Source organism: Sus scrofa, chromosome X, assembly GCF_000003025.6.
Source record: "Sus scrofa isolate TJ Tabasco breed Duroc chromosome X, Sscrofa11.1, whole genome shotgun sequence".
Taxonomy (NCBI): domain Eukaryota; kingdom Metazoa; phylum Chordata; class Mammalia; order Artiodactyla; family Suidae; genus Sus; species Sus scrofa.
Genome location: NC_010461.5, coordinates 108165879 through 108742594, shown reverse-complemented (window position 1 = coordinate 108742594; position 576716 = coordinate 108165879). Strand labels below are relative to the sequence as shown.

General features: G+C 41.4%; 4 protein-coding genes and 1 long non-coding RNA gene across 33 annotated transcripts; 3 read left to right on the top strand and 2 right to left on the bottom strand.

Moving 5' to 3' along the window:
- Positions 129699-254371, top strand: MBNL3 (muscleblind like splicing regulator 3). 25 transcript variants are annotated; one of them, XM_021079441.1, is made up of 10 exons: positions 129699-129929; positions 183533-184433; positions 220626-220790; positions 235358-235549; positions 236599-236835; positions 239615-239765; positions 241610-241645; positions 244031-244125; positions 245060-245133; positions 246917-254371. In XM_021079441.1, exons 2-9 carry the CDS (start codon positions 184257-184259, stop codon positions 245114-245116), a joined length of 1110 nt encoding a protein of 369 aa, XP_020935100.1. In that variant the 5' UTR covers positions 129699-129929; positions 183533-184256; the 3' UTR covers positions 245117-245133; positions 246917-254371.
- Positions 241652-394037, bottom strand: LOC106507043. Its single transcript, XR_001302731.2, has 3 exons — positions 390696-394037; positions 386137-386206; positions 241652-243154 (listed from the first exon to the last, which is right to left on the bottom strand). It is a non-coding gene; the product is annotated as an uncharacterized LOC106507043 (long non-coding RNA).
- RAP2C (RAP2C, member of RAS oncogene family) lies at positions 394163-409972 on the top strand. 3 transcript variants are annotated; one of them, XM_005673920.3, is made up of 4 exons: positions 394163-394276; positions 395891-396711; positions 399184-399496; positions 407422-409972. In XM_005673920.3, exons 2-3 carry the CDS (start codon positions 396439-396441, stop codon positions 399460-399462), a joined length of 552 nt encoding a protein of 183 aa, XP_005673977.1. In that variant the 5' UTR covers positions 394163-394276; positions 395891-396438; the 3' UTR covers positions 399463-399496; positions 407422-409972. The 3 variants fall into 3 exon arrangements, with proteins under 3 accessions (XP_005673977.1, XP_005673976.1, XP_020936110.1); XM_005673919.3 differs by lacking the exon at positions 394163-394276 and adding an exon at positions 395677-395765; XM_021080451.1 differs by lacking the exon at positions 394163-394276 and having other exon boundaries at positions 396319-396453; positions 396551-396711.
- FRMD7 (FERM domain containing 7) lies at positions 448407-501479 on the top strand. 3 transcript variants are annotated; one of them, XM_021080498.1, is made up of 12 exons: positions 448407-448528; positions 475808-475912; positions 476896-476938; positions 479136-479169; positions 482179-482276; positions 490809-490923; positions 491387-491534; positions 495234-495329; positions 496671-496834; positions 498623-498691; positions 498805-498880; positions 499927-501479. In XM_021080498.1, exons 1-12 carry the CDS (start codon positions 448472-448474, stop codon positions 501019-501021), a joined length of 2100 nt encoding a protein of 699 aa, XP_020936157.1. In that variant the 5' UTR covers positions 448407-448471; the 3' UTR covers positions 501022-501479. The 3 variants fall into 3 exon arrangements, with proteins under 3 accessions (XP_020936157.1, XP_020936156.1, XP_020936158.1); XM_021080497.1 differs by having other exon boundaries at positions 479091-479169; XM_021080499.1 differs by lacking the exon at positions 448407-448528 and adding an exon at positions 474163-475157 and having other exon boundaries at positions 479091-479169.
- Positions 504926-563365, bottom strand: STK26 (serine/threonine kinase 26; the record flags this gene model as incomplete). Its single annotated transcript, NM_001143727.1, is given in 12 exon segments — positions 504926-505350; positions 506689-506825; positions 506908-506970; positions 507354-507447; positions 508644-508792; positions 509926-510111; positions 511255-511412; positions 511504-511612; positions 516545-516601; positions 524237-524467; positions 563034-563184; positions 563287-563365. Coding segments are annotated over 11 exon segments (1251 nt in total). The 3' UTR covers positions 504926-505325.

Sequence of the window (576716 nt, the reverse complement as noted above, 5' to 3'; positions counted from 1 at the left end):
GTATTACAAGTTTTTCCCGGCTGTCATGGGGATGATGTGGGTTTGTGGTGAAGAGCAAGAGTGGCTAGAGAATCTCACTTTTCTTTCCTTCCGCCTCATTTGTTGTCTTAACTCGTTGGAGAGCATTTTTCTCTTTACTTCTTGTGTCCTTTCTTATCTTAGGGCTCTCCAAATTGCACTTATACACAATCATATAGCTTTTTTTTTTTTTTTGAAATCGCTTAGTTTTTATTTGAAATTTTAGTAATGAGGAGTTCCCATCGTGGTGCAGCTGAAATGAATCTGATTAGGAACCATGAGGTTGCAGTTCGATCCCTGGCCTTGTTTGGTGGGTTAAGGATCCGACATTGCTGTGGCTGTGGTGTAGGCTGGCAGCTGCAGCTCTGATTAGACCCCTAGCCTGGGAACCTTCATATGCTGAGGGTGCAGCCCTTGAAAGATAAAAACAAACAAACAAAAAAAATTTGAGTAATGAATTAGGTGTAATACAAAACACACTAGATTATAAATAACAGTGGGACTAAATTAGGTCTGCTTGATAAGATGCCTAACCTCTTTTGTAATTTATTGAGAAGATTTTAAAGATTTATATTTGCCCTGACCTGCACTTAAAAAAAAAAAAGTGGAATTCCTGTCGTGGCACAGTGGTTAACGAATCCGACTAGGAACCATGAGATTGTGGGTTCCATTCCTGGCCTTGCTCAGTGGGTTAAGGATCGGGCGTTGCCCTGATCTGTGGTGTAGGTCAAAGACGAGGCTTGGATCCAGTGTTGCTGTGACTGTGGTGTAAGTTGGTAGCTACAGATCCAATTCGACGCCTAGCCTGGGAACTTCCATATGCCGAGGGCCCAAAAAGGCAAAAAAGAAAAACATTTGCCTTCTTATACTGCACTGTGTGGACTGTTGCTGATCTCTGACTTTCTCCCTGCTTTTGCAACATGCTTGCATCCATTAAGGCTCCATCCACATTCAACTTCTTCACTATTCATCCTCAGAGGAAAAATTGCCATGATGAATGCTCTCCGTTTTAGCTGATTAGTTCACCTTCTTTGCTGAGTTGGTTGCATTAAACACAATCCTAAGGCATATTTCGCAATTTGTAGCCTGGTGTAGGTTTTTTTTTTTTTTTTTTTTTTTTTTTCCCAACAGGTATATAGATTGCTGGTCACACATCACCAGCAAGATTGTGACCTGCAGTTATATTTGCAAATGACTTTGCAGCCTTTTGCGCTAGCTCCCTTGATCTTTATAACTATAAAGAGCTCCTTTTCTGAGATCCTTCGCATTTATCTGCTTTCTGCCTTAACTCTCTCTGACCTCCTTTCTGTCTTATCCTAGAAGGTAGCAGGTGGCAAAGACTAGTGTCTTCCTCTGCCCATCCCTCATATACCCTTCTAGTCCTATTTTCTTTTGCTGGAGGAGGTTAAAAATAGCCCCCATCTATTATGTCATTTCTTATCTTTGGGTGGGAAATCTTCATTCCTGTACTTTCCTGTGATGAACAGGCATATTTGTCTCCTGCCCACGGAAGTATTGATGAAAATATTAAAGAGCATCAGCGTTAGGGCAGTTCCTTGAGAAACACAACACAGGATGCGTCCCTGCCTCTGGTCCTTATTGAACTATCACGAACTGGTTTGTCAATATCATCCTCCAGTGCCAACTGTCTATGGTCTTGAACCATATTTTTCAAGCAAGTTAATGAGTAGGTCATGGCCCGGAGCAGAATCAAAAGCCTTTCTAAGGTCAATACATATTATGTTGTTTGCTACCCCAAATCCATTAGGCTTGTCATCTGTTAGCAACAAAAATTACACTGTTCCGCAGCATTTTTTTTTTCCCCTTCATGATGTCGTGTTGATTGTTACCCAACACCCTGTGCTGTTCTTACTCTTCTTTTTCTTTTTATTGTGGAAGTAATTTTTCACATGTTGTCCTGTGAGTAAAATTAGTTTTGTTTTACCATTCGTGTCTATGTTGACTCCACCCCCTTCTTAAAAGGTAGGCGGTGCCTCTGTCCTTGGTATGGTCCCTAGGAACTCTGGCTTCCAAGAATTTCTAAACATGGTACAGTTGTTCATCAAAGAATCCAGATGGTTCTTTAAACATTCAAAGATGAAAGTCCTAAGATAGTATTTTTATTATTTTTATTTTACTTTGATTTTTTTTTTTTTTTTTTTTTTTTTTTTTTTTTTTTTTTTTTTTTGCTTTTTAGGACCGCAAGGGCAGCATATGGAAGTTCCCAGCTTAGGGGTTGGATAGGATCTGTAGCTGCTGGCCTATGCCACAGCCCTGGCAACGCCAGATCTGAGCCACATCTGCAACCTACACCACAGCTCACAGCCATGCTGGATCCTTAACCCACTGAGGGAGGCCAGCGATCGAACCCGCATCTTCATGGATACTGGTCGGGTTTGTTACCACTGAGCCATAATGGGAACTCCAGGTATTATTTTTAATGCTCAGTATCAGTTAAGATTGCTCGGTATCAATTCATGGAAATTTAGGTAGCCCATGTTGCCTGTGACTGTATGTGCAGGTGTGTGTTTGTGTGTATGTACATATGAAAACTTACTTTTACTTTAGTGTCATGTTTTCGGCTCCCTTCTCACACACTCAAAGAACGACACTTTGTCTTTTTCCTTTTATACACTATGTCACATTTTCCCATACATCTGTGGCTGCTAGCAGGAGCTCATTCTTTGCTTTGGCTCGCCTCATTTTACCATTAAAGGTTGCTGCTTCAAATCTTTTGTGGGCCAGAGAAAAGTATTAAGAGAGACGTCTATGTCCTAAAGGTCACACAGGTGGTTTCGTTACACTCCAGTTATGCCAAGGACTATAACTGTCAGCTTCTAGAAACCTCTTCTGATCCTGCAGTGGGGCTGGGCATTTAGAGTTGAAAGGACGAATCTCCAGTTATGTAAACCCCTTGCTTTCTCTCTACATAGTATTATGTCTTTTAAAATAAATATATGATAGGAGCCTGATCTCTGGTGTTTAGATTTTCCCCTCCTTGAGAGCATGATTCGAATTTTGGCAGACCAAAGCATCTCAAATTCAAAAAACAAAAAGCAGGAGTTCTTTTGTGGTGCAGCGGGTTAAGGATCTGGCTTGTCACTTCCGCAGCTTGGGTCGCTGCTCTGGCACGGGTTCCATCTCTGGCCCAGGAACTTCCATATGCCAAGGATGAGGCCAAAAAAGGAAAAAACCAAGCCAAAAAAATGAAAGGAAAACATTTTACTGAAAAATTTCTCAGAATGAGTGGGGAAATCATAACAACACCATTATAACAATTAATAGCTAACTGTTCTTGATTGCTCACTATGCCCAAGGCTTTGTGCTAAGTTGTGTCATGCAATTAACCCTTATTTTATACTTGGAGTAAGTGGAAGTTCAAAGAAGTTAACTGACCTGCCTTGAGTCGTACATGTAAAGAGTGACGGGGTTGGCCACTCTTTATTATTATTATTAAAATATAGTTGATTTACAACGATTCAAGTATAAAGAGATTCAATTATATATAGACATATGTGTGTACATATATATATGCGTATTGTTTTTCAGATTCTTTTCCATGATAGGCTCTTATAAGATAGTGAATATAGTTCCCTGTGCTATACTGCTATCCAATAGGTCCTGTTGTTTAGCTTTTTTCCCCTTTTTTTAAAGGGCCGCACCGGTGACATATGGAAGTTCCCAGGCTAAGGGTGGAATCGGAGCTGTAGCTGCTGGCCTACACCACAGCCACAGCAATGCCGGATCCGAGCCACGTCTGTGACCTACACCACAGCTCACACCAATGCTGGATCTTTAACCCACTGATCGGGGCCAGGGAACAAACCCAAATCCTCTTGGATACTAATCGGGTTCATTAGGGCTGAGCCACAATGGGAAACTCCCCTGCTGTGTTCTTTTAAAGGCTACTTGGATGAATGGAATGTATCTTTTACTTAGCCTTTTCCATACAATTTAGCATTTAGGCTGTTCTGTTTTCATTATTATAAATATCATTGTATTTAAAGTCTTGGTTGACAAAGCTTTGCTGTATTTGGAACGATTTCATAGAAATGAAAATACTGGATCAGAGAATGTGAACCTCTTTAAAGTTTTGGATAAATGTCAAGATTGATTTTCTGAGCTGGTTCTATCAATATCAATCAACAATCTCAATGTGTGAGAGACAGATACCAAACAAGACACGTTTCCATAGCTGCCTGAGGGACACCTGCATTTTCACTATTTGATTCATTTGTAGAATCATAGAAGGTTCAAGCCAGAGGGATGCTGGGAATTATATATGAAAATATTCCTTTGTAACACGGAGACACAGAGAAGTTGTGATTCGTGAAAATTCTCCATGGGAGTTAGAAGAGCCAGGAATTGGAACTAGGGCACTTGATTTCAGTTACGTGGTTTTTTGTTTGTTTTGTTTTGTTTTGCGCTTTTTAAGGCTGAACCCTCAGCATATGGAAGTTCCCAGGCTAGGTCCACAGCAACGCAGGATCTGAGCCACGTCTGCGACCTCCGCCACAGCTCACTGCAAAGCTGGATCCCCAACCCACTGAAGGAGGCTAGGGATCAAACCCACATCCTCATGGATCCTAGTCAGATTCGTTTCTGCTGCACCACAATGGGAACTCCCAAGTTTTTTTCCGCTGCTGTCCCACATGTTCTCATTTTGAATCTTGCTGCCTTTTCCATGTTATAAAGATCCCACAAGTATTTACATTTTGAGAAAGGGATATAAAAAGAGAGAAAAGCCTAAGACACAGACATGGGGGACCGATGGTGGCACACCTGACCCCAGAGAGGGAAATATTTTGGACAAGGACGTTTTCTTGGTTGTTTCTGGTTGCACCATGTTGACTGCCACCACCTTTGCCAACACATAAGACCAACTGCATTCAGAGATGGTTCTGAGAGAAGCTCCATTCTGCTCTTCTGACATCAGAGAATCATTCAGTTCTCTTTGTGGGCTTCCTATGGAGCATCTCAGAAATAGATAACACAATTCTGCCCTCAGAGATGGAATCGTGGAGTGGAGAAGGCGAGAATTGTATTCATTCACAAAATTAAAGAGCTGTCGGAGTGTCCGTCGTGGCTCAGTGGTTAACGAATCCGACTAGGAACCATGAGGTTGTGGGTTCGATCCCTGGCCTCTCTCAGTGGGTTGGGGATCTGGCATTGCCGTGAGCTGTGGTGTAGGTCGCAGACTCGGCTCAGATCCTGCGTGGCTGTGGCTGTGATGCAGGCCTGCAGCTACAGCTCGGATTCGACCCCTAGCCTGGGAACCTCCATATGCTTTGAGAGCGGCCCAAGAAATGGCAAAACGACAAAAAAAAAAAAAAAAATTAAAGAGCTGTTAGAGTGTATGGCACAAATAATTCAGGAAATTTGAGGGCGGGGGTATGGGGAGAAGGTTTTGCGTGGGAGATGAATAGAGCAGGCCTTGAACAGTTGGGCAGGATGTGGATGGGCTGGAAGGGAGAGCGTATGGGTGGCCTGCAGTGAGATCTAGCCCTGGTCAGGGAGAGGCTTAGGTTAGAGAGAAAGAACACTCTAGAAGTATTTAGGAACACCTGGTCCATCTGCCTCATTGACTAGATACTAATAGCCGGAGGAAGCATTGATATCACTCTTACCAAGCGCCATCCCAAGTCCTTTACAATATGCAATCATCATTCCATCTTTATAACAACTCTATAAGCATTTGCCCCATTTTACAGATGGGGAAACTCAGACCTGGAGAGATTAAATAACTTGCCCAGGGTCACGCAGCTAATAAGTGGTGTTGTGGGATTTGCACCCAAGCAGTCTGGCCACAGAGTTCACGTTCTTAACGCCAGCATGGGCTGCAGAGCAGAAAACCTCCCGTTCCCTGAGGACGCCATCTAAGTGCCTGAGCATGGCCTTCCAAGCCTTGTGGGACTCACGGCCTGCTTATTCCTTTAGGCCACTTTCCTTCACTCCCCAGACACACCTTCTGCACACGGAATGGTCTATGGTTCCCTAAACTCATTGTGGCTTTTCATGCCTCAAAGGAGGCCCTTGTACAGCAGAATGAGTCTGGGCTTTGGAGGCAGTGTGCCTGGGCTCTCCAGTTCTGGCTTTCCAGCACACAGGGCTCTAATGAACCTACAAAGTCTCAGTTTGTTCATCTGTAAAATGTGTATAATAATGTCTACTTTATACGGTTGTGTGGGGATTTGAAATAACATGTAGAAAGTACCTAGTATAGTGCTCATAACCCAGCAGGTACTCAAAGACAGGTGCAATGATGGTGAAGATGCTGCTGCTGCTGTTGATGAGGGTGTTACTTTTGCCTCTGGGCCATTGTGCGTGCTGTTCCCCCATAGGGCATGCTCTAACCCCCTTTCTTGGCCAATTCTTGGTCATACACATCATCTCTTCCAGGGCGTTTTCCTGGGCCCTTTCTCCTAGTCCCCTCCTTTATGGGAGCTCCTTTGTGCCTCCACAGCCCCCTGGGCTGACCCGAGGGACAGTACATTTCCTATCCAGGTATTAGTCATGTGGTTTCTGCACTGTCTACACTTCAAATGCACAAACTCTGGGGGCCGCTGCTCTGAAAATACACTCTGGATGCCATCTTTCTCTCCTTCCCCCCAATGTGCGAATCCCTCTTTTCCATTTTTTTTTTTGTCTTTTTTGCCTTTTCTCGGGCCGCTCCCGTGGCATATGGAGATTCCCAGGCTAGGGGTCTAATCGGAGCTGTAGCCACTGGCCTACACCACAGCCACAGCAACGCGGGATCCGAGCCGCATCTGCAACCTACACCACAGCTCACGGCAATGCCGGATCGTTAACCCACTGAGCAAGGGCAGGGACCGAACCCGCAACCTCATGGTTCCTAGTCGGATTCGTTAACCACTGCGCCACGACGGGAACTCCATCCTCTTTTCCATCAACTGAAGGTGAGCGTCTCCATTTCTCCTCCTTGTGTTGGGACCTAGCGTTCTGTGTCTCCCATACCTGATTCTAGTCAATCTTCTTAAAGACTCTGAGCAGGGACAGTAGTCCTCTTTGAAAATGGGGAAACTGAGGCTCTGAGGACTTGAATAATTTGCAGGTAGATCTTGCACCCTTGGGTCTGGGCCAGTGGCAGTTGACAGGGATGACCATTTAGAGGCAGGATCAAGAAGCATCAGGCAACCAGTGTTCCATATCCTGGCCCTGCCGCTCACTGACTGGGTGTGCTTAGCCCACTTCATCCACCTCTGGGGCCTCATTTCCTCGTTGGTAAAAGGTGCATAATAATAGCATCCAGCCCACAGAGTTACACAGAGAACAAATTCAGGCAATGCATTTCAGATACTTAGCACGGTACCTGGCACTGGGTGAGCACTCAGTTAAGGTTAGCCATTGTTTTTAGGAAACAGAGGAGAGGAGGCAAACTTATTATTACTGCTAATAAATCCAATAGGGACAAATCCCATATAGCTTCAAGGTAAGTCAGGGAAGGGGTCTGGACACTAGGAAGGCATGGTGACCTAGACAGGATGTCAGCAGTTCTCAGTGGCCAGGAGCAAGTGAAAGGCTCAAAAAGCCAAAAAATGGTTGAAATGGTGACAAGTGTTGAAATAAACTACTTTGTCATTTCAGCCTTTCACAGAGAGGCCCAGCCAGTCAACGGCACGCCCAGCCTTTGCGAGGTACACCTAAGTGCTGGGTATTTTTTTTTTTTTTGTCTTTTTAGGGCTGCACCTGCGGCATATGGAGGTTCCCAGGCTAGGGGTGGAATCGGAGCTGCAGCTGCCGGCCTATGCCACAGCCACGGCAACGCCGGATCTGAGCTGCACCTGTGATCTACACCGCAGTTCACTACAACGCCAGATCCTTAAACCACTGAGTGGGGCAAGGGATCCATCCTCATGGATATTAGTTGGGTTTGGGACTGCTGAGCCACAACAGGAACTCCCTAGCTCACTTATCTTGGATAAGCAATGAGGTCCTACTATACAGCACGAGGAACACTAGCCAGTCTTTTGGGATACAGCATGATGGAAGATAATATGAGAACAAAATATATATATGTGTGTGACTGGATCACTATGCCTCATAGCAGAAATTGATAGCATATTGTAAATAAACTATACTTTTTAAAAAAGAGGGGAAAAAATTGCAGGGTCCTAGCTCACTTATGGTCTATGAAACTAGCTAGATTCTCCTCAAAGGCCAGCCTGACTGAAAAGCTACAAGCTGTACTGGACGACAGAGCTCAGTCCATTCAGCTCTTTGGTCAAAGCCATTGATCTCAATATCACCACTGCACTTGCCAAGAGTTATGGCAAGAGCTAACATTTATTGAACACTTAATTTGCGCCAGGCAGTATGCCAAACCCCCTTGCATGAATTATCTTATTTGATTCTCATAACTACTCTCTAAGGTAGGTCCTATTTTTTTCCCCAGAGAAGTTAAGCGTTTGCTGAAAGCCACATAACTAATAAATGGGACCATTTCAAATCAGGTCTATCTCATTTCGCAGCCCGGGCACTTAACTACTAGAATTAAGACCCCGTTTCCTGCCAGCAATACGTTCAGGTCAGGACCTCACGCTTTACTCACTCAACCCTATAGCTCGGTAGTGACCTTCCCCAGACCTAAATCTCACTCCAGGCTAGGGGGTGATGCTGGACGCGGTGGACTTGGGTAAAAAGCTGAGTTTAAATTCCCATGCGGGGACGTTTGTAGCTGAGAAGACGGCAGGTGTGTTATGCCGACGAGCCTGCTAGCAGAGGAGGTAGGATTAGAAGAAAGCCCGTCCAATTTCACTCTTTACATTTGGGGACACCACGCTCGTGAATGATCTAATTGAGCAATCACGGGATACAGGCATCAAAAGTCAACAGAAATTATTTAGGCGGGCTTTTTTCCCCCAAAAGTCCAGGGTGATTTTATCCAGAGATAGAGCCCTCATTTGTTCCGTTAATACCACTTCAAGGCATCATGAATGCCTTAATTGCTGCCATTCCTCCCAGGCAGATGAAGGAGCTGTTCTTTTATGATCTGTGGGATGCACAAGAGTTAGCATCATGGCACTGCCTCCACCCCTGTGGCCGCTCAGTCATCACCCAGGCACATACAGACCATCCTTTGAGTCCATTCGGAAACCAGAGTGTCTCTTCGGCCACCCAGCCCACGCTGATGCTGAGTGCGTGGTCGTTCAGTATTAGCGCCGTGGCTGGACCCGATGGCTGTGTCAGGGCACTGGTTGCTCCTGTTCCCTCTGCTCTCTTCCTCCCAGGCTTCTCCATTTCAGCAGTGTGGTGACTTTGCTGCTTGTGCTTCAGTGAGGTTGCTCCTGCCGACACTGACGTCAAAGAGGGCTTAGCAGCTGAGTCTTCACACCAGTGGCAAACAAGCAAGAGGGGTTGAGACTGTAGGTAGCTTCTAGGAAGGGGGGATCTTTGGGCAATTCAGTAAGTCTTCATTAGGCCTTTATTAGGTACCCCGAAGTGGGCTAAGTGCTGAAGGGAGAGGGAGGAGAAAGGAGGAAATCCATCCTTATCATCACCACCACCATCATCATCACCACCATCACCACCATCATCATCACCAGCATCATCATCACCACCATCACCACCATCATCACCAGCATCATCACCACCACCACCATCACCATCATCATCACCACCACCACCAGCATCACCATCATCATCACCACCACCATCACCACCATCATCATCACCACCATCACCACCATCATCATCACCACCATCACCACCATCATCATCACCAGCATCATCACCACCACCACCACCACCAGCATCACCATCATCATCGCCACTGTTTATCATCATCATCACCATCATCACTGCTACTGTTTATCAAGCACCTACCCCATGGTACTGGCATACATTATCTCAGTACTCAGAGCAGCCTTGTGAAGGGTGTTACCCCCATATTGCAGATTAAGAAACTGACTTGCAGAGCAGCCAGGTGAATCACATATAGCTCGTATATGGCTAGGCTAGGAGGAGAATCAGTGCCTATCCACAAGTGAATCATGTTCTGTTTGGGATTTAAAAATGAGTAAAGATAACATAGTTTTAGTTAATGTCACTAAAGAGCATATGGCAAATTAACAAATGTAATAAAATCCAAGGCTACAAGACACATTGTTGATAAATGTCATGGTGGGAGCAGGGAATGGGAAGGAAGAAGGGAAATTCAGGAGCAGCAGCTATGTCATGAGAGACTCTAAAAGAACATGGAGCTTCAACAATGCTTGGAATTGTGTATAGGACCTGGATAAACGGAGGGAAGATAGAGAAGGTTCCAGGTGGGAAGAATCGCATAAGCGCAGGTGTGTGGCTGACAAGGAACCCGAGGAAGGCAGTGCCAGGCACTGGACTAGGCACATGGGATATTGCAGTCAGCAAAACATACAAATCCCTCTTTTCTTGAAGATGACATTCTATTTTGTTATTGTCATAGCACTTATCGCTATTTCCAACTAGCTTGTTTATGTATTCGTTTACTTATTCCCACCCCTCCCGAGAAGGTATGCTCCACCGCAGCAGGCACTGTAGACCGTGGGTCTAGGTGCCTTTCTAATTTTCATGCTCCCTTCCCCAGACAACAGCCCCTGACGATTTGGGAAATGACCCAAATTTGATTTTCAGCCCTGTGCTTGGAGTTAATATGTTGACTCTATTACCTACTCCAAGCTTAAAATTACTCCCACTCCTGAAGTTCGACGGATCGTATCAGAGATGGGAATAGCTAATAATTACATTACATATAATGTCATTAACCCAGGTTTAAACTGGGTTAAGGTTAAGGTAAACCTCAGGACATTTGCTCTTCCAGGGGTGTGAGGATATGGGGATACAGCCATTGGTGGCCAGGAGGTGAAGAGTTGACGCCACTGGGGATCACCGTGTGAAATCTGAGGGTAAAGCTGACAATGCAGGGGACAGGACAGAGGGAGAGAAAGAACCTTGGTGACATTATTGGGTTGCTAGGTCAAGCCTCATTGGGGTCTAAATCTGCCTCTGGATTTTTCATTTATGCGAGCCCGTTTGAATTAGATTTTCTGTCCTTTGGAACAAAAAGGTTGGAGACCTTCATCGTTGTCTTCATTGTTGCTGTATCTTCATTGTCTTCTCTAGAACTATACCTGGCGCGTAGCAGGAACTCAGTATTTTAGTGAGTGAAAAAAGCGATTAAAGTGGAAGGGACCCCTTCTTTGCTTGACGTTTTAAAAAATTTAATATATTTGTTCCCGTTTCATTTTTGTGACGTGCATCATACATACAGAAGTGCACGTCCAACATAGGCATACTTTAAAGAATAATATTCAAGAGAATGCCTGTGTAAATTTCACCCCAGTTGAAAATAGAACAGTGCCAGTGTCATATGGGTAGATTCAACATGGATGGACCACAAACATCATACTGGAGCCATTTTAACACATAGAGCAGAACTTGGCATAGGCATTGCAGTTTGGGGATGAATTTCTTCCCAATAAAACTTGCTGTACATTGAAAAGAAAATACTGGGTACTGTATCTAGTCACTTGGAATGAAGCGCGATGGAGAATGATGTGAGCAAAAGAATGTACATATGTATGTGTGACGGGTCCCTTTGCTGTACCGCAGAAAATTAACAGAACACTGTAAACCAACGATAAGGGAACAAATAAAAATCATTAAAAAAAAAAAAAAAAAAATAGAACATCGTCAATGTCTTGGGAGATCCCGTGTTTCTCCTTGACTAATTTCCTCCTTTCCCCGCTCCTCACAGAGGGAGCCACCGGGCTGGCTTTGTGTTCATTTTCCCCTTGCTTATCTTTCCACTACCACCCGTACCTGAGCACCTGAGCATGCCTCGCTAAAGTTTAGTTTGCCTGCTCTTAAAAAGCTTTAGGCAAAGGATGGGATCGTAGAGTCGGCTGTTCCGAATGGCATAATTCACGCTTTGTGTTCGTGACGTTAATCCGTGTTGCCGCCTGAACGGGTAGTTCGTTCCCTTTACTTGCGGTACAGCCTCCCCTTTAAAAACCATTCCACAGTTTGTTCATCCGCATTACTATTTTCATCAGCATTATTATCTATGTTGTTATTACCAGCCTTGCGGCCGCTTCCAGTTTTGAGCCATTACAAACATCAGTACTATGAGTATCCCGGTGCACATCTCCTGGGCATGAGGAGCGGAATCATAGAGTCAAAAAAGTATGCTGGAGTTCCCGTCGTGGCGCAGTGGTTAACGAATCCGACTAGGAACCATGAGGTTGCGGGTTTGGTCCCTGCCCTTGCTCAGTGGGTTAACGATCCGGCGTTGCCGGTGAGCTGTGGTGTAGGTTGCAGACACGGCTCGGATCCCGTGTTGCTGTGGCTCTGGCGTAGGCCGGTGGCTGCAGCTCCGATTGGACCCCTAGCCTGGGAACCTCCATATGCCGCAGGAGCGGCCCAAGAAATAGCAAAAAAAAAAAATGTATGCTGAAGTGGGAGTTCCCTGGTGGCTTGGCATTGTCACTGCTGTGGCGTGGGTTTGATCCCTGGCCTGAATGTGTGCCCCCCCCCCCAAAAAAAAGTACGCCTATGTTCATGGAGGTAACTGTTTTCTTTTTATATTGTTATACCCATTTGCATTATAATCACAGACTCATCAACAGTTGATACTGTCAGGTACTATCTTGCCAATCTCGTGGGTCTCTCGTGGTTTTCCTCATCCTTCAGTTCAAATCAATTTCTAATTTTCATTGTTGTTTATCATTTCACCCATTTAAAAATGTTTCTTAATTTACAAATGTACCTTCTAGTTGTCGTCTTGATGACTGATTTCCAGCTTTATTGCATTGCTCTAAGATATAGGGAATTGCATGGTTTCGAAGACTAAAGATTTGTTGAAGCTCTAATTTTATGAAAATTGTTCTATGAATGCTTGGCCAAAATGTGTATTTTGCAGCTTTGTGGTGTTACAATCTGTCCTTCATTTGTGATATGTACTATTTATTTATTTAATTATTTATCTTTTATTGTTATTTTCCCAATACAATTTTTTTTCCCACTGTACAGCATGGGAGCCCAGTTACACATACATGTGTACATACTTCTTTCTCTCATTGTCATGCTCTGTTGTAAGTATGTACTATTTAAATCTTTTGTGTTCTTTCCCCCTCTGCTTGTTCTATGAAGTACTGACAGAGGTGTATTTGAAATCTCCCATTACTGTGGCATTTTCTATTTCTTTCTTTCTTTTTTTTTTTTTTTTTTTGTCTTTTTGCCATTTTTTGGGCCGCTCCCGTGGCACATGGAGGTCCCCAGGCTAGGGGTCTAATCGGAGCTGTAGCCGCCGGCCTACGCCAGAGCCACAGCCACGCGGGATCCGAGCCGTGTCTGCAACCTGCACCACAGCTCACGGTAACGCCGGATCGTTAACCCACTGAGCAAGGGCAGGGACCGAACCCGCAACCTCATGGTTCCTAGTCGGATTCGTTAACCACTGCGCTAAGATGGGAACTCCCTTTTTTTTTTATAGGCCATTTATATTTTTGAGGCTATGGTGTTAGGAGATGCAACTGTAGAACTGTCATATCATTCTTGAGAATTAAGCTTATTGTCATTACAATCCCCCTCGTCTTTAGAAATACTTTGTGCCTCGAAGTCTATTTTAGCAGATGTTAACCTCGCCACACTGGATTCCTTTCAACCTGTGCATGGCCTATCTTCTTTCCATGTTTTACTTCCAACCTTTCTATATCTTTATCATCCTGCTGGGTCTCTTGTAAACAACATTTAGTTGATCTTTTTACTAATTTAGTCTGAACATCTTTCTTATTACCTAGAGCTTTTAGTCCACTTACATTTGATTTAATTAATTTTCACTTTGGATTTATAGCTACCATATCACTTGTGTGCTTTCTAATTGTCTCAGCTCTTCTGTTTCTTTTGTACCCCTGCTCTGTGCTTCTTTCTCCATTATTTTAGATGCATGTAATATATTTTGCCATTCCATTTTATCCTCTATTTATTGGAAGTTATAGACTCTGTTTTATGCTTTTAATGGTTATCTTTGAAATGGCAAAGTGCATACTTCACTTACCAAAAACATTTTGATCATATTCTAACTCTCCTGAGCAATTATTAGACCTTATAACACTAACTACATTTTTTCTTCTCCAGATATAGAGAGAGAAAGATGTATTTGCTATATATTTTTTTAGTTCTGTTCCATTCTTTTGACCTCACAAAGCATTACAATTATATAATCAGTATTTTTTTAATTGAAGTACCAGTTGATGTCCAATATTGTGTTAGTTTCAGGTGTACAACATAGTGAGTCAGTACTTTTGCAGATTATACTCCATTATAGGTTATTACAAGATAATGGGTATAATTTCCTGTGCTATACAGTATAGCCTTGTTGTTGTTCTAGTTTGTATCAGCATTAGATATAATACTGGGTGACTCTGGGCTTAATCTTCTGTCACCCACACCTCAGGAGGCCGTGGCAATTTAAATTGGGATGCTCTGGGTTCAGTAAATGTCCTTAGTTCAGAAGTGCTACGTATCTGAGTTCCAGCCTTCACTTACATTTTGGCCTGGTCACTACTAACTTTCGTTCCAGCTCCTTGATGCTTGACAGGTGCTTAGAATATTTCATTCAACATTTTTAGTTTCCTGAGTGTGTATATGTGGTTTGTATATTTATTTATTTATTTATTTATTTATTTATTTATTTATTTTTATGGCAGGAGGGTCAGTCAACATACTCATTCTGCTAGATCACCAGAAATAAACTTGGGCTTTGTCTCTTTTTATACAGTTTCCTTTCACTCACTTTCTTAAATTTTGGGTACATCTGCTTCAACCACTTTTCAGTTGTTTCTTTCTCAACTCTGAGTTTACCTTGGTTAAGTTTTTTTTTTTTTTCTCTCCTATACTCATCTCCTTCTCTATGCATCTCATTTGAGGCAAAAAGAAAAAAAAATAATGACCCTAATCAGGTCGGCAATGCATAAGAGCAATGACAGTGATGCACTTGAATCAAGGGGAAATTCATAAATTACGATATGAACGTACAGCAAAGAACCTGTGCCCTAAGCTGCTTAAAGTCCTTGAAACTGTCCAAAGACCCCTTCAGAATGTCAACAAAAATACCTGCCTACATTTTTCATCATCCTCTGATTTAACCGGCTTTTCCTTTCCTATAGTACTTAATTTTAGAATTTTTTTTCTTTGTCTTTCTGTCTTTTCTAGGGTGGTACCCTCAGCATATGGAAGTTCCCAGGCTAGGGGTCTAGGTGGAGCTGTAGCTCTGGCCTACACCACAGCCACAGCAATGCCAGATCCGAGCCGGGTCTGCGACCTACACCACAGCTCATGGCAACACTGGATCCTGAACCCACTGAACAAGGCAGGGATCGAACCCGCATCCTCATGGTTCCTAGTTGGATTCGTTAACCACTGAGCCATGATGGGAACTCCTTTTCTTTCTTTCTTTCTTTCTTTCTTTCTTTCTTTCTTTCTTTCTTTCTTTCTTTCTTTCTTTCTTTCTTTCTTTCTTTCTTTTTTTTTTTTTTGTTTTTTAATGGCTGCACCCACAGCATATGGAGGTTTCCTGGCCAGGGAACGAATCCAAGGCACAGCTGCGACCTAAGCATGGCTGTGGCATCGTTGGATCCTTTAACCCACTGCGCAGGGCTGGGTATCCAACCCGCACCTCTGCAGTGACCTGAGCCGCTGCAGTCGGATTCTTAACCCACTGCACCACAGCAGGAACTCCTAGAAATCATTTTTTAATAAGTCATTTATCCTTGAACTATGGCAGAATATTTCCCAAGCTCTGGCCCAGGCTTGTGAGCTGGTTCACCATGGAAGAACGACAAGCAGTAGAAGGCAGTAGAAAGAGCATGGACTTTGGCATGAGACAACCTTCTCAGAGCCTGTTTTCTCATCTCTGAAAGCAGGGGGCTAATCCTACCTACTCCCTAAAGATGACGCGACTGTTACATCAGATACAAAGCGCTCAACACAGCACATGACACATAGTAACCAATAAACTTTAGCCTTGGTTGTCATTACTGGGTTGGGAAGATAAGACGCAATCCGGATTCTGTTGCGCCTTGCTGATGCACAAATTAACTGAAGAATCCTGGCAAGGAGACCCCCCCCACACCACCACCAAGATGAGGCAAGTCATGTTACGAATACGTAAATCATTCGATAAGATAACAGAGAGGTAGCACCTCTCAAACGCTTTGGGGACAGAAAGGGTGCCCCCAAAGGGGCTCCACTCTGTCACGCCAAACAAATGCAGAAGCCGGCAAGCCTACAAAGAGGTTTTTGCTTTCAATCAACCAATCAATTTCATGTTTCAAGTGTGTGCTTCAGCAACATCACCTTTCCATTTACACCCGGAAGCGCAGGAACATCGAAAACCGGATTCGCCAGGACTGGCCTTTAAGGCCCTTGAGCCCAAGCCTCACTTTCTAGCTGAGGTCACAGATGTCATATGTGCTACTTAGTGGAGATTTGATTCAGAGGGGAATTTAAAAAAAAAAAAGATTCCTTACTTCCTTACTTTCTGGTCCGTTTCCATTAGATCAACAGTCTCTACCCTTCAGAACCACAAAGAGGTTGAGAGTTGGTTGGAAGCACCATGGCGCATTTGGAAAATGGACTGAGAGCAATTTCTGGCTGCATTTTGTAGTGGTTGTTACTAGGTGGGCCTGGGTCCTTTTTGTTTAGAGTCTTTCAAGTATGTGTGCTCCGACAAAGGCTGGCACTAAAAGGGACATACTTGTGAAGAGGCCACTTAGCATCGTTCTCCCTGCTGCAGTGACACAGCCATTACTTTTCATTAAATAAGTCATATTCTGCCCAATCCACTTACTCATCATTAGGGGCCATTAGTAGCTACTCTTTGTCATGCAGAAACCCTAATAGAGCTCTATCAAGAGTTTTACTAAAGAGTTGCTAATTTTCGGAGGGAAATTCAGTAATGCTGGAAGCGGAATTTAGATTTTCCTCTAAAGCTCGTCTATATATCCTCCCCTCTCCTCCCTGCCCTGGTAAACAAAGCCGCTACACACTAATTATGGTGAGGCTCCGGCAGACAGAACCTCTGCTCTGGGTCCACCCCACCCCACCGGGTGGCTGCAGTTCAGACTTTTGTCACCAGGGAGCACACTGATCTCTCGATTGAAAACTCAAAACACACGTTGCCTGCCTCTTTGGTCTTTTTGGATCTCATCTGTCTTTTTTTGTTTGTTTGTTTGTTTTTTGTTTTGGTCTTTTTAGGGCTGCACCTGCGGTATATGGAGGTTCCCAGGCTAGGGATCAAATTGGAGCTGTAGCCGCCGGCTTACACCACAGCCACATCAGCACCAGCTCCAAGCTACGTCTACCACCTACACCACAGCTCACAGCAACGCTGGACCCTCAACCCACTGGGCAAGGCCAGGAATTGAACCCGCGTCCTCATGGATGCTCGTCAGACTCATTTCTGCTGAGGCATGATGGAAACTCCAGTCTGTCCAATTTGAAGGCCAAGTCATTTCGTGTAGCCACAACGCCACAAGAGTCCTCTTTTCTTTTCTTTTTTTTTTTTTCTTTTTGGCTGTGCCCACGGCATGCAGAAATTCCCAGGCTAGGGATCAAACCAGCAGCAACCTAAGCCACCGCAGTGACAATGTCAGATCCTTAACCCATTGAGCCACCAGGGAATTTCCAAGGGTCCTCTTTTAAGCAGACATCAGCGCTTTCTTGTTTGTTCCAATGCTTCCATAAGAGACCTTTTCCTAAGCCAATTTGAAAATGCAACTCTAGAATGGGTAGGTTTGAGTTGCCTGGGACTTCAAGTTGTTTTTATTTCCTGATGGCAAATCTCCTTAGTTTAGTGGGGTAAGGAGGGTCCTAATTAACAGGGGCAGAGAAAACTGTCCTACCTATATGGCCTCAGGTAAGAGCCAGAAGAATCTCCTCCCCCCACCACTTCTCACTCATTTTATCTTCAGTCCATCCTGTTGGCTTAATCAGTGTCCTCTTCCAAATGGAAATTCCCCTAGATTTAGGAAAACTTGGTATAAATTGTTTGAGTAGATCATTCTGAAAGTTCTAGCATGGATATTGGTACTATTCCGTGGCTAGAGGTTGAGAGATAAGTAGGACCAAGCCGTATGAAACCAGAGAAAATTAGGGCAGAAAAGCTTAAATGTTATTTTCATTAATAAGAAACCAGAGGAGATTAGGACAGAGAAGCTTAAATGTTCTTTTCATTAATCAACTCCCAGAAAAGCAAAACTTAATCAACTCTGAGAAGAGCAGAACTTGATTTTTCTTAGCCATTTGGCTGCTCATGAATTTAATTTTTGCTTTTTACATAATAAATAACACACTGGTGGGTGACTTTGGAGCTCTCGTTTCCTTCGCTGGGTTCAGGCTTAGGAGATGATCCGGAGACTGTTCATTGTGTATTCTCAACACACATAGACATGAAACCCATCGGGAGGCAGATGCTTTTTAATTAGCAGGGGCTTTGTATCAGCTTTCCTATTCCCCAGCTACAGCCCCCATGTCTAGGCAGGTGCATCCTGTTGTGTGTTACAGAACAACAAAGGGGAGGGCGTCCAAGGGCAGGGACACTTCAGACAGTTATGACCCAATGAGCAGCTGCTTCCCCGCTCTCTGCCTCCTGCCGAATTCCCCAAAAGTAGTTTTCTTGGAGCAAACTGTAGCTCTGGTTGCTTCATTCATTCATTCAACAAATACTTACTGAACACCTGCTCTGCGCTAAGTCCTGGGGTAAGTAAGCCCTGGGCATAGAATGCTGAATGAGGAGGGCTCACTCAGATCAAAGGCAGTTATTCAGGAAACCATAAAGGTAAAATGAGAGTGATGTTTTAGGGCCAGAAGTCTTGGGGAAGTAGTCCACATGGATTGACCATCTTTCCCCCTCAATAGTGTTCTTTTTTCTGCCTTTAAAGGCCTGCCTTTCTGATGAAAATGGACTACCCCACTCTACGATGCCGTGGAATCATAGAGAAGGTGTTGCTGCCAACACTGCCTAGCAATTTGATGTGACAAGAGTACCCCCAAAGCCAAGAGCTAGTAGTGTCATAGACCCCAGAGTCAGGACTACTGACACATGTTATAGACAGCACGTGAGCAGCTGGACTTGGCATAGGGGGCCACAGTGGGGCAATGATCTTTCTAGATCTCCGTTTTACCCACGTGGCCAAACCAGCAGACTCACTGAAGCCTGATATCTGGGGCCTTCCTGACCTAGAGTTGGGAGAGAGAGGGGTGAGAGAATAAAGAGTAACTACACATCAGGATCATAACATTTCAGAGCTGATGTGATCCTCTACACACCGGATACCCATAGCTTGGTTCCTGGAGCAGCAGCATAAATATCACCCGGGAGCTTGTTGGAAAGGCAGCACCTCAGACTCCACTGCAGACGTACTGAATTTGGATCTGCCTTTGAACTAGATCCCCCGGGGATTTGTAAGCATATTAAATTTTGAAAAATGGTCCTCTGGATCAGTAAGTTTCAACCTTTCCCCCGACACCCCCACATTAGATGACAATTCTGTGCGGGACAGAAAACACTGTGATAACCAGTGCGCTATCATCATGATTTAGAACAACTGATCTGTCCTAGCCCCATCCTCCTCTAACAAACATGACAAGGTCCCTGAACCATCTCGCCCACACCTGGGGACCAGGGCTTGCTCCAGGTGTGGCGGGAAATAAATGATGCTGTTCTAGAACATTCTTCTTCCACAGTCACATCTTTTGGGGCCCCTGGCCCTTTGGACAATGCTCCCCCTTTTATTTGATTCCTCATGCTCTCTCCCTGCCTGGTCTCTCCTCTAGCAAAGAGGAGACCACCTGCTGAAAATATCCAATGCCATGTAACACATTACCAGAGGATCTGTACATTAAAAAACAAACAAACAAACAAACAAAAACAACCCATAGGGATGACAAAACTTAGCCCAAAGGAATGATTGCTCAAGCTGGAACTTGAGCCATCAATGTCGAGGGCGCTCTATTGGCAGTGGGGCCTCCAGATCCCATCCATAGCTGTTGGTCTGCTTCTCCCATAGATAAGGTCAGATCTGAGGAGCATGACACCTGCCTCTGCCTTGCTTCGTAAGGGGATTAGTAAGGCAAAATTAGGTTGGAGATGTTAAAGTGCTTTTGACACAAATCAAATCAGGGCTTTGATTTTTCCCAATGTAATATCGTCCTGCCTTAGGGTCATTTTCTGCATCAATCTCTCCATCTTTCAAAATGAGAACACTGGACTCTTGCATTTCTTTGCAAGGCTTCCGGGTGAAAAGGAAGCCATTGTGTTTGTTGTAATGCCCATTAGGTCAAAAGCGTGTGAGATGGTTGCCTTAACTGGACCAATGGCATCTTGGAAGGACAGGGATTGTTTTCAGCCTGCATTTCAAATTGACCTAGAGCTAAGCAAGGCTCAGGCAGGTGAAAATTTGGCACCTTGGAACCAGACACCAGAGGAATGAACAGTCCTCCTGTGTTTGATGGCTGGAGGATGCAAACAATTCTGCTTCATTTTAAGAACAGACCCCATGTCACTTACTTGTTTTTTTCTCTCAGAGCTAATCCAGATGCCTTCAGAGGACAAAGGGAGTAGCTCCATGGTACTGTTTCTGAAGGTCTGGCCTACAAACCCACCCAAGGCATCAGAATCCTGTGCTTGTTACAAATGCAGATTCTTGAGCCAAGCGTCTTGTCAAACCCACCAATCCAGGACCTCTTAGGGTGGGACCAAGTCAGCCATACATTACACTGAAAGAGGACTCTGGCAGGCTACCATCTGTGACCCACAATCACTGGTGGGTTGGATTCCTCAAATATTGCTGTAGGGCAGTGGTTCTCAACCCTGGCCTCTCCCTGGAATCACCTGGAGGACGAGTAAAGAAACACCCCTGACCAGACATACCCCAGACCAATTTAATGAGATTTTCTGGGGCTGAGGCTCTGGCACGTGCATTTTGAACATTCTTCTGCTGATTTTAGGTGTGCAGTCAGGGTTGGGGAGCACTGGCGTAGGACCATCTTGGGATCCATCCCCCACTCCCCCTAGGTTTGCAAGGGAACTCATTACTTAAGGGCACACAGAGCACAGGTTCGCTGCCTCCTCGCTCTCCTCAAGCTTCTTTTCTGCTGGCCACATTAAAAGGGTCAGAAGAATATTAAGAGCACCTACTATGTGCTGGGTACTGCGGAAGTCAGCAATTACCCAAAGAGGAATAGATTCTGTTCTCAAGGAGCCCAGTCTAGTGGGAGAGACAGGTGCCCTGCCCGGGCTGACCCACTCGCTGGGTCTTTGAAATAAGGCCCCGTCTCCCACACACCAGAGAATTACTGGCTTAGGAGCATCTGTGGCTCTACCCTCCCCCAGCTCCTTGTTGAAAACATCTTTTTTGTGTGTGTGTGAAACTTGGTAGGCTTCTTTTTTCAACTTTATTTTTATTAAACCATGGTTGATTTATAAGACCTGATTTCTTATTTTTTATATCATTCAACACATTCTTTTTTTTTTTTTTAATTTTGCCTTTTAGGGCCACATTCGCGGCATATGGAGGTTCCTAGGCTAGCGGTTGAATCAGAGCTGCAGCTGCTGGCCTGCACCACAGCCACAGCCACACCAGACCCGAGCTGCATCTGTGACCTCCACCGCAGCTCACGGCAATACCAGATCCCCGACCCACTGAGTGAGGCCAGGGATCGAACCCACATCCTCATGGATACTAGTGGCATTTGCCTTGGCTGAGCCGCAATGGGACCGCCTCAACACATTCTTAAAACTAACTGTTTTGTGTCAGCCCTGAGGCGCTGGCCTGGGTTAGCACAGGAACAGAGCAGAGTGGTGGTAGGCTGACAGGCCCTGACTCACCGGAGGGAAAGAATGAGCTGCTCTTCCCTTTGCCAAAAAAACATGCCTTTATCTTTGACTTCTGGGCCTGTGAAAAACTCTTCTTCAAACTCATTTTATTGGATTCTATCTGGAGATAACAGAGGAGTGTAGAATCTACCTCCCTGCTATAAAAAGGCTTAATTAAATTAGGATGGTTCTCTCGCATCGGCTGATGAAGGCCATCAGACAGCTCAAAGTGTCACAACGGGATGTCTCTCAACTGGCCGCCTAGTTTTTAAAATGTTAGCTTTTGCTTCTTTCCCTTCCTGTAATAATGTACTCTTTGTATAGTTTATCAGCTAATAAATTATTTGGAAACTGCGACGTCACCTCCTACCCAACACCAAAATACAGTCTCTTCCAAAAAAAAAGAAAAAAGAAAAAAAAAAGGGAAAAGAAAGCTTTCAGTGACTGTGACCTTGTCTAACTTGACATTTAAAGGAGCCACGAGTGAAGTGCTCCCATTTCGTCTAGGGACTCTGTATGCTCTCATTCCTACGCTGATCTGGCAAACCTTTCTGAAATCTGGGAGAAAAACATCTTTGTATTTTTTTTTTAAGCCCCAACTTGGAAAGGGTGAGTGCTTGCCCGGAAGAGATCACTGGAGCTCGTACCTTTTCATTTAAGATTAAAGCACTTCCCTTTCATATATACCCATTTATATATATGAATGGGTACAGTTTTAATGAGTAGCAATTTGAAATTCCTCAGCTACTCAATGGAGGAAAGGTGACATGAATGCTTGATTGCAGAAGTAGCGGGAGTCTGTGGCCACAGATCTTGGCATAATTATAAACTGAGCAGAAGGTCCCTTGGGTGAGGCAGCACCCACGAATATGCAAGAAATGAATTCACCTAGCTGAGGACAAATCGTAAGGAACTTATCTGCAAGTCCTTAGGACGTTGCACACATGGATTATTTTTCCTGTTTACAAATATAACAATGATTAACCTTTCTGCTTCCCTTTACTTGACTAGCTCTGTTACCACACATGGTGGGCAGCAATGGTAGAGAAGGGAGTCGTTCAAGAGCAAAACGAACATTCTGAATCCCTAGACGGTCCATTATAAACATGGGGTGTGCCAGTGGGATTTTTTAAAAAGCTTTACTGAGATGTAATATAGTTCATGCTACATACATAGAATGCCGTCCGCCCATTTAAAGTGTATAATTCAGGAGTCTGCGTCGTGGTGCAGCAGAAACGAGTCCGACTAGGCGCTGACTCTGAGGCTCATTGCTCTTCTATGACAGTTTTGGCAGATGGTATTCAGACAAGAGCAATAGCATATCTATGTTGTGCCTTGGTATAGCCTGGCACTGTGCTAAGTGCCTTACATGCATCGTTTCATTAAACCCATTTCACAGCTGGGGAAACTAAGGCCCAGGGGTTAAGTAATTAGCTCAAGATAACACTTATAAGAAGTAAAATTCAAAAGCCAGGTCTGTCTGAATCCAGAGCCCACAGTATTTTATTATTTTATTTTTTTTTATTTTATTTTATTTCATTTAGTCTTTTTAGGGCCACACTCGTGGCATATGGAAGTTCCCAGGCTAGGGGTCGAATTGGAACTACAGCTGCCAAACTACATCATGGTAACAGCAACGCAGGATCTGAGTCGAGTCTGTGATCTACACCGCAGCTCCTGGCAATGTCTGATCCTTAACCCACTGAGCATGGCCAGGGGTCCAACCCACGTTCTCATGGATACTAGTTGGATTTGTTTCCACTGAGCCACATTGGGAACTCCCCCACACTCTTCTTAAAATGATTTTTTTTAAAATTGAAGTGTAGTTAGTTTAAAATATTGTGTTAGTACTTGTTGTACAGCAAAGTGATTCAGCAATACACACACACACAAACATGTGTATATATTCTTTTCCATTGTAGGTTATTATAAGATGTTGAATATAGTTCCAGTGCTATATAGTAGGACCTGGTTGTTTATCTATTTTATATGTAATAGTTTATATCTGTTAATCCCAAACTCCTAATGTATCCCTCACTTATCCCTCTCTCCCTCCCTTTCCCCTTTGGTAACCATAAGTTTGTTTTCTAGGTCTATGAGTCTGTTTCTATTTTGCAAATAAGTTCATTTAGGAGTTCCCATCATGGCTCAACGGAAAGGAATCTGCATCCATGAAGACGCAGGTTCGATCCCGGGCTTCGCTCAGTGGGTTAAGGATGCGGTGTTGCCATGAGCTGTGGTGGAGGTTGCAGACGCGGCTCAGATCTGGTGTGGCTGTGGCTGTGGTGTAGGCCGGCGGCAACAGCTCCGATTCAACCCCTAGCCTGGGAACCTCCATATGCCGCGGGTGCAGCCCTAAAAAGATAAAAAATAAAAAATAAATAAATAAGTTCATTTATGTCAGTTTTTAGGTTCCACATGCAAACAATATCACATGCTATTTGTCTTTCTCTGACTTCACTTAGCATGATAATCTCTAGGTCCATCCGTGTTGTTGCAAATGGCATCCCTGCATTCTTTTTTATGTCCAGCCCACACACTTACCTATCTGAGCTCTATGGCAAAGAAGAGTCTAACTTTGTAACTACTAAGCCTTCTTGCCCTGCCCGAGAACTTTAGACAATTGTTCTTTCCTCCATATGTTCTGGTTACCTAGCGGCAAGGGAGGTAGGTGGTCTCAAAGTGGCTCTTCCCTTTCCAGATGTGGCATGCAAACAGCCCAAAAGGAACAGGAGTCGGCGCATCGGGCTCTGACTACGGTAATTGCCTGTTCTGGATTTTCCAGGAAGGGAAGGAGGGGAAAAGGAAGAGAGGGCCTTACCATCCTTGCCCTGCCCACATCTCCATGCTCACCTGCAGCACCTCCCGCCCTCATACCCCACGCTTCCCTCACGCTCAACAGCCACGTGGACATTGTAACTAACCACCCACGCACGGTCTTATTTCTCACCGTCTCCACCTCTGGCCTCTGCTCGCATTGCTTCTACTGTGTGGAATGCCCTTCTCGCCCCCTTTACTTTGGAAGAGCTCCCAGGGAACCATGAAGGCTCATCACCTACTCCAGGAAGCCTTCACTTCACCCCTCCTCTGTTCCTGCATAGCAGCATACGCGTAGCCGTGTACTGTCAGATTTCTCATACTCTTATTTTTTTTTCTTTTTATGGCTGCACCTGCAGCATATGGAGGTTCCTAGGCTAGGGGTCAAATCAGAGCTGCAACTGCCAACCTACACCACAGCCACACCAGTGCCAGATCTGAGCCAGATCTGTGACCTATGCCATAGCTTGTGGCAACGCTGGATCCTCGACCCACTGTGTAAGGCCGGGGATCGAACCCGCATCCTCACAGAGACAACATCAGGTCTTTATCCTGCTGTGCCGCAATGGAAACTCCATATTCTTATCTTCATTGTCTGCTTCTGGGTCTTTGGGTCTACACTGCAACCTCCTTAAGGATGAACACTATTTCCTTTCTCTTCGTTGTCCCAATGATTGCCACACACAGAAAGCATTTTAAAATGTTTGTTGAATGAATAAACAAACAAATATTTGTGGAGCACCTATTAGAGGCCAGACCTTTTGACAATATCCGTTCATTTAGTGCTCAAAATAAATCTCTAATGTATGTAGTGATATGTCAGTGTTGATGGGTAAAGGAATTAAAGTACAGATTTAGTCAATTATTAAGTAGCAGTGCTGGTATTCAAACCCAGGCCTCAATGACTCCAAACTTTGGCTCTGTCCATGTACCCTTACTGCCTCCTACCATAGAAAACTGACTCTGGATTTCAAATACCTATTCTGTGTGGCCATATGCTATGGAAGTGGTCTTGAATTTCAAACATTTCCATGTACAAGTTACATCCCTCTGATGTTCTCTCACACTTAGAAGCAGCACAGAAAACCTCTGTCGTATAGTATAGCCTGATTTTTATTTGCTATTTTTTTGTGACTATAGTCAGAGGAGTTTGGCTGGCATTCCATACTTGATTCTTTTTTTTTAATTATAGGTTTTATTTATTTATTTGTTTAGTCTTTTTAAGGCCACACCAGCACAGCACATGGAGCTTCCCAGGCTAGGGGTTGAATCAGAGCTGTAGCCATCAGCCTACACCACAGCCACAGCCAGATCCAAGCTGCATCTGGGGCCTACATCACAGCGCAGGGCAACCCCAGATCCTTAACTCACTGAGCGAGGCCAGGGGTCGAACCTGTGTCCTCATGGTTACTAGTCAGATTCCGTTCTGCTGAGTCATGACGGGAACTCCCTTGATTCTTTATGAAGCTCCATCACTGGGTGTTTTAGATCAAGATTGGTCACCTCACTGTGCATGTCAAAGGCAAGCAGAGATGAGTTTCTACTGCTTATAAGCATGGAAAACAAGGCTGAAGGACTTAAACAAAAGAGAGCAATAGAAATTCAAGGGTGATGTTCCATTTATGGTCAACACTTTTATGAGATTAGTCTTGATGAAAGAATTTACAGTTTTTCAATTCACAGAGAATCTAATTGCATCATCCAGGTGGTGAGCCAGGGTTCCTGGAAAGGCTCGGAGACTTTTTAAAGCTTAGATACGTCTCTTATGCCTCCTCTCTGACACCACTGAATGTCTTTGCCTGATTCTATCAAGCAGTAATGGAGCTGGTTCATGATCTCTGAGGCATGGCTGGCACCACCAGATTGGGCAGAAATAGTTTGCTTTGACATAGATCGTTGCACTCACCTAGCACAGTCTCATTCTTTTTCTATCTAAACAAGAAATCATCCTGGGCCACCTCCATTGTTACAGGCCACGAATCTGTGCTCTTTTTCTTTTTTTTTTTTTTTTTTTTTTTTTTTTTTTTTTTTTTGTCTTTTTAGGGCTGAACCCGCAGCATATGGAGGTTCCCAGGTTAGGGGTCTGATTGGAGCTGCAGCTGCTGGTCTACCCCACAGCCACAGCAACTCGGGATCTGAGCCACGTCTGTGACTTACACCACAGCTCAGCGCAACGCCGGATCCCTGACCTGCTGCTGATCGAGGCCAGGGGTCGAACCCGAAACCTCATGGTTCCTAGTCGGAATCGTTTCTGCCGCATCACGATGAGAACCCCGTGAGTTCTTCTAAGTGACTAAGGGGCACGCTTCCTTTTTTCTCCTCAGATTGTGTTCGAGGTAGAAACATAAGTGGCAGAGCCAGAATTCAGGGCCTCATCTGACCTCAAGACCCATAAGTTGCCTCTCAAGTTCAAATGCACTGTTGTTCTTGCCAGGCAATGGAAACGTTCCCCAAATTCTAACATTTCAGGGTCCAAGACACCTCGTTCCTGTGGCCCTTTCATTCCAAGAAGCAACAGGAAAGATCCCCCATGCTTGCCTTTACCAGAAGTTTATATGTCATTCAGAAGAAGGTTCGTTCTGCTAACCACGGCAGTAAGAGATTTACATAACCACTTTCCTTGAGGACTTTCTGGGAGAAGTGCTAGGATACTTCATCTAGCTTGTCGCTAATTACAGAGAAGCCTTCCAGCCCAAATGTCAGTCTATCTCTATCTAAACACGGGAATGCTAACCCCTTATTCCCTCCCTCAAACATCAGTGACTGTGCCTCCTGTCATGTCTCATCTTCTGGTCTTAACCAGCTTCGGCTGTCTTTCCCAAACTGGAACCAAGAGTTAAATTTCTTTTGCTTTTTAATCTATATGTAGTCCTCTACACACTACCTACAATCAGATGTGTCTGTTTTCTAATACAGAGCTTGGAGTTACAGGTCTAAAATGGAGATGGTGGGAGTTGCTGTCGTGGCGCAGCGGAAACGAATCCGACTAGGAACCATAGGGTTTCGGGTTCGATCCCTGGCCTCGCTCAGTAGGTTAAGGATCCCGCATTGCCGAGAGCTGTGGTGTAGGTTGCAGATAAGTCTCAGATCCTACATTGCTGTGGTTGTGGTGTAGGCCGGCAGCTACATCTCCAATTAGACCCTTAGCCTCGGAACCTCCATATGCCGTGGGTGTGGCCCTAAAAAGAATAATAATAATAAAATAGAGACGGTGGTCAAATTTCAATATTTTGATCTCTTGAATGATGAGGAAAATGATGTGATGCTTGTAGGCGTCACGTGACTGTCAAAAGTACATGAAACCAGCTATATAACATGTGATACATTAATTTGTTCAACAAATATTTATTGAGTGTCTGTTATGTGTCAAGTTCAACTTTAGATGCTGGAAGTACATCAGTGAACCAAAATGACAGAGATTCCCACTCCCATGGAGCTTGTCTCCAGCAGGGAAGGAGAGACAATAAACAATATACATAGAAATTGCTAAATGATGTTAGAAGGCTATAAATGCTACGGAAAATTTAACAAAAAGTAGAGTACAATCGAGGCGTTTCATAGCGCAGTTTGGGTTGGGTAGGTTGCTCTACAGAACAGGTAGACCTTACTTGAACAAAGACCTTAAAGAAGGATGGGGGGTAGTTGTCCAGGTACCTAGAGAAAGAACATTCCAGGCAAAGGAAGCGCTCGGAGCAGTGCAAAATATATCAAATTTGCATCAAGATGGAATAACCGAAGCCTACTCCTCCTACATTAAAGCCATCACTGCCCTTGTCCCTGTTTATATATATTTAGGTGTATTCTGCCTATGTTTCTTTAAGATTTTTAATTGAAGTATAGTTGGGTTATAATATTGCATTAGGTTCTGGTGTATGGGATGGTGATGCAATTATACCTATGCATATATTACATATTCTTATATATTATCTAGATTTTCATGTATATAATATATATTCTTTTTTCAGATCCTTTTCTATTATAGGATGTTACAAGATAATAAGTAGCGTTCTCTGTGCTATACAGTAGGGGCTTGTTACCTATCTATTTTATACATAGTAGTGTGTATATGTTCACCCCACCTCCTCACTTCTCCCTCGCCTTTCCTTTTGGGACCCGTAAGCCTATATTTCTAATGATAAATATCTCAATTTGTTTCCGAAGCTGCTATCTAAAAGGCAGTCTCCTTTATGGACTATGTTATGTTCCAATGACATCTACATAGAAAAAAAATATGTCTTTTAAGATTTTTTATTGAGGTGACTAATGCTGGCTTATAACATTATGTAAGTTCCACGTGTACAACATTATATTTCTACTTCTCTACATCCTACAATACGCTCACCACGAAAAATGTTATCTCTGTCTGTCACCATGTAGTTGACCCTCTTTACCCATTTTGTCCTTTCCACCCCACTGCGCCTTCGCCTCTGATAATCACTACTCTGTTCTCTGAATCTATGTGTTTGTTTTTGTATGGTTTGGTTTGTTCATTTAGTTTCATGTTTTTTACAATCCCACATGTGGGTGAAATCATACAACGTTTCTCTTCTCCATCTAACTTATTTCACTTAGCATGGTACCCTATATGCCATATCGTTTTTTGTTGTTGTTGTGGTTTTTTTTTTTTTTTTTTTTTTTTTTTTTTGGACTACACTTGAAGCACATGGAAGTTCCCAGGCTAGGGGTCGAATCGCAGCTATAGCTGCCAGCCTACACCACAGCCACAGTAGGGTAGGATCCAAGCCATGTCTGCGACCTACACTGAGCGAGGCCAGGGATCCTCATGGATACTAGTTTGATCTCTTTCTGCTGCACCACAGTGGGAACTCCCTATATGCCATATCGTCTTTATCCATTTGTCTTTTGATGGGTACTTAGGTTGTTTCCCTATCTTGGCTATTGTAAATAATGCTGCTTATGAACTTAGGGGTGCCTAACTTTTTGGTGAATGGGATAGCTGGGACATGAAGTAGTTTTGAGATTCTCTATGCTGTCTATTCTCTATCCTCTATATTCTCTATTCTCTATACTGTCTACTCTCTATTCTCTATTTTTTTTTTTGAAGATTCTCTATACTGTCTTCCATAGTGATTGCACCAATTTACATTTCCACCAGCAGGGTATGAAGGCTCCCTTTTCTCCACATCCTCACCAACACATTATTTCTTGCCTTTCTCACATAACCATTCTCTAGATATGAGGTAATATCTCATTGTGGTTTTGATTTGCATTTCCCTAAAATTAGTGACGTTGAGCATCTTTTCATGTGCCTGTTGGCTGTCTGTATGTCTCCTTTGGAAAAATGTCTACCACACTCCCTAGTTACAAACTATATTACAAAGCCATAGTATTTGAAATGGCATGGTTTTGGCAGAAAAATGGAACAGAATTGAAAGCACAGAAATAAACTCACACATCTATGGATGATTAATTTACAACAAAGGAACAATAATGTACAATAATAGAAAAAGGATGGTCTCTTCAATTAATGCTGTTGGGAAAACTGGACAGCCACCTGTGAAAAAAAGGAAACTAGACCACTATTTCACACCATACACAAAAATCCACTGAAAATGGATTAAAGACTTGAATGTAAGACCTGAAACTATAAAACTCTAAAGAAAATATAGACAGTGCATTTGCTCTTTGACATTGGCCTTAGCCACATCTTTCTAGATATGTCTCCTCAGGCAATATAAACAAAAACAAAAATAAACAAATGGGGCTATATCAAACTATAAAGCTTCTGCACCACAAAGAAAACCATCAACCAAATGAAAGAAATAGGTTTTTGAAGCAAAAGTGCCTGTGGCCAAGGGTGTTGACTACTCAAACTCTTACTGTAGCTGATAAGGGAATTGCTTGAAACTACATTTTTCAGACCATTAGGATCTTTCCTACCTATGTCATGACTGAACTTCTAACATTCTTGGACACTTAGTCACATTTTTTATTTTTATTTTTTTTCTCACACTCTGAAACAGGTATAACAAGCCCAGAGATGGCTGCAAGGAATTCTGAACCAATGCAAAATTGAGAAGCCGCCCTTCTCTGTACTGTGTCATACTTTCTATGCAGTTTTCCTTGGGCTCACCTACCTGCCTCTGCAATCTCTAGCACCACTCTTTCAGTTTCTAGAGCAGTAAACTGTTATCTGTCTTCTACTTGCCTCTGGGGGTGCATGCTGCCTCTTCCTCCCCTGCCTCCTGCCTCAGGTCCTTAATCTACTTGGAACTCTGGTTCTCTTAGCTTTGACTATGTGCCTCCTTGTCAACACCTCACCTCTGCTTTCCATGGACCTAGTCTGCCCACCTACCCCAGAGTGTCATATATAAGATAGAATCGCTAATTCAAGGTCTTGAACATTTATATGTATGTTTTCTTCTAGGTTTCTTATAATTTTAGCTCTTTCATTTAAGTCTTTTATCCATTTTGAGTTAATTTTTGTGACACACAAATTATAATCAACAAAAGAAAAAAATAAATTGCACACTATCAAAATTAAAAACTTTTATGCCACAAAGAACATCAAGAAAAATGAAAGAAAACCCACAGAATGGCAGAAAATATATGCCAATCATAAATCTAATAAGAGGCTTGTATTCAGAATATATGAGGAACTCACAACTCAACAATAAAGTGACAACTAACTCAATTAAAAATGGGCAAATTGTTTGGATAGACATTTCTCCAAAGAAGATCTATAAATAGCCAATAAACACATAAAAAGATCATGAGTCATTAAGGAAATACAACTCAAAACCACAATAAGATATCACCACACTTCCACCAGAATGGCTACAATTTAAAAAAAAAAAAAAGGACAATACCAGGTGTTAACAAGGATGTAGAGAAATTGGAACCATCAAATATCGCTGGTGGAAATGTAAAATTGGCCACTGCTGTGGAAAAATTTTGGCAGCTCCTCAACAAGTCAAACATATAGTTACCATATGACTATGAATGCCTTTCCTGTTCCTTCTTATTCTTTCTCTTGTTGATTCTTGTCCACACTCTCCTCAATGGCTTTTTTTTTTTTTTTTCATTTTAGGACCACACCCGTGGCATATGGAGGTTCCCAGGCCAGGAGTCAAATCAGAGCTGCAGCTGCTGGCCTGCACCACAGCCACAGCAACATCTGAGCTGTGTCTGTGACCTACACCACAGCTCATGGCAACGCTGGATCCCCGACCCACCGAGGGAGGCCAGGGATCAAACCCACATCCTCCGGGACACTATGCCGGGTTCTTAACCCATGGAGCCACAATGGGAACTCCTCAATAGTTATTTTTAATCTCCATGCAACTCATGCCTCACATGTTCTCCTGACCACACAACTCTCTCCTTCTCTTGTGTGCCTGTGTTCTGAAGAAGATGGAAGCAATACAGTATGAGTTTTCATGGCATCCTCTCCCTCTCAATTTGTGCATCCTCCAAGACCTTCCCTTCTATCTCAATGATATTGATGTTTTTCCCCCAGTAGAGTATTACGTTTTCTTCAGTTCATGGTCAAACCCCTAGACGAAGTAGTTGGTAACTACTCCATTATGGAGTGGTACTTCCACCAGACAACAGAGGGTTGATGCAAAGGCTCATTTGGTGAGAAGGAATGCTATCTCTGCTGCCTTTACTTTTCACCATCTTATTCTCTCTTGAATCCATGCCCTTTGGCTCCCTCCTGCAATATTCAACAATTAAAAAAAAAAGATATCCAGTGATATTTAAAATCTTGAAGCCATAGCCTTCTCTTCTAATTCCATCCTCCTCTGTAACTTCACTGTAGGATTAACTCAAAAAGTCTCCCCTTTGTGCCTTTTGTGACAACATATCCGGAATTCGCCTGTACCCTTCCCTGTCTTTTTCTTCTTACTCTGACCCCATTAATATCAGCATGCCTCAAAGTTCTGTCCTATGGCTTTTCATCATTCTCTTGTTCCCCTCACTTTCTCATATGTGCATTCTTGCCACTTCAATTGTCTTCTCATTGTGGAACACTTATAACTCTTCCTCCTTACACCTGCCCTTCTTTCTGGGCTCAAGTCTGTGTGTTAGTACGTGGTGAACACTGACCCTTAGATGCTCAACTGCCCCCCAAAACACACATATTGAAAAGGCACCATAGCCTCTTTCCCTCGAAATATTCTCCTCTCATAAGCTTTCCATTTCTATCAATGGCCCCACCACCTTGTCTGTTACATGGACACAAAACCATTCTTTGCCTTGTCCTGCCCAACCGCTCGGCCACCAAGCCCTGTTGATTCCAATTCTTCTATTGAAATAACAGGCACCTCTATATATTCTTTGATTTCACTTACTACCATCACTATTTTAATTCAGATCTTCCTGTGATAGTCTCCAAAGTATTTTCGTTCCTATCATTTCTCCCATATCCTTGTCCTCACTACACAAGGCCACCAGATCAGATTTTCAAAGAACGTTCCTTTGTCCTTGCCGCTTCCCTGCCCAAGGACTCTCTGCTGGACAAGGCACAAACTCTTGGTGATGCAGTTAAGTCCCTGTGCTTTCTGGCCCCCACCTACAGCACTTTGTTCACACATCTATTAAAGCCCTAATGCCGTTGTTGAGTAATGATCAGTTAATGTGCCTGTCACCCTCACCGAACTATGTATGAGTTCCTAGAGGCCAGGAACTGTGCGGTCTTTGTGCTCGTAGTTCCAGGCCTGGCTCATACTGCATGTTCCGTACCCAGCAGGTAACTGGAATAACGTTGCTGTGATTTTGGATCAGAGGAGTCACCTGAGAGTGGGGTAGATGGGTGGGTGGTTCAGTGGGGCACTTGTCCTGTGCAGGAAGGAGCCCTTCTTTCTCACTGTCATTCCTCCTCGACTTTTTCAAATGGAAAACAAGCCTTTAGATTTCAGGATTGCAGTTGGTTGCTGTGGATTTTATTACCTTGTTTGCTCCAGCACACGCACATCCAATTGCTTCCCACTTGACCCCATAAATGTTCTCTCACAACACAAGATTGCCAACGAGAGGTCAGTGTATCCTGACCGGAGGTCAGCAGGTACACTGATTGCCCACATCCATGAATGGCTCCTAGGAAGCCGGCCACACTCATGTTCTGCCTTTTGTCAAACGTTAGCCGATGTAACCATCTGCAACTCTGAAAATACTAATGATATTGCAGCCCACATGTTTTTATAGATGTTGAGAGTTCTAGCTAATTTTTAAGGGCTCAATTATGGTGGGCTAAATTTATAAATGGTACTAGCAAAGGGAAAGGGAAAAATTTTTATGAAAAAATTAAGAATATAGTCGGGAAAAATTCAGTAACTTCACAACTAATAGACTGTATTTATAGTAATTAGTTTAAACACCCATTTTACTGCAAATCCATCTAAAAGTGATAATAAAAAGATGGCATCCACAATACTCTTGCTCATGTACTTTTAACAATGGCTATAAATATAAACAGATGCGGGCCCTGACTTAAGAAAATCTGTCCTAATAAAATTTGAATTTATGATATGGATAAATCAGAATACGCAATTATTTAAAATGAAGAAAGATTCTTCATTTACCCCAAAGGGTTGCTGATCTTATGCTTCTCTAGGTTTTGTCAGTATATTTACCTCTATTGTTTAAATAACTTATATCCTTCAAAGTGTTAGTTAAGTTCGATATAGGATAAAATCCCTTATTCTTGTGAATCTTATTTGTCATTTATCACTCTGTATTAACTCAAGGTCATATGAAAGGTTTTGCTACTAATAATTAATATGTCATGGAACAATCTTAAAAAACAAACAGGTGTTTTCATTTGCTTCCATCATCCCCAGAATAAATCTATAGGTAAAATGAGACTGTCCTTTATGATTGACTGATTTGTTAGGTCATAAGCTTTCTTTTTGTTGGTGTTTATCTTCTTAGTCCTAACCATATGGAAGTAGATGTTGCTATTTTAATATAATAAAGATAAAGAAGAGAGATATATAATAAAGATAGATCCAGATCTCGGCTTTTGAATACCACTCTCCAATAAAAGAACCAGAGGTACTTGGAGAAATGGTACAGCCCATGCCTGACTCTCATAAGGGAAGTGCTCAAAAAAAGACATAGGAAGGTTGAAAAGGCATAGCAGCCAACCTGAAAGAGTGACCAAGGACCAAATACTGAATAATTTGAGAAACAAAATGAATAACCATATTAGCTTATGATCCATAGAATAATACAAATAGCCACTAGTCCATACTGACATAACTAAATAATTGAATAAAGAAAGAAAGAATATAAGGGACAACGCTTCCCTACAGAGGAATTCCAGTGAACAAATCTGGAAGGAATAAGAATGTAAAATCACATTAGAACAGCAAAGCAATAGTCATGGCAGGAAACATATACCAATTGATGCTAAAGTAATGGGTAAGAGTTTGAGGAGAAGCAGGATAATGGCATGGTTCCAAAGGATCCTCCCCCAAGATATTTATTAATTAGAAAGGGGAAAAACAGTACATTTGTGGATAAACGAATAAACGGACAGTAACTTGGTGAATTAATTGAGGTTAGAACTACCACTAGTAAGATGTATTGATATCATGTGCCCCTTGATAGGAGAAAAGTGCATGACTTCTGTGATATTCTCATTCAACATCATTAAACTCAATTTAATGATGAGACACCACCAAAAAAATCAAAATTAAGGGAGATTTTTAAAAATAACTGACCAGTATTCTTCAGTAATGTCAAGGTCATAAAAAAACAAGGAAGGACTGAAGACATGTCGCAGATTGGAGGAGATGCAAGAGACCTGAAAACTAAGTACAAAGGGATTATGTACAATTATAGATTGGCTCTTGGAACAAAAGATGACATTAATGGGAAAGCTGCAAAAATTTGAGTAAAATCTGTATTTTAGTTAATAGTATTCTAATAATGTTAATTTTGCAATGATTGTACTATGGCTATGCAATATGTTAACATTAGGGGAAGTTAGGTGAGAGTCTATGAGAATTCTCTATACTGCTTTTGCAACAAATTATTTTGAAGAAAGTTTTGAAAAAAGATAAAATGAGGCTGGAACAGTTAAGCAATTTGCATAAGAACATAACTAAGTTGCTAGAAGAGCAGGGGAACAAACCTAAGTTTGTCTGCCTCCAACATTCAGTTTTTTCTCTTCCTTCCCTGGCTACTCTTGTCTTATGCTGGCCCCTCTCCCTCTACCTAGCCCTTATTTAATGCCATGCTTGCTGTTTCTATCCTGGGCTCTGGTCGCTTTCCATTCTATACACGCTCCCCTGGGACATGTTATCTGTTGCACACTGAGGGCTCCCACTTCAATGCCTCCAGCTCAGAGCTTCTACCTGAATTTATACCCCTTGTTGCCAACTGCCTACTGGATCTCCACTCGAAAGTCCTGCTAGCACTTTGCTTCAAACACTGCCAATTCAAAACTGACCTCATCATCTTTCTCCTATACCCAACCTACCAAAACTGCTCCTCTTCCTCATGTCACCACCGACTCAGTTGCCCGAGTCAGAAACCAAGGATTCTCATTGAGCAACTCTCCCTCTCCTCCTTTACCCACCGCCACATAGACAGTGAATCACCAAATCCTTTTGATTCTCTCTCCTAATATCTTTCTCATCCCTTCAATGAATCTCCATCTTTCCCTGGAGCCTGTTTTATCTGGACCACTGCGGTACCCGGATAATTGGTCCTGCTGCATTTGCTCTTGCCATCCTTCCTACTCCCCACCAATTTCTCAGACACACAGCCAGCGTGATCTCATAATTTAATGTCCCACCTTATAATTCTTGAATGATGTCCTATCACCCTAAAACTACAGCCTAACTCTATGGCCTGGAATGGCTTTCCTAACACCCAGGGCAAGCCTTGGTCAGGGGCCCCTCTGTGTGCTCCCTCAGTACCGTGTGATCAGTCATCCTGTCAAAACACTCTTAGTTTTGAAATTTGACATTTACCAGTTTATTTATCTCTCTCCTTGACTAAGTTGAAGACTTTTGAAAGCTGGGGAGATATTTATCTTGCATCTCCAGGGCCCATCTCAGTCCCACTAAATATTTGTTGAAGGAAGTAACTCCTGCCATGGTCTGTACTTCTATGTTTCTGTTCATGATTCTGGTTTGGATTGAATCATCTTCATGGACCCATTAGTGGCCAAGTCTAAGGAGGCAAATGGTTGATGCTTTTGAATTACTTAAAATTGCTGGACAAGGAAGCAGAAGGAGGATGATTTGCTCTCAAGAGCTGAGGGCCTAACTCAGTGGGCCCCTACTGCCAGGATGAAGAGTTTAGTTACTGTAGGGAGTTGTATATTCGGCACTGTGTAGAATCTTTTGAGATACATACCAACGCAGTATGTCAATCCTTTCTTATTGAATCAGCAGAACTGAGTAGTAAAACTCTCCCCTGGTCCTCTTCTCTCCAACTAAAGTTTTCCAGCTTCTCCAGCAGAGTGTCAGATATACCCCCTTCCCAAAAAAGTAAGAAATCATTTTGTAAAAAACAATAATAGAAAAAAATTGATAACCAAGTTCATATCAGAAGTATAGGAATTTTCCATTCCTCACTTCCAAAAAGCAACATCCATTTACATAATTCAAATTGTAGAAAACTGAAGCTTTCCTTCCGGAGCTCTTATGACCATGCCAATGAGATCTTGTGATTGAGACATAGCAATGTGAGGAACTGACAAGTGACAAATTGTGTCAGTTGCAGTAATGAAGGCTGCATTAGTCTGCCACTAAATAGAAAGCTTCAAGGTAGAGTGTCTGTGGGTGTGTTTTCATACACACAACTAAATGAAAATTAAATCAATTATCAGAATAATTCAAGCCCCCATTCCCCAAGGTTTGCTTCAATTAGATAATTGATGCAATTAGGTGAAAGGTTTTGGGGTAGATTTTTCTGGCCTGAATTATCTCAAATTACTTTAATTCACCACTTCACTTTGATTATGTAGACCTAGCTCATGCTTGAGTGTGCGTGAACTTAAGTAACTCTTACACTGGTAGTTCAGATAATTCCTTGCTATATGGTTATCATTTTTTTCTCCCATAAAATGTGCTCCCCACACTATGTTTATAAGCTAATTTTAGTGACAAAACCACCGCTTTACAGAATAAAAGTGTAGGGCTTGCTGTTTAATGCATAATGGGAAACAATTACTGGGAAGTAATAGTTTAATGAAACCTGGTCAGGAGTGCACATTTCTGCCTCGAGTATTTTCTTCCTTTTGTTGGAGAGGTTAAACTGGGGGACAGAGTTGAATTAAGGCAAATAACATAAACTTCCTATAGACTTGGCCTTAACTGAAATTATTTTACATTGATAAGAACTGACTGCCCTGTGATGGAAACACCTGGATGATCTTCAAGTCAGAGTCTTACAAGTGTCAACAACTGTACAAAGAGGTCAATCAGGAAGTCAGCATCAAAGGATTCTGAGAAGTGAGAGTGGCTCAGGCAGAGTCTAGTGACTTGGAATTGAATAGAAATAGTGGCTTAATAAATGTGATTGTTTTTTTCCTCAGTTCTTCCTCAATACTATTTTAGATCATTGACTTGGGAAGAAGGGGAGAAGGAAAAAGAGAAGAAAGGGATGTTTTAATCCCCCAAAACGAGGATATTATAATGCAGGAAGATAGGAGACTCTGGAGCCATTTAGTGTGAGAGCTAGTAGTCAAGAAAAACTCACCCTAACTTGAATTTTCATAAAAAATAATACTGATTAAACTCTTATTGGACTTTTTTTTTTTTTTGGTCTTTTTGCCTTTTCTTGAGCCACTCCCGCAGCATATGGAGGTTCCCAGGCTAGGGGTCGAATCGGAGCTGTAGCTGCCAGCCTATGCCAGAGCCACAGCAACGCGGGATCCAAGCTGTGTCTGTAACCCACACCACAGCTCACGGCAACGCTGGATCCTTAACCCACTAAGCAAGGGCAGGGATTGAACCCGCAACCTCATGGTCCTAGTCAGATTCGTTAACCACTGCACCACGACGGGAACTCCAAAACTCTTATTGGACTATTGAGGATAGTCTTTTCTAGAAATCGAGGGGCTATGTGGTACATTTAATGATGTTTTAAACCTTGTAGCTATAAGTTATTTGGTATCAGAATAGGTATGCTTCAGGTATTTGCAAATGCTATTTACAAGGAACTACAAATTCCTTGATGATAGCATTTAAATGATGGCACCAAGTCTCAAGAGTGGACTTTGTATAGCTGTCTGCCACTAACCTTGGTTCAAAAGTAGACTAAGCAAAGTGTAAAATGCATGTGTCCTTTGACTCCTCAATCCCCAGTCTAGGAATTTACCCCAGGAGATTTTCACCCACAGGCAAAAAGACACACGAACTTCATTGATCTCTTTTTTCATCCTAATGAAATTCTAGAAACAACACCCATGTCCAGCCATTGGGAAATGGTTATGAAAATGATAGTCAATCCATACAACAGATGTTAAGGGACTATTGAACATGATGCCGTGGAAGAGCATTTAGTGAATGGTGGATGTATGAGAGTGTTCATGGGGCTATTTTTGCCAACTTTTTGTATGTTTGGGGAAAAAAAAAATCTGACAATGAAAAGTTGAAAGAAAAAGATCACTAGGATTTGGCCTAGGCTATATGTCACATCACAGGGTTTGCCAATTTAGGAGGAGACTGATCACATTCCAACTGTGTTTAAGTATCAAGTGTTAACTGTAGAATCATCAATGTCAGTCTGTCCAACTACCAGTGGGAGAAATTTCACGATTGTATACCAGATCTCCATTCACCAAAGAGCACTTTACTCCATGGGGAGGCAGAGCTCATGCCAAATGAAGGTCCAGACTTTGAAAACATTTCCTACTCAGCTCTAAATAATATCACAGGATTCAGAGGTGGCAGAGAAGTTGCCTGGCCAAAATAATCATAGCCTTTAATTTGCCAGGCACCCAACAATGGAATCTGGTAACTTGCTATTTATGGAAAGTAAAATGACAACGATGACATCTATGACAATGGAACCCATAAAACTTATTCTTTTTCCAGAACACAAGTATTTCAAATTAAAAAAAACAAACAAAAACTGAAGTTGCTTATGTGATAGGCAAAAAAAAAGCCTCATTTTTTTGTCCCAAGTCTATAATTACTAGTAAGATCAATGGTCTTTTCATGTATGAATTGGAAATTTACATATCTTCTTTTCTGAATTTATTTATGTTGTTTCCCTACTTTCTATTGGGATATTAATTTGTCATTTATTTGTTAGAGCTCTTTGTATATTATATCTAGTAACCCTTTGTTATATGTGACAATTATTTTTCACCTATTTTGATATTTACCTTGACTACGCTGTTATTACTACATATAAATAAATTTATTTATTCATTCTTATGTATTCACATCTATCCATCTTTTATGGCTTTTGCCTTTTATGTAATCTTTGGGAAAGTATTTCTCCACTACAAAATTATAAAAATATTCACCTATAGGTTCTTCAAGTACTTTCAGTGTTTCTTTTCTTTTCTTTTTTACATTTAAATCTTAAATTATGTGGAATTTATTTCAAGGCATCAGACATGACTTAACATAATTCCTCCCCAAATGTCTAGCCATTTGTTGAACTTATTGAAAAATTCTTCCTTTTCTTCCACCTTCATCATGTACTTTCTCTGTATGCCAATCAAAAGAAAAAGGTTACTTTTTTGGAAGAATACCAGCATTCTGATGTGTAAGGACTGTAACTCAGCCCTTATATTTAAGTCCAATGGTAATTTCCCTCCCAAATAAAAATACCTTTGTAATTTACATGCAATAGTTGGGTCCTCTTCTAACATAGATGTACATACAAATGGAAATCTAACCTTTTATGCAGAAGTTCAGGTTTAGATTAGATCACAGCCATATTAAATTTTTTTTTGGAAAGCCACTTCAATGTTATTGAAAATTCTGTTCACACGCAGACATGTGAATATTATAGCACCTTCAGGGTCTGTGCACAATGATTTTATATACTACACCAAGATTTTTCTTCCAACTCACAGGCTACCATATCATCAGCTGAAGAATATGACATTTAATTAATCTGACAATATATAAATCAATACATACTTTTTGATGTGCCTAAACTCCATGCAACTTCATCCTGGGAAAAGAGTCAGCAATGCAGCTTTATCATATTTCTCGATGGGAATATAGTCACCAGCACGTTTTTCAAGGTTTACTTTTTTTTTCTTTACCTACTAATTGACAAAATGAGACAGAACTCAATGCCAATGACAGACTAGAAAAATATAGTCTAGAATATTATATGATTCAGAAAACTCACCTGAGCCTGAGAGTAGTAACACAACAGATCAACCCTATAAGAAAATTATCAGAGACATTTTCTCTTTATCCTTAAGTTCCTTATTGACACTTTTGAGGTTATTTCTTCACAAATATGCCATCATAATGTTGCTAGATTTTATTTCTATAGAATAGTGGTGTTTCTGTGAAATGTTAGCTGGATATAAAACTCTTTTGCGTTTTTTTTTTTTTTTTTTTTTTTTTTTTATTTTTCTCATTGTGTCCTGGCTTCCATTCTTTGGGTCTATATACCAGAATGAGCGCTGAGCTTGGAAGGATGCCTGACTTGTAGTCCTGGCTCTACGTTTTTCCAGCTTGTTCTGTACCCTTGGGCAAGTCAGCCCCATGCCTGGGCCTCATTTTTTTTCCATCTGCAAAATGAAGAGTTTGCTGACATGAGGTTACGATTTCTCTCAGTTTTAAAAGTCCACATCTTAAGTGCATCCACACAACTGCATTTATTTCTTTACAGAAACTGCCTACAGGTAGAATCAGGCAGGCTTTGCCATGCATGTTAAGTGGAACAAGCACAAACAGATACGGATTATGCACCAACATGCTCTAACATGACTTTATGGATGGTACACAAGGTTCCCTATCCATTAAAGAATGACCGATTGATCATTACAGAGTTTGACAGTCCCACACAAAGCAGGCCAAGGAAATTCCCAAAGGCTTGGCTCTCCTGCTTTCAAAGTGCACAAAGTACAGGCTGCACCCTATGCCATTGGGCATATGTCCAACTGACTTATGAAAAATCATAATCTGATTTTTAGAGAGAATCCAAATGGTAATATTAGATCACACAAAGCCAACACTTCCCAAAAATCCTTAAATATTTTTCATACTTAAGTTCAGGACATTGAAATTTTTTTTTTTTACAGATGAAGAATTATGCATTAGTATAAGGGTCTAGGAATCTAGGGTTCCTATTAAAAGGAACAAAAATAGGATGAGATTGACTCACTTGATTTTGTTTCATTTTTAAAAACTTTATTGAAGTCTACAAAGTTGTGATAATTTCTGCTGTACAACAAAGTGATTCAGTTTTGCAAGTACACACAGCTCTTTCAGATTTTTTCCCACAAAGATGATCATAGAATATTGGGTAGAGTTCCCTGTGCCGTATAGCAGAGTTCCCTGTGCCATATAGCAGGTCCTCGTTGGCCAATCATTCCATATACCTCAGTGTGCATTTGCCAGTCCCAAATCCCCAGTGCATCCCTCCCCCCAACCTGTCCCCTTTGGTAACCATGCATTTTTCAAAGTCTGCGAGTCTATTTCTTCCCTACAAATAAATTCATTTGTATCCATTTTTTTTCAGATTCCACATAAGTAATATCATATGATGTTTGTCTTTCATTTGATTATTACATGAAAAAGAATATGGGTGGTAGGCTTGAGGAATGACCCGGGACCAAACCTGGCTACAAAGTGAAACTGCATATCATCTCCTTTACTTTTCCAATTTCTCCATCTTGTACCCCAAGATGAGATGTCCATAATTAATTTACAAAGCAATGAGCAATTCTAGGATATTGAAATAATATTAGACCATGGTCTTTGTAAATCTGAAGTCTGACATATCAAGCTCCACTTAGATTCTTCCTTATAAATCAAAGTAGGAATTTTGTGACTCCAGAGTATGTGACCTTCAACAAGAGAATTCCTCCAAAAGAACTCTGGGCTGTAGAATTTGAGTCAGATGTTATTTTTGCATCTGCTTCTATCTGGTGCTTTGAGAACATTGCCTTTTTTTTCTCTAGGGCTAAACATGGGGGCAATGAGGATGTTTTAGCAAAGCCTGAGTGTCTCTGTATCTGCAGAGGAAAAAGAACAAACTGTAACACTTTGCCAGCTATACCAGGCCAAAATATACCCATGCCTCACTATGCAGGAAAGCAAAAGGGATTTGAATTAGATATTCCATGAACCTCAGGAAGCTGCCTTGCATCTTGATTTCTTAATATTCGATAATACAGTCGGGGACAGGATGGGCCCGCACATTTAGCAGTTTTCTCTGCCATATCTAGAGCTAGGATCAGATTTGTCCTGTTTAGTCTTCCCAACAGTTCTACGAGGTATATATTAGTGTTCTGATGTCATAGATTAAAAACAAAAACTGAGGTTCAGCTAGGTTGCGCAGCCTGCCCAGGATCAACCAATTAGGATATAAGACAGCCAGAATTTTTAACCCAGGTGTATTGAACTCCTGGCCTCCTCTGCAGGACCTGATATTTAGCTATGATAGAGACTTTTAAAATATATCTTTTACATAGACTTGCACAGTCTCTTCTCTGATGGGAAGAAAATTCATGTAGCAATACCGTTATATTACAATACTGAAAAGTATGGGCTAACCGAGAAGGCAAAGAGGCAGCTCAAATACGTGAGAACATTCGTCTTAAAGTTGTATGAAAAACCACCTTATCGCTGTGATTTAACCATCTGCACATGATTTTTCACATGCTAAGTGCACAGTGAATATTTCACCAGTAAATAAAATGCACTTACCTCGAAAGGCCTTTTCAGTCTTATAAGATTAGAACTTTCAACCAGGGATGTCAATACTGTGTGACATTTATTGAGTGCCTGCTATGAGCCAGGCACTCTTCTAAGCATGTTTTCCTGCCTTATTTCATTTAATTTTCACAATCACCATGTACAGTCAGTCTTATCATTATACTCATTTCACAGATGCAGCAAGTCAGACTCAGATACTTTAAGTGGTTTGTCAGGGTGGCAGAGCTGGAACTCCAGTCAAGGTCTTCAAAGATTTTGTTCTCAATATAACTACCTTTCAGGAGAGCCAGAAAAATCAGAATCCATCTCAAATGTTCTTTTCAAAGAATACAGGGTGATAGGAATTTGGGGGAGTCATTCATTTAACCAAGGAGCTACTTGTTGAATAAGCATGGTTACCTGACTTAGTTAACAGATAACTCTAGATAACAAAGTATGTCAGCAAGTCCCAAACACTTTGCATAGTACAAAAATCACATCTCCTGCTGCTTCCAAATCAAAGCAAAATACAGCAATAAAATTCAATGGATCTCTTTGCCAGCTAAATTAAACACCAGTGCCTTCGCGTAGAGTTCAAGAGCCTCCACACTCTGAGCTTATTTCCCTTCAATCATCTGCCCCCTGCCTCCTCTTCCACTGTTCCCTGTACCTGTCCCCATAGCCCCACCTCCTTCGCTTAGAACATTTCCTTCGCTTAGATTTCCCATGCACCCCTTTCTCCACCTGTTTCCCATTTATCCATGTTTCAAGGCTCATCTCGAAGGACAACTACTTGCTGATGCCTCTTCCGATAGTCCTCGAACTAGGTATGATTTCTCCTTCTTCAGAACCCTCAAATTACTTTGTACCTTTCTTAGTATGAGTTGCCTTTCTTTACTTTGCAATGTGTTGATTTCTGTATGTCCTAAACCCTTACTAAATTTAGAATTCCTTTTTTCCACATCTTAGTTTTTCCAAATACAAATAGCAGAAGGTATTTGATAAAATGGAAGTCTGAATGGATTAAGAAGATGTGGTACACATATACAATGAGGTACTACTCAGCCATAAAAAGGAACGAAATCATGCCATTTGCAGCAACACGGATGCAACTAGAGATTATTGTGCTAAGTCAGAAAGAGAAGGACAAATACCATATGATATCACTTATATGTAGAATTTAAAATATGATACAAATGAACTTATCTACAAAACAGACTCACAGACATAGAGAACAGATCTTGGTTGCGGGTAGGGGAAAAGTGGGAATGGAAGTTTGGGAATAGTAGATGCAAACTGTACATTAGTTTAATGTAATAGATGCATTCTCTTACATTAGAGTGGATAAGCCATGAGGTCCTACTGGATAGCACAGGTCCTACTATATATCCAGTCTCTTGGGACAGACCATGATGGAAGATAATATAAGAAAAGGAATGTATGTGTATGTATGATAGGGTCACTTTGCTGTACAGCAGAAATTGATACAACATTGTAAATCATCTATACTTTAATTTAAAAATGTGGATCTATGGAGTTCCCGTCGTGGCGCAGTGGTTAACGAATCTGACTAGGAACCATGAGGTTGCGGGTTCCATCCCTGCCTTGCTCAGTGGGTTAACGATCCGGCGTTGCCGTGAGCTGTGGTGTAGGTCGCAGACGTGGCTCGGATCCCGCGTTGCTGTGGCTCTGGCGTAGGCCGGTGGCTGCAGCTCCAATTGGACCCCTAGCCTGGGAACCTCCATATGCCGCGGGAGCGGCCCAAGAAATAGCTAAAAAGACAACAAAAAAAAAAAAATAAAAATAAAAATGTGGATCTAATATAGCAATAAATAAATAAAATGGAAGGTCTGAGAAGCTCTGCCATTGTGCTGCTTTTGGTATATAGACTATTATTATATGATCTTCTGTGCATGTGTTGACCTAGTGACTTTCTACTATATCAGTCTTGATCGTGGCTCTGCCTCACTTAAAATCCGCCACAAATCATGTTCTTTTTTATGAACCACATTTTCGAAGTGTTGTCGGTGGAGCCCGGGGCATCCCCAGGACCTTTTTCATGAGTTGACAAAGTCAAGTCTATATTCATAGTAATACTAAACACTATTTGTGTTTTTCACTTGTCGGCATTTTCACTGATGGTACAAGACTACAGATGGTAAAAGGGCTGATGCCTTGGTGGTAAATCAAGGCATCGGCACCAAACTATATTAGTTAGTAATTGTATTCTTCACCACCACACACTCACAGTTAGAAAAAAAAAAAAAAGAGAGCCAAAGCCCTTTTCATGTAATGGTGGCCTTGATAAATTAGTAAATATTTTGACTTTTATTAGGTATTGACCCTTGAGTATATGTCTTTTTAATGTTCAATATTATAAAATGAAAACTCTGCATAATGCATTTCTCTCATAGACTGCAGTATGATGGCTGCCTTGAGGAAAGGCCCCTATGCAATTGTTTGAATCATGAGCTGAATTAACCACATTTCCCCATGGAACACCATGTTTACATGAAAGAACTACTGCCAAAAAAAAAAAAAAAAAAACAACAAAAAAAAAACAAAACCCAAAACTATGGTTATTCAGGCCTGGGTATTTTGCAGACATTTTCCCCAAAATGAAATAAATGAGCCTGTCACTTCAAGGAAAGAACAGTATTTTTTTGGCCATGATGAAATTCCCACTCTTGAGTAAAATTTAGAATTTTAGAAAACTTCCATCTGCAACTGTGAACATGAAGGATCCCCAATGCGCAGGGCTTTTCTGATGAGATTGGTAGTTAAATCAATGAATGTGATTTTTTTAATATTGAATAATATATGTCAACAGTTGGAAGTGCTGCATAAATCACTGAACCAATATCATTCCAAAGACCATGGCAATGTGTTGGAAAACCATGAGTGGGTCAAAGACTCATTCAAAGTGCAAGATATGCCGATATATATTTTTCAAAATGAATGTACAAATTTTGTTGATATGGTGTTGAATTTCACACTGCAGCTAACTTTTTAGAATCTGCCACCCAGCGCATTTTGGTCTGGTATTAAAAAGGAATATCCACAGTTATCTGAGATGGCTATTAAAATACCTCTCCCTTTTCCAACTATGTATCTTTGTGAAGCTGAATTTTCTTCATATAATTCAACCCAAACAATATAGCACAAGGCACTGAATGCAGGAGAGGTCTATTTAGCCAGACATGAAAGATACACTGAAAAAAATGTAAAACAGTGCCACTCTTCTGGCCATTTTTGCTTTGTTTTAGAAAATATAGCTAGTTTTTATTTTTAAATGTTACTATGTAATGGGTTTATTATCTTAAAATGAATTAGGAAGTAAATATTTTTAGTGACTTTAACCTATTTTTTTCTTTTTTGGCTGCCCCGCAGCATATGGAGTTCCCAGGCCAGGGATCAGATCCAAGCCGCAGTTGTGAGCTAAGCCACAGCTGTGGCAACACCAGATCCTTAACCCACTGTGCAGGACCAGGGATCAAACCTGTGTCCCAGCGCTCCTAAAATGCACCAATCCCGTTGCGCCACAGCGGGAACTTGGAAGTAAATATTTTTAAACATTTCCTTGTTTCCAATTCTAACAGGGTAAATATCTAAAGATATAACTCATAAAAACAAAAGCTTTGGTAGTAGTTGGTGGGGGAATCTCAATAATTTTTAAGAGCAGAAAGGGGTTTTGAGGGAAATTTTCGAGAATGAACACTTGTGGGTTTTGTCTGGTTTTTTTTGGGGGGGGGGCAGTTACTTTTATGGCCGCACCGAGGCATATGGAAGTTCTTGGGCCAAGGATTGAATCTGAGCCGCACCTGCAACCTATGCTGCAGCCGTGGCAATGCCCCATCCTTTAATCCACTGTGCCAGACTGGGGATGCAACCTGAGCTCCTGCAGCAACCCAAGCCGCTGCAGTCAGATTCTTAACCCACAGCGCCACAGCAGGAACTCCGAGAGTGACCGCTGTTTTTCAAGAGACCAAACTTTTCACCGTGGCCCACAAGGCTCCCCACGAGGCTGTCATGTGACTGCTGTCCACATTGGGGTAGCGCTAGCATGTCTGGCAGAACCATCTCTAAACCCCGTCCGAGTCTTCTCTTTCTCTGTCAACTGATTGTAGGGAACTCCCCAGGAAGCCAGAGGTATGGCTGGGAGAGAGAAGGCGGTGTAGCCAGAGTGGGGACCGTGGGAATGTGAACCACTTTTTTATGTAACTCACTTGTGCCTTGAAGGCCTGCTCCTGTCTAATCGAGTAGAGATCTCCATTTGGTGATGGATGTCGCTGTGCATGCCCAACTTTATGGCTCAGTGGGTGAGGTCACACCCAGTTCGCGATGGTCACATAGGTATCTTAGTGGCCCACAGTTAAGCGTTCAGTCCCACTAAGGCCCAGTAACGTGCCAAGAGCTACTTTTCAAAAGGGGAGTAGTTATCTGTGGATAATGGCAGGTGCCTGCTTCAAAATCCTGAAGGCCTGCACTGCGATTCACCAGTGGTGGCCCTGCCAAAGGCGCCAAACAGCATCCCTATCTGCACCGACACTTTGGATCTTCTGAGTCAAGTGGCCAAAGCGACGGGGCAGCTTGCATGGCTGCCTGGACCTGGTGCAGAGCCCTCTCTTGTTATAAGCCCCATTCAAACCTTTTTGTGTTACTTGGTAAATGGGCTGGAGTAACACATCTGAATAAAGAACACGTTGCTTCCAAAAATCCATAGAGGCCCACTAGACATTGCTCTTCTTTCTTGGTTGAAGAAGGGCCCAGACACAACAATTTATTCGCCCACCTTGCGACATGAAAAGGTCTTAATACTAAGTCTAGAGCCGTTGCTACTTGTCAGAATAATGTCATCAACATAATGGACCCACGTGACATCTTCGAGAAGGGAAAGTTGGTCAAGCTTCCTACGAAGTGAATTGTGACATAGGGCTAGAGATTTGATAGGCCCCTGAAGTAGGACAATGAAGCTCTTTTGCTGGCTTTGTCACCTGAAAGTAAACTGCTTCTGGTGGGCCTTATGGACAGGTACAGAGAAAAAGCTCTTTGCTGGATCAATAGCTGCATACCAGGCAACAGACGATGTTTTAATTTGCTCAAACAATGCAGCCACAGTTGGTACAGCAGCTGAACTTGGAGTCACCTTCTGGTTAAGCTTACAATTATCCCTGGTCATTTTCCAAAATCCATCTGTCTTCCGCACAGACCAACTAGGTGAGTCAAAAGGGGGCGTGCTAAGAACAACCACTCCTGCACCTTTCAAATTCTTAGTGGCAACATTCTCTCTGCCATCCCTCCGGGGATGTGGCATCGTTTTCAGTTAACTAGTTTTCTAGGTAGAGGTGGGTCTTCTGGCTTCCATTTGGATTTTCCCACCATTAGCTTCACTCTACAGTGCAGGGAACCAGTGGAGAGATTCTGCCAGCTGCTAAGCATATTCCAGTTATGCATTCTGGAACTCCATAGGACGAGAGTGGGGACTCACCAGACCCACTATAAGCTGTACCTGAGCGGAATCTCCATTGATCACCTGACCCCCATAAGCTCCTGTTCTCACTGGAGGGCCACAGTGACATTTTGGGTCTCCTGGAATTAGTGTCAGTTCACTACCAGTGTAGATCTAAGAGTCCCCAAGAAATCTGATTATTTCCTTTTTCCCAGTGTACAGTTGCCCTGGGAAAAAATCCATAGGTCCCTTTGGGGAGGGGCAGGAGAAAGATTAATGTATAAATTTTTGATAGTAGTACCCGGGTCCTTCTTCCAGGGAGTCTGGCCTCTGCTTCATTCAAGGGGCTCCAAGTCTATAACCTGGCTCAAGTCTGGGAATTGACTGAGGGGCTGTGGCCATCTGTTTTATGAATCAAGTTAGCCTTTTTTTTTTTTCACGGGGGGGCCTCACGTGAGGCATCTGGAAGTTCCCAGGCTAGGGGTGGAATCAGAGCTGCAGCTGCTGGCCTACACCACAGCCACAGCAACGCCAGATCTGAGCCATGTCTGTGACCTACACCACAGCTCACGGCAATGCTAGATCCTTACCCACTGAGCGAGGCCAGGGATCGAACCTACAACCTCATGGTTCCTAGTGGATTCGCTTCCGCTGCACCACGATGGGAACTCCCAGTGCAGGATTCTTAACCCACTTAGCAAGGCCAGGGATCCAACCTGCACCTCATGTGTACTAGTCAGGGGTCGGGTTTGTTACCGCTGAGCCACAGTGGGAACTCCTGAATCAAGTTAGACTTTTGTTCACTGGACCCAGAACTTTTCTTCTTATAGAGAATATATGTACGTGTATGACTGGGTTATATGCTGTACAGCAGAAATTGACACAACACTGCAACCCAACTATAGTCTAAATTAAAAAAGAAGAAAAATATTTTAAAATTTTTAAAAAGAATAAAAAAAAAGTTTGTAGGCTTCCTATTGATTTCACTTCTAGGAATGCCTTTGTCCATGAGGCTGTGCCTTTGGTCTGCATGGTTCGGACTATTCTGATTGCTGCTTTGACTCTGCTGCTTATTACAGTAATCTTGCCCATCTTGCCTCTGGCAGTTGAGTGCCACCATTTGGCTCCTGACACCCTGGGATCCAAGTACTCCCTCTGCATTTAGGTTACTCCATTCAGTGACTGCAGGTCCCACTATAAGCCCTGGCTTAAAGAGTGATCATGACCTCTTCAGCGATGCCTGAGTACCCCTCACAGATTTATTCCTCACAGTACTGGTGAAAGGTATGTCTTCTGGACACTCCCAGCAAGTCTTAAATGAAAAGTCCACTCTAATACTCCAATCTTCCCAAACCTCCGGGTCTCCTTTCCTCTGCAATAACCAAGGGATGTCAGGCATTTCCCATCACCCCATAATGGGCCACCTTTCAGTCCATGATTCATTGAGTCAGCCAATGAACCAAACTATCAGAGCCCTTTCTAAGCCCCCAAGTTACGATGTGAAATGCAGAATCTCTTTTTCGTAAGTCCATGTCAATAAATTCGGCTTGATCCCACTTTATGTTCCACCATTGTACCATATTCTCAGCATCCATCCCCTGACGTGGTCCCTGGATTTTTGTTTGTATGAATTAGAAAACTCAAACAGGAGTTCCCGTGGTTAACGAATCCGACTAGGAACCATGAGGTTGTGGGTTCAATCCCTGGCCTTGCTCAGTGGGTTAGGATCTGGCGTTGCCGTGAGCTGTGGTGTAGGTTGCAGACGGGCTCAGATCCCATTGCTGTGGCTGTGGTGTAAGCCTGCGGCTATGGCTCCAATTCGACCCCTAGCCTGGGAACCTCCATATGCCGCAGGAGCGGCTCTAGAAAAGGCAAAAAGACAAAAATAAATAAATAAATAAATAAAAAATTTTAAAAAAGAAAAAGAAAACTCAAATAGTCCTTCTGGGGTGTAAGATATCTCCTCATAGTCATACATCAGACCTCACCTTTAGGAATTTAAGCCTAGTTACAGTCTGGAAGAAAGAGGGGTGGTGGGGTGGGTGCTGAGGAGAATCAGCATTGCCTGGCATGACAAATGCCTCAGAGGAGGCCAGTGAGGTTTCCTCTGGTGAAGCAGGTGGAGGTGGGAAGGCCCAAGCCACCGTGGGAGGGGCTGCCACTGCCACTGGAGGTGGGGAGGCCACTTCTGGGGTTGAGGAGGATATTTTTACTGGGAGTGGGGAAACATTTTCCACTGATTAAAAAAAAAAAAACCAAAAAAACACCTCAACTCAATGTAGGGGCTCAATGTCCCCAGCTTCACCAAGATCTTTCCCCATGTTCTCATCCCAACTTTTAGGCTTCTTTCTTTCCTTATCAATACTCTCCCTTTAACCAGAGATATCCTGGGAGGCTGGCAGTTCAACTTGTGCTCTAATTCAGCCACTTGCAAGAGCCAGTTCCGTATTTGATTTTCAGCCCTGCAGCTATGGGACAAAAGGGTCTCCTTCATGGCACACATAGACGCTTTTAGGTCAATTATGAAGCATTTGAGCCGGGACCTTAAATCTCAGCCCTTCCTTTGCTTTCGATACTTTGTCCAGGGACATTAGAAGCAACCAACCAATATCCTTATACTTGTTAATTTTCCCGACACGTTCAAAGTATTATATAGGAAGTCACCTAGGTCCTTGCTTCTGAGGGGTTGCTTAAGAATATTCAATGGTGATATTTTGCATATTCTGTGGCCAGATCACACCATGGGCAATCAGTCTTCTCTCTGCTACTGGAAATAGAGTCATTAGTGTCTTTAAGTCTAATCAGATTAGAAAATCAATTCCAGAAACTGTAGAACCATTCCCAAAATTCCTTAATAGTCTCTTCCTCTAGAACCACTCCCGGTACCAAAACCAGTCTAAGACCAATGTAACAACATAGCTATGTGGCAGCTTCTTCACTAACACTAATTTGGAAAAATACGATTTTTATCGCTTTCCTTGTTCCTACGATATGCCTTACCAACTTTTGCTCTTATCCTCTATCACGTTTTGTTTTTCATAAAAAAACTAAGAAAACAGGTGCTTGATTTTACATTCCGATCGAAGTGTTTCTTATTTTTCTCTTTTCTACAAATAAGAATGCCAGTGTGTACCTCAAATATTTTCCTATTGGACTCATCCTCTTCTTTATCTGTACCAGATACTCTTCTGGATGTAAAGAATTCTGCTGGTATTAGTCACACGCATGATCTCATCTCTTTTTTTCCCCCTTAAGGTAACTGGTCCAATGGTTTAATGGAATCAGGTGCTCCAAGATAATTGCTGTGATATTTTTTTAATTCTAGAAGGAATAACATTCAATATAATGTTTACAAACTATTTCCCCCAATGCAATATCCTGCAACCAGCACAGCCTTCACAAAGTACTAGAAGATCTGTTCAGTAGAAAGAAAAAGAAAGAAAGAAAGGAAGAAAGAAGAAAGAAAGAAAGAAAGAAAGAACGAAAGAAAGAAAGAAAGAAGAAAGAGAGAAAGAGAGAAAGAGAGAAAGAGAGGGAGGATGGATGCAGGGGGGAAGGAGGGAGGAGAGGAGGATGGAAGGAAAGAAGGAAAGATCAAAAACCGGAAGAACACATACCTCGCATTTCCAAAACCTCAATACCTTCTACTTCAATTACCAAAGCAAACGGGAGCTATTGTTATATCAGATTCATGGTTATCTATTTATTTCAACTACCTTCGGACATTAATTTAAACTCACCTGGTGCAAGGGTAGGTTCAATTCTTTCTTTCATTCCCTCACCCTTTTGTTCATTTATTCTACAACTATTTACTGTCGATCTCTCTATGCATAACACTACACAAGATGCTATGTAAGAGACACGAAAATTGAATGCAAGGCTAATTCCTATTAAGGTTCTTAAAAAAAAAAAACATTAAATGCCCTTGTGGAAACAAGAGACACAAATTTAATTAAAGTTTGTCAGGCTTAGGGTGATTCATGCTTCAGAGGACCTAGTTCTCTGAAGTCCAGATTATGTGATACTTTTATGAAGCATTAGTTGCTGAGATACCAAAAAAAATAAAAACCCTTACACAAAGATCAGATGAATGCAAAATGGTACTTGTAGAATTCACTGTATCCCTGGCTCCCAAAACTCACCACTTTGAATTTGAAAGGCATACTTGGGCCACTCATCAAACACTTGAATTACTTTTGTTGAATGTTGCTCAGCCTTTCAAAAGAGTGCAGTATATTTACTTATTCTTTCATGGAAAACATTTTTGTTGAGTGCTTACCACGTGCCGCACTTAGTCCCTGGACTTGGGACTACAGCAGAGAACAAAAGTGACAAAATTTTCTATTTTTCTGGAGCTTACCTTGTAGCGGGGGTGGGGGTGGGGTGGGAATAAACAATAAATCAAATAGATAGGAGTTCCCATCGTGGCTCAGCGGATTAAGAACCTGACTAGTATCCATGAGGATCCGGGTTCGATCGCTGGCCTCGCTCAGTGAGTTAAAGATCCAGTGTTGCCGAGAGCTGTGGTGTAGGTTGCAGATGCAGCTCAGATCTGGTGTTGCCATGGCTGTGGTGTAGGCCAGCAGCTGCAGCTCCGACTCTACTCCTAGCCCGGGAGCTTCCATATGCTGCGGGTGTGGCCCTAAAAAGAAGAGTAAGTAAATCAATCAATCAATCAATCAATCAAATAGATAAATGAACAAGGGAAATCTCATCTAGGGAAGTGACATGCAGTTATGAGAAAAGTTGACATGGGCTCCTTCCTTCTCACATATTAGCTATGTTTTGTCCCATCGCAAGTGGAACTAACAATGGTTTCCTTTTTCTCGCTGCCTATTTTTTACTGTTAACAGATGCTATTTGCAATATCCAACCTTCCTATTTGAGGGCTGCTTTCACAGATTCAAAGATTCATCAAAATATAGTCTATTTCCCCCCAGATTCCACCAACCAGATTGTACTAAGACTGTATCATTAGTTTGAAAATCTTGCCACATCTGCAGATCCCACTTACTTGACCATATAACCAACATAGTCTTTGACAGCTACTCCACATTTTTCTGAGATTTCCCCTGAGTGCTGACAGTTGATGACACATTAGTCCTGGTTGTCAATAATGACATCAGTTCGCAGAGCTTAGAATCCCCAGACTCAGGCCCCAAATAGGTCCACAGCAGTCACCTCTGAGACGGGAACTGTGTTTTAACCACTGTGGTCCCTACCTCCCCTTATACTGGTGGGACTGGAAACCTACTAAGCTTGGCCTTGGTGATGGGGCCCCTGAAGCAGAAGATCCAGATCATCACTCTTGCGAAGCAGGAATACTCTCCCCTCTCTGTTATTCATTGCAGCTAGAGAGGCTGCCCCCAGCAAAGTGACAATCCCCTGGGGCACACAGGTTCTGTAGGGGTGGTATCCTCAGTCGTTCCTCTTCTCTAAAGGCAGGCTCTTTGAGGGGATGTGCTTGACATTATAGATTTCTTATTCTTTCATTTGAAGATCTCTCTGGAACTCTGTTTTATTTCTCCATGCAATATGGCCTCAGTTAAGGTCATTCTGGGTCTCATGGTGGACACAAGTTAATCTTTTTTCCTTCAGTAAGTTCTTCAGCCCCTATTATGCAAAATATAGTGTTGGGTTTTGGCTACCTAGCATCTTGATTTTCTCACGGAGAATGATCTCTTTCCCATGATGTACTGTCCTGGTGTACCTTTGCCCAAGGGGTAGGCATGGAGCCAAGCTAAGTCATTGGACACGCCAAAGATTATTAATGTTGGAAAGAAATACCTACAGGTAGGAAAATGGCTGTGTGCTCACCTTAACAAAGCTAATGAGTAGTTCCTGATTCTTATCCCTGAAGCTACTTATTTGTTTTTTTTTTCAACTTGGTTCCCCAAGGGTATTATGAGCCACTTTATCTCTCTCCAATGAATCCATGTTCTACTTAAATTAGCCAGAATTGGTTTCTGTTGCTTGCAGCCAAAGAACCCTAACCAAAAGGAGTCTGAATATAAAATAGCTAATGTAAGCAAATATGGAGTAGAAAGGTTATCTCCTAATTCCGCTCACCAGAAGCATTCAAGCACCAATGCCTTCCCAGTCAAAACACCTTATTACTAAGTATCAGATTGAAGACCCCTGACAAGCATTGTAATTCATATCCCTTATTTCATAGGTAAACTAAAGCCTAGAGAAAGGAAGAGGCTTACCAAAGAGTGGCCATACAAGAGACAAGCATTAAGTGTCTTTTGAGCAAGGCATTCCTTTAAGAACTGAGGGAATAGGAGTTAAAAATTCAGACACAGCCCATCAGCAAATATATGGATAAACAAACTGTGACATATGTACACATACATATATACATACACACCCAATGGAATATTATTCAGCCTTAAACAGGAATGAAATTCTGGCACATGCTACAACGTGGATGAACCTTGTAGGTGTTATGCTAAATGAAATAAACCAAATACAAAAAATAGACATTTATTATATGATTCCACTTTTGTGAGTGCTTAGACAATTACATTTTCAGACAGAGAGTAGAATGGTGGTTTCTAGGGGCTGCAGGAGCGGGGAGCTTGGAGTCACGGTTTAATGACTACAAAGTTTCAGGATGGGATGATAACACATTTCTGGAGGTGAAGCCAGTCGCACAACAGTGCAAATATACTGAATGCCACTGAACTGTACCCTTAAAAAGATTTCAAATGGTAAATTTGGTGTAAGTATATTTTACCTCAATTAAAAAAGAGAAAAATCCCACCCAAGTATTGTCCTTTAGGGAGCTCAAAGTCTTCTATGGCATATAACCGTGTCTGTAAATAATTGACAATTCATAGTGGAAAGGGTTAAGTACCAGAGAAAAGGTATTGATAAAGCGTTCTGGGGCGGGAAAGTTCTAGTCAAATGTGTCAATTGAGCTCGTTGTGGAAGGATGAGTTTGAAATGGAAGGAGGGATAATCCAGGCAAAATGTATTGGCAAAAGCATGTCCTACGGATGGGGCAAGGTTTGTGTGGGAGAAGGATGAGTAATCCCATTAGGTTGTGATCAAAGGTCCCTAAAGCAGAGTAGAGAGACCTGTGGTTGGAAAAGTAGATTTATGTCAAATAAAAGAAGGTCTTAAAAGCCGGCCTAACAAGTAGAGTGAATGGACAAAATCAATCGTTATGGAAGTTTTTGCAACACAGGAATGAACTAGCACGATGAAACTGCAACTAGAAAGGAATCAACACCAGAGATCTGAGAAGGGAGAATGGAGAAGACTCAAATGTGAAAGCCAAGGGAAGTGGACGGATGAGAGAAGATTTGGAGTAACTGGAAAGGTGGTGCCATTCAGAGCAAACACAGGAGGATGAATGCTTGCTAGGGAGAAGATGTTGAATTAATTCGGGGATGTTCTGCATTTGGGGTTACTGCTGAGGCATCCAGAAATGAGGGCCTAGACCATGGCAAAAAGGACAGTGATGGAGATTTTGAACTCATCCCTAGGCAAGTAATATTTGAAGGCACAAGATTGACTCGCTCACCCACAGACGAGAGAGAGGCTGCAGGCAGAGACTCTCAGAATCCATTCTTCTAAGAAATGGAGGGAAGAAAAGAGAAACAGAGGGGGCCCATGGGCTGAAAAGCCCAGACTTTGGCTCTGCATTGTACTCTCCACACAGCTACCAGGATGGTTTTTCCCAAAGGCAAATATGATCATACCATTGCCCTGCTTAAGGTAGTTTAATGCAATCTCTGGAAAGATGTGGCCTGTAGATTTTTCTCTTTTGAGCCTCAGAATTACCCGGGGTGTTATTTAAGAAGGCAGATTCCTACCGGTTGTGAACTATATTCTTGAGAAATCCTTATTTTTCAGGGAGGGCATGAAAAAAGCAAAGTTCATGAAGAAGACTGAGGAAGAGGAGGAAGAGAGGACATATAGGGAGGTCCCATTGTGGCTCAGCAGAAACGAATCTGACTAGGATCCATGAGGACGCAGGTTTGATCCCTGGCCTCTCTCGGTGGGTTGAGGATCCGGGCGTTGCCATGAGCTGTGGTGTACGCCGACGGCTACAGCTCCAATTTGACCCCTCCCTAGCCTGGGAACCTCCATATATCGTGGGTGAGACCCTAAAAAAGCCAAAAAAAAAAAAAAAGAAAAGAGAGAGAGGAAACATAGGAGTGCAGTGTCGAGAGAGCTGTTTCTCAAAGTGTGGTCTAACTTCATCAGGACAACCTGAAGGCTGAGTTCAAGCAGATGCCCCAGTCCCACCTTGGACCTACCTATTTATCTATCTATTTACAAATTTTTTAATTGCATTAATTTTTATTTTATATTGGAGTAGAGTTGATTGACAATGTTGTGTTAGTTCCAGGTGTACAGCGAAGTGAATCAGCTATAATGGACACACGTCCATTCTTTTTCAGATTCTTTCTACATGTAGGTTACTCTAGAATATTGAGTAGAGTTTCTGTGGGAAACAGGCATTTTAAGTGGTGATTTCTGCTTGAGAGCCACTGGCCTTGGCACCTCAGGCAGCCTCAAAATCAGGTGCAGTGGTCTGTACTGGGTGGGAGAGAGCAGGTTGCAGGTATGGTCCGTGGTCTTTAGACCATGCTATTTTTTTAAAAAAGTATTATAGTTGATTTACAATGTTGTGCCAATTTCTGCTGTACAGCATAGTGACTCGGTCATATGTATATAGTATATATGTGTGTGTATATATAAATTCTTTATTTTATATTCTTTTCCATCATGGTCTATCCCAGGAGATTGGATATAGTTTCCTGTGCTATACAGTAGGACCTGGTTGTTTACCCATTCTCAATGTTTGCATCTTGGAGTTCCCGTCATGGCGCATCGGAAATGAGTCCAACTAGGAACCATGAGGTTTGATCCCTGGCCTCACTCAGTGGGTTAAGGATCCAGCATTGCTGTGAGCTGTGGTATAGGTTGCAGGGTTGGCTTGGATTCCTCGTTACTGTGGCTGTGGTGCAGGCCGGCAGTTGTAGCTCCGATTGGAGCCCTAGCCTGGAAACCTCCATAGGCCATGGGTGTGGCCACTAGAAAGCAAAAATAAATAAATAAATAAAAGTTTGCATCTACCAACCCCAAACTCCTCATCCATTGCACTCCCTCCCCCACCCTCTTGGAAGCCACAAGTCTGTTCTCCACATCTGTGAGTCTGTTTCTATTTTGTAGATATGTTCATTTATGCCATATTTTAGATTCCAAACATAAGTGATATCATATGGTATTTGTCTTTCTCTGACTGATTTTAGAGTATGAGATGCTCTAGTTGCATCTATGTTGCTGCAAATGGCAGAATTTTGTTCTTTTTTACGGCTGAGTAGTATTCCATTGTATATATGTAGCACATCTTCTGTAACCATTCATCTGTTGATGGACATTGAGGTTGTTTCCGTGTCTTGGCTATTGTGAATAGCGTTGCTATAAGAACACTGGTGCACATATCTTTTTGAATTATACTTTTGTCCGGATATATGCCCATGGGTGGGATTGTTGGATCATATGGTGGTTCTGTATTTAGTTTTCTGAGGAAACTCCATCTGTTTTCCATAGTGGTTGTACCAATTTACATTCCCACCAACAGTGTAGGAGGGTTCCCTTTCCTCCACACCCTCTCGAGCATTTGTTATTTGTACACTTATTAATGATGGCCATTCTGACTGGTGTGAGGTGACACTTCATGTAGTTTTGATTTGGTTTCTCTAATCATTAGCAATGTTGAACATCTTTTCATGTGCCTACCAGCTATCCTTATGTCTTCTTTTAGACCATGCCATTTTAATGACAGGCTAGACAGGGTCCATATCCAGAGGTCACGAGGAGAGGCCAAGATACGAAGTGAGGAAACACCCCTCAAAAATCATAGCTGAGGATCAGAAATAGGAGGAAAGAGCTAAGGCCTCTTTCATCCAGTGGCCATTTTCAACAGGCCATTAGCTGTGCCATGGTTGTTGCTCTGAGGCCTCTGAAAAACATGGCCCGGCAGCAAAACCAACGTCTCGTGGAACCTCATGGAACCTCAGAATCCTCTGATGATTGACCCCTTAAATTTCCATTGATAATAAGGCTTTTAAAATTGTGTTCACAGCATCTGATGGGCACTTAAAGTGTTAAAAGAGCAGTACGGGGCCCTGGTTTTGATGCTAAGTTTAGAACGGGTAAGATAATTCTAAGAACACTAACTTACATCAAAGTAGTGAGTCAGCCTCTAGGATAAGATCTATGAGAGAAAGGAAGCTGGGATGCAGGGGAAGTGTGAGGCCAGGCATGTGCAGAAAGAAAGAAATACATTAAATAGAGAAGGTTTGTGAACATGTTGCGTTTCCACGGGGCATCTCTGGATCGCAAAGCTCAATGCAACATTTCCTTCAAAACCTCAACAAGCGCATGGAGGACGAGCACAGGTTTCAGCAAATGCTAGCGTCCCAGGGCCTGTGGAATTGTTGGCAACACAGCAACAGGATGTGGGGGAGCCATAGGATTAGGTGGACAGGAGACCAGAAAACAACCGAGGGTAGCAAATCTCCCAGATGCTGCTGTGTAGGAAATTCCACAGCCTGTCCCACCAGGACTTTTTTTTTTTTTTTTTTTTTTTGGACAAGAAAAGGCTCTGTCTTCCTAGATCTCCAAAGAATTACACAGTCAGGAGGGGCCACAACTCTCCCACCAAGAGAAGCATTGACCACCAAGAGAAGCATTGGTTCACAGCAGGGCGGCAGAACAATTGCAAGGACATTTTTCTTCTGTTGTTCTGGATGTGTGTTGAAAGCGAGAGTTTAATAATGAAACAACCTTCAAGTAGGGAATGGAACAGAAATTTTCCTGGACTCCTGCTGGTTCCTTACCCTGCTCTCCTGTTGCAGCCCAGCACTGGCTGCATAAACCAAGGGGGTGGAGCTTGTTCTTCTGACCATTGACCCACAAGGGGGAAAAGTTTAGGGTCACACGAAGTAAGAAATAATCTTGTTCTTCCCCAAGAGGAACAGATATGGAATTTTCTAGTCATCTAGTTTATATTTTGTTTTTTATTTTCTGTCTTTTTAGGGCTACCCCCTCGGCATATGGAGGTTCCCTGGCTAGGGGTGGAATCAGAGCTGTAACCACCAGCCTACACCACAGCCACAGCCACGCCAGATCCTTAACCCATTGAGCGAGGGCAAAGATTGAACCTGTGTCCTCATGGATCCTATCAGATTTGTTTCTGCTGAGCCACGATGGGAACTCCTGGTTTTTAAATTAAATGTTTATATGTCACCAATATATTATCTTTTTTTTTTTTTTATTGGAGGGTGGGAAAAGAAGGATGGAGGGAAAGGGAAGATGATACTAGAACCAGGACTGGGAAAGAAAAAATGGATATTCACATGGTGAGAAAGGCATGAAATGAAAAGATAGGGATGAAAACTCCTGGAGAAGAGGGTGGCGGGACTCCTTGAGTGTCTTGGTGTGGACACTGGCTTTTGAAAAGTTGGTGAGCATTTTAGCAGTTTAAAAAAAAAATCCAGCAAATTTAAACTCTCTTCTGCAATTCTGTAAGATCACATTTCCACCATTGTTTTCAAGTTTCAAAATTGATTTTTAAACGAAGCCTTTATGTTCTCACATGATTGGAAAGGCTTTGCATGAGTGAAAAGAAATGTGTTGGCGGATTCTTTTGGAATCCTGGAGGTGTTTTAAATTTACCAGCTAGACCTCCAAAGTCTTGTTATAAGGAAAATAAATTGCTCGGTTATCTTATTAGCCCTCTCTCTCTCTCTCTCTCTTTTTTCTTTTTTTCCTGTTCTCACTTCTTTATTTGCTGTTTTCTTTCTAGTTGACACTCATGGAGAAACCGTGTGACACAAAGATGAACTAAAAGTCAGTGTAATTACATTTATGATCAAGTAGGCATTTTTCAAAACTGAATTTCATACATTGAAAGTCTTCATTCTGATAAGGCCTTACTAGATCAGATGACATTTCTGGAACACTCAACAACCTAGAGATGGGTTAGAACCTCCTTGGTATCACATCTGTCATTTAGGTCACTGCCCTACTAGTGGCACTTGTCAGTGTGTCATAGGTCTCTGTAGGTCAGCTTTCCCCAGGGTTATAGACTTGAAAAGCAAATTTTAAAAAAATGCAAAGCAATCAAATGTTGCTCCTTTCTTTTCTAAAAACCATCTCCAAAAAAATGATATGGCTATGATTTTTAGAAGAAAAAATATATAAAAATATAAATGTATATTTTAAGATACAAAATATGTAGGTGAAAATTGGTATCTTCTCTTTAGTCTCAAATATTGAACTAGATATACCCTGGTGTCCCTTCTCTGGCTAAGCTACAGCCCCCTGAAACTCCCCCTCATCTTAAACTCAGTATAGCCTCACGGTCCTGCCACTGCTTATTCAAACTCCAGTGTTGCTACTTACACAGAGAAACAATCATGCCTGCTCATGGAGCATTAAAACCTTATAAATAGCTACTTTTTCTCACTTGAAGGTATCCTGCCTTAAATTGCCAGCTTACTCTGTCCTTTCTTTGGGTCTACTGTGGACTCATTTAGGGCTGTCTGATTTTGTGCTACCACAATATTCGCTTGTAACTCCATTCAATATCCAAAGAGGTCCAGAAATTTTGAGAGAAAGGCTTGGTTTACTGATCTGTACTACATAGAAAATTTAAAACTTATCTTTTTTTTTTTTACCAGAAAGCATATGAGCCATAAAGAACTTATTCTTTTAATTTCATTTTTCAAAGCCTTTAAATTATTTGAACACATCCAAATATTTTCAACCATAGTTTCTTGTTAATATCTCCTCAATGGGCATATATCATTCTGCCTACTGTTACTTGCCCCACAGGTTAGATGGAATTAAGTTAAACTTAATGTTGGTCTTACAATTTTTTTCTTTTTTGCTTTTTAGAGCCATACCTGCAGCCTATGGCGGTTCCCAGGCTAGGGGTCGAATCGGAGCTGTAGCTGCCAGCCTACAGCACAGCCACAGCAACGCTGGATTCAAGCTGCGTCTGTGACCTACACCATGGTTCATGGCAACACCAGATCCTTAACCCACTGAGCGTGGCCAGGGATCGAACCTGCATCCTCATGGATACTAGTCAGGTTTGTTACCACTGAGCCACAACAGGAACTCCTAGCCACCTTTAAAACAATTTTTATTGAGATATAAATGACCCATAGTGAAATATACATAATTAAGTTGTACATTTTGATAAGCTTTGGTTCTGTATACACCTATGAAACCATGACCCCAATCCAGATAACATTCAGTACCTTTCACCCCCCCAAGGTTTCTTCATGCACCTTTGACTCCCTCCCACCCCTCCCCTGCTTCTCCTGCTCCACGCGCTCTTCTGCTTTCTGTCACTACCAATTAGTTGGCGTTTTCTAGAATTTAGTGTAAATGGAATCATGCGGCATGTGCTTTCATTTGTATGGTTCCTTTCACTCAGTGTAACTAGTCTGAGATTATCTAAGTTGTTGCATGTATCGATAGCCAATCCTTTCCACGACTGAGTAGTTTCCCATCACAATTTGTTTATCCATTCACCTGGTGGTGGATGCTGGAGCAGTGTCCAAATTTTGGCTCTACAAATAAAACGGCTATGAACATTCTCATGCAGTCTTTGTGTGGAAATATGCTTTCACCTCTCTTGGGTATGTATCTAGGAATGGAGTGGCTAGATCATATGGTGAGTTCAGTTCCGATTTTTAAAAAATAAACATCAAAATATTTTTCAAAGTGGTTGTACCCCTTGGAATGCCCACAGAACCATGCAAGAGTTCCAGTCTTATGGCCTCATCAACATTTGGCGGGGTCAGCTTTTCAAATTTTAGTGAACAGCTTGTAGTTTTCATTTGCCTCTCCTTAATAACCAATGAGATCGGTCGTCTCTTCATGGGGCAATTTCCTAGGGGTATATCTTCTTTGGTGAAGTATCTGTTCAAATATCTTTTTACCTTTTTTATTCATTTTTTGTTTGTTTGATTATTTCGTGGTGAGAGCTCTTTCCTGTACCCCTCACAATCTGTACTTTCTGCCATTCTCTGCCCCGTCCTCATTCCTTTAGGCGGAGCTTGGTGTTAGAGAGCAAGGGCTGGACTCAGCTTTTTATTTTTTTATTTTTTTTGTCTTTTTGCCATTTCTTGGGCTGCTCCCGCAGCATATGGAGGTTCCCAGGCTAGGGGTCGAATCAGAGCTGTAGCTGCTGCCCTACACCACAGCCACAGCAATGCGGGATCCAAGCCGTGTCTGCGACCTACACCACAGCTCACGGCAATGCCGATCCCTAACCACTGAGCAAGGCCAGGGATCGAATCCGCAACCTCATGCTTCCTAGTCATATTCGTTAACTACTAAGCCACGACGGGAACTCCTGGACTCAGGTTTGAAAAAATGTCCAGGGTTTATCATCTTGCAAGTCATTCTGGATTTTGGATCGAAGTCTTTTATTTGGACACAAGTATTTCATACACTTTAGTGCTATTTTCTTCTAGCCTATGGCTTGTCTTTTCACTCTCTTCACAGTGTCTTTCAAAAACAGAAGTTTTTATACTTGATGAAGTTCAATTGACCATATTTTTACAGATTGTGTTTGGGGGATTGTATCTAAGAACCCACAACCTCATAGTTCCTAGTTGGATTCGTTTCTGCTGCACCACGACGGGGACTCCAATCTTTGTAAACGTTTTATTTAGAAATAGTGAACATACAGAATGTTGCCAAAGTCAGAGTATACATGTGAACCTTTCTCTAGGTGACCGTGTTAACATTCACCTCTTGTTAACATTTTATCTCATCTGCTTTATCATTTACTTCTCTCTCCCTTCCTCCCTCCCTCTCTCCTTCTCCATCTTTCTCTCTCTCTTCCTATCCCCTCTTTTCTTAAACCCCTTGAAGGTTACTTATCTACATCATGGCCCTTTACCCCGAAATACTTCCGTGTATACTTCTATAGGGAAGGCATCAATTTCATGAATTTACAATGATGCACTGCTTTTATCTAATCGACCATTCGCATGGCCATTTGGTACTTTTTTCTCCAGATTATCTCATAACATCCTTTAGGGCATGTCCTGCCTTCCAGTGCAGAATGTAGTCCAGGATGATGTCGTGCATATAGTTGTCATGATTTTTAGCCTCCTTTAATCTGGAACATCCCACACGGTTTCTGCATTTTTTATGACGTTGAGATTTTCAGTGTTCCTTTTTGGGGGGAGAGGGGGGCTTTCGGATCCACGATTCGATGCACCCTGTGCTTTCTCGGCTCCAGTACTGCCTAGGCGTAGTGATCCCCTCAGAGCGTCACAGTGAAGGCACGCAATGTTCTTCCGTCCATCAATAGCGAAGGTCATGTTGTTCGCCTGACCAAATAGGTGCCCAGTTCTTCACCGTATAATTCCTACCTTTCCCCTTGCAACTAATGAGCAGCCTGTACGAAGACACTTTAGTGCCATGCAAATATCCTCACCAAAATTTCCACCTACATTTAACATCCATCGCTTTTCATTTTGTCCCATCTTCCTCGTGGTGCTTGCCAAATACAGATTTTCAACTCCAGCACCTCATCCACATTTATCAGTCAGCATTCAGCCTTCGACTGTAGGCAAGAGCTATTCCTCCTCCCAGGTTATTTATTATTGATGGGACCTCATGACTCCCTACTTTCCCCACAATGGTTCATAATTATTACTTAATTATCATCATGCTCAAATTGTCCCAGATTTGGCCAGTGGGAGCTCGTCCAAGCTAGCTCCTGTGTCCGTGTGACACATCCCCATTATTTTTTGAGCACGTCATTGCTTTCTGATTTGACAAGATGTCTCAGGCTCATCTTATACCTTAGGTGGAGAATGATATTAGAGACCAAGGTCTTGGATCAGATTTCTGGTTTATTACCTTTTTTATATTTTTTTATTTTTTTTTGTCTTTTGATCTTTTAGGGCCGCACCCGCGGCATATGGAGGTTCCCAGGCTAGGGATCTAATCCGAGCTGTCGCTGCCAGCCTACACCACAGCCACAGCAATGCCAGATCTGAACCGCATCCGCGACCTACACCACAGATCACTGCAATGCTGGGTCCTTTAACCCACTGAGGGAGGCCAGGGATCGAACCCGCAACCTCATGGTTCCTAGTCGGATTTGTTTCCACTAAGCTACGAGGGGAACTCCCAGCATTTATTATCTTGCAGATCATTAGTTTATAGGTGGTAAGTCTACATAGCTAGTGCCAGATAGCTGTTTGGAGAGTTATTAGCCTAATACGATTGTATCGTTTTTACCACAAATTATATTTTCAACATATGATGTCTAAAATGATGCCAGTAGTCTCCATTGACTGCACTACGACCTGGGCACAGAAGTTGAGGAAGCAGAGCTGTAGGATCCCTTGCTGATCAGATGCTCCATCACCTCATATTAAAGTCAAAGAAACTTAAACTCAGACAGGATAAGACTCAGTCATCAAAGGTCATAAAATCGACCAAGAGCATCTATCACCTGATTTCTGTCCAGGACTATTTTCATGATACTACATTTCCAGCTACACTGTCTTCCACCTAAAAGTTTTTAGCAATCATAATAATACTATATATATATATAGTTTGTTCTTTTTTGTCCTTTTTAGAGCCGCACATGTGGCATATGGAGGTTCCCAGGCCAGGGGTCCAATCGGAGCTGTTGCTGCTGGCCTACGCCACAGCTCACAGCAATGTTGGATCCTTAACCCACTGAGCGGGGCCGGGGATCGAACCTGCAACCTCATGGTTCCTAGTTGGATTTGTTTCCGCTGCGCCATGACGGGAACTCCAATAATACACTATTTTTAAAACCAAAGTACTGGAATAAAGAAAATCCCTGTGAACTTGACAGTCCTGCAAAAACGCCAAGCACAGTTAATAGTTTACGCACCCTAATTCCAGTCTGGGTGTAGCTCTCCACCAAGGGGTCAGCATTAGGCACAATTTCTTTAACAACTTTATGGATGATTTCAAAGAGGAGGGCAGCTATTCATCAGCTCTGCAGACTTTATAAAACCTAAGTCCAGAACCAGAATTTTCATTAGCTAAGCTTTACAGTGGCCTGGCCACTGCTGTTGTCTCTCTTTCCCAAAGTTATAGAAATGAAAGGAGCTTAAGCAACTTGCCCAGGATCAACACATGAAATGAGAGTAAACAGCATTAGATGCATTTGTTTTTTTTTAAATGGAAGTATAGTTGACTTGCAATGTTGTGTTAGTTTCAGATGTACAGCAAAGGGATTCTGTTATACATATACATATATACATGTACAATACTTTCTTTTTGATTCTTTTCTATTTATAGGTTATTACATAATATTGAATATAGTTCCCTGTATTATACAGTAGGCCATTGTTGTTTGTCTATTTTATATATGGTAGCATCAATCTGTTAATCCCATACTCCCAGTTTGTCCTTCTCCACCCCTTTCCCTTTGGCAAACCATGTTTGTTTTCTATATCTGTGAGTCTGTTTCTGTTTCATAAATAAGTTCATTTTGGTCATAATTGAGATCTCACATAAGTGTGATATCATGATATTTGCCTCTCTCTGTCTGACTTACTTCACTTAATAGGATAATCTCTAGGTCCATCCATGTTACTGCAAATGGCATTTGTTCATTCTTTTTTATGGCTGAGTAATATTCCATTCTTTATATGTACCACATCTTCTTTATCCATTCCCCTGTGGATGGACATTAGACTGCTTCCTTGTCTTGGCTATTGTAAGTGGTGCAGCAATGAACACTGAGGTGTATGTATCTTTTCGAATTAGAACCTTCATCTTTTTCAGATACAGCATTTGATGAATTCGATGTACAACCTGGTGTCTCTAAATCCTTATCCCTGTAACGGGCTCCTGGTCATTCACCTCTGCAATATGAGAGTGGTGCATATAGGTCATCCCCTGAAAATGACTGCATCTATCGGCTTGGGGAGAAGCAGAGACTTGGAAAAATGAAAAACTGCCCTGAGTTACTGCCTTTGGCTGACACACACGTCGAGGCTGGCAGGGAGCCTAAAATGGAGGAGTTATTAAGTGCTGCCCCATTAGCTTGTGGAATGGGAAGTGGAAGCTTGTGGAATCCCCTTTGCTGAAGATGTTTCGCAGAGATTACATAAGCCTCTCTCTGGAGTTACTGAAGTGAAATTTACCTGGAATCAGAGACTGGTCTACACAATGGTTCTCCTAGACTTCGGGTCACAGAGCTCCTGGAGGGTGGTGGGTGGGATGCTGCTGGAGAAATTGCCAAGAGTCATGTGTCCAATAAATGTTGTCTGGAGATTGAATAAATAATACACCTCTCACATATGTATACTCCTATTCTTCAAATGTATCTAGATGTTGTTGATAAGACAATTGTGATTACATTCATAGGGTTTGTTTTTTTTTTCTTGGTGACTGTGCAATTTCTCATGCAACGGATAGCAAAAGTCCAAAATGCTTTTATGGAAGGTCCACAACGTTTCTTATGCTCATTCTCTCAAAGACCAGTGTCCTTTGGACTATGCGATCATCAATGTTTCCTTATGCAAAAGAACGTTTTCTCACTCAGAAATGCATTTCTAGATACTGTTACAGAACCCACTTCTAGCCCTGAAATAGCAAATAAATTGTTCAGGGATCTTCAGGTCCAAAAAGAACAAATTAGAGGGAGTTCTGAAAAGCGCAGTGCCATGATTAAATAAGAGATGGATTACAGAGACTTCTTGGAAAGATAATTGAAGTGGACACGAGTTTGAATAAGCACCAGCAGGGGGATAAACAGGGAGGGGGCGAGAGCATCAGGATTACCTGGGAGATGTAAGTGCCAAGCACACAGAGCTATTAGTTTGCTGCCTACGAGCTAGAGGTAGGCTGTGTGGGATTAAAGTGAGGAAGAGCAGGAAGTCTGCGTGTCCCCTGGGTACGTCCTATTTCATAATGAAATTCAGGAGAGAAAAGGAAAGAAATAAATCCATTGTGCCTTCAATATTTGGAAAGGGGAACCATGGAAAAACTGTGGACGGCAAGGAAAGAACTGAAGAATTTATAAATTTAATAACTTACAGGATGTCTGAAGACCCTTTGGAAACAATTTACTGGACCCTCGGAACAAATGCATGACAGAGTTCAAAATTATCACACGCTTGCAAAAAAAAAGTCCTGGGTGGCTGGATGGGTTATGACAGACGGCCAAGGTTATTTTATTTAATTGTGGTTTTAAAAAATGTGACATAACATTTACCAACTTAACCCTTTTTAAGTGTACAGTTGCCTCGCATTAAGTCTATTCACATGGTTGTGAAACAGATCTCCAGACCGTTCTCATCTTGCAAATCTGAAATTCTATAGGCATTAAACAGTAACTCCCCTTTCCCTTAGCCTGATGTCCATGTGTGTCAGGATCCCCTCCTTTTTTTTTTTTTTTTTTTTTGGTCTTTTTAGGGCTGTACTCACGGCATATGGAGGTTCCCAGGCTAGGGGTCCAATCGGAGCTGTAGCTACTGGCCTACGCCACAGCCACAGCAACACTGGATCCTTAACCCAGTGAGCAAGGCCAGGGATCAAACCCACAACCTCATGGTTCCTATTCGGATTCGTTTCTGCTTTGCCACAATGGGAACCCAAAACTGCACAGTCTGAAAACTTACACTGTCTTGAAAAGAGAAGGGGATTTATGGATTTATGCTCAAATATCACCGATTTTAAAATAGAAATTATCTGCAAATTCTTTTTTTTTTTTTTTTTTTTTTTTTTTTGTCTTTTTGTCTTTGCAGGGCCACACCTGACGGCATATGGAGGTTCCCAGGTTAACGGTCGAATGGGAGCTGTAGCTGGCAGCCTACACCACAGCCACAGCAACTCAGGATCCAAGCCGTGTCTTCGACCCACAACACAGCTCATGGAAACGTCAGATCCTCAACCCACTGAGCGAGGCCAGAGATCGAACCCGCAACCTCATGGTTCCTAGTCGGATTCGTTTCCACTGTGTCACGACGGGAACTCCCTGCAAATTCTTTATTATATCACTCTTTTTTTTCCCCTAGAGAAAATTCAGGTCGTTTTTACAATTACTTCCTTCTAAAACAGTGGTTGCCAAACCTGGTCATGTATCAGAATCTCTGAAAAGCTTTAAAAATCTGTATTCTATCTCTCCCTCTCTCTCTCTTTTTTTTTTTTTTTTTTTTTTTTTTTGCCACGCCCATGGCATGCAGAAGTTCCTGGGCCAGGGATCAAACCTATGCTGCAGCAGTGACAACCCGCCGAGTCACCAGGGAACTCCAAAAATCTGTATTCTTTTTTTTTCTTTTTAAGTCGCACCTGCAGCACCAGATCTTTAACCCAACGCGCCACCGTGGGAACTCCCAAAAATCTATAATCTCCATTTCCATGCATAGCTACTAAACAAGAGACTCCAGGGTTGGCAGCCTATGCTTCAGTTTGGTCCACAGACTCTGACCAGAATGGCTCATGTAAGTCACCAAGGCATCCTCCTTTGTTATGGAATCTAAAGCCCTCTGGCTTCTTCTTTATCACACATGAATATAGCTCTTTTATTTCCCCGTGGCTCGAATTCATTTCTGGGGCTTCTACCCTGTCAGCACTCCAACATGATGGGCTTCCCCTTCCACGCCCACTGCCCATTGCTCTCCACAAGCATCCTTGATTCGTCATGGGACGATGCCCGGTGCCATGTCCTCTGTTCCCATTTCTGGATCAGAGCCTCTGTGATTTTCAAAGTGGCAATTAGTCAAACTGTTCAATGATTCATTGAGATGTGCCAATAGGATGCCCCTCTGCTCCCAAGTGACATGTTCCTTTTGCGGAGGCTTGCAATGCCTATGCCTTTTCCTTGACAGGTTCTGGCGCTCTCTCCCTCTCACACCAGAGTTGTTGTCTCATCTGGGAAAGACATCCTAGAAGAGATGAGAAAGGGAGGGAGAGACAGATTCAATATCTTTCTCATTAGGCTTTAAATAATCAAATCCCTGGCCTACACTCAGCCATACCCAGCTACAGATGTTCTCCAAATTGTCACATGTTTGTCATTTTCCCCCCACCCCGAAATGTTCCCAAACTAACAGGACATTAAATGAGAAAATGCCTCTCCATAAAATTTGCTTATTTTACTATTTGTCTCCCTCAACGTAGCATCCTTCTCATCATTTGTAATGTGCAATCAATGGCATACCCCTGGGAAGATTGTTCATTGGTCATTTACATGATTAGAGAATGGAGAAAATGAGACACTTCAAAGAATAGAGGTGTTTTAATAACCTCCAATTTGCATCTCTTCTTACTGTCTACCCCCTACTGACATAACATAGCGAATATCACTACCTTCACCCTCTCTGTGAAAGGACGTTTCAGATTTTCCCTTATGGGATGCAGTAGTTTATTTACCAAGGATGCTAGAAATATGTCAGGCCATTAAGCCCTATGGGAATCCCTATTCTGGCTGAAACAAGGAGATCTCCATGGATACATCTCTGCTCCACTGGATGATCAGCAACAGCTGCTGAGCCAAGCTTGGGAGCCCTCTCAGACTGTTTATCACACAAATTGCATTAGGTAAAACCATAAATGCCACATCTCACTTGGTGTCATAGGAATTAGACGTCTTACAGTAGCTTTGCCTGAAAGCAGAGCAGTCCACAGTTGCCTAAATCTCCCAAACCTATTGAAAATTCCCTGACCTTTCATCACTGCCCTTGCTATCAAATGAGATGGATGGAATTCCTCCGTAATTGATCGCGGCCCAAAAGTTCACCCCAAGCCCTGAGTTTAGCTGGTGGGGGAAAGCAAGAAGGCGGGGGCGGCGGGGGGGGGGAGCCACTTAGAGTCTTCCTCTGACACTGTATGTCACAAATCCATGGCTTCTGCCAAAGGTACATTGAGCCTTTTAAGAGTGTGGGACTTACACTGCAATGTGTCCTGATCTCCTTGCTTTCTGAAAGTATGGGGACCCTTGGTGAATCTGAGCTGAACTGACAGCCAGCAAAGAAGCAAAAGACCCTTGAGTGTCCTCCAAGAATACAGTACCCAATTAACATGGCTCCATAACATTCACAGAAAGCCCCAACCCCAGGCTGACTTATCTGTGGACCTGAGCACTTCTACTGTGCTTTATATGCCACACATGTGACCAGCAGCCCGCACTCTACTACAAGTGAGTTTTTTTCTGTTGGTGTGGGGAAAAGTGTGCTGGGAAGTGAAAGCGATGGAGTTAATCTCAGAAATACCAAAGAGTAAGATTCTATTTAGGAATAACGATTAACCCTTAACTACCTGCAAAGTCTGGTCTCAGAGCTGGAGTAAAGGTGGAGCCTGGGTTCTTTGCTATAAAATTAAAGAAGGACAGGAGAAGCCAATTTTCTCAACAGTGATGTCTCCTGACAGGTCTTTCCTGAGAGCATCTCTGCATTTAAGCATAACTTAAAAGAACTCTTCCCAGGTAACTCTCTACATGTGTAGTTTTGTACTAGGCACTTCTCTCCTTAAAAAGCTTCAACCTAAATGTCCATCCACAGATAAATGGATTAAGAAGATGTGGCACATATATACAATGGAATACTTCTCAGCCATAAAAAAGAACAAAATAATACCATTCGCAGCAACATGGATGGAACTAGAGATTCTCATCTTTAGTGAATCAGAAAGAGAAAGAGAAATACCATATGATATCCCTTATACGTGGAATCTAAAATATGGCACAAGTGAACCTATCTACAGAACGAAACAGAGTCATAGACACGGAGAACAGACTTGTGGTTGCTAAAGGGGAGGGGAGAGGAAGTGGGATGGACTGGGAGTTTCGGGTTAGTAGGTGCAAACTATTACATTTGGGGTGGATAAGCAATGAGGTCCTGCTTTATAGCACAGGGAACTATATCTGATCTCTTGGGATAGAACATGATAGAAGATAGTATGAGAAAAAGAATACATATATGTATACCTGGGTATAATTGGGTCACTTTGCTGTATAGCAGAAATTGACAAAACATGGTAAATCACCAACTATAGTAAAACATTTTTAAAAAAGCTTCAGGGCTATCGAGACACATGATAGGCCAGTGTTTGTAGAGATAACAGAAGTGCAGAAAAGTAATAAAGTTCTAAACAAACAAAGAAAAGTTCAATGAAGAAAATGGAATTCTCTTGTGGCTCATCAGGTTAAAGATCTAGCATTGTCACTGAAGTGACTGGGGTTGCTGCTGTGGCATGGGTTCAAACCCTGGCCTGGGAACTTCTACATGCCTTGGCTGTGGCCAAAACCAAACCAAACCAAACCAAAACACATTAGCAGGGATATCAAGAACACTCCTATTTTTTTTTTTTGTCTTTTTGCCTTTTCTAGGGCCACTCCTGCGGCATATAGAGGTTCCCAGGCTAGGGGTCCGATCAGAGCTGTAGCCACTGGCCTATGCCAGAGCCACAGCAACGCCAGATCCCCAACCTGCTGAGCAAGGCCAGGGTTCGAACCCTCAACCTCATGGTTCCTAGTAGGATTCGTTAACCACTGCTCCACAACTCCCCCCGCCCTTTTTTTTTTTTTTCCTATTTTCTCTTTGAACAATGCAGTCAGAGTCTTTTGCAAATGAACATACTAGTGCTGACAAACCTATGAGTTTCAAGAGCTCCTGATGAGAGCATTAACACTACCTGGGAATGATACTCAACTAAGCCAACCTGTTAGGTGAAAAGTTTAGCAGAGCCTCAATCCAACTGTTGAAAATTGATGAAAATCAGCTCAAAGCTGCGGGCTGTAACAGCTAGAGCCAATAAAGCTATGGATGGAGACAGGATTAGCATCAAAAGGAAGTTTCCTAGGTTAAAAGTGAGAGACGCAGCTCTAAATTCAAGGTTCAAAACTCATAAGCACCAACAAAGGAAGAGTTGTGTATGTTTCTTGACTAGAAAAACAAACAGAAAAAAATATAGGCACTCTAACCTCAAATTGGTTAGTACAAACCTTGCAACGAGGAGGAAGAGAGGTCTCAATGACAGTAAACACTTACTGAGTGGGGGCTTTATCATCAAAGTTCAATGCACACCCAAGGGACATTTTCCAAGATTTTTAAACACAAGCATCAAAGACAAAAATCTGAAGGGAAGCAAAGCATAGAAAATTCTTACAATACCAAAATAAGCACATTGCTCTATTTCAAGATATTGCAGGAGAGACATTAAGAAAAGGACAGGAGATGAAAGAGGTGACAGACGTCTTAGTCACTGTAAAATGTTGAAGATCATCTGACTGTTGACTGAAGGAAAAGGTGACATTTATCTGCAAAGTTTCCCACATTGGGTTTCTTTTTTTTTTTTTTCTTTTTTTTTTTTTTTTTTTTAGGGCTGCACCCACTGCATATGGAAGTTCCCAGGCTAGGGTCCATTGGAGTTGCAGCCACTGGCCCACATCACAGCCACAGCGACGCCGCATCCGAGCCGCATCTGTGACCTACACCACAGCTCATGGCAATGCTGTATCCTTAACCTACTGAGTGAGGCCAGGGATTGAACCCGTGTCCTCATGGATACTAGTTGGTTTCATTACGGCCGAGCCACGATGGAAAGTCCTAATGTTCTAATTTCTGAAACAGTTCTTGAAATGACTGGTCCCTGTAGTAGAAAAGTCATCTCAGATTAAAGGTTTTATTCTGAGATTCTTCCCATTCCCTCAAAGTTTAGTTTTTCTAAAGTTGAATCTGCTTTTTATTTATGATTCACATCACAAAATCCCATTTCTAATATTTTGGGTGCTGAAAATGGATTTATAACCAAAGACATATCAATTATTTGATTAGGTAATATTTGGGGATTTTGAATCCATACCCAAGGTAGAAATTATTGAAGCCATCTTAGAACAATTCAAGATTTTCTAAAGAAAAAAACCTGATGTGGTTGTGTCATAAGAAATGCACAGCAAATTGTCCTCTAAGTCACTATTGAATTATAAATAGTTTAAACATTAACTTATTGCTTCAGGGATCTCAAAAGCAAGAGATGCTGCCTTCTAATTGCTTAAAAATCCCCATTTGATATCCAAGGGCTTGAAACAGAGCCCGATGGGTCATTTTGTCTTAGCTAAAGACAATCAGCTAAACAAATCATTAAAAACATGCTCACTTTAAGCACCATGTGCCCACAAAAGGCATTTTAGAGCTCAAGCCTTTGAAAAATTCCATAAAATTTGGTGATGGGCAATGGATTACTAGCAGACTCTTTAATGCTCTACTAAATGCAAAAATAGATCCATCTTCCCTTTCTGTCACAAAAATGGAAGCAAGGCACTGGGGATTCTTACACTGCAACCTCAGCCCCTCAACTGTCCAGCCCACAGACCAGCTACAGGAGAATATTTTTTTCATTCAACCATCAAAAATGACTCCATATTGGCTTATATTTCAACTTTCTCAATTTGAGCATGTCTATGTCCGCTGAGATAGGAACAATAATGCGGGCTGGCCTTGCCTGAGTCTCTTGCAAGCTTTCTGGCAGAAGAAACATTTAAAAAGGGCTTCGAATGGAAGGCTCACAACTCCATTTTGTGAAGGGACAAAGTAGTAGACAAGCTTTTGGCAACAATTGCTTTCTATCTTCACCCTAATTATTCACGTGGGGTGTCACGTGACATGTTTAAGATGCATTCCATGTCATCGCTAAAAGGATCTGTGCTATGGCCAGCCCCAAAGGTGCAAAGCTCTGAGAAAAGAAAATTGCTGTTTCTGGCTGAGCAGTAGGCCCTCTCTGCAGAGGGAGAACACCAGCAGGACGTGCCCATAATTCTCCATAATAACAGTAATAATGGCCAACCTGTAGTTTGTGCTTAACCCAAGCCAAACACTTTGCAGGCAGTATCTCCCCGAATCCTCACAACCTGCCTTTAGAGATGAGGAAATGAAGACTCATGAAGCTACGCCATGCGTAAATGGTAGAGCCAGATGTGAAAGCATCTGGCTAGAGATACTGTGAGCAGACTTGCTTTCACATCTGGCTCTACCATTTACGCATGGCGTAGCTTCATGAGTCTTCATTTCCTCATCTCTAAAGGCAGGTTATTTCATAGGAGGCAGGTGGGATCTAAGAGAGTGAAGTTTGAAACGCCCACCTAACTGCCTATGGATGTTGCCACTTCTCTGCTCAAAAACCTTTAACTGTCTGGCATAACAAATTTCTTACCTGGAAGTCAAAGCTCTTGGTGATCCGGCCCTACTCACATTTCGATACTTGTTTCTGCCGCCTCTTTCACATCGGTTCTGACTTAATCATTACTTGAACCAAAAAAGCAGTAGGGGTCCCATTAGCTGGTCGCCCTGGGGTTGTAAATGACATACCCCCCCTTTCTCCTTCCACGATCACGAGTGAGTTTAAGTGGTTTGGGGTCATCAACCATTTGCCTCCTCCAATTGTGCCACTAAGGGTCTTTGAGGACCATGCCAATCAAATTGGCACAAAGAAAACCACATACATTCATAGAATTGAAGGAATATTTCAGTCAGCAAACATGTAGTGGGACCGGACTGGGTCCTAGGGGTGAAAGTGAATACAGCCCCTGCCATCCAGGAGTCTTAAATGTAAAATTTCAGGATCTTTTCCAACTGCTGCACTCATGTTTTCACCTTTGTAGTTACACTTCTTGAAAAGTCTATATTAATTATGTCCATTGCCTTACCTCCAATTCTCTCCCTAAACCCCTGCAGTCTGCCATTTTCCTCATAATGAAATCAAAGCATCAACTATCTCCCCCACCTTCTGAGTATAAATCAAACAGACCTATTTAGTCTTATTTTTTGACACCTCTGGAATATTTGGCATTATCGACCTCATGTGCCTGCTTGAAATTCCCTCTTCCCCTCTTTTTATGACATAATGCTCTCCTGGTTTTCCTCTTTATACTTCCCTACTGGATCACTCACATGGGTTCCTCTTAAATGATGGTGTGCCTCAAGGTTCCACTCTTAGGTCCCTCGTATACTCACTCTACATCGCCTTTTTCCAAAGTGTGATTCTGGGAACACTTGTATCATCATGACCTAAGGTGCTCAGTAAAAAATGCAAATTTAATTGACCCTTACCATTACGGAATCTCACAGCATCCTAGAACCTGCGTTTTAATTCAGCATCCTAGGTGATCCAGATATACCCTAAGTACTGAAAATCAATATTCTATAGACACACTGTCTCCCAGACAATGTTCCTCTTTCTCATGGCTGAAGTTACCAGCTATGTCCTGGATGTATAAGCGTGTAGTTGGCATGCGAGGGAATCGAGAAAGTTTCCTTGAGATGGATCCTAGTTTCTCTGTGAAGCAAGAGTCGAGATTATTGTCTGAAAATGAGAGCACAGTTTGGGAGTGGAAAAGAGAAGCAACATACAGGGAAATACTGAGCAGTGTGGAAGCCCCCGTTGGCACTGAAAGTTAGGAGGGCATCATGAAATTCTTCCGTGTATTGGGGAAATTTTTTTCAGCAACCTCGGTATTGATGTAGAAAAAGCAAATTGACTGATTGATCCAGAAGTTGAATTTTTGCCAGGATATGCGAATGAAAATTATGTTTCAAGTAAGTGAAGCTACTTGTAAGAATACGGAGGTTGTGGACCACAGAACCCAGGCTACATAGAAAAGGGAGTTAATGAGAGAGGACTGATAGAGGTCTTGGTGCCATTGAAACACAGATGTAATAAGAGCAAAAAATGAAAGAACTGGAAAAATGAGTGTGTACTTACAGAGTGGGAAATATGAATTTAAGATTTCAAAGAGGAAGTAGTTTTTGGTAATGATAACATCCAGAGTGTTGCCATGGAAATGGGTCGTTGAAGTGGGGAGTTAGCAAAGATTGAGGAATGGAGAGGCCAGAGGCCAGTATATTAGAAGGGTTTATCCACTATGGACGTCCACATAACCAAGGATGAAGGTGGCAGAGCTTGGAATGGAGAAGAAAGCTTGAGTCAAAGTCTCCAGTGAATGAGGGAAAGTGGCCAATGGTGGCAGAATTGAGTGTCTTATGTATTGAAACCCATCTAATTTCTTTGTGTGTCAGATTTTTTTCTTGCGATGTCTAAGATTTTTCATAGTCTGATACCAGCCTGAATTTCCAGCCTGATGGCAATGTATGGATCTTCACACAACTTCCGTTTTAGCCTCAATGGCTATTGCCATTCTATAAACAAATGCCATATCATGCACATTTCTGGAGCCCTTCTCTGAACTTCGCTTGTACTTTACTGGAGTCACACCTACAGTTTAGGGTTTTTATTACAATTGTTTGCATACATGTTTTCTCCCCTACTAGTGTCTCCCCTACTAGTGTCCAGGGATGATGTCAGAGGGACCTTTGTAACACCCATTTTAGCACCTAGTACAGCGCTTCTCACGTAGTAAATAATGGATGAATATTCAAATATTTGTTTAATATTGATAGGGTTGTAAAATTATAACGGGGCTATGTCTGGACCAATTGCAGAACTGTTAAGTAAGTTAAGCAAAGATACATGTTTATTCACTGCAATTAAAGAAAGAATTTACTTTTATGGCTGGGAACTTCTGCAAACTAAACAATGGCATAAGAAGAACCTGCACAGAGTCTGGTTCAATAAGATACAGGAGTTTTTGATCAGAGGTGAACAGTCATAACAGATGAAAACATTCTTATATTTCCAAGTACAATAGTAATTTCCTTGGATGTTGGCATCTCTTTAGAAAATGTCATTGACAAGAATGTCTGTAGGTAATCTCTAGCCTATGAACACATCCAAGAATAATGTAAACAGGATGAAATGACATAAAATAAAACGAGACATAAATATCCTCTATATGTCATGTTCACTGAACAGCATTGTGCCTGATGCTGCTGCAATTGTTAACGTATGTTAAGCACCCTGGATTTTATGTTTCGCTTTTTAGTAAGTTCATATCAATCTAATATCTATATCGGAAATCTAAGTTTGTGAGAGAAAATGGATATAGTTCTCTTTAAGATTTTCCCTTTAATTCTAGAGAAATCCAGTAATCTATTCAGGAACATTCTCTTTTCTCTCAGAGCCGTCCTGAAAACACACAGGTCAAATTCATTAACAATGAAATCAGAAGGTCCAGTCCTTTTCTTGTCCACTGTGCTTGGAATAAGTAAGCTATGAACTGCAGCTTTTTGGTTAAAAACCGCTTTATTGAGGGGTTTCCATTGTGTCACAGTGGAGATGAATATGACAGGTATCCATGAGGATGTGGGTTTGATCCCTGGCCTCCCTCCACAGTTGATCGGGGACCCGGGGTTGCCATGAGCTGTGGTGTAAGTTGCAGACGAGGCTCCGATCTGGCATTGCTGTGGCTGTGGCGGAGGCTGGCAGCTGTAGCTCTGATTGGACCCCTAGCCTGGGAACCTCCATACACCACGGGTGCAGCCCTAAAAAAAAAAAAAAAAAGCAACCCCCCCCAAAAACCCAACCCACTTTATTGACATATAATTGATGTACAAAAAGCTGTACATATACAATGTATACAACTCAATGAGTTTGGAGCTAAGTGTAGATGCATGAAACCATCACCGTAATTAACGCCATAAACATATCCGTCGTCTCCAACAGTTTCCTGCCACCCTAATTTCTTGCTTGTTTATATGATGATACTTAACATAAAGTTTATCCTTTCAGCCCACTTTTAAGTATACAATCCAATACTATGCATCATCGAGAACTGTCAAGTTTGTAGAAACAGAAGGTAAAATGGTGGTGGCCAGGGGCTCTGGGAAGAAGAAACAGGGAGCTATTAGTCAAAGGGTACAAGGTGTCCTAGAGATCTCATCACAGCATAGCGCCTACAGTCAATAACAATGTACATGTAAAAGCTGGAGCTTTGACATTTTCCTTCCAGAGGTGGCAGTTGGCCAGAGATATACTTTGACTTGCAGCATGGAGGTCAGAGTTTTTCTCTTCCAGAATACGGGGACGTTGGAACGTGGGCAAAGATAGGTGCGGCCGTAGCAACGTTTCAGTTGGGAATTTAAGAGAGACATACAGGTTTCAGGAGTTTTCAGTTATAATGGTGCAGTTTTCATTAGGCAAAGTGAGGTGTTGAAACCAGGAGCTTGCTGATATTTTAAAGTTGAAAACTAAGTTCCACATGTAGGAGTTTCCCCTGTGGCTGAGCTGGTTAAGAACCTAGCAGAGTGTCCCTGGGGATGGGGGCTCGATCCCTGGCCGCATTCAGTGGGCTAAGGATCCGGCATCGCCGTGAGCTGTGGTGAAGGTCGCTGATATGGCTCGGATCCGTTGTTGCTGTGGCTGTGGTGTAGGCAGTTGTTGCTGTGGCTGTGGTGTAGGCTGTGGTGTAGGCAGTTGCTGCGGCAGTTGCAGCTCTGATTCAACCCCTAGCCTGGGAACTTCCAAATGCCATAGGTACAGCCCTAAAAAGCAAAATAAAATAAAACAAATACCACGTTTCGCCCATCTGGGGTGTTCCTAACCTATTATGTATATGATACCTTCTCTGTCGGGAGTCAGAGACCATGTATTAATATTTTACCAAAAATACACCTAGAGGGAGTTCCCATCATGGCTCAGTGGTAACAAGATCCACTAGTATCCATGAGGACACAGGTTGGATCCATGGCCTTAGTGGCTTAAGGATCCAGCGTTGCCATGAGCTGTGGTGTGGATCGAAGATGCAGCTTGAATCTGGCGTGGCTGTGGCTGTGGTTTCAATTCAACCCCTAGACTGGGAACTTCCTTATGCCATGAGTGTGGCCCTGAAAAAACAAAAAAAGAAAAAAATACACCTAGAGGATTATCTTGGGAATGATATAGTCAAATGAGTCCTAAAACCATCCCACAAACGTTTTGGCCTATCTCAGAGCTGATATATGCTCTACACGTGTGTTCTTCTGAAAGGTCCACTGATGTCCCTTAATGTGGAGAAACAACTAGAGGAAAATGGCCACGAACAAGGGCTCACGAGGGGACTCTTTTTTTAGAAAAATACTAAGTGCTGAAATTTTCCACCTTGGTAGCTGGCTGAGAACTGTGGCTTGTGGGAAGGCGAGATGGGGAGGTAAATTGGATTGAGGTTGGTAGAGGGGATCGGAGAACTGAATTAGGACAAGCCTGGGAAACGTGATGCTGGAAGTCCCACAGAGTGAGTCTTGAACCCTCAGGTACAATGGGCCGACAGGGTGCCCAGAGTGGAAAGCAGGACCCCAAACCAAAATCGCGTGCTTTACAATGTGTGTTTTTTGTTTGTTTGTTTGTTTGTTTGTTTTTGGCTTTTTAGGGCCACACCCGAGGCCAGGGATCAAACCCACATCCTCATGGATGCTAGTCGGATTCGTTTCCACTGCGCCACAATGGGAACTCCTGCAATTTTTTAAATCCATTTTTTTTGAGGAATAATCACTTAATATAAATCACTTAATATAAATATAAATCCCTTAATATAAATCTTTTAAAGTGTATAGATCAGTGAGTTTCGATCAACATCACCGTCATGCAACTACAACCACAATCAAGATACACAAACTGGGGAAGTTCCCGTCGTGGCGCAGTGGTTAACGAATCCGACTAGGAACCATGAGGTTGTGGGTTCAGTCCCTGCCCTTGCTCAGTGGGTTAACGATCTGGCGTTGCCGTGAGCTGTGGTGTAGGTTGCAGACGCGGCTCGGATCCCGCGTTGCTGTGGCTCTGGTGTAGGCCGGTGGCTACAGCTCCGATTCAGCCCCTAGCCTGAGAACCTCCATATGCCGCGGGAGCGGCCCAAGAAATAGCAACAACAACAACAACAACAACAACAACAACAAAAGATACACAAACTGATTCCATCGTATCAAAGAGTTCATTCATGCCCCTTTGAAAGCAGTCCCCTCTCACATCCTAAGCCGCTGGAAAACGTTGATCTGTTTTTTTGTCTCTATGGCTTTGCCCTTTCTAGAATATCATATAAAATGGAATCGTATAATATGTAGTGTTTTATATCCGAGTTCTTTTACTCATCAAGCTGTTGATACCTTCCAATGTTGTATTAGCAGTTCATTGTTTTTCTTCTAGCTGAGTAGTATTTCATTGTACAACTATACCACAATTTGTTTAGCCATTCCCTGCTGATGGACATTCGATTTATTCCAAATATTCTAAACTCATAAATGGATGTTGAATTTTTTTTTTTTTTAAGGGCCGCACCTGTGGCATATGGAGGTTCCCAGGCTAGGGGTCCAATCGGAGCCAGTCTACACCACAGCCACAGCCACGCAGGATCCGAGCCACATCTGCAACCTACACCACAGCTCACGAAACACCAGATCCTTAACCCACTGAGTGAGGCCAGGGAAGGAACCCGCATCTCATTCGTTTCCACTGAACAACAACAGGAACTCCCGGATGTTGAATTTTAAGTAATCACTTTTTTCTGCATCTGTTAAAAAGTTTAAGTAAGTGTTGCTTTAATTCTTTTAAGATGGTGAATTATATTGATTCGTTTTGAGCGGTAAACTAACCTTACACACTTGAGTGTTTAAGGCTCTGTATTTTCTAGGCTTTGGAAAAACGTTAATGTTAAAACCTGAATTAGAAATCCATTAAAAAAAAATAAGGTGAACACGAGGTCGCACAAAATTTTAATAATGAAGCATAGGTTGAAATAGAATCAAGCCGATAGAAGGACTAAAAGGGTTTACAAAAAATGGTAAAAGCCACTTATGTTTTTATTCTTATACATTACTACTCTCTAAGTGTATCAAGATTGCGTGACTGACAGGATTATTTCGGCTTTGTATGCACTTATTTTCCTCTGCGGTGGAGAGCATTGGAATCCCTTTTTTCATAGAAGTGGGAAGGTTCTCTGAACTTGTACATGGTCAAGTGACAGAGCCAAATGTACGCAGCCAAATGACAGAAAAGTGGTACTAAGTTATGCGGTGCATTCTATGTGTGTGTGTTTCTGTGTGTGTGTGTGGTTGTGGTTTCCAGATGGAGATGCATTTGAAGTACTGTTATCTGTATGGAAAATCCAGCCTCATTTTAAAATGTTTTCATCACAACTTTGTTTGAAAATGAACACTTGACATACTTTTTTTTCCAGTTTTTTTAATCTTTTATTTATGTATATATATTTTTCTACTGTACAGCATGGTGACCCAGTTACACTTACTCTTAAATGCCCCAAATAAAGAATGATTAAAAGAAGTATGATGGAACTGGGATGGTGACATGGAATACTCTGCAGTTATTGGCAATGATGGTATAAATCTGTATTTGCTGTTACACAGGTACATTTATGATCTTTAAGTAATAAATCAAATCATAAAAATAGCATTTAGAAGTGACTCCAATTCTTTTGTTGTTGTTGTTGTTGTTGTTGTTGTTGTTGCTATATCTTGGGCCGCTCCCGCGGCATATGGAGGTTCCCAGGCCAGGGGTTGAATCAGAGCTGTAGCCACCGGCCTACGCCAGAGCCACAGCAACGCGGGATCCGAGCCGCGTCTGCAACCTACACCACAGCTCACGGCAACGCCAGATCGTTAACCCACTGAGCAAGGGCAGGGACCGAACCCGAAACCTCATGGTTCCTAGTCGGATTTGTTAACCACTGCGCCACAACAGGAACTCCGACTCCAATTCTTAAAATGATGTCTAGTGGTGTGAATGTATAGGAAATCATTTAGATATGTACATATCCCAAAAGATGAGCAAATTTTACTTTTGCATTCAGTTATCTGCATGTCCTTACATTAGCACAATGCAGTGTATATAAAAAGTTAAATTTTTAAAGCACTTGTGTACATGAAATACTCTTTGGGAATGTTCAGTCTCTTAAAAAATGTAAATCAATAAATGGGAAAACATCCCGTATTCATGGATTAAAAAACTTAATATTGATAAGATGTCTATATTACCAAAAACAATCTACCCACTAAGTCTAATTAATGAAAATGAAAACACTACATATCAAGATTTGTTGGATGTCACCAAAGAAGTATTTCGGGGGGAAATTTATTGCACTAACTGCCCATATTACAAAAGAGGAAGGCTTCAAATCAATGACCAGTTTCTACTGTAATAAAGCAGCATGAAAGAGCAAGTTAAAGCTAATAGGACAAGGAAGTAATAAAGATCAGAGTATCGATCAGCGGAATAGGAAACATGAAAACAATAGATAAAATAATGAATGCAACCAAAAACTGGTTCTTCGAGAAGAGAAATAAAATTGCTAAATCTCTAGCCAAATGGATTAAGAAAAAAAGAGAAGGCACAAATTATTAACATCAGGAATGAGAGAAATGTCATCACTAGGGATACAGATATTAAAAGAGTAATAAGGAAATATCATGAAGAACTTTACGTCAATAGGTTTTTTATTTTTTCAGCCACGCCTGTGGCATATGGAAGTTCCCAGGCCAGGGGTGGAATCCGAGCCACAGCTGCAACCTATGCCACAGCCACAGCAGTGCCAGATCCTTAACCCACTGTGCCAGGCCTGGAAATTGAACCTGTAACCTGCGCCCCCACAGAGACAACATGGGATCATTAACGCACTGAACCTCAGCAAGAACTCAGTAAATTTGACAGGTGAGATGAAATAAATCCCTGAAAGATGCAATCTACCAAAGCTCATTCAAGGATAAATAGATAACTTTAATAGCCCCATATCTTTAAAAGATATTGAACCTGTGGTTAAAAACCCTCTCGCAAAGAAAACTCCAGGCCCAGATGGCTTCACTGGTGAATTTTACCAAACAGTTAAGGAGGAAATAATGCTAATTATACATAAACTCATCCAGAAAATGAAAGTGAGAGAATACTTCTCAACTAATTCTATGAGACCAGCATTGCCTTGATATTAAAACTAGACAAAGGCATTATAAGAGAAGAAAAGCACAGACCAATATCTCTCATGAGCATAAACACAAACATTAATTCCAAAACTTTAGCAACTTGAATCCAATGATGTAAAAAAGTATAATACATAATGACCAAGGGAGACTTTCTCGGAAATGCAAGCTTGGTTTTATATTTGAAAATCATTGTAATTCATTTACCCTGTTAAAAAATGTGTATCGTATGATCATCTCAGTATATGCAGTAAAAGCATTTGCCAAAACCCAGCATCCATTCTTGACAGAAATACTGAGCCAACTAGGAATAGAAGGAAACGTCCTTATCTTAATAAAGGGCAGATACCAAAAAGCTACAGCCAACATTATAACTGATGGTAAGAAACTGAATTCTTTTTTTCCTAAGGCCAATAGAAGACCGTCGTTTCCATCATCATTGTACTGAAGGGTTTTTTTTTTTATTATTATTCAGTGCAGTAAGCAAGAAGAAGACAAATAGTGCACACAGAATAGAAAGGAAAGGGCAAAACTGTCTTTATTTGCAGATAGCATCATCATTTACATAGAAATCATGATAGAATCTGCAAAAGCTACTGGAACTGATCAGTGAGGTTAGTAGGGGCGCAAAACATAAGATCAATATACAAAGCAACTGTCTTTCTATATATCAGCAACAGATAACATGAAATCAAAAATTTTAAATATCACTTACAACAGCATCAAAAGCATAAAGTACTTAGGAATAAATACGACACTGAAGCTATAAAGCATTGCTGAGAGAAATTAAAGGAGACCTAAATGAATGGGAGAGCTAGGTCACGTTCATGAGTTAGAAGATTCAATTCTGTTAAGGTGTCAGATTTCTTAAAATTGATCTATGGATTTAACGTGATCCCACTCAAACTCCCAGCAGGTTTTTTGTAGAGTTTGACAAGCTGCTTTACAATTCACATGACAATGCTCAGGACCTAGAATAGCCAAAGTCATTTTGAAGAAGAACAAAATTGGAGGGCTAAGACTACCTGTTTTAAAATCTTAATATAATGCTGCAGTGACCAAAACCATAGCCTAGAGAAAAACAAACAGAAGAATACAACAGAAAAGGGAATTCAGAATAAATCTACACACATACACATATATATATATATATATGCTGGACTGATTTTTGATAGAGACGCAAAGGCCATTCTGGGAAGAAATGATAAACTTTTTAAGAAATGGTGCTGGAAAAACTGGATACCCATATGGGGAAAAAAATCAACTTTTATCCATCCCTTGCTCCATGCACAAAAAATTAACTCAATAGATCATTAACATGAATGTAAAACCTAAAAATAAATTTAAAAAGAAAAGCAGCACTTTATACCACCGAACTCTACACTTTAAAAAGTCAAGATGATAAATTTTATACTATAGGTACTTTACCACCCAAAAATTTTTGGAAAAAAATGCAAGAATGCAGATTTAGGGGTAATGAAAAGCCATTTCAATGCTCCTCAGCCCACATCATTATGCAAGAGGCAGTCTAGTAATTAACAATATCGAATTTGAAATTGGCCATCTTGCTTTCTATGTCAACTCTGCCCATGGTCAAGTCACTTTTCTGTGCTTCAGGATCCTTATCTATAAAACGAGAATAGGAGTTCCCGTCGTGGCGCAGTGGTTAACGAATCCGACTAGGAACCATGAGGTTGCAGGTTCGATCCCTGGCCTTGCTCAGTGGGTTAAGGATCTGGCGTTGCCGTGAGCTGTAGTGTACTGTGGTGTAGGTCGCAGACGCGGCTCGGATCCCGCGTTGCTGTGACTCTGGCTACAGCTCCGATTCGACATCTAGCCTGGGAACCTCCATATGCCATGGGAGCGGCCCAAGAAATGACAAAAAGACAAAAATAAATAAAGAAATAAATACAAATAAATAAAATGAGAATAATCATAACTACCTGACAGGATTGTTGCGAGCATTAAATGAATTAATACTTAGGAATAGGGCCTCGGCATTATAAACACATCGTAATTCTTAATTATTATTATGATCCTTGGTAACTTGTCCTGATTTCTCTCTGACCCTTCAAGGCCACATTCAGACCCCTCTTACACACACACACACACACACCCTTTGTGCACTCTCAGCAGACTCGAAGGCTCATACCAATTTTACAAACAAGACTCCTAGATTGGAAAACGAAGCGTCAGCCTAGAACCAAACAGCTACTTTGTCGTTCCCTGATGGACATTAACCAGTTCCCTTTGGCTGCGGGACAGAGTCTTGCATTTTTCTTTTAATGGAAGGAGGTTAATCCAGCCCAATCATAACACACTTAGACTAGACAGATTTACTCAATTGCTTACGTTTGGGAGGATATGAATCTTTTAAAACACTTACATAAAACAATTGCCCTTTGAACTACAGACTAATTTAGTGAATTACTTCACTATTTCTAGATGCTCCGATAACTGAGGTTAATGGGACAACCACGCAAACGGGCAAGAAGCTGGACGGAAGTAGGAACACCGAATTCACAATCTAGGACAAAGTGACCAGAAATTCCTCCTCTATCTCCAAGGTAGTTCTGCCCTTTTAATATTATGTAAAGCACTAAACTTAATATTAGCTAAAGCACAATATTATGTAAAGCATTAAGGACGTGCGTCAATTGAACAACATAATATCCAAAAGAGATATCATCGGGAACAAGAGACTAAGCAACCATCTGCAGAAAAGGAGCAGTGAGTGAAACTCTGATAAGCAACTTTTCTTTAACAGCAAGGACATCGAGGCTAGAAAGATGCTGCCACCAACTGAGTCTCCGTTCCAGGCTGAACTGTATACACATCTGACTCCTCTGATTCCTCACAACATTCTGTAGGGTATTATTAGTTCCACTTTTTTCAGATGCGGGAAACTGAGCTTCTGAAAGATGGTTCAGTGTGCCTGAGAACACTCAACCAGAAAGTGGCGAGCCATGGTCTAAAACTGAGTTGGATGTCAAAACCTGTATTCTGGAGTTCCCGTCGTGGCTCAGTGGTTAACGAATCCGACTAGGAACCATGAGGTTGCGGGTTCGATTCCTGGCCTTGCTCAGTGGGTTAGGGATCCGGCGTTGCCGTGAGCTGTGGTGTAGGTCACAGACGTGGCTCGGATCCTATGTTGCTGTGGCTCTGGCATAGGCTGGCAGCTACAGCTCCGATTGGACTCCTAGCCTGGGAACCTCCATATGCCGCCAGAGCGGCCCAAGAAATGGCAGAAAGACAAAAAACAAACAAACAACAACAAAAAAAAAAACAAAAAAACCCCAAAAACCTGTACTCTATTTACTGCATCAGCCCACCAGTTCAATATTTATGTTTACTAAACCGATATCCACCAGAAAGACTCAAAGCTACCTGTGCTTTCTCAGTAGCATAATTGCTCTGGAAATTTCACCACTGCCCAAGGACCCTGTATAGTATATGCAAAGGGTGAGGTGGGAGATAAAGTGGCGAGAGGGAGGCTCAGTGAAGCACCAAAAAATCAGAAGAAAAGCATCAAGGAAACAGAGTCATTTGACAGCGCATGACTTCAGTGAACCAATTTTGGACTTGGCTAATTGCATCTATCAATGATTTTGACCTTTTACTTTGATTATATCCACTCAACTATGAGTCAAACAGAAATATAAACCACTGGCCATTCTACCACCTGAAACGCTGGGAATAGTGGGGAAAAAAACCATTGGATTTGGGTTCTGGTTCCAGCCCCATCTCTGCGTAGGCAATTTAAAATTTCCTCTGGACTTCAGTTTTATACTGTTTGAAACAATGCAAATGCATCTATGTACAAAACAGAAACAGACTCACAGACATAGAAAACAAACTCATGATTACCAAAGGGGAGAGGGATGGGGGAAGGATAAGTTAGGAGTGTGGGATTAACACATACACACTCCTATACACAAAATAGGTAAGCAACACGGATTTACTGTATAGTCCAAAGAATTATGCCCAATATCTTTTAATAACCTATAATGGAATTTCATCTGAAAAAAAAATCACTATGCTGTACACCTGACACTAACACAATACTGTAAATCAACTATACTTCGATTAAATAGGTAATTAATAAAAACAAACTTTCTTTAAAAACAGTGAGATACTTTTGGAATAGTTATTTGTACTATTTCTGAACAGTATATTTTAAATAATTATATATAGTAAATCATATCACATGGAAAGTTTAATACATTTCTTAACTATAGCTTTTGTATCTCTTCATTTATACAGTTGTGTAACCAATTTTCTTTTGTAATTTATTTTCAAAAAGGTAGAGGAAGTGGGACTTCTGGAATGATGGAGAAAGCTCAGCGAACTCTCTCCAGCAAAATGACAAACTTGAAAATTATGTAAAGCAATCATTTAAGATCTCTGAATATAGTCTTGGGGTATGTAACAAATGGAGAAACATTTATTCAAGCAAATTTACTAAATCTCTGTAAGAATAGCAAAAGCCTTGCTTCCCCGCTGCCCCCAGCTCTGTACTATGAAAGCTCTAACTTGGGCATGTGCAACCAGGAAGACAGGAGCTCCCTCTCCCCACAGTTTCCAGTCTGGGGCTTGACCTGGGAGAGTCAAGATGCTGATATTTCTCATCTCCCTGGTATCATGTTGTCCAAACTCCTTTGGCAAGTGTGGCCAAAAGAACTGGGTCCTTCTTCCTCCACCAAGCTCCTACTTGTAAGGTGGAAACTCTACCCCAGGTGCAGCAAGCCAAGAACAGCAGCCTGAATCATCCCTGCCCTAGCTTGCTCACAAGGTGAAGGATGCCTGGAAGGGCAAATGATGACGATCAGAGGTTGCCACCACTGCCCAGTACCAACCTCACAGGGGGAGGTTGAGACCCTGGGGACATTTGGCTGGCCCCAGCACCAATGCGGTGGCATAGGGATTCTGTCCAGAGGGAAAGGCAAGCTGGGAGGGCAAAGAGCTCCACGGCTGTGCTTCCCAAGGTGGAAGGAGCGAGGGAGCTCTCCGGGGTGTCTTTTATAAGGGCACTAATCCATTCACCAGGGTTCCATCCTCTTGACCTTATCACCCCAACGTCCCCACTTCCGAAGACGATCACATTGGGTATTAGGATTTCAACATGTGAGATTTGTGGGGACACAAACATTCAAACCACAATATGCAATCTGAAGAATAGAGAGACATTTAAAGTGAAGAAAATGGAACAGATTTTCAGAGCAGTGTGGAGCATCATTTAGCACACCAAACTACCGCGGCTGTTGATTTTACTCATTTCCTTACTGCTTTCACTTTATGCTGGCTATTTCTTTAAGAGTGAGGATGAAAACACACAAACGGTCACGCTTCCTAATTTCCTAAAAGAGAAGCAATTAAAACACAACTGTTTCATGACAGGTTTAAAAGGACAGGAGTTGATTTGTTGCTTACTTGTAGCCACGATTGCCTCATATATTTGCCAGTTCCCAAATTGAAGGAGCAATCCCTCAGGAGTAGAGCTAAGTTGTAGATTTCTAAAGCTAGCATTTAGGAGCAAATTTGCCAAAATTTAATTCATATTTCAGAACTTTAGATGAGTCAGAACTGGTTTTTTTAATGTCTTTTTAGGGCCACACCTGCAGCTTATGGAGGTTCCCAGGCTAGGGGTCAAATCAGAGCTGTTGCCACCAGCCTGAGCCACAGCCACAGCAATGCCAGATCCGAGCCGCATCTGCGACTGACACCACAGCTCACGGCTATGCCAGATCCTTAACTCAATGAGCGAGGCCAGGGATCAAACCTGCATCCTCATGGATGCTAGTTGGGTTCGTTACAGCTGAGCCACAACGGGAACTCCCTAGATAAGTCTGAAATTTAACTTCCACAGTATCTTTTACAAACTTCAATAGCTATTATATATCTACTGTCACCTTTCTGGAAATTATTTATTATATTTAAACATATAAAACTGAATAATAATAATACAGTGGGAAAATTAAAAAAAATAAAAAAAAAACTGAATAATTAGAAATATTAACTCTAACCCCAAAAGCAAAAGATAAAGCATGAGAGGAGCAAATTATTTCTAGACTCCTCCTCTAACTCACTTTCAGAGTCCTGTTTTAGTAGCGTTCCCAGAGGCAGGACTCAGAGTACCAGTTTTGTTGAAGGCAAGCTCCGTCACAGCTCATCCTCCCAAATTACTCACCAAAGGCTGGTCATTTTCCGAAATGGGCCTGAAAACCCAATGGAAAACATTATGTTCTATATCTTGCATAAAATCATAATTCTGTCACACAGGGACCACTATGTGCAGGTCTGGGGAAGATTCAGAAAAGGAAAGTGAAACAAGAAAGTTTGCTCCTAATTTTATATAAAGGAGAATAGAAGATGATATACAAAAGAGAAAAAGTACCTTAAATAAGAAAAGAAAAGGAGGAAATTAAAAAATACAGAAACTCCCAAACAGCACTGTGGTTAAGTGGTAGAGAGAGGGCCACCATGGAATTGTCACCAAATCCTGGATTATTTGCAGTCTAATGCCTCTTCCTAAGACCGGAAGAAGGTGTTAGGATACAGGAAATTAAAGTGAAGTAGCCAAGGGAATGACAGTCAGCATAGAATAGTGGTTAAGATCAGAATAGAATAGCGGTTGATAGGTGTTCCCATTGTGGCACAGTGGTTAATGACCCTGACTAGGAACCATGAGGTTGCAGGTTCGATCCCTGGCCTTGCTCAGTGGGTTAAGGATCCAGAATTGCGGTGAGCTGCGGTGTAGGTCGCAGACCCGGCTCGGATCCAGCGTTGCTGTGGCTCTGGCGTAGACCAGCAGCTGTAGCTCTGATTCAACCCCTAGCCTGGGAACCTCCATATGCCGCGGCCCTGGAAAAGGCAAAAAGACAAAAGACAAAAAAAAAAAAAATAGCAGTTAATATAAACATGAGAGTCATTTTGCCTCGTCTCAAAGCCTGGATCTACAGTTTATTAACCGTATGACCTTTTGCAAGTTTCTTACCCTCTCTGTGAAATGGGCTGACAATAGGGTGGCCATGAAGATTGAGTCAGTGTTGCTACACAATAGGTGCTATAAACATCCTCAAAAGCTTGAAGAATAATTTTAATCATAATGACGTTACTTTTTCAGAGAACCTTAGGGTTCACACACTACTTTTACAAACATTATCCTAGCTAATAGCCTCTGGGGTATGCAGAAATAAGCCCATTATAGAGGTAAAGAAACTAAGCACTAAGTGCCAATAATGACAGTAAGTCACTAATATGAACTCAATGTCTATATTGCGCCAAGCACAGTACGAATCCCTTTACACAAGTTTCTCTTTAATTCTTAAAATAGCTCTGCAAGGCAGAGACTCTTCTACATATAGATGAGTAACGTGTATATTTTGTACATATATCATATTACATATGTACATATATGTAGACACACTTATTGTATTCATATACTTATACAGATTCATAGTATTATGTCTATTTTCCCAAACCATTTGAGAGTAAGTTGTAGACATAATGGCCTTTTATTCCTAGATCCTTCAGTGTATGTTTCCTAAGAGTAAAGACAGTCTCGGATGCCCCAAGAGTACCACGAACAAAATTGCTAAATTAACATTGACACGATATTATTTGTCCACGTACAGACCGCATTCAGATTTTGCCAATTGTCCCAATAATGTTCCCTTTGGGAAACAAAATTCAGAAACACGTGGTGCTTTCAGCTGTCTTGTCTCCTCGATCTCCTTTGACCTGAAATACAATCTTTCTTTACATTTCAAGACACTGACATTTTTGATAGCATTGACTAGATAGCATAGCTTTCGGTTTGGGTTTGCCTAGGTTTATTCCTAATTATATTGAGGCTCTGCGTTTGGGGCAGGAACAACCCCGATGTGAATTTGGGTTCTTCTCCGTGCATCCTGAGTATGTCGCAGGAGACACACAACATTGATTCGTCCCATTACTGGTGATGTTAACTTTGGTCATGGTTAAGGTGATTATCTGCTAAGGTTTTCTCACTATAACCCAACTATCTTTCCCCTTTGTAATTAATAAGTTCATATGGAAAGATACATTGAAACTATGCAAACATCCTCAAATATTTCACACACTAAATTGAGTTGATCCCTGCATGAAACTATTATTATTATTTTGCTGCCGAATGATAATTTTCTAACTCCATCTTTGCCTCTGCATTTATTAGTTCTTTCCACTCTAAGAAGGACCTTCTCCTTCTTTTATTTCTTATTCATTTATTTATATTCATATAGACTCATAGATTCTTATTCATGTAATAGGATAAAAATTTTTACTATTATTTATTTAGATACTCAAATTATCCTTCATTTGGTCAGTGGAAGCCCCTGTTGGGGGGGGGTTCCTGTTTCCTTTTGGCATATTCCCCTCATGCTGTGAACAGTTTCTTACTTTCTGGCACATCAAGGTATTACAGACACATCTTGTTCTTTTCCTGCCCCAGCCTTGAAATCAGCCATTTCTTTAAGGAGCGCTGGTTCTTTTGAGTATTTAGAGACCAAGATCTGGGCATTATATGTGCCCAGTGCTTCTTGTGTCATTCATCCTAGGCCCTGTCTATGAGAAAAGCAGAAAGTAGACACATATGTTCACTCATTCACATCTGTACTGATTTGCATATCTATATGTTAAAATTCATTAGGTCACACTGATACTTCCAAACCCAATCCAACGACACAGGGTTCATTCTATTTTTTTTTTTCCCATTTTCTGTGTTTGTAACTCTCTTCTCTGACAATGAGAAACTTGGCTGGCTTTATCCGCAATATATTTGTGTACTTGGTCAATCCTAGAATACACAGAAAGTAATTCAGTATGGCTAACCCATGCCTCTGAGAAAAAGAAGCTTACAAACTAGAGTTTAATATTTTTTTTAGAGTTCTTTTCATCTTTACCCTGAGGTCACTATCCAAATACTGTGTTCAGAAGTTATTGGAGGGTGGGAGGAGGGACGGAGGACCCATAGCCCAGCTTCAAGAAGGATCTCTGCACGAAGTGGCTTGTGGGTACCCAGCTCATGACCTCCCGGCTGCCAAAAGGCCCCAGAGAACGTCAAGTCAGTCCAAGGGGCAGTGAAGAGAGAGCCCAAGAGATGTGCGAGGTTGTCAGCTAAACCTGCTCCTGCAAATGTGAAAATGAAGCCCCAAAAGGTGGCAGGAAAGAATAAATCCTCAGGCAACAAAGTGCAAACAAAAGAGAAAAGGAGAACAAAGGGCAAACAGGCTGAAGAGACTAAACAAGAAACTAAAGATTGATCTGCAGAAAAAGAACCAGAACCAAGCAGAATCCAGCATCCCATGAAGCAGGAGAGAAGGACGCCAAGTCTGATTAATGCGTATACAGCGTCTTATCCGTGTGCCCCATAGGAAAGTCTCTCTCAACTATTTAGTAAATGCAAGCTTTTTTTAGTAGCCTTAGAAATGTTTTTAAGAAAGGAATGCCTCTTCGTCTCATTTGTTAGGTGTGAATGCTTTTATTCAAGAAGTGAAATCATTTGCTGGGTGGGTTTTTGGTTTTGATTTGTTTTTTGTTTTGAGTGCAAATGGAAAATGGTGGGATATTCAATTATGGGAGGGTTTGACTGTCTTGGATGTGAACTTAACATTCTGTAGTTTTTATATCCCGTAATACAAAGCATTTTGTATTGAAATGCCAATTTGGAGCCACAGTCATGCATTTAATATGTCTTCAGCATTTTAAATGATTTCTATTTCATGTTGGTTTGGTTTTTTTTTTGTTTTTTTTTTTTTAGTAGAATTGCTTCTTAAAAGCACTCCCTGACCTTGGCTTTCCCATTCAGAATTGTGTGCACTTTGTAATGTATTTGGTTGTGGCAGTTCAGCCTTCCTAATAACTTTGTTATATGCTGTGAAAGACCGAAAATTGGTGTATGCAGTATGTAGAATATTAACGTGTGAATTGGTGAGACCTACATTGCAGCAGCTTACCACACACTTGAAGGTATTGGGACTTGATAATCTCTTAAGGAAAATTTGCCTCCAGATTTTAAGCAGAAAGTCAGTTAAATAAATAACAGTTTTAAAAAGAATTACAACGACATGGCGTGTACATCTTTGATGCATTCACCAGATTTGAACAAATTATCTATGATGTCTGTGTAGTGATCCTCAAAACAGCTAATAAAACCTCAAGTCTGAAAGAAAAAATTTATTAAAATTAACAAAGTTAGGTTATTCATTTAAAAATAAAGCTCAGGGGCAGAGCCTCCTTGCCTGCCTGCTTGCATCTCTTGCAAACATCCTAGCTTAATAAATGCATTTTTTGTGTAAAAAAAAAATAAAAATAAAGTTCAGGAGTTCCCGTCATGGCTTAGTGGAAATGAATCCGACTAGGAACCATGAGGGTGCGGGTTCAGTCCCTGGCCTCGCTCAGTGGGTTAAAGGATCCGGCGTTGCTGTGGCTGTGGTGTAGGCGGGTGGCTACAGCTCTGATTAGATCCCTAGCCTGGGAACCTCCATATGCCCTGGGTGAGGCCCTAAAAAGACATAAAAAAAAAAAGAATCCTCAGAGAATTGTCACACCTACTCTATTTTTACCTTTTCCACAATGTTTCCACTCCCACCTTGTGTTTTACACAAACGACCAGATGTATGTACATTTTCTTATTTCCCCTTATTTCTTAAATAAAATGTAGCATACTGCAATGATGTTTTGCACTTTGCTTTTTTCACCTAACACGATATCCTGAAAGCCACGCCACATCAGTTCATAGAGATCTGCCTTCTTTTCCTAAAAATTTTATTTAATAAAACTGCATAGTACTCCACTATTTGGAAGTATCACATTATATTCAACGACGACCATACTTTGCAATTAAAAACAATACTGCAATGAATAAGCTTGTACATATCTATTTTTGTATTGGTGGAATTGAATCTTCAAGGGAGAGTGGGCTTGCTAGGTCAAAAAGCAAATTCGTACACAGTTTTTTTTTTTTTTTTAAAAAAAACAGTTGCCAAATTCCCCTCCATAAGAGCTGTACAAATTTCGGTTTCGATCAGAAATGCGGGACAGTGTCCATTTACTCACAGCTTCACGAACAAAATCGGTGTTTATGCTTTTTAGTTTTTGCAAACCTGGTGCTTGAGAAACAGTCTTCCACTGTAGTTACTCTGCATTACCCTTATCATGGGGGGAATTGAATATCACTTCCTACGTTTGAGGAGGGTACTTGTTCATGTCATTGGCCCATTTTTCTATCAGCTGTTTCTCTCAATTTTTAAGAATTTCAAAATATGTTAGGGATATCAGCCCTTTGTTTGCGATACATGTTGCAAATATTTTCTCCCAGGTTTTCTCGATTGTTTTTTGATCTTGCTGGGGGAGGTAGGATGGTTAACATGCATACGTTTTTTTATGTAATCGGATGCATCAGTCTTTTCCTTGTTGCCTCTTCATTTTAAGCCATAGTTAGCAAGTCTTTCCCCACGTCCGGGTTAAAGAGGGATTGACCCATCTTTTTTTTAGGACTTGTATGTAGATCTCTGATCCAAATAGAATTTATCCTTGCATATAATATAAAATAAGGATCTAGTTTTATCTTTTTCCCAATGGCTCACCACTTTTCCCAGCACTGGTTTCCATCTTTCTTGATAAGAACGCCCTTTTCCTTCATTTCCTTGATGAGGATACTAGGGCTTAGAAAAGTGAAAACTTACCCACTGCTACACAGCTAAGTAAATATAGTCCGAGATGGCCCTCTCTGAAGGGATGGCTAAGACCCAAAGGATGAGAGGGCTACTGTTCTGTGAATAGCTGGGGAAAGAGGAGCCCAAGTAGGAGTAAAGAGCAAGTGTGAAGAGCCTGAGGCAAGAGCAGAACTGACCCATCCAAGGATAGAGAGTGTGTCCCCAAAATGGTGAATATGTGGGGAGTGTGTGACACGATGGAGAGGGAGGCAAGTTATACATCAGGCAAAGCTTTGGGGAGGGTTTTCATTATACTACACGTGCCATGGGAAATTTCTGGAACAATTTTAAGGACTTAAGTAGTAAGCTCTAATTTATGCTTTTGAATAGTCAATGTTGGCAGCTGTCTGAAGAACGGATTGAGAGCAAAGAGGCCAAATATGAGTCTGTTGCAGAAGGCCAGGAGAGACTTGGTGGCAGATTGAGCCAGAGGGACAGCAGAAGAGGTGGAGAGAGGCAGACAGATTCATTGATCAATGAATGGAGTGGAATCTGGAACAACACAGGGCTCTGCTTTGGCAAATTATGTATCATAACCTACCATTTCCTCTACCTACAGTGGACTGGAATTCAGCTCTAGAGTAGTAGGCATATCATTAAAATTAAGACACCCAATAGACAAGAACTTTATTAACTTGAAACATGAAATGGTAAATCCGTACAACATGTTTATCTTTGACATGTCATGGTTTATGAAAACAACAACTGCTTGGTCTTCATTTAAGCAACATTAATATTTGTTTACAGAATATTAAAAAAATGTGAAGCTCTGTAAGCCCTATGATCCAGTAATGATACCAAGAGCCAGTTTTGAGGAGAGAGCAGCAGTATCTTTTGATGACACTCTTTCCAGAAGGTAAAGACTTGCCCCCAGACATTCCAGACTTTTCCAATTCATGAATATATCTATCTCTAGTCTAGATTTCTCTGAGCTCCAAACTCATATACCTAGTTTCTTGGTGTCTTTATTTATATATCAAATAGGAACTTCAAAATTACCATGATCGAATTTGAAGTCCCCCCTCTCTCTGCATTTTGCTTCCCTCAATCTTTTCCTTCTCCCTTTATCATATCTCCATCCATCCTCCCATCAGCTTAAGCCAGAAATGTGGGTATGACCTTTGATTCCTCTCTTTCCTTCTGAACCCACCTCCATTGTATCCTTCAGCAAGTTCTCTAGTCCCTACATTTATTTATTTATATTTTTTTTAGTCCCTACATTTAAAGCAGAAGTCGAATCCTTTCACTTTTCTCTACCACCACGGCCACAACCCTAGGCAATGCCCTGATCATCTTTTGCCTGGAATTCCACAAAAGTCTCTTAATTAGCTTACCTATATCTAGTCATATTTGTCCACCATGGTTTTTCCGCACTGACATCAGACATAAGACATCAGTCTTAAAATACACATAAAATCTGACCACTCATCTACTTAATGCTCTTCAATAATTTCCCATTACCCTTAGAACAGAGTTTCTCACCTCAGCACTATTGACCTTTCAGGCCCCAAATTCTTTCTTGTAGGGGGCTGTCTTGTGCATGGTGAGATGTTTAGCAACATCTCAGACCTCATGAGATGTTCTCCTGACATCACGAGATGTCAGCAACAGTTCATCCCCAGTTGTGATGACCAACGTTTTTCCAAAGAAGATAGGCAAATGGCCAACAGACACACAAAAAAATGCTCAATAGCACTAATCATTAGGGAGACGTGAATCAAAACCATAATGATCTATAACCTCACATCCAGTGGTTTCCACCAAAAGACAAGAGACAAAAATGTTTGCAAGGATGTGGAGAAAAGGGAACCTCTGTGCATTGTTGGTAGAAATATAAATTCGTGCAGTCACTATGGAAAACAGTATGGAGGTTCCTCAAAAAATTAAAAGTAGAACTATCATATCATCCAGCAACCTCACTTCTGGTTATACGTCCAAAGGAAGCGAAAATAGGATGTTGAAGAGATATCTACACTCCCATGTTTATTGCATTATTTATAATAGCCAAGCTATGGGAACAACCTAAGTGTACATCGTGAATGAATAAATAAAGAAAATGTGACACACACACACACACACACACACACACACACAGTGGAATATTATTTGGCCTTGAGAAAGAAGGAAGTCCTGATATTTGTAACAACATAGTTGGACCTTGAGAGCATTATGCCTATTGAAGTAAGTCAGATAGAGAAATACAAATACTATATGATATCACTGATATGTGGAATCTCCAAAGGTCATAGTTGTAGAAACAGAAAGTAGAATGATAGTTACCAGGGACCGAAGGGTAAGGGAAATGGACACCAGTTGGTCAAAAAGTACAGACTTCCAGTTCAAAAATAAATGTTATGGGAATCTAATGCACAATATTTTGAGTATAGTTAAATATACTCTATTATATTCTTGAAAATTGCTAAGAGAGTAGACACTAAATGTTGTCACCACAAAAGAGAAATGGTAATTATGTGACGTGATGGCATTGTCGGCTATGGTAGTAAACATATTGCAATATATACGTTGATCAAATCAACAAACTGTACACCTCATACTTACACAGTGTATGTAAATTACATCTCAAGAAAGCTGTAAAAAATTGCTTTCACATGGTATAACCAAAATTAAAAAAAAACTAAAATTACAGGTTGAAGTGGATATAAGATTCTCATCTGTATGTTTTTCTTTCTTTCTTTTTTTTTTATCTTTTTTTCCACACCACAGCATATGGAGCTCCTGGGCCAGGGATCAGATCCAATCCTGCTGCCAGATCCTTAACCCACTGTGCCGGCCTAGGGATTGAACCCACATCCCAGTGCTCCCAAGACGCCACCAATCCCGTTGCACCACAGCGGGAGCTCTTGCTTTTGTGTTAATAAGAAAAACTTTATTATTCAACTGATTGATTTCATAATGAGTTAATAACTTAAAAAACCCTGTATGCTAAAAACTTTTTCCTATTGCTTTTTATTAACTATCATTGATTATTATTTTTAAGCTAAAAATAAGAGGTTGTATAGTAGACAAAATAAGCACACACACACCCAAATTATCTCCACATCCTAGTCCTCAGAACTGGTGGATAGGTTACCTCATATAGCAAAACACTTTGAAGTTATGATTAAATTCAGTCTCTTGAGATTGGGAAAGCAGCTTGAATTATTTGGGCAGGTCCAACCACAGAGGTCCTGGAAGAAGAAAGGCCACACGACTATAGAAGCGGAAGAGAGAGATTGGAAGCTACTTAGCTAGCTTTGAAAATGCAGGAAGGGGCCCAGAGGCAAGGAATTCAGGCAGCCTCTAGAAGCTAGAAAAGGCAAGGAAGGGATGCTCCCCAGAGCCTCCAGATGGAACCAGTCCCGCCCGCGCATGGATTTTAGCCCAGTAAGACTCATTTCTGACTTCTGAGCAGAACTGCAAGAGGGTAAATTTGTATTGCTTTAAGCTACTAAATATGCGGTGATTTGTTAGAGGCAATAGGAAATGAATACAGATTGACTTCAATGACTCTTTAGATGAGCTGTTCATTTTGGCAATCAAAGGATTAGCTTCTGTCTTTTGAGGTGGAAATTTGAGGGGTGTACTTTCTGATGAAATAGAATTTTCAGTTTTATTTCTAGTTACTTACGAAAAATTTTAAACACATGGAAAGTACAGAAAATAATAGAACCAATTCGTATCTGGATTTAAGAATTAATATTTGGCCATATTTGCTTTGGAACTTCCTTCCTTTTTAAGAAATAAAATATTACTGAAAAATATTATACTCCACAACTTTACCCTTTCCCTTATTCTCCAGAGTCTGGTATATGTAATTACAATGTATATTTTTACACTGTCACTATACATGTATATACTCATAAAGGTTTCACTTCTGGGCTCAAGCCTGTGTCCAGCTATGTGCTGAATATGGACACTTAGAGGCTCAACTGCCCCCCGAAACACACATATTGAAAAGGCACCATAGCCTCTTTCCCTCGAAATATTCTCCTCTCATAAGCTTTCCATTTCTATCAATGGCCCCACCACCTTGTCTGTTACATGGACATAAAACCATTCTTTGCCTTGTCCTGCCCAACCGCTCGGCCACCAAGCCCTGTTGATTCCAGTTCTTCTGTTGAAATAACAGGCACCTCTCTATATTCTTTGATTTCACTTACTACCATCACTATTTTAATTCAGATCTTCCTGTGATAGTCTCCAAAGTATTTTCGTTCCTATCATTTCTCCCATATCCTTGTCCTCACTACACAAGGCCACCAGATCAGATTTTCAAAGAACGTTCCTTTGTCCTTGCCGCTTCCCTGCCCAAGGACTCTCTGCTGGACAAGGCACAAACTCTTGGTGATGCAGTTAAGTCCCTGTGCTTTCTGGCCCCCACCTACAGCACTTTGTTCACACATCTATTAAAGCCCTAATGCCATTGTTGAGTAATGATCAGTTAATGTGCCTGTCACCCTCACCGAACTATGAGTTCCTAGGGGCCAGGAACTGTGCGGTCTTTGTGCTCGTAGTTCCAGGCCTGGCTCATACTGCATGTCCCGTACCCAGCAGGTAACTGGAATAACGTTGCTGTGATTTTGGATCAGAGGAGTCACCTGAGAGTGGGGTAGATGGGTGGGTGGTTCAGTGGGGCACTTGTCCTGTGCAGGAAGGAGCCCTTCTTTCTCGTGGTTCTTCTTCTCCTTTCTCATGCAGAAACAAAACTTTTGAGATATTGTTTTATAGTTTTCTTTTCTTATGATGTCTTTGCCTGGCTTTGTTATCAGGGTAATAACTGGCTTCACAGAATGAGTGGAGAAGTGTATTGTCTTCTGTGATATTTTGGAAAATGTTGTGAAGTATTAGTATTCATTCTTACTTTAAACATTTGGGAGATGTCGCCAGTGAAGCTATTTGGGTGTTTTTTAAATGACTAACTGTATTTATTTGAAATGGTCTACTCAGATTCTCTACGTCTTTTTTTTTTTTTTTTTTTTTAATTTTATTTTCCCACTGTACAGCAAGGGGGTCAGGTTATCCTTACATGTATACATTACAATTACAGTTTTTTCCCCACCATTTCTTCTGTTGCAACATGAGTATCTAGACATAGTTCTCAATGCTATTCAGCGGGATCTCCTTGTAAATCTATTCTACGTTGTGACTGATAAGCCCAAGCTCCCGATCCCTCCCTCTCCCTCCCCCTCCCATCAGGCAACCACAAGTCTCTTCTCCAAGTCCATGATTGATTTTCTTTTCTGAGGAGATGTTCATTTGTGCTGGATATTAGATTCCAGTTATAAGTGATGTCATATGGTATTTGTCTTTGTCTTTCTGGCTCATTTCACTCAGTATGAGATTCTCTAGTTCCATCCATGTTGCTGCAAATGGCATGATGTCATCCTTTTTTATGGCTGAGTAGTATTCCATCGTGTATCTATACCACATCTTCCGAATCCAATCCTCTGTCGATGGACATTTGGATTGTTTCCATGTCCTGGCTATTGTGAATAGTGCTGCAATGAACATGCGGCTGCATGTGTCTCTTTTAAGTAGAGCTTTGTCCGGATAGATGCCCAAGAGTGGGATTGCAGGGTCATATGGAAGTTCTATGTATAGATTTCTAAGGTATCTCCAAACTGTTCTCCATAGTGGCTGTACCAGTTTACATTCCCACCAACAGTGCAGGAGGGTTCCCTTTTCTCCACAGCCCCTCCAGCACTTGTTAATTGTGGATTTATTAATGATGGCCATTCTGACTGGTGTGAGGTGGTATCTCATGGTAGTTTTGATTTGCATTTCTCTTATAATCAGCGATGTTGAGCATTTTTTCATGTGTTTGTTGGCCATCTGTATATCTTCCTTGGAGAAATGTCTATTCAGGTCTTTTGCCCATTTTTCCATTGATTGATTGGTTTTTTTTGCCGTTGAGTTGTATAAGTTGCTTGTATATTCTAGAGATTAAGCCCTTGTCAGTTGCATCATTTGAAACTATTTTCTCCCATTCTGTAAGTTGTCTTTTTGTTTTCTTTTGGGTTTCCTTTGCTGTGCAAAAGCTTTTCAGTTTGATGAGGTCCCATGGGTTTATTTTTGCTCTAATTTCTATTGCTTTGGGAGACTGACCTGAGAAAATATTCATGATGTTGATTTCTAATGCTTCATTGCTGGTATACAGAAATGCAACTGACTTCTGAATGTTAATCTTATATCCTGCCACTTTGCTGAATTTATTAATCAGTTCAAGGAGTTTTGGGGTTGAGTCCTTAGGGTTTTCTAGGTATAGAATCATGTCATCTGCATACAGTGACAGTTTGATCTCTTCTCTTCCTATATGGATGCCTTTGATTTCTTTTGTTTGTCTAATTGCTGTGGCTAAGACTTCCAAAACTCTGTTGAAGAGCAGTGGTGAGAGTGGGCATCCCTGTCTTGTTCCAGATTTGAGTGAGAAGGCTTTCAGTTTTTCCCCATTGAGGATTATATTTGCTGTGGGTTTATCATAAATGGCTTTGATTATATTCAGGAATGTTCCCTCTATACCCACTTTGGCGAAGGTCTTGATCATGAATGGATGTTGAACTTTGTCAAATGCTTTTTCTGCATCTATTGAGATGATCATATGATTTTTGACTTTTTTTTTGTTAATGTGGTGTATGATGTTGATTGATTTGCGTATGTTGAACCATCCTTGTGAACCTGGGATGAACCCAACCTGGTCATGGTGTATAATTTTTTTGATATGTTGTTGGATTCGGTTGGCTAAGATTTTGTTGAGAAGTTTTGCATCTATATTCATCAATGATATTGGGCGATAGTTTTCTTTTTTGGTGGTATCTCTGCCTGGTTTTGGAATGAGGGTGATGGTGGCCTCATAGAATGTCTTTGGGAGTATTCCTTCTTCTTCAACCTTTTGAAAGAGTTTAAGGAGGATGGGCACCAATTCCTCTTTATATGTTTGATAGAATTCACCTGTGAAGCCATCTGGTCCTGGGCTTTTATTTGTAGGGAGTGATTTTATGACCTCTTCAATTTCATTTCTAGTGATTGGTCTGTTCTCTCTACGTCTTTTTGAGTCACTTTCTGTAGTTGGTGTTTTTAGGAATTTGCCCGTGTCATCTGAGTCATTTAATTTGTTGGCCTACAATTGTTCATCAAATCCTTGATAATAATCCCTTTTATTTCTGTAATCTCTCTCTTTTAATCCTGAGTTTAGTAATTTTAGTCTTCTCTCTTTTTTTCTTGGCCAATCTAGCTGCAGTTTGGTCAGTTTTCTCTGTCATTGCAAACCAATTTTTGGTTTTATTGATTTTTCTCTATTATTTTGTTCTCCATTTCATTAATTTCTGCTCTAATTTTTAGTATGTCATTCATTTTGCACACTTCACTATTTACTTGCTCTTATTTCCCTAGTTTCTTAAGTTGGCAGTTTGAGCTATTTATTTAAGGTCTTTCTCCTTTTTTATTTTATGTTTTTATTTTTGTCTTTCTTTTTTTTTTAGGGCCACACCCACGGCCTATGGAGGTTCCCAGGCTAGAGGTCGAATCAGAGCTGCAGCTGCTGGCCTACATCACAGCCACAGCAGCTGGGGAGCCGAGCTGCATCTGTGACCTACACCCCAGCTCACGGCAATGCTGGATCCTTAACCAACTGAGTGGGGCCAGGGTTAGAGCCCACGTCCTCGTGGATACTATTTGGGTTCGTGAACCACTGAGCCATGATGGGAACTCCCCCTTGTTTTGTTTTGTTTTTTAATAATGGTATTTATAGCTATAAATTATGCTCTCAGCTCAGCTTTTGCTGCATTCTATGAGCTCTTGTTTGTTGTGTTTTCATTGACAGTCACTGCAGTGTGTTTTGTCTTTTGTTTTTCCTCTGACCATTGTTTATGCAGTGTGTGTTGTTTAATGTTTCCTTATGTGTAGCTTTCCCAAATTATCTGTTACTGATTTATACTTTCACTCCATTGTTGTTGAATGATGTACTTTCTGTATAATTTCAATCCTTTTGAATTTAGTGAGAGTTCTTTTATGGTCTGCCGTGGGGTCGATGCATCCTGGAGAATATTTCCTATGTTCTTGAGAAAAATGTTCATTCTGCTGTAGTTGGGTGACACGTTCTAAAGATATCTGTTAGGTCTAGTTGGCTTACAATGTTGTTCAAGTCTTCTGTTTCCTTGTTGATCTATCCATTATGGTTCTAGTAATCTCTCCTAATTTTTATTTTATTTTATTTTTTTTACTTTCCCACTGTACAGCAAGGGGGTCAGGTTATCCTTACATGTATACATTACAATTACATTTTTCCCCCCACCCTTTGTTCTGTTGCAAAATGAGTATCTAGACATAGTTCTCAATCTCTCCTAATTTTTATATCCATGATGGGGGGGGGGGGAATTGGAGTCTCCAACTGTTATTATTGACAGATTTCTCATTTCAGTTCTGTCTGTTTTGTTTTATGTATCCTAAGACTGTTAGGAGTTCTCTGTTAGGTGCCTATATATTTATAATTGTTACATCTTCTTGAAGGCTTGATTCAACTATCATTGTGAAATGTCCCTCTTTTTCTACATGAGCAATTTTTTCTCAAAGTCCATTTCATCTGGTATTAGTATAGCCATTCTAGCTCTCTGTTGTCATTTGTATGGTGTAAGTTTTTATTCAACTTTGGAAATTACCAACAGGCTTTCAGCAATCCAGAGTGCTGAAAAAGTTGATTCTGAAAGGTTTTGCCAGTTTTCTCATTGCTTTTAGGAAAGAAATTTCAGAAGCCCCCACTCCCGTCATTTTTGTTGATGTCACTTCTTGGTTTATTCTACAAGGGCGTTTAAATATTTTTCTAAGTATCAAGTTTTTAGAGAATTTTAAAATTAATTTCTAACACTACTACATTGTGACCTGGGCACTTATTCCATATCGATATCTTTATTTTGTTAATTGATGGAAGTTTTTCTTTTAACTTGGAATTTTAAAATTAAAATAAACTATAGCTACCTGAAGTTTAAATGGAAAGACTTTTTCATTTCATTTTTTGCTGAAAGGCTTTTTCATTTCATTTTTTTCTTATGCATATATATTTATTTTTATGGGCTACTCAGGACAGAGATACTAATGAATGCCAATATAATATTTTTATGCTAGTTGAGGATTTTGCAATTTTCAAGGGTCACCATTCAAATATGCACTATGGTGTCAAACTGACCCACATTCAAACGCCCATTCTATTACTACTCGCTTTGTGAATCTGAACAACTGACTTAACTTCATGTCCTCAGATGAGTTACTTAACATCACTGATCTTCAGTTTCCTCATCTGTAAAATTAAAACATGTGACTTTTTTTTTTTTTTATCTTTTTGCCATTTCTTGGGCTGCTCCCACGGCATATGGAGGTTCCCAGGCTAGGGGTCGAATCGGAGCTGTAGTCACCAGCCTACACCACAGCCACAGCAACGTGGAATCCAAGCCGCATCTGCAACCTACACCCCAGCTCACGGCAACGCCGGATCCTTAGCCCACTGAGCAAGGGCAGGGACTGAACCCGCAATCTCATGGTTCCTAATCAGATTCGTTTCTGCTGCACCATAACGGGAACTCCCCCCATGTGACTTTTTTTATACAGTTTTTGTCAAGATTTTTTTTTAGAAGGCAGGTGTTCAGAATGATTAGAAAAGAGGATAGAAGGAATAGTGTTTCATAAACCTTTATTGCTTTCACTGTTTCCTTATACAGTTATCATACGAAAATTGTAGAAAGGGTGCTCAATGTAAAAGTAAGACACCCTCCCTTCTAGAAGATTTGGTAGTATTTGTTAACTAAATTGTCTGACTTTCCTTTGTTTGTTATTTGCTTCTCTGAATAAAAGTTAATGACAGCATTCCAGTAATTTGAGAGTTCTGATTGGTTGAGTTCCAATTAATTGAGTTCTTACCTATCACCAACAACTGAGAATTGAGTTTAACTTGAGAAATATCCTTGTGATTCTTTGAGTATATAATTTAGGAAGGAAAAGTGTTAAACTAATCACTCACTCAAAGATCTGTGATAAATTCTGTATTTGACTATTTTAAGTGTCTTAAGTGGCATCAAGTATTATATTCCTGAAAAAGAAATTCATCCAGTAAAATTTTGTTCAGATGAACTAAAATTAAGCTTCTCCATTCATTTAGCTTCCTTTGGTTAAATGTGTTTTGTGTTGAAATACCAGTATAAGAAGAATAAGAAATCTTAAGTTAATTTGGGAGTAATTAGGCGCCATTAGAAGTTCTCTCATTGTATTTAAATGTAGTCCTCTCTTCGAGGGTTTAACCTTTTTTTAATAGCACCATTTGGCATTAAGATAAGGAAAAGTGAATCATTAGTAAATTTCAAGCCTCTCTATTCTACTTTTAAATCTACCTTCACCTTGCTACTCTTTTGATCCATCTAAACACAAATGTTCATTCCTTTCATTTCCATCTCTTCAACTCTTCCTCATGTTTCCCTTATAGATAAAAGACAGGAATACAATAGTATTAATTTTATGCAGTGTGTAGATATGTATAAACTTTTATGCTTATTTACATACACATCCTATTCTTGAATGTCTAGTTTGGAGTCTATAAAATGTATCCATGTGTCTCATTTATTTATCAAAAAGCCATTTGAAGTCAGTGTGGTTTTTTGTTTGTTTGTTTGTTTGTGGTTTTTGTTTTTTTTCCTCTTTCTATGGCCACATCTGTGGTATATGGAAGTTCCCAGGCTAGGGGCTGAATCGGAGCTACAGCTGCTGGCCTACACCACAGGCACAGCAGTGTGGGCTCCGAGCTGCGTCTGGGACCTAGACAACAGCTCCTGGCAATGCTAGATCCTTAACCCACTGAGCAGGGCCAGGGATCAAAACTGAATCCCCATGGATACTAGTTGGGCTTCTTTCCATTGTACTACAGTGGGAACTCCCTTTATTTATTTATTTATTTATTTATTTATTTATTTATTTATTTATTGCTTTTTAGGGCCACACTTGAGGCATATGGAGGCTCCCAGGCTAGGGGTCAAATCGGAGGTACCGCTGCTGGCCTATGCCATAGCCACAGCAATGTGGGATCCGAGCCGCATCTGCAACCTACACCAAAGCTCATGGCAATGCCAGATCCCCAAACCACTGAGCGAGGCCAGGAATGGAATCCGCAACCACATCGTTCCTAGTCGGATTCATTTCCGCTGTGCCATGATGGAAACTCCCTAAACTAATGTTTCTTACCCCTTCGTCACTAAATACCATTCTATATTTTAAACATGGAAATAAGTGCCATCCCTTTAGGAGCCAGAAACCTATTCCAGTGGGATTCTGGAGTTCCCACAGTTTTGACCCAGTTTTTTGGGGGGAACTGCCTTCAGGGCTATTCCTATGACTCTCAGCAGTATAAAAGTTTGAGCTTTTGAGAGTGGATTTAATTTTTGGAAAGGGCATACAGACTTTGAAAGCCAGGTCTGATGAGCAATGGGGGGTGGATCCAACTGGGTAATGCTGTTTTTGTTCAGTGATTAGGTGTGGATCCCAAGGAATGAGTGAGTGTGCTTTCCTTATATGACTCAGATACTGGCTCTGAAGGCATTTCCCCAAGTGGAGTCCCAAAATGTGAAGTACTGGCATTGAAGAGGTTACTTTTGAAAGACAAAAGTCACTTGGCTATTTTCAACACTGAGAATGTATTGAAACAAAGCAGTCTCCTTGCTTTTTAGGCAGGCGGTGGTCATCACAAGGGTAGCGGACCAGCCTGTTCCCTGATGATTTAAGTATAATTTTACTTCCACGGACCACACCTTCTGAAGAACAAAGACTTCAACCACTCACTCGGAGTCACTTATTTTGAAAACCCGACGGCTTGCCTACTTAAATAACGTGCAGCCTCTTCAGTCCCCTTCGTAGGCATTGCTTGAGAATCAAAATGAAGAATGAATTGAAGGTCCTGCTGATGTAGGATACATCTTCGTGAAAAGAAGCACTTCTGTTGATTGGGTTGAGGAATCTCCAAAGTTAGGTGACACACTCCAAATCTTCCAAATATAGAGAATCAGGTTGCATACAGATTACATCGTAATCTGTGATCCCCTCAGTTCAGGACTGAGAAACAAATGCAATTGGTAACATTCAACATCCTTTGAATGCTGGGTGGCCACAGTGTGAAAAAGGACTTTCAGCAAGGGTCCAGTCACAGAAGCATGCTGAAAAATACATAACGAGATTCAGGAGAAATCATACTCAGGAGTAGTAAGGAGCGGGTACAGCTATGTGGCATCTTTCTTCTTTGCCACTGAAAAGCAGCCAACTCTTGATGGCAGGGCATGCAGCCCACTTGAGCGTGGCACATGCCACAGCAGGGGTGGGACGAAGAGAAGGAAAGGAACTTTCGGTGCCTTTCCTGAGGGTCACCAGATTTTCACATTCCCATGATGCTTCTCCTAATGCTTTGTCTGAAACTTAACCTTGGTTAGGGTTCTTGGAAGCTACAAACCCAGGGCTGCCAGCTTGGGGTTTTCCCATTATATTAGGCAATGACACAGTCAGGGGGCTCAGTTCTTGAAGCATCATGCAGTACAGAAGCACACAGATACTCCTTTACGAATGAATGTCCACTGGTGATTCTACTTTGCTCTGTGGCATATGGTTCCTTAAAAGACAAAGAGACCTACAGAGGGATGGTACTGGCCAGAGCAGCCACTGTTAATGTATGTTTTGACTTTTACAGCCAAGGTTGGACTGCTCTTCTCCTTCTGGGCTTTGAGCTAAGCCTTAGTCATTCATTACACGTTATGATGAACCACCGATTTAAATTCCACTGCCTTTTCTCATACCGTCCTCCTCAGTCTGCCTTTCTAGGTCCATGAAAGGAACTGTTTGGTAGAAACAGTATTAAGAGAAACCAATAGTCCTTATATATCTCCATATTTCCCTCCTTCTCCACCCCTTCTCTCTCTCTCTTTTGTTTCAAAATCACCCACATCGTGAAGTCTTCTACTGGTACCTGAGTGCGTGGACCTCTTAAATTTCAGAAAATACCAGACGTACATAAGGAAAAAAAAAAACTTTGTTACATGTACTGCTTAAGACCACTCCATTTAAAAAGTTGCCTTTTCTTCTGACCTTATGTAAAAAGTAACGGTCTAAACAGTATAATAGTAGCACTCCCACTTAATTGTCACCGAGGCAACCAGAATCAAGCAAGTGGCAGAAGTTGCAGTTGCAGGGGAAATCTGGAGACACACTCCCCAGGATGCCTGCATTCCTAAATTGGCTGCCCGAGTCTTCCCAGAGGGGGGTTGAGGAGGAGGTGTGGGTGGGAAGAGTGGGGAGGGGGATGGTTGAAGATGCTCAGAAATACTTCATCTAGAAGTTCCCATCATGGCTCAGTGGTAACGAACCCAACCAGTATCCATGAGGACGCAGGTTCGATCCCTGCCCTCGATCAGTGAGTTAAGGATCCGGCGTTGCCGTGAGCTGCAGTGTAGGTCACAGATGCGGCTCGCATCCCACATTGCTGTGGCTGTGCTGTAGGCCAGCAGCTGCAACTCCGATTCGACCCCTAGCCTGGGAACTTCCATATGCTGTGGGTGCAGCTCTACAAAGACAAAAATAAAAAATTAAATTAAAAAATTTTAAATATAGGACTGGACTTTATTATTATTACTATTTGCCTTTGTAGGGCCACACCCGCAGCATATGGAGGTTCCCAGGCTAGGGGTTGAATCGGAGCTACAGCTGCTGGCCTACGCCAGAGCGACTGCAACTGCCGGATCCGAACCTCGTCTGTGACCTACACCACAGCTCAGGGCAATGCTGGATCCTTAACCCACTGAGCGAGGCCAGGGATCGAATCTGTGTCCTCATGGATACTAGTCAGATTTGTTTCCCTGAGCCACGACGGGAACTCCAGGACTGGACTTTAAAAAAGGAAGAAATAGTTCATCTATGCTAATTGCAGCCAGCAGTGGTTTTGAAAGTGAAGGGATTCTGTGGCTTCCATCTGCTGCTTGTGGCACATTATTCGTTTTTGTGTGTCTAGGGGAAAAGGTTCAAGTTAGTATAAAAAGGGTTGCACTTACCAAAGAAATATCGCACCGAATGTGGACTTTCTTTAAGGTGCTAGAAAGTGGTGTTTTTTCTTTTTTGTTTTTTTTTTCTTTCTTTCTTTCTTTTTTTTTTTTTAGAGCAAACAGTGACACAGGCCAGCTGAGAAGTGCAAATGTCAATTTTTTTTCTCTCTTTGCCTTAGAAAATAGGAAAGCACATCTCAGCCCTTAGGATGAAGGGGACAAAGATGGGGGGAGGATTGAGGGAGGCAGAAAATGAAATATGCGAGATATGAAAGATGTAATGCACTCCTCTGTAATTTCCTATGTTCTTCTGAATCATTCTGTTAATCTATTCTTGGACCTATATACAAAATTTGGTTTTCATTGATGTGGGGAGATACTGGTTCAGCCTGTCATGGGAAGCTCTCAGAAGATATTTAGTTCAACCCTTTTCACTACTCTTCTCTCATTTGTCCTTTCCTTCATTCATTTTATTCATCAAACATTTTCAAAGCTCGCTACCTTTAAGGTAATAGTGATACCAGTATAAGTGAAGACATAGTCCCTGCTCAGCAACAGTTCACAGCCTAGTAGTGGAAGCAGTGCTTTAAAATCACATTAGCAGAGAGAATGGAAAGTGAAGTGATTGTGTCCAATGCACAGTGGGGGCACAAAAGGGAGAACGATTACTTTTGCCAGAGCAAGTTCAAAGAATAATAATAATCCAAAGAGCCAGTGACACCATTACAGGTGAAGAAAACAAAGCCTGGAGAAGTGAAACAGCCTGCCTAAAGTCTTGAAGAGGGAAGAATTTGATACCACCTTGTCATGGTCATAAAAGCCTTTGGTGTAACACTTCAACCCAGTAATAACAAGTTTTGACCTTGAGGATTCACTCAAAGAACTACACAGGAACAAAATGAAATTCTCCTCTGGAACATGGGGTGCTAGAGAGAAAGATTCAGGTTTTTACCTCTCCCCAGGTTTATTCTGCTCAACCAGAGCTACCCAAGACAGTCTAGACCTTGGGTCTTCATAAGCCTCTTTCTAAGTTAGCTGTCACCACGTTTGATGGTATAGTTGTAAGAGTGAAGTCTTAGGGTTAGGAAAGGGTTGGATTTCTAAACAGCCATAGCTGGTAGCTTAGACCAACTAGTGCACATGCCGCCCTCATTGGGGAGTGAAGAGGAGTCCACTCTGCTGGGGCAGCATCAGTAGGGAGCAGTTTTATTGCATAAAGGGAAAGGACTCGTCCCTTCTCCCACATTAATCTGAACACCTCATTCCCCAACCATGCCACCTTCTGCAAATGTTACGCAAGTCACTTACATGACCAAGTTCAAGGGGCTCCTTTATTAAGGTTTAATCAGAGAATTTTGTTTCACAAGATTTGAACATTACGAAAAAGAATAACAATAATAACACACCCAATCTAGTAACCTTTTTTCAAATCATCACTTGTTAGTAATAAAGACAAAGGTAAGGAATAATTAGCTCACTTCTTTCCATGAACTTTTAAGGCATATTTGTGAAATAGGCCCATATCCCTTTAAGACATAAGATATGTATATCTGATGGAATAAGACGGTGTATGATTTATCTAAGAATATGAAATATAAAAAAAATTGGTGGTGCTGGACTGTCAAACCAGGATTTGGCTTCTTTTGGGACACATTACAGTTAGAAAATAAAAGCATGTGTGTAAAATACGAAAGTGAGTATATGTCACGAGTCTATATTATATAGCTAGCCAATGAGAGCAATCCTGTGCCACAAAAAAATTCTTTTTTACATAAAATCATTTAAACGGGAATGCCAGCTATGCAAATTGAAAGGACAACATGATATTTATTAGTTTCTTTTCAGATTTAATTTTTCTATTTATATGGGCTATGTGCTTATCGTGTTCTATAACTTCTAAAAGCTGTAAACTCATTGGATCCTCACAACTACCCTTGAGGTATATAATATTATATCCTCAATTTGCAGATATTAAACAAGTTTATTTTAAATTCAAATTTGTTCATAAAGCAAAGAAGCAGTTACATGTTATTCTCCCATAATTATTCAAATGGAGTAGACTGATTTTTTTCCAATAAAAATGGTTAGATTCATAAATGTGTGGAAATTAAGCAACACACTCCTAAATAACCAAGGATTCAAAGAAGAAATAAGAAAAGAAAGAAAAAAAAAACATGACACAAATGAAAATGGAAACACAACATACCAAAATTCATGGGATATAGCAAAAGGAGTTCTAAGAGGGAAAACTTATTGTGATAAATGCCTATATTAAGGGAAAAAATAGGGTTTAAAATTAACAGCCTAACTTTATACCTCAAGGAACTAGAAAAAGAACAAACTAGGCTCAAAGTTAAGAGAATAAAGGAGATAACAATTTTACAGGAAAAATAAGTGAAAGAAAGATTAGAAAAATAATAGGAAAGATCAATGAACCTAAAGGGTTGTTTTACTTCAAAATGATAAACAAAATTGTCAAATATTCAACTAAACTAAGAAAAAAAGAGAAGATTCAAATAAATTAAATTATAAACGAAGGGACACAATAACCTATAAAAGTCCTAGAATCATAAGAGACTACTATGAACAATTATATGCCAATAAATTGTACAATCTAGAAGAAATGGATACATACCTAGAAACATACAACCTGCCAATACTGAATCATGAAGAAATAGAACATCTGAACAGATCAATAATATAAAATGTTAATATTTGAATCAGCAATCAGAACCTTCCAATGAAGAAAACCCAGGAACAGATGGCTTCACTAATTAACTCTATCGAACATATAAGGAAGAAGAAATCCAATCTTTTCAAACTTTTCCAAAAAACTGAAGAGGAGGAAACACTTCCAAACTCATTTTCCAAAGCCATCATCACCCTGCTACCAAAGCTAGACAAGGACACTACAAGAATACAAAATTTCAGACTAATATTCTTAATGAACATAGATGTAAAGAGTCCTCATGAGAGTATAAGCAAGCCAAATTCAATAGCACATTAAAAGAACCATACATCATGAACAAGTTATATTTATTTGTGCAATGCAAGGATTTTCAAGCATCCACAAATCAAGCAAAGTGATATACTACATTTTTAAAAATGCAGGATGAAATCATGTGAACATCTCAATAGGTGCAGAACGAGCATTTGACAAATGCAGCACTCATTCATGATTTAAAAAAAAAAAAACTCTCAGGAGTTCCCATCATGGCACAGTGGAAACGCATCCAACTAAGAACCATGAGGTTGTGAGTTCGATCCCTGGCCTTGCTCAGTGGGTTAAGGATCTGGCATCACCATGAGCTGTGGTGTAGATCACAGACTTGTCTCAGATCTGATATGCCTGCAGCTGTGGTGTAGGCTGGCAGCTGTGGCTCTGATTGGGCCCCTAGCCTGGGAATCTCCATATGCCTTGGATGCAGCCAAAAAAAAAAAAAAAAAAAACCTCTCAATAATTTAAGTATGAAAGGAACCTGAACATAATAAAGGCCATATGTGACGAGTTCACAGATAACATCATACTCAATGGCAAAAAGCTAAAAGCTTTTTCCTCTAAGATCAGGAATAGTATAAGCCTACTCACAATATTTCTATTCAACATAGTATTGGAAGTCCTAGCCAAGACAATTAAGCAAGAGAAAAAAAAAGACATCCAAATTGGAAAGGAAGAGTTATAATTGACTTTGTTTGCATATGACATAACTTTACAGCAGAAAGCTCTAAAGATTCCCCCCACCAAAACTCTTAGAACTAATAAATGAAGTCAGTAAAATTGCAGGTCACAAAGTAAACATACAGCAATCGGTTGCATTTCTATTCACTAACAACAAACCATCTGAAAAATAAAGAAAACAATTCTATTTGTATTAGTACTAAAATAATAAAATACCTAGGAATCAAGCTAAACAAGGAGGTAAAAGATATGAACACTAAAAAGTATAAAATGTTGATGAAAGAAATTAAAATAGGCATGAAAAAATGGAAAGATATGCTCACAGAATGTAAGAATTATCATTGTTAAAATGTCCATATTACCCAATGTGTTCTATAGATTCAACACAATGTCTATCAAAATTTCTATGGCATTTTTCACAGAAATAGAAAAAGCCATCTAATATTTCATCGGAAACCACAGAAGTTCTTGAGTAATGAAATGAATCTTGAAAAAGACGAACAAAGCTGGAGGCATCTTGATTTTAAATTATATGACAAAGCTGTAGTAATCAAAATAATATGGCAACGGCATTAAAAACAGACACATAGAACAATGGAACAGAACAGAAAGCCCAGAAACAAACACCCATATATATGATCAATGAATTTTCAACAAGGGTAGCAGGAATGCACAATGGCGAAGGGATAGTCTCTCCAATAAACACAGTTTCGACAATTAGATGTCCACATGCAAAAGAACGAAACTGGACCCTTATCTTATACCATACACTAAAATCAGCTCAAAATGAATTAAAGACTTAAGACCCCAAATTGTGAATCTCTTAGAAGAAAACATAAGGGGAAGCTCCTTCACATTGTCTTGGCAATTATTTTTAGATATGAAACCAAAAGCAAAAGAAAGCAAAAGTTAACAAGCAGGATTGCATCATACAAAAAGCATGGCAAAAATATGATTAATAAAAGGAATGACAGTTTATGCAATGGGGGAAAATATTTGCCAACTATATATCTGATAGTAGGTTAACATACAAAATAAAGAAGGAATGCATACAACTTAATAGCAAAACCCCCACAAATAACCCAATATTAAAATGCCCAAAAGACCTCAATAGACGTTTCTCTAAAGGGGACATACAAATGGCCAAGAGATACGTGAAAATGTGCGTAATCATCAGGGTAAAGAAACTGAAAACCTTTATTTGTTAGGATGTGCTATTATTAAAACAACAATAACAAAAACAACAAAAGATAGCAAGCACTGATGGGGATATGGAACAAAGAGAACACTCCTACCCTATTGGTGGAAACATAAGTTGGTACAGCCACTACGACAAGCAGTATGGAGGTTCCTCAAAAAACTAAGAACAGAACTACTGTATAGTCCAGCAATCCAATTTCTGGGTATACATCCAAAGGAAAGGAAATGAACATCTTGACGAGATGTATACATCCCCATGTTCATTCTATCATTATTCACGATAGCCAAGACATGAAACCAATTTAAATGTCCACCAGTGGATGGATGCATAAAGATATGGCATGCATACATGGGGGAATATTATTGAGCCATGAAAAAGAAGGAAATCCTGCCATTTGCTACAGCACGAATGAACCCTGAGGGCGTTATGCTGAGGGAGATAAGGCAGACAGAGAAAGACAAATACCGCATGATCTAAAATAGTGACACTCATTGAGGCAGAGAGCAGAGTGGTGGTTTCCCAGGGTTGCGGGAAGAGGGAAATGGGAGGGAACAATAGCTAAAGGGTACGAAGCTTGCAAGAAAAATAAGTTCTGGAGTTGTGCTGTACAGCATAGTGCCTGTAGCTTATAGTATTGTATACTTAAAGTTTGCTGAGATCTTATAGTAAGTGTTCTTTCTTGGTTGTTCTTTTTAAAACCTTTTATTGGGGTATAGCTGATTTACAATGTTGTATTAGCTTCAGGATTACAGCAAAGTGAATCAGTTATACATAAAGCCATTCTTTTTTCTCATATAGGTTACACACTGCTATATATAAAACAGATAACTAACAAGGGACCTATTGTATAGCACAGGGAGGTCTACCCAATGTTCTGTATAGTAAGTGTTCTTACCGCCAAACAGCGAAAACAACACCAGCAAAAAAATAAAGAGGAAACTTAGAGAAGTGATGCATTTGTTTATGGCTTTGGTGGTAGTGTTATCCCCAAACTCATCAAATTGTATACATTAAATATATCCACCTTATTATATCAATCACTGAATAATTAAAAAAAAACCCAACAAACCCAGGAGTTTCCGTCATGGCTTAGCAGAAATGAATCTGACTAGTATCCATGAGGACGTAGCTTCGATCCCTGGCCTCGCTCAGTGGGTTCAGGATCCAGAGTTGCTGGGAACTCTGGTGTAGGTCACAGATGAGGCTCGGATTCCGCATTACTGTGGCGTAGGCCGACAGCTATCGCTCCGATTTGACCCCTCCAATTTGACCCCTGGGAATCTCCATATGCCCTGAGTGCTGCCCTAAAAAGGCAAAACAAAACAAACAACAACAACAAGAACAAAAACTATACTGCTTTCACAATAATAGAATGTTAAAAAAAAAAGCTGATTAAGGCAAGTTGCTAATTTTTATTCTTGTGGGAAATCAATATTTAAGTATGGCCTTGATCCTGACTTATCTCCCACCTTATCCTTCGCTTTGACCAGGAGAATGTACCATCACTGGCTTTTCGAAAGAACATGGTACCTACCATGTAGTTACATACTATGTCTCAGGAGCAGAGGACTTGGGGTTCCTGTATCAGAAGGTTGTTCACTGCTCTGTGTTCTCTTTCCCAAGACTGGGATCTGCTGTCTTTTTGGCTAATTTTACCTGAGTGAAGGAGGAAGACTGACGAATCCAGTGGTGGAGACAGACAGTGTAGACACGCAGTGCCAGGTTCATGCCGTAACTGGTGATCACACCTCAGTAGAACCTTGCAACACTTCTTGTAATCCCAGCTGGGCCTCCCCTGAGCAGAGACTGCAATTACGTGCAGCGGTTTTCAGATGTAAACAAATGTTCATGGGGGACTGACTTTATAATCAGCCAAGTCATTTCATTTATGGCTTTGCATCAAACTGCCCTGATGAAGGTCTCTGATCAGGGAAATCGAGCACATTCATTTACTGTCTCAGCAAGTGTTTTCAGACCTTAGGTACGTTTCTCTCTTCCTTCAGAGATATGACGGTACAGTATATTTAGGGCTCAGAAAGCATTTTCAAAATAGATCGTATCTTAAAAATAACTGTATCTCGCCTTCGTACTTAGCTCAAGTACACCAGTGTGCATTTGGCCATTTTCCATGGCTATTATTTCTTATGACTCAGTGCCATATGCCTGGAAAGGGATAACAGCGAGAGTTATGATTTTACGGGAACGTTGGTGGTACCATAGTGCTTCTCTGTCTCTCTGTGTCTATTCCTTATTCACTATGCTTCAGCAAGTGCTTTAAACATGAGAACAACTGAGAAAATCACTTTTAAGTCTAGAGAAAAGACATGCTAAAACTTTATAGAGAATAAGGTGAGACTAAAAATCATTTATTTCATCCATGGGTTAGAGGGGAACCCAAACTGTGAAAGTGAACGGGCAGATGTGGAAAATGAGTGCTATGTACACCAAGAGACTAAGAACCATTCTGACCTGCAAAACGCTTGTCCCACTCAAAACTTTGTAAGACCACCATGCCTCTGAAGAGCTGTGGGCAAGATTTCAATTCAAACCCCAGGGAGATGCTAGGCACTTTCGGGCATAAAAAGAAGTAAGTGAAATCCTTAAGAGGAGGTGTATAAGCTAGTTTGGGAAACAAGATAATGTGCAGAGAAAAACCCCAAATCATTAGGCAAGCAGTCTGTGACCAAGTATGAAGCTGTGAATCAAAGGAGTGATAGGGCTGGAGTAGGCACAGGTGCTTGTAGAAGTCCGGATAGGGGATCATAGATAAAGAGGGAAACCTGGGGGCTGCTGGGAGACCACTGTAAGTTCCAGAAAGCCATCTCAACAAGGCAGGCTTAGCTTAACTAGTGGAGGTGCGGGAATTGCCTCAGGTTATTGGGTGGGGGATGGGATGAGGCCCGCATTCAGATTCAGACCAGGGGCAAGAGTTTGAGGACTGCCCTTCAGCTGACTTGAATACACACCTTACCAGATACTAAGGAGGAGCTACTACTCCCAGGAAGGAAGAGGTGGGCCTTTCCAACCCCCACGCCCCTTGGATGAGAAAACTGTGGCCCACCGGGTCTTCGGGGCCCAGCTTCCTTGCCTGCCTGCCCGCTTGCATCTCTCACAAGCATCCCATCCTTATAAATCTGTTTCTCGCCTATCACTTTGTCCCTCGCTGAATTCCTTCTGCGCAGAGGCATAAAGAACCTGAACCTCAGTGAGTCCAGACACAGGGTGAGTAACCCGAATTTAAAACCGTGGGCTTAAGTCCCAACCTGGATTTAGGCTGGGTTTGAGTCCCGGCACGTGGATTCAAGTCCCAGTCTGGGTTTTGCTGGCTTCGAGTTCTAGCATGTGGGTTCAAGTTCCAACCTATGTTCCGGCTAGGTTCAGGCCGTTCATGCTGTCACTTTCAGTAGGGAGTGGCCAGGGAAAGATTTCTGGGAGATTGAGGACTTCAGGTCCTTGAAGGGAAGTAAGAGTTGGGCTCCATGGAGGACTTGAGAATTGTGCAAGCTCTGAAGGACTTGGACTTGGGCTCAAGTCCTGCCTCTTTTTCATGCTAGTCACATAGCTGTGGGCAAAGTTTATTTTATTTATTTCATAAACACTCCTATAATATTCCATATGTGTAGGCACTGGTGTTAATGCTTTGAAACTCATTCAAGCCTTATAATAATTCTATGAAGTAGGCACTGTTACGGTTCTCAGGAAACTGAGGAACAGAGAGATGCAGTAACTTGCCCAAGACCACCCAGCTAGTGAATGGCAGAGCCTGGATTCAAATCCAGATAGTTTTTTTTTTTTTTTTCTTTTTAGGGCGCATTTGCGGAATATGGAAGTTTCCAGGCTAGTGTTCGAATTGGAGCTGTAGCAGGAGCCTAAGCCACAGCCACAGCCACAGCAATACCAGATCGGAGCTGAATCCGAGAGCTAAACTGCAGCTTGTGACAACGCCAGATCCTTAGCCCACTGGGTGAGGTCAGGGATTGAATCTGCATCCTCAGGGACACTATGTCGGGTTCTTAACCCTCTGAGCCACAGCAGGAACTCCGAAATCCAGGTAGTTTAGGTGCAAATCAATGCACTTAGCCACTACCGTAGGCTACAATTTGCCCAGCTTTTCTGGTGATCATTTTTCCCATTTAAAAAATAGAGACAATAGGAGTTCCTGTTGTGGGGCCACGGATACGAATTGGACGAGGAACTATGAGTTGCGGGTTTGATCCTGGCCTTGCTCGGTGGGTTGAGGATCCAGTGTTGCCGTCAGCCATGGTGTAGGTCGCAGACGCAGCTTGGAACTGGCATTGCTGTGGCTGTGGTGCAGGCCGGCAGCAGTAGCTCTGATTAGACCCCTAGCCTGGGAACCTCCATATGCTGCAGGTGTGGCCCTAAAAAAAAAAAAATTGAGACAATAATTCCTTTCGATTGTACAGTGAGGAATAAATATAACAAGATCGGTGAAAGTGCAAGCACAAAGAAGGCACTCAATAAAATCTGCTGCTTTTATTAATCTCCTCTCTCTTGGAAACAGCCTTTTCCTGGTTTTTGGAATGAATCCTGACGTGGTATTTTCATGAATGCATAGGGCCTTTCTGCCTGGATCTTCTACCCTTGCTTGCTTCTCAAACCCATCACTATCCCACTTGTTTTTTGAGTACTCTCTTAGGACATGTGTAGCCAGCCTCATGTGCCTGCCTCACCATATGGAGCAGGTAGACCTCCAGAATACATCCCCTTCTCATCAGTTGTTATTGAGCCATAGCCTAGTTGTATTCAGGATAGCACATCCCTGAAGCAATTGGAGACTTCTGTCCATTTTGGGCACTTACTTACTCATCAGGTACTTCATAAATACCTGTTGATTGGGTGCCTGGCCCCCTGCTACGTGATGCATGGCACACAAGAAAACAGAGCAGAGGGAAAGAAAAGAGAAAATGGGGAGCAGAAAGGACAGTAGGGGGTCACGGAGTTCTCTGCTCCGTCCAGGGGCCCACACAGACATCGGGTTTGTCCGGCTTTAGTCCTCAGTAGCTCTCAGGCTGCTTCCAGATGCCCTGTCCCCCTCTCTTCCCTCCTAGCATCATTTAGCCATCCTTCATCTGCTGGCTTCAGGGTCCAACCACTAGGAGCTAAATAATGATAAAAGTAACCCGTGCTAAATTGTTCATCTAGCTAACAGGTTAATGTGTTATTCTTCCTGGGTAATGTGTTCATTTCGAGAGGGTTTTTTCTTTTCCTTTTTTTTTTTCCTTTTTTTTTTTTGAAGACATTAAGGCATGATGGCAGGAAATTTCAGGTCTCATTGCAGCCAGGAGAGGAAGAGAATGTCCCCACAGAACCCAGGCTTTCAGGATTAGCCTCGGTCTGATTTCCATGGTTATTTGCCAAATCTCCCTGTCACTGATGTCACTGTTGCTTTTAATAGGCCCTAGCCAAATGGGATTCAAAGGGACAAAAGCATTACCCTCCTCTTCTGTGTGTGGGATGGGTCCCCTCTGGACCCAGGAAGAATACTCTCCTGATTGCCAGGGAAGCTGAGAAATGGGCTATTTGTACATGGATAAAAATAGCCAGCACTCAAGCCACTTGGTTGGCAGCGTTCTAGGATGCTTTCCATATGTTATCTTATTTAATTCTCACCACAAACTCCATGAAGGCGGTACTATCATTGCCCCTACTTTTTAAACAAAGAATTAGGCACAGAGAGGGTAAGTAACTTGTTCAGGGTCACACTCCTAGTAAGTGAACACAGGCAGTGGGGCTGTAGGATCTGTGCCCTTAACCATCATACTGTACCAATCAGCATCTCAAGTTCAAGTGCCCCCCTTCCTGCATAGCATCAGCAGACAGACCAGACATAGTCACTGGCTCATGGAGATTCACCATTGAGGCCCCCATTCTCAGGCCACCTCCAGGATAGTGCAGCCGTGCCACCCATTTGGCAGGGCAGAGACAAGTCGCTTATCTGGCACTCTGACCTTGCTAATGGGAACCTGAGTTACTCTGGGGCTGATATCACCTTCTTCCTTTCTGGGTTGCACAAGATTGACAAGGAACTGCCCCCCCCCCCCCCCGCAAGCCCTCCCTTCTCCAGTGCACCCGCAAAGGGGGAAGGAATGCTTAAACCTGGTGGCTGCTCTGAAGGTTCCATAAGGATCCATTGAAGTGTGACTAATTCTATTTCCTAGAAGTAAAAAGAAGAGGTGCCAAATTAACCCTCCGGGATGACTGTAGCCAAGCCCGTCTCTTCTCTGTGCCCGACGTGCCCTCCGAATTCCTGCCTCCGAATCGGCAATGCCTTCCACTTCCTCTCACTGATGGAGCCCTTACTATGTTCCAGGCCCTGTAAGTGCTTTCAAAACTTTGTCATATTTAATACTACAATATATGCTACAAGGAAGGTTCTAGAACTATCTGGATTTTATTTATGAAGAAATTGAGAGAAATTAAATAACTTGCCAGAGGTCACTATACTACCAGTAGATATCTTTTTTAGCTTCCTGCCCATTCTCTGGTAATGGCAATGGTTCAGTATCATCTCAGGCTCCGTGATCACCTGTGCATACCAATATTATATTCACAATATCATGAATTCAAAATGCAAAAAGACTGAAATTGTTGTATAAACATGTTGCATGGAGGTTAGACTATGTTTTAGCTTTACAAAACGTTAGGTATTTGAAATCTTGAAAATTGGAATAGCAAGGGTTTCCTCTAATGCTAACGTAAATCTTTCATATTTAATGTTCTTTCTGTGGTGATAAATCTGATGAGATTAGGATACGGAGTATTTTCCACCTGACGTCTTTTAGGGCCTTGCAGAAGCATTTGAATTGGCCTTAGTGATGCATAGGTAATTAAAAGAATTCAATTTGGGTGCCTTTTTAAAAAAAGAATTCAAAGCTAATGAATTTGTCTCATTCACTTCAAAAAATTTTGGGGGGTATAGTTGATTTACAAAATCATATTACCTTCATGTTTATAGCAAAGTGGATCAGTTATACATATATCCATTCTCCCCCCCCCATAGGTTATTACAGAATATTGAGTAAACCTCTTTGTACTATACAGTTGGTCCTTGATAGTTATCTATTTTTTTTTTTTTTTGTCTTTTTGCTATTTCTTGGGCCGCTTCTGCGGCACATGGAGGTTCCCAGGCTAGGGGTCCAATCGGAGCTGTGACCGCCGGCCTACGCCAGAGCCACAGCAACGCGGGATCCGAGCCGCATCTGCAACCTACACCACAGCTCACGGCAACGCCGGATCGTTAACCCACTGAGCAAGGGCAGGGACCGAACCCGCAACCTCATGGTTCCTAGTCGGATTCGCTAACCACTGCGCCACGACGGGAACTCCGATAGTTATCTATTTTATATACAGCAGTGTTTATGTTAATCCCATCCTCCCGATTTATTCCCCCCCCCCAGTTTCCCCTTTGGCAATCCTAAATTTAATTTCAAAATCTTTGAGTTTGTTTCTGTCTTATAAATAAGATATAATGTATCATTTTATTAGATTCCACATATAAGTGATATCATGATATTTGTCTTTGTCTGGCTTATTTCACTTAATATGGTAAGCTTCAGGTTCATCCATGTTACTGAAAATGGCTTTTTTTTTTTTTTTTTTTTTTTTTTTTTGCCTTTTAGGGCTGCACCCATGGCATATGGAAGTTCCCACACTAGGTGTTGAATCAGAGCTACAGCTGCCAGCCTACACCCCAGCCACAACCATAGCAATGCAGGATCCAGTCCGAGTTGCGTCAGGGCAATGCCAGATCCTTAACCCACTGAGCCTCACCAGGGATTGAACCCACATCCTCATGGATACTAGTCGGGTTCTTTTCTGCTGCACCACATCAGGAACTCCTTTTTCTTTTTTATGGCCAAGTAATATTCCATTGTATATATGTACCACATCATTCACTTTTAAAATGAGCAAAAGCAATGTTTACTTCAACAGTTAAAACAAATGGAATACATTTTTTTCTCCTATTTTAACCATTCCAAGAGCAGGAATACAAAAAGAGCTAAGGAACATAAAAAGGAAAAAGATGGAATAAAGAGGGCGATGAAAGAGAGAGAGATAGTTGAAATAGAAATGAAAAGAGAGACAGAGGGCCAGAGAAATATTCCTAGAAGATAAAATATTTTGAGAGATTCAGGGGAAGAACAGAAAGAAATAGCAGAAGGTGAGAGAAATAGAAGTAGTTTATTTCAAATAGAGGTCAAATATTTCTCTAATTTAATAACGTTTTCCTGGACAGACTGCCGAAATAATAAAAGTTTCCCTAGTTTTATCTTTTTTAAAAACCTAGGTATAGGAGTTCCCGTTGTGCCACAGCAGAAACGAATATGACTAGTAACCACGAGGTTGTGGGTTTGATTCCCGGCCTTGCTCAGTGGGTTAAGGATCCTGTGTTGCCATGAGCTATGGTATAGATTGCAGACTTGACCTGGATCTGGCATTGCTGTGGCTGCGGTGTAGGCTGCAGGCTACAGCTCTAAATCAGCCCCTAGACTGGGAACCTCCATATGCCGTGGGTGTGGTCCAAAAAAGAGAAAAAAAAAAAAAAGATTAAAACCTAGGTATAAATCTTTGGATTCTCCTGATTATCATCCTTATGAATATTCATGGATGCAATTAAAGTGAATATGTAATCTTTCATTGTAACCTTTTATTAATGTTATTTCCTGTACAATTTTCTGTTTTTCTACAGTGTTTAAATAATTTCATTGCATGCCTATGTAATAGCTCAATCATTCCCCTATTGGTGGATATTTAAGTTGTTTCAAGGCTTTTGATATTTGACACACGAAGGCTGTGTTTTTTCTTCTTTTGAATTATTACCTTCGGATAGTTTCTGAGGATTGGGATCCCTAGTTTGATGACTATGAATATTTTTATGATTGTTGACCCAGTTTGCAGTGTCATCAGCAACTTGAGTGAGCCTATTCTTCCAGAGACTCAGTAGCATTGGGTTTTATAGATTTTTGCTTTTGGCAACTAAATTCAGTATCAAATGATGCCTCCTAGTTGGAACAATAGGTATTTCTTCTAGGGTGGTGATATTCGTGGAACATTTGCCCCTTGGGGATCTGGTAGTGGTCTTTTACATGCATAGCACCTCTGAATACAGTTTAGATACCAGTCATATGTCCACGATCTTCCTAGAATTTCCACCCCTTAATCTGAGTTTTGATACCGGTTTTACATTTTTCTATTATGTTCTACCCTTTGACCAGTTTCTCCTTTGCAATATTTTCTATTCAAAACTTTTAAAATTCTGATAAAGTTAAATACTCTATTCCTAATTTTTTGGTTTTCTTTAAATATTTAATTTTGATTTCATATAGAAAGAATAGTTATATATGGTAAGAGATAAAGCCTTATGTTAATTTCTCTCTATATTCGTGACTCCAGGGGAATTTACTTAATAATATGTACTTTCCCGCCAAAAAATAATAATATGTACTTTCCCGTGGTTTTGTTTTGCTGTGTTCATCATGCATTCAGTTCTTACATTTATTAGAAATTTTTCCATGGTCTCAGTTCCATGTGTACTGATGATATTTCTGATTTGCATCAGAATTCTGCCAATTCAACTAGTGTTAATTTATAATACACGTTAATATTTGATCATTCCTTCAGACTTTTTGTTTCCCCAGGATGGTCATACGCAACTGTTACTACAAATGAATGTAATGTCATTTTTGAAATAAGAGATATTTTCATTTGCACTGTTTACATCTATAAATCAACCTGTGAAGAAGTATTAGCTTCACATTATTGGTCTTCCCGTTCAGAAATGTAGTATGACTTTACATTTATTGAGATTTTTCTTTATTTCTGCCATTAAGGTATATTATTTCTTTTTCTCACACTCGAGTATATTGATTTATTACCAAATACTTTAATGTTTTTGCTTTATTGTAAATGCGTTACCCTTTCTCCTTTTTGGCTTACTGATAGATATTTTTTCTTGGCTTTCAAAGACTATTTATCTTGTACTTTGTGATTTACCGAACTCTGTAGTTTTGTCTAATCATTTGAAGTTAATTCTGGGACTTTTCTAGGTATTTACTAATGTTATCTAAAAATTCTCTACATGGAGTTCCCATCGTGGCGCAGTGGTTAACGAATCCGCCTAGGAACCATGAGGTTGCTGGTTCGGTCCCTGGCCTTGCTCAGTGGGTTCAGGATCCGGTGTTGCCGTGAGCTGTGGTATAGGTTGCAGACGCAGCTTGGATCTCACATTGCTGTGGCTGTGGTGTAGGCCGGCGGCTACAGCTCCCATTGGACCCCTAGCCTGGGAACCTCCATATGCCGTGGGAGCAGCCCTAGAAAAGGCAAAAGACAATAAAAATTCTCTTTCTTCCTTTCCAATATTTACTTCTAATTTCTTTTCATACCTTATTACCAAAACAAGAATTTCTCAGAAACACTAAACTTACATGTGAATAAAAGATCCCCTGTTTTGGTCCAGTTTTCGAGAAATGACTTTGTTTTTCCAATAGGTAGGAGATTCCTTGTTTTTTGAATATACAGCCTTTATCATGTTCGAGAGGTAGCACACTATTCCTATATGTAAAAGATGTTAACCATAAAAAGGAGTGGATTTTTATCATTTGTCTTTTTTGGCATTTTCTGAGATGATGATGCATTTTTCAATAATATTGATATTTTTGGCAAAAATCATCTTTACATTTCTGAGATAAAAATCCTTGATCACCGCTTAAAGTTATTTTAGTCAGTTTCTATATTTTATTGGCATCATTTTGATTAAAATGCCCACATCAGTGAGAGGCAGTATGGTATGGCAAGTGTCTGAGATCAGATCTAACTGGACACCATTATAACTTAATTCAGTACTGAGTAGTAGTTAAAAGCATGGGCCGTATCATCAGAGACAATTAACTTTGAATCCTGGCTCTGCTACTTAATAGCTTTACTTCATAACTTAAGGACCAGGGATCCAACCAGTGCCACAGCAGGGCCCTATGCCACAGCAGTGACAACACTGGGTCCATAACCCACTGAGCCACCAGGGAACTCCCTCTACGTTTTAACTGTGGATGAGCATCCCTTTTCTCTTAACGTGGGGATGTAATATTTTACCTTATAGAGATCATTATGAGAATCAAATGAGTCAACTTGTGAAAAATACTTAATACAGTGCCTGGCATAGAGTATTTCCACATTCGATGATGGCTATTATAAAGATAGTATTCCTAAGTGATAATAGGCCATGTTTTTCTTTTTTTATATCACTCTTACCCTTTGCATCCTTACATTTTTGTATCATTTTTATCTATGTCATTCTTAGCACATTTCCCTCTGAGGATAATTCTAAGAAATATACCATACTTTCAATACTCGAGGATAATGTGTATAACATATTCTTCAAAGGCTTTGGGAAGAAAATCATCTTATATATCCATCTGGCCTGGGTGTGTTTTGGAGCATGTGATTCTTTAATATTTTTCTTGTTTTCTTCTCTGTTTATTATAACACGTTCAGATAATTCTGACAATTCCGTCCAAGGAAAAGAAAAAAATCTGAATTTCAGAAATTTTCTTTGCAACCCGAGTTGTTGATCTATTTATTATCTATGCAATGATTTCAGCTCCCAACTAGTTATTGGAATGCCTTATCACTTTTTCTGTAAGAAATACAGTCTACATCATTTTACAAAGGGCTTACCTTGGAAGCTGACATTTATTTGTCTAAAGCATTTCAACAACTAGATTCTGCTGGGTTTTTTTTTTTTCCTGTCTATTTAATCAGATCCCTTTGTGTGAACCCCAAACCCCCAATTCCCAAATCTGAATGAAAAAGACTTTTCAGAAATGGATGAATAATCCATGTCTCTAGCTCTTCAACCACCCTTAAATAGCCAGCGGCTTCTGTATGGAGTGATCACGAAGGGCGTTATGGAGCCATCCCTAGATCATAGCAGCAGCAAACAGTACTATTCGCTAATAATACTAGGTTCAAAAGAGGAAGTGGGTTTTTTTGTGTGTGTGCATAGCACAACCCTGCCTGCACGTTCAATAGTACCTGTTGATGATCTTTTTAAAAGAATAATAAATGGGAGTCCCCTTCGTGGCGCAGTGGTTAACGAATCCGACTAGGAACCATGAGGTTGCGGGTTCGGTCCCTGCCTTTGCTCAGTGGGTTAACGATCCGGCGTTGCCGTGAGCTCTGGTGTAGGTTGCAGACGCGGCTCAGATCCCGCGTTGCTATGACTCTGGCGTAGGCTGGTGGCTACAGCTCCGATTCGACCCCTAGCCTGGGAACCTCCATATGCCGTGGGAGCGGCCCAAAGAAATAGCAAAAAGACAAAAAAAAAAAAAAAAAAGAATAATAAATGAATTAATGTGCTTTAGCAGAGGAGTAAAGGCATAACTCTAATAGAATATATTGAGAGTTCAAAAACCTCAAGGAGCTCCCGCTGTGGCACAATGGCTTAAGGATTCCACATTGTCTCTGCAGCAGTGCAGGTACGATCCAGCCCAGCACAGTGGGTTAAGGATCTGGCATTGCTCATAGCTGTGACCTGCGCTGGGGAACTTGCATATGCCCCGGGTGTGTGGCCAAAAACCAAAACAAAACAAAACAAAAACCTCCTCAAAACCATGGTGCACTATTTGAGAGGGTTTAAATTTTCACCTATGCAGCATCTTTAAACACACAGCAACATTTGTTTGATGGCGCATGACAATAATCCTTTTGTTTCTAAACCATTATGTAACTTTTCGAATTCTTTCCTGTTTATCAAAGTTAATTATATTTATTGGAAGAACATGTCACATGGAGAGGCTGCTCCATCCTTACCTACGCCTTAGCTTTCCAGCTCTGTGTGTAAGTGTCCATTTCAAGCGTTAAGACTCAGAGCTCGGAGTATGTTCCCCGCGTGTGTTTAAGTGTTTGCTTCTCTGCCTCTATTTGTCTGGCTTGGGGAGAGAGACAAGAGTGAAAATTTAAATGCGAGTATCATGAAGCACTGACCTTTGAAGATCCTTTAGGAATAATGGTTTTGAGGTTGGCTCAAAATGCAACCAGAGAAGTTTAAGTATTTAGAGTCTGTAATGTAGATACATTACTTTGTGACCGCATCTGGTGGGCCAGTTATTACACAACTTGATTTTTCCTGGGTCGTGCCCCCAATCACACCCAAGGAGAAGAAAAGAAAAATGTTGTCTAGCTCTACCCACTCTGCTAAAATGGAAGGTAATTCCAAGGTGGGTCTACCCCAGAGAGCAAATGGGTCCTTTTAAAACGCTGAAGGGAGGGGACGGCAATTGCCTACCGCCTTGAAAACACTCCCTAATGACCTGGTGGCGTGGAAATTTGCCTAGCTTCATTTGTCATGCCACCCTGGATAAAAGCAGCACAGTTTACCCGGCGAAAATTTGTTTATGAGGTTGCTCTCCCCTTCAGTGTGGAAAAGGGAGAATAAGAGTCTCATGTGCAACTTTCACCGGGCAGAAATTTCCAGCAGGAGACGGTGTGGAAGCTGTGCTACCCCGAGAATGAGCAAAGTGACCCACTTGTGACCTTCAATTTATGATAAAACAATTATTTCAGCCATGCGCTAACAATACAATCAAGCCAGCTCGTGTGGGACTAGGGAAAGCCAGAGTGGCCCACGGGAGATGTGGTTTGCAATGGTGGGCACAGGTAAGAGATCTGGTGTTGACCCAGGTTGTGTTTAGTATAAAGACTCCTTTGTTGACTCCCTGTGATAACAGTTCCTCATTTGTTAGATGATTGGGCATAAAGTTATATAATTCAGGCTGCCCTTCTCTCCAGCCTCCTGTGATAGCCGGCACCTCCCCCTTTCAGCTATGGCAGTTCCTGGACTGCCAAAGCCACTTCCTACATGTCAGCCAATTTTGACTTTTAGACTAGAGCAGGTCATTTGGTGAGTTCAAAGGGAGGTGGGGAAAGGTGGTGAGGAACGAAATCTCTCTCTCTTTTTTTTTTTTTTCCCCCTTTTTGCAAATAACTGGAAACTCCTGCCTTCTGTTTGACTTATGCTAGGACTCTACCCAGTGTTGCAAACCTGGCAGACAGGGCCCCTGCCCAACGTCCTGATAACTTTCACAATGTTTGTCAGATGCCACCGAGAGTTTTTCTCAATTATTTAAAGGGCAGTTTGTGCCAGTGTTCTCCTTCCAACCATTATGATCCTGCTCCTATTATCTCGCATTTAACAGAGATTGATTTCTTGCCTAATATTAGCTGGAGAATTCTATTTGGATCCGTCCGGCAGAATTAAAAAATGTAATTAGCCTGAGAATTCACTCCACTCCTCAATCTCACTGCCGCTTAACTATCTCCTGCGATGTTTTTGCACTTTCTGCAGAGCATGCAGAACTCTGTACTGGGGTGAAGTAGTTCATTGCAGGAAAGCCGCCCATGAATTGCTATGAGCTTGTCACTGAGGATCCTGCACATGCGTGTGTGTTCCACTACAATTGTCCTCCTAAAATTAAATAAAAGCATGCGTTTATTATTATGGGGGGCTCCAATTAAGGGACAGCTGGTGTTCCCATTACACTTGCATTAAACCGAAACTTGTAATTTAGCTAGCCAGATGTACATTTTTAAAAATCAAAACGTGTAATTCCCTATGCTTTGTCCATTTCTCCTTCGAAAGTATCTGGAATCCTACCTTAGGGCTCCTCCTACCCTTCCAACTCCGTTAAAGAGGGGGAACTATTCGCAGAGATCACCGTTTCCCTTTCGGAGGTTCTTAAAGGGAAATAAAGGATTTATAGACGGTGCGGATCCAGGCAGGCAGCTGGTGAGTACCGGGATTGATCGATGGATTGATGTCTGTATTTATGCCTTCAAGTGGGCCGATATATTTAGCGACGAAGGTCATTTTGGAAATTACCTCTTTCACTTTACCTGTGTCCGAAGTGCCGGTAAGCGTCCAGCCTTGAATCACACTGCATGTCTCCTGGGCACTTCAGTTCCTGCCGCTCGAGAAACTTTTCGGCCTCCCTCCCCCGCCCCCTCCGGGGCTGTGTGCAAGCTCTGTTTGTTCTCGCTTTTGTAAAACCTGAGCGTTATGATTTGTCCCCCCCTCCCCTCCCCTTAATAATGAAATGACAAAGAGCCTTTGCAGCGGGGGCTGGGCCGGCGGATGGGGGGGGGGGAAAGAGGCGCCACACCCCCTAAGAATAAAGCCCGCGCTTCGCTCCCTGAGAACCGTGCACGAATGAACGAACCACACAAAGAATATATTTGGCGACGAAACAGCGCCCTACAGGAAGAAAGTGCCCGCACTCAGAGCGGGATCCGGAGCGCGACTTTTTGGCGCTCTCCGGGAGCAGCGAGAAGGCGGGGGAGGACAGAGCGCCCCGGGGTGGGCGCGGGAGCGGTGGCAGCACGCGGCCAGACTCCCGCGCGTCCGGGACCGCGAGCGGTGCGCGCTGAGCCAGGTGAGGGCGGCGGCGGCCGCGACCGCGGCGGCGGCGGGGCCGGTGAGGGGCGCGCCGGGCTACCTGGCCGGGCAGGGCGGGGCCGGGCGGCCGAGGGCGGCAGCGCGCCCGCTTCTCGGCCCGGGAGCGCCGGCCGGCGCGCCGCTCCAGCGCCCGGCGGAGTTTGGCGGGAGTTACGGTTGGGGCGCCTGAAGCCTCTCGCGGGCACCGTGCCCTCAGCGAGCCCCGCGGGGCTCGGGAGCCGGGGCCGGGCAGCCGGGTCGGCGGGGCGCTGCCGGGGGCCGGCCGGCCGGCCGAGGGCACGCCTTTGGCGGCGGCCGGGCGGGGTTTGGGCCGGGGTTGCCATGGCAGCCGCTCGCCCGGCCCGGAGCCCCACGCCCGCCCGCCCGCCGCGGGGGAGCCGGGGAGCTCGAGGTGTGCTCCAAGTGGACTGAACCAAGCGCTCGCGAGGCGCGGGGAGGGCCGGCCCGGGTCCCCCCGCTGTCCCCCGGCCCGCCGGCCGGCCCCGGGGAAGGGCCCGGGGGAGGGGAGAAACCGAAAATCCCGTCGCCCCTGGGCCCGAAAGGAGGCGCGCCGCAGCCCGGGGGGTGGGGGGGAGAGGGGGTCGGAGGGGTTGTCGCCTCAGTCCGGGAGTCCCTGTGTGCGCGTCTTTCGCTTGACACTTTCTACCCCGCCGCGGCCGACTCGGAGCCGGGTTGCCCGTCCCAGCCCTGAAGTTCTGTAGGTGGGGCGGGCTTGAATCCGCTCGTGTCTAAGGATTTCAGGAGCCTCGCTTTAAAATGGCGGCATCGAGTAGACACCCCTGCTAGAGGCTCTCCCGGCACCCGGGCCACCTCGCGCAGCGCCGCTTTTGCTTCTGCCGCTAACAGATGGCATGTGCCGCTGCCCCCGCCGCCGCCGCCGCTGCCCCCGCCGCTGCCGCTGAGAGCGGGACCCCTTAGCCGCTGGCTTTGCGCTCGGAGCCGAAGGTAAGGCTGGCGATGGCTTGGCGTTGGTGAGAGCGGCTGCCTTCCTAGGACGCCGACGAAATCGAATGCCCTTCAAAGTTTATTTTTCAAAATGGCAAATAGAAGGAAAAGTAATCCTTCAAGTTTGTTGCAGTTTTAGGGCTTTGCTCTTTCTTCTGGTTCGGCTGCTTGCTTGCTTTTTTCCTACTTTTTCTTCTACTTCTGCCTCTGTGTGTATGTGTATGTACACATGTATGTATATATATATAACATGTCATATGTCACATATAGTTTGTAATTTAAAGGAAGTTCTCGCCTGGCATACCATCAGCAAATGCTTCTAGCCACTCATTTCCCCGTGGCCATGCGATACCGTGGGCAGTGCCACAGCTTTCCTACAGAGCCGTGCCTCTTGGCTCTCTGGATCCACACATTGGGGCAGCTTGCTTTTACTCCTGGCATCTGAAGGGCCTGGAGGTAGAGTCTAGGAGACTATTGAAAAAGCTAACTTTAATTTTTAGCATTCACACAGTGAGCTTTTATGGTAAGAAATTGAAATGAAATCAAGACGAGCAACCCACGTTAACATTTAGGTGATTGAATTGTGTAGTTTTAGCATTAGTAGACCCACTGTGTGTTTTTCTGTCTACTGACTCTTGATTGGTATAGATTGATGCGGCAGTGGGGGTGAATTTATTATTGTTGTAGTTACTTGAGGTAGTGTGTTTTGCAGGAGTTCTTTTTTTCTCTGAGGTTCCTAAATTGCTAGTGTTTATGAATTGGGTTTGGAGCCCCACAGCCTAACTCTACACCTGTATTGAGTTCATGGAAAAGCATCAATTAAAAAAACGATTCCAAGATTTAATTTTAAAATGATTGCTATTTTCTTTCACTATGTTTGCTCCTTAGTTTTCCTTCGGGTGGTTCAGTGATCCCCTGAAGCAGTGGATTGTTGAAATCGCTATAAAATTGACTAGACATCGCTGTTCGACACAGTTCATCTGAGGTTGTTTTCCCCCTCTGATGAAAGGCGTATCGACAAGGAAGCTTACCAGAGGCCTTAGATTTTTCTGATTATCTTCCTACTTTCCATTTTGCCTTTCAAAGTTTAGTCCTTAATGTTTACATACTTTAAAGAAGTTGTTTTCAGAGTGTTTCTCAATATGTAATACTTTGGGAGGATGCTTTCATATTTATTGAAACTTCCCTAAACGTAGCCTAAAGGACCTCTGCCCCATGGCCCAGCTGATATCATTATACCTCTTTCTGCTTTTGACTTCTCCCAGAGCAGTAGAAGCAATTGACTGGTAGATTTCTCCTGTTATTAAATTAAGCAAGCTTCTCCAGAGCAGCAGGGGAGGAGATGGTTTTGCACCTATTAAAAAATGGTACATTTTCCCTGCCAGGTGTTGTCACGTGCCTAGAAGAACTGAAGTGTTGGCGGTGGAATTGACTATATAATCCGTTTTTCAGATTGTTGGGAGAAGTGTTGGGGCCAGGTCATTGCTTCACAGCTGAAAGGAGAGTTCCTGCAGGTAGAGCAGTGGATGCTTGGATTTTGGCAAGAGATCAGGGGTGACCAAAGGCACCTTCTCCCATTTTTAAAGATTACATACTTAGATTCCAGTTCATTCAGCTCTGCTTCCTCATGTGCTGCCTCGTTGCAGAATGACTTCGGACCAGGTGCATCCTTAGAAGGGGCGGCGGTGGGGCAACTAAACCTTGGGGCCAGAATGGACTAGCTGGACTAATGTCAAGATGTTAAGAAGAAATGTTGCCCATTCTGCAGCTTCCTATGGTGATGAGATTGGAGGCCTTGCATGAAAACATAAGGAGTTTGTCAGAAAAAAAAATTTTTTTTGAGAGAGAATTTATGCAGTGCTGGGCTAGAGGTGGTGACTACATGTTTTGCTCTAAGAGCTACTTCATTTCTCTAATTTCCTTCGCCGCCTTAAGCATTCATAGTGATTCCCAGGACTGTGATAAAGTACCTTTTTCTCAACTGTCCACTCCAGGCATTTCAAAACAGCTGCATTTTCCGGGGGATAAAAACCTATGATTCTGACCTGGTCTCCGAATTCTCTGGCAGTTGCCCTCAGCCACCCTTTAAACCTGAGCAACGCTTTGCACAAAGTAGGTGCTTAATAAATGCTGAATGGAAAGGAAGCATGAGTCGTTTGTAAACTCACAGAGGAGCAGATGTTGTGCACAGCTTTTCATTGAAACGGAAGATTTTCTTTTTTGCGCCCTCGCAAGAACCTCAGAATTGGAAGTCGTTTACAGTGTGCATCCCGCCAATTGCCTGCATTCTGTTTGCCTTCCGTGGGTTCTCGGGCGGCTCCCTGCCCTGCTAGGCACTCGTGTAATTCAATATTCTTTAGACCAGTGTGAGTATTATTATCTGCCCAGCTCTACCATATGAAAAAGTAATCACAGCAGCTGGGAGGAAGAAGGGGGTGTCTTTTGAGGCTCTTCAGTCCTGCACGTGCTGGAGCAGTAGCCGTGTCTCTGGAAGTCCAGTTTGGTTCTCCACCCAGCTGTCCTTATATTCGAGAGGGAAGGGAAGGCAAGGAAAGAAGAGAGCGAAAAGGCCTAAAGTGATGCAGAGTTTCCTTCCTAGAAATGTACTCTTATCCTGCTTCTAGCACAGTCAGTTTAGGAAGGTGGCAGGATTTTTCTGTTTCGAAATAAATCATGCTGTCTGATAGGATTACAACCAGGGATCGGGGCATAGCAGACAAGAGTAAGTTACAGTACATGTTTGACACGTAATGTGATCCTGTCATTAAAGTTAGATCATGGTCACTGCCATGTTAAAACTATCAAGTGTCTGAAAGAGCATGCAGGCCACCTTGACTTTGTCAAGGTGTGTCCATACGGTGGAGTTTTCTTCGAACAGGGCCAGTAGGGCGAACGGATGGCTTTTCTCCCATCACAAGTGTGTGTGACATCAAGAACAGAGAAATCTGCAGTTTTGTTTCTTTGTGGGATCTGTCTGCCTCTCCCTACGTGTGACACAGTTGTCCGTTCAAAACTAGAAGGAAACCTGTGCCTCAGATAAAATGAGGTGGGCATTTTTCCTCTAAGAGAATAGAGCAAGTAATTTAACTGCCAGAAAACCAAACACAAACAAGCACAAATTATGACCCCCAAAGAAAGCAATTAGATCGGTACTAATGTGGGCTTTTTAGATCTTAAGGAAACCAGATGGTTCTGTGGCGTCCTTCTCTTCCCGAATGGTTATGTATTGCCTCAAGACAGCCAAATGACAATGTTGAAAAGGCAGCTTTGAGAATGAGGATAAATAAGGTATCAGCTCTGTTATCAGGTGTTAATGATATCCATGTGACCTAAAAGGGATCAGAAAAAAATGTGGGGTGGTTTTTTTTTTTTTTTTCAGATCATTCTAGTAAAGACACAATATTAATCCACCGTTTATTTCTACTTGGTATTAAATTGAGTGACAGTGTTTTGAAAAGAGTGATGGAGAAATAATACAATCTGGGAAGAGGGCCCATATTTTTATTGGAGAAATAAAGGTATTCCCAAGTTGTCTGGGGTATGTATGAGCACACGCATGTGCACACATGTTCAAAGCGGTCTTCAGTTTAGAACAATTTATACTGCTGTGCATTGATTTATTCCTGGAAGATTATAAAGGAATACCTATTTTTATAGCAATCCTCCAGTTCTAAGAATGAAAGAAAAAAAGGTTCACAGAAAACTCTTAATAAATGTTTGTATTAAGCAGTGTCTCTCGGAGGCTCTGCATGTTCAAATTCTGGGAGTTAACTTTCAGAAAAAGGAGACACTGATCAGAGCTCAAAAGGAAACAGGAATGAAAGGAAGCTTGATTTAAATATGAGTGTGTGTGTGATATATATATATCTTTAAGTGAATATGCATATGTAACACACATTGTATATATCATGTATGTTGTGTATATTCACATAAATGCATATGTCACATGTGTATATATGTGTGTGTGTATATATATATATTTTTTTTTCTCTCTCCCTGAATATGTTTGATCCCTTTCAAGAAACTCAAGCATAGTAATCCCAGCACTCTCCTCTAACAGCCAGGTGAACAAATTGTTAAGGGAAAAAAGGGAGCCTGATTAGAGATTTAGGAATCAATTAGGCATGCTTGTTAAAATATTATGTCTACTCTCAAGTCCTTCTTCCTTCAGCATTAGTTTGGCTCATGAGTAGAAGGAGTGATTTGTTTCTGACCTTAGGCGGGAGTTAGTTTTATGCTCACACTGTGGGTGAACTTGCAGAGCCTGGAAAGAAGGGGCCCCCAGTTGAGAAAGGCAGTCTGGACCAAAGTGCGGGAGATTGGCACTAGACTTCCAGAAGACTGGGTGATCTTTAGGCCATGGGAGCATCCTAGAGTCTGACAACTTGCTGGATCTTGTTTTCCAGTGTGGATCACTGAAATTGACTTCAAATTGTCCCCAGCGGTTGTTTTGAATCTCGAGCTTCTTGGTCACTGGCCACAAGTGGTTTGGAAATTTGAGAACGGTTTCTTCAGGCTTATTCAGGTTTCCTTGAATGTAGGAGTGACTCCTCCTTAGATTCCTAGGTCTCCACAGGTCTCCTTCGCCTCGTATCCCCAGTGCTTGGCACATAGTAGGCTCTCAGTAAAAGGTGACTAAATGAATGGAAGGATAGATTAGGCTTTCTGACTTGTTCTTTTATTTTCTGAACATCTTTCCTGGGATGTCAGGTAGCATTATCTCCCTTTTTTATTGCCCCCCCCCAATTAATCAACCACAACAAACAGACTGAGCACTAGGTTGAATGTCCTGCTGGAGGCCACGGTAGCAGTTCTCTAACAAGTTCAGGGAAAGTTAGGCAACCTTTGGGCTGAGACTCGAGGAGCAGCCTGAAAGCCAGCTGCTCGTTTTCTGTCACCTCTAGTTGCATTTGGTCCATCTCCACCACATCCCGTCGAAATCAGTCTGTAACAAGAAGTGATGTAGAAACAGTCCTTCAAAACCGTCTCACCAGATAAAAAAAGGAACAAATGCAGAAATACCGTGACTCAGATGCCTCGTGTCATGTATAGTTTAGAAAGTGATGAAGTCACAGACAAAACCCCGAAAGGACATTGAGAGCTGTCTCATTTTCAGCCAAACACTGATTGCCCATTTAGAGGGTGAATTTGCATGGGTTTTTATTTACCAAGATACAGGTATGAATAGTGCCTCTTTTTACTGCATCCAGAAAGCAAAGTCCACACAGTAGAAGAGACAAGAGCTGCCATTTCAGATCCGCCACAATCATCTTTTGTGCCCAGAGGACCATCAGCCTTTAGGTACAGCTTGTGCAGTCTCCCCTTAGGTGGCAGCATGACGAAACCAAATGAGGGGGTGTTTTTTGGCGGGGGCGGCGGGGGGGGGAGGTTGCCTGTTAGCCAAAAAAAATGGGAGAGTGAACGAACCGGAGAGCTTGCATTTCACCTTTTGTTTTTAGTCCTCAACCTTCACGCGGGAAAGCAAAACAAAGCAGAACAAAAGCCCCGTGTATAATATTAGCTTGGGCATATAGCCCATAGTATAATTCCTTGGTTTGGTGCTTTACAAACTGAGAAGATGCGATTGTCCCATAATGTTAAGTTGGCCACTTTATTATGATGGGGTGTGGGTACTATCTCGTGGTTTTTCTGAGTTCCGTTTAAAATGTATGGAAACACCTTCAATGAGACGCATGGCACCGTGGCGGAGATCACATTTCACTTCAGCACCCAACTGGACTGTGCGTTTGTCCTCTGAAAAGCAGCCATTCAGTAAGTGGCCCGGTTGTGGGTGCTGTTTTGTTGAAAAAAGCTCATGGATGTTTCCCCAAATTCTTGCAGGCTGTGATCCATGAGGATCCCAAAGAAGAGTGTATTCTTTTCCCAAGGGAGACCGAGAAAAGTTTAAAGCCCCAAGTGATTGAGGGCAGCGTATTTTCTACGTAGTGGGGTAGCATGAAGGAAAACCTTATCAGCTCACCCCAAAGTATGAAGTGAGAAAGAGCACACATTAGAGGGTCACGTTTTATATCTAAGGGCTTCCAACTGCAGAAACCCGGAAGTGGAGGTTGGTCTTGGGGGTGCCAGGCAGTCCGATCTGTTTCACGAATGCCTGTAGCAGCCCTGCCCTCGGCAGACGTGTCAGTAAGCGCTCTGCCCGCTTTCTGAAGCCAGGGTCTGGGCTGGAATCAGATCGACAGGCCCCCCAAGGGAAGGCCTTTTTTGAGAAAGGCATTTTGGCGGGGGGGTTGGCGGAACTTTGGCCAACTAGCTCCCCTGGCTAGCATTTATGAATCCTCTTTCCCAGAGCAAGAGAAACCTGCTTTTGCTGGGCAGATAGCCCCCGCCCCATACAGAATGGACACACTGAGAGTTCAGTGGAGCAATAGTGTGAAGGCAAAACGCTTGTGCTTTCAGATGAAACTCCCTGCCTTCCCCCCCCCCCCCCCCGGCTGTCTTGTGATTGAGAGGGTGACAGGCTGGAGAGATGTGGCACAGGGCTTGGCATTTCACAGTGCTGCACAAAGACAAGAATACCTCCATATGTTCTGAAGAGTGGCGATACTAATAAAGGATCTAAAATGCGATTCCCTCAGAGAGCTCGCGGCCGTGCACGTGCTTTGAAGTTGCACAAGTCATGCTGTGGGCTGGTGAGAGACAGAGGGAGAGAGAAACCAACTTGAAGAAGCTAGTTCCTCTTCTCTGGGGTGTTGGAGTCTGCAGTTCTGTCTCTTACTAATCAGGTGCATGCAAGTCCCTGTTCTGAAAATTGCGCCAAAATTAACAGGCACCATCTAGGCTGTCTAATGTCTGATTCTGAACACTTTTACTTTTCCTAATGTGGTCTGTTAATCCTGTATTCGTTAAAAATGCAGACATTCAAGCGACTGGTTGTGTGACCTGTGCTAAGGAGATTTTTCGGGTAAAAGTTACATTTTTCACTTTCAAGCCCAGATCATGTAATAATAGCCCTCCTCATGGCCTCTCCATCTATCCCCAAAGAAATTTCCATCATGTTTTTAGCCATCTAAGAAAACAGTTCAGATGGAGGCGTTCCGAAATGGCGACAAGCAATGACAGGAAATGCCGTTTGCACTGGTCTCCTTCATAACTCAGGCCACAGCTGGCTGATTTGCTTTTAACTTCCTGTTTGGGGGCTCTTTGGGTCAAAAGTAGCAGTGTTTTCCATATAGAGAGGTTTTTTTTTTTTGGTGTGTGTGTTTTTTTTTTTTTTTTTTTTTTTGCTTTATTCTGTAGGGCCACAATAAATCTGTCACTGGCCTGCATGTTTTGTATATTTTATGGACTGTATCATGTGGTTTGAGTTTAATTTGGAAGGCAGTGTTTTACAATCAAGATCCCCCCCTACACGTGCAGCTTTAGGGTCTGGGATTGCACGGCCCTCGGAAGTTTATAGCTCTGTTTACACAGTAGTGATTGCCGAGAAGGGCATTTCCTGCCAGTTAATGACTGGTCGGAAAGGCCAGCAGTCCAAATCCAGGGGGAGAGGAACCATTCATTAAATGCCACGGAGGGACCAGGGCGCTTTTATCATGAAGTGGCGAGGAGAAAGTGAAAACACAGGCCGCCTTTTGAAGAGCCCAAAGCCGCGCGGGCACAGCCAGATATGGATGGGGTGCCTTGTGGAATGGAAAACGGAGATTCTTTTCATGACAGGGACCGACTGACTTTCCCACAGGGTACCAAATCAAGATGTGAGTGAGGAGGGCATTTTATTTCTTTGAGGCTGACGACCCCGTGGAGGGGACAAATAAAGATGAGAGCCCTGAACTTGCCAAGTGTTAGCAGCCTGAAAATGGTCAACCCACAGGTGTGACAGCTCCCTTAAAAACCTGGAAGACCCCATGATTTAACTTCCTAATTTGTTGAATAACCGATCATGGCTAAAGTGGGCAAGAATTTAGGGACGGAAAGGATGATCCCTTCTTTTCAAGGTCAGTTTAGCAAGACACCAAAATTCGGTTTCGCTCCCCCAATATAAAGAAGGTAAATAATACAGGCGAAGAATGCTTGGCCTCTTGTGGAAGTACCTTTGAGGGCTGTAATGTTAACCATTTAACCTAAGACATTCCCAGGAAACAGTTCTGTCCCCAGTATAATTCTTGCCTGCTATAAAGCAGCTGAGGTGTGAAGGAGAATTTGGCATTGATTTAGAGCAAAAACAGAATCGGACCGAGATTAGGTTCACATCCAGGAATTCCTGACTTCCTGGCCTGTCCTTCACTCTCTCAGCTTCTTAAGGCTTCAATTTGCCAGAATGTTAAATCTTTATGAAGGGTAAACATCTGTTCTACGTTCTTTAATGGATGCCTCCACATAAGGGCGGTTGTGTGACACCCCCACTTCAGAACTTGGCTTGGTCCTTTACCTTGAAATTTTAATTTCGTTCATATCTTCCAAATGTGGTGGGGGATGGCAGGGGTGTACCGGACCTCTAAAATACAGGCAATCATTATCGGCCAGACACCTGGATTTCTTCATGGGATTGAGTAATCTGTCACATATAGAACAAACCAAATATTAAGTTTCATTTCGAGGTCTGGAAAATGTCATTATATGCTTTTTAAATATTCAGTAATCCAAAGATTGCTGGTCATTACCAGTTCACAAACTAAAAGAATTTTCTGAAGTTTTAAACCACTCTGCAAATGAACTGTGTACCAAGTACTGTTGTTATTAGAGGATGCTTCGAGCACGCTTATAAACAAAAAGTGACTTGGATGAACAAAAAAAAATTTTTTTTTAAACACCCCACGATTTTGTGGTTTTGAACATTTTTGCCTTTCAATGTTAAGCTACACTACAATTTTGCAATCTCAGATTAAAGACAGTATTCTGATGTGCAAAATGTTTTGGATTAAGAACAAACAGGGTTCTTCTGAGTAGAAGGCCTATTGACCTGAATATGAACATGCCTTTGTAATTAGCAACACAGCTGCATTTAAATAATGATCCGAGAACCTTAGAAGCATCGTGTACTCACAGGTTAAATACCCCTTCCATCTTCTTGACATTAAAATTTTGTTTACCAAACCCTTTCTTTATGGGTTATCCCCACATATATTTCAAGCTGGCTCAGATTCAGTTACCACCGTATCTGTACTAGTGGCATCAAAATGAATGAAGATTTACCCTGCTCTAAATGGGGCCAATGCCATTACCTTGTGGTGTGTAAAAAGTCTATTTGTTCTCTCACTGCAGTCTTCAAGTGGTGGGCAACAACTCATTAGCGCATAATGAAATCCATTTAGTAGGTTATGACTAGCATTTCTCTTAAACAAAATTGAACAAAATAGACAGCAAGGAAATATCTGACTGTATCATGTAGCAAGGTTAGATGTTTTGGGTGAGCCTGTTATTTCAGATCGTCGCACGTATGTACTTCGGATGTAAAATGTGCTTCTTACGATTCGTTGCTGTCAAAAAGGTGAAGAAGTCAGTGTTTTGATGGATGTTATTTCAAACTGGATCAGAGATATTTTTTCCTTTTCCTCTTTTTTTTTTTTTTTAAGGGAAGGTGGTCCAGGGATCCTGGGGGCCTAGGTGCTGACATACTGAATGATGTTGGTTAAGTACCTTGGCGATGGTGTGTCTGTTTCTTGGACTGTCAAGTGAGACATGTTGCTATAGGAATGCTCTAAGATTTAGCGGCTAGGATGTGTTGTAGTCCTGAGCGTATACACTTTATGTAAGTATCATGTATTTACCAAGTGATCCTGATAGAACATGAGACACAGAAAATAATGGTAGCTAGAAACCGAAGCCACAAAAAAGGGCATCTTAGAGAAACAACAATAATAACGGAAAATCTTGGGATGGCTGGCTGTGAGGTGCTGCTAGCAGCAAAAGAATGGTCAAAAAATTTTAAATGTTAATAAAAAAAAAAAGCCCTGCCTGTTTTAGGATGAGTTAAATGTGAGTTTAAAGAATTCAAAAGTTGGTTTTGGTTTTTACACATCTAAAATGGTCCTATCAAGAGAGAGCATGTTTGCAAGAAGAAAGCTGATTTTTAAATTAAGTGTAAATGTACACAGTTACCATATGTTGGAAGAAAACCTGTGGGTGGCTATTTTTTCTGCCGTGAACAAAGGCACCCATTAAAATGAATTTTTAAATTGTGGATGGGAAGCATAAGCCGAGAGTCTGTTAAATGTACCTAGGATATCGATGGGAATGATTATACAAATAAAGACAACAGTAGCCACGTAGGCTTCGAATTACTTTTTTGTACAGATGAGAATTAAAGCCCAGCAGTAGGAAAAAGAGATTTACTCACATGAGATAATCCATTAAGAGATTGGAAACAACCTTGGAAATCTGGACAATTTGTGCATATTCCTTTGAAATAAATAATTGTTAGGGAGGAGAAAAATACTGCCTGCTAAGGGTACTGCTGCATCTTGAGGAGGCTCATAAGGACCGTGTCCTCACCCCCATCCCCAGGTCCCTCCCAGTGCCATTAAATCTCTTTTAGGGCTGGACATGTTGACTTCATTCCCATAAGGTGTCTTCCTGTGGACAGCTTTCAGAGCCTTCAAGCACCGCTGCTTTCTCCATACTGCGAATTTGAAATGAAATTAGGCTTTTCATCACAGACATTTAAATGTTAAACTTAAGTTACTGCTCTGGAAAGAAAATACAATCTCAGCTCTAATGAGTTGGTAACTAAACTCTGTCACTGTAAATGAGTTCTCATTTCCCTCTCCAGATATACCATATTTAAAACTTGTTAAGAATAGAGAAAGGCTTACACATCTAATGGTTGTGTAATTAGTAATCAATTTATTAAATGAGATGTAAAACAAATGAAGCACCATAATAAAGTGTTATACCATCACCGACAAAAATGTTCCCTTTGCCGTTCTATTCATAATGATAAAAAGTGAAAAAAATGATGGATGAACCTGCATACATTTCAGATCTTTGGAGTGGCAGGTTTGGTTTTTTTTTTTTTTTTTGATCTTTTTTGTGTCCTTTCTAGGGCTGCACCTGCAGCATATGGAGGTTCCCAGGCTAGGGGTCTAATCGGAGCTGTAGCCGCCGGCCTACGCCAGAGCCACAGCAATGCCAGATCCAAGCCGTGTCTGCCACCTACACCACAGCTCACGGCAACGCCGGATCCTTAGCCCACTGAGTGAGGCCAGGGATCGAACCCGCAACCTCATGGTTCCTAGTCAGATTCGTTAACCACTGAGCCGAGACAGGAACTCCTGGAGTGGCAGGTGTGAACTATTTCTTATTCCGTTTGTTAAAGCTGTTTTGAGAGCACTAATATGTATGCGCTTGGGCCAGAGGATAACTTTGCCTCTAATATCTATTTCACTGTAAATGACATTTTAGTAGCATAGAGCAGCTAGGATGAGATATGAGCAGTTTAGGCGTGCATTATTCAGGATTTTCAGCAGCAGCCACCATGTGGTTATTTGTGTGTTTTAAGCAAAGTTCATCATTGGTTTGGGGTGTCAGGTACTTTTTTATTTTTTTTATGCCATTTTTCAAGACTACACTCCATTTGCAGTTATTACAAAATACTGGCTCTATTCCCCGTGTTGTGCAACACATCCCTGAGCCTGTCTGACATCCCATAGTTTGTACCTTCCACTCCCCCACCCCTGTACTGCCCCTCCCTGCCACCAGTAGCCACTAGTCTGCTCTCTATATCTGTGAGTATATTTCCTTTTTGTTATATGTACTAATTTTTTGTATTTTTAAAATTCCACATAGAAGTGATATCATACAGTGTCTGTCTTTTTCTGACTTATTTCACTTAGCATAAAGACCTCCAAATCCATCCATATTGCTGCAAATGGTAAAATTTCATTCTTTCTTATGGCTGAGTAGTATTCGTGTGTGTGTGTGTGTGTGCGCGCGCGCGTGCGTGCGCATGCACACGTGCGCGTGTGTGCCTACCACGTCTGCTTTATCCATGCTTCTTTTGATGGACACTTAGCTACTTTTTTCACTTTAGCCCTGCAGATTTGTTTTTTTGTGTGTGTGTGAATACTTGACAAATTAATACTGATAAGAAAAAGCTATGGAAGAAGGTGTGCTAAATCCAGTTAACCTTAAGCTGTCATTCATTTCATTTAGCATCCTAGCTTTTCTCAGTCTGTTTGTGAAATATTATGATCCCTTGTATAACATGTCTGCCAGATTTCATTTAAAATTTCAATGTGTACACAGAACACAAGACCTTAGACAGGTGAGTTTATTTTGTTTATTGTGAATGAAAATTTCCCTCAGAAGGGAATGAGAGTGTGAGGGCAGACTGTCTTCTAGAATGAAGAAGGCAGATGAAAAGGAAGAAAGAGATGCTAGATTTGCTCGTCTTTTGCTTGTATAATTCCTTGTATCGTCCTCCTTGTGTTTGTAGGACCCTAATGGCCAAAAGAAAACCGAGACGGTATTGCTGTTGGCAGAGTTTTTTCTCCCTGATAACTTGAGGAAGATCCCTTGGTTGCAAAAATTGCTACCATTAGTGCTTTCAGGAAGGCTGCAGCGATTGAACATGAGGAAAACAAAAGCCTGGTCACCTCAGCTCCAGGAGAGAAGCTCTGGCTCCTATTGCTCCTTATGTTGGGTAATAATTGAAACAAACCAAACAAACCCCTCTTGAAATGAGAGGCTGGTTGGTTGGTTGGTTCTCACGTGAAAATAAGCTGGCTTTCCTTGAATCCCTGTAGAGGGAGTGTTGTGCAGCTCGCAAGACAGATTTTGAGTCTGCAAACTTGTGGCTTCCTAGAGCACAGCAGAACTTAGGAAATAAGAAGTCAGAAAATAAAATCAACAACCACTGGTTTTGTGTTGTGAGGGGTCCCTTACTGACATGCTGGGTGTGCACAGTGGTAGAGAAGCTATAACCACACGAGATGTCAGAGGCCCGTGATGTCCCTTGACACTTTCTTATGCTGGCAGGCCCAGACAGGGTGACACTGGCGCTTGGAATTCTTGGGTGGCAGCATTTACTACCCCCTTCACCTCCAGGAGTATATTATACTTTAAAATCAATCTTAATATCTGTAGGCGGGAGTTTATATATAGGAATAAAATTTGAACCCCCATTTTCACACTCAATAAAAACGTCCTGTAATAGGTGTTTATTTAGAGTCAACTGACATTTATTGAACAGTTACTGTGTGCCAGATGCTCTGCCAGGTGCTTTCATTTTTGTTATGACAACATTTCCTTTAGCTGTGAAATGCAGTTGGTTCTAGCCAGGCAAGTACTCTCTTTGGCATCAGTAGGTATCAGGCTAAAAATTGCACCTTCAGTTCTTTGCTCACTTTTTAAATACAACCCCACGCCACCCCCACAAACACAAAATTCGTTCTTCTTTGCCCAGTCATATTCTCTTCATCATCATTCAGGGACCACCTCATGACCCGCGACCTGCCTCTTTGATCAGTGAAGACTTATTTCCTTTCCAGTCAGGCCAACAGTAATTCTTAATCATCTTGATAGGACCAAAGACTGGTTTGACTTTCTGGTGGATGGTGCTGTGGTAGGGTGGGCAGTAACAGAGGATGAAGAGTGAGGAGTCAGAAGTGTGAAATGATGTGGAGTTGAAAGTGTTGCTGAAACAGCTGTGCAGAAAAATCTAGACCAGATTTGGATTAAAAATTGTCCCAAATGCAGAGCAAAACCTCAGAGTGGCAGGGCAGCCCAAGGAGAGCATCAGAGGAGGAATCTCTCTGTGCAAAGGAGAAAGAAAGTTTCTAGAAGAGGAAGGCAGTCAACAGACATCAAAGGAATTATGTAAGTTGAGGCCACTGGTTTCGGTAGTTGAAAGGTCGTGGGTGACCTTTTCAGAGACCAGAAACCAGTTCAGAGAGGGTTGAGAAGTAGATGAAACGTTGGGAAATGAAAGTGGTAATGATTTTTTTGGAGATATTTGATGATGGAGAAATGTGGGAAATTCACAAGGAAATAGGATCGAGGGAAGGCAGAGGTCTGTTGTTTTTAGGGTAGAAGTGACTTAGATATGCTTACTAACTAAAGTGTACTTACCTCACCTCGGACAAGGGGGCAGTGGTGAAACAGATCTTTCATCCTACCTTTACTTGTCCAATGTAGACATAAGTGTCTGTAAATCATCAAATATGTATCGAGTACCTCCCCTACTTGCCAAGCATCTCAGTTCGTACGCACAGTATTGTTTGTGTCATCTAATTAAGTGATCCAGGAAGAACTCTGATGTTTGTTCTTTTTACCCTTAAGATACAGGATTAAGCTTGTCATAGAAGAATTGGGGTATGTTCAGACCAAAAGAAAAAAAAAAAACCAGTGGAATTCAGCCAAAATAACAGATAGGATTGTTTTTTTAAGTGGCTGTGGGGACAAGTCAGTGCTACTGAATTAGTGCAAATGTGACTGACATCTTTCTATAGGTCAGGCTCAATGAAAATGAAAGAGAAGGTGGGGAAAGCTATAAAAAATAATAAGGATTCCAATCTAGCAGCCAAGGGTGGACTGTTACTCTCAGATTTCCCTTTAGACGAAGATCCTCAGTGTCAGTCCTTCTTCAAGTTGGAAAATGTAGCATATGGGCAGCAGGTTGCCTGGGTCACATCTGGCAACCTCAGTTTTTGGTGGAGTTTATATTCTAACATGTAATTTAAAAAATAAACCTTGGGCCCAAAGTCAATTCCCCCCTTTTAAACACCTTCCCAGTTCTCTCCTAGAACATATTTTGTTCTTTATTAGAAGCTGATGGTTATTGGTACAAAATATCTCTGTTGTAAGCCTTGCACTTAATGTCCAAGGTGGTGTTGGTTCTAATCGAAAAGAAATGGTTGCTGCTGTGAGGTCCTCAAAATGCTTTTTCTACTAAAGGGAAAATGAGGCAAATTTTATGACATGTTGGAAAACTTAAATCTTTGAAGTTACTGTAGAAGCACTAATTATCTAAATCAGCATTTCTCACACTGTGTTTATTTTGCCATGTGTTCCAGGAAAAAACAAACTTTTCTTAGTTGGAATGCCTAGGAATTGATGGTTAAAACAAATACCGTATTCCAAGGGTTAAATTCCCTCTTCCTCCTAAATTACACACACACACACACACACACACACACGCACACGTATATATATATATGTATGTATATACATACATATATGCGTGTGTGTGTATATATAATTTTTTTCTGCTCTTTATTTATGCTGTATTTCCGATTACTGCGTCAACATGATTTGTTCATAAGAAGTTATGATACTCCGTCAACAGGAATCAAAATGGTTTAATAACATCTTCCTGCCCAGAGAATACATTGCATAAAAGTCAGCAGTAACTTAGATGAAAAGATCCCCACCCCCACTCCAGGGAAAATGTTTATTAAATGTAATTCTAAAATGATAATGAAGAGTTTGCCTTTAATTTCTCATTTATGATTTCTAGTTTAAACTTTTACCATTTTATACTGGAGAAAATAGATTTCTATAATATCCTAAATAGAGAAGCAGATCAAATGGTTTGAGCTATTGAGAGTATCTTTTTGTCGTGTTCAAGCGAAAATAGACAACCGCTCCAAACTGGAAATAATAGCCTAAATGGGCTGATTAAATCTGTGATTTTCAACTCTTTTGCTTGGTAATTGGAAGGACTGCAAACGAAGGCAAGTTTATGTGGTTGGTTTCAATTAAGGCTATTGTTTTGAGGGAATCCAACAGCTTGGTAATCAAGTTGTGAACTCTGTGCATCTCTTAATTAATTTAGTCTGATAGCTCTTCAAAAGCCGAGTTCCATGTTGCCAATTAGCTACACCTCATAGGCATCCCAGCTCCCCTTCCAGGGTCTGCTCTCTGGTTTATTATTATTACAATTATTTATTGGATTCTGTAAAGAAATTGAATTTGCAAATGGATCCTTCTGGAGTTTGATTAGTAGCAGTAGTAACAACCTCAGAGTCCTTTTGCTCAGTGAAATTATCTTTCTTAATAATGAGGTTTACACATTGAAATTAAATAATTGAAGTTATTAATACATATTTGAATTTTACTAAATAATGATTTAAATAATTAAAATACATATCGAAAGTGTATTTTCGCCAAAAGTCTTTACTGCATTATCTTTGCATGTATGTGTTTGCATGTATGATTAATATTGTAACAGATTCCGAAGAAATGACAACTTGTTTGTTGAGCTTAAAGTGGAAAAATTCCAGCAAGGGGGCCAAAAGTGAGTGATGAGAGAGTATTTCCAAACAAACCTCTCTTAAAATGGCTTGTCAGTAAAAGCCTTTGCTTCCACTTCGGCCCCGCTGCATTGAGCTGCGAGGAACATTGACTTGAGGGTGCCAAGTACCTTGTCTTTTTCAAAGCTGAGGAAGTCTGCTTTTGTCGGACTTGTCTTTGCCAAGCAGTTACTCATTTCTTCAGATTCAGATTCGATCGGATTTCTCTTGTGTCTCTTCATCACCAGAGCTCCCTCTTATCTCCAAAAGGTAGGCTTCCATTTGACCCTTTAACCTTCGTTCCTGGAACACTATTAGTGTTCCTAAATGTCCGTGTTGACATCCAAAGGTCTGTAGCCTCTTTTCTTGGCAGGAGTTTGATTTTTCCAATATTCACATTGAAAAACTGTAGTCTTATGTGTGTAGAGCAGTTGACAAAAACAAACAAACAAACAAAAAACCCCCAAAACGGGAAGGGGGCCAGTTTATCTGCCTCTAGTCCACAAGCTGCACAAATTCATATGAAAAAAGCAACTCTGCAAAAATAAATGGAGAAAAATTAGACCTACCAGTTATGGGTGACGTTTGAGAATGACTTTCTACAGCATATCAACTCTGGCATCCCTCCAGAGCCGTCTTTTACCAGAAAGTCTTTATACCTACAACCTGGGAAAATCAATGAAATATATGAGTGTATCTTTTTGTTTGAAAAGCGTATTTCTAGATTATATATTTATTAGGAGTTTATAATAGGTTATTCTACATGTTAAATGCCTCCCCCCCCCAACACATATGCACACAAACCCACACAGGAACTGTTTTAACTTATATTTAAACCTGAGTTCTGTAGTAGATTGTAGCTGTATTATGTAGTAGCTGTGGATCTTTTTCAAGTGTACGTTCCCATGTAATAGCTGACCTAAAATAAATCAGTCAGACCTTTTTCTTTAAATATAATGTTAAGTGATAACCTATGTTTAGTGCCAGAGAAGGCCAAACTCTAGAACAGTGTACTAGGGAGAAAAAAGGAAAATTAAAGGGATGTTAAGCCCATGTGAAGAAGTGATAGGAAGAGGTGATGTAATTTTGGACTCATTTCAAATAGAAACAGCTACTAACTTTGTGCCAGGCACTGTGATAAGCACTTTACACATATTATCTCATCTAATCCTCATGGCAACTCTGCGAGGTCGGTGTTGTTATTTATCTCCTTTTTACAGATGGTGAACCTGAGGCTCAGAGAGATTCAGTAGCATGCCTAAAGACATTCTGCTAGTAACCAACCATGTCAGAACTTGAACTTAACTCTCTACCTCAACTGTCTGTGTTTGTAACCCCTGTGGTTATATTATGGAAATACAAAAAAAGGTTTCATTGGGAACCTGTGTTTGCTGCCTGTCTGTTTCACTGTGTATTAGTGATCTAGGACTGAGCAATGGATAAAGATAGTGCTGCTTGAATGAAGTGAACATCTGGAATGACCAGATGCTGCAGACTTCACAATACACTTCTAAGTTATGGCCCTATAAACTGTTAGCAGTGGAAGAGAGAGAGCATCAGTCAGTTAACTGTACACTTGTGCAGAGTAAGTCTGCTCTGCAGACTTACAGTGTCAGTAACAGCAACCAGACTTTTCAAAGATATATTATGTACTATATACTGTTTTTTAATAGTGGTAGTTCTTGATATTTTTATAGGAATCTTTTGTTTAGGAGATTTTAATGGAAATTGTGTTGAATGCATGTAGTTATCACAGGCCATTTTAAATCCCAGGTTGATTTTCCCCTGCTATTTGCTTTCCCAGGACTTTTCTGTTTCATTCTCCTTTCCATCCCACTTTCAGTTTTGTTTTTTGTTTTTTGTGGTTTTTTTTGGCATTGGTCATTCATTTGGTATATCTTCATTGAGCGCATCCCATGAGTCAACCATATTTCTAGATGCTGAGGCTATAACTCTGAGCAAATATTCAAATAAGTTTTAGTATCAAGTGAAGAATCTGGATTTTTTTTTAAGTAACTTGAGCATCACAAAGCATCATTATCCATATTGCCCTGGAAGTCCTCCTTGAGCCTAGTCCTGTGGTTTTAAAATTGTACTAACTTATTCATAACAGCCAAAAATAGGCAACAGTCCAAATGTACATCAGCTGATGAATCGGTAAACAAATGTGGTACATCCACACAATGCAAATATTCAGGAATAAAAAGGAATAGAGTACCAACACACTCAACAGCACGGAGGAACTTTGGACTAGTTTATTCTTCATGAAAGGAGCCAGACATAAAAGGCCACGTGCTGTATGATTTCATTTATGTAGGATGTCCAGAATAGGCAAATCCATAGAGATAGCATGTAGATTAGTGGTTGCTTAAAGATGGAAGGGTGGGGGCATAGCTAAAGGGTACAGGATTTCTTTGGTCGGGGGGAACAAAATATTCTAAAATAAAATGTGATGATGGTTATCTGTGAATAATAAACTAACACCACTGAATTGTACATTTTTATTTTTTTATGATTTTGCTCTTTTTGTCTTTTTAGGACCAGAGCCGCAGCATATGGAGGTTCCCAGGCTAGGGGTCTAATCAGAGCTGTTGCCACCAGCCTGCGCCACAGCCACAGCAACCCGGTATCAAAGCCGCGTCTGCGACCTACACCACAGCTCACTGCATCGCCGGATCCTTAACCCACTGAGCGAGGCCAGGGATCAAACCCATGTCCTCATGGATGCTGGTCAGGTTCGCTAACTGCTGCGCCATGATGGGAACTCCCGAACGGTACATTTTAAAAGGCTAAGTGTGATGCTATGTGAATTGTATCTCCGTAAAGCTTCATTAAAAATCATGGTGACTTATATATGATGAAAGTTAAATTATTCCACATTTTAAGAATCATGAAAGTAAGGTAACAGCTAAATGGAGGGGATCATTGATCTATTTTTCTTTTTTGTTTAATTTTAATTTTTTATTGAAGTATAGTTGATTTACAATGTTGTGTTTCAGGTATACAGCAAAGTGAATCAGTTATCCATATGCATATATCCATTCTTTTTCAGATTCTTTTCCTGTATAGGTTATTACTGAACACTGAGTAAAGTTCCCTGTGCTATACGGTAGGTCCCTGTTGATTATCTGTTTTATATATAGTAGTGTGTATATGTTAATCGCAAACTCCTGATTTATCCCTCCCCGCTTCCCTTTGATAACCGTACATTTGTTTTTGAAGTCTGTGAATCTTTTTCTGCTTGGAAAATAAGTTCATTTTTATCATTTTTTAAAGACTCTACATATGAGTGATATCGTATTTGTTTGCCTGACTTCACTTGGTATGATAATCTCCTGGTCCATCCATGTTGCTGCAAATGGCATTATTTCATTCTTTTTTATGGTTGAGTAATATTTCATTGTATAAATATACTATATCTTCTTTTTTTTTTTTTTTTTTTGTCTTTTTAGGGCTGCACTCATGGCATATGGAGGTTCCCAGGGGCGAACCTGTGTCCTCATGGATGCTAGTCAGATTAGTTTCTGCCAAGCCACGACGGAACTCCGTCATACCGTCTTTATTTGATCTCTTTTTAAAGAGAAGCAATGGATTGGGACATTTTGGGATTCCCACTTATTCTGTAACCTTTACGGGGAAAGCTGATACCTTACACAAAGACGCACCCGGACCATTTCTGTTCTTTGGGCTGCCTCCCCTATTGGTCCCACAGTATACCGGGCACTTTGCCATGCTACCCTGCCTGTGCACCAGATCTTTATTTTCCCACCAGCACAGTGTCTTCCATACAGCAGATGCTCACCACTTCTGTTGATTTAGCAAGTGTTTCTTAAGAACTTAACTATATATGAGGCATTGAGCCAGACACTGAAGATAAATAACACATGCCCTCGAGGAGCTCACAGTCAAGCAGACAGATAAGCAGGGGTTCCACTACAGTGTGGCAAGTGTTGAGACAGAGCTGGACAGACGTGTTTGATGAAGATGCTGAAACCCTGAGTATAGTTCTGTGTCTGGAGCTCATTCATCCACCTCTCTGATGGCACATCCCATCTGGGGCATTCTCCCCCAGATTTGAACGCATCCAATAAGAAGGCACCCAGGGAGTTCATGTCGTGGCACAGAGGAAACGAATCTGACTAGGAACCATGAGGTTGCGGGTTTGATCCCTGGCCTCGCTCAGTGGGTTAAGGGTCTCGTGCTGCCGTGAGCTGTGGTGTAGGTCGCAGACGCGGCTCAGATCTGGTGTTGCTGCAGCTGTGGCATAGGCTGGCAGCGGTGGCTCTGATTAGATCCGTAGCCTGGGAACCTCCATATGCTGCGAGTGCGGCCCTCAAAAGCAAAAAAAAAAAAAAAAAAAAAAAAGCACTCAGTTTTTACCAAGACACTGAAGGGAAACTGCATATTTCTAATCTATAAAAAGCCATGTTTTTCGACATTAAATCTATGAACACAATGCAATTACCTATTTCATTTGTAAATAAAATTTAAGTAGAGCTGTCATTAATATTGACTGGTACCTCCAGAAATCATATTATATCTTAATAGAACTTTGACAAAATCTTTACAATTTTATAGAAGGTACTGTGATGCATTCTGTGCCAAAATACCTAGGAACAAGCCTAGAAATTGTAGGTTGTCTTTGTGCACTTTTGTGCCCTTGGGAGGCAGTATAGAGTAGCGGGTGACAGCAAGCATTCTAAAGCGTACCTGAATTTGAGCCCAGCTCTTCCACTCATCCCCTGTGTGACCTTGCACCAAGTTAGTCTTTCCGTATCCTCATCTGTAAAATGGGGAAATGCTAGTATATACTTCGTAGGATCGTTATGAGCAATAAATGAATTAATGTACACGAAAATGCTGAGATTAGTGCCAGACACGTAGCAAACACAGTGCATAATTCCTGTTATATTTTCAATTCAACTGAAATTTCATGCTTTATTACTCTATTTTCATAAATCATACGCACCTTTAAATGACTTCCAAACCATTGGAGACTGATGTGAAGCTTTCTCTCACACGGAGTGTATCGTCCTTTGAGTCTTTTCACACCAAGAGCCAAGTAGGGACTTCCTTTGTGGCTCGCAGCATAACTCCTCGGCGTTGCTTCTGCAGTGGCTGTGGCTCGACCCCTGGCTCAGAAATTTCCATATGCCGCAGGTGCAGCCACATGTTAAAAAAAAAAAAAAAGCCAAGTAGGTTCTCTATTATCTCTACTTAGAAATGAGAGGTCAGCTTGGACATTCCTTTCTGCTCCTTTTACAAGGCCACGGAGTTTTCCAATAAATTACATGACTATCTCCTGTCGGTTAGCTTGATAAAATTTCCATAGCTCACACGCTATTTCATGCTAAGGGATCAGTGCTTTTAGAATGTTTGATGCATAGTTTAACATTTACAAGAAATAAAGCATAGAACAGTTGGATTTGCATTTCTTGATTGCATCGATGCCATCTTGTTTGCCAGCCCTGTGGTTTATGTGGCCAGTCTGCTGTCTAGGGGCGGGAATTCAGTGGTGACTTTCAGCCTTCTCTTGCTGATAAAGGTTTTTGGCAGTTAGGAATTCCACTTGGCGGAAAAAAAGAAAAAGACAAAGTCCTTTAGAATAATAATAAATGAACATTGAGGTTGCTGTTTTTGCCTTCGTTCATGTTACTGTTAGCCTTTGATCTTTCTATCTTGTCACATTTATTATTTCTAGTACAGTGATGATACAGTCATTTGGAGGATTAAGCACATGAAAAAATGCTGAATGTGACCGGAAGGAGTGAGGGAGCCAGTTTGGTACAGAAAACAGGAGCCCGGTGGGACTAGATGCTAAACTAAGTGCAGCTCGGCCAGGGTCCAGGGGAGAGCCACTTTGTTCTTTTGACCTTTATGGACCAAGTTGTCACAGCGTCCTCATCATTATACTTGATTATGATTTTACCTTTGCCACTAAATGAAAACAGCTTAATGTCCCAGCTAAGAAGCTTCCTCGGTAGCAATAAGTAAATGGGTTAAGTATAGCTTTGACATGTAGGGTCATTATCAATTTTAATCCAGAAGGTCCCTTAAATAAAATACATAAGCGGTTAAGTCGGGTTTAGAAATTCGCCAACAAATAGTCTTTATTACCTTCTGTAATTATCTCTAGAAATCATCATGTGTTTAGTGACTAACTCTCCAGAGCCTGTACTAAGATAAATAAACAGAGGCAGCAATAACCAGTTCCCTTGTATTTCCTAATCATTGGCATGCCTTTTAGTCATATTTTAGATTTAAGGAGGGCTCTGTCTCTCCCTAGGAATCCAAACTATGCTTTCTCTTAGTTGGCTTCCTGGAAAATCTGAGCCTCCCTCTTGCTCAACAACTTAAGTCCAAACAAGCTCTCGTACATCTCTTTACATTGTGCACAAATGTCAAGGGATCTGAGCACGTGGTGTGTGTTAGCAAGCACCTCGCACAGTATCAGTGTGTTAGTCCAGCAGCATACATCACCGTGGCCGTATCTTGCTGAACTATTTATTGGAATAATTCCTTATTGGTTGGTAAATAGACACTGCCCAGAGCGCCCTTTCCACTGCTCATGCCTGGTCACTGCCATGATTCATGGGGGGGTTGGGGGGGAGGCAGTTCCTCGCAGAATGCCTCAGTCCTAATTAGTGTGTGCTGTTTAATATTTTGGATCTCATTCCTGGCTCATAGCCCTTTGGGAGATCTACCCCCAGCCCACCAGCCGTGCCATTGGAGCTCTGGGACCTTCACAGCCTCCCCCCCCCCCCGCCGCCCCCCGAAGCATCTTAAATGCTAACTCGCTTTCTGAGAAGAGGACTCACGCCCCAGAGAGAGATGGGTCGCTACTTCCAGACCTCAGCTTCTGACAGATACTTTAGATCTCCTGAAGGCCAGATCCTAAAGCATCAGAGCTGTCCTCACAGAGAGGCCCCCAAGGCCCTCCCTGAGAGCATTCCAGAGCCCTTGTCGTTTGTATTTTAAGACACAAGTCTAGCATGGAACACCTTACGCAGAGTCGTTGTCTGCTGAGTTTTCTTTGATTGAATCTGGTTTTGTAAAACACAGAAAATGTAATCAGTGTGCTTGTGGAGGAGGTGACAGAGGCAGGCGTACTTGAAGTCAGAGCTATTTTGCCAGTGAGGAGGAAGACAGACAAAAGATAAAAGTAGACATGACGGAGTTCTCGTCGTGGCGCAGAGGTTAACAAACCCCACTAGTATCCGTGAGGATGCAGGTTCGATCCCTGGCCTTGCTCAGTGGGTTAAGGATCTGGTGTTGCCTTGAGCTGTGGTGTAGGTTGCAGACGCTGCTCAGATCCCGTGTTGCTGTGGCTGTGGTGTAGGCCGGCGGCTACAGCTCCGATTGGACCCCTAGCCTGGGAACCTCCATATGCTGCAGGTTCAGCCCTAAAAAGACAAAAAAAAAAAAAAAAAAAAAGAAAAGTAGACATGACGGTTCCAAACACACGGGCATTTGGGACGTTTAAAAAGTGCTCAACATTTCCTTCAAGGCATGGCTCAAGTTTGTTTGTAATGATGACCAAAATTATCAGAAAAAGCATCACTTTTTTTCCCGCTATCATGTGTCTCAGGAAGCACTAACTGTTTAAAAAGCATTTCCGAAAGAGTTGTGTCCAGATCAATGATAAGAGACACATATTCATGTTGGCGAGTTTTGTTTTCTGACATTTCAATTTTATGGACTACCTCCCTGCCTGATAGTATTCCAATAAATGAAGTGTTGTTGTACTAAGACCTTAATGTGAACTTCAGGGCTTTTGTGGTATCTGATGAGCCAGCAATATTAAGAAAAATTAGTTGCTACAGAAATTATAGCATTGAAAAGATTACTTTGGGACCAAAACCATCATTATAAAGAGGTAACTGCTTTCAGCAAGCGTTTCCAAGTCCAATATGAATGTGGAATTCACATTCCATATTCTTCACATCTTTATATATAAAGAATATTAATCTTTTTGTTTTTCAGTGAAATAGGATTGAAAAAAAAATGAAATGTGATCGAAGAATTATTTCCTTACTAATAATAGCATAGGAGAGCCTGGTGAAAAAGAGTCTAAAGTAACTTGGTGTCCTGACTGAATTTTTGCATATGCACCTTTTTTTCCCCCATAAATAATGCATTGGTATCTGGAGGGAAAATTATTTTCTCTCATCAGTATCTGACATGCTCCAAAATATGTGTTCCTTGTTTAGAAGTAGAAATGTGGACATGAAGAATAAAGCTGAACACTTTAAAAATTTTTTTGAGTTTCAGTTTGCCAGTGAAAGTTTTTGAAATAACAGTAACACTTCGCTTATCATGGGAGAATTCTCAAGTGCTGTGTGGATGCAAATGGTCACACCACCCTGTGTTAGAGGCAGTGTTCTCCTGAAAAGAATACCATGCAGATGGAAACGTCGCTTGTGTCCTTGAGAAACCACATGCATTTTCCTCAGAAGCATTGCTTTCAAAGTGAAGTTCAGCTTTGTATCATTCAGAGTGTAATGAGCAAAAATTTTCTAATTTAAGAGTTAACTACTATCATAACAAACTAGACACATAGTAGCTTATAAGATATGCCCTAAATAGTGTATATATGTGCAAATATATATACTCAAAGTAATTTACTCAAGGGAGGCTTTTTGATAGGCTCTATGTTAGATTTTGATATTTATGCTGACATGTATTTGTGAAAACCTACTATATGCCCAGCACTAAAAAATCTGTTTTCGTTCCCTTATTTCTGCATGACTCCTTTCCCTCTGTTTTTATTTTTATTATCTATTTAGCTTTTTAGGGCCACACCCACGGCATATGGAGGTTCCCAGGCTAGGGGTCTAATCGGAGCTACAGCCGCCAGCCTACGCCAGAGCCACAGCCACGCAGGATCTGAGCCATGTCTGCGACCTACACCACAGCACAAGGCAATGCTGGACCCCCAGCACACAGAGCAAGGTCAGGGATTTAACCTGCAACCTTATGGTTCCTAGTCGAATTCGTTTCTGCTGCCGCAACGGGAACTCCTCCCTTCCCTTTTCCTTGTTAATCCTGTTTTTAGCATTTCAGCTTACATCTGCTTTTAGAAAATGGCATTTCTGTTGCATCAAATAGTTGTTAGCTCTTCTTAGCTCTGCTCAGCATAACGTGTATTTGGCTAGCAAACAGAATCGGACATTTTTTTGGTACTTCTATCTTTAGCAGCTATAGCACCATTCCACTTGTTACTAATGGTTTTTCTGTTGGTATGCATAACCTGGTTAAAAAAAAATGCAGTATGGTATGGGTGTTTTTCTTGGGTGTTAAGTCTTATTTCTTGTTCCCGCTCGATGTGAAAATTGAGTATTCCTTCAGTCTTTGTTATCTTATCAACCTTTGCAGTTGTAAAGAGCAGATTGTATTGATGTTAGCTAGCATTACAAGATATATTTAATTTTCAATTTATGTTGTAGGATCATATTTTTCCTTTTGCTGGGGGTTGTTGATACATTTTGTCAAATACAGTGAACTATTAAGTAGAACTCAACTATCTAAACCCACAGTCAATAAGAATTTTATCTGCATTTGGTCATTAGGAGATATAAAACATGAATTTACCAGAGATTAAGTATAAGAAAAAAAAACCCGTATTATAGCCTAAGATCAATTCATATTGAAGTTTCTATTAACCTTAATAAGAATAGATATCCAGGACTGCTGGCCTTAAGCCATTATAATATCTCTAGTAATGAGAGAAAGATTTAATTAGGTTTACTGTATGTTGTTTATTAAGACTAAAAGAAAAAGAGAACGTGTATTGAAAAAATTTCTATCAAAGCAGTTTCTAGTAACCACAAAAAAAAGATGACCTAGTGTTTTTATTAAATTGAATCTCTTTTATATATGATCTATAGATTTTGGACAATAGCATGCTTTATCTTTTTATAAAACAGATGAAGAAAAGCTATTTTTTCTCATGCATCCATTTTTAAGTTCATAATCTAATGCCACATTATTCTCCTCTTATCTCTTAAAAAATTTCCGTCAACCTCATTTTTAGGAAGAGTGATGGCTGGACCTTTGTTTAATTTACTATCTATACAGATGTTTGATTATGAATGAGAAATCCACTCATTTTCTAAATCTTATCCATTAATAGAAATGGATAAGATGATTAGATTAGGAAGATGTGGTATATATACACAATGGAATACTACTCAGCCATAAGAAAGAACAAAAATAATGCCATTTGCAGCAACATGGATGGAACTAGAGGCTCCCATACTGAGTGAAGTAAGTCAGAAAGACAAATACCATATGATATCACTTATATCTGGAATCTAATATATGGCACAAATGAACCTTTCCACAGAAAAGAAACTCATGGACTTGGAGAATAGACTTGTGGTTGCCGAGGGGGAGGGGCAGGGAGTGGGATGGATTGGGAGCTTGGGCTTAATAGATGGAGACTATTGCCTTTGGAATGAGATCCTGCTGTGTAGCAGTGGGAACTATGGCCACTTATGATGGAGCCTGATAATGTGAGAAAAAAGAATGTATACATGTATGTGTAACTGGGTCACCATGCTGTACAGCAGAAAAAAAAATAATGGGGAAATAAAAATAAAAAATAAATTTAGCTGTAATAATATGAATGTGTTATAAATACTACCAAGGTGATAAAATCAGTTATTGTAAAGGCATGGCCTTAGTTATTAGGTGACATTTTTGGGATACGTATTCTTAAATTACGCTTGTAAACTAGCCACATGCGGGCAAGCCACTGTGCTTGCAATTCTGTTAGGTGCCACTAGGTGGTATCCCATTGCAAACTGTAACCATCTGGATTTCCCACATGTGGATAACAGAATGGGTTTATGGTATACAAATGAATCAGTTTTTTTCCTATAAAAATTAAGTATTTGTTAAAATTGTCAAAATAAATATTCAGTTACCAATTATAGACTGGTTGAACAATTTTAAATACTATTTAAAGAAATTACATAATTATGAATACTTTTTCTTCCATCAAACTTTGTTATTAATAACCTCATGCTTTCTTTGGTTTTTCCTTTAAGGAGCTGTTTTCCTTTTACTCAAAATACTTTGTGTATTAAGAAGCCTTGGGCTACAGGCCTTTATACAGCTTCCTGTAGGCTTTCTGCTTGTAGCTTTCTCTTCTACTGCCTGAGTTAATTGTTTTGCTGATAGTTCTAATTGCCCTAAATGACTAAAGTCTGATTTCTTTAGGTTTCAGGTGAAGCATTATTTCTTGGCACTTTTTATATAAGAAAGAATTGTATTATGTCTCACTAGGTTTAGTTCCTTTTAAGCCATTAGTTGTTAAGATTCTATCCCTTCTCCCAAACACACATACTGCCCCGCCCCAAGTGCCTGCACCCTTCCTTCCCTTCATGCGTTGGTTTCCAGCAGTGTGATATGCTCCTGTAGATAAGTGGCTATATCTTCTTTTGGTCTCTGAAATATCCCATGGTGGTCTCTCTTCCACCAGCTAGCTGCCAGCTTCTGTCACTAATTCTAACTCCTGCTTTGCTTTGGACTTTGATGCTTGGGTTGTTTTAAAAGCTAATTTGCATCAAATAGTAAAGATTATCTATTAACTTCTCTAGCAAGTTCCAGGCGTTTTATAGTCTGCTTTGTAAAAACAGGCCATCATTCTATTTCTTAACTTTTGAAAGCATTTATTTCAACTTCCCTTTCAAATAAATAGAATGGTTTTAAGTAGAGACATAGTGGTTTCAGTTCTTTTTTTTTTTTTTCTTTTTTTTCTTTTTAGAGTCTCACCCTTGGCACATGGAAGTTCCCAGGCTAGGGGTTGAATCAGAGCTACAGCTGCTGGCCTACACCACAGCCATAGCAACATGGGATCCGAGCCATGTCTGTGACCTACACCACAGCTCACGCATGGCAATGCCAGATCCTTAACCCACTGAGGGAGGCCAGGGATCAAACCCCAGTCCTCCTGGATGCTAGTCAGGGTCGTTACCAGTGAGCTGCGGCGGGAACTCCTGTGGCTTCAATTCTTATGATCACATGTATTCTCATGCTGTGAAAATTAAGAGTTTAAATATGAAGAGAAAGAAGAGACAGAGAATGAATGACACTGATGGAGGAATGGAAGGGAGGAGAGAGAGAGCTATTAAAACTTTGAGACAGAGAACAGAGTATTCAATCCTGGTTGTCAGAACTGAGCTCTTGTGCTGGTCGTGTCACTTTCTTTGTAACTGTGATCAAGTGATTTATCACTCATCGTCCTGTTATCTTGTCTGAGAAATGAGGGAATTGGCCTGTAGATCGTCACTGCCCACATTGTGAGCCTGTGACTCAGGCTCGTATTAAAGCAAAAATGTGGGGAATGTATCTTAGCTTCAGGTCTGCTTGCGTTCATGACTGAGCAACTCAAGTACCAATAAAAAGCAGATTTTTATGCATAATGCAAAGGTATAGGTTCCCTCTTTCTCCCTCTCTTTCCTGAATTTCCTGTACCTGCTGCTATCAATGCAGTGCTTCCCATTTGGGAGACATTGGCAGATGTGGCACTTTCATATTTACATAAAAGGAAAACAGGAACCCTGGGGCGCTTATTTCTTTCGTTCGCATAGTCACAGTCATTGTGATTTTCAAGAAATAACACCTCTGGGTAAGAGAGTGTATTCTAGGAGAGAAATACTCTTTATTTCTAGGACTTTGTGGTTACGAAGCAAGGGAGATTCAGCGCTTAATCGTACGCTAGCTCTAATAATTTGGGGAGGTAGGCTGTCTCCCTAACTAGATTATCAAGTCCTCGAGGGAAGAGAATCCATCTGATACGCATGTTTTGTCAGGCCAAGACCAAACGCAGTGCTCTGCACATAGCCTGCCCGTTAACGATGAACTTCCTCTCTGATAAAAAGTTACTGACTCTTGGCATCTCAGCCTTGTCTGGTGATGTTGATGTGCCTACTCCAGTTCCCCGCACGGCGGCGGGCCGGCTCGGGCTGGAGGCTGGTCCTTCACTGGGCTGAGCTCAAGTGCGCAACTCTGTGTTTCCACCCCAGATCCACGGCTCGCCGTTAGTTTTTCTTATTCATCTCCAACAGATTTCCCCATTTCATAAATATTTATCTAAGGAACTTGATGGCTTCAGAGCAAATACATAGCAAAACATTAAAAAAATTTAGTCATGGTACAGTAATGAGATGAGGCTTGTCAGATTCCTATTTCCGTATTGAACAAGATGGGCTCCGATGATGTATTTCAGAGGCCCTTACTTAGCGCCCGTATTGTGCCCGTATTGTCCAGAGTGCTTTATAAATATTAACACATTTCGATCTACACACCAACACTGTGAGATTGAAACTGTCATTGACACCATTTTATGAATGAGGAAACTGAGGTACAGGAGGTTTAGGTAACTTGCCCAGGGTCTTTCAACAGATAGGTAAGAGGTGAGATTATGAACAAGGGCTTCTAGCTCCCAAATTCTATGGTGGGATTTCTTGTATTTTTTTTTTTTTTAAGCTGGAACATTTCATTTTTTTTTCTCTTTTTTGTTCTCGTAAGTACCTAGTTGTTTAAAGTTCCCAGTTTTCAGGAGACTTTATTTTTAAATTGTTTCCTTTTGAAAGATCTGGAGAAGGCACTTTTAAAGATCTGGAAAAGTTGTACTTTCATTTATTCTATTTGTTTTTTTCCACCTTGAAGCACTGTACCTTTATTTTGATGATATAAAACTTTTTCCTTTTTAATTAACTGATGTTGCTAATATCTGGGTAAGTTCTACTCTAGTCTCTAAGGATGCTGTTACATCAGCTCTGTTTTCTGTCCTTAGGGAAGTTCTTTACTTTTTTCCACCTAGGTCCTTTGCACTCTCCCACACTGAATTTATTTAAACATTTGCTTTGGCTCAAGTCAAGCCTAGAAGTCAAATAAATACCATATTTTGCTCATTTATATATTTTCATTTTCTTTAAATTCCTAGCAACCGGCCTACCATTTCTAAAACCAGTGCTGTGTCATTAACCTGGATCTTGGGTTTATAGAGTGCCTCCCTGACACCAGGGATTTTCACATCTGTCATATGATTTAATCCTGCTAGGAAACTGAGCTGCTGAAGTTAAATACCTTGACCAAGGGTCAAATCCAGGTCTTTGTGATTCTAAAGCTCATTCTATACACTGCAGAACAACTAACCTTTCTTCTCTTTTCTGGGTCTTAGTTTTCTCATCCATGCAGTGAAAACAAATGGGTCGAGAGCCTATTAAGTGTCAGGTACCAGGCTCTGTCCTGTGCAAAAGTGGTTCAAAGAAATAGCTGCACAGCTAGGACATAATCAGCTTATGGTGGAGAGTTCTGTTTGAGAACCTGGTGATGCCTTCTGCTTGGCAGAGCTGAGAAGGTGGCCCTAGAGGAACAAGGGGGATTTTGCCCTTTCTAAGGAAGCATGTTCTGTTCTACCTTAAAATATTTACATTAAAAAAATCATGTCATACTCTTCTCTCTGTAAATGAGTTTATTAAGTGTGTGGCATTGTAATTACACTTTGCTAGACTCTTCAAGTCCATGAGAAGAGGAACCATGTCCAGTGCCTTGTATATAGTACTTGATACGTGTTTGGAGGATGAATGTGGGAAAAACTCATTTTTGTAAACATAGGGACTCTCACTTATAGACAACTGACAATGCCAAAGATTTTTTTTAATGGGTAACTACTATGTTATGCATACTGCCACCCTTACTATTTATGTAATTTTTCAACTCAGCATTTATTGACGAAGTGGTTGTGTAAAATAGTAAATGTACCTATAGTTCTAGCAATGTTAAATGCAAATTAGCATTGTTCTTGAATGCAGCTCTAGACTCTGCAACAGTTTTCATGGAGTGGTGGAGACAGAGGTCTCTTGTAAGTGTGTGCAGGAATGATTTGCGAGTGAGGAAGAGGAGGTATCAGCTGGAAGATGTTCCAGCAGGGAAGGCTTAGGAAGCCTTCCTTGAGAGAGAGGCAGAGCTGAACTGTAGAAAAAGTCACAGGGATATTGGTGGGAGAAACACAGGAAGATGCCTGAGGGACACGGCCAAGGAGTGGATGGGTTCCTAAGGATATTATGGTTTGGCCCATTCATCAGTAGCCTCGGGGGCCTAAATCATGTAAGTTGTTTATTTATTTATTTTTATTTTTGTCTTTTGTCTTTATAGGGCTGCACCCATGGCATATGAAGGTTCCCAGGCTAGGGGTCGAATCAGAGCTGAAGCCGCAGGCCTGTGTCACAGCCACAGCAGTGCTGGATCCAAGCCACGTCTGCGACCTACACCCCAGCTCATGGCAACGCCAGATCCTTAACCCACTGAGCGAGGCCAGGTATTTAACCCGCACCCTCATGGTTCCTAGTCAGATTCGTTTCCGCTGAGCCACAGTGGGAACTCTGTTTTTTGTTTTTTTTTTTAATGAAAGGTATGTAACATCTGGATTCCTAAGATCATGTTATCTCTCCACTAAGATTATCTTTTCCTAACCTGTTTGAAATTTCGTAGGTAAAATTTGCATGAGCGGCTGCTGTGACTTATCCATGTTTATAACCTTGACATCTAGTTATGTGGCCCCGAGTTAGTCCTTAATGAATGTTTGTTTAAATGTATTGTTTTTTTTAAAAAAAGAATGTATTTAGGGGTAAGTTCCCGCTGTGGCGCAGCAGGTTAAGAGTCCGACTGCAGTGGCCCAGGTCACTGTGGAGGCACCGGTTCGATTCCCAGCCTGCACAGTGGGTTAAAGGATCTGGCCTTGCCACAGCTGTACCTCAGATTCAGTCCATGGCCTGGGAACTTCCTTGGGCGGCCATTAAAAAAAATTTATGAAAAAGAAATTACAGAGAACCACTATCAATGTGTATTCAATAATTGGATATGAGCAATCTACCCTGAGTGGTTTAGAGTCCTTCATTTACTTGCCCTAAGGTAATGGACTAGACTTGATCTTTCAGCATTACTTGCAACTCTAGCATTCTTAACGTCTTTATCCTTTAGTGAAAGAGTCTTGTTAGACTTTTGACAGACCTGATAACCCAAGTTGTATTGTTTCGGTGATTACTAATGTGAACACTGCTTTGTGGCTTGAGGCTTGAATGGTTTTAGTGGAACAAGTACATGTGATCGGTGATATCATCCATATTTGGACCCTGAGAATTTAAGCTCAGTTTCATGTCAGTGTGAGTTGAAGTTGTTTCCGTTATGCTGAGAACCTTTATGCTCTTTTGTATGACGTGCTGTTATTTAAAAGAGAATCAAGGCATTTTTGTCTCCTACATTGGTACATTAAATTATATGGTAGTCCAGTTTAATCACTGAAGTCATTCAGTACGTGGTGATATAGATGATATCATAGTAACTGAATTTCCTCATCATTCATATAAGGTACACTAATCTGATTTTAAGTTGATGAACACAGTGTGATAACTATAGTCTAGAATTTTATCAGTTTTAATGGAATTCCATTCACCTGACTATAAATGTAAATTCTCTCTTTAACCCAACATTTAAGCCATTACTCCTTCTTTTTTGCTTGGCCATTTAAGCTGAGTTGATTTTTTTGAATGATCCTTATCGATAGTATTTTTGTATTTTCCATACATGTTCGTGCATACCTTGGCGTACAGACTTCCTTGCTGGTTTGACTTCAGCATTTTCCTTGAATTTATTTTCTTTTTTTTTTTTTTTGACTTTTTGCTATTTCTTTGGGCCGCTCCCGCGGCATATGGAGGTTCCCAGGCTAGGGGTCGAATGGGAGCTGTAGCCACCAGCCTACGCCAGAGCCATAGCAACACGGGATCCGAGCCGAGTCTGCAACCTACACCACAGCTCATGGCAACGCCGGATCGTTAACCCACTGAGCAAGGGCAGGGACCGAACCCGCAACCTCATGGTTCCTAGTCGGATTCGTTAACCACTGCGCCACGACGGGAACTCCTGAATTTATTTTCAAATCCTGCTTTCTTTTCAGGCTCTTACTCAGATCTTGTGAAATCCTCTTAAGGAGAGATCATTTTTATTTTGCCTTTCCATTTTGATTTGCATACTCCAGATTTTGATATAACAAGCTTCAAATTAGCAACAGACAGAGAGGACTTTTAAAAGGAATTGGCTGCCTGAATGTAGTATAATAGGATCACAATTTTTCATAATTTCTAAAACTTGGGGATTTCCCGTCGTGGCTCAGTGGTTAGGGAATCTGGCTAGGAGCCATGAGGTTGCAGGTTCAATCCCTGGCCTCGCTCGCTCAGTGGGTTAAGGATCTGGCATTTCTGTGAGCTGTGGTGTAGGTCACAGATGCGGCTCAGATCTGGCATTGCTGTGGCTGTGGTGTATGCCGGCAGCAACAGCTCTGATTCGACCCCTAGCCTGGGAACCCCCATATGCTGTGGGTGCAGCCCTAAAAATAAATAAATAAATAAATAAATAAATAAGTAAATATTTAAAACTCGGTTCAGAGTTTTTGCTTTGATTTGGATAACCATTTTTGGTAGAAAATTTCTATTCTAGGGGGAGGGATTTAGTGTACCCAAAGGCTTCTATGCTTCCCTTCTGCCAGCTGGGTGCCAGATTTCTGAACCACATGTTCTTTTGAATGGGTGATTTGAAACCCAATGTGCCAAGCATTTTCTAACTTATTTGCCAGATGCATGAAAAGATATATTCAAAAAATTATCAGCAATTCAGGATCCTCTGGCTTCCATGGATAGGCAGTAATGAGCTTTCATATTGCAATTACAGGAAGCTGGGAAGAAAATTGGGAGACTGGAGATTTTTAAATTAGTGTCCATGACTCTATTATTGTGACATCTGAGAACTTTAAATATTGAAAGACTCGATAACACTATTTGGTGACAAGTCTAGAATTGAGGTTTATGGCAGATTTTGTTTTGAAAGTAGACTTTAACATTGCTCCTCAATTTTGTCTGCTTCATAGAATATTGAACGAGATAATGAATATAAAACAGTTAACACAGTGTCTAGCACAGAATAAGAACTCCATAAATGTTAACTATTATTAACATCTAGAAATACCAATTGTTTAATAACCGAGATGCTGCTTTAGAGTAGATCATAAAATTTGCCCAGCAAAGTAAATTTAACCTTCTTAATGTGTTTTAGTGGTTATTTTGTGACCTCTAAACTCACTGTTGGAATTTTTACTCAATAAAATTCCCAGTATTTCAATTGATTGGAAATTGATATAGAGAACACTTTTTATTTTTATTTATTTTGTCTTCTTGCCTTTTCTAGGGCCGCTCCCGCGGCACGTGGAAGTTCCCAGGCTAGGGGTCGAATCGGAGCTGTAGCCACTGGCCTACACCACAGCCACAGCCACGCAGGATCCAAGCTGCGTCTGCGACCTACACCACAGCTCACGGCCACGCCGGATCCTTAACCCACTGAGCAAGGCCAGGGATGGAACCCGCAACATCATGGTTCCTAGTCGGATTCGTTAACCACTGAGCCACAACGGGAACTCCCGAGAATACTTTTTAATGATTAGGTATTTTTTATTTTATTTTAATTTTTTTTTTACTTTTTAAAAATTAAAGTATAGTTGATTTACAATGTTGTGTCAATTTCTGCTGTAGAGAATATTTTTAATGGAATAGTTGGTATGCATGTTAATCCTGAGCACAGAGGATAGCAGGAGAAATGGACTCTCATAGGTAGAAATAGGAAAAGAAAAGCCAAAACCAAACGTTTGGTAGGCAGAAGAAATATGCCAGACTGTATGTTTTGGCTAGCAACAGACTGTGTGACCTGGAGGGTCAGATGATTATAAGTAGGTAAGCTGTGTCTAATTCTAGAATGTGTTCAAAATTAGAGAAGATCAGGGAGTTCCCATTATGGCACAGTGGAAACGAATCCGACTAGTAACTATGAGGTTGTGGGTTCAATCCCTGGCCTAGCTCAGTGGGTTAAGGATCCGGCGTTGCCGTGAGCTGTGGTGTAAGTCACAGATGTAGCTCGGATCTGGCATTGCTGTGGCTGTGGTGTAGGCCGGCAGCTGTATCTCCGATTCAACCCCTAGCCTGGGAACCTCCATGTGCTGCAGGTGTGGCCCTAAAAAGCAAAAAAAAATAGAGAAGATCAGGTAGAACATCATAGAAAAGTAGAGTCCCACTGGGGTCAATAAATCCGTATAGTATAAGCAGCAATCCCTGCCTTTCCCCAAGGATTCAAAGCTTCAGAGAGCACCCTTCTGGTTTTTAGCAGTGAGTGTGAAATTTATCCATAGCCAAGAATTAAACTCAAACATGGATATGTGTTGTTAATGAAAGAAGCTAAATGAATCAGGACAATTGGGTTAAACTTTGGGAATCCGCCCACCCATTCTGACCACAGATTGACAAGATATCAGATATGTTGAAATCAGATCATGAGCTCTTCATGTGGACACTAACAATTTCAGGCAATGAAGCCAAGTAGATGAACCTTTCTGGGCCTCTGTTCAAGGTTGAAGTAATCGATAGGTTACTTTGCTCCTCGCTGGCTCGGATAATTCTGCCGTGACCACGTTTACATTTATTTGGGACATTTTCATATTTGATGTGAGCTTCATTTTTCTGTACTTTCCTTTTAAAAATCTGAAATGTAGATTTAAATTATACACATTACAGAGGCAGGAACATAAGTTATTTCCCCATTTATTGAGGCAAACCAGAATTGAAATGGATAGATTTCACAGAACAGTTCTTATAGAAGCATTACATTTCAGGGTAACGGTATTGCATTCCATTTTCACGGTACAATTAAAACAATCTTCTTTCCAGCTCCCCTCTACTCGGGGAGGGGGGGTGCAATCCTTTTGAGACTCATTGAGATTGACCTTGAAAGACAGAAGAGAACTATTCCGTGTGGGCCAGGAAGACGACTTTATAATGACAGCATTGTAATTACACACTTTTCTTTAGCGATAGCAAGGGCATTGACTATGTATCCAAAATTCAGTGAAAAGATGTTAAAATGACAGCCTCTTTTATGTTGTCTCTAAATTTTTCTATAAAGAAACACCGTTAATATCTAATCCAGTATAAATCACTCTGAAATAGCAAGAGAAAAATGGAATTCTTATTTTAAAGTCCGATAAGGATATTCTCAGGCCAATATGAAGTTTGGGAAATGTAGAACTTAAGATTCTATCCTGTCTGTGCTCCCAACTCTTCACTCCTAACTCTTTTTAAAAACTCAGTTTATTTAAACGAATGAAAAATATGTACCCATTTCTTCAACCCCATAACCCCCACCCTGTTCTCTGTATGTATGTCTGAACACTTGAGTTTTTATATATAATAACGTGTGTGTATACATTCTATATATAAGCAAAATCATATGGTATTTGTCTTTCCCTGTCTGACTTATTTCACTTAGCATAAGGCCCTCAAGGTCCATCCATGTGGTTACAAATGGCAAGATTTCATTCATTTTTATGGCTAAATAATATTCCATTTCCTATATAAAACACACACACACATATATCACAGTCTCTTTATCCATTCATCAGTGGACATTTGCGTTGTTTCCATACTTTGGCTATTGTAAATAATGCTGCAGTAAACACAGAGGTGTATGAATCTTTTTGAACTAAAGTTTTCATTTTCTTCAAATAAATACCCAGAAGTGGAATTGCTGTATCAGATGGTAGTTGTATTTTTAATTTTTTGAGGAACCTCCATACTGGTTTCCATGGTGTCTGTACCAGTTTTCATTCCCACCAACAGTGTACAAGGGCTCCCTTTTTCTCCACATCCTTGCCAACATTTGTTATTTCCAGTCTCTTTAATAACAGCTGTTCTAACAGGTGTGAGGTGATATATCTCATTGTGGTTTTCATTTGCATTTATCTGATGATTCATCATGTAGAACATCTTTTTCATGTGTCTGTTAGCCATCTGTATGTCCTCTTTGGAAAAATGTCTATTCAGATCTTCTGTGTATATATATATATATATATATATATACACAGAAAAAATATATATATTATTATTATTATTATTTTTTTTTTTGCTTTTTAGGGCCACACCCACGGCATAAGGAGGTTCCCAGGCTAGGGGTCCAATCAGAGAGACAGCTGCCAGCCACAGCCACAGCCACAGCCACAGCCACACCAGATCTGAGCCACGTCTGCGACCTACGCCACAGCTCCTGGCAACGCCAGATCCTTAACCCACTGAGCAAGGCCAGGGATTAAACCTGCAACCTCATGGTTCCTAGTCAAATTTGTTTCCGCTGTGCCACGATGGGAACTCCCTAAATAGGGTTATTTAGAGATTTTTGCTATTGAGTTGTATGAGTTCTTTATATATTTTGGATCTTAGCTCGTTATCAGATACATGATTTACAAATATCTTCTATTCAGTAGGTTGCCTTGTCATTCTGTTGATCGTTCCCTTTGCTGTGCAAAAGCATTTTACTTTGATATGGTCCTACTTTTTTATTTTTGCTTTTGTTGTTCTTGTTTTTGGTGTCAAATTAAAAAAAAATCATTGCCAAGACCTATATCAAGGAGCTTACCACCATACTTTCTTCTAGGAGGCTTATGGTTTTTTGTTTTTGTTTTGTTTTTTTCTGTCTTTTGTCCTTTTAGGATCACACCAGCGGCATATAGGGGTTCCCAGGCTAGGGGCCTAATTGGAGCTGTAGCCACCAGCCTACGCCACAGTCACAGCAATGCCAGATCCTAGCTGTGTCTGCAACCTACACCATAGTTCATGGCAATGCTGGATCCTTAACCCACTGATCGAGGCAAGGGATCGAACCCACAATCTCATGGTTCCTAGTCAGATTCGCTTCCGCTGTGCCACGACGGGAACTCCCTAGGAGGTTTATGGTTTCAGGTCAGTTTTATAGTCAAATCCTTAATCCATTCTGAGTTAATTTTTGTGTATGGTGTAAGATAGTGGTTCAGTTTCATCCTTTTGCATGCGGCTGTCCAATTTTCCCAACACTATTTATTGAAGACACTATCCTTTCCTCATTGTATATTCTTCACTTCTTTTATCATAAATGAATTGACCGTGTGTGGGTGGGTTTATTGATGGGCCCTCTATTCTGTTCCATTGATTTAAGTGTCTCTTTTTATGCCAATACCATAATTACTATAGCTTTGTAATGTAGTTTGAAATCAAGACAGTGGTGCCTCCAGATTTGTTCTTTCTCAAGATTGGTTTGGCTATTTGGGGTCTTTTATGGTTCCATACAAATTTAGGGACTGTTTGTTCTATTTTTGTAAAAACCATCATTGGAATTTTGGTAGGGATTGTATTGAACCTGGATATTGCTTTGGGTAGCATGGACATTTTAACAATATCAGTTCTTCCAATCTATGTGCACAGAATATATTTTCATTTACTTCTTTCTTCTTCAGTTTCCTTCATTAATGTCTTATAGTGTTTTTGGTTTTGTTTTTGTCTTTTAGGGCAACACCCACAGCATAGGGAGGTTCACAGGCTAGGGGCTGAATCAGAGCTGTAGCTGCCAGCCTACCCCACAGCCACAGCAACACCAGATCAGAGCCGTGTCTATAACCTACACCACAGCTAACAGTAACGCCGGATCCTTAACCCACTGAATGAGGCCAGGGATCGAACCTGCATCCTCATGGATGCTAGTTAGATGTGTTTCCACTGAGCTATGACAGGAACTCCATTGTCTTATAGTTTTCAATGTATAGGTCTTTTATCTCTTTGGTTAAATTTACTCCTAGGTATTTAATTCTTTTTGATGCAGTTGTAAATAGGATTGTTTTCATAATTTCTCTTTTCAATAGCTTATTTGTAGTGTATGGAAACACGGCAGACTTATGTGTATTGATTTTGTATCCTGAAACTTTATTGAATTTAAGAGTTTTCTGATGGAATCTTTAGTTTTCTTTATATAATGTCATATAATCTGCAGATAGTGGCAGTTTTACTTCTTCCTTTCCAATTTGGATTCCTTATTTCTTTTTCTTGCCTAATTGCTCTGGAAGGGATTTCCAATACTGTGTTGAATAAAAGTCCAAAAATGGGCATCCTTGTCTTGTTCCTGATATTAGCAGAAAAGCTTTAAGCTTTTAGCCGTTGAGTATGTTGTTAGCTATGGGCTTATCATATATGGCCTTTGTTATGTTTAGGTATGTTTACTCTATGCCCACTCATTGAGAGTTTTTTTTTATCATAAGTGGATGTTGAATTTTGTCAAATGCTTTTTCTGCATTTTTTGAGATGATCATACATGATTTTTATGCATTTTGTTAATGTTGTGTACCTCATTGACTGATTTGCAGATGCTGAACCATCCTTATGTTCCTGGAATAAATCCCACTTGATCATGGTATTAACATATTATTGGATTCAGTTTGCTGATATTTTGTTGAAGATTTTTGCATCTATGTTCATCAGGGATATTGGCCTGTAATTTTTTTTTTCTTGTGGCATCCTTGGCTGATTTGGTATCAGGGTAATGTAAGCGTTGTAAAATGAGTTTGGAAGAGTTCTGTCCTCTTCTATTTTTTTGTAAGAGTTTGAGAAGGATTGATATTAATTATTCTTTGAATTTTTGGTAGAATTCACCAGTGAAGCCATCTGGTCCTGGACTTTTGTTTGTTGGGAGGTTGCACCTGCCGTTCCCTGGCTAGGTGTCAAATCAGAGCTGCAGCTGCCAGCCTACACCGCAGCCACAGCAGCGAGGGATCTGAGCCAACTCTGCAACCTAAACCACAGCTTATGGCAACGCCGGATCCTTAACCCACTGAGCGAGGCCGGGGATCAAACCCATGTCCTCATGGATACTAGTCAGGTTTGTTACTGTTGAGCCACAATGGGAACTTCCAAGGGAGGTTTTTGATTACTGTTTCAATCACTTTATTTGTTACTAGTCTGTTCTGGTTTTCTATTTCATCATAATTTGGACTTAATAGATAGTATACTGTCCCTAGGAATTTGTCCAGTAGTTCTAGGTTGCCAAGTGTGTTAGTGTGTAAGGCTTTATAGTGGTTTCCTATAACTTTTTGTATTTTTATGATAGCAGCTGTAGTATTTTCTCTTATTTCTGATTTTGAGTTCTTTCCTTTTTTTCCCTTGTTGAATAACTCTTAACTAAAGCAGCCAGCTTCCCAGGTAACTCTAGTCAATTAGTTTACATATATACATGTGTGTGTGTGTATATATATCATATATATTCATATTATACATGTGACTATAATATATATAAATATATATGAATGTATAAATAATGTACATGTAAATATAACATGAATGTGAAATAATAATGCCTCTGGCAACAGTAACTTCACAGAAAATAGACCTCTCGTGTATACTTGACTAGGAAATTTGCCTACCCAGAAAACTCCCTTGAAGTCTACTAGAAGTTTTGACATTGATGTCTTAAATTACTTGCTCCTTAAAATTAGGGTGCATTTGGTCCTCTCCCAACTTGTTTAGCCACAAAGCTTTTTTCCTCTATCATTTTACTAGCTTTATAAGTGCTGTTAATAAGGATTGGAGGCTTTGTACTGAGATCGAGAACCTGAATTTATTGGACATAATGGCAGTGATGAATTCAGGTAAGGAAGCCCTCACTGGATGTCTACTAGATCCAGTGACGGATCCCTTTACATAATCACATCACTTCGATGCTATTTTAGTTTATTTCTCTGATAAATAGACATCTGTATGTGACTCACAAGTTTGACTAGAGAATTATTTGAGCTGTTTACAAGTATTTAAAGGATAAATAAGCACTTTGTGATAGCTTCTCATGATTGTTTTGCAATGAGAGAGCGAGTGTGTGTGTGTGTGTGTGTGTGTTGGTGAATAGTGAATGTTCAACCAAATCTAATCAGTGAGTAAATTGGCCCTGAAAATTCAATCGAGTTCAATTCAGTGTGTACTTTGGGAGGAACAGGAACACTCTCCAGCCTCTGGGGTGCTGGGTAAAGTCCTATAGCAGGAATACATAGGATGCCATTACAGCCAAAGAGTTGCTATCTAAATTTAACTCCTGGCATGAGCTTGTCCTGTAACAAATTCTAACTAAAAAAAAAAAAAAAAAAAAATCCTTGTTAAAATTTCAACTACATTTTTAAAAGGGATTTTACCTGGTAGAGATTAAGATTGAAAAAGCTTTTGAGACAGTTCAGAAAATAGGAATACAATTATGTGTCCTTAATGATGAGTTTATTGATAAAAGTGTAATTAGCAAAAAGAAAGCAAGAAGCTGCACTTTTCAGTTTGCTTCTTTGCCCACTTTTCACACCAGCCTGACTTAAATCATTGCCTGACCTGTCCTCACAGAGCTTGTGAACTAGAAACACTCTGACCTCCATCCAGTTCCCTTTTAGCTTTTGTCCTTCCAGAGCACGGCGGATGCGTAAACTTTGCTGATTTTATGTCGTGGTCTCCTTTAATAAAAACGGTTTTCCTAGGACAGATCATTGTTACCATACAGCATTTATGGCCACTAAGTTTCTATTCTGCTTAAAATCTTTAAGAGAGGCTCCGATTTCTCTAACAAATACACACCCTTTGAGTCATTTTCAGGGCTCTTCAGAAACTACCCACCCCTGATTTATCTTCCACGGTGTGAACCTTCCATCCCAGCCCGCCCGTGTCTGCTCACCGTCCTGCAGACACCTGGCACCTCATCCTCATTCGCGCTGTTTCTCTTTCCAGGAATGCTCTCTGCCCTTCCACCCTCACCTTCCTCCTTCTCAGTCTCTAAGGCCCAGCTCCGTTTTCTCCTCTTCGAAAACTTCCTGTATAACTTCAGGCCTCAGCGACATCATCCATCATCATCTCAGAATTCTTGTCCCATTTGTTGTCAATGTCACTGAGTTTTTCTCTCAATTCTACCTTGTTTGCTTTTACTTCGTATCACGTTGATGTTGTCTCCCCAACTCAGGAGAGGCTTCTTGAGGACAGAGGCAGTATCTTAAAACTTCTGATTCCCCAGAAGCATGTGACACCAGTCCGTGCATGTAGTTCGTGTATATAATAAATGTTTGTTGATTAGCTGATATTTTCCCACATCAACAGTTTTTATTTGTGTTTATTATTTAAATTGAGATATAGTTGACTTAAAATATTGTATGTTTCAGGTATATAGCATAGTGATTTGTAATTTTTGAAAGATTATACTCCACTTATGGCTATTATAAAATATTGGCTGTATTCCCTGTGCTGTGTACAACATATCCTTGTAGCTTATATGTAATAATTTGTACTGCTTATCCCACCCCTGTTTTGACCTTCCCCCCTTTCCTCTTCCCACGGGTCACCACTAGTTTACTCTCTGTATTTGTGAGTCTGTTTCTTTTTTGATAATATTCACTTGTTTGTTTTGTTTTTTTAGATTCCACATGTAAGCAATAACATATGGTATTTGCCTTTCTCTGATTTATCTCACTACGCATAATAGCCTCCAAGTCCATCCATGTTGTTGCAAATGACAAAATTTTCATTCTTTTTTATGGCTGAGTAGTATTCCACTATATATATGTATCACATCTTCTTTATCCATTCATCTGTCAATGGATACTTAGGTTGCTTCTATGCCTTGGCTATTGTAAGTAGTGCTGCTGTGAACATTGGAGTGCATGTATCTTTTCGAATTAGTGGTTTTGTTTTCTTCAGTATATATCCAGGAATGAAATTGCTAGGGCATATAGTAGTTCTGTTTTTAGTTTTCTCAGGAGCCTCCATACTCTTTCCATGGTGGCTGCACCAATTTACATTGCCACCAACATTTGTTACTCCGCATGAACATTTTTAAAGACCTCATTTGCTTGAATTTTAGGGAATGATAATAAATATTTATTAAAGGGATGAAATTGGATATGTTTTTCTGTTTATTTTCACCACTCCCCTGTCCCTGTCTGTGGCCAAACAATTGAGTGTATGATTCTCAGGACAGAGATTTAATCTTGTTCACCTTTGCATCCCTGGCACCTAGATCAGTGCCTAGTTCTTATTAGATCCCCAATAAATATTTGTTGAATAAATCATCAGCAAAATCACCCTGCATATATTAAATGCAGTCCGTCTCATGACATTTTGTATTTTATGCATCTCAAATGCTTGAACATTACAATACTTGAGTTGCCAAGCATGTTAAATTCTCATTGTCTTCAAGTTTAAATCCAGTTTTTTGGTGATCTTTTAATGGCTCTGGGATTTCTTTCCAATGGACATAAGCAAGAAATTAACCAGTGTTGTTTAATAACTGTTTTTAGAATCCAGGTTTTCAGTTTTTAATATTAAATTGTATTAGTTTAAAATAAATGGCATTACTATATCCTAATAAAAATAAATAAAATCAATGGCATTTATTAGCAAGTTCTCCTAATTTTAGATGTTATTTTAAAAGAAATCTATCTTCAACAAAAAGATGAACTCCTCAGTCGTAGGTATTACTAGAGCGATGTTTGCAAGAGACACTATAGCACCTGTTTTTTTTTTTTTCTTTTTATGACCATATGTATGAACTGAGGTGGGCCTCTTAATCGCTTTATGAGATGAATAACTTGACGTACCTGCTTTTTGTAAAAGATATATTAAATGTGTTACCCTGGAAATATTGTAACAAAAAAAATTCAAGGAAATTTTCAAAAATGCTTAATGAAAAAGTTCTGTACATGGGCAAAATATCTTTATTTTTACAGACCTTTTTTTTCCCCCAGATAAAACTCAGTTTTCCATAGGATGCTCATGCAGTCACAGTCTCCATCTGCAGTGCTGACGACCTTTCGTGTGCTTCAATGAACGCAGATTGGTGGGTCACTAAGCAGAGCATATGAGGGAAATACAGGTTGAAGCAAATTTGAAAACTTGAAAACTTTTAAACCTTGTCAGCCTGCCAATTCAAGCAACATGTGGCAAGGCAGGTGTGTCATATATTCGCAGAGCCAAAATAAATGGCCACAAGGAATTTTGAGGTAATGTAGATGTAAGGAAAGCTTAAAATGGAAAGAAAGAAAACATGGTTTATTCAGGAGGTTGATAGATGCATTTAAAGAAACCCCTCTTCAGATATTGCTTTAGGTGCCAAACAGCATCCTTGTCATCTTCTGGACCAGGCATTGCCAGTGTTTCTGTGTTATGTGCTGGGTTGTGAAGAGAAGGCAAAAGAAAGCAGGAGACAAGCGAAGTGTAGCAAAGTGGGGAAAGGTTGCCACTGGCCTAGCAAAGCAAGCCACTCTGGAATAAGGTGCTGTTTTCATTGTATCAGTAGAAAACAATTATTTTTGTTTTACCATCAAGAAAACTTCCATGAGGAATATCCATTGTGGCTCAGCAGTAATGAACCCCATTAGTATCCATGAGGATGCGGGTTTGATCCCTGGCCTCATTCAGTGGGCTAAGGATCCGGCGTGGCCCTGAGCCGTGGTGTAGGCTCAGATCCCACTGCTGTGGCTGCGATGTGGGCCAGCAGCTGCAGCTCTGATTGGACCCCTAGCCTGGGAACTTACATATGCCACGCCTGTGGCCCTAAAAAGACCAAAAACAGAAGAAAAAAAAAAGAAAACTTCCATGAGAAAAAGTGTGGGTCCTTACAAATATATATAATCTACTTCTAAAAAAAGGAAACATTAATAATCTAGTGTGTATGTAATTTTAAAGTAAAAGCTTTTTAAAATTGAAGTATAATTTACAATGTAGTGCTAGTTTCCGGTGTACAGCAAAGTGATTCAATTATATATGTGCATATATATACTTTTTCATATTCTTTTCCCATTATAGTTAATTACAAGATATTGAACATAGTTGCCTGTGATATATAACATTCTGTGTTATTTACCTGTTTTATATATAGTAATTTGTATCTGCTAATCCCAAACTCCTAATTTATCTCTCTCCCTCCCTTTCCCCTTTGGTAACCGTAAGTTTGTTTTCTATGTATATGAGTCTGTTTCTGTTTCATAAATTAGTTCGTTTTTTGTCATATTTTAGATTCCACGTATAAGTGGTATCATATGATATTTGTCTTTGTCTGAGTTACTTAGTATCATAATATCTTGATCCATCCATGTGGCTGCAGATGGCATTATATCATTCTTTTACGGCTGGGTAGTATTCCATTGTATGTATGTACCACACATCTTCTTAATCCATTCATCTAAATGTAGGTTGGGGAGTTCCTGTCATAGCACAGCAGAAATGAATCCAACTAGGAACCATGAGGTTGCGAGTTCGAGCCCTGGCCTTGCTCAGTGGGTTAAGGATCCGGCGTTGCCAGGAGCTGTGGTGTAGGTTGCAGACATGGCTCAGATCTGGTGTTGCTGTGGCTCTGGCATGGGCTGGCAGCAATAGCTCTGAATGGCCCCCTAGCCAGGGAACCTCCATATGCCGCGGGGCGGCCCTAAGAAGACAAAAAAAAAAAAAAGACTAAACGTAGGTTGGCTATTGTGAATAGTGCTGCTGTGGACATAACGGATGCATGTATCTTTTTGAATTAAAGTTTTGTCTGGATATTTGCCCAGGAGTGGGATTGTTGGATCATATGGTAGTTCTATATTTAGTTTTTTGAGGAATCTCCATACTGTTTTCCATAGTGGGTGCACCAACTTACATTTCTACCAACAGTATGGGAGCATTCCCTTTTCTCCACACCCCATCCAGCATTTGTTATTCGTAGACTTTGTGATGATAGCCATTCTGAGCAGTGCGAAGTGGTACTCATTGTAGTTCTGATTTGCATTTCTCTAATAATTAGTGATGTTGATCATCTTTTCATGTGCTTTTTGGCCGTCTGTATGTCTTATTTGGAGAAATAGCTATTTAGATCTTCTGTCCATTTTTTGATTGGGTTATTTGGTTTTTTGTTAATGAGTTGTATGAGCTATTTGTATATTTTGGAAATTAAGCCCTTGTCAGTTGCATCATTTGCAAATATTTTCTCCCAGTCTGTACATTATTTTTGTTGGTTGTTTGTTTATGGTTTCCTTTGCTGCACAAAAGCTTGTAAGTTTGATTATGATCCATTTATTTAATATTGCTGTTATTTTTATTACCTTGGGAAACTGACCTGGGAAAAATCATTGCTGTGACTTATGTCCAAGAGTGTTTTCTTTATGTTTACTTCTAGGAGTTTTATGGTATCATGTCATATATTTATGTCTTTAAGCCATTTTGAGTTTATTTTTGTGTATGGTGTAAGGGTGTGTTCTAATGTCATTGATTTATATGTGGCTGTTCAGCTTTCCCAACATTACTTATCGAAGAGACTGTCTTTCCTCCACTGTAATTTTTTGCCTCCTTTGTTGAAAATTAATTGGCCATAGATGTGTGGGCTCTCTATTCTGTGCCATTGATCCATATTTCTGTTTTTATGCCAATATCACACTGTTTTAATGACTGTAGCCTTATAGTATAATCTAAAGTCAGGGCACATGATACCTCCAGCCTTGTTATTTTTTCTTAGGATTGCTTCAGAAAAATCTGGATTTTTTAATGATGGTTCCATATGAATTTTAGGATTTTTTTGTTCCAGTTCTGTGAAAAATGTCATGGGTATTTTGAGAGCGATTGCATTAAATTTGTAAATTGCCTTGGGTAGGATGGCCATTTTAGCAGTATTAATTCTTCCAATCTAAGCGCATGGGATATCTTTCCATTTCTATAAGTCATCTTCAATTTATTGTATCAGCATTTTATAGTTCTTAACATATAAGTCTTTCACCTCCTCAGTCAGGTTTATTCCTAAGTATTTTATTCTTTTTTGATGTGACTTTGAAAGGGATTGTTTTTAAAGTAAAAATGTTTTATTTTCCTTATGTTATATTTAATCTAGAATTCTTATAGAGGAGAATGAATTAAAAGTCAAAAATAACTTTTCAGGGAAAAATATATACTTAAGCGATGTTTCTATTTTTTCTTTTTAATTTTTTTTATTTTTTAAACTCATTTATTTTTTATTAAAGTATAATTGATTTCCAGTGTTGTGCCAATTTCTACTGTACAGCATCATGACCCAGCCATTACAGATACACACACACGTGTGTGTGTGTATACATGCTTTTTTTTGTATTACCTTCCATCATGTTCTAGCCCAAGAGATTGAATATAGTTCCCTGTTCTGTATAGTGGGACCTCATTGCCTAGATGTAAGTTTTTGTTTTTTGTTTTTTTTTTTAAGATCAAGGATGTTTCTTTTTTCTTCCTGTGGCTCAAAGTGAAATCTCCTTCATCCCCATTCCCAGTTCAGTTTCATTATGGCAGTTGTTGGGCCGAAACATTCCAGAAATTCACCTGCTATCCAAAGATATAGACAGAAGTCATTTGGGTATCTCATATTTTTACTCTAAATCCAAGATAACATCTTGCTGCTATCAAATGAGCAGGAATAGACCACTTGTTATGGAAACTGAATGCTCTATATATCAGGAATCCCAGGTACATTCCAATTTGAAAGCAAGACTTATGAGAAAATACTCAACTTTACAGGTCCGATAGATTTGAAACTTACAGAGATGGCCAAAGCTCAGCTAGCCAAGAGGGTGCTCAACTGACAAAACTCCTTGCTAAGAAGAGTTAAATTACCATTTAATCTTTCATCTTTCAAAATAAGAATCCCAGGGAATGCTGTAATGCTCTAACTTGCAATGAAAAGATAGAGCCAGCAAAACTAAGTAAGACACGATCTCTACTTTCATGGAATTTACAGTCTAATAAGTGAAAAAACTTAAGGACCTATAATAAGGAAGACTGTGATCAGTGTCACGGGAGAGACAAGTGTTGTGACTTGGCTAAGAAGATGGGCTCTAGTCTCAGACTGCCTGGGTTTGAAGCATGGCTTGATCAGTTAGTAGCTACATGAAGTTGTACAAGACTTAACCTTTTTCCACCTCTGTTTTGCCACTTGTAAAATGGGAACAGTAGCACCTTCTTCAAAAGGAATCCAGAGAGCAGTAAGACTTGATGTAATTTCTGGGCTATTCCTTTTAGTGATTTGTTTCTATGCAGTGGTGTTTGTGTTTAAGAGTGTTCTTAAGTTATAGGGCTTGGTGTACCATTCATGGGCCCATTAGAGGCCTGTGTTGGAATCAGAATTCCTGGAGTCTGCTTCCAGCCCTTCATAAACTCTCACAATCATATCCTTTTGCTGTGCCTTTGGTTTCTTCTCTATTTAAATGACAGCAGGGACCTAATCAGTCTTGTTCAACATCTAGAACAGTGTTTGGTATATAGTAGACGCATAAATGTTGGTGCAGCACAACTCAAGGATATTATGAATATGGCTGTACAACAGGCATGGATGTAATTTTGAAAAGAAATTGTGAATACCAGGCAAAAATGACTGGCTGTCTTTGTTTAAGGTTCCCAAGAGAGATAAGAGATAGGAAGTGATCACCACTCTATTTCTCTGCCAGGATGTAAGCATGAAATTTGGAGTCAGAGGATCTTGCCTTGAGCCATGTTTCTACCACTTAAGGCTTTGTTATTTCAGATAAGTAGTTTGACTTCTTTGAGCTTCATTTCCTCCACTGGTCTTTTTGGGCTATCACCTATGCCTTAGCGTATTTTTAAGAGCTCCAAAGATCAATGAAATAAAAGCACTCGCAAGCTGCAAATAGAAGTAGAAATGTACTGGAGTTCCTGTCATGGCTCAGCAGGTTAAGAACCCAACTAGTATCCATGAAGATGTGGGTTCGATCCCTGGCCTCCCTCAGTGGGTTAAGGATCCAGCATTGCTAGAGCTGCGGTGTAGGTCTCAGATGCAGTTCGGATCCCGTGTTGCTGTGGCGTAGGATGGCAACTGCAGCTCCAGTTCGATCCCTGGCTTGGGAATCTCCATGTACTGCAGGTGTGGCCCTAAAAAGAAAAAAAAAAAAAAGAGACATAGAAATGTACTAAAAAATGGTAACTTTTCGTGTTCTGCATTAGAGAACTATGAATCGTGAAAAGCAAAATTGTATTCCTGTTACTCAAGTCTGAGTATCATTAAGATAAAGTTGTATTGTCCCCCAAACAAAGTTGATCTTTAAAATTCAAGGGAAGTGGACTCTTTCCCTGTCTTTTATACACAGAGCTGCACGAAGGAACGTCTTTCTGCTATCACACCAGCTCCCTTTAGTTGTTGCACCTTGCTTGCTTGTGCCAGCTCCGAAAATAGTACCAGTCTGAAGGAAGACGTGCACTGGCTAGCAGGAATTGGCCAGAGTCCCATGAGAGGTTACAGGCCAGTTTTTAAAAAGAAGAAAATTCCTTCTCCCATTGCCCCTAATGCATGGCCAGAGTCCAATTCATGTTGGCGTTTTTCATTTGTAAAAGTTTTACATTCAATTGTATTATTTGTTTCTATACTTAATAAATCTCTGTAGAAAAATCTTCCTCTGGACCCTAACTCACTATTTATATTCTAAGGAAAAAAATATGTATGTATTTTGGTTATTTTTCTGTCAAATGTATTCAGGCAGCCTGTATGATTTCCTTATAGGATTAAATTTGAAAATATCTCTTTTTTTTTTTTTTTTTTTACCAGCCGCACCCACAGCACATGGAAGTTCCCAGGCCAGAGATCAAATCCAAGCTCCAGCTGCAACCTATGCCGCAGCTGCAGCAGTGCCAGATCCTTAACCCACTGTGCCACAGCAGGAACTCCTGAATATATCTTTAAATACAAAATTACAAACTCACAGAATGTACTCTTTTAGAGTACTTTTTATAATACAAACATGGAAACAAATTTACTCTTGATAGTCAATTTAGAAACATTACTTAGAATTTGTGTCTAAGAAAGAAAGATTGGGATAGCTAGTTCTATCACTTATGAGGCTATTTTTTTCTGGTTATCATGTCTCTTTCGATTTAACAAAATAGCTTTACTGATATGAAATTCACACACTATCCAATTTACCTGTTAAAGTACACAGTTTAGTGAATGGGCTTTAGTGTACTCACAAATTATGCAACTGTCACCACTATCTAATTCCAGAATATTTTCCTCACCCTCAAAGGAGCCCCCGTACACATTAAGCAGTTACTCCACTTTCTCTGCTTCCCTAGGCCCTTCCAACGGCTGATTTGCTTTCTGGCTCTATGGATTTGCCTACTCTGGGTATTTAATATAAATGGAACCGTACAATATGTGGCCATTATGACTGGCCTCTTCAGCTTAGCAACATGTTTTCGAGGCTCAGTCATGTTATAGCATGTGTCAGTACTTTATTCCTTTTTACAGTGGAAAACTATATTTCATTGTGTGGCTATATCACATTTTGTGTGTCCGCTCATGTGCCGATGGACACTTGAGCTGTTTCCACCTCTTGGCTGTTGTGAGTGGTGCTGCTATGAACACGAGTGTACAAGTATGTCTTTGAGACCCTGCTTTCAATCCTTTTGGGTATTTACCGAGGCATGGAAGTGCCGGGTCACATCTGAACTGTTTAGCATTTTGAGGAACCGTCAGACTGTCACCGCAGCTGCATTATTTTACATTCCCACCAGCCATCATGTATGGCAGCCCCAATTTCTCCAATTTTTCTCTCTTTTTATTATAGCCATCCTGATGGGTATGATGTGGTATCACATTGTGGTTTTCATTTGCATTTCCCCCATCTGGCTCTTTAAAAAATATATTTTTTAGAAAATATTTTTCTAGAGGTCATTCACCTGACACACTTAACGCTGTGGAACATGGTCCTGCATGGAACATATTGCAAAAGGGTTTCCAAACCAGCAAGAGTCGTCACAGACCTTCTGCATGAAGGCCCTGTACTTTACCCCTAGGCCCCTCATACAGTGAGTAACTAACTCTTGTTCAACATTTAGGATTGGCTCTTATGTTTTCCAGAAAGAAACTGGACAGTCCACCATGGCAGATATTGTGGTAGGAAGGGAAGTGACAGTAGAAGTGACAGTTAACAATCTGCCATTTGAAGAGAACTATACTACGTCCCAGGACATTTATGACCCCATGTCTTCAACCAGAGGCCAAATGATGTTCAGTATTTTTTTTTTTTTTGTCTTTTTGCCTTTTCTAGGGCCACTTCCCTCAGCATATGGAAGTTCCCAGGCTAGGGATCGAATTGGAGCTGTAGCCGCCGGCCTACGCCAGAGCCACAGCAATACGAGATTCGAGCCGTGGCTGCAACCTACACCACAGCTCACGGCAACGCCAGATCCTTAACCCACTGAGCAAGGCCAGGGATCGAACCCGCAACCTCATGCTTCCTAGTCGGATCCGTTAACCACTGCGCCACAATGGGAAGTCCGATGTTCAGTATTTTTTAAGAAGGCAAAGTTACATATAGTACACTGTAGAAATATTTCCATGAAGAATGACTCAGAGAACCACATGTTTTGCTCTTGAATGGATAAGCTTGCATGAGTTTTCTATATACCTAATTTCCCAATGGTTTCTGAAAAATTAGGTGATACTGAGTTTCCTCTTGAATGAAGAAAAGACAAACAGAAAAGTCATAGTCTGTAAAATTATTGAAGAAATTGTTTTAAAAAGTAAACGAAATGTTTTCACGAATTCTCCTGTTTTGATGAAGTTAACAGTTAGTTGATTTGTCTGACACTCAGAGCTACCTTTTGCTTTAGAAAATCCCTGTTATTTTCATATGTGTTCATGGCATAATGCCAGTAAATTAACATTTAATCTATCTTCTCAGCTGAGTTCTTAGAAATTGTTGGTGGTTGACGCTGGTTTAAAATGCAAACCGTGAAGCCGCACATTATTTAATGTATGATTGAAGCGTGCTTTTGGCCTCACTTATTTGTCGGTGCTGAAACCTCCTGAGTTGTTCCAGTTTCCATTCATAAAGACCAAGAACGAATAGGGCATACGCAGGAAAAAAACCCAAAACGAATCCAGCATCTTTTCAGAAGACTTCTTCCTTGGTCCGAAGCACATTTTATAGTCTCCCCTCTACCTCATTTGCCGTGGAGCCCCAGCTAGTTTTGTCATGACTGTTTTATGCGATTGTCAGCAGTTATATTGCACATACACAGTTACCTCTTGGGGCAGCTTATGTTTTCTTAGCAACTTCTGTTTTCGGGATTTTGAGAGCAGATCACCAAGCCTTCCATCAGACCATAGTAAAGCTAGTGTCATGGGTGGGTCTTTGGTGGCCTCTAAAAGCTGGGGACACACAGGCGGTTATGACTACATCAGGAGCTGTCATGGAAGGCGTCGGCATTGCCTGTGCAGTAGACCCAGGCATGAATTTCTGCCCTGACCAGATCAAAATGAAGCAGTCTTTTTCTCTTTTTAATTAGGTTGTTGCCCAGTCTTGTATTTCAACAGTAAGTCAAAGTGATTGCTTCCTTTTACTGTACACAGTTCTACAATACTGGGAAATGCCCTTTTTATTGACAATGGCTGACTGTACTGAGTTGTACTGTCAGTGTCTAGATGCTTCCTGTTTAAAAGACATGTCACTTCTTTTCCACATCTAGAGTTTAAAATGGAAGCATTGTGTTATTTTAGCTAATTTCATTTTATTTTTTTCTTGCAGGTTTCTGGAAAGTGCCTTTTCTGAAAACTCTGCTGCTTGGATTCCACTTTCGAGCTGTCTCTTTATAAACCCCTCTCCCTACCACCACCTCTGCCGCGACCCCCACCAACCCCCCCCAGAAAAACCCTAGTGTGCTTATAGTTCGTTCTCAACAAGTTGTTCATTCTTTTTTTCTTTGATTTTCAATTTTCATAGTCATTTTCCCTCCTCCTGATTTTGCAGCAAAAAAATTTAACAGTTGTTAATATCCTACCAATCTTAATCTTTAAAGCTAAGAAATTGTAAAAAAAAAAAAAAAAAAAAACCAAACCTTTTCTCCCCTTGATCTAAGACCATTCCTCAAATTGAAGGGCAGCCCAAAGCATATGCTTTTTGCAAGAATAATTGAAAACATCAACTGGAAAGCATAGAATTCTTTTGAATTTCTGCCAGTTATTCTTCGGCAGAGGAAGAAAATAAAACGCCCAATATCTTAACCTTTACGGTTGCCTTCTTAGGAGTTGGTCTCTAATTTGATTTTTTAGTTATTTGAACACAATTTTATTTTCTGATTGGCTTTGTTTGGCTGAATTTGACTTGAAAACCTAAGTGCTAACAAAGCAACATTTCACCAAAGCAAGCTGTTATCTCTTCACATTTAGCTTGAATTTTATTGTTAACCTTTCAGCAAGAGCAGTAATACTGTTCTAGAAAGGGTGCACTTGATTTTAACTTTGCTTTCAACATGACGGCTGTCAACGTTGCCCTGGTACGCGATACCAAGTGGCTGACTTTAGAAGTCTGCCGAGAATTTCAGAGAGGAACCTGCTCTAGAGCTGATGCAGATTGCAAGTTTGCCCATCCGCCAAGAGTGTGCCATGTGGAAAATGGTCGTGTGGTGGCTTGTTTTGATTCTTTAAAGGTGAGTCTTACCTAAATGCACATCATTTAAATTTAAACTTGTTGATTTTTGTGGTTTTTTTTTTTTTTTGGTGATCTATTGTGCTGTGAAATTAGTAAAGCTACTAATAGCATGAAAGCGGTAAGTTTGATTTGTTTTTAAAGACAGGATGTCAACTTTGTGTTTGTAGAACTAAGCCAGGCTAAAGCTCACCCATCACAACCCACTGATCAAGATAGATAGACCTAAAGAAAAAAAAATCAAGAATTGGTGTGGGAGTGGGAAAGGGTAGCCTTGCTGTAACTTTACTTCTGTGTATATGAGTCAGATTTTTAATACAGTGATCATATTTCTCATATAGCTTAGAGAAGATTATTATCTACCCTATCAAAATACACTTGGCAAGGACCAGTCAGAGAATAAATAAAGTCAGACTGGGAGAGGATGAGGTTAAAAAAAATCTCACTGTTCAGGAGGAAAATGATGGCGTTTTGAATTTTCTTAGTCAAACTAATATTTTGAACCTTTAACTTGCTGCAAATCGAGCTTCACTTAATTTTCTTCCTGGGCAGCTGATTGACCAATTTCAGATCTGTAAGCACATTTTATCACCAAGGTCATCAAACCCGAATATTATGTACTAGAGTATAAACAAAGTCTGAGGGCAGATGAGATATTATGTAGAATGGAACATATATGATTGCAGAACAAAAAATGCACTGATTTTCATGTTTTATTCATGGTTATCCTTAAATTAAGGGTAAACATGTACAAATTAAAGCATAGAAGTAAAGAATGGTAGTAAATTCCTGGTTTAATAAGATTTGCTACGATGCATTTGAGGCTTTTTTCAAAATATGTTAAAATGAATTAAGCTTAGTTAGTAAGGACCTTTTCAATTTCTTGATATTGTTTTACCCTCATCATGACAAGTTGTACCTCATTAACATTTTTATTTATGGCTGCACTGGCTAATAGAGATGTATTCCTTCATGTCATTTATTCAGAAAACATTTTATCATGATATCCTACTCAAGCAGTTACTTTTGCTTATTTTGTGGTTACTAGTTTTGGTGGCAGACCATTGCAGTTCAAGAATGGGAACTGGCTATAAAGATAATGGCGATTGCTAATGTTAAAAATGTCTGAATTGCTCTTATTTGTAGCAGATGTTTTGACTAAAGGGCTTATTCTGTTTGCTTTATTTCATTATTGGTCAAGTTTCATCTATCACTATTTTATGCATTATTTAAATCTTTTGTGTGTTATTTAAATCAAGGACTAGGCAGTGCCTCGAATGGAAAAGCTGGACTAGTTGGGGGTCTGGGGAAAGGATGTCTTTTATCCAGAGGGTCCGGCACTGCACTAGATACTTTACATATGTTGTTTCAGGAGTCCCAGCCCCACCACTGGATCTGACCTTAACTACTTAAACCTGACAAACCTTGAGTTACTTCATCACTAACTCATGGGTAATTCATCTCTTCCAACTTCCATGATTATTGTGGAGATTCCAAGGAGATAACAAAAATGAAAAACCATGTATCTCTATAAAAGTGAATTAAGTGAAAAGTTAGCTTCTTATTAACCAAGATGCTTGTTGTAGTTCTTCAAAATAGTTCTGTGTAGTTAGGCCTTATTATTTGAAACATAAACGCATGTTTCAGTTAGACATGTCCAAATCCAGTTGCCATGAGTGTGATACTAGTTCTCCAAGCTAAGTATCATTGTTTTTATGGCTTCCAGATATAGAGGTCCTTGCAGGCCTTGTAAACTCTATCTTTTCAGGCATCTGGTGGGAAAGAGATGTGTGATTGTTCTAATCGTTGATATTCTTCCAATCAGTTCTCCCATTTAAAGGCAAAAGAATGCCATAATAGAAACATTTTGAAGAAAAGTAATATGGAGAGTGATTATTAACAAAATGCATATTGCACACCACTTTAAAGCTTGGAAAATGTTTAATTCAGAGACTATGTAGATAATGGCCAATGAATATTAATAAGCCACTTAATTATTTAAATACACTGTCTACTCACTGCATCCAGTGTTTTTAAAATAATTTTTGAATTATGTTAAAATCTTGATGACCAGTCACACAGGATAAAGACGATTTACATAATCCTTACATTCTCAAATTTTAATGAAAATCTTAATATTTCAAACATACAATGCCTTTCCAACGATTAATTGATTTGCCATTTAGATAGCACATGCATCACTGTTCCATGTCTGTGCGACATTGTAGTTCTCTTATATTATTCCTTATGCATAACATGCATGAAAACTACCAAGCTGATGGGATAATTGACCTATGGGAGCTGTACTATCATAGCTGTAATACACAAATAACATACCTCGATGGATATTGCAGCATTTGCTCCCCAGCTTCGGAGTTTTTGAGTTTCTGTGCTTGAAATACTTTTAAGATGTATCTGGGCACTGTTTCTTCTTCCATGAGTGGTTAAATAACTGAATCAATCACTTGACGAGTTTGGGGCTGCTGCTTTTGTTTTGTTTTTTGTTTTTTGTTTTTATAAGGATTCCATTAGCACTAGGTACTCAACCAGATGATGATGGTTCTTTGCCATCATAATAGGCACAATTGCTAACAATATACTATACTCACCTCATAATGAGGGAATGTTGTGAAAATAAGGAGGGCAAGCTTGATGGCTAATTGTGCATTGTGCTCAAGTGCTGGGCTCATCACTCCATGCGTGTTGAGTGTTCCGTGATGAAGTTTGCGCCGTCTTCAGATAGAGATCTAGACAGCATAGCCAACAGATTAATTTACAGCTACATAAAAGAATGTCGTGTTACTATGCAGCTGTTTTTTGAATCAACTGCCTAGTCTGCTTGGCACAATTTATTTCGAAATTTCTCTCCAAAGGATCACTTAACCCATTCTGTGCCAGTTTCTTGGTATTACAGTTTGTAGTTGATCTGCGTTGGTATTTTAGTAACTGTCCCTTGACTTGAATAAAAGGCCATCACTAAAAATACCAACCTAGACTCTGTGATTGTTTTCAGAGCCAATATTATCTTCACGTATTTTGCCTCAACAACGTCATGGTGTCTTGAATCTTCCCCTCCGTATCTGCCATTTGTTACCCAGGAAGGATAGAGATGCTCTCCTTGTTTAATTATGACAGCTCAACACCCGTCCATCTGCCCACCCTCCTCACCTCCTTGGGTAGTTTTGTAACTGAAATATTCTGGCAAAGGTCTTAGCAGCAAGCGTAGTGAGAGTACAGCCATGTCAACCCACATACATTCCTAAAAGGTGGGAACTGAGTGAGGAAAACACACAAAAGAGCCCCACACTCTGTCTTCAAAACAGACATGATCATAAGCATGATATTATTTTGGCAAGTGAAACCTGTTGTGTAGGCATAGGGATGTGAATCTAGCCTTGTGGGTCGAATTTGTCCTGAGTTACCAGGTTTATTCTGTGCTAGTATCACTAGTCATAGCAGTTTTCACCAGTTTAAAACTTGATAATTTTTGACTGAATATTTACCTCATCCCTGTTGGCTAAGGGAAAACTTACCAGGAGCAGAAGGCTCCTAGCAACGTAATCCCAGGGGTTGCTGGTTAGGCAAGATTTAGAACCATCTATGAGCTTGATCAGAGAGGTCTACCTGCACTGTAAAGACGCATATACGTATAAATGTCTGTATACATACAAATATGCACCTGTCATCCTGAGACTCAAGGAAAATATTTTACTTAAGGATCTCTATCTTCTATTACTTGGAAGAGGAGGTACCTTTAGCCAGTAAAACTCGGTGCTATTTTGGATATTTCAGAGATTTCTTTTGAAAGAAGAATGGAATTGCAGTTAGTACCCAATCAAAGCTCAGCCTCACATTTTAAACTTATTTTGAAATAATTTTAAGCTTACAGAAAAGTTGCCAAAATAGTACAAGGAGATCCTGCATACCCTTCACCCAGCTTCCTGTATTGTCAACAGCTTAAATACCATACATAGCACAGTTATCTTAAACCAGGAGATCGGGGTTCAGTGGTGGCTTAGCAGGTTAAGGATCCAGCATTGTCACTGCGGTGACTCGGGTTCCATCCATGGCCTGGGAATTTCTGCATGCTGTGGGTATGGCCAAAATACAAAAAACAAAACCCCCCAAACCAGGAAATTAACTCTAGTTCTGTACTATTAAGTAAACTGATTTGAATTTCACCAATCCCCCACGCCCGCGTGGCATTTCTCTGCTCCGGGATCCCACATGGCATTTGCTTGTCATGTCTGTTTAGTCCCCTCCAATCTGTGACAGTTTCTCAGTCTTTCCTCATCTTTCATAACTGTGACCCTTGAGATGAGTACTGTTCAGTTATTTTCTAGAATGCCTCTCAATTTGGATATGTAGACTGCATTCTCAGGATTTGATTGAGGTCATGCATTTTGAGCAAGAAAACCATAGAAATGAGGAGTTCACTCGTGGCTCTGGGTTGAGGATCTGGCATTGTCACTGCAGTGGCCCTGGTCGCTGCTGTGGAGCAGGTTCTATCCTTGGCCCTGGGAACTTCTACATGTCATGGGCACAGCCAAAATAAATAAATACCATTTTTTAAAATTAAATTTGGGAAAATGTAGAAATGATATGCAGCATATTTGAGTGTACTTGGTGTCGATGTCTCTTACCTCTCATGTTAACCTTAATCATGTGCTCAAGATGGTGTCCGCTGTGTTTCTCTGCTGTAAAGTGATCGGTTTTCTGTTTGTGAAAATTGATAACTATCTTCTTCATTTACTCACCATCTCCTCAACATATCATTGATTGTAAGGGTCACCCCAATATCCAAGCTATCAAAATGTGGGAAAGTGTCCATCTTTGAAATGATGGGTAATGCACTGCTCCACTTAAGGGCCCATCAGGAGAGGTGGGGAGGAGAAAGCAGACCAAGAGCATTGCAGAGAAAGTAGCAGCAACAGGCCACCAGAAAGAAAGGCAGAACCCTGGGGAATAGGAAGCCCAAGACATCTTGTGATACGCCTGTCCTTGTCACCTGCTCTAGTGGGGTGGTCCCTGTGCTGGAGTCAGCGCCCCGGGCTACCTATAACTTATCAGGAAACAGATTTTCTACTTTTGTTTTAATGATAAACAACACCCCCCCCCCATTTAAAAAGTCATTCATCTTGATGAAGGGAAATGAAAATGCAAAGGAAATTTTTAAGATCATACACAAGAAAATAAAAAAAATAAAATGTAAATAAAATGTAATAAAATATCATCCCCAGAGTTCCCATTGTGGCTCATCAGGTTAAGAACCCGACTAGTATCCATGAGAATGCGGATTCGATCCCTGACCTCACTCAGTGGGTTACAGATCCGGCCTTGCCGTGAGCTGTGGTGTAGATCGTAGACGCGGCTCAGATCTGGCGTCACTGTGGCTGTGGTGTAGGCCGGCAGCTACAGCTCTAACTTGACCCCTGGTCTGGGAACCTCCGTATGCCGCAGGAATACCCCTAGTAAATAAATTCATAAACAAATACATAAATACATAAATAAAAATAATGTATCATCTCTACTATCCAGTACCAGCGCTAACCTGTATTTCCTTTCACTCATTCTCTCTTTCGTATAATTGTATTTATGCACAAACCTTGCCTTACCTCCGGGCTTCCTCATACACCTCCCTCCCTCCCTCATTCTTCTTGCTGATCCTGCAAAGCCGTCTTCTCCCTCTTTTTATCTTTCCTATCAGCTTCAGATTTTTTTTTCCCAGGGTATCAAAAAAAAAATCTATATGCTTCCTGATCTTCTCCCATTCATAGACCTTTAAAAGATATGTCAGTTATTGTGGCTATTTTTTTCTGATCAGAAAATAAAAACATACCCTTTCTAGAAAATTGTAATATAGAGACAAAGATTTTTATGAATCCAAACCTGTAATTCTATTACCCAATGAAACTCTTCTCATGTTGGTGTGTGCCCTTTCAAAATTTCTTTAAATGACAACTGTTTCTTTAAAAACAAAAAGTGGGTTTCATTTGTTCTATGGAATTCAGAAGGCTTTTGAAACTTGTGAAGAAATAGTGTGTTATAGAAATATATTCAATTTAAAAGATACTCATTTTCAAATAATATGCAGCCATCAGAAATTGTTTCTGAGAACTATGTAATAATAATATTAAACTCTACCATCTATTGACTGCTATATTCTAGACACTTTTCACATGTCAACTCTATTCCTTACGACAACCCTGTTTAGGCTTTCCCATTGGTGGGCCAGGATTCACCAGCTGTGTGATTCTGGATAAGTACCCACCCTCCCTGTTCCCAAGTTTCCTCCCCGTGAAAACAAGGCTCCTATGAGCATCCAGCTCCTGAGTTACTGAGCATTCGAATGCAATGATTCAGGTAAGGCACTTGGAACAGAGCCTGGCACACTGTAAGCACTCCAGACATGTTTCTTTACCAAGTAAATTCCAGGTCCCCTAAAAATTTAAACATGAAAAATTCAAACCACAACAGTGCTGGAAGCAAATGCAAGTGACCACTTTTCTAATCCTGGGGTGAGGAAGACCTTCTAAGCATGCCATCAGAGGCAGAGACAATAAAAGCAAAGCATTATTAGAACCGACCACACAGCAAGAAGCATTTCCGAATGGCAGAAAACACCAAAAAGTTAGAAGACTAACAATAATTTGGGGAAAAAATTGTAACAAATATGACAGACTTAAAGCTCTTTAACATACAAAGAGCTTCATAACTTAATACAAACACTTTAGGTATGTTCCTAGAAAAATAGGCAAAAGATATAAAGAGCAAAGCAAGACAGTCTGATGTGGCCAGTGTATCTGTGGGGACATTTTGATGAGCCCTGTTGACACAGCTGCTCTAATGCAGCAGCTGTTTCCTCCTGTTTCCCTGTCCCAGTGTGCAACACACTCTCCCGGCCTCCTTCTCTCCCTCACCTCCAGTCCAGAGGACTTTCACGTCCCACTTTCGTCCTTTCTGCACGGCTTACACTTTCTTTTACAAAAGTGTTACTTCTAATTGGAAAGAAAGAAAGAAAAAACTCTTTAGACAAAGATCGCCTCTAAGGGAAACCAAAATCATGAAAGAAATGTTCTGATAGTAAATATATTTGCGTCTTGGAATCTTGAAAGAAAAGTTAAGAATTTAGTTGATGGGGTTCCTGTCATGGCTCAGCAGAAACAAATCTGACTAGCATCCATGAGGACACAGGTTCGATCCCTGGCCTCACTCAGTGGGCTAAGGATCCAGCGTTGCCACATGAGCTGTGGTGTAGGTTCCAGACACGGCTCAGATCCTGTGTTGCTGTGGCTGTGGTGTAGGCCAACAGCTGCAGCTCTGATTCGAACTCTAGCCTGGGAACCTCCATATGCCATGGGTGCAGCCCTAAAAAGACCAAAAAAAAAAGAATTTAGTCGAGCATTTTTCCTCTACGGTCTGGAGCTGAGGCTAAAGAACCTTGTGTTCCAAATACCTTTCTCTGTGTGGGGGAGGGGCAGGTAAAGAGGAAGTCAACATTCAGGTTAATGACATATTGTCACATGTGAAGAAAAAATGAAGCCAGGGAAAGGACACAGAGAATGGCAGGGGCCGCTGATTGAGCTTAAATGGTCAGGGAGGCTTCTCTAATGAGGTGATATTTAAGGAGAGGCGTGAAGCAGGTGAGAGCGTCAGCTGTAAGGGTCTCTGAGAACATTCCAGGCAAAGACAGCAGCAACACCAAAGGCCCCTAAGCAGGAAGAAGCCTGGTGTGTTTGAGTAACATCGAGATCACCAGGGTGGCTGGAGCAGAGGGGTGGAGGGGGAAAGCAGTTGGAGATGAGGGCGGAAAGGTAGCAGGGCTCGGGAGATCAGGTAGGGGTGTGTATGTTAGGACGAAGACTCAGAGCTTCTGTCTTGTGAGTCCTTCTGGCAAATCACCAAACAAGCTTTTCCATGCTTTTTTCATGCATAGTTTATTTGATGATTTTAAAAAGTTTTAATTATTTTGCTTTTTATGAGAGGGCTGTTTGTCTCTTTCTCTTGTTTCTATATCTTAAAAAATAATTAAGATAAAATTTTCGAATGAGTAAATATTTTAATAATTCAAAAAATTAAAAAACCCCAGTGATCATCAATTGGTGAATAAACAAAATGTGATTGATACATAATAAGGGAATATTTCTCAGCTATAAAAAGGAACAAAGGACTAATATATACTACAATATAGATTAACCTTAAAAACACTATGCTAAGTGAAAAAAGCCAGTTTAGAAAGACTGCATATTGTATGATTCCATTTATATAAAATATCCAAAACCAGCAAATCCATAGAGACAGAAAGTGGACTAGTGTTTGCCAGAGGCTTTGGGGGTAGAGGAGAGTGGGTGAGGGGGCAGTGGGCAGTGACTGCTGATGGGTATGGCGTTTCTTTTTGAGGCATTGAAAATGTTTGGATAAGCAATGAGATCCTGCTGTAGAGCACTGGGAACTATATCTAGTCACTTATGATGGAGCATGATGGAGGATAATGTGGGAAAAAAAGTGTGCATATATATGTATGTGTGTGTGTGTGTGACTGGGTCCCTTTGCTGTACAGTAGAAAAGTGACAGAACACTGTAAACAAACTATAATGGAAAAAATAAAAATCATTTTAAAAAAAGAAAATAGGGAGTTCTTGTTGTGGCTCAGCGGGAACGAATCTGACTAGCATCTATGAGGATTCAGGTTTGATCCCTGGCCTTGCTCAGTGGGTTAAGGATCCAGTGTTGCCGTGAGCAGTGGTGTCGGTCACTAGTTTCTGTCTTTAGCATGCAAAAAATGCAAAGAGAAAACCTTTTCTCTCTGTGACTTTATATCACTCATCTTTTATATGCGGATCTGGCGTTGCCATGGCTGTGGCGTAGGCCAGCAGCTACAGCTCCCGATTCGACCCTAGTCTGGGAACCTCCATATGCTGTGGGTGCAGCCCTAAAAAGACAAGAAAAATGGGAATTAGATAGTGGTGACAACTTTGTGAGGATGAAAACACTGACATGTATACTTTATGATCTATGAATAATATCTCTATAGAAAACTAGAAAAATGTATAAGAATATGCAGTGAAGTTTCCCTCTCATCTCTTTTCTCCAGTTAGCCAGTTGACCTCCCAAGTAATACATTTAAGTTTTCTCTCCCATAAGTATTTTATGTATAGACAAGTAAATATGTACATACTTGATCTCCCGTTTTTGTAGCTACAAATTGTGGCAAACGTTCTCCTTCCTTTTCCTGTTGCTGAAAATATGAAAAGTAAATGGATGGAGCAAGATTTACCATTCTGATATTAATCGAAAGAAACCTGGAGGTGCTATATTTATATTAAAGATAAACAGAACTATACAAAAATACCCGACTCTTGTTAGTAAATCCCTTATTCACAGGCATATGTAAGTACTTTATGTGGATGCTTGGGTTGAACAAATAAGTGAATAGAGAATAGAGATAAAGATAACCGTGTTTCTTACCATTAGAGAAAAGAATTAAAAATAAGGCAAAGGGGAATGCTAGAATGAATCCTGTCATCTGGATTAGAGTGGAGGCATTGGTATGGATTCATCTTTATTTTACTGTGTATACGGATAGACAGGTACAAAAGTAGCATAGATGTGTGTGTACACGGGTTATTATGCTTGCTTATATTCCCTAGCTCTGTCTTAGCAGAGCCTAGAAACAATGGCACTCCAATAGTAATAAGCACACCTTGCACCCAGATCTTGGTTTCTAATACCATCCTCTAGTAAAGGAGTAATGGCTGATGCTGGACTGAGGCAGGAAAAATACGAGCCTGTGATATCTTGTGCTGCCAGAAAGTAAGGAAGTACTTGGAAAAGGATGGGGCATGCCAAGAGAACACAGGAGCCACCCTGAAAGAGCTCCCAATGGCCAAAGTGTCAAGGTCATGAAAGTTGAGGAAATACTGAGGAACTGTCACACATTGGAGGAAACTAAATAAACATGACAAGTAAATGCCATGTGGGATCCTGGATTGGATGCTGGCACAGAGAAAAGACATTGGGGGGAAATTGGTGAAATCAAATAAGGTCTCTAGTTTACTTAGTAGTGTTGTTACTTAGGAGTTAACTTCTTGATTTTGATAACTATGCTATGTATGGTATGTAAGTTGACATTACAGGAATCTGCGTTAAGGGTATCAAGGGTGTCTCTGTACTATTTTTGCAATTTTTCTGTAGGTCTAAAATTTTTTCAAACTTAAATGTTTCAAAAAGAACTTTCTTTGTTGTGCACCTACATCTCCTGTCTTTTGATGCTCAGAAATACAGTGGAAGAGTATTGTTTCTTTTCTTTTTTTTTTTTTTGTCTTTTTAGGGCTGCACCCACGGTACATGGAGGTTCCCAGGATAGGGGTCGAATCAGAGCTACAGCTGCCAGCCTACACCACAGCCACAGCAACGCCAGATCTGAGTCGTGTCTGCCTGCACCCAACACCACAGCTCACGGCAACGCCGGATCCTTAACCCACTGAGTGAGGCCAGGGATTGAACCTGCAACCTCATGGTTCCTAGTCGGATTCGTTTCCACTGCACCATGATGGGAACTCCTCGGGTTTTTTTTTGTTGTTGTTTTTTTTTGTTTTGTTTTGTTTTCTTTTTTTAAACTTTGGGTGTAGTAATAAGAAAACTCTGAAATCCATGCAATGGGTGATCCTGGGACTGACCTCAACCAGCTAACTGAGTCAGTTAATATAAATAGTTAAGAAGACATTCATATTTATAACAGCATTTCACGAACCGTGCCGATCAAAAATTTTGAATGTAGAACATTCAGTTCAAATTGTTACCCTTTCCAGATGAGGAAACTGGAGATCCAGTGAGGGAGTCATTGGCCCAAGTTAGCATAAGCAGGTATCAAAAGATCCTAAGGCCTCCAGTATTCTTCCAATCATTTCAGTCCTTTTTCTTGTGGAGGCAAAGGAGATGGAGAAAACATCAGTTGGGCTTATTGTGTTTCATTTTTTTTTCCTTTGCCACATTCATTTGATTCTAAGAAAAGAGACATACTGCTCAAAAATACGGAACATTTCACGAATTTTCGTGGCATCCTTGGACGGAGCCATGCTAATCCTCTCTGTATCTTTCCAGTATTAGAATATGTGCTGTCAAAGCTAGCACTGGCCTGTTATTTTACTAAAGCAAAAGCATCCAGCCCTTATCATGATCAGGCTGTCCCACGTGACACTGAGATGCACTGCCTTTAAAATTTTGTCATTCTCCTTCACTTTTCTTACTTCGAAAGGGTGGAAAGCCAACTTTCCTAATCTCTCCTTCATTTGTTTCATGCTGTTGTGTTTAGATTAAGACTTTCAAGTTTCATCTTTAGCTTTTTGACCATCATCTGGGCTACTGATTTTGAAAAGGAGGAGAAGAGGCAGGGTGTTGTTATTTTTCGACCAAGTTATCTACCTTAGTGATACTAAGCTGTATTTAATGACTCAGAGTCAAAACACAGAGCTGTCTCTCTTCCCTCGACCATCCTTCTTTTCCCACCCTGCACTGCTGAGTTAGCCAGAATTGGGGATTGTGACTGGCTGTGGATCATGTGTATCTTCACTGCATGAAACTCTGTGATGTCTGATTCTGTTGCATATATACTCACTAGTACAATTCCCTGGCCAGCTCGGGAGGTGCCTGTCACAGATCAGCTGAAAAGATTGCAGTAGCAGTTCAGCCTCATTATGGGCCAAATAGTAAAATAACTTGGAATCTGATCCAACTAATGTAAAATGTTGTTTAATGGAACCATAGCTCTAGATCATCTCCCTCTCCCCCTTGCAGCCAAGGTTGCAGTTGGCCACCTGGAGAGAAAGGACTTGTGATACGGCCAGGGATGTACTCTTTAACCACAGTGTGATACCTTTGACATTGACCCTTTGTCATAGGAACCCTGTTAGTACGAGAGATCTGAAAATCTGAGACTGGATGGGACGTTGTCTCCGTGAGGATGTGGGTTCGATCCCTGGCCTTGCTCAGTGGGTTAAGGATCTGGCATTGCCACAAGCTGTAGTGTAGGTCGCAGACACAGCTCCGATTTGACCCCTGGCCCAGGAACTTCCATGTGCTGCGGGTGTAGCCATAAAAAGAAAAAAAAGTCATGATTGAAAATCTGAGAACTGTCTACTATATGTTAGCTCTTTTTGTGTGAAAGAAACTCTTCCCTCTTAGGGATATATATATATATGCCTGATCTTACTTGATAATTTAATAATTCTCTCATGTCACATGGCTGTGTGAAGCCATTGCAAATATTGCCTTCTTCTCTATTTCAAGTTTTTGTGAAATGTGGATGCAGGGTATTTCTGTGCATATGGAAATAGCAATTAGTTCTTCTAGGAACATGATTTTATTCAGAGAGCATCATTTACTCACGGCTTTTTTTCCCCTTATAGATTAGTTTTCTGCTTGTAACGTTCCCAAGGTTGCCTTGTTTTCCTCTATCTCGGCCTGTGCTTGATTGTTGACCTATAAGTTATATATTCCAGAAAAATTTTAGCTGCTTGTTCTTTCCTCATTATCTCTAAATAATCTTTTCATTTTTTTCCCTATATTTCCTCCACTGTGTAATCAGTCTTTGGTTTCTTAAATTTATGAGTTTTTGGGTTTTTTTTGTGGCTGCTGCTGTCTAATTCAGATTTGCAGTTATATTTAGGTTTTTGATGTTCTTATTTCTGTGCCTTTGATTCTCACCACAGGGTCAAGTTTTACCGCAGAGGCAGTTACAAGTTTGGTGCTTATTCATATCTTTTTTGATACTGTTTTCTTAAAAGTCAGTAAACAGTTCCTTTTGTTCTATAACCTTTTATTTGGTAAATAATCTCCACTATTTGGTCTTAACCATGCTGTCTAGACCTAGAGTAAATTATTTTTTCAATATTATTCATGATGAGTTTGTATAACATTGCTTAGTGTTGAGTTCTTTAGTAGCCTAGCAGTTAAGGATCTGACATTGTCACTGCTGTGGCTCAGGTTCAATCCCTGGCCCAGGAACTTCCGAATGCCATGGGTATGGCAAAAAAAAAAAAAAAAAAAAAAAAAAAAAAAAAAAAATGCTTAGTGCATGTCTAATCTGTTACTTAGTGAAGTAGATATGGCAATAGGATCCATCCGTTTTTGCAGCTGTTCCTCAGTCATGGGCAAGTCAGTGTATGCTTTAAATAGCATTTTTGTTCTGTTGTAAGTAGACATATTTTTTTGTTGGCAAAACTCAAATTTGGTAGAAAAGAGATTAGCCTTTTGCTCCTACCCATGATCTTGTTGGGAGTCAGTGGATAGTGAAGGAAGTTCCCACTCTGAAAACCATCCAGCAGCTTGAAAATGCAGGGTCCACAGTGATATAATTTTGCTAAATATGACCGATTCCCTAAACTAAGACATAGCCTATGTGTCAGCCATGATTTGTCAGCTAACTACATAGTTTTAAGGTTTTAGTTTCTGTCTTTAGCATGCAAAAAAATGCAAACAGAAAACCTTTTCTCTCTGTGACTTTATATCACTCATCTTTTATATGCGCCTAGGTCCATTGAGTAGGCAGCATTGTAGTATCAGTCATCTTTTATTCCATTCCAAATACATTTCAGAGACCGTATTTTTAAGATGACATTGTTTTAATATCACATTGTCAGAGTTCCCTGGTGGCCCAGCAGATTAAGGATCTGGCATTGTCACTGCTGTGGCGCAGGTTTGAGGCCAGGCCTGGGAACATCCGCATGCTGCAGGTGCAGCCGATAAATAAATAAATAAATAAAACATTTGCTAAATATCTATCCCAGAAGTTGTTTTCCTGTTGTTAATGTTTGTACTTGTCACATGCTCTATTAAATAAAATTAAATTTTTTTGCAGCTTTCATAAAAAAACATGATCTCTAGACGTTTTTTTCTTTGCAATTTCTTAGCAATTTCGCTTTTCCTATTAACCGGGAAATCATCCTTTATGGATAGAAATTCCATCTTAACTGCCAAATAATTGGGAAAAAAATTTAGGTTTGTCTGTTTTCATTCCCTAGTAGAGGAAGGATTTTTTTTCCAGCTTTATTGAGGTATAATTGACATAATATTGTGTAAGTTTAAGGTGTACCACATGATGATTTGATACAAGTATATATTGTGAAATAATTACCGCAATATAAATAGACATCTCTCCAAAGAGGACATATGGATGGCCGGTAGACATATGAAAAGATGCTCAACGTCACTAATGAGTAGAAAAATACAAATCAAAACTGCTGTGAGTTACCACCTCACACTGGTCAGAATGGCCATCTTTAAAAAGCCTACAGGAGTTTCCGTCTTGGCTCAGTGGAAATGAGTCTGAGTAGTATCCATGAGGATGCAGATTTGATCCTTGGCCTTGCTCAGTGGGTTAAGGATTGGATGTTCCTGTGGCTTTGGTGTAGGCCAGCAGCTACAGCTCTGGTTTGACCCCTAGCCTGGGAACCTCCATATGTTAAGGGTGCAGCCCTAAAAAAGACAAAAAAAAAAAAAAAAGCCTACAAATAACAAATGTTGTAGAGGGTTTGGAGAAAAGGGAACCCTCCTACGCTGTCGGTTGGAATGTGAATTGGTGCAACGACTTAGGGAAAACAATATGGAGGTTCCTCAGAAAACTGAAACTAGAATTGCCACATGATCCGGCAGTCCTACTCCTGGGAATACATCCTCACAAAAAAGGCACATGTACACCGATATTCATAGCAGCACTACTCACAACAGCCAAGACATGGAAACAACCTAAATATCCATCAACAGATGAATGGATACAGATTATGTGGTACATATATACAGTGGATTACTACTCAGCCATAAAAAGAGTAAAATAATGCCACCTGCAGCAACTTGGGTGCAACTAGAGATTATCGTACAAAGTAAAGTAAGTCAGAGAAAGACAAATACCATATGATATCACTTATATGTGGAATCTAAAATATGGCACAAATGAACCTATCCTCAGAACACAGGCAGACTCACAGACACAGAGAACAGACTTGTGGTTGCCAAGAAGGAAGGGGAAGGAGTGGGGTGGATGGGGAGTTTGGGGGGTAATAGATGCAAAGTATTCTATTTAGAATGGATAAACAATGAGGTCCTACTGTACAGCACAGGGAACTCTATCCAATCACTTGTGATAGAACATGATGGAAGGTAGTATGAGAAAAAGAATATGTGTGTGTATGACTGAGTCACTTTTGCTGTACAGCAGAAATTGGCACAACATTGCAAATCAACCATACTTAAATTTTTTTCAGTACCAAAATAAGGTTGGTTAACACCGCCATCACCTCACATAATTATTCTTTTTGAGGTGAGACAGTTTAAGACTCTTAGCAACTTTCAAGTATATAATACAGTTTTGTTCAGTGTGGTGATGGTGTGTATATTAGATTCCCAGAACATACTCATACCCTTTGGCCAGACCTCCCCATTCCTCTCCCCCGCCCCCCGTCCCTGGTACCCTCCATTCCATTGTGTTTCTTTGAATTAGGCTTTTTTAGGTTCCTCATATCAATGGAATTATACAGTATTTGTCTTTCTGTGTCTGGCCCTCAAGGTACATGCATTTTGCCACAAAGGGGGGATTTCCTTCTTTATCATGGCCGAATAATATTCCATCATATATTTTGGAATATCATCTTATTTTTCAGAGAAGCCCTAGAAGTAGTCTTGATGAATGTCTCCTTCTTGGGTGAAGCACGGATGTAAGCATGAAAATGTTTGATGTGAAGCATAGTATCAGCAAGTGGCATAAAAATAGGAAATATTGCCGTGTAGTAACAGCTCTAACAAGGGCTCCTTGTGTGGCCTCGAGCAAGTCATAGGAATCCTGCTACCTCTGTTTCCCTTCATGAGAGTAAGCAGCCGCACTCAATTTGTAGGACTATTGTTTGCGTTTCACTATAAGGATTTTATAAATGTCAGGGGTCATTTAATGCTGCAAGTCCTATTAAATCCATTAAGAGTTCTCTATACATTCAATTCTCCAAAGAAATGATTCATTCAACAAACATTTATAGAAACCTATTACTTATTAGGCACGGGGCTCAGTACTGCACAGAAAACAAAGTGATGGAAGGTATGGCCCCTGCCTGACCTCTTAGTATAAAGTTGCTTGTGTTACGTGCCATAAGCCAGGTACAAACTAACCAGTAATGAGTCCCAGGCAGGGAGGCAGAGGCTGGGGTTACATTCAGCTGGGGTGGTTAAAGATGTAGTCATGGGAGAGGTACCATTTGAGATATTCTTGGGACAAGGAGGATTAGGAAGCTATTCCAGGCAGAAAGAATAACCCAAGCAAAGACAGAAAGGAAAAACTGTAGCATATTTTTGGGGAGTTGGGTGTTGAGTCAGCCTGGCTGAAGTACAGAGCTTATTTTGGTAGAGGAGTAGCTGTTTTGGTAGAGAAGTAGCCTTAGGTGAGGAGGAATCTGACAATTTTATTTTATTATTATTATTTTTTGTCTTTTTGTCTTTATAGGGCTGCACCCATGGCATATGGAGGTTCCCAGGCTAGGGGTCAAATCAGAGCTGTTGCTGCCGGCCTACACCACACCTCACGGCAACGCCGGATCCCTAACCCACAGAGCAAGGCCAGGGATTGAACCCGCAACCTTGTGGTTCCTAGTCAGATTCGTTTCCCCTGTGCCACGACGAACTCCGGAATCTGACAATTTTAAAGCAGAGAAACAGCACCATCAGCCCATGCAAGATGCATGAATAGAGCCAAAGAGCCTGGCTACAGGGGAGACCTCTTAGAAAGCTGCTGGAGTGTTGAAGGTACGAAATTATAAGAGTTTGAATTACGCAGTAGCAGTGGGAAGCAAAAGCCAGTGATGGAGTTGAAATGCTACTCAAGGCAACATGGTCAACAAAGAGGGGGCTAAACTTCTACTTCTGCCTACTGCTGTCGTGTTCACCTTAATATCCAATTTCACTGGTTTTGAAACGAAGATCTGTCATGCTTCTTTTTTGGTTTCACATTATATGCTGTCCTGTTTATCACCTTATTTGTGAGCCGAGCATATATAATACATATTAAGAGCTTGGAAAGTGTTCATTGTATGAAACATGAGCTTGCTGAATCACTTTGAGAGAGGGCGAACCAACATGGGCTCACCTGCAAGATGCCCAGTCATCTCTCCACCTGCAGCTGTACTTCTACCCCAGAGTTCAGTGTTTACCTAAATATGAGTGAAAATTCTATACACCTATGTGCTGACTTTCCTCACTCAGCCGCATTTTAAGCTGGATTTGATGGCCTACAAATTGCTGATTTTTGTGATTTTTAACTCTGTCCCTTAGCTTTATAGAAATGTTCTTTGGCCAGACGCCTTGGATGCTCTCCACATGTAGTATTTTTGAGTTTTTTTTTTTTAAATTATATAAATGCACCCAGGGAGTTTTTAAAAATCACTGAGAGGTTCCCGTCATGGCTCAGTGGTTAACGAACCCAAACCCGACTAGTATCCATGAGGATGCGAGTTTGATCCCTGGCCTCGCTCAGTGGGTTAAGGATCCAGCGTTGCTGGGAGCTGTGGTGTAGGTTACAAACACGACTTGGATCCCATGTGGCTGTGGCCGTGGCATAGGCCAGCGACTACAGCTCCGATTGGACCCCTAGCCTGGGAACCTCCCCGTGCCTCGGGTGTGGCTCTAAAAAGACAAAAATTTAAAAAAAAATTTTAATTGCTGAGTGACCTCTGTTAAATATTATTTTTAAATAATTGGTGTGATTATCCAGTAATATTCAAGCATCACTTTTTTGCCTTAAAATGTTTGAAATCGAATTTTACAGCAGATGGTTAGCTGGCAGATAAAGGTATTCTTAAGCATGATTTAGTGCTAATAAGGTCGTTCGGAGTCAAGTACAAGATCATAATTGGCAGAAAATGGCTTTTGTGTAAAAGTTGACTGCCTAATCCAATACAAATATATATTTAAAGTTTAATCAATAGTGATTGCTCTGAATGTAAAGTGATATTTAAAAAGTCCACAGAGTTTGCGCATAGAGACAAAGACAAATTCTTATGGAGAGAGCCTATGCATTAGTATTTTAAGATAAACTTAGCTAGAGCTCTTGATAACTAGCACTTAGTCCAAGCAATGTGCTTTTTTAAAGAAATGGGAAAGTAATTTCAAGGTGGATTTTTTTCAGAAAGGCTCTCTAGGCTTATGAGCTGTATCTCTGTATTTGTGCAGTCAGCTCAATCTCTTATACCTTCTCCATCTTCATTTCCATTTCCCAGAGTAAATTCTGTGTTTCAGAACAGATAATCCTGAGGCCTTGGGTGCAATCCTTAGTAATCAAAGTATGATACAGGTTTGGGCAACTGACCCAGTTTTCAAAAACAAGAAAAGTACCTGGAACATTTTAGAAAAATGTTTCAACAGAGAAGAAAACTTAAAATAGTTTTAAGTATTCAGCAGCATTCAGCTAATGTCATCAATAATTTATAGTAATGTGCATAATTGGGACTTGCATATTTTATTTTATTTTGGCCATGCCTGCAGCATGTGGAAGTTCCCGGGCTAGGGATTAAAACCGCACCACCACAGCAGCAACCTGAGCCACTGCAGTGGCAACACCAGATCCTTAACCTGCTGTACCACCAGGGAACTCTGCAACTTACATATTTTAATAGACAACTGACAGCCAGGACAAAACCAAGACTCACTCTTCCAAATTCTCAAGGCCTCACTCTGTTGACACATGACCTCTTCATCCTTGAAATATTAGTGATATAACATTTAATCATATTTCACTATTCCTCCCCCGAATCTCCTATTCGCCCACTAGAGAAACATATAAGAAAAAAGATATTGCCTCCAAGTCGGAGATCGTAGAGAAAAAAGAGAAATTTGGAGATCCCTATTGCTTTTCCTTCTGAAATACTTCAGCTCCAATAATAACGCACTTGAAACAAAACCAGAATGAAAGCGTAATGACTAAAATCACATACTAATGAAAGGGGAGGGTGATAAAGTGAAACTCCCCCAGAGAGAGAATTATCTGTGCCATTTTTTTTATCACATTTTCCATTATAAACGTCTTGGCTTTCCTTGAAGCAAAAATGGAGGAGCTGTGATTAGTTGTGGCTCAGGGATGTCCTATTCTCCCCATCAAACCTGCTCCTCCTTTAAACCCCTAGTTTGGTCACCTTTGATCTCTAGCCCATAATGTCAAGTGCAACAGCCCCTCGTGCCTCTGCAGTTGCCAGAGAGACAGGTATGTAAGCTCCTCGTGGGCAGGTTCCCTGTCCTTTTCTTTGTGTCTTCTGCAGTCTTTTTACAGAGAGGCGCTCATGAACCATTGTACTTCCTTTCATTGATCAATGAGAACAATGCAGTTTAGTACAATCCAGTTAGTTTTCCTCTTTATGGTGGTTGCCAGAAAGCTCAGAGCTAACATTTAGGGCCCAGATGAAGCAGTTAACCTTATCTAGGTTTTTGAAGGTTTTGATGTAATTATCACCACTTTCCTCATTATATCACTCTTACTCTTTAGGCCCGTGATAATGGTTCTTGGAAGTATGTCTTTCCTGTAAGTTATTTCTAGCCTTTTTGGAAGAGTGTAGTTGTATAACTAGTGAGAGAGCAAGGGAGGGGGCGTTTTCTTTTTATTTGGATCTTTGGTTGGTGTTTTCTTTTGTCTTTTTGACTGTGCCTGCGGCATGGGGGAGTTCCTGAGCCAGGGAACCGAACCTGTGTCACAGCAGTGAACCAAGCCACTGCAGTGACAATGCCAGATCCTTAAGCTGCTGAGCCACAAGAGAAGTCTGGCTATTTCAGAATTTCTCATTTGCAGCTTATGAAACTATTTGAGTGTTTTTCATTTAGATGTGTTCATGTAATGCAGGCATTACAGTAGTGCAAACTGGGGGCCTCAGATTTAAATAGGCTGCCAGGGATACTCAGAAGTCCGGTGAGTACTACCGAGACTACTCTTAATCAGGAAGGAAAAAGTAGCAAAGACCTGGGACTCCTTGGGAAGGTGTTTATTTTCTTCACAACGGAAAGGGGAGCGTGTTGCATGCGATGTTCTGTTTCCTTCCTGCATCTCCACAGGGTACAGCTGATGAACTTTGTATGTGGTGCTTGCTTTGAGGTTTGCGAGTCTGTCAATACTGCAGCTTTTGATTATCCATGTTGAAATTCTGTGGTCAACATTGGGCTCTTTGCTTGTTTGATGTGAAAAGTATTTCTCTCCTTTGAGCTTGTCTCTTTTTCCAGATAGCTTTTTGAGGGGGTGAGGAAAAGCAACGCTTTCAAATAAATGTGGTTTCTGCAGTGAGTAAAAGGTATTAACTTATTGGAGAGCAGAGGAGAATTTCCTAGAAAATCCTCTATCTGCTTAAATCTGGGTACATAGCAAACATTCAGAGTTTTAGAAACACTCTGGGGAGATTTGTAGAGCAAATGCAGGCAACGCATAATACAGATCACTTACACACTTACCTTTATAACTAATAGAAAATGAATGTGTTTCCTAGAAGTAGTAGAAGAGAATTCTGAGAGGCCCAATTCTTCTTTTGCATGACCTGGACTGGCTCTCTTTTGTGTGACTGCTAGCATCTCACTGAGGTCAGAGATGTGGAATTAAGATATCAAAATCCCTTGGATGTGACCTTTTAGAAACTGAATTATCAGTGACATAAAAAAATGCTTAGTAAATAGCTAAAGTGTTGGCTAAGATAATGTTCCCACAGCGCTGGCAAAGTGTTGTGGGCTGACTAGCAGCACCGCTTCAGAAATGTAAATTCAGTGGGTTAAGGATCCGGCATTGCCATGAGCTGTGGTGTAGGTCATAGACGCGGCTCGGATCCCGCGTTGCTGTGGCTGTGGCGTAGGCCGGCAGCTACAGCTCCGATGAGACCCCTAGCCTGGGAACCTCCATATGCTGCGGGGGCGGCCCTAGAAATGGCAAAAAGACAAAACAAAAACAAAAACACAAAAAACAACAAAAAAAAAAACCCCAGAAATGTAAATTCTTGGGCCTCACCCAGAACTGCTGAATCCGAAACTTTGAAGGTGGAGCTGACAGTCTTGTTTTAAGAAGCCCTCCTGGTGATTCTGATGAACACTGAAGTTTAAGGACCATGGGTTTAGAGAAAACCCTGACAGTCCAAGAGAGTGTCAACTCAAGATGTTCTTCCGTTTCAGAATTCTCGGTCCCCTGTGTTAGTCGCTCAATGCTTTTTCCTTTTTTCCACCCCCCCCCCCCATAAATGGCCTCATTCTTGGCTTATTGCTTATATTCAGATCTGGTGGAAAGAAAGTGACATCTGTTCTGGAAAACTTATATATCTTCGAGAAACTTACTCTATTTCTTTCCCCAAGGAACACCACAATGCTTATTAACCGAGATAAGGCTTTGAGACATTCTGCACGAAGGAGCAGTTTACTTCTGCTAAACTCAACATTTCTCACAGTGTTTTCACCGCAGAACCCTATTTTTATGGAGCACATAGAAACTTCTCTTGGAACATCTTCCCGCAGGTAGTTGGGCAAGAATAACATCGGTGTCTAAATGTATGAAACCAAAAAGAAAAAGATTTCAATTTTTTGTCTTTCATAACCCTTTATTAGTGATGTTTTTTATATCCCGAAAGCTCTATTGAAGGTGTTGCTAGCTGCCACAAGTGGATTTGCAAAATTTTATATGCAGCAAGTGTGGGGACAAAAAAGGCTCACATATGTATGTGATATATAATTGTATAAAATATATATTACGTCTTTACAATAGAAATATGTATTCAACATAATATTCAGTATAATAATAATATTCGATATATAAATATATATTCAAATTTGTTTCACATTTATACAAGTCAATCTGGGCTTCTAAGAGGTTGCCTACTGAGATGAAAAATAAGAAAAGTGAAGAATTAGCTCAAATATTTAGAAACAATTTTATAATGAAATTCAGTTTTATTTTTTTCTAACTTATAGAGACAATATTCAAAATCCCCTAAATTAATTACTTTATTCGTATTTTAAGCACCATTAACATCTTCTTTTATAGCCTATGACTTGTTTTGCTTTATCCTCCTAACTTACCTGGAAAAAATGACTTGCCTGATTTCTTTTTATCATTTTAATATATGCTGTAAATAAAATATAACAGCGGTTTGGGCAAAGTCATAATATAAAAAGTACCAACTGCAAAACGTGACACTCCAAACTTTTTCATATAATAGAAATTACTTTGAATGTTTTATTCGTTGTGATTCTAAAGTGAATTTTCATTTTGTGAGATTTTAAAGTAAAAAGCCTGTGATGTGTCTCTTGACTAGAAAAACTGGTCTTCTGAGTAGGCACTGGCTTATTGCCAGTTGTAAAGGGAGCAATAATTCCTTTCTCTTTTCAGTTATTTGTAAGGATAAGATTAAAGCCTGTATCTGCTTCTTTATCCTCTGCTCCTTCACCTCCTCGAACCACTGAGCTGTGGAAGCAACAACTGTCTAACAATATCCAGTTCTAAGAAGAGAAGTTGTCCTTGGTTTTTTAACATTGTATATAAATTTGCTCCCTAGGCACTGTGAAAAATTTTATTACAAAATCAAGGATTCCTCATGTATTATCCTTTGTGGGGAGGTAAAATGGTAAAACATAGTTTATAACCTGTCGAATTTTTTATACTTAATTCAAAGCAGCCATCTTAGTTCTATTGTAAAGAAAATAATAAGGAAAAGTAAATATTTTTACTGATTTTACTTTCAAAGCATACTAAATTTCACTTTTCCCCTTTATTCTTTCAAAGTACTTACGAAGTATATATAGGGGCAGGAATTATTCCTATAAAAACTGCTTAACAGAACTGGAAAATAATTTAGCCCTGATCTGAATCCAGCACACCTAAATCCCAGTTTAGCTTTCTTTCTAATAAAATACTGCATTCACATTAAAAATAAACATTTATTCCTGCTTTGTCTAGGAATAAATGCATGAGAATCAGAGCATGAACTGCCTGTGACCTGATTCCAAACAGTTGATTCATTTCAATATTGTATTTATTTATCATTATTATTTGCTCTATCATATTGTCTCTAAAAGTATAGGTACACTTATGGATTCTACATGTTCCATTGCCCAGTCACTTATTATAAGATCTAAATTCCTGACTAAATCGTCGGCAAACATCTGAAGCATTTTGTCTTTTATCTTTTTTTTTTTTTTTTTTTTTTTTTGTCTTTTTGCCTTTTCTAGGGCCGCTCCCGCGGCATATGGAGGTTCCCAGGCTAGGGGTCGAATAGGAGCTGTAGCCGCCGGCCTATACTGCAGCCACAGCAACACGGGGTCCAAGCCACATCTTCGACCTACACCACAGCTCATGGCCACGCCGGATCCTTAACCCACAGAGCGAGGCCAGGGATCGAACCCGCAACCTCGTGGTTCCTAGTCGGATTCATTAACCACTGAGCCACAACGGGAACTCCTAAAGCATTTTGTCTTTTAAAACCTGTGGAAAATACATACTTATAAGTGAATCACTTTGTTGCACAGCAGAAATTGACACAACATTGTAAATCAAGTATAATAAAAAGTTTTTTTTAAATAAAATAAAACCTGTGGAAAATACATATGTGTAACTGGATCACTTTGCTGTATAGCAGAAATTAACGCGACACTGTAAATCAACACTGTTTCCATTTTAAAAAGCTGTGGGAAAACCTAAATGATAAGTTAGATTGAAGAGAAGTGATTATTGTCTTGTTTACCTCTTGCATCCACGTATTATTTTGCATTTGAAGTCTTTAGTATTATTTTGTGAATGATTTTTACTTAACCAAAAATAAATGGACAATAGAGAAAATAAATAAACATAACTCTGGCTCACAGGCAGAGGCAAAGGACCTAGAAAGTCAAGCCCTAGTTCCCAGGCCCTCAGATCATCATCCCCTGTTGCACCGTCTCAAAGTTTATACATTCTGTGGTCATTTAAGTCAAGTCCCCACTAAAACTGAGCCTTTGGTGACAGAGTCTTTTGTGAGGCGCTGTGCGTGGTGCGTGTGCATTCTGATTCACATGTGTTCTTTGCGGAATGCAGTGCTTCAGAAGAACACTGTGTACTTCTTTGTGATAAGGTCGATCTTTTGTCAGCGTTTGGGATTTTCTCTGCTTTGTCATAGTGTCGAAGCTACAGCACCCATACATTTGTGGTCTGAGTAAACCTGCTTCTAAATGACACTGCCATTGTTTTGATTTTCTTGTAGGATTCTTCTTTTAGAGAGACCATAATAAGTCACCAAAGGCACACGAGCAGCTCTTTCACTGAGCCCCGATTCCGTCTGTTCTCTGTGTCCATGGGATTTTACAGGCCTGTTCTGTTTGTGCTTGAGCTCTCATAACCCAACTCCTGATTACGTGACACTGCTTCTCCCAAACTGGCAAAATTCTATTGTGCAAACACTTGCTAAAAAGCTGTACTAAGAGATGAGCTGTTTGTACTAATTGTTCTGCTTTGGTTAGGATGAAAGACTTAAAGCACATAAAGCACTTTGAAGAGTGCCCCATATATGGTAAATACACAGTCAAGTTGTTCAGGTGGGTGTGGTGTGAAAAAACATCGAACATTCAGTTACCTTGTCGTATTTGTTTTCAAGTCACCCAAGATCCCCTGGTACTTAACAAAACAGCCTTTTCCCACCATCCATAGATTTATCTATTAAAGAGTTGCTGGACATACCTAACCGCCAGTTGGTATGCAATCTTTGTTTTAATCTTAGTGGGAAAATAGTGGCCCAAACATTAGAAATAGTTGAACTAGCTCATTTCTCAGTCTAGCACGTCGAGGTGTGGTCCTGGTTAGGGATGTTAGCGGCAGCCTCAGAGTACCTGGGTTCAAATCCCAGCTCTGCCATGTTAGTTCTGTTTGCTTGTGCGTGTTTCGTCCCCTCTCTGTGCCTCAGTTCCTCAGTCCAGCACTGACTTCCAAGGCTTCCTGTGAAGATTAAATAATACAGTGCATATGAAGCACTTGGCATAGTGTCTGGCACATGGTAAATATAACAGAAGGTCAGCTCTTGGGATTCAGGCAGACCCGGTGTGAAAGGAAATGCGGACCAGATCTCAGTGTTCAGTAAGTCCCTCAAATGAGTCATGTCATCATGACCAAGTTCATGATATTCCTGGACAATGTAATTTTACAAGGGCCTCCACCTGGTCTCTAAATAAATGCGTGTCAGTGGTCGTCGTGTTCCGAGTCACATGAACTAAGCCTGTATGTAATTATTCTCTAGCACACTCATAAATGGTCAGAATTAGTTCACATCTGAAGGGTCCTTTGACCTTCTCTACTGGAGTCTAGTGGATAAAGTCGATGTCAAGCATGAAACAAAGTCAAACGAGTTCCATGTTCCAGTTATCTTTAGTGGAAAAATGAGTGTGAAATATTGGGACACTGATGTTTTACACAGCCTAGTTTATTTTGCTGTGTTGCTGGATCAGCTCTTTTTCTAGAATGGAATTGGATTTACCTTGTATAAGAGACACGTCAACTGGACTCTTTTTTTTTCTTCAGAAAGGTTTTCTGGAAGATTCAAATTTTATTCTGATTTTCAGGGAAGGCACAATGAAGCTGGAGATTTCTTTTCTTTCTCCCTCCCCAGAAGAAGGATTTCCCTAATTAAAAGACACTGATTAGAACCTAGAAACTTTGTTGTGTTTCATGTAGAGGGTTTATGTTTTTAAGGAACATTGCATCGTTACAAGCGCACTCTTCGCCCAATAACTCTTGTTCTGGCTGCTTAAACTGACTTGTGGCTTTTAAAGCTAATTAACTTTCGCTGTCCTTTGCTTTACTTTTTTCCCTGTTTTAGATTTGGAGATAGACATTCTTTGGCAGAGGTCATATTTCAACTTCTTTTCTGTAAGGATGGGAGACATTTATGGTTGAGGGATTGATTTATTTGAAAACATAAAACTTCCACTTATCGTTTGATCTTCTTTAAACAGCCCCATTTCTAGTTACCCTGTTCGTGGATGGCCTTGTTTAGTTCTTTAAATACCAGGAACAGTTTCATCATCATCAAATATTAACTGCTCACTGAAAGCAGAAGGTGAGCTTAACAAGGTTGCAGTATTTACTAAGTTAGTTATTGAGAGAAAGTCATTTTCAAACATATATTTTTTTAAATGTAATTTCAGTAATTTCATCTAGAATTTTGCCAATTCCGTTCACATCTCTGAAACACATTCTGGATGAAACTTAATACGTTTGGTAAATAAATATTCAAGCCAAGCAGAACAGGTCTTTTTTTTTTAAAAAAAAAAAAAGAGCGACAAAGAATTTATATCAATAAATGGCTTGTTTTTATGTCTGGCAGGGCAAAAACCAACAGCAACCTGGCCTAATTTTCAGATGCTTTTTGAAAGAATCACTGGGCTTAAAGTGCCAGTTTATTTAAATACGCAGTACATTTGGAGTTTGGAGTTTTTGTTTTTCTGATACTCTAAAATGCTTGCAGTTTTAATATCAAGTTCACACAGAGGGTTCAATAAGACCTTTGGTGATACAAATATATCATCATTAACAAAATTGAGACTTAGTTCCTGCCGCAAAGTATTTTAATGGCAGTCCATGTCACCAAGTAAAGCTTTCTGCTGGAAAATTGCGTGTTTGGTATTAGTGTGATAGTGGGATAGGAGCGTGAGGAAAATGCTTACGTTAAAGTGGATACAGTTGGCTCTGTTTGGTGTTTGAACCGTGATTTCACACTTACGCATTTAGCAAGACCCTGTAAACAGCCCTTTGGTATCATGCTTTTAAATTCCTTTATCTGAAAGGAAACCTATGTTTAGCAAAAGGAAAAAAAAAAGGACTGATTTTCATCTTTGTGCCTCTAATTTCAAAAATGCAGAGGTAAATCAATAACTATATCTGCCCTTTATATAACCTCTGGGTGGAGGGGTACATGGCTGGCTATAGCTATAGATGTAATTATTTCATTGATTCTCAGCAGCATACTGAGCTCTGCAAAGATAAATTAACTCTGAACAATAATCAGCGCTGTTCTCACCCTATACTCCCTCCCCTTAAAAGTTTGCAAGAAATTTGTCTAAATTTAATTCTCCTTTGAAATTTTTCTTTTTACTTGGAGACAGGAAATTTAATTTTGCCAAGTGGAAACCGCAAGGTTTAAGTTTAGTACAAAACTAAGACCCTTAGGAATTGGAAGGGATTGCCAAATACCTTCTTACTTCCCAACTTTTAGTGCCGTTAAAACTCACTTGAGACGCTTAAGTCATGGAAAACCTAAGGTAACTGGCATGGTTTCAAGGGATGGAAGTCTCGGCGGGCGTAGGAAAGCCAGTTAGAGAAAGTTTGAAGTTGTTTTTTCAGAGCTTGTCTGGCTGAAGTATTTAAGGGAAACTTACAGCCATGGCAAGGGGCGCTGGGACGATGACTGTCGGATCTTTCTTTGTAGCAATCGTAGGAAAAATCTCTCAGCTCTGGGGAGGTCAAGTATGGGCAGAAATGGTCAATGTCACGTCAACGGCCCATCCGGTTCTTTGGAGTTTACTACATGCCATGGGGCTTGCTTTGAACTTTAGGCAGAGGGAGCTGAATCAGATCGCTCTTTTCCTAAGGCTTCTGCAGTGAGATGTGTCGAGAGGTGTTTTGGGGGAGGCGGAAAGAGGGATGGTTCTGTGATTGAATTATGTTTCTGAACTCAAAGTCAGCAGGTTTCTTTGCTGTAGAACAAGTGACAAGAGAACCTTTCTTATGCTCCTGTGGACAAGTCATCTACAGGAGAGGACTAGAGGGTGCTGTTCCTTCCAAGTATTTCTCCGGGAAAACTCCGTTCCTGAGGCTCCTGCCCTGGGAATAGTGGTGTGCGGTGCACACTCTGGCACACGCTGGACTGAATGATCTCCGAGAGCCTTTCCAGCTTTACTGTTGGATGTTTCTATGACATATTGTCTCTAAACATAGAAGCTTCCCCAGTGAAGTAGTGTCATTCTTTCTGACCTTAACTAATTCTGACTCTGATCATTCCAACAAAGGAGGCTACGGTCCTAATGGGTAAAATGTAAATTCAGGACCGTGTGACTAACTCCTGAATGTTTACAGGTGCCACTTTTGTGATATACATAGTCTATAAGGTGGGGCTATAACAGATTGCCATTTTTCCTAAAGATATTGTTTCGTTTCTTAGAGTTGGCCCTGCCCTCCACTTCTCAGGCATTGGCTGAGAAAGACATTTAGGCAAATAATGGCTATCCGTGCCATTTTTTTTTTTCTTTTTGAGTGTTACCATGCCATTTTTTGCCTGTTTCGAATATGTATCTGCCTGGATCTTACGTGTGCATGTAGAAACAGGATGCTTAAGCACACGTTTTCCTGGCCTGTAGTGGATGACTTCAAGACTAAAGAAATTAAAGTTAACCTGCCTTCCCCTTCCCCCCCCAGTGCACAGACACACTAAGAAAACCCTTAAAAACATAAAAGCCTCATCTTGCTTTAATCACGTGTAGGTTCAAAAAAAGTTGTATACATTTTGAGCCAGGAGTTAGGCCTGGTGGTCACACAGTCTGCCCCCTCCCCCGGATTCAAGTTGGTGGGAGGAGCTCCCACAGGCATCAGTGTCTTTGAATATACAGTTGCGCCACTGTGGTTGGGAAAGTGGAGTGGCTGACCGGGTAGGGAGCCGTGTGAAGCTTTTGGTGGGAGGAGCCATGGAATAAAAAATTGCTTTCTCCAGCCGTCAACTTCCTTAAATTCCTTGCAGCTGGTCAGGTAAGCTGGGCCTGAGGGTGCCTCCTGCTTTGCCCCGGGCAACCGAAGGCCTAGTAGAGCCGGGGCTGATTCTATGGAGGGGGCTGCTTAGGACCTTAAGGTAAAGAGAGTAAGTAAAGTGGGGTTTCGAGGATTTACCTTTATTTTAGCTGAACCCACCAAGATGGAAGAATAGGTAGGGAGAGGGTGGCTAGATAATAGATTGCATGGGGCATACTTACACTAAAAAATCCGCCCTCGTTTATCTGAAATTCAAATTTGATTGGGCATCCTGAATTTTCATTTGATAAAGCTGGCAACCCTAGATAGGATTCCAGGCAGAAGCCCTAGCCGGGAAGAAAAGGTACAAGCAGCTGGTGTCCCTTTTTGTCCTGGTTCTAAATCGCTGTGGTTAGTGACTAGATGGGGTGTCCAGCAAAAGGAGCCCGAGGACCCTAAGATTTGACAAAGGCCCGAGGGGGACCCTCTCTCTACTTTATGTTGCTTCGTAACAAAGCCTATGTAGTAAGTAGCTTCATGAAGTTGCATGATTTTATGTGTGTTTCTTGGAGTAACAAATTGTCATTCTTTTCTCTTTTCCTTTTTTTTTTCCCTATATTTTAATGACATTTTACATTGGCAGCCATCAACTACTTTAAAGACAGCTTCCATGAATACTTAGCATCGGAAACGCCTTCTGACTCTTGGTAAACTCAGTGGGCTTCACTTTTCTTGGGGGTTCTAATTTCCTTCTGGTTGGCTGTCTTATAGACAGAGAGGATGTGTTCCTGAAGAGCAGATTATTGAAGAGATAGTTAATATTTTTTTCTAAAGCAATTGAAGGTATTCGATTAGACCGGTGAGGAAAAATTGAGGGGGAGGCAGGAAGCAGATCTGAGTTACTGGGAAGGCAGGCTTGGTTTCACTCTGAACAGCAACTCTGACTTTTAGTGCTGTTTGCTCTTCGAGAAAATTCAGAGAAAAACTTCAAGTTTGGGATTATTTGAAAATAAATGTTTGGTGTGAATTCAGCTGAACAGGGGTCTTAAAGCACGGTGGGGGGACATTTTTCTCGTAAGAAGTCTGGATACGCAGTAGAGATGCCCAAGAAGGCCCCGCTCTAGTGATTGACCTAAAGCCTTGTATTCCTCCTTTGTCTAAGTGGCTTCAGGGAGTTTGACTTGCAGCTGGTTAGAGAAATGCAGGGTGGGGATGGAGCCCACCTGTCAAGGAAGGCAGTTTATTCTAAGGTGACCCTGGTGCTCCCCTTGGGCAGGCCCAGGTGCTAATTAAATATGAATCCACTGCAGGTGCCTTTACTCAGCTCTGTGGGGTCCTCTATCCTGGAGGCGGGGGGAGTTCTGGTGGCCACAGATCCCTGGGAATTAGAACAGGGTTTAGGTCTGTGTGCCTTAGGATTTCCTAACATTTCTGATTGAGTTACCAGGATTTTTCAGCCATGATGGTCACTTATACCTCAGAGTATATATTCATAGCAAAAAGAAAGAAAAAAAGAAGAAATCTTGTTTTGAATTAGCTGTTTTCTGAACCTGAACAGAGTAACGGTTCATTTGAAAGAAAAAACCAGAAACAGCCTCAGTCGTGTGTTGGCTGTTGTTCTCTTCTTAGAGAAGAAAGAACTTGAGCCAGGAAACAGCAAGAAGAGCAATTAGGATTCTAAGGCAGACCTAGTGTTATGCCCTCATAACATTATTCTCATAAAGTTTATTCATTCAGCAAACTTTATGGAGTGGACACTCTTCACCAGGCACAGAAAGAGCCCCGGAGGCTCAAAGATGAAGAAGATATAGTCCTGCCTTTAGACAAACTCAAAGTCGAATGGGGAGATAGGCATGCAAACAGTTTATCCCTGTACACAGTGATAAGTGCTATGATAAAAGTGAGTACAAGGTGCAGCTGGAGGCACAAAGGAGGAAGAGGAATGGGAGTAAGGGTGTGGGGGTAGGGAGATGGGTTTAGGCAAATCTTTACAAAGCGAGAGAGTCCTTTCAACTGAAAATCCATATTGGGTAGTGAGAGCCCAGAAGCTTGGCTGCCGTCCTTACTGAGCTGCTTGTAAATTAGGACAAGCCATCTCATCAATTTGGCCCTCGCTTTCCCTGTAAGATAAAGGTGCACGAGATGTTCCTTAAAATCCTTAAAATCCCGTTCAGCCTTAAATGTTGTGATTCTGGAAATCAGGTTATCTTAGTGGGCTGTTGCAGAACAACAGTGTGTTTGTTGAACCTACTCCTCCCTTCCGCTTTTGGAGGTCACCATTTGAAAGCTTTCTTGAGGCAGATAGGCAGGAAAATTGTGCCCTCCTCCCAGCTTCTTAGCTATTGAGACCTGTTGTCTGGTTTGCACCAAAGTCATTGTCTTGTATGTGTGTGTGTTTGGGGGGGATGTCAAGGAAGGCGAGTTGAGCAGAGATGCAGTGCCCACTTCGTGGGGGGAGTGGCCCTCGCCATGGTGGGGGTGGGGGTCCTACGTTCAGCCCCGTTAATTTTGCTTTCAGTACACTCAGGAAATGGTTTATCAAAGTCTTTAAAGACTTTTTGTCTGCACCCCAAATTGAAATGAAAAGTTGCATGCAAGACTCTTAAGGATGGGAATTAAAATCCTTACAATTTTAAGGATTTTTGTGCATGTATATATATATATATATCTATATCAATATTCATAGATGGTACAGTACTGAAAGATAAAGACAGCCCTCTAAGAAGAAAGTGGGAAATTTGCCATTAGTATGCTGACCTCTGACTAATACTCAATCTTTGTTGATGTTGTCTCACTTTGAGTTGTTTCAGAGTGTTCCTAGTCTTTAATAGGTCCGTGATGCTTGTAGGAACCAGGCAACCTAGTATGTATGATTTGTAATTCTAAAATTACCGTTACTTCCTTGGAGAAGCCATGTCCACACCTGTAAGTATGTTTCAGTAGGGCAGTATAATCCATAGGATTTTTCATTTAATACGTGATCACTAAAATGGAATCTTTTTTTTTTTTTTTTCCATAGAAATGAAATCACCCATTCGTAGCCCTTAACATTTAACTTTTACCTCTTGGTAACCTAGCAGAGCAGTGAGTTGTCTTTGAAAAGGTAATCCAGAGAGAAAGGTGTCCCCCCCCCAAAACCCCATAATTCCTAGTGTATTTGAAGAAGCAAGTCATTCCGCAAACAGCTGTTCCTGTTAAGGTCCTGTGACTGACAAGGGTAATTTTCAGCTTCCTAGGGGCCTTTTCTTATTCTGATGGATGGTAGAGCTTTCTCTCAGGAAGGTAAAAAAGTACATTTCAGGGAGTTTTTTGACCACCCAGTGCAGGGGAAGTCTTGCATCTGACAGACTCTCACTGTCATAACTCCCAAGACTTAGGTGGGATTTGAATCTCTACAATGGTACTTTTCTTTCGCAGTCAAAGGCTTTGTACTCATTTGTGAAAAGCCTGAAGGTAGGTAAAAAGAAATAGATTGAATTTGGGAGGTTTTATGAATGCTCTGCAACTTTTCCCTTTGTCTGCCATCAACTTTTTGATGCGGAGGTGTTTCGGAGACTTCACTGGTCATTTTCTCCCCCCTGCTGTTTTTTTTGGGTGCATTTTCAAAGAGAGTAGATGGGAAAGGGGAGCTGGAAGACTCACAGATGTAGTTGCGCTTTTTTCAGCAGAGAGTCCCTTTGCTATTGATTGAATCCCTTGGCCATTTTCGGGATTCAGTATCATGGTGAGAGACGGAAGGAAAATGATTTGTTTTTAAGGCCAAAGGAAATGGAAAAGATGTGAAATTGAGGTGAGCATAAATGAGCTTGCACTCTGAGCGCTTCAGTGCTTCTTTAATTGTGTGTGTATATGTATGTGGAGGGGAGGGAGCTAGAAGTAAACTGGTCTTGGCTGCTGTTTTTAGGATCTAGCCACCTCTACCGGTGGATGGCGATGGTCGCAGGTACACTTCAAGAGTCATTTATGACATTTATAGAGTCACTTATGACATCGTCTCATTCCTTGCACTGAGCACGTGGTAACAATGAGCTCTGTGAGTCTAGAAGGAGGGCTTGGGAAACCCAAGGGGTGATTTTTTTTTTTTTTTTCCAGCCCATGATCATTTCTGGGCTATTTTAGACTTGGTGTGAATCGGATATCTTGTGGCCCATTCAGGGTGCTTAGCTGGCCTAAGGAAAACTTTGACCCTTTCTAGTCCAAAGTCACTGGTTTTCCAAAGGACAAAAAACAAAAAAAATAACCAATAAATGATTATATATTGGGCTGGGCCAATCCCTCCCTTGCCTCCACCCCCTACCATCCAAGTCCCTGCTTACCAAAGCCTTCACCCCTACCAAGACGAACAGCACATGTTAGCAAATGTCAGGGATAAAGCTTGCCGCCCCCTCCACAACTCCAATGAAAGTATTTTGGCCTACAGTTAAGTTTGGGCCTCTTGAAGAATGAATACCATACAGAGGAGATTTCTTATCACCCAGATTTGCGCATATAAATATATTATCCTGGGTTCTAAAGTCGTTTTGGAAAAAACTTAGGGGCTTGGCTTTCTTTTGAAATACTGTGTTCCACAGATAACATGGATATTAAATTATCTCATCTCATCTATTGTGTGGACAGAAAATGCAGGGTTTTTTTCCTCTTGTAGATGCTGTCTTTAACATAAGCAGCAACCTCTGGTAAAGTAGTATTGCTGTGCATTTGCATTGTTATCGAATTAAATTATGGATTCTGTCATTCAAAAGAGAATGCTTTATAAATCAAGTAAAATCTCATAACTAACATGAGTAAGTTTTTTTTAAAAATCTTAGGCTGCCTCATATTCCATACGTTAGTTTTATAGCCTAACTTGATGTAATTCTTTCAAGTGTAATTCTGTTTTTCTGTTTCTGTGTGCTGTTTTCACTTTGTAAAAATGTCATTAGTTTCCCAAGAAAAAGCTTAAGCAAAGGCATTATATGTAAAGGACAGCAATAAAAAGCACAAAGGCAGGTAGCGATTCTTTATCTGTAGATAGGCAGGAAATGTGCCAAATACACCCTGTTCTCTCCCTTCCTTCCTCCTCCCCTCCTCAGATTACATTCAATGTAAATGATGTTAAAACTCTAACCTGTAACAAACAGCAAAATCCTAATGTCCCCCTTTGTCTTTTTTTGGGAACTGATCTATTGTTTGGAGTTCCTGAATGTAAGAGACAGTCCTCTGTAACTTTTCTTGAAGTGGATCACAGATTGTGTTTTGTTTAAATGTTTATGGTTGTTAAACATTTGTGTGGGAAAGCTCCCAAGGTGGTTTACAATCCTAAGGCAATCCTGCTGGAGCTCGCTGATTTCTTTTTCCAGTGCTGCTGCGAATCTGTTCCAAAGCATGGGAACTGGAGCTAGTAGGCGGAAAGAAAGAGAGTCTAAGGAGAAGGAAGGTCAGGAGTAAGTTACTTAAACCTGCTTAAGGGGCAGGATTTCCAAATGCAGCTGTAGTCAATGATAAAAAAAAAAAAAAAAAAAAGCCTGAAATTCAGAAAAGGGGTCACAGGTAGAGATAGAAATTTAAGATCTGAGCAATTGCAGTCAGAGATGAAACCTTACCAGAACTTCATTTCTCCAGGGGAAAGAGATTAGAGAGGAGAGCGGAGGATTTAGGGCTGTACCTTGGGGAAATCTTTAATGTTGGGGTGTGGAAGGAGACAGAGAAACACCGGAAGTAGAAACTACCACGCTCGGCTCCCCTGAGCTGTTAATTCTCAGCCAGATAATCTGAGTTACGCTAGGTGGAGGGTGGAAAATCTAGAGACGAAATAAATCCCCTGTGACTTCCTTTGCCTTGATGCAGGTTGTAGTAGATACAGAAAGAAGCTTATGTTTTCTCTTAGGGGTCACATTAATGAGGGGAAACCTCCATTGTGATTTTTAGCGGATGTTGTGATTTCATTATGGTCCTTATATGTGCTGAAATTACGTAGCTATTACTAGGCTACTCTTACGAGTTCAGGAAGACTGGGTTCCTACCATTCTCAGTTCTTACTACCGATAAATTTCTTCCTTTTCCAGGATTTGCAGAGAAACATAAAGGTACATGGAAACTAAGATATTATTTGATGTTATAAATAACTTGATGAAACCTACACTGATCAATTGGAGAAACAAAAGTAGCTGCCTTGATTTCTCAAATGATGCTTTAAGGTTCTACTCAGCTTCTTGCTGCCTCGCCCCAATGATCTAATACCTAAAAGAGCAGTTGAGTGCATCTGGTTTTGTATTAGATGTAGTTCTATAAAGTTTTGAAGGACACACCTTGATTCGCAGTGAAATTATAGGAGTGCTGTAATAACAAGAGAACTAATTTGGAGAAACGATCGTATAAACCATTTAAGCATCCCAAATAGGGAAAATCTGTGGCATGTGTTGAAAACACTTGACGAACTGATTGCCTCCTGGGAATTCAGGTGGCCTAGCAACGTGCACTCTTGGGTTCAAAAAAAAAAAAAAAGTTGCCTTTTTTTTTTTTTCCCCAACCCCTCCTTCCAGTAGCTCAGGCATTGTAAAGAATCTTAGCAACTGTGGGAAAAAGAATTGCTTACAGTTGTGCTTATCTTAAAAGGATTATGGCAGATCTAGTAATCCAAATGAGAGACTCATTAGCTGCTGGGTACAGTGCTCAAGAGTTAAACACGACAGGTCACATTTGACAATGTGATAAATACCTCTCTGGTGACATCCTTTGCTGCCACATGGTAAACACCATAATTAGCATCCATGTCAGCATTTAGGTAACACCGAAGATAGGTTCGGTTCCGGAGGACTGACATATTATCCTGGCTGGAAGTGTTTAAACCATCAATAAAATATTGGAATGCCTGACCCTCGAAAATAGACTTTGGTCTCAATTATCCCAAGTGATCCTCGGCCGCTGCCTCTGGAATCTAAGGAGCAGCAAGGCCGCAAAGTATAGAGATTTATTCTTTGATTGACAGAATGTCAGTGGGTTTCGGGATGTTTCTCACATTGTATGGATTCAGGAAAAAGAACTTTCGAGCCCAAATTGTCCAGCATAATGAATCTAAAAGCTATGAGCTATAATCATGTGTCTATATTTAACAGTTTTCCTCAGTTTTCTTGATTGTAGATCCAAATCCTAAATCGTATTTAACGGGCATGACTTTATGTCTCATACTGGGAAATTTGTATTTAAATCTAATGTTGTGACGGTATCATACTGTTCCTAGTGTGTTATATCTTAAACATGATTTGATGCATATCAAAGTAGAGCAAAGCAAAATGGCTAAGAGAATGAGTTCTGGAATCAGAAGATGAAGACAGGAGAGCATCAGTCTAAGAGGGCTTGTGTGAAGACTGACTGAGTTCATTCATGTAAAATACCGATTATAGTACGTCGCATATGCCAAGACTGGATTAATAACCGTTCAGGGTCTTAGAAATATTAACATAAACTCATCTCCTCCTTGGTCGTTAGGGTCGCTGTGCCAGAGAGAACTGCAAGTACCTCCACCCTCCGCCCCACTTAAAAACGCAGCTGGAAATTAATGGACGGAACAATCTGATTCAACAAAAGACGGCCGCAGCCATGTTCGCCCAGCAGATGCAGTTTATGCTCCAAAATGCTCAAATGTCATCACTTGTAAGTCACAGCTCTGCTTTTTAAAAAATGCGTGTGTATATATATTTAAAGTATGTCTGTTTCTACGTTGGAATAACCTTGCGGGGCCTCTGGGAAGTTAGTCCCCAAAGGATTTAGGATGCCCGCTAATACATTAATTGGCCTACGGAGCTGTTGTACAGGTGAAGGGAGCGTTCAGGTGTGTTGGATTTAAAACCCGGGTCGCATTAATCATGAATTTCGTTTACAGAAGAATTAGTAAAGGAGCAGAGACATTTTAAGAGGAGAAAGGGGTTTCATTATTATGAAATTAACCCTTGGAATTTAGGGTATTAATTCAAACAGATTTCCTTGCTTTTTGATAGTAGTTTTGTTGTTACTTTTTCATAGAGTTTTTATTTTTTTGCTTTTTAGGGCCGTACCCGAGGCATGTGGAGGTTCCCAGGCTAGGGGTCCAGTCGGAGCTATAGCCACCAGCCTATGCCAGAGCCACAGCAATGCAGGATCCGAGCTGCATCTGCAACCTACACCACAGCTCACAGCAACGCCAGACCCACTGAGCGAGGCCAGGGATCAAACCTGTGACCTCATGGTTCCTAGTCAGATTTGTTACTGCTGTGCCACGATGGGAACTCCTAGACTTTTTATTTTAAAAGAATTTTTGATTTAAAGAAGTCACGGAGTAAGGATGCAGGTTTGATCCCTGGCCCTGCTCAATGGGTTAAAGGATCCAGCGTTGCCACAAGCTAGAGCATAGGTCTCAGATGTGGCATTGCTGTGGCTGTGGCGTAGACTGGCAGCTACAGTTCCAACTCAGCCCCTAGCCTGGGAACTTCCATATGCCATGGGTGCGGCCCTAAAACGACAAAAGAAAAGTCAAAATGATAGTACAGAGAGTTTCCATGTTACCCCTTATCTGGTTTCTCCCACTGTTAATATCTTAAATTTCCATGGTATATTTGTCAAAACTAAGGAACTGACATTTATATATTACTACCAACTGAACTCCAGAATTTATTCAGGCTTTACCAGATTTTCCATCAGTGAACTCTTTCTGTTCCGGTGTCCCATCCAGGGTACCACAGTGCATTTATTTGAATTCTGTCTCCCCGTCTCTCCTCTGGTCTGTGACTGTTTCTCAGTCTTTTCCCATTTCCCATGATCTTGACAGTCTTGAGAAATACCGGCCAGGTATATGGGGGTTTAACTTAACCTGGTCACAAGAGTTTTCTTTACCGAAACGGATAGTATTTTTGGTGTCATTCTAGACCAATGTCGAGTACTTGTATGGATCAGTGAGTTTAAATGGATCATTTAAAAAGCAATTTTGTCCTATGGAGAATTCATCTTGTCCTGATACCTTAAAATATAAAGTTGCACTTTGGTCTTAGATCTTTCAGGGTGAATTGAAAACTGTCCCTTTCTCCCGAGTTCTTCCAAGTCTCAAATTTAGTTCCATGGTGTCTCATTCTAATTCTGGCTGGCCTACTTCCTTTAAACCATTATCAGGACACTAATTGAAAAGGTTACATTATTTGTTACCCATTTCATTTGTGACTATGAAATCGGTGACTGAGAGCTGAAAGATGTATGTAGTATTTAGATGCAAGGAAAATGTGGGAGTAGGTCAGTCTGCTCTCAGCAAAACCTATCTCGTTATAAAGTTGATTCTCAGAATTCACAGACGTCTGTGGAGATAGGGCACCCCTTCTGTGGTATCTTTAGAGATAATGCAAAAAACACAGGTGGTTAGGGGTATTGACAAGTCTCTAAAATTTAGCACCATGATACTCGTTCCAGAATGTCTAGAAAATTTTAAGTAAAAGAGACAGATTTCACGTTTTGTATTAGTAGCTTGGCAAAAACTTTTGCCTGGAGCTCAGTGCTCATTAATTATTACATTGATAAATTCATCTCAAAAAGTCACCAGTGAGTGCTCCTTGGTGTTCCCCTTTGACCTGTAGTGATACTTATATGGTTGTACTCCTTCTTTACTTTATTTATTTATTTATTTGCTTTTTAGGGCCACACCGGCAGCATATGGAGGTTCCCAGGCTAGAGGTTGAATCAGAGCTACATCTGCAACCTATACCACAGCCACAGCAACACCAGATCCTTAACCCACTGAGCAAGGCCAGGGATTGAACCCGAAACCTCATGGTTCCTAGTCGGATCCGTTGCCGCTGTGCCACGACAGGAACTCCTGTACTCCTTCTGTAAACTCTGTCCTTAGCTTTCGCACACTGAAGAATTTCAGTCCATCCTTACTTCTGAAGGGATAGGGAAGAGAAAGAGGTTCTAGATACTGAGAATAGTATGAACAAAGCCACAGAGAAATGAATATGCTCGATGAGCCCAGAAAAATGTGAGTAGACGGGAAATAAAGCAAGGGAGCCTTCTACCCATCATTGCTACTCTTGGCCTCTTGTGGGATGTCCCAATTTCAGCCTAAGCAAAGAATAGGAGCCAGATTTTATCACAACACTCGAGCCCAGTATTTCCTACACAGCTGGAGCGTGTATTTCTTCGTAGATCAAGGGACATCGATCAACCGCCCCATTTCAGGGAACCAGAGCGCAAGGCCTGGGGTAAAGACGTGAGGCAGACTATTCATCTTCTATCCAGCCTCCAGTAGAGTAGCTCCATGCCAAGTCTCAACCCTTCATGCATTATTGATTACAGAGTGGCTTTTTTAGAGTCCAGCGAGAGATCCATTGAGGTTTCGGCCTCTTGTGCTTTCTCATTTGATTCTCCATGCTTTCTATGATGGAATACTTTTCCCCTTTTTTCTTCAAGGAGGGTGATTTCAGATTGCGGGTTGCAGAATATGACCAACATGACTCACAGGAATACCATTTATTGTACAGCGCATCACCAAGACACAAGACATTACTTAGAAGACCCCAGGGAACAATTGGAAATTGCTTTTCTACCTTGTAGATTATTTAACAATAGCTGTTGTGATGTGGTAAACTGATAAAAGATTCATTTCTGCAGTTACTATGTGTACAAAAAGCTAACCCCGGGATAGTTGATGCGATCCTCTCTTGTGGTCTCGAGAGCTGCCTTGTGGGCGTGTTGTAATTGAGCTAGTGTGGGCAATTTTAAGTGACATTTACCAGTCTGACTGGAAAGAAATGTTCTTTATTATGAAGCTTGGTTTTCCTATGGAAGTAACGTATAATTTGACTTCATTTCTCTGGTACCTGTTCTCCCCAAACATCCCTTCTAACCGCTCCCACCCCCAGCCTAATAATCGGATTCTTTTCCCTAAAATAGCCAAGCTTTTGTTTAAATTCCTAGCCCTGATGTTTGGCTGGCTGTATATTACGACCCATTTGGTATCGCTGCCTTGAACCTCAGGTCTTCTCACAAAGCACACTTTGATCTGTTTCTAGGATACCAGAAGAGCACATCTGCTTTTGGAAAATTGAGTATGGTTTGCTTATTATAAGCCCCCAGATAAAGGGGATGTCAGCCTAAACGTAGCTAGAGAACAGACTCTGTTCACTGTGACTGAACAATGAATAAAAGCCACACCTAGTCACTTTGGGTGGCATGCTTGCTGTGGCAGGCAAGTTTGTTCACTGTATCTAATAGGGCTGAAGTGACATTTGCGAGTATAAAATTCCACCTCAGAAAGCTTTTGTTAGTTTTATTGAGGAAGTTTAGCAGGTGACACAAAGGGTGTGACTCCCTAGTATTTTTCAGTGCCTCTTAAGAGAGAGAGTTGCTGATGTTCACAGCAAAAACTTAGATAATTAACAACTCCCCTTGGCCTAATTAAGGGGCAAACCTGAGCCCTGTAGAAGAATTTTAGGGAAAGCAGACACGCTGGATTCCAACTCTCAAGCAAAGCTAACAGTTGCAAATTTCAGGTCTTTTGACAACTTGGAATTTTTATTATGTAAGGAAATTGCCAAGGAAGGATTCTCACTGTTATGTCTATGTAAGGTGCATATGATGTTATAAGGCTATTAAAATTATTTTTGACTTCAACATTTTGTACAACCTAGACCTGCCCATGTCTGTACATTCCTTCATTTCTCTCTCTGAATGTGGTGATTCACGTGGAGGCAGTCCTTTACATGCAGGTAAACTGGACCCAGTTGAGTCTGTTCCCCGGATGACTTATATAGAGGTTATTGGCTCAGCCATTGCGGTGTGTGCCAAGTCCTCTGGTCTGCTCTGTACTTTTCACGGCTTGTGTTCCTGTAGCCAAATCATGCTGTTCCAAACCGCAGAGGCTACGCACTGAGGGACTTCAGGCTTTTTCTTTATCACAGACAGAATCAGCTGATGTCCATCTGGACCCTCCCCACCTTTTTATAGGATTTTTACAAGTTTTTAACCAAATACATTTCTCATAAACAAGCTTATATGTCTCTCTAACATTAATTCTAGTAAGGAATGAAGGTGAACCAAATGGAGAAAAAATAGGAATGAATTTCCCATAGATAGGAAGAAGGGAGATATACTAATGAATGAATAATATCAGTATTTTTAGACTTGAATGTTTTGAATGTTTTTCTTCTTAAATTAAAGGGGAGCTATAAGATATATTGCTTTCTGCAGTTTTGGACTAAGACAGATTTAACGGAACAGAAGTAAATTGCAAAATAGTTATTTACTTTTTTTTGAACGTGTTAGTGAAATGATTTTGAAGTTAGAAACAAAAGCGTAATATCCTCCCCTCACCAAGATATATTACACATTTTGCATATTCACATCAGAGTTACAGTTTTTCTGGTTGACGTAAACTTTTTTTTTTTTTAATGCCTGTACTTGCAGCATGTGGAATTTCCCAGGCCAGGTATCAACCCAAGCCACAGTAGTGACAACGCCAGATCCTTAAACTGCTGGGTCAGCGATAAACTAACTTTTTCTTTTCTTTTCTTTTCTTTTTTTTTTTTTTTTTTTTTTTTTTTGGGTTTTTAGGGCTATACCCGCGGCATATGGAAGTAGAGCTGCAGCTTCTGGCCCAGCCACAGCAATGCCAGATCCGAGTTGTGTCTGTGACCCACACCACAGCTCATAGCAACGCCAGATCCGTAACCCACTGAGCGAGGCCAGGGATCAAACCTGTGTTCTCATGGATACTAGTCACATTTGTGGCCACTGAGCCACAACGGGGACTCCCTAGGCCTAACTTTATTGACTGAAGTATTTATGCTGTCTCTCTGTTGTCAGGGCTCTTCTATTAGAAATTATCTTTAAAAAGGTGAGCAAGATACTGTGTAGATTTAATGGAAAGGGAAATTATGTCCACATTCCCTATGACCCGAATCATGGTCGGTACAGAAATTACAGTGAATTTTAATGAAGATTCTTCCATGAGTTTCTCAGTTTCCCTACTCATGAAACAATAAATGATGACATTTAGCTCTTTCATCTCGTGGTGACAGTAAATGTTTTGCAAAGTGATTTTTGCAAGGTATTCAAGGCAGTAGACGACAGGCATTGTGTAATTATAAGGTTACTGTGTTCTTAGTGTATAATTAGGACTGTCATTATTATGTGAAATTCCACACTGACTCAGCTGGACCAGATCACATCACAGGAGTGTGTGGAGTTGAGACCACACTACAGGCCAAACATTTTATCCAGGTTTTACTACATTTTCTGAAAATGAGAAGAGATTTGACTTGTAGATAGAGCACGTGAGCCCCTAGCATTCTCTACTTGTTCTGCACGTGGTTCCCAGGGGCAGGCTGACCCGGAGGTTAGCGAAGGCTCAGCGCCCCTCAGGTACATGGTCTCCTGCCAAGGCCCCGGGAGGAGGCCTAGCAGTGTGTTTACAGTGTGTTTGTAAAGTCCACCAGAGGCATCCGTGTGTTCCTTGTTCTTAGGGCTCCCCGCCCCACCCAACTGCCTGAACTTCAGGGCCCACAGATCCCGGACTCACTCCGGATTGCAGTTTCCCCTCCGCAGGAGAGTGCTTTCCCTCGGCTGCGAATGTCCCACAACTGGAAGCCCCTTTTACAGTAAAACCAAGTCAGTCCCACCAGCGGGAGGTTTGCCGCCTTGCCCCCAGCCTGTCCACTATGCAGGGCAAAACCTGGGTTTTTTTTGTTGTTGTTGTTTTTTTTAAGCGAAAATGAAAGTGCTACCCTTTTGCTCTCCAACAGAGGGGGTTTGTACGTGATATCGTTTCAGCGGGCACAGTTTCTTTGCTAGAAACACATCTCCACACTCTCCCTTTATCCGCCCTCATATGTTCCCAGGGGATAAATGCAACGTAATCTCCTCTCAGCCCCTTTCGTGTCCTCCTCCTCCTCCTCCTCCGGGGCTGGTTAGCTCCGTTGCTTAGAGCCTGGTGCTAATGAGACCATGCAGGCCTGTTGGCTCTCCTGCTCTCCGTCACAGTCAGAGCTACAGCCAGTGACCTCAGCATCGCTTGTCATTAATCAGCCCCGTGATGATGGTGGGAAGTTGGAAGGGTCTGTGAAAATCGGTTTTCCTGCTGGAGGATAAAGAAAATCCTCCAACAGCAGCAAGAGACAAAGCCAGTGCTGGACGATCTCACCCATAGAGGAGGATTTTTTTTTTTTTTTTTCTTATCACCACCCTTCCCTTACTCAGATCAGCAGAGCTCAGGAGTTTGTCACCGAGGGCCATCAGGAGACCTAATGTAAAAAGAACCCGCTTGTCTTCCCCAGATGATGATAATCTTCAAGTGGTTCCCCAAATAACCCTAATCTGGAAGTTCCCGTCGTGGCACAGTGGAAAGGAATCCGACTAGGAACCATGAGGTCAGGGTTCGATCCCTGGCCTCCCTCAGCGGGTTGAGGATCCAGTGTTGCCGTGAGCCATAGTGTAGGTCGAAGACGCCGTTCAGATCTGGTGTTGCTGTGGCTGTGGTGTAGACTGGCAGCTGAGGCTCTGATTTGACCCCTAGCCTGGGAACCACCGTATGCCGTGGGTGAGGCCTAAAAAGGCAGAAAACAAAAACCCAAAAACCTACCCTAATCTGCCATAATATTCTTTATAGATGTACTAACTGTTATTTGAAAACCTTCATCTAGTCTCCTCTCATAAACCGTTCTGTGGGTATCAGACACGTCACCTATTCACTTGTCCCCTGGAACCACAGGTTTGTAATAAGACATGACATATTTTGGTCTACAGTATCACTAAACCATTTTTTCTAGAACTCTTCATGGGATACTTTCTGGTAGTGATGACTTAGCCACTCCAGTTAAAAACCGTGGCTCAGCAGGTTAAGAACCCAACTAGGAACCATGAGGTTGTGGGTTCAATCCCTGGCCTCGCTCAGTGGGTTAAGGATCCGGCATTGCCATGAGCTGTGGTGTGGGTCGCAGATGCGGCTCAGATCTGGCGTGGCTGTGGCTGTGGTGTCGGTGGGCAGCTGCAGCTTGGATTGGACCCCTAGCCTGGGAACCTCCATGTGCCGTGGGTGTGGCCCTGAAAAAAAAAGAACACTGCATGCATACATATGGTGTGTGTGTATACACGCATGTGTGTTATAAAACACCCCGTGTTTCTCATACCATTTGACCCAGCATTTCACATCTGTATCAAAAGACAGTTTGGGAGGGGCCTTCTGCTTAACGTTTTCCTCGGTAGAGAGTAAAACGGATGGATTTATTCACTGTCTCTGCCACTACCTTTGATCCCTGGGTGTTTCTCTTGTGCTGTGAGTTTTGATTTGAATTTTTCTAACTGGTGAACCTAAACATAACCGGTGACCTAGAAATCCCCATTGACTCAGTTCACTAAATATTTCTCTGCCCTCCAGGGATATGTGATCTAACAGTAGTAACCTGGTGGATTCATGGTTTTGTGATCTCCTTGGTTTCGGAATTGTACCTGATCCTCCATCTTTTTATAGCTCTGGGCTTTTCTTTTTTCCTCCGTAGTGGTATTTCTATATTAGCCGTGCAAGGTTTTGTTTGAGTGTGTGTTGTTGTTTTGGTGGCTGGAGTGACAGAGGTGGCACTGATGCTTTGTTGGACCTCTGATAATTATACTCCTTTGCATCCTTTTACCCTGGGCTTGCTTTGAGCTGTCTCTAGTTTCCAGGCTTCCTAAGAGTTCTTTGCTTTTTATCACCTCTTGCCATTTACCTCTCCCCCCAAACCCATACATTTCTTTCATACCTTTGTTAAGATTGGATAACCATTTGCAACTTTTTAAAGAGATTTTTTTAAAACCTTTTTCTTAGCTGCGCCTATGGCATGGAGACGTTCTGAGGCCAGGGATCAAACCCACGCCACAGCAGGAACCAAAGCCATGGCAGTGACAATGCCAGATCCTTAACCCACTGAGCCACCAGGGAACTCCTCGCTTGACTTTTCAAGAGTTTTTTTTTTTCCCCCCTCGTAGTCTACTAAAGCTAATAGAAGTGTCAACATTATTACATAGCGACCAACAAACAATTTTTAGGTCAGTTCTTGTTCACATCTCAAGAACAAAGTCAAAATCCCCTTACCCATCTAAGAAGCCATTTACTCTTTTGCCAGATCCTTACTTGTCGAAACCAGCTGGCATTGTGTCGATCTGTGTTAGGCACCCCGTTATCAATCCCCGCCTGCTTTGTGGCTTCTCCTCCCACTACCTACAGGCAGATCCAAGCCATGACTTGTTCCCTCTCGCTTGCTACTCTTTACACATTTATACCCACAATAATCTATTGATCCTTCCCCTTCCTGCCTGCCTTCGATGCTTCCCCTTATTTGGAGACTTCCGTGCTCAATAGGGTCAGAAAAGCCAGGTCTAGGTGAAGACGATTATTCACTTTTGAACCTCGAATTTACTTTTCTTCGCTCTCTCTTGGGCCACAGCAACGTATTCATTAACAAGTATGGTTGGTACATAAACACCACTATCCGCTCACATCTGTTTATAAAGTACACGCTCAGTTATTGAGGGGCCAGTTAACTAGTCTGTAGGTTATGTGGGCCTCCTGTAGTGTGTGCCTTTTGGCTACTTCAGTCTCCACGAAACCCCTCTCCAGGAGCGTGGCGATGACCAAGCACAAACTGTGCAACAAAGATGAGCCAGTTGTGCTCCATGTGAACAGCGAGTTAAGTCTGATGGAAATGAAAACTACACATCTCGTTGTGCTTTGGGATTATCTAAGGATAGACACATGCATGGTGATGGTGAAAGGGGCTTCCTTTTATACTATATAAATGCTTGTAAATGAGTAATAAAAGGAAGGGACTGTGAGTGCTAAAATTAGGAGAGCTATGTTTCTGGTATTAAAATCAACAAATTGTTACCAAATGTTTACCATCCTATAAAAGGAAATGTTTCGGCGTCCACCTTTAGAAAGGAGCTCAGAGAGGGAAAGCCTTAATTATTATATTGACTTCAGGCCAGGAGTAGCCTAAATGGCTTAAGTATCTTGCATCCATCCAACAATAATTTTAACCGACCTTGGATATTATTAAAGTAACTACCAATAGATCTAGGCTGGTGGGAGATACAGAGATGGATTTTTACATAACATTTAATGTTTATTTCTTTCTACCAGATTGAGTAATAGCTCGTTTTAGTTAATAAATCAATGTTCCTAAAAAATGTATGTTAAACTAGACATATTTATTCAAGGCATCGTTTTTCATTGAATTGTATTGATATTCAAAGGTGCTTCAGAATCCCTTAAAACCAAAACGTGATGGCTCCTCAAATTTTACCTCAACAGGAGACCATCTAACTCCTCATTCCTGGTGACTGAGTAGTTAACTGTTTTACAAACAAATAGGTAAGAACATGAATTTTAGTAACGATGTATATAAAAGAACATGTTTTAAATTGAAGTATAGTGATTTACAGTGTTGGGCCAATTTCTCCCATACAGCAAAGTGACCCAGTCATACATATATATATACACATTCTTTTTTTCATATTACCTTCCATCATGGTCTCTCCCAGGAGATTGGATATAATATGTTCCTTGTGCTAAACAGGAGGATCTCTGCGAAAGAAGGTTTTAGTGAATACTTTTGTGTTCATTTCTAAAGCCAGACTTCTTCAACTTGCGGAGTCATGCCATAAGTATTAAATTTATATCAATAGATTTCTTAAATAATTAGCTCTTTACTTTCAGAATTGATGGAGTGCTCTATTTTTTGGAATCCTCTAGAATGAAGGTCAGCGAAATTTTCCCTAAATGACTAATAAATATTTTAGGCTTTTGAGACAGGAAGCAAAGTTGAGGATACTGCTCAGGTACTTCTGTAATAAGAGCGAAAATATATCCACACTTTTTGTTATCTAGGTCTATGAGTGAGCGTAGTAGAATTTATTTATGGACACGGAAACATAAATTGCATGTAATTTTCGCGTGTTATGAAATATGATTCATTGTTTGCTTTTTTCCAACTACTTAAAAAACGTAGAAACCACTCTTACCATTCCAGCTTTACAAAAACAGGGCAGGCTGGATTGGGCTCAGGGGCTGTGCTTTGCCAACCTTGACCCTAGAACACGGGTCTTAAACAGTATGTAGTCCGTAACCCCACATCAGGGGTGAGTTCATGAGGTCCTTGAACTTTTTTTGGGGGGGGTCTCTGTAGGGCTGCACCCGCAGCATATGGAGGTTCCCAGGCTAGGGGTCCAATCAGCTCTAGCCGCTGGTCTACACCACAGCCACAGCAACGCAGGGTCCGAGCTGTGTCTGTGACCTACACCACAGCTCACAGCAACGCCGGATCCCTAAGCCACTGAGCAAGGCCAGGGATCGAACCTCGTGTCCTCGTGGATGCTAGTCAGATTCATTTCCATTGAGCCACAACAGGAACTCCGGTCCTTGAACTTTTTGAGATCACACACAGTTTGTGCACACAGGATTTTTTTTTCCCCCTGTGGACAGGGTCCACAGCTTTTATCACGACTCTCAGAAAAGTTCAGGACTCAAAAACAGATTAAGTTCCACTGTCATAGAGACAGTTCGCTGAATTTTAGAAAGCATTTCCTAAGCGTTACCCCAAGAGGTCTTAGATCCTGTGTAAGAAACTGGTAACTTGCGGGGATTCCTACCCTAGCACCTAATACTGCAAGGGACATGGAGGATAAATAATTTTCTAGGTACTCTTTTTAGTCATATGTCATTCCTATTGGTTCTATAAGACTCAGAGAAAGATGAAAATCCACACCCCGTGCTTTCTCATACTTTGAAATATTTACTAAATAACTTAGGTGTGAGTGAATATCTGAAACATATTTCAGTGCCCAGTCCGTTCAGGCTGGAAATAGAAATCATGTTCAACCTGGTTGGGAACCTTTTTCTTTCAAATGAAGCTTACCCCACAGATTGGTTCATGTCAGCTCAGCTGACATTAAGGGCTGCAATACAGGTATAGGAAGCATTACAGACGCTTATTTAAACTGAATGTGCGAATGTGCAGGCTGCCTGATGTTAACAGGTGGCTGTTAGCTAAATCTAAGTAGTTACCCTGGGGCAGAGGTGGTGATGAGAAACAAAAATAGCCATTTGAAAATAAGTAAGAAACTCAGGAGTTTCCTGCCTGTGCCCAAAGGTTGGGAATAAAAGAATTTGCTTCTTCTCAATAAACATGTTATAGAATTAAGTTTATGCCAGAGGAAATGGTTATAAAACTTACAATACTAATTTTAAAACCTAAAGATGGCACGGTATATAACCTTACAAAACCTAAACTTTTTTAGCAAGCCCCTTGCACCTTTTTTTTATTAAAGTATAGTTGGTTTTCAGTGTTGTGCCTTGCCCTTTTTATATAGACCTTTAATTAATTCACAGCCTGTTTTCATAAAATTGGAATCTATAACAAATGTAAGAAGGTTAAAATATATTCCCCCCAAAAAGCTGAAGTTAACCCCAAAAAGGACGGAAAAAAATACGTAAGTTCAGAGCTATGTTATAAATAGGAAGCATTGCTTACATGTACATAATTCTCAAATATCATTGTTCAGTATTTATTAATGACTAATGTTTTTTAATCTAGAAAGTTCACTTACCTGCAAGTTTTCCTTTTAATTCAGTCGTTTTTTTAAAATGTAATAATAGGTCTTCTCAGCTCTGTGACAAGCCAAAGAGAGAGAGCAAAAGGCAAAAGCAAGGAAAGTAGGATGATAAAAAAAAAAAAAAAGTATTAGGAAAGTCAGAGAGGAAAAAGAAGTAAAACAGAGTACTTTATGTGGTTCCAATAGGTAAACCATTTGAGATTCTTGTTCATTTTGAGACAACCATGTATCAATCGTCAAATTGATAAAGTCTGCCCTAGCTCACTATATAAAATAATACCATATCAGCTAATTCCTGAGCTTCCTGTCCTATTCAGTGAGAAGTATGACATGTCCTTACAGCCTGTTACAGCACAGTGCCTAGTTAGGCTGGGTCAGCACTCGGATCTTGTCCTCAAACCCCAAAGCACCTCCCCTGACTGTGCCCCCGCCCCCCGCATCTTTCTTGCCACTTGGTGTCACCCCTTTCCTCTTAAAGCTCTTGGCCACCACGGCTTCTCTATCTGCCCTAGTGAGTCTTGCTACTTTCGGGGGGGTGGGGGTGGGGGGCATGTTCTTTCTGTCCTTCCTAATGCACCCATTAGCTAATTTGCTAAATTCATCGAAGGTAGAGTGCTCATGGCCAAGTCCTTCCTTCCAAGTTGAATGTGGCATTTTCAGAGAACGCTCTGCTAGTGAAAAGTTGAAGCCTGACTAGGGCATGGCACCATGAGCAGAAATGACCCCTCGCCTCATACTCCATAGCTTTCCCTTCTGCCTGCATTTTTTTTTTTTTTTTTTTTTTTGTCTTTTTGCTATTTCTTGGGCCGCTCCCGCGGCATATGGAGGTTCCCAGGCTAGGGGTCTAATCGGAGCTGTAGCCACCGGCCTACACCAGAGCCACAGCAACACAGGATCCGAGCCGCGTCTGCGACCTACACCACAGCTCAGGGCAACACCGGATCGTTAACCCACTGAGCAAGGGCAGGGACCGAACCCTCAACCTCATGGTTCCTAGTCGGAGTCGTTAACCACTGCGCCACGACGGGAACTCCCCGTTCTGCCTGCATTTAGAGCTGTTCCCATTCATGTGATTCAGCAGAAGGTGTGGGCACAGCTTGGCAGTGCAACACATTATCTTCTTGGTGAAAAAGCAAGACATCTCAATACAACTCTTAAAAAGTTGAGAAAAACTTCTAAAAGTGTAAAAAAGAAAGCACACGTGCTGTTAGTAATCCGTAGGGAGACAACACACTACCTACCAGGAAAAGTCACTGTGAGAAATGTACCACATGGACTCGTGATTTGTCATTCACTCATTAAGATGTTTAAATTTATGTTTAGATTATGTCATTCATTATGTCAGTTATTCACTCTGTATTGGGTACTATGGGGCGACAAGAGAACGATCCCATTGTGACCACATTGGGAAGAGACCCTCACATGTGGAGCAAAATGGAAAACAGCACAGTAGAGTGATAAAGTGTATGGTTACAGATAATAAAGGCAACACATAAAAAAAATACAAACTCTTTTGAGATCAGGACTTTTACAAAACGGAAAAGCCAGTAGGAGCCCTTTGCATTTCCAAGACTTTTCTTTACAGGTTATACTCTAGTGCATGTACGTTATAATCCTGTTATCTCTTCCTGCCCAATAGGGATCCTTGTAGCACTTTTAGGGCCCCCCTTTTAAACCGTGCACATCATCTGGTCCCTCTGATAAAGACAAGGCCAGGCAAGTCAGATTCGTTTGTAAAATAGGATCTAAACAAATAGCCATAGCAATTTCATTTTAGGTAGACAGCAGGACATTGTTAAGACTCTCACTTTTAAAAGTCTGCCCCTTTCTTCCTCCCTCCTTGCTGTCTTCATAACTGAGGGTGGGCCAAGAAGAGAAGCAAGTAGGGTAGGTGGCAGCCATGGTAGGACTGGCAGCTTTGGAGCCAAGCAGTACTGCCCAGGAAGGGAAGGGCAGGGTGGCATGAAGGAGCCTTTCAGGAGGATCTGGCATCTGCCAGCAAAGGCCATGCCTATCTGAGGACACCAGGCCTATGGCCCATGTTTGTACCATATCATTGGTGACATGGTTTTTAGGTAAATGTGGACATGCCAGAGAAAACACATCTCTATCAGTGGGATTTAATTTAGCTAATTTGTGACTGTTAAAATCATATGGCGTGGTATATCAGCTTCCCCATAAATTTGTTCCTCAAAGTGATTTGTTGGTTTAAAAGCAATTCCTATATGGGAATTAGTATGAGGCTAAAAATAAATCGGAAGATACAACGGTCAAATTTTTTTTTTTTTTTTTGGGCTGCACCTGTGGTGTATATGGAAGTTCCCTGGCCAGCTTTCAAATCCAAGCTGCAGCTGCAGCCTACAGCACATCTGTGGCAGTGTTGGATCCTTAACCCACTGCACTGGGCTGGGGATCAAACCCATGCCTCAGCAGTGACCTAAGCCGCTGCAGAGACAATGCGGGATCCTTAACCTGCTACATCACAGCGTGAACTCCCACCATAGTCAGTTCTGACATGGCTTAGGCATTTGAAAGAATGCTTCCTTGTGGAATAATAGGAATAATCTATTTACCTCTAAGACCTTTTTTTTTTTTTTTTTCCTCTTTGAAACATGCAGACTTCTTTTCCTGTGACTCCATCACTTGCAGCTAATCCTGCCATGGCTTACAATCCTTACTTACCTCATCCTGGGATGGGCCTGGTCCCTGCTGAACTTTTACCAAACGCACCTGTTCTGATTTCTGGAAACCCGCCTCTCGCACTGCCAGGAGCTGCTGGTCCAAAACTGATGCGTTCAGATAAACTGGAGGTATTTGTGTAGAAATATATAAATACCTATAGGGTAGATATTAACCTTATGCCTAAACATTCTAAGGGCCCGTGTTTTGAATGCTTGACATAAGTGCATCTGGATTTTAAGCTTATGGAATATAACCTCAGAAAAATGCTAAACATTTTACTACGGTAATTTTATTGTGTTACAAAATGCACAGATTCAGTTGTGATGGTACGTCAAAAAATGTCTTAGGGTACCCAGCCCCAGACTGCGAGTCTCCTTTGCCAGGGCACAGAAAGTCTGGGGGGAATGCTCCTTTTTTACGCAGGCTCCAGCTTTAGCTTTATAGACTGGGATTACTGTATTCGTTGATGAGTCTTAATCAAACTGCAAAATATGTAGACCAACTCTCTATGAATGCAGACTGTAAATAAGTCTCATAGGGTCCAAACCTTTTTCTCCATTTTAAGGAGGATGTTCTAGAACATATGTATCCCTTGATGCCTAAGAAAGGGAAATCTCAAATAAATTTAAAACAGCTTCTTGATGTATGGAAGTCCTTCAAACTGTCATTCTTCATAAATTGAGATAAATAACTAGTCGACTTCTTACAAAGGCAGCTCCATGGACAGCTACTTAACTGCCTTGCCGTGTATCAATGAGGTCTGTGCGTGCCCTTTAGTCATGGTCCACAAGTCTGCTTCTAAAAAGCACATCTTGTGTGATGAAGACACATCTTGGACCTTAACAAAATAACCCCTTCTTGCAAAGTTAACTTTAGGCTGCGTATCAAGTGAAGAATTCAAAATTGGTTTTCAGCAATACTTTTATTTCAGTGTAAGGAAAACAGACAAGTTTTTCCTGTGGGGAGAATGGATTTTTTTTTTCTTGGAATAGAAATGTTGTTTTTGTGTTTGTGTTTACATCTCATAGGAATATGGCTTAACATTATCCTTCAGCTTTAAAATTGTTTCCTAGATAGATGACACAGAGTGTATACTGTTGCTCTTACATTCACTGGCAAAATAAATAAAAGCTAATCACCTTCCAAGCATTGGTGTGATTTTTTTTTTTCCTTTAAGGTTTGCCGTGAGTTTCAGCGTGGAAATTGTACCCGTGGTGAGAACGACTGCCGCTACGCTCACCCTACGGATGTCTCTATGATTGAGACAAGCGATAATACCGTGACCATCTGCATGGATTACATCAAAGGTCGATGCTCCCGTGAGAAATGCAAGTACTTTCATCCTCCTGCACACTTGCAAGCCAAACTCAAGGCAGCTCATCACCAGATGAACCATTCAGCTGCCACCGCGATGGTAAGCACAGGCCAGGGCTTGTGGATTATCTGTCGGGGAGTAAATGATGAATAGATTCCTCAATTTGTCTCATGTCCTGTAACCACAGTCTTGAATATTCATGAGTGAACCATAAAATGAACTGCCTGGGTTACAGGCTGGAAAAGAGAGAACCCATTTATTCTAATTCATTCACTAAAATTTTCTAAAGACGATGATTTTAAAACTTGACTAGGGACTTGAACCTACTATGCTTTTTTTCCCATTTTTCCGAGAAAGGGTAAACTATACCACTTAAATAGTAAATGATGTTTAAGTGGTTTTTATGGCCCAGATAACCTCAATCTCCTAAAAGGGCAGAAAGTTGCCTTTCTGCCCCATAAGCCACCTTCCCGGACACTTTGCTGATAACATCCTTGATGCCTTTCAGGGACAGAGGGCTTGGAGAATGGGCTGGTACGTGGGTTCTCGCTTCCCCAAGGTTAGTGCTTGCAAGGCAGCAGCCATCCACGGCTGGGGGAATTTTCTACATGGTAGGGAGAAGAGGCCTGGCTATTGAGTTGCCCTAAGGGAGTTTTGGGGGGAAAGTTAGTCCTACAGGGTGATAAGTTGAAAAATAGGAATCGGACTCACTTAAACTTGTCACGGCTGTCACTTATTTTGACAGGCAGCGTGCTATTCTTTTCTTTCATAGCCTGGGCCTCTCCTCGTGTAATATAAGGTATAACCCCAATAAGGGACAAAGCCCTGAGGAAACTTCATTTTTCCTGGCCTGGGAAGGAAAAGAAATCTGCTCCTGAAGCCCATGACTGAGCTCTTCCCTTTTCAGGAGAGACGCATTTATTTTCAGACACCCCCCTATTTGTTGAGGAGTTTTCCTCATACTGAGCTGAACTCTCCCTTGCCGGAAGCTGGCACTTAGACGTATTTGATGACAAAACATAAAGTCCATCCCCGTTTCCAAAGAGCCTGCTTCTCATGTCTTCTCTCTTCCCCACATTTGTCCAAGCACTCCCCGTAGATGAAGGCGTTAAGGACGCAGCAGCGATTTTAGATTGCTCCTCTTTCTCCATAGCCCTGCACTCTGGGAACAGAACGCAGGACCTCGTGAAAGAGCTGAGTACCCGGACAACAGAGTCTGTTGAGGAGTGTTTAAAAAGACTTCACCAGATAGTTTTTTGTCTTAAATTCTTTTGAAGGAGGGGTTTTAGGCTATGAAAATAGCAAGGTATCTAGAATATCCAGTGCAGAATTTAAGCCTCCAGTCGTTAGATTCTTTCTGTTGGTGGCGGAGAGTTCGGAAACAGCGTGGACCTGTTGTGAAGGAGAGGAATACCATTGACCCCCTAAAAAGAAAGGTTCTCAGATGCATGGGATGTACAAGGAATGGCTGGTCTGGGCCATTGCGTGCCTGTCCCATGCTCAGTCATGGGGCCTTCGGATGTATGCACGTATTTCTGATGATTTGGGTGTGTTGGGAAGAATGCATATAAGTCCGCCCCACATTTCCATATAGAATAAAATATATTCTATATAGGCTTTCAGCTGGTGCTTTTGAACATCAATGTCACATTCCTTTCTGAACAGGTAAAGTCACATTGGCCCATAGGAGTTTGTCGCAGCTCAGATTAAACAAAGGAGGCTGCAGGAAGAAGTTTAAGCTTTGTCTACTTTAAGGATTCGGAGTTTGCGAAATAGAGATTTCTACTCTTGTTCTTGGGCCTAGCTCAGGCTAACTTCCCTGAAAGCAGCTTGTATGCATTGAAAAGAAAAGACTTGAAGGCGTGATAACTTGGTTTGCAAATGAAAACAGAGATACTTCTTTACCCCCAGGAATGAGGAGGTCAGGGCAGGGCCCTTTCGGCACGTGGAAGGCTAGCTCCTCAGCCTAAAGTGTTGCCATCTCCCTTAGAATTTGGAGCGTACCCAATTGTGGTTGCCAGGACAAGGTCTTAAAGGATGGTGCGATTTGGTGAGGAAAAACTGTAATACCAAATTTCTCTCGTGAATCTGATCCAGGCGCAAGTTTCACTGCGTGTTATAAGCACAGTGGGATTTTGAAAGAATTGTAGATGTGAAAGGGGGATTTTAAAATCCTAAGAGGCTTCAGAATTAAACCTGACAAGGCCTTAACAAAGCAATTGGTAGATACCAAGAGGCACGGCAAGCCTCTTGGTATGTGAATTGCACACCTTTTGCTTAATGTCCATGGTATCTGGGTGAGGTCGGTGGTGAGGGAGGATTAATTCATTTGCTTCTTCCTTACCTGTTAGTTGGGAGACACAGTTAGAGGATTTGGACCTGAAGTCCTCTTGTAAACTGGATTTTGGATTTTGGAGCTACAGAATCAGACTCTGATCTACTGACATGTTTTTTTTTTTTCACCTGCATGCCACATAGCTCCTAGATCCACCTCAGAATTTTAACTGGCCAGAATCTCTTTGCTGCTGTATCCGTTGCTTCTGCGAATCTCATTTTAATACTCTAATAGATGAGCATCCCTTACATGTTCATTTGAAATGATCATTTGCTGTTAACAGCTTCCCGTCACATCCTGCCCAAACGATGAGGTCCTTTTTTATTTGTCTAAATGAGTGAAGTGGAAACCTTTTTTCCTCCCAGTAGGTTTATTTTCTGTTTTGGACCCAGTATGTACTCATATAGTGAACTGCTTCATCCCTACCGTTAATGACCTTGCAAAGGGTTCCCGGGCCAGACCTTATCTAAGGGCTACTTACTTGGTTTGAGTACATATGCTGCTTTCTTTGGTACTATTTATTAATCCGTCCTTCCCTCGCAGGCCCTACAGCCTGGTGCACTTCAGCTGATACCAAAGAGATCGGCACTCGAAAAGACCAATGGTGCCACCCCGGTCTTTAATCCCAATGTTTTCCACTGCCAACAATCTCTGCCTAACCTGCAGCTCCCGCAGCCGGCATTTATCCCTGCAGGTGAGAACAGGGCTCTGGGCACCGTGAGTTGAGTGATGTTGCGTTGAGTGATGTTGCGAATGAATACAGTGCACACCAGCTCCCCGAGAGCTTTTATATGAGGATTGTCAATGGGTATGTTGATTAGAAATAAGACAAGGCAGTTATGCTTGATCTGCTTGTATATAGACCTGTTTTTCAGTGGTTCCTGAACATGAATGGTTGGAAATCAAACTAGGAAACACTGTCAGCACGTTCCTTTTGAGCATTTCTTAATTGTTGCTTCCTATGTTTGATTCACTTATTTCAGTCTCAAACTAATTCTTTGACTCTTAGATATCGTTTTCAAAGACAGTGGTTTGCCTTCATGAAAAAACAAAGTTTCTGAGCTTCAGCACTGCAAAAATAGGTAGTCTATACATATCTCTGATATGCCAAAGATAGTTATAATAAAACTATCCTTAAATGTGTATTATTAGCATAATAATATATATAGTGTGTGTGTGCATATATATACACACACTATATTTATACATATATATATATATATATATATATATATATCTCAGGAAGTTTTAGCTTCTAACTCTTAAACCAGTTACTATAAAATGGCACTGTATCATATTTTTCTGACAGTTTGTGGCACATTCTCTTACCTCCTACATTCAACTATATTTAATAGCATAACAGTTTTGCACTAATTGAAAAGAAAAATTTAAGCCATGATTTGTTCAAATAAATATATATGATGAGGGGAAAAAAACTTTTCTTCCAGTGGTTCAGCACAGTTAGTTGAAAATACTAACCACTGGGTGTAAAGTATATATATATATATATATATATATATATATATGTATGTATTTTTTGGATCAGAACCATAAATGCCCCAGTTTGGAAACTATTAAATGAAAATGATAGGCTTTAAAAATTACTTTAGAAATCTTGTTAATTATAAATATACTAAGCACAGAGTTTGATATACCTGGACTTGAAGAAACCTACTGGTTAACTGATATGTTAATCAATTTTAAAAGAAGCCATTAGAAACAAGTCTTTTGTCTAGTTACCAACCATAATAGTTCTTTATGAGATCATTTTAAATATACAATTTTTAGACTTTTCTTTGATTATTTATTTATTTCGGCTGTGCCTGTGGCATGCAGAAGTTTCTTGGCCAGGGGTCAAACCTGTGTCACAGCTGTAAGCTGAGCCATAGCAGTGACAACACCAGGTCCTTAACCCACTGAGCCACGTGGGAACTCCCAATTGTTAGACTTTGGAGGGATGGATCTGGCTAATTTAAAAATCTAGCCGTATAAGCAAAAACGTCAGAAGAATCCCTTTCCCCTTAATTAATAGCGAAATAAAAACTTGTCGGGCTGAGAGTCCCCTCTTGATGAAAACCCTGTTTGCCATATGTTCGTAGTCAGGTCCTTGGTTGCGAGGTGGAGGAGGTAATGATAATAGATTCGTGCCCTAAGTAGAACTTATTGGCACCAGCTGCCAGATCCTGGTGCATAGTTTGAAAATCATATGTGTAGTAAATTAAACTCTCCCTTCCCTAATAAAAAAAAAATCACTTAGCATGTATTGTCCCAATAAGTATGTAATTAAAGTGAGGTAATGCCTTCTAAAGAAAAATTAGTGTTCATTTTTATACCTAAGAATCCAAGAATTACTTTGATTACCTGGGATTGTGATCTTAAGCTGTAATTGTGAGCATGGGAGATCACTGGATATGCATGTGCTGATTCATTAATATTGCTAAGAATATCTTTCTTGTTAAAAATTATTTCTATCAGTAAAGCTTTAATAATGAAATGTCTCTTTTCTTTACTTTCCACGCTTTTCTGCATGGTGTACAGGGCCAATACTGTGCATGGCACCCGCTTCAAGTATTGGTAGGTTTTGTACAAAAATTCTCAACTTTTTCTAACCTGAAAAATGTGTTTTTCTATTGTGACTATGCAAGAGACGAGTGACTGAATGATATGGCTGGATATCTGCTGAGTATTTAAGGTTCAGTATGGTGCTGTCATATGTTTCACGTCTTTATGGAATCACAACAGTCCTACACCCTCAGGTCCTAGATGGTTGCCACTGTGGTCAAATACTGACCCTGCTATTTCTCTATTTCACCCTAAAAATTGCAGCGGAAATATTTTGAAAAACATTTCCTTATCTAGTCAGAATGGACATTTCGTTCCTAGCTTTACATCAGTTACTAAGAAATTGTAAAATACTTCAAGTGTTAAATTTCTGAAGTACAACAAAACAGTTCCTCCCCAAGAAAAGTTATCCATAAGATCGAAAACACTCAATACTGAGATGTTGCAAGAGGATGCCTTAAGCAAAGCTAGAGCATTCTGTAGCATTTTGTGATGGGTTCTATAGTGTTCTAGGATGAAGTGCCACCTGCACGGAAACCAGGCACAATAGAATCATTTCAAAATGACTTTTTAGGGGTATGCAATGTTTTTAATAACCAGTTACACACAGATCCTTAAATTAGCCACCAATACAATACGGTAGCCATCTCGAAACAGTTTTGTATTAGAAGAAGACAAGGAAAGTGACTTGTTTCCCTCTCAGAGCTCCTGGGGAGTTCACAGCTCCTGTGGTTTCCACGGGTACCAGGAACAGACCAGGAGAAAATAGCTCTGTGCCATACAGGCAGGAATTATTCCACCTCACCCCTCCATCTCCTGTCAGTCCCGTTCCTTTCATCCCGTTCCTTTCATCCTTTTCAAGAGTTTGCAATAGCTTGACCTCCATCCCATTGGTCCGTCAAAGTAGATGCGGAGCCCAAAAAGGGCCTAACAGGGTTCTCCAGATTAAACGAACACGTCAAAATGCCAGCCACATAGTAGGAGCACTCACTGTTGGGTGAGGCCGCCGTTACTGGCTGTGTCCTGTAGGAATTAAAAACACTTCCGTTGATACTAACAGAAATATTATATGCATATGATTAGAAGAACCAGATGTCTGCAAGTTCTTGAAATGAGTCTCCGTCTTGGCATTTTGTGACTCTGCTCCCTTGTCCTTTCACCTCAGAGCTCTGTGTGGGAACGCAAAGTGCATGCTTCCGTGGTGCTTCCTCTGTATAATTGTTGCACTCCCAAAGGGAAAACAAGAGTGGCTGTAGAATTGGCATGTGATACAATACGGGATGCCGATTGCTAGTGGATAAGTCGAGATGGGCACGGGAGATAACTACAGTGTCTGTCGGTCACCATTTGGGTACATTTGCGATTGCCGTGACGTGGCATGAGTTGATTCTCCTCTCTCCAGGCCATTCACTTTTCTGTAGACTTTCAGAAAATCTGAATGCAGTCGGAGTAGATGTGCATTGTTTCATACGCACACTTGCCATTCGCACATTAATTCCTTGGTTTGCTTTCCAAAATGAGCTAGAAATAAGAAAAGCATCCAAGAAGCTTTCAAAATGACATAGAGACTAGAAAGGACAGAGAGCGATCATCCCGAAAGAGATGTTGCAGCTGCCAGCCAGTGTAGCCCTAATATTTGCAGTGAAGACAAGATTTTGTTGGATATTTACTAGGAAGAATCCCATGGAAACTCAGGTTAGGTATGGAACAATAGATAAAGAGCCTAAGTTGTTGCATACACAGCCCGAGTTTCCAAGGAGTTTGCCAGAGGTGTGCTTGAAACCCTGCATGCATAGTCCATTGCATTCTTCGTATCTGCTCCCCTACCATATACCCACCAATCCAACTACCATTTTGGGGGGCATGCAGATCAGGTAAGTATATATATAAGTGTCCCTTTGCACCTGCAGATCTGGTGACAACACTCGTGTGTCATGCGTTGGTGAAGCCAAACACCAATTCACAGTTCCCTACTCCCATTTTGAATGTGCAACCCAGTTACTCTTCTGCTTGACTAGCTATTCATACAGATAGCCTCAGTGAAATCAGACTTATCCTAGGCACCTATTATTTGTAACCCCTTCTGAAAATTTGGCCTTCGAGGTCAAACTACAATGTGATTCTGCTCAAAAACTAACGAAATGTTGAGAATGATTCCGTTTTCCTTAATGGTAACTATAATTGGCTTTCCCCTTTTCTCTTTTTAAATTTCCCCCCTCCCATGCTGTGTTGCTTTGCACTGACTGTGATTGCATGTTGCACCCTGGTGTATCCATCCTGATGATGTCACATGGCTTGTCGCTGTGATACCTGCCACGCCCCATTCCATCGTTTATGTCACGGTTGCATAAATGCTCCACCCTCTCGTGTGTTGCTCCCATGGTTTCCTACTGAAAGTGCCCATGATGCACGGTGCTACACCTACCACTGTGTCTGCAGCAACAACACCTGCCACCAGCGTTCCCTTCGCTGCAACAGCTACTGGCAATCAGGTTTGGCCATTTATTTCACCTGTTCAGACCTAGCTAACTCCAGTGTGTTGGTAAAGCACAGTATATGCTTTCTGGATTGGTGCGAGACATTCGTTTGTATTCTTAGGTGTTTCTTCAGCAGTTGTTACTTTTAGAATGTTTGGTTTTGTGTATATTCTGGAGGGATGTGTCTGCATTGCTGCTCATCCTGAATCAGCAGAATGTTCTCATTTTTTATCACTTAACAGATGTTACTCATGATATGCTATATGTACAGTTGTTGCTACCACACCAATCCTCAAATGTATATACTCAATATTTTTTTTAATGTTTCCTCTTTGGCGGAGAGGAGAATTTATTTTATTACCATTTTTGCTTATCACGTTTGAACTTTCCCTTAGTACACTCATCACCTTTACCTTCAGATCTTCTGGAAAGAAAGATAACACATTTCTTTCCAAGGCACAAATATGCTTATCATCACACAGTGATTACATCAGAAATTCCTTCTCATACTGACATTAGATGTGCTTGCATTGTTTCAATTTTCATGTGCTTGAGGTATTTACAGGCAGAGTCACAAGGCAAATGATGCGGTTGATCGGGGGGGAGGCTTGAAATTGTAAGGAGATACTTACAATAATTACCGTGTAATGTTCTGGCCATTTCGCCTTATTAAAGTGGTAACCATGCATCAAGACTGCAAGTTCCACTGCTGTTTCAGTTACAAGTATGATAACCACATAGGACACAGAGCAATTCATTTATCGGGCAAACAAACCATATTCTAACCTGTGGTTGGCGAAATTAACTATTAGTGGATATGGTTAATATGTCTAAATCTTTTTCGGTGAAATTGATGATGGTTATTGGTTACCATGTCCAAGCCGTGAACAGAATAACTGGAATTCTCTCAAGAAACTATTTTAATCTAAAATCTTTTTTACTACTATAGATACCCCCATTATCAATAGATGAACTGAATAGCAGCATGTTTGTTTCACAGATGTAGAAGTTACCAGTAGAACAGTAAGTTTCTTTAAGTATTAATATAAATAATACTTGTAGGTTATATCTTTTATCTATATAATTGCATTTGCTAAAGGCTGTGGTTAATATTTTCATTAATAGACATTGCTTATAACTTAAGAGCTTGATGTAAGCATTCTAAATTGAAAAGCATTCACATTGAAATGTAGAGAGCAAATAGGTGATTTTTTATGTGAAAATGACAGCTGGTATCGTATTTTTCCCAAATGTTTTCCCATTATTAAAGGGATATGATTTGTTAGCCAAAGGCTGAGATCATTTTTGAATGGTCATCTTTGAACATTTTTCTAGCTTTATTTTTTATTGAAATAAAGCAAAGTACTCTTCTCCCAATTGGACTGAGCTGATTATCTTAAAGACAGTAAGTCATATGCTTCTAAGACGTTATCGAAAAGAGGGCTTTCACATTCTGCCACTGCGTGTGGCTTCCTGTGTAAGTCTATGAGAATTGCTCCAGCTGTTTCAATTTTGTGTGACATAATTTAGTAATGTAAGCCTCATTTTCATTCAGATCATGGCACATTTTTTTTTTTTTGTAATTTTTGTTGTTGTCTTCAGAGTTTTCCCCCTTGGCTTCTGATTTCCCCTTTGCCTGGTCCAGAGCCTGTAATCACACACACTTAATTTCAGCAGTCGTTCACTTGGAACACGTGACTTTAGAAGTCACTTAAGACTCTGAGGCATCTTAATTAATTAATGGTAGGGGCTTATTAAACAAATGTTACCGATTCGGAATTGCATCCATTAGCCATTGAAAGCTTGAGGCTCTCTCAAACTGGAGTGTTTCACTTGGTTGAAGGAGCCAAGAGTTCCATTCTCTGGATGGACTAGTTCCCCCAGGATCTGGCTGGCAATTGCTTTCCTGCTGAGGACACACAGGGCCAGAACACTAACTGTTCTGGACAGAGCATATAGATAAACTGTACATTAAATAGACTGGTCCCTTCAGTCACAAGGAATGTTTTAAAAAGACACCTTTGAGTACACAGAATAACTGAAGTAGCTGTATATTGTAATGGTTTGCAGGAGTATCATTTGGGATAGTGGCAACTTGAGAATAGCACCAAACATGAGAACCTAGGTTTTCTAAACACTTGCCTGATTCTCATGGGCTGTTTCACATCAAGGTAAACAAAAGTTGCCAGATGACATTCACTTTCCAACAGAACATGTTTGTGAATCGTGATTGCTCTTTGCTTGATTCCATTAAAAAATTGAGAGGTATTTGGCACACCGTAATCGTTTCCGTATGTAGCAGATGTTGAACATTTCGCCAAGTTCAAAAATGCAATCTTGTAAAATAATGTGTACCCAGAATTCGCACCTAGGCTATTTCTGCAGGCCTCTAGAACATCAGATAAAGCATTTAAAGCTTATTAAATATTTGCATCTTTCAAAATGGTTCTCAAATATGTTTTCTCACAAGGTAGGCTTGTTGGAGGAAGTAGATGGATGGGTAGCTGTTCATCAGAAAGTTTTGGCATCGTGGAGATAGTGCCTGAAACCACTGAGTGCCTCTCCGTTAACTTAGGGCAAGCATCCTCAGTGGCACTCAGTGAGAACCATAGACTAGCATATGGTCTATGACTGTTTCGTGACCATTTCCAGCGACCCAATCTTCAGGTGTAGACTGAAATTCAGACGGGGGAATATGTTGGCACATGGTTCACACAACAGAGCTGGAACAAGAACCAAGTATCCTGACTCCTACTTCAATAACCCTCCAGTTATTTCTCACTCTTTTTTTTTTTTTCCATTTCAGTTGAAATTCTGAACAACAGGGTTATGGAGTATCAGAATCTCTCCGTGAGAACCTCCATATGGCCTTTCTATATATATTCACGTATGTCCTCTTCTACCAACACAACAATAAGCGTGGTGCAGTCAATATATTAAGCAAAACAAACGTCCCAACCGACAAATTCAAATTTAAAAAAGCATTAAACAATGGTGATGTTAAAACACAAATGGAAAACTAATAACAACCATCTATCTTATGGGAATTAGGTAGAACACCATACAATGTTGTGATTTATCATGTTATGCTTTGTGATTTTTCAGTAATCATATTGTGCTAAGTGAATCTCTATAGTGGACTGTTGGCTTATTGTCATTCTTGGTGGATAAATATTCGTCTCTGTTGAAGTGTTACCGTTTTTGTTTACACAATAGTTTATCCAATACCATTTTTCTCTATGATTGTATTGTATTGTGGTGTATTGTGTTAGGTTTTTACATACTAGAGTGTTTTGCTGTAATGTGTAGTGTTTGGTATCAACTAAAATGTTATTAATGGGAAACAGAAACACATGTGCTTGACCAATACGTGCTCTCTCCCTCTCTTTAGAATATTTCTGTAGGTTTCTTGAGGCAGACATTTTAAAAGGCCTCACTTTTGAGTCTGTCCAAAACATGCATGTGTATAATTTCTACCTGTAGATCTGACCTTGCATAATACAACCACGTTGCTAGATTTTTTTTGGTGAGAAATAATTACCTGAGAGAGAAAAAAAAAAAAAAAAAAAAAGGAAACTTCGTAAAACATTAACCCAAATTTCACTTCTCTAACAGCTTGAAAAACTAGAATTTACCTTTAAATGAATTTCTCAGCATTTATACTAAAAATTATGTTAAGTGCCCATTACATTTTTTTTTTGTGTGTGTGTGGCTCAAGGGTCCTGTTTTCTAGGTTGAGAGTCTAAAACTGAGCCATTTGTCACCTTCAGCTGAAAAATTGGTTCTTGGAAGCTTAAAGGTATTCTAATTACAGGTTATAAATTAAGCAGAGAGAGGGGGGCGTGGAGATCATTTTTAACATATTGGAGGAAAGTGTGTAAAAACCATTGCCGTGTAACCTTTGGTACAAATACCATTTTCTGAATGCAAATGGCTCATGCTCTTTAGGCTACTCTGAATAATAAGTAAGATGCAATCTGGAAAAGTCAGTCAGGGTGAAAGAGAATTGGTTCCAAGTGAGGCCTTTCCTCCCCAAATGGACAGTCTTTTCTGTTGATCACAGCTGGTGTCTTGAGTATAGGTTTGGGGAAATGGCGGAGCTGGGGAGGGAGGGGGGGAAGGAGGGAGACATTTGAAATTACTCTTCAATTCATTTGAAAGTTCTGGAAAGAACAGCTTCAGTTCAACGGAGTTTCCAGTTTTGTTAGACATTTCAGTGAAGGAGCCAGTGCCTGTGATCTGGGCTCAAGTGTTGCCCTTCGCAAACGTTGCGGACGACAGGCTCTCTCCTAACCAAGCCTCTTTTTTGTTTGGCTTTCTTTGTCTTTGGATGTTTTGAAAATTATAATAGAGAGGACCAGAGAGGTTTTTAGCACCCTTTGGATGAGATGGTGGCTACACTCCAGAGCTGAACTCAATTTACATGACTAAGGCTTAGGAGATAACTGTATAACCAAGTCAAATAGTAATTAACTCCTACGGTATGTGACATACCCCCTCCATCCCACTCAGTTATTAAAGTTACTGTTATTAATCAGGGGTGGAACCATGTGATATTTTGCATCCGTTTAGACAGATTTAATATTTTCCACTAAGTATGTTCTCTCACTGGGACGTATAACATCATCACATTTGATGTGTCTAACAAGATTCTTTTTCTCCTTCACGAAAATGACAAGCAAAGGGAAAATCTAATTTAGGATACCTTAAGCCGGCTGGTAGTGTTTGAATGGTAGAACAATGGAGTCAGCCAAACCTTTTCATGGCCAGGGCATGTGACTTGCCCAGGGCCACCTGGCTACCTGGTAGCTAACGTTTGAGCCCGGACTCCTGACCCCTGGTCGTTCCTCTGTTTCGTGTTCTTTGTGCTTCAGAACACCTGCGACTCCATCCCAAAGCAGATCGTTTTGGCTCAGAATCCAAAAGAGCAAAATTAGCTCTTAGGTAGCTGATATCCTGTTGATCTTAATTACCCATCCAAATCTCGATCAGCAGCGCTTGCTAAATGATCTTGCTTTTGTATTGAGCCGTTGTCATCTGCTAACAGTATTGCCTGGAGTCAGAGAACAAGAGGTGTCTGACTTGAACCACTTAATTTCTGTTCCCCAAAATGGTAACCTGGCTAGAGAAGAAAGTAGAGTATGCCTTTGTGAAATTACTTGTGTTTAGAACTGAGTTTTGTAAAAACCTGTGCCAGTGCCTCTCCAGAAGGGCAAATTTGATCACCTGAATACAGGAACGATGCGCCTGCCCTACTCTAGGTATATTCCTTAAAAGAGAGACATTTTCAGCACAAAATGAACTTTTTTTGTGTTGTTTGCCATTTTGAGGCAACATATTGTCTCATTTAACGTTTTAAACTTCTGACAAAGATGCACGTGGACAATAAACCTAGAGTACAGCTGTTTGCATGTTGCTTTAAGCACTGGAAGACATGAATAGCGATGTGGTGTTTTTTTGTTTGTTTGTTTGTTTGTTTTTTGTTTTTTGGGAAGAGGTTCAGTAGGAGATATTCAGGGTAGTTGTATTTTTGGTGCCACAATTTTGATATTGCTGGCATTTGAAAAGTTGCTTTATGAATTTAAAGAAAGAAAACTCAAAGCACTAAAGTTTTGAGCCAATGCAAAAGAATTTTGACAGAAATGCAGTTTTAAGATAGCACTCTTGTAACGAGTTGTGCAATGACTTATTTGAGTTATCTTTATTCAAGAAAAGATAAGTCATTAGACTATAAATTTCCAGTGAAAAAGACAAGTCACAAAACTAATCAGTGACTCTAAACAACAATTTACTGGATTAATTGTATATATAAAATTCTAATCACTTGTGATTCTTAGTTAACGTTTTATAAGCTTTGTAATTTACCAGGGCCTCTATTTTTATTTATCCAAAACGATTGGTTTTGTCCATTTCTCTCAGCCATTTGCAAAAATACGCAAGTGTGCTGAAACTTGGATAAGACGGGTCATGTATACAGACAAAATAACCTAAACGTTTCATTTTAAGAGGGTTTTAGTGGTGTCCAAAAAAATTTAAAGTACTCCGTGACCATAAGTATATTTTAAAGGGGGAGTAAGATTTAAATTCAATGGATTCATAAAAGCGCTATTTTAAAGACAGTATTTGCTTTTGCAATTGGAGCATGATTCCTCAACTAGCTGTTGCATTTCATTTCACCTGTCTAGATTAGAGTCTTTAATTTGTAGTTTAATCGTGATGTGAAAAGCCACCTTCTCCCTAAGCCATCAGTCTTTTCCATCCGTTTCGAACATGCTAAAGCACTTTGATCTTGCCCTAAGTGTTGTCCCCCACCCCGAGGCTGTGTTCACGAACGGGCAGCCTCAGCTCACCAGCTCTGCAGTTTGGGAAGAGTAAGTACCCCCTTCCCATACCATCGGCAGGAACCAAATAACTTTAATCTTGATGATCTGTACAACATGAATCTCTGTTTCACAGCACGACCAGTAAGCACAGTGGTGGCTGAGTAAAGACAACATTGCATCGGCCTTAAATGGTTTGAAGGAACCTGTGGGGAGGGGCCCTGGGCCCCTCGGAGTGTTATTTGGCCCTTCCCCCACTCCTTGGGCGAGCAGCCGAGGATGCACTTGGGTAAAAGGCAGCCACAGGTTTTCAAGTTATTTTCGTCTGTAGGGCCGTCTGTGATGCACAGAATGAACAGAAACCGGAATCTTCCTTTAACCTCTTCAACATTTCACACCCATCGAAAGAGAAATAGGGAAATATGTCGAGGGAAATAGAATTTCCCAGTTCTGTTAGGGAATTAGGAAGCTCGTGGCCCAATTTTTTTCTTCTACCAGGTCCCCGCCCAAGGCAAGAGAATAAACACTATGTCAAAGAGTATAACACCCTTTTTTTTTTTTTTGCTAGTTTCGTTGATAGCTAATCAAACTGTAAATACCATTACAAATAGAGGTTCTGAGCACCAACGCACGCATTGTTGCCATGTTTTCATTGTTTGTGTTAGTTTTTAAGGTTTTTATTTTATTCCTTTTTCATATCTTTAAGTAACTAAAGAATTTAATTTTGAAGGAGAGTTCGAGAAAGTTCAGAATTTTACTACATGTATTTAACCTGCCTAGATAGGTCCTAAACTGACACTGAAGCATGACAAGGTATAGAGTATAGTTCATAGCTACTCCTTACAGTTCACAGTTTAAGAACAAACTTAACTTTATATACAAATAATTTTTAACAAATTATATCTAGTCGTTGCTTTAGCAACAAACCTACAACATGGCTACCTTTAGACATTTTTTTGTGTGTGAAGATTTTACTTGTAAACTGTGTGTGGTTTTTGACAGTGTGAGCATGTAGCAGATACAGCTCAGAAAACAGAAGTGGTTGGTTTTTCTTTTAAATCCCAAATTCCCATGTGAAAGCTGAATTTGTGTCCTCGTGTGACTTTTTGAGCAAAAAGTTTACAACACTTGGATTCTAGAATCAGGCTTTCCAGCTGGTAGAATTTGTTGTGTAGATATAGGGTTATTCCACAGTATTTCGACGCCAAACACAGTCGTACTTAGCAAACGTCCTGATCTCTTTGTATAACTTATTCACAATTATTCTATTCAAATGGCATAGCTATAGCTTCAAAAATTCTCTTACTCAAAATTATTCTATTCAAATGGCATAGCTATAGCTTCAAAAATTCTCTTCTACAAATCTATCCAAATGAGGGTTAACGAGTGGCAAAAGCATTCAATTAATACTTTCATACAAGATCAAATTAATTCATATTTGTGAAACCATCCATACAGATACTGTGGAATGACCCCCTAACAGTGTGGAAGAGACATATGCTGCAGTTAACTGATGGTCTCAGTTAGGGTGCGAACGTGTGAGACACACCTTTTTTGCACTTATGTACATAGTCCATGAAAGCAATCTTGGAGCTTTTTTTTTTTTTTTTTAATATAAGAAGTCTGTGATAATAGTGGAAAAGTAGAGAGTTCTTTCTAAGGCTTTGAGAAGAAGGGAGCTTTTTGCTACAAGACTTAGGCATGATCTTGCTTTGCTGTTACGGAGGCTTTCTAGTTGGCTACACTCACCCACCGTAAGAGAAGACTGGTTACAGGTAACAGGCCCACTGTAGCTAACAGCACTGAACAAAAGTTAAGGTGCTTCATCTTTCAGCAAGACCGCTAGCAGAGATGGTTTCATTTTCAAATTAATCCTCACTGCAAACACACACACACACACACACACACACAGCAGGTTTCTGGTGGAGGTTTTCTTTTTTCACTAGTTGCCAAGACCGAATTGGCAACCACTAAAAGATGTGATTGAACAGTTACGTATGACCAGCCCGGAGCATTTCATTCCCTTCAATAGAGGGAAGAAGGCTCCTGGCACAATTTTATAAATGGCCCTATTCACTTTATACCTGTTCAGCGGAAGCTGTTTTCGGCCTTGCCTTGACCAGATGAGACAGTGCTTCACTGTGTCGCTTCAGCCTCCCACTGTTTCGACTCAACAGAAGAGACTGCCACAATCTTGGGTACATCGGAGCCAGAAAAGACTGTTTCAGTCACACCATCTCTGCCAGTTTCAGCTCCCAGGTCACCAATAGCTCACCGTGTATCTTTTTGTTGCCTCCAGGCAACGAGGCCTGGGGAAGGTCGAGGTTGGCAAGGTGTGAGGGTGTGAGGATCGATCACCGATCACCGCAGGGACTTGAGTCCTTCCACCCGGAGCCCTGTCGCCCTCGCCCTCCGGGTGGAGGGAATCGGTCTCAGCATCGCTGCGCGTGTTGCTGCTTCTCACTCGCAGAGACGGGAAAATAAGCCAAAGCCAGAAAGCGGTTTAAGCCTTACAGTTGTCCAATAGCTCAGGGCTAGTTGGTTAGAAATTCCTTTATTTTTTTCTCCCCTTCAAACCACAGTCACTTCGAATCAGCCGTACAGCTAACAGCCGGACCGGCTGACCGGCATTTCCAAGGAACGACCTAAACTGGGGATGCACATTCATTCTGCAGTTAGGGACTCCGACTTTCACCTTCTCGCCGACCTATCCTCCCAGCTTAACCCATGTTCTTGTGTTGAAATGTCTTTGCGAATCTATAAGCCACGCAAATGTATTTTCATAAGGTCGATAGAAATATAGTAAGATTTTAAGTCTGGAAGAATCAACTATAAAATAGTAAGAATGAATCTAAGAAGCATCACAAAAGATAGCCAATTAATGGGTGGCATGACAGCCCCTGGGTCACACTCTTTGGAGCTTAAACACAATGCTGCGTTTTAAGGAAGTAAAATAAGAGACTGAAAAGACCTCTCTTATTAAGCCCCAGAAAGAATTTAGTTTGACTAATCCATACAGTTTCCAGCCTCTCCACTTGTTTTGCATGGAAGAGAACCACACATCAATACTCCAAAGCAGGATGATTCCAGAGGAATTTTATCTTTAAATAGAACCCATCCTCAATTATAGTAAACTTAAAAGGGAAAAAAAAAATGTATCACTGTGAAATAACTCACAGCTACATCATATTTGATTTTTTAAAAAACAAAAACCTTCTGTAATAAGACCTTAAAGTAACCCAACTTTAAGCACTGCTCTTTTCTCCCCAGACACACAACCTAAGGCTTTATCTGTCATAAAACTGCATGATTCGAAAGCTTTATTTCTGTATGCAGATGCTACTTGTTAATGATGGAAGCCAAATTGTTGTATTGCTATGTCTTTTGTGTCTAGCAGTTGAGAGAATTATGTGACCAATGATATAATTGGATTGTGGGGTTGCCCTTTGCAAAATAAATTTCTTTGATTATTGTTGCTGCTTTAATTATTAGAAAATGAACCATTTGTTACATGCCCCCAAATTATAAGTTTTGTAAAAATTGGAAAGAAAGTTGCTCCTAAATTGACTCTTTTTTAACTTTATGCATTCACACAACAACAATCTGGTGTAATGTAGAAAATGGAAGCACATATTTTGGGCAGAAAAACGCCAATTAAAAATACTTATGAAAAATTATTATCCCTGTGCAACAATTATAGATTTAAATAATCATAATATTTAACAAATATAAACTGTTCTCATAATTTTTTGCCTCAAAAATGCAATAGCTCATTCCCTCAACTGCTATCAGTAGGGCAGATGCTTTGATTTTTTTTTGGTTTTCTTCCAAGTTATTGTGCTGTACTGCTTGTTCGTGTTTAGAAGTGTGCGTTATGCATTTCATTTTAGTACGCTGTTTCTATGTTGTTTTTGTTCTTTTAATAAAATGTGTAAATTTCGGGGTTATGTCTTTTTTATGAATCCATATTCACACATTAAGAATTCACTTAAAAGCTGTTTGTCTTCTAGTATATTCAAATATTTTGTAATTCTATAAAATTTAAATTTGTGATTTGGTTCAATACTATAGTTCTTACATAGAATAAATTTATTTCCAATATATACCTTCAGTATTTCGAATTATATAGATAATCCATCCATTGTATTAGATGTATTATTCCTATAAAATTGATGTCACTGACACAAGAAAGATACACTTGTGTTTCAGCAAAAGAACACTAAAAATTTTGCGAGAATGCCTATTGGTTTCTATTGTGCTTCAGAAACTCTGAGGCATCGTCTAAGATATCTTATTAGGAGTTTATATTTTCCTGTTACTCATTTCTATCCTGCATCTTCAGTGTAACATAGGAGACCAGTGTCATTCATTTCATTCTTCTCGAGATTGGCACCAATGGTTTCATATCAACAGGACGCATGAATTTTTCCATTAAGATATCTTCTCTCACTTAAAATTGGTTATCTCCCACACATGGCACAAGGATGAAGGCATGATCGTTTCCTATTCTCTACTGAAAGCCAAGTGTAAAGCTTGGTAATACTTTATTCTGTCAGATTTCCTCATAATGAAAAACATTAATCAGTAGTCGGGCTGATAGAAAACTAAGGTGAAGAGACTTTGGATGAGAGGCTGTGACCGAGTAAAGTATTATCCACGTGTCTGTAACCGAAAAGGGCCTGGAAGGAGGTCGGATCCTTGTCCAGTATCAGCTGAATCAGACAGAGCTACTAGCTCCCCTGCCCCTCGCACCTGCTTTACCATTTCTCAGTGTGGCTGACACTGTGGCGTTTCTTGACAAGCCGACTTTGGGCCCTTGGATGTGTTGTATACATTTCTGTGACTGAACATTTCTAGCACTAAGAGCGGTTCAGTTTAAAACATTTACGAGAGGTCTTGGGCCTCTAAAGAATTCAGCTGATGTCTCTTTGAAGCTGCTGAATGACAGAACAAAGAGTTCAGGGCAGGCACTTTCAGCCGCCATCGTGACGGGCTTTCTCTTGGCCAGAGGCAAGTGGACCCATAGGCAAAACCGGATGTTAGCCAAAGTTGACCTTGGCACTGTTCAGCCTTTTCCCTTTGAGCCCCTCCCCTTCTCATACCCTCAAGGTGGCCTCTGGCTTTCTAGAAGCCCCATGGTAACAACCGATCAGACCTGCTTCCCCCGGTAGATGATGGGCGAGAATGGATTTTTTTTTTTTTCCTCCAGAACTTTCCTGTTGGACATCTCAGGCTGTGAAGAGCAGTTCATAGAGCTCTTAAGTGACAAATCACTATGGTGTTAGAGACTGGCCGGGCTGCGAGTTTTACTGCAGCTCGAATCTGGGCACTTGAACCACAGCATTTAACGAGCAGCCAAATTCCTATGGGTGGGTGGTACCATCATTTGCCACCTCGAGAAGGCCAAAGAAAGACTCGAGATTCTGTCATTGTCAGGAAAGTTCTGATAGCACATCGAACCAAAAACCCTGACGATATAGTGAGCATCCCCAAATCCCAGAGACTTGAATCCACCCCAGGGCAGCCTCTGCAGGAAAGCGCGTGACAGAGTGATGGGCCTGACAAACAGTGACATTTCTGGAGTGGCCTCATACTTGCTAATACTCAGCACACAGACGCATGTACTCTTGAGTTTTTAATGTGACTCTTCCCTGTACCAGAAGTGCCCGATAACTGAGCCTCCTGGATTTTCCTTTTAGTGCCTGGACTTCCATCTCTCCCTTTGGCAGGAGGACAGTGGGAGCCCAGACAATAAAAGCCAAGAATGCCAGTGATGCAAAGGGCAGCCACCCAGACAGAAGGGTGAGGCTTGTGAGAGCATCAGGAGATCTGATTCCTGTCCTTTCAAATAGTTGCCCCCAATCAAAAGCACAGCATCCCAAAGTGGCTGTGGCAAGTGGCATTAAGAAGGAAGTTCTGGGCTGGGTGGCCTGGCACTTCTGTATTGTGCATGTAAACGGAGTGCCCTGCAGAGGCAGGCGGGACACCCAGAGCAGAACTGATGAGAGAGGGAGGGAGATTTCACCCCATGAGTGAGTCGGTGCACCGCATGCACGCACCAGTGCAGAAAGAGAAACTGGTCAAAAATCATCGAGTAACTGGATGAATAGCAGCAAGCAGTAGCAACAGCACCTGTTAAAACAGCCAGCCTGTTCGCGAGCAGCTGGACTTGCGAATGCAGAACGAACCCGAGTCTCTGCAGTCAGCACGCTTCTAGAGACCTTATGGCTCCAGCAAATGATAGTCAACCCATCAAGGATCAGTGTCGTTTTCAGGAGGGTGGGGGAAGAGTAGAGTCAGGACTGGGACTTTGCCTTTAGCCTTCCCGACCTGACGAGTCGAACAATTCTTTGCTGGGCAAATTGGCAGTTAAGAGAGAATCATATCTGTGTTAATTATACATATATATAATATATATATATATAGTAAGTGGTTATTGATGTGCCTTTGTTAACTATTTAATAAATGTATCTGTAGTTCATTCCAATGTCTCGGTTCTTCTCTGTTTCTATGTACAAAGTCCCCAGTTAAATCCATGTATGAGGTGTTATACTAGGAAAAGCTGAACTCGCTTGAATCCAGGCAACCGGTGGTCACAGTCTGGGGCTTCTGGTAGGGGCTACTTGAAATGATGCACTTGAACTAGCAGCCAGACCTCACTTTGGCTGGTATACAGGCCCTCACTGGGGATCAAACAAATGTTTATCATAACCTGAGCACCAGCCAGTGGTAGAGACCGCTGTAATGAGCAACTCCTTTCTCCTGACCCAAGTCATCAGAGAGGGTCTAGATCCTGAAGATGCCTCGCCAGAACCACTGGGATGAGATTGTGGGGCCAGAGGAGCACCCGAGCCATTGAGGAAAAATGGCCAAGGAGTGTCACACATGCGGCCACACCCACTATTGTCCTCTACTCGCCACATCCTGGGGAACTGTCCCTGTGGTAAAAAATCAAAATTTACAGGCATTCCCGTTGTGGTGCAGTAAAAATGAATCCGACTAGTATCTGACGACGTGGGTTCGATTCCTGGCCTCACTCAGTGGGTCAGGGATCTGGCAGTGCTGTGAGCTGTGGTGTAGGTCAGAGATACGGCTCTGATTTAACCCCTAGCCTGGGAACTTCCAAATTCCATGGGTGCGGCCCTAACAAGAAAAAAAGAGCCCTTAAATAGTATTTTTTTTTTATTTTTGTGTCCACCTGCTATGACACTGGACCCTCCTCCCTTCCAATCCACCTGCCACGTTACTGCCAGAGTCATTTTTCTAAGGTCGAACCTGTCTCCATCTCCCAAAAATGCCTCCTTAGGCCTCCACAGCTTCAGCTCTCCCCCTGCCTTCTGTAACCTGTACACTCCAGACAAACCACACCCCTGTTGGGGAAATTTTAAAAGTGAGATTTTTCCATCCCCAAAACCCTCTCCACAAAGGCAGTCATGAAAGAAAACTTTTCTTTTTACAGATGCATCTGCAGCATATGGAAGTTCCTGGGCCAAGGGTGGAAACAGAGCTGCCGCTGGCGCCTGTGCCACAGCCATTGCAACACCAGATCCTCAACACGCTGAGCGAGGCCAGCAATCGAACCATCATCCTCACAGAGACTCCGTAGGGCTCTTAACCCACTGAGCCACAATGGGAGCGCCTATTTGTATTACCGAACCAACATTTAAAGGGAGTGGGAAGAGCATCAGAGGCAACCCGGTAAGGCGATCGCAGAGGCAGAAAGGTGTTTTCAAGAGAAGCCAGAAATGAACAACAGACAGTAAAGATAAACTAGTTAGTCCTGAAGTAAGAGGGCTTGACAGCACCTGTTGTCATTCAGAGTTCGTCCTAACCCGATCATCCACTGTGTTGACTTCATCCATAGGAGAAACAAACCTATCATATTCCTACCACAAGAGAGAGTTTTGCACATTGGAGGAAGGTGCCCAGAGAAGTTAGGCGCCTCAGCTCTTGTAGGAACTAAGAGACGGGGCTCTAGCTCCCTTGATGTTGGCATCTTCAAGCCATGGCTCCCTGGTCCCCGAGGAAACATTCCCGCTGTGAGACTATCGAGAGGCTTATTGGGCCACGAAAAAGATCTACATACATTTGAAAGGGACAAAGAAATTTGGAAAGACATGAGGGGAGTGGGGGAGACGTCTCTTCCCTGGTTTTCAACAAAGAGAATGAAGCATCTCATTCTGAGTCGGTACCTGCTCTTACCCCACCCACCGTTCCCCACATGCACCTCCTCGGTGCCCATGTCTCTGTGCGATTTTCCTCCCTCTTTGGAACCCCTTCCCCTCTTCTTCCTCCTCTTCTTTGCACTCATTCATCCGAGTTATACACCAACGCTCACCTCTTCCTTGAGGTCTGCTCTGGCCTTACCAGATACCACTGAGAAGCAGCTACTCTAAATGGTCCCCAAATTACGGTTTTTCAACTGGACAACGGCCATCAGCCACGTGATCATGAGTATAAACATCCAAAACATAACCATTGCGTACCCACGCTTTCATTCTGTTTTTTTCTCCTTTAGCACAGCATTCAAGAAATGACAGGCGATATTCCGCATATTATTATAAAATAAGCTCTGCCCGAGATGATTTGGCCCAACTGCAAGCTAATGTAAGTGTTCTGGGCACATAGACCGTGGGCGAGGCTAAGCCTGGATACTCAGTTTTTTGACTTAGGAATGTTTCAACTTACGATGGGTATAGGGGGGTGTAATGCCATCATAACTCGAAGGAGGTCATCTCAAAGCTCAGCAGCCACCTCCCCTACAGCGCTTCTAGCATAGTCTTCCTCCTCCATGAAGCCAAGTGTTTCAAGGGCAGTAACCAGGTCTGGTTGATCCAGTTATGATCAACTATGATGTCTCATCCAGTAGCCACGCAAATGCACGACAGAAGATTTTTGGAAAAATAATCAACTAAGAAAGCAAGACACCGTCTTTTTTTAAAGTATAATTTACAACGTTGTGTCAGTTGCTACTTACAGCAAAGTGACCCAGTCGTCCATGTATATACATTCCCTTTCTCATACTATCTTCCATCAAGGCCTATCCCAAGAGATTGGATAGAGTTCCCAAGGCTGTACAGTAGGACCTCATTGTTATTGTAAAGAAGAAAATGCAATTTACATAACAAGGATTTATGCAGTGGTGCTGGGAAATTTCACAAATGCCAATTGCAGGAAGAACAATTGGTGCTCAGGGAATTGGGAAGTTTTCAGGTAGCTCATTTCTCCTCTCTCTCTCTGTCTCTGTCTCTCTGTGTCTGTCTGTCTTTCTCCTCCAGTCTCCTGCTTCTCTCTGCAAACCAGCTTTCTCTACTTTCGTATCAGCACTTGGGTGATTTTCAGGGCTACTCCCAGAACATCGCCTTATCTAAGAGTCTGCATCCAGGCTAGCCTGCACCAGAAGGAAGGTTTGTAAAACCTAAGATTATGGGGGCCCATTTAAGAGTCTGATTCAGTAGCTATGAGATGAGGTATGAGACTGTGCATTTCTAACCAGTTCTCAAATGATTCTGAGAACCTGGGGACACCATTTGAGAATGAGTGATCTATTTGCCCTTCCAGCTTGGTGCCCCACAAACAGTTGACTAAATCATGGGGCACCCAATGCCTGATTCTCATAAGAGATCATTTGATTAATGAGTCCAATATTTATCCCTCTTACATTCAGCTGCGGACAAAGTTGAGAGGCACACAGTACGTCCAAAAGTTTGCCTTTTGGAGGCTGTGAGCTGGGAAACATTACAAAGAAGGTGGACCTCTAGTATAGTCATTCTCATAAGAATTTCTCTCTTTTTTTTTTGTTTTTTCCCCAATACAATTTTTTTTTCTACTGTACAGCATGGTGACCCAGTTACACATACTTGTATACATTCTTTTTCCTCCCATTATCATGCTCCGTCATAAGTGACTTGACATAGTTCCCAGTGCTAGACAGCAGGACATTCCCCTAAGAATTTCCACACTGAACTGGATTCTTGGTCTATGCAGCTCAATCCTGCAGAGCCAGTAGAGCCAATAAGAACCTAATGACTATTGGGCATCTCCAGCCAGTCCTCTCGTAGTAAAGCAAATCTTTACATCCAGCCCTAAACGCATAATCTTCCCTCTCAAATATGTTGCAGCTCCATCTGGGGGTCCAGGCGAGAAACCAGGGGATCACCTCTGACCCCGCCTCCACCACCATCTAGTTTTAGCAATCCTGTCAATTCTCCCTCCTAGTTGTTTTCATGCCACGTATGATGTACTGTGGGAAAAAAAATTAGGAAGCTCTGATCTAAAACACACGTTTCACCATGTAACTCCTCTGCTTAAAACCCTCGAAAGACGCCCCATAGCGCTCGGGAGAAAGCATAAACACACAACAGCCTACAACATCTGGCGGGATCCAGCCCGTTTACCTCTCTAGCCTCATCTCTTGCCTCTGCCTACGGTGGACTTGGCACTCCGAGAGCAGGTAAATGCTTGGAGGTTCCAGCCCATGCCCTGCTGTTTCATGCCCACTGAGAGCCATCGCTCATCAGTTTCGTTTTGCCAGGAATGTACATCCTCCCCCTTTTAGCCTGGCTAGCATCCTTTGAGACACTAAGTACCATATCCCCCCGGGAACACTTTCATGTCTGCCTGTCGCCTCCATTAGGGTACCCCCTCTTTGAAACTCTCATAATACCATTATTTGCAGTTGCAGAGAATGGTCACTGGCGTTAGAATATTGTCTGCTTCTCCCACTAAGTTGGGAGTTTCTGGGGTCTGTGCCTTACCCATTGCTATATTTCTAGCAGCTAACCTAGTGATTTTAACAAGTCGTATCACACAACACCCCAAACCCAAGTAATTCAATTCAAAAATGGACAAAAGGGAGTTCCCACAGTGGCACATCAGGATCGGCGGCATCTCTGCCGTGCCAGGACACAGGTTGGATCCCCAACCTGGCACAGTGGGTTAAAGGTTGCTGCACCTGTGGCATATGTTGCAACTACCGTTTGGATCTGATCCCTGGCCCAGGAACTCCATATGCCACAAGGCAGCCAAAAAAGAAAAAAAAAATGGACAAAGGAAGGACTTGAACAGAATTTCTCCAAAGAAGATATACAAATGACCAATAAACACATGAAAAGATCATCTTAGAGAAATGCAAATCAAAACTACAATGAGATAACACTTCGCACTCACTAAGATGGCTATGTAGATATAGCTCTAGATATCTGTATTTTTTATGGCCACACCCAGGGCACATGGAAGTTCCCAGGCCAGGGACTGAATCTGAGCGGATCCTTTAACCCACTGCGCCAGGCCAGGGATTAAACCTGTGCCTCCTCAGCAGCCCAAACTGCTGCTGTTGGATTTTTAACCTACTGTGCCATAGCGGGAACTCTTAAGATGGCTATGTTTTTAAAAGTGGAAAGTAACTAGTGAGGCTGAGGATGCAGCGAGGTTGGAACCCTTCTGCATTGCTGGTATAGCCATTTTGGAAAGCAGTTTGGCAATGTCTCAAACAATTCAAACATAGAAATACCATATAAATCAGCAACTCGACGCCTGGGTCTAAAACCCAGAAGAATTGAAAGCAGGGACTCAGATATTTGCATACCAATGTTCATAGCAACATTATTGCAATGCTCAAAAGGTGAAAGCAATCCAATTATCCATCAACAGATGGATAAATAAAATGTACATATGTTCAATGGAATGCTTCCTCTAATGGTCATTAAAAGGAAGGAAATTCTGACACATGCAACATGGCTAAACCTTAGGGACATTATGCTAAGTGAAGTAAGTCAGACACAAAAGGCAAATATTGTATGATTCCACTTGGGTTTTAGAATAGGCAAATGCATAGAGACAAAAAGTAAAATCTAGGTTACCGGGGGTAGAGGAGCGGGGAATGGGGACTTGTTCAGTGGGTACAGGGTTTCTTATTGGGGTGGTAGAAAATTCTGGAGCTGGAGGGTGGTGATGATTGCACAATATTATGAATATACTTCACCGAATTGTACAACAAATTTGTTAAAATGGTAAATTTTATGACATAAATATATAACCACAATTTTTAAAAAGTAGTATCCTATGTTGAATGAACAGATCATAGAATGGCCCTTTTGTCCTCTCTGGGCTTTTTAAAAAAATTTTTAGGGCCGCGCCCACAGGCTAGGGGTCCAATCAGAGCTACAGCTTCCAGCCTACACCACAGCCACAGCAACGCGGGATCTGAGCCGCGTCTACAACCTACACCACAGCTCATGGCAACACCGGATCTTTAACCCACCAAGCAAGGTCAGGGATCAAACCCACATCCTCATGGATACTAATCAGGTCCTTAAACCACTAAGCCACAATGGGAACTCCTCTGAAAGCTTTAGAGTTGAGATTTATCACTGATCATTCAATTAACCTTTTTTTTTTTTTTTTTTTTTTTTTTTTTTTTGCTACTTCTCCTATGGGGAATCAAAAGAAATTGCTCAGACTTGAAATCTGTTGTAAAGACCTCACATACTAAGAGAGGAGAAAATAGAGTCAAGTCTCATGTTACAGCAAGCACTCAAAAGTTAGTCAAATCAGTGCAGCAGCTATAAAAATACTCTACAAAATCGGTATAAGAAATTTCTGTATTTCAATTTAAATTTAATCTCCTTTGAGCCCCCACTCGATGGACTGGGAGAGAACTCACAAGTCCCCCGCCCCTCCCCTCCGCCTCCCCCTAGATGCTCATTCAAGGACCTTGAGGGTTTTGTGCAGTCATAAACATTCAGAGAGCCCTTCTGGTCCTTTGTTCATACTGGTCACCGCCAATATGCTCTTGCTCTCTCTCTCTCTCTCTCTCTCTTTTTTTTTTTTTTTTTTTTTTTTTTTTTTTTTTTTTTTTGGTGTTTCTGTCTTTTTTAGGGCTGCACCCGCAGCATGTGGAGGTTCCCAGGCTAGGGGTCGAATCGGAGCTGTAGCCACCGGCCTACGCCAGAGCCACAGCAATGCGGGATCCAAGCTGCGTCTGCAACCTACACCACAGCTCATGGCAACGCCGGATCCTCCATCCACTGAGCGAGGCCAGGGATCGAACCCACAACCTCATGGTTCCTAGTCGGATTCATTAACCACTGAGCCATGACGGGAACTCCATGCCAATATGCTCTTAATCCAAGCTTGCACATTTCTTTAAAAGCAGATGATTTGATTGAAAGCAGGGACTCAGATATTTGTACACCTCACCTATATACATGGCAGTATTATTCCAACAGCCAAAACGTGGAAGCAAAGCAGGTATCTGTCAGCGGATGAGTGGATAAGCAACATGCGGTATATGCATGCGACGGAATGTTAACTCAGCCTTAGAAAAGCAGGAAATACTGACACATGCCTCAACACGTATGAATTTTCAGGCGGGTGCATTAAGCAGAATAAACCGGTCCCCAAAGGACACATACTCTGTGATTCTACTTATAGGTGGTACTCGGAATAGTCAATCTCATGGAAATAGAAAACAGAATGGTGAGTGCAAGGGGCTGGGAGTTTTTGCAGAATGCGTACAGAGTTTGGAACTTGGAAGATGAAAAGAGTTTCTGGAAGTGAATGCTGGTGATAGTTTCACAACAATATGAACAAAATGAAGTGCCATTGAACCGTACACTTAAAAACGGTTAAGATGGTAGATTTTTTTTCCCCAACATTACGGAGATGTGATTGACGTTAAATGCATAAGTTTAAAGTGTACAGTGTGATGACCTGATACCCGTATATGTTGCTAAATGTTTACCACAATGAGGTCAATTAAGGCATCCTTTGCCTCATATAACTTCCATTTTGTTGTTGTTATGATGAGAACATTAAAGCTCTACCATCACAGCCACTTTCAAGTATACAGTGTAGAATTAGCTATAGTCACTATGCTGTACATTAAATCTCCAGAACCTATTCTTCTTATTCCAGAAAGTTGGTACCTTTTGACCAACCTCTCTCAATTTTTCCCACCCCTGAGCTCCTGGCAACCACCGTCTATTCTCCCTTTCTATGAGTTCAAGGTCTTTAGATTCCATGTGGAAGCGAGATCATACAGCACCTTTTTCTGGCGGTCTTATTTCATTTGGCATAACCCTCAAGATCCGTCCATGGTGTTACAAAGGGGGTTACAAAGGGTGTTACAAAGGGGTGTTACAAAGATTTCCTTCTTTTTTATGGCTGAATAATATTTCATTATATATAATGGAATATATATAACATGTTGATATAGATATAATACATATTATATATAATGTATACATATATATGATCGCCTTTTCTTTATTCACCTTAATATGGAAAATTCTATGTTGTATGTATCTTTCCACAATTCAATTCAAAAAAAAGAAGCAGATGACACTGCTACTTCCATTCTAAGCCTGGACCCAAGAATCCCACTTGTAAGATTGGGAGCCACAGTTCCTAGAGCTCATCCCCTTTCACTGTCTCACCCAGTCATTTCCTGCTGAGGTTCTGCCACATCTGCCAGAGCACCGAGAGGGTACGAAATAGGGTACAAAACAGCTACGGCTAATCAAACACCCTTCCTTCTGTCTGATCTTCTAGGTCTCCCAAGACATTTTCCAAGCCTCTCTCCCATTTCACCTGCTCTGTCTCTCCATCTCCAAGCCTTGACTTCTACTCCTTCTCTCTTTGGTACTACCCAAAACAGATCCTTAAACAAGGTGATGCTTAAAAATAAGCAGCATCAACCAACATAAAATTTACATAATTTTTTAAGGTGAATAAAGAAAAGGTGAAACACACAACAAACAGGATGGGAGTTGGCTTCTCACGTGTGGCTTAAAAGCAGATCAGACAAGGAAGACAGATATGGAAGGAAAAAATACCGATAGCTCTGAGGGAAACAAACCACAAGCTACTGTCAGTCAATGATTCTTAGCAGAAATATAACAGGGGCAGGGGTGCGTTATAAGGATATGAGTGTCTATTTGTCAGAGTTCTTCTGGCTGTAAGGGAGGGGCATGTAATAGGTCAAAGAATTGAAAGGTCCATGGATGGCTTCGTTTCAGGCACAGTATATGCTGGCGCTCAAACTCTGTCTTTATCACTAGCAGGTCCACACTTATATCTAACTAGATTAGCAACCCAGAAGAGAGTGCATTGTTCCCAATAGTTCCACTGGAATTCCAAGGGCTGGTTCATTGGCTTAGTTCTGTGCATGTACCAGCTTCGATCGCATGCTCATTCTTTTTTTTTTTTCCATTATGGTTTATTAGGACATTGAATATGGTTCCCTGTGCTATACAGTAGGACCTTGTTGTTTCTCTATTCTATATATAATATTTTGCATCTGCTAACCCCAAATTCACAATCCCTCCCTCCCTCTTGGCAACCACAAGTCTGTTCTCTATATCTGTGAGTCTGTTTCTGTTTCATGGATAAGGTCTTCTGTATTATTTTTATTAGATTCCACCTATTACTGATCTCATGTGACATTTGTCTTTCTCTGACTTTGCTTAGTATGAGAGTCTCTAGTTGTATCCATGTGGCTGCAAATGGCATTATTTCTTTTTTATGGCTGAGTAATATTCCACTGTATATATGTACCACATCTTCTTTAGCCATTCCTCTGTCAATGGACATTGAGGTTGTTTCCATGTCTTGGTTGTTGTGAATAGCGCTTCTATGAACACAGGGGTCACGTACCTGTTCTTGAAGCCAGGGGATATAACATTCTAATTGGCCAGGTTAGTTTATGCACCTACTCTTTGAACCAGGGAGTGGGACATATCTGCTCAAAGCTGTGTATTGAAAGAGAGCTTGTCCTTAAAGGAACACCAGAGTACTGTTCCCAAAATAACTGGGAATGTAGGTTGGACAGACGAAAACAACATATGAACTTGATAGCCTACAAATTTACAAAAGATTTTCAATGAATATAATGCCACAATACCACACAAATGCAAATGTACTCATGCCTTCTATATAGAGAGAAGATCCAAATTCATGTATCCCCAGTGCACCCAACATGAAGTCCAAGATCAGATCTTTCAGTGATTCACAGTTCACTAGGGCAGGTCTTGATGTAGCTTCCTACGGTGTCATGTTTATAAGTAAATGCTACATTTTACACCATCCAAAACATCCAATGTGTAATACTGGAGAGGAAATAGGATGAACTAAATAAAACATCCCTTTTGGAAATGGAAAAAACTTATATAATACACAAAGATTACCAATCGATATCATACCAATTTATGTACCAGATACATGAATAATAACAGCTCCTTGACTTGGCCATAGAGTGAGTTCTTGCTCAATCCAGCTGGATGTCTCTGATTCTGTTCTCTGAGAACATCTTGCTTGTCCGTTTTCCTATCTGGCTGCTCCCGAAAGGGGCATTAGGAAGATTTACTCTTCTGAGGACTGTACCATTTCAGCAATGCACTTCCTGTAGAGGTGAGTTCTGTGACTTGGGGATTGCCTTAGGGGTTAAAAATCATAGGCCTTTGAGGGGGGCTTGTTTTCTGTTTTTGGTTTTGTGGTTTTCTTCTTTGTTTTGTTTTTCGGCCAGGCTTGGCTTTTGTCTGGCAATGCACTTCCTTAAAATTAGTAGATACACCACTTAGCATTAAATTTAGTTTCCTATAAGGTAAAAACCCAAAACCCAAGATTAAAGTTTATTTCTTTCCTAAGTCTGGAGGTAGAGTCCAGAGCTGGTGTGAAGTACATAACTTCCTTTTAGCTCTCTGTTCCACTATCCCTAGGGTCTGGTTGTCATCCTCATGGCCCCAAATGGCTGCGAGAACACCACCTATCATATCCACATTCCAGGTGGTAGGATGGGGACAGGTAAAGAAGGAGAAACCTTTTCCCTTCTAAGGAAATTTCTCAGAAGGCCCACAGAACACCTTGGCCTATGACATAGACATGGCCTATGTCTTATTGACCATGACTTAAAGGCATGACCTTCCCTAAGCAAGAGAAGTAGGGAAATGTAAGCTAGTTTTTCATTTCAAATGGCAATATGCCCAGATAAAAACTGGGAATCTGTTACTAAAGAAGGAGAAAATAGATGTTGGGGTAGGCAATTAAAGTCTGCATTCTACCACAATAAATTTGATTTAAATTTTCTTTCATGGGGTGATAGTCAAAGGAAGAGGTGTCATCAATTCATGTCCTCGAATCTTCACCCTAGCCTAGACATTTCTGTCTTAAATTGAGCATCAGGCCTTAGATTAAGAAGATGTGGTACATATATACAATGGACTACTACTCAGCCATAAAAAAGAACAAAATAATACCATTTGCAGCAACATGAATGCAACTAAAGATTTTCATACTAAGTGAGGTAAGTCAGAAAGAAAAAGACAAATACCATATGATATCACTTATATGTGGAATCTAAAATATGACACAAATGAACCTATCTGCAGAATAGAAACAGATCATGGCCATGGAGAGCAGACTTGTGGTTGCCAAGGGGGAGGGGGAAGGGAATGGGATGGACGGGGAGTTTGGGATTAGTAGATGCAAACTATTAATTATCATTTAGAATGGATAAGCAAGGAGGTCTGATTGTATAGCACAGGGAACTATATCCAATCTCTTGAAAGAGAAAATGATGGAAGATAAAATGAGAAAAAGTATGACTGGGTCACTATGCTGTACAGCAGATATTGGTACAACATTGTAAATCAACTATAATTTAATAAACATTTTTTAAAAGTTTAGTCACAGGCCTTAGGACTCTGCCCAGGCCCCCGTCCCTCAATGACCTTAGGGTAGAGAAGGCACAGCTAATTGTCCTTTTGTTTTGTTTTTTTAAAGATAAATCTGTGGTATTGGTCCTCCTTTTGATAAAATTAGGTGATACTTGGGGGATCTGAATTTTTCCAAGCCCTGTTCTTATGTTCCACTGTATTTCCTTTATTTATTTTTTTTAAGATTTTTATTTTTTTCTATTTTAGTTGATTTACAATGTTCCATTAGTTTCTGCTGTACAGCAAAGTGATCCAGTCATACATATCTACGTATAAGAATGTATACATATAATATGTATCTATATATGTGTATACACATATATATACACATTCTTTTTAAAAAAGTATTCTTTTTTAATCTAGTCATCTCTGTATGCTACTCATTTCCCTAGTCCTAAAATAACCTTGGGTAATGAGACATCACTCATAATTAGATCATTGTCAGCAGAGTTTTCCCCTTGGTCTGGCAGGGAATTTTTTTTTTTTTTTTGTCTTTTTGCCATTTCTTGGGCTGCTCCTGCAGCATATGGAGACTCCCAGGCTAGGGGTCGAATCGGAGCTGTAGCCATCGGCCTACACCAGAGCCACAGCAACGCAGGATCCGAGCCGTGTCTGCGACCTACACCACAGCTCACGACAACGCTGGAACTTTGACCCACTGAGCAAGGGCAGGGACCGAACCTGCAACCTCATGGTTCCTAGTCGGATTCGTTAACCACTGCGCCACGATGGGAACTCCCAGGGAATTTTTTTTAATAAAAGTCTAATTGAGAAAGGCCTAGACCACCAATTGCATCTTCCACCATGGCTGCCATTCTTTGCCATGAATTGTGCCAGCCTTAGTTTTAAGATATGGAAGCCCTTGGTTTTTTTCAATCCTGTAAGGATCTAAATTATGGGACAATTTTGTTGATTTAAACTACAGTATGTAGACAGAAAGTACTTATCTTAGAAACATTGTATCTCTTTTATATTTACTGGCAGACTTCCTCAGGTCTAGTTTAATTCCTTTCTTGTAGAACTTTGGTGAAAGCAACCGGAAGCAGGTAGTAAATACCATGCCAACATCCTGATTTTTTTCCCTGTAATTTCTCCTCACACGATAGCCATTTCTCTTTGCACGTCTACTTCATTTTTCTTTGTTCAAACAATATTCTTTGTTTCTCTGAGCTTTCTGCTAGTCCTAGCAATGCTCAGGCTAACAACATATCTTCAGTTTAATCAAAAGCACTAGGACTCAGCAGAATCCCTGAGTCTCAAACTCAAGTTCCCTAGGGAGAGAATCTTACTGATTCAGTTTGGTCAGGTGTCCACCCATCATCAAAGCAGCTAGGATTGGGGGGCTGTTTTGGACTGTTATTTCCTAGGTAGAGATTTGGTTGTCTGAGCAGACAACTGAAAAAGTGCCTACCACAGAAATAATCATAAATAATTGTGCCGCAACATAGACACCGCAAGAAGGATAAGATTTAGATGCTATGGCAGTATAAAAGAGAAGACATTTCTTACAGTGAAGAAGCTTCATGGAAGTGGTGATGGAGGCTGATTGGAATGATTTATCTACAAGCCAAGATAGGCCAAGGATTACCAGCAAAGAGCAGAAGCTAGAGGGGACAAAGAATTATTCCCTCTAGGTTTCAGAGAAAGCATGGCCCTGAAGACACCTTGGTTTTAGAACTTCTAGAACTGTGAACGAATATATTTCAGTTGTGTTCAGCTACCCAGTTTGTGGTACTTCATTACATCAGTCCTAGGAGCCTAACATACACTCTAAAGGGACAGATGCCATGTGCCCCAAAGCCTGACCTTAACCCTGAGGGCCATCGTCATCAGTGACTCCACCATTATGAACAGTGACTTAAGTGGGGACATCCTCACTGCTCCGCACCCTACCTCTCCAGCTTCTTATTCCCTCTAAGGATCTTTACCTTGCAACTTAGTTCTTAACATGAAGTTATATAGACTCTTTCTAATATCACAAAGTAAGACTATAAAAAAAACTAAAGTACTTTTGGGAATGACGGTTTACTGTGTAATTGATATGGATGTTACGCCTCAAACTTGGGCATATAAGAGCCAGCACATTGCTTTATTTTTTTTAACCAAATTTATTTCAACGTCACATCTCCGTCCTTCCAGATTGACTATACAATTAAATTTCAGTCACTTTCTAGAGCTTTCTACCCTCCTGGGGATCACACAAACCCTTAGGAGATTGGTGTGATGAGTGTCCAATAGGAAGAGTATCTCTAATCCTCAAGCCATCCTGCTTTTTAGTCCAAGTCTGCATGGTACTGTAAAAGCAAGCAGCCACACTTCTCCCATGCCAAGGCGAAAGCCATAGCACCTAGAGTCTAACTAGCCTCCTAAGGTTGACCAGAGAGACATTACCCCTAGGCGTTCTGCCAGGAAGTGGCCCCAGATCCTCGCCATCCCCAAACTGGCAGCTGGCAGTTCTTCCCAAGGCTTAGAGAAATCTCCCTCCATCTTCTGTCTACTCTCAAGTCAACTACTTCTTTCCTCTCCTTTGAGCATCATCTGTACAATAGGCTCAGGATTCCAGGTCAGCAAAAGCAAGGAAGATGACTTTGGGCCCTGAAACCCAACCCACCTGCCCCCCAGGAAAGAAAGAACAAAGGACAGGGAGTCCCTTTTGGAATACAGGGAAGGAAAAATAGAGGGAAAGGAAATGCAGTACCTCAATCAATTCCTCTGCCTCTCTCGAGAACCAGGATAAAAGAATACTAAGAGCTTTGGTTTTTTAAGCAGTTACTGTCCGCCAGCCATTGTGCTAAGAGTTAACATGTATTAACTTGTTTTGGCCTCACGGTTCGGTCTGGTAGATGCCATTATTGTCCCTGTTTCCTGATGGAGAAACCAAGGGACAGAGAGTTGATGCCACTTCCGTAAGATCACAGAGCTACCTGGGGTGGGTCTAGTATTCAAACACAGGCAGTTTGGCTTCTGAGTCTCCACCCCACCTTTCTGCTCTACTGCCTCTCAGTGGAGCTTATCATCTTCTCCACAGATGCCAGTAATTCCTAGACTTGGATCATTATCAGCTTTCGTTCAGAACTTCAGAGATGCCGCCTTCTTCTCTACATCTACGGAACCTCTAAGAGCCGAGTTTCTCAATAAGTCACCGCAAGGACAGATGGGCTTCTTCGCATCTATCATATATATGTTAGCTCTTGTCACAAGTACCTTTTTTTTAAAAAAAAAATGGATACGTGTAAGAATAACTTGATCCCCATGCTGTACAGCGGGAAAAAATAAAGTAATAATAAAAAAAAAACAAGTACCTTTTAATTCAGAACACTATTAGAAGGCAGTGTTTCAAGCCAAATGGTCTTAGATGAAGTTGGCCTTAACTCTGTGCAGATCTCTGGTTCAATGTATCGTGGCTGGAGTTAATTATACTCCCAGGGTTAACTGCTTTCAATGCAAATGGGATAGGCTCTGGCACCTGGACACAGAAAGAAGCCTGGGGCTGATTTCTTCAGAAAGGGGCTGCCAGGAGGGTTGTAGTAGCTAAGACTGACCAAACTACAGCTCAGGATGGTGCTGTATGAGGACTACTTAAGAGCTTTGGCTGGACTTAGCAAGTGTTCTAGTGTCAAGTCCTGCTACACAGGAGGTCAGGCCCTCCTTTCCACATACCTTCCAGTGGTGAGCTGCTGTCTTTTTCAGAAAAAACTCCTAACTTAATGCTATGTTCTGGTGGTGAACAAACGCCTCCTTGCCATGCTTCCTCCTTCAAATGGTACTATGGCCTCATGTAAGAGCTCCTTATAATCAAGAAACCAATAAATAATAAAGCCCACTAAAGATAAACATAAAAGATGTCGTTGAATATATACCGGTACCAGACAGAAGAATTCCAGGTTAGGAAGACAGAGTTTTGCCTGAAGATATGGAGACATGATGAGACGTGATCAACACATTCAGAGCTTTTCCAGTGCATGAGTGTGATTCACCCACATTCGCTCCTCAAGAGCTGTTAGGTGTAGGACTTGAGTAATTAAGCAAGAAATATAAGCTGAGATTATATAGCTATAATCTTTTAGGTTATATATAAAATATCTTCTAGGTCTTCCTATGGTGGCTCAGCGGGTTAAGAACCCGACGTTGTCTCTGTGAGGATATGGGTTCAATCCCTGGCCTCACTCAGTGGGTTAAGGATCCAGCATTGCCACAAGCTGTGGCACAGGTCACAGATAGGGCTCAGATCCAGCTTGCTGTGGCTGTGACATAGTGATAATAGTGACATGTTAGATTCGAAATCAGAATCAAAGACAGGACAGAAAGTCAGAGAAGCCAGATATAAAAAATGTTAAACTCATGAAATGGAGCCAAAGGAAAAAAACTTGCTATGTGCATTAGACAAGGAATCTAGGCAAAAAAATAATCACAACTGGTTAGTCCATGATTCCATTCTTTTGCTGGGAGACAGAAATTGTAGAGATTTTTAAAGATATTTTGTGATATTTTTCATCCTCCTGCTTGGAATCTCTATTAATCTGATCATAAACCTCATCAGATCAGAAAAGGGTTTTTGAAGACATGCATCACTGAAACTCCTCCCGCATGTGGTTATGTCTAAATCCTCTACATCCTTTTATGTGCATAAACTTTAATGGCTGTCAAGGTGAATCAGCCTGCAGATGCCTGGGCTGGACAATGAGCCCTGCCTCTTTCTATTCTTCATATTTACCACGCTAACTCTTCTTTTGGTATTTTCATCCCTACTAGCCTCTCCCTAACTCTTCACTTCTCTCTCTAAAGATGTGAATCATATATTTCCTTCAGGACTCAGTTTATAGCTTAGTGATAATCATGACATGCTAAATCTGGAGCTACCCTTAGAGCTCTCCAAAGCTCAGTCACTTGTTTTATAAATGAGAAAACTGAATCCCAGAGAAAAGAAGTGACCTACCTGCTGGTCTTGAAACCTATGTCACCTGATTTCCAACTTGATACACTTCTTACCCCCCAACACCGACTCAGGCGGTATGGGTCATATCCTTTTGACCACCTACATTTAGTAACATTTGAAAAAGAGATATGGAGTCAGAGAAAACAATATCAGCTTTATTGTTGCTAGGGCTTGATTGGAGACTATGCCCGGGATCTGTGGCCCCAAATGAGATTTTAACACCTGCCACTTTGCCTGTTCCCCACATCAAACTGGACGGATTTGCTACCAAGACAAAAAACAAAGAAGCCTAGACTCAGTGCATTTACCACACATCGTGGAGGCAAGTCTGAGCGACATATTCAATCTTTTTTTTACCAATTTCCCTAAATATAAAAGTCACTTCTCTTGGACAGAAACAGTGAGTGAGAGGTTAAAAAAAAAAAAAAAGAACATAAGCTTTATTCAATATTTATGAAGGAGTAAAAGACCCTCTTTTATAGACCAAGGTTGGAAGGAAGACACAAGGAAGAAAATTGCTCCCTCTAACGATATTCTATTCCCAAAGAATTTGTAAGTGACTCAAATCTGGGGCTATGTTTTGTCAAGATACTGTAAATAAACAACTGTAATTTAAAACCACCCAACAGCTTATTCCTTCTTTCAATAACAAAATCCTGATTTTCCTTTGGGAAATCCCAACTCCTCTTAGCTCAATCAATAGAGTTGAAGCAGAGCTCATAACTCTACCACATCCCCCACCCAGGACAGACCAAACAGGCACAGTATCAGAGTTAGAGATGGACACATGACACAAATCATACCAAAATGAGTCAAACTTGAGACTTCGTTAGAATTACTAGGAAATAAATGCCACTCTCTACTGGGCTTGTTAAGCCTGGAGTTGCTGATAGCCATCTTTGTCATCATGTGGGAAGAGTCTGCCTACTAAAGATGGAAGCGCAGGGAAAAGTAGAGCTGATACAGGAGCAATGAGAGGGAGAAAATGGGGGAATATCTGAAAGATATCATGGAGCCCCTAAACCCAGTTTTTCCTTAAGCCAGATTGATCCCAAGATTATCTGTGTGAACAAATGAAATGCTTTCTCCACATAATTTTTTAGACATCTAGAGTAGGGTTTCTATCATAAACAAAAGCTACTGATAAAAATAACTACATGTAGGAGTTCCCGTCGTGGCGCAGTGGTTAACGAATCCGACTAGGAACCATGAGGTTGCAGGTTCGGTCCCTGCCCTTGCTCAGTGGGTTAACGATCCGGCGTTGCCGTGAGCTGTGGTGTAGGTGGCAGACGCGGCTCGGATCCCGCGTTGCTGTGGCTCTGGCGTAGGCCGGTGGCTACAGCTCCGATTCAACCCCTAGCCTGGGAACCTCCATATGCCGCGGGAGCGGCCCAAGAAATAGCAACAACAACAACAACAAAAGGACAAAAAGACAAAAAAAAAAAAAAAAAAAAAAAAAAGAAACTCAAAATGGATTAAAGACCCTAAATAAATGTTAGGCCAGATACTATAAATCTCCTAGAGGAAAATATAGGAAGAATGCTCTCTGACATAAATCACAGCTATATCTTGTTTGATTTACCTCCTAGAATAATGACCAAAAAAAGAAATCAATGGGACCTAATTAAACTCAAAAACTTTTGCACGGCAAAGGAAACCATCAAAAAAGAAAAGACAACCCAAAGAATGGGAGAAAATCTTTGCAAACAATGCAACTGACCAGGGCCTAATCTCCAAAATATACAAACAACACACACGACTCCACAACAACAACAATAAAACAAGGAACCCAATCAAAAAAATGGGCAGAAGATCTAAATAGACATTTCTCCAAAGAAGACATGTGGATAGCCAACAGGCACATGAAAAATGCTCAACATCACTGATTATTAGAGAACTGAAAGTTAGAACTACAATGAGATACCACCTCACAGTGGTCAGAATGGCCATCATTAACAAGCCTACAAATAACAAATGCTGGAGAGGGTGTGGAGAAAAGGGAACCCTTCTTCACTGGTGGTGGGAATGTAACTTGGTACAACCGCTATGGAAAACTGTATGGAGGTTCCTTAGAAAACTAAATATAAAACTACCATATGCTTGGGCTTATCAGACACAACTTAGAATAGATTTACAAGGAGATCCTGCTGAATAGCATTGAGAACTTTGTCTAGATACTCATGTTGCAACAGAACAAAGGGTGGGGGAAAAATGTAATTGTAATGTATACATGTAAGGATAACCTGACCCCCTTGCTGTACAGTGGGGAAAAAAAAAAAAAAAAACTACCATATGATCCAGCAATCCTGCTCTAGGGCATATATCCAGACAAAACTACAATTCAAAAAGATACATCACTTGTGATGGAATATGATGGAGGATAATGTGAGAAAAAGAATGTGTGTATATATATATATATATATATATATATAGAGAGAGAGAGAGAGAGAGAGAGAGAGATACACACACACACACACACATATATATATGTATAACTGGGTTGCTTTACTGTACAGCAAAAATTGACAGAACATTGTAAATCAATTATAATAAAAAATGTTTTAAGAAGATACATGCACCCTTATGTTCACTGCAGCACTATTCAAAATAGCCAAGACATGGAAAAACCTAAATGTTTATTGACCGATGAATGGATACAGAAGCTATGGTATATATATATATATATATATATATATATATATATATATATATATACATATACAATGGAATACTACTTGGCCATATAAAGAACAAAATAATGCCTTTGGCATCAATATAGATGAAACTAGAGAGTCTCATACTAAGTGAAGTGAGTCAGAAAGAGAAAGACAAATACCATATGATATCACTTATATGTGGAATCTAAAATATGGCACAAATGAACCTTTCCACAGAACAAAAATAGACTCATAGACACAGAGAACAGACTTCTTGTTGTCAAGGGTGGGAGGGAGAGAAGGAGGGGGATGGATGGGGAGTTTGGGGTTGGTAGATGCAAACTATTACATTTAGAATGGATAAGCAATGAGGTCCTACTGTACAGTAAGGGGAACTCTTGGGATATAACATGCTGGAAGATAATATGAGAAAAATAATGTGTATATATTCGCCATGCTGTACAGCAGAAATTGGCACACTATAAATCAGTTTTTTGTTTTTGTTTTTGTTTTTTTTTTGCTTTTTAAGGCCACACTTGCAGCACATGGAGGTTCCCAGGTTAGGGGGTCTAACTGGAGCTACAGCTGCCGGCCTACACCACAACCACGGCAACACCAGATCCAAGCCAAGTCTGTAACCTACACCACAGCTCACAGCAATGCCAGATCCTTAACCCGCTGAGCAAGGCCAGGGATCGAACCCACAACCTCATGGTTCCTAGTCAGATTCATTTCTGCTGCGCTATGATGAGAACTCCTTAAATCAGGTATACTTTACTTTAAAAAAAGAAAATACCTTTTGACAAATCTGGAAACATTCCTCTAACTTCTGTGGTTTTCTGATCCACACTGCCTTTGCCTATCTCATAATCCATTAACTTAGCATTGGGATGACACAAATCATTCCTTTCTTTTTACTCTTGCTTTCTGATTATTTTCTTTCTTCCTTTTTTTTTTTTTTTTAAAGGACCACACCTGTGGCATATGGAGGTTCCCAGGCTAGGGGTCTAATCAGAGCTACAGCTGCCAGCCTACACCAGAGCCACAGCAATGCCAGATCTGAGCTGCATCTGCAACCTACACCACAGCTCATGGCAACGCCGGATCCTTAACCCACTGAGTGAGGCCAGGGACCGAACCTGCAATCTCTTGGTTCCTAGTCGGATTTGTTTCCACTGTGCCATGATGGGAACTCCTGCTTTCTGATGATTTTCAATGTGCGCATTGCCCCCTTCCCAGTTAATTTATAAATATTTGGATGCCAGAAGTAATGTTTTAATCTTCTTTTTTTACTTTTTAATCTCCAAATTTATTGAAACATGTTTGACATTTAACTGATGTGTGTTTAAAGTGTCCAATTTGATGATTTGATGTATGCATATGTTCTTCACTATTTCTTACGTGGTCACAGTTCTTACATGCACAGCAGTCACTTATAGCTCTAAACTATAAAAGTCTATTTTAATTGTGATAAAATACACATAGCATAAAATTTAGCATCTTAACCATTGTTAACTGTACAACTCAGTCATGTTAAGTATATTCACACTCTTGGGCAACTAATCTACGGAACTTTTTCATCTTGCAAAAGTGAAACTCTGTACTCATTAAAAACCAGTCTCTTCCCATGGTAGGTTATTACAAGATATTAAATATATTCTCTGTCCTCTGTAGTAAATCTTGTTACTTATTTTATATATGATAGTACATATCTGTTAATCCTATACTCCTAATGTATCCCTCCCGTTCCCCTTTATATACACTATGTATATATATTTGTACAAAATATATACTTCAATTTAAAAAAATTCTCCACTTGCCCCTCCTTTTATCCCCTGACAACCACCTTTCTACTTTCTGTCTCTATGAATCTGACTGTTCTTGGTACTTCATATAAATAAAATCATAAAATATTTGTCTTGTTCTGACTGGTTCATTTCACTTAGCACAATGTCCTCAAGGTTCATCCTGTTAGAGCATTTGTCAGAATTTCCTTCCTCTTTAAGGCTGAATAATATTCCATTTTATATATATACCATTTTAAAAATCCATTCATCTGTCAATATACATTTGAATTATTTCCACCTTTTGACTACTCTAAATAATGCTGCTACCCATGGGTGTAAAAACAAACTTTTGATGAAACTTTTAATGAAGTTGATAAAAATTCATAAATTGATAAAATCCTTAGAAACAATGTAATGCAATGTATTATTTTCAAAATAAGTAGAAGTATGTAAGGTTACACATTGCAGAAATTCTAAGGTTAATTGTGAGAAAACAATTTGGAAAATAAATGCTCAGAAATGCCTATGATTCTCACCTGTGTGTCAAACTTTACATATGATTATTATTATTATTTGCTTTTTAGGGCCACACCTGCAGCATATGGAAGTTCCCAGGGTAGGGGTCTAATCAGAGCTGCAACTGCCAGCCTACATCACAGCCACAGCAATGCTGGATCCTTTACCCACTGAGCAGGGCCAGGGATCGAACCTGTGTCCTTATGGATATTAGGTTCCTTACCACTGAGCCACAATGGAAACTCCAAAATTTACAAATTAATAGATGATTTTTTTTGCACATCACCAAATACTTGCATATTCAATAAGCACTTTGACTATGTGAAAATTATGCCCCTTGGGCCCTGAGCAAATATACCCATACATCACACACACACACACACACACACACACACACACACACACACCCTTGCATTGCCTCAGGTAAGACAAGGGAGGGGCTGATCCCAACTGGGAACCTCTGAACTATTAGGACAGATTTCAATGATCAAAATTATGAAGGGAATTTTGAGACTGATGGTCAGGTTCCTGGAAAACTGAGGTTAGAGTTGTGAAAAAGAGGTCAAAGACATACTGGCTATAAACTAAAGAATAAGGGGATCAATGAATGCATTGAAAGGGTGGACCAGATTGACAAGAACTACTCTAGAGGAGTGTGAAACTCCTAGACCAACAGAAGAGGGAGAGAAATGAAGTTTTGGATATCAATAATAAAATGGGATAAATGAAAAGATGGCACACTTAAATAATTATTAAAAGAATCAAATGAACATTCTAGAATTGCAAGATGCAATATTTGAAATTAAGAACTCATTGGATACATTTAAAAACTCTACACACAACCAAAAATAGTATCAGTAAACCTGAAGATAAGGCTATTGACAGGCCAACAGAATATCTAAACTGAAGTTCAAGAAAAAAAACAATGTAAAAATCAAAATAGCAGACAAGAGAGATGGGGAATACAGTCAAAAGTTCAATATATATGTAGTTGGAGTCCCAGAAGGAGAGAAAGGATGAAGGGGACACACGCAATATTTAAAGAGATAATAACTAAATATTTTAAATGTGGAGAAACACATTATCTCATAAATTCCAAAGTTCAGTGACCTTAGAGAATAAATATGAAAATGACCTACATTTAGGTATATTGTAGTCAAAGTGCTTAAACCAAAGTTAAAATCTTAAAAGTGCCTAGAGAGAAAAAAAAAAAAAACAAAACACTTCCTAGGAGAGCAATATACTGAAATAGCTGACTTAACAACAGAAACTATAGAAATCAGAGGACAATGAAATAACATCTTTAAAGGGCCAAAAAGAATAAAGACGAAAATATGGCCAACTCAGAATTTCTATACCTAGTAAAAATATATTTCAAAAATCATTGAAAAAGAGACATTCTCAGACAAATAAAAAAGCTGAAGTTTTTTTGTTGTTGTTGTTGTTGTTCTACCACGAGCCTATAATAGAACAAAATACTAAAGGAAGTTCTTGAAAGCTGAATGGAAATTATTCCAGATATAAGCATGGAAATGTAAGGAAGAATAAATAGGACTGGGAAAGGTAAATATTTTGGTCATTATAAAAGACTACTGACTATTTAAAACAGCAACAATAATGTTCTTTAGAGTTAAATCGAAAATACACTATGTGATAACTAAAAGGGGGGGGTAAATAGAGATAAATTACTCTATTAAATACAGAGATAGATATTGTTTCAAATGTGGTAAAAAATACTAATTTAAGGTAGACTATAATAAGTTATAGACGAATTTTTAAAATTTTAGGATGACTTCTAAAATAATGATTCGGGAGTTCCCTAGTGGCCTAGCAGGTTAAGGATCCAGCATTGTCACTGCTATGGCTTGGGTTGCTGCTATGGTGCAGGTTTGATCCCCAGCCTGGGAATTTCTGCATGCTGTGGTTGCAGACAAAAAAAAAAGAAATGATACAGAAGGCATAATAAAAAAAGGCTAAGAGAGGTGATAAGATAGAATAAGAAAGGCATCTCATTAAAACAAAGAAGGCAGAAAAAGGAGGAATAAAAAAATTAATAAAACAGATAAATCATAAGGAAAGCAAAAAGATGGTAGACCTAAAGCCAACTATATCAGCAATTACACTAAATATAAAAAGATTAAACACTCCAATGCAAAAAACTAAGTTATCAGACTAGATTTTTTAAAATAGAGCCTCCAACTATGTGTATTTACGAGAAACAGGAAACACACTTTAAATGTAAAGACAAATAGGTTGAAAGGAAAATTAAGGAAAAAGATACACTATGCAAATACTAGCCAAAAGAAGTATGACTATATTAACACTGGACAAAATATACTTTGAGGAGTTCTATGCAATGTAAGAGGATTTTAATTTTTAAAAGGCTCAACTCAAAAGGAGCTATATGTGTAACTAGACATTTAAGTACCTAATAACATACCATATATGTATGTATTTAGACAGCTGCTAGAGAACATGTAATTTGAATCAGCTGGGTAGTAACTGAAGCAAGAGATAATACTAAATTATTGTCCTTAAATCCAGACCAACTCCCATCTGAGGATTTCTTTAAAACAGTCTCCATCTCTGACAAATAGGCTGGAATAGAGACAGGGATAATTTATTATTTGTTCCCAGGCTGCATTCCAATGGATGGTAATTACCGAATTGTTTCAGGAAGGGAATATAGGTCAGTAAGTATTTTAGGGATGAAAATACTAATGAATCCAGTGTTCTTTGGTTCTCAGGCTAACCTGGTCCCAGTCTGATTTATCAATGTTTCCAGACTTCCTACTTTTTTTCTCTCTAACTTTAACATGGGAAATACTTAAACGTTTACAATGACTCTCAGCCATCTAACATTTTTGGCAACAGGAAGACATGGCCTCTTTTGAGAAAATTTTGTGCTTTCTCTTCCACTTATATATGGGCCAGCATGTATGAAAGCTTCTATCCATGCAGAGTCTTACTGAAAGCTCTAAAATGTAGCAACTACCTCAGCATCGTGATCTTTTCCAAGCTCCAGCTCAATAGGTACATGAACCCATCTACAAGATTCGATAAAACCTGTTTAACCTGGGGGCTTGCAAATTTCCTATTGTAGGTCTGTCACTTTCTAGGCACCAGTTCTGATTCCAGTTTTGCTTTAGTCAGTATTCTTTCAGATACAGGCAACAGAAACCAATGTCAAAATAGCTTAAGCAACAAAAAGATATATTGGCTCACATAACTGAAAAGTCCAAGGGGAGATCTGGCAGAGTTAGATCCAGGGGCTCAGCAATGCCATCTGGGTTCTATTTTCATTTCCTAACTCTGTGCCTCTCTATATGCTGCTTATTTCTTAGCTAGGCCCTCTCCACTTGGCATGAAAGACTGTTGCTGGCAGTGCTCAGGCTTTATTTTTATGACTCAAAATTTAAAAGGTAGGTAGACCTTTTCTCCTCCACAACACTCAGAAAATCTCGAGTAAGACTCCCCTTGGTTCATGAGCCGTTCTCTGTACAAATCACTGTGGCTATGGGAATTCAGTATAAAGATTGGCCTAGTCTGGGTACCATACCCATCTTTGTGTCCATGCGAAAAAAAGTATCATTTGTGAAAACGACCTACGTAAGGTAGCTAAGGAGCAATTACTCTTAGAACAAAGTGCTGTTGGGCAATCAAAGAGGTATTATGGGAGTTCCCGTCGTGGCGCAGTGGTTAACGAATCCGACTAGGAACCATGAGGTTTCGGGTTCGATCCCTGGCCTTGCTCAGTGGGTTAAGGATCCGGCATGGCCGTGAGCTGTGGTGTAGGTCACAGACGCGGCTCGGATCCCACGTTGCTGTGGCTCTGGTGTAGGCCAGCGTCTATAGCTCCGATTAGATCCCTAGCCTGGGAACTTCCATATTCTGCGGGAGTGGCCCTAGAAAAGGCAAAAAGACCAAAAAAAAAAAAAAGGGGGTATTATGACCACTATAGACCTTGACTTGTACACATGTTATTTTTCTACTTACAAAAATAATACATGTTCCTTGTATGATATATATATAAAATTTATATATATAATTTATAAATTTATAAGTTTATATATATATATGTATATATACATACATTTACAGAAATGCAGTGTAGCATTTTGGTGAAAAACAGATCTCTGAAATCAGATCGATCTGAGATTTATTTATTTATTTATTTATTTATTTATTTTTTTTTTTTTTTTTTTTTTGTTGTATTCTTGGGCTGGATATGATTCAGTTGATCGACTTACCCCTACGCAGACCACAGCAACGATCCACCGTCTGAACTACACACTCGCACGGATGTTAACATAGCAGGACCGAAATCATTTTAGTCGATTCGTTAACCTGCCCACGGAATCTCGATCTGAGATTAATAGTCATAATTTTTTTGTGATCTTTTTCTGTTTCCTCCCCTGTAAATTGGAGAACACAGTAATACTGACTTCGTGTGTTATTTATGAGACGTAAGTGTGGCAATGCGTGAAAGAGCTGTCTGTGAACACTCTCTGTGTTCTTATGATAAAGGCACAGAGTAAATACAACTATATAAAGGCACACAAGAATAACTTAATCGATATTACTTAGACCGATTCCTAATATAGAATGTTCATCACTGATCCCATCTTCTGATCCCAACTTCAGCCCACCAAACTGTTTCTCCATACTTTATCCTATATCTATATTGACACAAGCTTCTTTCCTTCATGGAGTAATCACAGGGAAATATTGTATGCGCTGTTTTGAAACTTGAATTTTTAAATGCGCAACGCTCCCCTCCTTTCATATAATAGAGAAAAATCCCTGCTCCTATGAGAAAATCCCTATTTCTGTCTTCAATTTTCCCCTTTCCTGCCTTCTAGAGAAACTTGTATTATCAACAATGCATTCCATCTCCTGTAAATTTACCACAACCTTCCTAATCAATATTTATGCCTCATCAATCCGTCTCTAATTTAAAATTCCTGCCCTAGGGAGTTCCCGTTGTGGTGCAGCAGAAACGAATCCAACCATGAGGATGTGGATTCGATCCGTGGCCTTGCTCCATGGGTGGGGGATCTGGTGTTGCTATGAGCTGCGGTATAGGTCGCAGAGGCAGCTCAGATCCCACATTGCTGTGGCTGTGGGTAGGCCAGCAGCTGTAGCTCTGATTTGTCCCCTAACCTGGGAACTGCATATGTCTCAGGTGTGGCCCTAAAAAAAAAAAAAGACAAAAAATAAAATAAAATTTCTGCCCTAAACCATACAACCCTTTCCAGATACCTCCTTGTCTCTAGCCTCCCATTCATAGACATACTTCCCTAAAATTTTGTCTATATTTATTCTATTCATTTCCATATTCATCAACCCATTCTAATCTGTCCTCCACCAGTCCAACAAAACAGCTCTTATGAAAGGGTGTCCACTTGAGTTGGTGACGTGGAGGTCACTGATGACTTCCACAAGGGCTGTTTCACCTTTATTTTCATGTGATTTTTAATTTTTCTATTTTTCCTGAGTTGAATCAACTTTTATTTCATATCTTACTGGGTTTTTTTTTTTTTTTGGTTCATCTATGTTCTTTTTTTATACATCTGATTCAAGGCGTTTTAAAAATATATCTAAAAAGCTTTTTTGAGGATATACATAATTCAGTAGGGAGGATTATTTTCAATTTTATTTAACTTCATGGCTTTTTTGGAGATAATTCACCACTGGAAATTCTTTGATTCATATTTTCTGATTTTTTTACAGTAGTTCTGTATGGATATGGTCTGCTTTTTTCTATTTCTATTAATTTCATGGACAGGATTACTAGTTATAGAATGTTCTTTTGTCCATTCTGCCCTCTTCTGTGAAGTTTCTTATATGGATGGTGTTGTCGGCAGAAGGGAGAGAGGGAGGAGTTGGTATATCTTACTTTCATTTCTTTTCTGCAGCAACTTTAATTTTTCTCCTCATATTTCCTCTCTCCTTACACAGCTTCATCTCTAAAGGGTACTGACACCTCTCTATCTGATCCTCCCACAGAAGCATATGACACCCTGCTGGTGTCACATTCTTTCAACTCCCTTCTTGTAGTCAGTACTGTGAACTGCCAAGTACCAACCTGTGTTTGATATTTTTTCAATATTTAGTTCAATGTATGTTTATATATATGCTAATATATGTATGACATAGGTATATATAATATATATGAAAACACTGATTACATTCTTATGATTTCTTAAATTTTTTTGTCATTTAATATTAAATGTTCACATGTTGGTGTAATTATATCAAAGCATCATCTAAGTGCTCTGGTCACATCGACTCTTTTTCAAGGAACTTCTTCAATCAGCCATCTCCCATTTTCTGCACCCACAGCCTTGCAGGAGCAAGTGGGAGGTGAAAACTCTGCTGGGGAGTTCCTGCCGTGGCACAGCGGAAACAAATCCAACTAGGAATCATGAGGTTGCAGGTTTAATCCCTGGCCTCGCTCAGTGGGTTAAGGATCCAGCGTTGCCGTGAGCTGTGCAACTAGGAACCATGAAGTTGAGGGTCGATTCTGGCCTTGCTCAGTAGGTTAAGGATCCAGTGTTGCTGTGAACTGTGATGTAGCTTGCAACAGCTCCAATTAGACCCCTAGCCTGGGAACCTCCATATGCCGCAGGTTCAGCCCTAAAAAGACAAAAAGACAAAAAAAAAAAAAAAAAAAAACTCTGTTGGAATTGATTATTTTCTCTTTAGGGGTAACTTTAAGTTTGCTATGTTCTCTGTCTTCTAAAAATGCTGAAGGCATGGGTTATGTACACTTTTATAGGTTTTGTCTGTCAATTTTATGGGTTTTTGAGAGAAGGCTATGGAAGAGATTCAGAATCGGCAGCCATCATTGTTCTCTGAATCTGCTTGTCCTGCTTTTAAAAAATAGTTTGATCATATGTGTATGCGTCTGTAAAAGTTATTTTGCTTAGTTTTGCTTATGTTGTGCTTTATAAACATGCAGTCATAATATATATATTCTTCCTGGAATTGCATTTTCATTGATCATTCTAACACTTAGCCACGTTGTTGTATAGCTGTAATTCATTCATCTTTAGTGATGTAAAATGTATTTCATTATATGACTGTTTATTATTCATACTACTATTGGTGGGCTTACAGATTCTTTTTTATTTTTGTTACTACAATCAATGTTGCTATAAACATAAATGGTACTGTGAAAAAAAGAAATGTAAAATATTTTATGATAATTTTATATTGATTACATACTGAAATGGTGATACACTGGATTTATTTCTTAAAGTAAACATATTATTAAATTAAAATAACCTGTTTATTTTTACTTTTTTTGTGTTGCTACAAGAATATTAAAAATGACATATTTTTACCCAAAGCAATCTACAGATTTAATGTGATCCCTATCAAATTACCATGATATTTTTCACAGAACTAGAACAAATAATTCCAAAGTTTATATGGACCCATAAAAGAGCTAGAATTGCCAAAGCAATCCTGAAGAAAAAGAACAAAGCAGGAGGCATAATCCTCCCAAACTTTGGGCAGTACTACAAAGCTATAGTAATTAAAACAGCATGGCATTGGCACAAAAACAGACATATGGCTCAATGGAACAGAATAGAGAGCCCAATAATAAACTCACACACCTACAGTCAATTACTCTTTGATAAAGAAGATAAGAATATACAATGGGAAAAAGACAGTCTGTTCAGCAAGTGGTACTGAGAAAACTGCACAGCTGCATGTAAATCAATGAAACTAGAACACACCCTCACACTATGCACATGGGATTGGGAGCTTGGGGTTAATGGATGCAGACTACTGCCTTTGGAATGGATTAGCAATGAGATCCTGCTGTGTAGCACTGGGAACTATGTCTAGTCACCTATGATGGAGCATGATAATGTGAGCAAAAAGAATGTATACATGTATGTGTAACTGGGTCACCACAGTGTACAGTAGAAAAAGACGTAATAATGTATTGGGGAAATAAAAATAAAATAAAATAAAATGCAAAAAAAATAAACAAAATTAAAAAAAAAAAACTCAAGATGGCTTAAGGACTTAAACATAAGACACCATAAAACTCCTAGAAGAGAACATAGTCAAAACATTCTCTGACATAAATTATTACCAATGCTTTCTTAGGTCAGTCTCCCAAGGCAATAGAAATAAAAACATAAATAAGCAAATGGGACGTAATCAAACTTACAAGTTTTATACTGCAAAGGAGACCATAAACAGAACAAAAAGACAAACTAGAAAATGGGAGAAGATATTTGCAAATGAAGTCACCGACAGGAATTAATTCCAAAATTAAGCTCATATAACTCAACAACAACAACAACAAAAACCAAACAACTCAATTGAAAAATGGACAGAAGACCTAAAAAGACATTTCTCCAAAGAAGAAACACAAATGAACAACAAGCACATAATAAATGCTCAATATCACTAATTATTAGAGAAATACAATCAAAACTACAATGATGTACCACATCACACTGGTTAGAATGCCTGTCATTAAAAGGTCTAGGAGTTCCTGTTGTGGCACAGCGGAAATGAATCCGATTAGGAACCAGGAAGTTGAGGGTTCATTCCTGGCCTTGCTCAGTGGGTTAAGGATCCAGTGTTGCCGTGAGCTGTGGTGTAGGTTACCCACACAGCTTGGATCTGGTGGTGTTGTGACTTTGGTGTAGGCCGATGGCAACAGCTCCGATTAGAACCCTACCCTGGGAACCTCCATATGCGGTGGGTGCAGCCCTACAAAGACAAAAGACAAAAGACGAAAAAAAAAAAAAGGTCTATAAACAAACACTGGGTATGATGTGGAGAAAAGGGAACCCTCCTGTGCTCTTGGGGGAATGTAAATTGGTGCAGCCACTATGGAGAACAGTATGGAGATTCCTCAAAAAACTAAATATAGAACTACCACATGGTCCAGCAATCCCACTCCTGGGCATAATATGTGGAAAAGATGAAAGCTCTCATTAGAAAAAATACATGCAGCCCTATATTCATAGCAGCACTATTCACAATAGCCAAACATGGAAACAACCTAAATGTCCGTCAGCAGATGAGTGGATACAGAAGATGTGGTACATATACAAAATGCAATAATATTCCACCATTAAAAAAGTGAAATAATGCCATCTACAGCAATATGGATGGACTTAGAGATTATTATACTAAAGGAAGTCAGAAAGACAAATACCGTATGATATCACTTTTATGTGGAATTTAAAATGTGACACAAATGAAACTATCTACACAACAAAAACAGACTCACAGACAAGAGCAAACTTGTGGTTGCCAAGGGGGAGGGGGTTGGGAGCAGGATGGAGTGGGAAGTTGGGGTTAGCAGATGCAAACTATTGTACATAGTATAAACAACAAAGTCCCACAGTGTAACAGAAAGAACTATACTCACTGTCTTATGATAAACCGTAGTGGAAAAGAATATAAAAAAAGATCGTGTAACTGAATCACTTCGCTGTACAGTAGAAATTAACACAACATTGTAAATCAATTATATTTCAATAAAAATTTTTAAATGACATATTTGGCCTGCATTTGTGGATCATATTAGATTTCCGTTGGAATGTGCTGCTCTAGGGTGGAAACTCAGGAATAAAACTTCTCTGTAGGAGTTCCTGTTGTGGCTCAGTGGTTAATGATCCCGACTAGCAACCATGAGGATGCGGGTTTGATTCCTGGCCTCGCTCAGTGGGTTAAGGATCTGGTGTTGCTGTGGCTGTGGTGTGGGCCAGCGGCTATAGCTCCGATTGGACCCCTAGCCTGGGAACTCCATATGTTGAAGGTGCGGCCCTAAAAAGAAGGAAAAAAAAGTTATGAATCTTCATCTTTTTATTAAAGTGTAGTTGATTTACAGTGTTGTGTCAATTTCTGCAGTACAGCAAAGTGACCTGGTCATACATATATATACATTCTTTTTCTCGTATTATCTTCCATCATGTTCTATCCCAAGAGATTAGATATAGTTCCTTGTGCTGCATAGAAGGACTTCATTGCTTATGGAACTTCATCTTTTAGTGATAAAGCTAAATTATTTTTCATGTATAAATTTGTACCATCAGCAGTACTGCACAAGAATCATTGATGCAACTTCTTGCTAATAGTTGGGATTGTTAAACAATTTAACCACTGCCAATCAATTGCAAAATAGTACCTTACTGAGGTCTTGATTTTTATTTTTTGGATTATTAATGAGATTGAAAAGATTTTTATATTTTTATGCTGTCATTCATGTTTCTGCTAATTTGAAATGTCAATTTTGTTTTTCTCTTCTCTCCCTCCCTGCTTTTCTCTGCTGGATTTTCTGGGGGGTTTTTTTGTTTTGTTTTGTTTTGTTTTTTACTGATTTGTAAAAAATGCTTTCCATATTCAAGACACCAAAACTTTGTCTATTAAATATGATGCAAATACCCTTTCCCTACTTATGGTTTGTCTTTTTACTTTCTTTAGGGCATATTTTCATAAACATGTATTCTTAATTTTAATGTAGTTGAATTTATCAAACTTTGTTATGATGAGTGCTTTTTTTGTCTTGAGTATAACCTAACCTGAGGTCATAAAGATCTTCTATAGTTTCTTCTAAAAGTGTTAGAACATGAACATGAAATTCATAGACATGTAATATATCTCCATTCGCTTAATAGTATTCTAGCTATTATAAATGGAATCTTTAAAAATTTTTTTATGCTTTTTAGGGTCACATCCGAGGCATATGGAGGTTCCCAGACTAGGGGTTGAATCAGAGCTACAGCTGCCGGTCTACAGCCACAGCAATGCAGAATTCAAACCAAGTCTGACCTACCCCACAGCTCATGGCAACACCAGATCCTTAACCCACTGAGCAAGGCCAGGGGTTGAACCTGAAACCTCATAGTTCCTAGTCGGATTCGTTTCCACTGCACCATGATGGGATCTCCTATAAATGGTATCTTTTAAAAGAAACTATATTTTTGTGTTTGTTTCTACAGTATATAAATGCATTTAAAATTACATGTTGATCATATTGTGAGCCATGTGCTAAACTCTGTTGTTATTATTATTTGTAGTAATTTGCACATAGATTCCTTTTGGTTTTCAATGTAAAATATCATGAATTGCAATTAAAAATAGTTTTCTTTCATCCTTTTCAATTTTAGTTGTTTTACATTTCAGGCCTTAATCCACATGGAGTTTATTTAGCTCTAGGGTTTGAAGTGATGTTTTTATTGTATTTTACATATGGATAATCAACTGCCCTAGTTCCATTTATTGAACAACTAAATCCTTCTTACCCAATGATTTTAATGCCTGCATCATATACCCAGATTCTATATATGCATGTTTCTGTTTCTGTTTGTTTTATTATTTTACATTGATTATATTATTTTCTTCTTTAAAGAGATTTTAAAATTTCTTGTGAGGCAAATCTACTGGCCACACATACCCTCAATTTTTGTTTGTCTGAGGAGGTATTTATTTCTCCTTTAGGTATAATTTCATAGGGTACAGAATTCTAGGTTGGTGGGGTTTTTTCTCTCTCCACACTTCAAATATTTCATTCTATTCTTTTCTTATTTACATGGTTTCTGAAGAGAAGTCAGATAAAATTCTTATCTTTGTGCCTCTGTAAATAAGGTATTTTCCCCCCCTCTGGCTCCTTCATGACTTTTTCTTTATGTTTGACTTTCTGTAGTTTGAAATGATATGTCTAGCTCTCTTTTGGGGGCATTCATCCCACTCAACTTTCTTTAAGCTCCTGGATCTGAAGTTTGGTATCTGCCATTAAGTTGAAGAAATTTTTAATTATTATTCTTTCAATATTTATTCTTTTCCTTTCTTCTCCTTCTGGTATTCCCATTACATGTATGTTTCAGCTTTTGTAGTTGCCCCACCATCCTTGGATATTCTGTGGGGGTTCTTTTCCAGTCTTTGTTCTCTTAGACTTTCAATTTTGGAAGTTTCCTCTGAGATAACCTCAAGCTCAGAGGTTTTTTTTCCTTGGCAGTGTCCAGGCTACAAATAAGCCCATCAAAGCCATTCTTAATTTTACTTTTTTATCTCTAGAATTTCTCCTTGGTTCCTTCTTAGGATTTCCATCTCTTTGTTTACATTACCCATCTGTTCTTGCATGAGCCTATTTTTTTCTATTAAAGTCCTTAGCATATTATTCATTGTTGTTTTAAATCCCTCATCTGATAATTCCAACATCCCTGCTGTGTCTGGTTCTGATGTTTGCTCTGTCTCTTCAAATTGTATATTTTGCCTTTTGGTATGCTTTGTAATTTTTTTTTATATTCAGACATGATCTACCAGGTAAAAGGAACTGTGGTAAATAGGTCTTTAGGAATGTTGTGGTCAAGTGTGAAGAGAAGGGAAGCATTCTATAGTCTTCTGATTAGTTCTCATTCTTCAAGGGAAACTATACCTCAAGATTGTGAACTTCACAAGTGCTTCTCAGTACCTCCCCATCCCTAGAGTTAGGTTGGCTAGAGGGAGCTGTAGGTGGGTATATCCCTTCTCCCAGGTCTTTTAGGCTCTGATAATACTCCAGCAGGTTAAGCTCTTGTTAACTAGCTTCCCCTAAGGCCTTGTTAAGAAAAATGGAATGTCTGGCATATTTCAAAATGGTTTCTTTTCCTCTCCCCTTGCCAGAAGCACAAGGGAATTGTTGACCTAAAACAAACAGACTGCCAAATATTTCTCTAGTGGAAATAGGTTTATTTGGGATCAGCAGGGAATGGCAATTGGGCAGTCTGCGACCATGGCAAGCCAAGTCCCTCATGGCAAGGGAAGGAGAACTCTTTTATAGAGAGAAAAAAGGAAGCTGAAAGGGTTATAATAAACAAAGAGTCCATGAATTTTCAATGGCCGAGTCCTTGCCAGGAAAAATGAGGAGTGTTTCTTCTTCCTGTTGGGCTTTGCTTTCATGGCAGGATATGAGAGCTCCCCCTTCTGGTTTCTCAACTCAATTTAATTAAAGTTTCTGTTAAATTTTTACAGAATTTTTCTCCAACATTTACTATGAGAATCTGGTTGTGTTCCTAGATGTAAAATTCACAAAAGCATGGAGGCCCCTCTATGACTGGGTCCCCTTGGAGTTTTTAATTCTCAACCTTGTCTACACTGAGCCTCCAGCAATTTGTCAATTACAGTTTGGGTTTATCTGCTTTGGCACTTGTTCCCAATGCAGTTTCTACTTGTGAATGTCTGTTCTAGTAAGCCATATCTCCCTTTATTTGCCTACCTGCCTCTTGAATCTTGGGGACACTGGTTTGTCCTGTGTCCTCAACTCTCTTATGTATCTAAGAATTGTTGATTTTTCAGTCTGTCTAGCTTTTTACTTGTTGTTAGGATGGAGTGATGGCTTTCAAGTTCCTTACATGGGAAACCAGAAACCAAAAGTTTAGCACTGATGTATTTGATTAAAATGTTAAGTTGAAAGAATTGTTTATATATTCTGGATACAAATCTTATCAGATATATAATTTGCAAATATTTTCTCTCATTGTGTGGCATAACTTTCAGTTTATTGATAGTGTCATTTGAAGCAGAAAAGGTTTTAATTTTGAAGAATTTGATTTTAACCATTTCTCTCTTTCAGTGTTCTAAGAATCTATTGTCATGGGTTACATGGTCACAGAGATTTATTTCTATGTTTTCATTGAAGAGTTTAATAATTTTAGCTCTTACATTTAGGTCATTGGTCTATCCTTTTACTATTTGTGTCTTTGAATTTAATGTGTGTGGGGTTTTTTTTTGTTTGTTTGTTTTGTAGATAGCACATATTTGGATCATTTAAAAAAAATCCATTCTGCTAATTTCTACCTTTCCTTGAAGTGCTTAGTCTATTTACATTTAATATAATTATTGATAAGGTAGGACTTTGTGTCTACCATTTTTCTATTTGTTTTCTATATGTTTTTGTTTGTTCCTCTATTCTTCCATTGTTGAGTTTTCAAGGCTATATACATATGCAAACAAGTTTAGAATTGCTATATATTTCTAGTGAATTTAGCCTTTTATTCTGTGGTGACCATCTCTAGCCTTAATAATGCTTTTTATCTCAGTCTTTTAAAAAATCTTTTAATTACATTGCTAGACTAACTTTAATCTACTGTTTTGTCTGGTACATACCCCCCAGTATATTATTTGATAACATTATTTCAACCCTTCCTAGAAATGTTTACTTATTGGGATTATACATATATATATTTTTGGACTTGCCTCTACCATCTTTCTGTTCTATTTCTACTCAGACTTCTTTTTCTATACTTCAAGTTCTCTCTCTCTCAAATAATTGTTATGGTATAATTACTGTATTTTGTTCTTTTTCTATTCCATTCTCTTTTCCTGTAGCAGTTTAGAATTTTGTATCAAGTAATATTCTTTAAGTGGTTATCGGTACAATTTTCTTTCATAACGCAGCCTAAAGTTAAAATAATAATCTCCCTCCCCATAAAATCATGGATGTTAGGACATTTTTTTTTTCCCGCTGTACAGCACGGGGACCAAGTTACACATACATGTGTACATACTTTTTCCTCCCGTTGTTGTGTTGCGATGTAAGTATCTAGGCATAGTTCTCAATGCTACACAGCAGGAACTCATTGTAAATCCACTCCAAGAGCAATAGTTTGCATCCTCTAACCCCAAGCTCCCAATCCCTCCCACTCTCTCCCTCTCCCCAGGATGTTAGTACATTTTAACTTCAAGCAACCTTTCTCCCCTCTCTGCCAACAACCAGACCATTTGGTCCATCCTTGTATTTTTATCCTTTTTTTAGGCCAATAATTTAGACCTGATTGATATTTTACATATAAAATGTTTACTTAGATTGACATACATGTATACCACTTAATCTGCTCAACATGCCTTCGTTTTCCCAAAACAACCTGAAAACAGAAAAATGCACAGACTAAGTATATAGTTCAATGAGTTTTAAGAAATATGGATCCCTGTTGTTTGAAGACACAGCGATGTGCACATTCCCCACCACCACCACCGATGTGGGAGTGCCATTAGTGGCGAGCAGACCATGTGGAAGAGGGCTGGGAACCATGGTAATCTAGAAAGTATATACTCCCTTCTAAATGGAGAAGTGGCTTCTTTAGTCAGTTGTTGCCATGAGGGCTTGGTGTTGTTAGGTCCCTGGATTTTTCATGAGATGCTGGAAATCCAGAAATTATGAAAAATATTCTGATTTGCAATTCTTGGCAATGGATTCAAATGGTTTAAAACACTGGGCAGGCCAACACAAAATATTTCTGCTGGCATTATCTTCCCCCTTTAAATCATATTTTTCTACCTTTGCCACAGATAATATACGGACCATTAGTGGTTCATATATTAGGTTGAGGTTGGGTTCCCTCAACTTCAGTGGAAGGAGAATGTGTGCCTCTCAACCTCTTTGATTAAAAAACAAAACTACCTATGGAAAAAGAGGAGTAAGAAAAGGCACAACCAAAGTAACTGAGATGGTCACAGAAACTCTCACCAGGGTCTTTCTTGAGGGTGAAAGAAGATGAGAACTTTGTACGGCAGAGATATGCCCTGAGAAGGGCCCCTTGGTTCTCAGAGTTAAAGAGATGGATATCACCTAGGAGAGTTTGGCTGCAAATAAAGAGTTTCTCCTCCTCCTTTTTCAGTGATTTTGGTGGTTGGCACCCCAGGGTTGGTTCAGTTGCTCAAGAGCAGTCCTGACTCCAGTCTTCCTTTTCTGTCATTCTTACCATTCGCCTTTATTTCCTCTATGGGTTTAGGATAGTTATTGTTGCTCCTGGCACTGCATTGTTTTCCCAATGAAAAGGGGGAAAGAGGAAAGGCAAAACTGTGTATGATAGCAGAATATCTCTTCTTAGAAGGAAAACGGTTTTCCTGATAGCCTTATCTATTAGATTTCTGTTTACATTTAACTGGCTGAACTCTGAAATATGGCTACCCCTAAGCTATGGGGGAAGTTGCACTGAATAAAGAGTTCTATTTTTTTTTAAAAGGAGTAAAGGGATATTGAGAAGGCATTACCCAAATATATAGGACAAGTAATTCTGGGGGAAACTTGCTGTTATGTTGTTATTATGATAATGCTTGATATCTGTTGGCTGGATGCATTTACCCCCTGGTGTCTCAGAAGCTATGGTGTGTCTGGAAGAAGTCAAAATAGTAGAAAAGCATGAGGTCCACATCTCCCTGTCCCTCAGGAGAGTAGTCTGAGAGCCTTGATATCTCTTTGTTTCTCTTCAGCCTGAACTCAATGGTCTTTATGAGGAGATGGTAAAAGAATCAGGGTATGAGGTCAGCATATAGAGTGAAGTTGACCTTGCCATATTTTTAGTCTAGGATTTTGGTCTCTTAGGCTTGGCACTGTAAACCATGGGTAGAGCATGTGAGTCACAGTCTGTGGCTATCTCAAATTTAGGCAGTGATTATGGGACCAAATTCAAGACTGATGGAATGGCTAATGATTTGAATCAGGAAAACCTTTTAATTTATGAAAAACTCTGGCAACTCTGAAACAGATACTGCCACCTCAGCAGGGTGGAGTCTACCTCTAAACTAGGAATCTATTAGAGCTACCTCTATAATGGTTTTTAAAAATAAAAACAGAAAGATAGGGAAGGATGAATCCCAGAGCAAACCTTTGTCTTGGTTCCCTTCTAGTGCTTATTCAGGACGTTTGGAGTTTGGAAATCTATTTTAATCATTCTTCCTTTCCATTTTTTCATCATTGATTGATTCATTCAGCAAATATTTGAATGCCTACTCTATGCCAAGATTCTGAGTTCAGAGTATTGAAGTTAAAGACACGCTTCCAAGGACATCAGTAAGAGGAGAGGTATTGGGTGAATGTGAAAGCTTTACAGAGACTGAAAGTGTCATGGGTTACATGGAGGAGACTACTTCAAAGTCCTAATTTGAAATATACATTAGAAACTCGAGGATCTTAGGACAGCCAAATGGACTCCAAATTACAAGGGTCCCCCTGGCAGAAATAGGGAAGGGTATTTAAACACCGAGGGGCTATTCACAAAAAGACTTTTCAATAAATCCTTTAGAAGGAGGATTGAATGGTATCCTTAGAGGTCAGATGACTCATCATGGGGTCATAAGTCAAAACATCCTGTATTATGGTTCCAGGTCAGGAGGGATGGGAGACTATTTCCAGGGCAGCATGAAGAGACATCTCTAAAATATCCCCACAAACGGTTCATGGTGAACTTGTCCAATGTTTCTCAAAGACCATAAAGTTGAAAGGTATTCTTGGGGGTTGAGGGGTAGACAGAAGGAGCTTAAAAGTTGTAGTCTCTTGAATGCTAGACAATTTGTATTTGATGAAGAAATCTGAAATCAGTGAAGGATAATTTTTGCCCTCCAACTTTGAAAGCAGATAGAGCCTTGAAAGTGGGACCCCAGAGGTGGGGACCAATGGAGCAAGAGCAAAACTACAGAAAGTGACAGTTCATGCCAAGAAAGAGCTCCTTGGGCTATAAGGGAGAATGAGTGGCCTAGGATAAAAGAATGATTGTAATTTATTAACCAAATCTGTGGGGCTCAGAGCCAAATATCACTGAGCTTGTCTTAAAGCCTTTGACTGTTCTGTTCTAAATCTAGATTGCCATGGGGAAGCATGTTTTACTTACACTAATTAACTTTACATAAGGCTGTATTTGTACATTATATGACTACCTCTACGACACAAACTCACCCCACTACACATGCACACATTATTTTTCTGGCATACAACTTCTGAAACATTTTTAACATTCTAATCTGTTTCCCGCTTTGGGTTTCAGTATTTGTGAGTCTGGTTTGATGGAAACTTTATCTAGAATGAACTATGGAAACTCCGTGGCAAACTTTCTAAAATTCATTTTTCAGGGGCCTCCAATGAGACAAAAGGGTAATGGAGTTTTCATTTTTTCTGCTTAGTGCTTTTTGATCCACTTTTGCTCTGGGAAGAGTGTGAAGCAGAAAGAAATATTTTTATAAGTCCTTAAGAGTTTAAATGTAACAGAGCCTTTCAAAATAAGGGACTATTTCATCCCCCAAAAGTTACTGTTTTAGGATTGAAACAGAAACGAGTTTTGGCGATGGGGAGTGGGTAGGAGTGGGGAAGTTCAGAACCAAGGGATTGAGTCATGGGTTTTATTCTTGAAAGAAAACAGTAGAAGTGACTCCATTAAAATGAGCCTCCTTTTTTGCCTTCTGAAGGAGTCCTAGTGTTGAGTCTGGTGAGTGGATATTTGTTAGGCAGTAGATGTATAGAACTAAAGTAATAAGGCTTCTAGTTGCACAGGGGTCATAAGCCAAACCAACTAAATCAACCCACAAACCATGCACCTTATCTACCTGCAAGGCTATAAGCAAATACCCAACAGGACCCACTAGCTGTCTTCCACTGATACTAAACCTCAATCCTCATATTTCCCCTGGCCTTCTGGACTTTTCCATTAGTGTTAACTGACTTCTTATCTAATGCTCCCTGTGTTGTACCAGATGAAATATCTAAATTCTAGCATGAATTACCCAGAAACCAGCTCTCCAGACTAGCCATCTCCATACAGATAATTCCTGTTTCTCTGCAGGTGTATAGAAAGGAGAACCAGAGGAGGTCCAGACACCCAGCTGCTCAGGAGTCATAGGGACTGAGACTAGCAGGCATAAAAACTGTTGGCCCAAGCTACTATCCCATTAAACTTCCAGCCCATAGGATCGTTTTGTAAAATGAAAGATTAATTAAGAGTGGGCAAGATTCCATCACCCACTTGCTCCTGCCAAAGCCCAGGGCCGCTCCATTCATCAATAGCAAATTGTAGTCGGGGTCACTTGATCTCGGGAAGCTAAGAGGAGTCGGGCCACTGTTCATGCTCATGTGTCTACAGGGTGCTGGTATGGAGTGCACAAAGGTAGGTCTTCTCACCCTTTCCTAGCTTCTTTGTCATCTATCATCTTGTCAACGGACCTGGATGGAAAGAGAAAGCCCACTTTTTCCGAGAAGGGCTTTTATGTGTTTACAGGCAATCTGTTGTTATGAGTATCACTGGTGGTGACTTTTAAAGGTAGAAAAAAAATTGCAGTAGTGTTGATGGCAATAATTTTATTTACTTCTTTCCTTCCAAATATATCTTCCAAGTAAGAGGAAATTGTTATAATGCTATTGAGAACAGATTTTACTACTATAGTAACTGATAATAGTTTAAAAAATAATTGTATGTTGGGGTTGAATTTTAGTGCTATGACTAAAACCCAGGAAAGAAAATTTAATAAAAATATAGTTGTCAGGAGTTTTATAGGTCATGATATAGGACCTAGTGAACAGGACACATCAGTTTCTGACTATAACTGATGGTAGAGCACAAGGATTAAGCAATCATACATCCAGATGGCTTGGGGCTTGGGGAAGGGGCAGAGACACAGAAGATAACCTCTTGCAGGTACAGCTGGAAGGTGCACATCAAAGATACACCACCGTGGTAAGCAAGGGGAACAATATTAGGAGGAGAGAAACCCTGAGTCTCCAAGGTTATTCTTTTAGTGCTGAAAGGCCACAGGCTGATAACCCTGTTGATACAGCAGGGGGAGGTGGGAATTAAAGAATGAGTTATGAATGTAATAGATGGGGCAGAATAGTGCTACCAAGAGGAAAGGGGGACAAATAGTATATCTGCTTAAACCTCCACCAAGTACATTTCAGTAATTTTCAACTTGATAATAGTTACCTCTGATGACGTTCAGCATATGTGCCAGGTCTGGTTTCAAGTGCTCTGTTTCCTTACATTATCTCTCATCCTCATACAATCTTGGGAGGTCTTTTTACTCCCATTTTGGCATGTATTCTGCAAGTCATCCGGGGCCTCCATCACTTTTGACTCCAGGTAAAATGAACTCCAAACCTCTGAATCTACTCCCTTTGGAAGTTGAAACTTCAAGCCACATTTTCTATGATTCTGGTGGTTTCCTCTGTCTCCTGGGCTCCTGCTTCCTCTCACATGGCCTCTGTCCTCACAGCTGCAACCCTCCTGTGAAATTTAGCTTCTTGTTCAGCTTAGACACACACACACACAGAGTCATCACCAGGCCTCGTACATAAAGTCTTTGTAAATATATTGTATACTTGGCAATGATGGGACTGGAGCTACCTTATGCACTTTATCTTCCTGACTCCTTTCTCCCACCCCCATCCTTCTCAGTTTCTTCTTCCCTCCCCTCTAGAGAGCCCTCAGGAACATCAAATGCTTCTTATGCATTTCATTTCAACCCTCACTGGCTCCATGCACTCCCCACCCCCCACACACTTGCTTAACCAATTCCTTCAAGGTTCTCCGCAGATAAAAGAGTATTCATTCTATTTGAAAAGATATGTCCTTCTTAGTAGGACGTTGCGATTACAAATATTAAAATAAAAATCGAATTTATGGAATTGGACAGCTACATGTGAAAATGAAATTAGAACCCTTTCTAACACCATACACTAAAATAAACTCAAAATGGATGAAAGACCTAAATCTAAGGCCCGATACTATAAAACTCTTAGAGGAAAACATAGGCAGAACACTCTCAGACATAAACCACAGCAAGATCTTTTCAGAACCACCTCCTAGAGTAATGAAAATAAAAACAAAAATAAACAAATGGGACCTAATAACATTTTTGCACCGCAAAGGCAATCATAAATAAAACAAAAAGACAACCCACAGAATGGGAGAAAATAGTTGCAAATGAACCGAATGACAGGAATTAATCTCCAAAATATACAAATAACTCATGCAGCTCAACATCAAAAAAACAAACAACCCAATTAAATAATAGGCAGAAGATCTAAATATGCATTTTTACATGAAGACACACAAACAGCCAAAAAAAAAAAACACATGAAAAGGTGTTCAACCTCACTAATTATTAGAGAAATGCAAATCAAAACTATGATGAGGTACCACCAGAATGGCCACTATCAAAAAGTCTACAAACAATAAATGCTGCAGAGGCTGTGGAGAAAAGGGAACCCTCCTACACTGTTGGTGGGAATGTAAGTTGGTACAATCACTATGGAGATTCCTTCAAAAACTGAAAATAGAAATACCATATGATCCAACAATCCCACTCCCGGGTATATATCTGAAGAAAACCATAATTCGAAAAGATACATGTACCCCAACGTTCATTGAAGCACTATTTGCAATAGCCAAGACTTGGAAGCATCATAAATGTCCATCGACAGAGGAATGGATAAAGGAGTGTGGTACGTGTATACAATGGCATATTACTCAGCCACAAAAAATGAAATAATGCCATTTGTAGCAACATGGATGCAACTAGAGATTATCATACTAAGCGAAGTTAAAGTCCGACAGAGAAAGACAAACAACACATGATATCACTTAGGTAAAATTAAATTATTGCACAAATGAACTTATTTGCAGAACAGAAACAGACTCATAGACTTTGAAAACAAACTTATGGTTACCAAAGGAGACAGGTAGGGGGAGGGATGGATTGGGGGTTTGGGATTGGCAGTATGCACACTGAGGTATATGGAATGATTGGCCAACAGGGACCTGCTGTATAGCACAGGGAACTCTATGTAATATTCTGTGATAATCTATATGGGAAAAGAATCTGAAAAAGAATGGATGTGTGTATACATATAGTTGAATCACTTTGTTATATAGCAAAATTATCACATTGTTAATCAACTATACTTCAATAAAACTTTAAAAATCAAATTTATGTAGGTACAGATGAGGAAACAGATTCGGAGAAGTGATGACACTTGGCTGAGATTAAACAATTAGAAAGTTAGGATTAGAAACAGGTCCATCTGAATCTAAAACCCATAGTCTTTCAACCATACTATAGAAATCTCTCTGGTTTGCAGGGAGAAGAGAATCCTCAAATACCTTACTCACTACCTTCTCCTCCATTTTACACCTGGCTATTGGCTTTTAGGTTAGTCAGTTGTTTCCTCACCTGCTCCTAACACATCCAGGTGAAAGGTGCAAAAGTAGGTGCCTCAAGGAACCTATGGTTCAACTTGATGCCCTGAGATTCAGTCCACCTTCACCATTCTGTCATTCTCTAGAGCACTGGCTCTAAGTGTGGGTCTTGCCTCCCAAGGCACATGTGGCCCTGACTGGAGACATGTTTGGCTGTCACAACTGGGGAGTGCTACTGGCATCTACTGGGTAGAGGCCAGGTACGTGCTGAACACCCTGTAATGCCCAGATAGCTCCCCATAATGAAGAATGATCTGGCCTAAAATGTGAATGATGCCAAGGTTGAGGAGGAATTGAACCCATTGCTCTAGGGAGCCCATCCCATCGCCGTGCAGTGTCTCTTTACTGTCTGTTTCAAACTGACTGGCTTTTGTTTTTTTATTTATTTTTTGTCTTTTTTTGTTTTTCTAGGGCCGCACCCCACAGCATATGGAGGTTCCCAGGCTAGGGGTCCAATCAGAGCTGTAGCTGCTGGGCTACACCATAGCCACAGCAACGCAGGATCCAAGCCACATCTGCGAGCTCCACCACAGCTCATGGCAACGCTGGACCCTTTTGACCACATCTCCATCAACAGAAAAATAAGCTATTTCAATTTTATACCTGAAATATTTACTAAATAGATACTATCTGCTGAGCACTGTGCTTTGATTTAGATACTGGGGATAGGAAGGTGATGAACAGAACAGCGTCCCTGGAATCCAGAATCTTAAAGGCACTAGGGGCTGAAAAGTAACAGTGTGGGTCAGACTTGGACAGACATCAGGAATACAAAGCAGGAGTTCCCGTCATGACTCAGCGGAAACAAATCCGACTAGTATCCATGAGGATGCGTGTTTGATCCCTGGCCTCGCTCAGTGGGTTAATGATCTGGCACTGGTGTGAGCTGTGGTGTAGGTCGCAGATGTGCCTCAGATCTGGCATTGCTGTGGCTGTGGCATAGGCTGGCAGCTGCAGCTCTGATTCGACCCCTAGCCTGGGAACTTCCATATGCCACAGGTGTGGCCCTAAAAAAAAAAAAAAAAAAAAAAAAAAAAAAGGCAGAAAGTGCTAAAAGCACATACTGTTCTTTCTATCTAGAACATTCTTTGCTCCCACCTCATCCAGCTATCATCATCCTATCTACTGAGAAATGAGTATCTTGATTCTCCCCATGGACTGGGCATCCCTACGCTGGGCTCCATGGTACAGTTAGCATCCTTCCACCACATTATTATCACAACATGGTCTTCTGCTCTCAATGAAATATGAGTTTTTAAAGAAGAGTGACTTTGTATTTCTGAATTCCTAGAGCTTATCAACAGTACCTGGAACATAGAAAGTGTTCGTTGTGTGATTGTTTATTTTTTCATTGAGTAAATGAAAGAATGCTTCGATGTGCTCTGGTGAACAAAGGAAAAAGAGATTGCTTCTGACTGAGAGGCATATGAAAGGTTGCATCAAGGAGACTGCATATATTGAATCTTGAAGAATGGGTATGATTTGGACATGAGAGAATGCGCAGAGATTAGAAAGAACCAAATCAGAAATGTGCTCTAAAAATAATACTCTGAAAAATAAGAATACTTTGAGGAATATGGTGAAGTAATTGGTATCAAGCTTGCTACCCCACTATAAACATCTAGGAGACGGGACAGAAGAGAATAGGACAATCAAACTAAGTCCTACGTTCTTGCCCATAATGCAAAGGGAGGGAACTGAAGCAGATCTCAGAGGACCCACTGAGTTCAAAGAGATAGGGATTGGAGTTAAGGAATGCTGAAGTAAATGGAGTTTGTTGGACAAAGCGCAGGAGAGGAGGGAGATATACATGAAAAGACATTCGGAAATCTGCATAGGGTACCCCAGAGCCTGCTGCTAAATGCTAAGCCACATATACACATACGGTAAAATTACACAGGGAAATTACCAGGGTAAGCTGAAAAATTCAGAGTTCACACGGGGATAAGAGACTTTTGAGTTCCAACCAGATAGAGAAGAGCCAACTTGTTGAAAATCCAGGGAATTCAGTAGAGACCCAAGAAAGGGAATATTTTGTATTAGGGCTAAATAAACCTTCAGGAAAGTCTATAATAGATCTGCTATCACAAAGCTTAAAAACAAGACTCAAGGGAGTTTCCTGGGGGTTCAGCAGGCTAAGGATCCAACGTTGTTACTGGCTTGGAAACCTCTGCATGCCATGGGTGTGGCAAACAACAAACAAACAAACAAACAAAAAAAACACACCAAGACTCAAAAGTACCATAATAAACTTCCAGCAACATAACTGCATACCAGATAATGTACAGCATTTTTTGAAGGAAGACAAGTCCAGACACTCAGCAACATACTATTCTCAGTTCAAAAATTACTAGACTTGCAAAGAAACAGGAAAACGTAACCTACAACTAGGATAAAAGTCAGTCAATAGAAATAAAGCCAAAAATGACAGCTGATGGAATTAGTAAATAACAACTTTTTCCAAAAGGCTATTTATTTATTTATTTATTTATTTATTTATTTATTTATTGTCTTTTTAGGACTGTACCCACCACATATGGAAGTTCCCAGGCTAGGGGTCAAATTGGACCTGTAGCAGGGGCCTATGCCATAGCAACACGGGATATGCCACAACTCAGGGCAATGCCGGATCCTTTAACTCACTGAGTCAGGCCAGGCATCAAACCCACGTCCTCATGGGTACTAGTCAGGTTTGCTACCACTGAGTCACAGTGGGATCTCCAAAAATATCTATTTTAAACATGGTCAAGAAAATAAAGGAAAACATGTGAACATAACGAGAGCAGAAATGGAAGATTGTTTAAAAAGCAATGCAACTACTAAATCTGAAAAATACAATTATCCAGTATGAGGAAGACAATATATAAAGTGGAAGAATACTTTTGAAAGGTTTGTACTTAATAGCAAATTAGACACTGCAGGAGAAAAGATCAGTGACTTTGATGAAATAGAACTAGAATCTAACTACAATGAAGCATACAAATTAAAAAACAAAATTTTATAAATTAAATTATAAATTAAAATCCAACATTTGCACAACTGGAATCCCAGAAAGAAGCAATGAGAGAAGGTGCAAAATATATTTGAAGAAATAGTAGCCATTTTTCCCCAAATTTGATGAAAATTATAAACCAACAGATCCAAGAGCCCCAGTATACCTAATGGGGATAAATACCAAACAAACAACACATAGACACATCATAATAATTTCTGAAATTTCTAAAAAACTATAATAAAGAGAAAAGTCTCAAAAGTAGCTAGAGTAGAAAAAGACACACAACATACAGTACAAAAATAAGAATGACTGTAGGCTTCTGGGCAAACCCAATACAAATCAGAAGGGAACTTCTCTTTAAACTTCCAATATCTTTCAAGAGTATATCCTTCGGGAATAAAGGCAAAATGAAGACTAGTTTCTAACAAAAGCTAAGAGATTTTGTGGCCAATAGATCTGTCATACGAGAAGTATTAAAGGAATTTCTTCAGCCTAAAGGAAAGTTATACCAGATAGAAATTTGGATCTGAACAAAAGAATGGAGAGCTCCAGTGTGATAAATATGTAGGCAAATATTTTATTTTTTTCTGAATTTATTTAAATGGTAATTAACTTTAAAGAGAAAATAAAAATATATTGTATGGTTGATGAAAATATAAATTAACATCTCTGCCAACAAGAGAGCAAAGGCTGAAAAAGAGGAAATGGAAGGAAGTATACTGGAAGTCCAGTCTAAGATTTTTACATTATCTGTGAATGGATACAGCATTTTTTGAAAGGAGAATTTAAGTTAAAGATGCATATGGTAAATCATAGAGCAACACTTAACATGAAAACAAAGCAGTATATTCAGCAAGCCCATAATGAAGTTATGAAAAGAATCCTAAGGAACAACATAGATCAGGGCTAGGAAGACATCACTCCTACAGAGTTAGGCTGGATCCTTCCATCTACCGGCTCTTTTACACCCCTTCTTGATGTCTTTCAGAGCCTTCAGCATGGATTCTTGAGACCTTTCTTCTTACCAATATTGAATCCTTAATGGCAAGTCTTTGATGTATCATTACACCAAAAACTCTCCCCTCACTAGGAATGAGGAAAAGCAATAAAGAGTCAAAGAACTCCTGTATTTATTTTTCCAGCCTAGACCTTTTCTCTAATTCTTAAATCAAGTATACAGTGTCCTACCCAATATCTCTATCTGTCCCTCGAACTTAACAGGTGTCAAACCAACTCTTCATTTTCACAGTTTTGAGATATAATTCACAGAACATACAACTTACCCACTTAAGGTATATAATTCAATGGTTTTTTTTTTTTAGTATATTCACAGGGTTTTACAACCATTACAATTTTAAAACATTTTCATCACCTTAAAAAGAAACCCTGCACACTTTAGTTATAACTCCTACATCCCCCATACTCCCTGGCCCTAAGGAACCACTTAATTGGAGTTCCTGTTGTGGCTTAGTGGATTAAGAGCCCAACATAGTCTCTGTGAGGATATGGGTTTGATCCCTGGCCTCACTCAGTGGGTTAAGGATCTGGTGTTGCCACAAGCTACAGCATGGGTCATAGATGCAGCTCAGATCCAGTGTTGCGGTGGCTGCGGTGTAGGCCTGCTGCTGTAGCTCCACTTCGACCCCTAGCCCAGGAACTTCCATATGCTGCAGGTGTGGCTGTAAAAAAGAAAAAAAAAAAAAAAGGACCACTTAATCTACACGCTGTCTCCAAAGATTTCTCTGTTCTGGACATTTCATATAAATGGAAGTATGTCATGTGTGGCCTTTTGTGTCTGGCTTTTTCACTTAGCTTCATATTTTCAGGGTTCATCCATGTTGCAGGAGCTATTAGTACTTCATTCCTTTTTTTTTTAATTTTTAGGGCCACACACATGGCATTATGGAAGTTCCCAGGCTGTAGGTCAAATCAGAGCTGCTACTGCTGGCCTATGATTCAGGCATAGCAATGCCAGATTCAAGCCGTGTCTGCAACCTACACCATAGCTCCTGGCAAGGCCAGATCCTTAACCCATTGAGCAGGGCCAGGGATCAAATCCACTCCCCATGGAGACTAGTTGGGTTTGCTACCTCTGAACCACAGTGGGAACTCCCTCATTCCTTTTTATAGCTGTATACTATTCCATGATGTGGATAGACCACATTTATTTATCCATTCATCAGTTGATGAACATTTCAGTTGTTCCCATCTCTTGGTCATTATTAATAATGCTTATAAAAATAGTTAGAATAAAACCCAAACTTCTTATCCTGACCAACAAAGCCCTATCCCAGATATTGCTTAATTTTCCTACCTTTTCTACAAGCACCGCTGCTCACTGCCCTTTAAGTCACATTGACTTTCTTTTTGTTCCCCAAATATGCCAAGGCATTGGTCCCATCTCAAGACCTCTGCATGTGTTATTTCCTCTGCCAGGACTGCTCTTCCTTGGATCACCCCATAGCTGGCTCATTTTGAGAATTCAGATCTCTGCTCAAATGTTTTCTCACCAGAAAGGCCTTTGCTAACCACCCTTGTTACAACATCCTTCTCTTCATAGCACTCTCCATTTTAGCAGTAGTGCTTATTCTCTTCATATCAGTGATTATGATTACTATTATTTGTTGATCCATATTCTTATTATCTGCCTTTACCATTAGACTGTAAATTCCATAAGAGTAGTGTCTTTTCATGTCCTATTTCTTTTTGTTTGTTTGTTTTGTCTCTTTGCCATTTTCTTAGGCCACTCCCATGGCATATGGAGATTCCCAGGCTAGGGGTCGAATCGGAGCTGTAGCCACCAGCCTACGCCAGAGCCACAGCCACACGGGATCAGAGCCGTGTCTGCAACCTACACTACAGCTCACGGCAACGCCGGATCATTAACCCACTGAGCAAGGGCAGGGACCGAACCCGCAACCTCATGGTTCCTAGTTGGATTCGTTAACCACTGCGCCATGATGGGAACTCCTCATGTCCTATTCCTTATTGCATCCCCAGTTTCTCAAACAGTGCCTGGCTCATAATAAGTAACTGACAAATCAAGACTTCCAATGGGTATTCGATATATATTTCAGGAGAAAGGTCAAAGGGACAGATAACATTTCAGGAGTATTTTTTTTTTTTGTCTTTTTAGGTGATATCAAATTTCCTTAATAGTAAGGCTATATTTTTTTCTTTTCAGTCTTTCTGAAATAATCATGCATCTTACAGTGAAATTTTGTCAAGCTATTATTGACTCAATGTCTTACAATTCATGATGTCTTGGAATCATGGAAAGAGGGTATTTGAGGTACAAAGAATGATAGTAAAAGGTGGACAGAAGTGGAACCTTGGGAGTTCCCATCGTGGTACAGTGGTTAAGGAATCCGACAAGGAACCAGGAGGTTGCGGGTTCGATCTCTGGCCTCGCTCAGCGGGTTAAGGATCCTGCATTGCTGTGAGCTGTGGTGTAGGTTGCAGACGCGGCTTGGATTAGACCCCTAGCCTGGGAGCCTCCATATGCCACAGGAGCGGCCCCAGAAAAGACAAAAAGACAAAAAATAAAAAGTAAATAAAAATTAAAAAATAAATGGTTAAAAAAAAAGAAGTGGAACCTTGGCAAACACATATTCAGGGATGAGATGAAAGGTTACCTGGGCAGTTGAGCCGCCCCATTTAAGACCCCGTACTTGTCTTTTTAATTGAAACTAGTCTAATTAGAATGTATTAAATGAATTATGCAGTTATTGACTTCCTTTAAACATCACTGAACTTTTTCTGACGAATAAAGGGACTAGAGATGGAAATTTGGAGAGAGGGCAGTAGGGCTAGAAGGTAGAGGTGGGTGTCAAACACTGGGGGTGGGGGGGACAGGGTTTTTCGATTTCCAGGGGATTCTAGAGATGCGTTCTACTAGGGAATTGCATTGTATCCAGGAAAAAGATGAGAAAATGCCAATGAAATGGGTGGGCAGGGACCACACAGATGGTCACGAAGGCTGAGGTTCTGATGCTGAGAGGATTTTGTTTTGCTCTCAGAACACGTTGGCCATTGACCACTTCCCTACAACTAGCCTCGCTGTCACGTTCCAGTTCTTGCTCCTCATGGACCTTCCCGTCTAGAGCAGGAGGGGAGCTACAGGTTTGGTTGGGCAGCAGTTCAAGCCTACATAATATACTGTTTATCTCCTGTCGAGTCTCTCCTGGATGACTTGGAGGGAACCTGGAGGCACAGAGCTGGAAAAACGAGTTCAACAGTTAAGGGTCTGGTACACGGAAAGGAAATCATTTGCACATGACCTGAAAGAGCTTTACTTACTCCCAGGAAAATTTGACCTTTACGTCCAAAAGGCCTTTCCAGAGGCTTCTTTCCAAGCTCTGAGAAGTTAAATAGAAGTTCAAATGATACAGAATATGGACCAATTCTTCCACGTTCTTTGGCATCTTCCTCTCTCTCCAGCCAAGCCCAGTTGTGGGGCATGCTTCTGTGGCTGGGGCCATTGCCAGGTGTTCCCATCCCAGCCCGGACAGGGCTTGGGAGAAGCTTCTTGAGCCTCACAAGAAGGGCCAGCTATCACCCACACTGGGGAGCTCCACCTTTAGGCTCCAAGAGGTCTGGATTAAAACCCTCTGGATAGGCTGAGGCAAGGTAAGCAGGTTATTCCAGGATGTAAAATCCTCCTGGGAATTGAGGAAGGCACTGGAACATATCCCATCTCTTTTAACCTTTAAGCTCCCACCTAGCACCCTCTTCCTCGGCTGGAAGAAGATCAGCTTCCCAAGGACCTCACTCCCAGCTGAGGAGGAGCTACCAAGTGGGGTGCAGGATCCTGGCTCCACTGAAATCACTGGTCCTAACACATGGTGGGACACAGCAAAACCCTGAGATGTGATATAAAAAGGGGCGGTGAAGACAGGACTCTCTGCCGAAAGATATTCGAATTCAGATCTTCCTTGAAATTGTGTTGACCTAAGCCTTGTCGGCAGGCTGGGGTCAGCCTCCAGGCCACGAGCTTGCAACCTCTGACTAAAATCTGCAAGTACCGAAATGGATGGATTTAAAAAAAATTTTTTTTTTATTAAAGTATCCTTGATTTACAATGTTCCTTCAATTTTCGCTGTACAGCAAAGTGACCCAGCCACCCAAACACACAGTCGTCTTTTTGTTTTTGGAAATGGATGGATTTTATTTTATTTTGTTTTGTTCTATTTTTTTTTTCCATTATAGCTGGTTGACAGTGTTCTGTCCATTTTCTACTGTATAGCAAGGTGACCCAGTCACATATACATATATATGTCCTCTTCACCACATTATCACGCTCCATCGTAAGTGGCTAGATATAGTTCCCATTGCCATACAGCAGGATCTCATTGCTGATCGACATGGATGGATTTTAAATGGAAGCACTGGAGGCCTGGTGACAGGCACCGGAGGGGACAGTGCGCAGGGGCAATCCCCACCCCCACTCCCCCTCAGCACACCCAGTGTAGGTGGTCCCCTCCAAAGGGCTGATTCTCACGCCTGGCAGTCACCATCTCCTGGGACACGTCCCCTGGGACCTGGCTCCCAATGCAAATACATTTCCTCCTCTGAGGAGCACTAGAATCTCTAGAATCTCTAGCTGCTTGTTTAATTACATTCCCAGAATGGATTGCACACTTGTCCTGACAAGAAATCAAACCAGCAAAAATGTAACTGTTGGGAAATCGAGCCACCCCATGAGTTATGCCAGACACGTGAGCACATGCACTGGGAGGCCAGACAACGTTCTGTTCCCCAAATGCCTACCGAGGACTTGCCCGGTCCTAGATGGTCAGCACTTGTTCTGGCCTCAGGAAATCTTGCGAGGAATGTCAGGATTGGCAGGGGGCTCTTGGTGACAATGTGGTCCAGCCGCTCACATTCTAGATGGAGAAGCTCGGTACGGAGGGTCACTGATTTGTCCAAGGTCAGATAGAAATAGAAGAGCGAACGTGTGGGCTTTATTTTGCCTCTTAGAATGTCAGCGACTTCAAGATCCTTCAGGGACGTAGCCTACTACACTGGCCCTCATTTTACAGGAAGAGAAACTGAGGCCCAGGAATCGAAAGGTATTCGTTCAAGGTCACACAACGAGAACCCGAGACAAATGCTCTTTCCTCTTTATGAGGCTACTTCCAGGGTTCTGTTTAGGAACAAAGAGAAGCTGCAAAGGAAGGGAAGGAAGTCGTTGCGCTCCTTCGTGCCCAATCTCTTCAACTGAGTCCGACGAGCTGGGGCTAAGCAGGGCTGAAACAATGAATCTCTGAAGGCACTTTAGTATCTTTAATGTGCCTCTCTGGTTCCACTGTTCTGCTGTTGGCTACCTTCTGCGTGGTTTCTAAGTGTTAGTGCCAACTCTGATGAATGACAGTCGGATAGTGTTACTCAGGCCTGGATCCCTTATACGAGGATTGATGTGATTGCGAGCAGGAAAAGGAAGAAGCCTGGGGGTGGGGGTGGAGGGAGTATCTGCGGGTCACTTGGTAGCCTTTTGTGAGCTGCTCCTTACACTCGTGCTCTGCTTTCTCTGCCCATGAATAGCACAGATGAGCATTTAGGCATAGAACTCACCAGAGAAGCCACCCAAACTATGCACCTCAAGAGAAGGAGGGAAAGAGATTTGCATGTGGGACTATATGAGCATTAGCATTCTAGGAGAGTCTGAAGAGAACATCTAAATAAAGAACATTCTAGAAGCATCAAAAGCTGCCCCCACTGACAGCATCTAGTCGGCTCTTTCTGGCAGACACTGAAAGCTGCTCTGGCTGTGTCACCATTTTATGCGTGTCATGGCCACATTTTTTTCTGAGTAGCTGACTTTATTCAGGGACCTGTTTTTTTTTTTTTTTTTTTTTTTTTTAAACCACACAAAATGAAAATCTTGTAGCACTTCAAATAGTAGGGTCTGTCACCCAAGGTATGAGATTTACTTTCAACTGAACCAAAACTGAGCAGCAATCTCTCCCTTGACCAGAATCTAGCACAGAGCAATTCAGTTGCATTCCATTTTAATGTGCATTCTATTTCATATTCAGAGAATTCTAAAGAGCAAAGACCACTTTAGCGGCAGTACCTAGTGAGCAATCTATAAGTGATGAAAAGCAGAGCCTTTTCAAATGAGAACAAAGAGGCACATTTTCCATTTTACTACCAGTCCCATCTGTCATCCCACCGACTTTTGTAAGGCTGAGGAGACCTGCTCTTTCCAATAGGTAATGCGGAAAGAAAGCAATGTTTAAGACAGAATGTTAGGGATCAATGGTAGAATTTCAGGTTCTGAGCTCTTAGCGGAGAGATATTTGGGGGGCTGGAAATCATGCTCGGTACTTCTCTGATCACATCAGCGTGGAGCCCCCACATCGTTTTGTCTGTCACGCTTAATAACACTTGGCACATTTTGCTTTATGTAACATCTTGGAATGATTTCCAAGGAAAGCCCATTTCTAAATAGTAGCCCATCATAAACACACTCAGATTCCTGAGGCTGGTACCCATGGGCTTTCCTTTCAGCCCAATCAAAGCCCATTTCTGATGAGAATTCCCGACCCCCCTCTTTTCCCCTCAACTGTTCCCAGCTCCATCCTGCAGGTTTCTCATATGGTCTGAAGCTTTCAGTGTAGTCAAGGCTGGGGATTCTTCATTGTGTGGAGAGGCATGATGGTGGATTCTCCCATCCAATGGCTCCTTACAGTCTCTTTGGGGACCAGGCTTGGGTCTTTCAGAGCATTTAGCATAGGGCAGCCATAAAACCTCTTTTCTTACTAATGTTGAACTATCTTTAATGGCAAGACTTTGATGCATCATTATACCAAAAGGACCCCCCCAACTAGAAATGAAGAGAGTTAAGGAGAGAAAGAACCCTGTCCCATGGTACTTATATTGAAGTTATCTATCTTTTCTTCTCAACATCTTTTCCCAGAGCACAGGTACCATGTCTCCAATGTAAAAGCATTTAGTGGCTCATCAGTATTTGGGCAGAGAATGAATAAGTGTATGAATGAATAGTCATCAGTCCACTTCTTAGAGAAGGCTGGTGGCAAGGAAATTCATTTTTGTGAAAGGATTCAGAAAACTTCCCCAAAGAGAGAGTGAAGTAAAGTATTTTTCTTGCCCTTTGTAAAAATCTCTGGACATGGATAGAAATGCTGGTCTGTGTGCCGGCATTTTAAGTTTGTCAAAGCCAACGTCTGACTTCTGAACGACTTTTGGGGACCAGTTCTATTTATGGTTTCATTTCCAGTTGTCCGGAGCCTTCCATTTGAGTTGATAACCTCTGCTCTGATAATCGCATGGATCTTCATCAAATGTCTGCAATTCTTGCACCAGCCCGAATTCCTTTGTAGGCCCATACACATCCAGCCCAACCCTTGATGTCCAACTCTATTAGTTTCTTATTGCTTCTGTAACAAATTGCCACATCGTCAGTGGCTTAAAATAACACAAAGTTATTATCTTACAGTTCCGGAGGTCAGAAGTGTAAAATGGGTCTCATTGAGCTAAAAATCAAAGTGTTGGCAGGACTGTTCCTTTTGGAGGATCTAGGGGGAAAGTCAGTTTTCTTGCTTCTTCTAGCTTCTGGAGGAGTTCCCTTCTGAAATTCCTTGGTTAGTGGCTCTATTCCTCTATATTCAACACCAGCAATGGCAGATCAAGTCTTTCTCATACTGTGCAACTCTGTTTTTTTTCTTTCCTCATCACATCTCCATCCATGACTCTTAAGAACTCTTGTAGTTGCATTGGGCCTACCCCCAATAATCCAGGATAACCTCGTCATCTCAGTGTCCTTAACATAATCATATCCACAAAGTCCTTTTTGCCCTGTGAGCCAGTGTAGTCACAGATTATAAGGATTAGGACATGGGCATCTTTGGGAGGGACTATCATTCTGGCAACCACATTGATTCAAGATCATTTTATTTCCAAAACCTTTCCTGATTTTCTTAATGCTCCATGTTCTCTTTTTGTTCAATTCTTACTGCATAAGAGTGAGGACCAATCTGTTTAGCATTTGAGTGTACGTTAATTAGCTCATATTCAAGTATTTACTCATTAATTCCTTCATTTAACTACTATTTTTCGCCTTGCAGGTCTATCCACTCCATGCTCCACCTCTTTTGGGTGCTGGGGAAAAGACGTGACCTTTGTCTTAAAGGAGTTCACTGTTTAGTGAGGGAGACAAATGTAAACAAAGAAATATAAGAAAGTGTTTAAAGAGCAAAGATAGAACGTGTGTAGGATAGCATTAGGTTCAAAGGAAAGCATTGTTGGTTCTATCTGAGGAATGGCCTCATGCAGGAAGTAGTCTCTGAACTAGATGAGCAGGTGCAGGCCACAAAGGCAAATCAAAAAGGACATTCCAAGTAAAGGGAACAGTGACTTCATTCCTGTTTATCTTCTCCCTTTGGCTGATTTGTAAGCTCCTTGAAGTCAGGGATGCTGTTTTACTTCTCTTCTGTACATCCTTTGGATTTAGCACAGGATCAGAATATAGATGATATTGTTCGTGGGCCAATGAATTTGAAAGGTGACAGAAGTCCTTTTGGCCATGACAGAGTAAATGGCAGCAAATTTGACCTTTGGCATAAATAATTATAAAACTGAACAAAATATATGAAACAACAGTTGTCAACCATTGGGCAACAAAAAGTCTAAAACTATGATTCCTTAGAAGGGAATAAATAAGGTAGCTCCCCCAGCCTTCTGACTGGATATACTTTCCAGACCATTGGCTCAAGGAGGGGAACCTCAGGCAGAACACAGTGGTCTTGCTGAGTTAAGACAAAGATTAGAGTTCACTGAGGCTGAAACAGCTGGACTGTATGGAACAGAACACCAGAGACGGGGGAGTTATACCGAGAAAACACCCCAGGACACTGCTAGGGATCTCCTAGAGTCTCTTGCTGAATTTGAAGCTGACATGCATATGGTAAACTCCATAAGGCCAGGCAGGGAAAAGCTACTGGGGAGCTGTAATCTGAATAATTCCCAGAATAAATTCCGGCTAGGAGACATTTGAAATCTGACCAAAGGGAAAAGGCCATATTGAACACCTAGAGCAGAATGAAAGGGTCCCTCACAGCACACACCAAAATAAACTCAAAATAGTTTAAAGACTTAAATATAAGACAAGACACCATAAAGTTCCTAGAAGAGAACATAGACAAAGCATTCTCTGACATAAATTGTACCAATGTTTTCCTAGGTCAGTCTCCCAAGGCAATAGAAATAAAAACAAAAAGGAACAATGGCATATAATCAAACTTTTATAAACTTTTGCACAGCAAAGGAAACCATCCACAAAATGAAAAGACGACCTAGGAAAGGGGAAAAAATTTTTTCAAATGGTGCGACTAACAGAGGCTTAACTTCCAAAATATACAAACACCTCACACAATTCAATAACAAAAAAGTCAAACAACCCAATCAAAAAAATGGACAGTAGACCTAAATAGACATTTCTCCAAAGAAGACAAGCAGATGGCAAATAAGTACATTGAAAATGTTCCACACCACTATTAGAGAAATACAAATCAAAACTGCAATGAGGTACAACCTGACACCAGTCAGAATGGCCATCATTAAAAAGCCTATAAACAGTACATGCCAGAGAGGGTGTGGAGAAAAGGAAACCTCCTACACTGCTGGTGGGAATGTAAATTGGTGCAGCCGCTATGGAGAACAGTATGGAGGCTGCTCAAAAAACTAAAAATAGAGCTACCATATGATTCTGCAATCCCACTCCTGGGTATATTTTAGGAGAAAACCATAATTCAAAAAGATACATGTACCCCAGTGTTTATTGCAGCACTAGTCACAATAGCCAAGACATGGAAACAACCCAAATGTCCATCAGTAGATAAATGAATAAAGAAGATGAGGTATATATACATATACAATGGAATATTACTCACTTATAAAAAAGAATGAAATATTGCCACTTGTAGCAACACGGATAGACCCTGAGATTATCATACCAAGTGAAATAAATCAGACAGAAAAAGACAAAAATCATATGATATTTTTATATGTGGAAGCTGAAATATGATACAAATGAACTTATTTATAAAAATAGAAATAGACTCAGACATAGAAAACAAACTTATGGTCACCAAAGCAGAAAGAAGGGAGAGGGATAAATTAGTAGTTTAGGATTAACAAATACACACTCTCGTATATAAAATAGATAAACAACAAAGTCCCACTGCATAACACAGGTAACCATATTCAATATCATGTAATAATGAAAAATGCTCAACATCACTAATTATTAGAGGAAATGCAAATCAAAACTACCATGAGGTAGCACCTCACACCCGTCAGAATGGCCATCATTAACAAGTCCACAAATAACGAATGCTGGAGAGGGTGTGGAGAAAAGGGAACCCTCCTGCACTGTTGGTGGGAATGTAAGTTGGTACAACCACTATGGAAAACAGTATGGAGGTATCTCAGAAAACTAAATATAAAACTACCATATGACCCAGCAATCCCACTCCTGGGCATATATGCAGACAAAACTTTCCTTAAAAAAGACACATGCACCCTATGTTCGTTGCAGCACTATTCACAATAGCCAAGACATGGAAACAACATAAATGTCCACCAACAGATGAATGGATTAGGAAGAGGTGGTATAGATACACAATGGAATACTACTCAGCCATAAAGAAGAACAAAATAATGTCATTTGCAGCAACATGGATGGAACTAGAGACTCTCGTATTAAGTGAAGTTAGTTAGAAAGAGAAAGACAACTACCATATGATATCACTTCTATCTAGAATCTAATATATGGCACACATGAACCTTTCCACAGAAAAGAAGATCTTGGACTTGGAGAACAGGCTTGTGGTTGCCAAGCGGAAGGGAATGGGATGGATCAGGAGTCTGGGGTTAATAGATGCAAACTACTGTATTTGGAGTGGGTAAGCAATGGGATCCTGCTTAGAGCACAGGGAACTATATGTAGTCTCTTATGATGGAGCATGATGGAGGATAATGGGAGAAAAAGCATGTATATATATGTATGTGTGACCGGGTCAAAAATTGACAGAACACTGTAAACCAACTATAATGGAAAAAATCATTAAAAATAAATGCATGAAATAAGAACTGTGTGTATAAATTAAAAAATACCATGTAATAAAGTGTAACATAAAAGTATATGAAAAAGACTATATATATAAAATTGAATCATTTTGCTGGGCACCAGAAACTAACACAACATCGTACATTAACTATCCTTCAATTTACAAAAAAGAATGAGAGGGTCATACACTTGTAGTGGGCACTGGCACTAGTCTATAGGTTATGCTGTACCCACCTGAAAAAAACTTAAAAATAATCCTTGACAAGTTCCCCTTGTGGCTCAGTGGCAATGAACCCAACTGGTATCCATGAGGATGCAGGTTCGATCCCTGTCCCTGCTAGTGGGTTAAGGATCGGTGTGGCTGTGAGCTGTGGTGTAGGTTGCAGACACACCTCAGATCTGGCATTGCTGTGGCAGTGGCATAAGCTGGCAGCTGCAGCTCCTATTGGACCTCTAGCCTGGGAACCTCCATATGCTGTGGGTGCATCCCTAAAAAGGAAAAAAAAAAAAAAAACCTTTGAACGGATCAAGATCTACAAGTAACTTAATTTCCTCCCAGGATAAATTCCAACACTCTGCAGGAGCACGACAAAATCCAGACCCTCAACAATGTATTATTCATGACGTCTAGCACTTGATAAACAACTTACTAACACGAAAATGCAGGAAAACGTGACCCGTATCCAGGAGAAAAAAATCGGTCCATATAAACAGACTCAGAAAGTACAGGGATGATAGAATTAGCAGACAAGGAATTTTAAAAGGGTATCATAAATATAAATATTATAATTATAAACACACTTCATTATGAAAATGAAAGGAAAACATGAACATAAAGAGGAGAGAAATGGAAGATATAAAAAACCAAACAAAAGGAACTTTTACGGTAGTGTAAAAATACAATATCTGAAGTGAAAAATTCACATAATATCTGACTATAATGCTACAAACGATTAATGAACTTGAAGAAGTGACAACGGCTAACTATAGGATGGACTCCACACCGTTTGGGGCACATGAGTTATGGTGAAGAAGTCACACCTGAAATTCTGATTCAGGTCATTCCTTTCTCCTTCCTATTACTTCAATCAACCCTAGGTAGAGGGGACATGTTTAGGTTCGTTTCTGGAAAGAGTGTTAAATACGGTCACCAGCTATCACGTGGATGTGATTCGCAAAGCATTCCACGGCACTTTCAAGGTTTCCCAGTCATCCAGAAATCATTTATCAAGAGTGTGCAGGAGTTCCCCCTGTGCTGCAGTGGGCTAAGAATCCGACTGCAGTGACTCCAGTCCCTGGGGAGGCACGGGTTCGATCCCCAGCCTGGCACAGTGGGTAAAGGATCCAGCGTTGCCACAGCTGCAGAAAAAGTTGCAACTATGGCTTGGAGTCAATCCCTGGCCCAGGAATTTCCATATGCTACAGGTGCAGCCATTAAACAAAAAAGAATGTACAAACGTCCAGGCACTGTGCTAGACTTCAAGGGTAGAAAAATAAGAATAGTCACATGTAGTGGGAGAGATAGGCACGTACAAATCAGTATGTCACAAAGTTAGAAATTTTCTCCAACATACAGTCACTACACTTTTCGTCTGGGCTAGTCATTGCTAGTTTCTGATGAAGTAACAGCTCCTGTTTTAATTTGCTTCAAGTTCATCTAGAGACGTGGTTAAAAGCTAGAGCCAAAGAGTAAGGCTGCTCACTTCTCGTGGAGAGGGGGACACTGGGGACATGTGGGCTTTTATTCATATGACTTGACTAGTTCTTGGTATTAATGGAATGAATCACCTCATGAAGCAACCCCACAGCCATTGGCCCATAAAAATGAACTATGAACACTGACTGGTGTCCAAGAAAATGTGCTTATTCCTGATATGCCTCTGCTGAGATCCAGTTTCTTCCTGAACCCTGAATCTGGACTCCATCCTTCATTTATCACCCTTGTCATGCCATTCACACTAGTCTATTCAGTTCTTTGCTCTTGTTCTCACTTCTAAAGCGTTTCATTGCCTACCATCCTACCATCCTCTCCAGAACCAAGCTCTGTACCTGTCTACCCTAACCACTGTCAAGATGAGTGAGTAGAGACAAAAATGTTCAGAGATATGTGTCACTGTCTCTTGAAAATTATCGTAGGAATCTCATATTTGTGCATACTGTTCTTCAAGACTTAATCAAGAGCAGATGACCTTCTCTGTGTGTTTTGGAAAGCAGGTAGTGGAGTGGCCAAAACAAATGACTAAGACAAAGTTCAAAAGCAGAGCTCAGTTGCTTGGCAAGAAGTCACTGGAGAGGCAGAGAAGGAAGATTCCACCATGTGAACGAAGTAGAATGTCAAAATGATGCATGCAGAGGTGTATTTATCATGCAGCTAATAAACCTTAAACCTTCAGGGCTCCTTGTTTGCAGATCCTTTGCAAGGCCCTGGGAATAGCACTGTGGTTCACGGGGTCATGTTTCTGTAAAATTCACAAAAGTAAAATGGTTTAAGTTGAATCAGTTAAGGCTATAGGTTTCCATTTCAACTTCGCTTCCATCATCCTTCCCCCAGGATTGGGTGGTGGAGGGGTAGAATTTTAGGAGCCCTGTGACATGACTGCATCCAGTGGAATCCCCTGGCAATTTTCTTTTTTTTTTTCTTTCTTTTTTTTTTTTTTGTTTTGTTTTGCCTTTTCTTGGGCCGCTCCCACAGCATATGGAGGTTCCCAGGCTAGGGGTTGAAACGGAGCTGTAGCCGCCAGCCTACACCACAGCCACAGCAACATGGGATCCGAGCAGCGTCTTTGACCTACACCACAGCTCACGGCAAAGCCGGATCCTTAACCCATGGAGCGAGGCCAGGGATCGAACCCGCAACCTCGTGGTTCCTAGTCGGATTCGTTAACCACTGCACCACAATGGGAACTCCCGCCCCTAGCAATTTTCTGAGTATGTCTGATGTCAAAAGGAAGGAAACTAGGAAAATCAAGGAATTCTGTTTTGGGGGGAGGAGGCACCAAACTTCATTCTGAGGAAATCACCAGAGCCTACAGCCAAGTGAGATGTGCATTTGCCAAAGTGAAGGGACAAGGACAGTGTCCATCAGGATGGAGATGGAGAGGTAAGTAAGCTCTATCCTTTTGTTTATTTTTTTTATAGCTGCACTCATGGCATAGGCAAGTCTCCAGGCTAGGGGTTGAATCAGACCTGCAGCTGCCAGCCTACACCACAGCCACAGCAACGTGGGATCCGAGCCACGTCTACAACCTACACCACAGGTCGTGGCAACACTGGATCCTTAAGCTACTGAGCAAGGCCAGGGATCAAACCTGCATCCTTATGGACATTATGTTGGGTTCTTAACCCACTGAGCCACAACATAAACTCTATATCCTTTTGTTTAGAGACAGGGGGCCTCTGTTCTATGTGTGTCTTGAATGTAGCCCATGAATGCAGAGGGTTATAGAGGAAATATCTGGTACAAGCTCAAGAGAAAGATCACTGGCAGCATTGATGAGGAAGCTGAGAGATTGTTGGAAGAGCTTTCCTTGAAGATGGACTGGTTATGATGAGTTAACAGGAACCAGATTGACCGTCCCATCTGAAATTACCAAAAAAATTATATTAAAGTTTATAAAACATCATTCTTCAAGACATTGGACATCAGGAAATAAAGAATAGTAATCCCCAAGCTAAGAGAAATGAAGGAGGCGAGCCCTGAATGCCGCAGCTGCTTACTACCTTGAGAGGGCTTCCAGGCTGTGGCACAACAAGAGTGTGACAGGCTCCCTGAGTTGAGGAGATGGAGCTGGTAAAATGAGGATGGTAAGGAGGCTAGGGTTCTCAGAAGACAGTACCAGAGAGGAGTGGGCTGCGTAGACAGAGAACTCTAGATGGCTGCAAAGGGTTCCTCAACAGTGTTCAGCTGTATACTAAACAGCGCATGCCAGGAAACCAGCTGAGGCTGGGGAAAGTGCCACCCCAAAGGATCAGAAGTAACCGTGCTGAGCGCTCACACAGGGCTGGAACAGTGCCTTTTTCCAACAAGGCAGATTGAAAAACCTCTGGATCCCAGGGCACTGAGTGCTGTGGTCAGGAAGGACTTGCCTCTGTTGTGGAGACGAGACTCTGTTTCAGACCCTCCTAACACACTGTAAAGGCTAGCCCTTGAAAGGATCGAATTGTTTCCAAGTAACTTAACTGCATCCCAGAACTAAAGTCAACATTATAAGAATACACAACTACCTAGCATGCAATGAGGTAGCAGTCACAATGGCTGGCATCCAATAAAAGATTACTGGGTGGGCAAAGAGGCAGGAAAACGTGACCCACGATGAGGAGAATAATTGTATTAGCATTAGCTGAAATGGATGTTAAAGCAATATAACTGTGTTTCATATGTTCAAAAAGTTAAGTAGAGACATGGGTGATATTTTAAAATGAGCCAAATTGAACTTTGAGAAATGAAAATGACAATGTTTAAGATGAAAAATGCAGTTGTTTGGAATTCATGGCAGAGTACACATCACAAAAGAGATTAGTGAATGTGAATACGCATTAACAGGAACTACCCAAAATGAAACACACACAGAGAAAAAAATTAAAAAGCAGAGCATTAACCTCGGGGCTGCACCAAGTGGCCTCATACACATGAAATCAGAGTCTCAGGACGGTGGGGGTGGAAGAAGAAATATTTGAAGAACTAATAGTTGAAACATTTCCAAATTCGAGGAAAATGGTAAAGCCACAGATCCCAGAAGCTCAATGAACTTCAAGTACATGAAATATGAAGGAAACCAGAGCAAGGCGCGTTATAATCAAATTGCTTAAAACCAGTGATAAAGAAGAAATCTTAAAAGCAGCCAGAGAAAAAAAGGCATGCTATGTTGAGGAAGAAAGATCATAGCAGATTAGAAATTATATAAGTGGAAAGACAGTAGAACTACATCTCGTTAGATGGGGGGCAGGACAGGGAATCTAACAAAACTTCAGGGATGGTCTATCTCAGTGAGATTTCTAGGATTCCAGTGGTTTGGAGTATATTTAGATATCCCTATCCTGGCTATTGTGAATAGTGCTGCAATGGACATAGCCATGTATCTTTTTGAATGAACGTTGTGTCCAGATATACGTCCAGGAGTGGGATTTCTGTGTCATGTGGTAGTTCTATATTTAGTTTTCTGAGGTACCTCCACACTGTTTTCCATAGTGGTTGTACCAATTTACGTTCCCACCACCAGTGTAGGAGGGTTCCCTTTTCTCCACACCCTCTCCAGCATTTGTTATTTGTAGACTTACTAATGATGGCCATTCTGACTGGGGTGAGGTGGTACCTCATTGTAGTTTTGATTTGCATTTCTCTAATCATGAGCGATGTTGAGGTTCTTTTCATGTGCCTACTGACCATCCATATGTCTTCTTTGGAGAATGTCTATTTAGGTCTTCTGCCCAATTTTCAATTGGGTTGTTTGTTTTTGTTGTTGTTGTTGTTGTTGAGTTGTATGGGTTTTTTTGTATATTTTGGAGATTAGACCTTTGTCAGTTGAATCATTTGCAAAGATTTTCTCCCATTCTGTGGGTCGTCTTTTCGTTTTTTACTGGTTTCCTTTGTGTGCAAAAGCTTTTGAATTTAATTAGGTCCCATTGGTTTATTTTTGTTTTTATTGACCTTGTTCTAGGAGGTAGATCAAACAAGATGTTGATATGGTACAACCTAAGTGTCCATTGACAGATGACTGGATTAAGACGATGTGGTATATATAAACAATGGAATACTACTCAGCCATAAAAAGGACAAAATAATGCCATTTGCAGCAACATGAATGGAACTAGAGGTTCTCATACTAAGTAAAGTTAAGTGAAAAAGAAAAAGACAAATACCATATGATATCACTTATTGTTGGAATCTAAAACATAGCACAAATGATCCTATCTACAAAACAGAAACAGATCAAAGCCAAGGAGAACAGACTTGTGGTTGCCTGCAGGGAGAGGGGAGGGAGTGGGATGGACACAGAGTTTGGGGTTGGTGGATGCAAACTGTTACATTTGGAATGGATGGGCATGAGGGGTCCTACTGACAACCCAAGGAACTGTGTATGATTCAGTCACTTTGCTGCACAACAGAAATTGAGGAAACACTGTAAATCAATTATACTTCAATTTAAAAAAGATATCCATTCTAAGGTGAAGTATAAGTTGTTGCATCTGACCTCTCCCACAACCAAAAAGGGGGCCGGACCCCTGCCGGGCCTCTAGATTTTGGAGGCAACATACTCCTCATTTGAGTATGTTACTCCAGCTTATTTACTGAGTGGACTGAAAAGCTGCTTGTTTTAAGTGGAGTCCAGAACAAGAGAAGGGTCTACACTAAGTCCAGGCTGCCAATCTAGCTGTTGTGCCACATGAGCCATGTGATCCCGCAGGTCCAAAGGTTCTTGAAGTGTCACTGCAGATAGGAGTGCAGTTTAGAGCCTGTGGCAGGGCCCTAGAGGCGAATTCCAGCACAGATTCTTAGTGTTTTAGAGCAAAGTCCTGCTATCTTCTGCAATAACCACTCTCCTTTTGAGAAAGAGCTTTTGACCTGCTGCTGGGCCTTTGTAGAGACTGAATGCTTAACCATGGGCCACTGAATTACCATGCAACCTGAGCAGCCCATCATGAACTGTGTGCGATCTGACCCACTGGAGCCATAGAGCTGGGCGTGCATAGCAGCCTCCATTACTGAATGGAAGTGATCTATACATGACTGGGTCCAAGCAGGCCCTGCAGGCACAAGAAAGTTACATAAAGAAGTGGCTCAGCAGAAACGAATCTGACTAGTATCCATGAGGACACAGGTTTGATCCCTGGTTTCACTCAGTGTGGGTTAAGGATCTAGGGTTGCCGTGAACTATGGTGTAGGTGGCGGACGAAGCTCCCTCCGATCTGGTGTTGCTGTGGCTGTGGTGTAGGCTGGCAGCTGTAGCTCCAATTTGACCCCCAGCCTGGGAACCTCCATGTGCCGCGGGTACAGCCCTAAAAAGCCAAAAAAAAAAAAAGTGGCCCAAATGCTCATGGTCCCCAATCTGGCTTTGGTACTTTCCCTCTCCCAGTCCATACTTATGGCCTCATGGGGAGGTCCCGATAATCAGGTGACAAGGAAAAAAAGGCTCTTCTGGTTTACGGATGGTTCTGCACGATACACAGGCACTACTCAAAGTGGGTGGCCGTAGCACTACAGCCTCTTTGGGCTGCTCTGAGTCCACAAGCAAAGAAGAGAGTTTCTGCACTGCTGGGGGGACTGGTCCTGACTTCTCAGGGGAAACTGGACTACACTTCGACAACGGAGGCAAGAAAGAGTGTGTCTGGAAAAAAAAAAAAAAAAAAGAGATCCCTGGCCTATGATTCAAGTCAATGGACAACTACAACTACAGAACTAAGAAGCGCCTGGACCCTTCAGGAGTGGAGATTTGGGCCGCTCCACCAGGTAAAGAACCACAACCAGCTAAGGTGCTTGCTGAAGGCAAAAAATAATGTGGGATGAATAGCACAAGAAGGTTGTTATAAATACTAGCTATGACTACGTGACCAGTTTTTGTCCTCTTTATTTGATTATAAATGTTTGTGTAGATGGACCCATGTACACATACACACAAACGTATGTATATATACATAAAGTAAATGTCTTTTTTTTTTTTCAGAGAGAAGAAGAGTGAGCAATTGGTGATTCTGTCCTTGATGCCAGACCTTGTCCAGGGAAGGCATCTTTCTTGGCAGATCTCTTTCTCCCACTGCTGAACCAACACCCCTACCTCCCCACCCAGTACCCAGCTATGTGATAAACTCATTAAGCACATGGTATTAGTGGCTGATGAATGGCCTATTGAGGGATTTCAGACTGGGGAATAAGATGGGTCTGGAACAAGGAACCCTTCTCAGACCATAATAGTAGCTACTATTTGCACAGCCTTCAAAAGTATCCTCAATTCTTTTATATCCAGTTTCTTACCTGAGCCTCCTTCAATCTCTATAAGGCAAACTGGAGAGGCATTTTTTTTTTATTTTTTTTTTTTTATTTTTTAATTTTTTTATTTTTTTTTGTCTTTTTGCTATTTCTTTTCTTTTTTTTTTTTTCCCACTGTACAGCAAGGGGGTCAGGTTATCCTTAGATGTATACATTGCAGTTACAGTTTTTTCCCCCACCCTTTCTTCTGTTGCAACATGAATATCTAGACATAGTTCTCAATGCTATTCAGCAGGATCTCCTTGTAAATCTATTCTAGGTTGTGTCTGATAAGCCCAAGCTCCGGATCCCTCCCACTCCCTCCCCCTCCCATCAGGCAACCACAAGTCTCTTCTCCAAGTCCATGATTTTCTTTTCTGAGGAGATGTTCATTTGTGCTGGATATTAGATTCCAGTTATAAGTGATATCATATGGTATTTGTCTTTGTCTTTCTGGCTCATTTCACTCAGTATGAGACTCTCTAGTTCCATCCATGTTGCTGCAAATGGCATGATGTCATCCTTTTTTATGGCTGAGTAGTATTCCATTGTGTATATATACCACATTGGAGAGGCATTTTTAAATGAACTTTCATATTTTATGTATTTTATATATATTTTTTTGTTTTGTTTCATTTTATTTTCTTATTTTATTTTGGCCATGCCTGCGGCACGTGGAAGTTCTCAGGCCCGGGATGGAAACTGAGCCATGGTAGTGACAATGCCAGATCCTTAACCGCTAGGCCATCAGGGAACTCCAGGACAGGCAATTTTATTGCCACTTAAAATTGTGCAAAGTTAGGATTGGAAGGGTTGAGTGGTGGCATGTATGTGACAAAGCAGGAACATTAAGGACAGTCCATGACAGCCTTGGCTTGCTGATTTTCAGACAGAGGTTATTCAAAGTCTCTCGGGTCCCAAGAATGTCATTCTCGACATCACTGTACCTACCCATTTCCCTCGCTACCTCATTTAGATCTGTACCTATTTCCCTTTCAGATAAAGCTATGGCACTGATACAACATCTCGATTTTTAGTTACTTAACCTTCTTGCTTCCACCTAACTCCGATGCATCTGGCTCATTAATCGGTTTGCGGAATCATCTCTGAGGTGCTCCCTTGGAGTCAGTCTGCTTCCTGATTTGGAAATGTCCTTCCCATTTTGATGTCTAGATCTCTCTCCCTTTGGTATGAAGGGCTGAACTGATTCCTGGGGAGGGGCAATTATGTTTAGTCGTTGAATCTTTTGCTTAAGTGAATTCTATGCAGAATTACAATGCAGGGAATAGGACCTAAGGCAATTCCATTGGGCCCCGGGGGACCACGAGGTTCATAGTTTAAAAGTTAGTGGCAAACCCAAATAAAGGTTCTCTGGAATTCCTTTTTAAAATCTTTACTGAGGTATAATTGATAAATACAAATCATATAGGTTTAACGTGTACAACTTACATATTGATATATATACACATCATTTAAACGATCACCACAATCCCATTAATATATCCATGACCTCATGTTGTTACCATTTCCTTCCTTCCTTTCTTTCTTTTTCTTTCTCTTTCTATCTTTCCTTCCTTTCTTGGTGAGAACACTTAAGATCTACCCTATGACTCTATTTCAAGTAGACGATAGAGTGTTGTTAATTCTATTTACTTTGCGGTGCATTCGAGCTCCAGAGCTGATTCATCTCGCCTACCTGAAACTATACTCCTTAACCAACACCTCCCCATTTCCACCTCCCTCTAGCCCCTGACAACTAACATCCCACTTTCTGTGTCTAAGAGTCTGTCTATTTTAGAGTCTCCATATAAGTGAATTCATGCAATTTTTGGCTGGCTGTGTCTGGCTTGCTTCACTTATTATAGTGCCCTCCGGGTTCCTTCACGTTGTGGCAAAAGGCAGGATTTCCCATTATTTTACGGCTGAATAACTATACCACATTTTCCCTTTGTATGGTTATACCAAATTGTCTTTATCTATCCATTTATTGACAGAAATTGAAGTAGTTTCCACATCTTGGCCGCTGTGAATAGCGCTGCAATGAACATGAAAGTGCAGCTCTCTCTTCAAGACATAGATTTCACTTCCTCTGGGTATATATACACCCAGAATTGGGATTCCTGAGTCACATTGCCATTTTAACAGACGTGAGGTGATAGTGCATCATCTCTGTGATTTGCATTTCCCTGATGATGAGTAATGTTGAGTATCTTTTCCATTCCTGCTGGCCATTTGTATGTTCCCTTCAGAGAATTGCCTATTCAACACCTTTGTCCATTTTAAATTGGATTCTTTATTTATTTTTGCCATTGAGTTGTAGACGTTGCTTATTTATTTTGCACATTAACTCCTTATCAGATATATGGTTGGTAAATGTTTTACCCCATTCCATAGGTTGCCTGCTCACACTTTCAACCGTCTCTTTTGTTGTGCGGAAGATTTTAGGTTTGATGCAATCCCACTTGTCTATTTTTTTATTTTGTTTCTTGTGCTTTTGGTGCTTTATCGAAAAGATCATTGCCAAGATCAATGTCAAGAAGCATTTCCCCTATGTTTTTTTCTGGTAGTTTTACATTTGTAGGTCTTATGGTCTTATGTTCAAATCTTTCATCCGTTTGAGTTGATTTTTTTTACTATGGTGTGAGATAAGGGTCTAATTTCATTTTTCTGTCTGTGCTAATCCAGTTTTCCCAAGATCATTTACCAAAGATACTATCATTTCCTCATTGTATGATACTGCCTCTCTTGTTGAAGATCAGTTAACCGCAAATGTGAGGATTTATTTCTGGGCTCTCTACTCTGTTCCCTTGATCTATATGTCTGTTTTTATGCCAGTATCATACTATTTTGATTACCATAGCTTTGTGATATATTTTGAAATCAAGACATGTGATGTCCCCAGCATTGGTCTCCTTTTTCAAGATGCTTTGATTATTTAGTCTTTCGTGTTTCCATATAAATTTTAGGATTCTTTTTTCTATTTCTGTAAAAAATGCCATTGGGATTTGGATAGGGATTAGATTGAATCTGTAGATCGCTTAGGATTATACAGACATTTTAACAATATTAAGTCATCTAATCAATGACCATGGGGGGGCTTTCCATTTATCTGAGTTTTCTTTAATTTCCTTTCTCAATGTTTTATAATTTTTAGTGTACAAGACTTTCATTTCCTTGGTTAAGTTCACTCCTAAGTATTTTATTCTTTTTATTGTTATTGTGAATGGGATTATCTGACTCTGTTTAAAGTGTTTCCGGGGAGTTTCCGTCGTGGCACAGTGGTTAACGAATCTGACTAGGAACCATGAGGTTGCGGGTTCGGTCCCTGGCCTTGCTCAGTGGGTTAAGGATCCGGCGTTGCCGTGAGCTGTGGTGTAGGTCACAGACATGGCTGGGATCCCGCATTGCTGTGGCTCTGGCGTAGGCTGGCAGCTACAGCTCCATTTCAACCCCTAGCCTGGGAACCTCCATATGCTGCAGGAGCAGCCCAAGAAATGGCAAAAAGACAAAAAAAAATAAAAATAAAAATAAATAAATAAAATAAAATACAGTGTTTCCGAACCTCACGGACCTCATGTAGAAAATGAAGACATTAGATCAGTGAGAATCTCCCTTTTGCCTCCAAAACACAATCTTATCCAGCATCTAAACAACAAATTAATATGTAAAAATAGAGTTCCTTTTGTTGAATCAGGCATGGGGGTCTGCAGCCTACCTGCTCCTCAATGGCCCCTGAAGTGACTTCACGGAGTCCAATGCCTAAATAATCTCTAAGGTCTTTCTGAAGGAAGCGAATGTAATTTATCGAGCACCTACTTTGTGCCAGGTCCTGAACCAAGCAGAGCCAAGATGAAAAACACAGCATTTGGGTGTGGGGGGGGGCAAGGAGGGGAGGAAAGGCAGCAAATGGCAGAAGTAAAACTAGATGGAGGGTTTTGACAGGAATATCTACTGGATCTTGGTAGGAAAAACAGACCTGGAACCATTCGAAGATATGAAGGGAGAGTTCTAAAGGGGAGAGAGCAGCCTCGTTTCCGTTTGAAATGTGACTGGGCAGACTTCTTGGGCCCTTATGTGCTCTTGGCAATCTGACAGGGCTCTTGGATTGCTCCCATGCTCAGGCTGCTTTCAAAGAGCCCTTTTGTTTGGAGGCCTCTTTTGGAGATTATGGGAAGCCATGCTCACCTCCTTTGGGTGTTGCTCAGCTGTCAAGAGCTCTCCAACTCTCCTGGAAGTCCCCTGGTGACAAAGGGAGCTGGGGGATACAGAGGCCAGTTGCCCAGCCTCCTGTGAATGGGTGCGGGATGGAAAGGAAGGAAACCGGTTAAGAGCCAGAGAATGTCCAGCTTACACTTGGTTATGATGCTAGGAAACAGGTATAGTGGAAATAAGCATCAGCCTCATTTTTTTGCAATTCAACATCATCTCCGAGGGGCTGAGACTAAAAGGGGAGGGGAGGGCAAAGCGAAGAGGCTTCTTCTTGGAGAATCAAACTTAGTGGAAAGTTATCACTGGAAACAGAAAATCTGAAGATCTAAGGCCTTTGAAAGTTCCTGTTCAATCGTGGTAGGAAACTAGCTTGACATTTTAAAGCCTGAACAATCTCGTCCCAAGCCACCACTCTAGCCTGATCTTCCTTCTCTTTGAGCATCATCATCTTCTGCCTCAGTCAGCCTAGGCCTTGCCCTCTGAATAACTGCTGTCGTTGAGTTTCGCATCTCCAAGCTTCCCCTAATTCTCCATCTCCACTCATGGCCCTGTTTCCCCTTAGAGTTAGTTCTCTCTCTCTCTGAATCCCTGAGCCACGCACCCATATTAGCATTTTTCTTATACCACCTTATCTCAAAAGCATTATCGCCTCTTCATTGTATATAAGTCTGTCTTCCTGACTACATCCTAAGTGCCTGGAGGACAGGTATCATGTCTTAGATCTCTTGCCTCTTTCCCTTTCCCCAGATATCTAGCTGTGCTAGCACAATACAAAGTGTGATCCATAAGGATCAAAACGATCTCATGTTGGTTTTGTTGATTTTTTTACAAGTATGTCAAGAGACTCTGACCCATATGACTCTGTTCCGAATTCTTGATATGACCTTAAACAACCTTCTGCTCCTTTATATGCCTCAATTGTCCTGTCTGGAAATGATGGGTTTATACTCGACGAAATATAAGAGCCTTTCAGGCTTTGACAGCACATGGTTCTATAAGTCCATGATCAAAGTGAGGAAAGAGGACCAACCCAACTTGATAACCAGGCTAGGGAGGGAAGGGAAAATGAATCTGCCTACAAAACCAAACCAAACAACAAACAACAGCTGAAGAGGTAGTAAAAGGACTTCTAGGGAAGATTTGTGTGAGAATTGAGGTGGGAGAAAACACAGGCTCAGAGAACAGGCTTTTCCAATCCTGCGTATTTTAAAAATATAAATTTTCTCCTGTGATGGACAAAGGAATCCCGTTAGGTGCAATGCCTTTTGTTAGAAACTGGTTGCAAGAGTATAAAAGCAGAATAACCAAGTGAAACTCCCCACCACTCAGCAGTCAGGCACTTGTGGAGAGCTGGGCCAGGTTAGCAAAGTTCCCAGACACTGCCATCTAGTGGTAGTTCAGAAGTACATTGGGGCAACTGGCCCTTGCCTTCTCAGATGGAGCCGCCTCCTATTGGAGAAACAAGAGCCAGTCAAAGGATAAATATGGAGCTGATGAAGAATGAAAAAGTCCCCCAAGGGAAATCTTGATAAAGGTACTGAGAAATACAAAGACAAGGCCAAAACAAGAGAGACATAGGTACAGATATTCATGGAGCTAGGTGAATTTTTCATTGAAAATTAGGGAGTGAGGGATGGGAAGAATGAACACATTCACTCTCTGGCTTAGTTCCCACATCACATTTAGGAGGTTGATGATAGAAGAAGCTTCTGGAATGCCTGATGTTTTTTCTTTCCCATATGATCTCAATTTCTTCCCTATCTTTCATTCTTTTACCTAATCTTTATATACTCCCCGCCCCCCACGCCATGACCACTCTCTAGCCAGCTCCCTTAGAATAAAAAATAAAAACAAAAGGGAGGGAGTCCTTATTGTGGCTCAGAGGGTTAAGAACCCAACTAGTATCCATGAGGATGCGGGTTCGATCCCTGGCCTCACTCAGTGGATTAAGGATCCCATGTTGCAGTGGCTTTGGCATAGGTTGGCCACTGCAGCTCCTACTCAACCCCTAGCCTGGGAACTCTCATATGCTGCAGGTGTGGCTCTAAAAAGAAAAAGTAAATAAATAAAATTAAAAAGTAAAAACATAAAAATCGAAAAACAAATAAAAACATAAAATTTTTAAAAATGTTAAAAATTTTAAAAATAAAAATAAATAGGGAGTTCCTGTCATGGCTCAGTGGAAACAAATCTGTCTGGGAACCATGAGGTGGCAGGTTCAATTCCTGGCCTCGCTCAGTGGGTTAAGGATCCAGCATTGTGTGAGCTGTGGTGTAGGTTGCAGACGCGGCTGGGATCTGGCATTGCTGTGGCTCTGGCGTAGGCCGGCGGCTACAGCTCTGATTTGACCCCTAGCCTGGGAACCTCCATATGCCACCAGCGTGGCCCTGAAAAGCAAAAATAAAATAAATAAAAATAAATAAATAAAAGCAAAATACCAAACAACAGCAAAAACCCTTCTTGGAGTTGTAGGTAAGTATAAGAGATTATGATCCAGCCATCCCACTCCTGGGCATATATCTGGAGAAAATCATAATTCGAAAACATACATGCACCCCTATGTTCACTGCAGCACTATTACAACAGCCAAGACATGGAAACAACCTAAATGTTCATCACCAGAAGAATGGATAAAAAAGATGTGGTATAGCTATGCAATGGACTATTGGCCATAAAAAAAGAATGAAATAATACCATTTGCAGAAACACGGATGGACCCAGAGATGATGGTACTGAGTGAGGTAAGACAAACAGACAAAGACAAATATCATATGATATCACTCACATGTGGAAACTAAAAAAAATGATGCAAATGAACTTATTTACAAAATAGAAACAGACTCACGGATTTTAAAAACAAACTTATGGTTACCAAAGGGGACAAGTGGAAGAGGGGAGCGTAGGCACACTGAGGTATATGGAACGGATGGTCAATGGGGACCCGCTGTATCACACAGGGAACTCTACCCAATATTCTGTATGGGACTTTATATGGGAAAAGAATCTGAAGAAGAGTGCATGTGTGTATATGTATAACTGAATCATTTTGTTGTACAGCAGAATTTATCACAACATTGTAAATCAACTATACTGCAATAAACCTGTAAAGAATGCAAAAGAGAGAGAGATTATGGAGATTATGGAGGTGCCCATGACTGTGAATGTGGCCACCCAGCTTCCCTAGATCCTGCCCCTTGCCTGAACCAAGTTCCCAGCCTTCCCACCAAGTCTGGGAGCCACTCAATGCCCAACCAATACATTTCTTTGCTGCTTCACTCAGCCAGAGTCAGTTTGAATCCTTCAAAAGCAAGAAACTCTACCTGTTACCTTCCAACACTGAAGCCTGCTGCTTCCCTGCTAGAATGTCTCAACAGTTTTTTATTTGATCTCTTCCAACCTTTTCTCTAACAACAATCCATTGAAGAGGACACTTTTAAAGGTTTCTTTTTCTTTCTTTTTTTTTTTTTTTTTTTTGTCTTTTTGCTATTTCTTGGGCCGCTCCCGTGGCATATGGAGGTTCCCAGGCTAGGGGTCGAATCGGAGCCGTAGCCACCGGCCTACGCCAGAGCCACAGCAACGCGGGATCCGAGCCGCGTCTGCAACCTACACCACAGCTCATGGCAACACCGGATCGTTAACCCACTGAGCAAGGACAGGGACCGAACCCGCAACCTCATGGTTCCTAGTCGGATTCGTTAACCACTGCGCCACGACGGGAACTCCTAAAGGTTTCATCTTATTTAATATGCAATGGGAAGGTAGCTCTCATCATCACTCTCATTTTTAAAGATGTGGAAACCTGGGTTAATAGAAATAAATAAAAACAGCAATGTTCAAATCCCGGTTCTGGGAGTTCCCACGTGGCCCAGCAGGTTGAAGATCTGGTGTTGTCACTGCAGCGGCTTGGGTCACTGCCGTGGTGTGGGTTTAATCCCTGGCCAGGGAACTTCTACATGCTGTGGGAGCAGCCAGAAAGAAAGAAAGAAAGAATCAATCCTGACTCTAATACTTAGCTCTGTGACTTTAGGAAAATCTTTTACCTCTCTTCTTGGTCTTGTGTTTTGAAAAGGAGGTAGTGACCACCTATCGTCTAGATGGAATAAAATGTAGCTTAAATTTTTTTCTTAGAAAATAAGAGATGATGTATGTTTTTGAAAACAGTAACACCAAAGATGTCTCAATCTCTGGAGACATCCATCTCCAATATGAATGTGAAAGGTCTTTTGTCCTGTTAATGTTTATAGCCTTTCCTTTCTCCTGAGCTGCAGATGTAAATCTCCTATGCCTATGGGACATTTCTGTTTGGATGTCCTCATGACTTTTCAAAACTAAATTTTTCCAAAACCATCTTCCTTCTTCCCACAACCAGTCCCTATCCTTTGTTCTTTCTGCTTCTGATGCTTTAATCCTACCTCCTCTGCCTCCTTCTCAACACATTCTGGTTTTCCCGTCAATCACCAACTTTTCACAACTCCTCCAAAGCAGTATCTCTTTCAAATATTTCTTACTTTCCATTTCTACTTAGACTGTCCTAGCTCTGGCCTTAGAGCTTGTCAACTGGATCACTAAAATGGCCTATGGCATCAGCATTTGATATCAATATTCAGTTCATCTACCTTTCTTCATCTTACTGGCAATGGTCCATTTGTAGTCCCATTATCTTTCACTTGTGTTACTTCAAAGCCTTTTAACGAGTCTCTCTGCTTTCAAACTTGTCCTACAAAGCCCTTCCTCCATATGTTGGCTAACTGATCTTTCTACCCTGCAAAACATTGCATGTCACTTCATTGTTTTACACTCTTCCATGTGACTATGACCGAACAAGGAGGTAGGCAAATCTTCTCCCCAAGCCACTACCCAGTTGAACAAAATTGACGAAAACAACAAGTTTAATGCTCTGGAAGTCAACAAAAGTCACGCAACGATCTGAGAACTATTTATGCCTGAAAAAAACTCTGAACTTCAGGTGAGAACAATAAAAATTTGTGTCTGACCTAGAGCTGCTCCCATTTTTCATCCAGTTAGGTCACCATGGACGTTTTGCCAGATAGAACAGATCGCGAGGATTAGCAGCTTCTCAGATAAGGTCAAAAAGGTGGTAGGCAATGCTGTACCTAATAGTATTGTTAGTACAAGCAACAATCTGCACATGAGCAGCCAGAGTGTGGGGAGGGCTAACAATCTCTACTAGTCAGAAGTTGCATGTTTGGGACAAGTATATTCCTGGCTGCAATGGCACACATGTGCATCTGAGACCTGAGAGAGTCCATGCCAGTCACACACTTCTGGCTGAACCTGAAGGTGGACAATGTGTAGAGGAGATCTATAAAGCCTAGCTAAAAGAAAGAGTAAGGCAGACTTGAAAACAGCCTAAAGATTGAAAGTGGTCCTTTACCTGTCCACAGATTCATCAGCTGGGGACTGCTAGAGGTGATAGAGCACAATCCTGGTCCAACTGTTGATGACCACTAACTTATGCAGATACAGGGAGACCCTTAAAAAGCCAATTTTAACAATTAAAAAAATGAAGTTTAAAAAAACAGACATTAGAAACCTCAAACAGGTAGAGGAGACATGTTTCCCAGATTTAGCCCAGGAAAATTACTAAATCAAGGAACAATCAAACAAACGGAACCCAGTAACAACAATAATCTTCAGGGATAAACCATCATAATCCACATTTGCTGTAATCTATTAATGAAAATTTCCATTATCAAGCAAAACTTATTAGACAAACAAAGAGAAAAAGGGTATGATCTATAGTCAGGAGGAAAAAGCACTAGACAGAAATGTTTGATTTTCCCAAGAGGTTGTATTTAGCAGATGATAAAGGAGCTATTATAAATATGTTCAAATGACCAAAGGAAAGTATGTTTAAATAATTAACAAAAGCATGACAACAATGAATTAATAAATAGAGATTCTCAATTCTCAAGAGCAGACATGTCATAATAAGAACCAAATGGAAATACTGTATTTTCAGGGAAAATTTTGGAAATATAGCTGGCAAAACAAAGAATCAATCAACTAAAAGACTAAATTATAGACATTATTCAATCAAAAGAATGGAAAGAAAATAATTGAAGACAAATGAACAGAGACTCAGAAAACTGTGGGGAAGCAACAAGTATAGCAGTGTACGTGGAAATGGACTTCTAGAAAGGGAGGAGAGAGAGAAAAGATTTCAAGAAACTATGGCTGAAAACTTCCCAAATAAAAAAAAACTTTATTTTTCACATCCAAAAATCTTAACTAAGTAGAATAAACTCAAAGAGATTCACATCTAGATCCATCATAGTCAAACTGGTGAAAGAGAAAAATAAAATCATGAAAGCAGCAGAACGAAAATGACTAGTCACATACCAAAGAGCACCAATACTCTTAATGTCTGACTTCTCATTTTAAATAGTTGAAGCCAAAAGGCAGTGGAATGACATATTCGAAGCACTGGAGGAAAAAAAAAGTCTGTCAATCAAGAATTCTATATACAAGCACAGGGAACTGTATTCAGTAAGCTGTAATAAACCATAATGGAGAAAAATATGAAAAAGAATATATATTTACTTTGATGTATACCAGAAACTAACACAACATTGTAAATCAACTATAAATCAATTTTAAAAAAATAATTCTCTATACAGAAAAACTATCCTTCAAAAATGAAGGTTAAATAAAGACATTTCAAAATAAAGGAAGACTGAAAATATTCATTGTTAACGGATCTGCCTTATATAAAATAGAAAAGAATTTCCTTTAGGCTGAAAAGAAATTACTTCAAACAGTGAGTTGAATCCACAGGGAGAAATAATGAGCACCAGAAATGGCAGGATAATATAAAAGGCCTTATAGATACAGATTTTTTTGTCCTTTAACTTCTTTAAAAGTCATAAGATTTTATAAAGTAACAATTAAAATACTATACTGTTAGGTTTAAAACATATACAGAGGTGCAATATATATGACAATAAAACCACAAAGAAGAAGGGAAGGAGATAAAGCTATACTGGAGCAAAGTTTCTATATTTTGCTAGAATTTAGTTAATATTAATCTGAAGTAGACTGTGATAAGTTAAAATAATGTACTTGTAATCCTCAGAGAAATAAAAAAAAAACCCAGTTAAAATAAATGATTTGAAAAACATTCAAATTTACGTATTTAACATGAAGGCAGGTAGCTAGGGAAGAACACAAGGTTAATTTAAAAAAAGAAGTGTATATAAAACAACACAATGGTAAATGCAAATTCAACCACATTAATAAGCACATGAAATGTAAATGATTTAAACACCCCACTCAAAAGGCAGATATTGTCAGAGTGGATACAAGAGCAAGACTCCACTATATTCTTTCTAAAATAAGTATACCTTCAAATACACAAATAATTTTAAAGTAAGATGTTGAGAAAAGATAAATCATGCAAAGAGTAAACAAAATAGAACTGAAGTGGCTATATTAATGGTATACAAAATACACCTTAAATAAGATACATTACTAAAGATAAATAAGAACATTTTATATTCGACATCCATTCATGATAAAAACTCTTACCAAAGTGGGTATAGAGGGAACATACTTTAACATAAACAAAGCCATTTATGACAAACCCACAGCAAATATAATACTCAGTGGAGAAAAGCTGAAAGCCTTCCCACTAAAATCTGGAACAAGACAAGGATGTCCACTCTCACCACTTCTATTCAACATAGTACTGGAAGTCCTAGCCACAGCAATCAGACAAACAAAAGAAATAAAAGGCATCCAAATAGGAAGAGAAGAGATAAAACTGTCCCTGTATGCAGATGACATGATACTATATATAGAAAACCCTAAGGACTCAACCCAAAAATTAATTGAACTGATCAACAAATTCAGCAAAGTAGCAGGATATAAGATGAACAATCAGAAATCAGTCACATTTCTGTATACTAACACTGAAATGTTAAAAAAGGAATACAAAAATACAATAGCTTTTAAAATTGCACCCCGAAAAATCAAATACCTGGGAATACACCTGACCAAGGAGGCAAAGGACTTATATGTCGAGAGCTGTAAAACATTAATCAAGGAAATTAAAGAAGATGTAAAGAAATGGAAAGATATTCCATGCTCCTGGGTTGGAAAAACTAATATTGTAAAAATTAATTATGGCTCTACTACCCAAAGCAATCTACAGATGCAATGCAATCCCTATCAAATTACCCATGACATTTTTCACAGAACTAGAACAAACAGTCCAAAAATTTATATGGAACCATGAAAGACCCAGAATTGCCAAAGCAATCCTGAGGAACAAAAACCAAGCAGGAGGCATAACTCTCCCAGACTTCAGGCAATATTACAAAGCCACAGTCATCAAAACAGTGTGGTACTGGTACCAAAACAGACATACAGACCAATGGAACAGAATAGAGAACCCAGAAATAAACCCAGACACCTATGGTCAATTAATCTTTGACAAAGGAGGCAAGAACATAAAATGGGAAAACGACAGTCTTTTCAGCAAGTCTTCCTGGTAAACCTGGACAGCTGCATGCAAATCAATGAAACTAGAACACACCCTTACACCATGCACAAAAATAAACTCAAAATGTCTTAAAGACTTAAATATAAGACAAGACAGCATCAAACTCCTGGAAGAGAATATAGGCAAAACATTCTCTGACAAATGTTTTCTCAGGTCAGTCTCCCAAAGCAACCGAAATAAGAGCAAAAATAAACCAATGGGACCTAATCAAATTGACAAGCTTTTGCACAGCAAAGGACACCAAAAAGAAAAAAAAGACAACTTACAGAATGGGAGAAAATAGTTTCAAATGATGCAAAGGGCAAGGGCTTAATCTCTAGAATATACAAGCAACTTATACAACTCAACAGCAAAAAAGCCCACAACCCAATTGAAAAATGGGCAAAAGACCTGAATAGACATTTTTCCATGGAAGATGTACAGATGGTCAACAAGCACATGAAACAATGCTCAACATCCCTGATTATAAGAGAAATGCAAATCAAAGCTACTATGAGGTACCACCTCTCACCAGCCAGAATGGCCATCATTAATAAGTCCACAAATAACAAATGCTGGAGGGGGTGTGGAGAAAAGGGAACCCTCCTGCACTGTTGGTGGGAATGTGAGCTGGTACAACCTCTATGGAGATCAGTATGGAGATACCTTAGAAATCTATACATAAAACTACCATATGACCCAGCAATCCCACTCTTGGGCATATATCCAGACATAACTCTACTTAAAAAAGACACATGCACCTGCATGTTCATTGCAGCTCTATTCACAATATCCAAGACATGGAAACATCCCAAATGTCCACCGATAGATGACTGGATTAGGAAGATGTGGTGTATATATACTCAATGGAATACTACTCAGCTATAAAAAAGAACGAAACAATGCCATTTGCAGCAACATGGACGGAACCAGAGATTCTTATACTGAGTGAAGTAAGTCAGAAAGAGAAAGACAAATACCATATGATATCAATTCTATCTGGAATCTAATATATGGCACAAATGAACCTTTCCACAGAAAAGAAAATCTTGGACTTGGAGAATAGACTTGTGGTTGCCAAGGGGGAAGGGGAAGGAGTGGGGTAGTTGGAGAGCTTGGGGTTAATAGATACAAACTATTGCCTTGGGAATGGATTAGCAATGAGATCCTGCTGTGTAGCACTGGGAACTATGTCTAGTCACTTATGATGGAGCATGATAATGTGTGAAAATAAAATGTGTATATGTATGTGTAACTGGGTCACCATGCTCTACAGTAGAAAAAAAATGTATTGGGGAAATAACTGTTAAAAAATAATAATTAAGAAACTAAAAAAAAAAAGAACCTTTTATAAGGGTAAAGAGATAAATTAAATGAGGAAATAATAACAATTATAAATTGGATGTTATATGGGAGTTCCCACTGTGGCACAGCAGAAACAAATCTGACTGGTATCCACGAGCATGCAGGTTTGATCCCTGGCCTCGTTCAGTGGGTCACGGATCTGGTATTGCTGGGAGCCGTGGTGTAGGTTGCAGACGTGGCTCAGATCCTGTGCTACTGTGGTTGAGGTATAGGCTGGCAGCTGTAGTTCCTATTTGACCCCTAACCTGGAAACTCCCATATGCCACAAATGCAGCCCTAAAAAGCAAAAATAAATAAATAAATTGGATGATATGTAACAAATCATCTAAATACATGAATCAAAAACTAACAGAATTGAAAAGAGGAATACACAATCCACAAATAATAGTTATAAATTCCAATACCTCATTCTCAATGATTTATAGAACAACTAGGTAGAGAATCAGCAATGATATAGAAGACCTGAACAAACTATCAAAATGCTCGGCCTAACTGACATCATGCATAAGATCTTCCATCCAACAACCAAAGAACACATTTTTTTCGAGCTCACAGGAACATTCTCCAGTATAGCAGATAATCTAGACCAGAAAACAAGCTTCAGTAAATGTAAAAGATGGAAAAAATATAAAGTATGTTTAATAACAACATGGAATTGACAAGTTGGCAGCAGAGAGAAATCTGGTAAACTTCCAAATACTAGAAAATTAAACAACACACTTCTAAATAATTCATAGGTAAAAGAATAAAGCAGGTGGATTTCCCATTGCGGCTCAGTGGTTAACAAATCCGACTAAGAACCACGAGGTTGCAGGTTCAACCCCTGGCCTTGCTCAGTGGGTTAAGGATCCAGTGTTGCTGTGAGCTGTGGTGTAGGTTGCAGACGCAGCTCGGATCCCGTATTGCTGTGGCTCTGGCATAGGCCAGTGGCTACAGCTCTGATTAAACCCCTAGCCTGGGAACCTCCATATGCCATGGGTGCAGCCCTAGAAAAAGACAAAAAAAAAAAAAAAAAAAAAAGAATAAAGCAGGAAAGAAATGAGAAAAATTTTAACTGAAAAACGAAAATATAATATATAAAAATCTACGGGTTGTAGCTAAATCAAGTTTAGCAGAAAATCTATGTTTCAATGCCTATATCAGAAGAGAAGCAATGTCTCATCAGTAACATGTGTCCACCTTATCAAACCAATAAAAGAAAAGCAAACTAAACTCAAAGCAAGATGAAGGAAATAATTAAATTAGAGCAGAGATGAGTAAAATAGAAAAATAAGAAAAATATGAAGAGAACAATTACATCAAAACTTGGTTTTTCATGGAGTTCCCGAGGTGGTGCAGTGGTTAACGAATCCGACTAGGAATCATAAGGTGGCAGGTTCAGTCCCTGCCCTTGCTCAGTGGGTTAACGATCCGGCGTTGCCATGAGCTGTGGTGTAGGTCGCAGACACGGCTCAGATCCCGCGTTGCTGTGGCTCTGGCGTAGGCCAGTGGCTACAGCTCCAATTGGACCCCTAGCCTGGGAATCTCCATATGCAGAGGAGCGGACCTGGAAAAGGCAGAAAGACAAAAAAAAAAAAAAAAAAAAAAAAACTTGGTTTTTCAAAAAGATCAACAGAATTGACAAATAATAAGCTAGACTGACCAAGAAAAAAAAAGAAGGTACAAATTACCAGAATTAAAGAAGAAATATCACTAAGATGAGAGAAAATTAAAGATTATGAAAATTCCATGAAAAACCATTATGCTAAAAATTGGACAACATAGGTGAAATGGAAAATATTGTAAAAAAGATTTAAATGATCAAAACTGACCAAAGAAGAAATAGAAAGTCTGACTAAACATATACCACATAAAGAAATTGATATAGTAATTGAATAACTTCCCACAAAAAAAGCCCAGACTCAGATAGCTTCACTGGTGAATTTTATCAAATATTTAAAATAGAAGTAATACCAATTATTCACAATATCTCCCAAGAAGTAGTAGAGGGGACACTTCCTAACTCAATCTATAGAGTTAGTATTACCCTGATTCCAAACCAGAGAGACACATCACACACACACAAAAACCAAAAGTACAAACCAATATCACTCATGGTCATAAACATAGACACAATCTTTAACAAACTATTAGCAACTCTAATTCAGCAACATAGAAAATGTATTATAGCCCACGACCAAGTGAAATGTATTACAGCAATATTAGGTTGATTTAGCATTTGAAAATTAATTAATGTGATAGGTCATATTAATAGGATAATGGGGAAAAATCATGATTGTCTTAATAGATGCACAAAAAAGCATTTTCCAAAATCCAATACACATTAATGACAAAAGCTTCCAACAAACTAGGAATAGAACATTTCATCAAAATGAATAAGTATCACCTTCAAAAAAAACCCCAAAACATTCAACACAGTATTGGAAGTCCTAACCACAGCAGTCAGACAAACAAAAGAAATAAAAGGTATCCAAATTGTCACTCTATGCAGACGACATGATACTATATACAGGAAACCCTATCGACTCCACACAAAAAACCACTCAAATTGATAAATTAATTCAGCAAAGTAGCAGGAAATGAGATTAACATTCAGAAATCAGTCTCATTTCTGTATACTAAAAACGAAGTATTAGAAAAGGAATATAAAAAAAATATTGGAGTTCCTGTCATGGCTCAGCAGTAATGAACCCCACTAGTATCCATAAGGACATGGGTTCAATTCCTGGCCTCACTCAGTGGGTTAAGGACCCGGTGTTGTCATGAGCTGTGGTGTAGGTTGCAGACACAGCTCAGATCTGGCATTGCTGTGGCTGTGGCACAGGCCAGCAGGTACAGCTCCGATTCAACCCTTAGCCTGGGAACTTCCATGTGCTGTGGGTGCAGCCCTAAAATTTTTTTAAAAAACCTTTAAAAATCACACACACACCCAAAATTAATACCTAGGAGTAAACCTGACCAAGAAGGTGAAAGACTTATACACTGAGAACTAGAAAACATTAATCAAGGAAGTCAAAGAGGATTCAAAGAAATGAAAAGATAGCTCATGCTCCTGGATTGGAAGAATCAATATTTTTAAAATAGCCAGACTACCCAAAGTACAGATTTAATGCAATCCCTATTCAATTATGCATGACATTTTTTATAGGACTAGAATGAAGAGTCCAAAAAATTATATGGAAGCATAAAGGACCCAAAATGGCCAAAGCAATCCTGAGGAACAAAAACTGAGCAGGAGGCATAACTCTCCCAGACTTCAGACAATAATTACAAAGCTATAGTCATCAAGACAGTGTGGTACTGGTACCAAAACAGACATATGGACAAATGGAACAGAATAGAGAGCCCAGAAATAAACCCAGACACCTATGATCAATTAATTTTTGACAAAGGAGGCAAGAATATAAAATGGGAAAAAGTCTCTTTGGCCAGTGGGGATGGGGAAACTGGACACCTGCATGTAAACCAATGAACTTGGACACACCCTCACACCATGCACAAAAATAAACTCAAAATGGCTTAAAGACTTACCCATAAGACATGACACCATAAAATTCCTAGAAGAGAACATAGGCAAAACAGTCTCTGACATCAATCGTACAAATGTTTTCTTAGGTCAGTCTCCCAAGGTAATAGAAATAAAAACAAAAATAACCAAATAGGACCTAATCAAACTTACAAGCTTTTGCACAGCAAAGAAAACCATAAAAAAAAAAGACAACCTATGGTGTGGGAGAAACTAGTTTCAAATGATGCAACGTAGAAAATACATAAATAACTCATACAACTCAACAGAAAAAAAAAAACCAACTGAAAAAATGAGAAGACCTAAATAGACATTTCTCCAAAGAAGACCAACAGGCACATGAAAACATGCTCGATATCACTAATTATTAGAGACATACAAATCAAAACTACAATGAGGCACCACCTCACCCCAGTCAGAATGGCCATCATTAGTAAGTCTACAAATAACAAATGCTGGAGAGGGTGTGGAGAAAAGGGAACCCTCCTACACTGGTGGTGGGAATGTAAATTGGTACAACCACTATGGAAAAATGGTATGGCAGTTCCTCAGAAAATTAAATATAGACCTTCCATATGATTCAGCAATCCCACTCCTGGGTATATATCCAGACAAAACTTTCATTCAAAAAGATACATGTACCCATATGTTCACTGCAGCTCTATTCACAATAGCCAAGACATGGAAACAACCTAAATGTCCATCGATAGATGACTGGATTAAGATGTGGTACATATACACAATGAGATACTACTCAGCCATAAAAAAGAACAAAATAGTGCCATTTGCAACAATATGGATGAAACTAGAGATTCTCATACTAAGTGAAGTAAGTCAGACAGATACCATGTGATATCACCTATATCTAGAATCTAAAATATGGCACAAATGAACCTATCCACAAGATAGAAACAGACTCACAGAGGTGGAGAATAGAACCCCCTTGTGGTTGCCAAGGGGGAGGGGGAGGGAGTAAGATGACTGGGAGCTTGGGTTTAGTAGATACAAACTATTACATTTAGAATGGATAAGCAATGAGGTCCTGCTGTAGAGCACAGGGAACTATATCCAATAACTTGTGATAGAACATGATGGAAGAGAAAAAGAATGTGTGTATATATATGCGTATATATATATATATATATACACACAAATTTTATATATGTATACATACATTATATTTATATATATATATATACGCATTATACACACACACACACACATGACTGGGTCAATTTGCTGTAGAGCAGAAGTTGAGAGAACACTGTAAATCAACCATACTTTAATTAAAATATTTTAAAAACCCATATCTTAACAGCACTCTTGATGGTGAAAGAATGACTATTTCTCTATAAGATGGGGGACAAAGCTAAGTCTATGCTTTTGTTACTTTTATTCTACATTGAAGTAGAAATTTTAGTCAGTGTATCAAGCAAGCAAGCAAACAAACAAATAAATGAAATCAAAGGCATCCAGGTTGAAAAGGAAAAAGTAAAACATTTTTTATTTGCAGGTGACATGATCTTATATGTGGAAAATCCCAGGGAATCCACAAAAGCATAGTAGAACTAATGAATAGTTCAGAAAAGTCACAGGATACAAGATCAATATACAAAATTCAATTATATTTCCATACCCTAGCAACAAAGAATCAGAAGTTAAATATTTTAAAATATAATTTACAATAGCACCAAATGCATAAAATATTCAGGGGTGAATCTAATCCAAGATGTGACAAAGACCAGGGTACTGAAAACTACAAATCATTATAACGAGAGAAAGACCTTAACAAATGCAGATAGAATCCATGGTCATGGATTTGGAAGTCTCAATATTGTCAGGATGGCATTTCTCTCCAAATTGATGCATTGTGTCCATGCAAAACCAATCAAATTCACAGCAGACTTTGTGCAGAAATTGACAAGCTGATCCCCAAATTTGTAGAGAAATATGGAGGATCTAGAATAGCCAAAACAATTTTTAAAGCGAGGAAGAAGTTAGTTTCAAAACTTAGTATAATGCCACAACAATCAATTAGGTTTAGTACTGGAACAAGGATAGGCAAAAAAATCAGTGGGAGAGAATTGAGGATCCATCTATGGTTGATTAATTTTTTTTTGTCTTTTTGGTTGATTAATTTTTGATAAACATGGCAAGTCAATTGGAAAAGGATAATCTTTTCAACAAATGGCCTGGGACAATTGGATATCCACATGCAAAAAGAGGAATTCAGATTCTTAGTGTAAGTCATATACAATTAACTAAAAATGGACTACAGACTTTAGAGCTAAAACTCTAAAAATTCTAGAAGAAAACTTGCTAGGACCCTGAGAGGCAACCGAAGATCCCCATTTATCAAACAGCTATTTGATGCCACTCTATGCTAGGCACAGTGCTTCAGAAAATAATTAGACCCAGTCTGTGCCCTTGAGGGGTTCCCTGCCTATCGAGTCAATGACTTCAGGCAAGTGGGATTAAGAGGAGGCTTGATGATGATGTTTCCTCCCCTTTCTATCCACTTTTTCCAACTCCAGTGACCCTCCCCTCACATCCTCTCTCCCAGGCACATGTCTTTGTTGGTCTTCTGGTTGTTGGGGTTCTGTGCTACAGTGTTCTGGCCAGGCTTGCCTTCTCCATGCTCCCCCAACATGTCTGCCCTACTCCTCTGTGTGTTCAGATCTTGTTGCCAGCTCTTGGGTCATTGGATTTCACCCTGATAAATTGGAGTGACTACAGGGAATGAGAAACTAACAGTCTACTTGAGTTCATTCATTCAACCAACAAATATGTACCTAGAGCCTACTGTGCTTCAGGTCCTCTGCTAGATGCTGGGTATAGAGAGGTAAATCTGACATGGTTCCTGCCCACAATGAACTCATCACCTAGTTAAGGAGACAGATGCACAGCTAAACACAGGCAGTTGCCACACAGTGTAAGAAGCATGATGATAGAGATGTGTGCTGTGACCTGTTGTCGCAGAGACAAGGGGAGAGTGACCTTTCTAGGCCTGGAAGAGTGGAAATCAGGGAGAGACAAAAGGATTGAGCTGCTTTCTGAAAAATAAGTCGCCATTCACCAAATTCACAAGGCAAAGGAGACATTAGAAGGAGGGAACAATAGGAGGAAAGGAACAGTCGTGGAGTCATACAGTCTGTTGGGAGAATGGAGATAAAGTGACCTAGTGTGGCAAGATGCGGCACAGCGCATGCCAGGGGTTGGACAGGTATGTAGGAGTGAAGGCTCTAATGTCCCAGGCGATGAACCTTGGATTTACTGCTAAGAGCAATAGAGAGCTCTGGACCTTTTTGTCCTCTGTCAATAACTTTATTGAAATATAAATCACATACCATACATTCACATCCTTTAAGTATAAAATTCATGGTTTTTAGTATATTCACAAAGTTGTGCAACCATCTCCACTATCTAATTCCAGAATATTTTCATCACTCCCAAAGAAACCTCATACCTATTAGGAGTCACTCCATCCCCCACCCCCAACTCTCCAGCCAGTGGCAACCACTAATCTATTGTTGCACCAATGTGCCTATTCTGGATATTTCATATGAATGGAATCATACAATGTGTGGTCTTTTGTGACTGGCTTCTTTCACCCAGCATCATGTTTTCCAAGTTCATCATGTTTTCATGGTGTAGCATGGACATGCACTTCATTCCTTTTCATGGCCAAATAACATTCCATTGTACAAATGTACCACATTTTACTGAACCATTCTTCAATTGATGGATATTTGAGTTGGTTACAGTTTTGAGCCCTTATGAATACTGCTGCTGTAAATTTTTATGTGTAAGTTTTTGTATGGATATATATTCTTTCATTTCTTTTGGGTACATACCTACAGGTGGGATCTCCGAGTGGTGATGTGGTAACTCTATGTTTAACCTTTAAGGAACTGCCAGACTTGTGTTCCAAAGTGACTACACTATTTTACATTCTTACCAGCAATGTAGGAGGGTTCCAATTTTTCCACATCCTTGCCAACACTTATCATCTCTTTTTGCTTATAGCCAACCTAGTGAGTGTGACATGGTATCTTGTCATTTTGACTTGCATTTCTCTGATGGCTAATGATGTTGAGCATCTTCTCATGTACTTATTAGCCATTTCCTATCTTTTTCTGAGAATACTGGATTCCGATCCTCACCCAAATTTTCACTGGGTTTTCTTTTTCTTATTGAATTGTGTAAGAGTTCTTTATTGTGGATACACACCCTTATCAGATATGCAATTTTCAAAAATTACCTCCCACTCTGTGGGTTGTCTTTTCACAGTCTTGATGGCATCCTTTCTTGAAGTATAAACATTTTTATTCGGATGCAGACTGAGTTATCACTTCTTTTTTTGGCTGCATCCACAGCATATAAAAGTTCCTAGACCAGGGATGGAACCCGTGCCAGGGCAGCGACCCAAGCTGCTGCAGTGACAACACCAGATCCTTAACCCACTGAGCCACAGTGGGAACCCCCACTTTTATTTAACACTTTTTAATGTTATAGATGGTGCTTTGGGAATTATATCTAAGAATGCTACCCAACCCGAGGTCACAAAGATTTTCTCGTGGGAACAGTTGGACACAATCAGATCTTCTCTCGGGCTCCCTAGAGCAGTGAGGGCCGGAAGAGACTTGGGAGTACTCTTTCAGTTCAGAAGAGCTGGCCAGCATAGCAGGGCAGGGCAGGGCAGGGCAGAACAGGGAGGGCCAAACTATTGCAGCTTAAAAGGCAAAAGATGATCTCAGAATAGCTCTTGAGTTACTGCCTACCCTGCACCTCTCCGGAGAGACATGACAACCCATGACCTTGACTCTTCTGACACTGCCCCAGAGATGTGCTATGCCGGCTGGAGGCAGGGTGGGGGGAAGCAGACCAATGTCCCTGTCTACCCTTCCTGGCTTCTCCACTCTACAGGGAACCTCACCATATTTTCTTGCGCACCAGACCAACAAGCTTGAAAATCCAGAAAGGACAGCTGGCGCTAGCCCAGGCTAGCAATTTGTTTAGATAGAACATGGACCAAAAGATGGCCTATCCGAGATGAAGGTGAAATGCCAGGACTGCCTTAGTGTACCGGAGAAGGAGGAGGAAATTGGTCTCAAGTCTGTAACTCAGAAAACCTGCTTGAGTTTCCAGCCCGCTGGCTTGCCCTACGTATTTCGAACTTGCCTGCCCCCAGGAGGATGTACACCAAGTCCTTACAATTTCTCAGCCACCCGTACACACGCATTCTTTTTTTTTTTTTTTCATTTTCCATCATGTTCTAACCAAGAGACTGCACACAGTTCCCTGTGCTGTACAGCAGGACCCCATTGCCCATCCATTCTAAATGCAAGAGTCTGCATCTACCAACTCCCAACTCCCCACCCATCCCCCTCTCTCCCCCTCCCCCGGCACATTGTAAATTAATTATACTTTAATAAAAAATATTTTGTAATCTCAATTTCTCTCCCCCATCTCTCTTCCTCCTCCTCTCTCTCTCTCTCTACACACACACACACACACACACACACACACATATACATATATATGTATATTCCTATTGATTCTGTTTCTCTGGTCTTGACTGATACACCCAGCAATAGGAAATAGTTGAAGAGAAAATGTGAAATGTGTCTATTTCCCAGTTTTGTCCAGGGGCAGTTTTCTCAGAAGAAGGCCAGCTTCCATCAGTGGCCGATTTGTCATCTTCCATTTTCTCATTCAAACCAGTTGTCTCTTTGCCCGGCAAAGCTCTATTTGACAATAGACACTTCTGATTAAATGCACACAGTCAGGGGCCTATGACAGCACGATTGTTGGCAAGCCTTGCTTTTTCTGTCATCTCAGTGGCAGAAGGACATTTTTGTCTGTCTTTCCCGGGGACAGACAGAAGCTAGTCTGGGAAAAGAATCTGAAGAAAGAATGGATTCATGTCTATGTACAAGTGAATCCGTGTGCTGTTCAGCAGAAATTATCACAACTTTGTAAATCAACCACACTTCGATCAAAATTTAAAAGTGAGGGAAAAAAAAAAGCAGCAGCAGCAGCAGCTAGTCTGAAGCCACTCCCAGCTCAGTCTGGGTGTGGTTCTGAGTAGAAGCCAAGCAGCTGGATAGAGAGTGAGGAGGTTTCAGGGGCAGCAATTCATCAGCAAAGACATGCTGGAGGCAAAAACAGCAGGTTTTGCCACTTCCCAGTCTGAGCTGCTTTGCCTGGACTTGAGGGCCCTTCCGATGATCAGTTTACTCTGCAGCAAGTTGCAAAGAGGTGCGACAATCTTGCTCCACAGGACCCATCAGCCTCTGCAGACAATGGGGGCGCTGAGCGTAACACTTGAGCTCTGCTGATAATTAAATAAGACCCAGGGAAGAGGCCGACAGTATTCTCGTTCAAGCCATCCTGGGAGAAAGAAACTTCAGGAAAGAAAGTCCTTCTGATGGAGTCTTGACCTCTCTTCTAAAAACTTGGAAGCTCAAGCATGGTTTAACTGTTTGCATTTTGGGCTCAACACCCACGTACGTTTCATACAAGACACTTAAAACTGTGATTAACTCCAAATCGTTCAATTGTTCCCCTCAGCTGTATTCAGAGGCATGAACTGCTGCCAGCTCCAGATGTTTCTAGGAGTGGTTAGCCCAAAAGCTCACTTGACGTCACTCCATGGCATTCCTCTTTCAGATGATTAACAGAGGACCGGGGGCCTGACGCACAGCTTGGCCAGAGACTGCATTGACCGGGGCCAGCTCTGTGCATCCACAGCCCTCTAATAGGAGGGAAGGTTTCCCTTGCCTAGAATAGAGAGGCTTCCTCCCACCTCGTTGAAGAAGGGGAGGGTCCCGAACGAAGAGCCCAAAGAAACTGGGCTGGTAACCCAGAAACAGAGCAACGCACGCCAAGCAGCTGATCTGTAATGGTCCCAGGTCTGAGAAAATTGCAAGATGTGGTGTTTGTCTTTTCTTGGAGGAGGTATGCTCCCTTGTATAATAAATTGGTGCACGATGTCATAAATTTTAATGTGCATGCAGATCTCCTGGGGATCCTGTTAAAATGCGCTTCTGATCCGGTAAGTCTGGTAGGCCTCAGCCTGAATTCCTAAGGAGCCCCCCACCCCCATCCCCCATGATACTGAAGCCGTTAGTCTTTGGACCCCACTTAGAGTACAAGGTTAGGAAACCAATGGTAGGCCTGCAAGTAGGCAGCACACCTCGCAACGGCCAGGTCCTTCTCTCCTGTACTTTGCAGCCTCGCTGAGAAAGAACCTTGTGCACGCATAATGGGCTCAGGGCCACCAGGGAGGGAAAAGGGCTGCGGATGTTGGGAGGAAGAAGTGGTCATTTCCGGCTGGGACGGGAGAACCGCCAAAGCTTCAGTGCAAAGGCGAGGCTTTTTAGCAGGTTCCTGGAAGAGAGATGGGACTTAGCAGGGCACACGGGCTTGCCAGGTAGGCTTATAGTCAAAAGCAAAGGCATGGGGGTTGGAAAGAGTAAGGGGTGGGCAGGGAAAAATGCCCAGTCCCACCCGACTGCAATGAAGGCTATTCTTCTAGGCAGAAACGAAGACAAATAAGGTTGGCCAGGTAGTGTAGATCCAGGTCACAGGAGATCTTGATGTCATACCACACAAAAGCATTTGGACTTCATACTAAGGGAGATGGGGAAAAGAGATTTTTTTTTTGCCCATTTCTTGGCCCACTGCCATGGCATATGGAGGTTCCCAGGCTAGGGGTCCAATGGGAGCTGTAGCCGCCGGCCTACACCACAGCCACAGCAACTCGGGATCCGAGCCACGTCTGCGACCTACACCACAGCTCACAGCAACGCTGGATCCTTAACCCACTGAGCAGGGCCAGGGATCGAACCCACAACCTCATGGTTCCTAGTTGGATTCGTTAACCGCTGAGCCACGACAGGAACTCCAAGATTTTTTTTTCTTTTTTCTTTTTCTTTTTTTTTTTTTTTTTAGCTCAAAATGTGACTTCTAGGCTGAGGAGATCTCCCTGGGGACAGCTGAAAGGACAGGTTGGAGGGGGAGACTCTGGAAGAAGGGAGACCAGTTCGGGGACTATTATTGAGTCAGCCCTCCAGAGTACACTTAGTGAGCTCCTATTCTGTTCCAAGCAGGGCACTAAAAATGTGAGCGGGGAACAAAAGCATCCATGTCCTATCACCTTGTGGCACAACACAGTCTGAGAAGAGTTCCAAAGGCAAAGTCCGGGGGCAGGGGACTAAAAGAGCATCAAACATGAAGACCTAAAAGTCTAGAGCATCAGAGAAAATTGTTCTCAGTCAGCGACTTTTTTTTGTTTGTCTCTTTAGGGCCACACCCGTGGGATATGGAGGTTCCCAGGCTAGGGGTCTAACTGGAGCTGCAGTTGCTGGCCTACGCCACAGCCACAGCCACACGGGATCCGAGCCGCGTCTGCAACCTACACCACAGCTTATGACCACGCTGGATCCTTAACCCGCTGAGCAAGGCCAGGGATCGAACCCACGTCCTCAGAGATACTAGTTGGGTTCATTACTGCTGAGCCACAAGGGGAACTCCCAGTTGCTGACATTTGGATCCAGATCTGAAGGAGGAGGAAGACTGAGCCAGATGAAGACAAAAGTGAAAGGGCACCTCAGGCCAAGAGAAAGATCCCCAAAAAAGGCCTAGAGATAAGAGAGCCTGGCATGTCCTCAGACTGAGTAAGTTAGAGCTTGATTGAAGTGGAGAGACCAGAGAGGGAGAGACATAACATAAAGCTAGAAAGGTTGGCCGGGGTTATTTTTGTGCAGGGCCTTCGTGGGCCAGGCGAGGATTTTGAACCTCATCCTGCTAGCAGTGGGAAGGCATTGAACCCAGGACTGACCTGATGAGATGTGTGCATTAGAACGAGGCTGCTGTGTCTTTACCCCGTGGAAGATGGATGAGGGTGGGGAGCAAGATTCGATGCGAGGGAGCCCGTCATGGGAATGTTTGTATAGACCAGACAGGAGGTGACAGAGGCATGGTTTGAGGGGGAAAGAGGGCAAAGAGAGGTAGGTGGACAGTGTGATCATCGGGGGGGTAAATCGGCAAGAACTGGAGAAGTGGGGGGTGGGGGACAGAGAAGAAGGAGGAAAGGCAAGGAGGATTCCTGAGTTCTTGGTTGGGACGAGATAGAAAGTGGGGCGGGCCACTCAGGAAAAGAACATAGGAGTCGATTCGGAAGAGAGTGAAGAAGAGAAGGTCAGGTGAAGGTCCTTTGAGGCATTTGGGGGAGAAAATGCTGCAGATCCATCCACCACTAGATTTCTAGAGAGAGGTCTGAGCCAGGTATAGGCATTTGGGAGTGACAGGGATAAGGAGGGTGCCTGAAGCCACGCGGGCTCATGGTGGATCCCAGTGCATCCTTCTCTGCCTCCCAACTGGCCCCCCAAATCCATCAGGGACAGACCCTACAAGAAGCGGGTTTGCAGTGGGAGGGGGAAAGGCCCTTCCAGATCAAAGGGAAGGCAACGTGCAGCGCCACCAGCATCTATGCACGCATGCGTAGCTCTGTAGTCATGTAGCACAACCTATAGCCATAAGTGCAGGTGCATCTATAGCTGTCTGCCCAAAATTTATAGTATACCTGATAAGGGAGACAAAGAAACTTAGATGTAGCGGGAAAACAAGCAGGGCATATAAGGCGACGCCCTGCTGCATTTGGGGCTCAGCCTCTGGATACTCATCTGCTGAGCCAGTGCCAGCACAAATAAACGCTGCTTCCTGGTAAAAAGCCTTGGTGTCTCGTTTCTCTGTACATAAGTCCCATTAACATATCAATACCGCAGCCCAGATTCTCTGTGACTTATAAGGGGAAAAAGAGGGCAGATATTGGAGGTAAACCATGAGAGAGATTTTGAGAATGTGAGAAATGATGGCATGGGCCATTTACGAAAGGAAGTGTTTCTATTAGCTTTTCGTCACCTAACAAACTACTCCCAAATATTATGGGTACAATATCAATCTATTCTCGCTCACTGTTCACTGTGGATGGACTGGGTTCCACTGGGAAGTTCCTCTGCTGGTTTTACTCAGGGGCAAACATGCAGTTGTAGTCAGATGGCAGCTGGAGTCATCCAGAGGCTCAACTGGAGTCTCTGAGACAGCTGGCCCTCTCTTCCTGTACATAAGATTTCAAGGCCTCTCCTCTCCACATGGTCTCTTCAGCAGGGGAGCCAGACTTCTTAAAAGGCTCCCCAAAGCAGATGTTCTAAGAGAGAGGAGTGGAAACTGCCAGTCTTCTAAAAGAATATGCCTGGAAGTGGCATGGTGTCACTTCTGCTGCATTGTATTGGTCATTGCCACTCACAGGCCAAATTTCCATCTGATTTATTTATCATTGATTCCTATAATTGGATTAATTTTTTCTCATTTTTCATATATTTTCTTCACATTTTCCTCTATTCTTTGAACATATAGTTATTAGAAATTCCTTGTCTGCTAACTTAAATGTCTGGATCACTTGTGGGTTTATGTCTACTGTCTGGGTTTTTTTCTAGTTTTTCAGTCACATGACCTTGTCTCTTATAATTCCTAAAGCTTTTTTTTTTCTTTTTCTTTTTTTTTTTTTTTTTTGGCTTTTCTAGGGCCGCACCCGTGGCATATGGAGGTTCCCAGGCTAGGGGTCCAATCAGAGCTGTAGCCTCCGGCCTATGCCAGAACCATAGCAATGTGGGATCCGAGCTGCATCTGTGACCTACACCACAGCTCATGGCAACACTGGATCCTTAACCGACTGAGCAAGGCCAGGGATTGAACTCACAACCTCATGGTTCCTAGTTGGATTCGGTAACCACTGAGCCACAACAGGAACTCCCCTAGAAAGCTTTGGATGAGTGTTAATTGTGTACAAATAATTATATAGGCTCCAGGTTATGTTATCTTCCCTCAGAGAGGATGGACTCTTTTCTCAGTTAAATAGGTCAAGTAAGGGCAGATCACCTTTATTGAATCAGTGACTAAGCTGAATCAAGGCCAGGTTTAATGCTGATAAAGCCTATTGACTTTACTTTTGATCCTGCTTCTAAGGCATTACTGTCTAGAACTTTCTGCTGATAATCTTCCATGTTCAACAAAGCCCTTACCCTTGGCAGATCTTGAACACTAATCCTTATCTACTTAGCACAGTGAGACTTCTCAACACAGTACTTTGTTTTTTGAGCCTTCCTACTTAGTTGCTTGACCTCAAGATTCAAGGATGGCTCAACATATGCAAACAATAAGTGTGATACACTACATAAACAGAATGAAGAATAAAAATGATATAATCATCTCAATATATGCAGAAAAGGCATTTTGCAAAACTCCACACCCTTTCATGATAAAAACTCTCAACAACCCACGTATAGTATAGAAGGACTTTACTTCAACATAATAAAAGCCATGTATGATAAGACCACAACTAATATTACACTCAATGATGAAAAACTGAAAGCTTTTTACTCTAAGATCAGGAAAAAGAAAAGATGTCCACTCTTGGCACTTCTATTTAAAATGGTATTGGAAGCCCCAGCCAGAGCAATTGGGCAAGAAAAGAAATAAAAGGCATCCAAATGAGAGGGAAGAAATTAAAATGTCTCTGTTTTTAGAAGTCCTAGCCAGAGCAATTGGGCAAGAAAAGAAATAAAAGGCATCCAAATGAGAAGGAAGAAGTTAAAGTGTCTCTGTCATGTTTTATATAGAGAAAACCCTAAAGACTTCACACACCAAAACAACAACAAAAACAAAATCCTGTTGAAGTAATAAATGATTTCAGTAAAGTTATGGGCTACAAAATCAACATACAAAAATACATTGCATTTTTCACACTAACAGCAAACAATTCAAAAAGGAAATTAAGAAAACAATTTGTGGATTAAGATGGCGGAATAGAAGGACTGGAGCTCAACTTCTCTCCTAAAAACAACAAAATTCACAACTAAAGACTGAGCAATCTCCACCCAAATAGACCAGAAACCTTAAAAAAGATATCCTACTCCAGAAGAAAAAGAGGAGGACACATCAAGAGGTAGGAGGGGTGATTTCACGATATAAACAACCCCATACCACCTGGGTGGGAAGCCCCACAGACTGGAAACTAACTGGTTCACAGAGACTCACCTACAGGAGTGAGGGATCTGAGCCCCACATCAAACTCTCTCATGTGGGGATCTGGCACAGGGAGAAAGAGCCCCAGAGCATCTGGCATTGAAAGCCAGTGGGGCTTGTGCACAGGAACTCCACGGGACTGGGGGAAATGGAGAATCCATTCTTAAAAGGTGCACACAGACTTTCACATGCACTGGGTCCCAGGGCAAAGCAAAGTCTCCATAGGAATCTAGGTCAAACCTGACTGCAGTTCTTGGAGGACATCCTGGGAAAACAGGGGTGAATGTGGCTTGTTGTGAGGGAAGGACATTGAAAGCAAAGCTCTTGGGAATATTCAGCAGCTGTGCCTTTCTTGGGAGGTGGCCATTTTGAGAAAATCTGGCCCCACACTTCAGTCAGCTGCTGAGAAGCTCCAGGGCAAACAACACCCAGGTGGGATCACAGCCCCACCCCTCAGTAAACAGGCTACCTAAAGACCCCTCAGGTGCACAGTTGCCTCTAATCCTATCCAGAGACTAAGACCCACCCAACAGAGGGATTAGAATCGGCTCCACCTACCAGGGGGCAGGCATCAGCCCCTCCCATCAGGAAGCCTACAGCAAGCCCCCCATACCGACTTCAGCCACAGGGGGGCAGACATCAGAAGTAAGAGAGGCTACAACTCTATTATCTCTAAAAAGGTCACCACACCAAAAACCTATCAAAATGAAAAGACAGAGAACTATAACTCAGATGAGGGAGAAAGGAAAAACCCAGAAAATCAGCTAAGTGAGGAGGAGATTCTTAGTATCCAGGAAAAAGATTTTAGACTGTTGATGCTGAAGATGATGCAAGACATTAGAAATAAACTGGAGGCAAAGATGGATAACTTCGAGGAAACACTGACCAAAGAGATACAAGATATAAAACTTAAACAAGAAGAGATGCAAAATACAATAACTGAAATAAAAAATTCGCTAGAAGCAGCCAACAGCAGAATACAGGAGGCAGAAGAATGAATAAGTGAGGTGGAGGACAGAGTAGTGGAAATTATGGATGCAGAACAGAAAAGAGAAAAAAGACTGAAAACAAATGAAGAGAGTCTCAGAGAACTCTGGGACAAAGTTAAATGCACCAACATCTGTATTATAGGGGTGCCAGAAGGAGAAGAGAGAGAGAAGGAGACAGAAAAAATATTCCAAGAGATAATAACTGAAAACTTCCCTAACATGGGGAAGGAAGCACTCACTCAAATCCAGGAAGCACGAGTACCATATAAAATAAACCCAAGGAGGAACACCCTGAGACACATATTAATCAAACTGACCAAAATTAAAGACAAAGAGAAAATCTTGAAAGCAGCTAGGGAAAAGAAAAAAATCACATACAAGGGAACCCCAATAAGGTTATCAGCAGATTTTTCAACAGAAACTCTGCAGGCCAGAAGGGAGTGGCATGATATACTTAACGTGATGAAAGGAAAAAACCTCCAACCAAGATTACTCTACCCAACAAGGCTCTCATTCAGATTTGAAGGAGAAATCAAAACCTTCACAGATAAGCAAAAGCTGAGAGAATTCAGCAACACTAAACCATCCTTACAACAAATACTAAAGGAACTTCTCTAGGCAGAAAAGAACAAGAGAAGAAGGAAAGAAAAAAGAGGAGCAAAAGCAAATCCAAAGCAATTAATAAAATGGCAATAAGAACATACATATCAATTTTTGGATTGTTTGTTCTAGTTCTGTGAAAAATATCATGGGTAATTTGATAGGGATTGCATTGAATCTGTAGATTGCTTTGGGTAGTATGGCCATTTTTACAATATTGATTTTTCCAATCCATGAATATGGAATATCTGTCCATTTCTTTACATCTTCTTTGATTTCTTTGATTAAAGTTTTATAGTTCTCAGCATATAGGTCCTTTATCTCTTTGGTCAGGTGTATTCCAAGGTATTTGATTTTGTGAGGTGCAATTTTAAAAGGTATCGTATTTTTGTATTCCTTTTCTAATATTTCATTGCTGGTATACAGAAATGCAACTGACTTCTGAATGTTAATCTTACATCCTGCTACTTTGCTGAATTTATTCATCAGTTCAAGTAGTTTTGGGGTTGAGTCCTTAGGGTTTTCTATGTATAGTATCATATCATCTGCATACAGTGACAGTTTTATCTCTTCTCTTCCTATATGGATGCCTTTTATTTCTTTTGTTTGTCTAATTGCTGTGGCTAGGACTTCCAAAACTATGTTGAAGAGCAGTGGTGAAAGTGGGCATCCCTGTCTTGTTCCAGATTTGAGTGAGAAGGCTTTCAGTTTTTCCCCATTGAGTATTATATTTGTTGTGGGTTTATCATAAATGGCTTTGATTATATTCAGGAATGTTCCCTCTATAACCACTTTGGCGAGGGTCTTGATCATGAATGGATGTTGAACTTTGTCAAATGCTTTTTCTGCATCTATTGAGATGATCATATGATTTTTGACTTTTCTTTTGTTAATGTGGTGTATGATGTTGATTGATTTGTGTATGTTGAACATCCTTGTGAACCTGGTAGAACTTCCATGTGACCCCGAAATCCCACTCTTGGGCATATATCCAGACAAAACTCTACTTAAAAGAGACACATGCACCTGCATGTTCATTGCAGCACTATTCACAATAGCCAGGACATGGAAACAACCCAAATGTCCATCGACAGATGATTGGATTCGGAAGATGTGGTATATATACACAATGGAATACTACTCAGCCATAAAAAGGATGACATAATGCCATTTGCAGCAACATGGATGGAACTAGAGAATGTCATACTGAGTGAAATGAGCCTGAAAGACAAAGACAAATACCATATGATATCACTTATAACTGGAATCTAATACCCAGCACAAATGAATATCTCCTCAGAAAAGAAAATCATGGACTTGGAAAACAGACTTGTGGCTGCCTGATGGGAGAGGGAGGGAGTGGGAGGGATCGGGAGCTTGGGATTATCAGACACAACTTAGAATAGATTTACAAGGAGATCCTGCTGATTAGCATTGAGAACTATGTCTAGATACTCATGTTGCAACAGAAAAAAGGGTGGGGAAAAATGTAGTGTATACATGTAAGGATAACTTGATCCCCTTGCTCTACAGTGGGAAAAAAAAAAAGAACATACATATCAATAATTACCTTAAATGTCAATGGACTAAACGCCCCAATCAAAAGACATAGACTGGCTGAATGGATACAAAAACAAGACCCATATATATGCTGTCTTCAAGAGACCTACTTCACTTCTAGGGACACATACAAATTGAAAGAGAAAGGATGGAAGAAAATATTTCATGCAAACGGAGATCAAAAGAAAGCTGGAGTAGCAATACTCACATCAGACAAAAGAGACTTTAAAATGAAGAATATTTTAAGGGACAGAGAAGGACATTACATAATGATCAAAGGATCAATCCAAGAAGATGATATAACAATTTTAAATATCTACGCACCCAACGCAGGTTCACCATAATATATAAGGCAACTGCTAACAACCTTAAAAGGAGAAATCGACAATAACACAATCATAGTGGGGGACATTAACACCCCACTTACAGCAATGGACAGATCAACCAGACAGAAAATCCATAAGGAAACACAGGCCCTGAATGATACATTAAACCAGATGGACTTAATAGATATTTATAGGACATTTCATCCAAAAGCAACAGAATACACATTCTTCTCAAGTGCACATGGAACATTCTCTAAGATTGATCATATCCTGGGCTACAAATCAAACCTTGGTAACTAAGAAAACTGAAATCATATCAAGCATCTTTTCCAACCACAACACTATACGACTGGACATCAACAACAAGAAAAAAACTGCAAAAAACACAAACACGTGGAGACTAAACAACATGCTACTAAACAACCAATAGATCACTGACGAAATCAAAGAGGAAATTAACAAATACCTAGCAGCAAATGACAATGAAGATATGACACTCCAAAACCTATGGGATGCAGCAAAAGCTGTTCTAAGAGGAAAGTTTATAGCAATACAAGCCCACCTCAGGAAACAAGAAAAAGCTCAAATAAACAAGCTAACTTTACATCCAAAGCAGCTCGAGAGAGAAGAGCAGACAAGACCTAAAGTTAGTAGAAGGAAAGAAATCATAAAGATCAGAGCAGAAATAAATGAAATAGAAACAAAGAAAACCATAGAAAAGATCAATGAAACGGAAAGCTGGTTCTTTGAAAAGATCAACAAAATTCATAAACCCTATCCAGACTTATCAAGAAAGAGAGAGGTCTCAAATAAATAAAATTAGAAATGAAAAAGGAGAAGTAACAACGGACATCACAGAAATACAAAGGATCATGAGACTAATACATGCAACTATATGCTAATAAAATGGAAAACCTAGAAGAAATGGACAAATTCTTAGAAAAGTACAATCTTCCAAGACTAAACCAAGATGAAATAGAAAAGATGAATGGACCCATCATAAGAACTGAAATGGAAACTGTGATTAAAAAACTTCCAACAAACAAAAGTCCAGAACCAGACGGCTTTACAGGCGAATTCTATCAAACATTTAGAGAAGAGCTAACACCTATCCTTCTGAAACTATTTCAAAAAATTGCAGAGGAAGGGATACTCCCAAACTCATTCTATGAGGCCACCATCACCCTGGTACCAAAACCAGACAAAGACTCCACAAAAAAAGAAAACTACAGGCCAATTTCACTGATGAACATCAATGCAAAAATCCTCAACAAAATACTAGCAAACCACATCCAACAATACATTAAAAGGATTGTCCATCATGATCAAGTGGGATTTATCCCAGGGATGCAAGGGTTCTTCAATATCCACAAATCCATCAGTGTGATACACCACATTAACAAACTGAAGAATAAAAACCATATGATCCTCTCAATAGATGCAAAAAAAGCCTTTGACAAAATCCAACACCCATTTCTGATCAAAACCCTTCAGAAAGTGGGCATAACAGGAACCTACCTCAACATGATAAAGGCCATATATGACAAACCCACAGCAAACATCATTCTCAATGGTAAAAAGCTGAAAGAATTCCTGCTGAGATCAGGAACAACACAAGGATGTCCATTCTCGCCACTACTCTTCAACATATTTTTGGAAGTCCTAGCTACAGCAATCAGAGAAGTAAAAGAAATAAAAGGAATCCAAATTGGAAAGGAAGAAGTAAAACTATCACTATTTGCAGATGACATGATACTATCCCTAGAGAATCCTAAAGATTCTACCAGAAAATTGTTAGAGCTCATCTGCGAATTTGGCAACGTCGCAGGATACAAAATTAATACACAGAAATCGATGGCATTTCTATACACTAACAATAAAAGAGCAGAAAGAGAAATTAGGGAAGCAATCCCATTTACCATCACATCCAAAAGAATAAAATACCTAGGAGTAAACCTACCTAAAGAGACAAAGGACCTCTACTCTGAAAACTATAAGCCACTGATGAAAGAAATCAAAGATGACACAAATAGATGGAAAGATATACCATGCTCGTGGATCGGAAGAGTTAATATTATCAAAATGACTATGCTACCTAAGCCAATCTGCAGATTCAATGCAATCCCTATCAAATTATCAAAGACATTTTTCACAGAACTCGAACAAAATATTTTAAAGTTTGTTTGGAAGCACAAAAGACCCAGAATAGCCAAAGACATCCTGAAAAAGAAAAACGGAGCTGGAGGAATCAGGCTCCCGGACTTCAGACTATACTACAAAGCAACAATCATCAAACCTGCATGGTACTGGCACAAAGACAGAAATAGAGATCAGGGGAACAGGATAGAAAGCCCAGAATTCAACCCACGCACCTACAGCCAACTCATCTATGAAAAAGGAGACAAGGATATGCAATGGAGAAAGGACAGCTTGTTCAATAAGTGGTGCTGGGAAAACTGGAGAGCCACATGGAAAAGAATGAAATGAGAACACTCCCTAACACCATACACAAAAATAAACTCCAAATAGATTAAAGACCTAGATATAAGACCAGACACTATCACACTCTTAGAGGAAAACGTAGGCCAAACACTCTCTGACATAAACGACAGCAACATCTTCTCAGATCAACCTCTTAGAGTATTGACAATAAAAAGAAAAATAAATAAATGGGACCTAATCAAACTTCAAAGTTTCTGCACAGTAAAGGAAACCCTAAACAACACAAAAGACAACCCATAGAATGGGAGAAAATCTTTGCAAGTGAATTGACGGACAAGGGATTGATCTCCAAAATTTATAAATAACATCTGCAGCTCCATACCAAAAAACCAAACAACCCCATCCAAAAATGGGCAGAAGATCTAAACAGACAGTTCTCCAAAGAAGACATACAGATGGCCGAGAAACACATGAAAAGATGTTCAACATCACTCATTCTTACAGTCATGCAAATCAAAACCATACTGAGGTACCACATCCAAAAGTCTACAAACAATAAGTGCTAGAGAGGGTGTAGAGAAAAAGGAACACTAGTACACTGTTGGTGGGATTGTAAATTGGTGCAACCACTGTGGAAAACAGTATGGAGATGCCTCAGAAAACTAAACATAGAACTACCATTTGATCCAGCAATCCCACTCCTGGGCATCTATCCAGAGAAAACCACGACTCGCAAAGACACATGCACTCCAATGTTCATTGCAGCACTATTTACAATAGCCAAAACATGGGAACAACCTAAATGTCCATCAACAGAGGAGTGGATCCAGAAGAAGTGGTACATATACACAATGGAATATTACTCAGCCATTAAAAAGAACGAAATACTGGCATTTTTAGCAACATGGATTGACCTAGAAACTATCATGCTAAGTGAAGTCAACCATACAATGAGACACAAACATTGAATGCTTTCACTGACATGTGGAATCTGAAAAAAGGACAGACTGAACTTCTTTTCAGAACAGATGCTGACTCACAGACATTGAAAAACTTATGGTCTCTGGAGGAGACAGTTTGGGGGATGGGGGGATGTGCTTGGGCTGTGGGATGGAAATCCTGTGAAATCAGATTGTTATGATCATTATAAATTACAGATGTGATAAAAAAAGCCCCTCCCCAAAATTAAAAAATAAAATGCTGAATCATAGAAAAAAAAGAAAACAATTTGTGATACCATTAAAAGGAATGCAATACTTAGGAATAAACTTAGCTAAGAAACTGAAAGACTTGTACACTGAAAACCACAAAACATTAATGAAAGAAATTAAATTATATACAAACAAATGGAAAGACACCCCATGTTCTTGGATTACATGACTTAATATTGTCAAAATATCCATCATACCCAAAGTGATTTACAGATTCAATGCAATTCCAATAAAAATCCTAATGGTGTTTTTTATAGAAATAGAAGAAAGAATACCAAAATGCATATGGACACAAAAGACCCCAAATAGCCAATCTTGAGCAAGAAGAATGTAGTTAGAGATATCATATTTACTGATTTCAAAAACATATTACAACACTACAGTAATAAAAAACTGTATAGTGCTGGCATAAAAAATGATGTATAACCCAAGGGAACATAATAGGCCAGAAATAAACCCACAATATACAGTCAATTGACCTTTGACAATGCCAAATTGAGAAAAGGATAGCCTCTTAAATAAATGGTGCTGGGAAAATTAGATAGTCACATTCAATTGCAATAATAAACAAATAAATACACAAATAACCTGAATAAAAATGGACCAATGACCCAAATAGACATTTCTCTGAAGGAGACATGCAAATGACCAATAGGTATATGAAAAGATGCTCAACATCATAAATCATCAATAAATACTACTTATAGCCACAATGAGATATCATTTCACATCTGTTAGAATGGCTATTATCAAAAAGACAAACGATGACAATATTAGTGAGCATGTGGAGAAGTTGGAACTCTTGCATACTGTTGGCGAGAACGTAAATTGGTGCAGCCCCTAGGGAACACAGTATGGAAGTTTCTCAAAAAAACTAAAAATAGAACCACCATGTGACCCAGCAATTTCACTTCTGGGTATTTATCCCCCCCAGAATTGAAATTGAAAGAAGTGAAGTCAGTATATTGAAGTGATTGCTACACCCTCATTTCATTGCAGTATTATTCACAATAATCAAACTTTAGAAACAACTGAAAGGTCCATCGATGGATGAATGGATAATGAAAATGTGGTTTATATACACAACCCTCTTTGAAATCTTGGTCCCTCCATTGCTGATTGCTTCCATTTTCCAATGCCTTTACATACACACACACACACACACACACACACACACACATACACACTTAACTTTTAGTTTAATTTTTAGTTGTTCTTGGTGAGACTGAAAGCAGGAGCCCATCAAGGGATTTAAACAGAGAACTAACATGACCAACTTTGCATTTAATAAAAGTCACCTGGAGGCAGTGTAGAGGATGGTGAACTAGTTTGGTAGGACTACAGTAAGAAAGCATCACTGACTGAGTGGCTCAAACAGCAGAATTAATTTTCTCAAAGTTCCGGGGGCTAGAAGTCTAAGATCAAAGAGTTGGCAGGGATGCTTTCTTCTGTGTCCTCTCTCTTCAGTTTGTAGGAAGCCATCTTCTCAATGTGCCTTCACATGTCTTCTGTCTGTACCTATCTGAATCCAAATTTTCCCTTTTTATAAGGACACTAGTCATATTGGATTAGGGCCCACCCTAATGGCCTTATGTAAAGTTGATTACCTCTTTAAAGATCCTATCTCCAAATATAGTCACATTCTGAGTTACTAGGGGTTAGGACCACAATGTATAAATTTTGGTGGGGTGACAAAATCCAACACATAAGAGGTGGATTGTAGAGCAGCAAGAGTAGAGTCAGGGAGGCTGATGAGAAAGCTGTTGCAGTAATTCAGAAGCAAGAGATTTTGGAAGCTTGGACCAAGTAATGGCAGAGGGGCTGAAAATAATTGGATTGCTTCAAGAGGACGTCAGAAGATAGAATAGATAGGATCTGCTAATTATGAATAGGGTAGGTTAAAATGAGGAGGGAGGAGTCAAAAGAAGATACCCAGTTTTCTAAGTTGAGCATAGAATAGAGGAAAATAACATGGAGTGGGAGGATTTGTCTTCTGAGATGCAAGCATGACCTCCTTTCTCTCCTGTATTCCATGATAACACTTAAGACCTGGCGTATGTGCTCCTTGAGTCCCTTTCTGCCTTCCTCACCTGAACACCATAGCTCATAATACTGTGCATCTGCTCTGGTCCCTACTTTGACTCCTTATTTCTTGCAATCCGGGAGATCTCAGACCTACCCCACTGCTTGGGGGCTAGAGCCCTATCTCTGAGCCCTAGTTAGTGGCTGAGGCTCTGCTCCCTACGGACAGATGGCTGCCAACTTCTTGGACTCCTCTGTTCCATGATACCCGTCCACTAATTGGATTTCTCTATTCCAAAGATTCCTCTACTGGGCCAGGTTCCCCTTCGTCTCGGACCTCTTGGTACTGGTCGCTTACCTAACATGTGCCTGTCCCTGCTTTACATCTCATCTAAGTGGACTGATCCAGCTCGCATCTCCACTCCTGTCTAGCTGTGAGTCTACAGTAATGCTGTGTTACCGACTCCCAGCACTTGACATGCCAGCCTCAAAGAAGGACAGGAATGATCTGGACCAGTGCTGAAATATTCAGATCCCTCTTCTTAGATTTCTGTGTCCTTCTGGAGAAGATGCCCTTCTCAAAGAAGGTGAACAGACGGTGAGACTAACCTGATGATTTCAAGTCAGGCAAAATGGACCTGAGGAAGGAGGCCTGAGTCATGTAGCCTAAAGATAACAGTGACTCTATTGGGGACATTCTGATCAGGACTGTATCACCTTATCCTGTGAAATTTAGCAGGGGGAGAGGGGTAGTCAATCCAGACTGTGTAAACATACTTTTGCTTGCCCATTACCCAAATCAGCAACCTTGAAGCTTTATTAACTCTTTAATTGGACTTAGCTCAGATTCTCCCTAGCCTACCATCAAAAGTTGCCCTCTAAGTTTGCCTTTGCCCACACAAGGGAAACAAATTAGCATGTGGGAGAGACGGCAAATGTTCCTACCACTGTCTATACTCTTGCTTTATTTCTTTCGGTAACATAAATCTCTGAATTTTAGGAATGAACCTGCTTCCTCAGAATAAAGACTGGATTTCCCAACCTCCTTTGCTGCTACGTGTGGTCACATGACTGACTATATGTAGGAAAGTGAGGCCCGCAACCTCTGAGTTACTTCCTTAAAAGGAAACGGCTTACCCTGTACTTCCTTTTTGGTCCTCCCTTCCCAAGGGCAAAACCACAGAGGGGTGATGAAATAGTTTTGACTCTGTAGAGAAGGAAAATATTTCAGGGGATGATGGAACCACAAATAGAAGAACTTGGGTTCTCTGCCACTAACTCCTTAAACCCTATGAGCAATTCCCTTCCTCTATCTGGACCTCAGTTTTCCCTTCTGTAAAGGGAGGGTGTGGACAGGTGATTTCCGGGGGTTCTGCTCACTCTAAACTTCCATATGTCTTTGAATACAGCCACAGGCTATATGTCAGCGCCTGAAGTTCTGTGTAAAGATGTGCCCCCCACCTCTCTCTCATGCCTCCACTATTAAAATGAAAAGCATCAAGGGAAATTCTCACTCAGTCTCAAATACCTGCATGTGAATGTATTTCTATTGATCCCTCTGTTTTTCCTAGATGGACTGAGTTGGTCGTCTGGGATCCACAGCCTCCTAGACTAGTCACAAAACGGAGGAGGAGGAGCTATCAGAACATGAAAGAAAGGTGGCTGAGGCATCCTTACTGCTCAGGCCCCACATCAGTCTCCATCCTAGCTTCAAAGAGAGGCCTGCCTGAGGAAAGGCAACCACCAGTGAAGCGATGGTTAACCAACTCAGATTCCTGGAACTGGGCTAAATAATGGGTGCCAGGGCATTCCCAGAGGCCACCCGTTGAAGAACTTTGGAGCAAAGTTCTCATCACTCATATCTTTCACCTCCCAAGTTGGCCCCTCCCATTATTCCCACAATGGGGAAACTTCCCAGGCTCCTGGCTAGGGTTGGTGGGTTTACTTGGGACATGGCTCTGGATGGCCTCCGACTTGCCAGGTGTCTGGGTGGAGACAATCGGAGAAGCCCTGACAGGGCAGCCACTGCTTGGAATTTTTGGTTCCTTGGTGGGAAGGCTGATAAACTTTCTGGGAAGAATGCTGCATTTGCACTTTTGGAGGTTTGCTAATCAAAGGGCAATGATTATGCGTTTGCTCATGTTTTTCTGTTACTACACAGGACCCTAAATGCCCATCTTCTGCCTTGAGTGTTAGGCACTGGAAAGGGCTCAGATCTGTGAATCTGATGCCATGTTTATAATTCTAGTCACCAAACAGGAAGGATGCTGGGGCCCTGTTTCTCCCCAGCTGCTTCTCCACCCAGCCTTACCTGCCTGACCTTCCTTTGCTGATGCTCCTGCTTTGCCTTTGCTCATCTTGGAAAGAAAAGAATCAGGGCAGGGCAGATGGGTGGAGGGATTCTGAAAGAGCTGGGGCATGTGCAGCACTACTTCAGGGGCCAAGTGAGTCTTTTAAGGGCAGTCAGGAGGGGGATGAAGAAAATTCACAGGAAAGCACCCTAGTGGAGTGATACAGAGGCCTGGATCCCTGGTGCCCAGCCTTGGATCCTAGTGCTGCTTCATCTTTATTCAGGTACTAGCTGGATGATCTTGACCTTATGGGACTCAGCTAAAATGACCCAAGCGAAAGGACATTAGAAATGCAAAGCAAATGTTTGGTGTCCGGACAGGACTCTATTTGAGAGCATGATGAAATCTCCCATGCAACAAAGCATATCACCCACCCACCCACCCAAGTAAACAATCTCCATCCTGGTCAGGACTTGTGCCAATGCCCAAATATACATATTGAGAAATTATTCCTTGCTTAGTGTTGCCCTGCTCCAAACTCCTCTTTTAAAAATGTGTATTCCGGAGTTCCCGTCATGGCGCAGTGGGTAATGAATCCGACTAGGAACCATGAGGTTGCGGGTTCGGTCCCTGCACTTGCTCAGTGGGTTAAGGATCCGGCATTGCCGTGAGCTGTGGTGTAGGTTGCAGATGCGGCTCGGATCCTGCGTTGCTGTGTTTCCAGCTTAGGCTGGCAGCTACAGCTCCAATTCGACCCCTAGCCTGGGAACCTCCATATGCCGTGGGAGCGGCCCAAAGAAATAGCAAAAAGACAAAAAAAAAAAAAAAATGTGTATTCCGCCCTCTAGGAAACTCACCCTCAAGGATAGCCCTTTTGGCACCTAGGTTCTCAGCATGAAAGAATTTCAGAACTTTCCTCTCTGATTACGGCCAGGATGAAGCCACAGGCTATCTGTGGGCAGAGGGTTTAGAAAATGGAGGGTTTTTTTTAAAAAAAATCCTCTGTCCTTATGTTTAACGCCCATTGATTCTTTTTCAAATTAATCATTATTTTTATCTAAGTAGTATGTGCTGATTTACAGTTATAAACTACCGCATCTACAAGGCTTATACTACTAAAAAACAAACAAAGCAAGACGCCCTTCTCCTCGTCTTCCCTTCCCCCTAACTTGCCCTATCTCATTTGCAATTTTTTAACTGTCTCTTTTGACACTTACTTCCATATTGTTAAATACCATGCATGCATTGCTGTCTTTGATTCATTATAATTAATCTATGGGAGTCTTACTATAGTAGATGGGGATTCCATTTTCTTACAAATGTCCCCCCCCCCATTCTCCCAATAGTTATATCATGATTTAAAGTTTGCATCATTATAAGTACATAAATATTCTTCACTGGTGAGCCAGAAAGTCAACTATGGTTACAGTTCCTTCCTTGTATACAATTTCTGTTCCTTCAGTAGTTAATGACTACCTAATTCATTTTCCCCCTTTGCATTGTTTTATTTATTTATTTATTATTTACTTTCAGGGCCTCACCTATGGCATAAGGAAATTCCCAGGCTAGGGGTTGAATTAGAGCTGCCGCTGCAGGCCTATGCCACAGCCACAGCGACACCGGATCCAAGCCACATCTGCGAACTACGCCACAGCTCATAGCAACACCAGATCCTTAACCCACCGAGCGAGGCCAGGAATCAAACCCACATCCTCATGGATACCAGTCAGGTTCTTAACCTGCTGAGCCACAGTGGGAACTCCTGCATAGGTTCTATGAACCTATAGCCAAGTCTTCCCCTTCCTTCCAACAGTCTTGTTAAATGACTTTAGTACAATTGTCCACATGGTCATGTGAGCAAAGTTTTCAGATTCTCTCTCGGTTTTGTAATTGTTGTTTTGCTTTATTTGGGTTGTTGAGGTTTTTCTCCCTAGAAATTTCCCTCCTGGGACTCTCTGGCCTGCTCCAATCTGAACTGTTGGCTTTCTGAACTTGCTGCATGGCTGTCTTGTAAATTCCTTTCACTTCTCCCCTGGATAGGATCCCTGTTTTGTGAACCTCTTTCTTGGTTTACATACTTTTGGGTTGAGCACTGCTTCCTGAGTAAGGGTACATGATAAGTAACATTTTTGAGAATTTGTGTATCTGAAAATGTTTTTATCCTGCTCTCTGATTTTTTTCTTTCTTTTTTTTTTTTTTTTTTTGGCTGTATTCATGGCATGCAGAAGTTCCTGGACCAGGGATCTAACCCGCACCACAGCAGCAACCTGAGCCACAGCACTGACAATGCCAAACCCCCAACCCACTAGGCCATCAGGGATCTCCTGCCCTCTGATTTATTGATAACTTGGCTGAGGTCAAAATAGTTGGCTGAAAAGCATTATTTGCTCAGAATTTTGAAGGCATTGCCTTCATTGTCTTTTGGCTTTTAATTTTTCTATAGCGAAGCCCAATACTTTGTGATTTATTTTATTTTTCTCTCAGGAAATATTCAAGTTCTTCTTTGTATCTCTAGTGTTCTGGAATCTCACAATGCTCTTGTGCTGGGCCCTTTAGATAGGTGGGCCCTTTAGATCTGGAAACTCATGTCTTTCAGAGCCAGGAAGACGTAATATTGCATTATTGCACTGATAACATGCCCCTACTATTTTCTGTTTTCTTTCTGGAAACTCTTACTAGTTTGAGGATGGATAGCTTGGATTGTTCTTCTTCTTTTCTTTATTTTCATATTGTCCACAAAAATTCAAGCTACAGAAGGACAGGGAATTATTCTCAGTCTGCTGTTGATGATGATGTAATGATATAGTCCAAGAGCCTAGAAGAGTATCTGGCGCATAGTAAGCACTCAAACAATTTTGATGAATGAAATTTATCTTTTTGCTCTATTTTCTGTGTAATTTCTTCGACTTTATCTTCAAACTTATTTAATTATTTGTTTCCTATTATATTTTTAATTTTTTTTTTTTTTGTCTTTTTAGGGACGCACCTGTGGCATATGGAGGTTCCCGGGCTAGGGGTGGAATTGGAGCTGCAGCTACAGGCCTACGCCACAGCCACAGCAATGCCTGATCCAAGCCACATCTGTGACCTACACCACAGCTCACAGCAATACCGGATTCTTAACCCACTGAGCAAGGCCAGGGATCGAACCTGCGTTCTCATGGATACTAGTCAGATTCATTTCTGCTGAGCCACAACAGGAACTCCTATATTTTTAATTTTCAGGCTCCCTTTTGTTCTTTGATTAATCTTTTCTTTCACAGAATCATCTTCTTATTTTAGTGATGCAGTATCTTGTCATTTCTCTGAGGATATTCATTATTATTTCATAGACATTTTCTTCTGCTCTCCATCCACATTGTTTGTTTCAAGTCCTTCCTTTCTCTTTGTGTTGGTCTCTTTCAAGTTGGAGTCTCCTTTCAAGTGACCAGTGACCTGTAGTTATCCATTCCTGTTTAAGAATGAAGAACTAGGAGTTCCCGTCGTGGCGCAGTGGTTAATGAATCCGACTAGGAACCATGAGGTTGTGGGTTCAGTCCCTGCCCTTGCTCAGCGGGTTAACGATCCGGCGTTGCCGTGAGCTGTGGTGTAGGTTGCAGACGCGGCTCGGATCCCACGTTGCTGTGGCTCTGGCGTAGGCTGGTGGCTACAGCTCTGATTGGACCCCTAGCCTGGGAACCTCCATATGCCGCGGGAGCGGCCCAAGAAATAGCAACAACAACAACAACCAAAAAAAAACAAAACAAAACAAAACAAAAAAAAAAGAATGAAGAACTAAAGAGCACATTGGAAGTTGTGTTGCCTAAGAGAAGCTTGGTAATTGGTGGGCATAACTTGATTTTAAAGCCTTTATGGAGTCCTCTAAGCTTGTTTGTTGTTGATATTCCCTTCTAAACTTTTTTTAAAAGATTGGAGTTGATTTACAATATTGTGTTAATTTCCAGTGTATGGCATAGGGGTTCAGTATATTTGCAGATGACTTTCCATTAAAAGTTATTATAAGATAATAGCTAAAATTCCCTATGCTGTACAGTATATCCTTGTTGCTTATCTGTTTTATACATAGTTCTTTGTGTCTGTTAATCCCATACCCCTAATTTTTCCCTCCCTACTTCCCTCTCCCTTTTGGAACCACTAGTTTGTTTTCTATGTCTGTGAGTCTATATCTCTTTTGTTAAATTCACTTGTTTTATTTTTTAGAGTCCACGTATAAGTGATATCATACACTATTTTTCTTTGTCTGACATTTCAATAAGCATAATATTTTCTAGGTCCATTTATGTTGCTGCAAGTGGCTATATTTCATTCTTTTTAAATTATTAATATTCCATTTTATAATATATAATAGAATGAATATATATATATATATCTTCTTAATTCAAGATTTAGGTTGCTTCCATGTCTTGGCTATTGTAAATACTGCTGCTATGAATACTGGAGTGCACATATCTTTTCAAATTAGAGTTTTTATCTTTTCCAGATAAATGCCTAGAAGTGGGATTGCTAGATCAACTGGTAGTTCTATTTTTAGTTTTTAAAGGAACCTTCACACTGTTCTCCATAGTGGTTGTACCAATTTACATTCTCAGCAACAATGTAGGCGGGTTCCCTTTTCTCCACACCCTCTCCAGTATTTGTTATTTATAGACATTTTAATTATGGCCATTCTGATCAGTGTGATGTGATACCTCATTGCGATTTGGATTTGCATTTCTCTAATAATTAGTGAAGTGGCACATATTTTCATGTGCCTGTTGGCCATCTGAATGTCTTCCATTCAAGTTTTCTGCTCATTTTTTAATTGGATCCCTTCTAACTCTTAGGTCTCCTGTTTGCATTTTATCACTGCCAAATGGTTCCTAAGCTCCACTGACTTTATAATTATTGGCTTCTACTCCGTTTTTTTTTTTTTTTTTTTTTTTTTTTGGTCTATTTGCCTTTTTCTAGGGCCGCACCCGTAGCATATGGAGGTTCCCAGTCTAGGGCTCAAATCGGAGCTGAGCCACGTCAGATCCGAGCCGCGTCTGCAGCCTACACTGCAGCTCAAGGCAACGCCGGATCCTTAACCCACTGAGCGAGGCAAGGGATCGAACCTGCAATCTCATGGTTCCTAGTCCGATTCGTTAGCCACTGAGCCATGACGGGAACTCCTACTCCATTTTTTTTAACCCTTTCTCTCTCTCAGCCACATTTTCTTCTTCCCATCTTCCTTCTCTTTCCACCTCAATACTTGGTGAGGAACTGCCACCAAGCATCGGGCACTGTGCTAAGTGCTACAGATACAAATACAAAATGAATAGCCATGGTCCCTTCCTTCTTGGTACTCACTAGGCAAGGAAGCAGCTGTGCACCCACATGACATGCATATGATGTCATCTGTGCCATGATAAAGAAACATAGAGAGTGCTACGGGAACCCAGAGAGGGGCTTAGGGAAGCCTTCCCAAAAGTCTGATGTTTGAGCTGAGTGTTAAGGGTGCTATATTAGTTTTCTATGGCTACTGTAACAAATTACTAAAAAAAAAAAATCACTGCCTTAAAACAACATCCATTCATTGTCTCCCAGTTTTGCAGGTTAGAAGTCTGGGTATAGGGAGTTCCCTTCGTGGCTCAGCAGTTAACAAATCTGGCTAGTATCCATGAGGACGCAGGTTCGATCCCTGGCCTCACTCAGTGGGTTAAGGATCTGGCATTGCCACGAACTATGGTGTAGGTCACAGACACGGCTCAGATCCTGCATGCTGTGGCTGTGGCACAGGCCCGCAGCTACAGCTCTGATTCAACCCCTAGCCTGAGAATCTCCATAAAAAAAAAAAAAAAAAAAAAAAAAAAAAAAAAAAAAAGGAGTCTGGGTACAGTGTAGCCTGGCCAGTTTCTCTGCTTTGCGTCTTATAAGGTCGATACCAAGGTGTCAGCAGCTACCTTCCTTTCTGGGGCTCTGGAATTGAATTCACATCCAAGCTCATTCAGGGTGACTCCAAGCTCACTCAGGTCGATTGCCAGATTCCTTTCCTTGAAGTTATAGGACTGAAGTCCCCATTCCTAGCTGGCTGTTAGCTGGAGGCCAGTCTTTGCTCCTAGAAGCCACCTTCGGTTTTCCTGTGGCTTCCCTCCAGCAACAGCAAATTGAGTCCTTCTCACACTTCAGATCACTCTGACTTCTCCTTCTGTCACATCTCTCTGATTCCAGCAGGAGAAGGTTCTCTGCTTTCAAGGGCTCCTGTGCTTAGACAGGGCCCACCTGGATAACCCAGGATTATCTTCCCTATCATGGGCTCCATAACCTTAACTACATTGGCATAGTTCCTTTTACTATGTCATGTAGCATATTCACAGGTTCCAGGGCTTAGGGTCTTTGTCTTTGGGTCCCATTCTGCCTACAAAAAAATGCATTCAGGAAAAAATGGTAGAAAGAGCCTTCCGTGCAAAGGCCTGGAGAGGTAAGAAAACACGGATCTCAGGAAACCACAGGCAGTTCAGGACAACTGGCACATGCATCAAAATTAGTTTGGAGAGAGAGGCAGGGGGCAGATAATAATGAGACCTCACTATTCCAACTCTCTTATTCTCCTCAGTGTCTTTGCTTTCCTCGGTTTCTTTTGGGTGTGCTCCATTCGAACGATCACGATGTTTCATCACAACTCTTCCATATTGCCAGTGGAAACTATCTGTTCTCCCCATCTGAACTCATTCTGGTTGATCCCAGCCGCCATCATGGCCTGATTTCACGCCAGCCTTTCACAGTCATCTCACTGCTCGCTGTACTGGCAAGTAAGTATCTTTGCAACTGGTGCACTTGCCATCTGGATGGCCATATGCAATCCCATAAATCTTGGTCTAATTTTCCCACAACACTACTTTCATCGTGTCACTACACTGTTCAGTGGATCCTGATGGCTCTTCCCTGCCTGTGGAACCTAAACCAAATGCTTAAGCCTGCATTGCCAAGTCTGAATCTACCCTGCCGTGCCCACATTCTCACAAACTCTATCCTAGTCAGCCTGGCCTCTTCTTTGCCTTCTGCCCATTGTATTTCCTCTCTCATGCTTTTGCTCTTTTTTCCCTCTTTTTCAACCAGAATGTCTCATTGAAACTGTGCCCCACCTTTGAGATACATAACACATACCACACATTCTTCATGAATCTTTAAGACTTGAGCTGCCATTAATCCTTTGTTCCTCTTCCTAATTTCCCATAGCTCCTAATGTGTGTCCATTCTGTGCAGCTTGACATTAATTATATGCATTTCACTCCTCATAACAGAATTTCTTTGACTTTATTGATGCCATATGTGCAAGTCTTATCTTTTCAACTGCACTATAAGCTACTTGAGGACAGGTCACATGCCCCATTAAATTTTGGATGGGTTTTTTTTTTTTTTGAGCTTTATATCAGACATTTTGTCTGCAAATTAGAGAAATGTGAAAATGCATGTATATTTCTGTTCCATCTATAAATTAAATAGTCATCTAAGCTCAATGGGAGAAACTTTTCCGTAATATCATTTTGGGGACAGGATTGTGAAATCATTCTCTCTGCCATCAGAAATTTTTACCACGTTTCTCTTTATACTGATATATTTCCATGGTAATGAACTGTGTACTTATCCTTGCCTTTTCTGGCTTTCCCCACAGGCCAGGGTTTTGTCCCTTGGCCAAATATATAGATGATTAATTGGTGGTGGTGGTGTTTAATGTAATTCTTGCATAGTTTTCACCAGGCAATGATGGGAGAACTACCCTTTGGAGAAGTTGCCAAACTTTGCGTTAAAATATTTTGCAAGTAAGATACTAGATTTCTTTCAAAACTCATTCCAATAAACAAAAGTGTATAGTAAATTCAGTTCCAAATCACAAAGTCCATACGTTTCTAACTAGAGGGCTTTGGGGGGACTCAAAAACTCAAATCTTTCTTTGATTCTAAGCAGAAAACTATTACTGGAAGTGCTGACAATTGATAAGTTTGAGACATATGGTCCTATTCTCTTTCTCCAAAATGAGAATGGTGGGTTAGGCAGTAAATTGATAGTGCAAGTAAATCTAGCACTTGAAAGAATTTAATTAAATTTCCTCCATCCTCAGTGTAAATACAGACAGAATCTATCCTTCTGGTAAGGGGAGGTAATAGAATCCCCCATGGCAAATGGCTATTGTGCTAGACTAGCTCCTATTGAAGAGGCATAAATGATGCTCCTGCGTGATAGCCTGGAGTCAACAGCAGATAAAGACGCTCCCATTTTGAGAGGGAAATAGATCACAAAATGTCAGCTTCCTAGGAGCACCAAACACTCATTCCTGTGAGCTCTAACATAATAGCCCATCGATCCATTCCCCAGCTGAAGGACCTGTTCTCACCAGACTGGTAAACAACGTTGCAAATTCAGCCACAGAGTGGGAGGAAAGGAATGGAAGCATGGAAGGCACAGACTCCAGCTAACATAATACTAACATATAGGGATTAGAATTAGTATTACAAGAATTACTTCAGAGTTCTAGAAACCTGAAGGGCTAATTGCAGTTTTTATGACTGTATTTCCGCCCCCCCCCGTCCCCCTCCACCCCACACAAGAAAAGGAATTCACAGAGAAAGACATTAACCAACTAAGCTGACTATGAGATAGATAGTAACGCACCACCCCAAATCCAGTTGTGCCATTCAGCACCATGTTTACATAGAAAATACTAGTACAAAAATTCAGAAGCAAAACTTTTTTGCAAATGCAGATGCTTCCAACTTTGTGTGGGTAGGATCTGAAGCTATTTTATGAAACAAAGGGACTATAGATTCAAGAGTGGTTACAGGCCTGAATCTGGACAGTTATGACCAAAAAAAGTTATCTATTTTTTTCTGTGCCATTTCCTTTCCCACAGCCCATTTCAGTAGTACCACTCAGAACCATTTACACTTGCCCTCATTCTAGTCTGTTGGTTCATCTGCCTCTGTGTTCACGCCGTGCCCTTTGCCAGAGATGTCCTTGCTTCCTTGCCTCCTTCTCCTTTAAGACTCAAGGGGTACATCCTCTCTGAAGTTTCCCAGATCTGTCCCCCTCACATCCCGCCCCACCCCCAAGAGCTAATCACTGCATCCTTTGTGCTTCCCCCATTGGAACCTGTCCAAGTGCCCATCCTTACATCTGCAACTTTGTATCATATCCTTGCATGTTTGTTTCTCCTCTCTAAAATGTAAGTTCATTGAAAGCAGGAACATGCATTTTTTAGCCCCCAGTATATCTATAGCCTTTAATACAGGAGCTAGCACAAAGCAGTTGTGCAGTAAATGTTTGTCAAATGAAAAATGCCTTAACTACATAGAACTACCATATGACCCAGCAATCCTACTCTTGGGCATAAATCCAGACAAAACTTTCCTTGAAAAAGATACATGCACCTGCATGTTCACTGCAGCACTATTCGCAATAGCCAAGACATGGAAACAACCTAAATGTCCATCAACAGACGATTGGATTAGGAAGATGTGGTATATATACACAATGGAATACTACTCAGCCATAAAAAAGAATGAAATAATGCCATTTGCAGCAACATGGATGGAACTAGAGACTCTCATACTGAGTGAAATAAGTCAGAAAGAAAAAGACAAATACCATATGATATCACATATCTGGAATCTAAAATGTGGCACAAATGAACCTTTCCACAGAAAAGAAAATCTTGGACTTGGAGAATAGACTTGTGGTTGCCAAGGGGGAGGGGGAGGGAGTGGGATGGATACGGTGCTTGGGGTTAATAGATGCAGACTATTGCCTTTGGAATAGATTAGCAATGAGATCCTGCTGTGTAGCCCTGGGAACTATGTCTGGTCACTTATGATGGAGCATAATAATGTAAGAAAAAAGAATGTATACATGTATGTGTAACTAGGTCACCCTACTGTACAGTAGAAAATTGACAAAACACTGTAAACCAGCTATAATGGAAAAAAATAAAAATCATTTTATATATATATATATATATATATATATATAAAGAAAAATGCCCTAAGTACAAGGAATAAAGGCAAATGTGATGCTAAAGCAGTGTGCCTTAAAATGATCATTTCATCATTTTAGTCATCTTATTGATCAATCCCAATAACCAGGTAGTTGATTTATTTGTAGGAACATAAGAATAACGTTTACCTCTATTTTGGCACTAAGGAACAGCAATTGTCTACCTCATATTTCTTATTTTTATACATTTTATTCTTTCTTTAGTAGACTCCCAGTTTCTTAAGGACAAATGAACATTTCACTTGTGTGCACTGTATACAATAGGCACTCAATAAACATTTGGTGAGTTAATTCCTTACTTGTGCATAGCTCTTCACAGTTGACAAAGCTCTTTACAGTACCCAATGGGATAAGCCAAGCATTATTCTCTGTCCCTCCTCTTGTTTTAACTGAAGAAACTGACGATCAGAATGCACTAGAGACAACTCAATTGAAAAAATGGGCAAAAGACCTGAATAGACATTTCTCCAAAGATATACAGATGGCCAAAAACACATGAAAAAATGCTCAACATCACTAATTATTAGAAAAATGCAAATCAAAACTACTATGAGGTACCACCTCACACCAGTCAGAATGGCCATCATTAATAAGTCCACAAAGAACAAATGCTGGAGAGGGTGTAGAGAAAAGGGAACCCTCCTGCGCTGTTGTTGGGAATGTAAGCTGGTACAACCATTATGGAGAACGGTGTGAAAGTACCTTAGAAAACTATACATAGAACGAAAAGAAAGGGAAAAAAAAAAGAAAACTATACATAGAACTACCATATGACCCAGAAATCCCATGCTTGGGCATATATCTGGACAAAACTCTCATTCAGATAGACACATGCCCCCCTATGTTCATGGCAGCACTATTCACAATAGCCAAGACATGGAAACAACCTAAACGTCCACCAACAGATGAATGGACTAAGAAGATGTGGTACATATACACAATGGAATACTACTCAGGCATTAAAAGGAACAAAATAATGACCTTTGCAGCAACATGGATGGAACTAGAGACTCTCATACTGAGTGAAGTAAGTCAGAAAGAGAAAGACAAATACCATATGATATCACATATCTGGAATCTAAAACGTGGCACACATGAACCTTTCCACAGAAAAGAAACTCATGGACTTGGAGAACAGACTTACGGTTGCCAAGAGGGAGTGGGATGGACTGGGAATCCAGGGTTAATAGATTCAAACTATTGCCTTTGAAATGGATAAGCAATGAGATCCTGCTGTATGGCACTGGGAACTATATCTAGTTACTTACGATGGAGCATGATAATGTGGTGAAAAGGACATATATGTATATGTGACTGGGTCACTTTGCTGTACAGTAGAAAATGGACAGAACACTGTAAACCAGCTATAATGGAAAAAAATAAAAATCATTAAAAAAAACCAAAGTAATGTACTGGAGCCTTGCCTGCCTTTGAAGAGTGAGCAAGAATCAGGGCTAAAAGCCCTGGGAGGGTGCCTGCAGTGATATATTTTGCTCCTTTCCCTTGTACTCCCTGCTTAGACCAACCAGCTTCCCTTTGCAAGGGATGTCTTTTCAGATAATTGTCTTCCTTTGGTTCACTGATGTAAAACATCAAAGTGAATGGGATTTGGGGGTTCATGTGTGTGTTACTAATTTCAACTTTTATTAGCCTGTAATATAACATAAAGCAAGTCTCATATAGCATTCTGTATTTTTTTTTGGCAGAGCAGCAACAATCTAGATTTTAAAAAAGCTAAAGTCAAAACTGTACTTTGCATTTTTCTAACTTTTTAAAAAATTGAGGTATAATTGACATATAACATTATATTAGTTTCAGGTGTACAATATAATGACTCAATATTTGTATATATTGCACAATATAATCAAATGTTTTTGACACTGAGTACAAATAGCTGCCATGGTTCATTGTCCAAAGGAGATCTGTGGAGTTCCGTCGTGGCTCAGTGGTTAACTGACTAGTATCCATGAGGACACAGGTTCGATCTCTGGCCTCGTAGGTCACAGATGCAGCTTGGATCCCACATTGCTGTGGTTGTGGTGTAGGCCGGCAGCTACAGCTCTGATTGGACCCCTAGCTTGGGAACTTCCATAGGCTGTGGATGTGGCTCTAAAAAGACAAGATACCAAAGAAAAAAAGAAAAGAAAGAAAAAGAAAAAAGAAAAAAAAAGAAAAGAAAAGAAAAGAAAAAAGAAAGGAGATCGGTCAGAGCTTGGTCTTTAGTCATGAATGACTCCCTTCTGTTTGCTGCAACTAAGACAAAGAAAGTAATCTTTCTCTGGAGCCAGCCCAGAAACTAGATGAACTTACATCAAAATCTACATTGGTTTAGTGGTTAGTCAATCACATGACCAATGTGAAAAAACAACGCTGTGTATTTTATAGCATGCTTTATACTTCTTCAACATCCATTCAAATACAGTACTGCATTCAGACGATCTGTATATCCTGAGAGGGGAGGTAAAATAAACATTTTTATCCCCAGGCAAAAGATAAGAAAACAGTTCATAATGATTACCTATGTAATTAGTAAATTACCTGGGGTTGGATAGTTACTATTTTCTTGGCTGCAAAAAAAAAAAAAAAAAAAAAAAAAATTTAGGGGTTCCCGTCGTGGCGCAGAGGAAATGAATCTAACTAGGAACCATGAAGTTGCTGGTTTGATCCCTGGCCTCGCTCAGTGGGTTAAGGATCCAGTGTTGCTGTGAGCTGTGCTGTAGGTTGCAAACACGGCTTGGATCCTGCATTGCTGTGGCTGTGGTGTAGGCTGGCAGCTGCAGCTCCAATTCAACCCTGGGAACTTCCATATGCCATGGGTGTGGCTCTGAAAAGCAAAAATAAAATAAAATAAAATAAAATAAAATAAAATAAAATAAAATAAAATAAAATAAAATAAAATAAAATAAAGAAAAAGAGAAAGTGAATTGTGAATTGTACTCATGCTACAAACATTGCTAACTATGCAAGGATTCCTGAAATAAACTATGGAGGAGGGTTCTTTTATGATCCTTGGCAAACTGGAAGGAAGATCTGATTTCTATTGATTTGCCACCTACTTTTTGGAACTTCACCTTTTTCATCTATAAGATGGGCGTGGAGTTCCCACTGTGGCACAGTGGGTTAAGAATGTGACTGCAGCACCTTGGGTCACTGCAGAGGTTTGGGTTCAATCCCCAGCCCGGCACAGTGGGTTAAAGGATCCGGCATTGCTACAGCTGTGACTCGGATTCAGTCCCTGGCCAGGAAACTTCCACATGCCTCAGGTACAGCCAGAAAATAAAAAATAATGATAAAATTAAAATGGAGGAAATGATACATACTTCATCAAAGGTTGCTGCAGGAATTATCTAGCTCAGCTTCTAACACATCATGGATGGCTGAGAGGAGGGGACACTGGGTAAGAGTTGCTATAAGATGTTTGCCTTCAGATGAAAGATGTTACTTGTCCCCAAACTGTAACAGCAAGGATCAGTCGGGCACAATATATAACTGTTAATATTATAGCCAGTATTTGTAACTAAACAAACCCTGAAATCACAAATACACCAGCTAAGTACTGCTGCCTTTCAAACAGTTTCCCTTGGGAGAACATTTGCTCATTCTTGTGCTGTTCGAAACATCTCTAGGAATAAGAATTGCCTTCGGAGCCAATTACAAGGCCCTCAAGAAAACCAATCTCATTTGTTAATTGTCACACTTCATTTTCAACTCAAAATTTATGGCCGAGCGCTATCACTCGTCTTATTCATTTGACTTCACTCTAAGTGACACATGGCTATTCCCAAACACCTTGTCTATTCTCCAATGACCAAGAACTATTCCAGCCGAGTAAATTTGAACATATGCCACAGGCTATGAAGGGAATTATCAAGTATCTGAATAATTTTTCAAGGATATTATTTCAAAGAGACCGCATACATGCTTTAGTTCTGGTATATTTGCTTTGAAATCGATGTTATCACTTCATATTAGCAGGGTATGGGTAGATATCTGGAGCAGAATAGATGAAATTGAAGCTAAGACAAATGTCACAGACTTGATTTGTTGTTGGAATTGTGTGTCAGTGTGGCTTATGTGCTCTCTCTCGATGGCAGTACCTGAAGTCTTCTTGAGTCCCAGCAGCAAATATTTTGCTAAATATTCATGGAACCATTCAACTCCTTATTTTTGAATTTTTTTTTGTCTTTTTAGGGCCGCACCCACAGCATATGGAGGTCCCCAGGCTAGGGGTCGCTGGCCTCCACCACAGCCACAGCCACAGACACACCAGATCCAAGCCGCATCTGCGACCTACGCCACAGCTCATGGCAACACCGGATCCTTAACACACTGGGCAAGGCCAGGGATCAAACCCGCGTCCTCATGGATATTAGTCAGATTCGTTTCCGCCGAGCCATGACGGGAACTCCTTATTTTTGATTTTAAAGAACAGTGCAGTTTTGGCTCCCACAAAGCACTAGCATAGTGCCTCACATGGAGTAGAATCACAGGTTCACAGATGACAAGAGCTAGAAAGAGCCTTAGGAGATTGACACTCAGAAGAAGTGATGAGTCTGGGTTATGCAGGAAGTTGGTGCACTGGTTTAGGAGCAGACTTTCTAACCCAGGCTTTCATACTTCTCAGTCCACTGCTGCAGCCGGCACACCACATTTAAATAGTCAATAAGATCTCCTGGTTGCTTATTATTTGCATGAACTTTGTACATCCAACATGGGTTGGCACCTCTGCTTTACAACTGCAAATACATTACGCTTTGGTACAACGGTCCCAGTTCAAGCCTCTGCCAAATTCATTGCCTAAAGTGATATTACATATGCACTTTTCTTGACGTATAGGCCAAAATCTGCAGAGTCGCATTTATAATTCCATCGGTCTCAAATACTTCACAAAAAAACCTATTATTCATAACAATGCATAGCTAATTTTACTTCAAATAATCACATTAGCAGATATGAATGCCATATCTGTTTGGATCCATATAAGCAGATCTAGAAATAAACCAATCATGCAGTGAGTTCACCTTCAGCCCAGATGGAGTAGAAAGTAACTATTGTCCAATTGCCAGTAACACCCAAAATCTGAGCTTGTGTTCAACCTCAGTGTTGGCTGAAACAATGTGATTATGTGATGTGATTATATGAGGCAAAAGTCCAACCAGAAGTACCAAATTTTAATAGTTAATAAAATAGGACACCAAGGCACAAATTAGCTAGCTGTTTGGGATCACTTTTCAAACCTTTATAAAAATATCCTTTCCAAATAACACAACCATCTACTACCACAATTAGTCCATATCTCCTGTCTTTGAATTCATGGAAATATGCTGTGGTTTAGTAAAAGCGGAGCCTTTGGAGACTGTCAATTCTGAGACTGTCCCAGGTAGTGACTGAACTAGATTCTCCCCCTTCAGGTCAAAGTCTAAAAGTCTCTTGCTTTTCTTAATTCTCTACCCAACCCACCCTCTCCATTTTTTCGTTCATCTACTCACATCTCACTGACCCCAAGGAAACTTCAACGAGCACATGAAAATAACCCACAAAGTCCAACTCAATCAAGAGCCCTCAGTCCGCAAGGCCAGCATATAGGAGCCAAATGCTTCAGCTCGAATCCCTTTCATAATGTGAACAAATTGCCCTGCCTTGCACATGATAGGAATTGGATCTGGGGAATCCATCTTTTGAAGAAACACATGGAGACAAAATGTACCTCTGAAGTCATTAAAATTGAAAAATGAACTTTTAGATATTCACATGCTGTTATTAATGACATGGAGGGATTTCATGATCAGTGTTTAAATGAAAACAGCAGGGTACAAAACCGTACGTACAATGTAATAAGATATCTATCATTAAGATGTATGCGGGAGTTCCCATTGCGGCTCAGTGGTAACGAACCCAACTAGTATCCATGAGGACACAGGTTCAATCCCTGGCCCTGTTCAGTGAGTTAAGTATCCGGTGTTGCCATAAGCTGTGGTGTAGGTCACAAATGCGGCTCAGATCAGGTATTGCTGTGGCTGCAGCACAGGCCAGCAGCTGCAGCTTGGATTTGACCCCTGTCCTGGGAACTTCCATATGCCACAGATGTGGCCCTCAAAAGACAAGAAATAAAAAATAGAAAATAAAAAAATAGATATATAAATATAGTACCCTTGATAGGGGTTGATAAGAATGCCCCCTCTACCTCTGAGGTCTTCTTCCCCAGTTCAGATAACCTCACTCTAATCATGAGAAAATCAGGCAAACCCCATTTGGAGGCATGCGACAAATGCCTGACCAGTACTCCTCAAAACTGTTGATGTCATCAAAAGTAAAGGAAGTCTGAGGAACTGTCACAACTAAGAGGAGCCTAAGGAAATATGTCAACTCATTTATAATGTGGTAACTAAATGCAATAGATGAGATTTTGGAACAGAAAAGGGACTATAGTTAAAAACTAAGGCAACTTGACAAAAGTATGGATTGCCATTAATAATAATGAGTTCAGAAATTCCTGCTGGGGCACCTGACTGCAGTAGCTCAGGTTGCTGCAGAGGTCTGGGTTTGATCCCTGGCCCGGCCCAGTGGGTTAAAGGATCTGGCTTTGCTGCAGCTGCAGTGTAGGTCACAGCTGTGGCTCGGATTCAGTCTCTGGCCCTGGAACTTCCATATGCCATGGATACAGCCATAGAAAAGTGATACATCAATATTGATTCACTAATTATAACAAATGTAGCATACGGATGTAAGATGTTAATAATAGGGGAAACAGTGCGGAGTTGTATGGGAACTCTCCGCGCTGTCTTCACAATTTTTCTGTAAATCAAAGTATCTTCAAAAATAAAACTTTGTTTAAAAAGAGTTAACTGTGGCTACCTCTGGGTGGTAGTACTTTAGATGAAGTTCATGTTCGTCCCTATTATAGTCCATAGTTTGCTATAGATATACCAGATCTATTTATTGTGTACAGACAATGTTCGGTGTTTATTTAGCCCTTAAGGGATCCACAGCCCCTAGTTGGGAAACTTTGGCCTTAACCTTAGATAAGTCTGGCATCCTGTTCATAGTCCAGTGTTTCCTGAACACTGAGAGGAAGTGGAACTTTCCAGGCTGTCTGAAAACTTTTTGTAATCCTCGTTTTTATTCTCTGCTATATTTTCACAAGTTGGATACATTCCCAATCAATGTCATTAATCAATGAGGCTTATAGAGGAGAGTAGGGTAAGAAGCAGGAAAAAAATATTATGAATGGTGGAACCCAATTCGCATCCAAAAGACCCTTTCCTAATCTTAATATGAAATGCTCATCTTGGAGTTCCCAAAGCGGCTCAGTGGTTGACGAGTCCGACTAGGAACCATGAGGTGGCGGGTTCAATCCCTGGCCTTGCTCAGTGGGTTGGGGATCCGGCGTTACTGTGAGCTGTGGTGTAGGTCGCAGAAGAGGCTTGGATCCCGAGTTGCTGTGGCTGTGGTGTAGGCCGGTGGCTACAGCTCCAATTGGACCCCTAGCCTGGGAACCTCCATATGCCATGGGAGTGGCCCTAGAAATGGCAAAAAAAAAAAGACAAAAAAAAAAAGAAATGCTCATCTTTCCTGAGACACATATATGTGCCCCCAAAACTACTTTTTCAAGCTAAGACCTCTTTATTTGCACATATTTAATTTTAGTTTGCAAATTCACATAAAAGAAAGGAAGAAAATAAAGGGCTTTACTTCCTATAAGGTATCTAGCACACTGTAGTTGATGAGTTTGAAGAAAACCACAATCCAAAAAGATACATGGACCCCTATTGTCATAGCAGTACTGTTCACAATACCCAAGATATGGAAACAACCTAACAGATGCATAGATGTGGTACATATATACAATGGAATACTACTCAGCCATAAAAAAGAACAAAATAATGCCTTTCGCTTCAACATGGATGCAACTAGAGATTCTCATACTAAGGGAAGTAAGTCAGAAAGAGAAAGACAAATACCATATGATATCACTTATATGTGGAATCTAAAATATGGCACAAATAATCCTATCTAAAAAACAGAAACAGACTCACAGACATAGAGAAAAAACTTGTGGTTACCAAGGGGTAGGGAGTGGGATGGACTGGGAGTTTGGGGCTAGTAGATGCAAACTATTACATTTAGAATGGATAAGCAATGAGGTCCTGTTGTATAGCACAGGGACCTATATCCAGTCTCTTGGAATAGACCATTATGGAAGATAATATAAAAAAAGAATATACATATATTCAAATATATATATATATATATACACATATATATATATATATATATAAATGACTGTCTCACTTTGCTGTACAGCAGAAATTGGCACAACATTGTAAACCAACTATACTTTAATTAAAAAAATTGTTGAATACCTCCTAGGTGTGAGGGATACAGGGCCTGGCACACAGTACTGTTCAGAAAATATTTGTTAATAATGAACAAGATTCCTGCCATCATGAAATTTACACATTTGTGGCAGAGACAGAGAATTAAAACACAGTGTGTAAGTATAGCGTTCATGGGAGCATAGAGGAGGGGGGTCTTACCTTTTCTAAAACACCCAAGGATGGCATCTAAGAGGGAAGACATAAAAGCTAAAATCTGGGGGAGAAGTAGGAGTTAAATGGGAGAGGTGGTGAGTATGGGGTGGGAGGAGTTGGAAAAGGGAAAGGCAGAGAGGCAAAAATTCCCACGGTATCTGTAAGGAATCATTGAGATATATAGGGGTTTCTCTTGAGGATTCGTAAGTGAAAAAAAATTTAAAGTCAGTTGAGAACCAAATTAAGGAGATCCTTGAATGCCCAAGTGAAGAATGTGTGCTTCGTATTGGAGTCAATAAGGCAGTATCACTTATTTTTAAGGAGAACACCGACTGACGTGGACAATATTCTAGAAATCCTGGGTTGACCTGGAAGGGACAATATAAGAGGTGGAGCGGGGAATTAGGAGGCTCTTGTAGTGCGAAGTGATGGGAACTGGACTGAGAGTGAGGCTGAGCATGGGACATGGTGGTGGTAAACAAATGTAGGAAATATTAACGAGGAAGGGTCAATAGGATTTGGTGGCCTGACCAATTATAACGCGGGAAAGGGGAAGCTCATTAAGTACATGTCCTTCATCAGTTGGTTTGACTTGCTGTGGTTCTCAAACTTGATTTTACATCTGAATCCCCTGGGGGACTTGTTAAAACATAGATTGCTGGGCCTAACCCCTGAGTTTCTCATTTGGTAGCTTTGCAATGGAACCTGAGCCTTTGTATTTCTTTTTCTTTTTTTTTTTTTTTTTGAAACTAAAGAAGTTTTTATTGTTTTAATTTTGAAATTATAGTTGATTTACAATATTCTGTCAATTTCTGTTGTACAGCAAAGTGACCCAGTCACTTTTTCTTATATTATTTTCCATCATGGTCTATCCCAAGAGATTGAATATCATTCCCTGTGCTATACAGTAGGACCTCATTGCTTATCCATTCCATATAAGTACCGCATGCTAACTGATTGTGCCACTGGAGCTCCTGCTTATCCATTCTAAATGTAATAGTTTGCATCTACTAACCCCAAACTCCCAGTCCATCCCACTCCCTCCCCCCTTCCCCTTGGCAACCGCAAGTCTGTTCTCTATGAGACTTTGCATGTCTAACAAGTTCCCAGGTGTTACCAACACTTCTGCTTCAGGGACCACACTTTGAGAACCATTGGATTATAGAACACATCACATCCTTTGCAGCAAACGGGCCATGAGGATCATGTCTTAGTATTTTTAGCAAACGGTGCTGGAACATCTAGTTAGCTACATGCAAAAGATAATAGTATCCAATGCACATTTCCAGAATTGTGTTTTACAGATACTAAACTGCAAATCAATCAGTGTGATACACCGCATCAATGGACTGAAAAGTAAAAACCATATGATCATCTCAATAGATGCAGAAAAAGCTTCTGACAAAATTCAGCACCCGTTTCTCTATGCCCAGAAAGTGGGCATAGAGGGAACCTACCTCCACATAATAAAGGACATATACGACAAACCCACAGCTCACATCATTCTCAATGGTGAAAAACTGAAAGCAATTCTGCTAAGATTGGGAACAAGACAAGGATGTCCACTTTCACCACTGTCATTCAACATAGTTCTGGAAGTCCTAACCATGGCAATCAGAGCAGAAAAAGAAAGAAAAGGAATCCAAATTGGAAAGGAAGAAGTAAAACTATCACTATTTGCAGATGACAGGATACTATACCCAGAATATCCTAAAGACACTACCAGAAAACTGTTAGAGCTCATCAATGAATTTGGTAAAGTTGCAGGATACAAAATTAATACACAGAAATCAATTGCATTTTGATATACTAATAATGAAAGATCAGAAAGAGAATTTAGGAAAACCATTCCATTTAGCATTGTATCAAAAAGGATACCTAGGAATAAACCTACCTAAAGAGAAGAAAATAACTACTTGATGACCATGAGTACCCAGACCTACTGATGCCTAAGGACTGATAAATGTAACTCCTATGACACCACCCCATTACATCATCATCAACCAATCAGAGAACTGTGCATAATTCTAATCGATACCCCAGGACACCCTCCCTCACTTCATCTTCAAAAATGTTTTGCTGACTTAGAATAGATTTACAAGGAGATCCTGCTGAATAGCATTGAGAACTTTGTCTAGATACTCATGTTGCAACAGAAGAAAGGGTGGGGGGGAATGTAATTGTAATGTATACATGTAAGGATAACTTGATCCCCTTGCTGTACAGTGGGAAAATTAAAAAAAAAATGTTTTGCTGAAACCCATGAGGAAGTTCAAACTTTTTGAGCCCTAGCTGTCCCAGACTCCTTGCTTGGTGCCCTCCAATAAACACTTGCACTTACCTTCACCACAACCTGGTGTCAGTAGATTGGCTTGACTGCGTGGGTGAGTGGACTCAAGTTTGGTTCAGTAACAGAAGTGGTGAAATTTAGGGTATATTATGAAGGTAAGACCTTCAGTATCTCCACACGGATTGGATATGGCATAAGAAAAACCACCGTATGGGTTCGGCCTTGATAGCTAGAAGCTAGTGCCATTTACCAAGATTTTGAAGATCACTGAGGAGCAAAGGGTTTTTTTTGGGGGGGGTATTTTTTGTTTTTGCAGAGAGGTGGCTGTCACGGTTCAGTGTTAGACATGTTAAATCTGAGATGTCTGGATACATACAAATAGAACTATAGAGAAATAATGAATCCAGAGCTAAGGTCTAGACTACATATGGAAATTTGGGAGTCTGCAGTATAAAAGTTGGTATTTAAAGCCCTGAAACTGGGTACAAGTTTACTAAAATCATGATGAGTTTAGTTGGACTAGAACATAAAGGATGTGAAGGTGGGGGATGTACTTGGAACGTACGCAGCAACAAGACTATAGAAGACCTTATATCCTATGCATCCGAATTTGCACTTTATCTTGAGAGGGAATTGCTGAGATCAGCAGAAAGATGTAGTCAGACTTACTTCAAACACACTTGTTTCATGATGCTGGTGGAAGTGCGAAGGAAGGATCAGAGACCTACAAATTATTTGGGAGGTTATTACAAAGTTTAGGAAAGACTTGTCACACCAATGCTTCTCAAATGTCTCTGCACACCAGACATGGGATGGCACAACTCCCTAGGCTCATCAACGTGAACTTTTTAGTTTCTTTTGTTCATCTAGTCCACATGGGAAGAACATTCAATGAGTCGATTGGCACCAGTGCTGTGGTCAGCTTGAAAATTAGATTTTTCAGTGTAAAACAATTCATTATTTAGGCTTTTAGGAACTGAGTCATAGGAGTGGACTCACCCCTCCAACCCTCATCTCCAAACTTGAATCCCTCAGCTTTCCAGGTGACACAAAATTGAGTTCCAAGCCATTCAAAGATGAAGGTCAAAGACCAAGACTTACGATCTCTCGAGCCATGGCGAGGTTCCTCACTGATGTCGAAGCAACAGGGAAGTGTGTTATGTCTTCTTTTCTAAAATCCAGAAATGCATATTATTTTTATTGTTATAAAAACTTTACAAAGAAAAAAAAGGAAAAAAGTGGGAGTTTCTAATTTAATCTTTTGCTGACACCTAGTGCTGGAACTCTGCATATTCAACCAGCTGCTCCAAATAAGAAACAACAACAACAACAACAACAAAAAACACATTTACAGTGTCATGGGTTGAGCAATAACCACTATCTCTTTCGGTGAATAATTTTCACCTAAACATCATTTCTCATGTTTATATACCAGCCTTTGAAAGCATTCAGATACCAGTCCTTTTAAATGACTAAGAATTCAATGTTAAGGCAATTTCTTTCTGGTCTCAATTTTGGTTACCTGCTAGGGGAATTCCTGAGAGCACATGAAGGCCCAAGTAGGTCAGAATTTTGCTTTCTGTAAGTTGTAAACACTTAGGAAGAATTTCCCTTGGAAGTTGAATCAGACGGGACTGGAATCCACCATGTTTTCACAACCATACTTTTCAACTATTGACAAATCCGCAAATTCACTTTAAGCGTTCACACTGAGCAGCCAAAAGTTAGCCTTGCATGGAACTATTACAAACTACAATTTATAAAGAAGAATGAATTAGTACATGAGGGAGGGGGAAAAGAACTTCGTTTTTCCTAGCTTTAGTGGGCTATAGTTAACATGCAGCATTGTGTCAGTTTAAGGTGTGCAGTGTGAGATTCCATCTGTGTACATATTGTGCAATGATTGCTGCAGTAAGGGGATAAGGTTGGTTAACACAGCCTTCACCTCACATAGTTACCTTATTTGGTTGCATGTGTGGGGAGAACTTTTTTTTTTTTTTTTTGGTCTTTTTGCTATTTCTTGGGCCGCTCCCGCGGCATATGGAGGTTCCCAGGCTAGGGGTGGAATCGGAGCTGTAGCCACCGGCCTACGCCAGAGCCACAGCAACGCGGGATCCGAGCCGCGTCTGCAACCTACACCACAGCTCATGGCAACGCCGGATCGTTAACCCACTGAGCAAGGGCAGGGATGGAACCTGCAACCTCATGGTTCCTAGTCGGATTCGTTAACCACTGCGCCACGACGGGAACTCCTGGGGAGAACTTTTAAAACGTCCTCACGGAGCTGCTTTCAAGTACCCCACACAGTAGCGTTAACTATGGTCTCCGGGTTGTGCGTTCCATCCCCAGAACTTGTGATCTTATAACTAGACGTTTGAACCTTTTGACCAACTTCACCTGTTTCCCCCACACCTCTGTCCCTGACAAGCACCAATTTATTCTCTGTTTCTAGGAGTTCAGGGTTTGTTTGTTTTTTTTTAGAGTCTTCGTATAAGTGAGAACATATCATATTTGTCTGTCTTTGTTTGACCTCTTTCCCCAAGCATAATGCCCTCTAGGTTTATCCATGTTGCCACAAATGTCAGGATTTCCTTACTTTTTATGGAATATATATATATATATATATAAAATCATATTTTGTTTTTCCAGTCACCTGTAGACAGATACTTCGGTTGCTTCCACGTCTTGGCGTTTGTAAATAACGCTACAGTGAACATGAGGTTCAGATACCTCTTTGAAATAGTGATTTATTTCCTTTGGATATATACCCAGAAGTGGGATTACTGGATCAAATGGTAGTTCTGTTTTTAATTTCTTGAGGAACTTTCCTATTAAGTTTCCATTGTGGCTGACCAAATTTACATTTCCACCAACAGTGTACCAGGGTTCCCTTTTCTCCACACCCTCACCAACACTTATTTCTTGTGGGTTTTTTTATAATAATCAAAAAATGATTTCTTATGCAACAATTTCAGGAAATGGGCGTTATTTGCATAGACATCATTAAAAATAGGGTTTGAACTATTTTCTCGGAACTAAGTCATGTGGGCATTCAAGAGGATTACATTTGTGTTTGGAAGTGTTTGAGCTACAGAGGCAGACAGGAAATTAAAAATGTAGGGTTTGGACTTCCCATTGTGGCTCGGTGGGCTAAGAATCCAACTAGTGTCCATGAGGATGTGGGTTCGAACCCTGGCCATGCTCAGTGGGAAAGGATCCTGCATCTGCCATAGGTCGCAGATGTGGCTCGGATATGGCGTGGCTGTGGCTGTGGCTATGGCATAGGCCAGGAGCTATAGCTCCGATTTGACCCCTAGCCTGGGAATTTCCTTATGCCACGGATGCAGTCCTAAAAAGACTAAATAAATAAACGAATACATGAAATCATTGGTGTTCATTTAAAAATAAATTAAAATGTAGGGTTTGTAAAAATGAATATACCGGTTCTCTGCTTGAATCTGCATCTGCTAGCTGTGTGATCTTAGATAAGTTACCCAACCTTCCTGAGCCTCCTCTTTAAACTATGGATAATAGCACTTGCTATGTGGGTTACTGTGAGGGCTGAAGCATTGCACAAAGTTTCCGACACACAGAAAGTGCCCAATAAACAAGCACTGCTATTTGTAATAACAGTATTAAAAATAATCGGGGAGTTCCCGTCATGGCACAGCGGAAACAAATCCGACTAGGAACCATGAGGTTGCGGGTTCGCTCCCTGGCCTCGCTCAGTGGGTTAAGGATCCGGCGTTGCCGTGAGATGAGGCTCAGATCTGGTGTTGCTGTGGCTGTGGTGTAGGCTGGCAGCTGTAGCTCTGATTAGACCCCTAGCCTGGGAACCTCCATATGCCGCGGGTGTGGCCCTAAAAAGACAAAAGGCAGAAAAAAAAAAATAGTTAAGCTTCCTGCCTGCATCCTCCCTTGGAGTTGAGACTATGGCCCCAAGAGAAGGCAATTCCCTGTTGCAAATGCTCTAGGGCACTGTGGAAGGTAATCGTGATGGCCTCAGCATCTACAGGAAGTGCCACCGACCCAAGGTTAAGTGGCCCCTGGCTGGTCATAGAGGCATGTTCTCAAAGGGGATAGGAAATCAGTAGGAACAGTCAGCCTTGTTCTAGTTTAGAGAAACAGAAGGAGAAGCCCCAAATCTGTAACATTGTCTTACCGCACATGCGCTGCTGCTATAGACACCAAAGAAGCAGAACTGCTCGCTCTGAAACAAAGTGGTTAACCTAATGCAGGCTCCGGGGTCAGACTGACCTGAGTTTGAACTCAAGCTCCGCCACTGAAAAACTCTGTGACTTTGTACAAGCTACTTAACTTCCCTGAGCCTTAATTATTCATTGTAAATTTGGGAAAAATAATAATAGCACTTAACTCTTAAGGCTATATTGCAAGAATTAAATGAAATGATGTGTGTAAACCGCTTTGCACAATCCCTGGCATACCGTCCGTGCTCAATAAATCATTACCCTTACATCATTAAATCATTCAACTTGCTGTTACAACAAATACAGCCTTGATGTGTGTGAACGAGCCTGGTAGTTTCAAATGAATGGTAATAATCTGAGAAGAATGTCTTCCATGGCTTTGGCTTTCTAAAGTTCAAACCTCATCATTATCACCATGTATTAAACACCTACCATATGCCAGGCATTTAGGTACTATTTCTAACTTAATCGTCACAGTACCTAAATAAGGGAGATGCTATTTTTCCCTTAACACGCAAGGAAAGGGAGACTCAAAGAAGGTGAAGTAAAAACTTGCCCCAGGTCCTACCAGCAGAACAGCCAATATTTGAACCTAGGCTTGGATTCAGAATCCCTGCTTTTGCTCAATGCAGGACCGTCCCGACTTTTGTAAAGTCACCTACCATAACTTCCTACAGCCTTTAGGGCAAAAGTCAAGCCCCTCCGGTTACTACATAAGGCTTTTCCTTATCTGGGTCTGGCCCCTACTAACCCCTCTGGCCTCCATGCCTCCAGCCCAATCACTACCTCCCAAAATCCCTCTTTGGGATGCCCTTCCTGAGTTTTCCAGAGCTCCCCGGCCGTATCGACCATATCTCTATCATGGGACTTGCCCTGCTGCAACGTAAATATTGATTTCATTGTCTGTGTTCCGCAAAGGGCCATAAACTCTTCAGGGCACTCTGTCTCATCCATCTTTCTGTTCGCACTATCAAGCAAAGTGTTTAGCATGAGTAGGAATTCAGCCATTGTGTGTTGAGGGAGTGAATGAGTGAGTAGATGGATTAATGGCTATTGAGCAGGGAAGGTCCAAGCATAAAGTCCTACCCCTTTTTAGAACAGTGGTGCTTAAGGTGTGGTTCCCTGGACCAGCAGCAGCCTCTGGGCATTTTGAAGCGCACATTATTGGCCCTGCCCCAGAAGCAGAAACCCTGGGGCTGGGCTCGAGCCATCTGTAGTTTAACAACCCCTCCAGGTGATTCAGATGCATGGAAATGAAAAGTATGGGTATACAACAGAGTCACATTGCCAAGAAACACACAGATGGAAACAGCAAAAAGAGTATGGTTATTATTAAAACTAATTCCTTCAGTTTATTTGGTACCCAATACATTAAAAAGGGTTTTCCTACCTACCCTCTTGGAATGGAGAGGGAAAGTGAGTAAGGAGCTCAGATCTGTTTTAGATACATACCTATTTGGTAGGCCCCTGCGTTCCGAGGAACTCACTCGCTCAGCTGTCACATCTGGAAAACAAGAGTTTTGTGTCTCCAGAGGTGCGTCTGCCTGGCCGGGCTGGGCCGAGGTAGCGGCCTCGGTGGTCATTAGCCCTTCCGGTGAAATCCCATTGGTTGGTCTCGGATTCCAGGTGGGCAAGGTTGAATGTGATGAAATACTACTGGGGGTTACAGGAAAGCTAAAGCTATGGGGGGAAAGATGTACGCAGGCTACCCGGGGTACAGGAGTATTTTTAACACTTTACACAGACATGAGGTTTCAGCAAGTGAGAGAGGCAGCTTACAAAATTATATGACTCTATTCTTAGTTTAAAAAATATTTGGTCACTCTCAGAGAAAAAAAAAATTTGTGAAAGGCATTAAGATATAATGGTGATTTCTTTGGGTCGTGGGATTACCCCTTACCATTTTTTTTTCCAAAAAAATTTTTATAATGAAAAAAAGATAATAAAGGTAGAAAATTGGTTCTGTGTACCCAGAGGGAACTGGACACACAGTACTGACTGCTGAAGTAGCTGGAGGCAGGATTTGAAAAAGAGGATTGGAATCGCAGAGGCTGGAAAGACCCCAGGACAATCTGATATCAAGGGGCCTCCTTAAAGCACTGAAATGAGATGAGGTGATGCTCTTCTGAAGACTGCTATCTATCGTCAAAGACCGTGGACACTGCAGACTCAGCTTTCTGCTAACTCCAAGGCAACTTCAAGCAAAAAAGAAAGCAAGCGTCTGGGACCTAGATCGAACCTGGCTTGTTTTGCTTTGGTATTTTTGCCCAGGACCTGGAAGGTGAGAGGGCTCGTTTGGAAGGTGGAAGTGAGGGGAAATTATCCAGAACAGTTTAGTGGCTCCAGGGATCACAAGGAGGTATCGACTGGAGGGGAGGAATAAGAGAAGCAAACAACTAGCGCCTGAAGCAAACTGTTGTGCACTTGAAACTTGTGCCCAACTAATTGCATAAAATGAGACGATGTACCTGTAACTTACATATTCTGCATAGTTTCTACCCTAAGATTTCTTCACGCTATGGTTTAAAACTCAGCTGCATTCTTGAAAATGATCATCCGAGCAATAATTACTTTGGGAGTGGAGGTTGAGAATGGCATTAAAGCAAACGTTCTGAATCTCAAGGGCACACTCTCCGGAGAAGTGACCCCTCCCCCAACCTGGAGCCTTGGGAGTGGAAAGTTATTATTCGCACAGTTTACATGTATTTAGCAGTTAGTGCTTGGAAGGCTAAGTGCTTTGAATGGATTGGCACATTGGTACTTCAAAGGAGCCCTATGAGTTGGATACTGCTATTATGCCCAACTTTGGAGATCTAGCTGGCAAGGGGCAACGTTAGGACTGTCTGACTGACGTGCAGATTCCTTGTACAATACCAGCCTGCATTTGTCAGTCCTGAAAATACCCTAAAGCAAATGATGATAGCAGTAAAATGAGGCAACAATTAGTAATGCCTGGGGTGAGGTTGTAAGGAAACAACACTTGTCTGTGTTGGCTATACTGCCTTGGTAGGGAATGTGAATTGGTGTGATCTTTTCAAAGGACAATTCAGCAATATTTATGAGAAGGATTTTAACATAAATGTAAAAAAATTTCATAAGCGGAAAAAAGCAAGGTGCAGAATGCTGTGTATAGTAAGATCAATTTTGTATTAATTTTTAAAATACATATAGAAGATGGCTTCATATGCCAGCATATAAGTATTTTTTTCTGGGAAAGGAAACACAAGAAGACTTTAACAATAAACACCTTTGGAAAGAATAACTGAGTTATTTTTGTGCTGTTTGGAGATACTTGGGCTTTTAAAGCTCTGTTTTTTTTTTCCTCCGTGTTTGCTGTTCTTAAAAAAAAAAAAACCTTTGTTAAATCTTTAAAATAAAAACCAAATAGCTAGCATTTCTCGATGGTTCATAATGAGCAAGGGACTGTGCTAAGCATTTTACATGTAATAATTCATTACATTCCCACGGTAAATGATTAGCTCCATTTTCCAGGTGAGGAGTTTGAGGTTCAGAGGAGTGAAATCACTTGCTCGAGGTCCCACAGCTAGGAGGTGGAGGAGTTGCCCTTGAAAGGCCTGTCTGCCTTGCTTCGGGGCCCATGGCTCTCAACTGCTGGGCTGTCCTCTTCTAATTGGTGTTTATACTCTCATTGCCTAATAAAAGTAAACGGGTGAACAACTGGAGTCTAATGAGATAATGTATGTGAAAATACTTTTCTAAGTATAGAGATGTTTGGGAGGACAGGATGGGCAGGAGGAGGGAGTTTAAATTGGGCAGACCTGCCCACTGACCCCAGACAGTCAGGATATTGGGGGGGGGTGGAGGAAACGATGAGCAACATTTTATATTTCTTCTCTAAAAATATTATAAAATTATATTTATTCCTCTTTTCCCCAGTAATACCTGATCATGGCTTAGAAATTAAAATGATATGGAGAAATCAAAGTCCTTTCAGAATACCCCTCACCAATAATTAATGCCTTTGTTTCAGATTTTAATGGCTATGTAATTACATATTGCACACACTCACATATTTTACATAAATGGGAGCAACTATCTCTTTGCTCAGCATCTAACTTTTTTCATCCTCACAATATACCTTGACCGTCTTTTCATAACAGCACTTACAAATCTACTTTTTCTCTTTTAAATAGCTGCATGGTCTCCTATTTTGTGAGTGTGTGTGTGTGCGCGTGCATGATTTTTTAAATCATCTAGTGAAGGATGTTTAGGTGACTTTCGAGTGTTTCCAAGTGTGTGTGTGTACATTATTTTTTACATCGTCTATCAAAGGACATTTAGGTTACTTGCAAGTGTTTCCGTGTGTGTGTGTACACACATTACTTTTTTAAATCATCTGTTGAAGGAGACTTAAGTTACTTCCAAGTGTGTGCTTTCCTAAAATGCTGCTGTAATGAATACACTTTCTAAGAAAGTTTAGAAGGGTCATCAGAATGAGTGTGACATTTGCCAATTCTGTAGCCAATAAGAGTGTCCCAGTAGGACTCTGTACTTCGGTAAGGAGTATGTTTCACTGTGTGGAGAAACAAAGAATTCTCTCCAAAATAGTTTGGCCAACACATTCAGAGATATTAGAGTTGCCAACAAGTGGGACCACCTCAAAAAGAAGAGCAGCCTGTTTTGACAGTTTAGTGACAGAGCACAGACTTGCCACAATTGCCCAACACTAATTGCTGGATCAGAGGAGGAATTTCCAGACTCAGTTCCAAGCAGGGCTGGTACAGGGCTATGGATTTCCCCCCCCCCATCCCCCCCCCCCCCAGACAGTCTGGAGACAGCTAGACAGGGAGATGGGCAGCAGAGCTCCAAATCCGGCAACAGCACGTGTGGAAGGAGCAGTGACCTATGGGGAAGACTCATAATTCATAGACCAAACCTCTTCCAGCAGAGGGCAGTGCCTCAGATATCAGGCGGGACGCGGGCCAGCTGGAGCCAGAGCTGGGAACTTCGCTGGACAGATTGCACCAGCCCTAGGCTGAGGAGAAAGTGAACGTAACTGTCCCTTGGATACTGTAAGTGACATTGGGGAGCACCCAGGGAGAGACAGTGGGATTTCACACGACTGTAATTTGCCTGTTTTCTAATGTTACACAATTTGGGTTTGGTAACAAATCCCTTTTGATACAGTCAGGCCATTAAGGCTTCCACGTAAGGGATTTGGGGTCGCTTTAACTCGACTGGTCACTGACTTTCAGGCGTCGGGGTGCATGCTAGAATCAGAAAAGGAGTGACATTCCTAAAATATAACCTAGGCTTCTGACCCTGGGGCTCTGTGGATCGGACACAAAGTTTACAAATAGAAAGTTAGCAGAGGGTAAGATATGTAAAAAGTAACAATTTTATCTAAAAATAGAAACTTAGTGGTTAGCACTAAGTCCTCTGCTTTTGAATTTCAAAGACTTAAAACAAACTTTAACTTGGAAGAGCCAGCCATGCAAATTGCTGTGCCTGCAGATAATGAAAAGATTCAAAGAAGTTAGCGTGCAGGCCTAAACAGTTTCCAATCAACTCTTCCCCGCTGCGAAGCCTGGGGACTCCAAAAGGGACAAAGCTGAGTTAGAGTCCCATAAAGGCTACTCCTAATCCCTTTGGTTTTCGAGCCTGGCGATAAGAAAGAAAGGAGTGGCTTCGGCATTTGCTGGTGGAGTCAAGGCAGATTTACCGGATGATAAAAGTACCGAGTGTGTGTGCGTTAACTGTCAGGCACAGCTAAATAAAACACACCACATATGAAATCCGAGCTATTCGTGAAGTCGAAGGCTAATGTGCACGCGTTTCTTAGAAAAATAGCAAGTGCATGAAAATACCAGCAAAGAGCATCAACTTTCTCGGCCGTTTTATTTTCCCTGCGACTTCTGGTCCAGGGATGATAGGCGTTGTGCGGATCTTTAGCTCCGCCAACCAGCGGATCAAGTCCTCAGGCCGGGCCGGGGGCTGCTGAGACTCCTAGGGGCTTCCGCGGGCTCGGGGGTGGGACTGTCCGCAGCAGCAGCGGCAGCAGCAGCAGCAGCAGCAGCAGCAGGAACAGCAGTTGCGGGCAGGCAGAGAAAGGAAGGGCGCCGGAGGTTCTCGGACAGGCCCTTTGCCAAGGCCGTAGCCCCGACCCGAAACCGTCCTGGGCCGACTCGCTCAGCAGGGCGCGGCCCCAGCGCCACCCGGCTCGCCCCGGGAGAGGTGGGACTTTCCCCACCGGAAGTGATCCCGTCCCGTCTCAGGGAACTGGGGCACCTCCACCAGTGTGTCAGGGAAACCCTTCCGGGTGTGTGCTGGGGGTGGGGGGGTGGGGGGAGGGTGAGAAAAAAAAAAAAAAAAAAAAGAGGTGGGTTCGCCTGGAGTCCCAGCGGCCGCCGCCGCTGCCGCCGCCGCCGCCGGACGGCCCCCGCCCCTTTCCCCTCCGCGAGCCGCAGCGCAGGGGCGGCGGTGAGACCGAGGAGCCGGCCAGTGGCCATGGCCTTGGCGTGACACAGCCTCCCGGGCGGCCGGGCGGGTGCGGACGGCAGGGTAAGCGGGGGCGGCCGGGCCCGGGTGGGAGCCGGGGGAGGCGGCCGCCCGGGCTGCCCGACGGGGGCGGGCGGGGGTCCGGCGGGTAACGCGCGCCCTCTCCGCCCCCCACCCCCCCATCACAGGCCGGACGACGCCCGCGGGAGCCGCGGCCCAGAGACCCGCCCGGGCGGCAGCGACTGGAGCGGAGCCCACAGGCCTGGGCTGGCTCGGCGGCGCGAGCAGGAAGCGGGGTCCCTGGGCCCCTTTGTGTGAAGGGCGGGGGAGGGGCGCGGGGCAGCCCCGGGCCGCGGGCTCCTCGGACGCCCGCCTTCCGCGGGGGGCCCCCCGTCTGTCCTGCGGCGCCCACCCCTTCCCTCCCGGGGCGGGGGGCGCGTGTCGCCTCCCCAGCCTCCCAGCTTTTCGGGGCTCGCCTTCTCCCCACGCCCCCTGCCTGGGCTCCGGTTCCTATAGGAAGGGCATTACCATCCCATCCCCACCCACCCCGACACTTCGCTCTTTCCCCTCCCCCTCCTTTAACTTCCTCTTCTTCCCCCGTCGGGCCCTCGGCTGCTCTGCGCTCTCCTCCCGGGTTCGCAGATTTCCGCCCACCTTCCGCCTCCCCGAGCCGCGCCGCCGCGAGCGGGGTGTTATTTTTCCCTCCCTCTGGTAGGAGTTGGTGAAGGAGAGACTCATGCGGGAGTACAAGGTAGTGGTGTTAGGGAGCGGAGGGGTTGGCAAATCTGCCCTTACTGTGCAGTTTGTCACCGGGACTTTCATTGAGAAATATGACCCCACCATTGAAGATTTCTACCGCAAAGAGATCGAAGTGGACTCTTCCCCCTCCGTGCTGGAAATTCTGGACACCGCAGGAACTGAGCAGTTTGCCTCCATGAGAGATCTCTACATCAAAAACGGCCAAGGTTTCATCCTGGTTTATAGTCTGGTTAATCAACAGTCTTTTCAGGTAACCAAGTCTTGTAATTTGTTAGAAGGGGGTGTGGTAAACTACATTTACTTCTGGTTTGCTTGCGTAAATGACTGTGTTTTGCTTTTGAAAGTTAGACATGGCGCATTTTTGAGGTTTCTCCTGGCACGGAAAAGCATCGAGTTGTTTCTATAGCGAGGACTAAAGGCACTACCGTTCACAAATATTTTAAAGTTATTTTCGAGTGAAAGAGAAGTGAAAAAGACATGTCAGCCAGTGTATATTTAGCCTGGCATATAACCATCTGAAGTTGCTCGTTCACCTCACCAGGTCTTGGTTAATGTACTCAGCAGAACAACGTTTCAAAGATAATCTCGGGCAGATAGAGCACTTTGGAAAGAAAATTATTTGGAGCCGATTATCTGTTGCACAGATAACTCCTCTGCGTCTACGTCCCTTCCTCCCCTCTGTTCTCACCTAAGTCTCTCAACCAGATTTCTCTATCTTAGTGCTGCAAGATGAAGAACTCAAGACCTGCCTTCTAGGCATTTTACTTACTTGGGGCATGTGAAGGGAAGTTACTCATTGAAAAGACTGGTACCTAGAATTAATAACAAACACAAATCTAGAACAGCTCTCCTTTTTTGCAGTTCTTCCAAACTGTTTCTGATAACATTGACTCTATTTGTAGAGAATATGTGGATCTGGGGACACTGAGCAAGGGCAGATTTCTAACCCCTGGCTGGGTGGCCAAACTGGAGGTGATCCTCTTTCTTTGGCAAATCTGTCCTGTCCTTCGCTGGGAGACAGACTGGAGGTTTAACATTATTTTAGGAGATGCGATAAATGTTGCTATTTATTCTTGAAAATAAATAACCTCATATTGACCCATTATATTGACCTCCATTGATTTAGGAAATGGATGGTTTTTTTCTGCGTTTAAAGGTACGCACTTAATGTTGCTTACTTAAGAGACATTTAGTGCTTTGTCCAATCCAATGTGCTAATTCCACTTTTCTTAGTGTTTTAACTTAAAGTACCATAGTGAACTTTTCCACTAACCAGAAATAGCAACTTGAGGATTTTTTTCTTTTCTTTTAAGGATAGTAAGTTCTGGGTAAATTAATCAGAGTTATTGTGACCAAACTAAAGTTCACTCGTGGAGGCTTAAATTCCAAAGCACTACTGTTGCAAAAGCATTTTTCTCCAGAAGTACCCATGTGCTAAAGGTGCTATTTGACAGCCGTTTTCCTTCTAAAGGATCCTCTGGACGTTCGTTATTCTATTAGCTGCCTCTCTTGAGGCTGGCAGTCTTTTGAAGGGTTTTTCATAAGATTTCCATTATATCTACTTCGTTTATACACATCAATAGGGAGTGAAAAACTGCTATTATTTGGATGGCGACTTAAACTCTTTTAAGCCCAAATGCCATAAATTTGGATTCTCACCTGAACTTGTGTTTCCATAAGGACACAGGGGAAAGAAGCTTAACCTAGAAGACTGAATTGATGTGTGCTCAGCAGAATTGTTGCAAATAGCAAATAACTGTGTATTTTTGTGAAGTTTCAGCACCTTGTTCTTCCTTCATCCTGCATGTGAATAATTTTTACTGTAACTATTCAAATTAAACATGTTGTAAGTCAAATATGTTAAGTTACAAAAATCCAGGAAACGAACACGTAATGTTAGTATTAAATCTATAACCTTGTCTTAAGTCAGGACTACCTGCCCTCCAGAGTTGACACTCCTAGAGAATTGCTAAGGCTCTTGTCTTTTGTAATTAATTGTAATTACTTAGAAAAAAACAATGCACGTGGAAGAAAATTCACGTTGTAAAATCGACCATATGCAAAGGCAAGTTTGACTTCTTCCTGCCCAGACTTCCCCCTGCATTCCCTCCTGTCCCAGGAGCCGCTCACTAGTGTACAGTGATTTCTAGGACTGCAGTGGACTTTAAGGATAAAGACATACCATTACATTGAAAGCAAAACTTTTAAATGTGTGAATCTGTTTTTACCTCTGATCTTTTAGGCACTGGGTTTTTGTTTCCACCTAAAACACTTTCTCTCAAGCGCTCTTGCTAAATGGTTGGGAATGCCTAGATGCTGCACTTGAGCTAGGATAACAGGTGTCACCAGGAGTGATGACCAGCCGGCAGGTTTAAGGAGATGGCCAAACACCCTTTTGTACAAATGGACTCATCATATTTGGGAATTTGCTTTTGAAAGCAGTATGGACTGAGGGAAAGAAGTGATTTAAATGAGTCCCAAAGTTAGTGTGCAATCTGCATTTTATATTCTTGACAGAAATTGAGCAGGGAGGGTCTATGGAAACTATCTAGCGCCTACTTCAATGGAGAAAATGACATTTTTCTCCATTTGGGTGTGTGGTTTTATTTTGGATTCAGCTCGCTATGCTCACTGAGGGATGACTTCTTGTGATATTGCAATATTTCTGTCACGGCTATGCAAACAGCATATTTTTTTTTTCTCTTTGTGATTGTTTACATAGGATATCAAGCCAATGAGAGATCAGATTGTCAGAGTGAAGAGATATGAAAAAGTCCCACTGATCCTAGTAGGAAATAAAGTGGATCTGGAACCAGAAAGAGAGGTTATGTCTTCAGAAGGCAGAGCTCTGGCTCAAGAATGGGGCTGTCCTTTCATGGAGACATCGGCAAAAAGTAAATCAATGGTGGATGAACTTTTTGCTGAGATCGTCAGGCAAATGAACTATTCATCCCTGCCCGAGAAGCAAGATCAGTGTTGTACAACTTGCATTGTCCAGTAAAAAAGATAACCTCAATCATGGCCATACCGAGCAGGTCAGTTGCTGATGGAACCTTATGTGTTTGATCAAGTCTGAAAAAAAGCTGGTTAATATTAATACACATTGTACAACCTGAAACGTCTGTCTGTATTTTTAAAATAACACTTCCCTTAATACAAAATAGTCAACATCCAGTGTCAGAAAATAGAAAAAAATTACAGATAAGTAAAATGAAGGTAAGAAAGTGCCTTTATTCCCATTACCAAGATTTGTGTTTTTGAAGTGAGTTACTGTTGTTCTCTACCTGCCTGATGCATAACTTTCCTTTCGGGGTGGGGTGAGCTGAAGGATAATAAATCTTTTCCCTGTTTTGGTGATCTAGCATCCAAAACGCATGAGAGAGCATCTGATAATAATTTTGAGAAGATGATGAGTTTTATGTTTTCTGTATTTTTCTATCCTGGGCTAGAGAGCTTCTTTCATTGAAATCAGTTTACTAATCACCGCAGTGCTTGATTGAACAGGATGATTATTGAATCAGGTTCCTCTGTACCTCGCGTTGGAGAGACTTAGGTGACCTCTGATGATAACAAATTATTAGTGCCACACTGTACCTGACTTGGGTATGAATATGGGGTCCAAATGAGAATCTGGTGAAATTATCTGTGGCGTGTTTAGAACAGATAATCTCAAGCCTAGGAAACATTTTATTCAGTTTAATGAACAATAGTGTTAATAAGAACAAGAGTAAAACTTTCAAACCTTTCAGTGAACTAATAACTTAGTAACTAAGTTTTTTAAATGAATACATTCTTGGAAAAGTAAGGTTATATAAAATTTGTTGAGCATTTAAAATCAGATTATTGTATTCATATCATAATCTTTTAATCTAGATTGTAATTGGGCAGATAGTCTCACTTAGAGAATAATACGTAGATAATCAGACAACCAATATCCTGAAAGACTGAGAAACCACAGAAAATGCCAGACCAGCATGACAATATCGGGAATGGAATTGATTGTTTTGAGCCAAGACTGACCTAAAGTCTTGGAGGCAGTGTTGCAAATGGCAGCAGTCATTTCGGATCACAGAGATGATTCCTAATCAAAGGTCTGGCTTTATATGTGCTCCCTGGAGAAAAGACTAACGGTCCCTAATTTATCTTTGCAGACAAGATCTAATGTCGGGTAGTGTCATCTTGGAAAATGAAGGATGACAACAGTGCTTTATTCAAAATGCTTTCACTCATCAGCTTTTGCACATACCAGAATATGATGGAAACACATTTATTATCGTATACCTAGCTCCGTCTGTTAACATGTAGCATCACTATTCAGACTATAGCCCAGCATGTGTTTTGTTCATAGCATTGCACTTGGAGTTTAGCTTTTTGAGGCAGGAACAGGCGTATGTAGGTGACTGAGTCCAGTGTTCTTGTTTCCACAATGTCTCTTCTTAAATTGCAAGCCAACTTCAAGTTTGAACAAGTTCTGTGTGATGTTGTGTCTTTACCATTATGCTCTATTTCTCTATCTGACACTTTTAACCAGACAAATGACATAAGTGTTTATGCATGTCAGTTTTATCGTCTTTATAAAAAATTAACCAGCTCCCACAAAATGTTCCCAGTTTTCTTTCCATCATTAACGTAGACAGTTTTAGGAGGTAAACTGAATAAAATTGGTATAAAACATGTAGAGGGCCACTGTCTTAGTCAAACTGGCAAATGGATAATGTCTAAAGCTATTTTTAAAGCTTTCTTATTCTGAGTTATTTGAGTTTATTTCATTTTGCAACTTTTGCGATCTAAATTACTTTTAAATAGATATTTTATTTCAGGAATGATTAGACTTTTTAATATCTCAAGCAAACTATGTTTATGTTTTTTGTTAATGCACTGAAATCAGAAAATATTAATACCAGTAAGCGCTCGTTTTTATAATAATGGATTAAGTTTCCCGTGTGGTTTTTGTTTGGTTTTTATAAGCACAATGAACAGTTGAGGGTGTGAGCCTTGAAATAAAATATCTAATCAGCTGGATTTCCGAAAGTCTTAAAGGGAGTCCCCTGACCAAGATCTTTTAGAACAAAGCACAATATATTCAGTGGTCTTTTTTTTTTTTTTTTTTTTGATTATCAGATAAGATTGAACTGATCTGTAATTGGAGGCTTATATAAAGTTTGTAGCTGTGCTTGCTTACTATTTACCTCAAACAAAACAGGTGATGGATTCTGAGTCCTATAGCTTGGGTCATAGAGCTCTGAAGCCTGTCAGTTCAGATCTAGATTGAAGATTAAACTTTTGGCAAGTAAAGGTGATTTGAGAAATGTTTGTCCTTAATATTCAGAAGAGTACCTTGTCCAAGTTAGAGATAGTAGGACTCAGATAAGTCAGAAGGACTGTGATTATTGTAAATTGGTTTCTCTTAATTGAAAGGGAAAACGTATTAATGCTCTAAGAATTACTTCTGCTAATTCCTCACCTTTCTTTCTTACCACCCTTCAATTTGAGTCACCCGTCTCTTGCCCAACACCTGTTTATCTGCATGGCTCCCAGGATTGTTTCCTCACCTTTCACCCTCCCACTGGCAGTAATCTTCCTGTACGTTTGGAAGCAACGCCGGATTCCTTATGCGCTGGTTTCGTGGCTGGTTTCCTTACTGACCTGAGGAGCCTGCCATCAGATGCTTCGAAGGACTTCGTTTACTCTGCAGCGGAAGTGCACTAGAAGCCCAGGCAGGGCGCAGCCCTGTCTTGGTTTTAATAACTGTGTCATAGCACCTATATGGTGGTGTAAATAGTTGATATTGGCTGTTGTAATATACTGTTGCTAAGAATGGTGGGTGTTTTGTCAATAATCTGTTAAGACTGTAAAAGAAGTAAATCACGGTGCCGCAAGAGTTCGGGCAGAGGAGAGAGCACATTCGGTTCAGAGCAGCTTTCTCAACATTCTGGGCTCTCTGTCGCGGGGCAGGTCCTGTGTGTTGCAGAATGTCTGGCAGCATCCCTAGCCTCTACCTCCTGAGATGCCGGGAGCATTCCCCCCCCATCCCTCAGTTGTGATGAACAAGAGTGTTTCCAGACATGGCCAAGTGTCTCCTGGGGGGCAGAATTGCCCCTGGTGAAGAACCTCTGATCTAGAGGAACTGGGGAGCAGTCGCATTTCAGTCAGGCCTTGAAGAACGGGTAGGATTCGAGTGGATGGAGGAGGGGGTAGGGGTGATTCCCAAACAGAGGGAATACCAAACAGAAGGACGAGAACATCCTAAAATATTCTGTTAGTTCCCCGAAAGGTCGGAAGTACAGTACAGTTAGCTCTTAAATGTGATCGTTTGGTAAATACTCTTTTGGCCAATGGAACTTACTTACAGATTATTTTTCAAGGCTTCCTATATCTCAATCCAGTATTGACAGAAGTTATTCTTTTAAAAAAAAAAAAGAACCAGAAATGAAAAAGAAGGTGTTCTTCACTGCAGTTGGATGGTCTCCCGCAAGAGCTTATCCTGTTTTCCTCCATGTATGATGAGCGGCTTCTCGCGGTGAGAGTGAGCGGTGCATCAGCGTACCAAACACCGGGAATCAAACTGAAAGAACAAAGATCATTCTTTACGTCAGCCTCAGTTCATTCTGTGTGTCAGCCCAAAGAGAAAAGGCGATTCTTGATTCGAGACCAGCCCATCAGTTCACGTGGCGACAGAATGGCCGGGATGTTCACAAAGGCTCCTGAAAGGCTGACCCATCTGTGAATGTCATTTTAGTCTAGCTGGCCTTACTGTTGCTAAACTCAGCGGGATTGATTAGCATTTTCAGGTTTTTTAAAGTAAATACGTGGAATCAGAATGGTTTCTAATCTTTGTTCCAGCTTTTAATTAGATACGATGTGCTGGGGATTTAGCAGATGTGAAGGGAAATCAGGAAAATTAAATCGCAGTGTGTACTTTAAAATGCTGGCATTTTCATGTCCAAGTTAAATATTAATCATATCAGTGAAACACCAGGGTGGAATTCTGTTGCTGAAGTCACAGTTGAGAGAGATACTTCCTTTTTGCCCCCCCCCCCGGCCTATCGTGCACATCATCTTGGAGAACATGGCTTATTTCAAATGCTCATTTGTCATCCAGTCCACGTGCACAGAGTGAGCCAAAGTGGAGCCCGTGACACAGCGGCCCGGAGTGGAGGAAGCAGCGTGCTGTGGGGCGGTGTGTACCGGACAGACCTGCAGTGGACCTGGGGGAGAAGGGGAGAACGGAGTTGCCTTGTCCATCCTGCCCCCTCACTCTCTCAGACCTTCACGGACCCCCACAAGGCCCATGGTTTGGGCCTCTTCCGAGTGGCTAGGTGCCTGGTTAGACCTGCTGTGGGTGTGGAGGTGTCTGGTGATTAGAATGACTCTTCGTATATCTGTTCTGTCTTTAATTGCTTCCTTTCGACCTCAAGATGAGGCTTTTATTGCAGAATGAAATGCATTGGAGCCACTCAGTTTTACTCTATTACTTCTCTAGCTTAGAATGAACCATCAGTAGAATTAACAAAAACCACCTCATGGAGTCGGAGAATTGCCACTGAGGAAGTATTCTAGCCCTGCTGCAGGAGAGATTCTCCTCGTGGGATTGCTTCTCAGTGGAATTCTAAAATCCAGAAGATAATACCACCAAGAAAGACCTAAATCCTGTCAGCTGTTGGAAAAACTTATCCCACTAGAAACATACTCCCAAATTCCTTTGATTAGCAACAGTCTTAGGAATATGGGAGTTAGAAAAAGCAATTTAGAGTTGAGGGGAGCAGTCCCCTGCCTGGTTTGTTAATTCATGCTAGCAGCTGGGATCAGACCACTGGGCTCATGCCGCTGCTTATTATCAGTGGGCATGGACAGACCGTTTGAGATCGCAGAATTTGAACTCATCATACTAATTTAAACTTAAGAGATTTTAGGTCTGGGATGTTTAAAAAAAATAGCTTTTCCTTCCTGCCCTGGGTTAACTGTAACTTTTAGAGTGCATGTTCTCCTTAAAGCACGGTTCCCCTTCCGAAGATTTGTGGATTCGATGCCATAGGTTCAGCTTCTGCTCTCTGTGTTTAATGGGTGACAGATGAGCACTTTTCATGACCCCTAGTCCACCCACTCCACCCCCCAATAAGCTACATGAGTGTTATGTAAATTATGATGGAGAAACAGGAATATTTTAACAAAAACATAAACTCTATCAGCAGAATTCCAACCTAGTGTTTTGCTAATATCACTAATATTTAACTTGGATATGAAAATGCCGAGTGAAAAATGTAAAGGTAAATTTATTTTTTCAAAAGCTCCTTTGGTTAAGTCCCCAGAATATCATACGTCTAAAACTGGAAAAAAATGATATTTGCTAAAAAGAATGCTAGTAAATACCATTGTATTTAGAAATGCTAAATCTAGCTAAGCTAAAAAGACATTCATAAACTGCTAAGCCTTTCAGGAGCCTTTGTTAATATCCCAGGCATTCTGCTGCCCCGTGAAATGATGTGCTGGTCTTGAATAAGAGTCTCCCTTTCTCTTCACGCTGACATAAGTAATGATCTTTGTTCTTTCAGTGCTGTGTTTGGTACTCTTGTGCACCAATTTACCCCCCTTGAGAGACCCTACTGCATAACTTCCTGAGCAAAAGGTTTGGACTGTTGTTTGAGATTTTTTTTTAACATTTTTGCTCTTTCATAACAAAATATAATTAGAAAAAAAAAAGTGAAACCAGTCAAGCAAGGATTTGAGCAGAAGCTTCCAGAATTAAGATTTGTTGGGTGTCTTGCTGGAAACTTGAGAGTGAGGACAAGGATCACTTGTGTTCTGTCTCACAAGCAGCAAGTTATGCTTTTGCAGTGTGTCTGGATGTGATACCCTGGGAGTTAAAAAGTACGAGTTTGACCAGCTGCCTTTACAGCTTCTGGAATGTTTTGTAAATGAATGAGAGTTGTTAGTACACTGAGAATTTTGCTGTCTGTGTGGAGCAATAACATTTACATTTCACATTCTGTGAACTTCTAATCTGAGAGAGACTGTCCTTTTTGCTTAATGCAAGCTTTTGCTTCAGGATTTATTACTGTAGAGAATTAAAATTTATTGCTCTCTTGAAAAGTAGCTGGTAGTAATAACTACTTGGTTTGTTTAATGGTATGCCTCATATTCATATTGTGGAATCTGACCCGGGATTTATCTGTGTCTCCTGATTTCACTGGAGTATTGTCATCCTGTGGAATGTGGATGGACCAAATGTTAGCCAGGTTTTTAGAGGGTGAGAAATAACTCACGTATCACCTTTTATTTAATGGAGATTATGGTTTAATAAGCTGGTTTGTATTCATAGTGTTTATTCTGGCTAGAAATAATTACTACTTCCCCAATTTGATTTCAGAGAATGCCTGAACTATTAAATCATCACAGATTACAAGTCTTCCCTATTTAAGAGACATAACCATATTTGAAAATCCCAACTCTTTATAATTATTTTGAAAAATGTTGATTAAAATGTATAGTCAATTTATTAATTCAGATTAATTGAGGAAAGTCTAATCTGAATAACCGAAAAGCCCTCACAACGAATTGCATGTATAATGAAATACTGTTGCTCTCAAATAGGCATGAAGATTTAAACGAGGCTAAAAAAATATAAAGCTCTTTAATTTGGATATCAAAGACATAATCCTGGTCTTCTAGAAATTTATAACATAGTTGAGAAACGAAAAAATTACCTGACATTGGACATGACATTTGGTACTTTCACATAGTACCTTATGTAATATTTACCACAACCCTGTTAGGAAAGAATTTTTGTCTTTATTTTAATGTTGAAGAAACTGGACTTGCCCAAGCTTAAATACCCAGTGTCCTAATAATTTCCTTTAATGCAAAAGAAAAACTTTTACTTGGAAGAAGAACTTTTCTTTAATAATTTCTAAAGAGGCAAACTTTTGTTCTATTTTTGCCTAATGTGTTTAGGTGGCAGAATTTCAGTAATGATGAGCAGAGAGACTTTTTTGAAACGAATCATTTTTATGATATAGCTGCTCATAAAAAGTTCTCTCAGGCTCTTTGAACACTAATAGAAGTATAGCTGTCAAATGAAATTAAAATTATGCGTGTATAAACGTTGGTAGAGCCTGTAGACGATCTTAAGTTGGTTTCACTTGGCATTCTTTCATAGTTGCTGTTCTGTTCTTTGTCTCTGCCTTGATTTAACAATTTTTATCTTTTACACTAAAAAGCAAATGTATTTCCACACCCCTTAGAAGCTATTGGCTGATCCAGCACAGTTCAAGGACATTGTGCCTGAATGATAGAGTCCCCCCACCCCCTGGTGTTAATTGGGAGGGGGGAAGTCTACCAGTTGTAAGAGCAGAGACTGAGAAATCCCAATCATAGGAGAAGTTTTTATGGTTGGGAGGATGTATTGAAAAGAGCAGACCAGAGTGGGACATGTGAACTACTGCTGTCATGTAGCATCTGACCCAAGTCGGGACACCTGGTAGGTGCTTAATAGCTAAACCTTGATCGAATCACATTTTCTTATTTTAAAATCTCAAAAAAAAACCCTATATTTTGAAATTTCGCATACTGTCAAGTGAGTTCGTAATCACTATTCATTGAATTCTAATGCTATTTCCCATTAAAAATATGAAGAGATCAAGTTCAAAGTAACGGTAACATTGGCCATTCATACTGGAAGACCTTTTAAATACGTATTGTTAATGTTGTATACTTTATAACATATAATGTTTTAAAAAAATAAAAGTTACGTACACTAGCTCATATCCAATGCGTCATTATAGTGTCGCTAAACTCGCAAAGACTCTTTGGGACCATAGAAACTTATGGGGAACACTGTGAACTCCCACTTGACAATTCTGGTACTACTTCCATATTTATAGAGATCTGTTGTCCGGTGTTCTCATTTTAAACTGCGATCTATATTTCTACATTTTGATGACATTTTTTTTCTTAATTGCAGATAAAACTCAGAGGAAATTTGCACAGATGCTGCTTTGGAGAACTTTACAACCTGGGTTGCAGAACTGAGCCTTGGTAAACCTGTCTCTATTACAGCATGTTGCCATACATCTAATTAAGTGCATAAGGTCTTTGGCCTTCAAGAACCATTGACCTTAAACAGGAATGCTTAGCACATTTACCATATGTTTAAAACCTGTTCTTTATCAATCAGTCCTTTTGTAGCTTTTTAAGTTCCTATTGATGGCTAATATGCAAGAATTAATTTTTAATATTTTAATTGATTTCTTTAATCAGTTTCTCAACTTGTATTTATTAAATACTCAAACTCAGTATTACCTACTCAATGCCTTTTAAAAGAAAGTTATAATGGAGAAAAAAATTGAGCCTTAAACAAATGGTTACTTCTGTATATTACCTCGCACCACTGCTTCATTCTATTTGTAAACTCTTTCTCCTTTAAATGGTTGGTTAATACTTTTGAGACTTTGTTTACGTGTGGCAGTGTTGTAAAAAGAAACTAAAGATCGCATTTTACCTGTATGGATGGGATATCCCTTTTCTTAAAGTGCAGTTTGTGATGTGTTTTTGTAATTAACATGTTATGAAAGTGACAATGGCTATTCGAAATTGACTGTAGAGCATTTAGCTGAATAGTTAAGCATTTGATTCCATTAGGTTTTCACATGTGTTAATCTCATTTACAGCATCAAATTGCAGCAGTAACATTTTCCTTTCTGTGAAGTTCTAAATTTAGTTATGACCTACTAAGCAATGCTTTTGAAAAGGGATATTGTATCCATGGTAAATTAATTGTATACCTAAACAGAGATAGCTCAGCTTTTGCCTGTCAGGCTTGTAATTGACATCTAGTAGACTTCTGCACATGTAAAATTAAATTCAAATAAAATCATATACACTTTCTAATTCTTAATATTTGTCTTTCTGAATAATAGTTTAAAGCAATATTTGTTAAAGTTTTCTTGCACTATCACAATTGCTTTTTAGTTATTTCTCAAGAGGCATGTTCGTAGTAGAGACAAAAATCTGTGTAACAGGAGGGAGGAGAGCGCCGAGTCTCTGGGCGTTTTGGGGGTTTTTTGGTTTTCGTTTTTTTGTTTTCGTTTTTTGAAAATGTACTTCTAATAGCCATGGCCTTCCATGTTTACCTAATCAGCACATTTTGTCTGAATACTTGAACATTTTAACAGTAACATAGGTGTAGAAACAGAAAACTTGTCAAGAGTAGTCTTTTGGTTCAGTTTTAACATCATGACAACAAGCGCTTTTTCTAGTAATGATTTTAAAACTTTGTAAGTTTGCCAGTATTTTGTTGTTGGGTTTTTATTTGGTTTTAGTTGTGTGCTTTTAATTTGCAGAAGTTAGTAACTACAGCTCACCTACTGCACCAAAGTTCTCGATTTTAGGAGCCCAGCTTTAGTCATTTGAACATGCTTCTAAATAAAACAAAACAAAAAAACCAAAACTATACTTTTGATCTATAATAATAGCTCAATAACTTTGTCAAGGAAAGCTCTAATATATGCAGTGATGGTTTTTGGAAGGGTGTGGCAATTTTAAATTTATATTGTGTGTGATGTTCAAATAAAGTGATACCTACATTCATGTGATTTATTGGTCAGCATGACCATTAATTATTGTGTAGAGATTAATTAAACTTTGATTTCCTTTTTTTAAATCGTGTTGCATTTGATTCCTGATCAAATTCCCGCGAAATGAAATCTTAATCTTAGATTTTGAATTTTATGAAAGTGAGATTGTAAGGGTGGAGGCAATTGAAACCTTGTTTCTTCTTTGTCCACTGCTTGAAATGAATACCTGTTTAAGTTTGCACTTTAATACCAAACTTAAAACCGAACACTCAGTTCAAAGCAGGTTAAGTGATTGTGGTTCATCTTTATTAGCTGTGTGAAATTCTAAAGGAATCAAATAATTCATGATGATTTAAATTTTCTGCAAATGGAGGCTTTATACAGTGTTTCTTTCCTATGGATAGTTCTCCTCCTTTTACTCTTGCTCCCTCTCACCTTCGCTTTCTCTCTCTCTCTCTTGCTTTCTCTCTCTCACTGACCTCAGCAGCCAATTTAACTTGAATTCACGTAGGATGACAGGAATCAGGGGAAAGTGATTTAAAGGTGGTTTCTCCAGCACATTTTAAGAAAAGGGACCAAAAGTTATTTTAGCTTCCTCAATAGATTGCATGTCCAGTTGCTTATTAGGGTAATAAATTAATATTAAATGCAATATATGTCTTGTCTTTGCTATGGCATCTGTTTAGGAGTTGTTCAAATCACTGCAGTAGGGCTCTGCAAATAAAATCATGTAACCTATTATCATGGATCTAATGTACTGTAACTTTATCAATGAAAGGTAAAAATCTCGAATAACAAGTACAAACGTTGAACAATGACCTATAAAGATTTGTAAAAGTAAAATTTTTCCAATAGATTTCATTCTTGTCATTTTGTAAGACGACCCTGCAGTCCACCTGTTTGTAACTTTTTTAATAAAATAGACATCTGTATTACTGAGGTTGGCTTCTTGAATTATTTGATGTATTACTACCTGTAATTTGCTAACTTGTAGATCCTCGTCATAACTCAAAGTCATTACTTTTTATCAAAATGATCATGTGTATTACAGTACATGTTTCAACAAGTTAAATATTCACCCGTGTCCTTAGTCACCATTCTGGCATCTGTGGGGGAAAACTGAGGTATATCCTAAAATGTAATATTTAATCAACTGAATAGCTTATAAATAAATGAGAAATAATGGGTAAAAAAGAATAAGGGATATGACTTGTCCCATATGGAGAAAGGGGCCCAACTACAAATCTCTTGTCTGGAAATTGTCCATGTTTAGATTTCAGTGTTAAACCATACGAATAAATTCTGAAATATTGAATGAAGAAAAGTCAATAAATTATCACTTTGTTTTATCCCGTGAAGAGTTTTGCCCATCGCTTTAATTCACTGCTTAACTCAATATTTCTAAATTGATGAACGGAATAGATGTTTTTTTTTTTAGTTGCTACTTTTTAAAAGTATAGTTTATTTACAATGTTGTGCCTGGATAGGTGTTCTAATCTCAATTTTTTTGGGGGGGGGGGAGGGCGCCACACCCACGGCATGTGGAAGTTCCCAGGCCAGGGATAGAAACTGTACCGCAGCAGTGACCTGGGCTGCTGCAGTGACACCAGATCCTTGACCCACTGGTGCCACAAGAGAACGCCAATCTCCATGTTTTTTTATTTTTTAATTTATTTTATTTTGTGTTTTTAGGACCACACCCATGGCATATGGAGGTTCCCAGGCTCTCGGGGTCGAACTGGACCTGTAGCCGCTGGCCTACACCACAGCAACGCCAGATCCGAGCCGTGTCTGCGACCTACAGCCTCAGCTCACGGCAACACCGGATCCTTAACCCACTGAGTGAGGCCAGGGATCAAAGCTGTGTCCTAATGGATGCTAGGTCAGATTCGTTTCTGCTGAGCCACAGACGGGAACTCCCTCAATGTCTTTGTTTGTTTGTTTGTTTGTTTTGCCTTTTCCAGGGCCACTCCCACAGCATCTGGAGATGCCCAGGCTAGGGGTCGAATTGGAGCTGCAGCCTCCAGCCTATGCCAGAGCCACAGCAATGCGGGATCCGAGCCGCATCTGCAACCTACACCACAGCTCACGGCAACCCCGGATCGTTAAGCCACTGAGCAAGGCCAGGGATCGAACCTGCAACCTCATGGTTCCTAGCCAGATTCATTAACCACTGAGCCACGAAGGGAACTCCCCCTCAATGTTTTTTTAAAGCTCTAATATTTTTGTTGACGTTGAACAGTTCTGTTTGTCCAAATATATTATGAACTGGATTTTTGTGTCATTGTATAAATGGGCAGATTTATATACTTGTGTCATAACAGGCAGAAAACATCTGATCCTTTATTACCACTGATTATGTCTGTAGTTGGGCTCTAAGCACTCCGTATATGCTGTACTAGGTGCTGCTCTTCAAGTTCCAAAGGCCTTTCCTGCAAGGAAGGCACTTGTGATTTCAGGGCCCTCCCCCTTTTTTCCCACCCAACGAGTAGCATCCCTTCACCCAGCAAGGGCGACGTCTCAACCGCATGAGTAACAGAGAGAGAGAGGGTGGCTGCCTGATGAGCCCTATCAGTAGAGGACTCTGTCCCAGCCAGGTCACCTTTATCTCTTTGCTTTTTCTGCCCTCTTCCTGTTCTTATCCGGGGAGAAGATTCATCCCCCAGGGCGTGGTAGCTTGGGGTCAAGATCCAAGGCTGTAAGACTTCTCATTCAGATTGAGAACAGGGCCAGTTTGTCAGATAGGCTCCTGCTTTCACACATACGTATTTCATGTGAACCTTCCAGCTCTCCGGTGTTTTGAGCCTCATTGTCCCCACTTTGTTGTTGATGAAACCGAAGCTCAGGAAAGTTGTGACTTCAGATCATCACAGCAAAGTCAGATGATTAAAACGTTGAGGAAGGTACTTTCGGACAAGTTTTTAATTCATCATTGGGTAGAGTCAAATGGGTGCTATTAAAATTCTAAAGCTCATGGAAACAAGACAAAAGACAGCAAGGGAGTTCCCGTCATGGCACAGTGGTTAACGAATCCGACTAGGAACCAACCATGAGGTTGAGGGTTCGGTCCCTGCCCTTGCTCAGTGGGTTAACGATCCGGCGTTGGCGTGAGCCGTGGTGTAGGTTGCAGACGCAGCTCAGATCCTGCGTTGCTGTGGCCCTGGCATAGGCTGGGGGCTACAGCTCCGATTAGACCCCTAGCCTGGGAACCTCCATATGCCGCAGGAGCGGCCCAAAGAAATGGCAAAAAGACAAAAAAAAAAAAAAGACAGCAAGACATGTTTTCAGTCAGCATGACGGTCCGCATGTAGCAAGATACTATGGGTCCTATTTAAAGGTAATGTGTTTGTTATATTGCTAAGAGTTTATGTAAGACATAAGCTATTTTCATTATAACTATTTTTCTTTGGAAAGTCAATGTCTTAAATCAGGGTTTGGCAGTCTTTGGCCGCCGGGCAGCATCCAGGCCTGTTAGCAGTGCCAAAAGAACTGTACTTAGATTTAGCAGCTGTATCCTGAATCCATTGCAGAGCTCAGCTGCACCGTTTTTTTCTACCTAAACTTAGAGTTTGAATGGAGGACCAGAAGTGCCGCTGATCCCAGACACATCCTTTGTCAGCAAACAGACCCACTTCTGTGCTTGTAGACATTACTCTCTAGGGCCCAGACCGACCCATTCACAAATTCAATGGTCCTGCCATCGTCCTATAATTCATGAGTTTTCTCCCATGGACTGTGACCTCCTTGCAGGTAGGGCCTTGCCTAAGTCACTTCTCTCTAGTGTATTATAGGTACTCAATAAAATATTTTCGAAATTAGAGTGACAGAATCAGTATGGCAGATGGGTGGGCACTCTTCAGAAAATTCTCACCCTGCCATTTCCTTCTGGTCCTTTTCATTTATAGCAGATAGTATGAGAAAGGCATTTTTCTTTCCCCCGTCTTCCTTCATCCTCTGCAGCCACTAAGTTGATTTTATTTTTTTTGCTCATTTGTTTTGCTTCCTGTTTTTAAGAGTAGCTGTTTCTCAAGTTACTTCCAAGAGAAATATATACCATAAAGAGATGGTCCATTCAGGCATACTGTAAATGTGGGCTGAAGGGCCTTGAGTCTAAGATGAAATTCCCCAAGACTCTAGGGAGAAGAATACAATCAAGAAAGAGTATTTGCTGCCATGCCTGCATTGCCTCTCCGGTAGATTTTGAAGCTCACCTAGACCTGTCTCAGTCTCATTCTTAAGCAAGTCAGAGAAATGTTCACATTGGTTCCCCTAAACCTCTCAAATACGTCCCCTTTAAGGGGCAATACTGCCTATTCTCCCTGCGAAACCTCAGGTGATTCCCCACCTACATCCTGCAGTCATGGCCTCAACCTTTCCTTCAATCCTTGACCCGCATTCCTTCACTGCCTACCAGTTAACTTGTACCCCATGTAACCAAACCCCTACCCTGCCCCCTCCCTTTTTTCCACATGAGTCTTAAGATAGTTTTATGAGTACTCAAACTAGTGGAACTAAGAGGTTTTACTCTGGTTCCCCCAACATCAAGATTTAGTCTCCAGGAGTTCCCATCGTGGCTCAGTGGTTAACGAACCCGACTAGTTCGATCCCTGACCTTGCTCAGTGGGTTAAGGATCCGGCTTTGCCATGAGCTGTGGTGTAGGTCACAGACGTGTCTCGGACCCCGAGTTGCTGTGGCTGTAGTGTGGCCAGCAGCTGCAGCTCCGACTTGACCCCTAGCCTGGGAACCTCCATATACCGTGGGTGCAGCCCTAAAAAGACAACAGACCGGGGGAGAAAAAAAAAGATTCAGTCTCCAAATCCTTTGACGTCAACAGTCGGAGACATTTTCAGGTTGGCCTTAAATCAATGTAAGATTTTCTCCCCAATATCAGCCCCATGCATGTGCTTCAGTATCAGTGACCTGTGCAGTCTGCCCTGTATCCGGAGACTCCCAGGTGCCCCAGAAAGCCAAACTGGCTCTTGGTACTTTTACTCATGCTGTAAGCCCTAGGGCGTGCCCTTGACTGAGTAGGCTGAAGTTCATACCAGCTGCTATAAGCTTTAACGTTTGGGAGGGGGTGGGCAGGAGGGAGGGACTTAAGCACATCTGAACTTTTTCTTGGAGCTTCAAAGTGAGCAGGTGTTAAGTCTACAGTTAAGAAATGTAAGGGTTTCTGGGGGTTCTAACCCTTCTGTAAATGCCAGTTTGGGGTTCATCGTTTCTCTGTTTAAGAGGGAGCCCGGGGAGTTCCCATCATGGCTCAGTGGTTAATGAACCCGACTAGTATCCAGGAGGACACAGGTTCAATCCCTGGCCTTGCTGGGTGGGTTAAGGATCCAGCATTGCTGTGAGCTGTGCTGTAGGTCACAGATGCAGCCCAGATCCCGAGTTGATTTGACCCCTAGACTGGGAACCTTCACATGCCGCAGGTGCAGCCATAAAAAGACACACACACACAAGAGGGAGCCCCAGGAAGCCCTTATAACAGTGGGCATGGTTTTTGTATGGATCCTGGAGCCCCTCTTTTGAACACCAGCATGAGCACCCTTAGAAAAATCCCAGCCAAAGCATAGACACTATGCCATGCCCCAAGATATCTCCACAAGTGTTTTAGTCATTTGCTCGAGCCCCCAGATCTACAGAAGCAAATGGGAGGGTGGACACTTAAATGGCAGACCCAAGGCTTTAGCCCACTGCTTGGTTACAAGCTGAATTTGGCGGATGCTTGAGTTCTCTGACCCCAGTGGCATGGAAATTGAAGCCCTTGCTCTCTAACCCAGGAGAAGTCTGAGCTGCAGGCCTTTGAATCTCCAGCTGGCTAAAAAGAATAGTTGCAGTGACCTAGGAATGGAAATCCAGCCCAGAAAAGAGTGATATTCAGTTGACAAGACATAGTTACTTCGTAGGGAAGATAACTATTCTAGACCAAAAAAAAAAAAAAAAAAAAAGAGGACAAGAAAGTCAATACCTTAATTTACCCTCATTTAACTAAGCTTCTAAGTATATGCCAGGCCCTGTGTTATGAGCTGAGTTTATAAGAAGAATGTGATATGGTGGAGCTTACATTCCAGCCTGGGAGACAGCCCTGCAAACAATAATTATGAGGCGATAGGATGTATACTGTAATATCAGCATGTACCAGATGCCAGGGAGCCAAGAGAAGAGAAGGGATTTGTGTATCTGGAATTTTCACCATTAGCATCTTTGCCATAAGCATTTTTGCCACAGACATTTTTGCTGCATCACTAATTGACCGTTAAGTAATTTTGCCATAAAAGATAAATACTAAAAAAATAAAAGAGGGACATTAAAAAGGACATAATGAAACATGATGAATGAATGACAAAATTAAAAAGACTTTACATTTTCACCACAAAACTAGTTGGCTGTGGGCCATTTTGCCCTAAAAGATAAAATAATGAAAAATAAAAGAGGGACATTAAAGACATCGTAAAATAGGAAAACTGGAAAACAAAATTAAAAGGACTATTGCAAAATACAAAATATATGACTGCATTTAAAATGTGTGTAGATTCATGGCCATACCATGCAAATAACTGATTTTATTTCGTGAGTTGTACCTAAGTTGTGCTTGTCTTCCAAGTCTTCTGTTCATATCATTTTCTACATTTTCTTTCTTTTTTTTTTTTTTTTTTTTTTGTCTTTTGGGGGCCACACCTGCGGGGCATACAGAAGTTCCCAGGCTAGGGATCAAATTGGAGCTGCAGCTGCCAACCTATGCCACAGCCACAGCAATGTGGGATCTGAGCCACGTCTTCGACCTACACTGTAGCTCACGGCAACACCAGATCCTTAACCCACTGAGCGTGGCCAGGGATCAAACCTGTATCCTCATGGATGCTAGTCAGATTCGTTTCCCCTGAGCCACGACGAGAACTCCTACATTTTATTCTTTTACTTGTTGATTCCACTCCTCATTTAGCATCATCCTTTTTCTTTTTTTACTAAAATGTATTCCTTGATTGAGGCAGGTATCGATTTTCAAATGCTAGGAGTCATAGTTGTAACTGAGCTCTGTATTGTGTTGTGAAGCCTCTGTACTGTTGCGTGTTCTTGTCATGTCGTCACGTATCTTTTGATAGATGTTCCAACGTTCTGTGGGAATGTGGCTTCAAGTCTACCTTGGCCTCTTTCTCCTCCAATGGAGTGTATTTCAAAATAAGAAACCAACTCTTGGTGCAAATCATTGTCCATCATCTCTCCGCTCCGTAAAGCCATCAAAAATCATCACTAACTGGAGAAAATGCTAATGCATTTCACCCAGCTGGAACCAAACTGTCAAGCCAAAAACTGTCAACCAATTTTTAACTCTTAACCAGCAAAATTTGGCTTACAGCCAATTAGTTATACGGCAGAAATGCCTAAGGCCAAGATGTCTTGGGCAAAGATGCTTAGAATGAAAGTATCTAGAAGCGGGATTTGTTCTTCCTGTAGGGGGTCAAGGGAAGGTCGAAGGAGTTTGCCTTGTGAGTTGATTCTTAAAAGCTAAGGAGAAGTTGGCAGTAAGGGCATTTCATATAGACTTTGAGGGGAGAGAGTGAGACGAGGGTGGAGCCCTGAATGTGCCTGGCAGGCTTGGGAGTCCTTGAGTTCGTCAGGACAGCACACAGGGCTGGCGGGAAGGAGGGACGGCAGGTGATGCTGAAAAGCAGCACCGGCTGGCATGCAAGCGTCTTGCGTGCCACACTGGCATTTAAGGATTTTTCCTGGCAGCGATGGGGAGCCACTGGCAGGAAAATGGCAGGAAGGGATGGGTGTTTAGAAAAATGCCAAAGCGGGGAATAAATTGGAGGGGCAGAGCCCAGGGCAGGGAGACCTGTGAAGAGACCACTGCCATCCCATCAATGAGAAAGAGCACGAGCCCCAGCTGGGCCAAGTCAGGGAGAAGGAAGAGACGGTGACAAATGAATACGGCCTAAGAGAGGGACTCAAGTCACACATCTGGTCCTATCACATGCCTCAGCTTAAAACTCCCTCGTGACCCTCCAGGATCCCACTGCCTTAAACAAGGGCGTTCCCATTCCGACTTGGCTTCCTTCTCCAACCTCTTCTTCCCTATGCCTCCTTGCATAACCTAAGCTCCAGTTCCCCAAGCCCGGACTTCTTACTGGTTCCCAGGCAAGCTCCATTCCTTCACATTGCCACGTCTTTGCAGGCATGTTTCCCATCATGTGCAATACGCTCTCCCCAGCCTCCTCCCTCTAGGGAGTTCTTACTCATCTTTCAAGGCATAGCTCATACCCCATCTCTGTGGACCCCTCATTCCCCCCAGGCAGAAATATTCATTTGGGTTTTTTTTTCTCTCTCCCTCTCCCTGCCTCCAGCATAGATAGTACCCAGTGAGTACTTATCACATTATTTCAAATTTACCTATTTACATATCTGTCTCCCCCCCCCCAAAGACAATCGGCTTCTCTTAGGAGAGAAATGGATTCTTTTTCACCAAGCCCAGCACTTGATGTCTAGAAGGATTCAATAAATGCTGAGTGATTAAGTCAATTTGGCCGTAGAACTGACAGGACTTGATGTGATTACTGGTTATGATGAAGAGGGGGAATAGAAACTAAGTAGTTTCTAGCTTGGGTAATTGGACAGTCATAAATAATCTAGTCTCCATATAGCTTCCCCAGCCTCCACTCCTGACCCACTATCATCTTTCAAAGCAGCCAGAGTGATCTTTTACAAATGCAAATACAGTCCAGTTTCTCCCCCAGTCAAAAGCTCCCCAATGGCTCCTTATCACTATCAGATTGGGTCCAAACTTCTTAGCATAACCTGACCCCTGCCTACTGGTCCATCTTGGGCCCCCCCATTCTGATGGCTTTGTAGTTTCTTGCACACACCCTCATGCCTTTGCTCATTCTCTCTCTTCCCTCTGAAACCCCTTTTCTCTTCTCTATCTCCAACACATGCATCGAAATTGCTTGTTTGCTTCCCTTTTCCAGAAGGTCAGCTCCGAAAGGGACAGGACCATGTCTCATTTACTCGTTATTGCACACCTATCACAAAGCAGGTGATAGGTAAAGATTTGTTGAACTGAACTCAACTGGGTGGATGATGATACTAGTAGTAGAACTGTCTTACAGACGGAACTATTGACAGGTTTAAAGCCATTGAAAGGTCTTCAAACAAGAGAGTCTATCATGGTGCATCACAAAGTTTGCTCCACGGCATGGAAAAGGAGTTGGAGGGGAAAGGGTTAAGAAGGAGGACAAAATCATTACAGGAGAGGTGTTGGAGGCCTGGTCTAGGGTAGTGTCAGTGGAAATGAATGTGAGTGGATCTGAGAGGTATATTCCAGTGGTAGATTTGGCAGAATTTGAGGGCAAATATGTTACGAAAGGCAGTAGATCTCATTGGGGGCCTGTGTTTGGTCTTCCATCAGCTTTAAAGGCAAAAAAGAAGCAACCCGTCTGCTTGGTGAACAATGACACTGCAGTCTTACTCATGGGAAGAATGTGGGCTTTGTGATGGGGCCAAAAAAGTATTACCAGCACAGAGGACATTTATTGCGTCTGCTTTCAGATAATGCATTTGGCTTCGTCCCCTCCACTCTTCAGCTCGCCTTCTTCCCAGCTTGGGCAGGGGGAACTGATATTTCTAATGCTGTCCTCCCGAGCCTTCAGGCAGAAAAGAAAAACAATGGCAATAGCTTCCTTTAATAGAGTGCCGGCCTGCTAAGTGTCAGACGCTACACATACTTTCATTTGTTTTCCACAGTAAATCCGCCTTCCAAGCCTATGAGACAGAAATTATTATTCTCATTCTCCAGATGAGGAAAATGAGGCTCAGAGAGCCACAGCTGGGTCACCTAATGACACAGTCATTTTGTTCCGGTCTGTCTCACTTCAATTGCATGCTCCTTCAACTACACCGCTGGTTCTCAACCTCAGCTGCACATTAAAATCACCTGGGGAGTATTTCTTTCCTATCTTTCAAACAGCTTTATTGAGATATAATTCACACCACACAATTCATTCATTTCTATAACTTGAATCTATTCACAGATACGTGCCACCATCACCTCAAAAAGAAATCCCATACTTATTAGCTATCACCCTGCTATTCCCCCATTCTCCACCTCCAGGTCTAAACAGCCACTAACCGACCTGCTGTCTCTACAGATGTCCCTATGGGGGACTTTCATATGAAAGGAATTATATACTGCTTGGACCTCTGTGATGCCTTCTGACTTGGCATAATGTTTTCAAGGTTCCTCCAAATTGTAGCAGAGATCCGTCCTCCATTCCCTTTTGATGGCTGAATAATATTCCCTTGTATGGATATACCACATGTGTTTATCTCTTCCTCCATTGATCGGCGTTTGTATTGTTTCCACCTCTGGCTATTATTAGTAGTACTGCTATAAACCATTCATGTACAAATCTTTATGTGGATATATGTTTTCACTGCTCTCGGGTATACACCTGGGTCATATGGTAACTCTGTATTTAATCATTTAAGGAACTGCTAGACTGTCTTACCTAGAGAGTTTGTAGAACACACCAATGCCCTACCCACTTCACCCATCCCTCACTCTGTGAGCACACGAATCGTACTTTCTGGGAGGAAATTCCCATGTGCACCCTACACTGAGCACCACCACACTACACCATGACCTCAGTGACATTTGATACGACACTACTTAGGATCTTTTTTTTTTTTTTTCCTTTTTTTAGGGCCGCATCCATGGCCTATGGAATTTCTCAGGCTAGGGTGTCTAATCAGAGCTACAGCTGCCGGCCTACATCACAGCCACAGCAACACCAGATCCAAACCACATCTGTGACGTACACCACAGCTCATGGCAATGCCGGATCCTTAACCCACTGAGTGAGGCCAGTGATTGAACCTGCATCCTCATGGATACTAGTTGGATTCATTTCTGTTGTGCCACAATGGGAACTCCCAGGATTATCTATTTTTGAAGAATTATTAACTACAAAGATTCAACAAGAAGCCAGTGCTTCAATATTTATTTATTAGCTAAGCCAACCACCCCGGTGACTCATGATTCTGGGAAGAGAATGTTTGACTAGAATGTTCAAGGCTTGTGGCTCTCTTCTGTCATTAAGGCTAATCTTCAGAGCAGGAGGACTGGAAAGCAAATATTGAGCTTGACTTTCAATGTGCTGACAAGGTATTGCTTCTACACACTGCTTATTGCAGTGCCTAGAATGACACCATGAAAAACTCCTCCCCTGGGGTCTGGACAAATTACAGGACTTCAAGACTTAAGAAACTGCAAAGCTCCCTGGTAGAAAGGAAGTTGACAGGGAGGGAGAGAGCCAGGTGGAGACCTGACTTCTTTTCGGCAAGAGGCCAAGGGAGGGGAAATTGGCAGGAATGACGGTTGGCCTTCTCTCTTCTCTCGGCCCCTCTCTGCCCTCAGGTTGTTTCATGTTCCCACATTTCTGCAGGGTGAGGTGCTTTCTGGCTCTGCCAGCAGGGGACACTGGGTGCAGGGGTGGAGGGTGGGGGTGGGTATGGGTCAGGGGGGCCAAAAAGCCATCCTGGGTTTCATCATTCCACCCAAGGAGAACCCTTCCCTGTTCAGTTCAGCTCAGCTTAGTGCCCGGAGATTTGCAACTGAAGATTTTCAAAACAGTTCCAGGAGTATGTTTACAACAAAACATATTGAATCCATTGCTAATTATGAGTTCTCTGTCTGCTTCATATTGCTTCCAGGCCTTTGCCCCCTTGACCCTTTCTCTCAATTCATTTCAAACAAACAAATAAAAAAAGAGATGCCAAACTTTGGAAAATTCAGCCATTTCTCCTTTGCAACTCGGGGTTTGCAGTTTAGGTAGGCACAAAACATTCTCACATATATTGGTACGTGTTGACCCTTGAAAAACTTTGGGAGATACTACCATCTCCATTTACAGATGAGGAAACTGAGGCTTGGAGATGGATGGGTGACTTACTCAAAAGGACACTGCTAGTTTTAAGCAGAGGTGGAACTAGACTTTGGACCTTCTAATTCCATGTTCTTTCTCTTCTACTCTGCTTAGATGAATATCCACTATGCTTTTAACCGCATCCACAATTGAAAGAAGCAACCCCAAATATAATTTTGTGAGTATTTTTTCCCTCAAATTTCTCCAACCCCTGAACTTTTAACAGGAGTAAAGACTAGAAGGCATCACTAAGTTGCCAGTTGAGCTCCTTTAACCCGAATTTACAATGGGACTAATTATTATTGCTTTTTTTTTTTTTTTGGCTGCATCCATGGCCATGTGGAAGTCCCCTGGGCCAGGGATTGGATCCGAGCCACATCTGTGACCTATACCACAGCTGTGGCAATGTCGGATCCTTAACCCACTGCACAGGAGTGGGGTTCGAACCTGCACCTCATCAGCAACCTGAGCCATTTCAGAGACAACAGTGGGATCCTTAACCTACTGTGCCACAGCAGGAAATCCTACTGTTGTTTGTTTTTAATATTTACCAGTATCACACAGACTTTGAAAAACTTATGATTTCCAAAGCAGACAGGTTGATGGGTGGAGGGATGGGCCAAGGGTTTGGGAGGGAAATGCTATAAAACTGAGCTGTGATGATCATTGTACAACTATAAATGTAATAAAATTCATTGAATAATTTTTAAAAAAAGAAAGAAAAAAAAATTTACCGATATCATTTAATGTAATAGTTCTCAAACTTTTTAAAGGAACTGGAAGTTCCCATTGTAGCTCAGCAGGTTACGGACCCGACTAGTCTTCATGAGGATGCAAGTTCGATCCCTGCCCTCACTTAGTGGGTTAAGAATCTAAGGATCCGGCTTTGCTGCAAGCTGTGGTGTAGGTCACAGAGGTGGCTTGGATCTGGCATTGCTGTGGCTGTGGTGTAGGCCAACAGCTGCAGCTATGAATCAACCCCTAGCCCAGAAATTTCTATATGCCACAGGTGAGGCCCTAAAAAGAAAATAAATGAATAAATAAAGATCCTGACTCCTCTGCAAATGCAAATACAATGGGTTATCTGTTCAAGTCTATTCAAATACAAGTCAGAGGGTTCATAAAGCCCATCTATGGACCCCAGGTAGTGAACCCATCAAGGGACTTGGAAAAAAAGAAATAGGACTATGTTTGTCCAAGATTAAGGATTAGCAAGACATATGACGGAAGTTACAAGGTAGAGTACATTGCACCTGGAATATTTGACACAGCAGACCATTGAGTATGGGCTGGAGAGAAAAATAATGAAGCTAGAAACTGGCTGCCAGACTTGGAGAGTCAAGATGAAGGATGGGAACTGAGGTCTTCATGAAACCAAAACAAACAAACAAACAAACAAACAAACAAACCCATGCTGAGTAGGAGGCAGGTAAAAGGATGGGAGATGGCAATTAAGAATGGAGGGGAGGAGTTCCCGTCGTGGCGCAGTGGTTAACGAATCCGACTAGGAACCATGAGGTTGCAGGTTCAATCACTGGCCTTGCTCAGTGGGTTAAGGATCCGGTGTTGCCATGAGCTGTGGTGTAGGTTGCAGATGCGGCTGGGATCCCACGTTGCTGTGGCTGTGGTGTAAGCCAGCGGCTACAGCTCCAATTAGACCCCTAGCCTGAGAACCTCCATATGCCTCGGGTGTGGCCCTAGAAAAGGCACAAAGACAAAAAAAAAAAAAAAAAAAAAAAGAATGAAGGGGAGCCTCAGACTGAGACATTTCTGAGAGGGCACGCTATCCTCTGAGCTTCAAAAATGTATATCCAGGTGCCTACCTAGCATCTCCACTTGACTCCCTAACAGATTTCAAAATTAATCTTGCTAAGACAGAATTCTATTTTCTTTTTGGTCTTTTTAGGGCCACACTCGTAGCATATGGAAGTTCCCAGGCAAGGGGTCCAATCCGAGCTGCAGCTGCCAGCCTTCACCACAGCCACAGCAACATGGGATCCAAGCTGCGTCTGTGACCTACATGGCAGCTCATGGCAACACTGGATCCCTTAACCCACTGAGCAAGGCCAGGGATCAAACCCGTGTCCTCATGGATACTAGTTAGTTTGGTGACCGCTGAGCCACAACAGGAACTTCTAGGACTTCTGCACCCCCCCAACCCATTTCTCTTCCAATATTTCCCATCTCGGCAACTGGCCCTACCCAGTTGTTGAAGCCAAAAACCTGGGTCATACTGGATTCTTCTTTCCCTCTCACACCCAACCCATCAGCCAGTTCTGTCAATTTTACTTCCATTGTGTATTCTATACCCATCAGCTGCTCTTCCTCTCCCTTTCCACCAGTCTGGGCCCGAACAGGCTCATCTCTCACCTTGACTGTTGGGATACCCCCCTAACTGCCCTCTCTACATTCGCAATGGACCTCCTCCATTCCATCTTCCACCCAATGGCTAGAGGGCTATTTTTTAAATGTAAAGCACATATCACTTTCCTGTTCAAGTCCCTTTGGTAAGTCCCCATTCCCTTCACAATAAAGCCCTCGCTCCCTAGGATGGAGATATCCCTGTACCTCTTTCCCCGTCCAGCACCTGGTCCCCCATACAATTAATCAATTATTCCATTGGCTCTTCCTCCAAACCACCCTATTACCTCGAGAGCAGAAAGCTACCATCGCTTCTCACCTGGCTTGCTGCAATAATAGACTCCCTCCCTTGTCCTCCATCTCCATGGTCCATTCTCAACACAGCTGCTGTTCCAATTCTCCTAAGACATAAGCTAAACCTCGCCACTCTTCTCAAAACTCTGCAATGATTTTCTATTCTTTTTTCTTTTCTTTTTTTACATATTTGTCCTTTTTTAAAAAAATTTGTTTTGTTTTGTTTGGCTGCCCCACAGCATATGGAATTCCCAGGCTAGGGATGAGATCCAAGTCACAGTTGCAACCTACACTGCAGCTGCAGCAAGGCCAGATCCTTAACCTACCTGGGATCAAACCTGCATCCCAGCACTCCAGAGATACCACCGACCCCATTGCACCACAGCAGGAACTCCTGACGTTCTATCCTATTCAGAAGAGAATAAAATCCAAAGCCTTTCTGTTGGCCTACAAGGCTTTAAGGGTGCTGGCTCCCTATTAGCCTCTGGCCAGATTCCACTGCCCCTCCTTTCTCTGCCCCAGTCTGGCATCCTCATTGTTTTCCACATCTGCCTCAGGGCCTTAATGCCTGCCCTTCCCTCTGGTTGAAATGCCCACTTTCTACGTGGGCATAGCTCATTCCTGCACTTACACCAAATGGAGGAAGCAAAGTAGCATCTTATCAGGGAAGCCTCCCTCGATCCTCCTACTTAAAATTGCAAACTGTCCCCTCCTGCAAATTTTCCTGCCCCCACTGGCACTTCTTATCTCCATCCCAGCTTCATTTTTTCTCCATAGGACTTCAAACCATGTGATGTCCTGGATGATTCACTTACTCGGTTTGCCCATCATCTGTCTCCTCCCACTGGCATAGAAACTACATGAGGGCAGAGTTTTACCTGTTTTGCCTCCCTGGGTTCCCTGTGTGCAGAACCATGGCTGGCACAGAGTAAATTCTGCAGCAGGGTGTGTTGAATGAATAGCTGAGAAGGCCCTATCTGATCTAGCCTCACCTACCACTCCATTCTCATTTCTCCATCACTCTTTCCCCACCTACAAACTATGCATTTCTCTCGCCAGAGCATTTGGCACATTTTGCTGTTCCCTGATCATGTGCCTGTGCCTAAATACATTGGAAGCTCCACCCAAGCTGGGGTCTCAGTGGCCTCACCATCTTCAGCATCGTGCACAGTGCCTGGCACCAGAGTTGACATGCAATAAATATTTCTTGAATGAAAGTGTTGTAGTCATCTAGAAGGTTCTCAATAAGGTGGGGGGGATCACTAATAATTGGATGAATTGAAAAGAAAATGCTGCAGCAAGAGATGGCACTCAGGGGTTCACGTTCGGGCTCAGGGGTAATGAACCCAACTAGTATCCATGAGGACGCAGGTCGACGATCCCTGGCCCCACTCAGTAGGTTAAGCATCCAGCATTGTTATGCGCTGTGGTGTAGGTCGCAGATGCAGCTAGGATCTGGCATTGCTGTGGCTGTGGTGTAGGCCGCAGCTACAGCTCTGATTCAACCCCTAACCTGGGAACTTCCATATGCTGAGGGTGTGGCTCTACAAAGAAAAAAAAAAAAAAAAAAAAGAGATGGCATTTAAATGAGCCCTTTAAAAAGGTGGAGCTAAGGTGGAGCTTTTGGAAGTAATCCAGTGATAAGTGTTTGACCGTGGCTTTAGACTCTGGAGGTAGAAGAGTGAGTAGAGCTACTTCTTCCTCTTCTGTTCCTTTTTCTTATTTTTTTACCAGTTCAGTCCCCCTGCCATTAAGAGAGATGGAGCAACGTGTGTGGAAAGGAAGCTTGGAGTGAGAAGTCAGAGCCTGGTCACAGTGACAAGGGCGTCCCTGCAGAGCCCCCAGCATTTGTGCCAAGTCAGACTTCAAGCTGGTGCAGTTTCAAAATCTAAGCAGTGTGGGCAGGTGTCATGCCGGGAGAAGACCCAGCATGGACGTCTGAGCCCAAATGGAGGGTGTCCATCTGCAAGGACAGCACCTGCCATGGGATGTTGGAACTCAAGTGGGTGAAGGGGGAAAACTCAGCATCAGAGCCAGAGCAGGGTTAAGAGAGGGCATCTGCATGGAGGGAAGGCTTGGCATGGGGCGTCAGAGCCTGAATGGGGTGAGGAGGTTGCCCATTCCTGGCTGATGAAGCCATCCATGGACAGGCAACCTGGTGTGGAGTGTTGGAGTCCATGCAGGGTGAGAAAGGAGTCCACAAAATAATAATACAAAGGGAAAAAGAGTAACTTCAAGGTGGAAAACACTGGCAGACACCACCTTAACCAAGTGATCATGATCCGCAATAGAACACATTGAAATCACATGCCCCTGTTAGGATGCAGTGAAAAGTCCAAAGCATCGCTTCTATGATAATTATGCCAAAAATACATAACCTAAACCTAATCATGAGAAAACATTAGACAAACTCAACAGGGGACACATACACAACTGGCCTGTAATATTCAAATATATCAGATTTTTAGATTTTTTTTTTTAACATCCACACTGGCAGCATATGGAAGTTTCCCAGCCAGGGATTGATTCCGAGCCACAGCTGCAGCAATGTCTGATCCTTAACACACTGCACCAGGGCTGGAGATTGAACCCGAGCCTCCACAGTGAGTCAAGCCGCCATAGTCAGATTCTTAACCCATTGCCCCACAGCAGGAACTCCCTAACTAGATTTTTTTTAAAGCTGGGAAATAATTGTAACAAATATAATAGACAAGGGGTAATAGCTGTAATGCACTAAAAACTCATACCAACAGGAATCCCTGTCATGGCGCAGCAGAAATGAATCCAACTAGGAACCATGAGGTTGCAGGTTCGATCCCTGGCCTCCTCGCTCAGTGGGTTAAGGATCCAGCGTTGCTGTGAGCTGTGGGGTAGGTCAAAGACACAGCTTGGATCCTGCATTGCTGAGGCTGTGGTGTAGGCCAGCAGCTATAGCTCCAATAGGACCCCTAGCCTGGGAACCTCTATATGTTGCTGGTGTGGCCCTAAAAAGTAAAAAAACTCACACAAATAGAGAAGAAAAACTTAAAACTTCAAGAGAAAAGCAATTGCTTTATACTCACATCAGTGATTTAATTTCTCCAACAAATCAGGCTGACAAAGGACCAGTTCTTTCATAGAACCCTGTACCTTTCCTTCATTGCCCTGTTTCCTTCACAAGTGTTACTAAGGAAATATTTGCCTGTTTTTGTATTTAATGTCTGTCTCCCAGACTAGAATGTAAGCTCAAAAAAAGTCTGTGATTTTTGTGTGTGCCTGTTTTGTTTTTTTAATTGTATATTACCATGTCTTCAGTATTTAGTAGAGTGCCTGATATATAGTTCTTGGTCAATAAATATTGGTTCATTGAATAAATGGTGGAAGAGAAAGGGAGAGAGAAAGGAGAGAGAGAGGCCATCCTATAAGTTATTTAGAGAAGAAGCCCCTTGCAGATTGTATGCTGTGGGCCAGCTGTAAGTTATTCCAGGGGCCAATGGGGATGGGAACAGTCCCATTCACTCATCTGTTTTTGAGTCAGGCCCTCAGACAAGGGTAGGCCTAGCTCTCTGTGGAATTGTGGAAAACTGGAACCCCTCAGCAGAAATCTTCACAATGCTGGCACCTATGGCATGGAGAAGCTGTCAGCCTGCCAACAGGAGATCCAGCCTGAGAACTTGGCAACCTCAAAGCCTCACCCGGAACTGACACATCCGGAAGAGTCCACTCCAGAAGTTGTCTTCGCCCTGCAGCTTCTGGCCAGGATCCAGGGCTGCTGTGCCATAGCGCTCTGGGGCCCAGATACAAAGGGGGGCAATTGACCAGGAGAGTGTCTGCTGGGACTGCCCGCAGGGGTGAGCTCTCACAGAGGTCCCCTTTCTTATCTCATATTCACACAGGAGGTCTGGCCCTGAGCCTTTTCTGAGGTCGGGGGTGGAGAAGAGAAAGGCTTCCAGGCAGAGAGAAAAAGAAGTAAAGGCATAAAACAATAATACACATTGGGATCTATAAGCAGTTTGATATGACTGAAGCTTTGGGGCAGAGCTGTAGCAAACCAAAGATGAGGTTCAAAGTACAAAAGGCCACCTCTTGAATGCCTCACTAAGGAAACTGAACTTTATACTGTAGGCAACAGAGAACGACTGAAGAGTTTCTTGCTGTGACATTTTCACTCGGAATGCCAGATGGAGAAGTGGCATGAAATGAGAGATAAACCACCCAAAAGGCTATTAAAATAATCCCTACAAAGTATGATAAAGGCTCAAACAAGGGTACAGCTGGTGCGTACAAAGAGCAAAGAGTCAATTCAGAGAAACAGAATGTGTGGATTAAATGTGAGGGATGAAAAGGGGGAACAAGTCTAGGCTGATGGTGCTTTCATTGAGCTGGACAATATAAGCAATGAGATTTGTTTGGACACGTTGAACTTGAAGTGCCCAACTCACCTCAAGTTGGATACACCTGGAGTTGTGTATCCGACTTCAGTCACTGGATCACAGGTCTGGAGCTCAGGAAAGAAGCCAAGGCTAGAGATACAGATTTGGAAATCATTAACCTAGAATAGAAGCCTCGACAGTAAATGGGATCATTTACAGAAGGTATAGTGTGAGAACCAAAAGTCAAACAGAGAGCCTGGGAATGACCAATGACTAAAGGATGGTTGGAGCAAGAGGAGAGAGCAAAGCAGACCGTGAAGTTAGAGAAAACAGCAGAGGTTATGTATCTTAAGAGAGAGCTGATTTTTGAGACGTGGAGAGGGGTCAATAGTGTTGAATGGCACTATGAAGTCAAGAAGGTTGAAGGCTGAAAAAAAGTGATCGGATGCAGTAATTACTTGGGACCTATGCTAGGGTTATTCCAGACAAGGTGAGAGAGCAGAAGACTTGACACCATTAAGAACCCAAAGGATATTTCTATATCTTAGGTTATTCCATCAAAACTGTATAAAACCTCCAGAATTCCATGCTCAAATAGACCTTTATTTCAAAAATGTACTTTCAGTTTTGAAAATAAATACACAAATAAGTTTCCAGTGGAAAAAGGATGGTCTGTCTGGGTCAAAGAAGGTCAACTTTTCATGGCAGCACAAGGGATAGCTTAGGAACTCAGAGATCGTGGCTTGATATTTGGCTCTGATTCATATGGTCCAATGGGAGCACTAACTGTGGAGACTGTGCTAGTGTTTGGATGGCTCATAGAGTATTTGCCCACAGTACATGATTACAGTATGGTCTTTGGTAACCTGTAATTGGTATGTTCGAACTGGGGTCCAGGAAGAAAGATATTGGTCAAAGTGAGAGAAACGGTACTGAATATCAGTTCCAAAGAACAAGTATAGTAACCACAATCAGTAAGAGGAATCATGAGATCAGAAGCTGAAAGAAATCAGTGGAATCTAAAATATGGCACAAATGAACCTATCTACAAAACAGAAACAGACTCACATAGAGAACAGACTTGTAGTTGCCAAGGAGAAGGGGGAAGGGAGTGTGATGGACTGGGAGTTTGGGGTTAGTAGGTGCAAACTAGTACATTTAGAATGGATAAGCATTGAGATCCTATTTTATAGCACAGGGAACTATGTCTAATCTCTTGGGATAGACCATGATGGGAGATAATATGAGGAAAAGAATATATATATTCTCAAAAAAGGGAGTTACCGTTGTGGCACAGCGGAAAAGAATCTGACTAGTATCCATGAAGATGTGGGTTTAATTCCTGACCTCGCTCAGTGGGTTGGGGATCCAGCCTTACCATGAGCTACAGTGTAGGTCGCAGACACAGCTCAGATCCTGTGTTGCTGTGGCTGTGGTGTAGGCCAGCCGCTGTAGCTCCAATTTGACCCCTAGCCTAGGAACTTCCATATGCGATACGTGCAGCCCTTAAAAAAAAAAAGAAATTAAAATGCCCTTTTTTGAACTCATGTATCCCAATTCTTCCCATATGTCAAAACCATTTAAACCACCCACTCCTCCACTGAGTTTTTCCTTGATTCCTTAACCATATATGTTCTTTGCTCCTTTAGTCTCCTTGGAACTTAACTTCTATAGAATCTATTATATTTATGGCAAAGACCACTGGCTTGTGCCCAATGTAAAAAGGTTAAAGGCATACCATTCTTCTTCCCTCCTCTTTCTTACCGGCCAGAATGGGAAGTAATGGCTTGACCTCTGATTGTAACCCTGAACCAGAAGGTAGGTGACTTTGAGAATGAAAGCTACAAATGGCAGAGCAAGAAGAAAGAAGTTGGGCTGCACCTCCTAGGGTATCAGTTACCACCTCTATGATGAAGACTCTCCATTTGGTATAACCAGCCTAGACCTCTGCCTTGAACTTCAGTCCTTCATTTCTTGCTCCCTGATTTACATCTCCCTTCCTAGTCCCTGTCACCATGAAACACCATGCCCCCATCCTGAACAGATGATCTTGGGACCCATTAAACACAAGTGAAATAAACTTCTGTTATTTAGGAATTTACTTTTGCTCCTAACTGAATCCAATCCCAGTAATACAGAATTACTCAGCCTCCTCTGCCTCGTCGTAAAGATAAGATTTCCTAAATCCCTGTTTGATTTTTAGGAATGTGTTTTTGAATGTGTGATAGGAAGTGAGTTGAGGTGTTCTCTAGCTAGCCAGGCAAAGGACAATTCACCTTGGATGGACCTGTCTAAACCAAGATCACCAGTTCTCGGGTGCTTATTTCCATCTGGCTTCCAGTTTCCAACACAGAAGTTTATTTCTGGGGTCCAAGAAGAGCCACATTGGAGAACATGTTGGGGGGGGGGTGCATTTCGTTTCACTCACTTCCATTCATGGATCAGTCTCAGGGAAGGGCACTAGAGGGCGATGGCTAAGAACATGGACTCTGAAGCATCTAAACTTGAGTTGACGGCCCGGCTCCATCACTCCACACTTGTCTATGTGACCTTAGACAAGCTACCTAACCTCTCCACACTTTAACTCCCTTACCTCTCAAACAGCGATAATAACAGTGCACACCTTATAGGGTTGGTGTGAGGATTAAATGAATTAATATACACAGAGCACACACATAAGCACGTAGCATAATGTCCGGCACGTTAAGTGCTTACTATTCAATGAACATTGTAATGCTTGACTTGATACCCACTAGGGATATAATGGTGAATAAAATTGGTCCCCCTGCTCTCATGAATCTTACAGTCTAGTGTAGAGGGGAGACATTACCCAAGATTTAAATAATCTTTTTCTTTTTGGTTTAGGGCCGCACCCGTAGCATATGGAAGTTCTCAGGCTAGGGCTTGAATCAGAGCCATAGCTACAGGCCTACACCACAGCCACAGCCACGCCAGCTCCGAGCCGCATCTGTGACCGACACCACAGCTCACGGCAACGCCAGATCCTTAACCCACTGAGCAAGGCCAGGGATCGAACTCGTATCCTCATGGACACTAGTTGGGTTCATTACCGCTAAGCCATGAAGGGGAACCCCCTGAATAATTTTTTAATTTAGGGTTCTGATTAGTGCTACAAAGGGGCTTATGAACAAGCCTGAGAGAGAAGTCTGTTTCAGGCCGGGTAATCAGGCAAGGTGTCTCTCCTGCAGCTCGGAGAATGAGTTAATTAGCCTGGGGAAGCGGATTCAGAGAAGGGGGGGGGGAGGTGAGAGGACCCAGGATGCTTGGCTCCTCCCTGATAGGTGCTGAGCCTGCTGGTCCACATTCCTAGCAGGAACTGAGGCCTCCTACAGGGAAGGACAGCAAGTGCTTCACAATTAAGAGAGAAGGGCCTTGAGAACCAGGGAAAAGAGAATTCCAGTGGCTTGTCCTATGGAAACAAATCCTCTAATCCCCTGGGAGATGGCAGAGGGGCACCGGCCGGGGCGGGAGACACTGACTGCGACTGCTGGGGGCTACATTTTTGTCAAGGAAGATGAAAGCATCCACAAACATCCACGAAGATATCCCGCAAGGAAAAGTCAAGGCAGGGAATCACACGAAAGTGGCTAAATTGCCTTTAAAGGTGACTTTTAAAAGGCGGCCCTTGCACGCTTAAGAGACCATATTTGCTGTACATATGTGAAGAGTTGAGTCAAGAGACCTCAGATGCTCAAATGTATTCCTGGCACGCACAACCTTAAATTAGAGGGACTAAATAAAGCTGTGGTCTGCCCTTTCTGAAAGTTTGCCAACCACTGATATAGATCATGTGGGACATGGGGCCTCATTGGGGCCGATCTTAGGACCGAGGTTGGAACTTGCTTTCTTGCTGAAATGTCTGACATCAGCCCTAATTTTTAGCCATGTACCTCCTTCCTCAAGACAGAAAGTACCGGGGGCCCTCGGGGAGGGGAGGCTTAGCCCCCACTAGGCTAAGGAGTTCTTTGTCTAGGGAATGAATGATTGATTCCTGGCCCCAAGCAGCCTGCCCTTGGATGTCCCCCCACCCCACCCCCGGCCCCGGCCTAGACCTTCCATCTTCGTGCCTGTCAGAGATGCCCTCTGACGTTGGAGCAACACGTGAATCTTTCTCTCCGTTTGGCATCCGTAACCGCCTCGGACCTCCCAGGCAGCTCCAAGTCATGCTCCACCTCACCTTGTTTGGAAATATCACCATCTGGTGGATTGCACTGTATCTGCTCTCAACGACCTGGCTGTATTTTGTCAATTGAGGGCATCCACGACGTGCGGACTAGTTCGGCCGTTCATTGGCTCTGAGACTGGTATTTGAGGAAGCCAGAGTTGAGGGGCAAATAAGGAAGAACGGTCTATGCTTCATGCTTCTAAGCTGAAATCTTGGCACACGGTCCACTCTCCCGCCACGGCTTGCTTGGCTTTTTTCAGCAGCACAAGAAGCTCGGCCATGGCCCTGCTCTTAAAGCGTTTCATCGCACCTCCTTGACGCTTGATCATCTTTGCACTTTCAAGGAGTGGAAAGGACCTAATACATGGCTGTTTTTTCCTTCACGGCCGATTGAAATTCAATCCCTGGACTCTGACAGGAGACAAGACCGCCTTCCTTGCAATGCAGGCCCTCCCTGGCCTGCTGCATCCCAGGGACCTCGGTCAAATGATCCCCTGGGAAGCTCGGCCGAGACACATGCTGTGGGATCCACACTGCTCGCTCTTCTACTTTCTTAGCTAAAAAAGCATTAGCGAAGTCTCTCGAACACCATCTAGCCATTAGCATCCGCATAGGAGCAGAAACACAAGCACGTTCGGTTCCGAAAGACAGTATCTGCCCAAGGAAAAAGTGTCTGGGCTTTGAGGCTAAACACACTTTGATTCAAATCCCAGCTCTTCCACTTACGGATTATGTGGCTGAAACAAAGATCCATCTCCCCGCAAGCCCTGCTACTTCCTCTCTCTGGCAGCAAGTAACTCAATCGCTCCAAGCTTTCGTTTCCTTATCTGCGAAATGGGATAATCATAGCAGCTGCTTGATGCAGTTGTAATGAAAATGCAATGAGAGAGCAATATTGCTGTCATTAACCCTCGCTTGATCATTTTGAAATACAATATTTTAACTTATTGGGGCCTCTGTTACAGTTTTGATAATACGAGTTTCAATCTCTTTCTTGTTGTTTAAGCCGGAAGCCTTGATTCAGAAATGATTCATATTTGGAATGTTGTTCTCTTGAGCTCCTGCTGTGGCACAGTGGGTTAAGGATTGGGCATTATCTCTGAAGTGGCTCTGATCACTGTGGAGGTACTTCGGGTTCAATCCCTTGGCCCAGTGTTGTGGGTTAAGGATCCAGTCACAGCAGTGGCACAGTCACAGCTGCAGCTCAGATTCCATCCCTAGCCTGGGAACTTCCATATGCTGCGGGTACGGCCCCCCCAAAAAAAGAAACAAAAAAAAAAGAAAAGAAAAGAATGAATGATGTTCTCTGAAAAAAAGCGTCTATTTAGTTTCCAATAAAAGGTTCATTAAAAAAAAAAAAAAACTAAAGGACTGGGAGTTCCCATTGGGTGCAGTGGGGAAAAAACCCGACTAGTATCCATGAGGATGGGGGCTCAAGCCCTGGTCTCACTCAGTGGGTCGGGGATCCAGCGTTGCCATGAGCTGCGGTGTAGGTCGAAGGCTCAGCTCGGATCCGCATTGCAGTGTCTGTGGTGTAGGCTGGCAGCGATAGCTCTGATTTGACCCCTAACCTGGGAATTTCCATATGCCATTGGTGTGGCCCTAAAAAACAAACAAACAAAATCCAAAGGACTGTGTTTAAATATACTTCAGATCTTAATTATCTGATGTGTTTAGCATGGTCTTTCTTCATTTTCTTCTAGATAGCAGGGTCTTTTTTTGCAAATGAATTCTCACTTGGAACCTTGAGATATTCAATAAATAAAAGCAAATATGCAGAGGATGGAGCTGGAGCTGGAGCTGGGCGAAGAAAAGCAGGCTTCTATTTGGTTTCCTCTAGAATATAAGCTCTAGCACAGTGGATATTTTTGCCTGTTATGGTCACTGCTGCATCTCCAGTGTCTACAGCAATGTCTTACAGGGTCAACAGATATTTCTGAATGATGGATGGATGAATAGCATATGAAGAAGGCTGGCATGTAATAGGCACCCAAGAAAAATCTTGGTGCCCCTTAGGTAACTAAAACCCTGCAGGAAACTGAGCAAAATATTATTCGTGTAACAACTTCCATCTAGAAGATGAATTATGCCCTCTTTTTCCACCCACCTATTTTGTTAACCCTCTTGCTGTTCTGCTAGGTACCTAATGGGAGACTGGCTATGCTGGGAGCAAAAAGACACCAGATGGAGTGACTTTGGTGGCATCACTTTTTTCTCACCTTCTCAAAAACTTTTGGACATGTGACAGAGCTGGCAAACATCAGACTGAGCACCTGGTTAAACACAGATTCACACTAAAGACCCTCTTTCAATAAGAGAACATCAGTAAGAACACAGGCAAGACATGTGAGTCTGTAGCCAACAAGTCCTATTTGAGATTTGGACTGATGAAGTTAACAGGCAGCCTGATGGAAAAAGAAGCAATTCAAACTTTGGAGTCAATAGGCTCCAAATTCCAGGTTAGCCTAGTTATTGCTTCGGTAATCTTTGGGTAAGACTTCTTTGATCCTCATTCCTTGTCTGATGAAAAATAGTACCACAGCAGAGGTTTACGTGGGAATTTAACGAGCTGATTAGCTAACTTAGCTAACTGATGAACAAATTGTCTAACCTATAAGGAAACCTCCACAAAAGCTCATTTTCCTAGAAATCTCAGAACAACTGTGTAGATAAACTGTTTTATATAGAAATCCCAAAACAAAGATCCAGGATGAAGGCTATAGAAATTCAGTGACTTAATCAGGGGTGAATATTAGGATATACTGGAAACATGTTTTACGTGATGAGATTCTGAGGCTCATACGGAGAGGAAAACCAGGATTCCTGATTACTGAGAGGTAGGTAAAAAGTGGGAGGCAATGGAGTTCCCAGGGTTGCTCAGCAGGTAATGAACCCGACTAGCATCCATGAGGACACAGGTTCAATCCCTGGCCTTGCTCAGTGGGTTAAGGATCCGGCGTTGCCATGAACTGTGGTGTAGGTCGCAGACACGACTCGGATCGTGCATTGCTGTGGCTGTGGCGTAGGCTGGTGGCTGTAGCTCCGATTGGACCCCTAGCCTGGGAACCTCCATGTGCTGCGGGTGCAGCGCTAAAAAGACCAAAAAAAAAAAAAAATGGGAGGCAATAGGTGTGGTGGTCAAGAATTGGACACGGACGTCATGAATGTGTGACCTGAGTTAAAATCCCACTATGGCATTTGCTAATACTTAGTTTTCTGAACCTCATTTCCTCTTCTTAAATGAGGATGATAATGAGAGTTCCTACATCAAGAGGCTATTTTGAGGATTAAATGTGATAAAATATTTGCACCTTCCGAATGTGGTTAAGAGCTCTATTTATACTGTTATCATTGCTAGTATTCTTGGGATTAACTTACCTAGAAAGACTGGTTTAGAAAGAGTGGAAGTTTCTTCAATTTTATTTTATTTTATTTATTTTTTTGCTTTTTTAGGGCCGCACCTGCCATATATGGAAATTCCCAGGGGTTGAACGGAGCTGCAGCTGCCGGCTTACACCAGTCACAGCAACGCAAGAACTGAGCCACATCTGCGACCTACACCACAGCTCATGGCACCGGGGGATCCTTAACCCCTGAGGGAGGCCAGGGATCAAACACACATCCTCATGGATACTAGTCGGATTTGTTTCTGCTGCGCCATGACGGGAACACCAGTTTTTTCAACTTTTAATGGGGCAGAGACTCATTTCTAGACAAGTGGTTCATGCATGGATCCTGAAGAGTCAGCCCTCTGTCGAACTCATTCTTAAAACGGAAAGCAGAACAATGATCATGGGAGGGCCCTTTACCTCGTGCTAAAGCAGTCACTTTCACTCTCTTGAGTTACCTTGAGAACCGCTTGTAAGGTGAGTAAGCGGAGTATCTTAGGCTGGTTGCTCACAAGCAGATGCTAAGATAAAGTTGCACGTGCATGTGGTTTATTAAGTAGTTGTTCCTTAAAGAACTGAGGAGAATGAGGCAAGTGGGATACAGAAGAGGAAACCAAAAAAGGGTGCAATTTGGGGCTAAGTTCCAACCTTGGTTTTATCCTTTAGGGGCGTTCGGGCATATAAATTATACATCAGAGCAGAACTTGCATACTTCTGCATCAGCCATTGGCTAAGGGCTATCCTGGAGAGATATAAATGTCCCAGGATTTTTTGATTTTCTGTGCTTTTAGGGAAAGTGGCTCCAGTCAATCCCCCAAGGACGGTCTTCTTAAAAACATTTGCACATGGTAGCCTTTTTTTTTTTTTTTTTTTTTTTTTTGGCTGCCCTCATGGCATGAACACGTTCCCAAGCCACATATCAAACTTGAGTCACAGCAGTGACAAGGCTGAATACTTACCTGCTAAGCCACCAGGGAACTCCCTGCATGTTCTGGCCTTAAAAAGCAAAATATATAGAAGCTGGGAAGATGGACACACAAAAATAGAAAAAGGCGAGGAAACAGGCTTGGAGAACAACCGATCAAAATCACCCTGCTGACAAATTATAGTACCAGGCCTACTACTATAATTTTTAAAAGATGGTTACCAAGATGTTATTGGTGACTATCTCAGGTTTGTTGAATTACATTCAGATGACTCTAATTCCTTCTTTATGTGTTAGGTTGCTAAATTTAAAAAAATAAACATTTTTATATGATCAGAAAATATTATTTCCACTGGAAATAGAGAAAAAATACTGAAATTTATATGGAACTGCAAACGATCCTGAATAACTAAAGTAATCCTGAAAAGAGCAAAGCAAGAGGCATCACACTTCTTGATTTTAAACTGTAAAGCAATCAAAGAGTGTGGTACTGGCATAAAAACAGACACATAGACTAAATGGAACAGAATCAAGAACCCATAAATAACCTCTTGCCTATACAGCCAACTAATATTTGACAAGGGACTCAAGAAAACTCAATGAGGAGAGGATGTCTCTTCAATAAATTGTGTTGTGAGAGCTCCTGCTGTGGTGCAGTGGGTTAATGATCAGGCTTGTCTCTGTGGCGTTGCTGGTTGGATCCCCCGCCTGGCACATTGGATTAAGGATCTGGTGTTGCTGCAGCTGTGGCGAAGGTCACAGATGTGGCTCGGATTTGATCCCTGGCCTGGGACCATGTGTCATGGGTGCGGCTGAAAGAGGAGAAGAAAGCAGTGTTGGGAACATTGGACAATCATATGTAGAAGAATAAAAGGGATCCCTATCTTACACCACTCACAAAAATTAATTCAAAACGGATTTAAAGAATTATAAACATAAGACCTAAAAGTATACAATTTCTAGAAGAAAACATAGGGGAAAACTCCTTGACAGTGATCTTGGTAAAGATTTGGGGGAGATGATACCCAAAGCATAAACAACTAAAGCACAAATGAATAAGTGATAGTCCGTCAAACTAAAAACCTTCTGCACAGCAAAAAAACATAATGTTGAAAAAATGAAAAGGCAACCTATGGAATGGAAGAAAATATTTGTAAATCATATATGTGATAAAGGGTTAATATCCAAAATATATAAAGAACTCATATAGTAAAGACAAACACACAAAATATATAAAAATATTTGTAAATCATATATATGATAAAGGGTTAATATCCAAAATACACAAAAAACTCAATAGTAAAGACAAACACACAAAAAATCTGATTAAAAATGGGCAGAGGAATTGAGTAGACCTATTTCCAAAGAAGATATACAAATGACCCACAAATACATGAGAAGATGATCAATGCCACTAACCATCAGAGAAATGCAAATCAAAACCACAATGAGATAGCACCTCACACCTGTCAGAATAGCTATGGTTTAAAAAAAAAAAAAAAGACAAGAGATAAATTTTGGCAACAATGTGGACAAACGGGAACCCTGGTGCACTATTGGTGGAAATGTGAATTGGTGCAGCCACTATGGAAAACAGCGCGAAGATTCCTTGAAAAATTAAAAATACCATGGGATCCAGCGATCTCACTTCTGGATTCCAAAGGAAATGGAATTAAGATTTCAAAGCATTACTGCACTCCCATGCTCCCTGCAGCATTATTCACAATAACCAAGATATAGAAACAGTCTTAGTGTCAGTCCACAGATGAATGGATAAAGAAATGGGGCATATACACATGCGGGAATATTATTGAGCCATGAGAAATAAGGAAGTCCTGCCATTTGCAACAATATGGATGGATCTTGAGGGCTATCTGCTAAGTGAAATAAGCCAGACAAAGACAAATACAGTATGATATCACTTACATGCAGCATCTATACAAGACAAACTCAGAGAAACAAAGGAGAATGGTGGCTGTAAGTGGCGGGGGGTGGGAAATGGGGAGATGTTGGTCAAAGGGTACAAACTTCCACTTACAAGATGCATCGATCCCAGGGATAGAATACAGGGAATGGTGATTATAGTTAACAGTGCTGTATTATATACTTGAAAGTTGCTAAGAGTAGAGCTTAAATATTCTCATCACAAAAAAGAAATGGTCAGTCCATTTTGGAAAAAAATAAGGGACCTTTGAATAAGAACAGGCTCTAACGCCAAAGAAATAAGGTACGAATGATGAAATGCAAGTAAGCCGGGCACATTTTGGTTAGAATTCTTTTTCTCTCCTTCTACTGCCACAGGTGCAGCATATGAAGTTCCCAGGCTAGGGGCGGAGTTGCAGTTGTCGCTGCCAGCCTACACCACAGCCATAGCAATGCCGGATCCGAGCCGCATCTGTGACCTATGCCGCAGCTTGTGGTAACGCCAGATCCTTAACCCACTAAGCCAGGCCAGGGATCAAAGCCACATCCTTCACAGAGACGCCATCGGGTGCTTAACCCACTGAGCCACAATGGAAACTCTAGAATTCTTAACTCTTATCCCTCAAGTCATGTCACAACTCACCCTGGGGATCTTAGGAAAAAACAGTGTTGTGACGCTTTTTATTTTTGGTGTAGGTTTATTTATTTTGAAATGATAATAGTAAAAGCTATCTAATGTACTCTTCTATTTCCATCCTCGCTCACAAAAGCCTGGAATCCATTTCCCAATCGCCTTTTGCTCCTATTCTGGCCTCCTGCCCAGCTCTCCCTGGCCACCTCCCTGTGTGGGGAGAGACTAAGTAAAGACAGACTGGCCAGACTAATTTTTCCAAGGGTGAGCTCAACTTTGCATTTTTACTTTAAAGTAGAATATGAAAATTTCCTGTAGGACAGTTTCCTGTTTTGGATCACAGTCAATTTGTAACCTTTTGCCAATAATAACTGAAGGAATAAAGTCTAGATGGAAAAAGAGCGAGGAGAAGAGAGACCTCATTCTTCATTTACCATTTTAAGCGTTGGCAAAACGTTGAGTTATTTGTATTTATTTCCTTACTATTCACCCATTCAGCAAATATTTATTGTGCACCTACTGGGTACCGGCATGGAATTACGAGATTTCACATCTCCGGATCTTTTATTTCTAACAACACTATGCATTAGAATTGTCACCTTACTTTATAATTTAGGAAACTGAGGCACAGGGAGCTGAAAGGACCTGTCTCGGGTCACACGGCTGGTAAGATTTAAAATAGATTCTTTGGTCACCAGAGCTATTGCTTTTTCCGCGGGCCTCATAGCTGACTCTCTACTTGGAGTTGTTGTGGAGACTGTGCTGTGAGCTGTCAAAATACTAGCAAAGGTATGCACTCTCGTCCATCAAATGACAGCATTTCACTGGTCTAATTTTACCAGCTTATTTATTTAGTGACATAGAATAAGTTGGGTCAATATAGACAAAGGGTGGTGTTTTGGGATTCTTGCCCAATCAGATTTAAATGTGCTGGAGTTCCCATCATGGCGTGGTGGTTAACGAATCCGACTGGGAACCATGAGGTTGCGGGTTCAATCCCCAGCCTCACTCAGTGGATTAAGGATCCATCGTTGCCGTGAGCTGTGGTGTAGGTCGCAGATGTGGCTCAGATCCAGCATTGCTTGGCTATGGTGTAGGCCGGTGGCTACAGCTCGGATTCGACCCCTAGCCTGGGGACCTCCATATGCCACAGGAGCAGCCCTAGAAAAGGCAAAAAAAGACAAAAAATAGAAATTAAAAATAAAAAAAAATGTACTTTTAAAAATGTCTCTTTCAGAACCCAGAGTTTTATTTAATGGGGAATTCGTGCAAGCATTCTTGCTAGTGTCAGGAGAAAGAAAATGATGCCCACTATGGGCACTGTTACTTAATGTTTCATTGGATGTATTAGCCACCCTAGTAGACAAAAGAAAAAAAAAAAAAAAACAGTGCTATAAGAATTGGAAAGGCAGAGGAGTTCCCATTGTGGGGCAGCGGAAACGAATCTGACTACGAACCATGTGGTTGCGGGTTCGATCCCTGGCCTTGCTTAGTGGGTCAAAGATCCAGCGTTGCCATGAGCTGTGGTGTAGGTCGCAGAAGTGGCTCGGATTCTGCATTGCTGTGGCTGTGGCATAGGCCAGTGGCTACAGCTCAGATTTGACCCCTGGCCTGGGAACCTCCATGTTCTGCAGGTGAGGTCCTAAAGAAAGACAAAAAAAAAAAAAAAAAGAATTGAAAAGGGAGAAGAGAAAACCACCTCTAATTATAAATAATATAATTGTCATACACCTGAAAACCCAAGAATCAAATGTACTACCAACATTTAAGGAAGTTTAGTATGTTAGTGAGATAAAAAATTAGTACATAAAAATACCATTCATAGGTACAAACCGCTTCCAGTTAGAAGGTATAATGGAAGAGAAGATCCCCATTTTAAAAAGCAGCAAAAAAGTTTAAATACCTAAGCGTGAATATATATGAAATGTACAAAGCCCATATGAGGAATCCTTTCAGACATGCTGATGTGCATTATTTAAACCTATTAGTCAATCCTGGTATCACTAGAAACAACCAAGCATATGCCTCCTGATGTGATATAATATTAGTATGCAGCATCAATGGTGAAAAATCCCTCCCAAATACGTTGAGTGTGAATCAAGCATTTATAGCTATCTTCCACTTATGAGAAATATGAGGGGTGAGATAACAAAATCAGTGACAACACAATGAGGCAAGCAGACAAATACCGAATGTTGAGCATTCCGCAGGACAATTGACAAAGTTTCTTCAACCAATCTAAGGCATAAAAGAGTGGAAGGACACTGCTATAGATTAAAAGAAAATTAATATAACCACCAAATGCAATATATGGAACTTGTTTGGTTCCTGATTCAAACCAACCAACTGAAAAAAAATATTTCTGAAAGAATTGCGGAAATTTGAGCATGGACTGAGTTTATGTGATAACAAGACTGTGTTTGATAATTTCATTAGTTGTGATATGGTCTTGTGGTGATATAAGAACATTTCAATATTTTAAAGTGATGAATAGTAAAGATATTAAGGGAGTAGAATGACAGTGCCTAGGATTTGCTTTTTTGTTGTTTTTGTTTGGGCTGCACCCACAGCAGGCAGAAGTTCCTAGGCCAGGGATCAAACCCATGCCACAGCAGTGAAAAGGTCAGCTCCTTAACCCGCTGAGCCACCAGGGAACTCCCTGGGACTTGCTTTAAAATAATTCATGAAAGAGAGAGAGAAATAGCAAAATCTGGAGTTCCCGTCGTGGCGCAGTGGTTAACGAATCCGACTAGGAACCATGAGGTTGCGGGTTCGGTCCCTGCCCTTGCTCAGTAGGTTAACGATCCGGCGTTGCCGTGAGCTGTGGTGTAGGTTGCAGACGCGGCTCGGATCCTGCGTTGCTGTGGCTCTGGTGTAGGCCAGTGGCTACAGCTCCGATTAGACCCCTAGCCTGGGAACCTCCATATGCCGCGGGAGCGGCCCAAGAAATAGCAAAAAGACCAAAAAAAAAAAAAAAAAAACAAAAAACAAAAAAAAAAAAGAAATAGCAAAATCTTAATACTATTTGTATTAATTTGCTGGGTTGTTATAACAAAATACCACAGACCAGGTGGTATAAACAATAGAAATTTGTTTCTCACTGTTCTGGAGGCTAGAAATCCAGGATCAAGGTGTTGGTAGGTTTGATTCCAACATTTCTTTCCTTGGCTTGCAGACAGCTGCCCTTTCACTGTGTCTTCGCAAGGCCTTTCTTCTGAGTGTGTGCATCCAGGTCTCTCTCCAATGTGCACAAATTTCTGGGTTTTTTTTTTTTTTTTTAGGGCCACACTCACAGCATATGAAGGTTCCCAGGCTAGGGGTCCAGTTGGAGCTATAGCTGCCGGCCTATACCACAGTCACAGCAACACAGGATCCAAGCCACGTCTGCGACCTACACCACAGCTCACGGCAATGCCAGATCCTTAACCCACTGAGCGAAGCCAGGGATTGAACCCCCAACCTCATGGATACTGAGCCATAATGGGAACTCCCAAATGTCTTTTTCTTATAAAGATGCCAGTCAGGAGTTCCCTCTGTGGTGCAGTGGGTTAAGAACCTGACTGTAGGGAGTTCCTGTCGTGGCTCAGTGGTTAACGAATCTGACTAGGAACCATGAGGTTGCGGGTTCCTGGCCTCACTCAGTGGGTTAAGGATCCAGCGTTGCCGTGAGCTGTGCTGTAGGTCATAGACGAGGCTCGGATCTGACGTTGCTGCGGCTGTGGTGTAGGCCAGCAGCTACAGCTCCAATTAGATCCCTAGCCTGGGAACCTCCATATGCCGCAGGTTCAGCCTAGAAAAGACAAAAAAAAAAAAAAAAAAAAAAATCTGACTGTAGGAGTTCCTGTTGTGGTTTAGTGGGTTAAAACCCAACATAGTGTCCATGAGGATGCAAGTTTGATCACTGACCTCAATCAGTGGGTTAAGGATCCAGCATTGCCTCAAGCTGCAGTGTAAGTCAAAGATACACCTCAGATCCAGTGTTGCTGTGGCTGAGGTATAAGCTGGAAGCTGCAGCTCTGATTTGACCCCTAGCTCAGGAACTTCTATATGCTGCAGGTATGGCCGTAAAAGACAAAAAATAAAATAAAATAAAATGACTGCAGTGGCTCGGGTGGCTGCAGAGGCGTGGGTTCAATCCCTGGCCGCGGAACTTCCTTATGGAGCAGACATGGCCAAAAAAAAAAAAAAAAGACATCAGTCAGACTGGATTAGAGCCTACCCTAAAGGCTTCATTTGAAATCAGTTCACCTCAGAAAACTAAATATAGAACTACCATATGACCCAGCAATCCCACTCTTGGGCATATATCCAGACAAAACTTTTAATGAAAAAGACACATGCACCTGTATGTTCATTGCAGCACTATTCACAATAACCAAGACATGGAAACAACATAAATGTCCACCAACAGATGGATGGATTAAGAAGATGTGGTATATACACACACAACGGAATACTACTCAGCCATAAAAAGAACAAAATAATGCCATTTGCAGCAACATGGATGGAACTAGAGATTCTCATACCAAGTGAAGTCAGAAAGAGAAAGACAAATACCATATGATATCACTTGTATCTGGAATCTAATACATGGCACAAATGCACCTTTCCACAGAAAAGAAACTCATGGGCCTGGAGAACAGACTTGTGGTTGCCGAGGGGAAGGAGAAAGAGAGTGGGATGGCCTGGGAGTCTGAGGCTAATAGATGCAAACTATTGCCTTGGGAGTGGATAAGCAATAAGATCCTGCTGTAGAGCACAGGGAACTGTATCTAGTCACTTATGATGGACCATGATGGAGGATAGTGTGAGAAAAAGAATGTACATATATGTGTGAATGGACACTTTGCTGTATGGTAGAAATTGACAGAACACTGTGAACCAACTATAATGGAAAAAACAAAAATCGTTATAAAAAAAAAAGAAATCAGGCCTTTAAAGGCCCTGTCTCCAAATACAGTCACATTCTGAAATACTGGGGTTTAGAGCTTCAATATATGAATTTGGGGAGAATACAATTCATCTCCTAACAGTATTTAATCTGGATGACGAATGTATGGGAATTTATTGTACTAAACTCTTCGGTTTGTGTATTTAGAAAATTTATATTAAATATAACATTCCAGAGAGAAGGACATAAATGTACACCTGAACAAACTAACATACATGCTCCATGAAAATAAGAAGACTCGCCGTCAGAAAGATGTTTTTCTATGTTTCCCTTAAACAAATTTATAATTTTTTTTGTTGTCTTTTTAGGGCCGCATCCATGGCATCTGGAAGTTCCCAGGCTAGGGGTCGAATAGGAGCTACAGCTGCCAGACAACACCACAGCCACAGCAACACAGGATCTGAGCCGCATCTGTGACCTACACCACAGCTCACGGCAACGCCGGATCCTTAACCCACTGAGCGAGGCCAGGGATCGAACCTGTGTTCTTATGGATACTAGTGATACTCATTTCCGCTGCCCAACAGGAACTCCACAAATTTGTAATTTTTAACACATCCCAATAAATATATCTGATTCCTTTCCTGAAACTGCACAATCTTATTTAGAAAAATAAATAAGAATAGCATGGAATACTGTAAATAAGGAGCGATGTGACATGGAGCAGACTTACTGGATATTAAAACGTACTTTCGAGCCTCAAAAATTATAACAATGGGAAACCAGTACATAGACGCATATAAAAATCCAAAAGCAGACTCAAATGGATATGGTAATTTAATATATGATAAAGGTATCTTCTCAGATCAGTGGGGGCTGGAAATACTCTAAGGAAGGACATCAGGATAATTGGGCAGCCATTTGGAAACATTAAATTTGATCCATACTTCACACTGTATATCAAGATAAAATCTAGGCGTTCCCATTGTGGCTCAGCAGGAATGAATCAGACTAGTATCCAAGAGGATGCAGGGTCCCAGTGAGCCGGGGATCTGGCATTGCTGTGGCTGTGGCCTAGGCGAAGTTGACCCCTAGCCTGGGAACTTCCATATGCCAAGGGCGAGGCCCTAAAGGGCAATAAAATAAAAGTAAAATCTAAAAGGATCAAAGATTTACATTTTTAAAAAATGAAACCAGAGGAGTACGGAGAGTAAACCTTGAAGTGAAGGCCTTTTAATTATAACATAAATCCAGAGGCCCTTTAAAAAATAGTGGACAAATTTCACTGCACAAAGATGAAAAATTTATCATGGCAGACAACAACCCACACATCTATCATAAGCAAATTCAAACGACAAAAGATAAACGGGGAAAATATTTGTAACTCACATTGAAACTGACAGCACTAATGGCCTGAACGTAGCGAGAACACAGACTGGGACTTGAACCCACGTGCTGGGACTCGAACCCAACCTAAAGCCAGGTTGGGACTTAAACCCACGGTTTTAGATTCGCGTTACTCACCCTGTGTCTGGACTCACTGAGGTTCAGGTTCTTTATGCCTCTGCGCAGAAGGAATTCAGCGAGGGACAAAGTGATAGGCGAGAAATAGATTTATAAGGATGGGATGCTTGTGAGAGAAGCAAGCGGGCAGGCAGGCAAGGAAGCTGGGCCCCGAAGACCCGGTGGGCCACAGTTTTCTCATCCAAGGGGCGTGGGGGTTGGAAAGGCCCACCTCTTCCTTCCTGGGAGTAGTAGCTCCTCCTTAGTATCTGGTAAGGTGTGTATTCAAGTCAGCTGAAGGGCAGTCCTCAAACTCTTGCCCCTGGTCTGAATCTGAATGCGGGCCTCATCCCATCCCCCACCCAATAACCTGAGGCAATTCCCGCACCTCCACTAGTTAAGCTAAGCCTGCCTTGTTCTGATGGCTTTCTGGAACTTACAGTGGTCTCCCAGCAGCCCCCAGGTTTCCCTCTTTATCTCTGATCCCCTATCCGGACTTTTACAAGCACCTGTGCCTACTCTATCCCTATCAATATCTCAAAGGGCTTATTTTCCTAAATTTTTTTTTTGTCTTTTGGGGGCTACACCTGCAACCTATGGAAATTCCCAGGCTACGGGTCGAGTCAGAGCTGCAGTTGCCAGTCTACACCACAGCCACAGCAACGCCAGGCCAGATCTGAACCCCGTCTGCAACCTACACCACAGCTCAGGGCAACGCTGGATCCTTAACCCACTGATCCTTAACCCACTGAGTGAGGCCAGGGATAGAACCCACATCCTCAAGGACACTAGTTGTGTTCAATACCACTGAGCCTCGACGGGAACTCATTTTCCTCATTTTTAAAGCGTTCCTAGAGGTTGAGGGAAAGGGACAATAACCAAGATTTTTTTTTTAAAGTATGTGGAACTACATGAACAGATATTTTATATATATAAAAAAAGAAAACCAAATGGCCCTTAAACATCTGAAAAGATGCTCAACTTCTCTCATAATATGAAAAATTCAAATTTTCAGCTACACTGAGATTCTTTTTCTCACTTATCAATTTGTCAAAACCCCAAATGTGTGACACTCTCATACATTGCTGGTGGGACTGCAAATTGGTACCACCCTTGTGTTAGGTTGGTAGGTCTGCCCTAACAAAGCACCGGGCAGTGCATGGCTTATAAGAAACAGCAATTGCTTTTCTTACAATTCTGGAGGCTACAAGCCTGAGATCCAGGTGCTGGCAGGGTTGGTTCCTGCTGACGTCTCTCTGATTGGCTTGTGGGCAGCCGTCTTCTCTTCCCTGTGACTTCACGTGGTCCTCTTTCTGTACATGCCTGTGTCATAATCTCCTCTCCTTATGAGGACATTAGTCATGCAGGGAGTAGGCCTTACTAAGACCCTAAAGGCCTTATTTAAACTTGATTCCCTCTTTATGGACAACACTCCCAAATATGGTCACCTTCCGGGTAATTGGGGGTGAGGACTTTACCACTTGAATTTTGAAGGACACAATTATCAAATCATAACGACTTTATGGAGGGAAATGGAAACATCTGTAAAAAGTACCAATACATTACCCTCGATTCGCAATTCCACTTCTGGAAATCCATCCTGCACTCATAAATGACATATGTAGGAGGATATTCATTTCCAACTTGTTTATACCAGCAAGAAACAACCAGCCTCCACCAATAGGGACTCTATGAGTAAACTGTTTCGCCTACGCAGTGCAAAATTATGCAGCTGTAAAAAAAAAAAAATAGGAAGCTCTCCGTGCAGCTAAAGAGAAAGCAACAATGATATATGAAGTAAGAAAAGGCACAAAACAGTTTAATTGCATGCTACCTACATATGAGAAATTCATTCATATTTACTTGTACATATTTGCATAAAGAAATGCCAACAGCTACATAACAACAAGGAATGCCTGTTGTGGGGCGGTTGGTTAAGAATCTGACTGCAAGGCGTTCCCATTTTGGCTCAGCGGGCTACGAACCCAACTAGTATCCATGAGGATGTAGGTTCGATCCCTGGCCTCACTCAGTGGGTTAAGGATCCATCAGCACTGCTGTGAGTTGGGGTGTAGGTCCCAGATGCGGCACACATCTGGTATTGCTTGTGGCTATGGCTGTGATGTAGGCCAGCAGCTGCAGCTCTGATTTGACCCCTAGCCTGGGAACTTCTATATGCCACAGGTGCAGCCTTGAAAAGCAAAAAAAAAAAAAAAAAAAAAAAAAAACAAACCAAAAAAGGAGTCCAACTGTAGCAGCTCAAGTCACTGCAGAGGCACGGGTTCAGTCCCCAGCCCACTGCAGGGGGTTAAAGATCTGGCGTTGCTGCAAGCTGCAGCAGAGGTTGCAGCTGGGGCTCAGATTCAAATTCAGTCCCCTGGCCCGGGAACTTCCATATGCTGTGGGTGTGGCTATAAAAACAAACCAACCAAGCCAAACAGCAACAACAAAAACTAATAAAATTGGTTACTGATAGGGATGTTATGGGGGCATAGAATAGAGAGGGCAGAAGTGAAAGTGAGATTTTTCCATATATTCCTTTTTATATAGTTTTCATTTCTAAATCATGTAATTTCCAAATGATTAATACTATTGCATATAAAGCTTCCTAGGTCAGCCATGAAATGTCTAGTCCAATACGAGACGAACTCCAATCCTTTTACTTTTGAAAATGGCTATTCTCAGTTTATCGACGCTTGCTCTAGGGTTTTCAGACTGCTCCTGTGAAATAAAGACAATCCCCAGGGGTGGCAAGCGCTTTCTTTCTTTTTCTTTGAAGAAAGGACCAGAGTTTAAGAGGGCTCGAGTGAGTCCAGTTGGATTTGACCGTGGACCAAATAGCAGGTTGCCCAGATGCAACTGATCACCAGCACTCGGCAGCACACACGCCCTTGGGTGTGCATCACTTCCAGCAAAGAGAAGTGAGCCCTGCTGCGGGGGGTGGGGGGGACCCGAGCGCGCACTGCATCCAGCTGAGAGTGAAATTCCTGGAGAAAGCCCCTTCCTGTCACAGCACCCACAGCACTCTGAGCCTGCTCGCAGCCCAACAGCCTCTCCGAGAATGCTACATTTAAAAGTGCAGTTTTTGGATGATTCCCAGAAGATTTTTGTGGTTGATGTAAGTGGAAGTCACAATGCTATTATTCCTTTATTATTCCTTCAATAATGGTCATTTGCGGACGACCCATTAGCTGGCGATACTAGGTCTTCTTTCGGGCCGAATGAAGGACTGTGGGTTTTAGCTTTGGAAAAGGAAATCTGTCTTGACTATCACAAGGGAGCTCCTGCTTTCCCATTAACCTTTCTTCTAGAACGGGTTCTCTTTTCTCAAGGGAGAACAACAGCACGTTTTTAAGATATGCTAGATATTTGTAAAGAGGCAAAGCAGCAATACCTTAGTTGTCCTACCCAAAAAGGTATCACCGCTCATTGAAATAATTTGCCTGTGAGCCTCACCCCATGACTATTTGCGGGGAGAAAACTGTGGTTCTGAGCGAAAGGAGAAGGGGAAAGATACCCTCCTTTGCTGCAGAAAAACCTATGGGGTTCTGGGGGGGGGGGGGGGCGGTGGGGAGAATTATGCAGTCGTAATGAGAACTTCAGGAATTAATGACAAGTATAAAAGAGGAAAATAGGATAAGAGACTATTTAGTTTGATTTCGTCCTTATAGTTCAGAGTTCTTCATATAATTCCTAGCTACGGGATGATTGCGTACAATTATACCTCATTGCTTCAAGAAAGAACAAATGTATTAAGCACATCATTTGGGCCTCGTCTTCCAGTACCTTAAGATATGCACATTTTGATGTCAGGATTTATGTATGAGCATTTGGAAATGTCCCGCGGCTTTATGGGAATAAAAATGCTGTTTTGCTCTGATATTATATTAGCTGCTAACAAGGAACAAATAGTTCGTTTTCTTTGAAATGCATACACAATGCTGGTTGTTTTCTTTTATGCTTAAGCTGACAACTGCTGTTGGATGTGTGGGTAACCCATTTTTCAAATAAGTATTTTATTTCATTTTTATTGGAATCATGTGCTTTGTGGGTGAAGGCTTCATGGCTTCTGCTGCTGTTTTGCTGTTTCTTCCTTTCACTTTTATTTGCAAAAGGCATTTCTAGGTCCACGGACCTGAATGATTTGTTTTTGTAGCAAATAGCTTCCATTAGAGGTATGAGGCATTTCCTATTCTTTCTTGGAACTATATTTAAGGGGCGGAAAATGTCTTTTGAGTAGTTTATCCATTTGCAGGCTGGTGGTGTGCGCTCACAGTGCTCCAGTACCTGAATTAGTGAGCTGTGTATTCAAAAGACACTGCTTTAGGCTAAGTTTTTCATAGTTATTTCAAGCGGCTCAAAGAGAAATCTTTGACCAAAAGTGACAGAGGAGCTTTCCGAATGTGCAGGTCACATTCAGAGCCAGTTAAATGGGGGATGGGAGCCACAGTGCCGTCGCTTCACAAAATTCCCCGTCCGAGGAGCCGATGCTCTCAACTTGAAGCCAGTGCGATTTGGCTTCACATCAGATTGTCCTCTTTCCAGCTGCAACACATTGTGTTCCTTGGGAAGATAATGGGAGAGATTTGATACCCAGCAATTCGGGTGTCACAGCATCTGATCCCTTTTGCTCTGTGGAGGGCTGCTTGGAGAGCTGCAATCGTGATGTTACCAAGGGTGGCAATAGTACGAGCTGCGGTCCCAGGGGCAGCTTTGTTTTGAGGGAGAGGGAACCTTAAGTTAGGATCCAGCCATCCAACAGCAGCTTCTCTCCTTAACAACAGTGGGCTGACAAGGACGATGATGAAAATGAGGATGCTGATAGCCGTAGTAGTGGGTCGCCAATGGATAACACTTTAACATTTAAAATGCAATCTCACATCCATTAGTTCCTTTGCTCATCCATTCCACCCTGTGAGTGAAAGTAGGAAAAGATGAATCTTTTTGCAAATTAAGAGAGAGGGGCTCTGGGAGCTTAAGTGACACTTGCACGGGATTACGAAGCATAGAAAGGCAGATCTGGGGCTTCCCACCCAAACCTCTTCCCATTACCCCAGATACAATGGAATCCCAAGACTCATCTGCCAGTAGCTCTGTCTAGTCTGGTAATATTGTCCTTGCACGCTATTTGCTGTGGCCCCCAAAGGCATAGAATTTGGCATAGAGCGAGCGTTCGATGACTGGTACAAATCAATTCGTAGATCCTTCTTGCCTTACCCATGGATGAGGAGCTACATGAGGAAGCAGTCCCTAGAGCTCAGGGAGACTGTGGCATGAATCTGATCATTGATTCAAAAGCTTAAAAAGCAACCTGAACGGGTCATCTTTTATTGTCACTGACATCTTAAAGAGGATGAAGAAATGCTTAGAACCATAATGAAGAGAACCATTAGCAGCTAAGGAAAGCCACATGGAGGGGGTTTTGATGCTAAAATTGAAGTCTCAAGAGTCATGCATCAGGCGCAGGGAGAAAGAAGCATTCTTCAAGATAAGATTTAAGAAAAGAATCGGCTGCATGGGGACAAATAGTGGAGTCTTGGGCATTAGTGTTGATTTTACAGAAGGTACCGAAGTAGAAATATGGGAAGAACACATGATCAGAGAGAGTAATGTCACCTGGATAAGGTGAATTGGCATCCAGAAGCCCTTATTCCACCCCCAGTAGCGTTATCTTAGTGAGTTTGCTGGTGTCCAAGATCTGGCTCAGGACTGCAGACTCAGAAGCCTTGATTTGCCAGCATTCCACGAGATCTGAGGTCAGAAACTGATATTTTATTTTTTTGTATTTTCTGGGGCCACACCTACGGCATATGGAGGTTCCCAGGCTAGGGGTCTAATTGGAGCTGTAGCCGCCAGCCTACACCACAGCCATAGCAACGTGGGTTCCGAGCCGCATCTGCAACCTACACCACAGCTCACAGCAATGCGGGATCCTTAACCCACTGAGCAAGGCCAGGGATCGAACCCACACCCTCATGGTTCCTAGTCAGATTCGTTAACCACTGCACCACCAAGAGAACTCCAGAAACTGATTTTAAAATCAGGAGGCTGGTGCTGCCATTTACAGTGGAATTGGAAACACTTGGGTCCTTCATCAGTTATATAAGATGCCAAAGATCAGAAGAGTCAGATCTAAGGGAATTGGATATATGATCCTAGTATTTGATGGCCTGGTAATACATCCATCTCCACAAAGGCCTTGTCATTGGGACCTTTTAGTCATGTGTTCATTCATTTAGTCAATTCATTAGCCATTTATTATTGAGGTCCTAGTATGTTGCAGGCCCTGTTCTGGGCACTGGTGACTCTACCATATGGGTAAGTAAAGTTCTTGAGCAAGGGAACACTCTTGCCTGGGCAGGGCTGGCTGGGAACTCCCAACTTTGGCTTCGGTGACTCCTTTTCTTCTCACTGCATGGTTGACAAAGTCATGTGATTGACCTGTCTTGAATGCATTGAGGTCTTCCGTTAGATTACTGAGAAGAGTGGCTGGCCCTAGCAGCGTCCTGGTTTCTCACAGTTCCTTTGTGTATCTGTAATCTGAGACACTGTATGTTGATTTTATAGATGAACTCTTGAGAATATTGGTCAACCTTTTCCTTTCAGAATTTCCAAGAGGGTTTGGGAGATGCAGAGTAGATAGGGGACTTCAGAATTGCTAGAATGTGCCTCCTAAGTGTTAATGCAATGAAGAAAATGTCTTTAGTAATAAGCTCATCTTACCTTTCAAATCCATTCACTTAATAAGGCTGATCATTCTCAAATAGCAACATCATTCTTAGTGTTGCACTTATCATGGACTGTAAATCCTTTGATAAGCAAGTAGGACTCTCCAGAATGGTGATGGGACTGGGTAAGCAGGAGGGGAAATGGAATAACGTACTGATTTTTCAAACAATTGAAGATTTTAGGGTAAATTCCGTTTTGCCTCTTCAACTTGGGGACCGGGACTTTGCTGGACAGAAAAAGGGAGGATAAAACCGAAGCTAAGGCTTTTGAACTCTCAGAAAGAAAAGGTCAGGTTTCTAGCTTGACTATGAATCCCTCCAACAGCCACAGATGCCCGCAGCAGTGACAAGTGTCCTTGGCGTGACCTCCTTCTAGGTCTGAACTGTTTGCTTATCTGAGGTTTAGATGGAGAGTTTTCAAAACAATAACCCCACCATCATACTCCACGCGGTTCTGTCTGATGTGCGCCCTGCCTGCTGCAGTTCTGTCTTTATAGAAGCGTTGCGAAGGGGAAGAACAGCTGTTGTTTGTGAGTTTCCAAAAGCACGTTTGATTTTGATGGTTTCTAGAAGCTAAAGCCAAAGTCAAAGACTTGAAACATGTCACATCTTACATCTACCTGATCACTGAGTGACTGTCTTGGCCAGCACAGTGGGTAACCAGTGGCTTACCCAGTGAGAGAATAGAGTGAGTCAGCTTATCCCATTCCCTTGGGAGCCTAGGATAAAGGCCACCAGGCCTCATTTTCTGAAAGAGACAAGGTGAAGCATTGCCAGGACTAACATTACTCAGGCTAAGTCAGAAAGCAGAAAGCTGCCTGGGATTTTTTAATTGGTGGTGGTATTTACCCTTGGGATATTTGCCCAAGGGCTGGTTTTGCAATTTATAATGATGAGGAATCCTTTGTACTTTGGTCATTAGTGAAACAGATACCCCTCACCTTCAGAAAGCAAAGCTCTTCTAACACCAACGGCATGGAATTTCTCTGCTGTAGCAAAACATACCTGGATGGGGGACTACAACACCTCCTCCATTTTAGGTGGGTCATCTTGGGCCAGTCACTTAACCCCTATCTCCCCGAGTTGTTGCGAGGAGTAATATAAATCATATAAGATATATTTGGAGTCTGATAAAGCAAGACAAATACTTGTCTGCTACTTACAAGCAGGGTGGCCTTGGGCAAGCCACTTAGCCTATCTCAGACTTAGTTCTGTCAACTTGCAAAACTTGCACTTGGGGTCCAAGTCAAGAAAACCTTTCCAAAGAATACATCATTTAAGTTGCTGAGTAGGACCTGAGGAGGTGAAGAGTGAGAGCTAGGGTGAAAGGGGTGGTGTGATGTTTACACAAAGAAAAGATGGAAGGCCTCTGTGTGAAAGAGAACCCGGCCCTTTCATGGAAAAAACAATGCGACGCATGCAGTGTTGGAAGGAAGACTGGTAGCGAGCAGCTGGATCATTCCCACCATGTAGTCTTATGCATGAAGTTTGAGCTTTGTCCTGAAGGTGGGAGAGAAGCACTAAAGGGTTTAAGAAGCTCAAAATGGGGATATTAGCATCCGCTAACTCACTAATTGATGCGTTCACTTGCTCATCCAATCTTTAATGAAATACGTTTCCTAAGTCCTGGAGATGCCAACAGATGTTTCAAGTTCAGTGGCTCCAATTTTGGATAGTCAACCTATGTCCTGACGCATATGCCCAAACATCACCATTCCAGCCTTACAGGGAACAGTGGAGACAGACCGGAAGGATGGATACCAAAGCTGTTAATGAGGGCGAATTTGTAGAAGCATTTCATGTCAGCCTGCATACAGGAGAGGAGTTGAGGAGTCTAGATGATCTCCAAATTTTTGCCTAAGATAACAGCTTGGATCATAGTCCCCGCTCATCAAGACAGTGAACAAGGTAGAAGGAGCAAGTTTAGGGTGGGCAAGGAGTTTTGTTTTGGATTTATTGGTGGGAATATGGAGAGGAGAAATATATCTGGAATTGGGCAGACCTGAGTTTTAGTCCCAGCTCTAACAATTATCATTATTTTTTTATTCTTTTTGTCTTTTGTCTTTTTAGGTCCGCACCCACAGCATATGAAGGTTCCCGGGCTAGGGGTTGAATCGGAGCTGCAGCTGCCGGCCTACACCACAGCCACAGCAATGTGGGATATGAGCTGCGTCTGTGACCTACACCACAGCTCACGGCAATGCCGGATCCTGAACCCACCGAGTGGGGCCAGGGATTGAAACTGCATCCTCATGGATACTAGTCAGATTCGTTAACCACTGAGCCATGATGGCATCTCCTCTAACAATTATTTTAAACTTTCTTTTATTGAAGTAGAGTTGACTTACAATGTTATAATTTCTGCTGTACAGCAGTGACTCAGTTATGCCTATATATTCTTTTTCATATTTTTCCATTATTGCTTAGCACATGATATTGCATATAGTTCCCTGTGCGGTACAGTAGGCCCTTGTCGTTTATTTATTTATATGTAGTAAAGTATATATGTTAATTCTAAACTCCTAATTTATTCCTCATTCCCTCTTTCCCATTTGGTAGCCATAAGGTTGTTTTCTATGTCTCTGCGTCTGTTTCTGTTTTGTAAGTTCACTCATATCTTTTTTTAAGATTCCACTTAAAAGTGATCTCATATGAGATTTGTCTTTGTCTGATTTACTTCACTTAGTATGATCATCTCTAGGCCCGTCCATGTTGCTGAAAAAGGCATTGTTTCATTCTTTTTATGGCTGAGTAATATTCCATTATATATATGTATATATATATAGACATATACACACATGTGCACATACATCTCACATCTTCTTTATCCATTCATCTGTCAATGGATATATACTTTGTACCCATATCTTGCTAGCTTTAACAATTTTAAGATGCACAACATCAGGGGTGTCACTTCACCTCTCTGAGCCTGTGCCCTTGTCACTAAGATCACGATAATCATAGCCCCTACCTCATGAATTCATCTTGAAGATAAATGAAATAGCAGAGGTAAGGTTCCTGACACAAGGTGTTCAAAGCGTGTTAATTCCCCCTCCCTTGCTTGCAGACCTCTTTCTTTTTTTATGAAATAGATTTATTTGTGTTAATTTCAAGTAATCTACATTTTTAAATTTTGATCAGTGAGTTATTTAGAAGTCTTGATTTCTAACTGGTTAAATTTATTTTTGTTTTTTGTTTGTTTTGTTTTTTTTGTTTTTGTCTTTTTGCTATTTCTTGGGCCGCTCCCACGGCATATGGAGGTTCCCAGGTTAGGGGTCGAATGGGAGCTGTAGTCACTGGCCTACACCACAGCCACAGCAACGCGGGATCCGAGCCACGTCTGCGACCTACACCACAGCTCACGGCAACGCTGGATCCTTAACCCACTGAGCGAGGCCAGGGATCAAATCCGCAACCTCATGGTTCCTAGTCGGATTCGTTAACCACTGCACCACAACGGGAACTCCCAGAGCTCTTTATTTCTATATTTTGCAAACCTGCAGACAACAATCTTTCACCCTCCACTGCAGGTTTAACTTGCTAATGCTTGATTTTACAGCCCACCTCCAAGCAAAATAGAGCTGTGATTCCTTCGCTCTGCTCTTCCTCTGGGGCTTCCTGGGGTTAATTTATCCTGCCTTTCTGAGCGGTTGCCCTTTGCTTAGTCAGCAGCCCCAGGGGATTTGCTTTTTCCCCTGGAGTCATTAATCCTGGGAGGGTCCATAATAACTGTCTAGAGTTACCTCAAATAATGTTGGGCTTCCTTTAAGGAAGCAGATGGAAACAGCCAAACTCTTTAACAACATTTAATTTTTTAAAGGATTTTTATTTTTTCCATTGTAGCTGGTTTACAGTGTTCTGCCAATTTTCTACTGTTCAGCAAGCTGACCCAGTCACACACATACATATATATACATTCCTTTTTCTCACATGATCATGCTCCATCATAAGTGACTAGACATAGTTCTCAGTGCTAGACAGCAGGATCTCATTGCTCATCCATTCCAAAGGCAAGAGTTTGCATCTATTAACCCCATGATTTAAGGTTTTTAACTTAATACTTACAAAATTGAGATATACTTTTTATAAAAAATGGAGGTGTAATTGATTTACAATATTTTTAATATTGTAATATTAAACATATTCTATATATAATTTTATATTTAATATCATATCTATATTTTTATATTTAATATTGGAATTATAATACTACATCAGTTTCAAGTGTACAACATAGTGATTGAAATTGTTTATAGATTATACTTCATTTAGAGTTATAAAATATTGGCTATATTCCTTATGCTATGTAACATAACCTTGGAGCTTTTTATTTCGTGCATAGTAGTTTGGACCTCTTAAGCCCCCACCCCTGTCTTGCCTCTCACCCCTTCCCTCTCACCACTGGTAACCACTAGTTTGTACTCTATATCTGAGAGTCTATCTCTTTTCTTATATTCACTAGTTCATTTTTTAGAGTCCACATTTAAGTGATATCATATAGTATCGTCTTTCTCTGACTTATTTCACTAAGCATAATACTCTCCAGGTCCACTCATGTTGTTGGCAGGATTTCATTCTTTTGCTATGGCTGACTAGTATTGCATTGTATATATAAACATACACTCTATATGTGTGTGTGCACACACGCGTGCGTTCCTATGAATATTGGAGGGCATATATCTTTTCAAAGTAGTATTTTTGTTTTCTGCGGATATTTACCCAAAGAGTAGGATTGCTGGACCATATGGTAGTTCTATTTTTAATTTTTTGCAAAATCTCCATAGTGTTTTCCATAGCAGCTGCAACAATTTACACTCCCACCAACAGTGTTCAAGGGTTTCCTTTTCTACGCATCCTCTCCAACATTTGCTATTTGCAGTCTTTTTTGGTGATAGCCATTCTGAGAGGTGTGAGGTGATATCTCATTGTGGTTTTGATTTGCATTTCCCTGCTGATTAGCGATGTTGAGCATTTTTTCTTGTGCCTGTTGGCCATCTGTGTATGTCTTTGGGGAAATGTCTATTCGGGTCTTCTGCCAATTTTTTAATTGGGTTGTTCGATCTTGAGTTGTATGAGCTGTTTATATATTTTGGATATTAACCCCTTATTGATCATATCACTAGGAAATATTTTCTCCCATTCACCAGGTTGTCTTTTCATTTTGTAAAACACTTAGAACAGAGCCAGCAAGTACTATAAAAGTACTCGATATACTGATGCCTTATGGAATTTGAGTCCAAATTTAGATGATGAATGCACATAGTGATAATTATGTCAAAGCAGCAATATCCCAAGCTGATGAGGCCTAGAATATTATTTTTACATATTTTTTTCTTTTTACAGCCACATCTGCAGCAAATGGAAGTTCCTGGGCCAGGGGTTGAATCAGAGCTGCAGCTGAGACCTATGCCACAGCCACAGCAACACCAGACCCAAGCTGCATCTATGACCTATGCCACAGCTTGCAGCAATGCCAGATCTTTATCCCACTGAGCGAGGCCAGGGATCGAACCAGCATTCTCACAGAGATGACATAGTGTCCTTAACCCACTGAAACACATGGGGACTCCTATTTTTATTTGTTTCTTACAGGCATGGAAACCAAGGTGCAGAGAGCTTGACTTATCCAGAGTCACATTGCTATTTCATTTAATGAGTGAGCTGGAGTTCAAGCCACAGTCTGTCTCATTTTAAAATTCTGGCTGAACAGGAGTTCCCATCATGGCACAGTGGAAAGGAATCCGACTAGGAACCACGAGGTTGCAGGTTCGATCCCTGGCCTCGCTCAGTGGGTTAAGGATCTGGTGTTGCTGTGAGCTGTGGTGTAGGTCACAGACACAGCTTGGATCTCGCGTTGCTGTGGCTGTGGTGTAGGCTGGCGGCTACAGCTCCAATTAGACCCCTAGCCTGGGAACCTCCATATGCCGTGGTTGTGGCCCTAAAAAGACAAAAAAAAAAAAAGAAAAAATTCTGGCTGAACAGAAGCAGACTCACAGACATAAAAAACAAACTTATGGTTACCAAAGGGGAAAGAAGGGGGGAGGGATAAATTGGGAGTATGGGATTAGCATATACACACTACTATATATAAAATAGATAAACAACAAGGACCTACCGACAGGGAACTCTAGTACAATAGAACTCTACTCAATATCTTGTAATAACCTATAATGGAAAAGAATCTGAAAAAGAATATATGCGTATATTTATATAATATATATAACTGAATCACTTTGCTGTGCACTTGAAACTAACACAACATTGTCAATCAACTATACTTGAATTTTTTAAAAAGTTAAGAGTTTGAAATCATGCATTTAAAAGCATTATATTTATATTGTGAAATTGTACTTGTTGTGCTTCCTGGATTTGAGTGAGTGGTTCCTTTCCCATGTTAGGGAAGTTTTTGGCTGTTATCTCTTTGAATATTTTTTCTGTCCCTTTCTCTTCTCCCTCTGGCACCCCTATAATAAGGATGTTGGTGTGTTTAACATTGTCCCAGAGTTCTCTTGAGACTCTCTTAGTTTGTTTTCAATCTTTTTTGTCTGTTCCGTGTTCATGATTTCCACTAATCTGTCCTCCACCTCGCTTATTTGTTCTTCTGCCTCCTGTATTCTGCTGTTGGTTTCTTCTAATGAGTTTTTTATTTCGGTTATTGTCTTTTGCATCTCTTCTTGCTTAAGCTTTATATCTTGTATTTCTTTGCTCAGTGGTTCCTGTAAATATCCACCTTTGCCTCCAGTTTATTTCCAATGTCTGGCATCATCTTCAGCATCAACAGTCTAAAGTCTTTTTCCTGGAGGCTCTTGATGTGGCCTCCTCTTTGTCTTCTGGAATCTTCTGGAATCTTTTTGAGTTTCCAGTCCATTTGGTTGAAGGTTGCTCAGCATTTGGTTGTAATTTTGTTGTTTTTATGAGAGAAGTTGAGCTCCAGTCCTTCTATTCCGCCATCTTAATGCCGTCTGTTTGTATTGTGAAATGTAAGTCATTATAAAACTTGCATTTATGGAATAAATTCATACTTCACCAAAAAAACCCACCCTGGCTGCTCATTGGTTTGGTGGTGGGCTTGTGACTCAGTTGGGATTCCTGTGTGTGTTGTGACGCTTCATGGTTTTCCAGGACATGATAACGTATCATCTGCTTCCAAGCAGCCTGGCCCACAGTGGGTTCTCAATCACTGTTTGATGACAGACTGACCAACAGACTAATTGTATCAACTCATTCCCACTGCCTTGCCTGTGCAAAGTCCTCCAAGCAAAGGGGCTTCTAAACCACATCAGAAACAATCATCCTGGCATCACAATGTCCCAGGCTAAGCCAGTGTTGGCTGTTTCTTGGCCAGGGATTTATTTGTCATTGCAGGGGGCCCAGCTGCCTGATGAATGCCTTTGTTTGAACTCCTGAGTTTGCTTTGCCCCTCATAGCCTAAGGTTTATTGACTTAGAGAATAAATTGAACGGAAAAAGAATGAAAGCGCTTGTGCTTTGTCTGGCCAGGGGCCAAATGCGGTTTAGGTGCTGCCTGTCATAACCATCTAGGGTCCCCATATCCTCTGCGGTCACCTGGCTGCCAGGCTGCCCTCCTGAAGCTTGAGCTCAGAGGAGAGGCGTGGACTCAAGCCTCCCCCCCACCCCCCGCCCTGCCCCCCCTCTTGCCCCTTTCCCTCCCATCCCCACAGCTGAGGAGAGGAGGGAGCCCGAAGCCAAGAACATTCCACGAGCTGGGGTGGGTGGGGAACTGTCTTTGGAGCTGGGTGGGTGGCGGTTGGGTGTTTGTTCAAGTCTGCATTCGTGGGAATCTCTGTGAAGAGTTTGGGTTAGCTGGGGCCTTGCCACTCTGTCACCTTTCATCACCCTTCAGGGCGCCCCCTGCTGCCTGGGCGCTGGGGAGGACCAGCTGAGCCTCCCCACCTGTAGCTAGAGCGCTTTGCAGAGCTTCTCGCAGAGTGAGACCTGCTGAAGGGCAAGATTCCTCTGAATGCTACAGGCATTTCTTTCTGTGAAATGCCATTTACTCTGTATTTGCGTGGTTAGTTGACCCGTCGCACATACGGATGTATTCCACTAATAAGAGCTTAGCCTTGGCTTGGGCTTTAAGACAGCTCAGTGGGTTAAGAACCTGACTAGTATCCCTGAGGATGTGGGTTCCATCCCTGGCCTCGCTCAGGGGGTTAAGGATCCGGCGTTGCCACATGCTGCTGCATAGGTCAAGGATGCAGCTCAGGGCTGGTGTGGCTGTGGCTGTGGCGTGGGCCAGCAGCTGCAGCTCCAATTTGACCCCTAGGCTGGGAACGTCCATATGCCGCAGGTGCAGCCATTAAAAAAAAAAAAATGAAGTTGTCAACTCAATAGAGACTGCAAAATTCTTCCAAACCTGTCAGCTCAATAGAGACTGCAAAATTCTTCCAAACCGACTGAGCTGAGTCCATTGTCTTAGAGTCAAAAAGGTTTGGCCGGAGGGCAGAACCACCCAGGAGGTGGCTGGCCTGACCCAGCAATTTCCTAAAAGGGCCTGAAGCCTTCCATCCCAGTGGCAGAGAGCAGGGCTGGCCTTTGCGACACGAGGTGCCACTAAGCAGTTCTGTGGCAGCCTATCAGAGCGGAGGAAAGTCTTTGGTTGGACCAGTTCTACTGCGAAGAGATCCACCCTTCCGCAGATCACTGGCACCCCATGAGGTAGGGAGGAATCGACCAATGAGGTGCCAGGGCCAGGCACTGCAGCGAAGATCTGCCGAAGGCCACAAAGCTCAGGAAGAATGGAAAGTGACAGGCGCACAGGGGTGGGGGCACTGCGCTGGAGGCTGTGCAACTCTCTGATGTCTGGCTTTTCTGTTCTCAACACAGCTGCTATGCAAAAGCTGCAATTATTACCCCCACAGAATCCTATTCCAGCCTTCTTTTCTTTATGCCTTCTCTTTCTCTGTACCCACTTGCCCCTACTCTTCTGGGTCCAAGGTGTGGGGCCAGAGAGGGGAGGTCTGTCTGGGTGAGCTGACCCCGGGGCCCTGGGAGCACTTAGGCATGGCGCCCCGCCACTAATCACTGGGCTTCGCTGTCTTAAACAAGAGGTCCTTTGTCCTCGGAGAGTCCTTCGATGATGACGACATTCACCTTTCAACAGACTTAAACAAAGACAAAGGTTCTCCGGAATTCCACACGCAGAACATTGAAAATGATTCCACGGGATCTGTCACGAAATTACAGTCAGCTGCCTTTAACGCTGTGAGATACTGGCCTGTGTTCCAGGTAGTTCCCCTCCCGTTATCGCATACAATCAGTGGTTGATAAGTGTGTTGAATAGGATGACTCGACTGCTTCATTCCCTCATCGCTCAATTAACAAGTCCTTAGGAGCCCTCGCTGCTTCCATGCACTGTGTTGGCTAATGAGGATGCAGAGAAAAATAAGAAATAGCATCTGACCTCCAAGACCTCAGTCCTGTGGAAGAATCAGAAGGTAAAAAGAGTCTGTACACTACAGCGTGGCGTATACAAATGACAGTGGCAAAGACAGTTTTTGAATGGCACAACAGGAGAGGAGACAGCCTAAGCCAGCTGAAATATGCGTGTTGCGGGGTTGGGCAGACAGGTGGGTTTTTTTTTTTCTTTTTAAGGAGATGATGTCTAACCTGAGCCCTAATGACCAGTACTAGTTATTTAGATGCGCTGGGGGAGTTGGAGGAATAGGAGCAGAGTTGAAGACTGGTCCCGATAAAGGTAAACATCACAGGGAAAGGCCTGTGGAGTCTCCAGGTCAGTCTGATTGGATCTTTTCTTTCTCTTTATGGGCTGCACGTGTGGCATATACAACTTCCCTGGTTAGGGTCAAATTGGAGCTACAGCTGCAGGCCTACGCCACAGCCACAGCCACAGCCACATGGGATCCCAGCCGCGTCTGTGACCTACACCACAGCTCACGGCAACACCGGATCCTTAACCCACTGAGCGAGGCCAGGGATCGAACCTGCACCCTCATGGTTCCTAGTCGGGTTCACTACTGCTGGGCCACAGTGGGAACTGCCTGACTGGATCTTAAACCCAAAGGCAAAGAGTGCTAGGAGCGTGGTGCAATACTGAGCCATGAGATGAGAGAGATAAGCATGGGCCAAGTCGTAAAAGGAATGTTTCATCTGAAGAAATTAAGGTTCAGCAAGGTTCACGATGAACCGAGGGTCATCCAGCTGCAAGCAAGTACTTGAGCCAGGAATTAAAAGTAGCTGTGTGGATCCCAGAGCCCCCCAAGTCCTTCCCCCACAGCCTGCTGCCTCCAGACTTCTGATACCCAACAGGAAAATGCTCTCCCTGCTTTACCAAGCAAGGCCAATCGCTGTCGCGAATCTTTTCCATGATATTTCTTTGTATTTCAGTGCTTCATTCCAATTTTACACAAAAATCAAACATCTTAGTATTTCATTAAAGTCTCAAACAAAAATAAGACAAACAACTGGCAATACAACCTCAAAAAGCTGAGGAATTCAATTTCTGGAAAAACTCCTCCTACGGAAAGGATTAAGGTTGGGTGCAAAGATGAACGTACATCTTTGTGTGCTGAGATGTCTATCTTAACGTTGTTCGTAATAGCAAAAAGGAGAAAACCATTTGCGTGGCTAAAAAGCTCATTTCCTATACAGTAACAAATGATAATAATAATACTAAGTTTTTAAACAATTGGTCACTCAAAATTGGGATTGTGCATTGCGAATTATCTGGAGAGGTTTACCCTAAGATACTGTCTGTCTCTTGATGGATGGGATTACAAGCACTTTATTTCTTCTTACTTTTCTGTTTCTTTTTTACCTTGATGTTTCAATGAGCATATTGAACTTTCTGAATGAGGAAAAAAAAAAGCTCAAAAACAAAGCAATGAAAGAAAGAAACGTCACTTAAAAAATGGTTGCTGCATAAGCGGTCAAAATAGAGGCTCCTCTCAAAATGACACTTGCCCCCCAGATATCAACCCTATGGCCCAGTAGCTCACAATTACTACTCAAATCCTTTCCAACCTAAAGAATAATGATAATAGCAGATATATATCAAAAGTGAGGGCCTACTGTGACTACACGGTTTTACTTGGGTGCAGGGCTGGTCCACAGAAATTTTGTTACTCTAATATGTGAACTGTTGGTGCCACACACCCCCACCTCCCAACTTGACTTCTTAGAATTTTCTTTTGGCCATGCCCACGGCACGCAGAAGCTCCTGGGCCAGGGATCGAACCCGCACCACAGCTGTAACCAGAGCCACAGCACACGTTTCTGCGTTTGAAGGAGTGTGGATTGGAGCCTCCTAAACTGGGACAAGCAAATGTCAGATTCAACATTCAGAAGGGAGGAATATCTTTGGTCTTGCTTTATAAATAGCAGTGAGTCAGCTTAACCAGATCCTTCTGCACAAATAATTCCACCTCTGCAATTAAAGGAGAAAGGTATTGGAAAACTTGCATTGGGAATGTGCAACTCATTTTAAGACACAAAGGTTAGCATCTCTTGGGACCCATTTCCCACTCCCCCTTCTCAGGTTCCCACAATTCTACCTTCTACAAGTTAAACCATGCCTTCTCTTTCTTTCTTGAACATTAGAATTTTAGATGGGCAGTATTTTTTTAAAAAATATACGAATTAAAATACTTCTGGCCTAGGCTGTGCTTGTCCCTGCGTACAGCTAGAGAATCCCAGACAACTGTTTTGCGTTACACACCCTAACAATAGATTCTGCCATCAGAAGTAGCCTGTAGCGGGAGGTTGGCACAGTTCTGCCCACCTGCGATCAGCCCCCGACTAAGCCAGGCTGAGAGGACTATACCACTCCTAGGCTTTGGGTTGTAGAGCCCAGGTCACCCCAAGGGCCATACACATGAGTTAGCTCTCAGGACTTGCATGGCTCTGTGCTGGAGTGGCTAGGAGGAAAGGGGTAGAGGTCTGCCAGCAAGCCCAGGAGGTAAGTCATATTGCTAAACCACAGGTTCAGCAAATCTTCAGGAAGTACCTACATTGCACACGACAGAGGTGGAGATCGGTCAGGGGGAGACCAGGGCTGAGGGGAGCCTAGCCGCCGGCCATCATAGGTCCAAGCCAGCACCCAACAGCAGGAACCCACGTGAAGAGACCCAGTGAACAAGCATCAAGACGTCAGGCAGTTGTCTGCATAGGGAAAGGGGAATGAAACCACGGGTCCTAAGTGACTTCTGCAAGAGTGGAGCTTGGCAAGAAGCCAAGTTGAGACGAGGCAGGAGCCCCTTCTAGGCTTCTTGCTGCAGGACAAAGCTGGCCCCTTAACTTGGTCCCCAGGTGTCCACAAGCACACCTGGCTAACGGAGGGGTGTTGAAAGGGCGGAGGAATGGGACACTTCAGGGCAGAGATGGTAGCCTCTGATAGCTCACGTGACCGCTTATTTGCTACTCAGAAGTCTGTTAGAGGTTCATTCTCTTTTTTCCAATTTTCAAATCCAGCTTCCCTATATGATAGAACTGAACTTCACTAGAATATTCTGGTAAGCAAAGAGAAGAAAATAAAATTCAAGTAAAACGCCATCATCCAGACTTTCCTATTTTGGTGTGTATTTTCTACACTGCAATACTACTTTCTCGTGGTTCCCTAAACTCCACATGTGTCTCTGAATCTCATTTAGTTTGGAATAGTTTCCGAAGCTTGTGTTTTTAAAAAGATTTTCTGTTCAGCCAACACAGATTCTCCACAGTAACCCGGATACCTTAGTTTTCATGGCCTCTTATTAAGTAGACATTTTAAAAGGCATTATTCTTTAATGGCTTTTTTATAGAGTTTCTGTGAAATTCACAACCTGTCGGAACAGAATGGCCTCCAACTTGCTCACAGCCCTGCTGGGCTACACACTGAACACTCTTTATAAATGGAGTAAAACTGGAGCTCTCGTCGTGGCTCAGCGGTTAGCGAAACCGACTAGCATCCATGAGAACTCAGGTTCGATCCCTGACCTTGCTCAGTGGGTTAAGGGTCCGGTGTAGCCGTGAGCTGTGGTGTAGGTTACAGATGCACCTCGGATTCCCCGTGGCTGTGGCTGTGGTGTAGGCCAGCGGCTACAGCACTGATTCGATCCCTAGCCTGGGAACCTCCATGTGCCGAGGGTGCAGCCCTAAAAAGACAAAAAAAAAGACCAATGAATAAATAAATAAATGGAGTAAAACTGATTCCAGAATGAAGAGACAGGAATGTAGAATCATCCAGGAAAAAGAGGCTGCGGAAGGAGAGACGATGGAGTAAGAAGCAGAAGGAGAGAAAAGTGAGTTAACAGTCCAGTCAAATGGTGAGAAATGATGATTTAAAAAAAAAAACAATAAATATGAAAGAATGAATCCAAGGAACATATTTTAGGCATTTCTCTCTTTCTTGTCCTCCATACAGCTACATACTCGTTTTCCCCGTATATTCAAGGACACCCTGGTGTAGTGAAAGGAACCCATGACTGGAGGCCAGAAGACCTGGGGTTCCAATCCCAGATCTGCTATTAACCTGCTGGAAGACTTTGGGCAGGTCTCTTCCCTGCTCTGGTTCTCAGTCTCCGCACTTGTAACAAGGAAGCCCTGCAAGCCCATGACATTGAACCATCTCTGATGTGTCCCCAATGGCTCACATGGCTAGATATGCACAGACGTTTTTATCACCCTGAACGTGAAAATTCCAACTACCCCCTCAGAATCTGGCTGTGCATCACACACAGCACATGGGTTTCGTGCTGGAGCGCTACGTGGAAACAAACAATTATAATTGTTTTAATTACCCAGAGGAGCTAGTAATTTCGACAGGACTTAGGAGCACTGTCTTGAGAATGCTATTATTACACTGTCACTTTTGAACAGCCTTTCCAACATAGGCATGGTAATTTCAATGTGCCAGGAGTGGGGGCAAGATTGCTATTAGGGTGGTATTCTTGGTGTGTGTGTGTGTGTGTGTGTGTTTTCCTGTTAGTACGAAGAGTGACTCTGAGCAACGAGAGTCTCTTAGACACCATCCAGCAAAGAGTATGAATCAGATGCAACCTATTCGGGTCATTGCCAGGCCAAGCTAAGGCCTCAGGCAGCGACACATCATCCCTTTAGAGCTTGAGAAAGGTGTCTGCTAGGAAGTCTGATGGCAGAGTTCCCTTCTGAACCGAGTTCAGTCAGGATCAAATGGCTGCAGGCCAACAGGGTAGTGGTCAGACAGCTGCTCAGTTTGATCCACCAGGACCCCCTAGGACAGCCACGTGGGCTGAAAATCTTTCGGAGCAGTTCATCTTAAGCACCTGTAAGCCTTCCATCCAGCACACAGGCAGGACTTCGAACTGCTTTATGTTTTCAGAAAGAAAATAAAAACCAGTTGTAAGTTGGTATGAAATTCACAGGTGCACAAGCAACTGCAAGGGTTCTTCTCACTGCTTACCGCCACCTGGAAATCCTATGTACCTATTTTAAAGGGTCCCTGAGTTCCCAGCGTGGCGCAGAGGAAATGAATCCGACTAGGAACCGTGAGGTTGTGGGTTCGATCCCTGGCCTCGCTCAGTGGGTTAAGGATCCAGTGTTGCCGTGAGCTGTGGTGTAGGCTGCAGACTCAGCCGGGATCTGGCATTGCTGATGGCTGTGGTGTAGGCCAGTGGCTACAGCTCCAATTCGACCCCTAGCCCGGGAACCTCCATATGCTGCAAGTGCAGCCCTAAAAAAGCAAAAAGAAGGACAAAAAACCGTGCTTCCTTCCAGTTTATTGCTGAGTCCTCTGGGCTCTGAGGAAAGGGTCTCGCTTGACTTCCTCTTTACTCCCCGTTTGTTTGATGTGTCTAACTGTACCTTGCTCTCCACCAGATGCGAAGAGACTAGATTGCCTGCCGAGAGAACTCCATTTTAGAGTGAACTGCAGCTACCTGGTAATTAGCCTCTCACCACTCTCAGCAGCTCTCTTTTTACCAGGAGTTCAACCTCCTAGGAGGGTTAGAGCTTGGCCAATCATTTCTTCTGCCCTGCCTTGAAGGAGCCCCGTTTCCTAGTTCCCCAGGTGGTTCACATGGAGTGTAAATTTTGAAATCATGTTCAACTTCGTTTTTAGCAAACCAGCTGCATCTTGACTGGTAGCTGAAAAAGATACCTGTCCGATTTCTGTTGTTGCAATGGCAGGATATTTGCATTTTTAATGAAAAGTGAAACAGCCCTTTAAAAGGAGCAGACTCAGAGTTTATTTCCCTAAGGGGTTCTGAGATTTCTGGATGTAGCCCGCAGACAATAGGAAAGGAGGAAGACTCATCTTCAGAAGGGTCCCAACTCTCTGTAAATGAGGTGTGTGCCTCTTGCTGCTTATAAACAGAGAGCTGGGTGAAGGTGAAAGAGTGTAGACCAAGAGGCAGAATAAGCTTTCCCTGTATCGCCGAGATTAAATTGGGGTCACTGAAAACAGGTTTTACCTAGGACTGCCCCAATGGCACCAAAATGCTGAACTAACTCCGACTTCCTATTCTACTCAGCACAGGTCAGATGCGCTCCGACTCTTACTGGAGGGCTCCACTCGGTTCTGAGTTCCAAAAATGCTATTCAGGATTCAGCATATGAAGAGTAAAAGGAGATGGGAAATTAGTCATCAGGGTGGCCTCACCCATCTTTCTGGTTTAGGTGCCCTTTGCATATGCCCTCATACCACCCTCTGTGTACAAGCACTCTTAGCCCCAACCACTGAGATTATTTGTTGATGCACCTGTCTTGCCAGTCAGCCTCTGTATTCCTGGGGGTAGTGCTTGGGTCTTGTTCACTTCAGTATCCCTGGAGTCCAGGAAAGTACCTGGCATACAACAGGTGCTCAATAATGTATGCTGAATTGAAGGGGTGGTAGAAAGGGTGGTTAAACTATACACAGTTCTAGAGAGTTCCCATTGCGGCTCAGTGGGTTATGAACCTGACTAGTCTCCATGAGGATTCGGGTTCCATCCCTGGCCTTGATCAGTAGGTTAAGAACATAGCATTGCCGTGAGCTGCAGTGTAGGTTGAAGATGCAACTCGGATCTGGTGTTGCTGTGGCCAAGGCATAGGCTGGCACTGCAGCTCCGATTCGACCCCTAGCCTGGGAACTTCCATATGCCACAGGTGTGGCCCTAAAAAAAATAAATATCTATATCTATCTATCTACACTACTATATATAGAATAGGTAACCAACAAAGACCTACCATATAGCACAGGGACCTATAGTCAATATCTTTTAATAACCTATAATGGAAGAGAATATTAAAAAAGAATATATATATATATATATATATATATATATATATATATATATGCTCCTGCTGGTCCAGGAGCTCTATATGCTGTGGGGTGGCCAAAAATGAAAAAAAAAAAAGAATGTATATATATCCACAACATAACAAAAATGAAAAAAAGAATATATATATATGCAACATAAATCAACTGTATTTCAATTTTAAAAAATTTTTAAGTAAAGGCATATACAGAAAGAAAAGGGTAAATGCATCAAAAGTAAGTCCAGAGTTTGGGCAGGGGAAAATTACAACAAGAAACCTACAAGAATTGAAAAAAAGAGAATAGAGAATGGAAGAAAAAAAACATGCTGAAGGAGAGGCAAGGGATCAGCTTTTAAAGAGTTTATTAGGGAGAAGGTTAAGACTGGCCAAGCAGTTCTCTGTCCCTGGCTTTTTATGTGGTTGTTACTGTTAAGCCTTACCTATAAAAATGTGGAGTCAGGATTAACATAATTGAGAGGCAGTTCATTCACTTGCTGCTGGAGGAAAGATCGACACTGCTTTCTATGAGGGGAAACTAATAGTCCTGTTTCTGATTCTTAATATTCCAGATCTTGGATATTCAAACAAATGACGCCCTTGTCAAAAACAGACCCTTCGAGTGGTCCAAGTGCAAACAGCTAGGCGACCTTCAAAAGTGTCCCGATTTGGATCATAAATTATCAAATCAACTAGAATAGAAAAAATACAAATCTTAAAAAAATAAAAAATAAATTGTATAGTCACCCTATAAACAGTCAACATTTCTTGAGCTCTTTCTTTAGACCAGATACTGCGTACTTGACATGACTAGTTTCAGATGCTCACTACGTTCCTTTCTTTTAAATGGAGATGTAATTCACATGCCAGAAGAGTCACCGTTTTAAAGTGTACAATTCAGTAGATTTTAGACTATTCACTGCATTGTACAACCATCATAACCATCTAGTTCTAGAATATTTTCATCCTCCCCTAAAGAAACCCCATACTAGTTAGTAGTCACTCCCGATTCCCTTCTTCCCCCAGTCCCTGGCAAACACAAATCTGTTCCTGTCTCTATAGATTTGTCTGTTCTGGACATTTCATATAAATAGCATCTTATAATACGTGGCCTTTTGTGTTTGGCTTCTGACAGTCCTATTTGGCAATTGAGGAAGTCAAGGCTGAGAGAGATTAAATAGCCTGCCCCAAATCATCCCTCCACCAGGTAGCGGAGTCAAAACTAGACCCAGGTGTGTTTAGCTTCAGCGCTCACCTTCTTAGCCACCATGATGTGCTGCCTCTCATATGTATTGCAGGTACTCAGCACATTTCTGGAACTCCTTTTCAGCCTTCTATAACTGGTGCATTCTTTCCGAAGTGACTCATAAGCCTTCATTATTTGAAAGTGGATTTCATATTTGGAAAGCATGAAAAATCCTAAAAAGCAAATACAATAACCAAAGTGGGCTATTAAGTTGGGTCCTTTCTAAGGACTAGGTTATGTACCCCTTCCCCAAAGTCATACGTTGACTCTCTACCCCCCCCCACCCTGTGTGACCAATGTGACTGTATTTAAAGAGAGGGCTCTTAAGATGTCATTAAGGTTAAAAGCAGTCCTAAGGGTGGGGCCCTAATCTGATAGGATTGGTGGCTTTATAAGAAGAGCGAGAGACAGGTCTCTCTCTGTGTCACGTGAGGACACAGAGAAGGGGGCCATTTTCAAGGCAGAGAGGTCTCACAAGAACCTAATCAACCTGGCACCCTGATCTCAGACTGCCAGCCTCTAGAACTGTGAGAGCTAATTTCCTGTTGTTTGATCCACCCAGTCTATGGTATTTTGTTATGGCTGCCGGAGCAAATATTGTCATATTTTTGGGATTGAAAAACGAGGCATAACCATAAAGTCAGGAGAATGAGTGCTTACTGTCTATGACTTTAAGAACAATTTCCAGGAGTTCCCGTCGTGGCGCAGGGGTTAACAAATCTGACTAGGAACCATGAGGTTGCCGGTTCAGTCCCTGGCCTTGCTCAGTGGGTTAAGGATCTGGCGTTGCTGTGAGCTGTGGTGTAGGTTGCAGACACAGCTTGGATCCCGAGTTGCTGTGGCTGTGGTGTAGGCCGGCGCTACAGCTCCGATTAGACCCCTAGTCTGGGAACCTCCATATGCCGCGGGAGCGGCCCAAAGAAATAGCAAAGAGACAATAAATAAATAAATAAGAACAATCTCCTGAGGGGCGCATGAGAAATATCTTGAATGTGGGAATCAGCACTAGAAACACGAGACACTTCGTGTGGCATTATGCTTTCAAATTTTATAATGTGTATTGTATTTCTCTGGAAAATATAACAAGTATAAGGAAAAAGTAAAATTGCCTATTACACTATTGTTACTAATATGCTATATTTGTTCCGGTTCATCCTTTTCTGAAACTTTAATCATATATATATATTTTTAGAGCTGCACCAACCGAATATGGAAGTTCCCAGGCTAGGAGTCAAATCAGAGCCACAGCAGCCCGCCACAGCCACAGCAATGCCACATCCAAGCCACGTCCATGACCTACACCACAGCTCACAAGGCAACACTGGATCCTTAACCCACTGAGTGAGGCCAGGACTCGAACCTGTGTCTTCATGGATACTAGTCGGTTTCATAACCCATTGAGCCATGATGGGAACTCTGCCTATATTTTTTTTTGAAGTACATAATATGTGGATATATTAGAATCTCCATTATCTAATGTGGTCAAAGGTGGTTGTTGGTCAGTTAATTGAGAAAATTTGCCAAAGCAGAAAATCGTAATAAATATATACATTTAGACACCAACACTTTAAACTTTTTAATTTTGACAGAAAACAAGTACATTTATAGTCATACTCCAATCTTTTGATGCAGGGTCATGTGCTTTTTGAGTAAGAACTACTGATTGACGTTTCCAATTTTCCTCTCTAGCTCACACCCATAATGCATCATCTATTATTTTCAGTTTTTGTTCATTTCATGTGGAAAAATTTGAGTACAGAATCCTTCCAGAATTTTCTCCCTCAATGTTTTACTGCTGTCATACCCAAAACTAGTCTGACAGCATATTTGGGGGCATGGCCCCCTTACAGAGTTTGCAAAGTGATCAACGTAGTTTTCATACAAACCACTCTTGTGTATAGTGATCATAATTCTTGTGATATATATACAATTACATTGTAGAATAACAATAATAAGTAGAATTGTCAAAAATATGTCCAAGACAATAATTATTAAGCATGAGACTCAGTCAATGCGTGTAGAAGTACAAAGCCATGGTAGAATAGCCCACTAGCCATGGGCTTTCGTCATGACACAGGCATCTTTCAATGTTTTAAAGGGGGATTGTGGAGTTCCGTTGTCGCTCAGTGGGTTAAGAACCCAACATAGTGTCCGTGAGGATGCAGGTTTGATCCCTGACCTTGTTCAGTGGGCTAAGGATCCGGTGTTGCTGTGGCATAGGCCAGCAGCTACAGCTCTGATTCGACCCCTAGCTCGGGAACTTCCATATGCTGCAGGTGCAGCCCTGAAGAGCAAAACAAACAAAAAATCCAGATATGTATAGACTAAAAGGTACTTTCCTTTAATCTAAACCTTTCTCCAGGAATAATGTTATTAGCAGTTTGGTATGTATTCTTCCAGAAACTTCTATGTACATATCTAAATCTATATATATATAGATATAGATTTTTTTTTTGTCTTTTAGCCTTTTTCTAGGGCCGCTTCCGTGGCATATGGAGGTTTCAAGGCTAGGGGTCCAATCGGAGCTGTAGCCACCAGCCTACGCCAGAGCCACAGCAACGCGGGATCCAAGCTGTGTCTGCAACCTACACCACAGCTCACGACAACGCCAGATCTTTAACTCACTGAGCAAGGCCAGGGACTGAACCGGCAACCTCATGGTTCCTAGTCGGATCCGTTAACCACTACGCCACAACGGGAACTCCTATATCTATATTTATGTGTGTTACTTTAGCTTTGTGATGTGCCAGGCACTGTGCTACGGCCTTGATGTGAATTATCTTGATTAATCTGTACAACTCTATAAGATAATACTATTTCCATTTTACAGATGAGTAAACCAAGGCTCAGAAAGGTTCAGTAATTTGCCCTGGGTCACATAGTGACTAACTTGTTCTTCTTCTTGAGAGGACTGTCTTACTAATGCACATGAATCATGTTAAATGTTTGAATCCATTCATCTATTTATTCAGTAAACATTTATTGAGTATCCACTCTTTGTCCGTCGCTGTATATAATGCCAGCTACTCAGGCCCATGGTTTCTCTGTTTAGGTACCTGGAAAAGGAGGGCTAATCTGTGAGCCAAAAGATTTCCCCAATTCATTCAGTTAGAAAGTGGGTAGAGTAGGATTACAAGCCATGCTTGTTTTAACAAATTGTTATATGACAGCCCTATGTGCAGGGAAGCCTTGGTCGACTAGACTGTTTTTTGGAGGTAGCCAGCTTGAATAGTCATTGTTTCCATGAGAAGATAAGTTTGGAGCCCCAAGAAATCAGTGTCCCATGGTTAAGACTGAGTTTGTGAGCTGGAGATTATAAATACAAGTTGCGAAAAGTTTTAAATTATGTGTGTGTGATTTTTAAAAGGCAAACACTGCTCTACTGTAATCCAAGGGCAATGAATATAAGACTGGGTTCGGGACTGGAATGCCAATTCTTCTTGAGTGGGAGGACTGGTGATCAGGACTTTGAGTCCACTAAGGAGCTTGATTAGGATGTTGAAAGGTGTCAGCTTAAATAAGAACAAGCCATGGAAAAGAGAATCAGGAGTCCAGAAAAGAGAAAATAAGAAAGTTGTACACAGAGATATTATGAGAAAAAAAAATAATCGTAGCACCAAAATTGAGGAATCAGATCATAACGGTTGAAAGAAAAAATGAAAGGCTGCATGTTAAGACAGAACCAAGCCCTCACCTATTGTGCAACACATTCCACAAGGCTGGCCAATTTCAACCTACACCACACCACGGCGGCGGCGGATTGAAGGGAAATGCTTCTCCGAGAGAGGCGGGTGGAGAGCTTAAGCCACGTGAGCTCCTGACCTCCAAATGCACAAATGCCAAAGGCTTTTAGAGACGGTTGCTGAGATGTACAGGGGTGGAAGAATCAGGGGATTATTCTTACAAACATGGTAGGGCTCCCACAGGAGGGAGCAAAAAGGAAGCCTTGATTGGAAACCTCACAGGAATGGCTATATATTCTCTGCGACACTGCAGAAACATTTAAATATACAAACATATGGAACGTGGCAGCGTGGATGGCGAGGCTTAAGCGCCCCAATGGAAAAAGAAAAAGAATAAAAAATGAGGCGGGGGGGGGGGGAAGGGAGATCTTGAGTTTCTCGATTTGTTTGCAAAGAAACTGGAGTCTATGACGGAATTTCATCCTCAGGACTGCAATGTTTCTTTAGCATTGGAAAAAGTATTGCTGTCATCTCTCTCTCTTTAGAAATTCTTTTTTTTTTTTTCATAATAAAAATCCCGTGGCAGCTCCTTGTCTGGAGGACTTTAAAAATAGGAGCGATTTCATCTGTCTGGAATGGTCTGTGTCAGCACTTGCCCCAGGCAAGGTTGCCACATAGGCAAAAACTCCCCCTCCCTCCTCCCTCCCAGGCACCCCTCCCCCATTGCCCCCCAATGTCCTTCAAGCCCCCCAAACCCGCCCCCCCCCGTGGCCTGACCCCCTTTTCCTGGACCAGGGCTCCAATGTGACCCCCCACATAGAAACCAAACCCCCTTTCCCTCGGAGCTCTCTCTCCAGGTGCTAAGGATGCAGTAGGTTTCACCCTTCGGGGGCCTATTTGCATTTAAAAATAGGACCCTGGTTAACCCACGTGAAGCTGGTGGAGCTTTGGACAATGTCACCACGGCAGCGAGAGGAGTCCAAGGGACAGGGGAGTATTTTTGGTCGTTGGGGGAAGGGGGGGAGGGAGGCCCCCTTCCTGGAAGCTATTAAATCCCAGATGTGAGTTCTGTTCGCTGGTCCTGCCTTGAGGGAGAGGGTAGGAGGTGGGAGGAGGGTGGCTGGACTGGCTGACCTCTCAAGGTTGGCATTAATTCTACGGGTCGGTGATTTCCAACTACGTTTCCCTGCGCGCGGCTTCCTTTGCAGCACGAGAGGCACCGCGTGACTCGGTTTTAACTAGGGGTTTTCAGCAGCGTGTCTTTGTGCCTATCAGCCAGGGCCCAATTTTCCCATCACAGCCCTCGGTGCAACTGCACCCCTCGGCTTCAGCAATGGTGGCTGAAGATCAGCTCCAGCCCCACTCTGGCTCAGAGAGATTTTCACAGAGAGCCCCTCCAAGCTCCTGTTCTCCAGAGAGACAGAAGAAGGGGACTGGTTTGTGCTCCCCGCATGGGTGGGCTTTAAGAAGAAAAAAAAAAATCTGTGTGGCCTTAGGTGAAAGGAGTGTGTGACAATACAGATTTGGTGGGAAAAGCAGCAAAATGAAATCTACTCTGGAGCTCAGAGGAGTGAGGTTGGTCCATTTCATGTTGGATCCGCGAGCACGCAAGAGCTCCTCATACCTGCCGGGCTCTGAGTTACACCTGGTGGGAATTAAGGAAATTCAAGCAAAGCCACTCCTAGGACGGAATTCAGCCTAATGGGGAAGAAAGGCAGCCCGTGTGAGCAGTGCCATGTTTGAGGGAACCAGGAGTGTTTGGGAGAATGGAGGATGCCCTTGGCTCAACCTGCTGCTGTAGGGATCAGAGGAACTGCTCCCCGCATCTGAGCTGAGTGGGAGTAAGCCGAAGCGAAGGAAGGTGGGAAGGGCGTGCTGTGTAGAAGGAATGACAGGAGCAGAGGCATGGAGGCCCGAAACTCCTTGACATGAGTGGGGAACCGTGAGCGGGCGGCGATCCTTCCAAAGGAACGTGGCAGGAAAGGGGAGGGGCAGGAGATGACGCTAGGCTGGGGGGGCCAGGCAGGGCCCCCGAGGGGAGAGAGTGCAGCCTCGCTGCTGCTAAGAAGTATAGACTTTATCCTGCGGGGGGGCGGAGGGGGGGCGCCCCTGAAGGATTTTAAGCCGGTCAGATCTGCATCTTGATTAAACTATCTGTCAATTTGGGGGAAATCATTCAAATTGCCTGTGGGATGAATTGATTAAAGAATTCCATTGAAAGGGTAGATTTGCAGATCCAGCCCTACATAGTTAAGTGCAAGGCTCTCTTTTTCCGAGAGGGTTTGAAATTAATCGGAGGTTTTTAAAGAGGTACTGTGGAAACAATCTACAGATGGGTACGTGTATTTATGGGTGGAACTCGGCATCATTTGGGAGGATACAGGGCCTGAGAACAGTGCTTAAAGGAAACTGCTTGAAGACATGTTGCTTCTACCCTTTATCCCACACCACAGTAACAATATCAGCGTAGGAACACAAAATGTGCTAATATCTCTTTTTTTTGTTGTTTAGCAAAAGTCATCCGGGAAGGCGCTGTTTAACCTGAGTTGCAGCCATCTAAATCTTGCTGAAAAGGAATATTTTGGATTAGAATTCTGTAGCCATTCTGGAAATACTGTAAGTTGGTTTCACTCGAGGGTTCTTTGTGTCTGGAATTGCTTCTAAATGCAGCTAGGTACAGAGGGCTCAAACCCCTAATTGAAAAATGAAAAGCCAGAGTTCTGGCACAATGGGATCAGCAGCGTCTTGGGAGCACTGGGACACAGGTTCGATCCCTGGCCTGGCACAGTGGGTTAAGGATCCGACATTGCCGCAGCTGCCGCTTAGGTTGCAACGGCAGCTCGGATCTGATCCCTGGTCCAGGAACGCCATATGCCACAGGGTGGCCAAAAAAGAAAAAAGAAAAATGAAAAGCCATTTAAACTCTTACAAAATGACTGGACCTGATAACTCTTTCACCTCCTTGTCTATTGAAAGAAACCTCTGTTTACCAGACACAAACTCTTCCACCCCGTGCTTCTCTTTGGTCCCTCTGTGCTTTATTTCTTGACTTTCCAGAGGCTGGACCTCAACCTCCAAAATTAAGACCCCTAACCTCACCAATGAGTATTCAGGGGACTCTCCTTGTCCCTCTCTCATGGTCTAATATTCTTGGTGGTCTTCCTGCTATGTCCTGTCTTGGCACATCTGTTATCTTGGCCCCTTCCCAGAAAGGCTCCTTGTGACTATTAAGCTGGCATTTGGGGGCTGTAGGATTCAAATGTGGAGCCAAATGCCTTCATTACTCTTTGTAGCAACTAATGAGCCTCATATGTGACATCTCTGTCATCCTACTGAGGCAGGGGAGCGGTGATTCAAATGTCAACAGCAAAGGGATGATAGATCAACAGTGTGTACTGTCACTGGGAAGATACAAGGGGGCAGATCGAGGGTGTCCAAGGTACAGCATCTCCTTGGGGTTGCTGTTTCTAACTATCTTTAGAAGTCTAAAGAGCCTTGGTATTTGTTTCATGTTAAATGTAATCGGTTACCAAAAAAAAAAAGAAAAAAGCTGCGCCCAATGCCATGTTCTACCAATTCTTTCATTAATGTTATTACAGGTCTGGTTGGAACTTCTGAAGCCCATTACAAAGCAAGTAAAAAGTAAGTATGGAAAATTACTTAAGGAATATAATTCTCTGTTACAGCTTGAGAATACTGCAGCAATACCACACCATTCCTCAACTTAATATAAGGGGAGAAAAGGGCTTTGATGTATTATTTCAATCCTTCACCCATCCAGTGAAGTTAGCAGTTAAAAACATCTTTTTACTTTGCCTGAGATAAAGAAAATCAGGCTGCTGAATCTTTGAGTACATTTCAAGAACCCTGGTAATGACGGCGCTCTGTGCATTGGCTCTAGGAATACAACTCTGACCCGAGCCCTGCAAATCTTTGCGCAACCTTCATGTCAATCAGCAATGCCATTCACCTTGTTTCAGAAGGCGTTTTCGTTTAATCCTGTCACAGACATTGTCCATTCATTTCAGTTCATATTTGACTGCCTACTCTGTATAAAATATCCCCCTGCATCCCAAATTTCAGAATCTAGGGTGCTGGTTCTCAGATTTCAGTGTGAATTAGGATCACTTGTGGAGGGAGAGGGCTTCTGGTCATAAAGATATATTATAGTTTTTCCTGTAACTTTTGGTCTTTAAACTACCTGGGAATTGATGTTTGTATACGTTTGTACATGATACGCTGTAGAGGTACAATATAGATTTTCCCGTGTTGACATTGACTTTCTCCAGCATCATTTATGGAAGTCTTTCCCTGCAGATCTCCAGTGTCATGGTCCATAAATAGAAAGTCTTTAACATTAAAAAAATGCAGATTCCTAGGTCTGGTCTCCTCATCTCCCCGCTGGGGGCCAGCAACCTGCATTTTTAATGCAATCCATAGGTGTTTCTGGTGCAGATGGGTTTTAGTCCACACTTTGAGAAAGGCTGTTCTGGTGTTGAGTCCCCTGCCTGCTCTTTGTGTTGGTGCTTCCCACAGTTCAGCCTGTTCCCAATGAGAAACGATCATCTGTCACATTATGCCAACCGCTTCCCAACGGATTCCCCTCAATCCATCAGGCACGCTACGCCCAAAGGGAACGCTTGCAAATACAAGCCTGACCACATCACTCTCTTGCTCCAAGTGCGTCCATGGCTCCCTATTGCCCTTCACATAAAGTCCAGCCTCTTTAGGATGATCCACAAAGCCCTGGACGCTGATTGCCTTTCTAGCCTTGACCTCTGCCGTGGACCACTTCATACTCCTACCTCTCCTGACTTTAACAAAACTAATCTCAGGTGTAGGCTTCTCAGATAAAGTAGAAGATACCCAATGATAGTAGACTCTCAGATAGGCAGAAACTAACTTTTTTGTATAAGTATGTCCCATGCAATTGCTGTTTATCTGAAATTCAAATTTTACTGGGAGTCCTGTATTTCTGTCGGCTAAATTTGGCAGCCCGACTCAGGTGTCAACTCCTTTATGGGAGTCTTCCACTCTTTTTTCCCCCTCTTGTGCTTCTCCAGTCCTAGGGGTTTATAACACTTTGTGAATGTGTAATGGTCTACATGTCTGCCTCTACTATCAGCCTATCAGCGCTTAATTGTATTTTTATTCCCAAGACCTGCTAGTACAATGCTTAGCCTATAATATGCACTCAAGAAATAATTACTGAATGAATGGTGTTAATGCTGCATTATGTGTTTGCTTTTGATGCAAAAAGCTTCTTATTTTCAAATGCAAGTAGGAGTGAAGGCAAGATTTGTTTTCTTAATGTAGATTTTAAGATACCTGGAGGCTTCCGGCCACACTACTACTTCCCTTTATGAGATCCTTGAGCCAGCCGATATTTACCTGCCTCCGAAGTTAGGCCCTTCTCTCAGCCAGGAATGCAGAATCCCAAGCAGGAAGTGGTATCTTTTTCTAAATGGAATACTTGTTAAGAGAGGACACAGCAGGCCCCAAATGGGGCACATCTTTACAAAAAGAAACTCAAAAGAGAGAAAAGGTAGGAAGAGGGGCAGGAGAACTTTCGCAATTGCTATCCATGTAGAGGCACCATCCAGAAACAGCAGCATCTTACAAATGTGAAACATTGAAATTTAAATCAAAGCCTGTGAGAGACAGTAATGGGGAAAAGAAGGAAGAGGAAAGGGGAGTATCATGGGTGTGTGTGTGTGTGTGTGTGTGTGTGTAAAGACCTGTAACTGTTGTGATGGACATTTGAATAAAACTTATGGAGATGTTGTGTTTTAAGATCCTAAGGAGGTTGTTTTCAAATTTATGGTGAAATTTTTCCCAGTGGACCCTGGACATCTTCGAGAAGAGCTTACAAGGTTAGTACTTACCTGTGTGTCTGCTGCATGATGTTACTTGATCATTCTTCTCCATGTATCAGGGAATGGGCTTCTAGTCTTCTTTAGAAGGCTTGGCTCTCCATCACTCTCTGGGAGATGATGATGTGTTGGTGAGCAGGAGAGCCTGGCTGGTCCCCAAAGTGTTAATTTTCCAAAGGATAGGGACTTCAGGGAGAAGGAGGGGTGGTGTTCTGAAAGTGGTAGCCAGCCTGGGTGCCCCCTTGGGGGTTATGTCATTAACTGCTACAACAGTAAGTGTTTGCCTTCACTGCATCTGTGTTCCAATCAGAGGACAGCTTGACAGCACGGCTGGGTACAGTGCCAGCTAAGCTCCATGGGTATTGAAAATGGGTGTGTGTGTGTGTGTGTGTGTGTGTGTGTGTATCTCATAGGTAGAAAATGATGATGACATGTAAAATCTTTTTGAAAGTAGAAAACTCAAAAATATAAAAAATAATTTTTATAAGGTATTTAGAATGCATATGTATAAATTACACTTTATTACAATTAATAATTACAAATTGTCGATCATTTATTACAATTTTGAGTAATGATAGAGTATTAATCTTATATAAGTAAATATTTTTATACTTGTAACAAATTTAAAAGGTATAATCTGAAAGTATAAAACATTTCAAAAGTATTTTTATAGTTCTAAACGTGCCCTCCAAAATTACAATGTAAACGTACCTCATCAGAAATACCTTGTCAGAATAACACTCCCCCAAACCTTACTCTGCTTTCTAGACTTTTACACACAGAAGAAAGAGAAGAGGGAATCTAGTCCAGCCCTTTTGATCGACAGATGGAACAGGTCCTGGGAACTAGAGTGACTTGGCCAAGGTCACGGGATGTTGGGAGTTAGTCTACCTGAAATATTCCCCAACGTGGTTCATGGCCAGTTTTTCTTCATCTCTTTCATGCAGGGGGACTTCTTTTCTGAGGGCTCATTCTAGAAGTGACTTGTCACAAGTCCATCTCTCTCTGTCTCTCCCAATCCTCTCCAAATTTGTGAGTCAAGGGCCCATTTCCCAGATAGCTGGGTATCTTGGTACCTGTATCAGCTTGCATTTCCTAACCCATTTCACTTGAGTCACAAATTGTAACCAATTTTGAAGGAGATAAACTTTTTCTAGGAAAAAAAAAAGGATGAGAAAATGGATGTGATGCTAAATGATTCCTCAGCTGTTCAGAGGAAGGATTTGGTATTTGCAGCAGGCAGCTTGCCTTCTTAACAGCAAGGAATGTGTCAAATGACAAGAAGTTTCCTTTCTTTCTTGCTAGGAGTAAAATGACATTCACTTCCCTTTTAGCAATTGAGGCTGATTATTCTCAATTTACATCTGTATTCGAAAGCAGGCAATGGCAAAGGTTAGACTTCCTTTATTTTTTTTCCCCCATCGGTCCATTTGAGAATACTTACCTGTAGTTGACTTTACAAGGACGTCTTGTTTCTTGTTTGAGGCCAATGCCTGAGTTTCTCGGCGTGGTGTGCAAATATAACTTTTCTAATTGAATCATTTCTAATCCATTAAGGGAGCTCACAGTATGAAAGATTATAATGAATGCCTTTGTAAATTGAATAATCACCTAGTAATTTCCCTGGTTTTTTTCCTATACGGATTTTCAGCTATCACCTGCAATTAATTTTCATTCACCACATTGCCTTCAAGTCTTAACTGGTTTTAAAAAAAAGTCCAGATAGAACTTTAATTGACACAACACTAAATCAACCGTACTTTAATAAAAATAAAATTAAATTAAAAAAAGAAAAGTACCACTTATATAGGGAAATGTCCCCAGTAGGTACTCAATAAATATTGTAATGTATAAAATAAAATATTGGAACCAATTTTGGACCAAGAAGGAACACAGTCAGTGGCAGAATGTTAATTATACACATCTTTCCTTAAGTTGATTGCCTTTTATAACAGCTTAAAACTGTGGGACAGGAGTTGCCATCATGGCGCAGCGGAAACGAATCTGACTAGCATCCATGAGGATGCAGGTTCGATCCCTGGCCTCGCTCTGTGGGTTAAGGATCTGGCGTTGCCATGAGCTGTGGTGTAGGTCGCAGACGAGGCTTGGATCTGATGTGGCTGTGGCTGTGGTGTAGGCCGGCAGCTGTAGTTCCAACTCGAACCCTAGCCTGGGAACTTCCATATGCCACAGGTGAGGCCCTAAAAAGACAAAAAAAAAAAAAATTGTGGGACAAATGCTATCTGTTTGGCAAAGCTCTAGAGGCCAACATGCACTTTCTGGGTCCCTGACTGTTGGTAGGCAACTCATTCCATTCAGTACAGAGCAGTTCCATACTTGCTCTGTGCGAAGGGCTGGGCTGGGCTCTGGTGACACAGAGAAGGGGGTCCAGGTGAAGGGGCAGAGGCACGGCCTCAAGTTGGAGATTTCAGCAGCACAGTCTTGGGGATGGGAGGCAACCTAGGTTGAGTGGCAGACCTGGGTTCTGGGCACAGTTTCACTCTCTTTGTGTGATGTGACTTGGCCAATATCACCTAACCTCTGTCTTTGCATAACTGTAACATGGGGCGATGGTTCCAACCTTCTAAGTTGCTACGATAGTGAGTACTTGGTAGCATTTTGTAAACAGAGCAGCACTGCCCTCCTGAGCAGGCTTATTCTCGCTCAATCTCCCTTTCTCTCTGGCCCGGTGTGTGGCTTTGCTACGTGGCAGAAACCACCAGAGGATGACTGGCAGCTCCTTCAAGCTGGCGGGAGGATGTGGCCTGGGGTGATGCCTCATGGCTGTGAGGCCTGCCAAAGTGCTGGATCAGCCGAGCTGTGGTCTAGCGCTGGTTAGGGGCTGAAGCAAAGCCTCGGCATTACTCACCACCCCCAAAAGGCATCTATCTCCCTGACTCGGGGGGGGGTGCCGTTTCATTCCTGAAACATCTTGGATCTGGGAGAAGGGCAGTGTTTCTTTCTTGTTCCTGTTTCTTTCTCAAGAGATTTCCCCCCTCTTCTTTGCAGGTATCTTTTTACGCTTCAAATAAAGAAGGATTTGGCGCTAGGAAGGCTTCCATGCAGTGACAACTGTACAGCGTTGATGGTGTCTCACATCTTGCAATGTAAGTAGCCACTGTTGGCTTTGGGGCCCATCAGCCAGGTAGAGAACCGAGCAAAGGAGCTGAACGCCTCAACGTCAGTGTCTTAGGAGAGGAGATGTTGAGGAGAGAAAGCCTGGCTGAGAGAGACAGAAACAGCGTGGTCTAGTAGATAGAGGCTGGTTGTTTGCCGTCCTTGAGCTTTGGATTCGAATCCTATCTCTACTCCATTCTACCTGTTGGAGCCTTGGGTGAAGCCCCCTCACCTGCCTTTGCCTGGGTTCCCCTGTCTTTAAAAGAGTGACAGGAAGGCCTTCTCGCAGAGTGGTCGTGTAGATTAAAAGCAAATGCTGATTTCCTTGTATCTCGCTCTCACCTTCCTCCTCCCACTGCCCCGAGCTTGCTGTCCAGGAGCTGATCTGGGCTAATCCCCGCCTGGACTTTGCTAGGCAGGCCCCCAATCCCTCTCGCCCCAGGATGCACTTCTGGTACTTTCCGTGGCACATGGTCATGTTTGATGTGAGTTCTGTGTTGCTCTTTATCGTGATTCCAGGGCACAAAGCACAGAGGACGGCAGGTGGAGAGAGGCTGAGAGGGGAGAGGGCCCAGGCATCACTGAGGCTTTCCCCACATCCTAGCCACCAAGTGCTTGGACCAGGCTGAGTGGTGGAGGCGGGGAAATGGAGGCCTGGGGAACGCTGGGGGCCTGCCTGGGAGGGGGTGAAGCCAGGCAGGCCAGGCAGCTCCTGCACCCCTGAGGCCAGGACTGAGGCAGCTGGAAATAGTAGCTCTTCTAGGGTTGGCTGGACTTTCTCTGTCTTCGAGAGAAAGGCCGTCCAAGAATAGGCTGTTCCTTTCTATTCCTGCTGGACCATAACTTCTTTTTTCTTTCCTTTTTTTGGTTTTGGAACTTCATCTTTGACCTCTCTCCATTGCCCTCCTGACAGTCCAGAAGTGGTAGAATTCTGCCAGGGAATTCCAGAATGAAGACCTGGGATAGAGACAGTATCTGAATCAGTGTTTACCAGGTGACTCCTAACTGAGACAGGCTGACAGCCCAGATCTCAGGAGGGTGGTGGGCAGTGAGAGCAGTAGTTATCAGGGAAGGCTTACGGAGGAGGTGGCTTTTGTGTTGGGCCTTAAAGGGATGTATGGGAATTGGGTATGTAGTGATAAGCAGAGAAAAGAGCAAAAAAAAAAAAAAATGCTGATGGTACAAGAAGTATATACAGAGGATGCAGCTCAAGCACAACTCAAGCATAGGATCTGTTTAGGAGAGATGGCCGAAAACTAAGCATGATTTTGAAAGGCTTTGAATGCCGAGGACACTATTTGTCCAGGACTGTGCTTGCGGGTGGGGTGCAGGGATGGGGTAAGGAAGAAACAATATTAGGAGACTTATCCTTCTCCATCAGCTGCCTGTTTATGGCTGCAGTCAGGGGATTGGGGCTCCCCAGTCAGCCTCTGATCCGGGAGCCCAAGTTCAGTCTTAATGGTTCAGCATTATGGATTTGGGCATTCCCTAGTGGCCACTTCAGGCATAGCACAGAACACGTCACCTTTTCGAGAGGATATTTTGTTTGTCAAATAGAACCTCTTTCCATTAAAAAAAAAAAAAAAAAAAAAAAAAAGCTACAGTTTCAGGGTGTCAGTGAAATAAACAGACAAAAATCCTTGCTCTCATGGAGCTAATATTTGGGCACTGGTGGAGAATCAGACCAAAATAAGGAAATACATAACGTATGTACCAAGGTGATAAGTGCTCTGGAAGGGAGAGAGGGAAGTTCTGGGGGGGTGGGTATTGAATTTTTTTTTAATGTTTTTTGGTGGGGGCCGCACCTGTGGCATGTGGAGGTTCCCGGGCTAGGGGTCCAATCAGAGCTACAGCCGCCGGCCTATACCACAGCCACAGCAATGTGGGATCCGAGCCGCGTCTGTGACCTACACCACAGCTCAGGGCAATGCAAGATCCTCAACCCACTGAGCGAGGCCAGAGATCAAACCCGCAACCTCATGGTTACCAGTCGGGTTCGTTAACCTCTAAGCCAAGACAGGAACTCCTTTAAAATATTTTTAAGAAAATTTTAAAATGTAATAAAATTTTCATTGAATATTGTCTTTTTTTAATTAGAGCACAGTTGATTTACAGTGTTGTACCAATTTCTGCTGTGCAGCAAAGTGACCCAGTCGGACAAATATATACTTTCCCTTTCATATATGGTTTTCCCTCGTGGTCTGTCCCAAGAGACTGGATGGAGTTCCCTGTGCTGTACAGTCAGACCTCCTTGCTCATCCATTCTAAATGGAGTAGTTTGCATCTCCTAACCCTGAACTCCCCGTCCATCCCACTCCCTCCCTCTCCCCTTGGCAACCACAAGTCTGTTCTCTAAGTCTGTGAGTCTGTTTCTGTTTTGTAGATAGGTCAGGGGAGGCTTCACTGCGAAGGTGACAGTTGAACAAAGACTTGAAGGAGGTGAGAGATCAAGCCATGCAGAAAGCCGGGAGAAGGGAGTTCGAGGCAGGAAACATCCAGTGCAAAGGTTCTGAGATGGGAGTATTCAAGAAACGTTAGGCAGGCTTTGTGGCTGGCTGGAACTGAGGGAGGGAGAAATCATGGAGGGCCTTAAAGGCATATTAAAGACCTAGAACCTTCCTAAATGCAATGGGAAGCCATTGCAGCCTTTGAAGCAGGGGAGTGAAATGATCCGAATTAGGTCTCAATTACCTGTTGGCTGCTGGGGTGAAAACAGAAACGTGTAGTGAGCAGTAGATAAGCCATAGTGATCTAACGTACAGAATAATGAAAATAGACTCTAATAGCCTTGAAGTATAACTGTGCAATGTGATAAATAGCACTACGATGGCAATCCTGTGGCAATCTATAAATGTGTCAAAGGAATACACTGCACACCTGAAAGTTGTGCAGTGTTACATGCCAGGCTTCTTCAGTGGAAAAGAAAAGAGAGGAAATAGACCTTATGGGGGTGGATACAGAAGTGGGGATACCAGATAACAGGCTATGGCAAGACAGGAAGTCAATGGTAGTTTGGACCAGTGCGGAAAGAGGGACGGTGTTCACGACATGTGGTGCTTTCTCTCTCTAATGATATTGACTCATTTGTATGTCATAGGTCTCTTCCTAGATTGTCACAGTCCTGCAGAGAGAGAAGAACGAGCACAGTCTTAGGTGATCCTATGTTTTCCTTAGAGTCAATATAGGGTCTTGTGCTTAACAAATAGAAAGGGGTGTGTATGTGTGTGTGTGTGTGTGTGTGTGTGTGTGTAATTCATTTTTAAAAACACCTCTATTGTAGTGTAATTTGTATACCAGATATTTCACTCGTTTTAAGTCTGTAACTCAATGGTTTTTAGTAAATTAACAGCTGTGCAGCTCTTACCACCACCCAGGTTTTTAAAGTTTTTGTTTGGTTTTGTTTTTTTAATTTAATTTTTATTTTACATTGGAGGAGAGTTGATTTACAATGTTGTGTTAGTCACAACCTAGTTTTAAAACATTTCAGTCATGCCACATAGATCTCTCGTGCCCATGCTTAGCCCAGCAACCACTAATTGACTTTCTGTTTCTTTAGATTTGACGTTTCTGGACATTTCATGTACTAGAAATGATAAAATATGTGGTCTTTTACATCTGGCTTTTTTTCATGCACCATAATGTTTTTGAAATTCATGTATGTTCTAACATGAATCACTGCAGTCTGTTCCTTTTTATTGCTGAATAGTATTCCATTTTATGGGTATACCAGATTTTGTTTATCAGTTTACCTTGTCATGGACATTTGGATTGCTTCCAGCTTAGCTATTACGAATAACGTTAGGAACATTCATGCACTAGTCTTTGCGTAGACACATGTTTTCATTTCTCTTGGGTGGATTCCTAGGAGTGTAATTGTTTCATCTTATGGTAAGTTAATGTTTAATATTTTAAGAAACTATCAAATTGTTCTCCACATTGTTACAATAAAACCAGAAATGTATGGGGTTTCCGATTTCACCACATCTTCACCAACATTTGGTATTATCTATCTTTTTTGTTGTTGTTTTAGGGCCACACCCTTGGCATATGGAGGTTCCCAGGCTAGGGGTCTAATCGGAGCTGTTGCTGCTGGCCTATGCCAGAGCCACAGCAATGCTAGATCCAAGCCACGTCTGCGACCTACACCACAGCACAGCACAGCACCACCGGATCCTTAACCCACTGAGCAAGGCCGGGGATCGAACCTACAACCTCATGGTTCCTAGTGGGATTCGTTAACCACTGAGCCACGACGGGAACTCCTTATGTATCTTTTTGATTATGGTCATTTGAGCGCAATGAATCTCACTGCAATTGTAATTAGCATTTTCCTCATGACTAGTGACATTGAGCACCTTCTCTTCTGTTTATAAACCATTCTTCTGATTTCTTGGTAAAATGCCTATCCAGATTTTTTTTTTTAAATGGCTTGTCTTAATGAATTTTAGGAGATTTTTATATATTCTTACTAAAAATCCTTTATGAGATATATAATTTCCAAAATTTTCGTTCAATCTGTGGCTTTTCATTTTTTTTTTAATGTGTGCATGTGCGCATGTGTTCTCTATTTTTTTAAATTGAAGTATAGTTGATTTACAGTGTTGTGTTTCAGGTATAGAGCAAAATGATTCAGTTTTATTATATACATATACATACATATGTATATATATTCTTTTTCATATTCTCTTCCATTATGGGTTATTACAGGATATTGAATATAGGTCCCTGTGCTATTCAGTAGGCCTTGTTGTTTATTTTATATATATTAGTGTGTATATGTTAATCTCACATTCCCTTTGATTTTCTTTTTTCTTTTCTTTTTTTGCCTTTTTAGGGCCGCACCTGCAGCATATGGAAATTCCCAGGCTCCGGGTTGATCAGAGCCACAGCTACCAGCCTGTGCCACAGCCACGGCAATACCAGATCTGAGCTGCATCTGCGATCTACCCTGCAGCTTGTGCTGACACTGGATCCTTAACCCGCTGAGCGAGGCCAGGGATTGAATCCGCATCCTCATGGACACTAGTTGGGTTCTTAACCTGCTGAGCCACAATGGGAACTCTCTCCCACTGATTTTCTTAATGCTGTCTTTTGGAGAGTGAAAGTTTTTAATTTTGATGGAATTCCACTTTCTCAACATGTTTTAGCCGACCATGTTTTGGTGTCGTATCTAAGAACTTTTTGCCTAAACTAAGGTCAAAAGATTTTCTCCTAAGTTTTCTTCTCGAGTTTCCTAAGGCTTACTTCTTAGATTTAGGTCTATGATCCATTTGAATTTTTTGTATGTTTATGAGGTAGGAATCCAACTTTTTTTGGCATGTGCATATCCATTTCTCCCATTTGTCTAATATTTCCCCCATGGAATTGTCTTGACACCTTTGTCAAAAACCAACTGACCATAAATATAAGGGCTTATTTCTGCATTCTCAATTACGTTCCATTGATCTATATGTACTTATGCCGTTACCACACTGTATTATTTACTGTAGCTTTGTATTAAGCTTTGAAAGAGAAGTGTATATTCTCCAACTTGGTTCTTCTTTTTCAAAATTGTTTTGGTTGTTTTGCATTTGTGTATTTCCACATCAATTTTAAGGTCATCTGTTAATTTCCGTGCTTAAATTTGGTGGGGGTTGCATTGAATTTATAGATCAATTTTGGCAGAATTACCATCTTAACAATATTGGGTTTTCTAATTCATGAACCTGGAATGTCTCTTCATTTATATAGATCTTTAAACAATTTCAGCAATGTTTGATACTTTTCAGTATATAAGTTCAACACATCTTTAAATTTAAATTTAAACCCATGTTAAATTTATTGGTTTTTTTTTTGTTTGTTTGTTTATGTGTTTGTTTTCTTGGCCACGCCTGTGGCATGTGGAAGTTCCTGGGCCAGGGGTTGAACTTACACCAGAGCAGTGACCTGAGCTGCTGCAGTGACAATGCCGGATCCTTAATCTGCTGCTCCACAATAGAAGTTCAGATTTGTTGGTCTTTTATTTTTATTTATTTATTTATTTATTTATTTATTTATTTATTTGTCTTCTTTTTGTTGTTGTTGTTGGTGGTGGTGTTGCTATTTCTTGGGCCGCTCCCGCGGCATATGGAGGTTCCCAGGCTAGGGGTTGAATCGGAGCTGTAGCCACCGGCCTAATGCCAGAGCCACAGCAATGCGGGATCCGAGCCACGTCTGCAACCTACACCACAGCTCACGGCAACGCCGGATCGTGAACCCACTGAGCAAGGCCAGGGACCGAACCCGCAACCTCATGGTTCCTAGTCGGATTCGTTAACCACTGCGCCACGACGGGAACCCCGGTCTTTTATTTTTATATGCTATTGTGAATGGAATTGTTTTTCTGGTTTCCTTTTTGGATCGTGCATTGCTAGTGCATGAAAATCCAATAACTTCATTGTTGTAATGGGCTTTTTTTTTTTTTTTTTTTTTTTTTTTTTTTTTTTTAGGACCACTCATGCAGCATATGGAAGTTCCCAGGCCAGGGGTCGAATTGGAGCTGCAGCTGCTGGCCACAGCCACAGCCACAGCCACAGCCACGCAGGATCTGCGCCTTTTCTGCAGCTACACCACAGCTCACGGCAATGCCGAGTATTTAACCCAGTGAGCAAGGCCAGGGATCGAACCTGCATCCTCGTGGATACTAGTAGGGTTTGTTACCACCGAGCCACAATGAGAACTCCTGATTAATGAGATTTGTCCACTTGTCCATTTTCAAATAAATAAAAGGGCCATTGATTTGGTCTTTTTTAAAAAGCTAGTAATATATTTTCAATCTGATGTGGTTTTTGAAAGATACAAATATACCTCACTTGTCTAAAAATGAGTATGTCTTCAGTCTAAAACACAATAGAAAACCAAGACAAAAGAGAAAATAACAACTTTCTAGCCCTCAAAATCGAAGCCCCCATGTCTGTGAATTTTACTCAATAGGAGAACACCACATGATTCTGTGGAGTCTATTTTACTCTTATCATTCATAAAATGTCAATAGGTTTGGATATCTAGATTCTTTTTGATGTTAAAATATGAATTTTAATTGTAAACATTGTTTTGCGTTCCCATTTTATGGTAGATTAGAAGCCTCACTTTGGAACCAAGTAGACACTTCTTCAAGGGACCTTCTTCAGTGACCAGGAAATGATTCCTGTCCAACTGACAGAGAGGGAGAAGGCATACAAATTGCAAAGAACACACACGATTTCAAAATCCAAAACAGTTCCAAGCCATTTACTGTAGAGGCATAGAATCTTCTATGCCTCAATTGCTTTTTTAGGCACAATGCTATAATAGTTGTTTATAACAATAAATAGGATGCATCTAGAAAAGAGTAGATTATGAACAGGGTTGGACTGCCAGGAATTTGGAGAAACCAGAATGATTTCTGGAATGATTCATTTAGTGCGGCCCTATATGGGGGGGTTTCGCTAGATTCCCAACATACAGAGGGATGACTGGCTGTGACTGGCTTGTACTGTACTCGGCATTTATCTTGTCCTTTCTTAATAATGCCTGATCAAGCCAGAGTGGGGTTAGGGGGCTGTGTTAGTTTGCTAGGGCTGCCATAGCAAAAATACAACAGACTAGGTGACTTAAATGACAGAAACATATTTTCTCCCAGTTCTGGAGGCTGGAAGTCCAAGACCGAAGTGTCAGCAGATTCAGTTGCTACTCAGGCCTCGCTGCCTTCCTGATGTGTCCTCATCCGGACTTTGCTCTGTGCACCTGCGGTCCTGGTGCCCAAATTTCCTCTTCTTCTAAGGACACCAGTCGGATTGGATTAGGACCCACTCTACTGTCTCATCTTGACATAATCACTCCTTTCTAGGCCCTGTCTGTAAATACAGTCACATTGTGACGTGCTGGGGTTGGGACTTGAACATATGAATTGGAGAGGGAGGACACAATGCAACACCTAATGGCAACTGATCGCAAGTAGAAGATGGAATGGAATGTGGGAGAAGAAAATAACAAAATAGTCATCTGTGATCCTGGAGCCTTGACCACCTACACTGTGTCTGTGACTTGCTATGTTGAGACTTCATAGCAACTCACTGCTTTTTTTTTTTTTTTTGGTCTGTTTTTGTCTTTTCTAGGGCCACTTCTGTGCCATATGGAGATTCCCAGGCTAGGGGTCTAATCAGAGCCGTAGCCACCAGCCTACGCCAGTGCCACAGCAACGCGGGATCCTTAACCCACTGAGCAAGGCCAGGGATTGAACCTGCAACCTCATGGTTCCTAGTCGGATTCGTTAACTACTGAGCCACGACGGGAACTCCTCAATGCCTCTTATTTGAAGAAGAACCAGTTCGTTCCCTCCCCACCAGCCATACGCTAAAACAAGTATACACAAAGCATGTGGCAGCTCTAGGACTGCACTGGCTGCAAAGAAAGGGCTGTTTGGGGGAGGTCAAAGGGTCTGCTGGGTGTTCCATTGCTTCACTCTGCAATGGTAATGTGAAAAATATCACTTTTTTTTTTTTTTTTTTTTTTTTGTCATGCAGCAGAGCTGGGAGACTTTCATGAAGAAACAGATAGGAAACATTTGGCACGAACTCGGTACTTACCTAACCAAGATGATTTGGAGAGCAAGATCGTGCACTTCCATCAGAAGCACATGTAAGTATTTTCAGTGGCCCCCTGCTTCCACCTGTTCCACCAGCAGGGAAGACTAAAAGCTGGGGACAGACTCTTAAAAGCGAGCCTTGGAGTTCCCGGCGTGGCTCAGGAAATCTGACTAGGAACCATGAGGTTGCGGGTTCGATCCCTGGCCTTGCTCAGTGGGTTAAGGATCCGGTGTTGCCATGAGCTGTGGTGTAGGTTGCAGACGCGGCTCAGATCCCACGTTGCTGTGGCTGTGGCATAGGCCCGTGACTACAGCTCCGATTTGACCCCTAGCCTGGGAACCTCCATATGCTGCGGGAGCGGCCCTAGAAATGGCAAAAAGACCAAAAAAAAAAAGCAAGCCTTGAAGGCAGGGGAGCTTCAGACTCAAGAAAACACTGAGCTCCTCTTGGTGCTCTCAGGGAGGGGTGTCCTCTTGGCTGCATTTATTAGGCTCATAAATGCTTTCCCTTTGCAGTGGCAGGAGCCCAGCTGAATCTGACATTCTGCTCCTGGACATCGCGAGGAAGCTGGACATGTATGGCATCAGGCCGCACCCCGCCAGCGATGGCGAAGGGATGCAGATCCACCTGGCTGTTGCCCACATGGGCGTACTCGTGTTACGGGTAACAGCTCTTTTCCTTTAAAGCCCTCAGCTTTGGGAGGGGGTGGTTCTTGGCGATGCTTGAAAGAATTTGGGGTAAGTCCCCCTCCCTCAGTATGCTTTGCGTCCATTTAAGGTCCGTAACAGATTGTTCTGATTCTCAGGAGCTCACATATGAGGTCAGGCCAGCATGGTGGAGAGAAGTTAAGAGGCTCTTTGGAACTTTTAGACCCTAAATAAGAATACAGATTTTGGCATCCTGAAAGCTTAGGCTGTGACTTAAAGTGCATTCAGCCCATCCCAATCCACCAGAGACAACCTGAAGGGTCCAAAATATATACTGTTACTACTTTCATTGGAAATGACCAGTGCCAGCTAGTAGGGAATTAGCGCCCAACCCTGGGGGCAGTCGTTGCTATTTACTGACTCATCTTTTCCCCAGGCCTCTGTTTTCCAACCAACTCAGGGCTCTCTGGTCCTCCATCATCATGAATCCCCACTCCGTGGAATGTGGCCAGAGGCTATTGTTTTCAACAGTTTTTCAGTCTGTTTGCACCTCTTATAACTGTGAATAGTCAATGAATTTAGATCCAAGTTAAGGTTCAAGAACATTTGCCTAACCTTCAGAAGACAGGCAGATACCTAGACAGGTTTGGGAATGAATCACTTGTGAGCAAGAAAGGAGGGTGGGACTTCAGACCCCCAGGCCCCGTGGATTGAATTAGAGCACTTGAAATAAGCCACAAAGCAGGTCAGGTACAGACTTGACTACAGGAATCTTGACCTTTTCATTTATTTGGTTGTAAACTTTCCAGCCTGAGAGTCACAATGATGGAGAAAAGATCCAAGGACCACAGACATACCTGTTCACTCAGCAGGGGATTTTTACCCATTCTGCTCTAACCCCTGATCCTTACATGAGAGAAGATGAGAAGATGGGGGGTGTGTGTGTGTGGGGGGGACGATCATGTGAGTTGTGATCTCTTTCAGTGTGAGTACTTCCCTGGACAGTTGGGAACAATACAGACGCTCTATTTTGTCCTACCCGAAATCCAGCCAAAGACTCTTTTTTTTTTTTTTTTTTTTAATGTCTTTTTACTATTTCTTGGGCCGCTCCCGTGGCATATGGAGGTTCCCAGTCTAGGGGTCGAATCGGAGCTGTAGCCACCTGCCTACGCCAGAGCCACAGCAACGTGGGATCTGAGCCGTGTCTGCAACCTACACCACAGCTCACGGCAACGCCGGATCGTGAACCCACTGAGCAAGAGCAGGGACCGAACCCGCAACCTCATGGTTCCTAGTCGGATTCGTTAACCACTGCACCATGACGGGAACTCCCCCCAGCCAAAGACTCTTTATGTCTTGAGTCCCTTTTCATGTGCTCTTCATTGTATTATATTTTCTTAAAAAAAACAACCCAGCTTTGTTGAGCTATAATTTACAGAACATAAAATTAATCCATTTTAATAGTACATACAATTCAATGAATCGGAATGCATTTAGAGTTGGGCAGCAATCTATTCATTCATCTTGCTATCAGTATATTCATTGTGAATCTACCCTGTGCCAGGCACTGGAGCCACAGAGGAAAATGGGAATTATCCTGACCTCGTGGAACTTACATTCTAATGTGGAAAGACAGACAAGTAAACAAGTAATTATAAACAAATAGGATATGCGTTGTGCTAAAAAACATATAGGATGCTAAGGTAACGCATGGGAATGGGGCTCATCATTTAGGCTAAGACCTGAAGAAGTTATCCAGACCGAAGAGGTGGGGTTGGCAGGTGAGGGAGGGTGTTCCAGAAAGGTCGCACAGGCAAAGGTCCTGAGAAGGATAAAGGATGACATGATCAGGAAACAAACATGAAGCATGACACGTGGCCCCTGTCATTACGTAGTCACAATTTGGAGTTCCCGTCGTGGTGCAGTGGTTAACGAATCCGACTAGGAACCACAAGGGTGTGGGTTTGATCCCTGGCCTCGCTCAGCGGGTTAAGGATCCAGCGTTGCCCTGAGCTGTGGTGTAGGTTGCAGACGCGGCTCGGATCCCGCGTGGCTGTGGCTGTGGTGTAGGCCGGTGGCTACAGCTCCGATTTGACCTCTAGCCTGGGAACCTCCATATGCCGAGGGAGCAGCCCTAAAAAACGAAAAAAAAAAAGTCACAATTTATTTTGAAAGGCCAGAGAAATAGTGATCATCATCAGACAATAAGTAATCAAAAGCAAATCTATCATATTTAGTTAAGTTGCACAATAGGTAGGATGCACAACACACTAATAAACTCCTAGAGGTAGGAGCGACAGTAGTGGGAGTGAGACTTTTCAATATATTTATTTTTGTATCCCTTTGGTTTTTTTTTTTTTTTTTTTTTTTTGATGATATGAACCAACCAACCAACAACCAACCAAAAGAGTGAAACTGTTGGGTAGCCCAGGAGAGCTCACAGGGTTCAGAGGAGTTAGAAGAGGATGTAAGCTGCACAATGATATAGAATATCCTAGAGGAGGTGCTAGCAGAGGTGGCAAGAAGGGTACTCATTCTACGTAAGGAGAATGAGAAGACCCATCAGAGAAAAGGTACAGAGTTGGATGGAAGGGTATTTTCTGGGAACAGGGGCATCCAAGTTATAGTCAAAAGAGTTGGGGCAAGAAAATCCAGCCCAAAGAGTTTAGCGTTGACGCAGGCAGTGAGGAGCTATTGAATAAGTAAATGAAGTGGCAGCATAAATAGGACTTTTGCGTAAAGCAATTGAATCTGGAAACTTGGGACAGAGGTGAGATTAGAGAAGCCCATTGCAGTGCAGGTTTCTCCTGCTATTTGAAAGGAGAGCATTCCTGCGAAACCTTTCCTAGATGGCGTAAGGCGAAGAAGCATTACCTGAGGCCACATCTCGCTAAAGGATACACAAAATCGAGATAAAGTACAGATGTACAGTTTAAAGCTATGGTGGCTGGGGAGTACCCATTGTGGCTCAGCGGTAACAAACCCAAGTATCCATGAGGACGAGGGTTCGATCCCTGGCCTTGCTCAGTGGGTTAAGGATCCAGCATTGCCGTGAGCTGTGGTGTAGGCTGGCAGCTGCAGTTCCAATTCGACCCCTAGCCTGGGAACCTCCATATGCCGTGGATGCGGCCCTAAAAAGACTAAAATAAAATAAAATAATAAATTTAAAGAAATAAATAAAACTATGGCGGCTGGATGCTGAGCAGCGTGCAGATCCTGGGGAAGGAGCTTGGAGGTGCCAGGCTCGCTGCTTGGGAGCTGCCTGTAAAACACCTTGCTGCAAAACAAGCACTGAACGCTGTTTTTCATTTTCGCCTTATTTTTTTTTTTTTTTTTTTTTGGTAAGAGAAAAAATCCTCTTCGGATTTCTTTCAGTTAGTGAGAACAGGTAACAATGCGGGTCTTTCATTAAAAGCAGAATGACGTAAAGTGAATTTTCGCAACGTGGGACATACCTCGGTACTTGCAATCCTTTTCTACCGTAATTTCCCTATCCTGGTTGGAAACCTTTCCCAGGCATACCCTTTCTCCCTTGCATTTCGTAGCAGTCTCATGTCCCAGCTAGAATGCCTTCTTCGGCCATAGCTTCTATCCTAACACAGCAGAGATCAAGGACAGTCCTGTTTATGAAGGGCATTTCCCAACAGGTCTGTTTTGTCTTACAAACCAGCTTGTGCTGAATTCATCCTGAAACCTGCCATGTGCTTCCTTATAGGGAAATACAAAGATCAATACTTTCAACTGGGCTAAAATCCGCAAGTTGAGTTTTAAAAGAAAGCATTTTCTCATCAAACTTCATGCCAACATCTTGGTAAGTAGCTCGCTAGTAAATTCTTTGACGTCCTACTCACTTGAGATTTCTTGGTTGTTTCTGCAAATGGGGTTTGATTGTGAGTGGTGAAAGCTGGCTGGCCCTGACCGGTGATGGGCTCCCTCTTTGGCCTCTGCAGAAACAGACCAGAGCTTTAGTCATAGTTTTAACTATAGGCAAAACACTGAGAAATCCTATTGGCGGTTCAGAAGGAATAGAGTAATAGGAAAATGGGGTGGCTGGGATGGAAGACAACTCTCCTTAGAAACCATTTGTCAGGGATTTGATAAGTCCGTGGAAGAGCTCAGATCTAAGACTGTGGACATATTCATGCAATGTTGTTTGCTCCATTTTTTTTTTTAAGAAAGTGTTTTTGTCTACTTTTCCTTAAGCAAAAACAATTGAACACCTACTCTTTCCCAAAGTAGGATGTGGGAGTGGGTATATAGTGGTCAAAGCTGCATTGTACATGCTGAGACAAAGGGGCTAGAAAGGATGTTTTTTATGGCTATCAAGGAAATGAAAAGTGTGTATCAACTGCTTTTTTGACCTACAGATAATTCAGTAGTTTGGGCTTCATTCTCCGGCGCTTAGCCTTAGATCAAAGTGTTCGCAGGAGCAGTTCAGAAGACTGAATCCAGTGTGAAGCTCATGTGTCCAGGGGCCTGGGAAGGAATGAGAGAAGGGGAGCAGCAAAGTGGGTTGGTGGGGCTGCTGGAAACAAGGCTGCACACATGCTGTGGGGTCAATGCAGTCAGTCAGGGGTGGGGGCAAACTTGAACTCTAGATCTGGAAGGCTGTACTCCCCGATGGCAGGTTAGAATATGTTAAGGGAGCCACGCAGAGCATCCTAGAACAAGGCAGCACAGAGAGGGAGCAATGCCTCTTGCTGGGGTGTCACAAAGACTCATGTATGTGTAATCATCCTATAAAGCCTACCATCTGTTAGAAACATCTCCTCCTCCCTCCCCTTTCCCGTTGGTCATTTATAACTTCTTGTCACCTTGAAAGGATACCCTTTGATGTTCATTTTAACCTAATTTACAACTTCATAAAAATGTTCCTGGCAGAGAAGAGGGGGAAAAACGGGTGTGAGGTGAGGAGGATGTGCAAGGCAAGTTTCGCTTCTTAGAGAAGGTTCTGTTTCGGAGCAGTGGCCCTGTCTGTTCCTCGGAAGGTTGCCAATCATTTGGTTTCAGTAGGTGTGAAGCCTAAAGGGAGCCGAGTGGAAAATCAGAAGCTGTACGGGGCCCCTGGACCAATAGTTTGGAAGGCGTTGGGATATGAAGGTCTTTGATATTCGTGAAGGATGTTTTGCTTGATGGAACTGGGTTTATACAGGTGCTGTGCAAGGATACGCTGGAGTTCACCATGGCCAGCCGAGACGCCTGCAAGGCTTTCTGGAAGACTTGTGTGGAGTACCATGCCTTCTTCAGACTTTCCGAAGAGCCCAAATCAAAGCCCAAAACCCTACTCTGCAGCAAGGGTTCCAGTTTCCGCTACAGGTAATTAAATACTGTACATGGGCAAATCCAAAGCACAACTTCTCTTTGGTAACGTGGAAGGCGATAGGAGGAGCTTAAATTGTAGCAGCAAGAAAGGATCCTTTTCAGTCACGTGAAGGATGATACCCTTTCCTGCTCATTGTCTGTGTGACTCATTAGGTCAGTATTTGCTAGCTGGGAGGCAAAGGGATGGGTGCACCCCACTTAGAGGTTAGATGGGAATTTCTGCAAAGATGGGGGGGTGTATGCTCTTTGAGAAAACATAGCAAAACTCCTCTTTTCCTTATTATACGCAACTTAACATGCTAGCCATGGGGAGGAAAGCTCAACATCCTTTTGTGGCGATGAGGCAAAAGATAGGATGAGAAAGTACTGGAGGGGCTACAAGGTTTGAGAGGTTGGAGTTCCCATCGTGGCACAGCGGAAACGAATCTGACTAGGAACCATGAGGTTGCGGGTTCGATCCCTGGTCTCACTCAATGGGTTAAGGATCTGGTGTTGCTGTGGCTGTGGCGTAGGCTGACAGCTGTAGCTCCAATTGGACTCCTAGCCTGGGAACCATCATATGCCATGGGTGTGGCCCTAAAAAGCAAAAAAAAAAAAAAAAAAAAGGATTTGAGAGGTTAAGTAGTATTTGTAGTAGAGGCTTCCTACTATAGGCTAACACCTTGAAGGTTGAAATAAGAACATGTTTTCACTTGAACCCACCCACCTAGGATTTCTTTGAAAGACGCCTTCAAATCTCTTAGCTAAAATAAAAAATTCGAATCCAGTGCTTCCTCTAAAGGATTTTTCAAGTAGCGGAAGCCTGCCCCAGTAAAAATGAGATCTTTTAAAAAATGTACATATTTTTATGGAATCTTTCCAAAATGTATGCTCCAAATCCCTGCCTTCTTAAACAGATGATACTGAGCATATTTTGCCCTTTTCTTAATGACCTGAGTTATTATAAACATCACTTAGTATCCTCTGCCAGCAGCTGTAGTGCAGTGCCGGCCTCAGGGCGGGGGAGGCACGTCGGACCCTGAGCCGCAGTGATAAATGGCCCGGACTTTGGGGGTTTTATTATTCTCGTGATTTCTTTTTTGGCTCCTGTGTTTCTCCCAGCAATCAACTGGCTTTCTTGGCTCATGTATGTCTGACTGGAGCAAGCTTCTTCTACTGTTCAGTTAGCTGTTTTTCTCCTGTCATAGAATAGGAAACCAGACAAATAGCCTCATTAGAAATTATGTGTAAATTTGGAGGAAGGGGAGAGGCCTTTAAAGGAAAGTATATTAGTTTTCAAGGCCAGAATTTGTAATTGTTATGTAGCCCTGTTCAGAGGCTTTTGAAAAATGTCTGGGTCCTGAGTCGTTGAGGTTTCTCCACCTGATCCTGGGCTAAAGGGATATTATGAATGTGATGGTCAGAGATTCACAACATGTCATTCATCCAGAATCTTTTTTTTTTTTTTGTCTTTCTAGGGCCACACTTGAGGCATATGGAAGTTCCCAGGCAAGGGGTCCAATCAGAGCTACAGCTGCTGGCCTACACCACAGCAACATGGCATCCAAGCCGCGTCTGCGACCTACACCGCAGCTCACGGCAATGCCGGATCCTTAACCCACTGTGCAAGGCCAGGGATCGAACCCGCAACCTCATGGATACTAGATGGGTTCGTTGCCACTGAGCCACAATGGGAACTCCCATCCAGACTCTTTCGATTTCAACCACGAGTCACACTTTTGAGTCTTAGTAACTTACTCGAAGGACATTATTAATAAAGCGTTTATCTTGTTTTTATGACAGCGGAAGAACCCAAAGGCAACTCTTGGAATATGGAAAAAAAGGGAGGTTGAAGAGCCTGCCATTTGAAAGGTATGTGGTTTTGTTTCTCTCCATCATGCTGATTTTCAGGTGAATATAGAGAATTATAGGGCTTCTGTATTCACGTGAAGGCCATTTCAATTCCTTCTTTTTGGGGATTTCAGGAAACATCACCCATCCCAGTACCACGAGCGCCAGTGCAGGTCCTCACCAGACCTCCTCTCTGATGTGTCAAAACAAGTAAGGTTTTTGAAAAGTCCTTCTTCTTTAGATAAATGTAATGCATCTACAGTTCAAATGATTCCAAGAATTGATTCTGCCAGAATCTCCCCGTATGTAAAAAGGTAACTCTGTTCACGTTGCTGAGCCTCCTGGGGAGATCTGCCAGCTCGGTATCTCCAACCAGTAGAAGACCATTGGGTAAACTGGTGTGTACCTGACAGACTGGAAAGATCCGGCCCATCTTTACACTGAAACCTGTATTGCTAACATTCTGCAAAATGCAGATCCAAATGAATTTCTAGTGCTTCGTGTTTTTAAAACTGAAAGCTCCGCTTTTTTACCTATGAACATCTTAAGGCTTAGAGGATGCTATAAGGTCTGGGGTTGAGGGTTTGCTATGTCATTTTGGTAACTTAGGAACAAAGTGCTATTCTCCCAGAACTGTGACATGATGGCTCCATTGGAGTTTTATAGCATGAACCGTGTTAATTATTTTCCTTTGCTCTCCCTAAGAAAAATGAATTATGGGTCTCATAAGTCCTATCTTCAAGTCACAGGCGGTTTTTATCTAGAAGACATCACCGAGGTATAATGCTGGAAGGTACCAGCTAATGTTTGACCCTCTCATGTTATTCAGAGCCCTCGTCCCACCATTGTACAGAAAGTAGGGAGGAAGCTGGAACAGGGAGGTGAGGATTCTTACCTAAGGTCACACAGCAAGTAAAGGCAGAGCCAAAAGGCAGAACTCCTAGCTGATGGATATAGCTACTTAACCATACTGTTTAAAGTACAATGCCGGCTGAAGTATATAGAGAATGCAGGGGCTGGAGTGTGACTGCTGAGAAAGGAGAATGTCATGTCTATTTTTTCAGCACATAAATTGGGATGTGGCCCAAGTGATGATTACTCTTGATGTGTCTATGTATCAACCCCGGAATAGAACATGGACCGAAGCGACTTTGTGAAAAACCATGGTTGCAAAATGCAAGGCTGATTTAGATCCCCGCTCCCACCCCCACCAAATGGCTTTTTCTTTCTTTCACCAACATGTCCTTTCTCTAAAGGTGGAAGATTTGAGACTAGCCTATGGCAGTGGGTACTACCGAAACGTGAATGGCGTACACGCGTCCGAGCCTGTGCTGGACAGTAGGAGGAGAAACTCTGCAGTGGAGGTGACGTTTGCAGCCGAGCTGGAGCGTTCCAGACCAGAGGCAGACCCCACGTCCTTACATCCGTCCCAGAGCAGTTCTTCTTTCCCTTTTCTTTATACAGACCCTGTCTTTAACACTGACCCCGACCCTGACACTGCCCCGAGAGACTACTTTGAGGAAAGGAGTCCTCTGACCTCCTTCCAAACAAGCCGTAAGTTTGCTGACAATCACCTGAGCACATGTTCTGGCCTCACGAGCAAAGTGAGTCCGGCAAGGCAGCTAACCTACACGGACGTGCCCTATATTCCTTGTACTGGACAGCAGGTTGATATCATGCCTCCCCAAGTCTTTTTTTACGTGGACAGACCACCCCAGGTGCCCAGACGGTCTCCGCTCATGGCAGAGGAACGAGAAAGGCCAGGCAGCTGTCTACAGCCTACTGCAGTGAAGCCAGCCAAAAGAAGCCCAAGAAACATCAGAATGAAGAGCATTCAGCAAGACTTTCAAGAACTCCAAGAAGCGAAGGCCAGGACTACTGGTAGGAGCAACATCAGTGTAGATTTAGAAGGAGACAATCCGACTTGTGATGATGCCTTTGCAGGTAACAGTCAAGAGCAACCCCCTAAACGGTCCCAGAGCCAATCAGACATGAAAACGATCCGTTTTCCTTTTGGGTCAGAATTTAGACCTTTAGGGCCTTGTCCTGCTCTGAGTCGTAAAGCTGACCTGTTTACATATATGTTTGCAGAGCAGGCGTTTCCACCCGTTTTAATGGATCAGGGAGCCACAGAAAGGTATGTAGCCAGTGAATCCAGCGATTCTGAATCAGAGATTCTGAAACCAGACTACTGCTCTTTGTATGGCAAAGGAATAAGGTCGCCCATGGCCAGAATCCGCCTCTCTTCTGGGAGTCTCCAGCTAGATGAAGAAGATGAAGAGGTCTCTTTCAATACACCAGCTGCTGAGGACAGGACTTTGCAGAAACCGTGTAATTACTTTTTAGCTTAAAAGTGTGAACTCTATGAACATTTCTAGGCCAGGTCCACGTTCCCGACTGAGTTGCTTAAAACAGAAGGAACTTTCTGCACAAACCATTTTCTTTGTTACTGTGCATTTGGTATTACGGGATTCTTCTAAGTGTGGGAACCCAGCTTCCGGAAGATCGAGCTGCTGCCTCGTTCCTCAAGCCCTACTCTTCTCCTCCCTCTGAATCATTCTGGAACATGTCCTTTCCTCACCAGCCCCGTGGCAGCGTGAGGTGGGGATTTGTCATCTCCTTTATTTCCCCATAGAGACATTAGAAATGACGTCAGGCTCTTCAGCACTCAAGAGTGACAATATGGGTTGGCCTACAGCATTGGCTTCTGACATTACTTAGTAATTTAGTAGACTGCGTGTTGGACCTTTTGTTCTTAAGCGATGCTATGATTAAAGGTTTTGGTCCTTATTATTTGTGTGGGGTCCAGTAAAAATGGTCCTGTTTTATGTTAAAGACTTTGATTCGGGGGCAGGGGTGGGGGTTGTGCTCTTGGCATGTGGAAGTTCCCCGGCCAGGGATGGAACCTGTGCCTCAGCAGTGACCCAAGCCGCAGCAGTGACAATGCTGGATCCTTAACCCGCTGTGCCACATGAGAATTTCTAAAGACTTCCATCTTTAATAGCCTATATTAGAGGCAGCATGGCCCTCCTCTACTTCAGGAAGAAGAAGGAACATAGATTCTTGCAAAAGAACACACGTTTATAATGAATTAAACTAGGACTTGGCAGGATTCAAAACCCCAGAAATTCGTGAATTGATCAATTTCTGAAGCGAGATATCTGCCTGAGGAGGATAATATATGTATGTGTTTGACTTATTACTTCTCTATTCTTAACTATAATATGTAGTGAAAGATAAGTTAACATGTTGGTTTGTTTATCTAATCTCTCCTGCAAGAATTTATTTTCTGCTATATCTTGCTGCGTGCATGTAAGCAAGGAAATGAGATGAATAGCATTTTTAATAAAGGGCGATAGAAACCCACTTATTTAAAAAATAGGTTGTAAGATGATCTTCCTTTTGTTTTAATCAATATCAGAAGTGATTGGCTCCAGGCTCTAAGTGAGGAAGGTGCAGTCAGGGAACAAGGAAAAGGAGGGAGGCAGGGATGGAGACGTGGTAGAATGGGGATAGCTTAAAAGAAAAAGGAAGTACAAAAATCCAGACAGGATTAATGAATCAAAATTCTTTTTTTTTTTTTTTTTTTGTCTCTTAGGGCCACACCTGCAGCATATGGAGGTTCCTAGGCTAAGGGTCGAATCGGAGCTGGAGCTGCCAGCCTACGCCAGAGCCACAGCAACGCAGGATCCGAGCTGCGTCTGCCACCTACACCACAGCTCACGGCAATGCCAGATCCTTAATCCACTGAGCGAGGCCAGGGATCGAACCTGCATCCTCATGGATATTGGTCAGGTTTGTTAGCGCTGAGCCACAATGGGAACGCCCCAAATTTTCTTCTTGACCCATGCAGAATTTCTCTCTTATTCCCCTTGGAAGGTATAACATTCTATCTGAGAACTTTATTTGGTTTATTGATTTTAGTGTTACATACAACATGTTTACGAGATAATGTTAGGTAATGACATCAAAGAAATGATGCAATTACATCACCAACCTATTTTATATATGACTGAACGGAGAAAAGACGGATGGAGTAGTTCTTCCTCTCCTAGTCCTTACATCAGAAAAATCCCTTTTAATATATCTCATGACCCCCTTTCAGCATTCGAGCACTTTTCTTCCCACTCCTGGAATCAAAGCCGGTAACCAATAAGTCTAGAGTAGCTATTTAACAATAATTCATTGAAGTCCAATCACCTATAATTAATCCTATAGATACTCAAAGCTGTATATTAAGTTCATCTTTGATCTTTTCTCTAGGAAAAACTCAAATTCCTTTAAGATTATATGTTATTTCTCATCTCAACTTCTAGAAATCTTTGTGAAATTTGTTTTCCCTAGAGAAATAAAGGGGTCAAATCTGTGTAAGACTTCCTAATCAAACTATAATTAGAGGGACCATATAATGTATTGTTCAACCTACAAGGACGTTTTTGATTGAAAGAAGATTCTACTAATGATTCTGTCAGGACAGCAGGCAGAAATCAGGACAGATGTTCACTGGAGCCATAATCAATGCTTAATAAAAATTTGAAGGGAGTTCCCATTATGGCGCAGCAGAAATGAATCCGACTAGGAACCATGAGGTTGGCAGGTTCCATCCTCGGCCTCGCTCAGTGGGTTAAGGATCTGGCACTGCCGTGAGCTGTGGTGTAGGTCGCAGACTCAGCTTTAGCTCCAATTCAACCCCTAGCCTGGGAACCTCCCTATGCTGCGGGGGCGGACCTAAAAAGCAAAAAAAAAAAAAGACTATCTTCCAGTTTCCAATGGAGACACTGGTGTTAAAGTTCCAACAATAAATTAAAGGGCCAAGGAGAAATAATTTGAAAAAATTAAAATGTGATACCATGCCCCACCTCAAGAAAAATGCCGAGGACCATGAAATTTAAATATTTATTTTTAGCCCCCCAAAACACTGAAGTACGCTTCACCCAGAAACAGTTTACAGGACTAATAGCTCTAATGAATAAGCAATACAATTTTTTATCCATGATGCAGTTGCGCTGTAAAGTTTCAAATTATCAATTTAAAAATTTGTTGCTTTTACTTTTACAAAAATATTCATTTAGTACACGATGTGATTTGCAAAACTATTACCAGACCTCTACAAATTATAAACTGCAATTACATAGCGTTACACAGCAGCTGAAAATTTTAACTGAACTATTACTTCAAAATACGTGTTAAAAGTAATTGTTACAGTATAGGCACCAATGCAAAAATCTGCTGGGCATATGACGCGCAATGAACTACTTATTCAAGTGTCTGCATTATTACAAAAAAAGGAGGAGGTAATGGCCACTGTAAAAACTATACTCTTTACTTCAAGAACACCTTTCTTCTAATATTTGGCAATTATTCAGATGTATTAAAATGACTTTTGTGCAAAAACCAAATTGTGCAGATCCAAACAATAAAACATTAACTATTAAAACTAATCAATATCAATAATTCTACAACTACTGAAATATAGCCCCACTTCAGAACTTAGGCAAGCATAATATATATACTGGGCTTAAAGGAAAAAGGTATTACCCACGTAACAGTACCATAAATATAACTGAAAATTTAACTGTACAGTCTAACTTACCTTTGTGCGGGCAGAAATCATCCTGTACTATGATTATTTTCATGTGAATCAAAAAATGCTTAAATACCCTTTCAAAAATGAACAAATGATGCTTACATGTACTGGATAGTTTGAAGAACAAAAAAAAAATGTATAAATAGTTTATAAGACATTTTACTACCATGCCAAAAATATGCTGGTGTAAATTATAGTCATACCTGTTGATCAGGTATTTATGATCACATTATGATCAGCTTCTTTTGAGCTCCCCAAATCCAAGCATATGATATGTGATTTGAGGTGATTTTAAAAATGAATCCTGACTAGTTCTTCCAGTATTACTAAAAAACCCATCCTCGGCTAATTGGTATTGCTTTAACTTTCCAACGTGTTAACTTAAAGAAGGGTCAATTGCCTCTTCTAAAAGAGAAGGTAAATACTGCACACCAAGAGGTACCTCTGTTGCTACATGTTGCCTATAAATGCTTCCAACACCGGGCTCTCCAATGTGATTGTCACTGAGCTGCCTGGAATACCATCAACTTGGTAGAAGAGTCAATACCTTTCCAGATGTCATTTCTAAAAGCTTATCAAAAAAACTTCTGTTTTAAGAATGTCTGACTTGTCTCCACCTCCCTTCCAAGAGTCATTTTTAGAATATGCTTGTGTTAAAAAAAAAAAGCTTTTTGAAGCTTGATGACTTACGAAAGTTGAATATTTAGGATGACTGTGAAATACCTGTATGTTTCATGAGTGTACAGTTAACTAAAGATCAAAACATGAAAGGTATTCATCCTAGTAACTTAAGTAATAATGATACCTAAAAGCAAAACTGTATCTCAACCTTTTCTAGAATACAGCTGAAACTATAGTATTAAAAGTTATTTCTTACAAAATAATCTCTTTAAAATATAAAATGATAAACACCATCACAAAATAGTTGAATAGCTTCTTTCAAATCTTCAATGTCGCAAAGATCCAAAAGGCACATGGAGCTCATGAGTTAAGCATTGTTAAGCTTGAAGTAGCTTTGGTGGGTTTCTCTGGGTCCATATGAAAGAGAAGCCAATAACAAGACATTTCTTAGGGGGATTCATCTGCTGAACACCTATAAAATTAAGAAAAACTTAAATTGATATATAACTATGCATGTGCACATTTTTCATTCATATGAACTCTGCAATCGAGTTGATGCAGCAAACAATTTTTTTTTCTATTGCCTCTCATCATGTAGACATTAAAATAGAAAGGAGTTCCAAAATCCCTTCTGCGTCCGATTTTACAACTTGCAACTGATTCGTTTGCAAGCTGGCGAAGAGAGGGCAGGTTTTCCATTAAAAACGAAAGGATTTTAAGAGGGGCTTTAGCTGATGAGTACAAACAGACTTTATCAGCAAGAAAGATCTAGGAGAGTATGTGGTTTACAGGCTGTCTGGTCTGTTCCAACTTGATCCCAGTGGCATCACAAATACAAAGAAGTGATATAACGAGATTAAGGCTGAGATTAGTACTGCTCTATAACTTGCTTGAGCTAAGGAATTGCGTGTGTTTGTACATGCATACAAAAGTCTTGTTTAAAAAGAGAATTAAAAAATTAAATGGAAGAACTTCACTGAATGTGAACAAAATTAAACCAACACTTTAAGAGGCACTATAGACACTGAAATATAGACATGAGAACCTTTCAGAGTCTTCACTGAGTTTCTATACCTAAAATTCTTTCCTTAACTTTTCTTATGGGGGTTAAACTTGATGAACTTTGGCACTGAAACTATGTGAATAGCAGTGCGATAAGAAGAGTGGCAAGAATGAAAGCATTTCTAAATGGTATTTACAAGGGTCCAAATAAGATCATGCCCTGTGACCTTTTGTCTATACGCCTGCCTACGAACAGGGAAAGGAAAACAAAACAAAACAAAACCAAAAAAAACCACAGGCCATTTCATTCAGTGGCAAACTACCTTGTACTGCCCGAAGAGAAGAATCCAAAAGCTAGTGTTGAAGATGGGCCACAAACAGAACAGGTTTCAAGTATGTGACTATTAAGAATGGACTTGGTTAGGAATAATCGAAATGACTGAATCAAGTAGGTAATTATGACACCATAAATGAACATCCAGCAGTAACATGTCAAAATAGTTGTTTTGTTCTTTTGTTTCCTTTTGCTTTTATTGGGGGCTGTACCCGTGGCATGTGGAAGTTCCCAGGCTAGGGGCAGAACTGGAGCTGCAGCTGCCGGCCTATGCCACGGCCACAGCAACCATGTCAGATCCAAGCCATTATCTGTGACCTATGCCACAGCTTGTGGCAACGCTGGATCCTTAGCCCACTGAGCGAGGCTAGGGATCAAATCTGCATCCTCAGTGACACTGTCGGGTTCTTAACCCGCTGAGCTACAGTGGTAACGCTCCAAAATCGATTTTAAAAAATGACATTTCAAGCTTACTTTTGAAATTTTTCAATTAATTTCTTCACCATTTTATCTGTGATGCCAGGACAGGCAGCTTCGGCCACGGCAATGCTTTTCTCTAGTTCTTCAATTGCCTGATTCCTGCTAGCATTATTCTCATCCTGCTGTTTAAGCTGAGAAAGATCAATAATTATAACATTTACAATTACTATACTTCTTCAAATAGATCTCCAAAGCTAATGAATCTGTACTTACTTCAGCAAATGCAGGTGTGATTATCATAGACAAACAGCTCAGGGTTTGCACAAGATCTTGCTCCTTTGAACAAATGTTATAAATTATATACATGAAATGAAAATAATCATTCATGTGTGTTAATTTGCATCCCTCCCCCCAAAGACCCAATGTAAGGCAAGTCTTCATGCTTTCTTCCCATCAATAACTCCCATCTATATCATCCAGAGGCCTCTAACTTCTAGGATTCCAACTGATAGACCTGTTTCCACCGGGTTTAGCTATCTCTAGGGAAAATGCATTTTAAAACATACCAATGGCCACTTAAAAGACTTCTCTGATCATTTCTTAATTAGCTCAAAACTAACGGACAGGCATTCAGGGGTATTCGATTCTAACAATGTTTGGCCATCATAATCGCACTATCTAGTCCTAACAAGAGGAGGTGAACATCTGGATATACATACTGCCCCGTTCTGTAGCTTCTTTGGATCAGGCTTCTTTCGCACGGTGGTAAAGCTCCATTCGGGATGAGTATTATTTTCCCTGGTGGTGGATTCCCTAAAGAGATGGCCAAAGATACTTCCATAAGTTCCTAAATGGTATAGGTGGTGAAAATACCAAGTCAATGCTGTCAGATTCTGAATGGAAAACTGTCCCGATGTGTTAAAAAATCATTTGATCTTCAGCTTCAAGTCGACACTACTTTCTACGGGACAGCAGCAGTGGTTCTCAACTCTAAAGTGTGTACCAGAATCACATGTGAAGACCTCTAACTCCATAATATAAAGGCCGGCCCCCACCCCTTCCCACTGACTGGATCAGGATCCCCTGTAGTGTGGCTTAGTGATTTGTTTTTTTTTTTTTTTAAGGCTTCATGGGTGAGTGTCATGGGCAGCTAAGGCAACAGAGAGTAGAACAGGGTACAAAAAACCATCCTCATTTTTTTTTTTTCTTTTTAAGCCATTGCACAGCACATACACTTCCTGGGCCAGGTATCAGATTTGAGCCGTGGGTATTAGCAATGCCGGATGCTTAACCCACTGTGCCAGGTTCCCAATCCCTCTGTGCCACAGTGGGAACCCCTATCCTGATCTTTTTTTTTTTATCCTTTTCAAAAGTTGGGAGATTTCTCATAAATGCAGGTATTATCTAAAAAAAATTGGTGTTACCTCGGTATCAGTTCACCCAGTGGAGGAATAAATGCTGGTGTAGCCGGCAGACTTTTTAGGCTGAATTAAGTAAGTTATGGACTTAGAGGCTAAAATGGTAATGTAAATTGCTGCAGCTAAAAAACAATGCAACATTTTAGGGGATAGAAATCAGATATAAATAAGTATGTACCAATCTGACCATTTTGGTACATGGCCAAGAAAAGTGGGAAAAGTTAGTTCTCCAGAGGGATTTTGCAGGTTGCCTCCAAAGTATGAGAAGACATAGCTCCGTATCACTTTGGGCAAACTAAGAAAACACCTTAAATTGAATCTTGTTCCAAAATTTTGTAATATACTTAAGTATCCACTAGGGGTTAGACCAAGACCATTTAAAACTAAAGCAATTCATTTCTAAGAAAAAAATCTGTTTCCAAATTCATTGTGCTCTACAGGTTGTGATTTTAAAAGATGGCCAGTTTCTAAAGTCAAACTCTAGAGCAGAGTTTATATTTTATGCTTGGGAAAGCATATTGGATTGTAGTTAAAAGATGTTGTAATATTAAAATGTGCTGTCTACATAAAAATTGAATAATTTGCACGTACGAATCAGAGCCTTCAGAATCAGATTCATCATCACTGTGTCCTTCTGCCTTCCATCTCTTAAATCGATCTATCAGCTCGGTCAGATAAGAAGTCTTCTTTGAATTTTTTACGATGAATTTATGTTTCAGAAGTTCTTTAGCTGTAGGACGCTAAGGAACAAAGAGGCAGGATGCGTGAATATTTCTAGGCTCTATGATTGCACGGAGTGATAAGAAATCATTGCAGTTATTAAGCTGAAAGGCATAAAAGCATGTCTGTAGACAGGAAGACAACTAAAATGTCATAGGACACTAGGTAATTCTATTTCTGAAGTGGCTCAAGGCAACCAAATTAAATTCGCTACTTTGCTGCCCACTTGTTACAGCCGAATGGGCAAAAGGTGGCCTACCTACCAGCAAACGGGCAGGCAGGGCTTTCTTAAAAGCAGAGAAACACATGGCAGGATTTCGATAATCAAGTAAAACTTTTAAAGTATTTCCAAATAGTGCTTTAAAATACTTTCGTTACATTTACTGGAAATTGGAAAAAAGGATGAAAACTAGCAAGGCTGTTTCTTTGTTATTATCTGCACACATCCTACGACCCCCAGACTAATCCCTTTCCCATCACACCTTAATTCATGTTGTGTCTAAATAGAAATACCAGGTGCTGTGGGGGATATTTTCCCCTTTAGTATTTTATCAGTACCAGAATATTCATTAGCAATTTAAAATAGTTACTTTGAACTTAGACAGTATTTGTATATTTCTAGATTCTAGAAGTCATCAGGCAGCTTTATTTTAAAAACAGTAAAACAACTGTAATCAAATTTGCCAAGTAAATGAATAGAGCTCATTAGACTTTAGGAAAAGTACACAACTTTATGTTGGCATTTCCAAACATTAAATAAAAAATCGTGAAATGCAAACACCGTTTCATGGAAAACAAACACACAGCTGAATAAAAATCAATGGGAATAATCATACATATACTTTAATAATAACATCCTAGAAAATGAACTTTACTTCTCACATTTCTTTCCCCCTAAGCCAGGAAATAATCAACAGAATAAGGAAGAAGCTGGGTACCACAAAAAAAGAGAAAAAGATACAGGAAAAGGAGAGAAGGAACTATGGATCTTGTCAAGAAGGGAACAGAATTAGCAACATGGAGGGAGGAATCAGGTTTGTGGATGGATCTTAGACAATTTTCACACGTACTGTACTCCTTACCATTGAACCACCTACAGTGGCTCCATGTGGATCTAACCGTAGAAAACCGTAGTAGTAGCATATATACTCACAAATGATGGATCTTTGTTCAGGCAAGCATCAATAAACTCCTTAAAGGATTTAGTAAAGTCTCCGACAAGAGTTGGAGGATTGTTTTTTGGGATAAGAAACAGAACCCTCATTGGATGCATATCAGAGTTCGGTGGCTCTCCCTTGGCTAGTTCAATAGCGGTGATTCCCAGGGACCAAATGTCAGCCTAAGGTAAGGAAGAAAAGACCATTACCCTGAAGTTCCATTCCAACACATTGCCTCAAAAGAGTCTGTGGAAGGAGTTCCCATCGTGGCTCAGCGGTTGGCGCATCCGACTAGGAACCATGAGGTTGTGGGTTCAATCCCTGGCCTTGCCCAGTGGGTTACGGATCCGGTGTTGCTGTGAGCTGAGATGTAGATCGCAGACATGGCTTGGATCTGGCGTTGCTGTGGCTGGGGCGTAGGCCAGCGGCTACAGCTCCGATTCGACCTCTAACCTGGGAACCTCCATAGGCCACGGGTGTGGCCCTAGAAAGACAAAAAGACCAAAAAATAAAAAATAAAAAAAAGAGTCTGTGGAAGCGCACGGTCATACAATAGTAAATGTCTCAAGAAATGTGATGTTACTAAATTTTTATTCATAGAATTCATTTATTAAAAAAAAGTCAAATTCCCTACTTTGTGCTGTTATTGCATTCTAGGCACCGAGGATTCAGGTGGTGGCTAAACAGACAAAAACCCCTGTTCTCAAGGGGCTTATTTATGTTCTAGTAGAAGAGACAGACAAATAAATTAATAATAGGATGTCTGATGGTGCTAAGTTCTGTGAAGAAAATAGTAAGCCAGGATAAGGGAATAATAAATGAGGGGGCAGAGGGGCTGCAGATTTACACAGGATGGCTAGGCAAGACTATTCTGGGTAGGTAATGTTGAAGCAGAGACCCAACTGGTGGGAAGGTTATTCCAGGTGGAGGAAAAGGCAAGTGCAAAGGTCCTGAGGCCAGAGGGTACTTGCCATGTTTATGCAACAGCAATGAGGCCGCTGTGGCTGAAGCAGGTGGAAAATAGAGGGCAGTGAGAGGAGATGAGGCTGGAGAGGCAGGTGAGGGCCAGATTGTACAGGGGCCACGTATGTGATTGTAAGGACCCTGGACTTTATTCCAAGTAGGATGGAAGGCCATTGAAGGGAATAGGGTCCAAATATTACCAGCATCAAGGGAAGTTATGATGTAACAGCAACATCTGACATGAATCTAGCTTTAGAAATACTTTAAAAGGAAGGAGAGTTAGGGTAGTTTGTTAAAGTGGATAGTGCATTATATAAAACTTATCATTAAAAACCAAACAGTTTGGACAGGTAACACTTTACTTTTGAGTCATAAGCTGACTGCTGAATAACTTCAGGAGCCATCCAAAATGGTGTTCCCACAAAGGTGTTTCTTTTAATTTGTGTATCTGTCAGCTGGCCAGCAACTCCAAAATCAGCAAGTTTGACATCTCCTTGTTCTGAGAGCAAGACATTGGCAGCTAGGAGGAAAAAAAGAAACCAAAAGAACCTCAGCTTCCTCAGAATGCATCTATTTTTTTTTCCTCAGGTTCATATTAGGCTTCTGTATACCTTTTATGTCTCGGTGAATTTTCTTTTCTGAATGCAGGTAGTCCAGACCTTTCAAAATTTCTTTTAGCATGGTCGCAATCTGGAACTCATCAAATGGACCAGCTCGCAGCTTAGAGGGAAAAAACACACAGACACATATACATGTCAAAGTTTGGAACAATAAAGTTCAAACTGGATGTGATCTTTGAAAGAAGGGGATTGCTTAGATATATGAGGCAGTTCTCTTTATTAAGTCAATATTTAAACAAATGAGCAAAAATTTTAAGGCGAGGAAGGAGTAGAAAAGTCAAATCAAAAGGCTAAAAGGGTTTTCAATCATTAGATTTAATCTGGAAAGAGTAATGTAAGATTAATATAAGCAGTATTACCTGTATAATCGCTCTAAATTCTGAGGTTCTTAAATATTTACATCAAAGATCTAAGAAATATGCTTAATAATGACTGAATTAGCTTTTTTTTTCAGATAGGAAAAACGAAATCAGCTACTTAAAATTTTGGCATCTGCCATGTACAACGCATTCAATATTTACACTGAACTGATTTTTAGATCGGGCAGCCCATAGGATCTCTGCAGCAACCCAATTTGATCACATGGGTTAGCTGTAGCACAGTTCTTAGCATTGACGAATTTCAAAAACCACTGTAAAGCATGGAGCCTTTTTTGAGACGCAGATTTAAGGTTTAGCTAGGAATATAATAAACTATTCAGACTTGCATTGTAAAAAAAAAATGATCACATCATGGCAGGATCCAGTTTTTCAAATAAATATAACCCATTTCTCTTTCCTTCCCCATCCCTGTACTAAAGCCAATAGTTCTAACTGCAATACAAGGAAAGCAATGATTAGGTTTCAGGAGAACTTGTAATGGAATATCTGAAAATCTCTCTTTAAAATAAATGGTTATTTAAAAATTCTAGTACCTCATAAAGCACAAACAGTGGACTGTACAATATTATTACAGGAAAGGGTGGGAATCTCAAGTCAGAGCTGAGGTAGAGTTCTGTTTGCTGGAAGGAGGGAAGAGGTGGTGAAAATCAAATATTGCGCATTCTGCCTCACACTGGGAGGGATTCACAGCTCTTTGGCACCTTCTGTATTTCATCTTTCATGAATGCCATATTTATTCTGAATAAAGGGCACTTTCATGTTGAAATTTCACAGCTTAAAATAGAACCCATACTTCGGGTCTCGTATTAACCATGGTCTGGCTACATAGTATATATACTCCAGGGATGGTCGTAGTTCAATGGGTGCCTTTCCGAGGTAACGTTCTCTCTTTATGTTCAAATATAACAACTTCCACCCTGAAAGTTTCTATTTAAAGAGCAGTGATTAAAGTCGCATCCAAAAGGTAAAAATGGCGTATTATTCTATTGATTGTTGGCAGAGAAATTCTGAGGTACTGCCACACAACGTAAAGGCAAAGTCGCGCTACTTTTAAGATGAGCACTTAGGATCACTGGTCATAATGTATGTTGACCAGGGCCAGAGGAGGTATACCCTCAGTCACTTCAGAAATTGGGCAAGGTCCTAGCGGTCATTGTAAAAGCTACCAGCTCTCCAAAGGTACTAGCTATCATTGCAGAGGATTTCTAAAAGTGCCCTGGATAACACAGAATTTTAAAAAATATATTTGCAGTAGAAACCAACAGAAAAGTGGTCCCAAAGTAAAAGACCCGTTAGCTTATCTGGTCCACTGAGGTCCACTGCAGTGACAACGCCAGAACATCTCAGCTAACTGGGTACTGGCAGGAGGAAGGAGGAGACCCTCCGTGGCAGGGAAAGGGGAAGGGGGTAGTGGCAGAGTTGGTTTTTCTTGCTCCTTATCAGCCAGAAAACCATCCCAAACCTTGTGGTTAAAAATGTTTCCTTAGCCATGATGATAACGGTCAGAAAAGGAGAACTAAGGGCATTGGAAAGAGAAGGAATGTCAAGTAGAGGGAGCAGAGTCTGCTTTTTTAAACACTTCCAATGCAGCCTTGGGAGAGGTGATGCCGAGCTCTTGGCCCCCTGTCCTTGGAGCGCACAAGTGACATCTCTCCAAAGACGGAAGGCCACCAGCCCAGGTCTCTCGGAGCTCATACTTCTGCCTCCAGGGCAGTGTATTGGCCTTGTGTTAAATGGCCCCTGGGGTCAACCGAGGATATTCGAGAGGGACATTTTCTCTTTCAAAGACTGTCTGCTCATGGGCTTGGGGGTCTTGTCCGCACTCCTTGGACTTCCAGCCGCTCCCTAAGGCAGCATGTTGTGTGCCGCCCTCGCCTGCACTTAGCACGTTGCTTCCACCTTTTCCCCGTGGTGCTCATGTTTTAGTCTATGAACCTTAGTGTATGTTTTTGTTTGTAAGCCACCGCAATACTTACTGGAAAGAAGTGAGGTACAGTAAATTCAATACCAAAAAAAAAATGTACGGCATGTTCAAAGTCTGTTCACATACAGCTAATTTTTTGGTAAGAATGGGAGGGCATCTCGAGGTGTACACTATATAATGTTGACATAAATTACGAGCCATGATCACATGCCACTACTCAGGCACCAGTTTAAAGGGATGAACACTTTCTGCCCAGCATACCCCTCTTGTCCCTGGCAGCAGTGCCCTTCTGTAAGCCTGATCCTTTCTTAGATTCCCCAAAGGGTAGCGTTCATTTGCACAGGCCTATATGTGAAGAAGAAACAGCATATTTTCTCATGATTTGCTCTCCCTACAAAGTCCAGTGAAATGAGGTTCATTTCATTTTTATTTTTGGCTACACCCACAGCATGCAGAAGTTCCCAGGCCAGGGATGGAACCCGCGCCACACGAGTGGCAATGCCAGATCCTGAACCGCTAGGCCAGCAGGGAACTCTCATCAAATGAGGTTTATAATTAAATCACAACATTATCAAGTGTTAGAGCTGGAAAAACAAAAGCAAGGAGACTACAATTTTCTCCATGGAACATGTGAGGAAAGTAAGGCACAGGTTAAATGGCGGGCCCGATACGAGCCAGCGAAGTCAAAGGCAGAACTAGGACTAGGATCTAGGTGTCTTGATTTTCAGCCACTCAGGGCTAATTGATATTTGCTCTATTTAGGCAGGGATCAGAAGGGCAGCATGAGATTAAGATCACATGATCACTTCATTCAGAGATTTCATAAAACCAACCGAACTACTACTGGGGGATACAGATTGCATTCGTTTGGGCTGGGCCAGGGTCCGCGGCTTAACGTTGCCATCAGAGATCCTGATGAGAGCAGTGCACTAGCTTTGCCAATGCCTGCAAATCAGGGAAGCGACATGGTGAGCACCTTCGGGGAAGAGCGAAGGTAACGGTGATAAATTTGGAGAAGTCTCTTAATATTTAAAAAGTGGACGGAGGATCGCGGAGCAATTGCAAGGCTTCTTGTGGAGCTAATGAAAAAACTATTGCATAATAAAACTACGTGACAAGACAAATAGAGATGAGATCATTTAACTGCAAGAGGAGAATGAGACCAGAGTCCATATGCATGAAGGATTATTATACTAAGAAACACCAGCTATGTTCTCTCACTAGAGAGGAGAGAGCGGGAAAAAAAAAATCCACTCGAGCTTTAGGATATGAGAATTAGATCAGACACAAGGAAGGATTACCGAACTCAGCAAGTGATTAAACTGAGATGAATTCCTAGAAGATGAGGTGCTCCATCAAGTTCAATTACCATTTCTTTAGAATGGTTTTAAATATGGTTTTGTCTAAAGGGAAGAAAAGAGCTTATGGTCATTTCTGTTCATAGCATCATTTGAAACTTTGGAGTCAATGCGCAGTCAGGACTAAAGCCCTTTGATCATTTTCAGTCACAAAAACTCACCTCCACTTTAACAAGTAAGAAATAAAATATTGCTTGATCTTTTTATTTTAAATTTTTTTCCCTTTTTTGGCTGCACCTGCGGCATGTGGAAGGTGGCAGGCCAGGGACCGAATCCGAGCTGCAGCTGCCCCCTCTGTCACAGGTGCAGCAATGCTGGATCCTTAGCCCACTGTGCCAGGCCGGGGATTGAACCCGTACCTCACCAGCGATCCGAGCCTCTGCAGAGACCATGCTGGCTCCTTAACCTGCTGTGACACAGGGGAAACTCCATTACTTAGTGATCTTAATCATCAAAATACTTTATTTTTAGAAACAGCAGGCTATAATTTCAAAGGCAGAAGCATAGTATATAAAAATCATATAATATTAAAGATGGAAGAGAACTTGGTGCAGCTTCTTTGTTTTATAGGCCATCCAGTCCAAGGAATTTATGTGTCTGGTTCACAGTCACAGATTTAGTTATAAATAGAGCCAGCCCTATAACCTCAAACTCCCAGAGGCCGGCCCAGTGGTCATTCTATTACACAAAGGTGTCTTCAGACATTGCTACCGAATTTTAAATACAATGTCATATTAATAAAGACTTTAAAGGTGGGGGGCGCCCACACCCGATAGAATCACACCACCTGGGGAAAACAACCAGGCTTTCTCAAAAATATGTTGTACACGACCACCTCTTCATTGAGTGGGAGAACTTTTCCCCAACACCGCAGGATTTTAGACACCTAGTCCCTGCCCGCTAAAATGGCTGTGGCATTTCCAAGTCATTGTGACAAGAAATGCCATCGCATTTCCTAATGACCTACAGAGGAGCAGAGCGAACTCTGCAGAGAGCTGGGTCTGTAGGCCTTCTTGGTCAGAACCCAAGAATCACTTTTAGAGACAGTTATCTGAATAACACATTGAAAAAAATCTAAGAACGCTCAGTCTTTTCAGGGATAAGCATGTCAAGTAAAACTCTAAACTGATGGCAGATGTCACACACTCATTCCTATTCTGGGGGGGGGGATTTTATTTTCTTCAGCTGTTTGCATTTTTATACACTCTAAGACCGTTAGCAATGTGCAGAAACCTGCAACATAGCTGAGTCTCTATAAGAGTACACAGGGTGAACTGAAGCAATCACTTCATGCTGTTGTTTACGCCGGTGAAGAGAACAGTGAAAGCATGGATGTGTCTGTGCGCATGTGATTTGTTTAAAATACTTACAAGATCCAGTGCCGAACCACCACCCAGGTATTCCATGATTATCCACAATTTTGAGCCCTGTAAAAGCCATGACACAGATTTTTAATAATTATAAACCCGAGCCAAATAACATACCAGCAGAAATGGTAAATCTGACATACTGACGTCCTGGTGCTAAAACAGAGGTGTCACATTAGTTGCCTGGAACCCAGAATATATTTGCACACAGAATATTACAAATGCATGTTCTGACTCTTGACCCTCCCTGAGACCTATTGAGCGTACGAGAGAGTTAAATGAAGAACACATTTTTTTGTTTCTTATCGTTGAACTGTTGGCAGTGTTTATAAAGCCCAGGAAAAAAAATACAGCTTTAAAGTATCATTCTGAATGATGATATTGAAAGGAAAAGTGGGTTACATCCAAGAATGAGGAGGTACATGAAGACTTGTAGAAATTTTGAATGGGGCTTCTGGGTGCTTCCCATGTGATTTTATAGTGTGAGGAGACTGGACAGTGTACCTTGTGTTAGTTTTTGGCTTTTGCTTTAATGTACTTTACAACTTTTTTCAGCCATGATTCATGGGCATTTTTGGAACCTAGAAAGAACACTGCCCCCCACCCCCCCCGGGTCAAGGTAAATGGATACGAGAAAGAGAATTAACCTTACTGTAAATTGTACAAGAGGAAATGGAGCTCATAGGGGGAATGCATACGTGTGAATTACAAAAATAGTGAACATACACACATACACACAAACATGCGCACTTCAGCTATATCCGATAAAAGTTGGAATAAACCATTAAATCATTTTTCTTTCAGCTACAGTCTGAAATGCTGGAGACATGTCTCTGTCTCCATCCCGTTTCATGAGCGGTAGTCTCTGAATTTCTGTGGGACCACAGACTTCATGGGAAGTAGAATGGTTGGTTTTACTGTGCTGGCAAATAGCCAAGTTGTGAATAGATTGTGTTCCCAAAGTCCATTTTTAACTAAAATGTTTGGAATTTGGGAGAGCAAGCATTTTCCCATAAAAATAATGCCTACGTTCCTGAAGCCGACCCCTGCGAAAGACAATTTAACACAAAGGTATCCATAGTATAGCAGAAAGCGCAGCGGAGGAAAGTACTATTTATACCCTAACGAGGTTCCTAGGGGCAAAACACCTTCAGTGAGTGCTTCGACTTGGGATGCCAGGAAACGCCTTTTTCACCTTTTCAGTCCCAGCCGTGGGATGAAAATTCTCAAGCTATTGCTGGCAGTCCTCAAACTCTACAATCCCTGGGAAGTACTCAGGAGTTCCATTCAAAATTTCCAAGTGTCTCCATGAGGCTGAGGCTTTATAATGGCAGAGAAATGGACTCCAGTAACATGATGCTGAGTGCTTGGGTGGCACTGCAGTGGGGGGAACGGGATGTAGCCCAGGGTTAGGGGCCGGGGAGGGAAGGCTCAGTTAGAGTAAGGTGCAAGGATCCCTCCTTTCTCTCTTGATGCCAATCTTGGGCAGGATGTGTCAGCAGAAGAGAGGGGACAACAGCCCTCGCCCCTCTTGACATCCACGCTCTCCTGGCACAGCAGGCCGGCTTGAACTGAGGAGGGAAAGACTGGTATCTACAGCAGAAGGAGAGGCAATAAACCCCACAGCAGTGGGAGGGGAGAAGAAGTCCAGGAGGGGTTCATGGAACATATTTTCCTGAATAGGAACGAGGCACTCAGAACATGAGAATTGTGAACCTGATGGGTCTTCCTTCATACTTTTTTCAGAAAAAAAAAAAAGTGTTTCTCACACAGCCGTACAGCCTGAGAATGTTTCCTTTTGCCACAGTTTGTTTCTAATAAGTACTACATTCTACCTTATGAATTCAGAACGCTTCCTGTTCACCTGACCTTTAAAAGAAATATAAAAAGATCTTATAAAACATACTGGTCTGTTTTGCAGTTCTGTGCGTCTGAAAGCACCTCTTTTCCAAGTTAAAAACATTGTGTCTTTTTTCTTTGGCGGGGTTGGGGGGGGGGAGGGTACCAGTCCAAAACAGAAACTTACCAACTGTCTGTTCTTCACTAAAAAATGTTCACAGAAAGCTTAAAAGGTCATTAAAGTTACGACTCAGCAACTTTCAGATCTGAAAAGAAGGCTTCCTCTTTGCAAACTAGAGCTCTTCAGTGGAAACAGGCCTCTTCCGAAACAGGCAGGGAACCAGGGCTGCCCGGCAGCTTTTCTGGCTGCTTCCTTCTGATTGTCACTGCTGCAGACAGGCCTCACTGGAGGATGGTCACAGGTCCGGACATTGAGAAGACTGTGAGGCAGGCAGGGGAACCGAAGCAAGGCCTGGTGGGCTTCTCCCTAGTCAAGGAAGCTTAAGCCACACAGGCTCTTAACTTGATCCCTGACCGCAACAGGTCTGAAGGCAAACACCAAACACAAACCACACCCCACCAAAAAATCCGGACCCTGTGTTTATATTCTCTTGGGGACTACAACTTCTAACATTTGATTTCTGGTAAAAGACGTTTTTGTTGGAGAAGGCAAATGTGTAGATTTGCTTTGCTTTTAAATGACTTAAAAGGCTAAGATGATATCGCCTACTGGTCTACAAATCCAAAAGTGCCAAGTACCTCTGAATGATAAGCACGCATCAGGTGCGTTTAAACACAGGAAGTCCCTGAAGGACAACCTCCACTTCTGCACTTATCAGATGATCCACACACTTTAACAACGGGCTGGAGAAGTAAGTTTAAAGTCCTGCATCATAAGCTCCCGTCGTGATGTAGCCGAAACAAATCCAGCTAGTATCATCCACGAAGATGCAGGTTCGATCCCTGGCCTCGCTCAGTGGGTTAAGGATCTGGCGTTCCCGTGAGCTGTGGGGTAGGTCGCAGATGCAGCTCGGATCCTGTGTTGCTGTGGCTGTGGTGTAGGCCAGCAGCTGCAGCTGGGATTGAACCCCTAGCCTGGGAATCTCCATATGCTGTGGGTGCGGCCCTTTAAAAAAAAAAAAGTCCTGCATCAGCCTGCATAGTCAATTAGGGTTTAGGAAACGCTCTGTGTTTCAAAATTCAGGATGTCTAAAAGAGTAAGTATTTCAAGAGCCACTATACTGTTTACTGGGGAGAAGCTGGAGCTTAGTTTTAACAAATCCCTGGTGTCTGGGGTATCAACTCCATGGCCCCATAGGGCCTTTGAACCCCACTGTTTGCCACTAAAGCCAACACTTGGCCAAAGGGGGAGAAAGGCTACGGTGGAATTTGGAATTCATTTGTTCATAGAAAAAAAAACATTTTAAAAAAGGAAAAAATCATTTCAAATACCCATTAGACATACTTGTGAGATCATTATTGGACACAGATCAAGTACATGTTGAATTAAGTAGGCTGGTCTATGAAGCAAACGGCCAATCCGAACACCGATGACATAAACCAGCGTGCAGAAGTAAAACGAGCCAGTCACTGAAGGGCACATGTTGAATGACTCCATTTATATGAAGGAGCCTAGGGTAGGGAAGTTCATGGAGATGGAAAGCGGACTGGTGGTTACTGGAGACGATGGTGAGGAGGGAGTGGGGAGTTAACGCATGCAGAGTTTCCGCTGAGGAAGATAAAACAGTTCTGGACACACAGGGTAGTGACGGCTGTACAACTTGAACGTACTAAACACAGAACTGTGTGCTAAAAACGGTGACAATGGTAACGTTCATGATGTATATTTCACCACAATGTAAAATGTTCTAGAACCGCAAGGGACAGTGGAGAATATCTTCCCAGAGACTTTACACCCCCCCCCGCCCCCCGGAATCGTTTTCCTCCGTCTAGAATGCCTTGTCTGAACCTCACCCGCACACCTTGGCCCCCATCAGAATCATACTCGAGACCCAGGTGAAATGCCACTCCCCAGTTTGGGGGATACTGCACTTGATATACCGACCCATAGGTAAGTGGGTACCAGGAGGTAAGCTAGACATACCTGTCTGGGGCTAAGGAGAGAGGCTGAAACCAGAGGCATGAATTTAGAAACTGTCAGAATAAAGTAGATGAGACTAACCAGGGAAGGCATGCAGAATGAAAGGAATACACAGAGTAGGTACCCAATACATAAAGACCTGCCGAATCGAATCTAATAGGGGGCTTCTTAGAGGTATATCACAGGAAGTTTAAAGCTTCTTATTTTGAGAGAGAGAGAGAAAAAAAAAAAACACTTTAAGAGGAGGAAATTATTTCCCTCTTCAATTTCCTTCAAGTCTTCTAAGAAAAATACGAGTTTTTAAAATTAGAGCGTAGTCCAGAAATATTCCCGAAACATTCGCCATACACGGGAAATAAGCACACACAAAACTCTCAGGAAAATCGTGAGAAGGCCACAGAACGGTACACACCCTATTCTGGAATACTTTACTCCAGTCATTCAAGTCTTTTTTTAAAAAATAAATATCAGTAGTCGTGGTATGTGGAGGTGTGGTATATCTCCTTAACATAAACAAAAATCTAAAGGCAATTTTCAGCAGCAAATAAAGGCGTGATTCAAATTCTAGTCAATGCCTGAGTGAGCTGCATTTTAAGATTTACATCAAACTAGAAAAATATTTAAAGATTATAAAAGATTCTTCCAATATTATGAGATCAGAAGGGAAGGGTTTGCTTATTTTAGCAGTCCTCACAAAGACTAACTTTGTCCGTCAAGAAAATCTGCAGCGAACTAAAATTAAAGGCAAATACTGTGGTCATACTGATGTGTTTGTCTGGTTTTTACTCTTGTTTTTAAAAATGAAGTTATACAGTGAGCTCAGTCAAAATGAATACCTAGTACATTTTTGCGTGTCTCAAGGAAAGCGCTACAACTACATGCAGTTTCAGAGAGCATATAATTTTCTCTCAAGTGCAGTAACTTTGCCCCCAGCTTACAGTGAGGTCTTGGTTCCGTCCTGTGTTAGGACAACCTGAGAAGAACGCATAGCCTCCTTTCCTCGATTAACACAAAATCCCCCATGTCATCTGAAATGGAAGGACGGGCCACAATCAGAACATAAGTTAAGGGATGAGGCAGTCCTCTGATGGCACTTCGAGGACGCAGCCCCGAGTGAACACTGACTGCATTAAACAGAACCCTGTTAGATCTGCTGTGATTTCAGTTTAAAGAAATGCAAGTCTGCAAAGTCCCATTACGTTTGAATATAAACATAAAATAAGTGGCCGATTTAAGGAAGTACTTTAAATAAGGGGTAGTAAAGGGTTATAAAATCATCAGATACTTCTTTTTCTCTCTGTGTGTCTAAGTATATCCATACAGAGATGGCACATGTGTGCATATGTGTGTGGACACACATTTATTTAATGTAAATCGAACCTAGATGCAAATAATCAAGAGCAGTCACCTGTGATTTTCTACAGTTTTACCATGGAACGACGGGTTCCTCAAAGCACTCTTTTTCATCAGGTACTTTAATTAATGATGGGCGAAGGAGATAAAAATAATGCAGTTTAATTCTTTCAGAGGACATCTGGGATAATAGTTCTGTATCATTAACTGGTCTCAAAGCATTCTATAGTCAAGATTTGGAGAAAACTATCAGTTTCATTGATTAAAATATTAAGCATTTATTGGGTGACTGATATATGTATACTATGAGGGAAATTTTTTTTTTCTTTTTAGGGTGGCACCTGCAGCATATGGAGGTTCCCAGGCTAGGGGTCAAATGAGAGCTACACCTGCCGGCCACAGCCACTCGGGATCCGAGCCAAGTCTGCGACCCCACACCACAGCTCACAGCTACAATTCATTTCCCATAAGAGCTCTGACTATGAATAAACAAAGGTTGTAAGTAACCAATAAAAGTCAATACCATTTCAGTACCCAATTTCAATATGATACAGAAGAGAGCATTTTAAATAGAGATGATTTAATACTTTAAGTCAGTTACCAAAAATAGCTGATTGGATAAAGGTGCCTATAAATAGCAAGCATCTAGATTTGCTCTGGAGTGGATCTGGAACTACAAGGATTCAATCCAGAAAGAGTAAACCAGAATGAGCAAAACACACACACACACACACACACACACACACACACACACACACACACACATACACCACTGCCACCACCAGCAACAAATTCCCTGGGCTGCCTACAACCAAGCCTGTTATGGGAGTTAGAAGAGGGACCTAAAACTACTGATACTGTGGGACCACTCACAGGATTCCTCAAAAAGAACCTGACCTGCTAAATAAGCTTTGTAGGAAAGAATATGAAAGCAAATATGCCACAAAGAATCAAGTAATTATGTATACAGTAAAACAGAGTAACGCTAACACTTGGAGAAGCATATGGGATAAGAGCTACCAGCAGTATCCGCCACCACGGCAAAAAAAGGGTAAAGGTAAGTGCTTGCTTATTTATGCCCCATCGGTACCGTGCACATACACACTCAATCACAAAATCTACACCATTTTAGTGCTATATGGGACTGTGAGCCCTTCAATGGCGAGAGTGACTTGTTCATTTTCACATCTCCAGAACCTAGTATATGACACACAGTGACTGGCTATTTAATGATTCATTTTCCTATGCATTCACTCCGCAGTCACGTAATTCATGTAATATTAGAATAAATCAGGCTTTGTAAAAAAAAAAAAGCCAGTTAAATTGATGATGAATTTCTCAATTAGTATTAACGAACATAGACAGCTTTTTCTAGGGTATATTTGATCCACAGAACATTAAAAAGATAGTAGTAATTTTTGTGCAGGCCAACAGCCTGATGGGTTATAAACACACCCTTTTGGCCTAGATATAGATGAACCAAAAAAGCAACAAATAAAAAACCCTTCCCTCTCGGAAGCCCTGAAAAGCAAAGACCTAACTAACACTGCCTGCCTTTGAAAAATAACAATATGGGGATACATTTTTAAATTTTTGAAATATTTTACACTCCAACCTTGGCTAGATTTTTCTATTTATTGTTTACATTTCAATAGACACAAATTCTGATTTCTAACTCTGGAACAAAAGAGGTAGATGACTTGGGTCATCTAATTCTTCTGCTGGCAAAAACAAGAGAGTTTTGTTATGCAGTAATATTTCCATCTGCTGGATATTTAGGTGTCTGCTAATCTATAATCCTGGAAACTAAAAATTCAACATTTGTGTGTGTTGGGGGGGAGGCAGATATTATTCTATTTAATTCCATTTTAACAAGTATTTATCATGTGCTAAGATGTGCCATGCCCTGTGCTAAGTGATGTGAAAAACCAAGGCTGGTTGAACTAAATTCTTGGCCATCAAGAAGCTCACAACTTGGAGGGGGAGAGAGATGTGTAAATACCCACTGTAACTCAATGGAATAAGTGACATACCTACATATGCCATCAGTTCTGAGGTTGAGACAGACTGGACCACTGAGAATAATGTGTAAAAGCCCAGGAAGAAAGCTCTTTCCTGACCAAGGATATGTCTCAAGGCTCAGCTGCATGTCTGCTCCCCCATCAACCCCACAAGTTCAGGTGTGGAAAAAATGGTGCAGCTGAGTACTGAGATGCATTCAGAATACAGCTGCTAAATCTAAAAAGAGTCTATTTTGGCACTATAAATGGAGCTGGATTCTGCCTGGAAGCCAAATCCTAATTTAAGACATTGCCTTTCAAAAAATGGCGTTTTTTAAAAAACAGAAGAAACACCGCTAATGAAAATACCTTATGACTTAAATAATACAGCACACACGTTACCTTTAAATATGATCCATAGTATTTCGTTACATATGAGCTGTCGCATTGACTCAAAACAGTTATTTCTTGCTGAATGTCTTCAATTTCATCCTCGGCCTCCTCGAGGTCTATGATTTTAATAGCAACCACTTGCTGGGTACGGTTATCAATTCCTTTGAAAACTTCTCCAAAGGAGCCTTTTCCAATGCGCTCTAATTTTGTGAACAGTTCTTCTGGGTCGGCTATATTATTCTGAGGGGGGAGCAGAGGGAAAGAAAGGAAATGCTTTGCATCAAACTTTCAAATGAAGGAAAATAAATCACAAAAGACAACGACACATTAGGAAACAAAATATGCAGACTCCCTAGGAAACAAAACATACAGACTCCCTTGACTCTCCACATGTGCTTTGTGAGAACAACTGTATCCCAAATGGCCAGCCAGTCCACAGTGTATTGGATCACCCACACGAACCGTGTCAAACCATTACCACAATCCCCTGCAGCAAATGCTGTGTCTGGTGCATGCCAAAGGACCAGCCTCTTTTTATTTTTTATTTATTTATTTTTGGTCTTTTTAGGGCCTCACCTGTGGCATATAGAAGTTCCCAGGCTAGGGGTCCAATTGGAGCTGTGGCTGCCGGCCTACACCATAGCCACAGCCACGCCAGATCTGAGCCGTGTCTGCGACCTACACCACAGCTCACGGCAACGCTGGATCCTTAAGCCAGCGAGTGAGGCCGGGGATGGAACCTTCGGCCTCATGGACACCAGTCAGATTCGTTTCCACTGAGCCATGATGGGCACTCCCAGACTCTTTTTAGAATAAAGCAGTTGACTAGACACAACTGGCGCATTAATGCAATGGTGGTGCTGGTAAGAATATTTAACCTAAGATGTAGGTAGGTGAGCTGTTCGAATTCAAACCTTCCACCAGCAAAAGGTTACCTTTTAACTCTCTCTCTCTCCAACTTGGACATCATAATCCCTGCACCCAGACTTCTAAACCACCATGTAACCAGCACACAACGCGAAAGGCCCAAGAATCTACAAGTCTTTTTTTCTTCTTCTTTACTCAGGATCCTGCTTGTATGTAATGTTTTATCAACAGCTGAATAAGATTCTATGTTTTTATCATAATTGCTAGTACTCCCGAGGAAATGGTAAGATGTTCAACTTTCACTATTCATCTCACAGTGCGAATGCGGAATAAGTCAATATGTTGCTATAATAAAATCTGAATCAAGTATAAGTTTTTAGGTTAACACACGTATAGGTCGGCCTTTCCTGATCCAGAAATACTTCTTCTAATAATGGACACTTCCGAATTCAAATGTACTCCCTCGAGATAACCTTTATCATCACTTAAGCTCGTACTGCTAAATAAATACAACTGATCAAGGAGGACAAAAAGGGCATGTTATTAATTGATACTTAAGTGCTTTATTATTAGTCTACCCCTAAAACTTTGAGTTCCTTCAAAATACAGAAGGATGCCACATAGTTCTGATGAACTGTCTACATTTAATTTGTTAATTGGACCTAGATTATCTGTTCATTTATTACAATTTAAACTAGTCATTAATTTCAGGAGACAATTATAGAGTTAGCAATTCCCTTTTACCTTCTTTTATTAGACTAATAGATCACTAAAGTTTATTATTTTTTTCTAATCAAGTTCATTGCACCATCATCACCAAATAGACTCAGTAAACTGCCTGCTTTTGAGTAACTTAAAAACTTATGACTCAGAGTTCCTGTCGTGGCTCAGTGGTTAACGAATCCGACTAGGAACCATGAGGTTGCGGGTTCAATCCCTGGCCTCGCTCAGTGGGTTAAGGATCCGGCGTTGCCGTGAGCTGTGGTGTAGGTCGCAGATGCTGCTCGGATCCCGCATTGCTGTGGCTTTGGCAGCAACAGCTCCGATGAGACCCCTAGCCTGGGAACCTCCATATGCCATGGATGTGGCCCTGGAAAAAGACAAAACAGATAAACAAAAACTTATGACTGATTTTAAAGAACGTTGTCATTTTTCTTTTCCAACCAGCCGTAAAGACAGTTTGCACATGACTTGCTTAATTGATAAGCTTCCCCATTATGTTTCATTGGATTTTTTTTCCATTTCTAAAAGACATACTTTCCATGTGTGCCACAGCCTCTCTGATATGGCAAGCTACTCTTACCCCACCCACAGGGGACAGATACATGAGCTGCCCATGTGCACTTTTAAAAATAGTTTACGCTTCCACAGGTTGCGAATGTCTTGTTATTGCTAACATTTTGTTGAAATACCTTCTCCAAAACCTGAGTACCATCACTCTTGATTTACTTGGTGCTTAATTTCTTACCAAGATATTATGACTATTATCATATCATAGCTAATCCACAAGTTACCTCTTCCTACTTTTGGTGATGGTTCTTGTCTTTCTAGCAACTTGTGGCAAAAATACTCGCCAAATAGCTCAGTGATAGGTTCCCTAGCCCATAACTTCCTAAATTCAGTGAACTGGAAAAATAAAAAGATCAAATCTTTCAGTTTTTCTGATGTAACCACAAAACAAATCTAAACTTTGTGAATATGCTATTGATTAAAAAGTAGATAATATGTACTTTCTGATAACACATTCTGGTCTAGGAAGTATATTAACTGCGTAATGAGAATTTTTTGTTGTAAGAAACAAAGATTAAATCCTAATCTTCCTAATTATGTTTTAAAAGGATTTGACTGAAACGATCAACCCCAGGGAGAACACAGCTGTTCTTGCTTTCTATAATAAATGGGTTCCTCAAAGTATGTAAATCAAAGATTTAAAAATCAAGTCACATTTTGAATTTTAAAGAAGCTCTGAAATGAATTCTAAATCATCAATGTAATTTAAGATTTTAAATTAAGGAATCCAAGTTGGACAAAGAAAAAGAGAAAGATCTGTCATTTACAGAATGTTTGTACTTCCCACTCTTTTATACAGGGACTAAAACTTCTCATGCAAAACCCTAACTTTCAGAGGGAAGAGAATCATGAAAACATGTTTATTACAAGTATAACCTCACTTCCCTGACTTCCTGAATCTGGGATAGATAATGCCTAAGATCTAACTCGCCATTCACCATGTCACCAGCTTCTTAAACCAAAGTATCCCATTGATAATAAGACATATTTTCTTTTGGTTTTTCATGCAAGGGCAAAAGTCAAGTAAATAAATGGTAAACACCCTAAGCAATGCAATTTAAAAACCACCTTTATAAAGAAGCTGGCTTGCCCAATCATTCACATCCACTCTTCTTTAGAGCCTCCAAGAAAATCAAGTCCGCTTCCTCTTCACCCAAATCAAATATTCTTTTAAGAATATTAAAATTTCTGAATCTTGCTATCTCCGTTGCAAAATTAGTTTACTGCTACATCTGTGTTCACGTTGCCTTCTCTAAGCCATGGCCCGGGAAGGAGCTCTACGTTCGGCAACCCTCCCCCCCAAAAAAGGATAAATGGCTAAATTAACGTCGCACTGATTTACAACTAAACATAGGGGATTTATACATGCCCCACGAAAGTGGCTCTGTGAAAAGGAAAACCTCAGAGATGCACCTCCGGACATTCTCATTATTCCTTGGCCTTCATTACCTGTCCTTTGCTTGGACTTGGACTCTTCAGCTACAGGTATACTGCTGCAAATAGGAGTCTTAGACAGATGGTATCATCACCACTAAAAGGACAATGCTAATAACAACCTCTTAGTGTGGAAATACTCTTGTCCAAGGGGAAAAAGTCTAAGAGGTTCATTTTGCTTGTTTGCTGTGGCAAGGCAGGGACAGATGGGAGGGAGCTCACGATGGCAGAGTGAGCTCCCTCCCCAAACACATCAGAAATACATCTACATGTGGAGCAAATCTTGTTGGAGACAACCTGGAGACTGACAAAAATATTTTCCTATAATCAAGTCTATAAAGAAAGAATTGCACATAGGGAGGAAATGCAACCTGGCTGGGACCCATGCCCCTAGCAGGGGACACACAAGAGGAGGGGGATATCACAGGCTCAAGAATCCTCACTGGGGAGTGATGGGTTCAAGACACATATTGGGCCTGACTCAGAAGACAAACCCCCTTTTAGCTGATTTGAAAGCCAGTGGGACTTACTGGAGGGCCGAAAGACACCGAGAGCCTGCTCATAAAGAGCATGCACACACTTGCTTACCCCCAGGCAACAAGGTGGAGGAAACAGTTTGAAAACTACCTGGGGCTCTGGCTGGTTTCCTGCAACTGTCACAGCCTGCTCCCCAGTCTGCACTGGGTGCCCACTCCAGCCTTCTTGCTCTGGTGCAGCTCCCCACTGCTGTGAAAGCTACTGCTGCCAAGGAGACTGTTCACACTTAGACAGAATGGAACTGTCTCTGAATAGAGGGAAGGCGGCAATTACCAGCATGCACATGAGGAAGCTGCAGATTGAAAACTGCCTGGGGCTTGGACTAACTTGCTGGGGCTGTCCCAGCACACGCCCCAGCCTGCCCTGCAGGGCCCCTCTAGTCTTTCTCGCTCCAGTGCTGCTCTTTACTAGAGTAGAGGTGCCACTGCCAGGGGGAGTACACACACTTAGGGGGAATGGAATCAGCTCAGACCTGACTCCTAGGGCTTCTGCTCTAGTACTTTGAGCCCCAACTCTGCCCCCAATTGGGTGGTGATCACCACTGAGCATAGGAGAAGTCCTGGCTCTAGCTCTAGCCTATCTCCAGTTTCACCTTCTACCAAGGTGACAGCTGCCAGCACACCCTTGGAGAAGATGTGACTCCCACCTACATCATATGCAGCTCTCCCACCAAAGCCACGGGGCACATAGATCGCATAGGGATGCTCCCCCACAAGCGTGGGATAGGTAACGCTTCCGCCCAACTTCATAGCGACAGAGAAAGTCAAAATCAGAAGACAGAGGAATATCTTTCAAATGAAAGAACCCTCATGAAAAAACTGAAATGAAACAGAGTTAAACAATTTACCAGATAAAGAGTTCAAAGCATTAATAATAGGAATGCCAAATGAACTTGGGAAAAGAATAGATGAGCACAGTGAGAACTTTAACAAGTAACTACAAAACATAAAAAAGAACCAGTCAGAGCTGGAGAATACAATGACTGAAATTAAAAATACACTAGAGGGTATTAATAGAAGATTAGCTGATATAAAAGAATGACTAAGTGATATAGAAGATAGAATAATGGAAATTATGCAAACAGAAGAGCAAAAATAAAAAACCAATTTTTAAAATGATGCTAGTTTAAGGGAGCTCTGAGACAACATCAAGCATACTAACATCCACATTACAAGGGTCCCATAGGGAGGACAGAGAAAAAAAGGGATAAAAAATATACTTGATGAAATTAAGGCTGAAAATTTCCTGAAGCTGAAGAAGGAAACAGACTTCCAGGTACAAGAAGCAGAGAGAGTTCCAAACAAGATGAACCCAAAGAGAGCCAGACCAAGACATATCAGAATTAAAAGGGCAAAAGTTAGAGATAAAGAGGGGATTCTAAAGGCAGTAAGAGAAAAATAGAGAGTCACATATAAGGGAACCCCCATAAGGCTATCAGCTGATTTTTCTGCAGAAATTCTGCAGGCCAGAAATGAGTAGCATGATAAATTTAAAGTGCTGAAAGAGAAAAACTTACAATCTAGGATATGCTACTCAGCAAGGCTACCATTCAGAATTGAAAGAGAGATAAAGAACTTCTCAGACAACCAAAAACTAAAACTAAAAAGAGTTCATCAATACAAAGTTTAAACGGGAATGAAAAGGCTACAAGAAATAAGAGTTTACAGGAAAGGAAAAAATCCCACTAGTAAAGGAAAATATATGGTAAAAGATATGGATCAACCATTTAAGTAAAGTAGTGCTAACACTAGAAGACAAAACTTGTAACATCAAGTATAACAATAAACAGGTAAGAAACAAACATAAAGATGGAAAAGATGTCATCAAAAACACAAAATGTGGGGGTGGGGAATAAAAAATGTAGATCTTTTTAGAATGTGGTTGAACTAAAACGACTATCACTTAAAAATAAATAGATACAGTTATAGGTCAACATACAGGAACCTCATGGTAACCACAAATCAAAAACCTACCATAGACACACACACACACTGAAAAGGAGTTCCTGTTTTGGCTCAGCAGAAATGAATCTGACTAGTAACCAGGTTCAATCCCTGGCCTTGATCAGTGGGTTAAGGATCCAGTGTTGCCCTGAGCTGTGGTATAGGTCACAGATGCAGCTTGGATCTGGTGTTACTGTGGCTGTGGCATAGGCCAGTGGTTACAGCTCCGATTCGACCCCTAGCCTGGGAACCTCCATATGCCATGGGTGTGGCTCTAAAAAGACAACAACAACAACAATGATGAAAAACTTAAAAGAAAGGAACACGTGCATGACATTAAAGAACAATTGTCAAACCATAAGAGAAGAAAAAGAAAGAAGAAATGAACAGGGAACTACAAAAACAAATGGGAAACAAATAATAAAATGGCAATAAGAATACACCTATCAATAATTACTTTAAATGTCAATGGACTAAATGCTCCAATCAAAAGATATAGGGTGGCTGACTGGATAAAATAACAAGATCCATCTATATGCTACCTATAGGGGACTCACTTCAGAGCTAAAGACACATACATACTTAAAGTGAGGGAATGGAAAAAGATAGTTCATGCAAATGGAAATGACAAGAAAGCAGTGGTAGAAATACTCTATATCAGATGAACAGACTTTAAAGCAAAGGCTATAACAAAAGACAGAGAAGGGCATTCATTATACGATGATAATGGGATCAATACAAGACAAATATTAATAATACAATGAGAGTAGGAGACTTTTAACACCTCACTTAAAAGCAACAGACAGGTCAATCAGATCAAAAAAAATAAATAAGGCAACACTGGTCTTAAATGACACAATAGATATGTTGAACTTAACGGATATCTACTTACAGGACATTCCATCCCCAAACAGCAGAGTACGCATTCTTTTCAAATGTACATGAAACATTCTCCAGGATAGATCATATGCTAGGCCACAAAATAAGTCTCCTAACAAATTTAAGATAATAGAAATAACATTAGGCATTCCTTCTGACCACAAAGGCACAAAACCAGGAATCAGTTATGCAAGAAAAACGGGAAAAGCACAAACAAGTGGAAACTAAACAATGTGCTACTAAAAACCAATGGATCAATGAAGAAATCAAAGAGGAAATCAGAAAACACCTCGAGACAAATGAAAATGGAAACACAACTTTCAAAAATCTATGGGAAGCAGCAAAAGTAGTTCAAGAGGGAAGTTTAGAGCGAGACAGGCCTTCTTTAAGAAACAAGAAAAATCTCAAATAAACAGCCTAACTTATCCTCTAAAGAAATACAAAAAGAAGAACAAGGCCCAAAGTCAGCAGAAGGAAGGAAACAACAAAAGTCGGAGAAGATACAAATAAAAAAGATTTAAAAATGAAAAGATTGGAGTTCCCGTCATGGCGCAGTGGTTAACGAACCCAACTAGGAACCACGAGGTTGCGGGTTCGGTCCCTGCCCTTGCTCAGTGGGTTAACGATCCGGCGTTGCCGTGAGCTGTGGTGTAGGTTGCAGACGCAGCTCGGATCCAGCATTGCTGTGGCTCTGGTGTAGGCTGGCAGCTACAGCTCCGATTCGACCCCTAGCCTGGGAACCTCCATATGCTGCGGGAGCGGCCCAAGAAAATGGCAAAAAAAAGACAAAAAAAAAAAAAATAAATAAAATAAAAATGAAAAGATCAGTGAAACTCAGAGCTGTTTTTCGTGAAAACACAAACAAAATGATAAACCTCTAGCTAGGCTTACCAAGAAGAAAAGAGAGAGAACTCAAATAAACAAAATAAGAAAAGAAAAAGGGGAAATTACAAGTGACCACAGAAATACCAAAAATCATAAGAGAATACTGCAAAGAATTATATGCCAACAAATTGGATACCTAGAAGAAATGACAAATTTCTACTAGAAACATACAGCCTACCAAGATTGAATTAAGAAGACACAATTTATAGACCAATCACTAGTGGTGAAACTGAATTTGAAATAAAAAATACTCCCAGCAAACACAATTCCAGGACTGGACAGCTTCACAGGGCAATTATACCAAACGTATAAAGAACAGCTAATATCTATCCTTCTCAAACTATTCCAAAAAATTGAAGAGAATAGAAGACTCTCCAATTTATTCTGTGGGACCACTGATACTGTGATACAAAAACCAGACAAAAATACCACAAGAAAAGAAAATGACAAGCCAATATTTTTGATGAATATAGATGCAAAAGTCCTCAACTTAATACTAGCAAACCAAATCCAACAATATATGAAAAGGATCATACACCATGATCAAGTGGGATTTATTCCAGGGATGCAAGATTGGTTCAATATTCACAAATCAATCACTGTAATATGCCATGGTAACAAGAGGAAAGATAAAAATCACATGATCGTTTCAATAGATGCAGAAAATCCATGTGACAAAATTCAGCATCCATCCATTCATGATAAAATCTCTCATCAAAGTTGGTACAGAGGGAACATATCAACATAATAAAGGTCAATTATGACAAGCCCACAGCTAAAATCATACTCAATGGTGAAAAGTTGAAAATCTTTCTCCTCTAAAATCAGGAACAAGATGAAGATGTCTAGACAAGAAAAAGAAATAAAAGGCATCTAAATTGGAAGGAAAGAAGTAAAACTGTCACTATTTACAGATGACATGATACTTTATGTAGAAAACTCTAAGGTCCCCACCAAAAAAATTATTAGAACTAATAACTAATTCAGTAAAGTTACAGGAAACAAGATTAATATACAGAAATCTGTTCCTTTCTTTCTTTCTTTTTTATTTTTTTGTCTTTTAGGGCCACACCCACGGCATATGGAGGTTCTCAGGCTAGGGGTCTAATCGGAGCTACAGCTGCCGGCCTACGCCAGAGCCACAGCAATGCCAGATCCAAGCCAAGCCTGCAACCTACACCACAGTTCATGGCAACACTGGATCCTTAACCCACAGAGCAAGGCCAGGGATTGAACCCGCAACCTCATGGTTCCTAGTCGGATTCATTTCTGCTGCACCACGACAGGAACTCCAGAAATCTGTTCCTTTCTATACATTACTAATGAACTATCAGAAAAAGTAATTTAAAAAACAGTACCACTTAAAATCACATTGAAAAGAAATACCTAGGCATACATTTAACCAAAGAGGTGAAAGTCCTAAACTCTGAAAACTATAAAACACTGATGAAGGAAACTGAAGATGACACAAAGAAATGGAAAAATATCCTGTGTTCATGTACTGAAAGAATTGCTATTTTTAAAATGTCCATCCAATGTACCATCAAACTCAAAGTGGTCTGCATATTTATTTAATGCAATCCCTATCAAATACCCATGACTTTTTTTTTTACAGAACCAGAACAAATAATCCTAAAATGTATACATAACTATGAAAGACCCTGAATATCCAGAGCAATCTTGAGAAAAAAAGAAGAAAGTTGGAGGTATCATATACTCCCTAACTTCAGAGTATACTACAAAGCTATGGTAATCAAAACAGTATGGTATTGGCACAAAACCAGAAAAACAGATCAATGGAGAAGCATAGAGAGCCCAGATGTAAACCCACACAATATGACAATGTAGGCAAAAATATACAATGGGGCAAAAAGGTCTCTTCAATAGTGGTGCTGGCAAAATTGGACAGTTATATGTAAAAGAAGATATCTTAGAGTATCTTTCTCAAAAATAAATTCAAAATGGATTAAATACCTAAATATAAGGACCAGAAACTAGAAAACTCCCAGAAGAAAATAGGCAGATCACTCTTTGACATAAGTTGCAGCACTCTTTTTTATTATGATTTTTTTGCTTTTGTTTTTTTGTTCCATTTTTAAAAGTTTAATTGACGTATATTAGCTATAGTTTTTTTAGACCTGTCTACTCAGACATAGCAAAAGCAAAAATAAACAATTGGGACCTAATTAAATTTAAAAGCTTTTTGCACAGCAGCAAAGTAAACCATCAACAAAATGAAAAGACAACATACTAAATGGCAGAAGATATCTGCAAATGATATGTCAAATAAGGGGTTAATATCCAACATATATAAAGAGTTCATCAAGTCAGTATCAAAAAAACAAACTCTGATTTAAAAATGGGGAGAGGACCTGAATATACACATTTTTCCAAAGAAGACATACAGATAGCCAACAGGCACATGAAAAGATGCTCAACATCACTAATCAGCAGGGAAATGCAAAGCAAAACCACAATGAGATATTATCTCACACCTGTCAGAATGGCTATCATCAAAAAGACCACAAATAACAAATGTTGGCCAGGATATGGAGAAAAGAGAACCCTCCTACACTGCTGGTGGGAATGTAAATTGGTATAACCACTATGGAAAACAATACAGGGGTTTCTTAGAAAACTAAATGTAGATCTACCATATGATCCAGCAATTCCACTACTGGGTATATATCCGAAGATGATGAAAACAATAATTCAAAAAGATACACGCACTCCAAAGTTCACTGCTTTATTTACCTTAGCCAAAATACAGAAAGAACCATACTACTCAAAGCAATCTACAGGTGAATCAACAGGTGAATGGATAAAGATGTGGTGTATATATATGTGCGTGTGTATACACACAAAGGAATGTTATTCAGCCATAAAAAAATAAAATAATGCCACTTGCAACAACATGGAGGATATAAGGGACCCGGAGTGTATAATGCTTAGGGAAATAAGTTAGAGTATGTTATCACTTATATGTGACATCTAAAATATAAAACAAGGAGTTCCCATTGTGGCTCAGTGGGTTAAGAACTCAACATAGTGTCTGTGAGGATGTGGGTTTGATCCCTGGCCTTGCTCAGTGGATTAAGGATCCAGTGTTGCTGCAAGCTGCGGAGCAGGTCACAGAGGCAGCTCAGATCTGGTGTTGCCACAGATGAGGTATAGGTCACATCTACAGCTCAGATTCAACCCCTGGCTCAGGAACTTCCATATGCCACAGGAAATATGCACACACACATGCACACATATATAATGAAACAGAAACAGAGATATAGAGAACAAACTAGTGGTTACCAGTGGGGAAAGGGACTGGGGAGGGGCATGATAAGGGTAATGGGTTAAGACGTACAAACTACTATGTATAAAATAAATAAGCAACAAAGATACTGTATAGCCCAGGGAATTACAGTCATTATTTTGTAGTAACTTTAAATGAAGTATAATCTATAAAAACACTGAATCACTATGTTGTACATATTGTAAATAGACATACTGTAAATAGACTATACTTTAAAAAAAGAAAATGGAAAAAAAAGGAAAACCAAGGGCAGATGAAAGAACACTTCTCGTAAACTTAAATCAGAGAGTCAGAGGGCTGGAAGAACTCTTAAAGGCTTCCTAAGTGCTCTCTAATCCTGACTACACCTGAGAATCACCAGTCAATTTTTAAAATGCATATACATGCCATGGCTGTGGCTCCAATTCGGCCCCTTGCTTGGGAACGTCTATGTGCCGCAACTGTGGCCCTAAAAGAAAAGAAAAGAAAAAAGAAAATGCAGATATGCAGGCCTCATGCCAAAACTACTGATTCAGAATCTCTGAGATTGGGGCCCGGGAATCAGTATTTTTATAATACACATTTTTTTTTTAAAAAGCACTCCAAACTATTTCCTATATAGTCATGTTGGCACCAGTCTTAAGATTGGTATTTAGGAACCACTGAGGAGTCAGATCTGAAATTTGCATCCTGTGTTACAGGGACCTCATTACCCCTATTTTTCCCAGGCAAGCATGTCATTCTCTTCTATCTCTGCACGCTAAAAGTGGACAACTTGGAGATTAAAATAAAACCAAGAGGACTTTGGTATTTATATATACATATCTACATTTTAAAAATTAAGTCTGCTATACTTCTAGGAACCCATATCTAAAATTAGTACCTACCTTCGAATAAGACTATACATGTAATATTTACCAAAAACATATGCAGCATATCCCATGCTTCTTATGTGTGTATTCTTGAAAAATTTTTACCCCAGTCTATGCAATAATAGGCTATACAATAGGGTTTAGGATTTAACTGATGACCGTTTTGAGTTAGCAGTCAACATTGATAAAGAATAAAACTTCAGTTCTAGTTAGCTAGCAGAAAATAGGTACCAACTGTGGAGGCGGTACATGTAGGGGCAAAAAAATATTTTTCCTCAACCCTATTAGGGTCTCTGGCTGGGTCTGAAAATTAAAGGAAGACAGATGAACAGAAGAAAATAATATACATTTATTTAATAAAAGCTTTACATGACAGTGGAACCTCTGTAAGGAAATGAAGACTGAAAGGGTTAAACCTTTATGTTTTTATGCTAAGTTTGATGAAGAGTGGAACATTGTGGAAAGAGTGGGTGATTGGGCAAAGCGTATGAGCTAAGTACAGCACACTGAGAAACTTACAATGCCTGTTTGCTCCGACTCTTTTTGGTGTCCTCCTGTCTTTGGAGATAAGGGACAGCACTTCTCAAATGAGGCTCTTATGACAGCAGGGGAGAGAGAAGTCCTTCTCAAACACCCTCAGCTTAAAATATTCAATAAGCTAAGGCCATATATTTTGGGGTCCATATGCCCTGAACCCCATCAGAGGGCATTATGAATAAGTGATCTGGAGAAAACAAGAAAACTGTAGACAGAATTACAATGAATCTTGGGGTTCGAGCAGTATGGAGACCTGGAAAGCCAAAGATGGGAAAGAACCAAAGATAAAGAATCTAGGTTCTGTTAATCTGATGTAGCTACGTAAGCCCTCTAGTCTGGAACTGAAAGTGAAAACATAATAAATGAAGGGAAAAGATAGTTTTCACAGAGGTTTTGAGCAGGAAGGGTTGAGTTCAGGTGAAAGAACCTTCAAAAACCAAGAACCAGAGTCAGCAAGGCTGACCTCAAACTAGGTATTGCATTTGCCTCCCAACCTTAGCAAAAACCATAGTAGGAGTGTTCTTGGCTATATGATCTTTTTATACCTTAAAAAGACTGATCTGTGTCCGGCGTTGCAGTGAGCTGTGGTGTAGGGTGCAGACACAGCTCATATCTGGCATTGCTGTGGCTGTGGCTGTGGCGTAGGCTGGCAGCTGTAGTTCCCATTTGACCCCACCTGGGACCTCCACGTGCTGCAGGTGTGGCCCTAAAAAAAACAAAACAAAAAGCCCCAACTGATCTGTGTATAGGCCTACCAGTGACTCATTAATGAGGAGGGGCACACAGGAAATTATGAGCAAAGTATGTGCTAATGATATCAAAACTCTGAAAGGATTAGCTCTTACTCCCCTCAACCTTCGAGTGGTAACACCAGGAGGTACCTGCAATGAACTCAGGATGCCCTGACAATCACAGAGAGGAAATAAAAACATTAGCCTGGAAACAACCTAAACACACATCGACAGAGGAATGGATAAAGAAAATGTGGTACATAGATACAATGGAATACTACTCAGCCAAAGAAGGAACAAAATAATGTCATTTGCAGCATCATGGATGGGCCTAGAGATTCTCATACTAAGTGAAGTAAGACAGAAAGTCAAATACCATATGATATCACTTACATGTGGAATCTAAAATATGGCACAAATGAAGCTATCTGCAAAACAGAAACAGACTCACGGACACAGAGAACAGACTTGTGGTTGCCAAGGGGGAGGAGGCAGGAGGAAGTGGGATGGATGGGGAGTTTGGGGCTGGTTGATGCAAACTACTACATTTAGAATAGATAACCAATGAGATCCTGCTGTTTAGCACAGGGAACTATATCCAGTATCTTGGGACAGAACATGATAGGGGATGGTATGAAAAAATGAATGTGTACATATACATAGAGCTCCAATTCCAGCTTTACACACACACACACACATATATGAATGACTTTATATACATATATATGAATGACTGGGTCACTATGCTGTACAGCAGAAATTGACACAACACTGTAAATCAACTATACTCTAATAAAAACAAAACAAAAACCCCATTAGCCTAACAACGTACAAAAAAGTAGAGATACACCCAGTTATCTACCTCTTTAAATACCTCCTAAGATAAAGAGGAAATCTTTTTCTAGATTACTTCCACCTCTATACTATTACATGTCATTTAACAACATAGAAGGCATATAAATATAAGTCATCCTCTAGTGGTTCCATAAGCCTCAAATTCAATTCATTTTATTATGATTGATTACACTAAGATTTTTCCATTGCCGCAAAAGCTTTTTGTGTACTTCCTGACCAAGACACTGTCAGTGGAAAAAAGGGAAAGATTAAAAATCAACAGCCCTACACCCCTTAGCACTATTGGGTTCAATACCACAGGACACTATCTGTCTTTTTTTAAAGTGCTATATACGATCTAAGCACAACTGACTTCTCTCTGGATAGAACCTTAACAGTCATAGGCTTCTAGAGCTGGAAGGAAATGTATAGGTCATTTAATGCAATTCCTTATCACCTCCACCAGCAACCAGAATTCATGGTATGCCTTTTTTTTTTTTTTTTGTCTTTTTAGGGTTGCACCTGCAGCACATGGAGGTTCCCAGGCTAGGGGTCAAATTGGAGCTGTAGCCGCCGGCCTACACCACAGCCACAGCAGCGCAGGATCCGAGGTGCATCTTCGACCTACACCACAGCTCATGGCAATGCTGGATCCTTAACCCACTGAACAAGGCCAGGGATGGAACCTGCATCCTCATGGATTCTAGGCAGATTAGTTTCCACTGAGCCATGACAGGAACTCCGGAATCTATGAAATTTAAGTCCATGTACGTTAAAATGATGGTAGATAAAGGGAGAAGTGGAAAAGGGAAACTGAAATCCTGGAATTAAAAGAATTATAGATGAACAGGAATTTAGCAAGGAATGAATTTAGCAAGATGAAAGGAATTTAGATTTATCCAGAATCTATTTTTACAAGGATAAAACTGTAGTCTAGAGAGGTTATAAATTGTTCAGTGATGTACAGCAGTTAACTAGCAGTAAAGCTCAAACTTGAACCCAAGTCTCCCGACTCTTTTAAGTCTAAGATTCTTTCACTACAGCTTGGATTAATTTGTAACCTAAACTCTTTTGCTATAAAACCAAAATTATTTTCGATCATGAGTAGATCACAAACTGCCCAAGGTCTACGTAGTAACAGCCCTGCAGGTAAAGAATTTGAAAACTAAAGGCAAATTTAAAGGAATTTGAAAAACTTAAAATAGGACTTTCCTGTTCTTTGAATGATACATTTTCTTATAATTTTTTCAACCACTATGCAACTGACTGATCCCTGTCTCCATGCACGATTACTAAACACTTCATATTACAATCTTACAGAGAAGCATCCTATACGTAATCTTGACTTTCTGGCAAGGTCACTACACTCAGCCCACTTTTTTTTCCCTGTCAATAACTAGACTGGAATGGACTAGCCTCTGAAGTGTGGGAGCTAAGTTGGTGATGGGGTTCCATACCACGAGTCCCATAGGATCCAATGTCCAGAAGGCAAGCGCTCCGATTCCAGCTTTATCAGTGTTTTATTGTGGACTTCGTAACCATTAACACTAAGGTTTTCCGTTCTGTTCAGAAAAAAAGACCCTCAAATTTGATGAAATTATATAAGAATAAAGATGATGTTCTTGTGCTAGGTTTTATACAGGCATAAAATTGTTCAAATGACCACCTGGATACTCAGATTAATAATGAAAAGGGGAGTTCCCGTCGTGGCGAAGTGGTTAACGAATCCGACTAGGAACCATGAGGTTGCGGGTTCGGTCCCTGCCCTTGCTCAGTGGGTTAACGATCCGCCGTTGCCGTGAGCTGTGGTGTAGGTTGCAGACGCAGCTCGGATCCTGCGTTGCTGTGGCTCTGACGTAGGCCGGTGGCTACAGCTCCAATTCAACCCCTAGCCTGGGAACCTCCATATGCTGCGGGAGCGGCCCAAGAAATAGCAACAACAACAACAACAAAAAGACAAAAGACAAAAAAAAAAAAAAATGAAAAGGACAAAACCAACTCACATTTTTCTAAATTTTTTTGAAGAATGTGATGTTAGCAGAGTATTTCTCTACTTTGCCTCAGGTTCATATTTACAGGTATCTGATAAACCTTTGTGGAATTCTTAAGAGGCCTCTGTGATTTATATTTCTGCAGTAAAATGTTTAGCTTCACTGTATTTTGCATATGACAGAATAAGAACTAAGATAAAAATTAAGTGTGTCTATGCGTTTCAAATTAAACATGAAGAACTGGGCTTCAAGACAACTCTCTTCAGTGGTCAGTTGTTTTGAGTTTTTACTTCTATGTTTTTGAGAGCTCAATTTTATTTATTTCTCTATTTTTTTTGCTTTTTAGGGCCGCACCCATGACACATGGAGGTTCCGAGGCTAGGGGTCCAATCAGAGCTGTAGCTGCCGGCCTACACCACAGCCACAGCAACACCAGATCCGAGCCACATCTGTGACCTACACCATAGCTCACGGCAACACGGGATCCTTAACACACTGAGCAAGGCCAGGGATCGAACCTATGTCCTCTTGGATGCTAGTCAGATTCGTTCATCGCTGGGCCACGACGGGAACTCCGAGAGCTCAAAATATTTAAGTGCATAAAGAAAATATTCTTAGGTAACCTATTTTTACGGGCTACTCACATCTCAGGTCACTGTAACTTGCTTTTGCAACGCGAAGTAGAAGTCAAATTGTCCAATTTTATGTATATAAGATGACATAAATGAAATGTAGTCAGAGATGTAGTTGAAAGAACCCTGGGCTCCCCTTGGTCATCAAAGGCATTTCATAAACTCACAGTTGAGTTCCTGTCTTTACTCACCCATTTAAAAGGCAGTTTTGAGATGGAGTAGGCAGCAGCAAGGCAGCCTTGGTCTTAATAGCAAAGCATTAAGTCAAAGGTCTCGCACAGTATTATTTTGTACTCTTAAGGCAACAATTTAAACTTTCAGCAATATTGTGCACAGCAACAAGAAAAATGTGTTCATAAGGCAGAAATAAAATTAAATTTGTAAGTACTTTTTCATCTTCCTTTTCTTTTATTATTCCTATTTTTAAATGTGCCTCATTAGCAAAAATACTTCGAATGCAAATATTTTAGTAAAGGATAACTTTGTTAAAATTATTATAAAAGATTTTGACATAGTTGTATGAATAACATAACCGTTTGAGGAGTTCCTCCTGATTAATAATTTTGAGTCTACTTCATCTTTAAGAACAAAAGAATAATTGATAATATTCCTTCATCTTAATTCCTCCTACTCAAGAGAGGATAAGAGAAGAGCTTCCTCTGCCTCTTAACTTGCATTCTTCTTTTTACCCAAGATCAGATCAGAGGAAAAGAACAATGAAATAATAAGCAGGACACATTCTGGGATGTGAAGAACGCAGCTCTTTACATATGTTTCTAAGACAGTTCGGTTTACAATCGGGGAAAGAAGAATGAAACATTTCTTTGATTCAATTGTCACTTTACCACATGCCACATTTTTCCAAAGAAAACTGAAATACAGAAAGAATGAGAAGAAATTTAATTATAACTTCCCCCATCTTAGAAATCCTCAAGCAAGAAACAAAGTCATAACAGACAGTACTTTTATTAGCTCGGTTTCCCAGATAGATCTTTAAATTCCTATTATTGTAATTGAGAGTAAAAACGTCAGATTATTTTGTTCAGCCAGGTAAAATCATCTTTGGATCTAAGACCTCATAAATTAAAGGAAATAACTAATTTTGTCTTTTTGACTAACTCTCTGGGAGCTGAAGTTTCCTCAAACCTTTAATTATATCCACGGGTAAAGGGAAGGAAACATCCTGCAAACAATCACATTCTTCTTTCAATAGCCAAAAGTCAAGGCTATCATCACAATAACTGCTGGATGCAGATTCCATTGCATCATTTAGCTCATTTCTCTCTGACCTTACAGCCATTCCAAAGTAAAAAGGAGGTCTGGTTCCTTATAAGTTTTACAGAGGTAAAGAGCAGAGCGGTCAGGCAAAATTGGCTTAATTTTGCTTATCCTGGAAATTACGAGAAATCAGCGATTAAATGTCGCCTTCGCCATCTGTATAATGAGGGAGAGAGGTGAGCTCAGTGATCTATAAATCCCTTACTGGTCTGACACTGTGAATTAGTGAAGTATTTAGAAGCCAAAGCCCTTTGTTCCCCTCCTTCTATCACTAGCGGTTGTCAATTTCGTAGCAATCATTGAGGTAAGGGATGAACTGGAATTGGCCACACGGCCATTTCTAAAGTGGTATACCATGGCTCAGATGAAACGTACATACGATCCCACTGTTCCAGTAAGAAATTCAGAATTGCTAGCAGGTCGCAATCAAGTTACACCACTCTGATACTATAATGTAGCAGGCTCAGAAGCCCAGGATGGATGAATGAAGAGTAGCAGAGTGAACCACTCTCTAGACTGACCTCTTGCCCCCTCGCACTGGCCACACCCCATTACATATGAGTGACTGCCCCAAGGAAGGCAAGGGGAGCCAGGAGTTCAGCTTGTACAGGACTTAAGGTTATACTACAGTATTCCTCCGTAATACTGTAAAGTGACTGTAAAGTAGAATCATTCAGAAAGGAAACTAGCATGCAGGAACTAGTACAGTTGTATTTGCCCATGTACAAAACCAGAACATCCAACAAAACTGAATGTCCAAAGGGGAAATTTCAGGGGTATCTAGCCATATTGCAAACCCGAGGCTTCAGTGAGTGGCCGCTTAGATGTACAAACTTAAATGCAATGCTTCATAGGAGAGCAATTCTACCTTCTTACATCTGAGCCTTTGAGCTATGCCTCCAGTTGTCTCCCTGGAAAATAGGCTACCTTTCTTCTGGAAACCCGCATCTCTAATTAAAACAAACAAAAAACCCGGCCTTTCAAACTCCCAGGGGGAACCTGATCATGCAAACAGAATTGATTGTTTCACCCTCGCTCTCCCACAGCCTTTTGCTTGAGCCTCCGATATGGCACACATTTCATTATCTTTGCATTCTCTTTCATTGCCAAGGCCTTTCTATTTTCTAACAAGCCCGCTCGTTAAGGATGGGGCTCTGTCTCTAAGCACCGAGGGCACTCAGGAAATCCATCATAGTACTTTGGATACTGGGGCTCCTAAATGTCCGCTGGGTGCTTACCTGGGCGCCCTTCTAAGATGAAATCTTTGGCATGAGGTTATCCTTTCATTGGCAATTTGATTTCTGACTTTCAGTACAAGGAAGATTACAGTCAATAAACTGAAGGATGTTAAAACGGGCATGAAATTCTAAGTTAAACTCTACTCTCACTTGTGATTGACACAATAAAACTTTCCAAAGTGACAGTTTTGTGTTTTTTCCTTTCTATCCGGGAGCTCTCTGGGTTGCAGAACAGCAGTTCTTGACCGAACACGGAGCTATACTCAAAGAGCTGGTAAGAAACCAAACACACCGGGATACACATCAGTGGCGTATGCGAATCTGATTCTGGAAGCACATCTGTAATCCCTATTAACCAGAGCCACATGACTACTGTTACGTCCTGGAGAGTCTAGGATGCTGTCATACACTAATGGAAAGATTAGAGGCCTCAAAGAGCCACAGTCTGTGTATCTATCACTCTGCTGAACATTTCTTTTAATTTAGTTGGGCTAAACACATATAGAAATGCACAATTCAATCAAGGATCAGCTTTAACCATAAGCATGAAGGTTAAAATTAAAGGGATTATTACTGACTAGACAGGATGTTGTATAAATATGGCCTGGGATTGATAACAAGCTCTAACTACACAACATTCATTTGGAAAGAAGGACAGGGCCATACAGTGAAAGGAAGACAAATACTCTTTTAATATACAACTGATAAAACAGGTCCTTACTTAATCAAACTCCCACAGGGTACTTTAACATGACAGACACTGAGAGCCTCATTTTACGCTATCCATACCAGACGTAAACTAAAGGATGTCATTCTAGCACTTTCGAAATAAACCCCCTTGGATAGAATCTAAGGCAGAGCCCCCTTAGAGCAAACAGCGAACTATCATGGATAATGTTACGGGGAATCTTCAACACACTTATTAAAATTCATTGGATTAAAACAAAATTGATTTGCTCACTGTCTATCTTCCTTCTCGATGTGGAGCTCCAATTAAAATCAATAGGTTTGAAGCTTGTAAGCACAGCACTAAATTATTAACACCATGAGTTCTTTCAGAAAATGAACACTGATTGAAAAAGTGGAATTTTACATAGACTTACCTTTTCATTCTTAATGAGAAAGTGGCTGCGGTATAATTTCCCTCCAACATTTTCCTCTTTAATCAAATCTATACTTTGAACGAATTTAATCAAAGAGTATTTGCAAAGAGTTACCCAGTGGAATCTTAGGACTAAGGAAATTCATCTCTTGGGTCCTGCTGGCTTTAACATTCTTTGATCCCAAGAAAATGATACTGATGGCAGGATGGTGTCAATAGCAAACAATTTTAATCTTGGCAAACCCTAACAATGGAGCAGAGAGGAGATTATAGAATACTCTGAAAGAATGGTCTCTAATTTCTCAACAATCCATTTCCCATTTTTCTTGTCCCCATTGCAAAAAATATCACAGCGTGTGTTTATGTGTGTGTGTATGAGTACAGGGCTAAAAGAATAGCGTTTATTATTTGTTATGCCCTATTTGCTTCTTTAAAAGAATTAGAGCAGTACATGAATAAATAAGAATACACTCCAAAACTGGGGATGTGTGTGTGCGCGCGCGCGTGTGTGTGTGTGTGTGTAACAGTTATATCTGAAAACCTAAGGTAAGAAGAGCTACTACCAATGAGCAAAAAATGAGCTCTGCATCAACAAACTTGTAACGTTAACAAAACAGGGGCTGGATTTCCACATCCTCATTGATGATTTTATTACCATTATTCCCTTTGCACAGGGAGTACCCGTTCATTTGGGGGGAAAAGTCCTAAACATTGTCATGTTTCCATTTTTTCCCAAAGAGTTTCAGCTTAAAGAACTCCTTTTTTTTTTTTAATAAATTAATCTTCTCTTAAAGTTCATCAGTATTTCCTGAACTAAAGTTTCTCGAGCCAATCTACATCTTACCCTACACCCACCCCACTGCCAACAGCACTTGTGAATATTCTCATCCCTATCCCCAAAGGTATGGATTCGCCAGTTTTTAATCCCCATTGATCTGTGCTGACATTGCTGAAATCTCTTCATGTTACCAAAGCACAATATTTGAAAATTAAATATTCAGATCAAGAAGGGAATGCTACTGAAATTAGGAGCTGTCTGTTAGAATCAGTTGAATCTTTTAATTTTTAAGAACTGCCGCTATCAACATAAGGCTGTTTACATGTTCTCCATATAACTATGGCTAGGACGATATATTTTGTTAGTTGAGATATACGGTCCTGTTCATTTAGCAATCAACTTAACAAAGTGAATTCTCCAATAAAGATAAGCAACAATTAGAACCAAATCTGAGTACACGCACAACATCTGATGTTTTTTTTCCCCTCCCAAAATATGCTATGTAATCTGTTTAGGAACTTTAAAGGACCAGAAGATTTTAGAACTGCAAGTGACCTTTGTAAAATACTTGGCTTTTTTGATTTTATAATGAGTGACTTCTAGCTGGGGATGGGGCGGGGAGAGCGACGACAAACAAGTAACCTCAGGATGGAGACAAATGGCAAAGTTCCTTAATTAGTTTTTGAATTGCCATAGCCAAAATAAGCTTGATGAGCAATTCGAAGTAATTAAAATGCTTTGAACAGCATGCTACCCGAAAAGATCTGTGATCTACAACTTGAGCTGACTTGTACCCTATCATTTTACAGCCCTAACCAGAGATAAAGTACCATTCACCAAACACATCTTCACTGCCCACCCCAAAGGGACCCATAAACGATTTTGAAAAACACAACCTTCGAACTCCCGTTGTCCTTACTTGTCTTGGCTAATTTCATTCCCTTCCTTTCTTTCCGTTCTTCCCACCCAGTCTTAAAGCCAGCCCAGCTCCGCTACCCAGTAGTGCCTTTCCTGAACCTCTCAGCAGCCTCCCTGGACGAGCCTGTCCTAGAAATTTCTGATCAGGGTAGCAGGGAGCCACTGAAAGCTTTCGGCAGATGAGTGAAAAAATAAAGTCTAAGTTTCTGGTAGTTTCGTTACTTCTGCACATTGCCTCCAGTGTACTTAGTGACAAAGGCCAGAATGGCGTGATGAAAGAAGGAATGGTATCTGTCATTTCCCAACTCGGGGGGTGGGTGGGGGGGGCAACCACTGCTGGAACCTCATGATTAACTGAATATGGAGAGAAAGGAAATCAGCAGCAAATTACAAATAATTTTGTGCTTTACCAATATATGTTTTATGGCTGATGGCACCTCCCCCACTAAATCAGGTCGTTAAGCGGCATCTGGTAGAGCCTGATTATTTCATATGCTATGATCTAATAATTCTAATGCATTTTTGATTAAGTACCATTCTCCTTACTGCTGACAAGGTACCTGAGATGTTAATCGTAGGGTGCAGACACTTATTCAGTATAAGGAGGAAACAAATGTGATTATATCTGACACTTAACACTCTCTATTCACTTTCCTTCTCTAATAGATACAGCCCCTTAATTTAAAATAGTGACAAAAGCAATCAATGCCCTCCCTTAGAGTCCTATAAAATTCACCCACTTTTTTCTTGCTCTAGAAACTAGGAAAGATATTAAAATCTATTTGTATATACATAATTTATCTTTCATTATTGTCACCAATATGACTTTTCATAACATCAGCCTTTAAAATTTTTTGTCTAGAAAACAAATGAAAATATGTCTCCCTATTTATTATCATCTGGAGTCTTTCCTTGAATTAAGCATTACAATAATGGGACCCATAAACAAGTCAGTTACCTCAACAAAGAGAAACTTTTCTATTATCTTATTGTATCTCCAATCCTGGAGAAAATACTATAAAATGCTCCCCCCCCCCCTTTTTTTTTAAGATCGGCAATTCTCAATGAGGCTCCGTGCCCTAAGAGAGAATTTGGCGAACTTTTTCTGCCAAGGGCCATGTAGTAAATGCTTTAAGGCTTTATGGGCCAGGTACAGTTTGTGGTCTCTGTCACATTATTCTTCTTTTTAAACAACTCTTTAAAAATGTAAAAAAAAAAAACAAAAAAGATTTCCGGCTACACACAAAGAGACTGCAGGCAGGATTTGGCCCTTGGCTATTTTCTGCCAACTGCTGCTCTAAGGCATCTACTATATGTAATAAAACTCTCTAGGGCATCTGGGATTAGTTGCGTCCTTCTTGAGAAAAAATAAGAAAACATTAAGTCGTATCATTGTATCTGTTCTGTGGTTCAGATGACAACTCCAATTGAGAAAGGCTGCATTAGATAAACAAGACTTCAAAGACACTTCTGGAAGAAGGTGATCATGAGTATTTGTTAAAAATACAGGCATTCGATAACAGTTACCAGGGAGAAGTTAAAATCCAAAATTTCAAGGAAACTTCCTTTTGTACAAAGCATAAACCAAACATTATAGCCTCACTACCTCTTAGCAGAAAATTAATTACACATAGTAGAAAAGTAATTACATATGAATTGCCTCAGCAGAAAATTAATTATATCCAATTCAAAATTTGCTTGGAATGAGTACACGGGGTGTCTGCTATACAGAAGTAATCGTGTGCGCTTTATCTTTGATAAACAATAACCTAGCTCAAACTCTTGAGCAGAATCCCCAAAGCTCACAGTTTCAGAGCTTAAGAGCCATCTATTCAGTCTCCAGACTTTCCATTTGAAGAGAAGTGTGCAGGCATTACTTCACAGCACAAAGGAACAGAACACGCTACATTCTGCATTCTCATAGTTAGGAAGAAACAACTTAGTGTCCTACTAGGAACAAATAATGAAATTCTCGAGCTTTGGAATCACGCGGCCCTATTAAATAATTCTTTCACACTATACGGGTCCTCTTTTGAGTTAAAGAGGTTTTGAGAATTCGTCTAAAACTGTGCCTGATCTTTCCATCAGGATCATACTTACGCTATGACTGCACGATACATTGTCATTAAAAAATACACACAAGAGGAACCAAATTAAAATGCTTCCAGTTATTTTAGACAGACTCTCCCCCAAAACCCAAGTATGTGGATGGAACATGGGAGAAAGTTGTCTCTCTCCTGGCACATGGGGAGCAGGCAGCAATCCCTGGGCAGACTACAGGGCTGGGTTTTGTTTCCTAAGTGTGAAGACATTTATACCTTTTAAACTATTGGAAAGTTAAAAGCCAATAGAATAATGCAGTATTTAGTATCCATAAGTTTTCTTAGAAAAAAGAAATTGGACTACATACTTCCTAGAACTCTCAGCCAAGACATAAATCAAGTGGTGCTAAAAAGGCATTAAGCAAACTTCTTTTAAAGTAAATCTGAGATGCTACTCAGCCTTGAAATGCTCAAAAAAAATTGTTTTAATCATTCCCTGAGGGAGCATTTTAAGGCCAGAATCTACTGGAAAAGTTACAATAATATTAATTCCAGTCGTTTGAAATAAAGATTTCTTCTCTTCAGCCTCCCCTCTCCTCCCCCCACCCCAAAATATAACAGTCCAAATTAGGCAAATATAATCCAGTAATAATCTGGCACTTTTCCTCATTAATGAAAAGTATTCATTTTGCCTACAGAGGGGGGAGAAGAAGGCCACCCCAAACGACTCCAAGTGTCTAGAAACAATTTATTGGCCCAGGACTCAGGCCACCGAAATTGCACATCTTAAACAGAAAAGCAGCTGAAATCACCATCCCTAATGATGTCAGCTCTTCACCGCCCCCCCCCATCTTTCACAAGCTTTCTCCCAACCAAAAAGCCTCTTTACATTTTCTTGCCATAGAAATCAATCATGTCAATGTAACTTTTATCACAGAAGTCATAAACAATAAGAAAGAAAGAAATTACTATTACCTCCCCAATTTCCTTTTCTGTTAGCTTTTTCTCCTCTCTGCAGAAAGTAGAGAAATTGCCCATTCTAAAAAATAGAGAGAGAATTCTCAATCTTTAAAGCAAAAGACTACTTTTTCCCCTTCCTAGGAAATACTGTCTTTCTCTTCTTCCAGAGTCCAACACCTTTTCCCTCACCTACATCTTCTGTTTGCTCATGAGGCAGCAGTAATCCTCTGGTATTATGAAATTCTACCTTCCCTAAGCAGGGTTTACACTGCAGCCTCCAAAACGATGCCTGAACCTCAGCAGATAGAAGATCCATAGCAACAGCAGTAATAGTTTTTTTTCACTTGCTATTACCAGAAATCACAGTCCAAAAAGATGACGATGGAGGTGTCACCTATGCTAAAACCTCGAAATTGATTCATTATTTAACTAGTCAAATCCCACGTTTTCATTTTATCTGCCCTTTGGGAAGCCTGTGACAGAGTAAAAAAAGACCTTTCACTGACAGTCACCATTTTTCATGAAGAGATAAATAGTTTTAAAAAAAGCAGCTCTCCCATAGAAGATTTTGTTTGTCACTGAAACAGAATCCAATGCCCCATCCCCTCCGTTCCCATCACCTTAGAATCTATAAAGTACCTGTAACAATTTTAGCTTTAAAATAAGAGCTCAGACAATGATCACAAGTTCCTGTTAACTAGGAAGCATTTGTATGCTACTCACATGTCTCTGATTTGACTAACAGGTAAACGGATTTATATTTATCTAAAGCAGTTCCTTTGATGCAATGATTCTCTGTAAGAATGGGAGAAATTAAGCAGAGAATTGGGAATCTTGGTTAAAAATAATCCTACACAGTGTTAAATTCTAATTCACTAAACAGCTTAACACTGGTACTGAATTTCATTAAGTCATTTTTCCATGATCTGTTTCCTCTATGGAATAGACTGCTGTGAGTCCAATTTCTTTAAGAATAATGATAGTTTAAATATTAAAGACAGAAAAAAGAACTAGCCATGATAAAAATGCAACTTGTATAAAATCTTGATAACCCTGTTATGTTCTCAGACATACGTACATATATGTATACGTATCTACTGTAGAGTAAATCTTTCTAAAGGTCGTAAAGAACTATATATTTTTTTCTTTCGTCTTTTTTTTTTTAACGGCTGCACCTGCGGCACATGGAAGTTCCCAGGCTTGGGGTCAAATCGGAGCTGCCAGTACATGCCACAGCTAGGCAACACTGGATCTAAGCCTCATCCGCCACCCACACCGCAGCTTATGGCAACTCTGGATCCTTAACCCACTGAGAGAGGCCAGGGATCAAACCTACATCCTTACGGACACTATGTTGGGTTCTTAACCCACTGAGCCACAATGGGAGCTCCCTATATATTTTCTATATAATAAAAATATTTATCAAATTCGTGGATATCATAATTGTCCTGAGTACATAATTTTTACACAAATTTTACCAATTTTTTTATATGCAGACCTTTTTAAGTAACACTGCCACGTCATAATTTTCTGCTTCTTGAACCTAGTGACCATCCTGTCTTTTACCCATTTTATTGTGACAATACACTTTTTGACTTTTGAAAAATTGTTCTCTCTAAAATTGGCATAGTCGACTGAAAACGCTACTGGCCAACGTTGAGCCTTATTTTCCTGAATAGAGTAAAAAATGTTTTGAAACACAAAATATACTCCATGCCCAATATACATGGGCTGTGCATATACACACAGCCCCCACCCATTTTCCCCAACAAAGACTTCATCTACCATCCAGAATAACGAAGAGTGGGCCCCCAAAGTAATTAAGTGTCCTGCCAAAGCGACAGCTATCACATAAAAGGTGTGAGGTATGAGGTATAAGTAAGCATATCAGAATTCTACACCCAAACAAACTTCACTCCCTAAAGGGGGAGAAAGTCACCTAGGGACCCAAGGAACTTATTTTAATGATCATTAAACATCACCTGAAATGTGTTTAGAGGTACATTGCGACCCATGTTTTTGAATAGCTTCACTGGTGGCAAATCATTGATTCTGAAGGATAATTTCCTTTTTGTTGGTTGTGTGTTCATTTTAGACACTGAAAAATAACTTAGATCTAAGGCTGGTGAACGAGGTGGGTAATCAGTTTGCTCACACTGCTTGGGGTAAGCAAACTCAGTAAGGAGGCCCGTTGGCTTCTCTTCTTTCAATTCTAATCCTTTGTTTGAACTGATCTCTGAGCTTTCCTACATGGTGCCTGTTGGCAAATGGTAATATATTAATCTGACAGGTATAGAGAATATTTTAGAGAGCAGAAGCTGGAGTCACAAAGGCCATTTAGGAAGTGGTTTGATATTTCCTTAATGGTCCAGAAGTAACTTCCTCTCCCCTCCAAGAATTTCCATATGTAAACACAAGCTGGCTTTGGAATGTCATGACTTTGAATGGGTACTTTTGACATAACAGTAACTCAGAGTTATTACAACCACAGTGAGGGAAAGGGATCCTGTACCAAAAAAAAAAAAAAAAAAAAAAAAAATTTGATGAGATGTATCAAAATTGGAAAAAGTCTTTAAAATGTCAGTCTTTGGGGGAAAGAGTGCCACTTATTGGCATTTAGGGTACGGGAATTTTATTTCACTGTAGCCAAATTGCATTTTCAAAAGCATAACATAAATAGAGTTCACGTTCTTAATAAAAGTGTTTGCATTTGAAGATAACAGCATTTACTAAGCTGTCAAGCCTACTTGGATCGAGGAACACATAAGTGATGGGTGATGGTGTGATTGTGGGAGTTATAAAACTTAACACAAAATCGAGTTCAGCCTCTTGGAAGGATGATTGAAAAGTCATGTTATTTCGATTTCTCGAAATTTCAGCTACTACCTCTCTCCCTGCAGGACCTCCCATCTCCATCTTCACTCCTGAACAAACCTCTTAATAATTGCTTCTGCTTGGCTTGGGTGGCCACTGCTTCAAATTCAACACTTTTTAAAATGAACCCATTTTTTCCCCAACTCAGCCATATCTGTGAGTCTTTGCTCTCCCGCCGTGTTTCTCTCCTTCCCATATCCAATTAGCCACCGGGGTCTGTTAGCCTTCCTTGAGTGGTGCTCAGAGTGGTCCCCAGACCAGCAGAGCAGCTGGGAACTCATTAGAAATGCAAATTAGCAGACACTGCAGACCCACTTAAATGAGAAACTCTGGAGCTGGGGCCTGGCAATCTGGGTTTTAACAAACCCTCCAGGTGGTTCGGATACAGGCTCAAGCTTGGTCATCACTTCCCTCGATCACACCCTTAACAACTAAAGCCTGGGCTGGTACAATATCCACTTATTACATCCAGCCCTCCCCTCTCCAAGCCAGAAGCCTAATGCAATCTTCCCCAAACAAACAACAGGCCATCGCTTTCATCAGTTCACTTTCTGAATTTAAACCACCACCACTACCTCCTTATTGTAGGTTGAGTTAAAAATAACGGTCTCGGTTTGGCATTCAAGGCCTTTTATAATTCGACCCTAACAGAGTTTAACATGCACCGACCTCAGACCTCTGTTACAGAGGGACCCTGGTGTGGAACCCCTTTGTGCCTTTTCTCCGGCCGGTCTCCCACTTGCCTTGAAGGGCCTGTTGAGGGCTGCCCTGCCTAGAAGCGAAGGAGTGCAGTGGCAAAGGCTTGAGGGCATTCTGTAAGTGATAATTCCTGTCCTTCGTCTGATCTTTCTTGGAATGCTACCGTGATAGTTTCTTTCTCATCGGGGATTCATCGCTATTGCTCCGCATTGTTAGATGTCGAAAATGTGTAGCTGTCTCATCTCTCCAGTTACAGTAAAAACTTGAGGTCAGGGACTCCTTTATACTTTCTGTATCTCAAAGCGAGGCAGCGAGCTGGATGTCTGACACAATGTAGCCCTTCCAAACTTTGCTGCTAATAATTTTCTAGCTCAGATCATAACTCGTTGTTTAATGAAGACTGAGCACATAAAAACATTAGACCTGGATCACTAGTGTCCAACTTGGGGAAGTCGAATATCTTCACATTAACCGACAGGCACATAGGAAGGTTCAGAGCAAAGTTCAAACAAAGGATTTGAAATAAAACGAGAGAGAAGCAAACAGGATCTTAATGAGTGACTTTGCTAACTGTTCTTCCCATGGGGTTGGTAGCACTTAAAAAGCATACATTTGAAATATGCTTCGTTCCCTGAGGCTGCTAGACAAGCTGACTGTAGTCTCCTTAACCGCAAGAGGTCAAAGTTCTGTTTTCTAGCCCTATACTTAGTAGTGTGTGTGCCTGCTTTGCCGATTGGTCTCTTTTATGCTTCTGCTTAAAGTTAAGGCAGGCAGCAGGAAATTGAGGCCAGGGAGGCTAGAAACGTTCCCAGCTCAGCTCAAGTGGGCGACAAGAATGATGAGCACAGGCTCAGAGAAGAAATGACTTTATGGTTTCTCCTGGCTCAGCTGCCCCAAATTTTCTTGCATTAAATACCAACTTATGCCCCACCTGATTATCTCTGTGGCTCATCCCTTCCCCATCACCCACTGCTGTGTTATTTATACTATACGGCAGCAAGCAGTTAAATCCTAGCTTAATATAACATACTGTAAAGTGATATGTCCCAAAGCCAATGGTTTAATGGAAAGCTGGGGGAAGGGGATGAAAAGGCCCTCACGGAGCAACTCAAAAATGCATTTTCAAAGGAAAAATCTGGATGCATCTAGATGTCCTTGAAGTATTTCCTCCACCTGCCAAAAATTCACTCCTAGGATTGTGTTACCAGGCGCTATTGAAATCTGGTAGAGTAATTCACCATGTGCTTAGAAATTCCCTCACATATCTAGTGTGGTATGGATTTCAGATCCAGTATAACTTCATTAAGTTGATACTGGGAAGCTGTTTCCATGATTCAAAGCAACTGTTCATCTTCAGCTAGCCACTCTGTTGTTCTGTAATAAAATCAAGTGAAACATCCAATGATGTTTTTTTCAGTCCTTTGCATTTTTAAATTGATAGGGTTCTACGGACTTGTTTTGCTTTTTTTTTAAAAAACAGGTGAAAGGGGGAGAGGGAAACAAATAGCACTAAGAACACATCATCTCTGTCACAAAGATCTCAAAGAAAGGTTGAAAATTTCTTTTCTGTAAACATTTTTCATGAGAAAAAAAAACCCCACAATGCCTTGGATTGCCTCAGCAGCATATTTTTGAAGTTAATTGATCAAAAAGGAGGAGAGTGGACATTTAAATAAAGATAATTAGAATAATTTAGAAAATTCCTGTTTTGGCGCCGTGGGTTCAGAATCCGACGGCAGTGGCTTGGGTTACTGCAGCGGCTGGGATTCAGTCCTGGGCCTGGCGCAGTGAGTTAAGGGATCTGGCGTGGCCCTGGCTTTGCGCTATGTCACAGCTATATCTCGAAATCAGTCCCTGGCCTGGGAACGTCCATATGGCACGGGTGCGGCCATTAAAAAAAAAAAATGAAAAAAAAAAAAGAAAGAAAGAAAATGTTAAGCTCTTATGCCTAAACCGTCTACACTTCATTTACTCTAGTTCCCACGAAGTATGAACTACGATTTTGTTCTTATTTTGCTAGACTATCCAAAGTTGTACCAGTGGCTAATCCGGTATTTTAGGACATGGATCATTCTAATCCATGATCGTATGACAAATGAAGGAAAAGAAAGGCCAGCAGGCTGCTGTCAGGGGTGTGCTGGAACCAGTCCAGGAAAGGCTGACAGGGAGTGCAGCTCTAGCCGCAGTAAGAGAACTGCTGGTGAGGGGCCATGGGGGCAGCCGAGCAGGAACAGAAGAGAAGGATGCGATCCGCACTGCGCTAGCTTTCCGGAGAGCTGCTTGAATTCTATGGGATTGGGGGGGGGGGCGGGGGGGGCGGAGAGGGACAACAAAGGAGACCGTGCGGAGAGTTGGTCACCAATGCGCTGGGGGTTTTGTTTTGTTTGGTCTTTTTAGGGCCAAACCCGTGGCATATGGAGGGTCCCAGGCTAGGGGTCCGATCAGAGCTCTAGCCGCCGGCCTACACCACAGCCACAGCAACGCAGGATCCGAGTTGCATCTGGGACCTACAGCACAGCTCACAGCAATGTCGAATCTTTAACCCACGGAGCGAGGCCAGGGATCGAACCCGCAACCTCATGGTTCCTAGTCGGATTCGTGTCCGCTGTGCCATGACAGGAACTCCTGTTTTGTTTTTAAACACAAATTTGAAGGCATTTTCCTGTTGGATACCTGGCTATTTCATAGGACTGTTGAGAGGAATTAGTTGATATCTTTTTTGAAATGGTTGGGTTCTACAAGCATTAATTCAAAGGTGCTGTCCCTACTATATAACACCTTAGTCTAAAAGGACAGATGACCAAATGAGAAATGTACATAGATGAGCATCAAAATTTTGGCTTAATCTTTTGAACTTGTCAAAGTGAGTTACCTCATGGCATTCCTCCAGAGACAGTTTTATATGTACCTGTGATAGAAATTCTTTGGGTCTTAATGACAAGAGATGAAAAGGAGTTTGATATATGACACCTAATAATGGTGTTAAATTTTTTTTTTTTAGTCTGTTTAGGGCTGCCCTTGCAGCATATGGAGGTTCCCAGGCTAGGAGCTGAAACAGTGGCAGGTGCCGACCCACACCACAGCCACAGCAATGCGGGATCCGAGCCGAGTCTGCAACCCACACCACAGCTCACAGCAATGCCAATCACTTAACCCACTGAGGCGAGGCCAGGCATCGAACCTGTGTCCTCATGGATGCTAGTCAGGATCGTTACCACTGAGCCACGACGGGAACTCCCTAGTGGTGTTAAATTTTGTTCTCCTGTTTTCTAGCAACAAATGAGTAAAACCACCACTCTTTCAGAAGACACAACTCAGTCAAAAACCACCATGGAGCTGTTTGAGACGCTGCTATTCTTTTTAAGGCATTATTCCCTGTAAAATGTGACTATGGACAAAAAAAAAAAAAATGTGACTCTGCCTGGGAGAGATCACACACTGAGCCATTTATCAACACACCTTCATATTAATGAAATTTATCACATTTTTTTCCTAATGTGCCAGCTGGGAGGGAGAAGTAAAGAAGTTTGTTTCTTTGTTTGTATTTTTTTTTTTTGCCAGGGTGGGGGCGGTGCGGGGGCAAAGGGAAGGAACTAGAGGTTATTTCGCCCAAAGACACAAATTTGTCGGAAATCAGCCCTAGTTACTAGGAAAGCAATGAGGGTTCCTTTTTCTCTCAAAGGCCTTGTTAGACAAGAGAATGAGAGCTTCAGTGTAGACTGCTGGTTAGTTATATTTGTGTATATACAAGGCCTATTACATCTAACGTATTAAAATCATTTTAGTAAGTGTAAAATGTCTACATTGAGCACACAGAAATTTGCCTTCATGAGCTACATGAATTCAAGCATTACACAATCTATTTACAGAAACGGAAAGGAAAAAAGGCAGTCAAGTCTGGTCTACACAGCTTACATCAGGCAACACTTTTACGTATAATTCACACCTAGCAGTATAAAGAAAAGTAAAATAGGAGTTCTCTTGTGGTGCAGTGGGTTAAGGATCTGGCTTTGTTACTGCAGTGGCTGGGGTCACCACTGTGGCTGGGGTTCCATCCCTGACCCAGGAACTTCCACATGCCGCAGGCGCAGCCAAAAAAAAAAAAGACAAAGTAAAATACATGGTCCCTGCATTCAAGAAATTGACAACCTAGTTTGGGAGACAAGTATAACGTATATAATTAGGGAAAATCTAAGGCAACATATATGAATCTAGGACTGGACTGTCTGCTACTAACAAGGAATGTAATAGGTGCCCGGAAATTGGAGAGATTTCTGTAGCCTGGAACAAGCAGAGAAAGTTCATGGGGAAAGTAAGACGGGAAACCTGGAAAATCAGGTAGGATTTGGTCAGTCAGTGATCACTGGATTGTAAATTGCATGACAGAATGAAAGTGACTTCTGGCTGGGAAGTAGGGATAACTGAGTTTAGATCTGTAGGCAGGAGGCAGATAACAGAAAGTCTGGAAAGCTGAGCAGAAGACTTTGGCTCTGGTGGTGGTGGTGTGTGGGTGGGTATTGGGGGGGGAGACTGGATTGCAATAGAAAAACAGAGGTTATCAAGCAGGACTGAGAGGAGATAATGACAGTGTTTTCATGTGATTAGCTCAGCATTGTTTGGCAGGATGAACTTCCCATATGTATCATAACACCTTTTACAGAGGAGTTCAAAATATACTCCCCAGATGATAGTTAATTCATCCTAATAACATCTCACTGAGGCAAAGGAAATGCAGCTTTTATTAGTCCCCATTTCGTAGATGATGTGTTCAAGGTCACTGAATAAATGAAAAGCAGAATGAAAAAAAAAATACACAGTATCACAATGTTCAATGGTTCCTAAGTACCAGCTGAATTATATTCTCTCACTTTCTATGACTCAAGCAAAGGATGCACATGATGCCATTTTTAGACCCTCATTAGTGTTCAGCCACATGTCCTGCCATGCCCAATTCCTGTTTACTCTCCTTTCAGCCCCTAGCCTCCAAACCTCATACCTTCCAAGTACCTCCAACTCCCCCAGCTAATAGTTGTCTTTGATTTTTCTGTTCCAGCTGGTCTGCCATGATCTTTAGTGTATTCAACATCTACCCATCAACCACGTGCTAAGGAGGATGGTGGTTCGAGTTTATCTATCAGTGCAAGCACTGCTTTCTATCTCTTTGAACCTCAAATTGCAAAGCAGACTAGTCCCTTCAGAAGGTGGGAGGGAGGTAAGAACCCTACATACTACATCCTGGCACCAGGGGGAATTCTTTCTCCAACTTAGGTGTCATGATGAGAGTTAAATAGTTAAAGAACCTCCCTCCCCCCCACCTCCCCACTCAGTTAACTGCTTCCGGAACCAGACACATTTTTTTCATCCTCCCATGCATTCTTTTTTTTTTTTTTTTTTTTAGGGTTGCACCCAAGGCACACGGAAGTTCCCAGGGTAGGGGTCGAATCTAAGCTGTAGCAGACGGCCTACACCACAGCCACAACACAGGATCTGAATTGTGTCTGCGACCTACCCCACAGCTCATGGCAACACTGGATCCTTAACCCTTTGAGCGAGGCCAGGGATGGAACCTGCGTCCTCATGGATACTAGTTGGGTTCCTGATCCACTGAGCCACAATGGGAACTCCCTCATGCATCTTAAAGTCACTCTTCCTTTTCTTACAAGCCATGCTATGCTTCCACCTATGCTTCCTGTCTGATGAGGGCCCTTACTTGCACAGAGTCTCTCTGGCATTATAAATTCTCCCTCCTTGGTGGCTTCCAGTCCTTCAGTTTCAAGTAAAGAGGCCGCCATATAGTAAACACTCAGTAAATGTCTGACCAATGATTAAAGCTCTGGATCTATACCTTGAAGTATACACTGGGCACTTTTAAAACCAGCTTTACCGAGGCATACTAATATATATGTACACCACAAAAGTACATACTTAATGTATATGATTTGATGGGTTTGGGCATGTGCACACACCTTTGAAACTGTCACCACAATCCAGGTTAAGAGACACACTGTTCTACATTTTTGTTTGGTCATCCTACTGTTATCTCGAACTTAAGTCTAGAATAAAAATCCTGAACATTCTACTGGATCGGGCTCTTCCCTCTGCCTTTCCAGTTTCTTTTGGATGTACCATAATTGTCCCAGCTCCCCGTATTCAACAACACAAAGGCTTTGATTCCTCCTTCTGTAACTAGCTAATTATTAAGTCTGGTAATTACATTTTCTTGCTCACAGTATTAGGCATCTGGAAGGCAATCAGCCAATGCCAGGTCCATTGCATCTGTACAGATATGACTGTCCCGTTGAAGCAGCCTCGGTGCAGCCAACAGCCTCAAGTCTCTCCATCCTCCAGTTCATCCGTTCATCCAATCCTAAGATTTCCCTTCCTATATCTAATTTTGTTTTTGAGCCCTCCTTATCAGAAATGTTTACTGGCTGGTCAGAAGGCCCACCTCCATCCCTAGCATTCAAGAACCGCTGTCAACTGGACCCGATCAAGCTTTCCAACCTTACCCCCTATTTTCTTCTCTAGTGGAATTTATCACCGTCCAAGTGTTTTTATGCTATGCTCAACAATTGTGTGCACACACCCACTTGCTCAGGGTATTTCCCTGCCTGGAAATGCCCTCCCCAGTATGGATCGTAACAATCCTTTGGGGGCAGTTTCCCTTCTGTGAGCCTTCAACTCCTCCAGTCAGAAACTTCTATTATAGAGTGAACATCACCTATTTTGCATTACTGGATATTTCATGTGCCAGCTTTAACTCCCTGACAACATTTTAAGATCTTTAAAAGGCAAAGAACACGTAGTATACTTCTAGATCCTTCCCAGAACCCAATAACTAGGTTCACCAATGCAAGGCAATGTTTTGCCACCTCTTAGATGAGTTCGATAAAGTAATCCTCAAACGTCATTTCCATCTGACATCTCGAATAACAACCGCTTAAAAACTGTACCATCTCGATTATATTTAAAGATACACGAAGGCTGATTTTTAAATTCTTTGGCAGGAAGTTTTTTTTTAAAAAAAAATTCTTTCACAGGAGGCATAACACAAAGCAGAACCTAATAACACTTAGGACGCTAACTTTATTCTCCCACCTACACTTTATGAAAGATTTAACACCCAATTTAAAATATTTGTCTTCATAAATACTAATGCGGGTTCTAAGGGAAAATACCTTAAGTGTGATTTATAACTGAATGCCTCAAAGGAAAAAAAATGTTTTAAATCATTAAAGAGTCAATATCTGAGTGGAAAGAAACAGGTTTATTGGTTTCGGTTTTTTTTTTTTTTTTTAAGTTGTGCTTTAAACATTTTTCAAGAGTTTAGCTGCTGGTATGGAAAATTCCTTTAGTTATATACTAAAGAAGAAGTAAGCACAAATTAAGTACCAAAAAAATTTGGTGTCAACATTTGGTGTCATATGGCAAAAATGTTCATTACCACAATATTAAGAAATAGCAACAATATGAGTTTGAATAACTAATTCACATGGAAGGGTTTGAACTGGACTGAATCCTGGGTTTTCTTTCGTCACTCCAAGTTTCTTTTCTATTTTAAACGAGTGGCAACAGAAATTTCTTTGTTTGAAAGTCAGGAATGCTGCAAGTCTTAAGTGATAGAACAGGTAGCTCGACTTCTACTTCACAACTCTCCTCAGGGGGAGAAAAACCTTGTGGATAAAGTAATTCTGTTTTTATTTCTGGAAAAGTCATTTTTTCCCATCAATCTTCATAAGTCTCTAAAATAAACTGTTAAAAAGTTATAGGCCGGTCGACCACTTCGCCCTGATCTGTGGAAATACTATACATTAATTTCAAGCACACATGGCTACGTTCAGTTTTCTTACTACTGGAACGGTCTGAAAGTTGCTCCTAACTTGCTAACAAAACTCCAGGAGAATTTTACAAGCTCATCATATATTTCTGCATCTCATCTGCAATCTTTTTCAACAAAAGAATAGTCAACGTGATCAAGGCTCAAGAGTCACACTGCATGCCATCAAATTTATTTTTAGGGTACTCCACAATTTTAACTGTGGAAAACTTTTTGGGTTGCACCCAATGCTTAAGAACCACATCTACAAAGAAAATGGAAATCAGATGTTACGAATTTACCATTTCATTAAGACAGGGAAAGTGACAAATAAATATTCCTCTCTTTTCCTGCTAATATCCAGATGCCTGCCCTCCCCAAATCAGGGTGGACACAGGAGTCACAACGTGGGGCAAGGCATCAAGTGACAGGCAGAATTCGTAATTTAAAAATATGTGATTCACATTCTAAACCACCTTAATTAAGGGTGCAAAATTCAGCTGATAGGGACCTCAAGATAATGAAACAAAGCAGGGAGCCGAAAGAAATACTGAGCAGCAAGCAGTTCCTAAACCATATAAATCAAATGAGGACAAATCAAATAAGGACCAGAAACCATAGAAATCAAATAAAGTCAAGACAAATGAAATAAAGACCAGAAACCGTTTTCTCCCCCGCACACCAGAGTTCCCCAGGATCACAAACTTGATCAAAGGGAGGCCCTCGCTCTGCTGACGCAGGCAGCGCGTGCACACAATGGCCTGAGCAGGCACGGGGACCCTCAGGGACAAACCTGACATCCGTAAAGTTCACAGAATGGAAAGGAGAGCATGGTGGGAAAACGTTCGAACTTTCTCCCACATGAGACAGAGCAAAACTGTAGTTAGTCCTGCAAACTACTAATTCTCTGGGTACAATCAAAGGCAGACTGAATGAATGGGGTGAGGGGCTGGGGGTGGGGGGGGAGAGGGAGGGAAGGGGGGGTGGCCTGAGAAGAAGGAAGTTTGAGGCGTTTGGTAAAACTTGAATGGATTAACCTTTTCAAAGGCCCCAATAGTTCTCATTTCCCTTCTTCTTCCTCTCTCTCTCTCTTATTTATTTTTTGTTTTTATTAAATACACACCGACTTCCTGGGACTCAACCCAGACGTGCCCTATATTCAGCTAAAAGGCCTGGTGCCTAGACACACAGGAGTCCCAGGCTAGATCTATGTCCGACACAAATGGTCCTTTGGGGGGGGGAGAGAAAGTATTTTAAAAAGCACTTTTTGGACCATGCATAAAATGCGACCAATTGTTTTTTTTTTTTTTAAAAAGATACATTCCTTGCATCAATTGGTAATTTGAGGCCCCAATCCACAGCACTTTGATTTCTACTAGAACCATAAGCTATTTACCAAACATTCTTTTCTGAACTTGGAAAAAGGTTGTCCTCACATTTTTAGAAGATAATGAGGCTGTCGATGCTAGTCTCCGACCGATTCATAAACGGGTTGTTTATGAAAAAAAAGAAAATTCGAATGCGTAAAAGTAAGCTTGGATTACATTTAGCAGAGAGCTTGAAATGCACCGATTTAAAAAGATAAAATAGCGTGAAAAGCGTACGGACATCGCTGACTTCTTTAATAAAGTGAAAATATAAGGGGAGGCTGGGTAGCTCTCGAGTGAAAAGTTGGGTCCCCTGCCCTGTCTAGGACAAAAAGTTTCCTTTAACCACACTGTAACAGTCGTGCTGTGGGAACCGCAGAGGGAGGGAGCGGGGGAGTCATCACCTCCGCTCTGCTAACAGAGGACCCTGCATTTCTCACGCCACACGAGGGGCTGGGCCAGGTGGGGGGAGCGAGATACAACTTAAGCAGCAGCACCAAAAGGGGAAAAGAAGTCACCTCTCTTCGCCCTACGCACACAGGAAGAGCCTAATTCAAAGCCGCCACCACCGACACCCCTGGTCTTGCTCCGCCCCAACTCGTGTGTTTGTGTGTGTGTGTATGTCCGGGGGGGGGGGGCAGCACGACCTGCGTTTTATGCCCAAATTCCGAGACGCCTCCATCTCTCCCACGTGAAGTCCTCCCACCTCCGACCCCCAAGCGCATCACGCTCAGCCAGCGCAGGTGTCCGGCTCCGGCCTATTTTTATAGCCCCCCGCCGCATCCCCACCTCGCCGCGCGCCCCGGTCCCTCCGCGCGCGCCTGCCCCGCGCAGTGCACCACCTAGCTTGCGCGCCGGGAAACACTTAGACCCTCTTTCCCCGTCACCTGGCCGGAGCGACCGGCCCGGCTTCGAGGCAGCCCTGGGCCGCCTGTCCTCGCCGGTGCCCAGCGTGGAGTGCACCCTGGGCTCCCGGGCAGTCACGTGGACGGCGGGGGAGGCCCGGGCGTCCTCACCTGCATCCCCGGCACTTGGACCGCCACCGGTGAGTGGGCCATGAAGGCGAAAGCTGCTCCGCGCGGCTTCGGCGGCGGTGGCGCCTTGGGCTCCGACTGGCTCCTCCTCCGGGGGTAGGTCGGCGGCCCTCCCAGGCTTTTCGACCCGGGCCTGGAAGGACACACACAAGTGGGGTTACGGGGCGGGTAGCGCGCGCGGCCCGGGGCTGGGAGGTGGGCGGTCCGCGGCGCGGCTCCCCGGGACTCAGTCTACCTTTCTGGTGCCCGCCCGCCGCTGTGGCCGCCGCCTCCGCTGCCGCTCCTCTTCCTGAACGCCGGGCGCCGTGTGTGGCGGTGGCCGGGACCTGGGCTCGAGTGATGCCGCTCGTCTGCGCCTCGCCGCTTTAGGAAGAGGAGGTGGAGGCGCCCCAGCCACCCGCTCGCTGGCCGGGCCCGGGAGGCGGTTGGGGGCGGTTCCGCCGCTGGCCCTGCCCCCGCCCCGCTGCCGGGCGGTGTCAGGAGAGCTAGGGCTCCGCGCTGGGAAGGGGCTCGGCTGGGGTTGCTGGAGCCTGAGCCGAGGGAGACTCTCCCGGCCGGCGGAGAGGAGAAGCCGGGCACGGAGGGGCCTGGAACATTGGTCGGCCTGGAGAGAGAAAGGAAGAGTTCGGGTGACCCTTGGGGTACGAGGGCGTCCCGGACGCGGCCACGTTGCAGGCGGGCGTGCGAGGGCTGGGGCGCACGCCGCCTCGGAGAAGTCCTGAGTTGAAACTTGGCGAGTGTTGGAAGTCCTTCCGGACTCTCCGATCTGCTCGAGGCCGGGGGGTGCAGAGAGCCGCCGAGTCGCTGGACCCCAGCTCTTAACCCGAGGTCTGGGCTCCCCAGTTTGGGGCCGCGCCTCTGGGCGGGTCGGTAGCCACCCTCCGGCTTTCCGGGTTCCCCGCCCCCAGACAAGCTTCAGGTGACTTAGAAGTGAGGCTTCCCCTACCTTTTGGGCTCTCGGTTGGACAGGGGTGCGAGGCTGTGGGAGAGGGCGACCAGGCCTGGGCACAAGGTCAGTTCTGCACGTGTAAGAGAGAGGGAAATTGGAAAACAGGTGGTACATGGGCAGAGAAATGAATGAGGGTAATAGAGGCATGTGAAACGAGTTTGGGTCCTTAGCAGTACGTAGTATTATTGAACTCAGTGCTTTTGGCAGCCCCCTGCCTCCATCCCACTTGACGTGCCAGTCCAGCAGGGAGACAAGCTCTTTTGCGAATACCCGAGCAACAACAACAATAATAATAATAGCAATTAAGTAACCTCATTATGAAGGCACCTTTGGGAACCCACAAGGGGTTGTCATATGTAATATCTAAGTGTCAGTTTAAAATGAGGATGAAATTTTGTGCCCAACACAGTGTTGGGGCTCTGGGAGGCAATACGTATTTCTCTTGTTCCTTTTGAATCTTTCTCCAAAGATAGCGTATTATCGTTATCACTATAGTTATTGTGAGTGGGTGCCATTTTCTTTGTGCCAGGGACCGCTAAGTGCTATATAGGTGTTACTTCACTGAATCTTTACAAGGGCCCTCTGCGGTTGTATTGCTCTTCTCCCATGTTACGGAAATACAGAAAGAGGCTCCGTGAGGTTGAATTATTTGACCCAAGTATCACACAATGAAGAGGTGGTAGGTAGGGCCGGGAGTTCACACTCAGGCCCTTCTGACTTTTAAGATCTGCTTTTTTAGCAACGGTCAAATATACAAAACTATTAACTATAGACACCATGCAACGCATTGCATTCCCACAACTTAATAATCTTCTAACTGGAAGTTTGAAACCTTTGACCACCTTCGCCTAATTCCTCCATCACCCTCTGGCAACCATCAGTCTACTTTGTGTTTCTATAAGTTTGCTTTTTTTTTTTTAGATTCCCCATGTGCAATCATGCACTATTTGTCTCTCTATGTCTGCCTTAGGTCACTTAGCATAATGCCCTCAAGTTCCATTCATGTTATCACAAATGGCAGGATTTCCTTCTTTTATGGCTGAATAATATTCCATTGCATCTGTATATGCCGCATTTTCGTTATCCATTCAGATGCATTTTCTTTATTCTTAGCTCCTCAACTCCAGGCCCTCACTGCTTCTGACCTGATGGTAGGCCTCAATCCAGTCTCTATTTCCCACCAGCCCAGTTCACACCTAACAATGTCAGCCTGACCAGAAACCTGAAGTGTCACCCAAACTTTAATGCCCATAGAAGTTCCCTGGGGTACTTCTGAAAGTGCTTATTTTGACTCAGCAAGTTTGCAGTGGGTCCAAGAGTCTACATTGTTACCCAGGTGGTGCCCATACTGCTGATTCTTAGACCACACTTTGAGTAGCAAAGGTCTGAATCAAGCTCTTGTCTTTTAAGACTCAAGTCCCATCCCCACTGACCCTTCCCCATTGCTCCAAGCCCTACTTCAGATTCCTCCTATGGCTTGTTGGTGGAAGCAGCAGTCTTATTGTAGTTCTTTCTTCTGATTTCATGCACTTCATTTGTTTAGTCAGCCTAGCAAGATTATTAGGCCCTCGAGGCCAAGATCCAGCTTCTCTTACCTAAGAATTATTCAGGTGGGAAGTCAGCTTTCTGAGGGCCAACTTTTTGTTGGTTTTGTTCATTGGTGTATCATCAGAGCCTCGAACAGTATATGGCACATAGCAAACCCTCAATAGATATTTGTTGAATGAATGAATGAATGGATTTCCTTTGAATTCTTCACTGAGGTTGGCATGGTGCTAGTTGGTATCATTCTATTGATGCCTGATTCAACCTCTAGGTACTGCTTTTGCTGAATCTTTAAGTTGGTCCCTTTGCTATATGTTACACCTTTCATTTTTTGTGTCCTAAATTCTTTTCCATTGTGTTAATTTCACAATTACCTAAGAGCAAGTGGTATAATTTTAATAAATAAGTTAAGCATGTCTGAGACGTGACTTTCCCCGCCATGGTTCTGAGCCAGAGTTATATAAGGATGTGGAAGACTGAATGCTAAATTTTGAGACCCGAGCTATTGAGACATTTCCTTTAACACGCTCATTTGAGATCTTGGTGAACTTTCTGACCTTTCTTTATGTACTTGGTATTCAGTGAACTATCTCTTGCTGTTATTATTGATAGCAATCACTTGAGTTTTTACATGGAGTTCCCTGTAGTTTGCCTATGCTTTTTCATGTATCTGTTTTTGAATTTAAACAAAATGATAAGAAATTCAAGTATGCCTTTGTTACTCCCCCCAGAAAGAACACTTGAATATTTTTCCTCCAAAATGCCAACCCAGAGTCTAATAATATATGAGCCTGTATCAGAGTTAACTTCCACGGCTTGAGGGGAGACACCTCATTTTATACTGAGTATCTCCATAGAGTGTGACATAGTGTCTCAGATTAGATTTGGTACCTGTTTGATTGATGTTACCTGAGTGTCTCTGGATACTTAATAACCATATAAATGAAGTAAAATTGTATACAGATTAAGCAAAGTCAGTGAATTCCAAGTTAGACACTGTCCTTGAGCCCAACAAAACTTAATAATTTGAATTTACAATCTGTGGTTTCAGTTTCCTGACATTTGTCAGCCCCTCAATATTAAATATTTAACTTTTCCCATGTTTATAAATATTTGCTGAGTGGACTGGGTTCATAGCTAAAGTGTAGATGGACAGAAATGGCCAAACTTCAATGCAGGCAACAGCGAGGTAATGCATGGGGGCCATGGTTCTCAACCAGGGGCAGATTTGCATCCTGGAGCCATTTTTGGTTGTCACAAATGGGGACAGAAAGGAACTACTGGCAGTAGATAGAGGCCAGGGATGCTGCTAACCATGGAAAGGGCTGACCTCACAACGAAGGATTACCCAGCCCCAAATGGGAGTGGTCCCAAGGTTCGAATCACTGCGCTCTGCACCCTTTGCATTAGGGGTTACTCACCAAGCAACGCGCCTAAGAATCCCTGGTCCCTGAAGATTTCAGTTCAACATGGTGGCTGGGGCTAAAACAAACAAATCTCCTAAAATTCTGGACTACATCAAGGGGGTGCTGGAAAGAAGCAGTATTTTTATGTCACCTTTGTATAAACCATAGAGTGGGAGGGACTGGGAATTTGGGGTTCATAGGTGCAAACTATTGCCTTTGGAGTGGATAAGCAATGAGATTCTGCTGTATAGCGCCGGGTACTCCATCTAGTCACTTATGATGGAGCATGATAATGTGAGAAAAAAGAATGTATACATGCATATGTAACTGGGTCACCATGCTGTGCAGTGGAAAATTGACTGAACACTGTAAACCAGCTATAATGGAAAAAAATAAAAATCGTTATTATAGAAAAAAACAAGCTAATGTTTTTGGCATTGCAAAAAAAGAGAAAATACTATTGAACAGAAAATGATGTTCAGAAAATAACTTTACAGAATTTCAAGGTAGGGTTTTACATCTTGGACTGTCAGATTTTGAGACTAATCTATACATTAAAATGTATAAAGTATATATGTCTGAAGTATAAGGGAAGTCAATACAATTATCTGAATTTCAGTTATCTGAATGTGTGAAACTAAAGAAAAGTATCTGGGTAATTCGGGAAGCTCCCCATCCAGTGATAGGAATATTTCAATTTAAGCTGCTAGGTATTGGGAAATATAGCATTCAGGGGTTCTTTTCTTTTCTTTCTTTCTCTCTCTCTCTCTCTCTCTCTTTTTTTTTTTATAAAAGCATATGTGATACCATAACTCTCTTCTTTATTCTCTGTGGGCATCAAATTGGAAACCATGAAATAGTAGTTCTTGCAAATGTCGTAACCTTGCTATTGTTCCAGCAAAGCATCCCAAAGTATGGAGTCAGTTCTTGGTCAAGGAGCATTAAGCCTGTGGAATTACTTGCACCTTTGGGGCTTGCACACTCCTCCGCCACAGTATTGTTTATAACAGAAACCTGGTATTTAAGACGGGGCGCAGCTGAATTTTCTTGCTAGCTTGACTTCCTGACGCAACAGGCGAGGTGGGTGGAAGCAGATGCCGCTTACGCGGTTTCCTGCTTATAAACATTTCTTTGCATGTGCGCTTACTCCCTTTGAAATATGTGCATTTAGGTATGACAAGAATTGAGCGCATTGCTTCTTGCTTTCAGCAACTGGTCACCGAACGGAGAGGTAAATGCGACCCCGACAATTTTCTTCACCCAGGGAGGGAGGAGTTGAAAGACAGACCGTTAAGAGATGACTTCCTGGTTGCCATTTGGCTGCCTGCCTACCCGCTCCCATGATCACGCTGTCGATGTGTAGACGCCTGGGACCCAAGGCCAAGGCCCGCAGAAGGCTGCCTGGCTCGCTCAGTCCCTCCGGCTTGGTGGCAGACCACTGCCTGCTGGGCCGCTCACCCCGTAATTGTGGTTTCGAGTGGCCATAGGGGCACAGGAGGCCAGCGGGGAGCTCCTTAGGGGAGAGTCTCTGGAAGACTAGGCTCTTTGTGGGGAAGTCAGGTAACTCCTTTATACTCTCGAGAGCACAGTTTTGAGGCACAGGAGGACCATTCACGGGTGAGCATGAAATGATGCCGGACAAGCCATTTGGATGATACTTTGCCCCGCTGAATTAACTTCCTTCAATGCGTTCAATCGCCTGCTTGTTCTTTCATTTGTAGGCTTCTCAAGAAAACAGTTCTAGTCAAAGGTGGCAGTTAAAAACAGGAAAAAAACTGGCCGTTGAGACTGAATAGGAAGTGACTATGCCATCGGCTCACACTGAGGAAAAGGAAGTTGTTGCCAGGACCTCTAAGAAAGGCAGTTGTGTAAAATTACCCTTCAACTTGCTTGCTGAGGTTCTGTCACCCTGTAGTGAAAAGCTCCCATAGTTTTGTTACTTCTGTTCTCAAGAGATCATGAGCAGAACAGGAGACTTGCAGGCAGCCCTTGCAGGACCGTTATCAGGGACTCCCAGAAGTTTCTGGGGCAGAAACTCAACATTGTAGACAAGCAAAGCTCCCACTCTGTTCTTTTTTTTTTTTTTTTTCTTTCTGTGCCAAATTGATATTTTAAGATCAGTTAAAACTCAGTAAGTTACACAATGAAGTCTACCACAAGAGTCAAACCATATAGGCAGCAGCAAGGGATTTTTACTGAGAAAGTCAAGACAGATTTTTTTTATTTTAACTTTCATTTGGGCCCCAGAGCTAGCCTAGGCCACACCACCTTTCCCTTTTTCCTTTCATTTCTCTTCCTGTCTTTGCTTTCTCACGTAGTTGGTGAGCACAGTGCCAGGAACTGTGATAAGTAAGGGGGATACAAAGAAATGCAAGGAGTTTGCTTTCTTGTAAGAAATAGAAAAAAAAACCAGGAACACTCAGTAACCTTTAAAACATTGTATAAAATTTAAAAAAAAATAAAACAAGGAGCCCTCAAAGTGATACATGATGAGAGTAGCAATACGTTACAAATTCTAGAAATTAACATTATAAATCACCTATACTTCAATACAATTTTTAAAAATGAAAAAAAGGTTTTTACGCAATGGGCACCAGAGAGCAATTCATTTTACTTGTGCGGATGCTGAACGCCTTCCCAAAGAAGGTGATATTTGAGCTACGCCTTGACAAATGGGTAGGAGCTAGCCGGGGAGAGAATTGGGGAAAGGGCATTCAAGATAAAGGAACAGCAGATTCTGATGTTGTAGGTCTGAGATGAAGAAAGAGCATTAGTATTTGATTAAAAAAAAAAAAACAACGCTCCACAGGTGATTATGATGTGTCCTCGTGGTTATGAACCACTAGCTTAGAGGAATGACAGGCTTTCTTTGAGGACCGTCTGGTAGTTTGGTGTAACAGGCAGAGGCCTGTTACATGAGGCATTCCAGCAATGAGGTTGGAAGGAGAAGCGGGGGGGCCAACTGTGAGCCTTGTATGCTATGCTAAAGACTTTGGACTTGACCCATAGGCTCCTAGGAGTACTGAATGGTTTTACAGAAGATAGGAATTTGCTCCAGATTTGTATTAAAAACAACAACAACAACAACAACCAAAAACAGAAACCCACCTCTCTAGTTAGTACATAAAGGATAGATCGGATATGGGAGAGACTGGAAGCAGAGGGGCCTATGAAAAGGCTATTAGGAGGACACTGTAAAAGTATAGGAGAGGGATTAAGCTAAATTAATGGCTGTGAGAATGAAGGATGGAGATCGATTCCAGAAACAATTTGGAGGCGAAATCAACAGGATTCAATTGATTGGATGTGGACGAGACCAGAAGGAGAGGTTTAAAATGCCAGAGACATCTAGTGGGGAAATGGGTAAATGTTGATGTCTGGAACTGAATCAGGGCATGTGGGAGGACCAGGTTTGGGGAGAAGAGAAGGGATTTAGTGGGGGTACACTGAGTTGGAGGTGCCTGTATGACATCTAAGTGGAGGTGTCTAGAAGGCGGTTGAAAATAACAAGAGGTCAGATTGCAACGACACCTCCGAGAATCACAGAGAAATGCTTTGTAACCTCATGGCAAGATGTCATTAAAGGGCAGAAAAAATCAAGTTGGAACCATTCGCTTCCTGTTTAGAAAAGCACTTCTTAAATAATTGTCCTATGATTTGGTCCAGTCAAATGCTGCCTGTGCCTGCTGACATCATATCTATCTGCAAAAAGAATACTATTGTCTTCGAAGTAATGATCGTTCATCTTAGGTCTAGAAGATGGCATTACTAAACATTTCTGCTGTATTCCTGCACACAGAAATTGCCCTTTGAATGCATGATAATGACAGTAAAGAAAGGAATGGAGCAAAGGACAGAAATGATGTGAAGAGATCTGAATGCTATGCTGCCAGGTTTTCTGGGCTGGTTTTCTTGTGTGCAACTGTAAAATAGATTATTGTCAGCCAGAACAGTTTGTATTATATTTCCCCTCCTACACTCAAAAGAAAATGAGGTGGGAGATGACATGCATGCCTGGTTTCATGAAGCCAAGTTAGTGTCTTCTACAATGGAAAGAAAAACAGGAACAACTTAGTACAATCTAAAGCCCAGATTACTGGCGAAGCCATATTTGCCTCCTGTGAAAGTGCAGAGCAACCTTAGTTCTATTTCTCCAATTTTTCAGAATCACTCATACCATTCTGATTCTCCCATTCTTTCAGTTCTGTTGACCTTTTATGAAACTTCACGTACCCCTATAGTTTACCATATGTGAAGGTAAGCATTCAAGTGGCTAAATGCCAACTTGAAATTAACATAGATAAATCATGTTTTTCATATAAATTGCGAAAATCATGGTAGACATTTACAATCTGAGATCATGAAAGTAAATACAAATAGATTATGTTTTAAATGTTTTGTACAATGCATTTTATTATGTGTTTGGGTTTTTCTCAGGTGTTACGAGAAACTGAAATATACCAGCTCTTAAATCTTGAAGTAACTTTTGCATCTGACAGTATACAGATTCCTGCTATGCAAATATAGAGAAATGAGTGCTATTATGTTGTGAAGGATGGATTTAGTTCATAAAATATATACTAAAAGGAGATATTATTTTTTTTTTGCCAGACTCTCAAAGCATAAAAAGGTTATTGCTATATGGAAAGGTCATTTATATGAAAAATAACAGAAGAAACTGTGTCTGGGTTGTAAAATGCTGGTTTATTGAATATGTTTTCTAGTTTAAAAAACGTAAGGTATGAGTTCTCTTGTGGCACAGCAGGGTTAAGGATCTGGCGTTGTCACTGCTGTGGTGTGGGTTCGATTCCTGGCCCAGGAACTTCCACATGCCACAGGTGCAGCCAAAAAAAAAAAAAAGGACGTTAGGAATTCAGTGTAGGTATAACAATACACTTCAGTATCACTCTTCCACTTTGGTTCTGTGCATAGTAAATTATGTATAACGTAAATCTCTCCTTGTCCTTTTTAAAGCAAGGCGCTCAAGCCAAACTTGTATTAATACAAATAGAGGAATTAGGTAATTATAAAAGCTATTATTTAGTGCTTACTCTGTGTCAGACATGGTTGCAATTTATATATATATATCCATGTAATCCTCACCATGTACTATTATCATAATATCATTCCCATTTTATAGTCGATGAAACTGAGGCACAGAGAGATTAAGTAACTCATTCAAGGTAGAGTTGCCAGATAAAGTACAGGATGCCCAGTTAAATTTATATTTTAATAAGTGACAAATTTTTCTATATGAGAAGTATACTTAAAAAGCATTATTTTCTGAAATTTGGATTTAACCGGCCAGCCTGTATTTTTATTCATTGAATCTGACAACCCTGTAAGCCGAGGTCATTTAGTTATTAAGGAGTGGAACCAGAATTTGAACCCAGGGATTGTGACATCAGAATTCACGTTTTTAACCACAGTATTTCCACTGATGATAAGGAATGAAGGGTGGAGTGCTTTATTATGTATATGTGGAATGTTTTAAAAATATAATGACTCTTGATGGAGTTCCCGTCGTGGCTCAGTGGTTAGTGAATCTGACGAAGAACCATAAGGTTGCCGGTTCGATCCCTGGCCTTGCTCAGTGGGTCAAGGATCCGGCGTTGCCGTGAGCTGTGGTGTAGGTCACAGATGCGGCTTGGATCCCCCGTTGCTGTGGCGTAGGCTGGTGGCTACAGCTCGATTAGACCCCTAGCCGCAGAACCTCCATATGCCGCGGGAGCGGCCCTAGACATGGCAAAAAGACAAAATAATAATAATAATAATGACTCTTGAATACCTCATTGGCAGGATCATATGTCTATAAGACGAGTTTATTTTAATTTACCCTAATTGTTACTATTATTTGGCTACAGTATTTATAGTGAGAATTTTTGTTCTAGAAGGAATGAGAACTATAACCTTTTTGATCTAATTTTTCCTTCAGTGTGGTGAGAGGAATTAACTGATCAGTATTGTTGTTCAGAACACCTTTCTCTTCCTTCAGAAAGCAGCTTTGTGTTGTTTATAAAGAGTAAGAGCTTTCTCTTAGTAAGAGCTTTTTGAAAGAAAAATAATGTGATATATTTACTCACACCATTTGCTTCTCTCTTCCTTTGATATTTTTACTCTAGAACAGGCAACGGGGCATCGACTTTCTGAAAAGTAGTGCAATTTGGTAGGGAAGAAAAGCATGGGCTTTGGAGCCATACAGATCTTAGCTGCTGTGTGAATCTGAGGTCTGAGCCTCATTTTTTCATCTGCGAAATGGAGATGATTAATGCCTCTTTCAAATGGTGATGATGAGCATTCAGTGGGATCATGAACAGAAACTGCTCTAATGTGATATCTGGTCCAGGAGTGAGACTTCACAAATAATGGTAGTTCCCTTCTCCTGTGCATTTGCCTCTTCCCCCTGGGCCTCCACTACTCTCAGCAACCCTCACGAGGCTTTGAAAATCTTGCACTTATTTATGAAAGCATTTTAACTTGCCCAGAGGTTACAGAGCAGTCAGGGTTAGAGTCAGCTGGAATCCAGAGTACCTAAAATGCTTTTCCTCCTTTCGTGATTTTTTGAATCCCTGAAACGTTTAGGTTAGAACAGAAGACTACAGTGTGATTTCTGCTCTTAGACATTAATCGTGAGGCGTTGGGGGCTGTTTCTGTTTGGTCGTTTGTTTTGTTTTTGTTTCTGGTTTGTTGGTTTTCCTCTACATTGGGAATATTTTTAGAGTTTCAGGTTGGGTTTTATACACTTCAGTCTCATGAGGAAAGTCATCACAGACGTCTCTGAGGGTCACAGAGAGGCACAAAAAGAAATGGCAAAGGCAGGGAAGTTATGTCATTAAAAGCGTTTTCCTGTGTGTATACGTGTGTACAGGTGCATGCGAGTGGAAGCGCGGGGTGGCGATATATGGTGGGGGAAAATACAAAAGTTACTATAATAACATGAAATGCAGTTAGAGTCAGATTCAACATCATCATGGTATCAGAAGCAAATAACTTTGCTTTTGGAAAAAAAATTTAGAAAGGTGGCATGTAGTGCGCTCGTGAAGAACACGGACGGCAGAGCCGAACCAACTTGGTTCAAATCCCAGTCCTGTTTATGTACTAAGCTCTATGATCTTCAGTAAGGTATTTACTTCTCTGTACCTCAGTTTCCTCATCCGCCAAAAATGCGTCAGAAAAGTACCTACTTACCTCACGGAGTTGACCCAAGGCCTTAAATGTGTGTTATTTTTCTTTAAGCTCTTACGCACTGCAGGATGCTATTCCTTCAGAAAGCTGCACAGATCGCATGTCAAACAGCTCAATGAAATTTCGCAAAGGTAGCATGTTCATGTATCTGTCACCCAAGATCTGACAGAAGGCACCTCAGAAGTCACCTTGCCCTCATCTGGTCCCTACCTCCCCCCACCCAAGTGTGTCCACTTCCTTAGCTTCGAACGTTGTGCATTCCTATTGTCTACCCTTGACCTTTAGATGAGTCTATGTGATGTGCTTAGAACAGTGCCTGGCATGTAGTAAACACAATATTAGCTTGCCAAAGTGACTTTAACAGTCACAAGAAAGAAGGTATGTTTTGGGTGTAGAAGTCTTTATAGGCATAAGACCGTCAAAAGCAACCGTGTGAGCTAAAGCATATGACAATCAAGTTAAGTACAACAGGCCTGTGATAAAAATCTTGAGTTCTTGAAAACGTTTTGCTTCTATAAATTATATCTATTGTGTATTCCATGGGAAGAAAAATACATTCCATTTGAGACCTCAGAGAAAACATATGCCCAAACATTTGAACACAATCCAGAATAAAAATTTTACTCCAATCGTTATAAGACTAATAAATGAAAAAGAAGCTTGACAGAAGCCCCTTTAGACCTCAGTTTCCTCATTGGAAAATGAAGAGAATTAGTCCATCTCTAAGATTCTTTCCAGAGCTGCCATTTAATGGTTGTATTAAAAAATTTCTTAAAAAGCAAACTCTGGAAATCTCGGAACCGTTGTTTCACAGCCAAAGAATAAATCTAGAGTCACAGTCAAACATGACTTTTCGGAAGAAAGGCAGCAGGGTTTCTGTGAGAGAAAATCATGCCTGACTCATCTATTAGCGCTCAAGAGAGTAAATAACATATGGACAAAGAGGAACCAGGCGATAGAATTTACACAGACTTTTAAAAAAGCTTTTGACAAGCTTCCACATTGTTGACATTTTTGTTGTTGTGAACGGAATCCCCGTGGGACTTGGGAAGCATGTTGTCACGCCAGGTGAGCTAATTTACATAATGAAATGGGGGATAGGAAAAAGTGGGTGCTTCTCTGGATGGAGAAGTGTCTGCATTAAAATTCCCATGGTCCCAGCCTTATATAAGGCTTATAAGTGCTGTAAAATAAGGGGTACACAGTCATGTTTCTGTGTTTGTCGATGGCACTAAACTCTTCTCAGTAGTGAAATGCTAAGAGGACGTAGGATAAATTGCAAGAAAAGCTCTCAAAATTGTGGGAGTGGGAAAAAAGGAACAATAGGTTACCTAAGCAAGGTAAGGCATTTATAGAAAAAAAATTCCTAACTATACAATACCAATAATAAAATCTGTTGTTACTTGCAGCTCTGCGAAGAGACCTGGGAGTGGTAGATATTTCTAGAACAATTTCAGCTCACTGTGCCATCTTGGCTGGAAAGGTAACCAGAATACTGTGCCTTAATAAAAAACAGATTAGAAGCAGAATTGCACCTTATCTTATTGAAAAAATTAAACCTGGTGCAGCCATATTTGGAACATAGCGTTTAATTCTGGGGACTTTCATTCAAGAAAGGCAAAAATGGAGCTCAAGGTGGAGTAGAGATGAAGAATGAAGGAATGAGAAGGAGCTGTGCTGAGACAGACTCCAAGTGTTAGGATTCTTTAACCCAAAAGTGAAGATAGAGGCAGTGGCCAAAGTTCACCAATAATTGATGCTTATTTAGTGCTCACCCTGTGCCTGGCATAAGTCTAAGCACTTGACATGTGTTGAATCATTCAGTACTTATTAACCCTGTAAGAGAGGTCCCACTATTATCCTCATTATAAAAGCATCACAAAGGGTATGTACAGAATAAATACTGATCACAGCTATTTACTGGCTAGAGCTCAGCACCGATCTTAAAATGCAAAAGAGTAAAATCCAAGACAAACAAAAGGAAGTGAGACTTTACACAGTGAGCAGTAAAACCTAGAGAACGCACCACCTAAAGCAACAGTACAAATCAAGCTGAAAAGAGATTCCAAGAAGGATTTAGGCTCTATTTGTAGAAGATAAAACCAAGATAACTTACGAAGAGAATCTTATGAAATGTCTGTACCCTCTAAGGTTGTCATTAATGAGGCGAACCACACCCTCTCTACTGCGACTGCCAACATGTCTCCGAGTCTCCCTGTACTAATTCTGGGCTGGATGGGCCAGCAATTTGGCCAAATGTGGCTTTTCCTTTTAATTATGCTCTAAGAAGGGAAATGGTACATGAATTCCTTGTGGGTATTCCAGTATGGTTATAATTGATATTATACTCGAATGTTTTCATTGATAGCCTACACTACACAGAATCCTATTTTAAGCAAAGCTTCGCCCTATAGAAATTGAATTTTAAAACAATTACTGCAGAAGAATGGATTGCCACACAGAAAGCAAGCAGAGGGTTTTTGCTTTAACATCCATCCTCTAGTCAGTATTTATTTGGGGTTCTTTCAATCCCCATATTTCTTTCAGAAATTATATTTCAGAAGAATACATTTCATACAA

Bases quoted from the DNA above. Each gene is read 5' to 3' on its own strand.
- MBNL3 (XM_021079441.1), top strand. From the start codon at position 184,257: ATGACGGCTGTCAACGTTGCCCTGGTACGCGATACCAAGTGGCTGACT. The intron at 235,550-236,598 runs GTATTTGTGTAG...TTTTCCTTTAAG, and splicing joins TGCGTTCAGATAAACTGGAG to GTTTGCCGTGAGTTTCAGCG. The intron at 236,836-239,614 runs GTAAGCACAGGC...CTTCCCTCGCAG, and splicing joins ATTCAGCTGCCACCGCGATG to GCCCTACAGCCTGGTGCACT.
- RAP2C (XM_005673920.3), top strand. From the start codon at position 396,439: ATGCGGGAGTACAAGGTAGTGGTGTTAGGGAGCGGAGGGGTTGGCAAA. The intron at 396,712-399,183 runs GTAACCAAGTCT...TTGTTTACATAG, and splicing joins TTAATCAACAGTCTTTTCAG to GATATCAAGCCAATGAGAGA.
- FRMD7 (XM_021080497.1), top strand. From the start codon at position 448,472: ATGCTACATTTAAAAGTGCAGTTTTTGGATGATTCCCAGAAGATTTTT. The intron at 490,924-491,386 runs GTAAGTATTTTC...TTCCCTTTGCAG, and splicing joins CACTTCCATCAGAAGCACAT to TGGCAGGAGCCCAGCTGAAT. The intron at 498,881-499,926 runs GTAAGGTTTTTG...CTTTCTCTAAAG, and splicing joins TCTCTGATGTGTCAAAACAA to GTGGAAGATTTGAGACTAGC.